We start from the raw sequence: 576,716 nt of genomic DNA on the forward strand, positions 1-576,716 counted from the left end.
GTTTGTTTGTTTTTTGCCAGAGTGTCTTGGCTTTCCATGCCTGAAATACTCTCATGGGCTTTTCAGCTGGATCCGCATGCCTTAAGGGCTGATTCTGAGGCCAGAGTGCTATTTAGGTAAGTTAAACAAAGTTAAAACACTCACCTCAATGCTTTCATACTGAAAATAAATTGCTTCCATTCAATTATTTTCTGTTTAATTATATTTTAAGATATTATTTGATTTTAATATCTGTCCATCCATATATGTAGGCATGAATTAGCTATGCTTTCTGATGTTTAGATGCATACAGAAATGCAATAATGTTCAGCAAATAAAAATAACAATAAATATACACCAGCAATATATTTCAGTGATCTATTGCTTTGTTCTGTGACTTTTATAATTTTGTAATTTAATCAATCCTATTAAAAAGTAAAATAAAACAGAAAATAAAGAGATAGCCATAACATCTTTCAAAGTGTTACTGACAGAATCCCTGAATAAAACATCAAAAACATTTCATTTCAAAACTTTTTTAAAAGAGAGCTAAAGAGTTGAATTTTTATTCCTAGTGTTATGCATTAACACCAAAAAAGTTATTGATTTGAAATAAGATGAAGAGAAATATGCTCTGCTAAATTATTTCTAGTATTTGTTTTTGCATTTGCTACTCATTCTTTTGTCTCTTTTCCATCTGATTTTTCTCTTCTGCTCCTAGTCAAGTTTCACTTCTCATACAAAGACAAAAACAAAGGATTTATGCTGAGATTCTTGCATTGGTTGCACCCCTGCTGGTCTGCAGGATTTCGTGTGCAGCTGTGATTGAATGTGTATGTGTTTGTGTGTGTGTGTGTGTGTGTGAGAGAGAGAGAGAGAGAGAGAGTAAGGAAGAGAGAGAGAGAAAGAAGGGAGACACAGGCAGCACAATCCACATCAAGACATTGCTTAATGTTGATTAGAAAACAATGGAAATTTGCATTTATAAATCACTGTCAATACAATTAGTGGTAAAAAGAAGGAAACCACCTAAGACACAAGAATTAACATTTGATTGAAGTATATTTTTCCATTATTGGTCATTCTGAATTTTCACTACATCCCCCCAACAAAGATATTAAATTTATTAGTCTTTCTAAGGTCATACTATTTCCTTCCCCTATGCTGAATTGTGTAAAACTTTATTGCATCATTCTCACATTTGTTCTGTGTTTGAAACTAGCTTGTAAACAAAAATGAATTTGGATAATATTAATATTCCATGTCAATGCACATTTCAGCTCTAATGCATATGGCTTTGCAAAATGCCAGTGACCCATCTGCACGATTATTTCTCTGACCTTCAGTTCTTTCAATAATAGTCTTTATATAAAGGACACTCACTTTAGGATGCTAGAAGAGTCCCTGTCTTCAAAGTCAGATTGTTAAATTCTAAAACCAAAGTGCAAAATTTGATGATGCACTGTTATCATATAAGAAATTACTTTACATTTTAAAGTTTGAAAATTTCCAAATTATCTGTTAGCTGATATTAGAATGTTCAATAAAGCTGTTGTAATAAAGAATAAGCTTAAGTTTTGGGTAATATAAAATACTGTAAAAGAGTATTATTGTGGGCTGCATTTGTGAAATAGGTACTTAACTTCATTATTATGTGGGCTCATTTTAGACTTTCATGTATTCCTTTAAGAACGCATTTCAAGATATTAACCCATGCTGCTTTGGTAAACCTCAATTCTATTCTTTCTTAAAGGGAAAAAAAAACAAAGGCATATCCTGGGGTCTTAAATGCTGGTTGTAGCCAGTATTTTTCCTTGAATCTGTAGTGAGGAAAAATACAATTAATTGTTAGTTGTCACATTTGATGAAGTCAACTGTCATGAAATTTCCAATCAGCAGTAAGAAGTGACAAAAATGGTCTTGTGAAATTCTTTGGATGATTTACATTCCTGGAAATAATGTATGTAAGTCCTCAGGCTGCTGAAAAGTATCAAAGGCCAGGTGTGATTGCATCAACAAACAGAACTTCAGTCCTGGAAGGAAAGCAGAGGCTGTGTCCATTCCCATTACAGACCCTAGAATTTAGGTAAGTGATTTTGTAAAATTACACAGCAATGGAGCACAGAAGAGATTTAACTATGTTACATCTTCTTTCATGCTGCTTAATTTTAAGTGTTTCAAATTTTGAAAATTTAACAATAATACAAATTAAACTTCTAGACTTCCGCTGTCTTTCAAAGTTTCAAATTATGTACAGATTACAGACAAAAGAAAAAAGAAAAAGAGGTAGAAGAAATCTAGAACTTTGACACAACTTCATTGTTGAGTTTTTAGAAAGAATTCTGATTGTAAATTAGGGGACAGGCTGAAGAAACAGATAATAAATTGCGTAGAAATATACAATAAATTGCTTAGAAATAAAAAAGTGCACAATTTAAGGATTTTTTATAGCCAATATGATCAAATCACATATGTTTGTGAGACACTTTCTTTTTTTTTTTTTTTGCTTTCAAACTTTTATTTAATGAATATAAATTTACAAAGTACAGCTTATGGATTACAATGGCTTGCCCCAATAATGTCCCTCCCACCCGCAACCCTCCCCTTTCCCACTCCCTCTCCCCTTCCATTCACATCAAGATTCATTTTCGTTTCTCTTTATATACAGAAGATCAGTTTAGCATACATTAAGTAAAGATTTCAAGCTCCCACACAGAAACATAAAGTGAAAACTACTGTTTGAGTACTAGTTATAGCATTAAATCTCAATGTACAGCACACTAAGGACAAAGATCCTACATGAGGAGTAAGTGCACAGTGACTCCTGTTGTTGACTTAACAAATTGACACTCTTGTTTATGGCAAGTGCTGAGACTAAATAGCAGTTAAGTTTAGCCAGCGCATAAGCCTGTTGTATGAAGAGAAAGACTTTGTAGGTACCTTGGAAAATGGCCCTAGGCAACCTCAGTTTGCCCTCCTTACCCACTGATTTTGTGTCCACACTCTATCAGGCACAAACTGTGTAATGTCTAGAGAGTATTATCTCACGTTATGTCATAAATGTTTGCAAAGATTTCTACCACTATATATGGTTTATTAAGCTGATTAAGCTGTGAAAGAGCAGAGATTCTTGACAAAATCACTTCTTTCTAACATGTCCTTGAAGAGAAATGCTTATTTTTATTCCTTCCTTTCTTTCTCTCTCCCTTTCATTCTTCCCTTCTTCTTGCTATTGTCAAACATTGGACAAAAGAATAGAATTGATTTCAGGCAGAAAAAAATGTAATATAATGTGTGTTTACATGTAAAAGGTATTCAAATACATAAAATAAATTTATTAAAAAGTAAGTAAATTTATGACCTTAAAAATGGCATAAAGTCTGATACTGAGATGATATGAACCAGCCATCTATTGGCTTTACTTGAGGAGCCACCAGCTTTGTCTCACACAATATACTGATTTTTTTTATTCTAATTAATTGAATTAAGTTTTAAAAACTAAGAGAGCTCAAATTGGAACATTTAAAGCACTCTTTTAAAACCAGAAAATCTGGGCAAATTGGGCACATTATTTAATCAATCAAAAATGTGAGCAGATTGAATAAGATCAAATTTAAATGAGACTCCTGATTTGTAGTACCTAATACACAGCAGTTGCTTTTCTTATTCATGTATGTATCAGACCTCTTGAAAGATTTCTTCAGGGCTTGTCCCAAAATCACTTTTCACCTCCTTCTGAGTTTTCTTCCTATGTTGTCTTATCTACTGCCATGAATTTCCATTTCCTCTCAAATTGAAACTACCATCTGTCTCTCACCTGATGTATTGATTAAGCTAAATGATTGAGCAGTAGAAAAAGCTCAGTGGTTTGATACAACACACTTGTCTCCTTGTCTTTGAAAGGTTGCTCTAGATTCAGGCAATTCGGCCACGTGCTGCAAATCACTCATGCAGGATTCTTCAGTTTTGTGACCCCAGTGTTTTAATTCTTGGCCTTCTTTCCTGAAGACAAAAGCCACTGGAGGGCATCACCAGAAATTAAATACGTCAGCCCCAAGGAATACATACAGCTCTCAAACAACACATGAATGGCAAGAATCTGAGAATTAGCCTTCCAAATCTGGGCTCAACAAAGAGAAAAGACGGTGATACCAATTATGCCAACACACTTGGAAAATGCAGCCTCTTCCATTAGTCTCTCTTTGGTCTCCCCTCCTCTTACTACAACCTCTTCTCCTCATAAGAGCCAATATGATGTGTGAAGAAGGCACGTGTTATTTCATAAGCCCTAGTTTAAAAGTTGTTCTTTAGGGGCCAGCTGGCACTGGGATGCCGCCTGTTAGCCAGTTACAGCCACTGCTGCTCCCGGTCTCATCTAGCCTCCTGCTAATGGTCCTGAGAAAGCAGCAGAAGATGGTCCAAATATCGGGGGTCCTGTACTCACATGGGAGGCCCGGAAGAAGCTCCTGGCTCCTAGTATCAGCCTGGTCCAGCCTGGGCTACTGTGGCGATTTGTTGAGTGAACCAGCCAGTGGAAGATAAATACACACATACATATATGTACACGGAAGCAGAGGTGCCAAAGCATCTTCAGTGTGAGATATGGATGTCCCAAGTGGCAAATTGTGCTGTGCCACAACCCCACCCCCGTAGCCAGCGTGTGAATCAAACAAAGTTCTTCAATGACTCCTCTTTGCTCTCTGGATAAATCCCAGCACGTTAAACACGGATTATAAACGCTGCATGATGGATTTTGTCTTACAATGCTTGTCCACTTGAATGCTATTTTCATCTTACTTCTGCTTCTGAAACAGCAAATTCCCTCCCACTTGAGAATTACTGTTCTTTCAGATTAGTATATTTTTCTATCTAATATCACTCTTTACTGAGTGTGTTAGAGTCAATTTTTTGCTTTATTTTCTGCTTTTTAAAATGTCCCTAAGAGTTTGTGGTTTCAAATAGTTTCTGTGGGATATATTTCTTGGCTAGCTGAATGGTAATGCACAAGATTTTATATCTGTGTGTATAGAAATGCTATGCAGGTGGAATAGTCAGTGTCCCATCAGAGAAATGGATCAAGTAGGAGGTGCAAATTGAGAGATGCGTTGCAAGCCATTGGCTTACACAGTGGAGGGGCTAAGTGCAGACTCCTTAGTCCAGGCCCTGACAGGGGTCAGGAGGGGGCTCTCAGTAACTGAAGCTGCGTCCACAGGATGATTTCTCCTTCATTAGGAAAAGCTTTAGCTCTGCTCTTAAAAGTCTTTCAGCCAACGAATGTCAGCTCACCTACACGGCGCAGGCTAATCTTCCTGCTCAAAGTCCACTGAGGATCAACCTTAATCACATATACAGAACACCTTGGCAATACCTTGGTCTGTATTTGATTCAGTAGCAAGGAACTTCAGCTTAGCAAAGCTGACATAGCAGAAGACCATTACAGCTGGTCTGCAAAGTTTTAACTGATGAAGGCAATACTTCCCTTCAGGAAAACTTATTTTGGTGAGGGAAACCAAATCAATTATAAGAAACGTATTTCAACTATTAACAAGATGTTCAAAATGTGTTTAAAAAAATCAAAAGGGCGTTTTTCAGAGAGAACTAAAGGACTCATGGTGACTGTTCAGCTGGGCCTCTAAACTGTTGAAGCCTCCCTCCAAGCATGTTTTTCTTTCTTGGCCTTGTTCAGGATAGTGTTGCACATCCTTCTACTCCTCCTTTTCCTCTTTTCCATTCTTTCATCCTCTTTCTTCCCTTCTGCCACTCATGGTCCTTTTCTTAATCCTTCCTTTTCTCCTTTATTTTAATTTAACTGGTAGAGCATCAGCTTTCTATTATGACAACTTCTTTTATACTTGTTATAGTAGATTATGCAATAAATTCCAACATAAGTACTTGCTTGATGATGATGGAACTAGGAATTTACCAATTGGGAGACACCCCGATTACATTAATAACCAGTTTCTTAGAGTGGATCCTTCTGCAGGTAACTTATTGAGTCCAAGTTTTGCTCTCCAGAATCTGGGCAAGCATTCGTAGAATATCTGAGGCCTTGAAGATATTTCTTAATTATACCATTATTTTACGAGGTAAATATGTATCTCAGCAAATTTCCATGCAAGATACTTTTACAAACTGTGAGAAAGTACCTTTGAGACAGTTTTGCAAAGGAATATTAAAGTGTTTGTTACAAAATAGATTTTTCTACTTTTTCATTTGGGCACTTCAAGAACAATGAGTGGTAACAGTATTTAATGGTGAAACTATTGGACGCTTAAAATAAACCTGTGCTTTGCTAATGGCTACACATATCATCTCAGGGAATCTTGAAAAATTTTGTTATTGATGCACTGTTTATAATTATACTCATTTTCCATGAACCTTTGGATGAAAAAAAACACACATGGATTTCAAATACTTTATGCAACAATATCAACTTACTTTTATATCTATTTTTAAATTTGTATTAATTTCTCAGGCAGAGATTGAGGAAGATACAAAGATGTAGACAGACTGAGTTCCCATCTATTGATTCACTCCCCAAACGCCCATAATGATCTGTACTGGGCCAGGAACTAGACAGTCATTCCAAGTCTCCCACATGAGTGACAGAGACCCAAGGACACAAGCCATTACCTCCTGCATCCCACGATACACATTAGCAGGAAACTGGAAGTGAGAGCAAAGCTGGTACTCAAACCCAGGTACTGAAACTAGGTACTCCTAGGCTGTGGTTATTCCAAGCCTCATCTTTACTGCTAGACAAAATATTACACTTTAATTCATTTTTACTTAAACTTATTTATTCTGTATGAAAGAAAATACATTTTACTTTGTTATTTGAAAGGCATACACACCCACACCCACACAGATGCAGAGAGAGAGAAAGAGAGACAGAGAGAAAGCAAGAGAAGAACAGATCTCTAACATAGAATTCAGGGGTCTCAAGAGATGTCCTCACCACTGTACCACATTCCTGCATCTATAAAAACTTCCAGAATTGCTCTCATATATGAATAAAACCCATGCTGATTAAAAAAATCTTATAAAACATTGTTTCAGAATTTATAACAGCAAATAAAAACAGCCTTCTGTATAAGAAACTAGGAAGTAAGGATGAAGAGTGGTACAGTATTTCCCATACTCGCGAATCATACATTTGTCTGTATCTAATTCTCAGGTTTAGCAATACCACTTTTAAGTGCTAAAATGTTGATCAATGGTATTAACTAGTGGAAAGGATAATCAGAATTGATAAAAGAGATTTTTTAAAGGAAAATTTGTTTACTAATATCAATTATGCTCAACAATTCAACTTATTTCCTAGTTAGGAAAAACCATTAAGCATCAGAAGTTATAGAAAATAAAATAAGATGAAGCAAATTTTAAGTTTGTAGAAAAATTTAAATCTATGCATAGTTCTCTCATAATAGATATTTTCTACCAATTTTAAGGGGACTTCATATGTCTGAATATCAAACAGTTTTTCACCCAAATAATCTTACCTTCCAACTGTATTTTTCATGAAATTGTATAAATATGCTCATATGAAATCCTGTTTTTTGTAATTTCAAAATAGTTATTCATTGAAACTAACAGAAAAACACTAACAACTTACAAAGGGTCGGTAATTTTAGTGTGAGACCCACACTCAATACTAGTTTGATACATGAGAATTGATTAATCTGTAGGCAAGCCAGATGCTGGCATTTGAGAAGGAAGGTGTTATGACCAATAAGAAAATGATCTACATCGTTCAACAATATAAATTAACAATTTCAGATAAAATAACAAAAATTCCAATACATTCTTATCACCCAGCATTAATTTATCTGAACGAGGCAACAGAGTCTTTCAAGAATCAGAAGCAAACCGTTCTCTGAAAGCATAGTGGGTCTGAACATTTAATGCCATGAATATAGGCGAAGATCTCAATACTTCAGGAGACAGTCAACAAAGGAAAGTATAGCAAGTGGCTCAGATCAGAAAAGGTGGTTTATGGAAGAAATTTTGAATAAGAAAATTAGCAAGAATCAGAGTGTACAGAGATACTTCACTCCCCTAAACTTTAATATCATAAGTGACACACAAAACAAGGCCAGTAGCAAGACAATCTATGGAGACTGCCTGGCAGCAGTCAGAAGCCTTGACCTTCCGGAAGATATGAAATGGTTCTAAATATGGAGAGAGTAATGGATTAAAAGTTGTATGCAGTAAAGCTTAATATAGTACAATTTTTATGGAACGTTGGCAAAAAGTTGTATGCAATAAAGCTTAATATAGTACAATTTTTATAGCATGTTGGCAAAAAGTATTTATTAAAAGTGATAAGCAAAGGTCCCAACTTCTTCAGTTATGGGGTTCATGCTTGATTTTTCAAACAATTAAGAATCTTATTGAGAGCCAGCATTGTCACGTAGTCAGTAAAGCCACTGCCTGCAAAGCTAGCACCCCATATTGGCACCGGTTAGAGACTCAGCTGCTGCACTTTCAGTGTCTGGATCTCTACAGCCATGTGGGAGACCTGGAAAAAGCTTCGAGCTCCTGGCTTTGGCCTGGCCCAGCCTTGGCTGATGTAAACATTTGGGAAGGGAACCAGTGGATAGAAGATCTGTGTGTGTGTGTGTGTGTGTGTGTGTGTCTCCCTCTCTCTCTGTAACTCTGCCTTCCAAATACATAAATAAATAATTTTAAAAGTATCTTTTTGATATCAACTGAAAAGAAAAAATAGGCACAAAATATTTAAAATGGAAGATATTTACAAGGAAATGGAGACTGTTCCAAGTGCAATATATATGAAGGTACTTCAAAAAGTTTCTGGAAAAATGGAATTCAAAGATAAACAATTTGTTCATAATACACACTTTCCAGGAACTCTTTTGAAAATCATAAAGATTTCAAAATTTTCCGTTACCAAAAAAACCATCATCTTTCAATTAATTTTCTACCAACTTTTTAAAGGACCCTCATAAATGACAAAATATTGTTTTCTAGATTATAGTGGTATAGAGTTGAATATGACAGGATCTTTTACTCTTAAGAAATTCAGAATCTAATGAACAAAAATAGTTTAACAGGCAATAATTGGTTTTGATTATTTTTACAAAGTTAGATATTCTACAGTTTTGCTCTGTATCATTTAGTAAATATTGTATATATCAATGCTCAATAGAATACACCTGAGGAGTTGTATTTTGCATTTTCCCACCACTATCTCTAATCACCATTCTGCTCTCTGCTTCTATGAATTGGACTTTACATTCCACATTTAGGGAGTTCATGCAATATTTTACTTTCTCTAACTGGCTGTATTTCACTTTAGTGCAAAGTCTTCTAGATTTATCTATGATGTGAAAAACAGCATGATTTCTGTTTTGAAAAGAATGAATAATATTCCATTATGCAATAAATATCATATAAAATCATGCTTTTATCTGTTTACTCACTAGTGGACATTTAGGCTCACTCCATGTCTTGGCTATAATGCTGCAATGATGTTTTCATTTTGGGTTTTATATCAACATAAGACTTAAGAAGGTATTTGGAATATAATATAAAAAGCCTAGTTTTTAGAAAGATTCTTAGTTCCATATAATGTGAAAGATTCTTAGTTCCATATAATGATGATCTGTTAAAAGTCATCCCTGTTAGGTAACAGTTTTGTTCATTAACTTGTGTGTGCTTCCACAAAGACTCTTTAATATTCTAATAGTTGAGTAGAAAAATTAAGAGCAAAGTCAACAGACAGTAATTACGATTTGTCTGAAATTGCCATTTTCAACAAGGTGCTGATCCTAATGAAAACACAATTCCTTCATATGTATGCATAATTCTTACAGGAAGTTTTCTGTAATTAATTACTTTTTCAAACAAGAAAAGAAAATAAGGAAAAGGGATTTGAGGTTGTCATTCACTGATACGATTTCTGAGGACTTAACAGGAATCAGAGTAGCTCATTCTAAAATAGAAAAATTAAAAGAATGACTCAGTTATCAGTGACATCAAGGTAGCCATGCCCAGTAAGATACAGAAAACTTGAAGAAAACATTGAAAATACTGTATCACTCCATGTATTCCTTTGCTTTTCCTTCAAATATTCATTGGGTACTTTTAAAGAACCAGACAATGTTGTAGGCACTGTAGCTGCAAAATATATAATGAACCACCCATTCTATTCCTGGAAATATATTAGAAAGAAATGAAATCAACATGTGAAACAGTAATTGGTACCCCCATGTTTATAGCAGCACAGTTCACAATAGCTAACATATGGAATCAACCTATTTGTCCATCAGTTGATGACTGATAAAGAAAATGTGGTATATACACACACTCAATGGAATACTATTCAGCCATAAAAAATGAAATCCTCTCCTTTGCAACAAAATAGATGCAATTAAAGACAATAAATAAGCTAGGCCCAAAAAGACAAATATCACATTTTCTGTGATTTTTGGTTGCTAATGTACAGAGTACAAAAAATGTCATGTTTATGATTGAAATTGACATCTTGGGATTCGATTAGTGTTTATATCCCTTGTCTATATTCCTATTGAACACTTGTCTATCTACTTTTTATTTGTAGAACTCTCTGTTTAGTGGAAAATTAAGCCTGTAATTATAAAAATTAAGTTAAATTAAAAATATGTTATTGCAAAAAGAAAAAAAGAAAAAAGAAAGAATTGAAGGAGGACAGAGGGAAATAGTATTGTATCATTGGAGTTGTATCTAGGAACTACATGGAATCATTTTGTTTACATTAATTTTTTTAATTTATCTGCAAAATCAGAGGTAAAAAGGAATTTGGCAATATGTAAACCTAATGCAATTTTGCTTTCTGTTACACACCCCATTATTACTATAATATTTGAAATTTATCTCTGATACACAAAGTAGGAGAAATATCCCTGAGACTTGTCCCTGAATTCTTTCTGCTTGTCTATCTAATGTCGAGGATTTCATTTTCCTGGTACATGATTTGGAACTTCTCTTTCAGTTTTCCTCCAGAGTGACCTGGCTGTGGCGAATGCTTACAGTGGCTTTTTCTAGCAAAGGCAGCAAAGGCGTATGAGAGCAACTGAGCAGGTGTCTTATCTGAGCTTGGCTTTCACATTCATGCAGGGCTCTCTATCTCTCCTTTCTCCAGTGGCAGAGGTACTAATTCTCTCTAATGAAAGTACTTGTGAATTTCCCCAGGCTCCTTTTATCTGCCTCTGCTCATGTTCACACTAGGATACCTGACTTTAATGCTCAACAGAGAATAACCACATTACTTTTTCTTTGATTTTTCAACACCACTGTGATGAAATAATCATGTCATTCCATTTATCACACTAATGATACTTAGAAATATTTTATTCACATAATTTCAAACATGGTTAAAAGTAACATAGTAACTGTTGCTTATACTCACAGCCCCAGGAATAATTTTTACATAGTCTTCATACGACCACTTCCTGGATGTGTTTGATTTTACTAGGATGTGGGGGGATCTATTTTTCTCTGTGCAGAGTTATTAGCATGAAGGAGACAGGAAATTTATCTCAGAATGGTTCTTCATGAAGTACGTTTTATTCATATGAGCTAACACGCTTCTACTGTGTCCTACTCAAGGGTCACTGGGAAATGCTTCATGTAAAATTACAAAAGCTCTTTTAGGATCCTTGAGATTGATTGAATCATAAATATACAAGGGAATGTTCATAAAATATCACTGGACTATTAAGTTGAATCTATAAGGAATGTCTCCAAGTATATATAACTCTAGCTGTCTTTCAGGAGAATACAGGAGATAGCAACAATACAGATGAAATAAAACATACAATGCAAATATTTCACAAATAAAATAGAATAAAATGATATTTTAAATGATATAGTTTTTATTTTCTATTAGTCTATAGAATACCTTGTCTGGTTTGATTTCAGAAAAATCCTGGAAGTTAGACAAGGTGGTGTTCAGCGATGTCAAAATATTTTCTCAAGGAAATGGAATTGCCACTGAAGCCTAATGATTCTTCATATAGTACTCTTTAATATACTAAGCTTTGGTTTACTTTTGATAGGATGCAATGGCAATTGAGAAATTATATGATATCATATAGTAAATATACTATAATGCAATATAATATATTTTGTCTTGTGTAGTAGCTCAAACTATATAAAGAACAGTATTCTTACTGCTTGGGAAAGAAGAGGTTTTCTCTACTCAGAAAGCAACAATGACAAAGAACAAAGAGGACTTTAAATCTCTCCCCATGAGCTTAGGGAACTGATGAGCCCCTCTGCTTCTATGACAGGAAGGCAGAATAACAGTTGGGTAGCTTGGGGCAGCTTGTACCCAGCTTTTACAACCCTTATGAGAAAAAAAGAGTTGCTTGTGTTTGGGTATAAAATCTAGTCTATATATAGCTGTGAATTAAAGACATTACTTCCACTTTTACATGTCATTCCCAGGTAGCCATTCCCAGAACTTGGTATGGTCAAAGCTCTCCTAAGTAACGAAGCACAAAATAGAACAGTAGCTCTAAGTGAATGGCAAGTCTCAAGTTTCCTGAACCACATTAATAAGTGTGTTTCTCACATATCTAATGAACAATAATCCACTAAAGCCATTAAGGTTGCTAGAACTTTTTTATTAGTAATATAACTTTAGTCCTGAATGTTGATGTACAATGTAATACTTTATCCATTTTAGTATTTTCTCTTTGTTTTGTTCTAGTATATTGGTTGAACTCTGTGATTAACACACAATTATTCTTAGGTGTTTAAATTTTAACTGAAAAGTGATCCCTGTTAAATATAAGAGTGGGAATAAGAGAGGGAGGAGATGTACAATTTGGGAAATGCTCAATAGGACTTGCCCCAAATGGTGGGGTTAGAATCATGCCAGGGGATCCCAATACAATGCCATCAAGGTGGCATGTGCCAATGCCATCTCACTAGTCCAAGTGATCAATTTCAGTTCACAATTGATCACACTGATAGGTCTAGGAGTCAAAAGGATCACACAAACAAGACTAGTGTGCTAATACTAGCTGATAGAATCAAAAAGGGAGAGAACGATTCATCATGGGAAGCGGCATACACAGCAGACTCATAGAACAGCAGATGTCCCAAATAGCACTCTGGCCTCAGAATCAGCCCTTAAGGCATGCGGATATGGTTGAAGAGCCCATGAGAGTACTTTAGGCATGGAAAGCCAAGACACCCTGGAAAGAAAAACAAAAGACCTAAATGGAAGATCTCTGCAAGTGAGATCCCAGTGGAAAGAATGGGGCCATCAAAGAAGGAGGTACCTTTCTCTGAAGGGAGGAGAGAACTTCCACTTTGACTATGACCCTGTTGGAATAAGATCGAAGTTGGCAAACTCAAAAGGCTTCCATAACCTTGGCAACTCATGACTAGAGCCTAGGGCGATTACTGATGCCATAAACAAGAGTGTCAAATTGTTAACAACAGGAGTCACTGTGTGCTTACTTCTCATGTGGGATCTGTCCTTAGTGTGTTTTCCAAAGTGAAGTAATGCTATAACTAGTACTGAAACAGTATTTTACACTTTGTGTTTCTGTGTGAGTGTAAACTGATGAAATCTTTACTTAATACATACTAAATCGATCTTCTGTATATAAAGATAATTGAAAATGAATTTTGATGTGAATGGAATGGGAGAGGGAGCGGGAGATTGAGGGATGTGAGTGGGAGGGAAAATAAAAAAAAATACACAATTACTCTTAGGTGTTTAATTAATGCTATAACTAGTACTCAAATAGTATTTTACACTTTGTGTTTCTGTGTGGGAGCAAACTGTTGAAATCTTTACTTAATATATGATGCTAAATTGATCTTCTGTATATAAAGATAATTGAAAATTAATCTTGATGTGAATGGAAGTGGAGAGGGAGCGGGAGAGTGGAGTGTTGTGGGTGGGAGGGAAGTTATGGGGGGGGAAGCTATTGTAATCCATAAGCTGTACTTTGGAAATTTATGTTCATTAAATAAAAAAAAGTTGACTCTGTTGTGATTTTTATGTCTATCAATTACTAATTTAAAAATTAAAACAGTGAATGTCAAAAACGAGGGAGAATTTCAATATTGTTAGGCTGAAATTGAAATACATTCAGTTGAACCATCAAATGCATTTACAAAAATTCTCCAGTCATAGGTTTATGAATAAGGAAGAAGATATTTCTATATCAAAATATTTGACATATATTGACACCAAATAAATTAAAGATATATTTTCCATGTTGCTCCATATAACTGATGAAATATAGGATTTGGATTTGCAACTTTTTATCTTGAGAATGAGAAATGAGGAAATATTTTTCTTGGAATCTAGCTATACCATCCAAACGATACCTTGATTTTCTACACTGTATAATGAACGATTAGTCAAAGTGCAGAAACTTGATCAAAGACAACAGCTCAGAGTTACAGAAGAAGAGACTCTGAGTATTCTGAGTATGGAGTGTACTGTGGGGATAGAGAGTAATCCAAGGCAGCTCCCATGGAATACACTTAAGGTAGAAAACAGTTGTTGGTGACATTTCAGTGCATATCCTTCAAGTGTCAGGCACAGTCCTTGCTTATTAATTTAGATCCATTTACTTTTAGTCTATAATTATGCAAAATAATGCTACTAAATATAAGTCAAAATTTAGATTTACTGAATATTTTACTTTACTTTTTCATCCTTGCTCTTTGTGTACTAATTCTTTCTTATCTCTTTCATTTTCTTATTGCTAGTGGATATCCTTTAGTGGTTTATTCAATGATAACCTATGATAATAAAGTCTATGAATCTTTGTAAATCTGCAAATTCACTCTCTTTCCAAAAACAGTTCATTACAGAATTCTAGGTTAATTTTTCACATCTCTAGACATCACTGGCCTCTGTTGCTCATGGAAACCCTACAGCCAAAGGCTTTTCTTTTAGGATACTCTATGTTTTTCACCTCATAACTGAAATACATACATGCATACATACATACATATATATATATATATGGTTAACTTTGGTATTCTGAATATTTATTATGATCAGTTGTGGATTTGCTTATATTTCCCTTGCTTGGGATTAGAGATTATTTTTAAACCTGAGGCTCATTTCTTTTCTCCATTATAAAACAGTTCCCTGGGGCCAGTGTTAAGCTAACATCTAGAATGCCAAGATCCCATAAGCGCACCCGTTCAAGTCCAGCTGCTCCATTTCTGATCCAGCTCCCTGCTAATGCACTTGGGGAAGCAGAGGAAGATGGCCCAAGTGCTTGGGCCCCTGCATCATGTGGGACCCAGCGCCCATATGGGATGCCAGTGCCACAGGCGGAGGATTAAGCTACTGCACCATGGAGCTGGCCTTGATGACCTTGTTTCTTATTTCCAGACTTTTAATTTGATTTTTCTTCCATATTTTCTTTCTGTCTGCTTTTCTTCCTGCCTTGTTTTTTCTCTAGGCCATGCTATTCTTGTTTAATTTATTGACTTTCAATTTTTTTTTTTTTATTTGACAGGTAGAGTTATAGATAGTGAGAGAGAGACAGAGAGACAGGTCTTCCTTCCGTTGGTTTACTCCCCTAGTGGCCACTACGGCCAGCACTGCGATCCTTCCGAAGCCAGGAGCAGATACTTCCTCCTGGTCTCCCATGTGGGTGCAGGGACCCAAGCACTTGGGCCATCCTCCGCTGCCTTCCCAGGCCACATCAGAGAGCTGGATTGGAAGAGGAGCAACCAGGATTAGTACCGGGTGCCCCAACCAGAACTAGAACCCAGGGTGCCGGCGCCGCAGGAGGAGGATTAGCCAATTGAGCCGCAGCGCCTGCCCGAAAGATTTATTTCAAAGTCTATTTTCAATTCTGTTTCATCTATGAACTCTTTCTGTAATGATGAGTTTTCCTCCATTGCATTGTAATTTTCAATCATGAGTTCATCTCCAGGAGCTACTTATTTCATGGGAGAGTCACAGATACTGGACAACGTTGGCAGTTTGAGGAGCATTTTCTGCTAAAGTAGTGTCACTGTGGAAACAGCACCCGTATCCAGCTGAGACTGAGTATTGTGATTACTTAGAGGGGAGCCTACCTCAGCTCAAATTACAATGCTGAACAAGATCTCCTCTCTATAGCATGGAGCTCTGCTATAGAATGAATTCACAATTCCAGATTTTTTTTTCCTGTTTCTTATACATCATAGACTCTAAATATGTATAATTTTACCACCAAATTTTTAGCTAGCAGTTAAAAATCATCCAACCTGTATACAAAACAAATGAGTGCTATGAAACTAAAGAATTTATAAGAACCCATGGTTTATGTCACAAATTTTTTTCAACTGCATAATATTCAAATAAATAAACAAGTTAGAAGTCACTTGCTCTGATATGTTAATCTGTGGGTTTTTTTTCATACAAGTAGAGAAAGTAATCGAAAATACACCTGCATAAAAGCTTCAAAGTTAAGCTATTTATCAGGTATAATGTTTTGTTCTTCCAAGCCCTCATGCAAATATTTATTTCCCAAGAAAGCCATTATAGCATACTACTTCTCTCTACTAACAAAATGATAAGCTTATATTGAGGGAAAAATTAAATCCCTAAAGGAATAAGTACATTCTAAGTACATTAATTATGAAAACAGTTTTAAATGTTAATCTGTGTACAAAACAATATCCAAAAATGAACCTCCTGTTACATTTGCCCTATAGTAGGATAATGCGAGATGTTAGGAGGAAATCAAGCTGTCAGTAACCAGGCTGCTAATGAAGGATCACATTTCTGTAGATTGGGTCAGCATAAAACACTTGCCATAAAATAAAGATACAGACATATCATTAACATTTTGCATGCTTGGTGGGAAAATGCATAGATGTATAGGAAGTTTTCAACTACGTAAAATCTTGGCTGAAGTTTCATGCAGGAAATATATCTTCACAGAAAATATGAGAAATTAAAACCATAGATCATTCTTTCCATCAGAATAATGTCAGAAAAATTGGAAAATAAAAATGTATCATATTGGCAATCTGAAATTTAGGAGTAAGGAGGGTCCGTTTTAGATATAGTGCAAGAGAATTTAATTACAAAATTACTATGCTTGATCTAGATATAGGATGTCTATTATTAGATATTATTCTCTTTGGATTATGATCAGTAGAATATATTCTTTAATTTAAAGATGGTGAAAATCCTCAAATGCTTTCTCTCTCTCACTCTCACTCTGCTTCTTCCTTTCTCTCTCTGACTCTCTCTTTCCTTCCCTCTCCTCTCCCTCTCTTTGCTCTTCATATAATTCAAAAATGAAAGAGTTTCTTCAAGAGGTAGACAGAATTGTTTTGCATTCAACCTGAAACCACTTCAAATCTAGATTAAATAAATGTCTGATGAATTACTATAGCTCGTGGTCTGGGTCAGTTGCTCAACCGATCCTCTTCTTCCTCTACTTGGGACCTGGGAATGACCCATCCATCACGTGTCATTCTCAAAAACAACTGTAGAATGTGCTACATAAGACTTCCCAGGAATTTTTCCATATCTATTCTGTGGAAAGTGTGTCTCCTCATCTGTTAAGTTATGCACTATGTGTGTTGGTTCCTTCTCATACACCTCAGAGTTCTCCAGTCTCCCAAAGGCATAGTCACAAAAGTATCCCACACCAGGGATCAGAGAAGGATTGGCTGCAACATCCCAGGTTATGTTCCTAACACTCTTAGAGACAGGATGTCTTGCAATGCTTTTGCTAAGCATTCCATGTGGCACCCAGGGTATAAAACCCATAGTGGGCTGCTTTCTGAACTTCTTTGGCTCTGGTGCATGTGTGACAGCACACAAGGCCTGCACCACTTGTACAGACAAAACTCTATATTCTCCCAGGCAGCTTTCCTGAGCTTTGGAGGAGGACTAGCCTACCATAAATTCTAGGCTTCTGTTTTCCCTTGTGGCCTATCTGTAGAAATAAATCTGCTTCATAACTTGTCATGTGTGGGTTCTCTGTGTCACTGGGCTCAGTCCAGTTGATAAGCCATGCACAGTGAATGCGCTTTGGAAAATTGGTGCAGAGCACAGGATCCAATCTGACAGAACCATGGTTTATTGGCAAAGCAGAAAGGAGTAATGCACTCTTATACCTATCCCAGGACAGAGATGTTGACTTAGAGGTACAGAGGCTGGACAAGAGTACTGTCTGATCCCTGGTGTAGGACACTTTTGTGACTATGCCTTTGGGAGACTGGAGAGCTCAGGATTGTATATTCAGACTCTGTGGCATCAGAGAAGGAACCAACACACACAACGCATAATTTAACAGGGAGACACACTCTCTGCAGAATAGATATGGAGAAATCCCAAGGGAGTCTTGTGTAGCCCACATATTGTGTTTGATTGAGGAACATCAGAGAACCAAACATTTTGTGCTGTGTTGCATTCTGCGTCAGGGCCAAGGTCTCTTGGTCCCCATAAGAAGCCAGTGGCCCTAGATTCCTGTAAAGACACAAGGGGAAAAGAGAGTGGACCCAGACTTTCATGAGGTTCTTGCATGTGTAGTCTACATGTCAATATTTCTAGATCTCTTTTGGGGGAAAAGTAGAGTCAAAATGCCAGGAGATTTTGAAGTAAACACCAGGTGACCTATGGTGCTGATCTGCTGTGGGTGTGGTCCTTTGGGCCACTTCAGATGCCAGTGACCATGTTCCCACTACTGAGTGTATTATTGGCATTGACATTTTTTGCCTACTGTGGCATAGAAACTAATGGGGCATGGCTCTCTCAGATAAGCATTGAAGTAGTGAAAGTGGGGCATATCCCCTCCTGACTTTCACCAAGCTACCCAAGTCCAAATGGGTTATTCATTAAAAATAGTACTTTATAGGGAATAGAGAACAGACCATTACTTTGTAATTTCAGGATATGCTACAGAAAAAAAAAAAAAAGTGTTACAACCCAGTTTGGCTTCAGAGCTTGGAGACTTACAATGGACTTGCACAGGCTGAATGCCAAGACTACTTGGGCAGGAAGCCAAAGAAGAATTCTAGATACCATTAAGCAAACAATTACCAGCCCTGGTGGTAGCAACTAACAGAAAGGAGACAAAACAACTGCTAGGCCACTATGGTTGCTGTCAACAGGTATCCCACTTGGGTGTTCTTTAGCTCCCCTTAGTTATATGACCAACAAAGCTATCAACTTTGTACTGAGTCTTTTATAGTAGCAGGCATTGGAAATAATTCAACAAGTCATGACCAAGGCACTGTTTTTGGAACCATTAAAGTCTGTAGCAGAGTGGAATTATATGTGTCCACAACATCTAAGCAGGCTGAATAGCATATGTGGCAACATAAAATAGTCACTGGAGTGGACCAGTCTCTTGCATTTTGAACGTATAAGTTGCCAAAAGCAACTTTCAGATAAAACTTTTTCAAATGGGAGCTCCTTGCTTGATATTGAGTACTGGTGGAGACTGCATGGCTTACACCTGGAGTGCAGTGTGACACTGCAATTATAACAGCCCATTCTCCCTTGGGTGCTCACAAACTCCGTTAAAAATATACAGGGCAAATAGATTACTTTCCAAATGAAAAATGTACATTCAAGTTGGGGCTCAGCCAGGACCCTGTTGGAATATTAGCAATTTGGCTAACTTAACAGAAGTGACTCATCAGGAAAGTTTTGGCTCCCTTGTGGCTGCATAGATTCAAATATTCAGATATGTGGCTATTGGTGATAGAGCATGATTTGTTGATGGCTTTGACAAGCAGACTGGATCCACTGGGCTAGTGGGTGGCCATATTTTAAAAGACGGGATGTAGACATCTGTCCAATGATGAATCAAGCTGCACATAGACCATGCATGCAACCCCTATAGCCAAATATTGCTACATTGTCACTGGCTCATGGGCCATTACCAACAACCTACTATCTAGCCAAGAGAATGGCAACTGATAGACTGGACAACAGAAGGATTTGCTATGTGGGGACATGGAATATGACAACAGCTTGCTGCCTGGAAGGGAGAACTATATTATCCTCATATGAATGCAAGGACTACCATCACCAAACTTGAGAGGCAATTATGTCTTATTCTTGAATAATATTCAGGAATTTACTCAGACCAACAAATATCTCTGCCCAAGCAACACAAGAATGGGAGCACTTTCAGAGGATGCAATGATATTTCATGTACCCTGATATCTGTAAGCCAATGAAGACATTGAAAGATGAACAACTGTCTCAAAGAAATTTAAGGAAGAACATATAGACAGCCTGCTAATGGGGTGCTAATCTTGTCTTACTTGGAAGTATGGACCCAAAACACTGCACTCCAACAGAAGTGAAACATGAACTGTAGTGCATGCTGAGGAACTTTGAAGTTGGGGGACAGTAGCAATGAACTTGGGGAATTTGTTCTCAATTTTCTCATCTGTGGAATGATGCTCCTAGAAAGTGTACAGAGACTGGCATTTTGGCATAGCAAGTAAAACTGTCGCATGCAATACTGGGATCCCATATGGGTGTCAGTTCCAGTCCTGGCTGCTCCACTTCTGATCCAGCTCCTTGCTAATGGCCTGGGAAAATCAGCTGAAGATGAGAGGTATTCAGGTACTCATGAATGAAAGAATGCTACTACACAAATGTCCTGGGGGAGTGGGTCCTCTCTATTAGGCTCTTCTCCCCCTTCTATGAGGGTTCCTCTTCTCTGGAGGATGCAGAATTAAAAGTGCCACCGTGGAAGTAGAGACCCAGCTCTTGCCAAACAGCAAATCTGACAATGCTTTCAGCTTGGACTTTCCAGGTGCCAGGCCTGGAAGGAATAAATTTATGTTCTTCATAAGCTATCTAATCTGTGGTATTTTGTTATAGCCATACAATCAAAGACATGAGGACTGAAGCCCTGAGTACAGATGCTTCTGGGCATGTTTCTCATGATAGCTGCCCAGCAGATTGTTGGAATTGCCCAGCATGCTTTTCAATAGGTTGCCAGGTAACACCTGGCACATACCAAGATGCTCAGCACACAATAGTTACTAATAGGAGATGATAGATGGAAGCAAGAGCCATATGGCTAAAGGTTGGAGTAGACTGGAAATCTTTGAAGACAGAAAGTCTCTGGTTGAGAAACAATTGAGCACCCTGGAAATACAAGTAAATGCCAAGAGGAAATGATAGGCTTTTTAGGAGGAAATAGGGAAAGTCTTGATACAAAAATTAGTCATTTTAATCTCTTGTCAAACAAAGAAGCAGAAATGCTGAGATTCACTGAGGTATTTAGGATCAAGCCCACCCTGTCTTCCCTAAATCATTTTCCACCACCCTTAGACCAGTCTCCCAACAAAATGTACGGCATGTGTATTATGCTAAATATGCAAGTAGAGGGGCCAGCACAGTGGTGCATCGTGTTTAGCTGTTGTCTGCAGTGCCAGGATCCCATGTGGGTGCTGATTTGGGTCCCACCTGCTCTGCTTCCACTCCAGCTTCTGGCTAATGCACTTAGGAAAGCCATGGAGGATGACCCAAGTTCTTGGGCCACTGCATTCACATAGGAGATCCAATAGAAGGTGCTGGTTCTTGGCTTTGAGTTGCACAAGCCCCAGCCATTGTGCCCATTTGGGGAGTGACCCCAGTGGATGGAAGATCTCTCTCCCTGTAACTCTTTCAAATAAATAAATAAATCTTTTTTTAAAAAAATGCAAGTAGAATCAATGATTTACTCAGGTTCAGATAGGTAAAGATTTTTACTTCCATAAATCTATTTGTCATATTTTTTAATCATTTAGGGAGTGCAGTGGAGGATGGCCCAAGTCCTTGGGCCCTGCACCCCATGGGAGACCAGGAGAAGTACCTGGCTCCTGCCATCAGATCAGCACGGTGCGCCGGCCGCAGTGCGCCAGCCGCAACAGCCATTGGAGGGTGAACCAACGGCAAAACGAAGACCTTTCTCTCTGTCTCTCTCTCTCACTGTCCACTCTGCCTGTCAAAAAAATAAGTAAATAAATTATGGCAAAGACTCTCAGAGGGAATTCATTAGGAAGTAGCATTGAAAATAACCAGAAAATACAGAGCTGATTAGAGTTCCAGTATCTGCAAAATATGGTATTAGTAAGCTCACCTTCACTCAAAAGATACGTGTCATGCGCTTCCATGTACAAAGTACATCCTGATATAGTACAAAAATAATGTGATTGCAAAGTAAACTCAAAGAAGTGTGGAGGTCTAAGGTCTATATTCATTTTCATAAAAGTGATTAAGAGAACTAAAGAAAGAATATATCTTTTGAAAACAAGTGGGAAAAAAAGAAAAAGAGAAAAATAAGAAAAAAGGCAAATTTGCTAAGCTAACACTCACTTCACCACTCTCTAAGGTACTAAAGGTCTTGGTGGAGCACTTCGGTATTATAGCTGCCCTGGTAAAATGATCATACTCCTTAAATTGCTGCTAGAGACCGCTGCCGCGGCTCACTAGGCTAATCCTCCGCCTTGTGGCGCCAGCACACCGGGTTCTAGTCCCGGTCGGGGTGCCGGATTCTGTCCTGGTTGCCCCTCTTCCAGGCCAGCTCTCTGCTATGGCCCAGGAATGCAGTGGAGGATGGCCCAAGTCCTTGGGTCCTGCACCCCATGGGAGACCAGGATAAGTAACTGGCTCCTGGCTTCGGATCAGCGCAGTGCACCGGCCGTGGCACACCAGTCATGACGGCCATTGGAGGGTGAACCAACGGCAAAGGAAGACCTTTCTCTCTGTCTCTCTCTCTCACTGTCCACTCTGCCTGTCAAAAAAAAAAAAAAATTGCTGCTAAAACCATGGACTGTGTCCCCTAACTGACATCAAGTTCATTATGCAACATTTTGACTACAGTTTGACTTATGACACAGCCCTGCCAGAAAGCACGGAATATGCTGGTCTCTCAATGGGAGATGGCATTCATGTGACTTTTTTATAATCCTAATTAATATATAAGCCACCATTCTGCTCCCCGTCAGTTTCTAGGCTTGAATCATGTGAATCTATCCTGAAAGACATTTCAGTTCTCACACAGATAAGAGACTCAGAATATGTGATGCAGATACAGACCAAGAATCGAAGAGAGTTCACCATGGAAGCAGCCCTGTGTGTACTTACAGACAGCCTGCTGCCCCTGGTCCCCAAGAGATCTTCCACTGCATCAGAATTTCTTCTTTCTCTAATCTTTTTTCCCTCTCTTTTGGTTTGTCTTTGTCAAAACAGCTTTCAATATTAGGAAGTTGAGATATTGTTAGTAGTTCTAAGACTTTTTAAAATCATTTACTCCCTTCCCTAAAATCTCTAGAAGAAATAGCGTTTTGCTGTTTGGCTCCCATAATTCTTTGTCTCTGCATATGCACATCTACTCAAATGCATATATATGTGCAAACACATATGTGTAATCATATATTATTTCTACTTTTCCTGTATATGTCTTCTTTTTTCTTACTTGTTTATAAGCAATTTGAAAACCATTATGAGATGTTATTATTCAATGTCATGGGAGAAGTTCTGTAAATCTACTTTTTAAAAACTGGAAAATTTTGAAGCCGGCGCCGTGGCTCAATAGGCTAATCCTCCACCTTGCGGCGCCGGCACACCGGGTTCTAGTCCCGGTCGGGGCGCCAGATTCTGTCCCGGTTGCCCCTCTTCTAGGCCAGCTCTCTGCTATGGCCAGGGAGTGCAGTGGAGGATGGCCCAGGTGCTTGGGCCCTGCACCCCATGGGAGACCAGGAAAAGCACCTGGATCCTGGCTCCTGCCATCGGATCAGCGCGGTGCGCCGGCTGCAGCGGCGGCCATTGGAGGGTGAACCAACGGCAAAGGAAGACCTTTCTCTCTGTCTCTCTCTCTCACTGTCCACTCTGCCTGTCAAAAAAAAAAAAAAAAAACTGGAAAATTTTGAATGAAATATCTTGATTGTATCAAAATCTCTCGGGACATTGTATATGGGCACATAGAACTAAGTATCTCATACAACCTCATTCTGGCACTATTTCACATAGGACAAATAAAAATTTATCCTTCATATTCTTTCATGTGAATAGTAAAAAATAATAATAATGCATTCTTTTGAAGAGATCAATTAGCCACTTAATAGGAATGGCTTCTCAGGACAGAGTGAAGGAGAACTTCTTTCACAGAGCAGGCAGGAATCCTTGTCCTCCTTGTTCTCTCACTGTACTTACATACGTCATTTGTTTGGCATGGAAGGAATCCAAGTATGGAAGGTAACATGCGTGAGAGAGGTTTCTTCTGGGAAGGCCTGACTTTGCCTTCATCCCAGTGAACACCCACCTCCCCGGCCCCGTAGATGGTACCTTTGTTCATGTTCCTTTTTTCGTACTTCTCTTAATTCCTGTAAGGAAAGGCTCGCATTGTGGAGCAGTAGGTTAAGTCACCACTTGCAATGGCTGCATCTCATATCAAACTACAGTTAGAGACCTGGCTACTCTGCTTCTGATTCAGCTTTCTGATAATGCACCGAGGAAGGCAGTGAAGGGTGGCCCAAGTGTTCATACCCTTACCACTCACATGGGGGACCAGTATGGAGTCCCTGTCTCCTGGCTTCAACTGGCCCAGACCTGGCTGTTGCAACTCCCTGGGGAGTGAACCAGCAGATGGAAGACCGACCTCTCTCTCTCTCTCTCTTTCACTCTCCCTCTCTCTCTTTCTTTCTTTGCTTTTTTCAGATTGATTTATTTTTGAAGTCAGATTTACAGTGACATATACAAAACATGTTTGGTTGTCACTGAGTCAGCCAACAATGTGTATTTCCCATGTTATAGTTATCAGCTATGAGTGAGAGTTCCAGAATGCATGGAAATTGCAAAGGTAATCTAGGAGAAGGCTGGCCCCAGATAAGTGGCTAAGGAGTTTTCTGGAATATTCTACTCTAAGTGTAAAGAGCTGTACAGGGAGTGGGACTCTCACATGGACAACTTTCTCATTACAGAGCTGATGGTTCTGGAATATTAGCCACTCTTATACTTCCTCTATTCTAGTGCCTGAAAGTTCTGTGAAGACAAGACCATAAGTTTAAAAAGCAAAATCTACTTCACTGAAAGATACACAGCCTGGCTTCCCCTCTGCTCTGACATGGTGTAAGTCAACGGGTACTGAAGTGTTCTCTCCTGCTTCCTTGCAAACTGCCTTGTGCACCTGGCACTGTGTCTCTTGCATGCACACACAAGTGTTTGGAAGAGCGACAGCAGCTCACAGGACGAGAACCGTGTTCCTCAGCACAGGAGCCCAGCGAAGGGGCAACATTCATAGGGGCCCAAATAGAGAATGGATAGATGAGCAACATAACACCGATGGCTGAGGGGGCAGGCAGCAGTGGCAGTGCCAGCTGCTCGGAGCAGACTTGTTTTGCAAGAAAATGTGGGACACTCTACAATCCCAGGGAGAGGACTTGGTTGAGCTCTAGCATTCTTCCATCTGCTCTGGGAGTAAGCTGCCAGTGTGATTCCTCATCTGCTCAAGGCCTGGCGACATTGGAATAACATGCTGAAGGTAGATTTGAGTGACACTGCTGCTTGCTTTACGTCCATTCTGTAACACAAGGGGTCTTCAAAGAGTGCATGGAAATGTATACTATAAAAATAACTATGCCTGGATTTCAAAAGCATTTTGCAGTGACATAAACCTACATTTTCATTTCATCTTTTCAAGAACATTTTAAAGTACCCTCATGCTTGGGAACTTTAGTGAATTTTATGTATGTGATAGTCACAATTCCTGACTTTAATCTTCACAAGTGTATACTGTACAATATGTCCCAAGCATGACTTCAAGGTTGTAGTTACTGAGATGACAAAGTGATCTTATAAGAAGTACAGAATCTAATCAGATGTGGTTATAATGTCTATGATAGTTGTAATTCTGACATCCAGGAAAAGGAAAGCATCTGACTAGTGTATGAAAGTTCCCCACGAAGAGCAATGAGGTAGAGCCTAATTACACAAGGATGTGAGTATTCCGATGAAATGATATTAAGGGTTCTCAGGAGGCAGGTGTGAACAGATTATAAATACCTCAAAAAAGCCACAAATCTTGAAATCCAACTGAACAGTGATGACAGTTATGCACAATTTTAGAAGTGCTTGAAGAATTGTGCCAGTAAATAATGTCAGAAGAACTGGCTGGCAATATGACTTAAACCCAGAACTGTAGGCTGCAAGAATGCCTCTTTTTTAAATTTAGGAATGCCCTTTGGGTGTCACTACTGTAGGACCTGAAATGTTTCACTGACCTCAAGGAGCAAAAGCCTCAATATCTTTTAACGTTAGGGACCTCTCTGGTCAATAGGACCCTTACGACTCCAACTTGCTCTGAAAGGCAGTATCACTTGAAACTGATCTTTATGCATATGTTTGCCTGTTAGGAAGTTTATCCACTTAATGTGCTTGGGAACCGGTTCACCCTCTGGAGTAAGATGCTGAAGAGCAGAGCACGTGCCCTCATGGAGTGTATAATCCAGAGAAGATGAATAGTAATCAGATAATCATGGGCACCACAGACAGTCATCTTATGATTCTGCATTTCATCGCCAATTTCATAATAATACAAATGGACTTCAAAAAGGCCATGGAGGGGTGGGTGTTTGGCATAGTGTTTAGGATGGTTCTTGGGATGCCTGTACCACACATCTGAGTGCCTGAATCAAGTCTTAGCTCCAATGTTTCTAATTCAGCTTCCTGGTAATGCACACCCTGGATGCCTTAACTACTTGGGTCCTTGCCACCCATGTGGGAGACTTTGATTCAATTCCAGGATCTGAATAGCTTTAGTCTGGGCTACCTCTGGTTGTTGCAGGCAGTTGGGATATAAATCAGGGAATGGAAGATTTCTCTCTCCCTTTCAAATAATTTTTTTTAAGTTCATGTAAAAATGGAATGAAAAGATATATATTTTTGTGCAAATAATTTTGAAATCCATGCATATAAGGGATCTTCAAAAAACTTACGGAAGGACAGGAGTTGAGCAGTTAAGATGCTCCTGTCCCATGTTGAATTGCCTGGGTTTGAGTCCCAGCTCTGCCTTTCTGCTAGGGTGGACCCTGAGAGACAGTTCAATTAGGTTCCTGCCACCTCAATAGAAGACTTAGATTGAGTTCCCAGCTCTACTATTGTGGGCATTTGGGGAGTGAGCCAGGATATGGGACCTGTATGTGTGTAATTAGGTATGCTTGCTGTATTTCTCTCTCTCTCTTTCTCTCTCTCTCACTCTCACTCTTTCTCTCCATCCCTGCTCCCTCTGTTTGGCCTTTCAAATGACTAAAATTTTCAGAAAATTCATGTAAATGGGTATTATGAAAAAATACATGAATTTCAATAATTTTTGCACCAAAAATAACATGTTTTTTTTTGTAATTTTAGAAAATTTTTTCATTTTATTTGAAAGATAGAGACAGAGACAAGAGAGACAGAAAGAGGCCTTCTATTCACTGGTTCACTCCCTAAATGCTGCAGTAGACAGGCTGCGTCAGGCTGAAGTCAGGAGCCAGGTATCAATCCTGGTCTTCCATGAAAGTGGCAGGGTTCCAACCAGACAAGTCATCGCCTGTTGCCTCCCACAAATACACAGACACTACCACTCACTGTGCTACCAAGAATGTTAGTGCTGTAAGACTTCTTGTCCATTTTTGCTTCCAAAATTTCTTTCAAATCACTGAACTCCATTCTGCAATTTGGGTGCCGGTAATTTCCAGTTTAGCACATGAAAGACAACCCTTGCACACACAACTCAGAAAATATAACCTGTCATCAGCTGTTGCTGTCTTTGTTTTTCAAGGGACACAAAGAAATGTGTTGTTGCTGTTCACATAAACTGTGGAGATGCAGTCATTCCTCCACTGACTTACACATACTGTGTTATCAGATTCAAACTACAGGACCAGTGTGTTTCCCCCTCTGCAATGTGCATTTTGTTTTGCTGCCTTACCAGTGTCATATTTTAAATGTATAAAGGAAAAAATGCATGTATTCTATCACTTAGTAGTTTGTTTTAAAGCAATCAACCAGCAAAGTTACAGAAAAGTAGTTGTTAAATAGAAAAGAACATCAGGTTAGTTAAGAGAACAAATGACTCTGCAGGGTTAAAACTAATGAGATGACAGCTCCAAAAAGGTTTTAAAAACCTCATCCCACTCAGTGACAAAAGAGCAATAATGAACTCAGAATGAAAATCTTTGGGAGGAGTTGTGGTTACATTGTATGGCTTGTAATGAGTTTGGGGAAAAAATAACTATAAAGCAGTAGAGTTAATAAATACAAGCAATAGACAGCAATTTTTACTTCAAAGGGAAAGAGGAATACAGTAAAGGTTTAGCTATGAGATAAAGAGGATGGAGAGATTATATTTTTTAAGATATGGGAGGCTTGAACACATCGAAATGCCATTGGGTTGGGTCTGCTCAAATGAAGGAAGTGGCGAAGAACACAAAAGATGATCAGTACTGTACAGGGCTTGTTGAAACAATATATTTGGGTTAGATTAAGACTATTAAAAATCTATGAATAGCATTTCATTTGCGGTTAGGCTGAGAAAAATGGTAAAGGTCACAGAGTCTGGAACCAGACAACTAGAATGAAAATGCTGCTTTCTTCTGGCTAACCTTGAGCAAGTCCATTAACCACCCCAGGCCTGTTTCTGCATCTGAAATTTGACAACAAGCGACTGTGCCTGTCTCACCTGCCTCTTGAAAAGGTTAGAGAAATTGATGTTTGTAAATTACTTATAATGGTATATACATATATTAAGCAATCATACATATCTGTTGTTATTCTCATTTTATTAAACATAGCTTACTTATATGGACGACATCTGCTACTTCAAGTCAATGATTACTGGTTATTGGTCTTTGGATTAAACTCATAATATCAGTGATCTCCTTAATTGATATCTTCAATTATCAAAGAAAAATTAATGTATAAGAATATACATTAAGATATGAAAAAGATAACAATGTAGATTAAAATTTGACTTTCCCAAAATTAAGTTGAGCACTTAATATATGATACCAAATTTCTTCCCAAATTTAAAAGGGTATTGTCGCTCCCCCTCTTCGTGGAGGAACGACACAGGACCCTGCGCTGTTCTTTCTGTCTGCTTGGCCCTCCCCGGGTTTGCTGCTGGTTCTTCCCGGGTTGGCTACTATCCCTTCCACCTCCGTGGAAGGGCAGTTCCCCCTGGCCACATTCCCCACTTCCGCAGGGGAGCGGCACACCGCCGGCCGGCTCTCTCGGGGGCTGCACAGGTGTTCCCCTTAGATGTTCCCCTTAGATGTTCCTCGTGCATGCCGTCTCTCTCCTCCTTTATAGTCCTCTTCCGCCAATCCTAACTCGGCTGCCCACACGCCGAGTACGCTGCTCTCCTCCAATCAGGAGCAGGTCCTGCAGCTTGTCAAGTTGGTGAGAGGCAGCTGGGTAGAAGCTGTTGCCTCCTCTCCCAGCGCCATATTGTGGGAGAGCAGATGCATAAAATAAGTCTTAATTCCAGTAACTCAGTCCAGTCCGGGTTGCTCCCCACAGGGTATGATTTTTTATAATGATATATAACAAATACAATAATAAAAAATCACATATTTATAGGAATACAATTTTTCTGAAATCTTAAGTTTATTCATCAACACTAATTTTTAAGTTTCTACCAGAGGATAATTTCAATCCCAGGTTAAAATATTTATATTTAGGGGTGGGCATTGGGTTTGTGGTAAAGATACTGCTTGGGACACCCACATCCCATATCAGAGTGTCTGGGTTTGATTTCTAGCTCCATTCCTGATTCCAGTTCCCTGCTAACCCAGACATTGAGAAGCAGCAGATGATGGACTGAGTGGCTAGAACCCTACCATCCAATGGGGAGACCCAGACTGAGGTCCTATTTCTGGCTTCAGCCAAGCACAGTCCTGGCTATTGCTGGCATTGGCAGAGTGAGCCAACAGATCAAAGATCTCTGTCTATGCCTCCATGTATCTCCCTGACTTTCAAATAAATTAAATAAATGGATTTTTAAAGATTGATATTCATTAGCTTAGTGAAGCACTAGCCTGAGAGATAAGCTAATTAAATACCTCTTCTGTATTCGCTTGCTCTAAGATTTAGGTTTCCCCTTATATATTTCAGCAGCTTTAATTCTGTCAGTCCCTCTTTGAAATGCTCCTTAAACGAATCTCCTACATTTAGTTTTGATCTCACTGACACTGCCCTAGTTCTTTCCAAATAATTTCCGCAAACAACAACAATAAATCAACTGCAAACAAACCCACAAACAAAATCAATCAATCAAAGGAAAACCCCAGTGAATTTACTATATGAATACAAAGATATGACATTGAATCCAAAGAAAACAATGCAGTCAGTCCTTAGAAACAATGGGGACTGAAAATAAAAAGTAAGAGAACCCACGCAATAGCTCTGCTCTTGCCTCTTGTGTCCCCATTCATTTATCCCTTCTGTCTCTCTTTCTCTCTCCACCCCCACTCTCTCCATCTCCACCAGTTTGCCTTGCTCTCCAGCCAATGCGGTGGCCCATGCTCATCTAATACTCCCAGATTTACATGGCATTATGGTTCTATTTGCACAAAGGAGGCTCTCAGACCCAATAAATTCACAGTAAGATCTGATTGCTCTCACCTGGGTGAGGTAGATATCCTGTGTCCCATTATTCTTCACCAAGGTGTTAAATTGTTTGTGAATTTTGCCAGTGATGTACCCAGGGTCTATATATGTAATCCATGGAATGCGGATAGTTTTCCATAAAGGACAGTTCCAGTATGAATTGCACAAAAAAAGCAAAAAATGTCTATTCCAATATTCTAGTGGAAACCTCACCTTCCTAGCCTTATTTTTTCCAAATATCTTGAAGAATCCCTTTTAAAATTCATTTAGCACTCACAATTCTGAAGAAACAAAGTTTTTATGGTGTTAGAAGGCATTATGGGGGAATCTGAGATCCAATCATGTGGAAATATAATTCCATATCCTGATTCCATAATGGATGTAGGATTTAAATTAATTCTTTCCATTCCCATCATATTATTTCTTTATATTGCTTAATTTTACAAAGATATATTAGATAATGGAGCAAACTTGCAAATGAATGAGAACATATGAAGAATCTTCAAAAAGTACCTAGGAAGGCATACTATGAAAAACTTATGCATGGATTTCAAAATATTTTGTACCAAAATGAACTTGTCTTTTAATTCCAAGTTTCCAGGAACTTTTTGAAGTATACTTATATTCTAGGACTTCTGTTTTTATTCTATTACAACAGGAGCAAGTTATGCTAGGCATCATTTTTTCAAAGTATGCATTTTTCACAAACTTTTAGAAGTTCCCTCATATGCATGAGTTTCAAATTATTTTGCACCCAAATAAACATATTTTACATACATTTTCCCACTAACTTTATTAAGTACCCTACTAGAAAGTAGGATGTGTGAAACACACATTAATAGATTTTTCAGCATGTCTTAAACACTATTCACAGTGCTTATTTATTATGTTCACCATCCTTTTATGAAAGAGTTAACTATTTATTTGAAAGCCAGAGTGACAGAGAGAGAGAGAGAGAGGGAGTGATTGTTCTATCCTCTGGTTTACTCTCCAAGTGGCTGCAACAGCCCTAGCTGTTCTAGGCTGAAGGCAAAAGGCTGGGACTCCTTCTTGGTCTCCCATGTGGGTAGCAGGGACCAAGCACTTAGACCATCCTCCAGTGCTTTCCCAAGCACGTTATCAGGAAGTTGACTCAGACACGGAACAGCTGGGACTCAAATCGGCACTTTGCTATGGAATGCCAATATCACAGGCTATGGCTGAACCTGCTACACCACAATGCAGGTCCCTCCCTCCACACTTACTTTACTGTAGTTTTGATGAAATGTTTGTATTCCTTGCTATCTTGATATTGAAAGATTATCAATCAATATAAGAACATTAAGAAAGCTTAATATTTTCTTCTCCCTTTCATAGCTCAACACTGTTAATGAATATATATGTATATGTAAATTACTTTAATGTTATATTTTGAAGGATTTAGAAACGAGAGTATCTGCTGTATTTTGCAATTTTTGTTGCTAATTATTATTTCTTGCCTTCCATTTTAAATAGTAACTTACAGATATTACTCTGTGATAAATATATTCATGGAGCCATGAAATGGTGTTTTTGTAGATAAGTATATACTATGGATAATGATATAATTTATAATTTTTAAAATCATCTTTATCATAGTATAAGTTTGTTTTTATTTATAGAGATATGTAATATGGGATATAAAAATGAGACCCATGCTGGAAGACCTGGTTTTGTATATAAAAATTTAACTTCACTTACAATTTGAATAATTTGGCTTATTCAGATAACCCAATTGCCAGGGGAAGAGGCAAATGATTTTGATCAAAAGCCACAGAAATTCTTATGAATATTTACAATAATGGCCAACCAACACCCTTGAAACCTGTAGCAACTGAGTAAGACAATCTAAACTTCTGTTTTACAAGTTATAGAAGATGTTTATTTTAGCACTAAAATATTTTGAAATCTATGTGTTTTTATAGTAATCATTTCCATGAACTAATTGAGGATCACATATTCTTGGGAAAACATAGTCATACCTTGGTGAAAGACAGTTATAAATTTTATAATCAAATGAAGCTTAAGTTATACTTTTATAAGCATCTCATGATGCAAAGACAAATTTTGAAAATAATTGTTTTTTCTATATCTCTTTTACTGTACACATATGGATAAATAAAAGACCTAATTCATTTATTTCTATTTTGTAAACATTTTAAATTTTGCAAAACTTAAATGTATTGAGTCCATAAATTTTAATGGACGTAAGCATACAGTTAAGCAACCGTTAAAACCTCCCATACAATACTGAAAAGAACTAGCAAGGGCCAGCAACCAACCTTTATCCTGAACTTACAGGGAAAGCAGTCTTTTTTCTTTAAATATGATATTTAATGTAGGCTTTTCATAACTATCCCTTATAAGGTTGATTAAATTCCCTTCAATTTCTAATCTTTTGGGGAATCGCAATATATTGATCTAGGTTTCTTTGTTGTTTTTCTGTTTTGTTTTCTTGTGTTAGCCTAGCTTTTGTGTCAGAATAAAATCATCCTCCTGGAAAGAATTGAAAAATATTACCTATGCCTAGTATTAATTTTATGTCTTCCTTAAATGTTTGATAGAAATCACCAGTGAAGCCAACCAGGCCTGGGTTTTTCCTTGTGGGGACATTTGTAATTAGTTGTCAAAAATAATGTGAGGTTATGGCCAATCTTTCCACAATTAAGTCCCCAAATAATATGTCTTTTATTAACTAAGACAGCACAAAAATATAAGCCTTGAAAAAAGCTGGAGATATTTGGGGATGGTGAATAAATGAGTTACTTTGAAGCTTAGAGTAACAAGTGAGCTAAAATACATTAGAGATCATTATTAAACTTACAAAAAGTAATGATTACATCATCTTCTCTTGCACTTCTGATTCTGACCAACATGCAATATGGAAATAATAGTGCATTTTGCTTAGTTTGTCTCAATACTCTATATATTGTTGCTCAGATCGTGTTGTGGGCAATACATTCGTGTATGTGTGTGTGTGTGTATGTATGTTTTAAATGAATTGTGAAACCATTTTTCCCATCTGTATAGATACTGAAAACCTTGAGATTGTCTTTCACTTTGCAAGAACTTAATGCTCTGTTTCTAAACTGTGGGGTTTATATTTTAGCTAATTCTTTAAATAGTGTATTAATTGTTTGGAGTCCCATATTTAGCTAGAGCAATGGATAGATTGCTTATCACCATCGCCCACAAATGTTCTTTTGTAATCCTAATACTCCAGGTAATATTTTTAGGAAAGACAAGCTCTCCAGAATAGGATTGATGTTTTTTATAAAAGAGACCCAGAAACATACATCCCTTGCCCCTAGTGTCATGTGAAGGCACAATGAGACAGCTATTATGAGAAAGCAGATCCTCAATACACTCAAATATGCGGGCTTGAATATCTCAGTCTCCAGAAATGTATGACAAAACGTCGGTTGCTTATAAGCCTCCCAGTCTAGGGTGCTTCCATGATAGCAGCCAGAATAAACCAAGACAGCCAGATAGCTACACTCCCAAAGAAATTTAAGGATAAGTAACTTAAATCCTGGTAATTTTATCTTATGGTTAAGTCAAAATGTTTCAGACATTAGAGTTTTTGTTGAGTTTAATAGAAAGCAAGGCTACATTAGTTCATTACTAATGTACATTACTACAGCAGTAACCTAGTGTTTCTGTATATTTATCACAAAAGTGAAATTTTATTATTTAAAATAGCACAAGGTGTGGTGATACATGATATATGTACTATGGTATTATTATTATCATCACAAATTAAGACTTCTTTCTTACTTAAATGATAGTTGATAGCTCAGAAACCATCATACCCAACTCTTCAGAATTGTAGCCTTCAGCCTCAGGGCAGATTCCTTCACTCTTGGACTCCAGTTTTGTTAAGTATGTTTGATCATATAAATCTCCTTAAATTACAGGTAATTTTGCTGCTTCTGATCTAGTTAAACAGTGTGAGCTACTGTGTTTACAAAATTATTTATTATAACTCACCAGAGTTAGTGTTCCTAGAGTGGACATAATGTATACTCTGCCCCAATATCAGTGAGTGAAAACATCTCTTCAGTTACAGATATCCTTCGTTCTCACAAAATTGTAGAATTCAGTTCCTCTTCATACAGAGCATTCTTTCAAATTTCATTTCCATTCTATACTTGGCTAGTTCCAAATTTTTCTTAATAAATCATCAAAATTATCCTTCCATATCACTTATTTTATTCTACTAATAATAACTTAGAGGGACGAACATGCCATATTTCTGAGCCTGGGTTTCATTCCCTGATTCACTCCCTAGCTCCAGCCTCTTGCCAACCTTCACCCATGGAGGCAGAAAGTAATGTTTCAACTACTTAGGTCTCTGTTACCTATGTGGAACAACTGGTTTGGATTCCTAACTCCTGACTTCAGCCTGGTCCAGTTCCTGCTATCTCAGGTATTTGGGGAATGAACCCTTGGTTGAGTCTCTCTCATTTTCAAATAAATAAAAATTCTTTCAAAGGAAAGTTAAATTTGTTTAGCATAAGATATATACAAAATAACACTGTTTAGGAAATTTTATGTACAATATTTAATTTATCCTTACAATTTAGTTATTGTATCAATTTCACATCAAAGAAAATGTTACCTGAAGCTGCACAACTGACAGCTGTCTGTACTGAAGGCAACCTCAGACTGACTGTTAATCCAATTTTCCTATTACCATATTAATCTTTCCTCAACCTTTGTTTCCCAAGGTTACAAGCATATATGGACTCATTCACAAAATTTAATGCAAATCCTAATTTCTTATATCTTCCTTTAAGAAGACTGGGGATGGGGTCCAAGGGTGTGCTAGGGAATAAGGAAAACAAAGTTTCCTTTAATATCTACTAAATTTCCTTCAAAGTAATAGCTGATTACAATGTGTTAAGATTGCCAAATTTTCCCTGCCACTTTTTGAGGTAGAGACAATTAATCTTATTTTAGAGTTGAATAAGCTGAAGCTCAGAAAGGTTAATTGCTTTGCACAAAGTAACAAAGCTAATAAAGAAGAACAAAACTGGGAACCTGGGTCTCTGATACATAAACCTAGCTGCCTTCTCACTCACACACTGATGCTCCTGCTGATTAGCATCATGTATTAAATAACAGCTAATCATTTAGGATGGTCTTTGTTGCCAAAGTTTCCAATTTAATCCTCCATAAAAGTACCCTTTCTTAGCCTTCATTTTCTGCAATAATTATCATTGTCACCACTCTCCCACACAAATACACATGCTCTTAATTATAGAACACAAGTGATTTCATCTTTTTGAAACATTTTAACATGGAAAATTTCAAAATCAAGTAAACAAAAGAGTGTATTGAATACTCATGCATCCATCACTCAGCTCCAAAAAGTATCAACATTAAGATGCAAGAGGCAACATCCTTGTTTAACTTATACCATCACCCATTCCCACTCTCAGTCGAATTTTCTGGTAAAGTTTGTGTAGATTGAAATGTACAAGTATTAAAAGTATAGTTTTATCACATGGATATCCATAGAGTCCACCTTTCTTAATTAGACACAGACTATTACCCTTAGCACAGTACTACTTCCCAATCCTTGTTTGTCAGTTACTCTTGATCCCAGAGCAGATCATGGTTCTGATTTATTTGTTCACCATAATTCAGTTTGGTCTGGACTAGCACTTCATATACAAGGAATCACGAAGTTTGTGCCTTTTGTGTGCAGCTTCTTTGGCTCAACCCAACCAATGTCCATGTCATTCAGCAATGCTGTGTGTACGTCAACAATTTGTTGTGTTTTGGTTTTCAGAGTGTGGATCTGCAACATACTGATTTGAAATATGTATGCACCATCATTCATTCACTCTTCTGAGGATTGGCATACAGGCTATTTGTAGGTTCAGGTTGTTGTGAATGAACTCACTAAGAACACTTTGGCATTCTCTTTTTTGTTTACATTTCTGGAAATAGGATTGCTAGATTGAATATTTATCTTCATAAGATGTTTCAAGCTTTTATCTCCAAAGTGATTGTACCATTTACCTTCCTTCAGCAATGGACAAGACCTTCTGTTGGCACCACATCATCACTGACATTTGACTGTTGTCATCCATTATCATTTTAGTGTTTCTGGGAGATGTGAAGTCTCATTGTGGTTTTAATTTGCATTTCTCTGATGACCACTGATGTGAACCATGAAAAAATTCTTTTAATTTTGGATTGTCAAAAGACCAGCTCTTGACTTCATTTATGTTTGTATTATTATTATTATTATTATTATTATTTGAAAGACAGAGTTACAGAATGAGATAAAGAGACAGAGGGAGAGAAATCTTCCATCCACTATTTTACTCCCCAGATGGCCATAATGGCCAGGGCTGGGCCAAACCAAAGCCAAGAACTATGAGCTTCTTCTAGATCTCCCATGTGGGTACAGGAGCCAAAGGACTTGGGCCATCTTTCACTGCTTTCTCAGGTACTTTAGCAGAGAGCTGGATCAGAAGTGGAGCAACCAGGACTTGAACCAGCGTCCATATGGGATGCTAGCATGGCAGGCAGAAACTTTACCTGCCATGTCACAGTGCTGGTCCCAACTTCTTTTTTTGTCTCCATTTCATTTGTTTCACCCCTGATCTTTGTTATGTTTCTACTATTTTGAGGTTTAGTTTTTTTTCTTGTGATTAATTCAGATATTTTGCAATCTTTTATTTGCTTTTATATAGATGCTTATTTTGAATCCCACCAAAGGCTTCTTCTCCAGCCATTGAAAGGATTACGCTGTTGCTACTGTTCTATGTTAATATGGTGAATTATATCATTTGCCATCCAATTATTAAACTAATCTTTTTTTTCCTAGGGATAAATGCTACTAGGGATAATTTATTAGCTTTTTTAATGTTTTGTTGGATTCTGTTTGCTAAAATTACTTTAAGAACCAATATCATAGAGCTGGTGTTAAGCTGTGGCTTGCGATGCAAATATCTCATATCAGACTCCAAGTCTGTATCCTGGCCACCCTGCTTTCTAGCCAGCTTCCTGCTAATGCAGAAGATGGCCAAGTACATGGGCCCCTGCCACTCAGGTGGGAGACCCAGATGGAATTTCTGGTTCCTGACTTCCACCTGACCCAGCCCTAGTTGTTATGACTACTTGGAGAATAAAAGATCTCTCTCTCTCTCTCTGCTTCTCATTTGGTTTCTCTCTCTTCTCTTTTTCTCTCCTCTTCTCCTTCTTTCTTCTCCCTTTCCCCCCTCCCCCTCCTCTTCCTTCTTTTTCTTCTTCTTCTCTCTCTCTCTCCCCTCCTCTCACTCCTCTCCCCCATCCCTCTCTTGCTCAGCCTTTCAAACAGATAGATCCTACCAAACAAAAAAGAGTTAATATTATTATTGTCAGGGGAAGCAACAAATGAGGGCTGGTGTCCCTGTGGAGAAATAATTCACCAGAGCAGTCAGGGAGAGTGAGTAAGGACACATTTATTGGATATATTGCCAGGTAACAAGTCTGATTCCCAGTTGCTGTGATTTGAGGAGCTTATATGTGGTGGGCAGCTTCCTCATAACTTGATTGAGTTTCATTGTCTTGTGATCCAATGGAGTTTCCTACAAATCAGGAGAGATACCTTTCTGGACAGAACTGGGACTTTTCCACAGCCGTGAGCTAGGAACTTTCCCTGCCTGACGAGTGCCACATGTGATCTCCATAACTATGTCCATGTGTGATATTGATTCATGGAATTTTTTTTTCCTGCAGTATCATTTTGGTTTGCATATCAGAGAAATGCTAGTGTTACCAGATGTGACCTCCTCCTTTTTTTTCTTAAATTCTCTTAGAAATTTTTTTTAAATCAGTGGGATTTTATTTAATAATATTTGACATAATCCTGCAAATGCAAACTTCTAGGTGTTGAGAGGAAAAGTTTGTAACTGAAGATTCAATTTCCTTCATAAGTCCAGAGTTTGTGAGGGGAGAATATCTTTAGTTTATGTATTATGAAAAGCATAAACCTTATGGTCAAATTTAATGACATCAGCTGTTTATCATAAATTGATGAGGAATTTATTGATGTTTCCATTAAGTGGTCAACCTTACTGACATAAAGTTGTCTATCATACGCCTTCACTGTTTTCATTATGTGTAGAATTTCCAATATTGGCACTTCCTTCACTCCTGATAATTACAATCTACCTCTTCACTTGCTGGCTGGTAAGCCCGGCTAGAGTATTTATCTTACAGCAATCAGCTTTTGGCTTCATTGACTGTATTTCTTTTCTATTTTCTACTTGCTGGATTTCTGCTCCAATCTTTCATACTTTCTACTTCTGCATAATTTGGCCTTCGACTGCTCTTCTTTTCTTAGTTTCTCAAGGTGGGAACTGAGGCCTTTGATTTGAGGACTTTTTCTTTTCTTAAATTGGGAATTCCCTTCTAGTTACTTTTTTTACAACATCTTAGAATTTTTTGATGAGTTTTGTTTACATATTTATTCAGCTCAAAATAACTTCTAATGTGTACCAAATTTCTTCTTTGGGCTAGAGATTATGTAGAAATGTATGATTTGGTTTCAAAATATCTGGAGATTTCCCATTTATCATTTTAATTCTTTAATACTGAATTCAATCATGGGTAGTCATCTCACTGTATATGACTTGAACCATTTTTACATTTAGTGAGGTATAGAAACTGATTCAGGACATAATTTGTCTTTGCAATGCCACATGCACATCCGAAAAGAATGTTCACCTGTCGTAGGGTGGGGCTTTATATAACTGTCCATTGGTCAAGTTGATTGAAAGCATTGTTCTTTATCTTTACAGATCTTATAGTTAACTATTGAAATAGGATATTGAAAGTTCTAACTTTAATTGTGGATTTCTCAATTTCTCTTAGAAGCTTCCCCTCATTAATTTTGAGGTCTACTATAAATAGAAATACTCAAGATTGTTATAATATCCTGAGGAATTGATGCCTTATCATTAAGAAGTCATATTCTCTCTCCCAGGAAGTACATATATGAGAGTGCTAGAAGTCGTATCATCCACAGAAAATGCTTTTTCAAACTTTTTTCTGTCCATTTTTATTCTGTATTCCATTTTGAACATTTTCTGCTGTATTGTCAGAGTCTAACTATCATTTGCATAATTTCCAGGGTAATTTTGATAAAATACAGTGTGGGCAATATATTCTACCACTTGAGCATATGATCACTGGATGATAGACCAATGTGGATTTGTGCTTGTTTGGACTAGACATTTTTTTCTATTTCTGTTCATATTCCTGATCATCCATCCAGGGCATAGTTAACTTACTTGAAGTCCACTTGACTGTCTTGGATGTTGACTTTAGGCTTTATTAGGTGTGAGTGGAGTGGTGTTTAGTGTTAATTTAAAATCACTTGGGAAGAAAGCTTTTCCTGGTGCTCCACCTGTTGCTTCAGGAATTGTGAAACATTCCACTTTGGCTATTGAGCACAGGCAATCTTCATCACGGTGAGTTGTCAGGATTGTGATTTCTACTACATTTGGTGTTCCTTTTCTGGATTCAGTTATTTTTCAGGCACGCACTGATCGGTAGGAAGCTAATTCTTTGCATCAGTCAGGAGCTCTGTGTGTATGTGTGTGTGTGTATGCGTGTCTGTACACACACACATGCATTGTGAAATTTCTTATACTCTGTATTGTGAAACTTAGTTGTCTTGGCCTCTGTAAGCTCTCATCCTCATCTCCTTCACTGGGGAGACTGCTGAGGTCTGTCTGAGTTATATTACTAAGACAATAAGCTCCGAACATTGTATTGCTTGTATCTTTTAACCTTCTCTCTTTTTTAAAAAAAAGATTTATTTATTTGTTTGAAAGTCTGAGTTATACAGAGAGAGGAGAGGCAAAGAGAGAGACAGAGAGAGAGTCTCCCATCCAATGGTTCACTCCTCAATTGGCTGCGACAGCCGGAGCTGTGCCAATCTGAAGCCAGGAGCTTCTTCCGGGTCTCCCACGCCGGTACAGGGGCCCAAGGACTTGGGCCATTTTCTACTGCTTTCCCAGACCATAGCAGAGAGCAGGATGGGAAGTGGAGCACCTGGGTCTCGAACTGGTGCCCATATGGGATGCCGGGACTGCAGGCCAGGGCATTAACCCGCTGCACCACAGCACCAGACCCTTAACCTTCTCTTAAGATTGCTTTTGCATTGCCGGATGTAAGTCATTGTTTTATTTATTTATTTTTAAAGATTAATTAATTTTAACAGTAGCATTATAAAGAGAGGGAGAGACAGAGAGAGAAGGAAAGGTCCTCCATCTGTTGGTTCTCTCCCCCAGTGGCTGCAGGACCAGGGCTGGACCAGGCCAAAGCCATGAGCCAGGAGCTTCTTCCAGGTCTCTTACATGGGTGGCAGGGTCCCAAGCACTTGGGCCATCTTCTGCTGCTTTCCCAGGTACATTAGCAGGGATCTGGGAGTGCAGCAGCCAAGACAGGAATTAGCACCCATATTGGATGCTAGAATCTCAGACAGCATTTATTTTTTGTCTGGGTTTTTAATTATTTCTGGTGACAGGATGAATCTGCTCCATTTTCCTCCATCTTGGCTAGAAGAAAAATTGCTTTTTTAGATTTACTCATATTTTATATCTGTATACCCTGCATATATATATTCACTTTATCATTTGGTATTTTTTCCCTTCCTTTTGAATTACATCCTTTAGCCTTTTTTTGTGCAAATCTGAATTTTCTTGATTTTGCTTTATCTATAATTTTTCTTCATTTCTAAAAATCTTTTTCTAGAACCACAATATTTGATAATTTATTTCTTTTCAGCACATTAGAGATATTGTTCTATTGTAGTCTAACTCCCAGATTTTTTCCTCATGAAAAATTAGCTGGAGATTACAACAAAATCTACAGTCATTGTGTACAATGTGCAATCAGAAATCAACAGAATACAAAAAATTAAAATACAACATTATGCACAAAGAAAATGAATTCAATGAAAATATTCTTAATTATCAAAGTATTGTAATTCACAATCAAGGAATTTGAAGTAACTATTAAAATATGCTTAATAGGAATGGGCATTTGTCACAGTAGCTAAAATGTTGCTTGGAAAACCCACACTGGAGCACCTGGGTTCAGGTACCAGCTCTGTTTCTAATTCCAGTTTCATACAATGCACATTCTAGAATCATCAGGTGATGGCTCAAGTACGTGGGTACCTGTCACTGGTATGGGAGACCCAGATAGAGTTCCTGGCTATCAGTAAATGGAGGATGTCTCTGTCTGTCCTCTCTTCTCTGTCTCTCTGCTTTCAAATCAATAAAACAATTAATTGAATGTATACTCAATGATTGAAAGGAAAATATATTCATAATAAGTAAATAGATGAGAAATATAATAGAACTATTTGTAAAAGAACTCCAAGCCCTGAAGCTAATAGGTACAATAACTGAAATCAGTATTTCACTGCATGCAATTTATAATAGATAAGAGGCAGCAAAATAAAACAACATGAACTTGAAAACAGGTGAATTAAAAATATCAAATCTCAGTAATGGAAATATTAGCATAACTATAATTTGAGTCCTAAGGAGAAGACAGAGAAAAGAGGAAAGAAAATTAGTTGGATATGTATTATAGCAAAAATTCAAAAATTTGAGGAAAAGCATCAAACTGCAGATACAAGAGCATCAATAAACCCCATCACTGTGAAACTGCAGATTCCAAAAGATAAACACCCAAAAGGAACAGAAATTATAAACAAAGCTGGTACTTGAACCCAGGTGCTCCAGTGTGGGTTTTCCAAGCAACATTTTAGCTACTGTGACCAATGCCCATTCCTATTAAGCATATTTTAATAGTTACTTCAAATTCCTTGATTGTGAATTACAATATTTTGATAATTTTAAGAATATTTTCATTGAATACATTTTTGTGCATAATATTGTATTTTATTTTTTTGTATTCTGTTGATTTCTGACTGCACATTATACACAAATGACTGTAGATTTTGTTGTAATCTCTTTCAGAGGATTGATTTTTTAAATAGGCATTTTGTCCAGCTGAAATCAAACTATGTCTCAGCTTTGTGGGCAGCAATGGAAATATCTTTTCAGCTCTCTCAGGTTCTAGCTATTACTTTTTTTGTTGCAACCCTATGCTGTCTTTCATGCCTCGAAAACAAAATTAGTGTTCTGGAATCAGTGTTTAGCAGTGTGTAGACCATCACTCGAGGTGTCTTCGTGCTGTATCACAAGGCCTGGGTTTGAGTTCTGGCTCCTCTCCTCATTCCAGCTACCTGCTAATGTGCACCTTGGGAGGCAGCAGGTGATGGTTCAAAGTTGGATCCCTGTCACCCACATGAGAGACACAGATTTGAGTTCCCAACTCCTGGCTCTACCCTGGCCCAAAATTGGCTATAATAGCTATTTGGAGAATAAACCAATAAATGAGAGATTTCTCTGTGTTTTTCTCATCTGTGTTCATGGGTTTGACTTTCAAATGAAATGACTTTTTTTAAAAATTAGTGTTTTATTAAGATTTGTGAGGCCTTTTTTGTTTTTATTTCCTATCCAATTCTTTATTTTCCAGTTTCCTGCATGAATTTCCAAATTCCTTCCTATACCAAACTCTGTCCTCTGGTACCTTAACCTAATAATGCCATGGTTTCCTGTTTCAGGGAAACCTCATTCGTTCAAAAATGCTCATTCATTCAAAAATCTAAAATCGCACAAACTTCACTTATTCTGGTATCCATTCAAGAGTGGACTCCCCTTTAGTTTTTCCCAACTTTCATCAATCTACATTGCTTTCAAATATATATTTTTATTTCTATTTTATTATTTCTTTGTGCAGGAGCATTATTAAAAATAAACTACAAAAGCTTAAACTCTATTAACCTTTTAAAATAGTATTTTCTATATATGCTACTGCATATAATTTTAAAAGGAAGCAGTATAAAATTAAGAAATAAGTAACACTGATTTGTCACTAATTTCTCACAATCATTTATCTCCAAAATCTGATCCTTTATTTTATGAAGATCAAAATCAATGTCATTTATTTTCACAATCAAGTGAAAGAAGTTTACCTGTGTTAACCTTTATCTCTAAAGACAATCTAGGTACTATTTATGTATGATTTTATCGTTCTGTGCATCTATATCTGCATTTTGGGGAGGCATTTTTAAACATTTATTTATTTATTTGAAAGGTAGAGTTACAGAGAGAGAGAGAGATACAAGGGGAATATCTTCCATCTGCTGATTCACTCCCAGGATGGCTGCAACAGCCTTGGCTGGGCCAGGCTGAAGCCAGCAGCCAGGAGCTTCTTCCAGGTCTCCCACATGGGTGCAAAGGGTCAAGAACTTTGGCCATCTTCCATTGTTTTCCCAGGATCATTAGCAGGGAAGTGGATGGAACGTGGAGCAGCTGGGACTTGAATCGGCACCCATACGAGATGCCAGTGCTGCAGACAGAGGCTTTATGTGCTACTACAACACCGGCCCACGAGGCATTTTTTTTTTTTTTCACATGGAATAGAAACATTTAGTTCCACTTACTTGTCTGAATGAGTATTATTAGAATTTATTCAGTTGACTTTCTCTGGGAATCTCCTTTCCAACAGTTCTTCTCCTATCATATGCTGAGTTTGGACTACCTCTTTTGTGGAGTTTTACAATATTTCCATTTTTGGTCTTTTTTTCCCCTTAATTTTTAAATTTTATTTTTTTTTCACTTCATTTGAAAGGCAGAGAGACAGAAAGACAGACATTCCATTCTCTGGTTCTCTCCCAAATTTCCACAGCAGCACGGGTGGGCCTGGCCGAAGCCACGAGTCAGGAATTCAGTCAAGTTTCCCATTGTGGGTGACAGTGACCGAAGCACTTGAGAAATCACACACTGCCTCCCAGGGTAAGAAGCCAACCGGGAAGTGGAAATGCCAGGACTTGAACCAGGTGCTCCAGGATCAGATGTTGGAATACCAAGTGATGCCTTAGCGGCTGCACCAAACACCTTCCGTTTTGCTCTTACCTATTTGATCACACGGTATTGAAAGGATTGGTTTTATTTATCTTTCTTCCCCCAAAGACTGGATTCCTTGAAGTCAAGAATTGCATTGTTTACTTCTATATACCATCACTTTGTACACTATCATTCAAAAGTGTTTTTGTAAGTTGATTCAATAAAATTAAACTTTTAGTAGGTAGGATTGTACTATCTGTTTTGTAATTTATTTTTATATTTTGTTCAGTATTATAACTTAAAAGTGAATATTTGGAGAAGTTCAGGGTTGCTTTGGTAAGTGTCTTTCTTTTGACTACTCTTCCTCTCAAAAGTACTGAAGTGTTATGATGTGATTTTCTTTTACATTTTCAACTCATTTAAGTTTTGACTTCTTTTTATTGGAACTGGTATAAGTTAGTCAAACCAACCCACACAGTTTTATTTTTAAAAATTGTAGGTCAATACTGTCCTACTCATCCCATTCAGTCAACATGTTTAAGTGTTGGAAGATAAATTGTTATTCATAACTGTAGTTCTTATAAATGTTTTGACCATTAATTTCATTTTACTTGTAAATGAAATTAATAGGGAGCAATTCAAAATATATTATTTTATATTTTGATTAAAATGTTTTCTTTTCTCTCTCCTAAATTAATAAGAAATTTTACCATCCTTTGAAGTGCAAAACCTACAATGTAGGACATTGGTAGTTTAGAAAACCACGAATATATTTTTCTACAAACAATTAATTTTCAATATATTAAAGCATCATTCTGTATTCAAAATATGTTGTTTAAGCAGAATCATTATTTAATATTTATTGTGTTTATTGCTTCTAAACATTTTTCATGTCACCAACATTTCTTTTTAATTACGAAAAGGTTTTCAGTAAAAAGAAAAAAAGATAATATTTAGATGCATGTACCACCTAGAAAGAAAGAGCATTTCTTTCTTTAACTAGAGGAAAAATAATTGGAAAGCAGGTATCATAAAATAAGGTCAAAATATGATAGTTAATTTCTGATAACAGATAACTGCTTAAACATATATGTCTATAGATAAGCTGGGGGAAAAAAAAGACCGGGAGACATAAAATTCAGCTCTTTATTAAAAAAAAAATCCTCCTAGATGCATATATATCCAGCCCAAATACTTTTGATCATTCTTTTCAACCCAAGGTTTAAACATCAAAAAGAAAGGAAGGATTTGTTTACAAAAAGGAAATAAAAGCCATTTATCATGGTCTTCAAGGTTTTGTTTTACTGGAGCCATCTGAATCGCCACCATTTTGGAGGAAGCTGCACTGTCTGTGAGAACACTGCTGTTTTGTCGCCTGAAACACTGCTAGCAGGTGGTAAAGATGACAAAAAGACAGAAAATGAACATGTGCCACTTAAGAAAGAAGAACTTGCTCTAGCTAATTATTAAAAATGTTAAATGGTGATTCTACAACATGGTGTATTAGAAACTGATAAGCAACTCTACAATGTCCTGAAAAAGTTAAAATACATTGTAGCAAGAGACTGTCAATACTTGCATATACTTCCCAACAGTAATCCAGTAATATTCAATAATAATTAACTGAGAACCTTTCACTCTCGAAACCTGTATAATCTGGCAAGGAGGACTTGTGACTCACGTTGTATTTCTGTTGTACTGACACTATAAAATGACATATTCAGTTCCTAAGATGACTCAGCTCTTTTTTAAAATATAGATAAAACTGCTCACTCTCGATGCTTACTGAGGTTGTTCTTTGGATGAGTCTTAAAATATCCAGTTACTTTGTAATGTCCTGGGATTTTTTTTTCTTTTTCTTCTCAGGAGTTCTTTCAAAAGGATGACTAATTTTCACTCTAAATTGAGGCTTATTTAAAGTGGAAGTTAATCAGACTGCTGCTTCATGGAGGGTGATCCTAAAATGTCTTAAGAAGGAGTAATCGGAAGAAATTAAAAATTAGATTTCAAAGTTTACCACTATCCCATAATGTCAATTGTCAGACAGCTACACTATATCCTTCATGGTCTGGCATGGTTTTTTACAACTGTAGCCCTTTTTCTTCAAATTAAATTTCTAAACAGAAAACTGTGAAATTCAATATGATAAACTAACAAGGATTCTATAAGCAACTACTACAAGATATTTACTAAAAGCAAAATTTTAGGTAATGATATTATAAGACTAAATACCTACAAAATTGGTAGTATTTTTTACTAGAAAAGTGCTTTATTTACTGTTTATTTGAGAGGCAGAAAGAAAGAGACAGAGACACACAGACAAAGAAAGATCTTCCAACTGCTAGTTCATACACCCAATGCCCACAACAACCAGGGCTGGGCCACAGTGAGACTTCGGTGCCTGGAACTCCATCTTGGCCCCCAATGTGGGTGGCAGGAACATAATCACTTGACCCATCACTAGGTGCCTTCTGGGGTATGTATTAGTAGGAGCTGGAATGAGAGGGAAGCTAAGAACTAACTTATAACCTCTGATACGGGATATGGGTGTCACAGGGAGCATCTTTTTATCAAAACATCATTTGAAAGGCAGAGTTACAGAGAGAGAGGGAGACAGACAGACACACACACAGTGAGTGAGTGAGAGAGAAAGAGAGAGAACAGCAAGGGCTGAGCTAGACAGAGCCAGGAACCAGGAGCTTCATCTGTGTCTCCCATGTGGGTGAAGGAGCCCAAGTACTTGGGCCATCTTCTGCTGCTTCCTCAGAAACATTGACAGGTAGCTGGATAGGAAGTGAAGCAGCTGGGCCTCAGACTGGTGGCCATATGTGATGTCAGCATCATCGGCTGTGGCCTCAATTGCTATGTGACCACACTGGCCCTTCAGGGGGCCTCTTCACTGCTAGGTCATGCATCTGCCCCTAGAAAGAATTTCAAGAGCTGTCTGTCAGGAAGTAAGTACTGGAGAGATCATTGTTACATATTTTCAGTAGCAACCAGTGATATGTTTTTGTCTGTACAAAAGTTACAGTCTAAACTCTGCCGGATTGTTGAAGCAGTTCCTGAGCAAGCCCATTTGACTAGTATATGGTGCCAATAGCATGTGGAATGTGAATTAAACGCTAAGAGCAGCTATGCTGCATGTGTGCCAGTGAATCCATAATCTTCCTTACCTATTCTTGACCTGAACTTTTTATTTGGATTATTTTGTCCTCACTGGGAGTACAATCTGACCTTAAATTCTAGCCTAAGTTTTTCATCCAAGAATGAAAAAATCAGCCTGAAAAAACCCGATATCATTGAATTATGGTGTCTAGAGCTGCCAAATTAGAGTATCACCAATGCTGGGGTAATTTGACCATCTTAATACAATAGTTCACTCGATCATTCTGGCTCTCACTTCCTTTTCAGATACAGCTCACATTCATGTTCATGGTTTAAAGCAAAAATCAGCACACTAAGGCCAGAAGACTGTCGGATACCTCCCTTGTTTTGCAAATATGCCTTTTGGACCACAGCCTCACCCTTCACTTCCATATGGTCCAGAGCTACTTCACACTACCATGAGAGACTTGAGCAGGTGCCCTGTGGACCATGTGGATGACAAAGCCAGAGACATTACTGATGGGCTCTTTACAGAAAAGTCTGCTAAGTCTCGCTTTAAAGCTTCTATCTGAACAGTTGTGGATGTCAGATGTGACCTTTTGGCAACTAGATGAGCACTTTCACTACGCACTGAAACATTTTCATTCTTTTTCCTGCCCAGTGCCTTACTGTGGTTCCTGCATATCTTTCCAGGAAAGCTCACCTGAAATGTAGTAATAAAGTATTTCTGTCTAGTTCGCTGTGATGTTCCCTGACTCTCAGACACATTGGTTGCAATGGCATTGAGATCCACAAGGGAGAACTCTCATTTTCCTAGGCACAATCCTAACTTCTTCACTTCTCTGAGAACCTCAGAGACATCGAAAGCTAATCAAATAGTCGTGTTATACTGATAAATCTTCTAACAAAAATAACCTGTGTCTTTTATTACCCACCTCTACTTGTGCTTGTTTTGTTCTTCTCTTTCCCGTAAATAGATGTGGTTTGAAACTGAAGGTGCGGGAATTTGCAGTTAAAAAGTAGCAATTTATGAACTCTGCTTGGATAGTAATGAAGTTAGCTTAATTCTCAGCTCACTGCTGTGATGTAAGCATCTTGTCCTAATGCCCTCTGAAATCGTGAATTACTAAAATAAGTTACCAACAAGTAAATGTGGTTTAATCTGTAAGACCAACTCCAAGTACACTAAGACGACCCAGCTTTTCCTTTTTTCAAGGCTTGAGAAATTTGGCTTCACATTCTGAATGCATACACATAGACTTCACGTAGGTATGAGTATATATGATATTCTAGGGCTATAAATTATGAGTATGCACTTGTCATGATTAGTATCATCATTAATACTGAGCACCCTGCAGGGACATGGAACATAACAAAGTGCTACATGGATGGATCACAAAACGAGTGTTCTCAGTATCCTGAAAGCACACCATCTTCAATGTCCTCAGGGCTCAGGTGGAGCATAGTCAAGAGTCATTTATAGGTGTCAGTCACATTCTATTTTGGTTTTGGCTTTAAAAACCATGCCTTATTTTCATGGATAACCCCCAGAGTGACCAATAGACCACAGTCTATGAAATATCTCTGATGCTTCATGCACATGTTATAGCAACGTGGTGGAGAAAAAATAGATTTTAGAAATAATTGTATTGAGGCCGGCGCCGCGACTTACTAGGCTCATCACCTGCGGTGCTGGCACCCCCCCGGGTTCTAGTCCCAGTTGGGGCACCGGTTCTGTCCCAGTTGCTCTTCTTCCAGTCCAGCTCTCTGCTGTGGCCCGGGAAGGCAGTGGAGGATGGCCCAAGTGCTTGGGCCCTACACCCATGTGGGAGACCAGGAGAAGCACCTGGCTCCTGGCTTCAGAACGGCGCAGCGCGCCAGCCGTAGCAGCCATTTGGGGAGTGAACCAATGGAAGGAAGACCTTTCTTCTCTCTCTCTCTCTCTCTCTCTCTCTCACTGTCTACTCTGTCAAAAAAAAAAAAAAAAGAAATAATTGTATTGAAAGAAATTCCATTTGCAAATAGTATTTAACCTCTAATTCTTTACTTAATAAGACTTTAAAATTTTTAAATATAGCCATTCAGAGATATAAAAAAGTAAATATTTTTAAAAGCAAAAATGGGGAGGAAACATAAGCAAGGAAAGATACAAGCAAAGTAAAGACAAAGGTTCAAATAAAATTAAACATTCATCATACACCTAGGTATAATAAGTTAGGCAGTAGTGATGAGAGATAGTGAGCAAGTAGTCATAGCACACGTACCTGCTAAATGCTACAGATTTATTCAAATTATGTAAGGCAAATACAATATCTATGTTGTGAAAAATTGTGTAACATTATATGCATTTCATATGTATTATTGACTTTAATATGTGTAGTATGAGAAGCCTCAAAAAGTTATGGCAAAATGTGATTAAAAAAATTAATTTTGGAGCAAACACATATCAAAATCCATGCATGCTTTTTTCATATTTATTTCCCAGAACTTTTGGAAGTCCCCTCATAGAAAATGAAATAGAATATTTTGCTATGGTTTGGATGTGGTTTGTCTCACAAGGCTTATTTCCTGGAAGTCTGGCCCCCTGTGTGCCGTGTTGAAAGATGGTGAGAACTTACTGGGAGCTGGTTAGGTGACTGGGTCATGGCCACCCTCCTGCAAGGATTCATGCTGTTTTCACGGAGTGGCTGGATCTCCCAGGAGTCAGTCGTTTGAGTAGTTCCCACTACAGCAGTTGTTACAAGGGGCAGACAGGGGGAGCTCCCAGGTCTCTTGCTTCCTCTCCCGCCACATGGTCCCTTCCACACTCACCACTTGTCACACTCACTGGCTCTTTGCCATGTTTAACTCTCCAGAGGGCTCTTGCCAGGCACTGGTACGGTACTGTTTGGATTTCCCAGACACTGGAGTCAGAAGCAAAGTTGATCTCTTTTCCCTACTAAGTACGCACTTTCAATTATTTTCTTAAAGCAGCACAAAATGGACTTACATATGTATACCCTAGTGCAATGAGAAGGAAACTGTAAAACTAAACAGGCTAAGGATGATTTGCAGGTGTATATGTGTCTTCGTTGCCTATGCGGAAAAATATTGGGCAACATAGATCTCAGGTTAGTAACAGTGGTGGCATACCTGAGCCGAATGTTTGATACAGCTGAAATGTTTTTCTTTATAATTATATATTGTTTGAAATATTCTGTTGGGAATGTGTCGTTTTTGTATTGAAAGGGTATTGTTTTTACAATCACAAAAAGCCATTTTCCCCCAAAGGTAGATCTGACCATCTCTTTCTTGCTCTAGCAATAACCACATGCTGATTAGAAGTTCAGTTCCTTAGAATAGCAGGAATTGTTATTTCCTTCATAAAATGATGGTTTAACTGCCCGATCTCATTGTCAGACTCAGCTGCCATTATACTCTGCTTCAACAATACCAACATACCTCATCTTCCAAGATGGCATTTCTTTCCTGCTCCCATGCATCTGCTGAGACTTTTCCATGTTTCCTTTAGCACTTTCTCACCCTTCCACATGGCGTTCAACAATGTCATCCTGCTCTCTCATCTTTTGTGAGAACCAGTAAAGCATCCAGAGAAGATAACCAGGCCAAATACAGAAAGCTGTATCCATTCTCAATATCGTCAGTGTCTAGTTGTGTATTCAATAAACAGGCAATCCTATCAAGCACAGGCCCAAACTTTTTACTCGGCCTTCTCTCTAATCTTGTACCTCTGTGAAATGTTGGCTAAGAGAACAAAACAAGCAAACAAATTACCAAACAAACAAAAGCAAGCATCTTTTGGCTGTGGCCTGATAACTTCTGGTCCTTTGAGTAGAACTAAACAATCTGTTTTCCCGTTAACCATCATCAATCTCCTTAGTTCAGTTAGTTTGGGTGCTTCACTTTGTCAGAACAACAATGTATTGAACTGTTACACTTTATTAGTATCAGAATATATTTTATTATGTCTCTGGAATTACAGATATATCTTAACAGTAATGAAATGGTGTTTTAGTATTATGGCAAAGTTTGATCTATAAGTCAAATTCCAAAGTATATAAAACAATTATGTGTCTTATGAACATCATCTTAGAATAGACTGATTTTGTGTGTGTGTTTGTGTGTTCAGTTGCACCACTGTTTTTGGACAAGCCCTGTAGAATGTAAACTTTTCAATGATACTGAGTACTGGGGTTCTGGTAAACCTGGCACTAACTAGACACTCAACGATCATTAGTAAAATGATAAAACCGCGTGCTTCCCACAGCAACAGATGTGTTGCAATGCCCAGGCTGATACTTGAAGAGTCCAGTAAAATCTGTCATTAGTTCCAAGGTTTCATGAGTGTAGATGAATCTCCAAACCTGACTATGAACAGGGGACACAAACTAATGTCAGCATCCAGACTCTGATTAGAAATACTAGTAAATATGAGAGAACTTCAAGCAATATAAATTCAGGTCTGTCAACAAAGACATGGGCTCAATATTATCAGGAAGTATATGTATAACGTCCAACTGAAGAGGTGTGGGAAGAGCTCTATTGGGCCATATTAACCACCTTTGGCCATTTATAGTTAAAATGGCAAATGGGGCCTGTTTTTTTTTTCTCTACTTCTCTGACTCACAGAAGTTATTTACCCAATTTAAAAAAAAATTTCTCCTTTTCCATGGGTTCAAATGTGATGTGTGTGCTCAATAATGTTCTCCAGAGAGAGTAATGTCCAAATCTTCAGACTCTATGGATATGTTACCTTCCATGACCAAACAGACTGTGCATGTGATCCAGGAAGTGTCAGAAGGGCAGGGCGATGACAGACTCAGATTCTGCAGTGATGCCCCCACAAGCCAAGCACTGCAGGCAGGCTGGTTGGAACCTCCAGGAGCAATCAGCCCTGTGATGACTTGGCTTGCTTCAGAGTTCTGCTTCCAGAAGGTATGCTAATTAACTTGTGCCATCTTATGCTACTAAATTTGTGTTAATTTGTTACAGCAGTAACAAGAAACTAAATACAATGGGTTGCACTGTTCTGTTTCAAGTACTCTTCCAAAGTTATGTAATTTTCTGCCCAAAACTGTAGTCAGCATCTACGAACAGTTGGTACCAAATTTTGTCTCTCCACTTTGAGCTCATGAAAGCAATGTTAGTTCGAAAGTTTACCTGAAACCATCTCTCATTATCACCCTGCTACACTTTGTATCTCCTGTCTTTGTGACTGGCTCATTCAAGGCATGTTGGACTCACCTGTTCCTTCCAAATCACATTTATTCAGTCACCAAGTCAAAGATCTCACACAATTTTTGCTTCTAATTTAGGCTTAATTTAAGTCCTCTACTTCTCTCTTATAGTACTACTGCAACCAAATCTACCATTTTTTCCAAATTGTGACAGCGGTATTTATGAAAAAGCACATTTGGTAATGTCAATTCTCTGCTGCAAACAAGTGTAAGATTGTATTATTGCTAATATAAAATCTCATCCATTTTTGGTAAGATACATTCTTTTGTCCCTTTACAGTCTTGTCCCAACATGGAACACTGTCTTTATTTTTTAAATGACACTGAATATTCCAGGTCAGAAAAGTCATATTCTGTAGAAAACTGAGCAGACTGCCCCACACCCTGGATATGCGTAAGCATTTCTTGTGGTGATGTTGGCCTTGTTCGCTCATCTCCCATATTTCCTCTAAATGAATGCCATGCCTAGAAGCTACTTTCAGATTAAATGTATTGGGGATTAATATTCTGTGGGTGGTGTTAGGTATTTTATATGGCACTACATGCAGAATAAGATGATTTGAGAACATAATTCCATGAATTATCCTGAATTGGATTACTCTTTAAAGATGGGTCTTTTTGGACGGTGCTGCGGCTCACTAGGCTAATCCTCCACCTTGCGGCGCCGGCACACCAGGTTCTAGTCCCAGTCGGGGTGCCAGATTCTGTCCCGGTTGCCCCTCTTCGAGGCCAGCTCTCTGCTGTGGCCAGGGAGTGCAGTGGAGGATGGCCCAAGTGCTTGGGCCCTGCACCCCATGGGAGACCAGGAGAAGCACCTGGCTCCTGCCATCGGATCAGTGCAGTGCGCCAGCTGCAGCACGCCTGCCGCCGCAGCCATTGGAGGGTGAACCAACGGCAAAGGAAGACCTTTCTCTCTGTCTCTCTCTCTCACTGTCCACTCTGCCTGTCCAAAAAAAAAAAAAAAAGCTGGATCTTTTTATTTTATCTCGAAAGATATTTTTGTTTTGTTTTACAAAGAGACGTGCAGGAGGGAAAGAGAGACAGATACATATTTTATCTCGAACGATATTTTTGTTTCGTTTTACGAAGAGACGTGCAGGAGGGAAAGAGAGACAGATACAGAGACAGAAATGAAGTAGGCAGCCATACAGGCTGAAATTGATTAGATTTGTGAACTACAAGACCACGCCTTTGCCATGCCCATGTAACCTCATGCCCCTACCTGATATCTTCACCACGCCCCTGTGTGACCTCATCCCCCTACCTGGCCACACCTGGGTACCCACCAGCCAATCAGGTTAATTAACCATTCCCCTTTCGAAGTGGGTTAAAAGCCTGGGACACACTGTGGCCCTTCTCTTCTTCCCTGGCCCCTTGCCAGAAGGGGGCTTGCTGTAGCCCTGTGCCTCCCTGTGCCCGAAGGCCATGTGCCCTAGTCTTCCTGGCCTAGATGCTCATCCACGTGGCTGGTTCCTGGTGCTCGGTATGAACCCCCATTCACTTCTCTCTCTCTTAAATAAAGCTCTCACTCCTATGCAGCTTTCTCACTAAATAAAAGCTTAAAATGTACCATGCAGCCTCATTTATCTGTGCTGGTAGTTAGAATTATTCTCTAAATATTAGGCAAGAACCCTCTCAGGCTTATTAATATTGGGGATTTCTAAATAAGCTCGTGGTGAAATCGTATGGCACCCCAAATTCCGGTAGCACATGTGGCACGCTAGATAGTATTTCTGGGAAACTTAAGGAGCCACATCTGTGTGTAAATTTTAGGGGGTTTGTCCGATTTCAGAAAAAGAGAGAGAAAGAGAGTCTAATTCACTGTTTCACTTCCCAAATGCCTGCAATTGCCAGGCCAAAGCCTGGAGCCAGGATCTCACTCCAAGTCTCCCAAATTGATAGCAAGGACATAGCTACTTTAGCCATCACTGCCGCCTCCCGAAGAACACATACGCAATACCCAGGAAGCTGGAATCGGAAGTGGAGCTGGGACTCAAAACACAGATCCTCCAATGTGGGATACAGGTATCCCAGATAGGTAGCTCCAGCACCAGCCTCACTGCCTGCACCAGTTGTATTCTTAAAATTTATAATCAGGCCGGTGCCAATAGGCTAATCCTCCACCTGCGGCGCCGGCACCCCAGGTTCTAGTCCCGGTTGGGGCGCCGGTTCTGTCCCGGTTGCCCCTCTTCCAGGCCAGTTCTCTGCTGTGGCCCGGGAAGGCAGTGGAGGATGGCCCAGGTGCTTGGGCCCTGCACCTGCATGGGAGACCAGAAGGAGTCACCTGGCTCCTGGCTTTGGATTGGTGCAGTGCACCGGCTGTAGCAGCCATTTGGGGGGTGAACCAATGGGAAAAGGAAGACCTTTCTTTCTGTCTGTCTGTCTCTCTCTCTAACTCTGCCTGTCAATAAAACCATTTATAATCGGTAATTAATTTGTAAAGTGTTACATGGATATGCTGTTTATGTCTTGTTCTGTAACGTCCTTTTATTTTCATAGAGCATTTTAAAATCCACGAATTAAATATGCTCAAGTGGATTATAAAATGCTGCTATAAAATGATGTTTCCAAATTCTATTATTTTTAGGTCTTTTTCCTCTGTATGGAAATCATTATTTTTATCTTTACTTTTACTATCAACTCATGGGCATTTATAAATTCAAACACTAAAGTCAAAATTATCAAATCAGTTCCTATTGTTTGCCACTGAAATATCCATTATTGATCATTGAAGAGCACCTTTACAATTCTAAGATGTAGGGATCTCATTAGAAACACTAAAATGCATGATTTTAACAAAAGCGGATAAATGTTTGAGACTTTTCCATATCATAGAGGAAACGAAGAGCCTCAAGGCAGTCACTATGTGAAATGACTGATCAAGGGATTCCCATGAAGGACTTTTTCCCAGTCAATCCCCCAGCGTACTATGACTCTGCACTTATTCCCTACTCCTCTCTTAATTAATAGTCTATAAGAATAATTTAGCTTCTCAAAGCTTACTTAGAAGAAAGAATTTAAGCTCAAATGTGTGTGCTGTTTCCCTGTGCCATGGTGCATCTGTGAAGTGGTAGTCACTTTCATGGTACTGTCATCATGCATGATGGTGATCATGGTCTCCAGGGTTCTGCAAAGGAACAGAACAGGATGTGCATGAAAGAGACAGAGGGGGAGAGGGAGAGAGAGGAAGGGAGCAGGACAGAGAGAGAGAGGGACAGAGAGATAAAGATGGAGAAAGAGGGACAGAGAAAGAGGGAGATAGAGACAGAGAGACAGAGAAGGAGAGAAGGTGGGGGGGGGGAGAGGAGGAGGGAGATTTTAAGGAACTGGCTATACAACTGTGTGGGTAATCAAGTGAGAAATCTGCACAGCAGTCCTGCAAGGTGGAGACCCAGGGAAGAGTGACTTTGTGGTTCAAGAATAAGGCAGTCTGGAAACAGAATTCTTTGTAGGACTTTTCCTCTTAAGCCTTCAGCTGATTAGTTGAGACCTATGCACATGATGGAAGGTAATCTATTTACTTAATGTCTACTGATTTTAATGCTAATCACATTCAATAATACCTTCATAGAAATGCTGATACTAGCGCTTGGCCAATCCTGAGCCATGGACTAGTCAATGATGTGACATTGCTCAACTTGTATAAGATTAATTTGCCAAAGGTCACATAGTTGATGTCTGTAAAAGGTCTGGTTTGTTTTCTTGTAATGATAAAGCTCTATCTTTAATTGCATTAAAGTTTTAAAATTTTCTTGGTTGCTTGTATTGTTTATGGATTTTTAAACTGCTTCTAATTCCCAATCTCAATCCTCCATGATATGGTTGGCATTATTAAGAAGTATGACATGTTATATTTTAAATTAGAAAGTATAGAAAATATAATAGCATTAGATTATGATTTCAATTTAATCCACAGATGTGTTTATTTGATACAGACTCTGCACTTATACATTCTCTTAGAGTATAACAATTTGATAGTAACAGCTATAAGCAGAGATAGTGACAATAATAGTGATGTCACACTACAAAAAAAAAAATCAGTGGACTAAACACCTTTGTCCAAGGAGTAACTCAGACTCAGAATTATGAATAGAAAACTCCACTTGAAGTAGGCAGGCATACAGGCTAAAATTGATTAGATTTGTGAGCTGGAAGACCACGCCTTCACCACGCCCCTGCGTAACCTCATGCCCCTCCCTGATGCCTTTGCCACGCCCCTGTGTGGCCTCATTCCCCTACCTGGCCACACCTGGGTGCCCACCAGCCAATCAGGTTAATTAACCACTCCCCTTTGGAAGTGGTTAAAAGCCTGGAACATGGTGTGGCCCGCCCTGCTCTTCTTCCCTTGCCTCCTGTCAGGAGGGGGCTTGCTGTAGCCCCGCGCCTCCAGGGCGCATGGCCTTCAGCACATGTGCTCTAGGCTTCCTGGCCCAGATATAGGCCTAGATGCTCTTCCACGTGGCTGGTTCCTGGTGCTCGGTATGAACCCCTATTCACCTCTCTCTCTTAAATAAAGCTCTCACTCTCCTATGCATCTTTCTCACTGAATAAAAGCTTAAAAGGTACCATGCTGCCTCGTTTATCTGTGCTGATATTTAGAATTCTCTAAATATTAGGCAAGAACCTTCTTGGGCTTATTAATATTGGGGATTTAGTAATAAGCCTGTGGTTAAATCCTAAGGCACCCCAAATTCCAGTAGCACATGTGGCACCCTGGATAGCATTTCCAGGGAACTTTAAGGGGCCACATTTCAGTGTAAATTTTAGGGGGGTCTTCTCCGATTTCACACTGAGTCTTCATTTCCAGCCAAAGCCTTTCAGATGTGTGCATTCAGGATGAGCGATGATGGCTTCAGGAAAGTAGGAAAAGTGTAACCTCTCCCAAGGAACAACTCCCTGACCATAAGTCAAATCTGCGCTTCACTTCTTTCATTGAGTTTCTAGATGATGTAACCTCCCAAATCCCCACATTCTTTGGTGACTTATTGGGAATTTCCCAAATTTTCCACTGCTGATTCTCACGCCTCTTTATGGTGATGATGAGCACATTTAGTACCTGAAAAAAGCAAGCGTTGGACCCTGAACATCCTTTCTTGACTCCTGCCCAGGGACCACTTCAATTTAATCTTAGCCTATGCTAATTGCTTCCTCCTTTTACTCTTTTAGACCTGCTACTTCCTGGAGGAATTTATTCTTATATTTTAAAAGTTGTAACTTTGACCTTCAGGACTGCCAGCTCAGATTTAGCTCTTTAACTGCTACTTATTTTAAGTAGAAAGTCCAACTCTTCAAGGTTTAATCCCTGGCCTCAATTACTTGGCTGGCACTACATTTGGATCTCTTCCAATTCCTCGCCTATAAACTATGGGCACAGACTTTTCCTAAAATAGCGTATCACTCTGTGGGGGCTGGCAGTGATAGGGACAGGGTCATCTGGACATGCAGGACACACCAGACCTCTGCGGTGTTTTTAGGTATCATTGATAATTCTTCAAAAGCTCTAAAGTGTCTATCATTTAATTAGAAGTCATGGTATTGCTTAGGGAAAAAAATGATTATCTTATTGATTGTGAAGAGTATAGAAAAGTATGTGTATTTTATAAAGTATTAATTATAGTTAATGAACTAAAAAGGATTTGAGGAAAGCTCAGTGGTCCATGGTTAATTCGTACCTATGATTAGCAAAGTCCCAATAACATTACCTATTTAGTTTTGCTTCTGATCTCCAATGCATCCTAAAGTTTCAGAAAATATTCTTTCAATAAACGCATGAATGAAATGCATCAGAGAATTACACAGAAGCACTTGAGGCTTCAAGGGAATGGCTATACACAGATCAGCACGCCTGGGGGTTGAACAAAGGGGCAGGCAGGACTGTGCCCTGACCTATTCCCTTCACCTGGTGGCATTTGTGTGAACTTAGATGGCAAGTATTCCAGAGAGGGCTGAAAGCAGACCTGGACACAGCTCGAGCTATGCTGATTCTATTTTGCTCCAAATAAATGTAGCAGATTATTTTTTTCTGTCCCTCTGCACGACCTCTGACATAATCAAAAAGAAGGAGGAAGGAAGAAATGTACTGTCTCTAAATAAACATGAGAACCTAATAAATATTTTAAATTTATACACATTGATGAAAATCAATTTATTGATACTAAATTATAAGGCAATTAAAATAATATGAATGGAGCCACACCTGCAGCACTGTCATCCTATATGGCAACTGGTTTAGGTCCCAGCTGCTCTATTTCCCATTCAGGTCCCTGCTGATGGGTCTGGGAAGACAGAGAGGATGAACCAAGTCTTTGGGCCCCTATACCCATGGGGGTGATCTAGAGGAAGCTCCTGGCTCCTAGCTTTGATTTGAGGAGTGACCCACTAGATGACATCTCTCTCTCTTTCTAACTCCACCTTTCAAGTAAACAAACGCATTTTTAAAACAAAAGAAAATATTAATTTAAAATTGTTCATCCTAATGGAGAAGAAATTCTTCATAGTGTGTTTTTCTTTAGACTGAGGATGCATCAGGGCAAAACAATTTCAATGAAAATCACCTTTGTATTCCATAATGATATTCCTAATAACCCTATTTTAAGAACCCTTCCTATGCAAGTGTTGAAATTTTATAATAAAAATAAAGTGTTTATAGTAGCTAAATTATCCTATCTAGACTCATTCTTATATGCTACCATTTTTTAAACGATATATTTATTTGAAAGGCAGAGTTACAGAGGTATAGAGAAGGAAGCCTTCCATCTGCTGGTTCACGCCCCAAATGGCTGCAATGGCCAGAGCCGGGCCCATCCGAAACCAGCATCCAGGAGCTTATTCCAGGTCTCCCACTTGGGTGCAGAGGCCCAAGCACCTGGGCCATCCTCTGCTGCTTTCCCAGGTCATAGCAGAGAGCTGGATAGGAAGTGGAGCGGCCGGGACTGGAACTGGTGCCCATATGGGATGCCGGTGCTGCAGGCAGAGTCTTAGCTCACTACACTGCAACGCCAGCCCCACCATTTGTTTTAACCTTACTAATTTCCAAAAATTTTGCTGGCAATGATTTTTAACTTTATAAGAAATATTCATACTAAAGCACAATTGAAGTACACACAAGAACACACAGAACAAATGCTCCCCTCCAACACCCAGTTACCACGGTACAGGTTACAAAGAGCAGCACAGGCTGCGGCTGCTGCTGCTTATCCTACATCTGACAGGCGCTCGCTGACAGGCTTTCACCAGCAGTTCCAGTGGAAAGGTTCCAGCACACCCTCAGATTTTTGCCTTATGCCCTTATTCCATCTTGTCTGTCAGAGGATTTCATTGGCATCTCAAGAACTTACTTAGATGCAATTAGGGACAAACTGCAAGTTTCAGAGAGTTGATATCCTTCCAACAACCCTGAAGCAAGGGGAAAGGAACGATCAACAGATAAATGCAAGACCTCCTTTCCTTTGGAGGGGTGATTCTGAAGGCTTTTCCCCAGTGTGCCAAACGGTCCACGGAGGGATGACTGCCTATAGTCTAGGTAGTATTAATTCCATTAACACAAACGTCTCTTCCCTACCTCAGCTGCACCACTTTCTTATTCATATTTCCTGGGATCACTACACGCTTACATTACCAGTGCCCAGGTTCTCATCTCTGACAACTCAAACTTGACGCAGGACAAGACAAATGTAATTTGGTGACTTGAGTTACATCTGTAGTTGAAATAATCAATAATAGAAAGATGGATCTGCTTGAATTCACATGGACTGTGAAATGAACAAAATAGATTCACTGATTTTTCTCACCCTGAAGGTTTAATATGGTATACTTTGTAAATAAATTCTGTATATATAATATATACATATATTATATACATATGTAAATGTCATGATATGACTGGATTAAGCTATTTAACATATTCCTTACCTTACAAACTTCTCATCATTTTGCATGGTGAAAACATTTGAGGTCTACTCTTTAAGCAATTATTCAGATAATACATATAATTACTCACTATTGTGCAACATGGTGACTGTAGTTATTGATAATGTACTGGGTGCTTTTCAGTTTGATTATTTTACATATGTAGGTCAAAATCCATTTGTGATAAATAACACTACATGAGAGATATCTAAGTATTACACCTTTGTTTTTAGTGGCATGGAAAGAACATAATTCCACACATTTAATTTAATGGAGGTTGCCTTTTATTAATTTCACTAGGACTCCAATTATTCATCTTCCTTAGTTGTTCACCCAAAAAAGGAAATGATCTTATTTAATATGCTTATCACTTATAAAAAGCTACTACTATCTTCTCTCTTGCAAATTTTGTTGGTTTCCTCTTACCGTAGAGGATAAAACACGTCCCTATAACTTAACAGGTGATTCACACTACTGGCCATCAAATGAATTTATCTTCCTTTCAAATTAACTTGAGAAGTTTATTATATCCGACGTAAAAGATCACCTGTAGTACATGAGATTGTGCACTCAGGGTTGCCACGGCCCAGTGCACTGTGAGTGACTGTGACTAGTAATACCCATCCTTTTATGTTGGCTGACACCACGGAGGCAGCATCTGTCGTCAGCATCCTCACCATTGCCGCAGCGTAGCATCTGTGCTACCACACAATGTTCTATTTCTGTGTCTCACACGTTTAGTTAGAAAGGAACAAATAGACTATTTTAAAGTAAGTTGCCAGGGTTTCTAAATGAGAACTCAAAGGATCCTTGCCAGATACATTTGTAACATAAAAAGAAAAAAACTATGACTTTCTACCTTAAAGAACATAAAACTGAGATATTTCACTTATACTGAAATATTAACATTGTACCATTAAATAATTATAGGACAATTATCAGATTATACATACTATATTGTTAAAATATATTTTTTCTAATATGTATGCTGTAGTCTTCATTTTTGCATTTTGTGCTTATTAATGAATAGCATTAGTGTGGTAAGTATTTTTAAAAGTTGACAAATTTCAAGTAGTTGATTTTCTGTGGTTAGTATTTTCCCTGGTACATATGAATTAGAATTAACATATAAATTCAATCACATCTCCATCCAGTCATAAATTAATCACACTATTTTGTGCCAGGGTATAGGGATAAAATAATTTAAAAAGCAATAACTCAAGCCTTAATATCATGGAGCTTACCATTCCAGATGAGGAAGGCAAAGAACAAGAAAATTCACATTTAAAATAGTAAGCTATTAGGAAAGTAGCAAGAGAGTGTGCTGCTTTAGAAAACATGACCTGGGTGTAACTTTCTAATTATGTGTAAAAAACTTTAATGGGATTAACAATCAAAATTCAAAATTAAGATAGCAATATTTTCTCTAAAAATTAGAAAGCCTCTTGCATAGTTTATATATATATTAATGTATGTGTTTCAAATACTAATTAGAGAAGCCATTCCAAAGCAAAAAAGCAAGAATTAGAAAGAACACAATTCTTCACATACATTTTCCAACTATGGCTGAAATCCAAAAGCAAAGTCTAAAAGTATGTAACAAAAAAAAAATCTCAAACAGTCTCTTAGAAAGCTCAATCTCGTGCTTCAATGCAAGCATTATATTGATGCAAGCTCTACACATAGCTTACATGACTTAATGGAGGAAAAACTGCTTTTTCTTTGTCTAAGAAGAAATGCAGCATATGTTATTACCATGATGCTACATAGTTCTTATTGTTTTACAACTATTTGAGACTATTTTACATGAGAAAAAAATATGTCCAAATACAAATGAAGAACACCCAATGTGCAAAAGGTAGCAGAATTTTGTAGCACATGGTATATCATTGAACGAAGAGACATGACAAGCTCTTTAGCCACTTATTTATTTGATTAACTTATTGAACAGTCTTCACAGAAGACCAGGGAGATACGCCAAAAAGGAACCAAGAGCTTCAGGTCTTCATTGCTATTCCAAAAGCATAAAACATGGCCATTACTTCACTATATGGGTACTTGACTAGAAAATTGTACTTATATTCCAAACATATATATAAGCAGGGGATTGTGCTAAATTTAAAGTAAAAATGCTAAATGGTACCACATTAAGCTATGTAGAATTAGTTGTAAAAGTTTTAAAAATTTATTTTATTTTTATGTATCTGAGAGAGCGATACAGAGAGAGAGAGAGAGAGAGAGAGAGAGAGAGAGAGATCTGTCATCTGCTTTGTCACTCCACAACTGCTAGGGCTGGACTATACTGAAGCCAGGAACCAGGAATGCAGTCTAGGTCTATCCATGTGGCTGCCTGGTACCCAACTACTTGAGTCATCACCTGCTGTCTCCCAGGGTCTACATCAGCAGGAAGCTGGGATGGACAGCACAACCAAGACTCAAGCCTAGGCATTCCAATATGGAATGTAAGTGTCCCAGGTGGCTTCTTAACCACTGTGCAGACACCCATTCCTATAATTTATTGAGTCAATCAATATAGCTATTTGAGCAAAATCAACTTCTTATAATGTTAAGATACGGTGACTTCTTTCAAAATGTTACCAACATAGTTAAAGAGCAGCAAAAAAGCAAACATTGAAAAAATATAAAAAGCTTTCCAAAAGTTAATGGAAAATGTATACAACAAACAATTATTCATGATTCTGAGATGGCGGGTTAGGGAGTGACATACCACGCTAGGCTAGGGATAAGTAGCAAAAAAAGAAAAATAAGTGTAGGTAGTGTACTCTGAGGGGAGGATTGGAGAGAAAACCACACTGGAAATCCTACAAGAGGAAGAGGAATGCTGGGGACCTGTGTTGAGGGTACAGGTGCGCAGCACAAACAACAAATGCACAAACACAACAAATGGCTGCAGCAGCTGAGAGCCAGCACAGGCAGCAGCTTGGAGACAGAGGTGATACCTGTCTACAGCAACCCACGGTGACACAACCAGAGGAAAGGTATTTTGTGAGTCTGGACTGGAGCCCTGGGGGCTAGCAGTTGCGAGCAGTTGCCTGTAGACCCAATGGAAATAGAGGGGGGACAGTTATCTTGGTTAATTTTCCCCCCAACAGTGCTACTGCCAGGCTGAGAAAGAGTAGGCACAATCTGGGTTTGAGTGGGAGCTGTGGAAGCCTTTGTGTGTGCGCACAGGAAGTGGCTGAGACAGGCGCCATCTTCTCAGCAGTACTGGCGGCAGTGGTAGAAGAAAGCAACATTTGGCCAGTGGCTCTTGTCCACATGCTTGATCCAGAGATTCTAGTGGAGGGAAAAATCCACAGTCCCCACTGACTTTAAGCCTGGCTAGAAGTTGGTTGGGTAACTATGTAGGATGGTGAGGTGCCCACAGCCTCCCAGGATCAAGACATCAAGGCAGAGCTGGGTCCGGGAGCATCTGCCTCCATGTTGGCTGGACAGTCTGGGGGTGGGGGGCAGAATGAAACCTCAGCACCCAGTGACTGTGGGAGCTTTGTGTGCTGCAACCATGGGACTTGGGGGTTATGAGAGGGGTGCAGGGTTTAGCAGGGTCTCTGGACAATCACTGGATGTGGTTCCACATACTCAGTGTTTCTTCGTTGCCTACTGCGGGTCATTGCAGAAGAATCTGAGTTCACAGTGAGATCTGCGCAAACCATTTGTGTGGTTCTTTCGGTGCTATGGATCAGTGTTGAAAACACTGCATGCTAACAACCAGGCATTGTTACCAAACTACTTTGACATGGGATGCAGACATCCTTAGTGACAGGTTAACCTGCTGCCCCACAACATCTGTCCTAAGCTTATATTTTAGTACCTTTTTCACATGAACTTTTAGAAGTGCCCTTGTGCTAAAGAGGTAAAAGTGAGGTATGAGTTAAGATTGAACCTATAAACTGTCTGATGGAGAAGATGTATTACGGTAATCATACAGACTCTGGACTAAAGAGTAAAGTGACGTGGATTCCAGCTCTGCCCTTGTGACTTCAAAACAGGGTAATTTTGAAGCACATGTTCTACATGTCTAGATAGTGAAACATGTGAAAGAGATATGAGGTGAGAAGGAGAAGAAAACAGGGAGAAGTAGAGGGAGAGTGAGAGGGATCCAAATGATGTGGTACATGTGAAAAGTACCTAAAACCCTTTTGATTTTGGTTACAGTTACAATTAACCTAGAAGATAATAATGGTTGATTTGTTGATTAGTTTACCTGTGTACTGAATTTATGGAGCCTCAACTATAAGGAAGGTACTATCCTGGGTAGCACGCGTGAAGGGTCTACAAGAAGTTCATGGAAATGCATGATTTCAAAATTGTTTTGCACCAAAATAAACTTTCTATTTTCCTATGGACCTTTGCAAGTACTCTTATACATAGCACAGAACAGATCAACTTGCTTTGGGAAAACTTATATTCTAGGAAGTAGAATCGAAACTCAACAGGCATATCAAATGTCACAAAGTTGTGAGCACTGGGAAAAAAAATCAGCAAAATAAGGAGCTGAAGACTGATAAGCTATGGTAGAAACAGGACAATCAGGAAAATCCTTCATTTTCTTATTTATTTGAAAGGCAGAAAAAGACAGACACTCAGGTAAATGAAAGTGCTCCCATCCACTAGTTCAGCCCCCAAAATACCCAAAGCACATGAATGACTGGGCCATACTGAAGCCTGGAGTCAGGAACATAATGCAGCAATCCAAATTTCCCACATGGATTACAGGGACACAACTACTTGAGCCATTACCTGCTGCCTCTCAGAGTGTGCACTAGCAGGAAACTGGACTCAGGAGTAGAGCCAGAACTTGAACCAGGCACTCTGAAAGTCATGGGGGAATCTCAAGTAGCTTCTCAACCATCACACCAAATAACCAACTCAGGGAAATCACTTCCAAAAAGAACATGGTATAAGAGATCTGAATGACAGAAGAGGGCAAACTGAGGAGTTTTAGGAAATTGGATAAATAAATGCTGACACACTAGAGAAAAAACTTGGTCTCTGGAAACAGAGCAGCAAGGTTGGTATGAGCGAGGGGCATTGGGGCAGGAGCTGTGATGGAAAATGGTGGAAGAGGCTCTAATGTGTAAAGAGTTGGGGATGGTGAGAAAATACACCAGAGAAGGGATACACCCTTCCAGTGATACTGCTCCTCAGGGTCATCTGGGCATCCGGGAACCTTCTAGATTGTGGCTGCACCCACCTCTAAGTCCTTGAGTTCCTCTCCTTTTGCCAACTGGTGGGAAGAGAATAGCCTACACATTGAAGGATGCTTATTACCCACTCCAAGAAGAGGGAAAATTATTTCATATTCAATAGGCTGGATGTAAGTAACATGGCTGCATGTCACCAAAAAGGAACCTAGAATGCCATTTGTGTCACCAGGGAAGAAACCAAAACAAAGAATAAAGCCAGGGATAATGCATACACATTAGAAACAAGTGGGTAACATGAAGGAAAAGCAGTCAAAGATAATGTGCATATTAAAAATATTTAATATAATGTATAAAATAAGTGGCATAAAGAAAATATCCAATATCTTACTCATTTTAATATCTCTATTATAATAAATATTTTTAAAGTCACCATTAAAAAGTGTTTGATTAACATCACCAAGGCAAAGTATAACAGAATGTTCTAGCTTGTATTCAAGTATTACCTTTTGAATTGAATTTCATTTTTTTCTGGTTTCCTACCCACTCAGAGAGTACATCAGTGTAGATCATGGCATTTGGATAATGGGATTATTTTTAATCACTTATTTTCTCCATGTCCCCAAAGTGAATAATGCAGGTTCATTATGTCCTCATTCTAAAATGCAATATGTGTATGCATCTGTGTGATTTTTATTTATTGAAAAACTTTTTTCTTACCAATTAGAAGCAAAGAAAGCTTAAAGTTGAGAAGCTTTTCTTATTTCTAAAAAAATGAACTAGCTAGTTTTTTATGTATTTGAAATGCAGAGACACAAAAACAAACCCAAAGGTTTTCCACCCATTGCTTTACTTCCATGCCCACAACAGCTTGAACTCCACCAGGCTGAAGTCAGTAGCCGGGAATTCAATTCAGGCCTCCTATGTGGGTGGCAGAGATCCAACTTCTTGAGTCATCACCTGCTGCCTCTTAGAGTGGACATTAGCAGGAACCTGGAATTGAGATGGGGAGCTGAGACTTAGACCCAGGCATTCCAACAGGGATGGGGGCATCTCAAGCTAACTGTTAACCACTATGCCAGATTTTCCTAACAATTAAAAGCAGAGATGCTATGGAAAGCAGCAATATCATATTAAATAATATTCTTTGCAGATAATGTAATAGTTATCAATTTAGAAAATATATTTAAAAAATCGCTTCTCAGCCTTTTGGCTAAGATCAAGTGTGAGAAAATACATTAAAATGACATGTGGCTTTTCAAATTTGACTAGTAGACTATGGTCTATGATGACCCATGCAAAGTCGGTCATATAAATAGTAGCAGTAACAGTATTAATAGTAATTGTGCAAAAATACACTTTACAAAATAAGTTCACCTTACCACAGAAGACTACCCTCAAACCCATAAACCTTTAGGTAGCAATTTTAATAAATTTAAAGGCACAATACACATTGTATTGAGGAATACCAGTAATTAAACCTATTTTACTTTCTCTGTCTCTTCCTCTCTCTCTGCAACTCTGTCAAAATAAATCAATAAATCTTTAAAAAAAAATGGGGCTGGCATTGTGGCGCAAAGCTGTTCTTGTGATACCAGCATTCCATACAGGTGCTGATTCTATCTCTGCTGCTCCACTTCCGATCCAGTATCCTGCTTAATGCTCCTGGGAAAAGCAGTGGTGGATGGTCCAAGTGCTTGGGGCTCTGTACCCATGTGAGAGACCCCGTGAAGCTCCTGGCTCCTGACTTCAGCCTAGCCCAGCACTGGCTGTTGTGTAAATATGGGGAGTATACCAGTGGATCTAAGATCTCACATTTGTCCTTCTCCCCCTGTCTCTGTAACTCTTTCAAAATAAATATTTTTAAAAAAATCCTTGTTTTAGGGAAATACAAGTTTGTTTTATATCAGATCAAAGAAACTCCTCTTTAGGGGCCAGCGCTGTGGCACAGTGGGTTGAAGTCCCAGCCTGAAGCGCAGGCATCCCATATAGGCGCCAGTTCAAAACCTGGCTGCTCCTCTTCCAATCCAGCTCTCTGCTATGGCCTGGGAAAGCAGCAGGAGATGGCCCAAGTCCTTGGGCCCCTGGACCCGCATGGGAGACCTGGAAGAAGATCCGGGCTCGTGGCTTCGGATCAGCTCAGCCATGGCCGTTGCAGTAATTTGGGGAGTGAACCAATGGAATGGAAGACTTCTCTCTCTCTGTCTCTGTAACTCCCTATGCAACTCAGTCTTTCAAATACATAAAATAAATATTTAAACAAACAAACAAAAAAAACCACAAAAATCCTTGGGAAAAAAAAAACACCTTCTGTAATAATGTTCTCTCTCTCTCTCAGCCTCCTTCTATGATCCTTAAGGACACTGTTATCTGGTGACTAAAGTATGACTGGGTTGTATCATTATTAACTTCTAATATAGGCTGATAATTTAATGACAATGTTCATCTAAGCCCTTGGTTTTCAAAGCACTGTTTTTCCCATATACCCACATAAGAATTTAGAATAAAAATATATTATCAAGAAAATTCCCAGATTGACAAGTAAATTGTAACAGTTTAAAATACACAATTGTTGAAAATGTACCCCTTTTAAACAGTAGTATTTAAAAAAGATACGGTGTCTCACCATTTTAACTACATGCTATGCAATTTTGTTTTTTTGATATGCAGCATAACCAAATTAAAAGAAACATATCAGCCAGGGTACTATTACATGTTTTTTCTTCATGTCATAAATAAATCCAAATTTCTCTTTAGGAAATTATTCAAATGTAAAAGATGTAAGTCTTTTGTTATAAGTATTTTTTTGTTTATTATAAGAAGCGTTTGTTTAAAATATTTTTTAAATTTCCTTTAAGTATAATAAAGTATAAATTAAAAAATGATTCTACTTCAACATACCTTTACTATTATATAGAAGTGTAATACAAAGTTGATGAAAGATCTTGTCTCCTGTATACACAGACGATTTGTTTGCTTGTTTTTGCTGTGAGAACAGTGATGAACACATATTTTATTAATTTTTGGAAAAATGTATTTGAGCATGAGGAAACTATGTTCATGTAAGTAAATAGATATAACAGATAGCCATATTAAAAGCATGTAACTCAACTCTCTGAAACTCTTGTGAGTTTTGTATCCCAAACTACATGCTAATTTCTCATTAAAAATGTGGTTTTAACTACACTTTCAATAATCTATCTCTGACCACTAAATTATATTCTCTTTAAGTTTCATTGAAAAATATGATTTGGAAACACTATAAGATTTATTTGTATTTTAGTCATAGAAGTAATTCATTTTCTTGACTCTGATATCAACATCTATCCATCTTTCTCTCTCTCATTATTTCTCTCCCTCTCCCTCTGAAACTTTCAAATAAATAAATAAATACATGTTTTTAAAAAAATTTTTCCAAATAAACAGGCATTCAAGATAACATCAAAACATGAGCAAACATCAAATATGGCATCACTGATATTTGGTAATCAAGTTCAATCTTTGGACACACAACACAAAATCCATGATAGACTAAGTTGAAATGACATAAAGTCGACAAAAATGTTCTAAACTATCAAAAATATAACTTGAATTTTACTTATTATGTAATGAATTAAAGTCTTCATGTGTAACCCTCTATAATTTGTACACATATATATACATATATGTATTATTTATGTATATAATATATTGCTAAAGAAGTAGTAGTAGTGTATAATTTACAGGTAATTAGGTTTGGGGATATTGGTCCAAAATAGTAATGATGGGGTGTTACTAAAGAAGTTTGGGGACACAGGTCTCGACATAGAGGTAGTATTAATTCTTCTATCTGCTAGAAAGAACAGTGTCTCACTAACTGCCTGTCTAGAAATTTTATTAGCCTTATCCCCTCAGGCCACAAACATCTTCGTCAACTCCTTCCAGATACAGATTCTCTGTGTGTGTTTGTGTTCTATGGAGTTATGCAGATAACCTGTCAGTCATGCCATTTCCATTCATTTATCCGCTTCAGGGGCAGATGCTTGGTGAAGCAGGTTAAGTCCCTGCTTGGGTCACCCACATCCCAACTCACAGTACCTGTCTTGGGTCCTAGCTCCCCTGATCCAGTGTCTTGCTAAAGTGCACCCTGCGAAAGCTGCTGCTGATGGCTCAAATAGTTGGGTTCCTGCAACCAATGTGGGAAACCAGGATTGAGTTCTGGGTTCCTGGCTTCAACCTGGCCCAAGCCTGGCTGTTCAAAGGAATTGGGGAGTGAAGCAGCAGATGGAAGAATCCCTTGCCTATCTCTGTATCTAATTCTTTCTCTCTTTATTTCAAATAAAATGAAAAATAATTTAAGACTATATCTCAGTAACCAGTAACTTACTCTATAAGTTAAAGAAGGAGAATGTTATCCTTCCAATAAATATTTATTGGCTTTCTATTCCAAGTCAGGAACTGAGCCCAGTTTTAGAAACACTGTAGAGTGGTAGATATGAAACCACTACAAGAAGACTAGGAGCTTATGCATAATAAAGAGAACAAACATACAAGTATTACAGGCAGGATGACTGTCTCTAACCAGTGTATGGCACATGCATGAGACAATGAGGGATGAATTACAGTGTTTGCTAAAAATTCTTGCTCAATTCTTAGGTATTGATTTGAGAAATTATGAGTCTGAGAAATAAATGTATATTCCTTCCTAAGGTCTGAAATTCAGGAGAAAAAAATGAAGAATGTGTAGCTCATGGGTAATTGCTTTCCATTACAGAAATTTGAATTCTCACAAGACAGATTCAATTTATTTTATATATATATTTATTAAATATTTAAGCTCTGTTAGACGGCTTGTCAAACAATGGCCTCATTATTGGGGTCCCTACTACCCATGTGGGAGGCCAGATAGATTTCAAGGCTCCCCACTTCAGCCTGACTGATCTTCGGCAGTTGAATTTGTGGGATGAACCAGTAGAGGGAAGATCTCTGTCTCAGTTTCTCTGCCTTACAAACAACAAAATTAAAACAAAATTTAAAAATTATATTCTTCATGTCAACATAGAACAAATTTTCCCTTCACTGCTGATCAACTTGCAGATACTTAATTTCTATAAGAGGCATGACTTGTTAATGTGTTCTGCCACAATCAATGGGTGGCTCAAAGGTCTTCCAATTGGGTTTCTTATTTCAGATCTGAGAATGGCAAGCCAGACAAGATAGACAGAAAGGTCTGTATAGCTCAAGGCAAATTCACACAACTAAAAGCACCCAGACCCAGGAAAAAGAACAAATAACTGAGTCTGTCAGCACTCATTGGCAATTTTCAACCTGGGGGACAGTGAGCAGACAGGACTATGAGGTTGAGCCAGAGACTTATTTGAAAACAATATTTAAAAAATCTAATATTACTGTAACAGAGAATAGGGAAAATGGCTCTTTCTCAGGCATTGAGCTTTTTGGCCACAGTAACAAACACAATTACAGCAATTTTGCCAGTAGTTGTGCAAATTTTAATAGCAATTATATACGTGCATATAGATTCATTAGAAATTTAATGCATATCTTTCTAAAATATGTTATTACTTAGTGGCTTTTTACTTACATAAAACAGTGGAATTGGTTGCAGTGACTCATAACTAAGATAAGGTTTGTCTAATACTTTTAAATTTGGACCTGTATTTAAAATTGATATGTAGGATGTCATTGAAATTCTTTCATTAAACTAAAAGGAAAAAGTCATTCCATTCAAACATAAATTAATTAATTTAAAAGATTCCAGAAGAAACTCAGGTCTAAGTTTAATCTCTGACATCATACATACTGTTGTGATTATTTTAAGAAATGTTAAAAAATTTTAAAGCGGTTTAGCTAAATTGTGCCTTTTTACTAGGTTTCTTACTATTCCAAAATAGGACCCACAAAATCTTGTTTAGTGAAAAGATGAGAAATAGCTGATAAAGGACTAAAATTCATTTGTGTATATATTTATATGAATATATGCACTATTTAAATATATTTTTGTGCTGCTAGACTGAAAACCTGTATGTCTTCTAAATGCAGATACTTGAAAATCAGCATTTTATTTTCATATCTTGAAAGTTAATATTACCATGATCTTACAACTTAAAATATTCTAACACATTCAAGGATGTATGAATTAGACTATATATTGGTTATCACAAAATTATAAAGTATGACAATTTATGAAAAGTTATTACTTACAGAGAGGCAGAGAGGATTTAAAAGTCAACTCATAAACATGATCTGAATACATACACATCTGATATCATTCTAGATGTCGCCAATGAAAATGCCTAGCTCGTTTTCTCATACCAAAGACTTTATATAATAAAGCAAAGAGTCATTAGAATAAAAAAGTATAAATGCCACACTAGAAGTCACTTTAAAATACCAAGGGAGGGAGTCATTCATTCATTCTTTTAAAATCAAGGTATAATGGGGGCCTGCGCTGTGGCTCAATAGGCTAATCCTCCGCCTTGCGGCGCCAGCACACTGGGTTCTAGTCCCGGTCGGGGCGCTGGATTCTGTCCTGGTTGCCCCTCTTCCAGGCCAGCTCCCTGCTATGGCCCGGGAGTGGATGGCCCAAGTCCTTGGGCCCTGCACCCCATGGGAGACCAGGAGAAGCACCTGGCTCCTGCCTTTGGATCTGTGCGGCGCCAGCGGTGGCAGCCATTGGAGGGTGAACCAACGGCAAAAAGGAAGACCTGTCTCTCTCTCTCACTCTCCACTCTGCCTGTCAAAAAAAAAAAAAAAAAAGGTATAATGGGGCAAGCAGTATAATGCACTGGGTTAAGCCAAAATTTATGCACACATCCCATATCAGAGTTCTGCTTTGAGTCTGGTGTTCTCTGCTTCAGATCCAGCATCCTGTTAATGTGCATGGAGAGCAGCCGATTATGGCCCAAGTACTTGAGTCTCTGTTATCCCTGTGGGAGACCCAAATAATTTCCTGGTTCCTCACTTCTACATGGCCTAGCCTTGGTTGTTGTGGCCATTTAGGGAGTAAACCAACACATGAAAGACTTCTCTGTCTCTCTCTCTCTCTCTCTCTCTCTGTCTCTCAGCTTTTCAAATATATAAGTTAATAAGTAATTTAAAAATTAAGGTATAATTGACAAAACTGTATATATTTGCAATGGAGAAAAATATGTTCTGATGTAAATATACATTTCAAAAAGATTAAATTAAGCTCATTAACCTGTCACCTCACCAATTATCTTTGTAAGAAAAATAGTTAAGATCTACTCTTAGCAGCTACCTAATGCATTGTACATTAACTATAGCCATCATGCCAAATGATAGATGTCCACAATTTGTTCCTGTCTCTAACTGAAACTTTGTACCCTTTGACCAATACTTCCCTAGCCCTTAGGAATTCTTTTTTTTTTTTTTTTTTTTTTTTTTTGACAGGCAGAGTTAGACAGTGAGAGAGAGAAGACAGGGAGAAAGGTCTTCCTTTTTGCCGTTGGTTTACCCCCAAGTGGCCGATCCGAAGCCAGGAGCAAGGTGCTTCCTCCTGGTCTCCCATGCGGGTGCAGGGCCCAAGGACCTGGGCCATCCTCCACTGCATTCTTTAGGGTTGTGTTGTATTGCCATTACTTGAATAAAAAGTGATCTTTGAGCACATCATTTCACAATGAGAAGAAATTACACAGCAGAGAAGTCTCATAGATAAATTTAACTTCTTCTCAGATGCTCTCCCTATCATTTCACGTCCTATCTAAATCATTTTCAAATTTTCTTAGCACTCAGATTTTCTTGGAGAGAATATTTTTAGGGGAAACCATCTATGAATCAATAATACTGAAAGGATTTTTCTGTTACTGAGCTGAGCATATTTTTAAAAATATTTTATTTATTTGAAAGGCCGAGGCGGGGGGTGGTGGTGGTGGTGTTCCATTCACTGTTTCAGTCCTCAAATGCCCACAACAGCGGGGCCAGAACATATCCAGGAGGCTGGAACTCCATCCAGGTCTCCCTCCCACCCCACGTGGATGACCTAGGCCCAAGTACTTGGGCTGACTTCTGCTATATTCTGTGTGCATTAGTGGGGAGCAGAAGAGCTGATTTGGAAGCAGAACACCTGGGACATTAAGTGGTGTTCCAACATGGGATGCCATGTTTTCAAGTGGTGGCTTAACCCTCTGTGCCACACTGCTGGCCCCAAGCATCTTAACTTTTAACCAAGGGATTGAAGATGTTCACATTCATTTCCATGGCATTACATTTAATACTTTGCATAATTTAACCATTTTGCTGTTGTTCTTTTGTTTTTTTGTTTCACTGTATTAATTCCTTCTGTTGTGATTTTTAAAAATATAGTGCTGGAGTAGATGTTTGCCTAATGGTTCAGATGCCAGCAGGACACCATCTCCCCACAACAGAGTACCTGCGTTCATTTTCCAGGTTCTGGCTCCTAACTCTGGCTTTCAGCTAATGCAGACCCTGGGAGGCAGCAGCGGTGGCTCAAGTAATTGGGTTCCTGCTTTCCACATAGAGACCTGGATTGCATTTCCATCTCCCCATTGTGGGCATCTGAAGAGTATACCTGCAAATTGGAACAATCTGTTTCTCTCCCTCTCTCTCTGAAATAAAAGTTTTTAAATGGAGATATAATTTCAATTTGACTGCCTAAATGTTTTGATTTTTTTTACCTTTAAAATTTATATAAGGGGAACAAATTTCATGTATTTCATAAACAGTTTTAAGAGCATAATGATACTTCCCACCCTACTCCCCCTTTCTCCCTCCCTCACTCGCACCCTCCTTCCTCCTTCTTATTTTTCCTTTTAATTTTTACAATGACATACTGACACATTTGTTTAAAAGACTAAAGTTACATTAATGCTAAAATTAAAGTTTTAATTTTAGAATCTTTTATTCATTTACCTTATATTACCTCTCAAGCATTTTTCCCCAGTTCATATTTATTTTTATCTTGAGTTCACTGGCCTTATATTTAAAGAAAAATTCATCTCTCCACAGTTTAAGACCTACATATATTACATATACTATTTTGGAGTTACAATTACATCATTTGTTTACATTCAATAGCATATCCCTACCCATAGATGTCAGTGATTTTGCACATTCTAATCTTTAAATTCTTATTTTTTATTTTTATTCATTTGAAAGACTAAGATGGGGAGAGAGGGGGAAGAAGGGAGAGAGGGAGAGAGGGAGGGAGGGAGGGAGGGAGGGAGAGAAAGAAATTGATTAGATGTGCTGGTTCACTCCACAAATGCCCACAACACTGCATTTGCTTCACAGCCATTCCTTAGCTCTATTTCATGCATCTGTCTGTGATATGCAAAAATTCTTCTAGCAATTTTTTAAGGAAAAATATCTGGGTGTGTTCCTTTGAAACTACACAGGTCTCTGGCTGTTTCCTCCACACGTGAACAATACCTTTGCTGATATAACGTATTTGAATTGCAATCATTTTTCTACTAGATCTCTATTGACTTTGCTTCAATGTCCTCTTGAATTTATTGTTGCCTAGAAAAAAAAATGAAACCCCATGTACTCCTTAGAGAAAACACAGTACAGAAATTTAACAATAAAGTAAATGAATAGTTTACTGAGAAATAATTTATCAAGGGAGAACTACATCCTGCTTTGAGGAGAATAAGGGTGACAACATTCAGCCCTCTCACGCTTGGAATATTTCAATTGAAAGATTTTATAAAACAGGTTGAATTCTAGTTAAACTTAAAATGTCCATATTTAAAATTCTTCAGTTCCATTTCTAACAGACTCATAAAACATGTTCAAGGGTCTCCATTGCATTGCCAACCACAGAAACTAAATTAGGTGTAAGTTACAATGTACAACAATGCACAAGCTGTATCAATTTTATTCTTAACAGTCTTAGGCACATTCTTAAGAATCACATGATTCTATACGGTTCTGATACAGTGAATCATTTTCTCCACTCCTTAGCCAACTGTATCCACTATCAATCATTTCAATTCTTTCATTATCCTTTAGTATAACACTGTATCTCTAAGTTACACATACATACTTCAGCATCTTGAATTTTTAAACATTTAGACACTGCTGATTTCATTAATATAAAGTTTTTAGTTCTTTTTAATCATTTCCCTCTATAGCCATCTTTCTCCATCCTTCTAAAACTCCTACTTATCAATTTTTTATTATATCCACACCATTTACATTGTCATTACTATGCAAATGTCATTGATATGCAATTCAAGATGTCTTTTTCTTTTTTTAAAAAAAAGATTGATTTATTTGGAAGTCAGAGTTACACAGAGAAAGGGGAGAGGCAGAGAGAGAGGTCTTCCATCCCCTGGTTTACTCTCCAATTTGCCGCAACGGCCAGAGCTGGGCGGATCCAAAGCCAGGAGCCAGGAACCAGGAGCCAGGAAATTCTTCTGGGTCTCCCACATGGGTGAATATAAGACATCTGGAGAACTTGCAAAATACATACTGTCTCCCTGCTTAATTTCATTCAAGTATAATTAACATTTTTTTGAGTTTTTCATTTCAAAGGTATTTAACTTTCAAAAAACTCTTTTTGGGTACCAGTCCACTTTTACGCCCTGTTCCATGGGTTATTTGGAGCCTAGTAGGGGATGAAGGCTGGCAAGTCTGAAGTTGAGGGCACTGTTTCTAGGATGTCCTCCATGATTTCATCTCCTAACATTCAAATCCTTGTATAACTCCCTCCTTGAGTGTAGACTGACCCAGAACTTTGTGTCTGAGGCATAGGCAAAAGTTATAGAAAGTAAGTTCTTTAAAAATATTTAATTGAGAGAGAAACTAAAGAGAGAGGAAGAGGGAGGAGGACAGGAAAGGGAAAGGGAGAGGAAGCTGGTGAGGGTCTGGGAGACAGAAGAAAGAGTCTCCTAACCACTGGCTTATTCCCCAGATGCCTGCAATAGCCAGGATTGGGCAGAGACTGAAGCTGGGGAGCAAGGGACTCAATCCAGGTCTCCCACTGGGTGGTTAGAACTTAATGAGCCACCACTGCCTCTCAGTACTTGCATTTAGCAGGAAGCTAGAGACAGGAGCAGAGTCAAGCCTTGGACCCAGGTACCGCAAAATGGGACAAGGGCATCTTAATCACTAAGCCAAATGCCCACCCTCAAGGATATCAGCTCGGAAATGAGACAGGAAGAGGTGAAAACTTCCATCTTGCTTGTACACTCTTTGATCATCTCAACTTCTTTGGATGAAGCATGACATAATGTTGAAGAGAACCACGTGGCAGGGACCTGAGGACAGCTTCAAGGAGTCTACAAGGAACCAACTGTTGCCAACAAAGTAAACCTGGAAGTCGGTCCTTCACCTGCACAGTCTCCAGGTGACTACAGTTCTGTATAAAGCATTCATTTCAGACTTCGACAGACCAAGAACCACAGAAGCCAGGTAAGCTGTGCCCAGTTCCTAGAAATTAGGAGCTGACTGGTTTGTTTTACAGCATCAACCAACTAATAAAGCCAATGCTTTCAGGATGCTATTCTTATTTTAATTCTTCCTGATATAAACTAGAACAGAGGCTTTTTTTATTTTCCCTTTTCCAGAGACTAAAACCCCAATGTTGGGTGAGATGAGGAAGAGGATCCTGTATAGAACCACATAGATTGGGACCAGAATCTGAAAATCCAATTCTGATTAAAACATACTGTTAATTAACATTTATTTTTTTATCCATTATTCTATGTCAGATTTACCTTATGCCATAAATTTCAGAGCTTTCTTGGGACATACAATAAAAAATCAGATTGCTGTTAATTTTTCCACCTGTTGATTTAGGATTCCACTTTCTGGGATCTTTTCATTATTTACAATTCATCCATTTGCTCCCCAGCTTCCAAAATGTTTTTCTGTTGTTTCTTTTCTTTCCTCCTGCTCTTGTGATTTTGTTTTAAAAATATTTTAACAGACATTTGGTAAATAGGGATCACAAAATGTATTTAATCACTGCCTTTATGTAATACAAAAATTCACCCATATGTACTTCACAATGACTTTAAGTAAATATGGAAGTTCACACTTAGTCATGTGGGGTTAAGGGTCCATAGGTGTTTTTAGATGGTTCTTTTTAATTTTTACATTTTAATATGTAAATGTCAACTTTGGGTTTTAAATTTCATATTTAAAGTATTTGATCTAGATTATACAGCCCTTAGATTGGTTTTTCATAATAATAAAAGTTTTAACTTACCTAAAGCCATGAGAATACTCAAAAAATGGGATTTCAAGTAAAAGTCATGATACAAAATGACTACTATTGCTGATTTTTGCTTTATAAGTGCTTTTCCTTTTCCTTTTTTTTCTGAAAAAGAAAACCCTTTGCAGAGAAATAAATATGCTATTTTCCACCAATGTACTTGGATAAACCAAGTCAAATCTGATGCCTACATGTATGATGATGTTTAAAAAGAGATCTGTCTCCATTTTCCTCAGACTAGCCGCTTGGCATTTCAAAAGATAAGACGTACTGCTCAGCTTGAATGAACTCAAAAATATCTCTGGAAATGTATTTGAACTCATCTTTTGAAATGTCACTTTGGGACCAAGTGATATGAGTTACTCATTCGGATGCTGTAATACAAAGTGTTAAGAATCTGAAACAATTTTTTTTAAGTGATAGAATGAGGTAGAATATATTTTGAGTGAATCAAGGACATGTAGATTGCTGTGGCTATTAGTTCGTTAAGATACTTTGATACTATTTTGATTTTTGAAATTATACAAGTGGCTTGTAGAATTTATGTATCAAGATATTCATTTGATTTTCTGTTAACATTTTATTTATTTAATATTTCACAGTCTATTTCATTTCAGTGTTTTATATGCATGTTGATTACTTTTCTTTTTATTTATTTTTCTTCTTGTTTTCTTTTTAAGGTGATTTATTACATAATTGGGTATGATTCATCCTGTTTTTGTTGGATAATTTGGGGTTAAATAGCCATGACAGTAACAACGTAGTTTGAAAACTGATGATGAAAAGTAGCTTACCATGTAGCCTAACAGTTGCACTCTAGAGAATTTATTCCACAGAGTTGATGACTTATTTTTACATAAGAACCTGTATACAAACGTTCATGGCAGCTTTATTTGTTGTAGCCCAAAGCTGGAAACTACCTGAATGACCCCAGTGAGTGAACTGGTAAAGAAACTGTGGTATATCCTAACCATGAAATACTACTCAACAATAAAAAAGGAACTAGTTATTGGTGGACATCAAGAAAACTATGGTGAGTGAAAAACTCATCTCAAAAGAATACAACAGAATTCTATCTGTGGGACATTTATGAGACAGTACAAAATGGACTAGACGTCTCCAGGGACTAGTGAAGGGATGTGTGTGTGTGTGGGGGGGTGGTTCACAGGTGTGTGGGTATGAAGGAGCAACTTGAGGGAATATTGTAGTTGCTATGGTTTTGATGATTTGGCTCCTGAACTCAGGCAGGACTTCATACTCCAAAGTCCTAAGGATATGACAATAAAAGGATGGAAACTTAGTCCAATTATGTTGTGTAGGGGCAGGGCCTTTGGGAAATGATTAGATTGGATGAGGTCCCGAGGGTGCAGCCCTCATGATTGAATCCTGGTGGCTCTGCTAGTGACTGCACAGACATCCAGGCAGATGTTTTTTGCCATGTGATGCTTTGCGCCACTTAGGGACTTTGCCAGCAAGAAGGCTGAAATCAATGCGCCTGCCTGATCTTGGACTTTGAACCTTCCAAATAAAGAGCTAAATAAACCTTCTCTTCATTAATTAGTGGCCTCAGATACTTCTTTACAACAACAAAAAAAGCTGTTACCTTAGTGATAGCAGTTTGACATCCTGAGTTTCCTAATGATTTAGCAAGGCTACACATGTGATAAAACTGCATCGACACATGTGTACACACACACACAGGAGGATGTGTATAACTGCTGAGATCTGAATGAGCTCTATAAATTATGCCAGTGTCAATTTCTTGGTTTTGATTTTATGCTAACACTTGGGGAAATTTAAGGGCCATGAGACTTCACACATTTCTTTGCAACATCCCGTGAATCTATAATTATCTCAACACAAAATGTTTACCAAAAACTCACTTGAAGCAAAATAATTTTGACAGGCAAACCCTTAAGAGAAATGGTGATGTTGCAAAAGCGAGTCCCATTAGATTTTGAGGGATTTCCTCAAAATGCTCACATCTAGTCACAGTGCACTGGGAGGACAGCAAAAGCTGTCGTCCCAAGACCACTGCACTGTGCAAGTCTGCAGGGGAACTGTGCACACAGGCCCCTGAGAAAGAACTTGGAAGTTGTTTTGTTGTTAAAAACACCACAGGGGGAATTTCTATTCTGTCTTTTTTGGCATTTTTGATTACTCTTTGTAAACATAGAATGGAATTTGATTCTAAGGTACAAGTAATCTTGGGAATATATTTTGTAAAGATAAGGAAGAGGAAGATATTTTTGTTCTGGAAGAAAATCTTCTGTTTAATGCTTTAAGTTTTATGAAACAACATACTTTTAATTTTTATTAACTTTTATTTAATAACCAAATTCACATGTAACAATTAGAACTATTGGTATATTCCAAACCATGGTTTGGATTTGTGATTTAGGATTCATACTTTAGGCCCTTCTTTCAAGAATTTTTAATTTATTTTCTTTTCATTTGAAAGGAAGAGAGACAGAGACAGAGAGATGAATGGATGGAGATCTTCCAACCACTGGTTCACTTCCCAAATACCTGCAACAGATAGGCCTGGGCAGGCGGAAGCCAGAAGCCAAGAACTCAATCAAGGTCTTTCATGGGGGTGGCAGGGACCGAAGGACTTGAGCCGTCATCTGCTTCCTTCCAGGCACATTCATCAGAAGCTGGAGCAGCAGTGGATAATCAGTCCTTCAACCAGGCACTCCAAAACGGGATTACAAAATGTGAACATCACAGGAGGAGACTTAAATACAAGGGCAAATGCCATCCCTGTGCCCATGCTTAGGCCTTTATTGTGTGGTGTTCTTCTTCAGAGGCCCTCACTATTGCTAGTTTAATATATTTCTACCACACAAACAAAAGGGACTTGCCAGTGTCTTCCGGGTAATCAATCAGCTGTAATATAAGCCACCACCAGCATTTTCACTGACTTTACCTTACCTCCTTCAATCACTTTAAAATAATAGGTGTTTGTCCTCTATGGAGTTTTCTATGGTTTTGTAAAAGTTAAAAAATTTGGCAAGGATGAAACATGAAGGAAAAAGTACTGTTTCAAGAAATGGCTCCATCTTGAGACAGCAAAACTAGGGAAGTTCTCTCTGGGATTTGGGAGTAGTGATGGCTGTCGTCTGTGAGTACAGCCTCCTTGGGAGAGACCAGCAAGGAAAGGTTTCCTGAGGAAAATGACTACGGAATCTTCTGCTTGGTGGTGGATGTTACGGATTGGATACAGTTGGAGTATGTGCCCCAAGGGTTCATGTGTGGAAATACAATCCCCATTGTGAGGTGTTAAGAGACTGGGCTCAATATGACTATGGTGTCCAAATTGGGGGTGGGGGGCCTCTGGGACAGGATTAGAATCATTTAAATTCAACTGGGTGTGGCTCCCTTGATTGAGGACTAGAGCCTTTATAAGAGTGGTAGGGGGAGGGAGAAAAGCAGGTAGAGAGAGAGAGAGAGAGAAAGAGATTAGAGCAGACATATCCCTGTACTCCCTGTCTTTGGCCAAAAATGCCTGGTATGTTATGGAAGTCTACCAGTAAAAACCCACTTGATGTGGCTCCTTGGCCTTGGACTCAAGAACTGTGATCCAAAATTAACCTCAACTCTATATAAGTCACCAAGCTTCAGGTAACTCATCATAGTAACGGCAAATGGACCACTGCGGTTGGGGTTGTCGGAGTTAATGCTGAGAAGGGAAGGATGGAAGAGGGAGGAATCCAGGAAGATGCACAGCAGAAGAGCACGTGAGGAAGCCAATCTCTGTGCTATCTCAGACCCTGAATCCTTAGCCATGCGATTTCAGGAAGTCAAATGCTAACTTTATACTGATTTTCTGATCCAGCCTTCCTCTCTTTGTATATATTTTAGGATAATTAGCTATTCATAACCTACAGGTGTAACAGGAACGGTAGAGGGAGATGGTCAATTACGAAGTAAGCAGCAAGAAAACAGGAGCAGAACTACGATCAATCAAGTGAGGGAGCTGGAGAACTTAGACTTCCCTGAGACAGGAGGCACACCAATGAAATCCTGCCTCAGAACGTTTGCAATACATGGAAGTGCGGCTGTGTCACAGAGAATGACTAAGTCACACAGTTGCTTCTCACCATTTTCAGTATAAGGGCAAAGGCCCACTGAATTAAATTTTATTTTAACAATATATGGTAATAAAAGTTTTCATTCTCTTCTTCTTTCTACAATTTTCTCTTTCCTCTTTCTTTTTCTCTTTTCCTTTTCATCCTGTGTGTGTATGTGTGCAAGGGTTCACACACCATTTCCACTAGAATTTTTTACTTTATCTTATATAAAATGCAAAAATTAAAAGTGGAAAATAAATGCAAATTATCCACCAGTCATATTCAAATTATATTAATGGCATACCATTTTCCAATTTAAAAGAACTTTTCTTCTCATTATGCCTTTATAATTTGCTATTTCAGAGTGACCTTATTATGTACATATGCATTCTCTCAGGCATTTAAATGAATCCATAACGTTCTGTTTTATAGACAGACTAACATATTTAACATTTCTAATTAAAAAGTATATTTCTGTCTATTAAAGTAGCACTATGGTTAATCTTTTAGGCCATTTTACTTTGTTTTAATTAATTTAAATATATGTAATATATATAGTTGCTGTATCTAAAATTAACTAATGTGAAAAACAACAGAAGATATTGTGAAATCACTCTGCAAAAAGTATTCCAGATTTGCATCTCACCAATAGAATAGGAGAGTACATGAGTTACCACTGCTTTTTTCCTTTAATTCTGTTCCATAATCAACAGTGGTATCAAAAGCCCAGTTGAATATTTTCCCTCTTTTACTTATGCCATTGAGTAAATGTATGTGTTCCCCATCTCCATGCAAACTATGGCTAGTTATATAATAAAACATCATCAATGAATGGATCAGCTAAAAATTTCAAATCGGTATACGTACTGAGTTTAATTAACCTACCTCTGAATATGTAAAATGTCCCAGCTTATTTTTCACTTATTAGCAAGTACCTTTGGAGTCCAGCAGATGGGCTAGAATAAACAGCAGTTATTCTGACAGTTGGACGGCTTCAGTCTTCTCTCATGTGCACACTTCTTGTACTTCTTCAGTTCCACGAGTGCTGCTCATTCCAGTGCTTATGGCTTCACTCACAATGCCAGTTGTCCAAGACGCTGGAGACACACCATGACCACAGAACTTTCTGGCAAGTCAGAAACTGCAGCAGCCTTGGCTTCATACTTACTGCAGTGTCTGCAATACCAGCACATGGATATAGCAACGGTTAAAGAATAAATCAACATCAACAACCACTGCGGTTCTTTGGCTCACTGTAATTTCTTTGAACATCTTGTTTCTCCTTTTTTGCCACAAAACTTCCTATTAATAATCATGAGTACTTTGAGGATTTCATTCTGTTCTCAGCATTCATAAAAATAGTGATTTTTATAAGAACATGTTTAGTGAGTGAAGTTTGCAGTGACTAAAATCTCAATGTATTGTTAAGGAAATAATTTATATTTTCAAAACCTCATTAATTTATTTAAATGTTATCAACTTGTCATTTTTAATTAAATGCCCAAGTGATATCTGATTAAATTTAAGTAAGATTTAATTTTATGACAATAGGAGGATATGTGGGTTTTCAATAGAAAGAAGGGATTCTAATACTTCAGGAATCAAAATTTTGCTGGACAAGGATTAAAATATTTTATGTTCAAGATTTCTTAAATAAATGTTTGTCAAAATTTACCTTTGGATCAAAATAATGATCAAAGTTACATCACCAAACTTGTATTCTCTTAAGCAAATCATGCACCTGAAAAATTAAATTCCTTAGGGCATCTGATAGTTTTACTAGGGTATCTTATAATTTCTCATGTAAAACCCATTATGGGTTAAAATTTTGCTTTTCTTATTTTTTTTTCAGCAAGTATTCCCAAAGAGAGAATGTAGCTATGTGGTAAAACATTTGAGACAATTGTGTAAAAAACTGCTATTATATAGTATCTTAGGGTAAAATGCTCTGAGGTTTATGGAGTTCTCTTTACATTATTACAAACAGTATTGCTTATGTTTTCTACCAGAGTTGACATGATTTTGGGGCCATCTGTTTATGCAACAATTACTGGGTCACAGACCTCAATCTTGTTATTGTCTTGATTTGATCTATTGTTTCCATTGTATATAAACAAATGTGTGCATGTCCTTGTGTACAAGAAACAATTTTTTTCTCCAAATAGTGTTCGGTTATGGTCTTCAGTTTCTTGTTTTCTCCTGCTTATCTGCCTTGCTTTATATTTTTTGTTTTTAATAACTTTTGCATTTAAATGGACTTGAAAACTGGAATATTTCTATTAATTGCTTCCAACAATGCAGAATTCTGGGATAGTCTTTTTCTCACCAACTGATTATCAACTTTATTTCTCGCTTCTGTTATATTAGTTTCAAATAGCGTCAGGGCCACGGGTCAAAGTTTCCAGGACTTATCAGCTGTGAGACTACTCAGGTCACCTGACCTCCTTTCCTTGATTTCTTATCATTATAATTACATCAGCATCATGGCTGAAGTGCTAGCATTAAGAAAAATATCTGCTGTAAAAACATCTCCTAAGACTTCACACAGAATAAACTCTAAGTAAGTGCTAGCAAGTCTTTCTATCAAGATAGCATTTGTTCTCATTTGAATGCAGTGAAGAGATGTTTTGGTTTATTAACATGCTGAATTTAATAACAGTAGTAAAACTTTTTATGCAGTTAGTGAGCTCAAGATGCCTTATCAAGGTTACTATGAATATCCTTCCTTCATGAAAGTTTGTTAATAAAGCCACTTTCATCCTTTGAGTCCATGGAAGTCATCTCAAACAATTAGAAATGCAGCCAGTAGGACATCCCAACTGACACCAATACCATAACCTTTAGCTGTGTAAAGAAATAAATATGAAAGACGAAAAAAAATACCGAATTTTCAAGCAATGTCATGGCCCTATAGGTGTGTGAAAAGGTTTACATGACAAAAATTAGCACATGACCGCGTGTGCAAGATCTTCTTTGCCACTTAGGTCCAACCTGAGCCATCATCATTGCCTTCTCAGATTAACTCTCCTTAGATGAAAAACTAATTTTAATTTAGTTGCTGTCACTGAGGCTTCATTAGACAGCTGTTATTCATTCAAAGATACGTGATAACTGTTAAAAACCACAATGAGAACCATCGATGGCATTTAAGGTTGAGAATAGAAAAGGTTTGTACATTACATATTCTTAACCACTTAACATGTCAGCAATCTTGGGTTCAAGATCACACAAGAATGACATAAGGGACCAGTGTCCCAGGGTTTATTTAACATCCTTGATTTAAATTATTTTGGTTCCTTTACATATACCTAGAGTTAGACAAATTTTTCCAGTTTTCCATTCACAAGGTTTTGGCATTGCATTGACTGATACAATTCATAAGCGACAGATACCTGGAAGAGGAGAAATAAGTCACTTTTTGCTGGGATAAGAAAGCATTAACCTTGAACGTCTGACTCTCCTTGGGCATTGGGCATGAGAGAGGAGGGGTGTGTTTGTGTGTGTGTGTGTGTACGTGTGTGTGTTGGGGGCAGATGTTACATATTTTTGGAGAGTGGAGTTGCTGTAGAATGGAGTGGCAGGTACAAAAACCAGCGACTTCAGAGGAACACTGAGCTGGAAATTTTCATGTGAAATGAAATAGAAAACCCGCCGAAGCCTTTTGTAGTAGAAATCTTTAAATTCTACGCTGAAGCAATTTGAGTATTTTATAGTAAATAACTGAAGATAGATATGCAGGGGAGTAACACAGAAATGCAAAGAACATGGAAGAAAGATCATCTCCTTGTCAACTGATGAGAACACTGAGGCCCACAGAAGTAAAGCAACTGGCCCAAAGCCCCATTAAACTGCCTCTGTCTTCTATTAGCTTGATTATGTATTCCTAGTCTTTAGATATCTTAGTTGGTATTCTGCTTAGATATTTTTAAGTAACTCAACTATAAACGGGAGGGGGGCAGGCTTACATTTTGAATGGTCCTCAAATAGAAACATAAATTTTTAACTTTCCATTTCCCTGTGAGGCTTTTTGCCAAACTCAGAGACTGATTCCCTGCCATTTCTCTACATTGGCTTCATGCATTTGGAGCACATTATAATAGAAAGAAGCTGCTTTCAGATTGCTGGTGCCAAAACATTTCAGGGGGAAAAAATACATCAAAGATGAGTTGCCACCTCTTCACACAACTGCATCACTGTTGCCTTATTCTCTCATCTCTGTTGCAAGTATTTAAACGGAAAACAAATGTCATCCGGTAAGGATGGTGAGAGACTCACGCACAGCGGAGCACAGGTCTGAGTGTGCAAAGCTGGCGAGCAGCCCTTTCATTCGGTGAGATTATGAGTGGCAGTGGTGACTACCTCCCAAATTACGTGAGATCTCGCTCTTCTAAAATCACACTTTTCTGTAGATGCTTTCTCTGCAGCCTTTTTGTTTGCTTGTTTAAGGCCAGTGTACTAAAATTGCCTTCCAGGTGTATGCCTTTGAAAGACAGAATGAGCAGATTCAGGGGAAAAAGAGTAAAGCGAGAGAAGGTATTGAAGAGTTGAAACACAGAAAGTTAATGTCCTAAGCTATTTTTCTTAATTACTTGTAAGTCTCTCGATGCAACAGAACACAAGCAATTACAATCAGCCAATTCTTAAAAGCCCTGGAATTATCTGACCCTTGCTAATTTCACTGAAATTAATTGCCTGTATCTGCATATCATACAGTTTCTAAAACACTAACCCATTCTGTCCACGGAATGAATGAATGCGCTCATCATCACATTGGTCCCTGGCATAGTACAAATCTCAGCACCAGCTACTCCGCCTCCCCCGCGACCTCAAACAGAGCTGCCGCCTGTATCCTTAGATATTGGGCCATTGAGTAATTATTGCATCCCAGCCACCGAAAGTACCGGCAGGAGAGAAAAAGGGTCAGCAGCAGGCAGCGACAGCAGTGTTCAAGAAACTGGCCAGAAACCCGCGGCGCTGCGGGCGCGCGGCGACGTGACCGCCGGGCTGGGGACGCCCCGAGCCTGGGACGGGCAGCGGGCCAGGTGCCAGCCCAGGGGCCCGCCGCTCCCGGGGCTGAAGCCCGGCGCTCGCCGGCGTCGTCAGGCGGAGCCTTCGCCCTCGTTCTCCGCGGAGGAAGACGCGCCGCGCCCGCAGACAACACTCACCCGGGCAGCCTGCCGACGCCTTCGCTCCGCGGGCAGGGGGCTCCGGCGGAGGGCGGGGAGCTGGGGAGGGGCGGAGGGCGGGGTGGGCGGCGCGGCGCGGGGAGGCCGCGGAGCTCCCGACACAGCAGGAGCGCGCCGCGGCCGCGCAGTTTCCGCTTCGCCTTCGCAGCCGCGCACTCGCCGCCTGCCTGCGCGCCGCGGGCGCCGGTGCAGCTCCGGGCCGCGGCGGCCGGCTCCGCGCTCCCTCGCCGGCTTCCGGGAACTCCCGGGATCTTTTACCTGCGCTCGCCTCTCTCCGGGTGCTCTCCGACTCCCTCTCCTTTTATTCCTCGCCACCCTGCTTGCCCCCCCCCACCCCTTTTTAAATTGGGGTTTTGGACTTAGGATGACTTGTCTCCCTTGCCCTCGTCCATTTTAGCCCTGAAGACCGAAAAGGACCCTCTCTCAGTGCCACTGGAAAACATCATGACGCTTAAAAAAGTCTAGAGAGGCGGCGGCACGGGACGCGGGACCCCCGCGGGCGCCTTGGCCCCGCGTCCGGGACTGCACGGACTGAGAACTGGGATCCCCTCGAAGCCCTGCGCAGGGGGCACGAAGGGAGCCCGACGCAAACTTGAGCCGTCTCGGCGCACCCGTGCGTCCCGCATTTTGGAAGAGCCGCCGCGTGCCGCGTGCGGGAAGGCGGAAGACCCCCGCGGGGCGCGTGGAGGAGCCCCGAGCCTCCTTCGGTCCCTTCGCGACGCAGGAGCCGGTGCCCGGAGCTGCGCGGGACAGGAGGGAAGGAGGCTGGGAGAAGATGCGGGGCTCGGGGCCCCGCGCCGCGAGAAGCCAGCGGGCGCCGGGCGGCGGCGGCGGCGACACCTCCAGCCCCTCTGCGTCCCTGGCCGGCTGCTGCTCCACACCTCGCATGGCTCCCCTCTGGACGTGCCTTCTCCTGTGCGCCGCGCTCCGGACCCTCCTGGCCAGCCCTAGCAACGAAGGTAGGAGACTGGGCGTGGGGACCGCGGCGACCCGGGGCGGAGGGGCGAGGCGGGGCCTGGGAGTGAGGGTCGCGGCGCGCCGGGCGCCGGGAAGGCTGCACCTTACCGCCCGCCGTGCGCGCTCGCCGGCCTTGGCGCTGCCTCTTCGCGGTCCCTGGCTGCATTGTTTGACATTTGCCACGGGGTGCTGGGCGAGCGACCTGCCCGCGGACAGGGGTCGGCCGGGGGCCTGGGAAGTCGGTAGCCAGGCGGAGAGAGAGTGGGGTCTGGGACCCTCACCGGGAGGTTGGGTGCGGCTGGGTCTCCCGGAGGGCGCCGGGGGAAGTGGCGTTTCTGGCTGCAAGGAATGGGAACTGTTGGGAGCTCAGAGACAGGGACCCCGGGAGCTGTGGGGCGTTTAGAAACCGTTATGAGAGGCTCGGGATGGGAAACGTGGTGGGCGAGGTTGGCTGGATGCTCCGCGAGCCGTTATGTAGGGCATCGCCAGCTGCTCTTCCAGGGTGCGTGGCAAGTGCTGTGATTCCTCGAGGGTGGAGGGTGGCGAAAGGAGAAGTAGCCCCGCACTGCCGGTGGTCTTCTCTTCGAGGGGCTCCTTGGCACTCTCACGGCGCGAAAGTGGGGCGCCGCGGGAGGACCAGCGCAGGGCCTGGGGTGTCGCTGCTGGGAAGTTGCAGCTGGAATCCACCCGGGCTTGTCTCCGGGACGGGAAGAGACCCGCTCCGTCCGCCCCGCGCAGCTCTCTCTCTCCTAGCCCAAGCCTGTGTTCGGGACCCCCAAGGTTGTCCTCTCCGCGCTGGGGGAGAGTAGGACCCGGCGCGAGCGCCAACACCTGTGTCGCGCCCCAGGCTCCCAGAGCGGTGCTCGGTGCTCGGTGCTCGGTCCCCGTCCGCCCGCAGCCGTGCGCCCCAGGCCCCCAGAGCGGTGCTCGGTCCTCGGCCCCCGTAAGCCAGCAGCCGCGCGCCCCAGGCAAACCAGAGCGGTCCTCGGTCCTCGGCCCCCGTCCGCCCGCAGCCGTGCGCCCCAGGCAAACCATAGCAGTGCTCCGTCCTCGGCCCCTGTCCCCGCAGCCGTGCTCCCCAGGCTTCCAGAGCGGTGCTCGGTCCTTGGTCCCCATCCGGCTGCAGCCGCGCGCCCCAGGCAAACCAGAGCAGTGCTCGGTCCTCGGCCCCTGTCCCCGCAGCCGTGCGCCTCAGGCTCACACCCCGCCTGCGTGCGGGTCTCGCTGAGCTCCGGGGCTCCTTCCTCGTGGCGGGAGGGTGCGGGGCGGCACCCCGTCTCAGACCGCGGTTGGCGCTGCTGGGAGCGGTCAGCTGCGCCCCCCCACCCCCGACAACTCTGAACACCCTATCCCCGGGGCTAGAAGGCTGGGGTTTGGGCCTGGGTCGGTGCATGCGAAGCGGGAGGTGCGGAACCTTTCTGAAGACATTCCTGGCACTCCTTTGGGGCAGGGGCCGTGGGCCCGGAAAGGTGGAGCAGCGGTGGCCCAGTGGTGGGTGCCCTCGGGACTGGCAAGGGGACGGCATGGCGCAGGGACTCGGAGCACCCAGCGGGAGGGTCAGGCTCCCCACTCCCGTCCCCAAGGCGGTCACATTCTCGCTGGAGAATCTCCCCCTTCCCCAGCGCGCGCGCGCTCACACACACACACACACACACACACACACACACACACAGGTTTTCTTTAAAATGCGTCTCTCGTTCAAATGCCCTGCCTATTGATGTCATCTCCCGGGTTCAAGGTGTTTTCCCTTCCCGGAAAAGTTGTGCAAGTGTTTTCTGAAGCCACAGAGCGTTTGTGACGTCGCGGAGAAATCCCCAGGATTGCTACAGGGCCAGGGGTCTTTTTGTTGCAAGGGGCGCCCAGGCGTGGGTGCAGGCGGCTCACTCACCTGGCCTGCAGGCTTTCTCCAGGTGGGTGGGCAGGTAGGTAGGAGTGAGGGGGAGTCTCTCCGGGCTGAAGTGCGTTCTCTCTGGGCGGGTTGGGCAGAACCTAGCCTGGGCGGTGAGGGGAGGGGAAGGGGCCGAGGAGATGGAAGCCAGCTGCGGGTGAGCAGCAGCCCCGGACTGCTAAGGTGTTGCAAGGTTTTTGGCACCTGTAGGCTGATGCCTGCCTCTCCCTCAGCGGGTGGAACAGGCAGCCGAGCTGGGGCGACAGGAAGCTGGGGGTTCAGGGTGGTGGAACCAGAACGGAGGGGCCGGACACCAAGGCATGCGTGATGTCCCCGGCGCATTCGGTGACACGTCACTATGTACTTAGTTGGAAATAAAGTCTTTATTAATACTTGTGGTTCTCATCTCTGCCCAGCAGTTTAACATCCTTACGTCAGTGTCACTTTTTTTTTTTATTTCTGTTCTGTGGAATCTGCATTCGTTCTGTTTCTCAATACTAGTGTCACTTTACACCGAGTAGCAAAATATATTAAAATATAAGGAGACTTTTTTTTTTTTTAATTTGTCTCAGGATGAGTTTTTCAGTTTTTGTTTGTTCCTGCAGGAACTTTGAAAGGTCAGGGACAGAGTTAAGTGTACACTGAATTCATGAATAGCTTGAGCTCATATATTGTTCTTTCTGTAGTCTCTAGGTAGGTAGTGGTTTTCCAAACCGTTGTGAGTATATGCATTTATATGTAGGAATAATATGTGGGCTCATTTTGTGGGAAAAGTTTTTTTTATGAAGATAGAAATAAATGTAAACTTACATATGTAATATAACTCATTTCTAAATTTATCTTTGATTATCATAAACAGAATTGAACAGAAGATAAACATATCTAGAATCTTGAAATGATGTTGAAATTTATTTAAAATATTAGAAAGTGTTGAATAGCAACAAGAATAAAACTTTTTATCCAGAATTTTAATAAATGTATAAGTACATTCTTAGTTGTGTTAAGTTGGGCATAAACACTTCCATGCAAAAGAAACCTTTAATCTATGATACATAGACTACACATTAGTGTGAGTAATTCAGAAAGATTTTTAGCAAGAGACTTGGCCCAGATTGATCACAAAGGACACATATTATTAGGAAGTGTATCAACAAGTGAAAATTTTAATAGCTCTAATTAGGGGGCATGTCCAGGGCTATGAATTTTGGAGGTGGCCCTGAACTTATTCCGTAACTGCCACTTTTTGCTGTCTGGAGATATATTTGTAAACAAGCATTATTTGACAAGTGCTTTTCGCAGCAGGGACTCTTGGCCAATTACTGCTGAACAGCTCTGCATTGAAAATGATTCACCCGCAGTGAATCCAGCTTGAGTCACTGAAGCTGCAGTCAGTAACGTCCCAGCAGACAGCTTCTGAGGGTGGTCAGCAGTTTGCATTGGAAAAGTCCAGGTTCTGTCCCCCAACATGCTGCAGCGTTCAGAAGGTGGTACAGAAAGGTTCTGAGAAAAGAAACACAGCAATCATAAAATGGTACACATCTTCACTGGAAAGGTAGAAAAGAAAAAGAAGTTTGGGTTAGGGTCTCCCCTGTTTTATAATAGAACTGGGCCCATAAAATAGATTGGCGGACATAATAGATTTGTAAAACTAAATGGCTTCATTTTGTGGCCTTGTCATTCTGTTGTAATTCATTTCCTTTCAGTTAAGTCCATGGACTCCACAGAAAAGGGACAGTAAAATCATTCCCTCACTGGGACATTACTAACAAGAAAAGAGAGCCATTACCCCCTTTTGAATCTTAGATTGTTGGCACCAGACGAGACCATGCAGTTTTGGCTTTTTGCTTAATAAACCATGACTGGGACGGGGCGGAGGTGGGACGGGGTGGGGTGCTGGCGCTTGATGTATTAAGCTGTTGTTTGAGATAGAGATCTTTTCTGGGTGTCAGGGTTTCAGGTAAGGTGGTTTTAGTTCCTCATGTAACACAGGTGGTGGGCAAATCCTGTATTTACACACTGGCGATTTCTCCTTGATTGAGAATGTTCTTGCAATGTTTTCACCTAAAAATCCTGTTAAGTCTTTATTCCAAACCACAAGGGATAGAGTTGCCCAGGGAGGGAGGAAGATTCACATTTTATACTTAGAAATGCATTATTTACCATTATTTATATATTCCTGTGCTCTATAGAAGGTGACCATTTAGAGCACGTGGCTTTTGTTTCTTTACATAAAAATTTTGTTTCTTTACACCGTGACACACAGAACTTTCTGGAGACACAGGTCTTCCCAAACTGCTTAATTAAATACTGTATTTATATTGCCACTGTTGAGGAAATGACTCCGCTTGTGTTGATTGAATCTACCTCTTGAATCTCCTTTGTTTGGAGTGTTTTTGACTGTATTTGCTTGAATGACTACTTAATTTTGCTTTCATTTGGAAGAAACCTTTCTAGGTTTCATTGTAAAAACAAAGTCTAATGTTTGCTATTATATTAACTGTAGCTGTTTTTACTTTTGTGCTTTGAATTCACAGTACTTTTGAAAAGAAAAATACACTGTATTGTGAAGAAATGACTACTGTAAAGAGAATTGATAATTCTTTTATACATTGTTTTTTGATTTAAATGAGCAGGTGTAGTCCATTGTACAAGTGAATTATTTTAAGTTAGCGGAGGTATCTAATTATTTGGAGAGAGTTACGGCATTTCAACAATATTAAATTAGCTTTATAGTGGTTTTCATGAAACATCAAGCTGTGCGTGCTAACCATTGAAAATTTATTGCAGTATTTATTTGCCTTTTTGTTCTGAGAGTAAATCGTGATTATAAAAGCAATATGAGAGCTAAAATGTAAATTGTTATCTTAGAGACGCAGGGTGATTCTTGCTGTTATATCTCTGGTGAGTATATCTCAGTAGGAGCAGAATAGCTCCTTTGATATGCTGCACTGGGTAAATACAAATCTAGATATTTTATCAAAATATATATAATCAATAGGATAAGTGGAAATTTCCTCAAAGAGATATTCTGGGCTGTTGTATACATAGACACACCTAACAGAGTAATTAATCGACATTAAAAAATTCATATGATCTCTCCTGGTCTAATCACACGACATGTTTCTATGGGTGTGGATATAAAGGTAGGTGTAAAACAAAGTTCTAAAAACTTTGGAGCCACAGATTGGAATGGTTAATCTTTTAAAGAGAGAGTTTGATAGTAATGTACATCTTAACCAACAAAATGTGATTGTGCAGTGAGATGCATTACATACAGGAAGCAGATAAGTAATGGTAGATTGTCCCATGCGTTGACAGTTTTAAAGCGCTATACAGCAGTTGGAAAACTGGAAGATTTGATGGTTATTCTCTGTGAGCAGCTTGTATGAATTACTGGTTTCATTGAAAAAATTCTTTCAAAATAGAAATGACCCATTTTTAAGTATTTTGGTTTTTAGCTTTCAAAGCATTTAGATGATATTTTGCCTTTTTACTTTTCAGCTTTTCAGACATTTGTTTTTTAAGAGTTAATGAAATGGTTTTAAAGTGTTTGAATAATGCCAGATGAATTGCAGTGTAAAAATTATAAATTTGGAAGAGCAGTTCATTTTTACTAACCCATTTTCACATATACATGGTTATTACTGTAATGAAAAATTTTCTCAAAGCATCACTAATGCCATAATTATTCCAAATGAAGTTACAAATAGTGGTACAGACCTTCCTGACTATTGAAAGTTGCGAAATTTATTTTGATGTTATAGATTTCACATACAGAAGATCTATTCGTACTAATTATTCTTATGATATAAAAACATGGCTCTAACTTAAAATTCTTTTTATAGTTACTATATGGACTATTTGATTTGTGTAAAACATAAATTCAATGAAATTCATGAGAAATGGAGATTTTTAAGTTCTCTTTTATTTCACTATTATAAAAATTCTTGATATAATCTGTTGATTCAAAGAAAAATTAAAAGTTCTGTGTGATACAGATTTGAATTGTGTTTTTTGTAATGTGTAATAATTTATAGTCTTGCTCTTTTTTTGTTTCTAAAAACTCACATTTTTCATCTAGTGTTCCTAATGAGAATCCCAGGTGTTACAAAGTCATAAAATAAAACTATAATTTACTGTGTGCCCCACTTGGAGTTTTTAAAAGCTCTAAGGTTTGGTATGATGACATTTATTAACTGCCATTTAATGTTAGTATAACTTCTTCAATTTTTTTAAATCTTTAGCAGTTTAAAGAAACTAAGAATTCTTTCTACTATTGAAATATTCCCAGAAAATCTTCAGAAAGCCGTATGTTTTGCCTTTGGAGAACCAGTTAGTTGTATTCCACTTAAGGCAAACCTGGCAGGTTCTGTTCCTAATTTTCTGTAGTGCTTCTTTTAGTACAGGACGCACAGCCTATGTATGCAGCCATCAGCTTGTGTATTATTTTATCCTGAATCTTCATAGAAAATGCGTTATAAAGAAACTACACAAGGATTTCCAAATTTTGGTACCAAAACAAACATGCCTTTTCTTTCTATTTTCCATGAACTTTTGGAGCTCCCCTCCGATTCCTGATAAGTGATTACTTAAACCATGCAGAGCACCCAGAACTTTGTTGAGTGAGCACAGGTAGAGTCTGGGTTGTGCCTTCTTTCCCTTGCGCTTCCCGGTGACTTGCTGTTCCTGCCTTCAGTTGTTGTGCTTCTAAGAAGCCTGCCGTACTTCTGCTGGGAGTGCGATGTCTGCCTGCGGATGTGTTCTGGGGTGTGTGGAAAGATTGTGGTGAGGGTGGAAGAAAGGGTGGGAGTGGGGTCAGATTGGCATCATCACAGACATTTTGTCTTTTTAATATTTTTATTGATGCATAGTAGTTTTATAAAATCAATATTAATAAAAGTTTTGTTTTTAGCTTTTTTTTTTAAAAAAATACCACACACACATTTCAATCTCACATTTGTTTCATAATGGTTCTGAAGATAAAACATTCTGGCTAAGAAGCAAAATAGCTCTCTGGTTCATCTAGGTTTGTATAACCAGGTGTCTTACCCTTCTCTTTCACTGAGAAACCTTATAATTTTTGTTAACTTTTATTTAATGAATATAAATTTCCAATGTACAGCTTATGGATTACAATGGCTTCCCCCCAATAATGTCCCTCCCACCCACAACCTTATATTTTTTTGAGATATGCCACACACTTGTGGTGTTCAGCAGCCCGCGGGTGAAATAACTGGGATCAAGGTGTTTGGGCTGGTTCCTCTGTTTCACCTGTAGGAAGGCTGCCCAGGCTCTGTCTTCTGCAGCCGTTACTTTGTCTACAGCTCTCCATAAACTGGGCCCACAACACTGTTAAGTAATGATTCTGTGTGTGTGTGTGTGTGTGTGTGTGTGTGTTTTCCAAGAGCCAAGACCTGAGGGCTGAAATATTTTGCATATGCTTTGTGAGAAAATGTTCCTAGTTGGAAACATGTTTCAGGCTAAGTATTGGAAGATTTAGAGAAAATACAGTCTGTTCTTGTACTCAGAGATGGATAGTGTCTTTTTTCCCTTAAAATAATGTCACACTTATGTTCATCTGTCACATCTCTCTCCTCTCTCTCCTTGCTCCTTCTCATCTCCACAAAGTCAAGGGGAGTTAGGTGGGTAAGATCCTGAGCTGAGCCTGTTACATTCCAACACCATCCAGGAAGTAGGCTTTAAGATGAGGTGTTAAGACAGCGTTAATGATCCAGTCCTTAAAGAACAGATGGTGGCTTATTTCAGAAATGTGAAGTACAGGTTAGCCCATCTCTGCCACTTTTGCCCTTCTTACAAGACAGCTCACTTACTTGCCCTGGCTGTCCTTTCCATTCCAGGATGCTTGTTAATGTCTTTTCTAGGGAAAGACTAACTCAGCAGGTACGTCCAGCTGGCACCAGCTCAGCCCAGCAGTCCACAGCAGGAGCTTGCTCCGTGAGCCAAGCTCCTGCTTCCCCCTAAGCGCTGGGCTTGTCACTAGCAGGAAGGTGATAGAGGCTGCCCTGCCTGGTGCAAGATGACAGTGGACCCTGCTCCTCCAAGCATTGAGTGTAGGCAGTGGAGTGCTACAGTGCTCAGCCTCTTAAAGCGGTGCAGCCAGCCTTCTGAGACAGGAAGTGCGACTGAGCACTGGAGAACTGTGTCAGAAGAATAGAAACTATATCTGCTTTCAAGTCATCATATTTGATTTCTCCTGAGGGAAGGGAGGGGGTAGCAACAGAACTAAGGGACAACATTCATCTTGCAGATTTAGAGTCCTGTGTTTGATTTCAGCCTGGGACATAGGGAGAGAATTAGGTTCTATGGAATTACAGAAAAATCAGCAAGAAAAACAAACAAAAACTGGCTTTGGAATTCCAAAAGAAACAAATACACGTGCTCTTGTTTTTGCCAATTTCCCTCATTTATTAACTTTGAAAACTTTGACCTTTTTTTTTTTTTTTTTAAACGTCAGTGCATTTATCTGTATTCTAATTGGCAGAGCACCAATGTAAGCTGTGGAGGGGTGGGGGAAACCTGGACCTGCAACTGATTAACAATAGGTGCAGCCCACGTGGGTTAACACTGCTGGCTGTATAAGGGTTGGGCAAATCCTTACATTGTTTGAGGGAACATCCTTAAGCAAAGGAATCTGTTAATTTTGCAGATTTAACAGCAGTACAGATTTTGTGAACTCTTTGGAGGGCCCTGTAGCTTCATTTTTTGCTTCACCATAATTATGCTTCTCGTGGGGTAATACAGAATAGGGAGGTTTGAAGATCACGAATTCAACTCTGCCCCTCCAGTAGTTAAGATGGAGATGCTATGGCATACCCATAGGGTTGCTGTGAAAGTGAAATGATGTGTTTATGTTTATGTTGTCTAGTAAAATTCCTACAGCTGCAAAAAAGGCAGTCCCTGTCTTTTTCCCACTATTATATATAGAGTATTTGAAATATGACTGCACAGTCACTGATCTTCATCTTCCTTGGATTGGATGAGTAAGGGGAGTCTGGCTGGGAAAGCAGTCTAACAAAAGGAATTTCTTATGCAGATTTTCCACTGGGCTTTCCAAGCTCAAAATCAACCACATGAATTGTCCTAATTTTCTGCCAGAATGCCTCATTATTTAGTACTGAATATTGGTATTTGATTAGTAAATAAGGGGAAAACCATTGTTACAAGGAGCATGGACTGTAAATATTGCTTTTTGCCTCAGCTCCTCCCAGGTAAGTGGATAGAGGGCAGATATTTATGTATTAGCCACAAAACACATCAAGCAGTAACACATTAGGCAGTATATTCAAGTATTTTGTGTATATAGTTGTAGAATGGGATGGTGTTAGTTTTATTTTAATATATATACATATATATATATATTTAACAGGCAGAGTTAGACAGAGAGAAAGGTCTTCCTTCCGTTGGTTCATCCCCAAAATGGTTGTTACTGCTGGCGCGCCGTGCTGATCCAAAGACAGGAGCCAGGCGCTTCCTCCTGGTCTCCTATGCGGGTGCAGGGGCCCAAACACTTGGGCCATCCTCCACTGCCTTCCCGGGCCACAGCAGAGAGCTGGACTGGAAGAGAAGCAACCATGACAGAATCAGGTGCCCCAACCGGGACTAGAACCCGGGGAACCGGTGCTGCAGGCGGAGGATTAGCCTAGTGAGCCGTGGCGCCGGCCTATTTTAACAAATATTTTAAAAAATAGGTATGATGACTGTATATATATGTGTGTATATATATATGTATATATATGTATGTATATATATATGTATATGAATGAGAGGGAGAGAGAAAGAGACAGAGACAGAGAAAGTCATTACAGTGACCTGGAAGATCTTGCTGTGTGGAAAATGTGGAGAAGCAAATCCTTAGACATTTCCTGAGATATCTGACGGTACAAATTGACACCTCTGTGTTCAGCTTGAAAAATTTGTGTAATCATGGAGTTGAAAGGTAACTTTTATTTGGAGCCAATCATTTTGAAATCCACACTTTTTTTTGATAATATACATTTTCATGAATTTTTGAAGACCCTCATATAAACTAAGTAAACTTGCCTTAATTCCATATTTTCATGACCATTTTGAAATACGCTTGCACAGTTTTTTTTTGATCTGTTCAATTATATGCTGTGTTTAAATATTATTTGGAGCTATGAATCTTTATCTTTTCTAAAGTGTTTTTTTTTTTTTTTTTTTTTTTTTTTGACGGGCAGAGTGGACAGTGAGAGAGAGAGACAGAGAGAAAGGTCTTCCTTTTGCCTTTGGTTCACCCTCCAGTGGCCGCCGTGGCTGGTGCGCTGCAGCCGGCCGGCGCACCGTGCTGATCGGAAGCCAGGAGCCAGGTGCTTCTCCTGGTCTCCCATGGGCTGCAGGGCCCAAGCACTCCTGGGCCACAGCAGAGAGCTGGCCTGGAAGAGGGGCATCCGGGACAGAATCCGGTGCCCGGACTGGGATTAGAACCCGGTGTGCCGGCACCGCAAGGTGGAGGATTAGCCTAGTGAGCACCAGCCATCTTTTCTAAAGTTTTAATATTTTATGAGGAATTATGTTTTTATGGAGGCAAGCATACTGGAGTTTAAGTAACTTTGGAATGCATTGTATTTAGATCTGCTTGTACAGTATATATGAGTGTGTGCTCATGTGTCCACTCACCTATATGTAATGATTGGAGCTGACATTGATTATTGACTTTTCTAGGTGGCAGACATTTTTCTAAGCGGTTTCTTATTTTCATCAAAATGAGCCTAGGCAATGGTATTATTGCTATCCTCACCATCTCTCAATGTACACACGAGGACAGTGAGGTAGGCCATGATGACATAACTTCTCAGGGTTACACATCTGAGAGTGGAAGAGCCCGCTTTAAACCCAGGCAGGGTGATGGCCGTGTTGCTCCTGTCAGCCTTCCAGATGGGGGTAATTATTGTCTCCCAGACACGCTCAGTCACTCTGACCCTCACCATCCAAACACTGGCTTATTCCATAGACAGAGGGAAGTCCAGTAAAAGTGCATGCAAAAAAAAAAAAATCATATGGTGTCCTGCATCGCCCCACTCAGGGTCACTCATAACTCCAGTTTGTCCCTCTCATCAACAGCTGAGGGACTGCTGGTCCTCTCCCCCTCTGCGCTGATTTCCCCCTGCTGATATCTTCCAGTTGTCTGGAGCTCAGGAACACAGGGCGACATCTCTTCCCACACATTTCCTCTTTTCATTTCAGAGCATGTGTGCTTTATCTTTGTAATTTTTTTTCCCTCTTACTTTAGTGTAGAAACAATTCAGTTCTCAATCCCCAGCCCAGATTAGATTCCAGACCTAGCTTTGTACACCCCAAAATCCATTAAGAACCTCTCCTCCCCAAAGTGCTGTCTCCTTTGCTGATTGCTAGCCCTTTCTCTATTAGGAATAGAGTTTTGACAACATAGTTTCACCCTAAGCTGTGACAGCCTGAAAATTTATTTTTTAGGCAGCACTACTCTCTCATAAGAGGATGGACTGAAAGATTCCACAAAAAATTTATTCACTTTAAGAAAGAGATCTATTTATTTTTAACATTGAATTGTCAACTCTGTATTTAGGTTTAAACAAAGACACACATAGAGAAACAGAGAGAAATCTTCAATGTGCTGGTTTGTCGCTCCCCGTCTTCGTGGAGGAACGACACAGGACCCTGCGCTGTTCTTCTGTCTGCTCAGCCCTCCCCGGGTTTGCTGCTTGTTCTTCCCGGGTTGGCTACCGTCCCTTCCACCTCCGTGGAAGGGCGGTTCCCCCTGCCACATTCCCCACTTCCGTGGGGGAACGGCACACCGCCGGCCGGCTCTCTCGGGGGCTGCACAGGTGTTCCTTCAGATGTTCCCCTTAGATGTTCCTGGTGCATGCCGTCTCTCTCCTCCTTTATAGTCCTCCTCTGCCAATCCTAACTCGGCTGCCCACACGCCGAGTACGCTGCTCTCCTCCAATCAGGAGCAGGTCCTGCAGCTTGTCAAGTTGGTGAGAGGCAGCTGGGTAGAAGCTGTTGCCTCCTCTCCCAGCGCCATATTGTGGGAGAGCAGATGCATAGAATAAGTCTTAATTCCAGTAACTCAGTCCAGTCCGGGTGCTCCCCACTCTCCAGTTGCCCCCACATTCACTTTTGTCCCCTGTCCAATTCAGTACCTTCAGTGCTTTTTTACTCCTTTGCACATGGAGTTACATTAAATATTTTATAATCACTTTTATAAGCTTATATTAAGGCAGTACATTATTCCACATGACTCATAAAAAATTCTGTTGGATAGAATGGAGAAAATCGTCGTTATAAATGAAGTAATTGAAACAAGAATGTTTGATCTATCAAAAACACAGCACTAGCGTAAAAGTCAGTGTCCTTTCCCTGCAGTCATTGTAACACTGGAGAGCCTTGCTCAGCCACTTGGAGCTGTGTGACCTTGGGCAAGTCAGGAACCTCTCTGATTCTATGTTCTCATCTATAAAACAGAATGTTAATGCAATATGGTTTAGCGTGGCAAAGATTAAATGAGTTCACATCAATAAAGTACTTTGTGAAGTCCTGGTATATAGTATGTAGTGTGTCAGTGTTGGGGATTACATGTGCTAAGAAAATAGTGTGAGTTTGCATTCTGACATTTAACAAGGCCTACTTTTCTATATTAGTGGGCGAGTCCTGTCTAATATTTATTGTAAATGGAAACATCAGAGGAAGAGCACTTGGCTTCAGTTCAGTTGCTCAAACAGCCCTTAGGTACTCCATGTGTAAGGTGCTTCCCTGGCCCTCCAGCATCCTCAGCTCCCTGAGCCTGAGTGTGACGTCCTCAGTGGTAGGCTGCCGGCTCCCCTCTCCCACCTGCGCCTGGTCCCTGCCGGCCAGGCCCCTGTGGCAGAGCACTGTTTTCAGGGCTGTTGGATGTCCAGAGCTCAACCGGAAACCCTCACTTCCTGCCTCCAGTTGGACCATGTGATTTTTATGCCTAGCTCTGTGCAGACCGATTTGCACAAGATTGTGTGCTCATTTTAATTCCAGATGTAGCCTATCACACGTGGGTGGAATTAGGTTTTCACTTCTTTGGATGTTTCTGATGTTTGATCAGAGTGGAAACCCCTGCAGAAAGTAAAGGTTAACCAGAGAAAAGATTTCTTCTGAACTGGAAATTCACGACCAGAGGAGAGAGTATGATTTGCCAGTCAAAATGAGTTAAACCCAAGGAAATTGACGGTAGAAGGTTTTGATGTTTGTTGTATTTTTACATTTACCAAGTGCATTGAGAGACAGCTCCAGTACCTGGCCCTCCACCTGGAACATCACAGATGGATGGGATACTCTGTACATTGATGTTTAATGAATGGCATGAAGTGACATCTCTGATTTTAAGTTTACTGCATGTGTTTTTTAAAAAATACTTTATTTCTGAATAGTATTAAATTTACAAAACAAAAATTGTGATGTAGTAATAGAGTTGCCAGATATCCCTCCCCCTTGTCCCCTGTTAATGTCTTCTGTTAGGGTTTTTGTCACAATTAAAGAATCACATCCAGCTTCCCCTATTTTTCTAATAAAAAAGAATTTAAATGTTTTATCACGCCTCCCTCTCCCAGCCTCTAATAATCAACACTTTATATTCACATTGAGTTTTTTTTTTTTTAAATTTTTTCCCCTATGGTAGCTCCCACACATAGAGAGAATATGCAGAATTTGTCTTTTTGTGTCTGGCTTATTTCACTCAACATGATATTCTCCAGTTCATTCATTTTGCTGCAAGCGACAGGGTTTTATTGTTTTTAATAATTGAATAATATTCCATTGTATATATATATATATATATATATATATATATATCCTACTCTTTTATCCATTCACCTAATGATGTACATCTTGGTTGATTTTGTATTTTGGCTGTTGTGAACAATAGCCAAAAACATGGCAGAGCAGATGAGTCTTTGACACATGAGTACATGTATTTTGGACATATGCCGGCTAGCGGAATTCCTGGGTGATATGGCAGTTCCATTTCTAGTTTTTTGAAGAAATCCCCATACTGTTTTCCACAGTGGCTGTACTAATTTACATTCCCACCAACAGGGTCTGAGAGTCCCCCTTTCTCCACATCCTCATCAGCATTTGTTGCTCTCTGTTTTCCCTATAATTGGCATTCTCACAGGGATGATGTGATATGTTATTGTGGTTTTGTTTTGCATTTCCTTGATGGCTGGTGATACTGGAGCATTTCTTCATATATTTGTTGGTGATTTCTGCTTCTTCTGAGAACTATCTTCAGGTATTTTATCCATTTTTTTTAGCTGGATTGTATTGTTTTTGTTCACTTTCCTAAGTTGCTGATGCATTTTGGATATTATTCCTTTGTTGGATAAGTAGCTTGCAGATACTTTCTCCCATTCTGTCAGATGTCTGTTCACTCTGTTGTTTTCCTTTCCTGTGCAGAAGATTCTGATTATGGGATATGGTATGGTTCCAATTGCCTAGTTTTGCTTTTGTTGCTTGTGTTTTGGGATCTTCTCCGAGAAGTCATCACCTACACCAGTGTCCTAAGTGTTTCCCCTACATTTTCTTCTAGCACCGTTTTAGTCTCAAATCTTAAACTTAGATCTTTGATCTTATTTGATTTGTTTTTTTGTATATGGTGAGAAATAGTGATTTAATTTCATTCTCTAGATATATATGTCCAGTTTTGCCAGCACCAATTTTTGAAGAGATTATTTGATCTCCAGTGTATATTCTGGGCACCTTTGTCAAAATTCAGTTGGCCGTATATTCATGGATTAATTTCTAGGCTCTCTGTTCTGTTCCATGGATCTGTATGCTGGTTTTCATGTCAGTCCATTGCTGTTTGAATTACTATAGCTTTGTAGTGCTCTTTGAAATCAAGTATTGTGATGCATCCAGCTTGATTTATTTTGCTCAAGATCACTTTGGTGATTCTGGGTGTTTTGTGACTCCATGTAAATTTCAGGATTGTTTTTATAATTCTGTAAAGAATGGCATTGGTGTTTTGATATGTTAAATCTTACATGGTCTCACCTATTACTCTACTGCTAGTGTAGCCAATATAGCTCTTTTCCTGAACCCATACCGATTAGAAATTAGTATCTGTTGTTTATTGTCAGTGGAATTTCACTCGAAAATAATTGAAGATAGAAAGGAATCTTTATTTCAGGAAACAGTTTGCAAACTGGGGAGCACAGCCTTTGGTACAAAATGTAAGTTTGCTCCCAAAGGAACCAAGGGAAGGGCTGTCTCAGAGAGAGAAAGTGCTTGCCCAAGTTCTTACTCTAGTCCACTATGCAGAAGAGGGCTGGAAGACTGGAGGGGATGGAGAGCGGAGATGGAGGAAGTACTCAGTCCTGGTTGACTGATTTAGATTGTTTTTAAATTTATTTATTTATTTGGGAGGGAGAGGGAAAAGGAAGCAAAGGAGTGGGAGAGGGGAGAGAAAAAGACAGACCAACCCTTGATCTGCCGGCTCCTTCCCCACATGCTTGTGGTAGCTGGGGCTTGGCCAGGGCCAAAGCTGGGAGCCAGGAACCCCATCCAGGTCTTTCACTTGAGGGGCAGGAACTCAATCACCTAGGTTATCCTCTGCTGGCTCTCAGGTCTGCATTGGCAGGAAGCTGGAGTGAGGAACCTAAGCCAAGAATCAAACCCAGGTACTCAGGTAGGGGAGTCACATCTTAACTCCTAGGCTGAACACCTTCCTAACTGCATATTATAGTTCAGTAGTCAGGTTGGGTGGCCAAATGGAACTTTTCGGAGATTGTTTATCTCAGCAGTTGAAAAGGGAACGTGCCTGGGCAAGGGCTGCAAAGTGGTTTTCCAGGAATCCGGAGCATAACAGAGCATGGGTGTAACCTCTTGTCAGCAGTGGCTGCTGGGCTCCACTTTGACTTTTATGCCCATTTTGTCTGGCGGGGCCCATCTTAAAGATGGGTCTTAAAGTCCCAGGTCTATGTCATAAAGCCTGGTAAACAGACACATGGTCAGCCAAAAGACTGGGTGATTCACTGACCAAAGCAGGTTAATACCAAGACATGTGTCAGTAAAATACTTTATTTTAGATTTACCAGAAGTATCAGTGAAAAGAGAATTCTACTAAGATTAGCAAGCACCAGAAAACAATTCATAGATAGCCTGTGGTCACCATCTCTTTGTAATTTAATTCACCCACCCCCACTTATGATAAATTCACAGAATTTGTATAACTTACTCAAGCCACTATTAGACGACATTAAGTAAAATTTTCTGCTTTAAGCATGACTTAATTTTACCTCCAGAAAAACAATTAATGTAAAACATCTGTTTTTTAACGGTTTAAATTTCTTGGGAGTAGATGGATTTACTCTTTCATTTGTTCTAGATTTCCTGGATTATTTTGACTGTCACTTACTTTATGAAGCCCTTTAGATTTACAGTGTGGTAGGAATTCTTAATATTGCAGGGAAAACAGCAGGAAAAAGGATGCCATCAACATGTCAATAGAGTAGACATAAAGCATAGATTTATATATATGGGAGACATTTTAAAACGTGTAACTATACTTTTGTTGGTGTTTGGTTAGTATGTGTAATTAATTATCCCATTAGAAAAAATAACATTTTTCATTTATTATGAAATAATTACAAATACATCAGAAATATCAGAGGATTTATGTGGGATTCTAATAAATTATAAAAATTCTTTGAACTGGCTGTCCACTTGGGAGGAATGTAACAGCTTTCATAAAGACTGTTAACATAGGATCTTTGCTTCTTACAACAACATTCTGAGATTGAGATTATTATTCCATTTAAGGAGGGAAATTGAGTTTTGGAGAAGTTCAATAATTTGTACCAAGTCACACAGCCCATAAGTTGATAGGCTAGGAGTCAGGTGTTTATGAAGCTGGGATGCTAATTACATCCAGTTTGCTGGAATGTACATTTATTTAAGTGTACTTAGTAGTTTTATGATTTGTATTTTATGTATGCTTTCAAGGAAGAAATCCTGTTTTATAAAAATCATATGCTTTATAAGAAAATGAGTGTAAGAATAGTATGTGTGTTAGGAAATATGGAAAACTCATATCAAGAAAATCTCACTCCCACCAATGGGAAAGCAATTGAACAGAAATCTAAAGTGTCAGCTTTCCATTACACAGCTCTCATTTCCTGGTAGAATACCTGTCAGTTCATTAGGAAACGAACATTTTTTTCTGACGCTGGGGTCAGAGAGAAGCTGATCATAGTGGTGTTTTTGTTTGGGATATTGAATGAAGCCATGAACAATATTCTTTTTTTTTAAACTTTTATTTAATGAATATAAATTTCCAAAGTACGATTTATGGATTACAATGGCTTCCCCCCCAATAACGTCCCTCCCACCCGCAACCCTCCCCTTTCCCACTCCCTCTCCCCTTCCATTCACATCAAGATTCATTTTCGATTCTCTTAATATACAGAAGATCAGTTTAGTATACATTAAGTAAAGATTTCAACAGTTTGCTCCCACACAGAAACATAAAGTGAAAAATAATAGATGATTTTTTAAATGATGATGAAATCAGATTAGACCTATTGTCATGTTTAATCCCAGTGAGAGTCAAGTTGGGAATTGATAATTTTTTTTTTTTTTTTACAGAAGATCAGTTTAGTATACATTAAGTAAAGATTTCAACAGTTTGCACCCCCATAGAAACACAAAGTGAAATATACTGTTTGAGTACTCGTTATAGCATTAAATCTCAATGTACAGCACACCAAGGACAAAGATCCTACATGAGGAGTAAGTGCACAGTGACTCCTGTTGTTGACTTAACAAATTGACACTCTTGTTTATGGCATCAGTAATCACCCTAGGCTCTTGTCATGAGCTGCCAAGGCTATGGAAGCCCCCTGGGTTCACTGACTCTGATCATATTTAGACAAGGCCATGGTCAAAGTGGAAGTTCTCTCCTCCCTTCAGAGAAAGGTACCTCCTTCTTTGATGACCCATTCTTTCCACTGGCATCTCACTCACAGAGATCTTTCATTTAGGTTTTTTTTTTTTTTCCCCCAGAGTGTCTTGGCTTTCCATGCCTGAAATACTCTCATGGGCATTTCAGCCGGATCCGCATGCCTTAAGGGCTGATTATGAGGCCAGAGTGCTGTTTAGGTCATTTGCCATTCTATGGGTCTGCTGTGTATCTCACTTCCCATGTTGGATCATTCTCTCCCTTTTTGATTCTATCAGCTAGTATTTGCAGACACTATTCTTGAACTGATTTTCATCAGATAGGTGCTTGTGTAAGTCATTGTGGAAAGCCAAGGACAGTGTTAGCAGTGGTTTTCAAGCTTTTTTGTTGGTGTTGGGTAGCAGACAGTGTAAACTCATTCAGAGGAAATCACCGTGGATGCCCAGTACATAAAGCAGTTCTGATTCTCTGGTCTGCATTGTTTCCTCCTCCCTTCATCAGCTTTCTTTACTGAGTCATGTCTCCTTAGAGCCTCTGGGGCCACGGTGAGATCCATCTGAAAAGCACTGTGTTAAAATATAGGAGAGCTGTGTTGTGCACAAGATCAGTGTGAAACCATCCTGACTTGTAGCTTTCGGAACATGTACTTGAGAAGTGAATTAGAAGGTAAAGTTTACTCTGAGCCAATGAATGGTTCCTAACCTGCAGGTGCTCATCAGAACCAACTCAGAATGTGATTAAATATGCTGTCTGCCCCAGCCGAAGCTCAACAAATAGAAGCTTACTACAGCAATTTCTATGGAAATGTATACTTTTGGAATCTGTAGTTTGAGAACCATCTATAAGTAATTCTTATCTTTGTCCTTGTTAGAGAACGCTTGCTGAGAACAGAGGTACCCAAAGCAGGATGTGTGGACTGGAATGGGTGCCAGTGTGCAGTGATCCCAACATAAAGACAGGGAGTTAGCTTTTAGAGACTTCTTGCAATTTGACATTGCCACAACAGTCCAACTGTGTGATAGGTAGATTCACCTTATTGAATCATGGCATCGCCCAGTTCTAATGCTGTCAACTCTAATTGAGAATAAGAATGACTTGGATGGTGAATAGGTGGGGAATTTTCTAAAAAGCAGTCTCCTAGCTCTACCTAATACCCCAGTTTTGTTGGTTTTAGAAGGAGCCAGTGTATCTACATTAAAAAAAAATACTGCTGGTGATTCAAATATGGATAACAGAAATAGCACACTTAAAAAAATGCTATGAGTGTATATGAGGCAACTTTCAAGAGTATGTGGAAAATGGAATTAAAAGTATATTTCAGAGGCTGATTTTGTGGCATAGCAGATAAAGCTGCTGCCTGTGATGCCAGTATTCCATATGGGGGCTGGTTCAAGTCCCAGCTGTTCCACTTCTGATCCAGCTCCCTGCTAATGGCCTGGGAAAACAGTGGAGTATGGCCCAAGTACTTGGGCCCCTGTCATCCACATGGAAGGCTTGGGAGAGGCTCCTGGCTTCATTGTGGAGATTTAGGGAGTGAACCAGTAGATGGAAGATCTGTCTCCACGTTTCTCCTTCTCCTTGTGCAACTCTGGCATCCAAATAAATAAATAAATAAATATATTTTACAAAAGTGTATTTCAGTGCAAAAATTACTATATATAAAATAGGTAATAAAATATAATTAACACTTGTCTGTAATTAACATGGATCTTCAAAAAGTTTATGGAGAATACATATTCTGAAACAACCATATACTTATTCATCTACATTTTACCCGTTTTCTTATTCTTTTTTAAACAATTTTTTGTTTCTTTGAGAGACAGTCATAGAACTCCAATACTGGTTCACTCCCCACATGAGTCTAAGAGTTGGGGAAGACCCAGGCTGAAGCTGGGAGCCTAGAACTCAATCCAGGTCTTCTACACGGAAGGCAGGGACTCTCCTACTTGAGCCATCACCTGCTGCTTCCCTGGGCACATTAAGCAGGAAGCAGGAATCTGGAATCTGAATGGGACTCTGAACTTAAACTCATGCAGTCCAATATGGGGCATGGGTATCTCAACTGATATCCTACCTGTAGGCCAAATGTCCACTCTTAACTTATCTTTTAATTCCATTTTTCCAAGAGCCTTTTCAAGTACTCTTTTATATGCATATGGTATATTTGTATCTCACTTATATATGATTAAGACTCAGTAAATACTATATAAATATTTTCTATTACTAATGTCAAAAATGAGACTATCCTAAAGCTAAAGGTGATAAAGATGAATATCTGATAACAGTGCACAGTAGGAAATAACAATTGTTGGTCATGGGGCTGGTGCTATGGTGTGGTAGGTTAAGCAGTGCTGGCATCCCAAATGGGTGCCGGTTTGAATCCTGTCTGCCCCACTTCTGATCCAACTCCCTGCTGATGGCCTGGGAAAGCAGTAGAAGATGGTACAAATCCCTGCAACCATGTGGGACACCCAGAAGAAGCTCGTGGTTCCTGGCTTTGGATCGGCTCAGCAGCAGCTGTTGCTGCCATTTGGGGAGTGAACCAATGGCTAGAAATCTCTCTCTCTCTCTTTTTGTAACTCTGCCTCTGAAGTAAATAAATAATTTTTTTTAAAAAGTTATTCATAAAAGCAAGTATCAAGATGCAAAAATATTCAAGTATCATTTAAATATAATGAATGATATAGCCACTGATTTCAAAACTGATCCTCAAGGTTTAGGGTCTGATTAATATTTCCCTTTTGTCTTTCCAAATAATATTAAACTCACTTGTATATACTGCGTATGTGTGTGTGTATCCCTGAATGCAAAACGTTAACTCAGATAATTATTCTCTAAGAGGGTCTCTTAGGGTGTATCTATGTTATTTCACAGGTAAAATATATTGGAACAAGTTTCTGCTCTCAAAGCCAGGCAGTTGGAAGGTTGAGCAGTCAGAATCAGCAGGATGCTTCCTGTGGTTCTTGGCACTTCAGTAGATGCTCAGTACGTATTTGGTGAATGAATGAACTCTCATTCTAGGTGTTATGTTCTATGAAACTTGAAAAATCTTAAGCCAGTGAGTTGGGCATTTTCCACACTTGTTTATATCTTATTTAGTTTATATGGTAGAATAGTATGTTGCAAATAATGGAAAAGCTATTTAATAGTGGCTTAAAAATGGAGTTTTCTTTTTCCTAAAAGAACTCTCAGGGCAGGTGTCTGGTGGCTCAGGTTCAGTGGCTTCATGATGTTAGGTCAGACCTTTTGATTTTCCTGGCGTCACTCATGCTCACTGCCTCCTATTTCACGAAGGCTGCCACATCTGCCAGTATCACAGCTCAGTACAGGCAAAGGAAGGGAAGCCGGGAGCCAGGAACCCTGTTAGCTGGATTATGCTTTTAGCTGGGACGAGGAGAATTTCCCAGAAAATGACAAGGAGATTTCTGCCAGGCGTGCACAACAGGGCAACCAGATTCCATGGGAGCTGCAGTAATAGGAGCATGATTATCACTATGGGCCAAGCCCAGTCGGATGCATTGTCTGGCATTCCAGATACCAGTGCGATTCTGATGCTAACGCAAGAGAGAGGATGTGAGCAGTTTATGCGCATAAAAGAGTGTCTTTGTGCCAGAAAAATAACAGTACTTTTGTTCTACTTTATTACTTTATTTTTGTCTTTGCCATTGTGATCTTTGGAAAAGGATGAATAACCACCAACTGGAGTTATATTTTGACCAAGTTAGCACTCGGCTAAGTAGTCAAAAATGATTACCACTATATCAAACTTTTATGTCTCTCTCTCTCTCTCTCTCTCCCTATATAAATATATATACACACACGTGTATATACACAATATATATAGTGTTTGTATATATATAATATATATCATTTATATTTCAAGAAATTGATTTAAAAATATTTTCTTTCATGAATACTAGTAGTTTTTTAGTTAGATAATGAGAATTGGATATGAAATTTCTTGTGTTCAGACACCTAAAATTACTTGGAACAATATTTATTGTACTTTGTTAGTACTGTATTACTTTATATTTGACCAGTTTCCAATACTAAAAACATTGTTTGATGATTTGTTAATATTTTTCTATTTTAAGTAATAAAAAACATGTAGGATTTGCATCATAATTTAACTGAACTGCAAGACTGACATAAAAATAATGAGTCAAATTACCATCAAAAATTGTGATTCATACTTACACACACACACTTTTGATCATTTTTGGTATATGATATTACCTTACAAAACAGACTGTGAATTTTTCTAAGTTTCTGTTTTAGTGAATGTTGACATCTAGTCATTTATCCTAACCAGAAGGCTGGAAAGCTAATGGTTATATAGATTGCTTTGAAGTTCATATATTTTAATCAAGCATTTAGGGTAATTAGGGACCAGGGTAAGGATTCATTCAAAATGAAGTATCAGTTTCGCATACATTCTCCATTCTGTTCTGATAATATTTTGTGTGCTTTTTAAGAACAAAATGTGTTTGACAGATACATGCTCTATTTGTCCCAATTAAGGTTTTTTTTTTAACTTTTATTTAATAAATATAAATTTCTAAGGTACAGCTTTTGGATTACAGTGGCCTTCCCCCCCCCCCCCCCATAACTTCCCTCCCACCTGCAACCCTCCCATCTCCCAGTCCCTCTCCCATTCCATTCACATCAGGATTCATTTTCAATTATCTTTATATACAGAAGATCAATTTAGTATATATTAAGTAAAGATTTCAACAGTTTGCACCCACATAGAAACACAAAGTGTAAAGTACTATTTGAGTACTAGTTATAGCATTAATTCACATTGTACAACACATTAAGGATAGAGATCCTACATGAGGAGTAAGTGCACAGTGACTCCTGTTGTTGACTTAACAATTGACACTCTTGTTTATGGCATCAGTAATCACCCTAGGCTCTTGTCATGAGTTGCCAAGGCTATGGAAGCCTTTTGAGTTCACCAACTCTGATCTTATTTAGACAAGGTCGTAGTCAAAGTGGAAGTTCTCTCCTCCCTTCAGAGAAAGGTACCTCCTTCTTTGATGACCCGTTCTTTCCACTGGGATCTCACTTGCAGAGATCTTTCATTTAGTTTTTTTTTTTTTTTTTTGCCAGAATGTCTTGGCTTTCCATGCCAATTAAGGTTCTTAAAACACAATGAATCACAAAATAAACAATTAACAGAAGAGGGACTATCATTACTTTTTTTCCTTACTCTTTTGCTTTTTGGAATCTTTACAAAATTTCTGACTTTGAGAAATTTGCTACTAAACTGTGAGGCCCTAAGGAAAAACTAATGTGTATTCTGTTCAGACTTCCATCTTACATACACTGGGATTACAGCATTATAGTAAGTGCCAACTTCGGTAACACACCATTCAGGATTCACTAGTTCAGTCGAACTCCTTAACATGAGTTAAGAGTTTCAAAGGAGTGAACATTTGTGTTGAGCAGTTGGACATTGGAGCAGAAACAATATGCAAACAAGAGAAAATACTGGATTTAGACTTGGATTTAGGTTCTATGTGTCTACTAGCTTAGAGATCTTGGGCGTTTGAACTTTTCTCAGCTTCCATTTCCTTATCTGTAAAATGGATGAAGTAATAAACTAGAGCATTGTTGTTAGGATTGTTAGTGATGCAATGTATATTAAATACAGAGACAGATTATTTTAATGGTGTTAATCAGGGACATTAGAAATACAAGAGTTTCAGGCCTCCAGATAAAACCATTTCCACAAGGTCACCTGGTTGCAAAACCAGAACCATAGGACAAGTGGATGTTTTCTGTGCCATGAACCATTCTCAAAGAGAATTATGAACAGGCACACTGATTTCAAGTGTCTAGGATTCTCAGTATTTTGTTTTTGAAAGCAGTAGCCTCATATATTACCTAAACACAGCATGGTTTGGAACTAATCAGATTTTAAAGGACATCTGTGTTGTGAAGAATTTCAAAACTCCTATGTCATCTAATTTTGACTTTTCTCTTTAACATAAAAAAGAATATGTAAGATGTGACACTTTTGGTTACCACACCTGACAAGGTGGCCACTAAAAACCATATGGTCTGGCTCTTTTTCATGCCATGTGTCCTGTGAATGTAGCAGACGGCTCATTAGTCATCATTTAGCTGTCAGTGGGCTTCTGTGTTAGATTTCCCTAAAAACTTTGTACAGAACAACCAAGGGAATACTAATTCTGAATTTCTCTTTGCCACCTGTTTGCATTCATGCTTTTAGAGTGTATTACCAAATCAAAACCTTTAGTGTGTGTTTCTGACACATCTTTGCCCAATCAAAGCTGTTTGAAAAATGCTGTGCACATTCTACTGCTTCATTTTGAAGGATACTGGCTGAAACTTCTTCGATTATGGTGATGAAAACATATTGGAACAAAATGATTGATACCAACAAAAACAAATGTATTTTGGAGCAAACGAAGGCACTGGTTGTTCTTTGCAGTCAACTCAGTTTAATAAGATTGGATAGGCCAACAAAAATCATCTCCTGGATATCACCGCAAAGATTATTAATCGGAGAGTTTACTTGACTGAATTGTGAATTGCATTGGAATCTGTAAATAGAGCTTGGAAGGTGTCGTGGCGTGATGGGAGGAAGGCAGGCTCTGGAAGGAGAGAGATGGTTTGCTTTCGACCTCAGCCACTTAGAAGTTGTATCGGTTAGGATGGCTTCCTCTGCACTTACCAGCGAATCACTTCACCACTGGATTAGCAACAAAATTCAATTTTCCCATATAAAAGCTAGTCCTAAGAGAGGCAGGTTTCAAGTTAAGGTGGATTAGCAGTTTTACAATATAATTTGGAACTGATCCTTTCCCTTCACTCTGCCAACCTTAATCTGTAGGCTTTGCTGTCCCGCTGCTTCTCATTTTCTCTCCATGGCTCTTCTGGTGTCGGGAAATACATCCGTACCCAGCAACTTGCAGGCTGGTCAGGAGTCTTCTGAACTAATGTTTGCTATCCCTTCACAGCTCATTGGACAGTACTGAATCAGTAGTGGGCCACATAATTGGAATGCAAACAAGTTCATTACTGCTCCTTGAAGAAAGGGTCTGGAATTATTTATATTAAAACAATAGGAAAGAGTTACTGGGTTTGAAGTCAGGAATGTCATGATCCTATTGGTGGTTTAGGAAGATCTTTCTGGGCAGAGTATTTTGAAGAATTTGTCAAGGGTTCAGGCCTCTCTCCCGAGAAACCAGGTAGAAGATTGTTTCATGTGAAAACTCATGGACAGGATTTGGCTACACTTACTTAGACGTGAAATAGATGAGGTGCTGTAAAAAGTTATGAATAAGATACAGTTAGAATTGGTGAGAATTGCTCAGTAGTGCACTGGGGGCCAAAAGACAGAGGATGACACAGGGATTCACGTTTCCGGGTGGAACAATAATTCTGTCGCATTGTGCTCACTGAAACGGGGGACATTAGAGAAGGATTTTTTTCTTGTTCAGGGAAAATTCTTTGTTCTTGTGGGACTGTCTGAATTTGGGATGACCGTATGTCATAGATGTAGTAGATGGTTTTATAAGTTGATAAGAATTGCAAGAGAGAAATTGACAAAGACACATGGATTTTGGGGAGTCATTAACATTTGGATTATAAATGAAGATTTGAAGTTTCTGTTTTCCTCTGTGGTCTTTACATAGAGGTATATGCTGATTTTCCTTTAAAATCAACACATAAAAAGCCAATCAAAAATTAAAGAGAAATACATTAGCCATTCTCCATCATTATTGGTTGATGTACGGGCTGACACCAAGACTTCTATTCTTTGGCAAAGCTCCTTTTAAATTTCCATGTGAAGTCCTAATCACAAACCATGTGAGAAGAGAATCTACAAAAGTAAAGAACTGATCAAAATTTAGGTTTGAAGGCTTGGTCTAGGGAATGTAGCTTACAGAAGACACAGGAAATATCCAGAGACAGAGAGGAAATTCAGAGAAATAGATTTTCATTGAAGATAAAGTGTGGCAGTGTTTCTCCTTGGGGATCTTGGCTAAATACATAGCAAATTAGGGACTCAGGGCTACGTAATTCTCATTGTTGAACTTGGTAACATAAATTTTAGTAGAATGGTGGTGGTGGAAGATGGATTTTAACGGGTTAGGTTAAGAATGAGAAAAATTTTGGAGGGTATCGACAACTCATTCAGTAGTTTACGTCGCAAAGAGGACAGAGACCAAGTCTTTATTGGTAGTGAGTGTGAAGTTTGTTTTTGAATACATTTTGGTTAGAGTTTTTGCAAAACACTGTGGTTGATATACAAGAGAATTACTGGCACAAGGATAGGCTTGTCAGGTAATGTTGATGGCCAATTTCATGCCACTGATGTGTGATTTTTCTCAAGCAGTGTTTAACATCCATGGTTCATGTGCAAAGCAGGTGCATTCATTCTTGCTTAGGGCTTAGTTAGTGTCTTTTGGGAAACCAAGGGGATGGGGGCTGTAGTAGAATGATCTTACGTCCACATCCTAAGTTGGGGACTTAGCTGCTGGAAGCTGGAAGCCAGACTCCGAATTTGTGACTAAGAACTCAATGATTGCTTCATGAGTTCTTCCTCCTTGATTTCCCTGGTGCTGGGGTTCTGAACAGGACTGCCGCCTCCTGGAGCTCTTGTTGAACCTCTAGGTGTGTTGAGATGATGCAAGGAAAGAAATACATGAATTGATCAGGAAAGCTGCTGACACAAGTAAGTACTCAGTAAGTTTTGACCTCATATTCTATCTTCCTTTTTCTACAAGAAGTGAATTGCAAAAGCAATGAGTACACTTTGATTCATTGTCCATAGGAGTACAGTTGATTATGGAATCCTGCCTTCAAGGCAGGAGTTGCCAAGAAATCTACCCAACACCCCAAACCTAAAACACAATTTTGACCAAATTTACAAATTTAATCTTCCAGTGGGAAACACATGTCTTTCTCAACACTTAGTTTGTCAGCTGTTCTTTGTTCCCTGCAGCAGTTGTCAAATTATAAAATTTAGCCTGGAAGCGAGAAATCACATCTGTCTGAGTGGGACCATGGAGAGGCCAGACAGCTGTGCACCTGGAGTTTGTTCCCACAGATTAGTTAAATGTGTGTTGTAATTGAATCCAGTAGCTTTTCTGATATTGTTAAGTGGAAATCAATAAGCAGACATCCATCAAAAGTATACTTTATGCAGTGGGACTTTGCTTCAAGGCCTTTCAAGAATGACAGTGCCATCTTCTCTCAACTAATCCAAATGATTCTCTCTTCAGACTGTGGTGGTGCTGTAACTACCATTGTCATAGTGTTGTTGATGGTAAAGTCATGGGAAAAACCTAGAGACAATATAAAAGGAGGATTATGCCTGTGGCTTTCTACTTCTTCTGGGTCATCAGGTGTCACATATTCTTTCAAGTTCTTGCCCAAGGATGATGTTGGGATCACCTGTCTGTTATCTGTCTTTTGACTCCTCAGAGTCTGAAAAAAATATTCATTTTCATGTGCCTATATTTCCTAGGGAATCCAGTAAATTTTCCCACTTTTGGGGACTAGTATTACTTGACGAGATATAAAGAAAGAGTTTTGGAGATAAGAATTAGTTGTTAATAGAATATTCAGTAGTAATATCTAACATATTTAGAACAGGAGGATCAAAATGTTTTCCTTAAGAAGATAGATCCTAAAATATATTTTGAAGGACAACTTGAAGAACTAGCAATTCAGAAAGAAGGGCATTTCAGATAGCTAAAGCACCTTGTTCAAAGCGAGGTGCTAAAAGAAAGATGTGTATTTTAAATTTTATATGTGATTTTTTTTTCTCTGATACATCAGATCCCAAGCATTTGGGCTGTCTTCCACTGCTACTTTCTCAGACCATTTGCAGGGAGCTGGATTGCAAGTGGAAAAGCTGGGACTTGAACCCTTGCCCATATGGGATGTTGGTGCTGCAGGCAGAAACTTAACCTACTACTCCATAGGGCTGGCCCCTGATGCTTTTTTCTAAAATGTTCCTGTAGAGGCTGGACTGTGGCATAGCTGGTGAAGCCACCACGTGTATTATGGGCATCCCATATGGGCACTGGTTCGAGTCCTGGCTACTGCACTTTTGATCCAGCTCCCTGCTGATGGCCTGGGAAAGCAGCAGAGGATGCCCCAAGTGCTTGGGCCCTTGGCACCCACGTGGGAGACTTGGAGGAGGTTCCTTGCTCCTGGCTTTGTATTAGCCCAGCCCCAGCTGTTGCAGAGTGAACCAATGGAAATGTTAGTTCCTGTGTTAGTGAGGTTTTTCTTTTGTGTAACTTTGGGGGTTTGCAATAGAGTAAACAGCCTTTGAACTTTGTAGAGTTATTCCTTCTGGGTAATCAGTCTTTTTTTTTTTTTTTAAGATTTATTTATTTATTTATTTGAAAGTCAGAGTTGCACAGAGAGAGAGAGAGAGATTGAAAGAGAGGTCTTCCATCCAATGGTTCACTCCCCAGATGGCCGCAACGGCCAGAGCTGTACTGATCCATAGCCAGGAGCCGGGAGATTCTTCCGGGTCTCCTACGGGGGTGCAAGGACCCAATGACTTGGGCCATCTTCTACTGCTTTCCCAGGCCATAGCAGAGAGCTGGATCGGAAGTGGAGTAGCCAGGTCTCGAACAGGCACCCATATGGGATGCCAGTGCTTCAGGCAAGGGTATTAACACACTGCGCCACAATAATGCTGGCCCCATCAGTCTTCTTAATGACTAAGTAGAATACCAACCAGTATGCCTAGCAATGTGGTAATTACTCTGTGGCTCAAGGAAAATGACCTAGAAGGCTGTCTCTCAGTTTAATCATTTGACTGTTTTAAAACCATAAATAATAGAATAAAAATATTTTGTATAAAATTCCTGATATCTAATTAATGTCTTCAAGAATAATGGTGGTATCAAACATTTGAGCTAATTATATTCATTAGTGACTTCTCCTGGACAAGTTTTAATTAAGTTGTACAGTGAGGATCAATACTCATTTTGTATTCATTGCAATTCATAACAAGCATATATACTATTCAGAACAACTTAATTACTATAATTGTTGCACAGAAGACACTTAGTGACTGTGCTTTATTATGGCCAGTCCCCCCTCTTAATAAGTCTAGTAATGAAACTGGAAAATGAACCTCTGAAAATTTGCATATATATTATGTCTAAATTTTGGGGATTTTTGTTTAACTTTCTCATTTTGCATTTCCATCTTTTATACAACTAATAGGGGAAATGAGCACTTGTAATAATTTTATTGGTTACATGAAAATAATTTAGGGGCATTGTATAGTCAGAGTACTTTATATTTCCTTAAATAAGATTTAAGTTATTTTATGACTTTTCTTCCCTTATATAAGTAACATTATTTTGATTTGTAAGGAATGACTCATACACTCACATGCTAAATTATGTCCATGAAAATCATGCTTCTGGTTTGCTACACAAAGAATTACGAGAGTGGAGATTTTCTAGTGGCATCATTAGGCTTCTCAACTAGCAAAATGTGGGCCAGTATTGTTCCTGGGGTGTTTTTCCATGTGTCTGACTTCTTCTCATTAAAGGCTGGTAGCAAATACTCTCCCCATCCTCCATATTTTGCAATTAAAAATGTCCCTGTACATTATCAACTATCCATACCAAGAGCCACTGGTGTCTGCTGCGTCAGGCACACCCTCCTGATCTGTCTCTCCAGTGGTTCATTCACAGGACCTGCAGGCTCAGGCTGTGTGCAGAGGCGTGAGCCAAACATGGTGTTCTTTAGGGCAACAGTACGGTTCTCTGCATTCAAGTTTCTGGAGATAAGAATTAGTTTTAATAGAATAGTCAGTAATAATACCTAACAGATTTAGAACAAGGAGGATCAGAAATGTGTTCCTTAGGATGACAGATCCTGAAATATTTTGAAGGTCAGCTGAAGAACTAGCCATTCCAGAGGAGAAGGGTGTTTTAGATAGCTAACGCAGCTTGTTCCAAGCATGGTGCTAAAAGGAAGATGCATATTTTAAAATTTATATGTGAATTTTCATTTTATGGGATGCCTCAAACCCCAATTCATTCTGTATTGTGTGAACAACCTTTTAATGGAGTAATCTGCCAGCAATTAATAAGACACTTAATTTTCCTCTCTTTTCCTCATTTTCCAATTGAGTAATGGTGTATGTAAATATCTTTGCACTGTGGATTTTCTGAAATCATTTGCTTCTAGGAGGAAAGCTATGTTAGTGACATCCATGATTTCCTGTAAACCTCCTAATGTGTTTTTCTAAAGAAAGCCTTTTGATAACATCACCAAAACTGAGGACATATAGATTCCTATTATGGTTATTTTCATGCATTTTGTGTTGTATTCCAATATTGGAAACTCCTAATATATTGTATTAGCAGTAAAGCTATTATTTTGAGATCATTCATTTCCTCCACACACACACACACACACACACCTTAAGCTTAAAAAGAAGATGAAAATGGTAATATTAAATAAATTCAAGTAATCAGATTTTGAAAGGATAGGTGGAATTCTGTTGGTAATAATGAATATTTCAGATGCACATATTAGTAATAGGTCTACAAGGAATGCGGTGTTTCTCCTGGCAAGCTGGCTATGAATTCCTAGAATTCCTGTGCACGTCAGTTTGCCACCACAGGATTAAGTTCATTTCCACTGTCATCAGAGTTAACGCTCTTGGTGTGCTGGCGTGCTCTGCTTTTCCTGATCTACACAGATGTGCTGCTCAGTATCCAAGGTTAATCAAATGAATCATTAAGATGAATAAACATAACAATTTAGATTCTGTGCTCCCCTGGTATTCAGTCATGTCTAGACACAGCCCTAGTGTCCCAGAAAAACCAAAATGAGGACAAGGACATTTATGTTTAATGTAGCCTTATTCCCATGGAAACCAGGAAAGCCCACAATAGAGTGAAAATGGGAATATGAATCTAACTGAGAAGTCAGGTGTAGTAATGTGACTGGCAGGATTTCCAAGGTCAGCAGGTACTAGAACAGCTTTGGTTTGTTTTTGTTTTGTTGTTTTTAAAAGAACTTTTCATTTAGACTATCAGTTTTCTAAGAAATTAATAACTCTCTACATATTTATTAGTCCACAAAACCACAATGATATGAATAAAGATGGTGCAAATGTTATGTGGCATGTGTATCTACAGTTAAAGAACTCAATGCAGTAAGAGAATGCGCAGTATAACTGGTAAGAGAAAAACACACACATATATGAAACTTTGTGGGTGATGTTTGAAAGACAGAGACAGACAGGAAGAGACAGCTCCTATCTGCTCTCATTTATTTCCCAAATGTTTGCAATGGACAGGATGGCCAGGGCTGGGCAGAACTGTAGCTTGGACCTAGGAAGGCAATCCAGGTCTCCCACATGGGTGACAAGAACCAATTACTTAGCCATCACCACCATCTTCCAGGGTCTGCATTAGCAAGAACCTGGAATCAGGAGTCAGAGCCAGGAACTGAACCCAGACTACCTATAGGAGACATGGCGTTTTAACCACTAGGCCACGTGCCTTTCTTTGATTATTTTAATGCTAGTAATATCATTATAGACTTCTGAATTTCTTTATAAGATATTCATTTTTATAAGACATTCAAAGGTTTCAAGTAGTTCATGGAAAAAAGAATTTAAAACATAAATCTATTTTGGTACAAAAACCATTTGGAATAGTATTAGAACACATTTGCCAGACTGTTACCTGTTATTCTTTCAGCCCCAGGCTTATACTTGCTGATAGAATAATCCATTTAGAATTGGTGACATTTCAGGAGATTGGCTCTTGAATATGACATAAGGATTCTTAACTACTTCAGACTAGGAATTACCCAAATGTTTTCCCTTTGGCTCCATATGCCATGCTCACCAGTGTCAAAGTGGTCTAGTGTACAGTGGGCCATGAACATCCATGAGGATTAAGTCTAGTTTGGAAAAATAATGATTTGTGATCTAGGCTGAAAGCATTTTATGAGATAGTTGTTTTCAAGCTACCTTGTTTTTTTAAGACTTATTTATCTGAAAGGCAGAGCCACACACACACACACACACACACACACGGAGGGTGGGGCGCAGAGAGGCAGAGAGAGATTCTCCATCCATTGGTTCACTCCCAAAATGGCCTCAACGGCCAGAGCTGGGCTGGTCCGAAGCCAGGAGCCAGGAGCCTCTGCCACATCCCCTACATGGGGTCAGGGACCCAGGCTATTAGGCCATCTTCTGTGCTTTCCCAGCTGAAGTACAACAGCTGGGACTTGAACTGGTGCTCTAAAATGGTATATATGGGATGCTGGTGTCACAGGTGGCCACCTAACCAGCTCTGGCACAGCACTGGTCCCTCTTTGAGTCACTTTGGTTTCTCAGGGACTATATGTATATGAATATGTGTGTATGTGTGTGTGTGTGTGTGTATAAGAGAGAGAGACAGAGGGTTTGTACATACATGTGTGTACATACTTATCCATAACTTCTATTTGTAATGATAATAGTCACACTTCCATTCTAGGAGATTCCAAACATTTTATGATTCTCAGACATAATGAATCTGATAGATTCACACAAACACATTTTAGACTATGATTCTAAATTTGGGAATGCAGTGGTGGACTCTTAACCATAGCAACAACCTCCAGAATTGCTACAGTTTCCTTGTCTTGGTTAAGGGTATAGAGATTTATTTCTTAATTAAACTTGCAATTTAGATTACAGATTTTGGATAATATCACATCAAGTTATAAGCTTAGGAATAGTTTATTACTGTTTAATGTAAATTATTTGTTAATTGCTTCATAACAGCTTTCTGGAAGAAAATAAAATATGTTTTACTACAGTTTCATGGCTGCAGCTTAAGCCCTAAACCTCTAGTGCCTTTACAAAAAAGGCAAGCTGGTGGGACTTTCATTTTGATGGGCATTTATTTTGTCTCTTTTTTCTCTTGATTATTAGTTCTTTGTCGTTATTCTTGCCTGGCACAAAAGTATGGGAGTTAATGACTTGTGTATAAATTTCTGCTCTAATAATTCTCCAAATGTTTGCTCAAAATCACTTGTCCGCTTGCATTCCAGCAATGTTTCCTAAAAAATTATAGCTCTTTTATTCATCATAATGAAAGCTAAATCTAATTTCAGTCATGAAAAATTGCACACTTTTAGTAACACTATTCGAATAGGGGAGCATTATATATTTTCCTAACTTTTTTTCTTTCTTTTTCAGTGAATTTGTTGGATTCACGCACGGTCATGGGAGACCTAGGATGGATTGCTTTTCCCAAAAATGGCGTAAGTTTTTTTTTTTTTTAATTTCCCCTAAAATGTAAGATACATTTCCTGTCATTATGCTGCACATAAGATGAACTTGGGCTTTTACATGTTTGTTGTTGATAGAGGAAAGATGTGTTTGTCTGGAAAGGTATGTGTGACAGCGACCTCAAATGAGCTCCAACAGTGAACAGACATTAGGGAAGTTTGCAATGACCGAATAACAAATAGGTTATTTTCTTCTGAGTATTTTTCCACAAAGAAATAGAAAGTTTCCTTAAGCATTTTAGGTTGAAACAATGAACACACTTTCAGAGTTCGCTTATATAAAAAGAACATTCAATTTGCTACTGATTTGCTATATAATCATTGCATTATAAAGGTGGTAAAGCAATACATCTGCAGCTAGTATTGGTTGAAAGCTGAGATCAATTTACTTATTTAACTTACAAAATTACAAAATGCAAATATAAAAAAATTGTGAAATCCATGCATTGTATGTGTCAAATACAATCATTTGAATGCAAAATGAGGAAAATTTTCTCTTATATTTTAAAGATAGTTATTCTTCAAATATACACATAGTAAAAATTTACACAATTTTTAATGTGTTTTGGCACACTGTACCATTTAGGATTATACGTGCAAAATAATCCTGGGTGAAATGTAGATCGTCAGAATGGTGTCAGCAATAGTTGTGGAGTAGGGCTTCCAAAATAGCTTTCTTTAATTTAAAAAAAAAAACTTGAGGAAACTGGGGAAAATATGAGCATTAACTCTTTGAGAACTCTGGAAATCAGCTTAGCCCTTGGAAGACATTTATTCAAGAAGAGTGATTCAATCTTTTAGTCTTTCACCTTGCCTGCATATCCTCTTCGCCTGGCCTCCACCTCCCCAGCCTTGAGATAGCCTTGAAATGCAAAAAACTGCCATCAACCTGAAGACTGGCAACCTGGTAGACAGTAGAGGTAGCAGAATAGGATAGGAGATTCTTCCGACCTTCCATAGCAAAGAATTGTAATGATTTGAGTCGGCAGCTCTCTCGAAGTTTACATTTGTGTGGCAGTCTTGATTTCGCTGGACTTTGGGATGTCCTAGGCAAAAAGCCTTTTCCTGCTTTAGCATTTTTCAAAACAGAGAGGAAGTTGCCCAGATTTTCTCTGGTCTATGGCAGTGAGTAAAATTTGAGATAAACAATAGACTGTGTACAAAAATCAAGAGCTTTAAAGTTCTCCAGTACATTGTTGAGAATTGGGAAGGGTGTGCTCATCGGTAGGGCTGTGTACATGCCCAGGGATGTATGTATGCTCAAGCAAGGCCTGAGAAAACCCTAAAACTGTTCATCACTGACAGGCCTGGAGGGCCTGCACCAGCAGAAAGTCCAGCTTATGGCAGAGTTTAATTGCCTGTCTGCTATCTGGATGCTTAAGGGGTGCTCCAACACACGCACACACACACATGCACACAAACACAGAGATCCTGAGCAAAGAGGAGGACATTTATTGTTTTGAGGTTTTTAGGAGAAATCTGCTAAAGCATTAGCTGATAAGTAACGAAGTAATGACTTTGATGGCAATACAGTGTTCACAGGATTCACTTAGAGAAGTCACTTATACAAATAAATGACAACAAGCTTTGGAGGGTGGGAAGAGTCCAGTTTGCGTAGTCTCCACAAAATATTATTTTAGCCATCTTAATTTCAACAAAAAGCTATGAGACAAAGACACAAGAAAGCATTACCATTATATAGGGCAAAAACAATAGAGATTATATTGAGAATTCCTTCCCCACAAATTTTACTTATTTCTATTTTATATATAGTGAAAGAACTAAAGCAAAGGATAGGAATAATATCTCTTAAAATCCAAAACATCAATAAAGAGAAAATGTAAAAAAAGGAAACAAACAAATTCTAGATTTGGAAAGTGCTAAAATGAAAAACTCAGTACTGGGCCTACTACTTACAGCTAGATTGAGCAGGTGGAAGCAAAAATAAGCATATGTTAGAGTAGGACCAATGAGGTCATCTAATTTGAAAAACAGAAAGAAAAATAGTGCTGTGGCTCTCGGACTGTGTGATATGGTTGGACCCTTCCGGAGGTCGTGCTAGGAGAGTCCAGCTGGTGCTGGAGCTTATAATACCAACAGCCCTAGTCCTAGAACTGGAGGATGTGAAGTGAACCCTGTTCCAGTCCTCCAAGGTGACTCTAAGTTGTCTAGGAGATTCGACCGTGGAGGCCATGAGCCCAGAGAGCTGGAATTCAGGTAGATTATTCCCTTTGTCCACTGGATTGATTCCAGGGGCACTGAGCAATTTAGAAGGAATTGTTACAGTCCGGGTGTTGCAGGAAATAGTGGGGTCATCATCTTGATCTCCCAGGGTGGGCATGGATTTTTTTTGTGGGCAGCTTCTGGTGTTAGCCCCCACAAGCAAGGTGAATCCCCCTTTCTCACATAGGGTGCGTGAGCAGAGCTCTGGGGCTGATCCCGCAGTTACTGGTGCAGGGTCCTTCCTTTGTCCTGACTGAGTTTGCTGCTGGTGGAGAACAGAGCTGCACTGCAGGATTTTCCGGTGCCCAGTATGGCGCTCTGTGGGAGTGGGCATTTGGAAGGAAGCAAGTAAATCCTCTTGCCTGCTCCAAGCCCAGCACTTGCTTGACCCCAGTCAGCTGTCCAGGCTGAAGTAAAAGTCACCGGATGACTGCAAGGTTCCCTGTCAGTGTGTGACAGCTTTTTCCTACCTTGATGTGGTAAGAGGGCTGCTCACAGCTGGCTGCGCTGTGAGGCTGGCTGCAGCGGTGTCTCTGTGTTCTCTCTCATCCTGCAAAGTCGTCCTTGTTTTTTTTTTTTCCAGTTCTTCACGAAAGTTTCCATCTGTCAGACCCCTGGAAATGCAGTCCTTTGTTCTTTTCATATCTCAGAGTGGCATAAGTTAGTGTGGCTACACCATACTCAGCCATCTGATGAATTCTTGGAGTGGTTCCATATTTACTACTCTACAGTGTTTCTAAAACTGGGATCCATTTCTGACTTGGAATAAAACATCAATCAATATTTATTGGAAGTTTAACTTACTCCGTTGGCTTTATTAAAATTTATAAAACAGGACAGAAGTTACTGAGGTTTAATTTTAGGCTCATTTATTTTCACTGGATTTGAATGGAAGAGATAGAGAGATGGATATAGGGAGAACTTCATCTGCTAGGTCACTCCTCAGCTGCCTGCAGCAGCTAGAACTGGGCCAAACTGAAGTCAGCAGCCTGAATTCAGTCTGGTTCTCATGTAGAGGTGGCAGGGACCCAAGTATTTGAGCCGTTCTCCCCTGCCTCCCAGGGTTGCAGTAGCAGGAAGCTGGATCAGAAGCAGAGATCTGGGACTCTGAACCATGCACTCAGATAGGGAGCATGAATGTCCCAAGCATGACTTAACTGTGTTCCAAATGGCTTTCCCATGAGGTTCAGTTTTACAATAATTACCAACTATATGAGACCTGGAGAAGAACTTGTAGTGCTGACAGTCCATAATATCCTTCCTTTGATCGTTTAGTTAATTTCTTTTCTCCTCATACTGTTGTGGACTAGGTTGGGCCTAAATGTCTATTCTAGACTCTTGCCTTTTACTTAGAGAAAAATTTTAAGTATAGGCACAAACATGATGTGCAGTGTGACAGTGTTTATTTACAAAGTGAGGGAATTCACCTGCGCTTGTGGGCTCTATCTAGGGAGAGTGGGCCAGGAAACGTCAAGAGGGACTTTCAACACTGCTCCTTCTGGGTGGAGACAGAGAGAGCTGCCACTTTACCTGGCTTCTTATGACCTTAGAAAATGTTAGTGTGTACATGGTGCTGCCCCCAGGTCCCGGGTAAGGGGAAGTACTTCCTGGGGAAGAAATCATCTGATTGACAAGTGATTCGAAGCCAGGAGCCAGGTGCTTCTCCTGGTCTCCCATGCAGGTGCAGGGCCCAAGGACTTGGGCCATCCTCCACTGCACTCCTGGGCAACCGGGACAGAATCTGGCACCCCGACTGGGACTAGAACCCGGTGTGCCAGCCCCGCAGGTGGAGGATTAGCCTAGTGAGCCGTGGCGCCGGCGGAGACAGAGCCTCTTGCAAAGCCATGTGTTCCATGATACTGATTATTTAACACCAGAGATGGACCACCCAGATGGTTAGGTTTTCATATTCATGAGAAGGTTCTGGAAGGTGCAAGACCTTTGATGTAGAGAAAAGAGGAATTGGTTCTGGAGAAGAAATTGCAAATTCCCTCAAAGACAGCTTTATGTAACAAGAGTGGGTTGCATCATATTCCCTGGTAGGTCATTCATTCTCAAATACTGTATAGCAGGGCCGGTAGTGTGGTATAGAAGGTTACGCCTGCAGTGTTGGCACCCATTTGGGGTGCGTGGGTATTCCACTTCTGATCCTAGTGCTTGGGTCCCTGCGCCCATGTGGGAGACCAAGAAGAAGCTCTTGGGTCATGGTTTTGGCCTGGTCCAGCCCTGGCTGCTGTGACCATTTAGGGAGTGAACCAGGGGATGGAAGATCTCTTTCTGCATTTCTGCTTTTCAAATCTATCTATCTATCTATCTATCTATCTATCTATCTATCTATCTATCTGTCTGTCTGTCTATCTTAGGGCTGGCGCTGTACCATAGTTGGTTAGGCCTCCTGTGGCACCGGCATCTGGTTTGGGGGCTGGTTCAAGTCCCAGCTACTCCTCTTCAGATTCAGCTCTATGCTATGGCCTGGGAAAGCAATAGAAGATGGCCCAAGTCCTTGGGCCCCTGCACCTGCATGGGAGACCTAAAGGCACTCTTGGCTCCTGGCTTAGGATTGGGTCAGCTCCCGCCATTGTGGCCATTTGGGGAGTGAATCAGTGGATGGAAGAGCTTTCTCTCTGTCTCTTGCTCTTTCTGTCTGTAACTCTACCTCTCAAATAAATAAAATTTAAAAAAAAAATCTTAGAAAAAGAAACAACATATAGCACATTGGGTACTTAATATATGTTGCATTTTTATGTTGTCTGTGCATTGTATAAATATAAAAGTATATGAGCATACATGCACACACACACTAAATAGGATAAGTCACTTGATTCCCAGACTTGTGTATAATTGTTTGTAATGCTTTGGGCCTCATGAATGTAGACTTTCCTTTTGGTTAAGCAGAGTGGATGGCTGTTATAGCATGTATCTCATGGTGCTGTTTTTAGCATAAAAATGACATACATTTGAATGCACCATGTGACCCCTGAATTACTAAAGAAATAGAATGGTGGCTGACAAAGCTCCTTCTGTATTGCTTCTTTGCAAATAGAATCAGAAAGTAGACTTTGGTGACTAAAAGAAAGAAGCATTCAGCTCTCTCTCTGGCATATGACTGGTCCTGTGAGGTCGGTGGAAATTAAAAGTGGTCAGGCCACAGCACTTGATGTGGACTTAGCACTCTTATTTCACTTGGAATATGATTAAAGGGAGGGGAAGGTTATAAATAGAAAAAACCTTCCAGAATTTATACTTGTTTTATTTTTTCTTAACTTTTATTAAATAAATTGATTAATTTTATAGGCAGAGTAGAAGACAAATGGACAGACAGAAATCACCCATCTCCTGGTTCACTCCCCAAATGCCCCCAAGAGCCAGGGATAGGCTAGGCTGAAGCCAACAGCCAGGAACTCCATGTTGGTGCCCCGTGAGGGTGACAACAACCTATGTACTTGAGCCATCATCTGTTGCCTCTCACGTGCGTTAGCAAGAGGCTGGGTCAGAAGCAGGCCGAAGTGGAACTCTATTCCAGGCCTGTTTTTTTTTTTTTTTTTTTTTTTTTTTTTTGTTTGTTTGTTTGTTTCGTTTTGTTTTAAAAGGCTGTGACAATTTATTCCCTCACTTTTAAAAAAATTATTTAAGGTATATAAATTTCATATATTTCATGCATACAGATTCAGGAGCAGAGTGATACTTTCCACTGTACCCTCCCTCCTCCTGTGCTCCCACTCTTCTTCCTCCTCCCCCTCCTATTCCCACTTTAATTTTTTACAAAGATCTATTTTTAGCTAACTTTTTTCTTTTTAAGATTTATTTATTTATTTGAAAGTCAGAGTTACACAGAGAGAGGAGAGGCAGAGAGAGAGAAAGGTCTTCCATTCACTGGTTCACTTCCCAATTGGCTGTAATGGCTGGAGCTGTGCCGATGCGAAGCCAGGAGCCAGGAGCTTCTTCTGGGTCTCCCATGTGGATGCAGGGGCCCAAGGACCTGGGCCATCTTCTACTGCTTTCCCAGGCCAAAGCAGAGAGCTGGATTGGAAGTGGAGTAGCCAGGTCTCGAACTGGTGCCCATATGGGATGCAAGCTCTCCAGGCCAGGGCGTTAACCTGCTGCGCCACAGCACCAGCCCCTTCAGTTAACTTTATACTCATAAAATTAACCCTACATTAAGTAAAAAGTTCAACAAATTGTATGAAAAAAAAAAAAACACCGCTGTTTCTTAACAGTGGAGACAAAGGCTGTAAAAAATCATCACATCTCAAAAGGGCAATTTCACTCCTAAAGATTACATTTTAGGTGCTCTATTAATTACCAACAATCAGGGAGAACATATGGTGTTTGTCTTTCTGGAACTGGTTTATTTTCACTAAGTTTAACTGGAAACCATTCCAGGCATTCTGAAAAGGGATATGTCATCTCCAGCAGTGATTTAACCCGCTGTGCTGCAATGACCACTCCTAAAACTGACCTTTAATTGTAAACAAAACGAACAGGCAAAACACAGGGTGTTTTCATTCTTAATTGATGTCAGTTGATTGTAAGTTGATTATGGATTTCACCACTTATCTGAGTAAATACATATTTTTCCTTCCATATCACTTTTTTTGGTCAAGGTCTTATATTGAGCTTTTCTAGCTTTTTTAACCTCAACTAAGTGGGGGCACTGCTTGAACAGTCATAGTATTTCTGTTACTAGATTCTGATAATGGGACTAAAAATAAGGAAGAGGTCTTGTGATACATCAGGTTTCATGCTGTTTTCCTTCCTCTTTTAATAATATTTTCATCAGATTTTATTTTTAAATATTTGTGAACATGTGACCACTTGCTTTTTAAAAGTTAATAAATTATATATCTTTTAGGTTTGCAGAAACATGAGCAGAAAAGTGTATTCTTTACCTTAAAATTCCACCCAGCTTGTTTACATTACTAACACATTGCACTAATGGAGTTAGATTTGTTATACTTGAGGAGCCAATATTGATATGTTATTATTAACCTAAGTCCATAGTTAATAGTGGAGCTTGATCTTTCTGTTGTAGATCTGTTGTACATTCTGTAGATGTCCTAAACAGCACTCTGGCCTGAGAATCAGCCCTTAAGGCCCGCGGATCTGGCTGAAAAGCCCATGGGAGTATTTCAGGCATGGAAAGCCAAGACACTCTGGGGAAAAAAAAAAAAACTAAATGAAAGCTCTCCCGCGAGTGAGAATACCAGTGGAAAGAATGGGTCATCAAAGAAGGAGGTACCTTTCTCTGAAGGGAGGAGAGAACTTCCACTCTGACTACGATCTTGTCTAGATATGATCAGAGTCACTGAACTCAAAAGGCTTCCATAGCCTTGGAAACTCACGACAAGAGCCTAGGGTGATTACTGCTGCCATAAACAAGAGTCAATTTGTTAAGTCAACAACAGGAGTCACTGTGCACTTACTCCTCATGTAGGATCTCTGTCCTTAATGTGCTGTACATTGTGATTTAATGCTATACCTAGTACTCAAACAGTATTTTTCACTTTGTTTTTCTGTGTGGGTGCAAACTGTTGAAATCTTCACTTAATTATATGCTAAACTGATCTTCTGTATATAAAGAGAATTGAAAATGAATCTTGATGTGAATGGAAGGGGAGAGGGAGCAGGAAAGGGGAGGGGTGTGGGTAGGAGGGAAGTTATGGGTTGGGAAGCCATTGTAATCCATAAGCTGAACTTCAGAAATTTATATTCATTAAATAAAAGTTAAAAAAATATATATAATGAGATGGGTCTTTCACTATAGGATCATACAGAACAGTTTCACTGCTCTGAAAACCCCTGTTGTTCACCTCTGTGTCATGCCCTTCCTTCCTCACTTGTTCACTTAACCTCTGACTGTTCTTGTAACTGTCTCTGCAGTTTGTCTTTTCCAGAATGTTGTATGCTTGGAATCACATGGTGTGTAGCCTTTACAAATTGTCTTCCTTCCCTTGGTAAAATGCATTTAAGCACCCCACCATCTTTTTGTGGCATCACAGTGCATATATTTTTATCATAAAATATTCCTCTTTTTTAATATACCAGCTTTTAGGAGTTTGAGAAGTAGTTTTGTCTATAAAGTTAAGAACTCCATTTTCTACAAGTATCCACTCTGCCACTTAAGTGCCAAATGTGTGGTAACAGTATCAAGTCTAGACTTTAGAAGAAGGTATATAAAATCTTTAGGAATGTAAATATGTTTTTCTAAAGGCAAAAATTATGTTTCATGTAAATCCAACTTCAGTTAAAGTTATGAAAATCTTTATGGTGGATTAATAATGAAATTTTATCTGATGAATCTTTTGGCTGAATAACGAGAGCCTATGGAGTCTGAAATACCTATTTTCTCACTAAGATTTCCTTTTCTCTTTCTCTTTCTGCCTTAACTGTCAACTGGTATTCAGAACTTTACCAGCCTATGTGCACAAGCCCTAGAGAAATATTTTCCTTCATTCTAATTATACTAGAGTTATGTCAGCCACTTTCTGGAACATTTGATGTTGATCCATCTATACAGTCTGAGCATGGACGTAAACATGATTGTTTCCTGGAAATTTTTAGCAAGTGTTTTCAAGGCTTAGTCTGATGAGAATAAAGTGAATGGTTGTGGTGTTTGTTTAGGGCAGATTATGCTTAGAAATGCCATGATTGTTCTTTTTCCCCACATGCTGCTGTTGCACGTGATCGTAGGTGCACCTGCCTCCTCTGCTTTGGTGGAACCAGCCTGTTCCCTGCTGGGTTGTCTGCACTTCCTGTAGTGCTCACTGGGGAACCTCCATGCTCCCCTGAGCGTCACCTCTGAGTTGTATTGCCAGCCCTGCTTTTGTTTTCACTGCGGTTTTCTTCTCCCAGTCAAATAAAGAGAACAGGGTTTAAAGTTTTTCTTATGTCTGTCTTAGAGACTATTAAAATCATTCATACAAATTTATTAATTTAAGTGGAATTTCAGAATGTAGACCTAAATCCTGTTTGTAATACAAAGGCGATAGAGTAACTTGTTCTTTCCCTAGTGGGGAGTGGAGCAGAAAGAAAAAGCAATAGCCCTGCATGTGTCCTTCAAAATAAGAGCTTATAGCTTTTCTTGTTTTCTTGTTCTATTTTCTGATCTATTTCAGATAGAGAATCTGTGCACCTACTTTCAGAGTAGAAAATAACTCAGCTTTGGATTACTCAAAAAGGACTGTGAATATATTGTTAGTGTTTTATGTGCATTCTCCCGAATCAAGAAAACTTCAGCTGGATTGCCTATTCTGATAGTTGGATTTTGGCATAAGTGTGTGTGTGTGTGTGTATGTGTGTGTGTTTGTCTGTGTGTGTGTGTATGTCTGTGTGCTGGGGGGTATGATGCCTTCTCCACAAAATTAAAGGCAGAAAAGGAGGAGAAATATTTGAGCACTGCTAATCTCTTCCATTTTGGTTATGATCACCGTGGGTTTTGCCAGAATTTTATTTTGGTTTTGCTTCCTACTGAATGAGATAATGACAAGCTCTGAGGCCCATGTGGAGCATGGAGAGCCTGATAAAGATTAAAGTGATGCTGAAGTGGGTAAAAAAAGAACACATTAGTAGTTGTAGAAAAGCTCTTTATTTGGGCAGTGATAGAAATGAATTCTAAGGGGATTGAACATTATCATATATAATGCAAATACAGGATAATGAACAAGTCCAATCCAGGGTATCTTTGTAGTCATTATTTTTTAGAAAAACAAGAAACATGGCCGATCCATAAGGTAATTAAGATAAATAATTTAAAAAATAATTTACGACATGACATTTTGCATTTATACTTCTCTCATAGAAACTTAGCAGTTATTAAGGAAGTTATTTAAAACGTCCAGCTCTATTTCTGCAAATGAAACAACTTTTGGTCATGTCTTAAATATATGTAACCACGCAGAATGAATTGGTAGTGGCCACAGTATATTCCTGCAAAGTAGGATTGAGGTGTTTGTGTATTATTCATTCATTATCACTCTGATTTTACCTTATATTTAAAATCAATATAAAATAATGCAACTATATTCTCTATAAGGTCTCAGAAACACTTTGCCCACATTATAGGAAAATTCATCCATAGGTCCAGGGTTAGGCTGGCATAGTAGTAGAGGGGATTAAATTACCACTTGCAACTCTGGCATCCCATATTGGAGTGCGGGTTTGAGTCCAGCTGCTCCACTTCCAATCCAGCTCCCTGATAATACTCCTGGGAAGGCAGTAGAGGATGGTCTGGGTGCTTGTGTCTCTCCCACCTGTGTGGCCTGTGCAGCAGACTTATATGGAGTTCCAGATTTGTGGCTTCAGCCCGGCCTAGACCTGGCTGGTGCAACCACTTGGAGAGTGAAGCAGCAGATGAAAGATATCTTTTTTCTCTTCCTTTCCTTTTGAAACAAATAGATCATTTTTAAAAAAGTTCATGGGAAATATGCAATACCTTTTAATTCTATTTCCTTGAACTTTGGAAGCACTCCTGTATTATTAGCTGGAAGATGACCTGTATCCTTGTTGTCTTCTTGTTAGTCCCTTCTTTTTAACTGCAGGTCACTAAATGTTCTGCCATTTAGGTTCTGTTCTAAGTGTCACTTCCTCAAGTATGTGATTCTGAGAAGAATTCTGTCCCTCCCAACTAGCATATCATTTCTTGAAATCCTTCTTTCAGTTCCAACCTCCATCTGGTTTTTTTTTTTTTTTTTTTTTTTTTTTATTCTTCAGATTGCACTGTGATGCTCATCTCTTTGTCTAGCTTTGTGTCCAATTCTTTTATAGGAAAAAAAATGAGAGAGGGAGACAGACAGACAGAGCTCCCATTGGTGGTTCACTCCCTGAATGTCCTTTTTTCATTTGATAGGCAGAGTTAGTAAGAGAGAGAGAGAGAAAGATCTTCCTTCTGTTGGTTCACCCCGCAAATGGCCGCTACGGCTGGTGCACTGCGTGTGATCCGAAGCCAGGAGCCATGTGCTTCCTCCTGGTCTCCTCATGTGGGTGCAGTGCCCAAGCACTTGGGCCATCCTCCACTGCACTCCTGGGCCACAGCAGAGAGCTGGACTGGAAGAGGAGCAACTGGGACAGGATCTGGCGCCCCGACCGGGACTAGAACCCAGGGTACCAGCGCCGCAGGCGGAGAATTAGCCTAGTGAGTTCCGGCACCGGCCTGAATGTCCTTAACAGCTGGGACTATGCCAGGGCTGGAGCTGGACCTGAGAACTCTATCCAGTCTCCCATGTTGGTGGCAGGAACCCAGTGGTTAATCCATCACCTCTGCTTCCCAGTGTCTGCATCAGCAGGAAACTGGAGTTTGGAGGAGCCAGAGCTGGGATTGAGCATGGATGTCCTAACTGCTAGGCTAAATGCCCTTAGTCTGATTCTTTTTTCCTTCTTTGAATTATGCTTTCCAGTTACCTAACAATTAGGGAACGTCATTGTGAAAAGGGGTTGCAGGTATTTTGTAAGGAATCTTATCCCTTGCCTCTCCCGTGATGCGAGGCACATCTGCACGAGCTTGGAGCACACAGTTGTCTTCCTATATAATTCCCACCTGTTTCATATTGAGTCCTAACATTTTCCTTTCCCCTGTTATTTAGTGTAGGGATTTGCCTGGATGGTTCTCTGTGTAGATGTTTTCCTGCCCAATGATGTAGTACATGCAGAATCTGAGTCTAAAGTCCTTTTTCTTCTGAAAAAAAAAAAAAATCTGTTCTCTCAATATTTGCACCACTTTCCATATGTGAATATAATGCTGTTTGTTGCTTTTTTTTTTTTTTTTTAATACTCACATCTTCCTATTCATTAATGAAGACGTTAAATAAACACCGGGTACATTTCCGAGTGGTTTGATTGCTGCTTATCATGATCCCTTTTTTTTTCCCTGGAAAAAAAAAAAAGAAATCCTTCAGCTGTTTTCAATTCATGTGACAGTGCTCCCATGCAACTCAATTTGAATTAATTTTGCAAGCAAATGCTTTATGGTTCTGAGTACATAATCTCCCTCTCCCACAGAGAAAAAATATACTGTAATCACCCAGCATTCCTGTTGATTATTTCCATTAAAGGCAGCAGGGGAAGCAAGAATGCTCTAGACTCCTTTCCATTTGAAGTTTTTTGAGGCTTTTGCTATTCATTGCCTTATTCTGTCTCTCTCCCTTTCTACTGTTCAGTGCTCACACTCATGCAGGAAATGATGGTTGAAACTATTCAACTTGGGATTTTTATTTTTTTGGAGGCTAGATGTTGCTGCTGTCCTTGAGACTTTACACCCCACCAGCTTTTCCTTCCTATGAACTGAAGTCTCTTGTTAACTCTGCAAAGGATTCAATACACATTTCTCCCTCTAGTGTTTTGCAGGATTAACTTGAAATACTCCCCTGTGCCCTCCATACTACCCGTGGTAATGCTAATCATTTTTTCAAGGCCAAGCTCAAGTTATGCAATGTGAAACCTTTCATTACCACCCAGAAGGATGACCACTTCCGAGGCTCGGTCGATACAGTTCTTATTTAGGTATTGAGCACACTGCAAATTAGATATTTGTAGTGCTGCCCATTGTTTCCATGAACACCGTAAGCTGCTCTGCATGAAGATCCTTTTGTTCCTACCTCTAACCCTCACCTTATGCCTCAAATATACATTCACATCAAGTCTGTGCTGCTATCTGACACATAATAAGGCCTTTTTATCTTTAAGAAGCGGTGATTGTTGGACCCCAGAGGCTGCACATTTTTAGCTAAAAATGGGATGGAGAAAACAATATGTCAAAATTTGGCTTTAGGGATTCTCATTTATTTGGCCTTATGCAAGGCTGAGCCAAAAATATTTAATTTTATGGCTTATTTTACCAAAATACTTTTTACATGCCAAACACTGAGATTTCAGTAACAAAAGAGGACACAGTTTCTATCCCCAACTGTTTGAATAGATAAGTTTATAAGTTTTGAATGACGACTGCTTGAGTTGCAAAACACACAAACTACACAAATGTCTGGGCAACTCTGGGACTACTCCCTACTACATTCATTAGAATTATTAGTTCATACAAACATTGGTCGCCTGAGAGGCAGTAGGGTAAAGATGTTGAAATAAGCCAAACTGGGTTCAGAACCTGACTCCACGGCTTCTTACCTGATACGTACCTAGCCAGTCTCTTGGGTTCTTTGTTTTCTCATCAATAAATGTTGTCAGATACCATCTGCTACCCAAAGTTGTCATAAGGATTAGAACTGAGACAGTGATGGTGGTGGTTAGCGCCATGCCTTGCCCCTTGAAGCACTCTGTGTGATGTCACCATCATCCTTGGTTTTGGTTCTTGCTCTTGTCCCCCCCCCCCCCATGAGATAGTAGTAGGCCATGCCTGTAGCAGATTTCTGAGCTGATTGTGTTTGACTGTTAACATATTCTCTACGTAGCTTTGAACTATGTATCCCTTGAAACTTATAGATGGAAAACTTACTTACTTGTTAAATAAGTCACCCAGGTAATTTATTAAAGAAAATTTGAGTGATTTTGCTGAAAGTCATCCTGGCATTTTAGTTACTAGCACATATGTAGAGTTTCCCAAAACGTTTGTTTGCATTGATGAACAGTTCATGTTCACAGATCAAATGACATTCATGGCAGCAAGAAAGAAAATTTCCCAGTGAAGGAAGGAAACAATCGCCAGCAGATTAGAAGATTATTCTTTGGTAGGTTCACTGATGCCGGGCTTGCCAAATCTCTGAAACCCTGTGCATCAAATAAGCCTAATGTAAAGCAGAGGTGCAGGAACAGGCCAGCACCGAGCAACAAACTCTATTTTCTTTTCTTTTTAAAATTTTATTTAAAGTAGACAGATTTCATGTATTTCAGTTACACAGATTTAGGAACACAGTGATACTTCCCACCCTACCCTCTCTCCTGCTTATACTCCCACCCTTCCTCCTCCTTCCTGTCCTATTCTCTCTCATAATTTGTACAAATATCTACTTTCAGTTTACTTTATACTTATAAAATTAACCCTACACTAAGTAATGACATCAACAAATAGTATGAAGAAAGAAATGCTTTTCCTCAAAAGTAGGGACAAGGGTTGTAAACAGTCATCAAATCTGAAAATATCAACTTCACTCCTATACATTACATTTTTTATACTCTATTAGTTACCACGGATCAGGGAAAACATATGGTATTTGTCTTTTTGGGACTGGCTTGTTTCACTGCGTATAATGGTTTCCAGTTGCATCCATTTTGCTACAAATGACAGGATTTCATTCTTTTTTTTTTTTATATAGCTGAGTAATATTCCATAGTGTATATATTACCATAATTTCTTTATCCAGTTATCAGTTGATGGACATCTAGGTTGATTGCATATCTTAGCTATTGTGAATTAAATTGGCAATAAACATGGAGGTACAGATAACTCTTTCATATGTTGATTTCATGTCCCTTGGATAAATTCCCAGGAGTAGGATTACTAGATCATATGGTATATCTATTTTCAGCTTTCTGAGGTATCTCCATATTGTCTTCCACAATGGCTGTATTAGTTACATTCCCACCAACAGTGTACCTTTTCCTCTACATCCTTGTCAGCATTTATTATTTGTTGATTTCTGTATGAGAGCCATTCTTCTTTTAAAAGATTTATTTATTTATTTGAAAGGCAGAGTTAAAGAGAGACAAAGGCAGAGAGAAAGAGAAAGAGAAAGAGAAAGAGAAAATCTTCCATCCACTGGTTCACTCCCCAAATGGCCAGAATGGGCAGAGCTGGGCCAATCCTAAGCCAGGAGCCAGGAGCTCCCAGAAGGGTCTCCCACATGGGTGCCGGGGCCCAAGGACCTGGACCATTTTCCACTGTGTTTCCAGGCTGTAGCAGAGAGCTGGATTAGAAATGTAGCAGCCTGGACTCAAACTGGCACCTATATGGGATGCCGGTACTGTAGGCAGCGGCTTTACCCACTGTGCCACAGCACTGGCCCCAGGAGAGCCATTCTAACTGGGGAGAGGTGAATCCTCATTGTGGTTTTGATTTGCATTTCCCTGATGAATAGTGATCCTGAGCATTTTTTCATGTGTGTGTTGGTCTTTTGAATTTCCTCTTATGTGTGTTCAAATCCTTTGCTCATTTCTTAACTGGATTGTTTTATTGTTGAGTTTCTTGAGCTCTTTATAGATTCTGGATTTTAATCCTTTATCAGTTTCATATTTTGCATATTTTTTTCCCATTCTGTCAGTTGCCTCTTCACTTTACTGAGTATTTTGCAGTGCAGAAGCTTCTCAGCTTGATGTAATCCCATTGTTTATTTTGGTTCTGACTGCCTGTGCTTCTGGGGTCTTTGCCAAGAAATCTTTGCCTGTGCCAGTGTCTTGCAGCCTTTCAGCAGTGTTCTCCTCTAGTAATATGATGGTATCAGGTTGTAGATTCATGTCGTTGATCCTTTTTGAGTTGACTTTTGTATAAGGTGTAAGGTAGGACAGGCTCTATTTTCAAAGCAGCTGAAGTAGTACTTGCCTTTCTTCTCTTTGATGGTGAGGATATGGGGGAAGTATTTCATTCAAACATTATTAAAATAAATTATCACCTACAGAGCTATTTTCCCAGAAGGATTCTAACTTTATAGTTTCCCAGATAACTGAAACTGATTCAGTTATTTATTATTTAGTCTCTTAAATTTCTGTTGGTTACAAGTAACATAAACTGACTTCAGCTAGTGTAAGAGAAAGAAAAAGATTTACTGTTAACTCTCAGGACCTAAGATCGATTAAATTCTTGAAATAATGTTACCCAGGGACTGGGCAAGCTCCTGTGAGGCAGGCTGTGGTCATCTCCTGTCTCTAGTTCCTGCTTCTGACCAGTTATTTATTCTTCCCTCCACACACAAGATGCGTTTGCTTCATTTTGCCCATGGCTTCCCTACCGTTCCCATTTTCCCTTCCTTGATTGAAGCAACCAGCTCCCATTGCCTGGAGATGCTGCACATTCTACCTAGGACAGATATGGTGGATCCACTTAGTCCAGCTGTTCAGCACTGATGCAAGCAGTGTAAGCTGGGCTGGGAAGGAAGATGCAGACACGTAGTGTCAGTGTTGCTGTAGCTGCTGGCACTCCTAAAGGAAGGACAGTGCTTCTGGAAAAATATTCTCAGTTTCATCTGATTGTTGTCTCAGGCATTCTGATGAGGAAGCATTTCCATCAGTATAAAGTTGTTTTGTATAAAGTTTATTTAGTTGTAAAAAGAGGCATTGATATAAAAAATTGTCATGAAATGAGTTATGACAGACTTATATCTACTGCATCTCTAAAGCCCAATTTGCACATGAATTTTACCCTGGAATCAATACTTTATTTAATTGACTTATTTGATTTTTCAAAGTATTGTAGTGGTATATGTCCCACTCTGGGTGAATATTTTATCTTATTGCTAGTCATTGATTGTCTTTTAGTCATCCTCATTCTTTTCTCTTTTTTTAAGATTTAAAAAAAAAGATTGTTTGAAAAGCAGAGGGATAACAAGAGGGAGAGATAGAGACAGAGACAGTCTGTCCACTAATTCACTTTGTAAATGGCTGCAACAGCAGCCAGAACTCAGCCAGGCCAAAGCCAGGAGCCTGGAACTCTATTGGGATGTTCCACGTGGGTGCAGGGGCCCGAGCACTGGCTCATATTTTGCTGCTTTCATGGATACTTCCACAGGCACTTTCGCAGAGAGCTGGGTTGGAAGCAGAGCAGCCAGTACTTAAACTGGCGCCCTGCCATGAGATGCTGATGTTGTAGGCAGTGGCTTAACCTACTGCACAGTGCCACCAGCATTGTCATCCTTCTTTTTTTTTTTTTAATAACACAAATACCTCTGTCCCTCCAAGCTACTTTGACTGTGTATATCCAGTTATTATGAGTAGGCATAAAACTAATAACATCCTATTAGCTCATTGTTTCCTTAGAGCCCGAGAAAATCACCCTTGTGATTGTTGACCTGGTTCTGAGAGTCCCTGTGCTGCATCTAAAGTTATCTCTTGCTTAGAGACGAGTTGTAGATTCAAACATACGGAAACAAAAGAGAAAGGCAACCTTTATTGTCTGTTCATATTGCTTTTCCTTATGTGAGATTCCCTTATATGATTTTAACACTTCTAAAATGCTATTATGAATATTTAATGACATAGTTTATGAATCTGAACTCATTGAGCAAATATATTCCAATCCAATTTTATTTCTTTAACATTTGATATGGAACTAAGATAATAGAAATGCTATTTGTGAGCCGGCGCCGTGGCTCAATAGGCTAATCCTCCACCTTGCGGCGCCGGCACACCGGGTTCTAGTCCCGGTTGGGGCGCCGGATTCTGTCCCGGTTGCCCCTCTTCCAGGCCAGCTCTCTGCTATGGCCAGGGAGTGCAGTGGAGGATGGCCCAGGTGCTTGGGCCCTGCACCCCATGGGAGACCAGGAAAAGCACCTGGATCCTGGCTCCTGCCATCGGATCAGCGCGGTGCGCCAGCTGCAGCGGCGGCCATTGGAGAGTGAACCAACGGCAAAGGAAGACCTTTCTCTCTCTGTCTCTCTCTCTCACTGTCCACTCTGCCTGTCAAAAATAAAAAAAAAAAAAATAAAAAAAAAAATAAAAAGAAATGCTATTTGTATACTTCAGGAACATCTAACTTAATCCCTCATGTATTCACCGGGATAGCACAGCTGCTGCCAAGGCAGTTGGGGAAGTTGCATTTTAGGCAGAGTTTTGTATAGTTGGGCATGCATAGGATTTAGTTGATTATAACATGCAAATGAGTGATAAGCCAATGAATCACAAGGTCTACTGTGATTACAAATTATTCAAATAATGCAAGATTATTTAGTTTGCACCACAAATCCTTCTAGTCTGCACAATTAAAGGCATAACTGTGAGTATAATCTTGAAAAATAGTCACTTCCATAAATAAGATTCTCTGGTTTGCTGTTTGCCTTATTTTGATGCCAGAGTAAATAATGGGATAGTTCATTTATCATCATAATTTTTGAATTGTTTTACATTCTTAAAATATATAGATTAGGGTCATATAGAGTCATTTTGATGAAAATAACCTGTATAATTTTAATACCAATATCAAGATACTTAATGTGGTTCCCAAAAGCAGTGTTAGAATATCATTAACCTAGAAGGTTAAGTACTACTATCATTTCATTCAGTGTTGATAGTGCTTTCTAACTAGCCAGACATCAGTAATTTTCAAGGTAGCATTATTCATTAGTGCACCGAAGTTCATTTCTGACATCTATCTATCTATCTATATCTGTATATATATGTATGTATATTGTGTTGTCCTTTGAAACTAGAGATGGGATTGAAGATAGTTCATATAGTTCATATATACAACCAGTGAAATATTGAAATGAAGATTCTGTTGTGTTGTGCAGCCTCCCTACATTTTCAGATGAAAGATTTATGACATAGCTATGGAACACAAAAAATGAACCAAAGGGTTTTATAGATGAAGCACTTCATAGTATTAGACAAGGATGGCCAGCCTGTTCTAATATACATTAAAGAGGTATGTTTAAGTGAATTCACATAGTGTAAAGCTATGGGAACTACCATCACTTAAACAGCAGTCACAGTAAGTTTTCCACATGGGTAAAAGGGACATAACTGGTTGAGTCATTACCTGCTGTGTTCCGGAGAGTGCGTCAGCAGGTAGCTGAACTTGGGAACGGAGCTGGAAATCAACTACAGGCACTCCAATATGTGATACAGGCAACCAAAACAGTGTCTTAACTTCTATGATAAGGGCTCATATCTATTTTTTAATCTTTCAGTTGCATTCTTCTATGAATATTTCAAGCCACCCCCCTTTTTTTTAAATGGTGCAAAGACACTTAAAATATTTACTTATTTATTTAGAAGTCAGAGTTATGGAGAGAGAGGGAGGGAGAGAGATCTTCCATACTGGTTTACTCCCCAGATGGCCACAACAGGCAGGATGGGGCCAAGCTGAAGCCAGGAGCCAGTGGCTTCATCCAGGTCTTCCATGTGCGTGCAGGGTCCCAACGACTTAGTCTTCTTCTGCTGCTTTTCTGAGGCCAGCAGCAGGGAACTGATCAGAAGTAGAGTAGCTGGTTCATGAACCAGTGTCCATAGGGGATGCCAGCGTCATAGGCGGTGGCTTTACCTGCTATGCCACAAGGCTGGCCCCTAACATCTCCTTTAATTATGGACTTGCAACTTCTCACAAGTTGTTCTCTCAGGAAACATTTCACCATCCATATTTGTAACCATCTTCATGAAAAATGTCCAGCAAAATATAGTTTTTACTAAACATTTTCATTCAAACAAAGAACTTGTTTTCATTTTCAAAATGTATGTGAACACAGATAAATAGGAATATAGAAGTTTATTTTTTCTGTAATTGCTTACAGAGCAGTACCTAAGATTCATTTTCTTAATGTTCATTTCTTAGACAACACAGTATCAACCGGCTAGCCTACCCCTGGAAATCATAGCCTATCTGTAGTTTCTCCTGTGTTAGATGGGCCAGATCAGGCTTGTCCTACATTCAGGTACAGAGACACACCGACTTAGACATGCAGACTGTGGTTAGAGAGGATTTCAGATCTACCTTTTCCCTGAGTGTTCAGTAAAACAAATTTCCTTTTAATTTGTATAAGGGAGAAACTAAATAATTTATGTAGCTCATATGCTCATTAAACATCTGTGTAATCTCATTCATTGCTCCATGGTAAGGACAGACAAGGCAGCTGTGAAAAATCCCACAGAAAGTTATATGGATTCACGTTCACTCCCCTGAGAAGAAATGTATCTTTTCCATAAATCTGCTGCATCACACATGGGCAAGTAGATTTTCTAAATATCATTTTGATTTGAAATTGTGTGTGTTTACAGAAAACCTTATAATAATGCTTTTGAACTAAGGTCTTGATATATTTTTGGATTCATTTGTTCATTTCTGTCTAGTAAACTTTTCACAATGAATCATTTGCCATAATTATGCTAGGCACTTAAAACAAAAAGATGCAACAAGCACTCATTGACTTTTTAATAAGCGAGCCCAAGAACCACCAATTGTACCCTTGTGCAATTAAATACATGAAGCAGTACACATTGTGTACAACACAAGGAAATTTAAGCTTCAAATTCAAATGAGTAACGTTCAGCCAAATAATGACATAGCTAATGGTCATGTTTTCTATGTACTTGGGGAATATAGTTAACATATCTTACATTTTATGATATTAGGCCACAATATTTGTGAAACCTGAAAAGTTCAAAATCACTTTTTTTTTTATTAATGCATTTTGTTCTTCCATTGCCAGTGATAAATTTAAATATCAAAACATGTTTTACATAATGCCTCTTTCCAAATGTAAAATTGCTACTCAAATATGCTGTATGTAATATTCAGTTAGCATTTATTGAAATGCATTCTTTAAGTGAGTATTAAAATGATTGCTAGCACACCTACATACAAGGATCTGGAAGTTGATTGTGCCAATTGAGTAATACCAAGATAAGTTCTATTTGTTTTTAGCTGTAAATCAAATCAGTTATTACTGTATTGTGAGCAATTTCCTCCCCAGTTATTTTTAAGAGTTGAGCTGATTTTTTGCAGTGGCCTCCTTTTAAGAATTAGGTCATCTAGGTCAGTTATTAAATCTTTCTAGAGATGAGAATGTTGATTTACCTCACAAAAGATCTTTGTAGATAAATTTTAAGCATGGTTTAAATATTTGGTATCTTACCACTCCTGAATGTAGTAATTGATAGTTGCAAGTATTTAAAGAATGGAGGAAGTGGTGGTATTACCTCCTGCATAACATCAAGTATGATTGTATCTGCATATGCCGAGTTGTATATGTAGTGGGCAAAATTCTTTATAGATTATGTTTTCTGTATACTCATGTAAAGAAACAGGTAACAATTTTACATATTTTTTATGATAAACTAGCAGTTTCAGAAAAAAATAGATTTGTGAATCACCGTAATTGGCTTCACTTGGATTTTTCTTCTATTACCTCAGTCCATTATTACATTCTGATGTTAACTTAGCTCTCACTAGCTTTTCAACAATTTATGTACTATGCAGTTTAATATGTCCCATCATAAGAGATCACTTAAAATATTTAACCTTTCCTTAGTTGTCCAAATCTTAAATTCATGTGCTATCAAGATCCATCCTGTGTTATAAACACTGAAAATCTATGCCAGTGACAACTTTTTTTTTTATACAGCACTTGTTTTTAAATGCCTATTTTGTGTACAGAATTCATCCATTACTTATGAAGTGATTTTTCAACAGTTGGTGGACCTTAGAGGCATCTACTTTCACTTTTTAAAAAATATTATGTGGTGTACAGCAATGAGATTTCTTTTGTTAGGATTTCAAAGGGAAAATCACTGCTTAATAGCAGTAAACACAGGTTCTTATCCCTGTCTGCAAGCAGCATGGCGCACATCCATCAAGCTGTGGCAGCCACAGTCTGCAGTGAATTTGTGAATCATTATTATGAAAGATAGTGAATAATGACAAACTAAAATGTTGAATTTTTGTTACAGAGTTTCACTAAAGTTGATTTTGTGTTTAAAATAATTCAATACGTTCTATGTTACTGCCTCCTTGTGGGGTTTATCAAATGAGGAGACAGGACATGGGAGCATCCATTCTCAGAGCACCACTGGATAGCTTTGCCCTCTCACTTTTATTTAGATACCAGCAAGTCTACAAGCCAGCAGGCACATCAGCAAGATTATACATCAACTTAAAGATTTGGGAGAAGGAATTCCGTCTGGTGGTCTAAAATAGGAATTGGAGCTGTTTTGCAAATCTTCAGAGACAGGCCCATTTAGATGCTTGTGCAAATTTGCAAATTCCCAAAAATACCCCAGTACCAATTCATGTCCATTAGCCTCCTGCTGCTCCTGCTGCCACATTCCTATGGGGCAGGTGTGCCCATCCCTGGCCTGTTTTGGCATGAGCAGCAAATGCGCTCATGCCTCTAATTTCAGAGGTGTGCCCCCCCTGAGAGGCACTTAGGCAGCATTTCTATACCTCCTGATTATTTAACATTTCCTAAGGCATAACGTTTCATTTTATTCTAACCTCCTTATCACAAATAATAAGTAAGTCCTAGCTTTTTTTGTTTTCCCATTGTTTGATCGATGAGTATATCATAATTGGTAGCAGTGTAATGTGAAAGTAGGTTAATAGCATGGATTTTACCTTAATATTCTGTCCACTGTTCATTAGTTATTGATGGAACAGATATGTACATTTTTTAGCATTTTCTAAAGTTTTACATAGGGTTAAGTAGCTTTGCTAAATAGAAACTTAAATTTTCATTGCTGATCGTGGTATTTGTCATGGTGTGGTCAGAGCACATGGTTTGTGTTAAATTAAAACACTTAGCTTATTTATTTCTAAGACTGAGATAAATATTTTCCATCATGTACAGCTTTTCATTGATTTCATCAGGAATTATCATAATAATAGATGTGATCTCTTTCTGTTGTATAGTGAGGTATACAGATTCCCGTTCAGGCAGTCATTAGGATATCATTGACTCTCAACTCTTCATGCCTGAATACATATGAAGTGGCTCTTCTGCCTATGCCTAGAATTCCAAAACCCTGATGCTCACGCCTCATACAGCCATCTTGTAAAGCTATAAAAGAAAAACATCAACTGTGTACAGATTTCAAAATTTTATTGAAAATAGTTTTATTTTGATTTCATTTCTCTGTGAACTTTGACATACCCTCATATTACACTAATATATTACATACTCATTGTTTTGTGCTTCCTTTGATGGCATGTTAAGTATTATGCAAAGAGAATGCAGTTATCTTTCCTGTTCACTGTTGTGTCTCTGTGGCATCATTTTGGTCACCATAATTGTTGACTGATAGGACAAATAAATGAATGTAAATTGAGGTTGAAAGGGAATGCTTTCATCCTTTTCAGTAATGAGAGTCTAGTCCCTGGCACTGTTGTAAAAGAGCTTCTAACTTTGAATGTGATTCTCTTAGAAACAGTAATGTGAAATAGTAATATATGTGCCAACCTTATATATGTTGGTAGCCTTTTATAAGAATTGTCTAAGGACCTATCTTTTCTTAATCAAAATAGTGCTTTTTTGGGCAGCTGTATCACTTCCAAGTTTAAGAAAGGTTATCTCCAATTTATATGAGGGTGCAACCTTTCCATAAGCTAAATGGTCTAAACTCATGTTATACAAATCAGATGATGAGGATTTTATATAATGAATATATGTTCATATCTTTAAATATTAATATTCTGTTTTGACAGTTCTCAGCTTTGCTGAATTTCTACATGACACACCAGCCACTCAGCTCTTATTAATAATTAAAGTTACATGAACTTGAATTTTAAATACTCTACATGGTTTACCTCAGAAGCCAGACTAAGTCCAAGTAGGAGGCATTATTTATTCCTTTTTTTCCACAGTCAAAGAAAGGATTCAGGCCATAAGAATCTCCTAGAATTAAAGAGGAGTGATGCCATTCATCAACCAGTCAGATATTACACTTAAAGCACTTCCTAAATAAAAACCCATAAATACTCTCTTTAATCATTATAATTTCATTAAAAAGGGGATTATATTACAAATAAAAATATTAAATTGAAGAAATTTGGTTTTCATGAAATGCCTACCACACATGTCCATTTTCTTAAGAATTACTGAAGAATTTGATGGCTCATTGGCTAACATTTTGGATTGATGTCAGATTTGTGTCTTCATTTATAGACAACAGCACTTGACTTCCTGTCCAGGGCTTTATTGAATCTGCTTTGTGACCTCCGCCTTGAATGCTCTTTGGTAACCTCACTTAGGTCCATATGTGAAAAAGTAAACTAGATAGAAGTGGAAATGTTTTCCTGGAAATGCTTTGTAGTGCTGTAATACTGAGTATTATTTCTAACTCAGTGTGTTTACCCAGACACTAGTTGGTAGATTTAATCAAAAACTGTAATAAGTTTATGGTTCATCTTTGACGAGTATACCAAATCAAATACTGATTAGAGCTGATTCTACACAAAAGAAAGTTACTTTTCTATAAAATAAAGCAAGCTGGACACACTACAATCTCACAGAACTAATATAAGGGTGCCTCCAGCAAGTTGGGCCTGAGTGAATAATTTTAACCTTAAGACACTCATCTAAGGTTTAATCATACTCCTTAGGCTGCAGCAAAATAGAATTTAAGGGAAACTTTAATCTGAGGACTTAATGGACTGTAGCCGCCTCCAAACTCAGAATACTGATGGTGATGCTCACGCCCAGTGTACCTTCTCTTTGTATTCCAGAATTGCTAATACGCTCAGTGACACACACACACACACACACACCCTGCATAGGCAGTCTAGGAGTAGATGCTGAAACGCAGCAAAAGGATGCCCAGAACTGCGCCTGTAAACATGCTGGAAGCTTTAATAACGGTAGCACCTGCTAGAACCTTCTGGAAGAGTTTCTGGGAATATCCACCATTTAAACTCATATCCTAGAAAGATACCTGACCGTATCTTTCATTCTAGATTTTACTTTATGTGTTGGATGATGGTTTGTGAACATATTTCACTTTGGTTTTGGTGACTTCTTTTTGTCTGTTCCTCAAATAACATGGACTATAAAGCTGCTTTATCCTAAATAGTATATATATTTATACTAACTACTGTATGCATGCCATGAACATTGTAAATGGAGCAGTGACAGAGTTTCTGTTGCTCAAATTCTAATGAGAATGGTTCTAAATGATGCAAGCTGTAAATATTAAATGCTAAATGTCGTGTCACCCATGTACCATGTACCAGGGACTCTACTTGGCTTTGGAGTATTAAATAATGCCTATATTATCATCTTTGCTTTCAAAAGATTTATAGATGAGTGAAAGTCACTCTTTGCATACAATTTTTTTGGCTCCATGCTGATTCTGGCCTCAGTAACATTTGCTACTTTTGGGTCTGGGTGTCCTGTGGGCTGGTGCATATTGTCATAGCAGGAATATATAAAGAACACACAATTTGGGTGAGCAAGTGGTGTTCCTTAGTGCTTTTATTTCGTGTTATCTGTTTCATCTTGCTAAACATTGCTGCAGTGTTCATCTTTCAAATGAGGCTGTACCCTGATTAAGAGGAGAATCAGTTTTTCAAGACCTTGTCTGAGGTTATCAGTTACCCTGTTTCTTTGCTCCATTGAGTTTCAGCATATTATGGGAAATTTAGTTCATTGAGATACATACGAATGTCAGAGTATGCACAATGGCATTTTGAAATGTGCGCTTCCTTGAATATTCAGTCTTTTCTTCCTGCCTGTCTTCCTGACACTCTAAGAAGGCAGAAGTTAGGCCACTCTGCAGTTTTCTGCTTTGCATATGTGAACATTTATAATTTTATGCAAAGCTGTTAGCAGATCCCTCAAATTTTCTGGGTTGTTTTTGAACACATTTCTTTAAATTTTCTTTGTTTTGGAGAATCTTAATATTGTTTCTGTTTTAGCAGACTCTTAAACAAAGAAAACTTTAGTCAAGAATGTGGTCTGCTTTTATCATGGCCATACATGTACCTAGTTTCAAGAGTGGAAGTTTCACTTTGAACTTCAGTTCCTACAAAAGGATACACGCATATTAACCCACAGATATGCAATACTAAATAACTTTCAATGGTGTGTAACTGTCATAAATAAAAGGTAAAGAACAGAGAGAGGGTAGACATAAGAGCTTAAAAAAATTAAGATGTTACCTGTGTCTCTGTAGGCAGGTTAAAGGACTGATGGTGGCTTGCTTACAGATAAAGCCGGAATGGGATTCAGGTGTCTTGAAGGAACTTTTGTCCTAATTTGATTTTTAATGTATTTAACAGAACAGTGTGCAAATTCACTTTGACTTGAGGGAAGGGGAGCACATTCTTTTTAATTCAACTCAACATCTTCTCTCTGTTTCCAATTCTGACACCTCTCTCTCCTCTGGGCCTCACACTAAGAACAGGTATAGCTTTGCCTGCTGCCTGTAGTGAGCTGTGGGCTCTCTCAAGAAGTAAAGAATGTTGATCTGTTCAAAAACCCTAAAGCAAACCATATGCGTATAGTATGGCAAATGGTGATGAGTTGCTCCTTACAAAAAGTAAGTTCAGACTTGTAAGAAATGCATTTTAGGATTGTAGGATAAAGTATTTAGGTCAAAAGCTAGAAGATTTTATATCATGAATGCTTCCTAAGTGCAAATGGTAACTCTGAAAAGAATGAATTCAAGAAACATAAAAAAATGAAGTGTTTTGCAGAAGGATCACAAATACGAACACGTGTACATGTGTGTGTCTCTCCGCTTCTCTCGGGAAACGTTCTTGTTGACTTAGAGGAACCTTCCTGCTGTAGATACCTGGGGTTCAGCACGCTCTATCTCCCACATCCACTGGCTTACTGTCACTAAGACGTTCTCTTACAAGTTTCACTGGAGATTTGATTTACCCAAGAGAGACAGTGTACTTGGTGAGAGTCAAGAGCCAGGCTTCTGAAGTACTACTGCCAGAATCAGTGCTCCACAACGTATTAGCATTCTGCGTTTTCTCAACTGGATAGTCATAGCTTCCTCATTGGACTGGGATAGTGATAACCTGTGTTAGAACATGTAAAACTTTCAGCAAAGTTCTAGTCACATACTACATTCTTAAGAGATTTTACATAATATTATCATATTATTAAAATACATACTTCTGGGCTCGAGGATTTTGTAGATCTGGTATAATCTTCTTCAGATGCTAAAGAATCTACATTTTAACAACCATCGGAGGTGGTTATGATACAGTTAATGATTAAACCAGTGTTAGGAACTGTCTGTTCTGGATCATACAGATTAAGCTAAGGGATCAGTAGAATTAGGAAGTTGACAGTTGTTTATGAAAACAAAAAAATGGGCCGGCACTGCGGCTTACTAGGCTAATCCTCCGCCTTGCGGCGCCAGCACACAGGGTTCTAGTCCTGGTTGGGGCGCCAGATTCTGTCCTGATTGCCCCTCTGCCAGGCCAGCTCTCTGCTGTGGCCAGGGAGTGCAGCGGAGGATGGCCCAAGTGCTTGGGCCCTGCACCCCATGGGAGACCAGGATAAGTACCTGGCTCCTGCCTTTGGATCAGTGTGGTGCGCTGGCCGCAGAGCGCCGGCCACGGCGACCATTGGAGGGTGAACCAACGGCAAAGGAAGACCTTTCTCTCTCTCTCTCTCACTGTCCACTCTGCCTGTCAAAAAAAAAAAAAAAAAAAAAAGAAAACAAAAAAAATGAGATATATTTAGTAGATAATTTAGAAGGAAATACAAAGAAGAGAAACTGAGTTGATTTTATATAGGGGAATGGTAAACTCATGTTTCTTTGATATGTATACATATAAGCATGACCCCATTAGAGTGAATGGGAATTCAGTGCACCTCTCTCAGTATAGCTCTTGCTGAATGTTTAATTCTGTCAGCTTTAACAGAGGAAGAAGATGAGTTAAGATGGTTTAAAGAGGAAAAAATTATATCAGTCATAAGTCATTTTTCACTTGGAGATACATTTCAAAACTGTGCTGCCATGAATCAAGTTCAATTATTTAATGTCAGTGTTCAGTTTTTGCAGGTATGCATTCTTTATAGTTACTGATTTTAAATTGAATAAAACTTTATATTTCATTTTTAAATACCAAAGCTATTATTTTAATGTTTCTTTTAACTCAGCTTTTAAAAAATGAATAAATAGATGTGTGTGTATGTTTAGTACTAGTTTGAGAATATCTGCAAAATCTTAATTTCTCAAATATAACCTGTTACAGAAATACTCCCTATATATATAGAAAACATTAACATGTAGATGAGTGTAGATGCTTATACAGTAATGTCTTATCAGCAAGTGTACAGATGCAGACATGGGTTGATTTCTGGTGGAGTAGCTTGCTTATTTATGTATTTATTTTTAACTTTTTTTTAATGAATATAAATTTCCAAAGTACAGCTTATGGATTACAGTGGCTTCCCCCCTGCCCCAATAACTTCCCTCCCACTCGCAGCCCTCCCCTTAAGATTTATTTATTTATTCAGAGGCAGAGTTACAGAGAGAGAGACAGAGAGACAGGTCTTCCATCTGCTGGTTTACTTCCCAGATGGCCACAATGGCTGGTGCGGGGCCAATCCAAAGCCAGGAATGAGGAGCTTTTTCTAGGTCTCCCACATGAGTGCAAGGTTCCAAGCACTTAGACCATCTTCTGAAGTAGGCAGGCATACAGGTTAAAATCGATTAGGTTTGTGAGCTGGAGGACCACGCCTTCGCCACACCCCTGTGTGACCTCACACCCTACCTGATACTTCACCACACTCCTGTGTGATCTCATGCCCCTACCTGCCACACCTGGGTGCCCACCAGCTAATCAGTTTAATCAACCACTCCCCTTTGGAAGTGGGTTAAAAGCCTGAAACATAGCCGGCGCCGTGGCTCAATAGGCTAATCCTCCACCTTGCGGCGCCGGCACACCGGGTTCTAGTCCCGGTCGGGGCACCGGATTCTGTCCCGGTTGCCCCTCTTCCAGGCCAGCTCTCTGCTATGGCCAGGGAGTGCAGTGGAGGATGGCCCAGGTGCTTGGGCCCTGCACCCCATGGGAGACCAGGAAAAAGCACCTGGATCCTGGCTCCTGCCATCGGATCAGCGCGGTGCGCCGGCTGCAGCGGCGGCCATTGGAGGGTGAACCAACGGCAAAGGAAGACCTTTCTCTCTGTCTCTCTCTCTCTCACTGTCCACTCTGCCTATCAAAAAAAAAAAAAAAAAAAAAAAGCCTGAAACATGGTGTGTCCCGGGCCCTTCTCTTTCCCCTGGCCTCTTGCCAGGAGGGGGCTTGCTGTAGCCCTGCACCTCCAGGGCGTGGGGCCTTCGGGCCACGTGCCCTAGGCTTCCTGGCCTAGATGCTCCTCCACATGGCTGAATTCTGGTGCTCAGTATGAACCCAGATTTACATCTCTTAGATAAAGCTCTCACTCTCCTTTGCATCTTTCTCACTAAATAAAAGCTTAAAACGTACCATGCTGCCTTGTTTATCTGTGCCGGTATTTAGAATTCTTATCTAAATATTAGGCAAGAACCCTCTCGGGCTTATTAATATTGGGGATTTATTAATAAGCCTGTGGTGAAATCGTAAGGCACCCCAATTTCTGGTAGCATATGCGGCACCTCAGATGGCACTTCTGGGGAACCTTAAGGGGCCACATTTTTGTATAAAATTTTAGGGGGTCAGTCTTCAATTTCACTTCCACTGTTTCCCAGGCCATTAGCAGGGAGCTGGATCAGAAGTTGAGCAGCCCTTGAACCGGCCCCCATGTGGGTTGCCAGCGCAGCAAGTGGAGGCTTCACCCCTGATGCCACAGCACCGGCCCTAGGAGTAGCTTATTCTTTCATGGACCTTTAATGATGCAGTCCTGTGATTAGGGCGAGTATGGATGTTGCTCCTTTATCAGTGCTAAATGGTTATGAATGAAGTGTCTCAGATGGAAACTTACTAAGATTATAAATGCAATCATCTAAGGAACTTAGATATAAACTTTCTCATCAAATATGAGAAAAACCAAAACTAGTATATGTGGAGCATGTTTGTGTGACAAAATCATTGCAGGATTGAGCTTTCTCTGCAGTAGGATTGTAGGAAGTCGTAATGTAGCTCCTGCTTGGGGGAAGATTATTGTGGAAGTGTTTATGCCCCAGTGATGCTTCCGGTAGCTCTGCTCCAAAACACAGCTCTAAATTCTTATGAATGTTAATAAATTAAATTTACACTGAGGGTCAAGCGTTTAACTTTATGGTTAAGACACTGCTTGGAATGCCCACCCTCATTTCAGAAAGCTTGGGTTCAAGTCTGAGCTCTGCTTCTGATCCAGCTTCTTGCACATTCCAGGGGCAGGAGGTGAAAACTCAGATGGTTTGCCTCCCTTCCACCAAATAGAAGCCCTAGGCTGCGTTACTAGCCCCTGGCTTTGGCCTGGCTCAGCCCCTGCTGTTGGAGGCAGGCATTTGGGGAATGAAGCAATGAATGTGAACACTGTTGGTCTCTTTTCCTCCCTCTTCTCTGTCTCTCTCTCTTGCCTTTTTTCTCTTAGATAGTTTTTTTTAAAGGTACTCAGAGATTCCCAGTAAAAAATGAGGGTTGAATTATGAGTATTAAGATTTCTACTCTATCCTTTGCTTTTAATTTTTTTCTAATAAGAATTTGCTTTGCTGCATTTTGTGATAAACTTCTAGTTATTTTCTTTTGATATGATTTACTTTTTATGAATGCAATCAAAGAATGAATGAAACCTGATAGCTTATCACACACTTATCAAAGTAACTCTTAGGTTTAGCCTTCTGACTTTCCTTCTTGTTTTGGGCCAAGTGAACAGATGTGTGAACAAGTCATTGGGGCTCATGTTTTTCTTTTTTGGTGGTAAGAGGAAGAGAATTTTTGTCCCAGTGTTTGGACTTTACATATAGCCCACCTAATTATATCTTGTTCCCTTATAACAGGAATTTCAGATAGCATTCCATAATTTAAATATTTTGCATGAGAAGACAGAAAATAAAATCTTGTTAGAGAAAGCTTCAACATCCCATAATGTAAATCCTGCTTTTATTTATATGAATCTCAGGAGCTTGTGTTTTATTTTGATGATTTATTAAAAATTTACAAGCTTCTGAGTCCTCCATGGGTTTGCCAACTGTCACTTCCCAGTGATAATTGAGAGCAGGGATCTACAAATAAGTGGGATTCACAGTGATTCAAGCTGTACCCTTTTCCACGAGATTCAATTCTCTTCACTACAAAACCTTTCCTGGAGCTGCCAGTCCTTAACCACATGTGACAGCACTGAGCTTAACCTTCTCTTTCTTTCCTCGCTGTTCTGCTGGTGGGGGTCATTATTGTGAGGAAGAAAACAGTGGCCAGAGTGGAAGGCTGGCAGCATTTCAGGGCTGATAGGCCAAGTGTTCTTTGACTAAATTGCTTCTAGGAAAGGAAGGGGAAATAGGTGCCACTCAGTTCTTCCTGCTCCCCTGCTGCAGGTCATAGCACATCCCTGAGCAGAGCATCAAGAGTCATTCATTCATTCATTCATTCTTTTGTTTGTCTGATTCTTACATGCATACTTTCAATGAGCAATGTATTGAATTTGCACATTTCTCCAAGCATAATTCTTATTTATGTATTTAGTTATTTGAAAGTCAGAGTTACACAGAGAAAGGAGAGGCAGAGAGAGAGAGGTCTTCCATCTGATGGTTCACTCCCTAATTCACTGCAACAGTTGGAGCTGCGTCAATCCAAAGCCAGGAGCCAGGAGCTTCCTCTGGCTCTCTCACGTGGGTGCAGGGGCCCAAGGACTTGGGCCATCTTCCACGGCTTTCCCAGGCCATAGCACAGAGCTGGACTGGAAGTGGAGCAGCCGAGTCTTGAACCGGCGCCCATATGGGATGCTGGCACTCTAGGCCAGGGCGTTAACCTGCTGTGCCACAGGGTCAGCCCCTCCAAGCATAATCCTTAACACTGTGTAGGAGATGGATGATTGACAATTGGTTTCTTTCCCACAAAAACAAGGAAATAAATCTCTTGGGACATATAGATATGTAAATTGACAATGGGATGTAAGTTGGTGTGCAAGAGGAGAAGTCAGAATTAAGCCATTATGATAGCGTCTCCCTCCAAGTGGCCACATCCCAAGCCTTTGTCAGTGAAAGCCTTTACTTGAAATTTCTCCAAATGTGAGAATGGTCAGCAGGTTGCACATGTGTCTCATGAAAACGAATCACCTGCCAGATGTGTGAGAAATATTGTTTAAAATCAAATAGGAAAATTTGTTGTGTTCCCTTATTATGTGTACATGCATATTGTACAGATTTACATTACAGATGTGCACAGAGTTCTCAAAGCTTTCAGTTTAGTATCTTGAGATGACATGGAAAGGACTTTTATAGTCTCCTTTGAGAAAAGTTGTTTTTCTTGTATAGGAAATACTGACATTCTAGTGCATGGAAAATACCTTGAGTGATATTACTTTAATAACTACTTAGGCTTTAATTAAAAGTTAAAGAGAAGCAAAAATGAAACACACAGTAGCATTTTGGGAGTGAAATTTATGGCTGTGTGTTTGAAAGAATACCGGAGAGACTTCATTTATTCCACTCATTGCCTTTCCTAGGAATGTTTGTGTTCCCATCCTCTTTTTTCTTTTGCAAAGCATCATGGTTCGGTGAATTAAAATATGAGCTTTGTAGGCAATGTTTCTAAGTTACAGTGTTTGTGTATGTGAGTATTAACTGTGTCACAGCTTCTCCCTAACCCTCACCCCAGCATGTCTCAACTCCCTCCTCTCTGTTTCTTTGTGTGTGTATGTGTATTAAACCCTGTGCAGATTCATCAACTGTGTAGAATTGCACATTCACCAGCTGTGTGACAGCAACAGAAACGACACCACAAGGTCTTTCAGTCATTCTTTATGACTATGCTGGTAACATTATTGCTCCTCAATCCTCATTCTTAACTCCTGACAACTAAGTTGTTCTACACTTTAAAATTTGGATATTTTAATATTATTTATTATAGTTTTTAATTATAGGGGAATGATTTTCTTTTCTTTTTTTTAAAAGATTTATTTATTTATTTGAAATTCAGAGTTACAAAGAGAGAAGGAGAGGCAGAGAGAAAGAGAGAAGGGTCTTCCATCTGCTGGTTCACTCCCCAGTCATTACAGTTAGATGTAGAGTGATATTTCACTATGGTTTTGCCTTGAATTTCTTTGATGGCTAATAATATCTTTCCATGGGCTATTTTTTTTAATACCTAGATGTTCTCTTCAGTAATATGTCCGTTCATGCCTTTTGTTCTTATTTTGTAATTGGTTTATTTATGTTTTACCTGTGAGTTTTGACCTTTATTTTCAAAGTTAGTTTTGCTGGATACAGAACTATTGAGGTGCAGGTGTTCATTCTCCACACGTTCAGATCTCATTCTCCTCCCCTCTAGCCTGCATCTGCCAAGGAGTTGGCTGATTATCAAGTTCCCTGCTCCCGACATGAGATCTTTTCCTATTGCTTCATCCAAACATATTTTCATGTTTTGATACTCAGTAGTGAAACTAGGCGTGGAGTTTTATATGTTCACTAATTGGGTTCAGTGGGCATTTTGATGTTTCTCATCAGTTTGGGAACATTTTCACTTTGATGCAACTGTTCTATCTGCCATTTGTGTTCAACTTCTTCTTTTGGGTTGTAAAACTTTTGTTATAGATACGCTGATGCATTTTCTTTTGTCCTGGAATTCTCTGAAGCTGTATTCATGGATTTACTGTATTTTTTTCCTGAAAATGTTGTAGTTTCATGCATTACATTGTGTGACTGGAATAAAACATAATCATAGTATTGTTGCATTTCTCAACAGTTTTATAGGTTATTAAATTTTACATTTCCTCTCATTGTATATCTGAGATCTTCTTACAACTGGATTACTATGTTGATCTAGAAAATGAATAGAATACATTATTCTTACTATTAATGATTGTGTGAAATATTTCCATTTGGCCATTGTAATGTTTGAGGCATCATCTTGGCATGTGTATTCTCAGACACAAGTGAAAATACAGGACTTAAAGCATTGTCAAATTGACCATGTATTGTCAGTTCCCGAAAGTTGGCTACCAATATTGATTCCCAGTACAAGTATCAAAAGAGTCCTTGTTCCTGATAACTTTGATAACACTTGATTCCACATCTTCTCGTTTTGTCCTTTTGAGCACACACTTCAATGCATGAAACATGAACCTGAATTTAGTGTACCCAGTCAAAATGGAATGGAGAAATAGTCTAGACACTTAGATTCCCAGGGACTCTATGATACTTCAGTGCCAAGGACTGGAGTTTTACAGCAAACAGAGAAATAAATGGGGGTCAGGAGCATTTACCTGCCATGATTATAGTATCTTCTTTAACACAGCGAGAGTCATCTTTTCTCATTTACAAGTAGATGTGGAAGTACCAAATAATATTTAATAATTACTGTCGCCAGATTATGTATTTTGGTGCCATAACTAGACTTACCCGTTATTTACATTTGCCTTATTTATGTTTTGTATTATATGATTTTATTGGTGAAATGGGTTGTTCTGCTGGGCAGAGAAAATGGCAGTTCAATGCTTGTTAAAACTAAGATCAAAATTATACGGCAAAATTAATTTATTTTATTTTCATCTGTGGTGACTAGGCTAAGCAAAATGCTTCACCATGATTAAGGGACCATGTAGAAAGGCTTGGAACGAGGCAGAAGACCACAGTAGGAAGAATAAATATAAAGGCATCTTTGGAGGCCAGCATTGTGGTGTGGTGGGTTAAGCCACTGTTTGCAACACTGACATCCTTGACGAGCATCAGTTTGAGTCCTGGCTGCTTCATTTCCAATCTGGCTCCTGCTAATGGGCCTGGGAAATCATCAGAGATGGCCCAAGTCTTTGGGTCCCTGCCATCTGTGTGGGAGACCTGGATGGAGTTCCAGGCCCCTGGCTTCAGCCTGAGCCAGCCCTGGATGTTGTGGGCATTTGGGGAGTGAACCAGTGGATGGACATCAATCAATCAATCTCTGTCTCCCTCCCTGCCTCCCTCCCTCCCCCCCCTTCCCCTCACCTCCTCCCTCTCTCTCCACCTCTGCCTCTCCATATATCTGCCTTTCAAATACATAAATACATCTTTTTAAAGCACACTCACTGAACGTGGCCTCCCTTTCTACAGAATTTTATTGATTCGGCTGTGAAAAGTGGATGGGGTGGAGTTTAGTCATTATTCTGGCAACATAATGTGATGGTTTCCCAACAAAAAGTGAGCTGGAAATTTGTGTTGAATGGCCGCTGATTACAAGAACATGATTAATGTGAGATATGGAATTGATTTATGGGGGCTGTTGTCAAGGTTTACACCACAAGCAGAGTATTATCTACTGAAAAATGAGGGCAGGATAAAGAACAGAGAGCACACGCAGTGTTGTATTTTCTGATGTATTTTATAAGCTACATATATAATGCAGAATTGCAAATGGTTTACTGAAAACTTTTTTTCTTGCCAGAGTAGCAAGAGTATAATTATATTTATTTTCTCTGAAACATTAAGCACACCAGAGGTTAATCTACTTTATTTTCATTAAATTGAATCTCAAGTGAAAGTTTTTTTTTTTCTCATTTACTGAAACATTCCTACTGCTTTGAGAAGAAAGCTTTCGTGGACTTTATAGCCATTTATAATAGGACAGAATTTATGTTCAAAGGTGTAATAATGTGACTTTCAAATTTTACATGTTACTGCAAACATAGACATTGAAATAACATTGGGAAGACAGCTCCAGCTTCTCATCATGACTATTAAGAATGAATTCATGCTATGAGTCTGTGTGTTCCTGTGAAACCCTGAAACATGAGACAAGTGTTTGAGTTTCCTTGGTAAAATCTCAAAAGCTTTGTGGTGAATGTGTATTCTTGCTTAATTAAGCAAGTACATAATTGAGATTACAGTCACTCTAGAAAGATATAAAATCACTGGCTCTGTAAAATTCTCTAATTGGACACCAAGGATTATTCATTTTACAATAGTTTCACGTGGTATCAAGTCCTATATCATCTGTTGTTTTAAAGTGGTAGAAAATGTAGGCCAGTTTAACTTAAGCACGGTGACGTCCTCTGATAGAGTGGTGCCATAATGAGTGCCTCAGTGGTTTATAACCCTGTTTTTAGCTGCTTTGTAATAATTACTCATGGCACAAAATCGCCAACAAATTAGATAGTATGTAATGCTTTTTGGTGAGATCATGTTAAATTTTATTCAGTTTATTAATTTGTTAATTTCAGACATGTCTACCCACTTAGCTCATTCTATCTTTAAAAATTATTATTGAATTAATAAATTTGCATTTTTCACTAGTAAAATTTTCAAGGAAAAATGCTACATTTCAAGTCTTAAAATAGTCATGACACATTCAATTATTGTATGGGATGCAGAACTACTTTTTAAGGACTTATTTGAAAGAGTGACTGAGGAGTGAGGGAGGGAGGGAGAGAATGAAAGAATGAAAGGATGGAAGGGAAGGAGGGAGGAAAGCTATTTTACATCTGCTGATTCACTCTTCAAATGCCCGAAACAGCTGAGTCTGGGTGAGGCCAGAACTCATTGCAGTTCTCCCATGTGGATGGTGGACTCAAGCCATCATCTGCTGCCTCCCAGGCACAGTAAAAGGAAGCTGGATCGAAAGTGGAGCAGCCAGGACCCAATCCAGCACTTCCATATGGGATGCTGCATCCCAAGTTAACAGCTTCAGCTGCTGCACCGCAATGCCTGCCTCATTGTGAAACTGTTTGATATATCTCTTCCTAAAAGTAGAATAGCAAAACAATAAATATATAAAGTCTTGGTGTATATGTTTTCTTTTTTTCATGTTTAGATTATCTTCATAATGCTATTTAAGATTTTTCTTGGCTAAATTGAAAATACCTAATGATTCATTTTTGATCTGTTATGCTACTTTTGAATTCTTTACCCTCAAGTTTATTTCTTTTGAACTTGCATGCATTTCTAAAAAAGAATAAAAAAATAAAGGATCCATATGGAAATATCAAGCCCAGTATTGAAGGCAAAGCAAACTATGCTTTATTTTTCCAGTGGGAGAAGTCTGTTCTTTGAGATTCATACTTACTCTTGTATGTAGGTGCTCAATTGTCTGTTAATTTCCCTGTGAAAATATTCATAGAAACTTGAGAGTCTTAATCCCTGTCTTTCTCAAGTGATTTTATTTGTCTCATGAATTAAATTGAGTTTATAAATAGTTGTACTGTTCTATGTACAATAAAGTAATCATCTTCAGTTTTATTTTATGCACCAAAAATTAATTGAGTCATTTCTAGCAATATTGCTACATCATACTCATGAATTTTAAAGATGTTTTAAACAAGTCAAACTCCTACTTGACACAAGTCTTTTTTCTACTAACATTATTGAACAAATGTAACAAGATTTTGATTCAGATGACTTTTGCTGAAAATTGGTACATTTAATCATATTTATTTTACTAAAGAACTATAGCTATAGCTCTAAACCTTTCTCCTTGTGGTTATGCATAAAACCAACATGCTGCTGTTACCCAATAAATGCCTGTGATCTTGTTACAAAGGACGCTGAACAAAGAATGGTGGGCGCTACAGTTCTACCAAAGGTCCGTGATTTATCTTTTGAAAACATATACCTAGTCCATTAGGCAGTGAAAAGTTTTCTGTTGGTGGAAGTAACATCATGTGGCCTTACTTAAGTGTTGTAGTTTTAACCCTTACGCAGGAGAAACTCATAATTCTAATCAGAGAGTTCTAATCGTAGACATTACCTTGGCACTGATTTTGGTGTCAGATGTGCTGGGCTTCAGTTCACTTGTCTGCAAAATGACGTGGTTGTCTTCTGTATGATTGTATTGTTCACACGGTGTATAATAGGAACATTTTTCTAAAACATGGCTACCTTTTTGCTTCTGTACTGTATTAGCTTTGAGATGTTCACACGTCGCAGGATCACTTTTGAATCATAACACAATGGCTTTCAGAGCATTATGACTCGAGATGACATTTGCTCTTTTATTTGACTCTTCACCGTTGGAGCCATTGGGCTGCAATGGAAAGGCAGGCTGGTGAGGGACTGATATTTTTACCTGAAGTGCGTTGCTCTTAGAAATACAGTAGGTCTACCTAAAGAGAAATGGCATCCAGTTAGTTATAACACATCAAGCACAGCAGTAGCAAACAGACAAAACAAAAACAAAAACTACTCTGCCATTAATCATGTTCCTAAGTCACTGACCCATTGTGGATTTTCTAGTCCAGTTTGTGTCAGAGGAAATGTCCTAGATTGACTGCATTAAGCAATGTCATACTTCTGCTTGGGAAGACAGACAAATGAGCTGCATTGTACCTCTAACAGAGAGGAAATACAGAATGATCTTATGTAAGCATAATGAGTCCCAGGCCCAAATCTGGCCTCATTCTAGTTATTTTGGCAAAACAAAAAATACTGAAATAATGAAACTGAAAATATGATATTAAAATATGAAAGTGTAGTTAACAAGGCACCAATAAAAAACAGATTACCTTTACTGTGTTTGTAGTTTCTGTTTATTTTTTTAAAAATTTTCTGTGTCATCTGATCTTTGCATATCAGAGAGCTTGCAGAAATTCTTACTTTGAGTAAATATAATTTTGAGGTAGCATTTAGAATGTATTTCTCATTGTTTGAAATGAGAAGGTACCACACTTCCAAATCAGTGCGTGGTCAGACAGCTCGCAGGCGGTTTCTGAGATCATGGGACATTATTGCAGTTTTGAAAACATTGTGAATTTGTAATGTTGACATGGGGATATCTTCAGTGAAGTTCGCCAAATGTAGCGTGTAAACAAAGCATAGCACACACTGAAAAATGTAGTAAATGACACCTTAAAATATCTCCAATGAAACCGGAAATCTAGAATTTATTTGTTTTGGAGCATTTTGTAAGGCATCATATAACATATCATGATATAAAGGAATCATAAGCAGTTAGCAGGATGGTCGAAGAAGGCTTTAGGTGATAAGAATTTCTTAGAAAGTCATGCTTTGCTGATATCGGGACAGATCTGGAACCAGTGATTCCTTGACAGATTTTTATACTGCTGCGCCAAAAAGCATTGCTGAGACTGTCCTTCTGTTGTTTGACCAGAGTAGGAAATAAGGCATAGTGTCTCCAACTGATGGGCTAGTATATGGACTTTAAATGTTGAAGAAATCTAAGCAAATAAAATAAAAATGAATATTTTGAAAACATTTGCTCAAGAATAAAATGCCTCAGCTAAGTTATAATTGGCAAAATGTAATGCCAGTGAAAAATAGTTTCACAAATTGCTATGTAAAACTAAACATAAAATTGTAAGTTAATTGGAATAAGAAAGTATCTTTAAATCAGTACTGAGAACTTTCTAATTATAAAGTAATGAATTTACTGTATTTAAATTATTTTTAAATAATGATATCTCTGGACTAAGGTGGTATATGTGTGTCACCGATGTAAATTATTTCAGTATCAAATATCTATTGAGGGACCAGCAATGTGGCGCACTGGGTTGATCCTTCGCTTGCGGCACCGGCATCCCATGTGGGTGCCAGTTCTAGTCCCTGCTGCTCCTCTTTCAATCTGGCTCTCTGCTGTGGCCCGGGAGTGCAGTGGCGGATGGCCCAGGTGCTTGGGCCCTGCATCTGCATGGGAGACAAGAAGGAAGCTCCTGGCTTCGGATCGGCGAGTTCCGGCCTTTGCGGCCATTTGGGTAGTGAACCCGCGGAGGGAAGACCTTTCTCTCTCTCTCTCTCTCTCTCTCTCTCTCTCTCTCTCACTGTTCCCTCTGTCTCTCTCTCTCACTGTCTGTGACTCTACCTCTCAAATAAAATAAATAAAATCTTTAAAAAAAATCTATTGAGTACACCAATCTGTGTCCTGCAGTGCCAGGCTCTGAGCTAATAACTGAAAATAAAACAGCTGTCACGCTACCCTCCTATGTGAGTTTGTGAGCATTACTCTATAGAAAGAATGGTTTATGTATAGTTACATGAAATCTGAAAAATGTGAATTTAGGTTTTGGAAGTTGGGATAGCAATGAATGCAGTGAATCAAGGAACAACACAGAAATCCACACATCCAGGACAGAACCGTGTGGGCCAAGGGGCGAGTCAGATGGTCAGCATGTCCTGTGCGAGTTTGGGCAAATCCGTTCAATTATCTTGTCTCTGGTTTCTTAATTCCAAAATTAGCAGTGAGACTGGATCTTATAAACACACTTCTGATGTCTTACATTGAACATCAGATAAATAGTTTGGGGGACTTTCATTCCTTACTCCAGACTGCATGGTCAGTGCCAGGTTAGATCTTGGTTTATACCTGCAGGTATTGTGAGAACGAGGGCTAAAACTGGGACCTGAGCCTCATAAGCCTTCCTCTGTATAAAACCAGTCAAGTGTTTGTATTACGATGTCTGCTACAAAGTCGCTTAACACCTTACCTTTCCTTCATAAGACTAATCTGATGTGGAAGTAAGAAAGAGGAAATCACAATGATGCAGATGGAACTGGATCTTGGACATCCTCTGATAACTTGAAAGTCCAAATCAACTCCGTTCTCATGATGCTACCTACCTGTTGATGATTTGGGGATGTGATTCAGTTTTCAACTTCTGAATCAGGATTTTCAAGTTCTGAAGCAAAAAGAAATGATGTATAATTTGGGGATTAAAAACGCGAGCAGTGCTAACAGGGTAGTGGGAGATAGCAGGTGCTTGAGGTAGGAAGCCCGATAGGCGATGAGAGGCAAGCAGGGAGAAACTGTATGGCTGGCGTAGCTCTGTGGCACACATATGGATGTTAAACCTGAGTCCTTTTTGCGACTTCTTTGAACGTGGCTGACATGGGGTGCCTGGCCAGTATGAGTTGAGAATGCAGCTGGTGTGGAGTCTTCAGTGCCTAGAGGGAAGAGGAGTAAGCCTCAGTACCCAACCAGCTGACAAGGACTGTGAAACCAGTTCTTTCATCAGAAGGCAGAGGCACGGGAAATAAAGTGGAAACAGAGAACAGCAAGGGCCCAGAGGATGAGCTCTGGGGAGCGGCCAGGCCTGCAGAGCAGAGCATGTTGCTTTTGGTGACCCGCGCTTCCCAAAATACTCAGGCTCATCACTTGTAGCAACCGAAGGATCAGCAAATACTGTTATTAAATCATGAAATCAGAGGAAATCCAACAAAAACTGAACAGAAAATATTGTGTGCTGTCTGTGGCCTTCATTGAATTACTGTCATCTCCTTGATGTGACATAGAAATGTCTAAGAATATGCCTGCCACATTTTTAGTGTGTGTTGTTTTTCTCTTCATCCCCTGTGTGTTTTTTTTTTCCCATACCTGATGTTTACTGAGGACACTGAAATGTACTTTTTGTATTAAAGAAGATAAAATAAAATTGAATATTGTAAGAAGAATGAATTTTGTAAGAGTTCTGAGTTTTATTTCAGAACGTGAACCTAAAATAATGGAAACTTTTTGTTCATTTTTAATATATTTGTCTAAATGAGAGCAGGTGTCAGATGCACAAAATACCCATTTAATTCTCTGAATGGCTTATTGCCATAATTAAGGTTTTCTGTTTATTAAAAATATAAATTTCAGCCTTTGTATTGTGGATACTTAGAAAGAAAAACAAAATCTTATGATAGATTTTGAATTCAAATAAAATCAGATTTCTCTCTTGAGACTGTTGAGAGAAGGAAGATGCTTATGCACACACTCTGAAATTATCACCTGAACCAGTAAGCTCTCTTTTCAAGTGCTGCTTGGCTTGCATTTTTAATAATATCTGTGGTACCCTGGACTTTGTACAGACAAGGACTCTGAGTTGCTCAGCTTATAATCTTGCAAGGTGCTGTTATTCTACTTGCTTTTACTTGCTATCAAGACTCTCCTAGACTATATGATGCAGAAATGTGTGTTCTATAAGAGATTTAAAGCCCTTGATTTAAAATCCTTTTGGGTCTTTTTCTGGAGAACTATCACAAAAAATATTTAGAACAGCAATAATGAAGACTTTGATTCCTTTTTGTTGAAGAAGAGTTTTTTTTATGCTTCTGTTGCTTTTACTAATTGAAAGAATATAGTTTTAATTAATTTTGTTGTACTAAATTCATGATTGTAACTGTTTCATTTGGTTAGCTGAGGTGTTCTTTTGTGTGAAGTATTAATTATGAAAGTCAAGAGCCATTTATAATAGATTAGTACTTAATTCACTTGGGGAAAATGTAAGTAGTATAATACAGTGATAAAATAGGAAGCTGATTTACAAAATCAGTGGCTAGGTGGAGTTTATGTACATTTTCAGAGAGGTCAAAATGAGATTAAATGAAGGAGTTAATGCTTTCCATAATACAATACCTGTAAGTTGTTAGGCAAGATGAAATCGTGATGGCTCTCTGTTGTGAATTTTATAAGCTCAGTAGTTAAACCTCATTATCGCCTTTTACTTATACGTCAAATGGAAACCAGAATTTTGAGAGTGGTTGTCTAAGGTACAATATTTATTTGCATCCATCCCTTGATTTTCCATTACTCAAATCTTTGCCAATTGAACAGAATCAAGAATTAACACTATTATGTTTCATATGTAAAGATAGGACTTTGTGTGAAGCTTATTATCTGTAATACTTTATGTCTGAAATCACTTATTCTACATTTATTGAAAGTGCGATTTCATTGCTCTATGTTAAAGGAACATTAAAGATTTAAACAAAAATTATATGTAGTTTTGTACACATAATTTCTGTTAAGGCTTAAGACATTTCTTAAATTATAATGACATCTTTATGAAGATTAAAAATTTGGGTTCTGTACTGTTGAGAAGGTCATTATAGTACATTAAAGTTCTCAGAACTGGAGCATTTTACTTATAAAGAAAGAGCTTTATATCTCTTCTTTGACTAAATGACATTTTGGAAGCTACAGAAACCATAGTTGACTTTTTTCCATGTACTCTATATATTTAGAAATCTTCAGTTCATTGTGCATAAAATAATATATTGTTAAGAAACAATTAGTGCATTTCCAGGGTATAGCAGGAAGTGAGTTAATATTAGAAATATAAGGCCATCCATATTATCACTCTATAGTTTTATCTCTATGTCTGTCTATATCTATGAACAAATCTATGAGTAAATATTTATCCAGTTTGTGAAAGACTCCTAAGTAGATGGGTTCAATGAAATAAAGACTATTATTAATTTTAAATTAATGGATTTTCTTTCAGCCTTTGTTACATTGATGTGTCATTTATAATGTGACAGAATTGAATAAATGACTGTTTTATCACATTAAAATTTTCTGCCTCTTTGCCACTTTTACTGCTCTCTTTTGTAAATTGTGCTTTGTTATTTTTGTTTTTCAGTTAAACATTGTCTTCACTATTTGTTTATATGCTTGTCTTTCTTCCCAATATATACTTGCTTTGCCTTTCTGATGAACTTCATCCACATTCAATTTTCTTTTTTACTCTGAAATGCACATTTTTCCCCCTGGGGCCTATCATTCATATATGTTAATCTTTGGTTTATGTGGATGCAATGAATAATAAGTTCTTAACTTAAAAGAGAAAATAAAAATGTTGATGAATCTCTTTTCCGAGCACATTATATTGACCTCATTTTCTCAATACTATACTTCAAGCAGTTCAAAGAAAGTGTGTATTACAGAAAAGTATACATGGACTTCAAAACTTTTTTTTTAACTCCAAAATAAACTTATCATTTAATTCCATTGTCCATGAAATTTGTCGGAATTTGTGTGTATGTCAAGACCAGAGGCATTTCTGTATCTGAATTAGTTTTCCTTGACTTTTTTTTTTTTTTTTGCTATCTTTCCTGGTTATTTTCTATTTATTTGAATTTTTAAATCTTTCTCATTTATATTGTACAGTGGGAAGAGATTGGTGAAGTGGATGAAAACTATGCCCCTATCCACACATACCAAGTATGCAAAGTTATGGAACAGAATCAGAACAACTGGCTTTTGACCAGTTGGATCTCCAATGAAGGTGCTTCCAGAATCTTCATAGAGCTCAAGTTCACCTTGCGGGACTGCAACAGCCTTCCCGGAGGACTGGGAACCTGCAAAGAAACTTTCAACATGTACTACTTTGAGTCTGATGATGAAAACGGGAGAAGCATCAAGGAAAACCAGTACATCAAAATCGATACCATTGCTGCTGACGAGAGCTTTACGGAACTGGACCTCGGTGACCGTGTCATGAAGCTGAATACAGAGGTCAGAGATGTGGGGCCTCTGACCAGAAAGGGCTTCTATCTTGCTTTCCAAGACGTTGGCGCCTGCATCGCTCTGGTTTCTGTGCGTGTGTACTATAAGAAATGCCCTTCCGTGGTGCGACACTTGGCTGTCTTCCCCGACACCATCACTGGAGCAGATTCTTCACAGTTGCTGGAAGTGTCAGGCTCCTGTGTCAACCATTCTGTGACAGATGAGCCTCCCAAAATGCACTGCAGCGCGGAGGGGGAGTGGCTGGTGCCCATCGGGAAATGCATGTGCAAGGCAGGATATGAGGAGAAAAATGGCACCTGCCAAGGTGAGTTGCGCCTGTGGCGCAGGGGCCACCTGCCTCGCTTGCAGCATGTTTATGTGTTTCCGCCCATGATCCTGAGCAAATGGCCTTTTACTTTCCTCATGTCTTTAGATTATTTCTCTTCTCATTTGATTTTTCTCTTCTCAGAATTTTAAAACTTTTGGTAATGATGATTTAGTCCAGTATTCTATTTGCTATACATAATTAATATCCAGAGAGTTTCTGACTTTTGGTGTAATATTTCATATTCATTTTGCTTTCAGAAGTTTTAGTTTTGAACAACCCAAGCCAGGAGATTAATACCTTTCATTGCATGATTATTTGCTGCTGCTGCGTGATTTCTCTCCATGAAGCTGTTTTCTACCCTTCACTTGCTATATGAAATTCCAATGTAAGATCTTAGATGAGGTTTGTTTTGGCCTACTTTTTACTGCCTTTTAAAAACTTCAGAAGTGAGTTCAGCCATATGAACTTCAGAGCAAAACATTTGTAAGCTGACAGCGCTTAGTTTACTGTATTGTTTACATGCGGTTGCTGTTACATGCTTTCTTTTTAAAATTTACAGATCAATTTTAGATGCATAATAAGCCAGGCCCCACAAAAAGAACTACTTGGCAATATTAAAGGCCATTTCAAAGCAGTTTGCTCTTGGACACTTTTTTCTGTTTTAATTTTTCTTTTAAATTGAAACTTGATCATGCATGCTTCCCTGTTCATCTGAAGGTGCCCTCGTTTTGCCCACAGCATGGTGAGTTGTCTTTTAAACTTGGATCTTTATCTGTGGTTTTCTGGAACAGGATAATAATACTTGATGTTAAGGGAAGACAGCTTATGGAGAAGAAAATAGATGTTTCTTCCCTTTAAAAAAAATTCAGTCTTGTGAGCCCAAACCCAGTTTCACCGTGATGGTGCATTCTGAGTAGCTAACGGACTTTCAAGGGTATCACCTGGGGACAGTCCAGATGCTGACCAGTCCCCTGATCCCCTCCTGTAGCTTTAGATGCTGCCTTTATCTGAAGTCCACTTTTACTATGTGGCTCAGACTTGCTCCTTTACTCAGGCTTGACTGTAGATGGATTGTAGAGCCAGGAAAATGAAACTAGAAAAATTGCCTGTACATCCTAATGACTTTGGTTGATCAATTCTTTCCAGAAACACATTGCACTGTAGTTAAATTTCCTTTTTCAGCATCAGCTCCGATTCCATGTCCTATGTATTACCATTTACAGTTAATTCTGTGGTCAGTTTTCTAAGTAATTCACAACTCTCTGCACTTGATTTATAAACACACACATCTGATTTTGTGAAATTAAAATTATGTTTCTGAAATACTTGTATGTTGGCAAAATGAATCATGGTTGATTCATAATTGGGCATAAAGGAAAATTCTAAAGAGCAATTAACTTTTGTTTCGCAGCAGAATTGTTGGTTTAAGTTCAGGTGAAATGTTAAATATAGGATCAGAAGCAGCAGAAATTAAGCACAGTGCTGTGAACACATTTCGGTCTAAAATAATGTAAATATGAATTAGGAATTACACATTTGTTAGTATTATAGATCAACATGCTGTATTTGATTATTGGTGCACATCACTTTAGGGAGTATGTGGATGCTTTGGTTCAGACCACAGTGACTTTTGCCTTCATTCAGGTTGACGGGGTACAGAAGGGGCTCTGAGGTTCTGGGGGACCAATTTTGATTGCTGAATATGATTAGAACATTCTGCTGGTACTGAAGAACTACGCTGTGGAGACAGTGTTCTGGCTGTCATATTTCTCAGTGCAAGCGTTAACGTACATCTTCTTCCTCTCCTTACACTTCAGTAACTGAGGAGGAGGGGCTGAATTGTGTGACAGCGAGATGAACTGCAGAGTGAGCAGTGCGGACCACGTTACTAAATGACTGAATTCCCGCATTTGTCCAACCCTGGGGATAGGAATCTTAGCTGTGGGTGTGAGGCAGTCTATAGACCTCACTGGGCTGAGAGTGTGGTATACAATGGAGTCCGTGAGTACACAGTGGAGTCTATGAGTCTGAGTGTTGACTCATGGTGTTTTACAGCACACACATGATGTGTGCCATTGCAGAAGGAACAATGTTCTGTAAATAACAACATATTGATTGAATAACTCATTGAATGAACAAGTACCTGTTGAGTATTTGCTTTGGAGATTGAAAACATCACAAGTACTCTTGCGGTCTTTATGGTTATACAATATGTCTATGAAAATGTGTGGGGGGGGCAGGTGTATAAGGTAAAATGCCACTATGGCTCTGACTCACTCTATGACATTAACACAGCATCCTCAGACGTTTAAATGTGGATCGCTGATGTTTTTGAACTATGCTTTCTGTCTGATAGGCCAGAAATCTCAGAATCGTCCCTGACATCTGCTTCCTACGCATTCAGTTTCAATCCCTTATAAAGTGATTATGGAAAGTACCACCCAGCTCTTTAAATCATCCACTTCTGTTTGCTTTCTCCATCAGTTTAAGAGCCTGCCTTGTTAGAATCCTGTTTTTTTTCAAATATAATAAATGACCAGTCGTTCTGATATTTGAGCCAGAGGAATGCAACTCTTATTGTAAACACTCATTTCCTTTCTTGCCACATATGCCCTCTGCCCTATATGGATTCACGTTATTATACACATCAGTGGTTTTCTTTAAGCCAGCATTTTTATAATCGTCTTAAGTCCCTACATGGTTTTGCCCTTGTCACCTCTGCAGACTCTTCTTAAACTATGCTACTGCCCCTACCCTGTGCACTACCCATACTAGCTCTTTTCAGCTTCTCAAAGGCAGTTTGCTCACTTTTACTGTTTGTTCTTTTGTGACTCTATTTTCTCCTTCTGGAATTTTCCTCTCCTTCATTTATGTTTGGTCAGTGTGTGTGGATCCTCCTCGTCTGTGCTCCAGTATCCCCTATTCACAGAAAGCTGTCTCTGTGTTCAAGACAAGGTCCAGCCTAACTGGTATTTATTCACTTATTCTTTCAGTCATAGAATTCTTTAGATTTAATGCTTTTGCAAATGTTTGTTGATCTACTACTTCATTAATGACTCTTCCCACCCTGGTTGTACTGCCTGCCCATTGATGGCAAAGGTGATGTTTGTTAACTTCAGGAATAAGAAAGAAACCAAATGGCTAGGGGAAGGAAGTGAATTCCGAAGAGAGGAGAGGGCACATGCAAAATCATAAAAGAACGCTGTGTTTTAAAATACTGCCTTTACACATGTGTATTGTCCATGTAATTCTCCTTGGTCCTTCTGAAAATTGACAAACATGTCTTTTAAATTGAACCTTCCTTAATCCTATGCCGATCGGACCAAATTCTGAAGTCCAGGGTATTAACTCACATGTGATTGACACTTCCTATATTAACTATGATAGAGGCCATCTTAGTGAATTTTGTATATATCAAAATATATTTATAGCATGACATTTGATTACTCAATTTCTTTGATAACCAAACTGTTAGGATTTAATTAACAATATATTATGCTGAAGTTTGAATGTATCTGTTGTAATGATTATCATAGTATAGTGATATTTACTGCAGCTGTGCTGGAAGATGTCCCAGCACTGTCATGCCCATGACCTGTTATATGTGTGGAGCCTGATGGAGGGGACCGAATGTCTTTTAGAGGCTACATCTCTGGTGTTCAGAATGCTGGCTGGCTCCTGAACACATGACCTGACTCCAGAAAATCACGGAGCCATGACTGAGGGAGTCAGGTTGAACAGTTCATGATCTGTTGTCTTCATATGACTTCCTTGAAGAAAAGTAGAATTCCTTACCTCTAATAATGATTTTGCTGAGATAACAAAGTATTCGTTTCTGTTGTAGTAACTTAGTATAGTGCACATTTATTTTTGTTAGTCTTACTCATATGACTGAATTTCCAATAATGAACTGCTTAAGTACACCCATTTATTTCTTTGAAATGTTCTTTACATTTAGAAACAAATAATATCCCAAACCTATTTATCTAAGTATGTTTCCCTACTTGTTATTTATTATTATTTCTAATGAAATTCATGCTATTTTTCTTCCCTTACGAGACACAAGCAGACTATTTTTTGAGTATAAAATGGTTAGCAAAAACCCATTTTGGGAGTTTCTGCTTTTTTATTGAACTGAATGTGTTTGACAGAAGTAATTGAGATCACATGAATCAAATGTTGCCTGCTGAGTTCTCTTGTGATTATGTTGCTGCTTTACTCAGATGCAAGGCAAGACCACTAATCTTCATGAGTTTCAAGTGGAATGAAGTTGTAATTTGAAATTAGCCTTAGATAATTATAGCTTCACTTATGTCAAATGGAGGGAAGAGATTTAGATAGTGGGACACTGCCAAAACCAGTGAGAATGATGAGGGTATGGAGTACAAACTAGAATGCAGAGTGAGGGGGGATCCACGCCAGGGGCTGTGGAGTAAAGGCACTTATTAATTGTCCAGCTTGGAGGTGATTGCACAGTTAGGAAAATGTAGTGAAAATACCCGACTCAAGAAAGATCCTTGGTTCAGAAACAGTACAGATACAGCAGGGAGCAGTATGTCGGTCATTCATACTTCTGGTGTGTATTTATGATGAGACGAAATTGGCTGAGACTATACTGGCTTAGGTGTTCGTGTAACTATGCATTGGACAGCCTAGTTATTTTTAATTAGGCACAATACCAAAAAACAGCAAAGCAGTTGAACTTTTGGTTCAACTTGGGATGTTTTATGCAGTAAAGGGAAGCTGATTTTAATTTCAAAATTTGAAGAAATTATGACAGTACAGAATGTCAGTGGTGTGTATGTATGTATGTGTGTGTCCCTGTCCTGCAGCTGAGAGGAGACACCCAGGCAATTAAGTAGCTATTTCAGCAGATTTACAGCTGTCTCACATGGTCTTTTTTTTTTTTTTAATAACAAATAAATTGCTCTGTGGCATCCTTTCAGATTAGTTCTATTAGACTATGTCCATATTTGGTTTTGTTACTTTTAAAAAATTATTTATGAATTTGAAAGGCAGGGTGACAGGGAAAGGGGAGGGAGGGAGGGAGGAGGGAAGGAGGGAGGAGAGAGAGAGAGCGAGAGAGCGAGAGAGCGAGAGAGAGAGAGAGAGAGCGAGTGAGAGAGAGAGAAAGGTAGACATTTTCCATTTGCTGGCTCACTCCTCAAATGCCCACAACAGCCAGGACTGGGCTCAGCTGAACTCTGTCCAGGTCTCCCTTGTTGGTGACAGGAGCCTGGTACTTGGGCCATCCTGTGCTGCCTTCCCAAGTGCATTAGCAGGGAGCTTGGGGGAGGGCAGAGCAGAGTAGCTGAAACTGGAAATGGCTCTGATACAGGATGTCTGCAGCCCAAGCGGCAGCTTAGCCTGCTGAACCACAATGCCTGTCCCAGTTTGTGTTTTCCAGATCATGCTTGCTCAGCACTGGCGCTATTAATAATTTGGGCCAGATGCTTTTTTCCTGGTGGTGGTGGTGGCGGGAGCAGCAGGGATAGTGTTTTGCTCATTATAGGATGGTTAGCAGCTTCCTTGGGCTCTACCCACTAGATGCAACAGAACACCCTGTGCCTCATTTTGACAGTCAAAAATATCTTCAGATATTGCCAAAATCACACTGGGGGAAAATCGTTTCCAGTTGGGAACCACTATTCCAAATATTCCCGCTCTTTCCAAATGAACGAATGAGCCACTAAAACTAAATTTGTTCATAGATAGCCTCATGGACTGGTTACCTCTGCAGACGTGGAATTTGGTGTTTCTTCCTCTGAATTTCACAGAGTGAAGGAGGTGTACGTTTGGCACTGTGGGAATCCGAACTAGAATGCGGTGGGATGCATGTTGCGTGTGACCGGCACTAGTGTTAGCACGCAGCTTCTGAGTCGGAATGCCTGGATCCTAGTCCTGCCTCTGCCATGTATCAGCACGGTGGCCCTGTGCATGTTCTTCAATCCATCTGCTCCTTCCTTTTCTCCTCTTTAACCACTTCATGGCAGTCTTTTGAGCTAATACATGAAAACTGCTGAGCACAAGGCTAAGTACACTGTATATAACTCAGTTAAGATGAGTTATTTCCTGTCTGTGTCATTAAAGATAGAATGTGCTTACAGGAATATAGGTCTTCTATTATAAAATGCAAGGTAGCCACTCATTAGACAGTTAAGTGGGTTTTTCTATCTAGGTAGTATATTGTTTAGCCATATTGCTTACCAAAGGATAAGCCCACATTCGCATTTGCTGAGTGAACCTATTGTGTAAGTATCATAGACCCTGCTTTATAAAGATTGTGCCAGGAATTCAAGGCTGAAAGTATTGCTACCTGCCCAGAAACTACCACTCATTCTTTAAGTTGTTATTGTGCTGAGCACTGTATGCTACAGTACAGTTTCTGTATCCTGGCAATGCAGATATGTGTAGACACGCGTAGGATTTCCCGTCTCCAGTTACAGTTTGGGGGAAATTCTGACAGTGGTGTGAGTACTTGTGGGTGGAGTGAGCTATTTTAGATGGGGCGGTAGGAAAGGTTTTTAGTTTTTCAAGTGTGGTTGATGTTTTACATGGACATGGCCAAGCCAGCATGTAAAGGGTGTGGAAAACGGCATGGCAAACAGGCGCTTCCAGAGCAGGTCTACTTTAGTACATTGATTTGTGCGTCTTTTCTTTCTAGAATTGTATTATGCTGCATTCTTTCAATCTATTTGTATATTAAAATATAACAAATTAAAGACCTTTTAATTTCTGATTTTACCACCTAAAAAGTTGTTTTGATCTTAAACGATTGGAGTTGGCATGTGATATAGCAGGTTGAGCCACTGCCTGTGACACGGGCATCCCTACCGTGTAGGCACTGGTTTGAGTCCCAGCTGCTCCATTTCTGATCCAGCTCTTCACTGATGTGCCTGGGGAAGCAGTGGAATATGGCCCAAGTGCTTGGGCCTCTATACCCATGTTGGAGAACAGAAAGAAGCTCCTAGCTTGGGCCTGGCACAGCCCAGCCTTTGTGGCCTTTTGAGGAGTGAACCTGCTGATGGAAGATCTTTCTTTCTGTCTCTTCCTCCCTCTCTAACTCTGCCTTTCAAATAAATAAAAGTAAATCTTACAAAAAAGAGCATTCTGAATAAATATGTAGAATGAAAAGTGCTTCTCCAACTTGAAACAATCCATTTGTGAGTGGTGTCTGAAAATTATTACACCCATCCAAAGTATAAAAGCTTTTTTTTAAAAAAAATTTTTTTCATTGATTGATTGATAGTGCACTAGTCAACCTTCTGCATGTGGGTAGAAAAAGAGGGTGATTTGGCAGTGAAAGAAAGGAAAAGAACCAAACGTTCTGTAATCCCTCCTGGTCAAACTTTGGACCTTAGTTTGCATTCTTACTAAAAAGAAAATATGCTAGTGAAAATTCTGAACATCTATCTATGCATCTTTCTATCTTCTCAGATGTAGCAGATACATGCTCTACTTTATCTTTACAATAATTGTAAAAACATCTCTGTAAATTTTACTTTTGGAAGGTCTCTAGGATGTTTTATCACGGTGAAGACGTGTTCTGTATTAGCACTTTGCCGTAACATTGATGGACTTGGGCTCCATTGCGATTACACAGATGGAAAATTAAGGACTATATTTTGTGTTCACATATACTTGTGCAAAACATCTCTCTATGAAAATGAAGGGCACTGGGTAAGCTCCTTTTGTTATTACAAATTATTGTAGAAAGCTTATCAGAAAAAACATTTTAATGATAAAGATCTCACAAAGATCTTTACATATTTTTTAATCTCACATGTCTTAATTGATATATTTAGAATTTGCTCACAATCTGTAACATTTAAATGCACTAGGAAAGCAAAGCATAGTCCTTTTGTTTTATTTGTATATTTCTTATTAGATACCAAAGAAGAGGATTTATGTAAAGTCTGATAACTTGAATCAGTACAATTCTCATAGAAGGTATGTATGCAGAGAAATTCAGTGTTGAAAACTCACCAAGTCGGACTGAATAAAGAATTTAATGTTAGTTTTGATTCTTATAATTGCAAAATCAAAATGTTAACAGAAATGATAAGCAAAAAAATAACCAATATCTGCATGAAATCATTAAATACACTTCCATTATCAAATTGATCTGTGAAAAGTGTCAGGAGATATTGGGGTGTTCAGGAAATTAGGGGTGTTGTGCTTTCGTGGGGAACCTCAGTTGCAGTCTCACTTTTGTGTTTGGTAAATGTGTGGCAGGCCAGATTACAAAACCTTATTTTCCTTCTCTGTGAAATGTTGCATGCTGTAATATGCACCTGTGAATCACATTATGTCGTCTGCTTGGGCCAGCAGCATTGGCAAAGCCTGGGAATTTGTGGGAAATGAAGAATCTCGGGCCCCATCCCAGAAACACTGAATCTGAGGCTGTGTTGTCTGTAGCAGGAGCCTTTGGGATTTTATTGTGCATTCAAGTTTAAGAAGCACTGATAGACATTTTACGGATTGAAAAACTGAGGTGCAGCTACAAAGAACAGGATATATTTACACTGACCTCTGTGAACATATCAAAATTTTGCACTACCCATATTGTATAAGAGCTATTTTGCATAGGTTGGCTATGTATCTCCTCCCTTCAAAATGCTCTATAAAATAGTTTCATTATATAGATTGTACTTATATCATTTTCACAGTGTTAGATCTAGCAACGTTGATTTCTTTAAATTTCTGAATCTTGATTTAGGAATCACCTATTTACTATCGATTCTTTGTCCCATTACCATAAAAAGACAATACTTGTAAGGTGGGGAAAACAATCAAACCACAGAAATGTGGAGAAAAAATAAGATACCTGAATCCTAGTGTGCCTTTTTGTGGGATGCTTGTGTTTTCCTGTTGACTCAAAGGCTGTCCTTACATGACTTCGCATTTCTTTCTGATGTACTTTGTAGGGACACAATTTTACCTGATTTGTCCGTGTCCAACATTTACAGTGCAACGTAGTCGTTTTATGCCCTTTTGTTGCTGGGCACACTGAAGAGAGATTCTGATTTTGTTAGACGGCACTGGATAGAGCATCAGTATTTTTTTTTTTTAAGATTTATTTTATTTATTTGAAAGAGTCACAGAGAGGTAGAAACAGAGAGAGACAGAGAGGTCTTCCATTGGCGAGTTAACTTCTCAAATGGCCCCAATGGCTGGAACAGAGCCGATCCAGAGCCAGGAGCTTATTCTGGGTCGCCCACACCAGTACAGGGGCCCAAGGCCTTGGGCCATCCTATTCTGCTTTCCCAGGAGCATTAGCAGGGAGATTGAAAGTAGAGCATCTGGGACTCAAACCGGCGCCCGTGTGGGATGCTGGTGCTGCACACTGGGACTTTAACCTGCTGCGCCACAGCTCCAACCCCAGTGCATCCGTACTGTCTTTAAAAAGTTGATAATTGCAGCCAGGGTCAAGAGGTGTCGTCATGTTTTTAGCTTTTGTTGGCTGGTAGGAATCTGTACTCCAGAACCTCCCCCAGGGAACGCCACCGACACAGGTTCACAGAGAAGATGACTTCTTTTCTCCATCGAGGTCGCTGCCACACACAAGGCCTCGTTGTGCTGTCCTTCTGCCCGGGGCAGTCCTCTTGAGGGTGTAGACTGCTCTTTAAGCTCTCAGGCTCCTGAAGGACTTCCCACTTGAGACAGGACAGTGGTCATGGATCCCGGAACGTGCAAATCCACATCGGCTGGTTTCCCAGAGCCCACCTCAGCCCACCTGTGCTGCAGGGCAGCCCCGCATCAGCTTCACAGCTGAGCTCAAGAGGCTTCGCCTTCTCGTTGTTTCTCTGTCCTCTGGATTACCCTTTCCAGGCTTTTTAATGTTTCAATTTTCTTGTGATTTCTTATATTTCAATATAGCATAATAACAGGAACCCCAAACTATGTTCTATTTAATTCAGGATTTCTGGGTGTTCTAGCTGGAGCACTTCTAGGTTTTCTTATCCCTTCATGTTATTGGCATGGGAAGCCTTCTGCAAATCAATCAGTTCTGTGGCTCACTTTGTAGTTCCCTGAGTGTACAGTGCCCAAACATAAAACCCTTGATTTTGACATACAGTGGACCTATACATTCATAAAATAAGTGAATGATATATAATCCCTGCAGTTGTATCCTTCTTATAATAAATTGAAAGATACTCATTAGGTCAAAAATCAAGATAGTTGCTTTTGTCAAAGATATATTTCATTTATGTTTTACTCAGCACGTGTTATTTTGTTATATGCTTATAAACAAAATCATTGAATGATATATATAATGCCTTCAGTTGAATCCTCCTTAGACTAAATTGAAAGATACTCATTAGATCAAAAATCAAGATAGTTAGTTTTTCAAAGATATATTTCATGTTTTATTCAACACTTGCTATTTTGTTATATATTAAATATATGCAAAATATAAATTAAGCTATGAGAATTTTGGAAAATAAAGTAACTTCTGTTTCAATAAGCATTGTCATTTTAACAGAGGAGAGGTATTTTTCTTGTGCAAGTAGCATTAGAATTAAAGTGATTTATAAGACATAAACAATTTTTCTTTGTATTCCTCCCATTTTTTTAGGGATCACAATCTCTTAAATTTTAATAAAAAGGTAAAGTTTTAAAAATTAACTTAGGGAAAATGTATTTTGGCTTTGGCAAAGGAATACAGAACACAGAAAGGAATACAGTATATTTGTGAAACCACAGAACACAAAAGTAGTAGGTGGAATGTTCACTTAAAATAATTTTAGCATAAAGAATCCTAAGTGATAGCACAAATTAAATTTTATTTCATTAGTCAACTCAGCAATTAATCAAATCATGTCATTTTTAAAAAAGAACAAAAGATGTGAGTTTAAAGTGCTGTGTTAATACTGTTTATTGCAATAAGATTAATCATAGTTTTCATGCTGCTTACAAGTGAAGATTAATATGGATAGAAATCTTGATAGGTTCCATCAGCAGTGTGTTAGATAAGTAAAACATGATGGCCCTTTCATGCAGAATAAAGAAGTATTTAAGTTTGAAGGCAGATACAATAATTTTTTAGCATACTGTATTTTGTGACCTTAATGAAAATTTAACGTATGAATTGGAAGTTTTATGATGGTCAGTTAATTAATAGGTATAATTAGGCCTGGGTTAAGTTGAGGGAAGGAGTTAATGCACTCAGTATCACACAGTCACTATAATTTAAATTTAGAATTAGAGTCATTTATCTAACTTCAGACTCTTTGTCCTACTTATAATTTTTATATAGTGTATAGCCACACTTAACCACTGTTATTGATCTGTAGCTGTAATCACATACAGTATCAATGATAAACCTGAATAAAAAGCAGTACCTTTTCTTAGGTTCATATCGGAATGAGATGTTAAATGTTTGGTGCCTTATCTGCAGATTTATTTAGTGAACTTCCTGTATGGATTAGCCTTGAAAACTCTACCTCTTTTGTGGATTACATGAAAAACTAGCTAGCTAATAATTGTAGCTTAATTTTTTATATGCATATATCTATTTAGCTCATTTATGGGTCTAGTTTATGCTGTTTATAGAAAAGAACAAGTATGCCTTTCACTGAAATTGTATTGTTTATTGCCTTGGAATTGAATATATATATATATATATATATATATATATATATATATATCCAGAAAGACATAACAGTTATTATGAAGCAAAATCCATGGGGTCACTCACTCTGGCGTAGTTCCTTCTAGAAAGTGTGCCACCACCATCAACAACAACAATAATAATCAAGTGAATTCTAAGCTATCAAATGATCTCATAACTCATGGTTTTCATTACATGAAAATGCTTTTATATCCTTTTATTTTTTCTAGTCATGGGTGGGGATCACATCTCTTCTCCCAGTGTTTGACTCTCTTTGGTGTTTAAGTGCTTTGTCTGCATTTGAGGCTGGCCCTTAGGATTTCATTTATAAGAACTGAAGTGATTTGTTGATATGCTTTGATCTTTTCAGAGCTTGAAGACATCCTGCTCATTTTAGTGCTGTTGGAGGTGTAGTTTACAGAAGAAAAGGAAAGGAAAAAAATGAAGAGCCACAGTTTGGGGAAGTAACAATTAGAGCAAATGATAATTTGACTGATGGATAACTCCATCCCTTTGATGGAATTATTAGCAGGAATCAGGCTTGGAGAATGAATGCCCCTAAGTTCCTGCTGTGTGATTGTGAGGGAGAATAATAATACACTGCTCCATATGCATAAGGCCTTTTCCTCTGATGAATTCAAAGCGCTTTGAGAGGATTCCATTAGGAGATTTCTAAAATAAAGAATGGGACTACCACACTTTTGTTTTCCATGTTATAGATTGGAAATTGTGTGATTTTAGCAAAGTTTCCCAGTGTCTCCCTCATGCTTCCTCTCCCCACACTCACCAGTTTTACACCTCACAATCTGAAAGCAACATCATTAGTTGGTCCTGTGAGTGATTTCCTCCTGTTCACCTATCCCCAACATTTTCCAATGCTAAAAGCTTCTTTTTTTAGAACCAGACTGACCTGTATTATTTATTTATTTAAGATTCTCTTTAGAAGGTTTTGCGTGTCGTCTGTTTTTGCTCTCTTGGTTCAAGCATGATTTAATATGTCAACACTGGTTTGCTTAACTGCGTTTGATTGTCTTCCATACTTTACTTAGAACAGGCAGTCGCCTTTCAGGCGTGCTGCTGCCCGGATAAATGAAATGTCACAACAATGAGGACCCCTTGTTTTGTGACAGCAGCAGCTTTCTTTGACACAGGCAGTGGCTGGAGGGGGAGGTGGGGATGGACGTTAAACAGGAACAATACAGCCAGTGGAGGTCAGGGTGGTGTTCTTCATGTCCATGCAGACACGTAAACTTGGGGAACCTTTGCCTTTCATTCAGCTAAAAATGGATTTTAATGCAGAATGAGAATTTTTTTATCCCACTGTGGATGAGAGGAAAACATCTGTTAACAGTTTCACCAAAATAACACTCAACGAGAGCACTTCTCTCTCTCTTTCCCTTTAGTTTGATTTCTTCTATACTGTTTTGCCAAGCCCTGAGTAGTTAGTGCTCTCAGAACATAACGGTAGCAACCGACCTGTACTGACAAAGATTTCTACTCTCTCCTACAGTAAACATGGTGTTTCTGGTTTCAAATGCTGGCTTCGATTTTAAAGATTGGAACTCATGAAGCTTAAGGCCTGGGCACAGAGAAAATGCTCCGTGGGTGCTGGTGGGCGTTGAGAGTTTAAGCAACTTCACCGAGAGATATCCTTAAATAAAATGCTGGGGCTTGCGTGTTTGCTTGCTTGCTTGTTTTGGATGTTGGTTGCGTGCTAGCATTTGTATGTTGTGACCCCAGCACCTGAGGCTGTGGCCTTCCCTCTAGGAGTCTGTAACTCCCTGGGGAGTGGGAGCACACTCCAGTCTGATCCAGTCTACACCGGATCAGCTACTCACAGCTAGGCCTGTCACAGTAGGTCAGCTACTCACAGCAAGGCCTGTCAGTTTAAGGAGGCTCTCTGAATGTGGTTTTCATAAGTGGAAGTGTAACCGTTTGGATCTTCATTTTAGAGAGAAATAAACTTGACACTGTGTTTGTTGCAAGAGATTACATGAGTGTTACATGAGTGGAGAGTCCATTAATTAAGAGCCTTGATTAGACCTGAAGAAAGGAGAAATTAAGCATTCAGTGAGCAGGATTGGGTGAGAACAGTTTTGGAACACTCTGATGAAGGTGAATGTCTTAGCCAAGGGCGATCTGTCACCATCCAGGGAGAGTGGCCGAGCTGTCCCCGTGATGAGTCCTCAGGAGGGTGCAAATGATTTTCCTCTGAAGTGAGGACGGGAATGGAATTAAAGTGAGTAGAAAAGAACCTTGTTTCTAGAAAAGACAAAAGTGGGCCACAGGGAGTAGTTGTACTTTCAAGTGGGGTCTAAAAGGCAGGGATCCCAGGAAGGGAGACGCAGGATCTGAATGTCAGAGTTGTCAGGCTGCTGTAGCTTGGATGGCACGGCAAGAGGGGCTGACGTCTATGCTAAGAACTGCTGTGTGCCTGTGCTGGTCAATGTTTTATTCATATTCTGTCTTTTAAGCCTGACAACATCCTGTGAGCCACAGTTTCTGGGGCAGCTGAAGCTCAGAAGGTTAATTTTACTAACATCACACAAACCAAGATGGGAAAGTGGCAAGCTGACGTTTGAGCCCAGGTGTGTCTGTTTCCAAGTCTGCGTCTCTCGCCTCTATTCTGTGTTCTCTGTTCAAGTGCATTTGAGGTTCACTTCATTGTGTCATCTCAACTCACGTCGCCTGCAGGCTAAATGTGTTGTCTGTGTGAGTGGCACCCAGGGGAGGGAGACACCCCGGAAAGACCTGGGGACCCCATAGTTGTCTTTCTGGAAATCATGCCTACTCTAGGACCTCGTACTGGGAAGTGGGAAGGCCATTCAGGAAGGTGGCAAGGAGGTGGACGGGAGAGTGGAATGAGTAAGCAAGGCGAGACTCAGTGAACCACGCAAAGTATGAGCAAGACCAGATAGGGTTCCAGCGTTCTTGCTGACCCCGGCCAGTTGGCACCTTTTCATGAGACTTGGTACAAAGTCTGGAACCAAACTGGAATTTATCACCTTTTTTTCAATGGACACTTCTAGATTGGGAGAGTTGACACTGGCCGTGAACCCAATACACATGCTTTTGTGAGAGGAACTATGATTGTAGGTGAAGACTCTGCCATCCATTTTTGATGGCATTCCAGGGTGCACAAGTTACTTTGCCTTGCTTGTCTGTGCCCCTAAATAGCACGGGATTCGTTTTTAATGATTTGGCCTCTGGAATATTGAAGTGGCATTGTATTCAAGTCTGGTTTGGTTTATTCTGTTGTTTTTGTATTGCTTGGTGTGTGCAATGGAAGCATTAAAAGCAAACTGGGCTGTGTGTTGTGAGTGGGGAGCTGGTCGGCACCTGCTGGGCCAGGTCTAATGTTTGGATTTTTACAGTGGAGAAGCCAGGGGGACCTTTCTGTCCTCAGCAGTGCTCCGTGCTTGCGCAGGGAGCAGGTGGAAGGTGTTTGCCTGGAGGAGACTTCCCCTCTGAGGTGTTTTCATGCCACGCGGGATGCTGAGGGTTGAAGAGAACAGAACTCGCACGAAATGGACATCATGAGATTTGATTGCTGATTTTAGTCCTTGTTTATACTCCTGTGGAACTGTGGTCTTTCTGCTTTTTGCTTCTTGAATACTATGGCTGGTGGTGCATTACCCCTGTGATTATAGAGTGGACTGAAATTATCTTTTTGCAAAAATTAAAGAAAAAAATGGGAAAGAGGGGATTGAGGGAAGGAAAGAAGAAAGGAGGAAAGTATGTACCTATGAAATCTGTTCTGTTTGTGTTGATTTTTTTTACAAAAGAATACAAAACGAAACACAAGCACAACGCTGAGCAAACATCTTTCTGAACAAATTAGCATAATTAAAAGAATTGTTACTTCTCTGTTGAGTGATGTGAGTTAAATGATCAGCCTGATAGCAAAGGCAGAAGACCTCTTGTTCTAACACAGAAAGCAGATGTGTTCAAGGAAAAAAGAAGTTACTGTATGCCACCTGTATAGGAAAGGCTTTTTGTTTTTTTAAGATGTATTTATTCATTTGGAAGTTAGAGTTATGGAGAGAGAGGGAGAGAGAGAATTATCTTTAAAATTTATAATAATATAAAGAGAACAGATTTCATGCATTTCACAGGTACACTTCTGAGATATCTTGCATCTGAAGGTTTACTTCCTAGGTGACTGCCAAAGCCAGGGCTGACCTAGGCCAAAACCAGGGGCCTGGAATCCATCCAAGTCTCCCAAGTAGGTGCAGGGCCCGAACACTTGGGCTGTCTATCTTCCGCTGCTTTCAAGGCACGTGAGCAGGGAGCTGGATCAAAAGTAGAGCAGCTGGGACGTCCAGTGGCCCCCACAGGGATGCAGGTTTCACAAGTGGTGGCTATACCTGCTGTGTCACAACACTGGCTCCTAGGAAACACGTTAATCCCAACAACACTCAGCTGGATATCTGCTATTCTTTTTATGTTTGAGGAAACTGTGGCTAATGACTTCCAAGTACCCTGAATTAGTAGTCAGCTTCAAATATTTTTTTTTTCAAGGCTTCAATTCTTTGAAAAAATTTTATTAAACTTTGAGAGAAAAAAACCCTGAATTTTCTAAATTCTCAGAATGTATTGCATTATGAGAAAATACTGACTTTTCCAAATTTTCATTGCACTATATTTTTGAATTTAAAAAAATAAATAAAAATGCTCAAGTTTTAGTTATTTCAGGGAGAAATTTCTAGGCGAAGAACAAGCATAAACATTGTAGAGCTGATGTGAATAAAAATGGCAGCTGCTACCTGTTTTTTTTTTTTTTTTTTTTTTTTTTTTTTTTTTTAATCAAATTCAGTGGTCCAGCGTTGTAGCATAGCATGTAAAGCTGCCATCTGCAACACTGGCATCTCAGGTGGTCACTGGTTCCAGTCCTGGCTGCTCCACTTTTGATCTAGCTCCCTGATAATGGCTGGGAAAAGCAGCAGCAGGTGACCCAAGTGTTGGTGCCCTTGTAACCCACGTGGGAGACCTGGAAGAAGCGCCTGGCTCCTGACTTCAGCCTAGCCCAGCCCTGGCTATTATGATCATCTAGAGAGTTACCAGTGAATGAAGCTCTCTCTCTCTTTTTTTTTCTCTCTCTCTCTCCCCTTCTCTCTCTCCCTCTCTCTCTCTAACTCTGCCTTTCAAATAAATAAATTCAAGGACCAGTACTTGATACCAGTTGTCAGAGAAAATATAAAAAGATCTAATTATATTTAGATACATGTGCAGTAATGCTAAAAGAATCACAGATGAACTTAAAATTGATGTAATTATTGTGAAGTTGAATATATTGTTTACTTTTAGTGGAAACAGTGTTACATTAAATTGAGTATATTTATAAATTTCCTAATAGGTGATCAATTCTAAAGTAAAAAATTTCATATGATTCAATGTAATAAATATATATATATATATATGCCATCAAACTTCTTCATTGTTTATATCATAATAATCCAGGATTTGAGGAAAATATGAGCATAGAGTGAAATACCCAAGAAAACTTTCCCTCTCTTCCTCATACTCATTCCTTATCACCCTTTATTTTTCTTTTTGTATTTTCCTCTGTTAGTTTTAGGAGACTTTAATTTCATCATTCTGAAAATGATAGCTTTCATATTTTTAAGTGTGTTTAAGTAAAAGCTAATTTCATTTTTAGTGCTACAAGTATTACTAGTTTTACATAATAAGGCCAATAAGTATCCCTGACTGCTGTGTGTTCCCTTCACTTCATTTTTTCATAGCCAGTTTCTGATTTATAACATAATTTTATTTGCTTCCTGGATCTTGCATTTATCCCTGCTGAGTACAGCAGGTGTTTTGTGGTCTCTGTGAAGGGAGGAGAGGCCCCCAGCTAAAGGTAACTGGGGTCTCCAACAATCCTCACTTCTCCCTTTTCTCTCCAAAACAGTGTCCTTTGCTTTGGTCATAGAGACAAAAAGACTTGTCTTATTTCCTTTCTGCCATTTCAGCATCTCTGCTATCAAAATGTATATATCATGTTTAAACTAATGAAGGCACTGTCTACTTTAGTTCTTAAATTTAAAACACCTCTATGAAAGATTTTTTTGTGAGGTAGTATTTGACTTTGAAAAACTCTGAGGTCCAACTCCTAGGGATTTAAAACCAGGTTGTCATTTCATTTTTTTTTCTTTTCTCCAATTCTTAATATCCTTTTCTAAAGCTGCTTTGTTCTAGCATTGTCCTGATTAATTCCACTTAAATCCTCTATTATTTTCCCTTTTTCTTTGGTTTTTCCCCATTGTAAATTTCTCTTAATATATATTCATTTCCATCCATTTACATACCTTTGCTCCTTGAGAAAATCTTAAATTAATTCTTAAAATAAAGCTCTTTTGGATTTCACATGTCCGAAAGAAGACGTGTGTTCTGTTTATTCAGAGCCAAAGCAGAGAGGGTACATGGAATTGCTGTGACACGTAAAGACACAGGCTGACTCTGAAGACCTGCTATAGGAATTGTTAGGTACCATAGATCCTTTTTTGTTCTCTCACTGGAGATGATGGTAAGGATGCTGTTGATGTAATTATGACAATGATACATGCCGGTAATCAATAGAAAGTTCTGTGTGCCACACACTATTTCAGGCACCTTGAATCCACTGGGTAAATTAGATACACACACTCACAAGCATGCTGCTTTTGAAGCAGGTGCTTCTTTACGTTTTGTAGAAAGAAGACCAGATTGAAGTAAAAAAGGTAATAGTAAGTGATGGAGTTAAATAAAAGCCTTCACCATTCATTCCAGAGTCACAGCTTCTGTTCCTTTTTATTTTTTTTAAATCATTCATCTTACAGATGGGAGGTGGGGGGAGGGAGAGCGAGTGAGCAAGAGAGCAAGAGCAAGAGAGCACAAGAGGTTCCATCTACTGGTTCACTCTTTAAATGCCCACAACAGCAACAATAGCAAGGCCAGGCGGAAAACCGGGAGCCAGGAAGTCCAGCTGAATCTTCGATGTGGGCAGCACATCGCCTGCCGCCTCCGAGGGTGCAGATGATCAGGAAGCTAGATTGGAAGTTGAGGCAGCAGTGGATTCCAGACCCTCAGACACAGATGTGGGCATCCAGAGTGGCAGTTTAACCTAGTGTACAATATCTGCCCCTGGAGCAGCATTGTCAGAGAAATATTTTTAATTAAAAAAATCTCAATGGCATTTAGGCATGCTTTTTTTCCTGATAAACGGGGAGCAATTCTGACATGAAGGATTTCCATGGAGAGTGACATTTACGCATATGGAAACCTCTGAAAGGAAATTGTTACAAAGAAAGCTTACACAAATTTCATTAGATTATATTACTGTGTCTACTAGGTTTTCAGTTTTGTTCATACCAATTCTTATTTGCTCTGCTACTTATAAATGCAGAGTAGAGAAGAGGCTGCTGTGTGGACAAGCTTTGTCGCCTGGGAGCACTCTTTGTGGGTACACAACTGTGTCAAGCTACCAGAATCCTGATCATTAAGTTCTTACAAAGGGATTTTTGGAAATAAGGATTTGAATTGTTACTTTTTATTTGCAAAATCTATCTAAATAGTAGTTCAAATCCTGTAGGTAAAACATTGAAGAGTAGCAGTTTCAGCTGAAGATATTTCCATCCTCTCCGGCATCTCTGTTAGTTTCCATCCAAGAGTGACTTAGTCATGAAACGGAAAAGTGTTGTATTTTGAATCAACTGATGCTTGTAGTTGAACCAGATATTCCCATTACAGGCTTTGGCTATAGAATCTCCTTTGAATTTGTTTTATTACTGTAAGAAGAAGGAAAATTCTTATGTACATGAATGGAAAGAGTGACTAAACTGTATGGATTTACTGAGCTACTTGGGTTGATAATGTGTTGAAATTTTAGCCAAATAATACGTACTGCTAATATATTATTTATATTTACAATATTATATATACATAAATCTTTAATCTACTTTTTAAAAATATTAAATATAGTTTATTTTGTTATTTATGTGGTCAACAATAACAAATATATATATTTCTCATCAAAAAAAGTCAGATTTTACATGCTCTTCAGGGTGATAACCACAAGCCATAGGGAACAGTGCTGGACCACGTTCAAATTAGCCTCATTGTTCTAAGATCTCTTCCTGGAGTACAAGGTTAATTAGTACCATAGGCAATATGCATTATTCATTGTGCAATCAGGCTTTCATTCTGCTGGGCCTTTATACACTGCAAACTATTGTTCTTCTCATTATAAAACCTTGATATACTATTGTCATATTTAATTTTACTGAATTATATTAGTGATATGTGTGTGTGTGTGTGTGTGTGTGTATGTATTAGGTCATATATTTTACATGTTCTGGAGATTCCATTCCAATCTAGAAAAATAGTAAGATTAACAACTAATATCCTCTTCTGTAGGATGACATAAACTATGAGATGATGGAAGACTAGAGCTTTGGCATACTGAGTAAAGCCACTGCCTGCCAATGCCAACATCCCATACAGGTGCAGGTTCCAGTCCTAGCTGCTCCACTTCCAATCCAGCTCCCTGTTAATGAGCCTGGGAAGGCAGCAGAGGATAGCCCGAGTGCTTTGGCCTCTGCACCCACATGGGACATCTAGAAGAAGCTCCTGGCTCCTGACCTGGCCCAGCTCTGGCTGTTACGATTACTTGGGGAGTAAACCAGCAGGTGGAAAATCGAACTCACTGTCTGCCCTCACCCCTGTTCTGTAATTCTGCCTTTCAAATAAATAAGTAAATCTTATTTAAAAAAAAACTTTGAAGCTATGTTTTTATTAATTATTATTGATTATTTTTTTACAAAGATTTATTTATTGGAAGGTCAGAGTTACACAGAGTGAGGAGAGAGAGAGAGAGAGAGAGAGAGAGAGGTCTTCCATCTGCTGATTCACTCCCCAATTGGCTGCAATGGCCGGAGCTGCACTGATCCAAAGCCAGGAGCCAGGAGCTTCCTCCTGGTGCAGGGGCCCAAGGATTTGGGCCATTTTCTGCTGCTTTCCCAGGCCATAGCAGAGAGCTGGATTGGAAGTGGTGCATCCAGGTCTCAAACCAGCACCCATATGGGATGCCAGTGCTTCAGTTCAGGGCGTTAACCCAGTGTGCCACAGCACCGGCCCCTATTGTTGCTTATTATAGTTTTTTTTAACTTTAACTTCCTTTTTGACCTCTACTATTAGGAAACTTTTGATAATGTTCTATTTAGTGACAATAGTTTTTCATTAAATATTTTTAAAAACATAATTGAATATGAATAATTTCCTATAATTAGAGTATAAACTCCCTGCGAGTAGAGATTTTATTTGTTTTGTCCATTGCTTAAGACTGGTAGACAGAATTGGCTTATGGCCCAAAAGACAAACAGTTTAGAAAGATTTTTATTGTTGGGTAAAAAAAACACGGAAATTCTAGTTTCTGTAGTGCTCCTCTTTTATGGAGGGAATGAAGAAAGAAGAAAGGAAAATTGGAGTTAATGGCAAAGGCAGCTTAAAAATATTATTTGTTATGTACACATTTAAAGTTGTTTGATCAAAGGACAAGCAGTCCGCCAGATTCTCAGTAGATATTTTTGTTTTTTCTATAGCACTGCAGAATTTTTAGTAAGTATGGGACAGTTGGTAAATTTCTTTTTACCACATTTTGTAGAAACCGTATCCTGAAGATTATACACAAACTGCACCGGTACAGTCCCATTGCATCAGATGCTGGGATTTATTGTTGGCTTTTTCTCTCACGCAAGGCTGCAGGAGTTAGAAATCCCTGTAACTTTCGTCATCTGGAGACTAGTTACCAGAAAACTTCAGCTGCAGCAAAGCACTTCATTTACTGCATTTTGATAATTTGCCAAAAAACAAATTATTTTTTATTGCAAAGGATGAGACTAGGATGACTTGGAAATTTTTCTTTTTCCTCCCAATTGCCAGTTACTTAATGGTATCCAGACTATCATGAGTGAGGCTTTGCCTTCCAGAGGAAAAGGAAGTAAGAGAAATATTTTATGAGGAAGGAATACCTGATTATGCTTATCTGATGCATAATTTTCCATATCATTTAGTTCAAATATAAAATGTAAAATTAAAAATTATACAAGGCAGGGGTAAAAATGCCTGCCTTAGCCCAAGAATAGAATTGTGATATCTAGAATATGAGTCGTAGATTGTTTGGCTTTTGGAAATTTTGACGCTTACCTAAGTTATCACATGAACAATGTTCGTTTCAATTTATTACACTATTTTTTCCTCTAGAGCATATGGAGGGGTTCCTTTATTTACTTATTTTTCCTAAATTATTTCAGGAAGTGTTTACTGCAAATTAGGCTCTGAGTGATAAGGAATGCTTTTTAGTGTCTATAGAAAAATAAGATTTTGTAATATGTTTATGTACATTTAAAATTCCTACATTGTAAGGACATGGATATTTTATTATTTTTCAGTTAAAGAGAAATGATTAAATGATTCTTCTAGACTTCCAAAGGTCCATGTGTAAAGAAGTATAAGGGTAATGATTTGGTGTAGTCAGTAAGGCCCCCATGTCTCACACTGGAATGCGTGGGTTCAATTCTTGACCCTGGCTCCTGATGCCAACTTCTGCCAATGTAGACTCTGGGAGGTGGCAGGTGGTGGCTCAAATAATTGGGTCATTGCCACTCATGAGGGAGACCTAAAGTGAGTTCCTGGCTCCTGACTTTGGCTCACCCCAGTCCTGGCTGTTGAGGGCATTTGGGAAGTGAACTAGCAGATGGCAGCTCTCCTTATCTCTCTGCCTCTCAAATAAATTATAAAAGAAAAAGAATTGCAAACAGTGTTGTTAAAATTCTTGATTATTTGTCTCGTGAGTTTAGCAAATAATTTGGGTTGCCTGTGAAAAAACTTGCTACTAACTTGATGTGAATAGTTATGTCATTTACTTAATTATTCCTAGCTTACATCTCATTTAAGGAAGAACAATGCTTTGAAAACATCTTTAACTCAGAATCTTATAAATAATTTTAACTTATTGCAGTAAAAATGAATAAGAATTAAAAATATTCTTATGGCTGATAAATTTTAAAATGCATTATTCTATGTAAATGGTATATATCTTTACAGTGAGAAAAAGAAACAGTTTAAGTTTACAGACCAAGCCTGACACTGAGCACATAAATAATTAGTGATGTTTCAAATACTCAAACCATCGCTGCCAGGAACATGGCCTTGGGCAGGTCACTGTACTTGCTCTGTCTCTGCATTTGGACTTCAAAGAGAGGGACTGCTGTTGTAGGGGAGGAAAAATAATTTTCCCTTCATACTTCTAAACTCTTAGCTGAGATACCTATAGCAAAAGACAGATTAACAAGAAAAACAAGCAATGGTGTTACCATGGATGTGTCCTGTGTATATCTGGGAGATAACTAATTTAAAATACATACAGCTCAAAGGAATGCTTAGATTTTACACTTAAATGAGGGATCTCCAAAAAGTTCATGGAAGATACAGGGCATGGAGAAGATTTTCATATATTTCCAAAATATATTTGCACCAAAGTAAACATCTCTTTAATTCCATGTTTCCATGAACTGTTTGAAGTCTCTTCAGAACATTTGCAACAAAGATCAATACAGTTTCAGAAGTGACAAAATAAAGGAAGAGACCTGGACCTCTAGGGCCCTGAAAATCATGAGGAGGCAAATAAAAGGGGGACAAATGGCAGCCTAAGTTGCTGAAGGTTGTCATGTGGAGTCCTCTGGTGCCATCTCTGGACTGATAGGCATGTACAGGTGTCTTCAGTGACCAGCCGTTGTGCATCCCGGGAGAGAGATGGGGAGGGACCTCTTTCTGTTGGTGGATCTGTGTCTGGTTTTTAGGCAAGCAGAGAGAGGACTGAGAAGCTTGGTTGGGTTTTTGTTTTGTTTTATTCTTGATAAATTCTCATTTGCCTTAAACTCAGAATATTCCTTTTGCTGAAGTGGCATGTGTTGCAGTGACGTGTTCTATTTGTTTTCCTTATTATGAAGCTTCGCAGACATGTTCCTCTGGTCCCTAAAAGCCTTTACTAGGATATTTGCATTTCATTTTTTAATTTAGTAGAAAATCTAAAGAAATAAATAGAATCTAAATCTGAATACTGGACAAATATGCAATATTTTCAGGTCTGCCTTTGCACTCTTTCTAAGGAAAACATTATTTAGATTCAGTTTACTTAAATGTTAATTATCCAGAGTAAAGGTAATAAAAAGAATGGAGCAAAATAATTTGCCAATGATGCATGACCAAGTGAAACCAATGCTCATTGTTTGTATAAGTTTTCACATCTGTTAATACAGAATAGTTCGAAAATAGTTGGATCACTTTCCACTGAACTCAGAAATTCCCCATGTAATGCTGTAGTATAACTGAAAGTAGCATTTTTGTTCATCAAAATAACCTCAACTGTCACTTTCACTGGTATTACTTTGAATTTTATTGATTGTATAATTTTGTTTACAGTAACTGTGATATTATGTGGTTTTGTAGTTATAGCAACCAAAACTAATATTTTTATTTTTAGCTTTATATTTTTTTTTTTTTGACAGGCAGAGTGGACAGTGAGAGAGAGAGACAGAGAGAGAAAGGTCTTCCTTTGCCGTTGGTTCACCCTCCAATGGCCGCCGCTGCAGCCGGCGCACCGTGCTGATCCGATGGCAGGAGCCAGGATCCAGGTGCTTTTCCTGGTCTCCCATGGGGTGCAGGGCCCAAGCACCTGGGCCATCCTCCACTGCACTCCCTGGCCATAGCAGAGAGCTGGCCTGGAAGAGGGGCAACCGGGACAGAATCCGGCGCCCCGACCGGGACTAGAACCCGGTGTGCCGGCGCCGCAAGGTGGAGGATTAGCCTATTGAGCCACGGCGCCGGCCCTAGCTTTATATTTTCATATAATAAGATTATAAAATTTTTAGGTAAACCATGAGAGATTGAACATGTTTTCTTTTAAAAAAGTGACTAAACTTTTGTTCACAGTTTAGAAGTCTGAGGCAAAAAACTCTCTAGGCTTCTTCATGAAAATGAACTCCTTGGGTTATTTCCTGGCTTTATCCTTCAGTTTTGCACATTTACAAGCTGCTACATTCTCTTTAGTATGTTTTCTTGAATATTAATAGAGGGGATTGACATTTTAAACGTTATAAGCAAGCTTTTAAAAATATTTATTTGAAAGCATTTCAGAAGGCAATGGGCAGAGAGAGAAAGAGAGAGACAGAGAGCTTTCTTTCATCCATCCTCTGGTTCGCTCCCCAAATGGCAGCAATGACTGGGACTGGGTCAGACTGAAGCCAGGAACCAGGAGCTTCACCTGGATCTCCCACATGGGTGGCATGGGCCCAGGTACTTGGAGCATCTCCTGCTGCTTTCCCAGTTGCATTATTAAAGAGTTGGATGAGGAGTGGAGCAGCCAGGAATTGAACCTGTGCCCAGATGGGATGCTGGCATTGCAGGTGGGCTTAATGTGCTGAGACACAATGCAGTTCTTCAAAAGCAATCTTTTCATCTTTGTTGCACAATCAGTAATTTCACTTGTGTCTGTTACTTGCCCTATAAATGGAAGGTGCTGGAAAATCATTGTTAGTACTTAGAGGTGTATAAAGTCTACATTGGTAGGAGAACTCCAGAGATCAACTTACTGTTAGACAAAGGCTACCATGCTTGGCACTAGCAGGGTTCATTGCTTCACCTTTATTAACTGACACATGATTGGTTGGAAATCAGCTCTCAGAAAAATGGGAGTATTCATCTTGGAGTCACTCTGAGCAGACAGTAGGTGCACATGAGTGTGTAAGCCAGCAAACCTGAAAGTTGTTTCTACTAGTTATGGGAAAATGCAATGAGCAATGCTTGTATTTTGAATTCATGTTTAATAAATACAACGAGTGATAATTATCTTTTACTTTTATAATTATGAAATATTTTAAAAGTACTGTTAATTATAAATAGCAAAATATTCTAAATGTAATTAGATCTTTTGTGTATCTCACATTGATGCTTCTTTAGGCTGCATTGTCCCCAATCTTAAGACAGCTGATGGCAGCTTAGAGCACAGATGAGTACATATTTATGTTCCTTACCCAACTGCCTACAGTCCACACAAATGCAACCCTTTTTCTGCCTTCTAGTTTCTCAGTCATACCTGGAAAAACAGCACTGACAGCATAACATGGGGAAGAAGTAGAGATTCCACATTCTCATGCCTATTTGTTTAATTACTTATTTTTTTAAAGAATTAATCACTTAAGAGTTTTTGAATAATTTTTAATCCAAAAAAGTAACACACCTGCTGGCTATAAAGCTGTACTCTCTTGTAGTAATTTCTATTTTAGATTAACATTTTGAAACATCAAATACAAATTATTTCTTACACTAAGCTACCTTCTCTAATTTAACATCTAATTGGAAATCAGATTACTATGGTGTATGATTATTTCCAGAAATGTAATGTTACCACTTTTAATAGCACACTCTAACGTTTTATCCCATTAAGGAATTCTCTATACAAGAATGGTCAAATTGTATGCTCTGGAAATACTCAAAAATGGGTTATAAGGGCTTTTTCAATCTAACTTTTTTCCTCCATTTTCTTTAGGCTACTGTGAAATTATATCCTATATCTTGATTCTCAATATCGCCCACATATTTGTTGGTGAGCCTCAAATACATGTTTTCTAGAGTGTCCTTTCTGTTCGCATTCCTGTAAAAAAATAAACATCATATATACTTTTAAGTGCAAAATTGAAGAACGTTCTACATATAAATCTTCACGTTACATGCATTCTTTGCATGCTGGAAGTCTTGATAGGTTTGGAGTTCAGTCATTACTGCCACCATCTGCACTGTTGGTGTGTTAATGGATCCGACCACTCAAAGCACATGTGCTGGGGACATGTGTCTGACAGGTGCATTTGTCTCCTCTGCTCCCTGGGGCTGCCCGGGCCCACCACACCCTGGGTGCTCAAGATGATCGCTTGCTGTGGCAGGCTGAGCGTCTGACTTACCTGTAATGTCCCAGTGTTCTCCCTTTCTACCCAGGTTTCTGCCACAGATCTTCCCATGGAGGGAGGGAGGAGGCAAAACCACAGCCATTATTTTCCTGAGTGTAAAACTGTGGGAAGAAGTCAGGAATTGGCAGAGCTGCCTGTTTGGTGACATGTGTATTCATCTCCCTCCCTAAAAAGCTGGGGGTGGAGATGGAGTTAATATTAGGGAGGGGGTCATATGGGGAACTCAGAAAATAACCTGACATAGCATTAATGATCTGTTTGGGAAGGATAGAAGATTAGAGATAAGAAAGAGAGAGATTTGATATAGATGTAATGATTTTGATATGTGAAAGAAATATCTCATGATATAATTCATTTTTATGAATTAACATTATTTATGTAAGATCTTTCTTTTTTAATATAAGCACTTACTGCTCTAAACTTAATATGAGATGTTAATAAAGGAAATTGGTTGAGGGGCTTATGGGTACTCTTTGTATTATTGCTTCACAATTTTTGTTTTGTGAATTTAAAACTTCAGAAATCAAATGCTAACAATGATTTAAAATTAATTTGTACTTAATTGTTCAATAAATATTCATGGAATCCAGTTAAGTGCTACCTGTTCTTCTAACGTATGGTGATGGAAAAGTGAGCCAGGAGCAAAAGTTGTGAGTTTGTGGGGACCCCTCGTTATCTAATTGATAACGTCGCTGGCTGGTGTGAGAGGAGAGTGACAGGCTGTGTGACGGTACTGAACACTGGTGCTAACTGCCTACTTTCCACTTGACCTTTTGCATTTTAAAGTATTTTCCAGGAATTATGGCTGGATATCTATTGATACTGTGGCATCTATGTCATTAGTGTATTCCCTCATGTATTAATGCCTCTACCTACAATTAAACCCAAGTAGTAAGTAAGCTTATCTGTTTGAAATTGAAGGTTGAATCGTGATGTATATGCAAAATTTACCTAAAGTTATATTACAGGCAGAGGAAATAAATTTCGAAAAACAGTATATATTGACTTATATAGAAAAATAAAATATAGTGGCTGCAAATTAAGCCCAATAATTAACAAACCAAAAAAAACCTTACCTGCAGTAATAATTCTTAGCAAACAGTTTTTTCTTTATTTTGGAGTAATGTGCACATACAGTATTCTGTTAATACTAGTTTAGAAAGTTTTATGCCCACTCAAGAACATTGGGCTTCCTTTTCCCATTTATGCGGGAGTATAAATTCATTTCTTTCTGTATGGAGAGAGAATTGTCCTTCAAACTGATGGACAGGGTGCGAGTTGACCAGGGACCTGCATTTGCATTGAGTTTGAAGTCAAAGCCTGATTCCCAGGGGCACTCACTCCTCCAAATGCCTGCCTGTCCTAACCTAACTTCTCAAACTTTTTGTATGTGTCTAGGGTGAGAGATTTCCCAGGTGCATAGAGTTATAAGATAAATGACAATCCACAATAGGAAATAAGGAAAATGTGGCCAGGTCTGTGCACAAAAAATAAAAGGTTTAAGTTCTTCATGTCTGTGTATGTATGTGTGTTTGTGTGTGTGTGTGTGTGTGTGTGTGTGTTTATTCATTTGAGAAGCAGAGAGACAAACAGAGTGTTCCCATCTGCTGCCATACTCCTCAAATTCTTGCAGTCTCACTGCTTGGGGGCAGAAGCCAGGAGCCATGCACTTAATCCAGGTTACCCACGTGGGTTGCAGGATCCCAGATGAGACATTACTACTGCTTTCTGGGGGTCTGTATTAGTAGGAAGCTGGTGTCTGCAGCCAGAGGCTGGTCGGAACCCAAGTACTCTGATGTGGGATGTGGGTGTCTTTGCTGTTAGTTTCAGTTCCTCACTTTTATATTTTGCCCTCAGTAAGTACATATTTTAGGGATGGCACTTAACCATTACGGGACAAATTTTACCTGATTTTTATAGGTATCATTCATTTTAAAAATCTCGAATATTTCTGTATTTACAGACTAAATCTTTGATGTCAAGTGATGGTTTTATTTTGTTTGAATACTGTATTATGCTACATTCTACAGACCTTGTTATTTGTTTACTGCCCATTGCCTCTGAAGTGCTCCATATATTGGTGGAATTGAAATTGGGGGAGATGACTATGAAGACACAGTGCCTCTTTGGGTGGGTGGTAATTGCATATTCCATACAGCATATCTTGTGCTTGTCTGATTTTTATACCTTGCCAGCTTTTCCATATGGACAGAGAGCTCTACACTGGTGATATTTTAGGAACCAAGACTTTGGATCACAATAGGAAAAGTCTATGCCATTGCCTAATTTTTTGTAGAGTTTGTACTGTCTGAGGATGGTGGGACTGATTGCAGTCTGATTGATAAGGTATTTTCAATATCATATTTTATTATTTTTGAGATACATTTTTAATTTACATTATAGTCGAAGGCTTAGTGATTCACTAAATAAAGAGTACCACAAATAAAAAGTAAAAAAAAAAAGAAGCATACAGTGTGGGGAGCAAACCGGACTAGACTGTTACTGGAATTAAGACTTATTCTAAGCATCTGCTCTCCCACAATATGGCGCTGGGAGAGAAGTAAACAGCTTCCGCACAGCTGCCTCCAGTTCAACCAATTAACTGTAGGACTTGCTCCTGATTGGAGGAGAGCAGCGTACTCGGCGTGTGGGCAGCCGAGTTGGGATTGGCGGAGGAGGACTATAAAGGAGGAGAGAGACGGCATGCACCAGGAACATCTATGGGGAACATCTAGCTGAAGGAACACCTGTGCAGCCCCCGAGAGACCCGGCCGGCGGTGTGCCGCTCCCCTGCGGAAGTGGGGAATGCGGCCAGGGGGAACTGCCCTTCCACGGAGGTGGAAGGGATAGTAGCCAACCCGGGAAGAACCAGCAGCAAACCCGGGGAGGGCCGAGCAGACGAGAGAACAGCGCAGGGTCCTGTGTCGTTCCTCCACGAAGAGGGGGAGCGACAATACAGTTCAGAAGGGAAATAGGCAAGGGCTATAAGTAATAATCAAATGAAAAGATGCTCAACTTTACTCCTATCAAGTAAATTTTAAAATAGTCTCAAAATCATTAAAACCATAGTAGTATATATTTTGTAATAATTTGGCCAAGACTTGAAACAAATTTTGACAAGACAGTATATTTGCAGCAAAGCTGATCCAATTTAGGAGCAAATCTAATTATGAACTTCAACCCTTCACAAAGAGGGGAAGGGGAAGTGGCTCAGGTAGGTGAGGAAGTAAACCACCTCTGCTTCCATCCTTGGAAGAGAGTGCCTGGGAGAGACTCCGGGAGCAGACAAGAGTCTCACCAAGTAGAAGAGAACTCAGGGAGCCGGACGTCTCCATGTAGATTCAAAAAGTATAGTAGGTCCAGAGAAGTTTCTACTTCCTAATGTGCCTGAAGCGTGGTGTTTGCGCATCAAGAGAAGGCACAAGGAGGCTGCTCCAGAGATTTGGACCCCGACCCATGCTGGGTGCTGAGCAGTAGTTTCTGGAAGATGTCTTCTGTGAAGATACAGAGGGCCAGTCTGGTTCCTTCACTCCATTTGAGCCTTTCTCCCGGATCTGCTCTCTTAATCCCTTTGATCTGTCCCAGATTGTTGCATCTTACGATTGCTCCATTCTCTCTCTCTCTCTCTCTCTCTTTTTATTTTTCCTGAGTTTGTCCTTTTCTATGGCAAATAACCCTTTCTTCCCCAGGTGAAAGCTCGTGTCTTCTTTGTGGGATAGCGTTCTTCCAAATTACACTCCTGTACTGCTCAGGTATTCCTAGAAAGGAAACTGCCCAGGGAAAGCAGTTGTTGCCAGCATTACAATTTCCTTAATGCTGATCTGGAACTGAAGGTGAGGTGCCAGAGAGCCTGTTTTAATTTGCAGGGGTTTTAAGCAAGGCCAGTCAGTGATGGGACCTTTACACAAACACGGTGCAAAAAGTTTTGAAAGATATTCAAATGTACTTTCCAGAATTGTGTTGAATATGATTATACAAATACATGATGAACATGAGGGGCACATTATCTTAATTTTACTTCTTTCTATTTCTAGTTCTCTCTGCACAAGGACTTATACTATTCCATATCCATAACCTGAAACTCTTTGCCAAACAGGTTTGCAGCCACAATTGTTATAGAGACTTTTCAGCTAGCATAAGGCTCATTATATTATTAAAAGTGACAGAAATTTGTAAGCATGTCATTTGCGCTAAGCATCTAAACTCTTTTCCTTTATTTCGCATATTACTGAGATGATTCATGCATGCAAGCTTTTAGATGTAAATTAGACTTAAGTTTAAATATCGAGCTACAATTCTGTTTCTGGTCCATATGTTCACCTCTAGTGTGTGTGCCTGAGGGGCTAATGATATATTCAAGTGATAAAATCACTAAAATAATTATGATGACGTTATCAATAATGAAATTCTTACATCCATAAGTCATACAAACTTGAAAAGTAATTGCAAAATGATTTTAGAACAAAACCTTCTGAAGATGAGAATAACCTTTGTACTCTTGAGTTTAAGCTTGGGAAGCACCATTGCTATTCAGGGGTGATGTTTAAAGAGGAACATGAGAAATTCATCACTCAGTGAAGACTAATAAGAAATAAATATTATGCAAGGAAGAGAACTAAGCTTCGGTGTGTCTGTTATGGTGCAGTGCAGTAGGTTACTTGGAACACCTGCCTCCCATAACGGAGCACCTGGGATGGAGTCCACCTCCACTTCCAGTCCAGGTTACTGCTGATGTGCAACGATTCAAGTTCTTGGGTGCCTGCTGTCCACTTGGGAGTCCAAGGTTAAGTATTGGGCTATTGGGGACATTGGAAAGGGAAGCAGCAGATGGGAGAACTCTCTCTCTCTCTCTTTCTCACTCTGCCTTTCCGATAAATTAGTAAAATAAATAAACACATAAATATTTAAAAAAATAGCTAAGCTTTAGAATAACCCTTAAATTATTTTCTTCCTTATTCCTTAAAAGTTATTTTTCTTCAGATACTTTAAGTAATAATAATTGACTCATGAGAGAAATAATTCATATTTTATAGTTTTATTTCTACAAGGAATTTACTAGATCTTCACCAGGGCCACAATTTATTTCTAAAGACCTTTTCAGCTATAAGAATGGAGAAAGAGTGAAGGAAATAACACTTTCCTATTTACATTGGCTTTAATTGTAGAAATTTTATTGATTCAAAAATTGAAGGAATGGGAAGGAAGCTGGTGTAGAAAGCAGATGTTGTATTAATTATTTTGGAGAGTTGCATTTCTAACATGGAGCATTATAACATGATTTTGGAAGGCTTGCTACAATGTGCTGATTTCACGACATAAAACTGTTTGGAAATGTAATAGAACTTTGGAATCAAGTTTTGACATGCTAATAGACACCTGTAAAAACATGAATTTTGACTGCATAGAGAATCCAAACAAAATCAAAACAGAATGAGTCTTGAAAACTCCACAAAAACAAACCTCTTGTGAAGAAAACATATTTATAATGAAAAATATGCATTGCTTTAAAATGGGGGTACATCCTGAGAACTGCATGGTTTGGTGGCTTTATCCTTGTGTCAGCATCCTGGTATGTGTTGACAAAAGCCTAGAAGTTGTAGCCTACTGTCCACTGACTGCTACTGTACTGAATATTGGGGGAAATTGTAACGATGGTAAATTCTTGTCTATCTAAACATACTTAAACACAGAAAAGGTACAGTAGAACTATGACAAAATATAAGAAGTGGTACATGTGTGTAGGGCAGTGGCTGTGAATGGAGCCTGTAGGACTGTAAGTTGCTCTGGGTATATCTGTGAGTGAGTGTGAAACAATAGGAATGCCTAGGACATTACATTGCTGTAGAATTTTTTTTTTAATATTTACTTATTTGAAAGTCAGAGTTAGAGAGACAGATCTTCCATCTGCTAGTTCACTCCCCAGATGACTGCAACAGCCAGGTCCGAGCCAGGCTGAAGCCAAGAACTTCATCTGGGTCTCCCCCTGGGTACCAGGGGCCCAAACATTTGGGCCACCTTCTGTTGCTTTATTCCAGGCCATTAGCAGGGAGCTGGATCAGCACTAGGGCCTCTGGGCTGAGAGCTGGCACCTGTTTGGGATGCCTTTGTCACAGGCAGTAGCTTTACCTGCTGTGGTACAATGTCAGCCTCCATATATTGCTGTAGATTTTTTTTTTTTTTTGACAGGCAGAGTGGACAGTGAGAGAGAGAGACAGAGAGAAAGGTCTTCCTTTGCTGTTAGTTCACCCTCCAATGGCCGCCGTGGCCAGCGCACTGCGGCCAGCGCATCGCGCTGATCCGAAACCAGGAGCCAGGTGCTTCTCCTGGTCTCCCATGGGGTGCAGGGTCCAAGCACTTGGGCCATCCTCCACTGCACACCCGGGACTTATGTATTTGCAAAAATCTTACGCATAGTCTGAAATAATTGGAATATTTTTTTTCAAAAATTAATTTATCTTTATTATGTTTAAATATATTAAGCATAGTTATTTTTAAAACTATATGTTATATTAAATAAAAATATTGGTCACACTAGTGTTAGAATATATGCTGGCTTTTTTTTAAATATTTATTTATTTATTTATTTTGACAGGCAGAGTGGACAGTGAGAGAGAGAGACAGAGAGAGAAAGGTCTTCCTTTTTGCCATTGGTTCACCCTCCAATGGCCGCCGCGGCCAGTGCACTGCGGCCGGCACACCACACTGATCCAAAGCCAGGAGCCAGGTTCTTCTCCTGGTCTCCCATGGGGTGCAGGGCCCAAGCACTTGGGCCATCCTCCACTGCACTCCCTGGCCACAGCAGAGAGCTGGCCTGGAAGAGGGGCAACCAGGACAGAATCTGGTGCCCCGACCGGGACTAGAACCCGGTGTGCTGGCGCTGCAAAGCAGAGGATTAGCCTAGTGAGCCGTGGCGCCGGCCTATGCTGGCTCTTAATGATTAAAACAGTAGATTAAAAGTAAAGATCAGTTGATAAATCCTTCTTATAACCTTAAAATTAATGCCGTATTCATAAAATTGGAAAACTTATGAAAGTAGAGTCATTTCATTTTTATATTTATAAGAAGCTATTTTCTTTAAATAACAAACAATTTTTAATGTGGAAATGTGTTCTCAGGACACTATTCCTATTGATATGACATTCTGCCTTTCCAGACAAGTAATTTCCTAAAAATAATTTGTTCTTTGTTGAATGATAATCATTACACATTTGTTAATAATTTCCTTAGTACTAAGTGAAACAATAATGGGGAATGAAGATTATTTTTTAAATGGAACAGTGAGTAGATTTAGCTTAGCCATTAATATTTTTTTTCATTTTCTGTTCGGTTTCTGTTACATGTTTGTTTATAGTTGATGTTTAAAATAGATTTTAATCTAAATATAGTCTATCATTATTTGATATTTCAAATTGTGAATAAATACAGTCTTTCATATCACAGGAAAGAATGTTGGTGATCAGGGATATTAAGTCAAATTTAATTGTATTTTGGGAGATGATTTGTGTTAGGTATCTAAAAGCTCTGCATATTAAACTCTCACACTTTTGATTTGAGCAAAATAAGCCTATTTCCCTACTTTCTCTTCAACAACTGTTGTTGGAATCATATCTCAAGGGTGTTTTACTTCCTTCCTGAGCTGTCTATCTCTAGCAAAAATGGAAAGTTGTTTGAAAGAGACACTTACCATGTGAGGTGCAAAGGCACTTTTTCTCTAGAGGAGACAAAAGCAGTGTGGAGTCCTAGCCACAGACTCTGCCCATGATGAACGAGAGCCTCTTCATGAAGTAAAAGGTATGTTTGACTAAAAACAGAAACATTTTTTCAGTATCAATTCTTCATGAATGTAAGTAGATCTCCATTCTTCCTGCCCCAAGATTTTGTAATGAAAACTAGCAAATATTTTATTTATTTCTGAAAAGCATCAGAGGAAAATTAGATCATCAGTAGGTAGATTCTGAATTGAAAGGGGCAGAAAAAGGATGAATCTGAATCTACAAATAAAGGACATCAATTTAAAAACAGCATAACTTACAAAGGAGTTCCCCTGTCTCCCTGCAGGAGGGAGATCTACTGATCTGTATTTTGAGTTTCCTTGTGAGTATGTGACACATATCACTCAAAGCCTTGAGTTATTAGGTGTGGCCGTGTTCTGTCTTTAGTGTTCTTTGCAAAATATGCTTTTTAAGATATACACGCTCAGATGTTGCATGATGAATTTCTGTATACATCATTTGAAAAAATGCTGCACTTCTGTTCCATTCAGTTTTCAGTCGCAGAATGTCATATACTGTTGGAGGCTGGCTAACACCAATTTGTACTCAGACATTTACGTTTCCTGCTTGTCAGAGCTTTTTCAGGCTGTATCTTTTCCTTAACAGATAGGTAACATAATGGGCCCAAATTCTGTTATTTTGATGTCGACTTATGTGCCACAGCATCATCTGTACAAAATATATGTCTTTGCTGTGGTGGTGAGTGCCATTCCAAGATCAAGTATTAAAACTTAGGATCAGCAGTGTGTTCATGCAGTTTTCTAAGAGATGAAGTTACGAGGAAGTTCATTTCTGGTGGCAAATCATCTATCAAGTTCATTCATTTATGCCTCAGACAAGAAATACTTTTAAATTTTTCAAGAAGTAGAAAAAAATTTTTCATGACGTTACCTAAGAAAGGCAAGATTTTTTTCTCCTTGTTTTCACAGTATCTATAGCTAAAAATTTTCAAGTTTCTGTTAATTGCCAGTTTGATATATGCATGAACAGAAGTGTGGAGTATTTGTTTAGGGACATGGGTAGTCAAAAATGATGTAGTTCTCTGATATTAAATATGTGAAACCTATAAGCAGCTGACCATGTGTAAGTACACATCCTTAACATTTACACGCAAAAAACAAACTTACATTGTTTCATCAAAAAATAAATACATGTTTTTAAAAAGTTCGTTCATATTCTGAAACAACCATCGTATATTCAAAATAGTCCTTAGTAATGATACAGTTTTGGTAAGAAAAACAATTGATAATAATTAGCATGCCGTCAGTGGCATTTCACTCCTGTTAAGGATATGAGTGGTTCAACATAGACAGGCACTGCAACTGACGGGAACAGGCGTTGCCAATCGGCAGATGTTTCTAGCAACCTCAGAGCTTTGGGGCACATACACTTAGGGTCTCTGCTGAAAATTAAATTGGAGTAGCACTTTGCTGCCTCTCTGGATTTCCATCAAAAAATAATAAAGAATGAAGGAAAGAAAAGGAAAAGAAGGTGGGTGGGTGGAATTGAAGAAAAAGTGTGAAATTGATTTAGCAAAGGGTTCACCATTGACACTGTGGCTTATTTCCTGAAAAAGTTCTTAGGGAAAGGTGTTTCAGAAGGGTCTCAGTTTCTGGGAGAGGGTTTTTAAGAAACCCTGAGAGGTGTCACTTTGTGCCTTTCTACTGGATATGAAGCATGTTAAGTGCTGCCCCACAAAATATCTGGATACATCTGCCAGAGAGAATTGTGTGTTTAATACACACTGCAATTTAATCCATTTAGACTGTTATTATATTGTGACATGTACATTGAACATCTTTGTTGCATGAATGGAATTGCTAAACAGACAGAGGAGACCCCATTGTTTTCCAAGTTACACAGCCATGAGAAAATAGGGACTGAAGGCTCTTAATTACCATACTTGCCTGTTGTAAAAGTAGGGCCCCCACAGAGGTCTCTTTGTAATGCAAAGGACAGTGGAATTATGAAAGACAAGTCTGAAAGGATATTTGGAAGGAATTGAAGAATTCAAGATTGTAACCCAAGAATTGGATAAATGAAACATCACAGCATTTCTAACATAACAGATTTGAAGGAAAGATCATAAAGGGGGAAAATGACATAAAAATAGCCTCCTACTTACCACTTTAATGTGAATGGGAAATCAGAAGTATTCATAATTTATTTAAAGTTGTAAACCTACAAATAATTAATTTTCATTTACATTAGTATTGTACTTTTGGTTTGTTATGTTTGTATTTCTAATATAAATGAGCCTTTTTAGAAATTTTTGGTTGTGTTTTACTGCCCAAGGTGTTTACTGTGTATATGTGTTAGCTGGAGTTTCGGCTGCTTCTGACCTTGTGGAATATCTTGTTGTTTGAAAAGGCGTTGCTACCTGTTATGCATTTCTTTTGCCTGACACAAATGTAAGTTTTCTAACACTTCTGAAAACAGAATGTTATTGGAAATATAGATTATGAAAATAAGGTGATATATATATATATATATATATATATATATATAGAATTCTACATTTTTAGCACTATGGCTTTTCCAAAAATCCTTGTAATAGAATAAAATAAATTGGAATGTAAGCAAAATATAAATTACTTAAGCCCATAGTAGAAATCCTTTATTAAATTTTCTTGAAAACCAGCGATACGTTTTCTGATTATGAGTTCTGAAGTTTCCCTGTTACACAGAGTAGAAGTTTGGAATTTAAGTAGTTTGTGAAGGCTTAATAAGAGACTTATTGAAGTGAAATTTCGCTGAATATATTAGGTACTGAAGTCAAAGTGCTCTTTTCACACGATTGAATAGTGATATAAAATTTAGCCTGCTTACGTTCTATTAACTCTGATCTATTTAGCAAATGGATCACCATTGACATTGAAGCTTCTTACCTAAAAATGCTGTCTGTGGAAAGGTAATTTGGGAAGAGTCTTAGTTGAATTACTCTCAGTGAATTTTAGAGGAGCACCATTAGGAGCCAGGGAATTACGATCAGGTGGAAGTGGTGTGAGATGGCTTCCTGCAGGATGTCTACATACGAGGAGCCTTCAGAAAGTTCATGGAACACACACATTATCTTTCAATTTCATTTTGCTATGGCATTTTTGAAGTTCTCTCATACTTCTGCAGGTCTCAACCTAATATTTTTAATTAGCTGTATAACACTTGATGCTAGATCCTATGTAATGAAAGGGAAATTATAGACTATTATCAGATTTATTTCTGGTGGCAAATGTGCAAAATTAGCTCATAAATTAAGTAAGGAATTTATTTGGGACTCGATTTCAATTGAGAACACCATGTTAGAAATACTACTAATAAGAAATAGAGACAGCCAATAGGGAATGCTGTATCCTTGTAGTGTTGTTTCTGTAAGTCTATATGAGTATCAACCCCTATACAAATATATTGCTTAATCTTGGTAATACTTTATTTTTTTTCTAACTTAAGGAGATATTTATCTGCCTTTGTGAGGTCAGAAATCTCTCAAAATGTGTAAACATTTCACAAGAATACCAGCTATTTTACCGAATAACTGGTACATGCAGCTAGAAAGCATTTAAAGTTGATAGTAGCAGGAATGATGTAGACAGAAACTGATCTCAGTTGTCATTTGTCCATGCTTCTAAACGAATATGATGAAAAAACACTTAAGAGGGGACTTACTTCATAGAAAATGGAATTTAAAGATGAGTTTATTTTTTTTTTTTTCAAAACGTTTTCAAATTTAAGTACAGTGTTTGTGTGATATCTATTTCTATGAGTTTTTGGAAGATACATAGATACATGACCAGATTATGAGAAAGCAAGACATATGGAAATAAATTCACGAAAGTCCAAAATCACATGGAAATGAGGGAAAAAAGGGATGAGTGGTTTTGACCAACTCTTGGTAAAATATTTCAGCTTCCAACAACTGGGACTCCAACATTTTGCCACTAAATAGGACCCGCCTTGGGAAAGGTTAGTAGAAGTGGTTGTGCCACTTAGTCAAAGCCTCTCTTGGGTTGCAGCACTGCTGGGGTGTGTTGCTTGATTTTAAAGCTAAGTTCAGTGTCTGTGCTGTAAGGGCACTTTCAATTAATCTGCAGGAAAAGGAAGACCTTTCTCTCTTTCTCTCTCACTCTCACTCTGCCTGTCAAAAAAATAAAAATAAAATAAATGAATTTCAATTAATCTGCAGGAAAAACAGTTCTCCTGAGTTATTTGTGCTGTGAAATCACCATATGGAATAAGATACAAAGGTAAACTCTAGAATGAAGGAAACCTTTTGTGTTTGTTTACAAATCTTCAAAACATAGCAGGAGTAAATAGGGTGAGCTACATTTGATAACTTAGTTCAATGCTTAGCCCTAGGCCTTTCAACAAGGGATTTGGTAAAAAAAAAAACAAATAGCTTGAAAGAAATCTTTCTAGTAATTGTACAATGTGTCATAGTATTTATATTGGCTTATTAGCCCTGGATTTTTCTAAATAGATGAGTTCTAAATTCATACTGCTGATCCTTAATTTGTACTACATTGTATATAAAAATCTCTTCACCCACAGAAGATTTTCAATGGACTGAAATGGGAGAAATAACTTTATTTTCCTCCAGTTAAAAACTAACCATGTTTGCATGTGCTAATTTATAAATATTTTCATCAAAAAAGTGCTTGCTTTGAGTCTTTAGTTTTCACACTGATTACGAATGAGACATGTGGTTTTGGTATTTTCTGCTACACATGTTTTATGCTGATTCATCCTTATTTTCCCATAAAGGAGATATCTGGAGAATTCTGCTTGTAAATCTTTCAACTTAGTAGAATTTCTAAAAAACATTTCATGTTTCCCTCTAGTTCAAAACCTCACCATAATGTAATTTCTTCTTACTTACTCTTTTAGAAATATAATTAGATTCTTGTGAGAACTGGAACTGCTTGTACTCTGTGACTGAAGGATGCTAACATGCTGTTGTGTCTCGAGATAATTCTGAATGTTTTATCTCTCACTTTTAGTGAAGGCTCTAAAGGCCACTCTGACAGTGTAAATATTATCTGTTAAGAGTTATCAATGTAGCCTTCATCACTTATCAACATATTAACAACCCTTAAATAATAAAATTAATCACATTTTGGACGAGGGGTAGCCCTGCCAAGTGGAACAAAAAGGTAAATAACAGCCAAATAGCTGCATGAGAACCAGGTGTGACTGTAACCAGCAGGATAACATGAGGCAGAGGAAAGTCAAGGGCATGAATTTAAATCCTATCACTTGAAACTATGGTCTACCAAATCATCATGTTTTAACTAAAGCAAAGCTTTAGGTACAGTGTATTTAGTTCATGAGTGTCTTTCATGTCTTGAAGACTCATGAGATTGTCTTTATAATATTTCTTAAGTCCATGAAGTGATTTTGTGTGAGAAGCTTCCTTTTTGAGAATTGTAACACAGTGAAGGGAAAAAGTCACTTGTTTTCAAGTGGCCAGAAGGTTTCCATGTGTATGTTCCCTCTGACCTCCTTGCGTAGTGAGCAGTGTGTTTTTTTTCCATGCATGGATATACGATTGCAAAATGTTCTTATAAATATGTTATTTGAACTATCCATGAAGACAACTGCAATTATCTAAAGGTTTTTTTATGTTAATATTTTAAGTCTAGTTCAAAGTTACGTTGGAGAACCCTGAAATGTCTCTGAAGCATGCAAGAAAAACGGTTGAGAAGCACAACTTTAAGGATTAAAATCTAAATTCTGGTCAGTTGGTGTCCATAAAATCCTGAGGAGTAATACATAAGTGGCTACTCCTCAGATGTGGGTGGAAATGTAGAAATCAGCCATATTAATTTCATTAAATTAGAATAAAATCAACAAAGTCTTTGTTAAGAAATTATAATTGAACTAGTGGGCACCTGAGTTTATTTGGATCATAGATGAGAAATGCAACCAGAAAATATTTGTTGGTAGGCCTAGCAGGTCTCACTCTTTTATAAAATGATAGCCAATGTCCTTGAAATTTGGCTTGAGTCCCAAATAATCAGAGGAATCAAGAGCATTGTGATATTTGATTGAAGATAACTGGCTGTCTGATAACCATGGTTAACTAGATGGAAGGTATCAATCAAGCTCATTCTGAATATTGTCATTCTGGACGCTCACCAGAAATTGCTCCCTAGTGTGGCTTAGAGAAGTCTGCTCCATTGAGAGCTGGAGAGCAATTCTTCCGAAGTACTTAGGTGTGTCTTCAATTTTCTGGTATATCAATCTTGCTTAAAACTTATTTCCTAGAATGGTTTTCCCTTCAACCTTTTGTGGTTCATTCTACCCTGTGGTTTCCAAGAAATCTACCACAAATCAATACATGTATTTGGCTTTTAGTGTAATGGAGGCACATGGACTTGGTGATGAGTTGAGGCAGTGAAAGAATTTAAATCAATACAGTGTGTCTTAATTTCAGTGGCCTAATGCTCCTGTTGCTCTTGCTCTCTGCTTTTACTCAATCCATGATTTATTTACTTGTGAGAGATTAGGAAGTGACCATCTGATCAGTTGACCACTGTGAACAGCCTAACTTCAGAAATACACCTGCCAGCTAAGTCATGTCATCGCACAGCACATTACACTTAGCCTGGTCCCTGCCTGCCCATGATAGTGATTGGTGGTTTCAAACCAAGGGACAAAGGATGCTCGCCTGGCCATGCCATATGTCTGTGGCTGTGTATATCATCAGTATTTTGTACCTGCTGCTGGCACATTGCCTAACAAAATGGCACTCTGACAATGCAGCTGCCATGAGTATAGATTTCTGAGAATTCCCCATCATAGAAAAGGTATATTTAAAAAAATCAAAATCATTTGATTTTAGCAACAGGGAAGTTAGAATATTGTTTTTTTTTTCCTCATGTGTAAAATTTTTATCTCTTAATAATGTTGCAGTAGGTATTGAAATTTTTTGTCCATAATTCAAAGTCTTACAGATCATCTGGGATAATATATGTTTGTTTGAATTTCTTTTTTTTTTTTTTTTTTTTTTTTTTGACAGAGTTAGACAGTGAATGAGAGAGACAGAGAGGAAGGTCTTCCTTTACCGTTGGTTCACCCCCCAATGGCCACTGCGGCTGGCACACTGCGGCCGGCGCACCGCGCTTATCCTAAGCCAGGATTCAGGTGCTTCTCCTGGTCTCCCATGTGGGTGCAGGGCCCAAGGACTTGGGCCATCCTCCACTGCACTCCCAGGCCACAGCAGAGAGCTGGACAGGAAGAGGAGCGACCGGGACAGTATCCGGCACCCCAACCCAGACTAGAACATAGGTTACCGGTGCCGCAGGCGGAGGATTAGTCCAGTGAGCCGTGAGCCGTGGCACTGGCACACATTTGAATTTGTATGAGTTGATGCCAATAAGTGTCTTGTAATTGCTAATGAAATTGATGTAAAGTGACATTATCCTCAATGCGAGATTTTTATTTTAATCCAGAGTTTATGAATTAATGATTTAAGTACAATCCATGGGAAGACAAAGGATCCTCAAGAGGTTATTTGAACAATCACCATGACAGCTTTTAACCAAAACCAAAGCATTGCATTTTACTAAGACATTTCTTTCAAAGAACTGAAAACCTATCGTATGTATTCCATGTTAGTTCATCTATCCTCAGCATACTCCTTGAAGCACTTAACAACAGGAAGTATTTGCCAGAATCCTTACGTGAAAATAAGGATTCAAAATTAAGCTGGGGAATTTTGTATTACTTTTGTCATTTTCCACACCAGGGACTTTAAAGGCAGCTTGGATGATGGCATGGGAAGCTGACAATGAGTTGCAATCTAAGTACTTCCTCTATTGCTCCCAAAATGGGCGGGGCAAATGGAATATAGGAGTAATGATGTTTATCCTGATGGTGATAAACTTCTCTGTAATGATTTCACTATTCATACCATAATAGGAAGATGCTATAATTCTCAGAATAAAATTATTTTAAAAGATCCTCAGAACAATACACTGAAGAAAAAAATCTACACCTTCTTCATATGGAGTAAAAATTAAGTTATGATCACAGAATAATAGCTATGCACTCTTTTGTACAGGGAATCTCGCTTTCAGAAAATTATATTAACGCAACTGCCCAAAAAACAGCCTGTGGAGATGCAATCTAGGTATCTGGGTAAATGCATCAGTTTCCTTCAGATATTCCTTGTATGAAAAGATGTAGGTGGCAGGGGTGATGATTGAATGATCATTTTGCAGTCCCTGAAGTTTTTTTTTTTTTTTTTTTTTTTGGGGGGGGGGTTGTATCTGATAGAAACAGTCACTTTGTTTCAGAACAATGACCTTTAGATTTTAGAGTCCAGTACATTATAATACTTCACACTTGCCGAGAAGCCAGCATCTTCTCCCTGACTGGAGCCCTGGCTGTGACTGGGCGGGTGAGTTCAGACGCTGTCCTTTCAGAGTTTATGGGCTTAGGTAATATGCTTATGTACCAGCACTGGTACCGGCAGGTTGTCTCCTGTAGTAGGTATAATAAAACATTTTAATGCCAACATCTGCACATAAAACATTTATGTTTTCAATGATGCAGTCTTTTTATCTTGTCAGAAATCCACGCAGTAAAGGAAAACTGCCTGTAGTTGCAAAGTCTGTTGAAAATTGTTGTTTTGCAGCGGTTAGCTGTGGAAAAACAGTCAGTCCAGAAGTCAGTGAAAATTTCTGGTACATTTTTTTTCTTTCTGGAAGGCATCCTAACACTCACTGTTTACTCACAGACCCCTCAGGGATTTCCCACAAGCCCACTGTGCTCGCGAGCTCTCACCACACAGGGGAACCTGCCCACTTCGCCTGCTGGCTAATATTTATTAAAGATGAAGAGCCTGTGAAATCCTTGTGAAACGCAGTTTTGTGGAGAGACCACAAAGAAGCCTCAAGGTTGCTGGGGGCAGGAGGAATCTTAGGAACTGTGCCTGAAAGGAATGTGTTCCTGCCCCAGTCCGTCCGACTCACTTGCAGAGCGCACCTTAGCGTGGGGACAGGAGGCCCCACGCCCACTGCTGCGGTGACAGCTAGTGGATGGGCCCTTGGAGGGCTTTCATTCAAGGCCTGTGGATTTTCTCTGAGGTGATTTTCAAATTTATGGAAAAGATCTCTAGTTTTTGTGTGTGCTTTGTCTGTCTTTATGAGTGAGTGTTTGTGCTAACTCAGCAGATGGTAAAATGGAAAATGATTGTTTGTTAATAAATAAGTGAATGAAAAAGAGGCCATCTGAGAAAAATAAATGAGAATGAGGATGGGTGAAATTTACCACAGACAGCTTTACCTTAGAAATGTTTGTTTAATGAAAGACAAAAATGTATCGGAAGATTATTATCTGCTTTTAAAATAATTTCTTAATGAGAAATATGCTTTGGAAAAATTTTGGCATCTTGATTAAAATGCTGAGTTGCCAGGCAGAAATGCCAGGTTTAAATTACAGCGACACTCTACAATTATTTTCTTTTCCAACAAAATGAAAATAATGACAGATTCCTGAGAAGTGTCTGCAATAGGTTATTTCCTTCTGCATGTAATGTATAAAGGTGTTTTAATAAATATTCCAGAAACACACACACAGACTTATCTAAGATAAACAGCAACGCAAAGAAGCTGAGAGAGATGATATAAATGAAGTATCATAATGATAGTCTCTCTATTTTTTGCTGAAGCAACTCCAGTGTGCAATTTAGGTTTAATTTTTACGGTGAACTTCGGGAAGTTTCAGTGTGCATCGTTCACTTGATGCAGATGGGATGTGTTATCCTTGTCGGTAATTGTAGTGCATGCATAATTCCACACACACACTTTAGGGTGGAATGTGGAAATAAATTTGCGCTGAGAACTGCAAACGAAGAACTGTGGCTTGGAATCCTTAGACTGATCTGGAAGATCCCTCAGTCTTGGTGTCACAATCCGTCTCCCTTTATGGCTCCCTTCTTCACCCAGCGCCGAGGCCTCAGACTGCTGTCTCGATGTCTTGTCTGTCCTTGGAAAGTGTTTGACGGAGTCTGCCTTTCCCGTCCTCGTCCTAGTCCAACCCTCTTATTTATGACAGATTCCCCTGGGTTTGGGCCCATCCCCCACACATGTTGCTCTGTCTCCCTGCTTGGTCTTCTGATTCACGAGTTAGTGAAACAGTCTTCCTGGATGTGTTTTGTCATTTTGGACTTTTCTCTGATCTCTTTGCTGGTATGGCCTCAGAGCCCAGTTTAAAGTTTGGTACCTCATGAATAGCTTATAAATATTTTATAAATGAGGAGTAAGAATAATAACATTAATACTTATTGAATAATGATTGCTCAACACTGATAAGTCTTCAGTTGACCTTAATTTTTTAATTCCTTTAGTTATAGGTTGTCATCTCTGTGGCATACTGGTCTCTTATTTGTTTCAAAATTCATTATGAAATTTATGAAACAGGATGGAAATTGTAGGGTTAGAGGAAGCAGTTATACCTCAGTATAAGTGACAGATGAGATATATTCAGCCACAATCACTATTTCTGTGTCCCTTACCTGTCTCCTTTTGTTTTTAGTCCCAGGAGTCAAACCTAGAATATTCCATACACATTTTAACAACTTAACGCATCAACCTTACTTTTCTAATCCAAGTTTTATCATACCTTATAAAACAAGAAACTAGATAAAATGATTCCTATCATTGTCCAAATAAAGGACATATAATGCATGTCCATTACTTGTTGAAAAGAGAAAGTGAAGGTTTAAAACTTCTCCATATGGAACTGGGACAGAATATTGAAAGTGATTGAGACTACATGGCACACAACTATTACTAGCTTTAACTGCAATAGCTCTTAACAAATATATGACGTGTATTTGAACACATGAGTGTTCAGCTCTTAGACAAAGCAAATGAGCAAATATTTTTCTCAGGCTATAATATTCTGTAGGGCAATTGATGGGGCTAAAGTAAAATCAAGCCAAGTGCCAGTGCTAATAATCGCTTGTTAACCACTACCTATACCTTGAAAATAGCATTAGGGATAAAATATTAAAATCGAATATGTTATGCTGATTCTTAAAATTTGTACAAGCCTCTGTAGTCTAGGAAATTGTTCTCATTGTGATTTGGATCACCAGGAGCCTCAGACTATTAGCTACATTATTTTTTGCCAGATGTAATATTTTGTTACTGATGGAAGATGCTTTAATCTTTCACATTCCCTCTCTTTGGTCCCCACTCCCCCGTGCTTATTTTCATTGGAGAAGAAATGATACCAGCCATGCTGAGGCTGGTTCTACACGTGCTGTGTACGTGCCGTGTCTTCCTCTCAGTGTGCTCAGTGTGCAGCTGGACTTCCACTGGAGAGAGGGTGAATTGCCCCTGGCTTAGCCCTGCCACTCATGGAACAACATTGTATTGACATCATAATAGTTCTCGCAGGATCTCTTGAGCCTGTTTCATTTAATCTGGTTCGTGGTGAAATAACACATCTCCACACTTGCCATCAAATTGGCTTTATGCTTTTTCAGAACTGATGTGTCAGTAGAAAGGTGTATTTTCCACAAGGAGACTGGCTACTGATCTTTTATCCAGGGCACAGGTCCTTCTCACATTATAAAATATCAATGGGATTTGGTGAAGCCTGCGCACATGCATCAGTATGAGTATTCTTTTAGTTCCATTAAAAAAGAATACACTGGAGCTAGAATTGGGTTCAGAAAGGCTTTTATTTGAAGAATAAATTATAAATTACTGAACATTTGGAAAGCTATTTTAATATATTTTTCCATTTTTTTGCTTTAGATTATTTTATAACAACTTGGAAGACAATACAAAAAATTTCTAGATACATGCAGATTGAAAAATGCCAAATTAAAAATATTATCTGTGGGTGTTATCCTAGTTTTCCAAGTTTATGATCTTAATATAGCACCTGACTCTTACAGTAATGGTTTAGCCTCACGATTTTGAGTTGAAAAGCTTGCAGAGATCAGTCACTGTCATTTGTCAGAATACTGTAGTGACCCCTTATGTGCTGGATGAAACAGCCCAGGTTCATACAGTATGTTAGAGTGTGTAATATGGGAAATTCAAAATAAAGCAGTTGAATTCATTTCATTGATCAGTTACAGACAGACAGATGCTCATTTTTGTTGTTGTTACTGTGGTTGTTAGAGTGCATTGCGGATCTAGCATTGGGGTGTAAATTTAAAGCACTAATTGCAAATCATTATTCTGATTCATGATAGTGTGTCCACCTACAGCCCATGGACATTTCTTACTGATGGATTCCAAGCTACCAGAGCTTTTTATTATTTGTTCCTAATCTGCTAATCCTGGGTACTTGCTTCCAATGCAAGCGAAGATGCATCTTGCCGTAAAGAGGTTGAATCAGAGTATGGTCGACATTTTCAAATGCCACTAAAAGGGGCAGCTTTGGGTTAATTGGTGTGAATTCATGTAGAAACATAAGTAAACAAAGCATAAAACAACCTGCAGAGAAAGCATAACATCCTTAAATGGAAAAAAATAATTTAAAAATCTACTTTTTGTTGAATGGAGGTTTTATTCTTCTGGTCTCTGAAACATTAGCACTGCATAGTATCACAGATATATTATGGGATATAAATGCTGGAGTTCCAGGGACAAAGGCTGCTCCCCTCTCAGTTACATAGCCAGGCCTTGAAACAATAGTTGACCCTATCGAGAGTTTTCAATGAATACTTTGTGCATCAAGGAGGATCAGCTGATTCATATCATTGTCTTCAGAAAGAGAGTAATTTTTATGGAGTAAAAATATTCACTGAAAAATATTTCGTGATGAAGACATCCATTAACCACACATAGTGGGGCAGGTTCTTAATGACATATAAAGTGAATGTTAGCATTTCTTTAAATAATTGAAATAGAGATTCAGGAGAAATAAAATCTGCATTATATTTTCATTATAAATACGTATGCATTTGCTTTGCCACCTTTTTTTCTGATATTAGCTATCAGATTTTGTTCTGAGACCATCTGAAATCCTATTTGTATTTCCTGTAGCATGTTGTTAACTTTTAACAAAATTAATTTTATACAGAATGTGATAAATAATCATTATTTGGTGACTAAAACAGAGATGATCTTTGGTTTCACATAGTATGGCAAAAATTATAGGCAACTAAATGATAAAACTCAAAGAAATTAATATAACTAGTAAATTTAAAAAATCACATGGATGATATGTTTTTATTATATATATGTGTGTGTGAAATTTCAAGTGAGGAAGTGTATCTCTGAAATTTGAAGAAGTTCAGATTTCTGGAATTTTTTTTCTTCTTTGCTTAGCGTCTTCAAACGGCATATGAAATTAGAAGCAAAGGGGATCAGAAGGCTGTTTTATTAAATGAACCTTGAAAGTCTTCGGGTACACAAATATTTTTCTTTTGTACCAGAAACAGCATCTTTTGCTGAGATATTCTTCCTGAGAATATAATGAAATTCACTGAGTTTTTATTATTTATTCTTTATATATATGCTTGCTTTGCACAGCTGCTTAGAAATGTACCTGGTATATAAAATGAAATCAAACTTCACTAGGGTTTTCTATTAGGTTGGTGCACATTACCATATTATTGAAAGATTTTCCATTTTGTGGAAAAATAAGTTATTTACATTTTTAGGCAGTGTGAACCTCTTCATATATAATTGATTTTAAAACATTTGAGGTCCTACATCTGAACACTTGATATATGCACTGAAATATTTATACAGCCAGAGAGATTAAGGGAGATGGCCCAATCTATCACAAATATTTATCTGATACTTTCTGTAAGCTACTGTGACCCACATTTCTTTTCACAGAATATTGTGGAATGAATTTCAGCTTATTCTTTTAGCTTGAGCCCTGCACTGACTGAACAAATCAGAAAGTAAATGCAACAATAGAGAAACTGAGGACAGCCATGTGCTCCTTTTGAGGTTAACTGGAATCTCAGTGATGGAAATGTGGTGCAGTGATCATTGATGAAAAATAGGAGGAGAGATGAATATAAAGTAACAACTGTTTTTAGCTGGCTCTATCTTTGAAGGTAACATTATTTTTTGTAGATTTCCATATTTAAATCAAATAGCCTTCTAGTGTTGAGCAGGTCCACGAAGTTGGCCAGAATGACTTCTGGATCCATTTAATTGTTGAAATTCTCAAGATAATATGTGTAGTTGAATTTCTTCTTCTAATGAGCTTAATGTAAATTTATATAGGAGGAGCTAGATTTTGAAGTGCCAACACATCCCTAAACTTATCCTTGAGGTTTTAAACCCACCATACTCAAAGAACAAAGTCTTTAATATGTAATATTCATTTTGAGGCACATCACAAGTAATTTTCATTCCTTTGCCAAGCGTGTGTTTGTCATCTTTTTTTTTTTTTTTTTTGACAGGCAGAGTGGACAGTGAGAGAGAGAGACAGAGAGAAAGGTCTTCCTTTTTCACCCCACAATGGCCACTGAGGCTGGCGCACCGCGCTGATCCAATGGCAAGAGCCAGGTGCTTCTCCTGGTCTCCCATGGGGTGCAGGGCCCAAGTACTTGGGCCATCCTCCACTGCACTCCTGGGCCACAGCAGAGAGCTGGCCTGGAAGAGGGGCAACCAGGACAGAATCTGGCGCCCCGACCAGGACTAGAACCCTGTGTGCTGGCGCCGCAAGGCGGAGGATTAGCCTAGTGAGCCGTGGCGCCGGCTTTGTCATCCTTTCTAAAATGGATCAGTATCTCCAAAGCAGGTGCTGTTTGGAAACTGTACAACTCAGCAATTTGGCATTCTGTCCATGAATAATAAAACTACTGACCTTAAGTTAAAATGTCCCAGAAGTGGTGTCTAATTTGGTATGATACAGACTTTTTTTTTTTTAAGAAAATATGATTTTTTCCTACTAATTATAGAAGACATTTAATCAGGTAAAAATAATCTCGATTGCCACATTCCAATTTAGCATATCTAAAAATACCATCGAAAGGGAAACAAAATATGCAGAGAAATATCCTTGGATATGATTGGTATTTTTAAAGACTCTTAAATAATGTTGTGACCTGACACTTAGGCTCTTTATATTTTACGAGTATTTTTGTCTCACAGTGTGAATTAATCACTAATTGCCTTTGTGTGATGAATTGAAATTGGTCCTTTCTTCCTCATCACTGCCTAAGACATCTCACCTCCCACTTCTTAAAGAGGTCGGGGCTCAGGCCTCTCCTTGAATCCTAAATGAGATTTGTCAGTCAAGCGTAGCAAAATCTAATCTCATCCAAAGAAAAAGAAGAAAACGGACCAGAAAATGATCTGATTTTCCGATTTCATGGCCAAGGTTACCCTGGGAAGTGATGAAAGTGGCATTTAAAGTCCGTAACTAAGGTGGTATGCCAAACTTAGCAGTAATAATGGATAAACCGTGTGGAAAGATATCGCTTTAACAATTTTACAGTTGCTAAGTGTGAAAATTGTAATGTGGTCAAGCTCCAGGAATCCATGGCAGTCGGTTCAAAGAACTGGAACAATGCTCAACTGGAAAACACTCTCAGCTCCTGTAAGTCTTCAATACTGACGAAGTCGGCGTCTGCTCTGGCTGTTCTAAGACGTCAGGCCAGGGCCCCAACAGCTTCATTAGCGATGTTGGTGTCTTGTTTTCCCCTTGCTCTGAATGAAAACGGTGGCACTGAGCAGACAGGTAGAAATGATGGAGACCCAAGCCATTGCTCTGCTTGTCCAGGATGAGCGTCACTAATAGTGTTTTGTGCTGTTCTTGTACCAGATTGTAAGGGCAACAATTATTACCAAAGTATAATTGCAGATATTGCAAATGCAGACTTGATAAGTTCTGTACTAAAATGTCAGTATCCAGGGGCTGCTGCCGTGGTGCGGTGGGCTAAGCCTCTGCCTGTGGCGACAGCATCCCTTATGGGTGCCTGTTTTAGTCCAGGCTGCTCCTCTTCTGATCCAGCTCCCTCCTGTGGCCTAGGAAGGCAATAGAGGATGGCTCAAGCACTTGGGCCCCTGCACCTGCTCCTGGCTCCTGGCTTCACATTGGCTAGCTCTGGCCATTGTGGCCATTTGGGAAGTGAAGCAGCAGTTGGAAAACCCCTCTGTCTAATTCTGCCTCTTAAATAAATAAAATCTAAAAAAAAAAAAAAAATAGCATCCAGTTTATGAACCAGTAGCTGCTGATGGTGTGGATAATCTTATTACTTAAGTGGGGGTGTGGGGATTTCATTGATGGAATCTGAAATTCAATGGCTTAATAAATGTTGTTTGTTATAAATACTGAGAGATATAACCAATATGGGCAAAAATAAGGAAGACTACCTTAGTTATTTAGTTTGATAATTGACACTGTCTATGCAATAATAATACTATAAAATTTTAATCTATTGGAATGCTTCTTTTTGAAATAACAACATATACTTGACATACTACAATAAAAAGTAAACTCTATAAGACCTGCAAACATCTTTAAAGACATATTCACATTTGAGAGTTAAGAAAAATCATGAGAGTTTACCAAACAACAGCTTTCTAAAAAAAAAAAACTCAATCAACAGTAAATTCTGAAAAATAGGAATATAGCTTATCTTGGTTTTTTTTTTTTTTTTTTTTTTTTTTTTTTTTTACCATATGGCCCATTGATGAAAGAAAGCCGATTGCTATTTATTCAGGGTAAACACACAACCCAGTTTTACAAAACAGCACTAGCTTCAGGGTGATTATGAAAACTGATTTCTTTACCTCTTAAAGGTGAATTTGCTTTTAGTAAATTACTTGCTCACCCTATACATGGTGTATGTGTACAACTTGCACACATGCTTAGCTATTTCCTCTTCATGGAGTAAATATAAGGTGTTTTGTAGCCTAGAAGGAAACATTGAATCTAGGCTTTTTTGTGGCTTATGCTTTTGTCATTGATTCTTCAATGTTGCACTCTGGAGAGGTTTTAGGAGTAGTACAGTTTATGAGGAACATAAAAGCTATTGGGTAAATATATCAGAAAAACACTTATTTTGGTCATTGTAGTTCACAAAATATTTACTGAGGGAATCAAAATATTTTGAAATATTATTAAAATGCTAATTAACTGAAATGGCCATTTTCATGTTAGAATGAAATAGCATCCATAATTTGTGATTGCTCAACAAGTCTTCACATTGATTGAATGACCAGAGATAAGAGAAATAGATGTGCCCTTCCCTTACTATTCATGAAACAGTTTTGAAGAATTAATTGCTAGCACCTAAAAATCACCTTTACTTGTTTTTTGTTTCTCTTTCCTTATGTTATATATGATTCAGTTCAGTAAAGCAGATAAAGGCAATAGCTTCATGATAATCATTAACTGTTATTAACGTTCATTCTCTTCCTTATGCTTTAAGATGAATCAATTTTGGTGAATTTCTTCAAATGTCAAATACTTAAAAAGTATGACATTTATGAAATAATGAAAACAATGTAAAAATGAAGTCAACATCTTATGATTCAATTATTGTTTCTAGGTCTTGCCTATACTCCTGTGGAACATGGTCTTTCTGCTTTTTACTTGTTGAACATTATGGATATTGCTGCGTTAACCCTGTGATTATGGAGTAAATTGAAATTACGTTATTGCAAAAGTTAAAGAAAAAAAGAAGGAGGAAAGGAAGGATGGGATATTGAGGGAGAGGGGGAAGGAAGGAGGAAAATATGTTCATCTTAGAATTTTATTTATGGAATGCATGAAATCTATTCTTTATGTTAAAAAGTGTTTAAAAATAAATAGTGATTTTATGTACTAATACAGAGGATTCTAAAATACTGTAGAATATTTAGTTTTGTAAATAAATCTGCAATGTCCTTTTTGACTTTGAGCAGTGTCACTCAAAGATACTTCAGTCAATCTTACCAGGACAGGAACTGATTTTAACTTTGCATTATATAAGGGAAGTATCCCTGTATATCAAAGTTTGGGCATATACAGAATTCTGTATATGCCCAATTAACAACAGCCTTTCTATGTAAAGTTGAAAACAAGGAAACAAACTGTAACACTGATGAAGTTTAAGACTCTGCCAGTCTTTTCTATGTGAAGACATATTCAAAATAGGAATTTGGATATGTTTGTATTTTCTTCTGTAAGTAAATAGCAGCTTAGGGGCCGGCACCGTGGGTCACTTGGTTAATCCTCCCCTGCGGCGCCAGCATCCCATATGGGCACCGGGCTCTTGTCGCAGTTGTTCCTCTTCTGGTCCAGCTGTCTGCTGTGGCCCGGGAAGGCAGTGGAGGATGGCCCAAGTGCTTGGGCCCCTGCATCTGCATGGGAGACCAGGAGGAGGCATCTGGCTCTTGGCTTTGGATCAGTGTATTTCCGCCTGTTGCGGCCATTTGGGGAATGAACCACTGGATGGAGGACCTTTTTCTCTGTCTCTCTCTCACTGTCTGTGACTCTACCTGTCAAATAAATAAATAAAAAATCTTAAAAAAATAGCAACTTAACCACCTCTCTACTCATTGTAACATAAAGCAGCTCTGGAGCAAGCACTGGGCATCGTAGGACAGCACACCCACATTGGAGTGCCTGGCTTCCATTCCTGGCTCCACTCCCAATTCCATCTTGCTGATGCTGCCCACCCTGAGAGGCAGCAGGTACCAGCTCAAGTACTTGAGTCCCTGCCACCCACATGGGTAACCTGGACTGAGTGCCTATCTCCTGGTTTCTGCCTTGCATAGTCCCAGCTGTGCAGGCATCTGGAGAGTGAACCAGTGGATGAGAGTGCTCTCTGTCTGTCTCTGTGTCTTTCTTGGAACGAAATTTCTGTATCTTTCTTGGAACAAATATAAACTAAGAGAACGTTCTTAAATAAGGTTACTAATCCTTTTCTAGTCTGAATGCCATTGTTTTTATTAATTTTAATTTTCACTCTGTTTCAAACACACGTCATCATTATTGTATAAATATTAGTCATAAGTTTTGCATATATTAACACTTTTTTCTGTTTGTCATCATTCCTGCAACTAGGCCCTTCTGTCTGTCATCCTGTAATTGCTGTCAGCATTCCTTTCAGTATTGCTTAACTCTGTGTCTCCTGGTAGTGAACCTGTGATTTGGTTGTCTGAAAACCACTTTGATATCTTGAGGTTGTTTTAACTGATTATATAATTCCAAGTTGTCAGGCATTTTCTTCCAGGTCTTGATGGATTTATTATGCTATCTTCTATGATTTCTGTTGGAAATTTAGTTGTTAGTCTACTTTTTCTTACTTGTTATATTCTGACAAATTTCAGATTTCTTTTTAGGTTTCTGTACTTTTACTGCATGACTGTGTTAAGAACTATGAAAGGCCTGCTATTTTGACTCTACTTGCAAGCCAAATAGAATTAGCTTGCCACAGTTTCATAGATGCTGGCAGAGACAGGATGTTCCTAGATCAGAGTCAGAAGACTTCGCTTTTTATGGCATTAGCACCATCCAGACAGTTAGTACTTAGGCAAAGTCCCTGAGCCCAGGTACCCATGTATTGATGAGAAAAGTCCAGGCGACACCTGCTCACTCAGTAGGCTGCATTTCAAGTGAGAGGTCTTGAGCTAAGAGGACAGCAGAGTTTATGGCTCTACATTTATTATATCAGAACATACAGAAACTTGCTCTTGGCTCCAGGTCTCTGTCTTTCATCTGAGGCTGTGTGCTTTGCAAGCATCTTGTAAAGGTATTCCAGAACAAAGCCAGACAGTGCCTCTGCTTGTGAGACGTGCAGAAGACCAGAGCATCTCCCAAGTGTGTTGCTTTATATTTTCCTGCTTGGAATTAGTAGAATTGCTTGAATTTGTGGTTTCACATATGTCATCAAATTTAAAAAATTGTCAGTCATTGTGTTATTAAACATTAATTCTGACTGACTGTATCTCTCCTTTCTTTCTCTGACTTCAATAAGAAGTAGTTTAATACTTGACAGTCCGTGATCTTTGTCTCATACTTTGTTTTCTACATTACCCATTATTTTTCTCTTTTCAATCTGGAATTTTGTCTCTTATATTCCAGATCATTAACTCCCTCTTTTACTTTGTCTAATATGCTTTTATTCCATCCATGGAATTCCCAATTTTCTTATACTTCTTAATTGTTTAAATACATTTTTAATTTCTGAAAAAAGCTATACTTGTTTTTCTCAGTGAATACATATTTTATATAGTTATTTTAAAATGGCTGAATTCTGATTATTTAATATCAGTGTTGGGGCCAGTACTCTGGCATAGTACGTTGAGTCTCCACGTACAGTGCCGGCATCCCATATGGGTACCAGTTCAAATCTAGGCTGCTCCTCTTTCAATCTAGCTCCCTGCTAATGGCCTAGGAAAAGCAGTAGAGGATGGCCCAAGTCCTTGTGCCCCTGTACCCAGGTGGGAAACCCAGAAGAAGCTCCTGGCTCTGGGCTTTGGATCATCCCAGCTCTGGCATTGTGGCTATTTGGGGAGTGAAACAGTGGGTTGAAGACCTCTCTCTCTCTCTCCCTCTCCCCCTCTCCCCTTCTCCCCCTCTCCCCCTCTCCCTTTCTCCCCTTCCCTCCCTCCCTCCCTCCCTCCCTCCCTCTCCCTTTCTCTGTCTGTAACTCTGCCTGCCAAATAAATAAAACAAATCTTTAAAAAAAAATCGATGTTGATAATTCCAGTACTGTAATCCTGGTGGATCAGTTGATATTGGTTGTTGTTATTGCTTTAAAAAATACTTATTTGAAAGAGCAACAGATAAAGAAAGATACAGAGAAAAAGACAGACAAACAGATACCCATCTACCCATCCACTGGTTCATTTCCAAATGGTCAGAACAGCTTGCTGTGGGCCAGGCTGAAGCCAGGAGCTAGGAACTTCTGTGTCTCCCACACGTGTGTCAGGGACCCAAGTTCTTAGGCCATCCTCTGTTGCTTTCCTAGGAGCATTACTAGGAATCTGGATCAGAAGTGGAGCCTTGACAGTCACTCTGATTTGGGGTGCCATTGTCTCTAGTCATGGCTTAATGTGCTGTGCCACGATGCTGGGACTTGGTGGTTGTTTTATGCTGGCTTTTGCTCACGTTATCCTACCTCATAGTCCTAGTTGTTTGTGATAATGTGTTATGTAATTGGAAAGTGTCTATGTGTGAGCTAAAGGAATATCTTTTTCTGCCCAGGGTCCTAAGTACTGGTAATCTGGGATCATCTCGTTCCAGTTTCAGGAACTGAGATAATCTGAAGCCAAGCAGAATGCTGTATGAGATTGCCCTCTGGGTTTATCCAGTCTGCAACTTTTCGGGCTCACTTTCCAAGGCAATTATTATTTATCCGGTATCTTCCAGCCCATCTAACTCTTCCAGCACAAAATACTATCTTTGGGTGACTGTGGATTCCAATCTGTCTTTCCTATCAAAGGACCACTTAACATTTCATTTTGAGAATCAAAATTGCTAAAGAAAGTCTCCCAAAATATCAGGAAGATATTTTCAAATGTTTTGGTTTGCTTTTCTGATTTCCTCAGAAATAGGAAAGAACATGGGGGTGGGGAGGTGGGGAAGAGAGCAAATTTGAATTATCCATTTCATCCTAATCAAAAGAGGAAGTCCAAGGATTTTTTTTTTAAAAAAAGTATTTGTATTTATTTGAATGGTGGGGAGACACACATACAAATACTGATCTTCCCTCAGTAGGTTTACTTCCCAAATGCCTGCACCATCAAGGTCTGGGTTTGCCAAAGCAAGGAGCTCCATTTGCATCTCTCATCGTGGTGGCAGGGACCCAAGCGATCACCTGCTGCCCTCCAGTGTGTATATTAGTAGGGAGCTGGAAATCAGAATCACGGCTGGGACTTGAACCCGAGCACACTGATAGGGGATGCAGGCATCCCAGGCAGCATCTTATCCACTGTGCCAGACACGCACCCACCAAGGGTGATTGTGAACGCCATTTTTCTTTCATTAAAGTAACTTGAAATGACTTAATCAGAACACTGTATTGAATATAATACCACAAGGCAAACTAAAAATATTAATGGATTATGAACTGTTCTAAATGATGGAATATGTCAGAGAGTTAGGCATTGTATATTGACTGGCCTTTGTATAAATGGCTTCCCTGTCTCATTTGCTCATTTTTATTACCTACTTTTCTTTTGTTCCCATCGCCCAAGTGATAGCAGTAAAGTCATTCATATTTTTTTTTCCTTCTTTTCTACTTGCCTTTGAATCTTCATTATCTTGTCCATTTGATGTATAGGCCACTGCAGGTAGCAGAGAAGTCCACGGGGTGCAGAAAGCCAAGATCATCCAAGAGTGCCTCTGTCAGTGCAATCTGTCTACTGCTGTGCGTGTGAGGGACTCTTCCCCCTTCCCCCCACACCCCTGCACTGAGCTCTTCCTCTCCCTTCTCAGCACTGATTCATCACACCAGGCATTTGCAAGCATCTGCTATTATAGTTTCACGGTGGTGAATGCTATATTTAAGGTTGCAGTGACACTTCCATTACAGAATTGTTGCTTCCAGTCACATGGGGACTTATGAATGATTATTCTGTTAGGGAAGAGGTTGAAGTTTTAGTGAGTATGTTATGCACACAGGTTACTTTGCAAGTTAGGCCAGACATGCTTTTAGTTGCCTTGAATTTGTACGAATTTTAAAAATTAAGTGTTTCTTCTTAGAAAACAACAACAAAAAAGTTGCTTTTGGTGACTGAAAGAGGTTCAGTGGTTGTTTTAAATAGTGATGCCAGCATTTATTTCTGTAGTGAGTGTCAAAAGTCATTGCTATCCACATTATTTGAGTGTCATGGAGTTAAAGTTTCACTTGCCACTTTTGAACAAAATTAGGAAACTGGCATTATAAATAACATTCAAGAATCAGAGGACAGTTGTTGAAATATCTGTTTGTCTTGCTCAAGATATTGAACTACAGAGAAGACAGAGAACGTGAATGCACACAAGAACAATTAGAAAACTAGATTAACAGATATCCAGGAAAGCCTATTTTTACCATTGAAAGTGAGCTGAACTGAATTGAAAAAAAAAAAAAAAGCACTGAGCACATCCCCCTATTAATCACTACTCTCAGATACTAACAAACCTGGGAGCAGGTGCTCTGTGAAGTAGTTAGGTTGCTGTTTGGAATACCCACATCCCATATTCAAGTGCCTGCTTTGAATCAGGGGTTCTTGCACATCTGATCCAGATTCCTGTGACCCTGGGAGGCAACAGTTGATGGCTCAAGTACTTGGGTCCCTGACAGCTGGAAAATCCAGCTGGAGGTCTCTGCCCTTGGCTTTGGCTTAGCTCAACCCTGGCTGTTGTACGCATTTAGGCAGTGAATCAGTGATGCAGAATTTTTCTCCCTCACTTTCTTTACCATTGAAATAAAAAGAACAAAAAAGCCTAATGAAGATTATATCTTATGTTATATCCATAACATAATATTAATAAGCCTCATAAATATTTGTTTTAATTAGTGTACAAGATAGCTATAATTTTATTGTATATGTTCCTTTACCATGAATATTGTGCATGAATTATGACAAGCAGAAGTTAAAGCATCTCACTGCTGCCAAACTCTCATTGTCTTACCATGTACTCATAAAAGAGAAATTAACTTCTACATGTGAGAGAAAGCAGAGGAGGGATAGAGGGAGGCTGGGAAACAGGTCTCCAAACACAGCTCAATAGAGGGAGTATGTTTTGATGTTCCATAGCACTGGGAAGGGATGGTAGCTCATCATAACCCATTATGTATTTGTGAATAACTAGAAGGGAGGAGCTCAAAGGCCTCCATCATGAATGATAAGGAGATGGAAATGCAAATCGCTGTGATTTGATCAGTGCATGCTGTGTTAAATGTCTTGAAATACCACAGTGTATCCCATAAATATATTGAGTTATTACATGTTGGTAATGATGTCTAAACCCTGCACAGTATAAACAAAGTAAAATAATAAAATGAATAAGTAATACTTTGTCCATTTTGCAGTAAAAAATTAAAATAATTACCAATGTTTGGTTCTTTCACACAGGGGTCATCAAGTACAGATGCCCGAGCTAGAGCTAGATCTGACTCAGTGGCCATTTGTTTGCATATTGTCTTACTACTTCTAAGCTACCTGCCAGAACTGAGCAGGTCTGTCAGAGACCATATGTCCTGCTAGGCTGTACATATCTGATTTGTGTGTCTGGTTCTTACAGGCCTCTGTTTCAGAGCTTAATTTAGTGGAGTTGATGAGGCAAGTTGGCATTCCTGACTTGCTGTGCACTTGACTCATTACAGATTTGTTAAATAGGTACTAATGACCAACTGGCAGGGGACCAGTGCTCTGTAGTTGCCAGTAGATCCCCTTCCAGACCAGACCAGGTGAATTGGTCCTATCAAACGGAATCATCAGCCTCAGCCCCATATGTAAACTCCTGGTGGGTCTACAATGGTTGATTACTTATGTGTGCTGGGCATATACTATCTTTTGTCACTCAGAAAACCACCCAGTATTCGAAGTATTTTTACGCTTTCCACTTTAACCTGTGTTCTTACTGATACTCCTCCTTCAGTTTGAGCTCTGGAATTCCTCAGGACTTCAATTTCATACATATTCTAATTTTTTAGTGCTAGCAGTTAAGTTCTATAAATGTGTTTTCCCTTCTGGTTGTCTAGGTGTAAGGAAATTATTAAATAATGGAAAGCAATCTATGTTGTATCTCACAAACACCATTCATGTCTTGGCATCATGTGTTACTCCTGAGTTTCTGCTCTGAGCTATTGTCATAGTAGTATATACTTTTCACAGTTACTGAACAGGACTACTTTGGAAATGGAGATCCCCTTTGTTGGGCATAGGCCAGGGGACTGCTGAATGGTCTCTGGGGTTTGCCCTCTGAAACCTGTGCTAGTTGACCACAACGTGTTTGTCTATTGCGATTGAACATTTTGTCCTTGTCTATTTAAATATGCTTTGAGAAGAATTGCAGATTTGAGATTCAGGAGGGAAATAAAGCATATGTCCTAAGTATAGAGAAAAATAGAGGCCAGTAGAGGAGAAGGAAGAAGAGAGGAAGAAAGAAAGAGGAGAGGGAAAATCGGTTATATTTTCATGGGTGGTACAGTCTTGCCTTTGCCAAAAAGCATTCCTTTGATTAGACAGAAGTCAGTGGTCAAACGTGACTAATACGTGTGAAAAGAATTTTTCATAAAAAAGTAACTGCTATGTGGTTCTAGGGTAGCAGGTGGAAATGTTGGGGAGGTGCTTAGAAACTCATGCCATTAAAGGGAGGAGTGAGGGGAAGTGGAACAACGATGAAAAAAGTCATACAAGAGGGGAAATTAGGCTAGATACACTTGACTTTCTCTTCTGAAACTTGACAGTCTAAGAGTCTGGCTGAAACTAGGCAGGTATTAAATAAATTCCTAGAGTGTTTTCATCATGGTACGGTTAGTGGTGTGACAGGAGCCTGCCATCTTAATTTTTTGTTTGTGGGCATCTCTTGAAATATTTCTCTCCTTTACTATAAAAAATTAACCACCTGTTCTGATTTTTTTCATTTTACTATAGTCTTTTCTATTTTCAAAATATAAATTATTTTTCAAACACTTACTGAAAAGATATCCTCTGGGCACCAAACATGGAGGAAAATAAACAGTTCAAAGAGGGAAAAATGATTGCTTATTGTACTAGATCATTGCCAGTGACAAAGTCTGTCTGGTGGCAGATCCCATTGTACAGGGGAAGCGTGCAATATGGGAGATGACTTGATTTTTTTGAAAAGAAATACGCTTTCATGTTCATATTTCTTCCACTTGGAAAATACAACTTTTCAAAATTCTCTTCAGGCTGTGAGAATCTATCCTTTGTTCTGTACAGTGACATTTGTTATTGACACATTTCTTGTTTTTACCAGTTCATTTATAACATTCATGATAACCTTCCATACATTCTTGACATGTGTTTCATTGTGATTGATTCCATGCATGGTGCTGACTTTCTCAGCATCATTATCCTGTCAATAGAACATCCTTGTAGAAGGACCACGGTACATAAATGCTTATTTTTTTGTAAGTTGTAAATTTAAAAAATGCCCTGGAATGGAATAGCCTTTAAAATCATTTATTGGGGAGAATAATGGAGGTGCATGCACACCTTATTGTAAAATAAGATTCAAGAACATTCAGCTTTACTTTAAAATTTAATAGCAGCAAATGAAATTATGTCTGCATTTCTATATCACATCTCCATAATCAAAATAAGATATCTGTCATATCAAGACAATATTACTACTTCCTTTCTGTCACCTGACCCATAAAAGATTTTGGTTTCTTTAATACTGTATTCAAACAAATGTTTTTCTGTCCTCCACCTCCTCTACCTCTCCTTCCTGGTTTTAATTGTTCATATTTTCAGAATGTTAACCATTTTTATAAGAAACCTCTTCCAATTTGAATTTTAGAATCCATTTTTGGGTAGAATAATGATGGAATAGGAAGAAATATGCAGCATCAATCTAATTAGTAGTTATTACAGCTACAGTCTCATTTACTCTCCTGAGAAAGGAGAATGGATTTGTCATCTCTCGTTAGACCCAGGAAGACTTTCAGCAAGCTCAAAGCATCTGGTAGGAATAACAAAAAATGCCCTATGGTGAGTCTATCTGTGCACTTCATGCCTTCTGCTCCCTAGTACAAGTGGTGTTATTCTTGTTGCGTGTTCTTGCAGTCTTATGGATTTCCTTAATAGGACTTTCTCTCATAAATACATTTCATTGAATTATTTTAAATTATTTGTTCTTTCTGTATCATCTTTTGGGGTAAAAATGCCTGTAAAAAGCAGACTTTCCTCCCAGTTTTCTGTCTTGAAGTTGCAAGCGAAAGACAACTTTCACCTTTGCTGAAATGAAAGGTTTAGTGTGTGGATCTAGATATCAGAAACCAGGCAAAAATGCAAGCACCCGACCTTGTGGAGAGTGAGACACTGAGAACCTGACCACCAGGTTTTTTTTTTTTTGACAGGTAGAGTGGACAGTGAGAGAGAGAGAGACAGAGAGAAAAGTCTTCCTTTTGCCATTGGTTCACCCTCCAGTAGCCGTCACGGCCTGCACGCTGCAGCCGTTGCATTGCGCTAATCCGAAGCCAGGAGCCTCGTGCTTCTCCTGGTCTCCCATGGGGTGCAGGGCCCAAACACTTGGGCCTTCCTGCACTGCACTCCCGGGCCATAGCAGAGAGTTGGCCTGGAAGAGGGGCAACCGGGACAGAATCCAGTGCCCCGACCAGGACTAGAACCCTGTGTGCCGGAGCCGCAAGGTGGAGAATTATTAGCCTGTTGAGCTGCGGTGCCAGCCGACCACCAGGTTTTGGGAAGCCACTTTTTTCTGAAACATAGTTATTTCAGACATGCTATGGCACCTACCACTTGGCAGTATATATTTTACCTGCATTCATTTTTAAATTTCAGATTTTCTTAGAAGATGACAGTATCGTTGTTCTAGAACTGTAGAATATGGGGAAGGAGACGTTAACTTGTCAAACTTTCACCATCTGAGAAAATGAGACAACTTCCAGGATTCCAGAACCTTCTTCTCCTAGGATATTAAAGCCCTCTCCACCTGTGGGTGGTTTATTTCTAATCCTAATATTAGGCAAATGTCACTTAGCCTGTGCATTAGGTAGGGTGCAGGCTACCTTGGGTTTCAGAGACATAAAACAGCACCTCAGAGGGGAGATCAGTTTACTTCTGTCTCAGCCATCTAGGGTGAGTTGGCCAGACATCATGGAGGGATGCTGGCTGGCAGAATGTCACCAACCTGAGAAACAGGAGGACAGAAGTTCAGAACCAGTTTCAGCTTTGCTGTGTCATTCCTTAGACCCAGTCTGCCCAAACAGGGTCACGTGGTCACATCTAGTATCTAGGATCCTAGTTGATCCTCTAGAGTTCCAGCTAAAATTCAAGAAATCCTGTGCTTAGGAATGGAGAATAGATTGAGGGGTTTGCTGTCTCTGCCTACAATCTTTTTTCAAAAAAATCTTTATTTTCCACTTTGTAAGGTGTGCAAGTTTTCTCTCTTGTCAGAAACAAGGATATAAGTGCCCTGTTAAGTAATAGTGGATTCGAGTGAAGCTCCTGGCAAATAAAACTCTCCTCTTCTTCGAGGGGTGCTATTTTTGTTGTTAAAATGAAAAAAAATATGAGAGAAATATTTTAATAAATATTTTTCTAATGTAAGTGAATGATTGTGTTTGTGAATATGACTTTTTGGTGCAACTTTCCTATTTTTAATGTTATCTGATGGGCAAATACATTTTCTGAGGTGATTATTTTTAGTCTCTAAAAATGTACTGTTGAAAATAGAAAAGGGAATGAGCAAAATATCTTTCATCTTTTGAGTTTTCCATTTCTGATGTGCACATTAGTAGCAGAATTTGTGTCAGTTACTTGCATTTTTATGATTTTATCTCTGTTTTCTAAGAAGTGAACTATATATGTAAACTCTCAAATATTTTACTATTTAATTAAAATTAGAAGATTAACTACTAAGGAAGAAATTATTTATCTAGCCCTGGAATTCGCAATGCTGAACTTCCATTCCTGATATGAGACATTCATAATTGACCCTTTTTTTTGGTCGAGCCTAAAACTACTTTTTGGCTATTAGGTATACCAGATATATGAAAATGGTGCTTAAACTAAACAACATTGAACCAACATAAGGACAATAGACTTGAGCTTGTTTTGTAGATATTTATTTGGGGGCAGTTTCTTTACTTGGGAATATATTCTACTGGGGAGATTGGATTCTCTTATATTGATTGCTACAGTTGTAGGGATTAAGTGCCAGTGTAGCAAGGTGCAGTTTAATTCTATCTGAATAATTTGAATTTTTCTCTGTCATATACTTTTATAAAATATTTCTCACCCATCACATGGTTATGTTGTAACTATAAGACTTCTTGATGAAGATCAGTTTTGTTTCTTAACTTTGAGATGATAATGTTCCAATTTATATGTGAAGACATGTTCAGTTGAGTTACAAAGAATCTTAGAAAATAAGTGGTCTGTATCCCATTTTCTTATAACTGAAAATGAATTTTGGTTCAGTACATTCTGTTATTTCTACCACAGGGAAAATATGGATATTCACCATTTCCTGTGAGAAATATGTTCTAATTTTTGGATCCCAAGAGTTTTATGGAAAATTTGTCCCTTTAAGTCATAGCCTGACCCAATTAAAATATGAAAGTGATTAATTCACCTACCATTTAAAAAATGTGAAACTAGGTTGTCATCATGGTAACACCATTCTAGGAAATGCACAAATTCTACCACATCATGATAATCCAAGTGTAGAATACTTGAAACAAAACTTGATTAGGTTCAGTTTTTGTTTCTCCATAGGTGTCATGCATTATTCTTAAACTGACATCTAAATGTGAGTATTTTTATAACTTTAATGTTCCAATAATTCTATATGAATTACTTTTACGCTTCATATTTCATTTTTCTGAAAATGAAAGGTATGGATGTCTCACCTTGTGGAAGAAATCATTGAAGTAATGCAAGCTTACATACCTTGGGATTGTGATTCGGTTCAAAATCTGATTTAATTTATTTAAGCAATATCTCTAAAAATATATATTTAGACTTCAGTGACCTTGCAGATTTTAAGAAGAGTTTTGATTCACGTTCCATGCTGGAGTCCCTGGATTTGAACTTTTGCTTCGCTCCAGCTCCTGCTCACGTGCTCTCTGGAAGGCGGCAGGTTAACGATTCAAGTACATGGGTCCCTGCGCCTCAGGTGGACGAGACCTAGATAGATAGCGCTCCAGCAGCCTGGCTGCAGCCTCGCCGAACTCTTCTAGTTTGGTCCTTTGGAGTGCAAACCAGAGGATGGAAGATCTCTGTCTCTGCCTTTTCACTCAGTCTATTTCTATCTGCCTTTCAAATAACAAGAATATAAATAGCAGAATACCGTGAAATTGGTCCAGTAACACCTAGATTAACCTTTGAAAGAGTTGCAAAATTTTTGTCACACGATTAATAAATGTAGAGTTTCACTCATACATTAGATAAGTAGCAGTAAAAGCTCTATATTCTGAAAATCTGAATTTGATTTCTGTGAGACTGTCTCTGATGCAGTGATTTCCTTGTGATTCAGTTAGGACCCAATTACAGAGCTCTTGATGCCTGTCATATTTTAAACAAGTTAAGTGAACTGAAAAAAGTCAGATCGCAGTGATAAGTTGCTTATCTCTTTGCTTCAGAAGAGATTAGGAGGGGGCCTTTGTCTGTTCAAGGCACTGAGGAGCAGATACAGATCCACTCTTTCCAAGTAATAAGAAGTATTATGCTTCTTAACAGATGTATAAATTGCAAAGAATAATTGATCCACTAATACACTGATCAATACAATATATATTAAAACCATGAAATTTTATTTAATGTGATATTTTATTTAGATTATTAATACTACGTATTTTAGGATATTTAAACCTTCTGTTTATATATAAAGACAGAACCATAATACCTAAATGGGTAAATGTAATCTCTAGATAAACAATACTAGAATTATTTCTATGCTGTATCTCTATGAGATCACCAGCAAAGGTAGGTCTGCATTTCTGATTCAGTTTTTCCTAAATGAGTTCTGCTGTTTTCCCTTCATTGGGCCCATACTTTGCTCTTTTTGATACAGTAAACATTTTAGTATTATGACCTTATTGTTTAACACTGTGAACTCAGTATTAAGGAACAGAATCCTTAGCATATTCCCTTAGCAAATATTATATGTATTGAAATTTTCTTGTGTTGAAAATTTTTGAATGTTTTAAAAATAGAGATTTTAAAATCTTGAATAAATTTTATAATAATAAAGAGTAAGAAAATATATAATTCTGGTTTTAATGGGCTGAGAAATTGGACAACGATGCATGTTCTAAATACTTAAGATTCATGAATGAATTAATCTGTTCCTTCAGCATTCAAAATTGGGTTTAGTGGGAATCTCTGATGCTGATGACTCCAAAATTGTTCAGTAGTGGGAAAACAGCTAGCCTCCTGCTGTATTTCTATATGCCTTCACCTTCTTGTTCCATCTGTGTCCTGTGATTCAGCACTTTGTTTCTGTCCTGACATAGACATTGGGGACTTTTAGTTATGACAAGGGGAGCATAACACGTTATACAAGATTACAATAGTCCCATTAGCAATTAAATGCTACTAATAGATTAGAAGAAAATCCCATGGCGAATAATAAAGTAAAAGCATAAAAAGTTCATTATTTGACTTTAGCTCACAAGTACAAATTCATAAGTTGTAAGATTTACCATGAGACTATTTGCAACATATGGACTCTATCGGCAAGGACAAGCTACTTCTTGGCATTGAACAAAGGCACGAAAATGTGAATAAACCAAGGATTTCAGAAATTCTCAAGATACATCAAGGGAATGTATCATGGAGTTTTCTTTCCACTTAAAGATAAACCAGAGCTAAAGGTTCTTTCCCAATAATTAGAGCCCATCTCAGCAGGTTATTTCCCAATATGGTTACTTCTCCAGGAAACGTGATATGTATATTTACTTAAGCATATTTATTGTGTTTGGTACATTTCTCTGGCCTGAAGTTATGTTTTCCTTTCAAGTTTTTAACTGATACACATAATTATATGTATTTATTGGGTATCGTGTGATGACTCAAAATATGTGCACATTGTACAGTGTTCAGTTCTGGATAAGCATAGCTATTTCCTCAAACATTTATTCTCTTATTTGGTGGAAACATTCAGAATCCTCGTGTGTGTGTGTGTGTGTGTGTGTGTGTGCAGTTATTATCAGTAGTCACTTATTGTGCAGTTAAACACCAGAACGTCTCATTCTTGTTCTAGAACTTAGTTACTCATCAACTTTCTCCACTCTTTTCTTCCTCCATATTCACCTCAGCCTTTGGTCACCACTGTTTTACCCTCAACTTCTGTGAGATTGTTATTTGTTAGATTCAACTTATGAGTGAGATCATGTGGTACTTGTGTCTCTTTACCATGCTTATTTTGTTTGACATTAATAACCATTTTATCTCAAATTACAAGATTTTTCTTTGTAATGACTGAATAACATTTCACTGTGTATGTTTCAGGTCTTTATCTACTCATCAGTTAATATTCACCACGGTTGCTTCCATTCCTTGACCATTGCAAAAATTGCTCAGTAAACATGAGAGTGCAGATGTCTCCTAAACAGATTGATGTCATCTCATTTGGACACATACCCAGGAACAGGACTGCTGGATCACCTGGCATCTCCACTTTAGATTTCCTGAGGAACCTCCATGGGCCCCCCACAGTGACAGTATGAATTTACATACCAGCCAACAACGTTTGAGGGTTTCTTTTTCCTCCAAACTCTCTAGTGCTTGCCATTTTCTGTTCTGTTGATAATAACCATTTCAAATAGAGTGAGTTAGTAACTCAGTGTGGCTTGACTTAATGTTCCTGTAGGCTATTGAAGTCTTTTTTTCTTTTTTAAAGATAGAAACCTTTTATTTAAGGTATACAAACTTTATGTATTTCATATATACAAATTTAGGAACATACTTATTTTTCCTACCCTATCATCCCTCCCACCCACACTTCCACCCTTCTTCCTCCTCCCTCTTCTATTCTCATTCTTGTTTTTTTACAAATACCTATTTTTAATGAATTTTATATACATGAGATTAACCCAACACTAAGTAAAGAGTTCAACAAATAGTATTGAAAAAAAAAAAAAAAAACCCTGTTCCTCAACAGTTAAGACAAGGGCTATTCAAAATCATCACATCTAAAGTGTCAATTTCACTTCTGTAGATTACCTTTCAGGTACTCTCTTAGTTACCACAGATCAGGGAAAACATATGATATTTGTCTTTTTGAGACTGGCTTATTTCACTAAATATAATGGTTTCCAGTTGCATCTATTATGTTGTAAATGACAGTTTTTCATTTTTTTTTTACCTCTGTGTAGTATTCCATGGCATACATATACCATAATTTCTTTATTCAATTTGTCTTCTTTTAAGCTCTGTTGCCCATTTTTAATTAGCAATATTCCTATAATAATAGTTTCATACCTTATATACTCTGATTTTAAGCCCTTACCAGAAGTATGATTTGAAAGAGCTTTCTCCCATTTCTCCCATTTTCCTTCTGTTAATGGTTTTCTTTTCTGTGCAAAAGCTTTCCAGTTTGATGAAATCCCACCTATTTTTGCTTTTGTTTCCTGTGCTTTGGGGATCTGATCCATAAAATTCTTGTCCATTCCAATGTCCTGTGGTGGTCCTCTATGTTTTCTAATACTTTTACAGTTTCAAGCTTTACATTTGGGTCTTAAATTCATTTTGTGTAGATTTTTCTTTATTGTGAAAGACAACAGGTCTGGTTTCATTCTTCTGAATGTGGATATCCAATTTTTCCAGCATTTATTTAAAAGACTGTCCTCCACTCTGTGTGTGTTCTTAGGTCCTTTGTCAATGTCTGTAGGCTATAGATACATGGGTTTGCTCTTAGGCTCTATAGTCAGTGATTTTTCTACCTTATGATATTTCATTTGTTTATCTATTTTACTTGTGAGACTCCCTTTCAGCTTCAAAAACTCTTTTTAGAATATCTTGTAGGATAATGCAGTAATAAATTCACCCAAGCTTCTGTTTTTCAGGAAATGTCATTATCTGAAGAAATTTCATATCTGAAGGATAGCTTTTCTGTGTACCAAGTTCTTAATGGGCAGATTTTTCCTTTCAGTACTGTAAACATTTCATCCTATCCTCTCCTGGCCTGTATGCTTCTGTCCAAAAGTCACCATCAGGCAGACAAATCAGGACACCTTATGTACTGTTTGTTTCTTTTCTCTTGCACCTTTGGAAATTTTATTTTTAACCTTGGAGAACTTAACCATAAAATGTCTAGGGTAGACTTGGTTCAGAGACTAGTGAGCCCTGAACTTGTGTCTGGAGACCTGGGTAATTCTGTAGGTTTGGAAAACTTTCTGTTATTATGTCTTTGAAGGTGCTTTCTATCTGGTTGACCTTCTCAAGTTCCTCATCAATCCCAGTAACTGAAACATTTGCTTCTGATGTTGTCCCGAAGGTTCCGTAAGCTTTCTTCATTCTTGTTGTTTTTTGTTTTATCCCTTCTGACTATAGATATTTTTTATATATTATCTTTAAACTCTAATTCTTTCTTCTGTTTGAGGTATTCTATTGTTGACGCTTTATGTTGTATTTTTAATTTTACTTATTTTTCTTTCCTCCTCAAGGGTTTTGCTTTGATTTTTTTAAAAAAACTCCATCTCTCTGTTAAGTTTCTCAGTAGTTAGAGTATTGAATTGTTTCTCTGTTTTTCTTCAAACAGTGATTTTTAGTTTTGGAGGAGAGAATTTGCATATATCAGTTACTCTCTACCAGTTTCTGATACTTTGTTAGGTGCATTAGTTGAGGTCACGATTCCTTGAATGTTCTCTGTCGGTTGATGTATGGAATCATCTGTGTGGTGAAAGATTTGATTTTTTTTTTTTTTTACCAATTCTCATACCCAGGCTTCATAACTGCTTTCTAGAAGTTCTAGGTTTCTGCTTATTTTCTTTGAGCTTGTGGACATTTGTGCCATTTTAGCACTAGATGGAGCCCTAAATTGAAATTTGCCACATGTCTTGCTCTCAGTGTGGTGCTATTTTGTTCACACTACAGAGAACCCTATCTTAAGTTTGTCCCTGTTTATTTGTTGTACAGGATGAACTGGGTTGTCTGTCACTGCAGACTTTGCTGGGGCCACAGTAGGCTCAGAAGCCTCATCCGCAGTCACTGGCCTGTGGTTAGGCACCGTGGGATTCTGAATGTGCTGTAGGACCCTGAAGGCTGGTGCCCAGTGAACGAAAGGACTGTGATCCACAGTGGTGCAGGTTTCTTCCTGTTGCCAGAGCAGATCTTGGGGTTCTATGTGCAAGCACATAGTTAGGAGACAGAAGCCACTGGGCTTTACCTTGTGTAGGATCACATGGAGGCAGACCCAGCACTGGGCTTCAAGGCAAAGTCTTGTCTGACTTTTTCCATCTACTACCCAGCAACTAGACTCTTTCTCTACTGACTGCTGGAGGTTATGGAAGGGGTGGTGAATGTGGTCCCGTGGCCACTTGGCTAAGGAGATTCCAAAGAAACTGCCTGCAGCTACAGGCTTGGAGACAGAAACTGTGGGATTCTGTCTGACCCTGGATTTTACAGTGACAGGAATGGTACTGAGTTTCAGGTCTGAGATCTGAACTTAGTTTCCTCTTCTTCCCCCAAACAGGTGTGAAGTTACCTGTCTAAACTAAGGCATGGAGCTGGTGGAGGAGTGATGGCAGGCAACTCATTCATGCCTTCGTCAGTGCATATTTTCTTATTATTACACTAAGCTGGGCAGTATGGTCTGTGACCTGGTGTCCTTACCTCGTGTGAAGGGAGCTTACTTCATGAGTAGCTGCACACATTACTGCCTTTGTGGGGAGGTGATCCCTAGAGCAGCTGAGCCACCATTTTGTTCTGACTACTCGTCTAGGATAATCTTTATTCAAAGACAGGAACATTGTGTCTGTAATAGAAATATGCTGAACTCCATAGTTTTCAGGATCTGAATCAACTTGTGTCATTTATCTGAGTTCTTGTTTCTGACCTGGCAGAAAATGATGTATGCAGTAATTACTGTACATATATATGGACTATCTCTGATATGTCTACTTTTTTTTAAAGATTTATTTATTGATTTGAAAGAGTTACACAGAGAGAGAAAGAGAGACAGAGAGAGAAGGAAAAACAGAGAGAGAGGTCTTCCATCCACTGGTTCACTCCCCAATTGGCCACAATGGACGGAGCTTCACCGATCCAAAGCCAGAAGCCAGGAGCTTCCTCAGGGTCTCCTACATGGGCACAGGGGCCCAAGGACCTGGGCCATCCTCCACTGCTTTCCCAGGCCATAGCAGAGAGCTGGATTGGAAGTTGAACAGCCGGGTCTCAAACCGGTGCCCATATGGGATGCCGGCACTGCAGGCAGTGGCCTTACCTGCCACGCCACAGCACCAGCCCTGATATGTCTATTTTTAATGACACTATTTTCTATGTGATTACCTTAGAATGTCTGAATAATCTGAAAATATTAGAAAAAAGAGATATTTTAAGTTTGAGTTTTTATTTTGTTGGATTAGAAAGTATTTCCAAAAGGCAACTATTTTGTTCCAGCCATGTTACTGCAGATTCAATGAAAATAGGAAATGCTATAAAGTAACATTTATGTAAACAACTTTCCCCAAGTGGCCTTAATTTATTTGTGTAAACAATCTATTTAACAGATGACAGGAATGTAGGGAATGGCCAAATGACTATTATTTAGCTTTTACTTTGAATTTTTAATATCTAAATACATACTTAAAATTCCATGAATATAAATAATATATAACTTCTAGTTTCACACAAAGTAGATAATTACTTCTACAGAATATCGTATAGACACTTCTTTCATTTTATTAAATTACTTTCATTTTATTTGAGAGGCAAAGAAAGGGTGACAGAGACTGAGACAGAGAAAGATCCTGTGGTTCACTCTGCAAATGCCCACCAGAGCCAGGGCTGAGCCTTGCTGAAGCCTGGAGGCAAGAACTCAGTTTGGGCCTTCCATGTGGGGGCCAGAGACTCCAATACCTGAGCCATATTCTGCTCAAGTATTACATTAGCAGGAAACTGGATCAGAACTGGAGGAGCTGGCGACTTGAATCAGACACTCTGACATGATATCCCAAGCAGCCTGTGAACCACTGTGCCAAACATCTATCTGCTCCTTACTGTCTTTCACATGGTAATTTACGTGTAAAGGTGTTACCTAGATGGGCATCAAACGCGTAAGGCACAGACATTTTGTGTTACATTGATTTCATTAGTGACCTTTCTGAAGACACTTAGTGCAGAGTGTATAATGTAAAGCTCCTTCTTCCTTTGTTATACTCCTTGTACGTGTTTAATTCTAGCTTTTTTTGCAGGACTTTCTTTGTAGAAAACCTCTTCTCATAGTTTAAATTTAGAGTTGGTATTCACAGTTTTAAGCATAGCACTCTGCCTTTCGTGAGATAGAAAAGAAAGTGCTGGGTAATATATTGCTATCTTGTCAGACAATAGTATAGAAAATGACACAAACCTGAGTTTTAATTCAGACACTCCTTCTGTGTCACTTTAAGCAGTGCAATTAATTGTGCCAATGCTGAGTTTCCAAATATTAGAATGAGTATAATGATATCCATTTTGCTTAGCTCAGTTACTTATGGAACAAGAAGCCAGTTTAATAAATTCCAACATTCTATGTGGAAGTGAAAGTGCTTTAAAAAATATTGCAAATGGGAAAATATCTAGCACAATTAAAATTATTTTTAACACTTGCTAAGACATCAGCAGCACATTTACCAAGGATGAAGAGTATAGATACTGCCTGATCTTAATTATTGTATAGAATAATCTGTCTCAGCATTGATTTGGTGTTTAGAATAAGGACTTGAGTCAGAATAATTGAAATTGAAGTGGGAAGAGAGTAATGTGACTGAACCAAGATATTTTGTTAGCCTTGACTAAGTGTATAAAGTAAAGAAAAAAAGAATCAAAATGCACACTTTCCCTGTGCTTGGTGGGGGAGGCAGTATTTTGAGTGCATCGTTAACCAAGGTGAGATGGACAGAAGGAGAAGACAATTGAGAATGAAGTGTGGTGTGACAAATGGCTATTTCAGATGATGGTAGGGATAGCAATGAAGTATGACTCTTTGAGAGTTCATATAGAAAGCATGCCTGAAGCATTAAAACAGCTCAGATCTCAAAGTATGAATCTGGCAATCAGGTCTATAAATGCTGAAGTTGTTTTTTAAACTAAGTAGAATTATTAAGTAAGGAGTGTAAGAAAAAGGAGGAAATACGGCTGGCCACAGATTCAAAGACAAGGGAATTAGAGGAAAAAGAAAAAAAAAAGACATTAGAAAAAGCCCTAAATGACCTTGAAATGGTTGGATAAGATCCAGGAGAAAAGAATTTCAAAGTGATGAAGTTAATCGAAAGTATAAAACCTCAAAATAGTGTAAAGCTACTCAGAATTAGCCTATGATTAAATAAAAATTTCATGGTGAGAAGAAACCTGGTAACAGAATTTATTTAACTGAATTGAAGATGATTATGTTACCAAATATAATTATTTCAATAAGATACTTAAATAAGAGTCTTTCAAATAAAGAATGATGATAGTTCAAGTGTCATTGAAGAGCTTTCAATATTTAATGGGAAATTTAAATAACATCAAATTCCATTCCTAATTGATAATCAATTAAAAATAAATGAAAACTTTTATACTTTTTAAAGTATATTGTGAAGCATGTTATTTAAATAATATTTTTCCATTTTTTAAATTTTTATTAATATGAAAAGCAGATTTTATGCATTCCATTGGGTACAGTTCCAAGAAGAAAACCACACTTCTCTCATTCACCTGCTCCTCCTTTGTCACCCTCCTTCCATACCCCCTCTTCATCATCTTTTACAAGAATATAATTTTCATCTACTCTGTTCATAGTATTACTTTGTCACCAATCATAATATTAAACATAAAAAGTGGGAAGACCCCAGTTCCACAAAAGTGTAAACATGAGCTAACAATGACAGTCATCCCAAAGTGACCATTTCATGCCTATACATTTTTTGTATTCTATAGTAGCTGCCACATATCAGAGAGAACATGTGATATTTTTCTGTTTCAGAGTGGCTTATTTCAGTAAGCATAATGGTTTCCAGTTGCAGTTGAGTTGATGTTTAAGAGATAATCAGGGGCCAATGTTGTGGCACGGTGAGTTAAACCATCACTAGTCCTGGCTGTTCCACATCCCATTAAACTTCCTTCTAATGTGTCTGGGAAACCAATAGATGATAGCACAAGAATTTGGGTATTTGGGTCCAGGCCACCAATGTAGGAGACCAGAACAGAGTTATTTTCTCTTGGCTTTAGCCTGCCTGCCACAGAGCTGCCTTTAGTGGCCATTTTGGGAGTGAACCGGAGATGGATGATCTCCTTCTGTCTGTTTTTCTCTCCCTGTATTGCTGTCACTCTGCCAATTGAAAAATTAAATAGTTCTTTAGAAAGAGAGCTAATAAATACCTTTTCTCAATATTATATTTGTTTATCCAACATATGTTTATTACTCATTACCCTGCAATCATTTGTGTTTATTTACTATAACCTTGTTTCATAAAACACAATGGAGAGAAACAGACTAGAATGTAAACCAGTACATGTTTGTGAATTGTGCTAAGTGCTTTCAAGAAAGAACAGAAGGACTTGTTTCATATTGAGCCTGATAGCAAGGAAGGTCTTTATGAGAAGACGATATTGAAGGTCAGACCTCAAACATGAAGCAGATTTATTTGAAGGATGAGAAGTAGATTAAGCCAAATAGAAACATGCCCTCATTTAATCATGGAGCACAGTGCAATACAATGCAATATTCCTATGAGACAAGTTTATGTATCCATTAGAATAACCGTCTGTTGAAAGCCAAACACTTCAGCAAGTTTCATTATGCAAATAAGTGAAACTGTTTCTTCTCTCCTGTAATGGGGGGATATTCAGCCTAGTATCGATAATGATACCTATTTGCTGTCAGGTGCCCTCATTCTTGTCGTTTTGCAAAGCCATCCTGTGTATAGAGCTTCCATTCTTAAGAAACTGTAGACTGGTCCTGGATGGCCCCTGCATTACCAACAATCAGCTGCACATTCCAGGAGCTGAAAGGAAAGCAGGTGTGTCTTCTGGCTAACTCAGCACTATAAGTACTTGCCTGCAAGCCACACAGCTACTTCCACTTAGATCTGACAGAATTCTCCCCACTTCAGTTGCACAAGGAGAGCTGATGAATGTGGTTTTATAGCAGTGCACACTTGGTACCCTCTCTAGCTCTATGAATGTCTGCCTCTATCTTCTATCTATCTGTCTATCTATCTATCTATCTATCTATCTATCTATCTATCTAATCTATCTATCTATCTATCTATCTATCTCCCCTCTATGTCCCTATCCCCATCTCTATCCCATTCCCTATATCTATCGAAAAAGAAAAGAAGGGATAGTGGATAGGCGGTTGACTGTATTTATCATAATCTTGTTTTCCACTGCAGTGCAGAGCTTATATTAGGAAACCAGGGCTCAAGAAGGTTTGGTGATTTGTGGAAAGTTACTTTAAAAAGTAAACAGCAGTGTGTCATGCAGAAACTACTCCATACTCGTTTTGTATCTCTACTAAGCTAAACCATTATCCTAATACTGCTTCTCCATTTATGGTGGATTTCTACAGTATGTTCAATGATTTCTACAATTTACGCGGGACTTCTGCCTGGCTGGCCATTCTGATTCCTTAGCTCTCTGTTGGCACTATTATTCTTTTGCTTCTCTATGTAAACACACACACCCACACACGAGTGTGTGTGCATATGTACTTACGTATTTATGAACCTCAAAGGAAACAATACACTTGCTGACTTTGATATTAGAAAATTAGCACAGTTGTTATTACATATAAACATGGTTGTGCAAAATAGTGATTCAAAAAAGCATTTTAAACATTGGACAGCTGCCTGAGGATTAGAAAGATGGTGAGCTTTTGCACATGAGCTTGTGTTCCTCCTTTTTTCTGTATGCATTTCTTGAGCACCTATTATGTGTCTGACACTTTGCCTAGTTGCTTTTAAAAAATTCTTTATTATTTAAGGAATACAAACTTCATATACTTCGTATATACAAATTTAGAAATATAGTGATTCTTCCCACCCTATCTCCTTCCCACCCACACTCCCACCCTTCCTCCTCCTCCTCCCTCTCCCATTCTCATTTTTTACAAAGATCTATTTTCAGTTAACTTTATATTTGTAAGATTAACTAAAAATTAAGTAGAAGTTCAACAAATAGTATGACAAAAGAAACAAAAAAAAAAGACAAAAACAAACATCATACACTATAGCTATTTGAATGAAAAAAAAAAAAAAAAAACTACCCCGTTTACTGAAACCTAATTTTGTGATCGCGAGAGGTTTTAATTGAAAATTGTTTTTAAAGCTTTCTCTCTGGCATCCAGTCACACTTTCACATTACCCGAGTGCTTTTCTAGACCCAGCTCTTGCCTGACTGTTTATCACTGACACTGTGGGCAGCAGGTTAATTGTAATTGCACGGTCACCTGGACTGTCCTATAATTTGAAGTGGAGTCCCTCTCCTGTGGCAGGCTCAGCAGTATATTATTTCCAGGCATTAATGCCAGGATGTTCTTTAAATTGGCTATGGAGCTGTGGAAGAAGTGATTTACGTGCTCGATTTCGTGCGCTCCTCTTGCTGTCCGCTTCAGGCCACTTTCCTAGTAATAGCAGAATGTGAACAGAATTAAAATTCAGATGTAACTAAAGATGGAAAAATAATGTGAAACAAAAGGAAATCAAAGTAATGGCTGTTCTGCATATCTGTGACAGGTATGTAGTATGCCAGTCACTGGACATATTAAACCCATTATTTCCCTGTTGGGAATTCCTCAATTAAGCATTAAAACATGGATTTTAATGAATGAGTGCCTGCACAGACGTCATTCATTACAGATTTCAAATACTTGTTTTTTTTCTTCTTAAGGACAACAGGAGGCAGGAAGAGGTGACTTAATCACATTTCTTTAGTAGTATCCAAAATGCACTTCAGTGGAAACATGTGCTTTGATAAATGTATTGGTTTTGGCATTACAAAAATTAGCACCAAAATTAAAGCACATTAAGTTTCTATCTAATTTTGTAGTAATTGAGCTAAATTTGGTTGCTGCTCTTTCTTCTGTGGTGTTTTGGCTTATGGCACCTAATAGTTGATTGGCTTAGCTCATGCCTTTGTATAATTACATTTGCAAATATCTACAGAAGGCTTATTACAGCTCTCATTATGTAAGAAATAGCTTAGGGGAGACATGGTGTTTCCTCTCTTTTTTCTGGTCAGATTGTTTCCTTTCAAGCTGATCGTATCTTATACGTTCATCAATGCAATGAAGTGAATGAGCCTGTTAATGTTAAACACATGAACATAGATTTATTTTCCTAAACATTTTAAAAATAAGAGTGCTTATAACTTTACTTCCTAGTGATTCTAGTCCTTGCAGGATTACTGCTCTCAGATTTTTATACCAAACCATAGAGATTATTGATTGAAAATAGAGATGAGAAATGCTCAAGATTTTTATGCTATTTTTTATTATAAAAAATAAAAATGGAGACTATTCATTTTATCCTGTCCATAAACCTCTCCAAGTATAAAAAGTTTTGAAGTTAGATTTCTGTGTATTTATGTTTCTGTCTCTCCCTCCCTCCTGCTCTTTTCTGTGTGTGTCTCCAATCCAGTGTATACCACTTTGTTGATTCCACAATATTTACCTAGTAGGCAAAGATTCTATTTGTAATTTAAACTGTTTTCTCAACAATATTTGTCATAATTTATCTTTGTGTTAAACATAAGTCTAATGAATTTAATTGCAATGTAGTATACCACTGCTCATTATTTCTAGTTTTGTCCCTATTCCAAGTAATAACAGAATAACCATCTTACTACATGGCTTGTGACATACATGTGAGTGTCTATCTAGCAAGTATACATAAAGGTGGAATTTAGACAGATACTGCCCAATTTCTTTCCAAAGCTCATATCCTTGTCACAATGTACAAACTCTCTTCTTGTCATTTTTCATGCATCTCTCAGTAATATCAGTATTTTAAATGGCTTTTAGTGTGATATCTTTGAAATGTAACTACAATGTACACTTCCCAAAGTAGAAGTAAAATTGTTAATTTTATCTTTTTTTCTTTTCTATGATACTTTTCCTAATTATTTGTAAATTTGTCATTTGAAGCAGCTGAATTTTTTTCTTGTTGAAGATAAAGAATCAGTTAAATAGAAGGAAATGAGAGTGTTCCTTCAGGTCCTAAGAAGGTGGGTTGATACTCCAGTCATGGGTATGGATAGTGATATGGTATATGGATAGTGATCTTGTCCTCATGTAAAGTGTGGCTTTTGTGGCATTTTGGTGTCCTCAAATTGATGTCAGAGACCAGGCTAATTTTGTAGTCTTGACTAACAGTGAGGTATTGTGAGAATATATTCTAACAGACATAGAAATTTAACCAAGGAGAGAGAGATGCCTTACAATTAACTTTCTTCATGTTAGACTCTAGTACTCCATATCTATAGGATGAAATCTTTCATAGAACCCAGGAAATAAAATTATTTTGAGAGCAGTATAATTCAGTGAAATAGAGTTAGAATTACAGTAAATACCTTGTGTTGCTGTTTTTGCTTCTTTTACAGTTTAATTAGAAAGAGCACTCACCCTGAACTGGTTGAGGTTGGCTATTCTGTGCTGTGTGTACTTGGCACTTAGCATACTCACAGTGTATACTGTGTATCCTGGAATGTCTGGTAAAGTTACTGTTCTCTCACAGTAGATGCATGTCATTCTCAAACCATCCCATTTATCAGACAACCATCATACCTGATAAATGAAAAATGATTCCACCTGTAATGAATGGACTACCTAATGTGCCAGGTATTGAGCTAGATTGACATGGTGAACTTTAACTTTACAGTGAGAGAGTATTATTATTGCTCTTGGTATACAAAAACTGAAATTCAGACAGGGTGGTTTGCCCAAGTAACTGGGCAGAGTCAGTTAAAGAAGTCTTCTCTTCTCAACAGTGTGTAAGATAGGAGTCAGCTCTGTGCAGTGTCTGCCAGAAAGAGAGCAGATTCTGAAAAGTCTCTTGGTGCTTGTTTGAAGGCAAGAAATGGGGAAATTTGATAAGGTGTAACTTTGATTATTCTTATATCACTCCTAGATTGGTATATTTCCAGTTTATTCATCCCAGTGGACTTCTCTTTGAGAAACTGATGAGTTTGTATGTTTTTAGTAAGGTCCTTGTTCCGTTATTTCTTTATGTTTTTTATTGGAGAAAGACGGTACTTTAAATGTGAACACTTTAAGGCAGAAATCACTGCTCTTTAGGGTATAGTAAATAGGTTTTCAATGGTTCCAACGAGTGTAGTAGGTTACCTAAATGGCCCACAGATGTGTATCTGTGAAGTTTAAGACCAAGAAGAGATTCATAGCAAACAGATTGATAACTAGTTGTAGACAGGAGAAAAAATATATTGTATGAAAACGTTCCAGCCTAACATGTGAAGAGCTCTATATTAGGCTCATGAAAAGATTTAAATCTGTAGTTGTGATTCATACTAGCATTTCACATCTCTGGGACCCAAATACAAAAGAATCGTGAATGAATGAAATTGCATTGTTTCTCATTCAAAGAATTTAAAATAAAACATTATATTTCATGCCAAATCCAACATCATTTATACTGATATTCTGAGAGATATCTAGTTAATAGTCATTTAGCAGCTGGAAAATTGAATGACTCTAAAATTTAAAGTATCTTCTACTTCATCAAGTGTAGGTTTTCCTTAAGGCACAGGATGCATACAGAGGATTATACATGAAACTCAGGAAATGACAGAGGATATAATATATTTCTAAAAGAGGTAATTATAACTGACACAAGGAGATGTGATTTTTAGATGACACATACATATATGGTGTATAGCAGACCTTTTTTTTTAGGGTTGAATTTTTGTGACCACAAAATTCAGGAATCCCTCTTGTGAATTGCAGGACCAGCTAATAGATCTCTTATATGTCCCTACTTTTAAAGTGTTTCAGCAACTGTCAATAAACTCTTTCTCACGGGAAGTTATTGATGTGAATACTCAAAAATCTTCTTCATTTTGGTTGATGTTACCAGTTTTTTTCAAAATTATTAAATCAACAGAAATGCATAGCAAATATGCAATCATGAAGTAGGCCACATATGCACTAACAAATATTTAACTACAGGTTATTTTATTTTACTTTATTTTCTAATTTGAGTCATATTTCATTCTTTCTAAACAGATATGTTGGAATACTTGTAACATAGTTCTGTTCATATAAGAGCTTATATTTTGGAGAGAGAAAATATGGATGCACATAATAAAGATCTGAGATGTACAATTTGGGACACGCTCAATTGGACTTGCCCAAACAGTAGAGTTAGAAATGTGTCGGGGGATTACAATTATCCCATCAAGGTGTCATGTACCAATGCCATCACACTAGTCAAAGTGATCATTTTCAGTTAACAATTGATCATAATGAAAGGAATAAGAGTCAAAGGGATCACACAAAAACGAATAGTGTCTGCTAATACTAACTGATAGAATTAAAAATGAGAGAAAGATCCAACATGGGAAGCAGGATACACAGCAGACTCATAGAATGGCAGATGCCCTTAAGAGCACTCTGGCCTCAGAATCAGCCCTTAAGGCAGTCAGATCTGGCTCAAGAGCCCATGAGAGTATTTTAGGCATGGAAAGCCAAGACACTCTGGCAAAAAACAAAAAACAACAAAAGAAAACCTAAATGAAAGATCTCTGTGAGTGAGATCCCAGTGCAAAGAACGGACTATCAGAGAAGGAGGTGCCTTTCTCTAAAGGGAGGAGAGAGCTTCCACTTTGACTATGACCTTGTCTAAATAAGATTGGAGTTGGTGAACTCAAAAGGCTTCCATAGCCTTGGCAACTCATGACAAGGGCCTAGGGAGATTACTGATGCCATAAACAAGAGTGTCAAATTGTTAAGTCAACAACAGGAGTCACTGTGTACTTATTCCTCATGTGGGATCTCTGTCCTTAATGTGTTGTCCAATGTGAATTAATGCTATAACTAGTACTCAAACAGTATTTTTCACTTTGTGTTTCTATGTGGGTGCAAACTGTTGAAATCTTTACTTAATATATATTAAATTGATCTTCTGTATATAAAGATAATTGAAAATGAATCTTGATGTGAATGTAATGGGAGAGGGATCAGGAGATGGGAGGGTTGCAGGTGGGAGGGAAGTTATGGGGGGGAAAAGCCACTGTAATCCAGAAGCTGTACTTTGGAAAATTATATTTATTAAATAAAAATTTTAAAAAACAAATAAAAATATCTGTATAACATGATAAATGGCATATAAATGTACAAATAAAAATTGCATAGAAATGCATGCTTTTAGAATATAGAGCTGTAAGACAACAGTGAATCCTATTGCATTTTAGAAATGTGGAAAAAATGCATCCATATACCTATTTATTTCTGAGTGGGTAGGCGAACCCCAGTCTGCTTTTCACATTCTAGTCTGTTCTTAGAGCCCTTCTTCCTTTATTCAATCACTTCATAATATTTTATGATTTGAAAACTTTACATACACACATACATATATATATATATAATTTTTCTAATCTCTCTGTAAAAAAATCATTTCTGTGGCTTTATTATGTGATTACTGTGACCAATTTAAAATATAGTGAAAGAGGGGTTTGCATTGTGGCTTAGCTGAGAGAGTGCTAAAATTTATATGGAAACAAAAAAAGATCCCCAGTATCTAAAACAGTCTTAAAAAACAAAATTGAAGCTCAAGGCATCACAAGACCAGATTTCAAAACATACGACAAGGCAGTTGTAATCAAAACAGCTGGTACTGGCACAAAAAGAGACATGTAGACCAATGGAATATGAACCCCAGAAATTAATGAACGGTACTACAACTAATTTTTGACAAAAAGCTGAAATCAGTCCCAGAATAAAGTATGGCCTTTTCAAAAAATGGTGCTAGGTGTAAATTGGATCTACACATGCAGAAATATGAAACAGGATCCTCATACACCTTGGACTCACTGTATTCCTATGTTTGCATTTATGAAAAAGCATGAGGCATTTATACCTTATATAAAAATGTTTCTTGGAAAGAAAAAACATCAAATCAAAATGAATCAAGGGGTTCAGTCTATAACGTGATATCATCAAATTACTGTATAAAAACTTAGGGTGAATTCTATAAGACATTGGCATAGGTAAGGACTTCTTGGAAAAAAAAAAAAACAGAAGCACAGGCAATAAAAGCAAAAATAAAAATGGGATTACATAAAGCTAAGGTTCTGCACTGCAATGGAAACACTCCACAAAGAGGCAACTGACAGAACGGAAGAAACTATTTGCAAGCTATGCAGCTGATAAAAGGTTAATACCCAGCATCTATAAAGAACAACAACAACAACAACAACAACAAAACAACAAAAGAAACAATCCAGTTAAGAAATGGGCAAAGACATGGGCAGGGGTTTTTCAAAGGTGGACATACAAATGGCCAACAGATAAATGAGATTGTGCAGGATAACTAGACAGCAAGGAAATACAAATGAAAACCATGATGGGCCGGCACCTTGACTCACTTGGCTAATCCTCCGCCTGCGGCGCCTACATCCCAGCTTCTAGTCCCGGTTGGGGCGCCAGATTCTGTCCCGGTTGCTCCTCTTCCAGTCCAGCTCTCTGCTGTGGCCCGGGAGTGCAGTGGAGAATGGCCCAAGTGCTTGGGCCCTGCACCCACATGGGAGACCAGGAGAAGCACCTGGCTCCTGGCTTTGGATCAGCGCAGCGTGCCAGCCGTAGCGGCTACTTGGGGGGTGAACCAACGGAATAAGGAAGACCTTTCTCTCTCTCTCTCTCACTAACTCTGCCTGTCAAAAAAAATTTAAAAAATACAAAAAAATAAAAAAAGAAAACCATGATGAGATTTTAGCTCACCCCTGTTAGAATGACTATCATCCAGAAATCAAAAAATAAGAATTGCTGGTGAGGGTGTGGTTAAAAAGGTACCTTAATACACTGTTGGTGGGATTGTAATCTCGAACAAACATTATGGAAGATAGTATAGAGATTCCTTAGAAACTTTAAAATAGATCTAGCGTTATCACCCAGCCATTCATCTTTTGGAAATTTATCTGAAGAAATTGAAGTCGACATATGAAAATGTTGTTTGTATCCCCATATTTATTGAAGGTTGGTTCACAATAGGTAAAATATAAGATCTACCAGATGTACGTCAACTGATGAATGGATAAGGAAAATATGGTACGTGTACACTATGAAAAACTACTCATCCATAAAAAAGAAAAAATCCTGCCTTTTGCAACAAAATGGATGCAACTGGAAAACATTATGCTTAGTGAAATAAATCAGTTCCCAAAAGACAGATATCATATGTTTCTCTGATATGTAGTAGTTAATATAGAATACAAAAAATGTGTATTAACAAGGCAGACAACTTGTGATTTGATTGTAGTTTCAGCCCTTGTTTATACTCCTATGGTCTTTCTACTTTTTAACTTCTTCAATATTATGGTTAGTGGTGCATTAAGCCTGTAATTATAGAGTGGACTAAAATTATGTATTTGTGAAAGTATTAAAAGAGAAATGAAAGAGGAGGATTGAGGGAAGAAGAGTGAGGGAGGACATAACAGTTATCTTCTTAATGTTTTATCTATAAAATACATGAAATCTATTTTCTTTATATTAATAAAAGATTTTAAAAAAGAAAGTGAAGCACCCAGAAGTCTCCTTATCTTTGTGTGAATTTGAAGTTGGACTCCTTTGAAACCAAGATCTTGTCTTTAGGTTTCATTTGTGTTCAGATTTGTGAATAATTTTATTTATACAGGAGGAGCTAGAAACAACTGAAAAAAATCAGGAGGAGTCTAAAAATAAATGAATACTATTTGGAACATACCTTTTAAAAATTGAAACAAAGCAATTGTACATATTTGGAACATATTTGTTATTATCTATGTGAAGACTGTTTTCTGTGTTGTGAGTTCTTGTTTTCTTATGCTAGAATGATTTCATAAAGAAAAATATTGTAGAACACCATATTTGTGAATTCAATTGAAACCTGTTTTTCTATTTGCATACTTGGTTAAAATTTTTTTGTTGTTGTATAGAAAAATAACTTTATATCTTCCAGAATTTTTTAACCCAGGTATTTATTCATACACAGATTACAAATGCCAACTGCCAAGGAACTGTAGGAAAGTTAACCCTTTATAGTATCCCCTCTATTACTATATAGCAAAGAAAGACACAAAATCTGTTCTGGTTTGTAGCTTCAAATCCCAAGCAATTATTATACATGACAAACTGAAGAACAAATACAAAGAATGCAAAGTTGTTTTATGCAATATTTATTACTTTTACAACCTTCTGGCAATATATAGTATAACATATAATAAATACTATACTCTATACCTAATGTTATTTAAATAGTGTAACCACTGATTCTATGAGATGGGTAATAAAAATGAAGAAAACAGAGCATGAACTCAATTAAATGTACTAACTGACCCTAAGTTAGCAACTACTTGATGATGCTTTTCCTTTAAACGTTTGGCTTTTTGTTGATTTTATTTATTTGAAAGCAGAAAGAGAGAGAGAAAAAGAGAAAGAGAAATATCTTCCATCCTCTGGTTCACTCCCCAGAAGTCAGCAATGAACAGGGCTGATGCAGGAAGCCAGGAACTTCATCCAGGTCTCCCTCATGGGTGGCAGGAGCTGAAGAACTTGGGCCATCTTTCCCAGGCGCATTATCAGGGAGCTGCATTGGAGGCGTAGCAGCCAGGACTTGAACCTGCACACCTACGGGTTGCTGGAGCTGCAGCTTACCCTGCACTGCAGAGCTGGCCCCTTTTTGTTATTGATTATGCATTTTTGACTCCCTTGAAACACTTTCGATTCTCCTGGTCTCTCTTATAGTGAGTTAGTGGTTTACAATAAAATGTGCAATATGATGCCAACTCAGACTATTGCAAAAGTGATATTGAATCATTTTAAGCACAGTGAATTGAATGAACAGGAAATACAAGTGAACAGTTCATGAAGGACAGATCACATATGAATGCCCAACCTTATGGATGGATGACGGTTATGTGATATGGACAGCTGTAAGTCAATCGTGAACTTCCCAGGTGCTCTGCTGTTTTTATTACGTAACCGAATATCTGCATCATTTGTACATTGGTGTTGAGAAAGCAGAGTTCTCATGCAATGAGATGATGAACTCTGTGACATTTTAAACTTCTTGTTTTCAACTAATCACTGAACTCAGACCAAACCAAGGCTTTTCAAAAAGTTCATTTAAAGTGGTATATTATGCAAAACTGTGCGTAAATTTCAAAATTTTTAATAATGTTACCTCTCAATTTTTGCTGTGAACTTTTTGAAATGCACTTGTGTATTATTTAACAATCAGCTTGAAAATATCAGTCCTGTAGATTATGAGTTGGATGACAGGTTAGGTTTGGAGAAGAATCAACATTGATTTTTAAATTATATTTGAATGTGAAGAAGCCTTTCTACTTGCCAATATGAAAGACAGATAAAAATGATGAGAAAAGTGTGAGAGAATGTCATGTTTGAGTAAGTCAGATACACCTGCTAAAAAAATGTGTATTCATATGGTTCATGGACAATGACCAACTACCTTGATTAATCCTGCAGAAGCAGAAAGCCTCAGTCTCTCATGTTCTCAAAGTGCTGGGACACAAAGGGTTCAGTGCCTCCTGGGAAGATGCAGTACAAGTGCAGGTGCTCAGATACGCCTCCAACTCCAGCACTCCTGGGATGTTTAGTCAGTTACTAGATCTTAGACCTCTTCCCATTGGTTTGAGTTCCAAAGATGTGTTTCAAAGAGTTATAACTACTTGTTAACTAAAATGAGAGTTTAGATGGATTATGAAATTTAAATGAAGGGAAACATTAGGCTGAATAATGATTTTCAGAATCAGAACCTCACCGTTCCAGCTCTGGCAGCTCTCAGTATGGACACTTAGACATTGGGCTGAACAGCTTGCTGCAGATGGGTACTTTGTGGTATATTTATGCAGAGCAATAGGAAATGGATTTGTCAAGGTGGGAACAGGAGCTGGGTTACACAGCGAAGCAAAAGGGAAATGCTTGCTGTTGCTGTCTTAGAGGGCAGACTTCACCAACACTGACTCTCAGATGATTAGGATCAGAATAGTTTAGGTTTGGCATTTCTAAGATGCTTACTTCACCAACTTAGCTTTCTTTAATTTTGACACACACAAAATTGAAAAAAGTAAATGTTGAAAGAAAATAGAGCAGGGACCAGAGTATGAAACAGAATGTTTCCATATTGCTTCTATTCTCAGAAACACCTGAAACATACCTCCTCTTCAGGAGCTTTCTCAGTGACCCTATTTAAAGGGTTTACCAGTGCATTTCCTGTACCATTGTACAGCTAACATGGGAAAACAATGATCAGGCTCATCTGTGTAGAGCAAACTCAGAAGTTTAAACCAGCCTTTTATTTATCTTATAATCTAAGATGTTGGATCCATTTTACACTGCCAAATTTGTTATAGGAAAGATGAAATAAAGGACAACAAAAATATGGAAATTCGAAACAGATGTGAATTTTCCTTTTCTTACATAATAACCAGTATTTCTATGATGGCGAACAAATCCAAACATCAAATTTGAAATATCACAGCTCTTCAAAGGCAAAATGTGGTCTTCTTTCAATTAGATTAGTTGTTTCTGGAAGCCTCAAGGACATTGAAATCTGAGGATATTCAAGTCCTTCATATAAAATGGTGTAATATTTATGTATAACCTATGCACATTCTCCCAGTTACTTTAAAACCTATCTAGATCATAATACTTAGTACAGAGTAAATGATGTATACATACTGCTTTGTTTAGGGAATAATAGCAAGGAAAAAAAAAGTTTGTTCCAGAATCATCATAGACAATTTCCCTCCCCAAATATTTTCCATTCTTGCTTGGTTGAATCCATGGATATGGAATCCGCAAAACCCAGAGGGCCAACTGTAATTCAGTGTTTTGAATTGGACTAATTGAAATGCCATATGTATCCTTTTGTCTTATTTGTAACACTGGAAATTCATTGTTAGTTAAATTTGTAACAGGGTGTTACTTTTATAAAAAGTCAGTAATTCACTGTTTTGTGTTTGGTTACAAGTCTTATTTAAAAAATTATTTATGGCCAGGCCATGGCTCAATAGGCTAATCCTCCGTCTGCGGCGCCGGCACCCCAGGTTCTAGTCCCGGTCGGGGAGCCAGATTCTGTCCCGGTTGCCCCTCTTCCAGTCCAGCTCTATGCTGTGGCCCTGGAGTGCAGTGGAGGATGGCCCAAGTGCTTGGGCCCTCACCCCATGGGAGACCAGGAGAAGCACCTGGCTCTGGGCTTCGGATCAGTGTGGTGCGCTGGCCACAGCGGCCATTGGGGAGTGAACCAATGGAAAAGGAAGACCTTTCTCTGTTTCTCTCTCTCACTGTCCACTCTGCCTATCAAAAAAATTATTTACTTATTTTTACTTACTGTATTCATTTGAAAGGCAGAGAGATAGAGAGATATCATTCTGCTGATTCAGTCCTCACATACTTCAACAGCTAGGGTTGGGCCAGCCTGAAGCCAGCAGCTAAGAACTTAATCTGGTTTTGGTTGAGATACAACTATTTGAACCATCACCTGCTGAATCCCAGGATCTGTGTTAGCAGGACTCTAGACATGGTGATATGAGATATATTCATCGTAAGTGGCATCTTATCTGCTGCACCAGATACCTGCCTTACGAATACTCTCATTTTGAGAATAACTGCTTTAATGTATATTTAATGTATCTAATACTAATAGCAGAAATGATGAGTGACCTTAAATGCTATGGATTTAAACTTTAAGTATTTAAACTTTGAAAGAACTTTCTATTCACAATAGCTAAGATATGGAATCAACCTAGGTTTCTATCAACTGAAGACTGGATAACGAAATTATGGTAAATATATTATATATAATATGGAATAATATTCAGCTGTAAAAAAAAACAATGAAATCCTGCCTTTTGCAATAAAATGTGTATAACTGGAAAGCATTATACTTAGTGAGATAAGCCAGTTCCAAAGAGACAAAGACTGTATGTTTTCCCTGATCTGTGTTAACTAATGGAGTATCAAAAATGTAGTGTACAGGACTGAAATTGACATTTTGAGATTTGATGATTATTTATAGCCCTTGTCTCTACTGTTGAAGTGCAATGTTTTCCTCTTACTAGTTGTTGAGCTTTTTACTTAGTGAAGGATTAATCTTCTGAGTATCTGAAAATAGATATTCGCAAAAATTAAGAGTGGGAATGAGAGGGGAAGGAAGAGAACAGGTGGGAGGGTAGGGTGGGAAGTATCACAGTGTTCCTAAATCTGTATATATGAAATACATGAAACTGGCTTATCTTAAAATAAAATTAAGAACAGAAAAAACTTCCTGGATAAGTCTGTATTTCTGTCTTTTTGCAAGTACTGTGTTATAGCTTTTTTGTGAATAAATATGGGGTACAGAGAAATCAGTTTTTTTCAACATGAAAAGTGATGCACGTTAATTTTTTTAAATTACCAAAGTAATGAAAATAAGAAGGGCTAAAAAGTCAATAGAAGATTAGAGGTGAGAACTAAGAAAAAAATTCAATAATCCAGAATAAGAAAGAAGGAATAAAGAACAAAGAAACAGAGGCTGAAAAGATAGATAATATAAGAGTAGACTTAAATATAACTATATCCGCAACTGTTAAGTGTTACTTGGCTTGTCTCCATAATTAAGGAATACTTATCATTATAATCAATCAAAAATAAAACTATTCTGAACAAAGATTGCTGGCAATACAGGAATATTAAACAAATGAATAATATCTATTATATTTTAGAGAAACACATTTTAAATATAAAGACACAGTTTGAAAATGAAAGGATGAATAAAGATATAACATTTAAACCAGATGTATAAGAAGGCTACAGTGGCTATAATTAATATTTAATAAAATTAGATTATCAATAAGAAGTGTTCAAAGGGGACTATTTGAAACTGATAAAGTCATTAACTCCTCAGAATGACATAGTCATACATATGCATATTCTATGTATCTGAAATAAAGTTTGATCAAATTAATAGAGGGATAGATAAATCTGCAATCACAGTGGGAGAAAATTAACATACTTTCTAAGCAGTTAATAGAACAAGTAGATAGAAAATCAATACAAATTTAGAAGACTTGAACAACACTAAGAACCAACTGAGCATAATTGATTTCTGTAGACTATCATACTAACAGCAGGAAAATGCACACTCTGTAAGGGCAGACCAAGGTAAACCACAAACTATGCTATATAATAAATCTCAGTGAGTTTTAAAAGGTTGAAGTTTTACTTAATATCTTCAGACCACAATGTGATTAACTTTGACTTCAGTACTAGCCCTTTATTCAGTATTTTACTGAATTTTTAAGCCACTGTGATAAGGCAAGAAAGAGAGAAATAAAGACAAACAATATGAAAGGAAGAAGATAATTGTCTTTTTATAGATAATATGTTACAGAATATGTAAAACAACTGCTGAAATTCATAATTGATTTAACAAATTGAAATCAATTGGATGTGTGTGTGTGTGTGTGTGAGAGAGAGAGAGAGAGAGAGAGAGAGAGAGAGAGAGAGGGAAGGAGGGAGGGAGGGAGAGAAAGTGAAAGAGAGATAATAATTTGTTCATTTGATTATAGAGAGGAAGCCCCATGCTCTGTCTGCAAGCTGAGAACCAGGACCCTTGGTGGTATAATTAAGTCCAAGTCTGAAGTTCCAAGAACCAGGAGCTCTAAGGTATAAGGGCAGGAGAACATAGATGTGCCTCTTCAAGAAAAGAGAATGAATTTGTCCTTCCTCTTACTTTTGTTATGTTTGAATTGAAGGATGCTGATCCACTTTGGTTAAGGGACTTCTTTATTTAGTCCCCTAATTCAAGTGCTAATTTCTTCTGGAAACAGACTCAGAAACATGCTTAGAGATTTTATGAACTATCTGAGCTATCTGTTGATGTGTTTTAAGCCACTGTTGCAATCACTGAATACCACAGATTTATTTATAAAGTAATCCTTTCTTTATCCTGAGCAGACAGTTGGCCTGGTAGTTAAGAAGCCAACATCTGGTATCAGAGCGTCTGGGTTGAGTCTTGGCTCCTGCTTCAGATTCCAGCTTCCTGCTAGTGCACATCCTGGGAAGGCAGCAAGTGATTGCTCAGGTAGTTGGGTCCTTCTACCCACGTGGGAGACAAAGATTGAGTTTCTGGGCTCCTGGCTTCAACTTGGCCAAGCCCTGGCAATTGTGGATATTTTTGGAATGAACCAGTGGATGGTGGAGTGCTTGTTCACTCTCTCTCCCTCCAGTCTGCAACCCTGTCTCTGGGCCAATTTTAAAAAATGGTAAGAAGAATCATTCATTAAGCTTACTGTTCTAGAGGTCGAAGGTTGAGGGGCTACATCTGATGAGGTCCTTCCTGCGGGGTCATGTCATGGGAAGGTATCACATGGTGAGATACAGCATCTAGCTCAGGTCTCTCCTGCTCTTACAAACCTGTAGTTCTGTTGGATCGCAATCACATCATCTTTATGTTTCCTGTAACTGTAATTATCTCACAGGTTCCACCTTCAAACACCATAGCATGATTAAAGCGGTACCCTCTTAATACTTTACAGTGGGGATTAAGTTTCAACTGGTAGCCAGACAAGAAGAACAGTATGGATGTGAGCAGCTCCAATAGATTAAGCAATTTCCATGCAAGCCAACACTAGACTCCTTTGTTTCCCAGAAAGGGCTCCTCAGGGAGGTATCTTGTAAGGGTGGGATGTAATGCAACTTGGCCACTCTTTTCCAAGCAGGTGGAAAGCATTGCTCTGGCTCTTGTCCTTGGCAGTGGGCTCAGGGAGCTAAGATGTGGCTTCTCCCCACCCACAGCTGGTATTTCTGCTGCATCTTTATGCATGGTGGTTCGCTTTGACTTTAGTCTGAGCTTACTGTAGCCTCAGGTGATTATTCCCCCGTCTGCCTCCAGGAAGGAAGAATGTTACTGCCTTAATGGAAAATGAAGATGAAATAATGCTCAAGATCTTTCAAATAAAGTATTCCCTATACTGAGAAAAAAAAAAAAGACAAGTTGACAAATAAAAGTCCTTGTCACAAACTTGCAATATGAGGATAATGTACAAATGAAGATTGTTTCTATTAGCTGCTGCAAATGTTTGGATATGAAAATTTTAGCAGTTCAAATGATAATCTCACAAGAAAACATAAAACATTGAGGTGTAAAGTTAACAAAGGTCTATATGATCTCACCATTCCTGGAAATCATAGAATATTATTGAGAGATAAAATTGATGGAGAGAAATAATCTTGTAATCTTGTTAATACATTGGTGGAGTCACATTAAGATACTTGGGCTCCTGAAGTTTATCTATAGAGACAAGGCAATCTCAGTTAAAAATTTAGTCCACTTTATTTTTAGAATTGACAAGCTGGTTAATTCACAAGGAATTATAAATGAACTTGAGGAGACAGAGTACTTTTTTAAAAATGTAAGAACAATGTAAGGAGGATTTATACTACCTGATTTCAAAATTCTCATACAGTGAATATTAAGTGAGAGTGGTACAATGAAAGGATACACACATAATAGAGCACAAAATAAACTCCCACACCTGGGGCATTTTATTTCCGTGGTGTGGGCTTGGTTATACTGTCTGTTCACCCATATTGGCAGAAAAAGTTGAGGCATATGAGTCAGAAATAGGTTCTGGGCAGGTGGGGCTATGGGGATTAGCATGAGAGGTCTTCAGAAAGATCATAGGAAATGCATATTATGAAAATAGACTGTACATTCATTTCAAAATTTTATACACCATTTTTCTAATGAATTTCTTTAATGTACTCTGCTATAAGATTTCTTGGAACTGCTTCTGTTTTCCAGAGAAATGAGAACCTCTGCTAAGAGAACAAATAAAACTGAGGGGCAGGGTAGTATGAAATAGCTGCCTGGTTTGGAAAGGAAAGTGAAATTGCATGGAATTATGTCCTAGAATATCGTTAAAGGTCCAATTGAAGTTGATTACCTTAAATGGAAAATACAGTTTTTCAGCATGGCTTTGTATCCCTTACACAGCTGTAGTCAAGCACATGATCAAGTGAAAGATTGATTAGGTTGCGTTGAGATGCTAACCAATAAAGTGATAAAAACAAGTAACGAATTTAGTAGTCTACTAATGATAGTGGAGTGGATTTTAGAAACTTATGGAGTCGGCACTAGAGGGAGTAAAGTGTGATTAAAAACAGGTGGAAGTGGAGGGTGAGATGTTTGAAACTGACATCATGAAGTCATAGCTATTGGTAATCACAAGGCTTGAATTGATTATAAAAATTGTTCTATTAGAGGAAATGTTGGCTGAGGCAGGTAAAATGGAATTGTCAAAAATGAGATCAAAGACTGCATGTTTTGTTGGGCACTTGTACACGGATATTCTAATTACCAAGCATCATTACAGGAAAAATGTTGAAAATCTTGATAAAAGTCGAGAGCTCAAATCCTCAGGGAATGGAAGGGAGGCTCAAGGAAATCGAATCTTTACAGAGTTTTATGGCGTGTGACTTGTGATGAGAATCAGAGGAAGGAAAATGATAGTTTTCTGATATTAATGCTGTTTAATAGTTGTTCCGAACTTCTGTGGTCAGAACGTCACATACTCGTTTTGATTACAAAGGTGCGGTTTTGTCAGGGCATTGTGTGAACAGATCATTTCTGTTGCACTCATCAACGGATGCAGCTCACATACTGGAGGCTGGAATACTGTGAAGATTCACTCGGGTAGAAGTTGTTTTTAGTTGTGGGATCGGATATTATTGGGGTTTTTAAGCTGGAACACCTACATGTAGCCATTTCATGTGACCACTGGGTTTTTCTACAGGTTACTGAGTCAATTCCAAGATTAAGTGTCACAAGAAGCTAACAGAGAAACTGTATTAATTTTTTTTATTTTTTAATTTTTTTGACAGGCAGAGTGGACAGTGACAGAGAGACAGAGAGAAAGGTCTTCCTTTGCCATTGGTTCACCCTTCAATGGCCGCTGCGGCCGCTGCGCTGCGGCCGGCGCACCGCGCTGATCCGATGGCAGGAGCCAGGTACTTATCCTGGTCTCCCATGCGGGTGCAGGGCCCAAGCACTTGGGCCATCCTCCACTGCACTCCCTGGCCACAGCAGAGAGCTGGCCTGGAAGAGGGGCAACCGGGACAGAATCCAGCGCCCTGACCGGGACTAGAACCTGGAGTGCTGGTGCCGCAAGGTGGAGGATTAGCCTCGTGAGCCGTGGCGCCGGCCTGTATTAGCTTTTAAACCTAGCAGTAAGATGCTTATCATCACTTCTCCTCTAATTATGTTCTGCTCAGATTCGAGGGGCAGGGACATAAATATACTTACTAATAATACTTCCAACATCATATCTGAAGAGGAGAGTATAGACTACAAGACTAGAGCTGCCATTGTAGAGAATATACTCTTCCACAGAGCAAGGGGAAGCCTTCACAGGTTGACCAGTAGGAGGGCATGAGAGAGGAATCATGTACCAGTGGACACAGTCATCAGGAGAAACCTGTGCATATTTAGAGAAAAAAGGTAAAGGGAATTTGAAAACAATTTGAAGGCAGAGAATTCACTTTATGATTTGAAGTAGATCAAGCATCGCCACTGTAAAATTACAGGAGTTACAGAATTGAGAGAGAGAAGATTAAAAAAAAAAAAAAGGACTATAAGTAATTATGTAGAGAAGACAGTTCAAGAAGGAAGGAATGGACTGGGAGGTCTAGAGTGATGATAGTGCAGTATGCTTACGACATGGCTGGCGTACAGCACACGATAAATAAATATGAAGTATTGAATTTTACAATGTAGATAAACATATTGTAGGGCCTCTGTTACCTTCAAAACACAAAAAGGTGAAAGACTTTTAAATGTTTAGAAGTCTTTGGAATTAGGAATAATTCTACTTTTATCTTTAAGCACTACACATCACCAAAGAATAATATATAAAGATAAAAACTTCCTACGATTTGTGCACTTAAGTAAATCAAAATCTGTCATGAATATTTAGTTGCTCCTCAAGAAGCACATTTGTAACTTCTTACTACTTAGATGAAGGCCCTTAAATGTGGGTTGAGCAAACACATATGACATAAATCACCAAAATAAGTTCTCCCAAATGTCATATTTTCTAACCACAAATTACTCCATTTGTCCAAACCACATAATAATTTGAGATTCCTTGTTTCTCTACAGATCCACAGCCAAATCTGCATGACATGCCTAATCATAGGACTAAAGACTTTTGGTTCTAGTAAACTCACACATCTGGTTTTGAAATTCGGTTATTTTTTTTCCAGAGTTTGCCAGCAGATTAACTTTTAAATGTCTGCATATAGAATAGATTTAGAAAAAGTTGGGTATATTGGTTTATGTTTTATGTTCACAGATTTAGCCTTAGAACAGTTTATACCAGATCTCACTGGAAAGATCAGACTTACTCTTAGTAAAGTGATCTCATAAGATGTTTAAATTCAAAAGAGGTGGCTGTTTCGAAATTCTTTGAAGTAGTTATAGCTTTCTGATATACCCAGAGGTTGGTGACAGTGAGTCTGGAATGGGTGATGTTAGTGAAGATTGTTGTGATATTTAAGGTGACATTAATAGTGGAAGAGGTGAAGTCTAAGAGAAAAAGCAATACTTTTGGTGGCATGTGATTCTATTACATCTATTTTTCTCTAAAAATGAATTATTATCCCTTTGAGAGCAGTTTAATGATATATTTGACAGAGCATAATATTAGAATGACAGACCAAAATTCTAGTCTCAAATTTCAGTATAACCTCAGATTATTTCATCTCCTTGTGTCTTGATTAAATAAGTAAAAGTCCTGAAATGACTGTTAGTCTGTATTTTCAGTTCTTTATGAGGTGTTGTGTTAAACTCTCACATTTCGTTAGCATGGTCCCTTCAATGGGGCAACAGCGGGCATGGGAGAGCTTACTGCTAGCTTCCTTTCCAAGCCAGTCCTCGTGGGTTGTATCAGGGACATGCCAGTCACATCCAAGGTCATTTCCGGTTCTGTATTCCCTTGATTGTGAGATTGAAATCTGTTTTGTATAGAAATCAACAGAATCTTAAGCACCTAAAACCCAATGGGGGCTGACATATTGATCATAAAATTCATCATTATTGTTTCAGATACCTACTGTTTATGTCTCACAAAGTTCTTGTGTATAGATATCCTGAAAAATCTACGCGTGGACTTCAAAGTTTTTGTGTGTCAAAGTAAATGTCTTCAAATTGCATTCTTTCTCAACTTTTTGGTATCCCTCCTGTGTGCATGTGGGTGTCCCTATTAAATCCTTACAGATTCTTCATGAGAGATGTACTATTATGGGGATAAAGGAACTTAGTATCCAGGTTGTAAAGTATCTTCTCAAGGGTCACACAGAGAAAGATGTACACGTTAATAAGACTTGAACTCAAGTGTGTGAGACCTCAAAGTATGTGGTCCTCTATAGCATGTGGACACACGGACTGAAAGAGCAGGCATTGTGGAGACCAGAGTAATGAGAAAAACAATAGTAAAAAAAAGGGGGGGGGTGGATCTTGCTAGTAACAGTCTGAGCTTATACACAGGATGCTCTTGGGATGCTCACCACGATTCTTAATCCTTGTTCGTGTTAATTGAAGGCAGACATGAGCTAATTATCTGAGTCTGTGCGGAGTGTTGTCCACCAGCTGAAGCTGGTGTCCTGCTGAATAAATATTGTGTCTTGTTAGTGTGGCTTCTGTCATTGCTGTCTGTCATGTGGTCACAAAACAGGGAGTATTCTGAGAAAAGGTGGCAAAATGACAGCCAGGAAATAACAATAGAAAAGGAGTAGTCTTTAAAATATAATTGAATTGGAGTTAGGATTATAACCTTGAAGTCTAAATTTCTATTTTACAAAATCAGGAACCTGCCTTCCAGTCATCCCTGATAGCAGCCTTTTGCTGTTACTGCTTGTCTGATGTTGGTTTTTCTCCCTTCTCTGGCTTTTGGAAGAAAATAAAAAAGTCAATTCTGGTTTTGAAATTGGGATCGCCAGATATAAAAGATGTAAAATAAACTGTAAAAATCAGTGAATGATTGTATAGTACTGATCATATTAAGAAAAGAATGAATAAGTTAACTAGCATTGATAAATAGAAATAATGTAATATCTAATGCTATGGGAAAAATGAGTATATTTGAGCATTTCCTTGGATGAAGCTTTTAGAGTAATCTAACGCAGTGCAGTTTTTATCAAGTTATTTTGGGTATGAATTTCCCATTCTGTGAATAAAGAATATGCCCTTAAATATTGACATCTGAAATTGTTTAATTTGAGACCCAGTAGGACACTTGCACACTGAAAATTAGGGGCAAATAGATGACTGCTTTTACCAAATGAGCTGCATTAGCCAGTTGCTTTTGCTAATTTACAGATTTTCAATTCAAAAGAGGAGCATTTCATAGATAGGGATTGAACATTTGTGAAATGACTTCATTCATTTTAATTCTCAGTGTACAATTTGGAGGAAACTGATTTAGAACAGACTGTATGGCCTCTGCATTCTCTGTCCTTCTTTCATTATATTTACATTCATGGCTACCAATATGCGATTTTCTGACATTCAAGTGGACTGTCATAAACATTCAGAGGGCATGTTTTTAACACAGCTTTTTGTATTTAAAGAAAATTATCGTTGCCAAACATTTGTTATTGTTTAACTGTATCTAGCTGTATATGCCTTTTAAAGAACTGCATTCTTAATGTTTTAATTAAACACAAATTATAAACAATCTGGGCAGTAATTCTCTAACTTGACCGAAGAATATTTCTTTTGTTTTAGTAGTTGCTTGAGATAAATATTGAATGAGATAATCTAATCACTATACTTATTCTACATATGGTTATTTATTTCAAAAGAGTAGACTTTAATTGTATACTTTCCATTTTGTCAAGGAGACTTAATTTTGTTATACAGACAGGATTGTCTTTTGAATCTATAAGGTAAGGCCAGTGGCACAAGGAGAAAACACTACTTTTGGGGTCGGCACTGTGGCACAGGGGCTTAACGCCCTGGCCCGAAGCGCCGGCATCCCATGTGGGTGCCAATTCCAGACCTGGGTGCTTCACTTCTGATCCAGCTCTCTGCTGTGGCCTGGGAAAGCAGTATAAGATGGCCCAAGTCCTTGGGCCCCTGCATCCTCATGGAAGACCTGGAAGAAGCTCCTGGCACCTGGCTTCCAATCGTCACAGCTCCGGCCGTTGTGGCCAACTGGGGAGTGAACCATCGGATGGAAGACCTCTCTCCTTTTGTCTCGACCTCTCTCACTCTCTGCCTCTCCTCTCTCTGTGTGACTCTGACTTTCAAATAAATAAATAATTTTTTAAAAAAGAGAAAACACTACTTCTTAGCTATCAAGGTCAAGATCCTAAGCCAGAATTTTCCGTTTATCCTACTTGTAAATGTTGCATTGTATATGCTTTTGTCCCATCCTGTGTATCATTACAAAAACAAAAGCAAAAAATTAACAAAAATCTATGCATGGATTTGAAATTTTTATTGCACTCAAACTTTTATTTCCATTGTCCACAGACTGTTTAACTCTGCCTCTCTCAGGGTGTGTGTGTGTGTGTGTGTGTGTGTATACACTTCACAATTTCATCATTTTATTTATGCACATATAAATGTATGTATCTGACACATTATACACACAGTGGATGTTATTGTTTTTTAAAGATGTATTTGTTTAAAAAGCAGTGTTACAGAGAGGCAGAAGCAGAGAGAGAGAGAGAGAAAGAGAGAGAGAGAGAGAGAAAGAGAGAGAGAATCTTCCATCAATATGTGGATCTGGGCCAATCCAAAGCCAGGACCCAGGAGCTTCTTCTGGGTCTCCCACGTGGGTGCAGGGGCTCAAGGACTTGTGCTGTCTTTTGCTGCTTTTCCAAGCACATTATCAGGGAGCTGGATTGGAAGTGGAGCAGCCAGGACTTGAACTGGTACTCATATGGGATGCCGGCACTGCAGGCAGCAGCTTTACCTGCTATGCCATGGTGCCAGCCCATGGATACTATTTTTTAAAGCTGTTGCTTTAATGTTCTTTTAATTGGATATATTTATATTAAATACCATTAAACAACTAGTGAAGGTGTACATATGTGCCATACAACATTTAAATCACAGACACCTATTGACTGAGTTATATTATATAAGACAGCCCAAGTCCTTGGGCCCCTGCACCCATGTGGGAGACCTGGAAGAAGCTCCTGGCTCCTGGCTTCAGATTGGCACAGCTCCATCCCTTGCAGCCATTTGGAGAGTGAACCAGGAGATGGAAGACCTCTCACTCTGCCTCTGCTTCTATCTCTGTGTAACTCCAACTTTCAAATAAATATTTAAAAAAAAATAGTAGCCTTGTTGCTTTCAGTCACTGAATCTCCTATCCTATTAGCCAACAAGCCTGAGTCTTTTTTTTTTTTTTTTTTTTTTTTTTTGACAGGCAGAGTTAGACAGTGAGAGAGATAGAGACAGAGAGAAAGGTCTTCCTTCCGTTGGTTCATCCCCCAGTGGCCGCTGCAGCCTGGTCTCACATGCAGGTACAGGGCCCAAGGACCTGGGCCATCCTCCACTGCCTTCCTGGCCCACAGCAGAGAAGGACTGGAAGGGTGGCAACCAGGACAGAATCCGGCACCCCAACCGGGACTAGAACCTGGGGTGCCTGCGCCGCAGGTGGAGAATTAGCCAAGTGAGCCACAGTGTCGGCCCAAGCCAGGGTCTTAAACAGGATACTTTTCCTGTTCCTGTTTGTAGTCACTCAAGTGGTGTTGCCTAATTTTATAGTTCACAATTTAATTATATTTTAATTGTGTCCATATTTTTACACAATACCTGTTTTTGTACTAATAAGATGTTTTAATTATGAGAATTGTTCAAATATTGTCAATAACAACAGTGCTATTTATAAGATTTAAATATGATACATTTTGAGTTTCTAGTTTCTTTATAGTGTTCTGTGTTAAGCTGTTTTTCTTAGTAAACACATCTCTTAAAGTTGGGCAGGCTTATCTTCATGGTCCCTCATTTTGAAAAATCTATTAAATAATCAAATTTGACTTAGCTGCTATCCTCTGATAATTCTCATATGATAGAGCTATGGTAAAAATCTTGTTTATAGTGATTTTCTGTCATTCTCAATAATGCATAATTGGATATATCCAATAACTTTTCTGAAGGTTAATTGTATCTTGAACCCTGTAGAACACAACAGACTGTACATTTTATTTCCCTTTCCTTTGATATATGTATATAAAATGTATCATACAATTCTAAATTTTATGACACAAACCAAAGAATATCATCATTGTAAATATTATGATTATCTACCTTTAAGAGACAATAGAATCTAAAGAAAAACAACTTTACATACAAGAAAAATTATGTAAGCAGACATAAGATAAATATCTAAAATCAAAACTTTTCATATATAAAATATATCTATTAGCATATTTAATAAAGTATTTATTTATTATGTCAACCAAGTTATGAAAAAAGTACTCATGAAAGTAGTAAATACTAGCTGTGTGTAGAAATGCGTGAAACTTTCCTGAAGGATATAACAGAGCTACAAAGGTTAAGCTTATATGTCAACTGGACTGGGTTAGTGCCAGGGTAGCTGAAGAGAGGCTATTTTTGTGTGTGTCTTTGAGGGTCTTTGCAGAAGAGAGCAGCAATTGAATTGGAGACAGAGAAAAAATTACTCTCACAGCATAGGTGGGCTTTGATAGCTTGTTTCTTTGATACCTTTCCAGTTTCTTGATGTAGGCACTGATGACTATAAACTTCCCTCTTTTTTTTTTTTTTTTTTTTTTTTTTTTTTTGGACAGGCAGAGTTAGAGAGAGAGAGAGAAAGGTCTTCCTTTTCCGTTGGTTCACCCCTGAAATGGCTTCCACGGCTGGCGCGCTGCGTCAATCCGTCAATCCGAAGCCAGGAGGCAGGTGCTTCCTCCTGGTCTCCCATGTGGGTGCAGGGCCCAAGCACTTGTGCCATCCTCCATTGCCCTCCCAGGCCACAGCAGAGAGCTGGACTGGAAGAGGAGCAACCGGGACAGCACCGGTGCCCCAACTGGGACTAGAACCCGGGGTGCCGATGCCGCAAGGCGGAGGATTAGCCAAACTTTCCTCTTATCACTGCTTTTGCTGTATCACGGAAGTTTTGATATGTTGTATTGTCATTTTCTTTTGTTTCTCTTTTGATTTTTTCTATGACCCACTGTTCATTCAGAATCATATTATTCAGTCTTCATGTGTTTGCATATGTTCTCGAGATTCTAGAGTTGTTAATTTCCAGCTTCATTCTATTGTAGTCCCAAAAGATGTATGGTATACTTTTGTTTTTTTTTTTGAATTTGCGGAGACTTGCTTAAATAATGGATTTAAAGGACTAGAATGCACCTGGATGCATGGAGAAATTATCTCTTAAACACCACTTTGATCTCATTGTTTCCCTGTTTGAAACCTTCAGTTACTGCAAATGTATTATATATTAATTTTGTCAGTTATGTCTTAGTAATATTAGAGGGGGAAAACACTTGTAATGACCTCCTTTTATCTATACAATAAAGTTGCAAATACAGACGCTCCTCGACTTTCAGTGGTTTTCCATCTTGATAAACCCATTATAAAGCGTACATATCATACTTCAAAAATGTATTCAAACTCTTATGAAAAATCATAGCTGAACCTCATCTACATTAGAGGTGCTTAGAATACTTACATTAAGCCTACAATTGGACAAAGTCCATCTAACACCAAGCACAAATTTTGTATATCATAACCATAGGATTGGGAAGCTGGGAGCTGCAGCCACTGCCACTGCTCAAAATTACAGATTATCAAAGTGTATATTGCCAACCCAGGCAAATACCAAAATGCAAATTTTGAAGCATGGTTTCTACTGAATGTGCATTGCTTTCCCTCCCTGTTGAAGCTGGAAACTCACCACTAGAACCTTTGCAAGTTAAGGACCATCTGTAATTAATGAAAAATGAGGTTTGTGACCTGGTGATCTCTTCCTTGTATAAATTTGTCCTTTCCAGTTTATTCCAGCTGTCTATCCTCACTGTATAGTCCCTGGCACGGATTTCTCCTTCTAAAACACTGCTTTGTGCCTGCTCAAATTGGATAATTTTCCTGTTCTCTCAAATACCAGCAGAGACCTAACTTCCTGATGGAAGTGTTTGATAATTCCATTTCAACTAGATATCTTGACTGGTTGTTTGACCTAGTGATTAAGATGCCTGTGAATCATATCCATTGACTAGAGTTCAAATCCCATCTCTGGCTCCTGACTCCAGCATTCCTGCTAATGCAGAGCCTTGGAGGCAGGGTGATGGTCCAAGTAAATTCCATCCCACATGGAAGATCTAGATTGCATTTGACTTCCAGTTTTGGCCCTGCCTCAGTACTGACCTTTGCAGGCACCTGGTGAGTGAGCCAGTGGATGGGAGCTCTTTTTGTCCATCTGTCTGTCTGGCACTCTCTCTTTCTAGTCTTCTATCAAATAAACCAATACAAGTTAAATAAGTAAATCCTAGTTGTCTGTGTACCCTCCTACCTCTCTTTCTCTATCCTGGGAAAAAATCGCATTCATAATTTTTTGTGTGATATCTTTAAGACTCCTATGAGCAAGGGCATGTGCATCCTGTTTACCTCTGTAACCCAGTACCACGCAGGATCTGAGGCCCATTGCACCTGCCAAGAGAATTTTGTTGAATTTCTGCAGAGGAAGATCCATTTGTCTGTTGTTTCCATATGTTTATATCATTTCTGTTTTCAAAGCTGCCATGGTTGTTTGAACAGCAGTGCTATATATGCTAATATGTAAAGCATTTGAAAGGCAGTTATTAAAAAGAAAGTAAGTGACTTTCTTTGATGAGTGATAAGTGAATTCCAAGTATGCAGAATATGTGAATTGACACTTTCTGTCTTTGAAAGCAAATAGAGTTTAAAATGAGAATGGGTTTCCTAAAAGGATAAAAGAAGAAAAATTGGATAACTTAGTTACATATGGTATTGGCTGCTGGAGGAATCCTATTATGAGAAAAATTATATTTTAAATCTTCTCCTAATCATTTAACTACAAGAGTACCCTTAATACTATCAAAAGCTCTTCTTATCTTTCAAAGACCTTCACATTCTCTCTGAGTTTATAAGAGCATTAAGGCTTTAGTATTACCATAATTAGATCCACAGAAAAGAGTACCTTCTCATTTTTGCCAACTCCTGATTACTCGTGGTGATGGATTACTAAAGCCCAAGATCATTTACAGCATATGAAAATCAGTCCCAATTCATTATGTCTATCAAAATTTCTGTTGAAATACAAGTTGACCTTTGAGCAGCAGCAAGTATGTATTGATGCTTGAAAAAATACTTTTCAGTAAATGTAGTGAATTTTTTAAATAGAAAAAAATAGAAGAATTGATTAGTTTTATGAAAAGTAAGCCCTAAAAAGTATTCTAGGCATCAGTTAGGTGTGCTTCAGTTGCTCCCACTAAGCAATTGGAATTCTACAATTTGATTTCATTAGTGATTGAGAAGAAAGACATATAAATGGCTAGGAAATCCACAGGATCAAAGATTTACTTTACAAGAATTTATTTACCTGACTACCAACTTATAAAAATTAACAAAAATAGCAGGGAATGTTCTCAAACAACTTCTCACAGTTACAACCTTCCTACTATGTCATTTATTCACATACATTTTGTAACATTTTTTGAACACCAATTATGGCCAAACACTGGGGTACATATTATGAATGTAAAACTAGTAAGGTATGGTTTCTATTCTTTATAGATCATTATAATTTGTATGGAATAAATACTGTAGATATTAGAATAATTAAATGTTAGACAAATTCTAAAATGGAGTTGAATGTAAAACAAAATACCTTAAGTCTGACTCCAACTGACATTAACATAATATGAGTGATATACTAGTTCAGTATGCTGCCACCCCAATTGACTGGAATTGTAAGCTTTTAGCATCTACTAATTAATTGATTAATTCAGTAACAAAATTCTGATGACCTACTATGTACTTTGCTATTCAAGGAACACATGGGATAATTGCATTTCTTCATCATAGATGTTCAATAATAATAGAATAAAGGAAATTGTACCCAAAGAACCACTTCATTTTCAAATACACATAATTATTTGCCTTTTACAAATATTTCTTAGAAGCTCCTGTATCATAAAAATAAACATCTGTGCTTTCCATACGTGTTTAATTTAAATACCTTACATAAATATTTGATTATCTGAATGAATAGCCTGATATTTAAGAGCCAGAAGCTAATGACAATCTCTTGAAATTGATGCAAAAACTTGTGTTATCTGTAATTGGTGTATGCTGTTCGGAATATTGACATGACTCACAAAACAAATGCTGCATCTATTCCTGGGAAACGCTTAGTTTCTTATTTCTCTTGACAGTGTGCAGACCTGGGTTCTTCAAAGCCTCACCTCACAGCCAGAGCTGCAGCAAATGTCCACCTCACAGTTACACCCATGAGGAAGCATCCACCTCTTGTGTCTGTGAAAAGGATTATTTCAGGAGGGAGTCTGATCCACCCACAATGGCATGCACAAGTAAGGAAACCCATGGATATGTGGTGATGCTAGCTTTCACCCGTTTGAAGAAACAGCATGACTGAGCCTGTTACATTCTATTAGCATTTCCTCTGAAACAGGCATAATGTTAGATCTTCATATAACTGTCACTAGATTTCTCTTTCCTTGAGAAGCATTGAAACATCTGAGTATCTTTGTATTATTTGCTTTTAGAAGCATCGTTTCCCCTAACTTTTATGTCAGCATCAGAGACATAGACCCAGAAATTTTCCTTTTATTTTGTCTTTTATTTAAATGCTCACGATAGCCAACATTACTGGTTAATCCACTTCCTTTTCAGGCTCTATTTTGTTTTTGTTTTTGTTTTTTGCCTCCTAGGTCAGTTTTCTGTTCACATATACATGGAGTAAGTGGCACTTTCCCCTTCTTAGCTAGCATGCCCCACTAAGCTGTCAAGGCTGATGAATGGGTCATTTATAAAAGATAGGAAGCATTTCAAGAACCTGGAGGTCTGGGGTTGCCAATCAGATTCAAGAGTATAATGCAAACCACACTTTAGGGTTTCCAAAAAGCTGTCATGTTTCTTGTTAGTGCGTGGCCTTTACTATTAAAAACATATTCGCTAATTGTGTAATCAGAGTAGATGAATATTGAACATTTAATTTCAAAATCTGCAGTGATCTGTCCAGGCTTTTGGTACTTTGGTTTTCCTAGTTTTCTGGGAATGTCATAGATTTATGGAGTTTTTACTAGATGACATCATTTCCTGAATTTTTTTTCCCAAAAGCAAAATTTCAAACAAAAACAGAAATAAAAGGAAATAAAAGTGAATTCCTCTCTCAATTTCTGTTATCTACCTTATGTTACTATTTTAGGTCCCAGTAACTTGTATTTATTCTTAGAAGTATTCTAAAGTCTTAAGAATTTTTGCTGTTCATCATTAATAATAGAAAAACAGTATTAAGTCCTTCTTGTAAAATAATCACAAGCTGAAGTTTGTCTGAATTTCATAGTGTCAATTGAACATACTTTCAGAATTTCTCAAATCATTGTCATTAATTCGCTTTACATTTGTAAAGATCCTTCTTTTGTCCATAGACAGATAATTTTATGTAGTAAACAATTACTAGTGAGAAAAGATTCCTCTGCAGATGAGTAGGTGACATTATTATACAGGCTTTTGGAGGGCATCTGAATGGAGGAGATACAAATCATGAGTGGATGTGATTTGTATTGATTGAAGTGGGGATGTAAACAATTATTTAAATCAGAGCAAAAGAATGACCCTAAATAGAAAAAAAAAATGTTGGCTAGAGAGTGGAGTTGGTGACGTTAGAGAGAACATGTATTGAATTACCTTTGAAATATTGTTAATTTTCTAATTAGTGCCCTACTTAAATAGTCCAGCTATTGCCTTGCTTTTACTGGCATGAAGTGAGCCTTCCTTTCTGTAGATTTGTTAGGGTTGGGGAAGGGGGAGAGGCTGTGCTTTGATGGCAGGGTCTGATCGGCAGCACTCTTAGGTAGAAAGATCACAGGCAGGCTTGGCATTTTCTCTCTGTGCAGGTATGTGAGTTTCTAGTGAGTTTGTCAAAAGAACACTGATTTGTATGCATTTCTTAAGAAAAAAAGACTCTTGGCATTCATGTATGAGATCTTTCAAATATATAACCTTAAAGTGTGTGTGCCTGTGTGTGTCTGTTTTTAGTTGCATTTGCAGTACCACAAATTCTGCATTTGATCCATTAATGGCTAGGTGGATGTTCAGATGAAGATCATGAACCTCACTTTGCTTTTGGATCTTTGGAATTGTACTCACAGTTTAACCTCATTTTGATAATTTTTTCTGGAATATATAGTTGTAAATATTTTTAATCTAGAAAACAGAATTTTACAGACACAGAAGAAAAAATCAAACAAAAATGAAAACTAAGATTGTGATGGATCTGCTTTTTAATGAAGCTTACTTATCACAACTCTACTTTGGTTCAAGCACTGTAACTTTTATGGGGCAGTGGAATATCATTACATTTTTCTTTAAGTTTACGTTAGGTGGAGCCTTTACTTTTTTAACTTGGAGTACTTTGCTTGAGTTTGAGTTTCATTTTGACTTAGAGGAGCTGTTAGCAAAAAAGTCAGAAGTGAAAGAAGAGTTAAATGTTTATCAGTTTTACAAACTTCCAGGGAAGGTGTTAAATGCAAGTGCATTTCAGCTGACGAAAGAAAAACCAGATAACGTATTTTTAAGCTAGACATATTTGACTCTTATTTTCTGTTGGTTCTTAGAAGTTAATCATGTAACATTTTGATCACAAATTCCATTTTCTCCATAATGTTATAAGCTAAAGTTTTTAGTAAACAATAATGCTTGTCTGTCCACTTTAGAATTGTTTCAACATAAAAGGAACTGTTCTGTATTGAAGTATATGAGTTTGCATATATGGAAAATTCATGGGATTTAATCTTAAATGTAGTCAATGTGCAGATTGTTTTGGGGAAAAAGTTCAATTCCTTAGTTATGGGATTTATTCATTTAAATGTCATTCATACAGCTGTATCACTAAGTACTAGGTAGCTTTCTTTCCAATTTTAAATTTGTTCCTCACAGTCATGATTAGAAAATTTAAGTAGAAATTAGTGCAACTGCTTATATTTAGAACACACAATGTATGCTGAGATAAACTTTAGTTCATCCTACATACTTTCATTTGGTTTTTGAAATATTCAACACCCATCATGCTCTATTTTCTTCCCAGTAGGGAGAGATGTAATAATTAAGGCTCTAAAATCAAGACTACTGAATTTTTGTTTTGAGAATATCTGATCATATAACATGAACAGATGATTGAAGTTTCAAATCCATCTAAAAGTCAACTGTAGAGTTACACATTATATAATCAACTTTAGATTTTACTATATGCTAATTATTAGGTTCAGAAGCAAAAAAAATATATAAAAATAGAGTATTGTTACATTGTACCTGAGAAATCATTTAAGCAATGCTAAATGTGAATCCTATTACTAGAATTTTACTGGAACTGTTCCATCTCACTGAAGTGAGATTTTTACATCCAGTCTCCATTCCCATATGGCTGAAAAAATGAAATGTCTGCTAAATAGTTTCTGAAGTTAGGAAATTTACATTGGTAGTACTCGAAGATGTTATTCTATAGTCTGTATTATGTTTGATTTAAGTGCATTTCATTCCTTATTGTAGTGGGTTATTAGAGACTAAAATTTGTTCTACGATCTTCGAAAATGTGAACAATTTCATTCATCCTAGTAGTGTTTCTTACGGCTATTTTTAAAGTGTATTTTAGATTTTCCAGTGAAGTAATATTCACAAGTCGCCAAACCATAATATGAAAAGAAAAGTGAAATAAGAGAAATTTTATGCGATGTTGCGACGTTGACCAGCTACTTAAATCCTACTGGTTTCTTGGCATAGGATATAGGGTCTCAAATTACACTGGTGATTTACCAACTAAGAGGCGACTTTTGATGGGAGGCAAGGCTGGTAATTTACTTGCTACAGAATCTGCTTCCAAGAGCCACACTGGCTCATGGATTACTATCAACAAGGACATAATCAGCATGGCCCCTAGAGATCCACCTACTAGTTAGTGTTCAAATGTCTGATCTTATCTAGCATTTCTTGTGCATACATAGTTTTACTCCATGATTTATTTTCATATACACCAAGCAAAACATCTGTCTTTCCTGCACTAGTGTTAGAACAATGCTAAGATTAATTATTCCCATAGGGTGTAACCTCTACTGCTATCCCTAAAAACCGAGGCACGCTTTGACAAAGATAATTACAAATGATGACCTAAAAGAGAGGTTGCAGATCTCCTTGATTTATTTCCTGCAGGCCAGGGATTAGTGGGTAAACAATGCCTTATTCATATCATCTGAAAATATGTTTTTCTCACTTTACTTTCCAAACCAGGACCCCCCTCAGCCCCTCGGAATGCCATCTCAAATGTTAATGAGACTAGTGTCTTTCTGGAATGGATTCCGCCTGCTGACACTGGTGGAAGGAAAGATGTGTCCTATTATATTGCATGCAAGAAGTGCAACTCCCATGCAGGTGTGTGTGAGGAGTGTGGCCGTCATGTCAGGTACCTCCCCCAGCAAATCGGCCTGAAAAACACCTCTGTCATGATGGTGGATCTGCTCGCTCACACAAACTATACCTTTGAGATTGAGGCAGTGAACGGAGTGTCCGACTTGAGCCCAGGAGCCCGGCAGTATGTGTCTGTAAATGTAACCACAAATCAAGCAGGTAAGTGCCATGTCCCACCACTTCGGGTATCTCAGGCCTAGCTCCTTCCGTTGTCTCTGCAGCCGGGCGCTAGGTTGACAGCTCTGTGCGAGAATACCCATCAGCTGAAAGCCAGGATGTAGATCAGAAAACATCTCAAAATGCTTTATGCGTTTTAAACGAATAAAAGCTAAGCCCACATATACCCACAGATCAAAATATACATATATCCTAATTTAGTATTTTGCTTTAAAAATATATTTTTGTATCACATACATTTGCGGGAAAGTGTTTAGTCTTATCTAATTCCATTCAGAGCATGTTTATACCTTAAATTTACTTTCATTGTTGTTCTGTTACATTCAAGTTTTTTTTTTTTTTTAATTTGTTCATTTACCTTGTGATCAGGCAGAATTTATTTGCTTATTTATTTGATTGCTTGCTTGGCATCACTGCTGAATTTTCTTTGCAGATTTTGATAGTCTTTTGAAAATTTATTTCTATTGTTATTTTAACACAAGTGAGTTAAACCAATTTTGCTAGGTTCATTTTAGCAAAATTTGAATAGCTGTGAACTGCTGTGCAACCATGTAAAAACAAATCTAAGCTCCACGTGTGTATTTCATTGTTACTAGCGAGTAGAGACTATTGTCTGTGCTGCTAACACCTCTGCATTTTCCCTTCACATGTTCGATTTTAAGCAAACCAACATGATCAAATGGAAGTCCAAGATAAACTGCAGCTGATTTAAAAACTCAGGCAACTGTGCGGAAAGAAATCATTCTAAGCCCAAGAATTACGTGTAACTTTTTTTTTTTTCTAACAAAAAGTAGAAAAGTATCTGGGAGGAGAAGATAAAGACATTAAAAGCCAAAATATGTAGCTGTCCCCTGTGATTGGACCTCAACTCAGTCCAGGGTTGTCCAGCTTTGTCCCTCACTGGTGTCTCTGCTGGGCTTTGGACTGGGAAAGCATCCTTGCCACCAGTGTGCACAATGACATAGGATGTGCATGACTGATTCACGTAATGTTAGTGTAAGCTTCTCAGTTGTGGAAGGAGGAAATGGAGTTGGTTATCAATTCTTATCCAAAATAAGTCTCAGAAACTATCGGATGTCACTTAAGAGTTTTTCTTAAGAAAAAGAAAGCGCTTAACACTGAGTTCAGGTTCCTCTGATGCATAAAGTTGGGGGAAACAGTCAAGAGTACCCCCAAATAATGCACGGTATCTGGGTAATTCAGTTAGAGTCATTCTGGACATCTTCACATATCAGAAAAATACTGGCTTTATTAAAGATTTATTTATATATTTATTTAAAAGGCAGAACAATGGACAGAGAAGGGGAGAGAGAGAGCGAGAGAGAGAGACCGACCGACTGTCCATTCACTAGTTCACTTCCCAAAATGGCCACTACAGCCAGGTCTGGGACAGGCCAAAGCAGGACACAGAAACTCCATCCTTCTCTCCCACTTGTGTGTCAGGGACCCAAGTACTTGAGCCATCTTCTGCTGCCTTCCCAGGCATATTAGCAGGAAGCTGGATCAGAAGCTGGGCAGCCAGAACTGAAGCCAGTACTCTGATACGAGATGCTGGCATCACAAATGTTGACTTAACCTGTTGTTCTAAAATTATGACCTCTCAAATAATTCTGGCTATAAAATCTATGATTTGACATTTCTTACCTAGCATATTTCTTTTTTTAAAAGATTTATTTATTTATCTGGGAGGCAGGGTTACACAAAGATGGAGAGACACAGAGAGTCTTCCATCTACTGGTTCACTCCCCAGATAGCCACAACGGCCAGAGCTGGGCAGATCTCTAGCCAGGAGCTCCTTCCACGTGGGTGCAGGGGCCCAAGCACGGAGGTCATCCTCTGCTGTTCTCCAGACCACCAGCAGGGAGCTGGATCAGAATTAGAGCAGCTGGGACTCGAACTGGCGCCCATATGGAATGCCAGTGCCATAGGTGGAGGTTTAACGAACTATATCACAGTACCCACCCCTATATAGCATCTTTCAGACTTACTTGGTCACAATAGGAAACTTCAGTTGACATTCTCTTCAGTTGAAAATTCTCTTGCTTGAGAAACCTTAACGTCCTTGAAAGACTCCATTGATGAGCTAGATACAGGAAGTGACTGTTTATTTGTTTCATGATGTGGTAAATAAATAAATATTTGTTCTAGTTGTCTTTGATGCACTGGTCCATTAGACTTCAAAGTATGTTATTTGGACTTGACTATCTTAAATGCCAAGAAAGATTAATTTTTATCTAGCTGGTTATGGCATAGCTATCACATAAAACAAACACTCATATTCAGAGCACACATCTTGTTGACTTTTGCTGGCTACTTTTTTCCCAGTTGTTCATGGTACACAGTGTAAAATTCTTCCAAGCCTAACCAAAAGTCAAAACAAGGTTTTCCTTAGTATCATCATTCCAGACCAACTCAATTTCCACAAAAATCATCAAGTCCAAGTAACTCCTCAAAAGCTTTAAATTTCAGGCTACTTGACTGAAGAAACATCAAGTACCAATCCTGCAGGCAGTGAGTTGTTGTATTTAATTTTCAGTATCTGAATATTTTGTAAATAAGCTGAACCCTATCTGGATTTTGTATAAAACTTTAGTCGCAAGTTCTTTTAAAGATTTTTTTCTGATAAATGTGTTTAAGTGATTTATTTTAGTTGTAAATGGATTAAAAATCATTGTGGGATTTATTAAATGCTATGATTATTATTATTTTATTGAATGACAGCCATATAGTATATGAATTAAAAATTCTGTTGAAAGCAGTTTCATTGAAAGTTTTGTTGGCTCATAAATTTGTATCTATTTATCATATTTTCTATGTAAAGTTTTCCCTAAAAATAACTGCACTAGGTACATTTAAGCTAGTTTATAGCTCTTTTAATGTACACATATGTATATTTTATCCCAAGAGAAAATAAGCTCAATCTAATCACAAAACAAGAATTACTATTTAATATGCAAAGGGACAGAATTCTGCATAAAGACTGAAGTATACCAAATTTTAATTGTTTAAGTGCTTGGAACCTGCCCTCAGGAGAGCTGTGTTGACATGACATCAGTGTAAGTGCAGCAAACTTGTCTCTTACTTTGGAGACTATCTCCTCATTGGCCCCAGTGTACTGGAAATATCACTAAAGTTGAGGATCCCTGTCTTTTGAAGGTGTGGTTTCTTGCTTCTCGCTGTGGTATCTGGAGGATGTGATCATCCCAGTTCACCAGACCCTTTCATTTTACTCCCAACCTTGTTGACCAGCATGATGGCTTAAGCTGTAGAGGTAGACATTTAAGAAAACAGAAATAAGAGGGTGAAAGGGCACTGTTGTTCCTGTAAAAAGAGAGGAGTCATTTTCTGGTGATCTCTATTGAGATATTTAAAGCTTGATTATCACTTGTTTGACCATTGTGTTATTTTAAATTTTATTTAAGGTATACACACTTCATGCATTTCATATATACAGCTTTAGAAACATAATGATTCTTCCCACCTTACCCTCCCTCCCGCCCACACTCTCACCCTTCTTCCTCCTCTCTTTCAGGTGCCAGGGTGTTTGTTGATTCTCTTTGGTGGATAGAACACTTTTCATTTTAGTCAAAGTGTGATGAAACACATTTTTAGTTGCCAACATTGTTTTCTTCTATATAGATCAGACAATTTAAATCTCCTTATGTATTTGTAACCCTCTTTCTTTTTCCATATTATTGATGTTGGCACAGATTCTCCTAGGAATTTGTGTTTCCTCGTTTAGTAGGAGAGGAAAGAGGTCCTTAGTTTTGCCATTTCTACAATTTTACAGCTTTTATTTCATAGACCCCTGAGGCAAAAAGGGCTGTTTTTATAGTTACAGAATAAACTTTCCAAGTACACCACAGAGGACTAGTGAAATAACTGAAAGATAGATCAGAGGTATCACTGTGCCAACTATAAAGTGGACTCAGCCCCAAATCCCATTCACCCAAGCCCCTTGTAGCCTCCATCTCCATCATTGTTTCTTAATGGTTTTCTGGTATCAGAGCTAGCTCAAAGGGCAATAGTCAATAACCTCTGAAAGGCTGGGCTGTTTACCTCCAAGCCCTTTGCTCTCCAGTGTATTTAGAAATGGTTGCAGATGCCTTTCAGAAATGCTAGCGGAAGATGAAAAGTGTTAACATGCATTGCTCTTGCCGAGGCCTTCTTTAAGGGTAGCCCCTTTCTCTTGGTTAAATGGCCATGGGCTCATAAACTAATGGAAGTCTGAAGGTCATGAAAAGGCCCTAACTGACTGGGTCACTACATTTAGATTTGATTCCTGGACTTTGTTACCATTGGGAGCTCACATCAACTGTCCTATTAGTTCAGTCTCCGCATGCCAGAGACTGTAGTTCTTACCATTCCAGCCCTACTGCCTGTATGAGATCTGTGCTCACCCTCCTTTCAGGCTGAAGCTCAGCTCTGGCTTCTTCCACTCCTGAAACCTGCTGTAACCAGGCAGTCATTTCAGTGGAGTTTCAAGCTCTGTGTTCACACATACAGAGAACAGAAGTGACAGAAATTTTTAAAAAGCAACAACATCCTTATTTTTTTCTATTGTTGTCGTGGCAAAGAGAGTGTCTCCGGGGCCATTTCTGAAGATGTAATCGGTGGATGATTTCACAGATCTGGACAATAAATCTGCCTTAAAATTTCTATTTCAGTAGGTCATTGAGTTCCTTCTCCCAGTTCATAAAAGTAATGCCCAGGACTGTAATTTAACTTAGACCACTTTCCAGTCCAGATTGTATTCAAATGATTAAAGAAGCATTTAGCACCTGTGCCAGCTACCAGGGGTAGCAGGTTGACTCTACAATCTAATCATCTACACGATTCGTTCTTGCCTCTATATCAGGAAAATGTAAAATCCATTTTCTTTCTTTTTTTTTTTTTGTAAAATCCATTTTCACACACACAGACAGCTTCCTGTGTGTGTTCACACTGAAGCTGTAGACCCTGCATGTCTCAGGTTTAAGAAGGTTGTACCACATTAACTAGATAATTGGCTCCCAAGAGGATGTTGGGTTCTTGAGGTAGAAGAAAATGAGCAGGAAGAGAATTGCTTCCTGCCTTCAGTTAACCAAGTTAGATGAGGTACGAAGTGGATATTGAAGAAATGAAGGAATGGCTTCTCTTGTCAGTTTTGGAATAGATTAAATGGTAGCACAAAGTGCTTATGTTTTAGAAGTTAAGAATATTTTGAGTCACCTGAGTTCTCCTGTTTATTTGAAAATTCTAATGACCTGGATTTCTCACTCCCCCCCCAGTCAGTGGTCCTTTTGTAAAGTGAATATATTCCATCCGCATTGTAATTCAGACAGTCTGTGGAAACACACTGGATCTTGATGAATGGCTGCCATCCGTCTTCACAGGCATCCTGGGGGCTCCCTCCTCTTCTTAGGGTCCCTTAAACTGAGCACTTGTTTGAGCTGATTATTTTATGTCTTTAGGCTCTCAGTGAATTTTTTAAAGAAGATTTATTTGTTTATTTAAAAGTCAGAGTTACATAGAAAGGAGGAGAGACACAGAGAGAAATCTTCCATCTGCTGGGTTACTCTCCAAATGGCCACAACAACCAGGGCTGGATCAGGCTGAAGCCAGGAGCCAGGAACTTTATTGAGGTGTCTCATGTGGGTAGAGGGGTCCAAGCACTTAGGCCACCTTCCTCTGCTTTTCCAGGCATATTAGCAGGGAGCTGAATTGGAAGTGGGGAAGCCAGCACTCAACCAGTGCCCATATTGAATGCCGGCATATCAGGTGGTGGCTTTACCTGCAGTGCCACGCCACAATGCTAGTCCTATATTCTTTTTTTTTTTTTGACAGGCAAAGTGGACAGTGAGAGAAAGAGACAGAGAGAAAGGTCTTCCTTTTCCGTTGGTTCACCCCACAATGGCTGCTGCGGCTGGCGTGCTGCGGCCAGCAAACCGCACTGATCCAAAGCCAGGAGCCAGGTGCTTCTCCTGGTCTCCCATGCGGGTGCAGAGCCCAAGGACTTGGGCCATCCTCCACTGCATTTCTGGGCCACAACGGAGAGCTGGCCTGGAAGAGGAGCAACTGGGACAGAATCCGGCACCCCGACCGGGACTAGAACCCGGTGTGCCGGCGCTGCAGGCAGAGGATTAGCCTATTGACCCGTGGCACCGGCCTAGTCCTATAGCCTTGAAGTACGTTTTTCTACAGTCTGCCATTTGCATATTTTTGTATTTCTCACATACTTAAAATACTAAAACAGATGAAGTTTGTTCACAAAAAATACTGTCTTCAAGAAGTACTTTATTTGAGGTGGGCATACATGATGATACACCTGCCCCTATATACCTGATATTGTCAGATTTGCCATCCTCTGACACTAAACAGATCCTTGATTCCTATCCCAAATCCATTTGTTCTTCTCCTGAGTTAAAGAGCAACCATTTTGGGGACTGATATTGTGGTGCAGCAGGTTAAGCTTCTATGTGCAATTCCAGCATCCCATATGGGCACTGGTTCAAGACCCAGTTGCTCCACTTCTAATCCAGATCCCTGGTAATGCATGGGGAAAGTACAAGGCCCAAGTGCTTGGGCCCCTACCACCCATGTAAGAAATCAAAATGGGGTCCTCTTGCCATTGTGTCCATTTGGGGAATGAACCAGCAAGCAAGAAGATTCTCTCTCTTTCTCTCCTCTCTCTCTCTCTCTACCTCTGCCTTTCAAATAAATAAATGAATATTTTCATAAATTAAGAGCAACTATTTTATATGTTTGCGTTTTCTTATTACAGAATGTTTATTTAATAGTATATACATATATTTTAATGTAATTGTTGGCTATATTATATGCCTCTTTCTGTCCAGAAATTTTCCACCATAATCAAAATGTCTTTACATTCACACATGTTGATTTTGACCATCTAACGTACTGCTTTTTACTGCTACATATGCACTACATTTGTCTTACGAACTTTCACCAGTCATAGGGGCCTAGATTCTTTGACCACCCTATTTGTAGGAAGTCTATATTCAGATTGAAGTCCTGGAATAGTGATTTTTAAATTCAGTTATATACAAGTTTATAAAATTAAAAAAAAAGAAAACAAAACAAAGTACTGGACCTTGTTGTCAGTTACTTTACCTTTTTCCTACATGGTGGACTGAATATATTTTATTATCTTCAAAATGAAATAAACAAAGAAGAAACTGTGTTTTCTTATATCTGTTACATAAGACTGATGATTAGAATTTTGGCTAAAGATCTGGACTTTTTGAGCCAAAGTATCTGGTTTCTGACTTGTCTGTGTCATTAGCTAGTGTTTTGATCTAGATAGCTATCCCAAGGCCACGGTTTATCCACTTATAAAGAGCAATAAAATAATATGCATATGACATAGGATGATTACAACAATTAAATGAGTTAATATTTTTAAAACAGCTAGTATAATATCTGGCATGTAACAAAGTACATGAAAATGCTATCATAGTAACACTTAAGAGACTTTTCAGTAATATTCCAAATAGTATGAATTCATGGGATAAACTATGGGGAAAATAGGGTTTGGACTTTATGAGTATAATGCGTAGAAAAAGATGAACATTTGAAAATGAAAATAGTGACTAGAAGTACTGACACTATTGATAACAAAAGTCACCTGCTATAAGCTTGGATTAAACCAAGAAAGTTCTTCTATAATGTGGACTAAACGGACAATGATTTTTTAAAACATTGAGTTTAATATTAACATTGAATCTTTCTAGTTTTGTTAAATATCCATAGCAATAGCATAAAGAAACAGCAATGTGATAGTATCAAAATAAGAGCAAACTGCGAAGATACTTTTTGTATAGAAAACATTCAGAATTTTTATTTAAATCAGTATGTATTTGAAAAAGTATAAATCTCATTGACTACATCGTTTTCACATGGGGATGGGTATTTGGTGAATTATTGAATTTTAAAAGGTAAATATCTGGAGAAAAAATGTTTTGTTTAATTACATATATTGGCCTCACACTGAAGTGTCTCCGTCAAGATTAGATTTCTGGTATGGTTGCCAACAAATCCTTTAAATTTTGCCAACTGAAGCTGTCTGTCTATTGTGAACCTGGCTTGCTTGAGGCTCTGGCTTGTGCTTGCTACCATGCCTGTTTGCTGTTTTGAAAACCGTTCAAAGATGAGATTCTAATGCAATGAACATGTCCATAATTCATCACTGTTAGTTAATACGGATTAGAGGATTGTGTGGACCATTTTTAGAACCTGTCAACGTGCATGCTTTGTTCATTGATGAAAACTTAATGATTTTGTTCACTGACTAACTTCGCTAGATACTCACCTAAAAGACTGCAAAAACACTACAGGGCCTTCTGTCTCTTCTCTTTCTCCCTGTTGGGGCAACATGAAGATCTGAAAATGATGCTGAGCACATGTCAGCACCTCCTCACGTTTTTATACAAAGAACTTCATTTACCTCTCTTTATTTGATCCTAGCAATATCCTCATGATAGAAAATTACTGTTGCCATTTTTAAACTGGAAGATAAATATGTGTAGTGATTTTCCCAAGATCTTGGATCTGTTAAGTGAGGGAATAGGAATCTGAATCAAGGAATTCTTACTCTACAGCTGTTATATTCTGAGTTACTATAGAGCGTCACAGTGCTGTTTCCTCTATGGGAGCCTGTTTTCTTACAAATTATCCAAGATAGCTCCATTTTCAGATCCTGTTAAATTGCTGCTTCCGTGCCAAAGCTGCTTCTGATCTCTGATATGAGCCAATTCTGCCTCCATGAGGTTACTCTGAATACAGGGCTCTAGAACTATCTGTTCTCTCTGCTTTTCTAAGATGTTTCCTGGGAACAGGGGAACAAGAAAGTTCACATACTTGTGTTTGTTAATATAATTCATTGAGAAGTTGTTTGATGGCTTCTCTTATTCAAATCAGTGTTATAATTCCAGTTACTATAGAGATGTTGTCTGAATACTATTTTTTATTTATTTGACATTTCTTTTTTTTTTTTTTTTTAATTGAGGATCCAGATCCAGATACAACCCTAATTCATAGGTTTAGGTTTTCAGAACCCTGAAATAGATATTCTTTAATGTCATGCTTAAATAGCCAGTCTACTTTCTTAATATGTCTTGTTTAGACACTGTAATCTTGCCAAAAGGATTCACTGAATATGACTAAGTCCATTCTTGAAAGATTTTATGCAATGATTACCGTGCTGTTTATTGGAAATTCACAATATTTTTCATTTAAGAATTACCTAAACATGTATCTTAAAGTGCATTCTCGTAGACTCCACAGCCTAACTGTATGATTCGTGTCTTCTTTAGGCACTGTAATTATGCCTTGTGTAAGTCTTGTCAGTGTGCTTTATAGATGTCTTATAGTAGTGAAACCACAGATGCAAAATCATGTTTAAGTCAAGCATATGCATGAATCCACTGTTATATTATAAACCCAGAGTACTTGGGATACAGAAAATTTGTGGCACAGTGTATTGAAATAACTTTTTCAAGTGGTTTCCCTGAAATTAACTCCCTGACATTCAAATATCACGTATTTATTCACTTTCTCCTGTATTTATTCTACTCTACAGAGAATCCTGAAATATACTGAAGTAGTCAAAGCCATGCTCTGTCTATATAGGATCTTATTTTCCCACTGGATAAAAATTGAATGATAAAGACTAATGAAATAAGATAATTAGTAAGGAATTAATGCAGTTGGGCATTAAAATCAATAGTGATAGCATCACATTCATTATTTTGAGTGACTGCATGGATTGGCCTGTGGACTTCACAGTGTCTTTTTTTCTGTCTCATTTTCCTCTATTATGACATGGGTGTGTCTGTGGAAACTTCACTCAAGTCTGCTTAATCATGGTACACTTTTGCAGTGATTAACAATTGATTAAAATTCATTTTCGCAACTGCTCTGTTGTCTATTTACGTGTCCATGCCTTGTTGAGGAGAATCAGTGCCAGCATAGTCAATTTTAGTGATAAGACCCATTGTTCAATGAACTGTTAACACACAGTGAAATGAGAAAAAACTATCAAGATTATCTTACTATTGGGAGCATTTTTATTTTCTCAGTTGTATTACATTTTATTAATAATTCACATGCCATTTGATACTTCATTGAAATAGAGTCAAAGCAACTTACCTATGTGTACTTTGGCTCCAAGACAACAATATTTTCTTTTTCAGAAGGAGCACATAGATTGAAGAGATTTTTTCCAGATGGAAATGTACTCCATTAAGCAAATTTCCTTTGAGTACCAGCTTTTTTTCTCACTTTTTTTTTTTTTACAAATTTTCCTCCAATAGAAGAAGATGCAATAATTTATTGAATTTTCAAGCCTTTAAAGCCCAAGAATATGACCTACATTAAAAACTGATGCTTGAATTATGGCTCATTTAATAATTTCTAGACTTGTAATATGAGCACAGTATATATACAATATTTTTTTTCTGACACTAAAATTTCTCTGATTTTATTACATCTGCTTGTTTAAAGTATACAAATTTAGAGAGTCTGTGTCTATTTTTTGAGTTATCTTCTTTCTTCCCTAATAAAATAGCAGGCGCTATTTGAAGATGAAACTGATTTTCTTAGGAATTATTAATCATTCAGTTTATTTTTTCTATTAACAGTATATTCATAGTAGGAAGGCTTCATTTCATAGTATATGCACTTAATGAATTTTTGATATGCTATTCATATAAGAGGAAATGTTTCTATGTCAGAAAAAAAGTTTCCTTCAAAAAAGCAAATTGATAACATTTTGAACTTAATATGGGTAGTGGTAGGGCTGCTACTAATGGTTTCTATTTTCACCCATTTCAGATAACTAAAGTATCTGAGAATAAAAGCATTCAAATGTTAATGATTTTCAGTGTTTCCCAATAAGATGGTGTCATCAGTACCCTCTGAAGGAAAATATACATTCAGTTTCTCCTGGAATTTACAGATATTTCTCCAGACTTTCGCCTGGAAACATGAGTGGTGTATCCATAAAGACTGTGAAATTACTAAACGTAATTGATGGGGACTGTAAACATCATGCAGCTTTATGTTTTTCTCTGGTATCTAACTACCACCATTATTTCTAGTCCTACAATTTCTCTACTTTCTCTAAGGAAAACATTCATTGCTCTATGTCACTGTGCTCTTTTCGAGAGATGGTATGAAGTAGTTGGTTAGTACAAGGCTGCAGAGGCAATGAATGTTCTGCAACTATTTAGAAAATATGTACTGCAGGTATTTACTTTAGAAAAAATGTTCTGCATATATTTAGAAAATGCTTCTGTAGCTTCTTCAGTTACTTTCACATGAGATTAAATTCTTGGGCTAAAATTGTAAAAGCCTTTATAGAGACAAGCCATGAACATCTTTAGAACCAGATACAGTGTGTGTGTGTGTGTGTGTGTGTGTGTGAGAGAGAGAGAGAGAGAGAGAGAGAGAGAGAATATCACATTGGTTGTTGGTGCAGCTGTACTTTGGTTTGACAGCACACTGCTCTCCTTTGGATTTATTTCATTAAGTGTATAGTTTATTTTTCATATTTTCATTTGTAATCAGGATTTATCCTAAAACTCTGTGTCCTTTAAACTTATTTTAAAAATGCTGGCAACGGCAGTGGTGGTTGTAGCTAAACTATTTGGTCCATTTCAAGTTATCCTAAATTTTAATGGGGTATGTTAAATAAATTACCTAAGAAAGGGTCTAAAATATTTTTGGTGAAATTAATACAAAATCCAGAATCTGCTTTTGTCCTGAATGTGTTCCTCTTTCCAAGCAGTTCTTAAATAATCCTTACACTGCTCACTGGCGTCTAACCCTGTGGCTTCTTACTCAGAAAAACTAAAGGTATACCAGCCTTTTTCTGACCCAAATATTGCTTTGGTTTTTAATTCTCCCATGAGTCATTTTTCCTTACACAATATTTTCTAAAAGACAAATGATAAAAAGCATCATCCAGTACCATTTTTGCTCATCACAGCAACTCTGAAGTATATAACTTGTATCTCAATTTTATGCACAGTTAGTAATCCAGAGATTTAAATTCATAGTTACTATAGCAGCCTTGAAGCTGCAAGTAACATAAATTCAGCTAGAGCATACTTAAACAATGCAGAGGTTCTGTTTTATCATGGAAAAGCATCGGTTTCAGAAGAGCTGTGATTATGAATCTGTCCTCTTTTCTCTGAGATTTGCACAACTGGATCTTCTCAGTCTACTTGATATCAAGCTGCAATTCTCCCTTCACAGCAAAATGACTAGAGCAGTTCCAGAATTTATGTATGTACCACATCATCCAGAAGGCAAGAAAACTTTGCTTCCTTCAATTGTTAAAAGACTCAGACTTGACTCTCAAGGGCCAGTTTGAGAGTCCATATCCAGGAAGCCATCACTGTGAGGAGGAGTTAGGAATAAGCCAGCTTGTCTGTTCTGATAGATGTTCTCTGTGGAACTCCCGATGTATCCAGATGTACAGGGTTGATGGAGTTGCTTTGGGCATTAGAACTCAGCCAGCATGTTGTAGAGCATTGTTCTTATCCGTAAGAGTTTTCTGAAGGGTTGCCTCTTGGTATTCCAAATATCCCTGTGAGTAAAATCCTTTGCTCCTGGAAAATCCAGTCCTACACACAGATACTCACACACACTGACACTCAAACAGGGATACACACACTCAAATATGATACTTCAAAAAGTCCATGGAAAAATAGACTTCAAAAATTAATTTTGGGTGCAAAAAATCTTGGAATCAATGCAGAGGTATTTCACGTGATCCATCTCATAGATGTTTTGAAGATAACACATGAGTATTTTTTTTTCCTTTGAGTAGTTTTTGTATTTCCTTTGGAAAATTATTTTACCCTTCCTATCAGTCTGTACCTACTTGTTCCTCAGAGCGCTGCTCTAGAACTTCTTCTCTTGTCACTAAAAAAGTGTTAGGACATTTAAAAAAAAAAGTGTTAGGACATTTCATTTCAAAAGTGTGTACTATGTGAGAAACCACCTCCAAACTCACTATCCCCTGGATGTACCTGCTTGCCTTACCTTGCTTCCTTAACCTCGTGTAATCAGGGCAGGTTGCATAGTTAACTATGTTCCTTCTGGCTGCTAGTAAAACAAATTACCACACTTAACCAACATTTATTGCCTCAAATTCTGTAAGTCAGAAATACAAGTCTCTCATGGGCTAAAATCCCAGTGTTAGGAGAGCTTAAGAATTTATTTCCTTGCCTGTCTTGCTTCAGGACTTCTGCGTTCTTTGATGATAGTCCCATTTCTCCCTCTTCAAGGCTATCAGCGATAGCTTACTTCCATGCATTGCCTTACCTTGGCCGCCTCTTCTCCCTCCGTCTTCACTCTTATGTACTGTTGTGATTATTCTGGGCTCACCTGGATAATCCAGAATAATTTATCTGCTCATTAGCAACCTTTATTCCATCTGTAGCTTTAACTTCCCTTTGCCCTTAAAATGTACCGTATGCAGAGGTTCTATGGATTAGAACATGGGTCTCTTGGGACGGCCTTTATTCTGCCTACCACAGTGACTTTGTTGATGTTATTTGAACTCTTATGCACATGAAGAATAGAAGACAGGCTGCTTTAAGATGACTTGAGTTACAATAACTAACCTTTTCTCTTTATGATCTTTAAACTTGCAACAGGTCGGCCAAGGTTTTTATCATAATAAATCAGGTTTATGAAATAAATAGCGTGTCATCACTTCAAAGTAATCTGTTGCCAGAAACTTGTAAGAAGTCTCAAAAAATCACAATATTGGTTTTCCATCTAACAACAAGGAGGAGCTGCAAAGTCACATGACAAATGGCATAGAGATTGAGGAGTTGGAGAATTAGGGCCATTTTTTGAAACAAATCTACAATCGTTGGAATACTTTCCTAACTGAAGAATTTACTTCTCACTCAGAAATCACCAGAAGAACTCTGATTTATTTTGTGAGCATGCAAATTCTCTTTTGCTTTTCCTCTTCCCATTCATATATGTTGTTCAGACAGAGTGGCACCCTGCCTTATTCCCCGTGATTATTCTGAGTAGAAAATGAATTAATCATTGTAACTTTGGTTTGCTATGTGAGTATCTCTTGAGAACCAGAGTTAAATTTTACTCTTTTTTTTCTTGTCATCTTTTTGTTATATCTTTCATAACCCACTCCTGTGTTCCAGTGGTGATTTAACAGGTACCAATTTTTGTTGCCTCATTTCTTGCTGTATGTTCCCAGATGTGGGCAAGATGTGGGAAATTTGTGAGAAGCAGCTGCTGACTAAAGTGCATTGGGTTTGCTTCCTTAGACATGAATGAAATGATACAGAAAAGATGCAGCCATCCTCACTGAGTATCTGACTTTAATAACAGGCCTGTTTGCCATAAAAGCAGAAAGAAAAGAAACAATCCAGGAATGACTGTGCTTATCATCAGGTATTGTCAAGTGTGCTTTGACAGTTCCAATACTTTGGTGTGTTTTTTCCCTAAAAATGTCACATTTAAGCTTCAGTAACTCCTAACTAGTCTACAACTAAATTTATCTATCACTCATTAGTTATCACTTCTTCCGTTGTTAATATCTTGATCCAAACCACCATTGTTTCTTAACTAGATTCCTGCGATAGTCTCCTAATTCATGTCCTTGTTTAGCATCTTGACTGCTATAGTTTATTTTCAATATAGCAGCCACCAGGATCTTTTAAAAACATATCAGTTGCGGCAGGCTGTGGCTTAACCCGCTATGCCACAGCATCGGCATCCCATATGGGTACCGGATTGAGACCCAGCTACTCCACTTCCGATCAAGCTTCCTGCTAATGTGCCTGGGAAAGCAGTGGAAGATGGCCAGTCCTTGGGCCCTTGCACCCACTAGGAAACTCAGAAGATCCTGGCTCCTGGCTTTGGACTGGCACAGCTTTAGCTGTGTGTCTGTTTGGGGAGTGAACCAGCAGATGGAAGACCTCTCTGTCTCTCTGTCTCTGTCTCTCCGTCTGTCTCTGTCTCTGTCTTTCTCTGCCTCTCCCTCTTTGTAACCCTGCCTTTCAAGTAAATAAGTAAATATTTAAAAACAAAAAAATCAATTGATATACATCCTGCTCACAAGCCTCTACTGAATTTGCATTTTATTACAAGACATAATCCTATGGGAACTGGGGCTTTTTCACTCACTGGCTGATCGTACGTATCTCCCAACATCTTCTGGCTCACTCATTTCGTGAGATCCACTTGCTTGTTTGCTAATCATTAAACTTTCTGGGGTTATTCTGTCCTCAAGACATTCATACTTATTTTATGCTTGTATAGAATTATCCTCTCCAAAATATTCATGCTTTTCCCCACCTGGGCCACCTTTGATTCAAATATATTTTCAAAACCATTTCATGACTGTGGGGAGCAACTCGGACTAGACTGTTACTGGAATTAAGACTTATTCTATGCATCTGCTCTCCCACAATATGGCACTGGGAGAGGAGGAAACAGCTTCTACACAGCTGCCTCCAGTTCAACCAATAAACTGTAGGACCTGCTCCTGATTGGAGGAGAGCAGCGTACTTGGCGTGGGTAGCAGAGTTGGGATTGGTGGAAGAGGACTATAAAGGAGGAGAGAGACAACATGCACCAGGAACACCTGAGGAACATCTGAGCAGCCCCCGAGAGAGCCGGCCAGTGGTGTGCCGCTCCCCCGCGGAAGTGGGGAAAGTGGCAGGGGGAACCGCCCTTCCACGGAGGTGGAAGGGACGGTAGCCAACCCGGGAAGAACCAGCAGCAAACCCGGCGAGGGCCAAGCAGACAAAAGAACAGTGCAGGGTCCTGTGTCGTTCCTCCACGAAGAGGGGGAGCGACAGTGACCATCCCATTTAAAAGGATGTGCCCCCACCTCACACAGCCACACACACACGCACACATACACACAGCCTTTATCCCTCTAGATTTTTCTATTCCATACATCAGCATTTTGTTTTTCCCTCTAAAACTATGTAGCTTACTCAGTTTGTACGTTTTTCCTAATTCTCAGATCATTTGCTATTCTCATTCTGGAAGATGTTGTTACATAGTGTGACAGTGCAGGACTCTATGGGGGAGACATCGGTCTTGCTCTGATTCCCTTCGCTTTTTGTTTGTTGGCCTCTAATCAGTCATTGTGCATGTATTATTAATGACTGAATTTGCAGCAGCTGCTATGCTTTTTACATGTAACAGGTACTAATGAATATTTAATGGATGAATAAATTGACATAATTAATTGATAGTTTATTGGTTTCAAATCAGGAAAACTAAGCATCTATTTTAATCATAAAACTTTTTAAAAAACATTTTAGTTATTTAATCTGAGGCAGAGTTACAGAGTGGGGGGGAAAGCTACTGACAGAGAGAGAGAGAGAGAGAACACATACAAGTGCTCCCATCTGCTGGTTCACTCTTCAAATGGTCACAATGGCAGGAGCTGAATCCAGAAACCAGGAAACCCATCTGGGTGTCTCATGTGGGTGGCAGTTCTCAAGCATGTGGTTCATCTTCCACTGCCTTCCCAGACACATTAGCATAGAGCAGGATTGGAAGGGAGCAACCAGAGTTCGCACGGGAGCCCATATGTGTTGCCAACATCACAGACGGCAGCTTAGCGCACTGCGTCACAATGCTGGTCCACGTGTTATTTCATAAAGAGAAAACTGATCTCCTTGAAAAAATACTAATACCAATTCTTTGTGACTCTTTCATCACCTCCAGATCAACTTTGTTTCCAAGATGGATTATTACAATTTCATCAACCTTGGCCTTTGGTCATAATTTTATGATTTTGTGTACTTTCCTCTTCAAATGCTTTTTAAAAATCGACTTTGGGGCTGACATTGTGGTGTAGAGGGTAAAGCCACTGCCTGCAGTGCTGGCATCACATATGGGCACCGGGTTGAGTCTTAGCTGCTCCACTTCCAATCCAGCTCTCTGCTGTGGCCTGGGAAAGCAGGAGATGGCCCAAGTCCTTGATCCCCTGCACCCTTGTGGGAGACTGGGAAGAAGCTCCTGGCTCTTGGCTGCAGATCAGCGCAGCTCCAGCCATTGCTGCAAATAAGGGAGTGAACCAGCGGATAAAAGATCTCTCTCTGTCTCTCTCTCTGTCTCTCTCTCTGTCTCTTTCTCTCTCTGCCTCTCCTTCTCTCTCTGTGTAACTCTGACTTTGAAATAAATAAATAAATCTTTAAAAAAATTGACTTCATCATGTGTGCATCATTCAGCATTAAAATTTCATTGTTATATCAAAATCATTGTTCATTTTAATGATCACAACCTGTAGATTTTCAGATATTTGTAAGATTGTATAAATTATTATTTATTGAAGTTAGGTTATTTAAGTTTTTTTTAATGTGCTTGTTTCTCATTTGGTGTTGCTTTATCAGTTCTTTGAGGCAGATTGTACCTAGCTTTTTTTTTTTTACTTTTTAATTTCCAGGCAAACCAGTCATTTTAAATTGATTAGAAATAGAAAAAAAAATCAGAAAATACTGTATATATATGAAATTTTACAAGTTTTAAAACTTAATACATTGAATGAAATTGAGTTTCAGTCAATGTGCATGAGCAAAACTTCTACAATGCATCTGTATATGAACTTATTACTTTATTTAGTACACAACCTGTATATTTTATTTAGCATACAACAAAAAGTTTGTGGAAATGGAATTAAAAGGTAAAATAAAAATTATACATTTTATTCCGCAATGATTCCCCAGGAAAACTGTCACAAAACTGGGCTTGTTTGATGAGAGGGATGAGCAGGAGCATTGTGATGGTGGAGAAGGGCACTGAGGGAACTTTCTCGGGCATTTTTCTGCTGAAGCTTGGGCTGACTTTGTCAAACCACTGTCATAATAAGCAGGATAAACTGGTGCTATAGCTTCTGACCCTGCAGTCAACAAGCAAAATATCTTGAACATCTACAAAACTGTTGCCTAGCATTTGCTCTTGAGTAATCAATCCACTTTTGTCATGACCATATCACTTCCATCTTCTGGTAGCCATTGCTTTCATTGTGTTTTGTCTCTAGGATGGTACTGCTAAAACCATGTTTCGTCTCCCAGTACAATACTTGGAAGAAAGGCTTCATGATCTTGGTTTCATTTGTTTACAACTTCCATTGAAAGCTCTGTTCTTGTTGTCAGTTGATTTGTATGCAATGGTTTCAGCATCCATCAAGCAAAAGGTCTTTTAATTTTAATGTATCAGTCAGAATTGTGTAAGCTAGACAAGTAGAGTTGTTTATGATGTTTGTTTTCGTTTCTGCTGTTAATTGTCAGAGTCTTCCGTGAGGGCACAAACAAGATTAAATTTACATGCAAAAATTGATTTGCATGATCTACCATTGTGGGTTTCATCTTCAACATTATCTCATACCTTCTTTTTTAAAGATTTATTTTATTTGAAAGATAGAGGTACAAAGGGAGGTAGACATACACACACACACACACACACACACAGAGAGAGAGAGAGAGAGAGAGAGAGAGGTCTTCCATCTGCTGGTTCATTACCCAAATGGCCACAGTGGCTGGAGCTGAGCTGATCCAACGCCAGTAGCCAGGAGCAGCTTCTGGGTCTCCTACGTTGGTGCCGGGGCCCAAGGACCTGGGCCTTCCTCTGCTGCTTTCCCAGGTGCATTACCAGGGAGCTGCATTGGAAGTGGAACAGCTGAGACTCAATCTAGCACACATATGGAATTGCTGACACTGCAGGCTGCACCACAGTGCCAGCCCTTCATCTCATCCCTTCTTAAAGTAATTTATCCATTTGGAGACTGCTGATTTGTTTGGGACATTGTCACCATTACTTTTTTATAAAGCATCAATAATTTCACTATTTTTCCACCCAAGCTTCACCATTAACTCGATGTTTCTTCTTGCTTAAATGTTAGCAGTTCGTGTTGCCATGATAAGGACTCTTTTCAAATTGATGTTTTATCCTTCTTGGTGACTCATAGTAGCTGCTGTTCTGACACATGATAACAAGTGGATGTGAGTTTATTTTGGTTCCATTTTTTTTCAAGTCCATGCAGTTTCTTTCATAAAATCCATTTTCTATGAACTTTTTGAAGATCTCTCATGTATTTGGAGTTGCACTCATTTACTTCATGATACTCTACTACCACATTTTCTAAATTCTTAGACTGGATGAAAGTCACAGCTTTATGAGATCTCTATGTCAATCTGCTTCATATTGTTATAGTTTTAATGGGTACAGGTTTTTAGTATGAGAATCAAATATAATATTGAATCACTTACTTAAACTTAAATATTAAAGTAGAAATTTTAGATATAGGAGTCAGGATACATTTTCACTAATACACTAAATCAGCTTGATGTCTGCATTTTAGCATTTTCATTATAACTTCTTATTCCATACCTATTTCAAAAGCATCTCAGTATGCATTAACCTACACTGTCTGACTAAATGTAAAATCCCCAAAGATTCATACTAAAGTTAAATAATTTTGTAGTAAATAAACACCTAAGTTCCAAGAGAAAAAGACTGAAGATTTTGTATGATTTGGCTTGTAGACAATGATTTTTTACCACATCTGAGTGCATCAATATTTAAGTGAAGATGGTAGCAAGTGAAGTATTTGTCAAAGGCTACCCGATAATTGGAAAGTACAGTTCTACGGTGCAGAGTTCTAGAATCTTCATTCTGCACTTGTTCACATTGTACCTTGTTTATTTCTTTGGGGTCCTGCTCTTATAATAGTGCAGTACTGATTGTTCAACGAGTTTTCTGTTACATCAAAGAAACTTTTTAAAATAGCAATGACATTTCACATAACTTTTGAAGAATCATTTTTACAGATTCATGACTTCATTTGCAGTAACTACAGTTCAGTTTGGGCCAAATGATTGACCTCACTGATACCACTGATTTCATGGTGTGACTGTCACGATTAAATGCCCACATAAAAAGTCATCTCAGCTGAGTGGACTTCCACATGGAGAGCTGTGTGCGATTTCAGAGTGAGCAAGCGTGCATCGTGCAACACACACTGTTTACATGGTAGAAGGATCCTACTTCATTTTAAAAAGTGGAGGAGAAAGATGTTGTTAATACTGTTTATGCACCAATACATACCTCTGTGTACCACGTACTGATTTCTTGAGAAAATATTAGGAAACGTTATTGAAAAATAATGGGTAGTAAGTGCAGTTTCTGTATTCCAGTGATTACACTTATCAATTGTGGGCTTCTTTAGAGACCTGAGGGAAAATTTTATTTCATTCTATTTTTTTATGCAGAGATAGGGATTCTATTTAATCATCCAGTTCCCAAAATAAAAATAACAGCTATGGTAGACTATAAAAATATAGCCACACATTTTTTTAAAAGATTTATTTATTTGTTTTAAAGGCAGAGTTAGAAACAGGAAGAATCAGAGGGAGAGAAAGAGATCTTCAATCAGTTGGTTCGCTTTGCCAATTAGTCGCAAGAACTGGAACTGGGCCAAGAGCTCAGAATTCCATCTGGCTCTCCCACAGGGATGGCAGGGGCCCAGGCAGTTGGGCCATCTTCCTCTGCTTTCCCAAGTGTGTTACCGGGGAGCTGGATCTGGAGTGGAGCAGCTGATATTTGAAGTGGTGCTCATGTGGATGCTGGCGTTGCAGGTGGTGGCTCGACCCACTGTACCACCAGCCTCTAGTCACACTTCTTTAGTCAAGAGGCTGAGTCTAATCCATCAGCTCTGGAGTATGGGCCATCTCATAGAGGGCCACAGGAATCACGTGTTTTGCTAATGGCTGTGCCTCTAAGGGTTTGCAGCTTCCCTGCCATCCTTGGAGCCCTGACACCACCATATGTTGAAGAAACCCAGTCCATCTCCCTCGAGGGTGGAGAGCCCTTGATGGGAGCTGGAGCTCCAGCCATGGCAGTCACTCCCATATCCCCAGCTGACACCTGAGGCTTGAAAGTACACCCCTCTAGGACAAACCCAGGGCCAGTTCTTACAAGATGAATGCAGTCAAGCTCTGCAGAAGAATCACCCAGCTAGTGCTTTGGATTATTAAGATTATTAAATCATTGTTCTTAAGTCACCAAATGTGAGGGAAGTTTCTTTACAGCAAGAAGCAATATTTACCAAATATTGCAAAATCCATGATGTTGCTCTGGGCAGAAAATGACAATTATATTATCATCATGTTACAATAATTTCTCATTGACTTAAGAAAACACTGACAGATCAAGAATCTAAGTCATTTGCATACAACCAATCAGTAGGGAAATCAGAATTTGAGCCTAGAGTGTTTTGCTTCAGAAATGTCATTTTAACCACAGACTATATTAGTTCTCATAAGATGATCCACAAATCTACACAGCTGGTTTATTCTTAAATTGTAAAAGCCAGGCTTTTCTAGTAGCCGTGCCCTATGTATGAAAATGTTTGAATGTGCTTATCTGTTCATCCATCTGTCACTCTGTCCACCATCTCTGTCATCTTATGTGTGCATAGACCTGATTCCTGAAGTAGACAGCATGTTCTGCTTGCTTAGCTGCCTGATTGTGCAACATCAATTATATTGTGTCACTGTATCTCAGCGGACCTGCTCAGACTTCCTTTTATAATAATACTCTCTTCATTGTCTTTTGCTCTACCTTGTTCCATTTTACATTTCACAACATGTTCATGGCCCTTTTTCAAAGCCTAAGCTTGAATCTCTGGATACATCAGTTTTAAAATTTGCCCCTTTTTTATAGCTGTCAAAGAATTTTTTCTGTACCCTTAAATGTGTCATTGTGTCTGAGGTTACAAGGTTTATGTATCTTTTGAGGAGATCATGATCCATACTTTTAAAGGCTAGATAATGTGCTTAAAAGCAATTCTTTCTTGATGGCTTTCATTAATCTAACCTTCGGTGATATATATTTGGTGACATTTTAAAGAAGTGTATAGTAAAATAAATACTTTTTAAAAAGCACAAGATAATACTGAGAAATAATTGGGATTTTACTTGTTATATGTAAAATATATTACAGTGAGTTGGAAGTTCTTTAAAAGAGGATAATGTAACACATTTAGATTTAGAGCAATAGACAGTTTCTTTGCATTCATAGGATTTATTGTTAATAGATTTTTAAATACATATTAATAAACTACATAAAAAACCCGAAGTCCAAAATTGTATAGCCAAACACAAGTGTAGTGTTAATCATGAATAGTGATTGGATTTGTTCTTCACATACATCTTCATCACCAGAAAACCAAACTTGGTGCATACATTTCTTTAGTCCCGATGGCTAGGAATAAATTTTCAATGCAGCTCTCAGAGTTGGTTGTTGGTTTGTTATTAGGTGAACAAAAATCTCAAAAAGATTAAACTGTGGGAATATTGTGGAGCATTGTAGAGATACAACGTGAATGAAAGCGCAGTAAATCTTTCTGTTGTTTTCAGTGTTCCTGTATGTTTTATCACCCATAGGATTTATAGCATGAATAGCAAACTGCTGACTTTTCACATTATAATGTTGTAAAGTGGTTAAAAATGAAATCTGAGAAAATGAAAAATACTAAAAATCGATATGATATAATCTAATTCTCCCTCTCTTCTTACCTCAAACAAGAACCCCCACAAATACATTCATATATTTGCAGAAACACACTTGTAAACATAAACACACACACTTTTTCACCATTACTATTATAAATGTTAGAGAAAAATATATTTAAATAATTCTCCAATGTAAAATAAGTACAAATTATTTGAAAAAGTCAATGTAAGTATCTAGCGGTTTATTTTTCATCATTATATTCAAAAAGAGAATGAGTAATATTCAAATGTTTCTCTGTTATGAAATTACTTAAATGTAATATTGTATGTATTCTCTAAGGCTGTTGGCCTTGGAAAGCTATTACTTGTAGCTAATAGTTACAGAGCATTTAGGATGTTCCAGGCAAAAAACTAAGTAATTTGTATGCTGTTTTATTTAATTCTCTATTATTTCTATTTAGAATCTTCATTGGAAATTGAGAAAACTAAGGCATAAGAAAATTAAGTAATTTTTCAATAATATGGTTAATGGTGAGGCTGAAATTAAAAGCCATGTTTGGGGGCTGGCACTGTGGTGTGCTGAATCGGGCCGCTGCCTATAATGTCAGTATCCCATATGGGCACAGGTTTGAGTCCCAGCTGTTCCATTTCCTATCCAGCTCCCTGCTGAAGGATGGCATAGGAAAATGACCCAAGTGGGAAATCTGGAGAAAGCTCCTGGCTCCCGGTTTTGGCCTGGCCCAGCCCTGACCGTTATGATCATTTGAAGGGTGAACCGGCAGATAGAAAATTTCTCTCTCTCTGTCTCTCCCTTTCTGTTTATGTAATTCTGTCTTTCAAATAATTAAAATAAATCCTTAAAAAATGTTTGACTATCTCCAGTCAGTTAAATTCATGCTTGGAAATATATAGGTCATATAAATATTCATTTCAAATTTGATACTACTTAGTATTAAAATTCTATGTAGGTTAACATAATTGTTCATTCATGCATATTTAGTGTATTTCCATCTCCAGAATACATATATATATGTCAATATTGTAAATATTATTTTAAAATAAAAATACGTTTACTTATTTTCAAGACATTGCGTTAAAATGAAAATGAATCTGGGAAAAAGGTCAAGAATTTATATTTCAAGTGTCTTATGCTGTGATTCCTAGATAATCCCATGTAGAGGGGAGATCATTTCAATATATGACTTGAGTAGTGTTCCCTGTTCACAATTTAGCACTAGACATAATTTCAGTGAAACTGTCCAAGCAGTTTATGTTGGATTGGGTAACTGGATATTTTAGAATCAACAAATACGGTTTTTCCTTCATAGCTTTCTCTTTGGCTTTTCTATTTCAAAATGACTTCTACCTTAGGTTTTCTGCAAAAAAAAAATTAAGCCCCCAGTGTCAGCTCTATTGGCTTCAGCATTTCTTTCATTGTCATTCTAACTAATAAAAGGCTGAAAATGCACAGGCAAAGAAATCTCTTTATTTTGTTTTTCCTCTTTTCAGAATTTTATAATGGCAGATGTCTTCAGTAAACACTATATTATTTGATACAGATTCCTCCATTATAATTTTCTGTATGTGGAGAATTATAACATTTGAAGATAATCATGCCTTAACAGTAAACCTTCTGTCAGTGATCAGTTGCATTTAAGACCACTGAACTGATATCCTTATTGAAAGAAAAAACCTCATATCCAGCTATTAATTCACATTTTTGTTGTGCTATTGGGTAAATGGAAATAGTTTTATATATTATAAGACATATGAAAATCCATAGAGAATTGTGATTTGTGCATTGTATAGCGTAACAGTTGAGGAAAATTGGAAAGGTAATTTTCCGTGAATACAGCTTAGTATTTCGAATTGTTGCCTTGCTTACTTTATAGTGATGGGAAAGGTAATTTGCAAATGTTAGGTCAGAAAATTTGAATTGAAATGCATTATTAAGTTGTACTATGCCTCTTACATTGTTTACAGATTAAAATGAGTTACGAATTGAACTAAGCATTGAATGTGGTTATTGGATCATAAAATCCTTGGATGTGTGTTGCATGGAATTGACCACTATTTAATTTCTAGAAGAAAGAAACATGGTAATTCTAATTTCTGTTTATACTTTTCTTGCTTACCTGGTTTACAGGCACTATGAAAATTAAATTCATTCTTAGTCTCTTGCAAAAGTCTAAGTATGAAAATTCACATGCGTTATCATTTGTATGACATAGACCCTTAAAATTAATTATACTGAAAAATCATTTTGAATTAGAAAGTTACAGCCTATAATGGAAGAATAAATTTATACTCAATTACATATTAATGACTTTGTTAACTGGCTTCCTACTGATGATAATCATCTCCTAAATGGAGCAAAATAACAAATTTGTTAACAAATGATATAAATGAATGGCTAAATAAATGGTTAAATGAATTAATATATGAGTGATACAATAAACCTACCTCCATTTATACATTTACTCTATAACAATTTTGTTTTTTTCTTTTTTTTAGCTTTTATTTAGTAAATATAAATTCCCAAAGTACAGTTTATGGATTACAATGGCTTCCCCCCCATAACTTCCCTCACACTCGCACCCCTCCCATCTCACACTCCCTCTCCCCTTCCATTCACATCAAGATTCATTTTAATTATCCTTATATACAGAGGATCAATTTAGTATATATTAAGTAAAGATTTAATCAGTTTGCACCCACACAGAACATAAAGTGTAAAATACTGTTGGAGTATTAGTTATAGCATTAATTCACATTGGACAACACATTAAGGACAGAGATCCTACATGGGGAGTAAGTGCACAGTGACTCCTGTTGTTGACTTAACAATTTGACACTCTTGTTTTTGGCATCAGAAATCTCCCTAGGCTCTAGTCATGAGTTTCCAAGGTTATGGAAGCCTTTTGAGTTTGCTGACTCCGATCTTAATTAGACAAGGTCATAGTCAAAGCGGAGGTTCACTCCTCCCTTCAGAGAAAGGTACCTCCTTCTTTGATGGCCCCATTCTTTCTACTGGATCTGAATACCTGTGCTTAGAAATGCACAATTTTGGGCAATGGTTCAAATAGGGAAACGAGGCATATTGTTACCTTCAGTGATTATAGTCATTAAAAGGGGAAGTTATTGTGTATATAAATAATTATGAGGTAAACTTGCAAGTTTGTCTGTTAGAGTCATATATTAGCCTGGGTATCCTGAATAATGTCATTATTTACAGATGAAAGAATCAGAAAGTTTCATGCAGGAGACTAGACTTTTAATGAGTAAGATCATGAATTGTGAGTAGGGTCTGAACATGTCGAGACTGAAATGAGTATGTTGGGCTAGAGAAACACATTGAGTAACAGCAGAGAAATAGCACTGTTAAGGATGAAGAAAAAAATACTTAGCCTAGTCCAGATTGTGCTGTATGTGAGATGGTGAGGTCATGTATTTGTAATGGTAAGTTAATGCAAGATTTTGGAAGGCTGTAATACTAGATTTAATGCTAAATTTTATTTAATCCTCTATTCAATGATAAGCCATTAAAGTTTCATAGATGAAGGTACCTTTTCTGTTTGATACTTTAAAAATAATTTTAAAAAATTATTTGTTTGAAAGGCAGAGGGACAGAGAGACAGGGAGACATAAACACAAACACAAACACACACGTACACAGGATGAGAGAGAGAGACAGACATGTTCCATCCAGTGGTTCATTCCCCGAATTCCCAGATGTGTTAACAGGAAGCTGAATCACAAGCAGAGCAGCTGGGACTTGAACTGGTACCCCAGCTTGGGAGGCCACGATCCATAGGAGCAGCTTAGTTGGATGTACCACAAGGCCAGCCCCTCCTACATTTTTTGTTAGTTGTTGAAAGGAACAACGGGAGCCGGTGCCACGGCTCACTAGGCTAATCCTCCGGCTGTGGCGCCGGTACCCGGGGTTCTAGTCCCAGTCGGGGTGCCGGATTCTGTCTTGGTTGCTCCTCTTCCAGGCCAGCTCTCTGCTGTGGCCCAGGAAGGCAGTGGAGGATGTTCCAAGTGTTTGGGCCCTGCGCCCGCGTGGGAGACCAGGAGAAGCACCTGGCTCCTGGCTTTGGATCAGTGCAGCGCACTGGCTGCAGTGTGCTGGCCGCAGTGGCCATTTGGGGGGTGAACCAACGGAAGGAAGACCTTTCTCTCTTTCTCTCTCACTGTCTAACTCTGTCAAAAAAATAAAGGAACAACAGGAAATGTGAAAAATATCTTACAATGATGTTTATGTTATCATTTATCATAGTATCGGGAACTGCTTCCAAAAGATTAGTCTTCAGTAATCCTCCATAAAAGTAAAACTGAAATGCATAAATATCTGCTACCTTGGCATTTCCAAAGTCAAAGACCCCGTGGTATACAGATGTAATGTAGGACAAAATATCTATGTTTCACCCAATTTTTGCTATTAATCCTGATGTAGTAGGTGCTGTTCTATATTTAGGGAAGCTTTGTGTTAACCTCTGAAACTTTTTAGTGATCAGAAAAATAATCATGAAGAAGGAGAAAAAACGATTTGCAGTTTTGAATTATTGTTTTTAAATATTTATTTGTTTATTTGGGAGGCAGAATTATGGGCAGAGAGAGAGACAGAGAGCGATCTTCTATCTGCTAGTTCACTCTCCAAATGGCTGCAACAGCCGGAGCTGGGCTGATCCAAAGCCAGGAACGAGGAGCTTCTTCCAGTCTTCCACGTGGGTAAAGGGGCCTAAGTACCTGGGCCATCCATCTTCCACTGCTTTCCCAGGCTATAGCAGAGAGCTGGAACAGAAGAGGAGCAGCCGGGTTTAGAACTGGCACCCATATGGGATGCTGGCGCTGAAGGTGCAGGTTCAGCCTGCTACGTCACAGTGGCAGCCCCCAGTTTTGAATTCTTGACTTCTTAGTTGAGAAACACATTTTAAAGTGATTCTCAGAAAATGTTAGTTAACAAAAATAGAATGTATACCCACATTGAGAGAAAATATGTGCCCCTGCGATGTACACGTAGTGTTGTCCCCATCTAGCCGTCGAGGCAACTGAGTTTAGCTAACTTGCCTTCATCACGAAGCAGCGTGGCAGAATCCTCACATGTGCACTTCATTAATCAAGCAGTGTGTGATTTCTTCATGGAAAATCCGCTGTGCCCCTTCCCATCCAGTCCTACAGGAGAAATGACTGTGATATGTTTATTTAAATTCATCAATGATAGCATACTAAAAGTTTTATTTCTCCTACCTCTAAAAATAATACTAATGGGATTTTTTTGGAGGTAATTTCTCAGATGATCACTTCTTCCCCTCTGTCATTTTCTGGGTCATACTGACATATTACATCCTAATAAAACAGTAATATTTACAGTGTATGTGATATTTATCGCTGCATTGAGGCAGCAGCAGCACTCGTAGGGTTATGCGTTTTCAGGTATTGAGCAGTTTAATCAAATTGAAAGGAAGGAATAATAACTGCATGTCCATCAGATTGCTTCCATGGCTTTCTAAAAATAGAAGGAAAACTTATATATTGCTAATCAATTTTTGAGAAGTCAATAGGTGACTTTTTTAATGGAAAGAAAAATTTTCATATAGTGCTAATAATTTTGAAGTAGGTGATGTATTAAAAGCCAGTGAATAGCATTGTATTTTTATGTTTATATGCATTTTTCTCTCATTCCTGATATTCTTTTATGAAGTCATATTTGTTTAGAATAACTGTGTTCCGTGAACCTTTTATGTTTATTAAAATCTCAATCATACATTTCCAAGATTCATCCATTAATTGGCTTCCTTCAAACTTTATCATAAATTAAGCAGCATATCAGATTAGTTTAAAATCTTGATGTGACATACTAATCATCACTGGCATTTATTTCATCATTGATTCTAAAAGGAAATGCACGGCTTCTTTTTCTGGTGTATTTGGAAAAGTAGAGTGCTTTCCACATTGTGCCTGGAATCATCCGACTTTCTTCCTCTCCTATGAAGGAACAGGAAATCGGAGGATGGTAAAGAATAGGTCACAAATGGAACCACAGAAATTAATGCTGTGAAATCTGAAGCAGGCAAAAGCAGTAAAGATCTGCTTCTAGTGTAGAATTTCTCTCTGCTGTCCTCTTAGAGGTCCCTTTTCTTTCATTGCCAGAGCACAGTTCAGGCATTCACTCTGACTCTGCTGATTTCCAGCATATTTGCATAGTAGTTTTTCTCACTGATTCATGGTTCTCTTTAACAAGCATTTCTGCCCCCCCACCAGCTTTGTTTTAGGAAGCCTCTCCTACCTTGATAAGTGGGGAAAATATTGTAATTGTGAATAGCTCTGAAATCTGATCTTTCCATAAAAGAGGGAGAGAAAGTTCTTTCCAAATTCAGTTAATAAAAATTAAAGATGTGTAACTAATAGAACTTGTATAATTAGTGAGCTTGGAATGTAGTTTCTGTTCTTATTAGGGACATAATATTTCTAATAACCTCAGAACTCATAACTTTTCAGAATGTGTGAAAACCTATTGTACATGTTTGGGGCATTTGTGTTTAAATTCAGAAATAGAAATAAGATTCTGAAAATTGCTCATCAGTGTTTATCTGGCATGCATCAATGATTTTTATGCATCGATATGCCTTCCTCACAGTGTTCAATCTATCCTGATTACTCAAGTTATGAGCAAATTTGAGAAGTGACTTCCACCAGGAACTTTGAATTGTCAATATTTGTGATAGGCCTTCTCAAGAGGAAGGGAGCAAAAACAGGAAGGAATAAAAAAAACAGCAGGTCTGGTATGTAGCTGTTTGCATATGCAAACCCAAGTAAATTTTGCATTGAAATTTAGGCAGTGTTCTATTAAAAAAGAGAAATGACTCATTTATTCAAAATTATGAATGAGAGAATGAGAGAGCTAAGAAAGTAATGTAGACATCCCTCTGTAAAAAAAAAAGGTTAATTTTTGAAGGCCGTTTATAAGAAAGTTTAAAGATTGCGGTTTTGAAAGTATTTCCACTGTGTGGTACTTGAGGTCTTACTTTGAAATTTTAAAATCAATCTTTGCAGTCTCTCTTGTCGATTTAAGTTAGAATGGGATCATTTCCCCAGACATAGTTTTCCTGCACTTTGAAATTTGTTGAGGCAGGTTCACCCTTTGTTGATAAACTGAGTGTTGTGATGCATTTTTGCACTGTTACATGAGCTCATTGACTGACTTGGGTAACATGTACATTCTAAAGGCTGCTGAATCTGTGGACACAACTGCAGCTACAGATCAGTGTTCCCTTACGCTTTTTTACCATCCTTTAAATAGAACCAGTCCTAGACTTTGGCTTGTGTTACTATTTGTCCAGTGTGCATCTGACATTGATCTGAACTTCTAGAAACACTAGAATAATTTTTCACTGAGTTAACTACGTGTCTGACAAATTTACTGGAGGTCCATTGACCATTTCATAAGATCAATAGTTTGAAAAAAGTTTGTAATATTTATAATAAAAATTAACCTTTATAATACTTTAAAATATTTTAGTTCTAAATTAATTTTTATATATTGTTTCATTTAATAACCACAGCAAAATGAGTGTTTTTATGGAATTTGTCAATATATTAGAATCTCGGTGTCATAGCAAAAGCATGGTAATTGCTACAACACAGTTCTTGTCAAGTCTCCTGTTAATGTGATATAGCTAGAAAGAGTGTAGTTCACAAATGGAATTCTAAAAATATAATACTTCCTTTTATCCCTTTCCTTCTCCTCTTCACTCCTTTTCTCCCTCTCCTCTCAATCCCCCCTTCCCCCTCCTTCCCTCTCTCCCTTCCCTCCTCCTCCCCCCTCCCTCCCTCCTTCTCTGTTGCTCTCCCTGTCTCCCTCTCTCCCTCTCTCCCTCTCCCTCTCTCCCTCTCTCCCTTCTCTCTCTCTTTCTTAATTCTTGAGATAACACATTTTAATTTACATTATAGCCAAAAGATACTATTTAGAGTAACTAACCCTCCCATGCCTTTTGCCAAAATGTGTATGTCTGTGTGTAACTTAAGTGGAAACAGTGCAGAATAATATATCTGACATACCTCATCATTTAGAACAAAATTTTTATACTATCTTCTCACTTCTTTTTGAGTACGCATTTCAAACTACTTTATTACAAAAATTAAATTTTGCATGTAAAAAGTATTAATTTCTTTTTGTCTAAAGAATTACACAGAAATCAATTATAAATCCTGACTCCTGCCTCACTGCATACCAATCACTGAGCTTGTGAGAAGTAACTTACCAATAAGTTACCCACAGGGGCTATCAGTAGCATTTTTGATAAACTGAAAGTGCTTGAAACTTTTCACTGGAATTGATTTTTTCTTTCTCTACAATCCATTCTTCTAATGATTGTAACATTGTTAACTAGATAGATTTCTCCACCATCATCCATTAAAAGGTTTTAAGGAATTGAAATATTAGCTTTGACTAACAAAATAATAGAAGTTTATTGGAAATTTAAAGGAGAAAATGGCAATAATTAAATGGGGGGAAGGAGATGGGTGTTTGTTGCACTGGTTAAGGGGCAGCTTGGGATGCCTGCATCCCGTATCAGAGTACCTGAGTTCAGTTCCTGGCTCTGCTCCTAGTTCCAGCTTTCTGCTTTCTTTCACCATGGGAGACAGCAGGTGGGCTCGACTACTTGGTCCCAGCACCCATGTGGCAAACTGGATTGAATTCTTGGCTCTGGCTTTGGCATGCCTCAGCTCTGGCCATTTGTGGTATTTTGGGAGTGCTCTTTGTGTCTGTGTGTGTGTCTCTCTCTCTCCTCTCTCTCCTCTCCTCCCCTCCGCTCCCCTCCACTCCCTCAAATAACTGAAAATAAATAAGTTAAGGAGACCAAAAGGTCGTTTTGGCGTCAGGCGGTCTCATAAATAGCCGGTGTCTGATTCCTCCTGTATCTTTCACAGATTCCTTCCACTCGTGATAACATCCATACTTCTTCCTCACGGGCCACACACATAAATATTCATAAGCATCTGACATAGCAGTGATGTGTATATATAAAGACCTGACCTTGACATTAGGCCTATTGGAGTTATTTTAGAAATCTTGTAATGATATTACAAGTAGAAAGTAAGTTTTAAATAGTCTACTGTTAACCAACCCAGACTATGATTATGGAAAATAGTCATATTACATAATACTTCAGTGCCCAAGGCTGTATTGTCTGGTTGTTTCTTACCTGTGATTTTAGTTGTTATAAAGGAGTAGTCCTGTCCTTTATATATCATGTTTAGATACCATAACTAGGATTCCTAAATCTAGATTCTAAATCTATATGCCTGGAACCTCCTAAATTCAGTGGTTAGGAAAACATAATATATTCACTGTGGTATTGTGTTTTGGATTGTTTAACGTGGTTAAAAGTCTTGTTCAAAATTGTTTTATCGGGGCCGGCACTGTGGCGCAGTGGGTTGACACCCTGGCCTGAAGTGCCAGCGTCCCATATGGGCGCCGGTTCTAGTCCCGGCTGCTCCTCTTCCAATCCAGCTCTCTGCTATGGCCTGGGAAGGCGGTGGAGGATGGCCCAAGTCTTTGGGCCCCTGCACCCGCGTGGGAGACCCAGAGGAAGCTCCTGGCTCCTGGTGTAGCTCTGACCATTGCGGCCAATTGGGGAGTGAACCATCGGATGGAAGACCTCTCTCTGCCTCTCCTCTCTCTGTGTAATTCTGACTTTCAAATAAATAGATATATCTTTAAAAAAAAATTGTTTTGTCAAAAAATGTTAACAATTTGATGATCCTTTAAAACATACTGTGAGAAAAATACAATCTACCTGTTTTTGCGTTCAAATAATCTTTCCTCAATTAAAAAGTAAAAATGTAGTGTTGCCTTTCAGCCAGCCAATGTCTAGGATATACAGTACCTCCTAGGAGAAGGCTGCTTATCCTACAGTGTTACTAAATCTACCTGTTCTGTTAGCCGAGCTTCATCATGTAACAGTGGACACTTCTGAACAGCCTGTAGTGTGCTCTTGAAGGCTTTGAAGTATCATTAGAAGGTCTGCGGTAAAGAATAAGGTTTCACTGTTCATGCTGCAGGCATTAGCCAAAGTGGGGAAAGCCTTTCCTCTCACACGTGAATACCCTTTCAGACTGTGTAAAGTTATACTTAAAGGGACAAAGCACTACTCATGTTTCAATTTTAAGACACAGAACCAGAACAAAAAAAGTGATTTAGGATTTGTACTGATAAATTAGATGTCATGGTTATTTTAAGTTTCTTTAGGAATATTATACTTTGTTCTGCGATTACTATGTGAACAAATTAATCATTTGAGAGATTGAAACGGGAAATCAATATGTAGGTGACTTCATCCCATCAGGGAAAATACACTGGTATGCTACTATGTCACTTTCATTTTTTAATCCAAAATCTAATGACTTGATATGAATGATAGTTACAAGGAGGAAGGATGTTTATAATGTTTCATACAATCAGATATAATTTGCTGTTCTGCTTTAAATGTGTGAGTGAAACAACTGACTTCAAGATTTCATGTTGATCTAAAAATCTTTTTCTCCACATAATGGTCATGAATAATTTTGTATTTGCTATAATAGCATAGATAGATCTATTGGGTATTAAAATGCAAAATAATGTAAGTTCTATATGTTTCATTGATAGTATTTTAAAAGTTGAAACAATTAAATGCCTACCTAAAATGATGGGATACACTTCCTAATCAGCAGAAAGAATCATCTCCCTCATGAGCTTAAGTTTGCTTTCTCTTTCCAAAAAAGACATTAAAATTTCTACAAACACCTTCTAGTAGCCTCCCCAGAATAGATGACTCTTGCACATCTTTTTTTTTCAGTGCTTTTAAAGACTTAGTTAATTTGATATTTGCATGAATTTGCTGTGTTTGATAGCCATATGTACCTCAAACTGAGTGAATTAAACAGCAGAATTCTTGTCTCAACAGTTCCACAGTCTAGTATCTCAGATCAAGATGTGAAAGCTCCAGCAAAGGAGTAGTTCCAGTCTTCCTCTCAGTTTCTGGTATTTCTCTGGCTCATGGTATCCTAATCTGTATCCTCAGAAGGCATTCTCTCTGTCATGGTCTCTACCCAAATTCCTTTTATTTTTGAGGCTGCCATCCTGATAGGGGTCACTTTAATGGATTCATCTTATCTTGATCATCTGCAAGGACTCTACATGTATTTCCAAATAAGGTTACATTCATAGGTACTGGAGATTAGGACGACACCTTCTTTGGTTAGAAAACAGTGCAACCTGTTACAGTACCTGTGCATCAACTTTACTGTAAATATAATCTCTATTCAAACCTTGAACTGACATAGGGTTTCATATTGACAATTTCTTTTTCTAATGCAAGCAATTGTCATACATTGCTCCTTTTTCTCATTTTCTAGTTTTATTGGCTAAGATATATAGATTAAAGTTTCTTTGATGGCAGAGTTTTCAAATTTCCCACCAGATTATGCAGGTCGGAATTCACAAAAATGGAAATCAATGTAAAAGATCCTTCCCATAAACTCTTGTTTATACTTGGTTTTTATCAGATTTTTAAAATTTTGGGTGTTAAATGAATCCAATTTTTTTTTTCATTTTCTTTGTGCTAATAAAAATTTTTTAAAAGTTTTCATGAAATTTTGGGCATTGGAATTTATTCTATAAATTACCTAGTTATTTTTAAAATAAAATTTTATAGTAATAATCTTCTTTATTCACATCATTAGATAGTAATTTTTATTGTTCTTAAGCTATGTCAATTTTTATAAATGTGTGATTTTTGGAAAAAGCTTTTCTGAAAAAACACATTGCCTTTCATCTAAATATATTTATTTATTTATTTTATTTTTTTTATCTTTTATTTAATGAATATAAATTTCCAAAGTACGACTTATGGATTACAATGGCTTCCCCCCCCCATACCGTCCCTCCCACCCACAACCCTCCCCTTTCCCACTCCCTCTCCCCTTCCATTCACATCAAGATTCATTTTCGATTATCTTAATATACAGAAGATCAGCTTAGTATACATTAAGTATGGATTTCAACAGTTTGCTCCCACACAGAAACATAAAGTGAAAAATAATAGATGATTTTTTTTTAAATGATGATGAAATCAGATCAGACCTATTGTCATGTTTAATCCCAGTGAGAGTCAAGTTGGGAATTGATAATTTCTTTTTTTTTTTTTTTTTACAAAAGATCAGTTTAGTGTACATTAAGTAAAGATTTCAATCGTTTGCACCCCCATAGAAACACAAAGTGAAATATACTGTTTGAGTACTCGTTATAGCATTAAGCTTCAGTGTACAGCACGTTAAGGACAGAGATCCTACATGAGGAGTAAGTGCACAGTGACTCCTGTTGTTGACTTTACAAATTGACACTCCTGTTTATGGCATCAGTAATCTCCCTATGCACCAGTTATGAGTTTCCAAGGCTATGGAAGCCCCTTGAGTTCTCCGACTCTTATCTTGTTTAGACACGGTCATAGTCAAAGTGGAGGTTCTCTCCTCCCTTCAGAGAAAGGCACCTCCCTCTTTGAAGACCTGTTCTTTCCACTGGGATCTCACTCACAGAGATCTTTTTGCCAGAGTGTCTTGGCTTTCCATGCCTGAAATACTCTCATGGGCTTTTCAGCCAGATCCGAGTGCCTTTAGGGCTGATTCTGAGGCCAGAGTGCTATTTAGGACATCCGCCATTCTATGAGTCTGCTGAGTATCTCACTTCCCATGTTGGATCACTCTCCCCTTTATTTATTCTATCGGTTGGTGTTAGCAGATACTAGACTTGTTTATGTGCTCCCTTTGACTCTTAGTCCTTTCATTATGATCAATTGTGAACTGAAATTGATCACTTGGAATAGTGAGATGGCATTGGCACATGCCACCTTGATGGGATTGAATTGGAATCCCCTGGTATGTTTCCAACTCTACCAATTGGGGCAAGTCAGCCCGAGCATGCCCCAAATTATACATCTCTTCCCTCTCTTATTCCCACTCTTATGTTTAACAGGGATCATTAATTTTCAACACTTAAGAATAACTGTGTGATAATTACAGAATTAAACCAGTCATATTAAGTAGAACAGACAAAAAAAAAAAAATACTATGAGGGATAATGTATTAAGTTGTCCATTAGCAGTCAGGGCTATGCTGATCAAGTCACCATTTCTCATAGTGTCCATTTCACTTCAGGAGGTTTCCTTTTTAGTGTTCAGTCAGTTGTCACCGATCAGGGAGAACATATGGTATTTGTCCCTTTGGGACTGGCTTATTTCACTCAGCATGATGTGTTCCAGATTCCTCCATTTTGTTGCAAATGACTGGATTTCATTGTTTCTTACTGCGGTATAGTACTCTAAAGAATACATATCCCATAATTTCTTTATCCAGTCTACCATTGATGGGCATTTAGGTTGGTTCCAGGTCTTGGCTATTGTGAATTGTGCTGCAATAAACATTAGGGTGCAGACCGCTTTTTTGTTTATCAATTTAAACTCCTTTGGGTAAATTCCAAGGAGTGGGATGGCTGGGTCGAACGGTAGGGTTATATTCAGGTTTCTGAGGAATCTCCAGACTGATTTCCATAGTGGCTTGACCAGTTTGCATTCCCACCAACAGTGGGTTAGTGTCCCTTTTTCCCCACATCCTCGCCAGCATCTGTTGTTGGTAGATTTCTGTATGTGAGCCATTCTAACCGGGGTGAGGTGAAACCTCATTGTGCTTTTGATTTGCATTTCCCTGATTGCTAGTGACCTTGAACATTTTTTCATGTGCCTGTTGGCCATTTGGATTTCCTCTTTTGAAAAATGTCTATTGAAGTCCTTGGCCCATCTCTTAAGTGGGTTGTTGGTTTTGTTTTTGTGGAGTTTCTTGATCTCTTTGTAGATTCTGGTTATTAACCCTTTATCTGTTGCATAGTTTGCAAATATTTTTTCCCATTCTGTCGGTTGTCTCTTCACTCTCCTGACTGTTTCTTTTGCAGTACAGAAACTTCTCAATTTGATGCAATCCCAATAGTTGATTTTGGCTTTGACTGTCTGTGCCTCCCGGGTCTTTTCCAGAAATTCTTTGCCTGTGCCAATATCTTGAAGGGTTTCTCCAATGTTCTCTAATAACCTGATGGTGTCAGGTCATAGATTTACGTCTTTAATCCACGTTGAGTGGATTTTTGTGTAAGGTGTAAGGTAGGGGTCTTGCTTCATGCTTCTGCACATGGAAATCCAGTTTTCCCAGCACCATTTATTGAATAGACTGTCCTTGCTCCAGGAATTAGTTTTAGATCCTTGATCAAATATAAGTTGGCTGTAGATGTTTGGATTGATTTCTGGTGTTTCTATTCTGTTCCATTGGTCTATCCATCTGTTTCTGTACCAGTACCATGCTGTTTTGATTACAACTGCCCTGTAGTATTTTCTGAAGTCTGGTATTGTGATGCCTCCGGCTTTGTTTTTGTTGTACAAGATTGCTTTAGCTATTCGAGGTCTCTTGTGCCTCCATATGAATTTCAGCATCATTTTTTCTAGATCTGCGAAGAATGTCTTTGGTATCTTGATTGGGATTGCATTGAATCTATAAATTGCTTTTGGGAGAATGGACATTTTGATGATATTGATTCTTCCAATCCATGAGCATGGACGATTTTTCCATTTTTTGGTATCCTCTTCTATTTCTTTCTTTAAGGTTTTGTAATTTTCATCATAGAGATCTTTAACGTCCTTGGTTAAGTTTATTCCAAGGTATTTGATTGTTTTTGTAGCTATTGTGAATGGGATTGATCTTAGCAGTTCTTTCTCAGTCATGGCATTGCTTGTGTATACAAAGGCTGTTGATTTTTGTGCATTGATTTTATATCCTGCCACTTTGCCAAACTCCTCAATGAGTTCCAATAGTCTCTTAGTAGAGTTCTTTGGATCCTCTAAGTACAGAATCATATCGTCTGCAAAGAGGGATAGTTTGACTTCTTCCTTCTTGATTTGTACTCCTTTGATTTCTTTTTCTTGTCTGATGGCTCTGGCTAAAACTTCCAGAACTATGTTAAATAGCAGTGGTGAGAGTGGGCATCCCTGCCTGGTGCCAGATTTCAGTGGAAATGCTTCCAACTTTTCCCCATTCAATAGGATGTTGGCTGTGGGTTTTTTATAAATTGCTTTGATTATATTGAGGAATGTTCCTTCTATACCCAATTTGCTTAGAGTTTTCATCATGAAAGGGTGTTGAATTTTATCAAATGCTTTCTCTGCATCAATTGAGATAATCATATGGTTTTTCTTCTGCAGTCTGTTTATGTGGTGAATCACATTGATTGATTTGCGAATGTTGAACCATCCCTGCATACCAGGGATGAATCCCACTTGGTCTGGGTGGATGATTTTCCTGATGTGTTGTTGTATTCTATTGGCCAGAATTTTATTGAAGATTTTGGCGTCTATGTTCATCAGGGATATTGGTCTGTAATTTTCTTTCAGTGCTGCATCTTTCTCTGGCTTAGGGATTAAGGTGATGCTGGCTTCATAGAAAGAATTTGGGAGGATTCCCTCTTTTTCGATTGTTCTGAATAGTTTGAGAAGAAATGGGATTAGTTCTTCTTTAAATGTCTGGTAGAATTCAGCAGTGAATCCATCTGGTCCTGGGCTTTTCTTTGTTGGGAGGGCCTTTATTACTGTTTCAATTTCTGTTTCAGTTATGGGTCTGTTTAGGTTTTCTATGTCTTCATGGTTCAATTTTGGTAGATTGCATGTGTCCAGGAATCTATCCATTTCTGATAGGTTTTCCTGTTTGCTGGCATACAAGTCCTGGTAGTAATTTCTGATGATTCTTTTTATTTCTGTGGTGTCTGTTGTAATGTTTCCTTTTTCATCTCTGATTTTATTGATTTGGGTCTTTTCTCTTCTTTTTTTAGTTAGTTGGGCCAATGGGGTGTCAATTTTGTTTATTTTTTCAAAAAACCAGCTTCTCGCTTGGCTGATTTTTTGTAAAGTTTTTTTGGATTCAATCCTGTTAATTTCTTCTCTGATTTTAATTATTTCTCTTCTCCTACTAGATTTGGGTTTGGTTTGCTGCAGTTTTTCTAGGTCCTTGAGGTGCGCTGAAAGCTCATTTATTTGGTACCTTTCCAATTTCTTGGTATAGGCACCTATTGCTATAAATTTGCCTCTCAATACTGCTTTTGCTGTATCCCATAAGTTTTGATATGTTGTGTTGTTGTCTTCATTTACTTCCAGAAAGTTTTTGATTTCTCTTTTGATTTCTTGAATGACCCAGTGTTCATTCAGGAGCATGTTGTTCAGTCTCCATGTGTTTGCATACTTTGTGGGGTTTCCTGAGTTGCTAATTTCCAGCTTCATCCCGCTGTGGTCTGAGAAGCTGCATGGTATGATTCTAATTCTTTTAAATTTGCTGAGACTTGCTTTATGGCCTAGTATGTGATCAATCCTAGAGAAGGTTCCATGCGCTGCTGAGAAGAATGTGAAGTCTGTAGATTTAGGGTTGAAAGTTCTGTAGATATCTGTTAGATCCATTTGGGCAATAGTGTCAATTAAATCTGCTGTTTCCTTGTTGATCTTCTGTCCGGATGATCTGTCTATTTCTGAGAGTGGAGTATTGAAGTCCCCCAGTACTATTGTATTGGAATCTAAATCTCCCTTTAAGTCCCTTAACATATCTTTTAAATAGACCGGTGCCCTGTAATTAGGTGCATATACATTTATAATAGTTACATCTTCCTGTCGAATTGAACCCTTAATCATTATATAGTGTCCCTCTTTGTCTCTCTTAACAGTTTTTGTATTAAAGTTTATTTTGTCTGATATTAATATGGCTACACCTGCTTTTTTTTGGTTTCTGTTGGCATGGAATATCTTTTTCCAACCTTTCACTTTCAGTCTGCATGCCTCTTTGTTAGAGAGATGTGTTTCTTGTAGGCAACAAATAGTTGGGTTGTGTTCTGTGAGCCAGTCAGTCAAACGGTGTCTTTTAACTGAAGAATTCAGACCATTAATGTTCAATGTGACTATTGATACGTAGTGACTTTGCCCTGCCATTTTCCCGGAAATATTTTCTAGTATATGCTTTGAGCTTCCCATGCGCTTTTACTGGTAGGTGTTCTTCCTTTCCCTTCTTTCATATTGATGGCCGTGTTTCTGTGTTTCTGAGTGTAGCACATCTTTAAGTATCTTTTGCAGGGCGGGATGAGTGGCCACAAAGTCTTTCAATTTCTGTTTGCTATGAAAGGTCTTTATTTCACCTTCATTCACAAATGAGAGCTTGGCAGGATATAATATTCTGGGCTGGCAATTTTTCTCTCTTAGCACCTGTGCTATGTCTCGCCATTCCCTCCTAGCTTGTAGGGTTTCTGATGAGAAGTCAGCTGTGAGTCTGATTGGAGATCCTCTGAGAGTAATCTGACGTTTCTCTCTTGCACATTTTAGGATCTTTTCTTTATGTTTCACTGTGGTAAGTTTAATTACCACGTGTCGTGGTGAGGATCTCTTTTGGTCATGTTTATTGGGGGTTCTATGAGCTTCCTGTACTAGGATATCTCTGTCCTTCTCCAAACCTGGAAAGTTCTCTGCTAGTATCTCACTAAAAAGGCCTTCCAATCCTTTCTCTCTCTCCATGCCTTCAGGAACTCCTAGAACTCGAATGTTGGTTTTTTTAATAGTATCCTGTAGATTCCCAACAATATTTTTTAGGTTTCTAATTTCCTCTTCTTTTCTTTGGTTTGACTGTATGTTTTCCTGTGCTCTGTCTTTTAAGTCCGATATTCTCTCTTCTGCTTCACCCATTCTGTTTTTAAGGCTTTCTAATGTGTTTGTCATTTGATCTATTGAGCTCTTCATTTCATTTTGATTTCTCTTCACTATAGCACTTTCCTGTTCTACTAGTTTCTGAGTTTCATTTTGACTCTTCCTTAAAATTTCGTTTTCACGAGAGAGATTTTCATTCTTGTCCATTAAGGATTTCTGTAGTTCAAGGATTTGCTTTTGAAAACTTCTAAATGTTCTTATAAATTTTTTGAAATCCGTATCTTGCATTTCTTCTATCTCATCATCTTCATACTCTTGGCTTGGGGTGTTTTGCTTATTTGGAGGCATCATAGTGTCATCGTTGATCTTGCTCCCTCTATTTCTGTGTTTGTTACTCGGCATAGTTAATCTTGCGTCACTGTGCGTTTTTTTTTTTTTTTTTTTTTTTTTTTTTTTTTTTTTTTTTATACTGTGTCAGTGTTAAGTGGACTGCCTGCTGTTGGAGGAGCCTTGGAGGCTTGAGATGGGTGCGGCCTGAGAGCTCTGCCTGGTTCTTCCTGGTTAAGGGTGTGCAAAGGTGACACCCTCAGGTTATGCGTGGTAAATCTCTCTCTTTTTATTTATTTATTTATTTTATTTATTCAGGGGGTAAGTAACACCGCAGGGCACAGCTGTGCAGAATTGATGGTATTTAGCTTCCAGTCTTTGGCTCCTCTGGACTCCCACTGGGTTGCCTAGGCTACTGAATTGTAGTGACTCAGTTCCTTAGCTCTCCCCCATTGATATGTAAATCCAGAGAGGAGGCCTGCTCTTTGTCTCTTGGGAATTCTTCAAGCCTTGCAGCCTTGTAACCTTTGCAAGGTTAGGGGGAAGAGAAACCCCCGAAGCTTTTTTTTTTTCCTTCTTTCCGGTAGTGAGTTTGCTGCACTTTCCGGCCCCCCTCTAGATTCTGACCCCCGTTTCCCCACCAATGTCTCGGGTTATTGAGCTCACCTCCCCTTCCAGCGCCAATGTGTGGACTCGGAGCCCTGAGCGCCAATGTGTGGACTGGGAGCCCTGAGCGTCCCAAGTCTCCCCGCTGTTGTCTGTGTGGCATGCACTCCCCTTGGAGCACTGGCGCGCAGACCCTGGGGCTTCTGCGGCTCGGTCCCGCGACTTGGCTTCCGCGTGGTGGGCGACCTTGTTCTCCCGGTAGGTCCTCGGATTCACGATTCCCGTGCAATTTTTTCCTGTTTTTTTTTTTTTTTTTTTTTTTTTTCTGCGGCTACCGTAACTCCCCTTTTATTAAACTAAATTTTCCCGGACTATCAGTGCGTGCCCTCACTATTCCGCCATCTTGGCTCCGCCTCATCTAAATATATTTAAAAATTTTAATTTGTTTTACGTGGTTTGTACTTTTCTATGTCAGTCTTTAAAAAACATTCATATTCTTATGTTTTCTGTTCTCAAAATTTATGTTTGGGTCTCCATATAATAATCTTCAATTTATCTGTAATTTATTTTCATTATGATGTGGGAGGTATTTTAATTAAAAAAATTTTGTTTTGACATTTCTTTGTTTTCTTATCGATTTTAAAGACACTCTGTAGTATACAGTGCACTTTATACCTATATATTTGAATCATTTCATAGACTATCCATTGTGTTTTTACCTATTTATTAATTTTATTATTTATTTCTATGTATAAATGAGTGCAAAAAATATAACTTAATAATTATTGGGAACTGTGGCTGATCTTTATTTCTTAGCATGACAATAAATGTTTTTAAATTTCTCTTGAGAGTCTTGGGTTGTATTCTGGAGTAGCCTCCTGTTATCAGCGTGAATTATCTGTGTAGATTTTCCTCCTTTCTTCTCTGGGGACTCAGATTTTATCTTGTTCTTATCTTTGTGGTTTACAGGTTCCATAGAACAAGAAGTTGACATTGATGTCATATTTTCATAGAAGACATTATTATTATCGAATATGAGGATATAACCTTTTCATATTTTGTACATTGATCACCATTGTGTCTTCAAATCTTTTTTTCTTTTGGCTCTTCATAGTCTTCTTTTTGAACTTCATTAGATTTTTTCATTGTATTTCCTGTATTTCTTCCCTCTGAAGGGATCATCTTAAAATATTTGTCATTATGTTGTGATTTTTCAGGTCTATCTTATAGATGTTTCTATGGCTTCTTTTTGCTAGACTAGGGTAAATTTCTTCAAATGCCAGAAATTCCCAGTTATTTTTAGTTCATTTCCTGTCTTATCATTACACTTTTCTGCAACTCAGTGAGATCATCTGTGGCAAAGAAATCAAATTGTAAACTGTCTGTGTTGACAGGGTATAGGTTATAAATGCCTCTTGTTGATTGGAGACTATGAACCCAAGCATAACATTCAGTAAGAATCTGAAATCTGGTTTCTGTCCATTTCTGCTTGAAGAGTAACCAGTGTGATTGAATTACTCTCAAGTCTAAACTTGAAAGTTATTTTCTTATAGGTAGATAGATAGTCAGATATGTGTGTGTGTGTGTGTGTATTACCTGATATTTGATGTACACATAACACTGTAAAAACCTCCTTGCAGGTAGCAGCTAGGACATAAGGAGCCATGGTTGTGTTTCCCATCAGCCATACTGATGGCTACAGTACAGTGAATGTAGTAGAATTAACTCGCAGAAGCCTTTGAAATATCAGAGTCATGGTCTTCACCCAGCAGCAAATGTCTGCGTGGACAATATTGTCATGTCTAAAAGGTCCATTTACAGCACCCACACTATCCACTGTTTCCATTGTAAGTAAAGTAAGCTTTTGAAAATACTGACTTGGTGATATCACTCTTTAGTTCTAAGTATTCAATAGTCCTGGTTGATCTTAGAATAAACATAAACTCCTCAATAAACCTAATTGACTCTTTATATGTACCCTTGCTTACCTTATTAGCTTCATATTTCACTCTCCAAATTCACAATTGTGTTATAGATACACAGAAGCAGCTTTAAGTACAGTCATGTGTCACTTAATGTCAGGGAAATATTCTGAGAAATGCATCGTTAGGTTATTTAATCTTCGTGAGAACTTCATAGACTATACCCACACAAACTAAGATGGCTATGATGTCACCATGTGATAGAGTCTTATGGGACCACTGGCATATATGTGGCCCATTATTGTCTGTGCTTCAAATATCATCCAGTGCCCTCCTCCTGTGCTACAATGTGTACACCACACACACATACATACATACACACACACACACACACACCCCACATGCAGTGCTCTTTCCACCAATAACATGCTTCCCTGAATTCCTTTAAGTGGCTGAATTCTGGACATTATTTGTATCTTGATTTATAACTCATTTCTTTTGGACAAACTTGCCTGATTCTACAAATACGAGGTTTCTTTTAAACATATAACTTTGGCAACCATTTTGTTAATGGTGATGTGGACAGAGTGGCAGAAGGCTGATCAGTTAGGATATTAATGATGGACCCAAGAGATATGACAGTGGCTCAGAGGACAATAGTGAAAAAAGGAGGGGTGTATTTTGATTGTTAAATTTGAGAATGAATTCAGTGTTAATAGGAGTTGTGGACTTCACAAATGGTAGCATCCTTCATTGGTAGCACTTCGTTCCTTCAGCTGCTAGGGGAGAAGGAGGAAGGAATTGTCAGTGTCGCTCCCCCTCTTCGTGGAGGAACGACACAGGACCCTGCGCTGTTCTTTTGTCTGCTCGGCCCTCCCCGGGTTTGCTGCTGGTTCTTCCCGGGTTGGCTACCATCCCTTCCACCTCTGTGGAAGCGGCACACCGCCGGCCGGCTCTCTCGGGGGCTGCACAGGTGTTCCTTCAGATAGATGTTCCCCTTAGATGTTCCTGGTGCATGTTGTCTCTCTCCTCCTTTATAGTCCTCTTCCGCCAATCCCAACTCTGCTACCCACACGCCGAGTACGCTGCTCTCCTCCAATCAGGAGCAGGTCCTGCTGTTTATTGGTTGAACTGGAGGCAGCTGTGTAGAAGCTGTTTCTCCCTTCTCAGCGCCATATTGTGGGAGAGCAGATGCATAGAATAAGTCTTAATTCCAGTAACTTAGTCTAGTCCGAGTTGCTCCCCACAGTCAGCTTTGCTCCTGAGGCTGTCCTCATATATGGATTTGAAATATTTGATTTGAGCACAGCTATTTGAACCAAGATTAATATTTTTGTGCAAGAACATTAATCCTTTTGTTGGTTTGAATGATGAATGCTGCAAGTCTAATCTGTCAGGGAGAAGGTCACTGTGTAAATACATGGCCCACTAATCTATAGGAAAAAAAGTGCTCAAATTTTAGATGACAACTAACTTTTTCAAGCTTGCAAGTTAAGACTGTCATACACAGATATTCTGTTTAATGTGGTGAAGTGAAAACTGCTTGTAATAAAAAATGATGAGCCTCTACTTCTCATATATTAATGTTTCATTTTTATGGCTAATTCTGTATAGAACAGCTAAAAGTTTGGTCTGCAAAGAAGCAGTTTCAGATGTAGTTAGCATTTTTGATGATAAATTTTATTTAGAGTGTTCACAATCCTGTTGGCATCTTCACTACCCAGAAAGCTTTAAATGATCAATTAAATTATCTAATAAACAGCAATATTTGAAGGCTTCTTGGTGTCCATATTTCATTTTAAGCAATTTTCTTACATCTGTGACCATCAGTATTCTTTTGCATTGATAATAAAGTCAGGAAAATACAATTTTTTGTTTAAAATGTTAATATTTCTGTCCACTCATTATAAACTCTAGTCAGATACTGCATGGCAAGAGGAAAATATAAATGGCTTTTAAAAATTTGCATATTTGAACCAACGGCAAAGGAAGACCTTTCTCTGTCTCTCTCTCTCACTGTCCACTCTGCCTATCAAAAAAAAAAATCATCTATTATTTTTCACTTTATGTTTCTGTGTGGGAGCAAACTGTTGAAATCCATACTTAATGTATACTAAGCTGATCTTCTGTATATTAAGATAATCGAAAATGAATCTTGATGTGAATGGAAGGGGAGAGGGAGTGGGAAAGGGGAGGGTTGTGGGTGGGAGGGACGGTATGGGGGGAAAGCCATTGTAATTCATAAGTCGTACTTTGGAAATTTATATGCATTAAATGAAAGTTTAAAAAAAAAAAAAAAAACAAAACACATGTGCATTGTACTCCATAAGCTGTACTTTGGAAAATTATATTCATTAAATAAAAGTTAAAAAAAAATTAAAAAAAAAAAAGGTAAAAAAAAAAAAAATTTGCATATAAACCTAAAATGTACATATAACACAGTTCAAACTATAAATATTTTCAAGTTTTATTTATTTATTTGAAAGGCAGTTTCATAGAAAGGGAGAGAGAGAGAGAGAAAGGGAGAGGGAGGGAGGGGGAGAGAGGGAGGGAGGGAGGTGGGGGAGAGAGAAAATCTTCCACTTTTCCATTTGCTGGTTCTCTCCCGAAATGGCATCAGTGGCTGGGGCTGAGTCAGGCTGGAGCCGGGAGTCAGGAACTTCATCCAGGTCTCCCATGTGGATTCAGGAGCACAGCACTTGTGCCATCTTCGGCTGCCGTCACAGGCGCATTAGAAGGGAGCTGGATTGGAAGTGGAGCAGCCAGGACTTGCATTCAAGTGCCCTTATGGGATGCCAGCACTGCTGGATGGGACTTAACCCGCTATGCCATGACACCAGTCCCCAATCATAATGTTTTGTCTGTTTTGGCAAATGTCTATTGAGCACTTAAGAAACATTATGTACTGCATAAACAATAAATAATACCCTTCTCTCGTAGTTTACTTTTTGAAAAACAGTTTATTGTGGTGTTACCACTAAAGTTCGATGAGTTTAAAATGGAATTACTATGAAGTTGCCACAACCCTTGTTTTATTACTATTTCATAAACTTTTATACCAGACATTTATACCAGACATTGAAAAGGAAAATAAATGTTTTCAAAGTAGAAAGAAAATCCGAAATAATAATTACTTATAGGAATTAAAGAATAAATGATAAAACATAGTAAATTTGCTGTGTGCAGATCTTCTAAAACCAGACTTTTGTTTGTTTTCTGTATTGGTTCAACAAAATAAAATGTGTTAAATGTCTAAGTCAAACAAAACTAAGAATAAGATCTATTTTATAGGTATCTATGGCCATAGGAAATGTGTAAGGCCAAAAGAATTTTAAATTTTTTGAGAAAATATCTACAAATGCTTCTAAAGCAATAAAAATGTATCACTATTTGGAATTACTATTTATTTCTCAATAAATATTAGTAAAGTATTATAATCGAGCTACCCAAAGAGAAGATAAATGTTAGCTACAGTGGCATGAAAAATGAACTAAATAAAATGTGTTCCTGATCTGGAATGAGAAGTACATGTGTACTCAGTACTCTTGGATGCTATTTTAGCTAAATTCATGAGAACCTAATGGACACATTTGGTATTTCCAGAATTGTGATTAAGGCAAAATAAAACAGCAACTAAATGCAATGGCAACAACAAGAATACAGTGATTTCAAATGTTGTTGTGCAGAAGTGAGCCATGCACTTCACCTTTCTAAGCTTCCTCTAGCTTGGAAAATCTGACAATATACCTGTAAAAGGACATCTATACAAGTCTTTCTATCTGTGTGCTGTCCACAGTAATTATCCAGTAAATAGAACTTTGATTTCATCTTTTCCACTGTGATTTGATGAATGTTGAATATGATAATTCAAATGAAAATACCTAGTATTCACAGTAAGAATATTATAATGGGGAGCACTATATAATATACAACCTTTTGCTGATAGATGTTGATTGTCACAGTAGAAACCAAAGCAGCAGAAAGTACCTGTGCACTCTCCCCGTCATTGTCCCCTTACACACACACACACACACACACACACACACGCATACACACATGCACACACACATAGACACCAAAGAGCTTAGGAGTACAAGGTGTTTTGTAGGAGAATTAGATGGTATATGAGTTTCTCTCCACTGGAAACCCACCCTAGTGCAGGCCACTTTGCCAAGCTAGGGCTGAGACCCAGCAAACTGGTTTCTCCACAGTCAAGAGTGTACTAATGGGAAGCCATAGGAGATTGGAATGGAGAAGGGAAGTCATCCATCCCATTTGCTTGCAGTCCCAGGCATTTTGTCCTAGCTATAATTCTTCCTGTTCACAGCAGCAGGTGGTTCCAGCCACCTTCCCCACTTAGGCATTTTCAGAACCAGCCTCTCTGCACCCTTCAGAGGCTCTCCTTGGAGACTCCTGAGCTGCCAGCTGTTGCCAGGCTTCTTGGTTCTGATATCCTCCCAATTTTCCTTTCCTTTGACCTAGGAATGTTAACTGCTTCTTGGAGTTGTTGCCACTGGGTTGCATCAATATTTCCTCTTTATCTAAGTCAGTACTTTACCACCAGTAAAAACAACCTCCTATATTAAATACCCATTGTTGAAATATCTGACATGATACCTATTTAGACCCACTGTAATTCAGGTTTAGTTTTAAGTAAATAGAATCCATGTTCATCTTAGAAAATTTGGAGAGCTTTATAGCATTCAGATAGGAGAGATTTTATATGGATACACTTTTTTAGTCTTGAAAAGCAGAAACATCTATGAAGTAAAATGCCTGAGTTTAGACAAGTTGTAAATAACTAGGGCACACCCCAGGACACTGCAGCCATGCCTTCTCATCCACTAAACCTGACATTTCAGATTTGCTCTTCTAAAAGGTAAGTCTCCAAGGTGTTTGAGGATTCTAGCATTGTTCTATGAAAAGAGCTGTTGGAGAAGATAGTTTGTTCAAATAGGGACTTTAAAAGGTTTCTGACTTTTGAAGTTCACTGTATAAATGATCGTGATCCAGTGAACTTAGTACAGATCTGAGTCTTGACAGTTGCATCTGAGTATCAGGCAGTGACTGTGTGACTGCCAGCAAGTCACTTACCCTCTTCTGGTCTCAGTGCCTTCTCACCTTACAGGACTTTGCCAGTTTGTGCTGACTTTCCCATGCCACTGTGGACAACACAAAATGGCTATGCAATTTCTTATTGCTGTCTGTAAGAAAAAAAAATCATTTTAGTGGATGAATTTTATTTTATTGCACTGTATTGTTTATACATGTAGAGAAATTTGGGATTTTAGAACTTTATCACCTGAATGTGTAAGTGTGAATAGTTATTTACCCAAATCCAACCCCTGAGATGCAAAGGTGCACAGAGCGAGGCTTCCTTAAAAATTTATAGCATAGAAGTAGGTGGTCAATCTTTGTAGTCAGCTAGGGATATGGCAACCAGATACCATAGAAGGGATGGCACAAACTGCAGACCTTTATTTTCTCATAGCTCTGGGAGCTAGAGAATCCAAGGTTGAAGTGCTAGCAGCTTTGCTTCCTTGGCTTGCAGACGACTGCCTTCTTACCGTGTCCTCAGTGGTGAGCCTCTCTTTCATTCATGCATGCAGGGAGGAAAATGCACTTTTTCTCAACTTGTATGGGCACTGTTCCCATTCTGAGGACCCTACCCTCATGAGCTCATGTTCCTTTCATAGCCCCATCTCCATATACCATGACATTGGGTGTTAGTGCTTCAACATATGAATGTAGGGGAGCATCAAATATGAAATCCATCATGACTCGCAAAGAGCTGCTTCTTACAAGACAGATAACATTGGACATTTTGCTTAGGAACATTTACTTAGCCCTTGCCTGTATTTTTAATAGGATAATAACATTAGTTAACACATGTGGATATGTAGAAGATTAATTGATTTCAATTCTGCAAAATGCCTAGCATGATACTTGAACACAGTGAAAGATCCTTGATATGTGCCTATATTACAACAAAGATATAATCAAGAAATTCATTTGAGCTGGCTAGATCTTCCTTGCTTAATTAGCACAAATCATATTCTTAAATTGAGATAGTTTCTCACTCTGATAAGCTTGATGGTCCAAATGATCCATTTATTTTCTTCTTAAAATGTCTTCTACAAATTCCCAAGTCAGAATTTGTATAACTTATAATAATTGTAACATAATCTATTTTGTTTTTTAAAGATTTATTTATTGATTTGAAAGAGTTACAGAGAGGCAGAGAGAGAGAGGTCTTTTATCCACTGATTCACTCACTCCCCAAATGGCCTCAATGGCTGGAGCTGTTCCTGTTGGAAGCCAGCAGCCTGGAGCTTCTTCCAGGTCTCCCAGGAGGAAGCAGGGGCCCAAGGTCTGGGGCCATCTTCTACTGCTTCCCTAGGCCACAACAGAGAGGTGGATTGAAAATGGAGCAGCTGGAACTCGAACCGGAGCCCAGTGGGATGCTGGAGCTGCAGGCAGTGGCTTTCCCTACTGTGCTATAGCACAGTAGCTCCTCTATTTTGCTGTTTAACGTTGTAGCTTATTCTATCAAGTGAATATAGTGTGATTTATTGTTCATTCAATTTCTCAGTTTTCTTCTCTCTCCCTCTTTCTCTCCTTCCCTTCCTTTCTTCCTTTTTGTCTTTATTGTTTTTCCCATTATAAATAAAGCTAGAGGAAATGGTAACTTTATGCATATGCCTTCCAAGTAGTAAAGATAAATTCTGTTATGTTTATACATTTTAAATTTAATTAATAGCTTAAAAATGTTTTTCAAATAATTTGTGGGTTTACTAATAAAGTATGGAAATATCCCACATGCTTAATAATGTATGATGTTTTTGAATTTTTATGTTTGCCATTTGGATGAGTAATGCTTTAATTTACATGAATGTAAGCACTTTTTTTCATGTTTACTTATCTGTTATGGAAATGCTCAGTATAGGAAAACAAGCCACCAAAGGGTGAAAGTGGTCAAGAATGAAATAAAACAGTTAATATTACAAAAGATGTGATTTATTTGGAGGATTTAGGGGCAGAGGCATGTCCCTAGGTTGGCAGCAGTGAGACAAGTGTAGTTCCCTGTGCAATGAGGTCTGAGAAAGGGGATTTTGAAGACCCAGCTCTCCTTGGCTAATCTGAATGCACCTGTACTCTTTCAAGAAATACTTGCATTTTCAGGCATCAGATAAGAGTGTCAGGTAAGAGTAGAAGTTTATGTTTTTAAATTTTTTTTTTTATTTCTTAGAAGGAGAAAGAGCAAGAGAGAGAGAGATCTTCCACTCTCTGGTTCACTCCCAAAATGGGAGTGTGGAGCAGTTTCTGTGTCACCTGTGTGGGTGCAGGGGCCACAGCACTTGGACCATCTTCCACAGGCTTTCTCAGGTGCATTAGCAGGGAGCTGGATTGGAAGTGGAGCAGTCAGGACCTGAACTACGGCATTAGTGCCAGTCCCTAGAAGTCTAGCTTCATGACTTGTTTATCCTTAATAGCTTGGAGTGACTCTCAGGTGTACCTGAAGAACAAGACTGAGGCTGTATTCAAAATGAGTGTGGTCAAGATGAATCCCTAATGCTTATTCATTGTTTTCCTTAATTATGTATTCTTTAATTGTGATATCAGGATATTCAAGTGTGCTATAAAGTATATATGCAAGTGTATTGACAAGCATTATTCATTTTTAAATTGTTAACTTTTTGTCTGTTATCCGGTGAATGACTTCTGATAATTTACTGGCAGGAAAACAAGTTTGGAAACTGAGTTGCTCATGGCAAAATGACATTTGTTTGAACGTTTCACATGGGCCTGGGCAGACAGCTATAGACAGAAGTTCCAGCACAGCTCGCTCCTACTACAGTTTATATGTTGCACACAAGTCCATTGACCCACTTCCTTTGGTTTGCCTTCCTCCAAACTACTGCTCCCCCAAAATACCCACTGGGCTCCCACTCTTGCTCTCCATCTGCTTCTCTCTCTTCTTCTTCTTATTATTATTATTGACAGGCAGAGTGGACAGTGAGAGAGACAGAGACAAAGGTCTTCCTTTGCCATTGGTTCACCCTACAATGGCCGCCGCGGCCGGCACACCATGCTGATCCGATGGCAGGAGCCAGGTGCTTCTCCTGGTCTACATGGGGTGCAGGGCCCAAGCACTTGGGCCATCCTCCACTGCACTCCCCGGCCACAGCAGAGAGCTGGCCTGGAAGAGGGGCAACCGGGACAGAATCCGGCGCCCCGACCGGGACTAGAACCTGGAGTGCCGGCGCCACTAGGCAGAGGATTAGCCTGTTGAGCCACGGCGCCGGCCTCTCTCTCTTCTTATAGGCATCAGAGTCCTTCCCAAATTGGTGTCTACTCCCTCAATCCCCAAAGACTTGCTTTCCATTTGCCTGGTAGGTGGGATGTGTTTTGATATCCAGTAACTTTAAAAGGGACAAGCACATACCTCGCAGTAGACAGAGGTGTACTTAATATGAATGAATGTTTCTTGAAAAATAACATTTAACATACATGTTGAACTACCACAAAGTAGCAGGTTTAATTGAAATACACTTCATGTTATCAACTAAGAGAAGATAACTTCATATCTCCTCTGACAAGAAGAGAGAATTTCTCCCTGTATTTGCTTTTCTTTGTGAAGACTTAGGGAAAATTCTGTTAGAAGAAAATAATAAATTCATATATTTTTCCATAATCTCATGATTAAATTATAATCATTGATGAAATTCTGAAGTTATAATAAAACTATTACATTTACATTCATTTATATATTATATATGATCAAGATTTTTTTAAAAAATTTAAAGGCAGAGTTACAGGAAGAGAGAAACAGTGGTGGGGGAGAGAGACAGATTCTTCCATCTGCTGGTTCACTCCCCAAGTGGACAGGCCTGGGCCAGACCGAAGCCAGGAGCCAGGAGCTTCTTCTGGGTCTCCCAGATGGGTACAGGGCTCTGAGCACTTGGGCCATATTCTGCTGCTTTCCCATTCATATTTGTGGGAGCTTAATCAGAAGTGGAGTAGCTGGAACGCGAACCGTTGCTGGCACTGTAGGCGATGGCCTTGCCTGATATGCCACACGTCAGCCCAATGAGCTTTCTTCTTAACTTAAATATTTTAATGTCAGTATATTGTAATTTCACTTGAGTTTAGGGTGGAATTTCTAGCCAGCGTTTGCATAATACAATCTTGATCAACTGAGAGATTTAAAGAGTGATAGATTCTGATCCTAAGTGTCCCATGGGAGATGTTTCTGTTACCAAATGATGATGTATCCTTTATATTAGGAATTGGACACAAACAGATCACACATTAAGCTAACTTGTATATTGTTCTAACTAAACTATACTGCTAAATATTTCTGTTTTCTTTACAAAATGCATTGTAGTTTTTATATATGAATATGAATGTTTTCAAGTATCCAAGTTTTTCTACCTCTTCTGGGATATTACCCCTATTACACATTATGGTAACAAACAATGTGTAAGATTCCTTGGGTGTGATAAACTCCAACACTAATGGTAGTCTGTTCTTACTTCAGTATCCTTATCTGTAAAATGAGGTTAATAGCATCTACTACATGGGATTATTTTGAGTTTTGTAAGATTTTGTCCAAGTTTAGTATATTTAATTTAGTTCTGTGTGTAGAGTTATACAGTCTGTCTGCAAGTGTTGCCTGTTAGAGGTATTTTCAAATAGAAATCCCTTCAACTCTGCTCTGCCATCTCCTCACTATCAATAGCTCTGAACTCTCACTTTTATTTTCAGTTACACAGTCTCATCTCTTGTGGTAACAACTTACTTTTAATTTTCTTTTCCTATTCTTTGTTCCTTTGACCTAATATTCTTGCATTTTTTTCTTTTTCAAATAAAACCATTAGCCATTTTGTTGGTAACTGGAAAAAATCATTTTCGGGCCCCAGCCTGGTTGATTTCCCTAAGGAATTTGTCTTTCCTTGTGACCTCCAGACTTGCTAAGTGTTGGCTCTGCTCGCGATCAGTGTTGAGCGGAAAGATGTGATGGCTGGAGGGAAATGCATGCGATAGGGCAGTGAAAGGTGAAACCAGAAGCATAGGCTTAGGAAAGGACAGGGTCTTTGTATACCAGGCTAAGAGCTTAAATTTTACATAGGATGGCAGTAATTCACCATGTAGAGACTATTGAAATTGTTGAGTTAGATTGCAGGACCCTTGCCTATGGATGGCATTGGAGTGGAGGTTAGGAAAGATTGATAGAGAAAAAAACCCTGTTGTGAATAAATCAGTAGAAGTTTGTGACATATTTAACTTTTGATTAGTTTATGGTTGATTTAATATGTTACTGTAGGGTACATGATGTCCTTCAGCTTTCCAACTGGGTAAGTGCTCATTTTTCTTCACTAAAAATGTGTGTTATGTGGGAGAAGTGGGGTGAGTAGGGTTTTTAGTCAAAGCAGTTAATGCCTTATAAATTTCTTGGGAAAAAAAAACAGAATTTACTTTAAAAAGGGCAAAAAATTGATGGGGGTTCATTTTAATTTTCTTTATTGTTTTAAAAATCCATAGTTGGGGTGAGTATTTAGCTAGATAGTTATGGTGCTACTTGGAGCACCCATATTCCTTATTGAAGTGCCTGGATTTGAGTCCTGGATCTGTTTCCAACCCCATCTTTGTGTTTATGCATACATACCCTGGGAGTTAACAGGTGATGGTTCAAATTCTTGGGTACTTTCCTCCATATGGGAGACCTGGACTGGGTTGCTGGCTCCTGCTTCAGCCTGTGCCAGCCCCAGCTGTTGCGGACACTTGGCATGTGAGCAAGTGCATGGGAGCTCTCTCTAAGTCTGTCTCTCCACTTCTCAAATAAAACTATAGATTAATGACTAAACAAAATTCCTTACTTTTATGTTTTCCTACTATCTCCTGTTCAGTGCACTAGCCTTCTTCCTATCCCAGACAGTCTGTGCACTTTTATAGAGATATCTTCCTAATATGGCACATATATGATGATGGTTCAGTAATACATATTTAAGAATATAACTAACATGTATGTATATGCTGTGTATGGACTCCTTTCTTCTTCTCTGCAATACAGTCCTATATTCAAGCTCCTGGTACTGTTATTCCTCAGAACTCTTTAGATCTAGTACCCAAATACTGGTAAGTAAAAGCCCTTCCATGTAGAGGTACAATTATTTTAGTATCTTTATGCTTACCTCTGTTTACTACTTAGCCCAGCTGAGAATTTGATATTTGTTAAGATCTCTTCGCTCTTGTCTGCCTGTTCATATCATGTAATTCAAGTCTATCAGATTCTTGCATATTCAGTTTACTTTTATTTCTGCAACCTTTTGCATTGTCACTAAATGATTTGTCATTTACTAGTATCATCACCATCACCAACAGTAACAAGTGTCCACAAGAGGGATCACAATCATTTAAAAATTGCTACTCATATACAATTGCTTCCACTAGAATTTGGGAGACTAAAGTTGGAGAAGAGGATTCATTGTTTTCAGGAGCTTATAATTGATTTGTAGAATCTATATTCACACATGAAATAAGAGAGTAATAACAATAGTAATATTAACAACATTAATGTAAAATATCCCAATTACAAAATCAATGATACATTTATCTGATTAAAACTCCTATTCAAGACTCTTTTTCTGCTGTCACCCACCATACATTTCCTTTATATTGCCAAATGTCCATTTTTTGCATGTATTTTCCTATTTCTTTCTTTACTGTTTTATACTTTTCATCATAGAGATCTTTGACCTCCTTGGTTAAATTTGTTCCAAGGTACTTAGTTCTGGGGGAGTTATTGTGAATGGGATTCATCTTAGAAGTTCTTTCTCAGCCATGGTATTGTCTGTGTATACAAAGGCTGTTGATTTTTCCAGGTGCCAACAAGAGCCTCTACAGCTGGTACTGATGTCAGAATGGCTCCTTCACCCCTCATGTTGCTGTCTGCATGCACTGAGCTGCTGCCACTGCTACTCAATATAATGGTTTCTAAAACTCTAGGGCTTCTTACTTGCAGTCCCTTAATCTTAATGGTTTATTAAGATTTTGTGCAATGGACATTTTCCCCATTAATCTTCACCCTATATTCTTTTTTATAATTTTTTTATTTAATAAATGTGAATTTACAAAGTGCAACTTTTGTATTGTTGTGGCTTCCCCCCTCCAACCTCCCTCCCTCCGCAACCCTCCCCTCTCCCACTCCCTCTCCCATCCCGCTCTTCATCGAGTTTCATTTTCAATTGCCTTCATATACTGAAGATCAACTTAGTATATACTAAGCAAGGATTTCAACAGGCTGCACTCACACAACCGCACAAGGTATAGGGTATTGTTTGACTAGTAGTGTTGTTTTTAAGTTTCCTAGTAAAACACATTAAGGACAGAGATCCTATGTGGGGAGCATGTACCCAGTGACTCCCATTGTTGTTTTAACAATTGGCACTCTTATTTATGACATCAGCAATCACCCGAGACTCTTGCTACGAGCTGTCTAGGCTATGGAAGCCCCTTGAGTTCACCAACTCTGAACTTGTTTAGTCAAGGCCGTATCACAGTGGAGGTTCCTTCCTCCCTTCAGAGAAAGGCACCTCTCTCCTTGATGGCCTGTTCCTTCTGCTGGGGTCTTGTTCACCAGGATCTTTCATTTAGATTGTTTTTTGCCACCGTGTCATGGCTTTCCATGCCTGTGAGACTCTCATGGACCTTTTAGCCAGATCCGAAAGTCCCAAGGGTTGATTCTGAGGCAGGAGTACTGTTTTGGGCGTTTGCCATTCTATGAGTCTGCTGTGTGTCCTACTTCCCCTGCAGGATCATTCTCTCCCTTTTAATTCTATCCTTCATTATTTGCTTACACTGGTCTTATTTGTGTAATCTCTTCGACACTTACCCCATCTTATTGATTGGTTGTGTATTTATACTTATCACTTTACCAAGTGCGTTGGCATTGGTACCTGACTCCTTGGTAAGGTTGAGTTGAAATCCCCTGGCACATTTCTAGTTCCGCCATTGGAGGTAAGTCCGAGTGAGAATGTGCCAACCTATATATCTACTCCCTCTCTTATTCCCGCTCCTATGTTTAACAGAGATCACTTTTCTGTCAATTTTAAACGCCTAAGAATGATTGTGCATTGATTACAGAGTTCAATCAGTGGTCTTATGTAGAACAAACAGAGCAACAACAACAACAGCAAAAATACTAAAAGGAATAAAATAGTAAGTTGTTCCTCAACAGTCTAGACAAGGGCTGATCATGTCATTGTCTCTCACTTCAATGGGTATCATTTTAGATGCTCGTTTAGTTGCCATCGATCAGGGAGAACATATGATATTTGTCCCTTTTGGACTGGCTTATTTCACTCAGCACAATGTTTTCGAGCTTCCTCCATTTTGTTGTAAATGCCCGGATTTCATTGTTTTTTACTGCTGTATAGTGTTCCATAGAGTACATATCCCATAGTTTCTTTATCCAGTCATCCGTTGATGGACATTTAGGTTGATTCCATGTCTTAGCTATTGCTTCACCCTATCTTCTTCCATATTCAAATTTTCAATCTGTCCTCAGCTGTCTTTTATGTGTTTCCATAGTTTTCAGCTGATATTTTAGAAAGCAGTGATGGGATGACATTCGACGAAAATATATGCATATATGTGTGTGTGTGTGTGTGTGTAACATACAGATATATATTTATAGTCACTTTTCTTTTACATTAATATCCATGTCTATAGATATAATTCCAAGAAGTGACTGACTTTAACTCTACTAATTAATTAATTAAACCGATGTAGGCATTTCATAGAGTGAAGAATGAGTTGAAAAGCAGATGTGCACCTTTTGCAGTGATCTGAATTCACAGAGTTCAATGGAACATTTTGTATTATAAATATGATTTTTTTCACATCCTGGCCACTAAGTAGATAGGTTTAGAGATTAATCAATAGAAATTTGAATGTAAGCTTCAAGAATGGGTGGGCCTCACTCTGTTGTTCATTGCTGTCTTTCCAGACATTTAATTGGTACCTGACACATGGCAGGCCCTCTGCAAGTATTTAATTAAGTGAAAGAATGATTGTACCATGAGCTTATGAGAATAGGTAAATACTGCTTTCATTTGTGACACGATTTTGAAAGGATACAGCATGATGACTATGGCATTTTATCACATATCACAGGAGACAAAAAGGAAATGATGCTTAAAATTTAATGGTGTAAATTCATGATGTGAAAGTTTTTTAATTTTTAATATAGAGAGTTTTATGGTTTAATGATTTTAGCATTACATTTAATATACCATCATCCCTGAGACTTTGTGAGTTAGAGAAAACTGATATTATCCTAATTTTACTAATGGATCTACTGAGGCACTTGAAGGATTTCTGAATTTGCCACATTTTGGCAGATTTTAAGCTAGAGTCCAGGTTCACTCTGAATTCCAGAATGCAATCCAGTTTCATAAATAGAAGCAAGATGTTTGCAATCAGAGAGATTGGTAATATTGTCTCTGTATTAGAAATGTGGGCAGTTTCCTAATTATTATATCTTTCAGAATGTTATATTCTTGCTTAATACTACTACTGAAATATAGTCAGTTGTATTTTAACATCTATTAAAATGAAATATCATTTAGTATTTATGAATTATTTAAAATATGATATGTGATTTTTATGAATTGAAGAGATGAGCAACTAACCTTCATGCTGGAAAATGGACACCCTCAAGGCCTTTTTGGAAAGGTTTGCCAACACTTGTAAGCATGGTCATTGTGTGCAGAAAGAAGTCTGGGATTGGCAGGAAGTCAGAGTTTTTTAAGAGAATATGAAAGCCCAGTAAGGTGACTTTGTTTCACTTTTTGCAAGAATATTGTAAGCAGAGACTCTGTAGTAGTCGGAGAAAAATACCTTAGAAATGCAGGAGTAAACAAGGACTTGAAATAAGATAAATTATAATTATGGTAGCATTTATTTATTCCTATTAGGAATTATTGTGTTTTTGATATTTTTTCTTCTTTACATATTCTTGAAATGTCCCTTTCAGTTTATTCAGGTACACTTAAAAATTAGAAGATTATTCATAAATTCTGGGCAGTGAGCACTGCTAAAAGAGTTTTCTTTCTTCCCTTATCACACTATTGTGATGGAAATACACAGATCAAAATCCTGGTACCATTCACTCAAGAGAAGGTAAAAAGAAGAAGAATGAGTGCTGAATTATTGGGGGGAAAAAAAAAACCTTTGACATCATGTAAGTAATCAGTGTCAGTGAGATTTCCACCTACCAGTAGGTGCAAGGTAGTTATGGGAAGGTAATCTCATATATAAATAGTCCACGGTAGTTATCCTTGTAGTCATTCATATATTTATGTGAGCTCATGCTGACTTGACTATTTAAAATATATGCTTTTAAAAAACCTGCTGTGCAGCTGAATCTAAGAATATTTTACAGAGTCTAGGAATGTTTTACTGAAATTTGGTCATATTAAGAAATGGAAAATATTGAATCACAAATTAATCAATTTCTAGTACAAATACAGTGCCAAACTATCTTTGTTTTATCCATCTCATTGGATTGCTCCATCAATACGTCGTCATCTTTAGTGCTTATTTAATCAGGACATATAATTGTTGAAGGTTTTAGGCCATTAGAAGTTTTAAATTATGAGGGAAAAAATGTAGATTTAATATGGAACTTTCCCAAGAAAATGTTTTTCATTAGAGATTGGCTTTATGTGTGTGCTTTTGGTAGTTTTTAGTCAACCTAGAGAGCTATGGGCTAGAAAACACAGAACACTTTTCTTCAAGGTATTAAATACTGTTTGAACAATACAAATAATTCAATAATAATTTTTATATATGACTCCTAATTCAAGTTCTGTTTCATCAGAACTCAGTCTCAAAAGAAGAATCTACCTCAACTAATCTACATCCTGTAAATATAGATCAAATTAATAAGCAGTCATCAAGTTTAATCTACTTCATAAAGGAGCTTGATCTTGTTTACAGTTATTTTATCAAGTGATGCTTTTATTGTTCATTCAGAATATTATGCTTACCACTACTAGATAAGATTTTTAATTAAATTGAAACATGATAAATGTTCAAAACCCTAGAGTAGGCAAAAATCATGTTGATAGGATAATTTTCGTTAATGCGAGTATTTAATTGGAATGATGGGCAGTATACTTACTGCTTGTCAGAGGACTGAGTTTTTCAATTCAGAAGGGTGTTTTTTCTTTCCAGTCCTTTAAAAGTGTTGTTTTTGAATTGACACATAGTACATCCTATGTACCTAATAGGGCCCATGTGATGTTTCCTTACCTGTGTACATATTTTTCTTTTAACTTTCAGAGAGCATAGTGGAGAGCGTCTGCTCCAGTCTACTGCAGAATCCTAACTTGAAATATAGAAAAGCATTTCCTATCAGCCTAAGATAGTGGTAGAGCCAGAATAAAACCTCTTCTCAGTACAAGAAGTGGGTTTTCAAGTAGGCACCAAGACTTTTCAGAAAACAAGGAGTGGGGAATGGCAAATATTGCCACAGCTAACAGAATTCTTTCTCTGGCAACTCTTAATTCCTTTGAGGTTATTTCTAGAAACTTTCAATCTCATTGGTTACTCCAGCTCTTTCCTTAAGGCCAAGTGAATCAGCATCAAGACCTGTAATATTTTGATTTTTCAGTATCTTCTATACTTAAAAAATCCTTTGAAGATGAAAATACCATGAAAAATGCTATTATGACTATATATTATGCCTTCCAGCATAGTTTTTTATTTAAATGCTGCAAATATTTTCCTTAGCCCATCTGTGTGGTCAAATCAATGAAACTGCTTCTGCTCTGAGTACAGAAATCTGTAACAGTAGATACAAATCATGTACTAATCCAAGACACCTATTACCAAAATCTATAATAGTCAGTGACAGTATACTGGGATTTAATATGTGGTAATAAAACATTCATGAACTTGCCCATGGTGTGTATGTGTGTGTGTGTGTGTATATATCTATAGTTTATGGCCAAGTGTTAGGAATTGCATAGTATAGGTGATTTGCTTTCTTTTTTGAGGTTATTATATCTAACATAGGCAATTAATGGGAAACTTGTGTTCCTTTGTATATCACAGTTTTCATATAGGGAGGGAATTGGGGAAATTATAAGGACTTACATTTTTTGTGGTGTCCCACTTGAATAAAAGTCTTAGTTTTTATCACTATATCTTAACAAAACACAATGCACACCTGTGTTTTTCGGTCTCTGAAACAGGCAGAAAAGTCATATATCTTCCTATACAGAATATGCCTTGTGTTAATTACTTCATAGTCTGATAAGAATAGTTACATTTTGGTCTCAACATTAGTACTTATTAATGAAATTGGTTGCAAAGTTATGTAGGTCAGTAATCTTGATTCAAGGGGAGAATTTTGTGCTTATCCTGTTGGAATTTCAAAACAATTTAAGGAAGGGCACATTAATATCTGAACAAGGCAAGTGAAGAATGAAAAACGATTTGGAGGTAACACAGAAAAGGGATGCCTTGCAAAACATATTTAGTGATGTTTCAGAGATGAGATCAATTTTCAGGGGAAAATCCTGCATGAATAAGTACAAATAGGATACTAATATGCTAACTGTGTCTGAGGAAACCCATGGAAAGTGTTTATCTATGCGTATCTAAAATGTAATTGGAAAGATGCATTTAATAATTCAGTAACAGACATTTTCATAAAAATGCTTCCTAAGAGTGTTGTATAGGAAGACAAGCCACATACAGTGATCCACATTGCACACAACAACGAAGGTAAAAATTAGAGTACGTATAACTGTGGGAGACTATATAATGGCACTCAGGCAAAAATATTCACATACTAATCCCTAGAATATACTACGTGACATGGAAAAGAAACTTTACTGAAGTGATCAAAGGATGGATGTTGAGATTGGGATGCTTTTTATGTATGGTGAATCAAAGCAATATAATCATAAGGCTCCTTACACAAAGCAGGCAGGAGAGTTGGACTTGGATAAAAAGGGGATGTGTTGATTGAATTCAGTGCTGGAGGGATATGCACTGAAAGTGCAGAGGAAGGCTGTAGCCCGGATACTGGCAGTCTCTGGAAACTGCGGAAGGCATAGGAATGGATTCTCTCCTGGAGCCTCACAACGCTACAACCCTTAGACCTCTAGAAATGTGAGATAATAAGTTTATGGTGAGTTTTGCAGGAAATTGACACAACAGAACAACACAGTACTGGAATGTGTGTGAGTATCTGGATGAGTGGAATCCAGACCCACATGCACTATTCCTGCCACAGTAAGCTGATTAGACATTCCAGGATAATCTCAAAGATGGCTGTGTGTGTTTAGGGCTGTGTTTCACCAATCACAGGTCAAATAATTAGACTGGACCTTGGAATAGTTTGTTATATATTTGTATATATTTTAATATAAGCTTTACCTAAATTTTATGTAAATCATTTAGTTTCTGTTTTTACAGAATGAAATGTTTATATTATTTGTCATTTTTAAGTTTACCAAATATAAAGAATCTGTGTTAAAAACAAATACCTTGTGAGGTTTTTAATGAATTAAAAAATATTATTCACTCTTTAATTATACTTATATTCTTTATTTTGTTCCAGTTTAGATAGTTAAATATAAATATGATATTTTGAATTAGGAGGTGAACATTTCATGTATATATGTATATATTTTACAGTATTACAACTCACTTCAGATTGATTTTGGTGAGCACCTTTTTGTATCACTATATAAAGAAGCAACATGTGAGGTACCATCAGATTTGTACTTTCCTATTTAAATCACAACTCTACTACTTACAAGCTCTTAGTACTAAAACAAAGAGTTATTAAATATATTTACATATATACATATATGTAATATATGAATGCACACAGTAACTGTATCTACCTACTGTATAAAACGTAAGATACAGGGGCCAGTGCTGTGGTGCTGTAGGCTAAGCCTCTGCCTGTGGTGCCAGCATCCCGGCTGCTCTTCTCCTGAGCCCCCTTTCTGCTTTGGCCTGTGAAAGTAGTGAAAGATGGCCCAAGTGCTTGGAGAAGAAGCTCCTAGCTCCTGTCTTTGGATGGGCTCAGCTCCAGCCATTGTGGCCATTTGGGGAATGAACCAGAAGATGGACGACTTTTCTCTCTGTCTCTCCCTCTCTCTCTAACTCTACCTCTCAAATAAATAATTAAACTTAAAAAATGTAGGATACATTCTACTCAATGAAGAATAAAAACGGCAAACTAATGAACTTAACAAATTGACAGTCTAGGACTAGTTAGATGATTTCCAAGGAGGATACCAGAAATATTCTCACTTTTGTTTCCAATTAGAAACTTACAGACACTCTCTACAAAGAAGAGTTAATAAACTTGTTTTTCAGTGTCTTAAAATGGATTACTGATTACTCTTGCTTTACTGTAAAAAATGGTGAATTTCTACATTTGTAAATATGCTGTTACAGCAGTTAATTGCATATAACATATCCTTGAGGCATATGATGAAGTTACATGGATTGCAGTACTTGGTGATTTTCAGCTGCCTCAAGTCTTCTTTGTATTCATGTGAACTGGTTATCTTTTCATTTCTACTAATCAATAGTATGGGTAGACATTCAACTGGAGATAAACTCAAACTTGTGAATAGCATGAGGATGTTTTGCAGGTTTATTTCCTTTTGTATTTTTCCAATGAAGCTCATATACAAGGAACATGGTATTTGTCAGTTTAATCCATAGATTTTGAAAAGCCAAAATCCCATTATGTTTTTAATGATGATATTACATCTCCACTACTTGTCAGAAATATCTGGTGTCACTTTCCTGTTTCATTGGTTTCTTGATTGATGGAACCATTTTATTTATTGGGCGCAAACCATGTACTTGTTCTCTTTCTAGTTACAGAGGCTACAAAGATAAATGAGGCCACCCACTGTACACAGGAATGGTACAGTTTGGGAAGCAGGTGTATGAACTCTCAGAGGAATTGTCCTGTAACTTTTAATATTTATGGTATCCAGTACTTTTGCCAGACTTTTTTTTAATATTCCAGGTTTATGTTCATTGGCCTAAATGTATAGAGTTGTTGATTGCTACAGACTGATTGACTAGTCCCTCGTACATGTTAGGTTGTCAGCAATATTAAGAAAGAAGAATGGGGCAATGCAGATAATTGCTGAACCAATTGTTTCCTTCTGGGGGTGTCTAGAATTCCCCCAGAGAATGAGAGAGAGAGATGGCATGAGTTTTGAGGACAGGAGTACAGTGGAGGAAAGAGGGAGAGTTTATCCTATGAATATTGCATGTCTCTCCTGTATTACTTGACATGTGTGTTCTGTTTTATGACTTCTTTTTAAATTTACTGTTCATTTATTAACCTTGAAATTATTTTTAAGTGCTAAAACTTAAAAGTGATCGCTGTTAAATATAAGAGTGGGAATAAGAGAGGGAAGAGATGTGCAATTTGGGACATGCTCAAGCTGACTTACCTCAAACGGTAGAGTTAGAAACATACCAGGGGATTCCAATTCAATCCCATCGAGGTGGCATGTACCAATGCCATCTCACTAGTCCCAGTGATCCATTTCAGTTCACAATTGATCATAATGATAGGACTAAGAACCAAAGGGATCACATAAACAAGAATAGTGTCTGCAAATACTAGTTGATAGAATAAAAAAGGGAGAGAATGATCTAACATGGGAAGTGAGATACACAGCAGACCCATAGAATGGCAGATGTCCTAAACAGCACTCTGGCCTCAGAATCAGCCCTTAAGGCATGCAGATCCGGCTGAAATGCCCATGAGAGTATTTCAGGCATGAAAAGCCAAGACACTCTGGGAAAAAAAAAAAAAAAAAAAAAAAAACCCTAAATGAAAGATCTCCGCGAGTGAGATCCCAGTGGAAAGAACAGGTCATCAAAGAAGGAGGTACCTTTCTCTGAAGGGAGGAGAGAACTTCCACTTTGACCATGGCCTTGTCTAAATATGATCAGAGTCGGTGAACTCAGGGGGCTTCCATAGCCTTGGCAGCTCAGGACAAGAGCCTAGGGTGATTACTGATGCCATAAACAAGAGTGTCAATTTGTTAAGTCAACAACAGGAGTCACTGTGCACTTACTCCTCATGTAGGATCTCTGTCCTTAATGTGCTGTACATTGAGATTTAATGCTATAACTAGTACCCAAACAGTATTTTTCACTTTATGTTTCTGTGTGGGAGCAACCTGTTGAAATCTTTACTTAATGTATGCTAAACTGATCTTCTGTATATAAAGAGAATTGAAAATGAATCTTGATGTGAATGGAAGGGGAGAGGGAGTGGGAAAGGGGAGGGTTGTGGGTTGGAGGGACGTTATGGGGGGGGAAGCCATTGTAATCCATAAGCCGTACTTTGGAAATTTATATTCATTAAATAAAAGTTAAAAAAAAGAAATACTAATTTTGTTAAGTATAAATTTTGAATATACATAACCTAGAGGGTATTTATGACTCTGTATGGTAATATTTGCTTCACAGTGTCTGCATGTGAATTTATGAGGAGTAGAGAAGGTTGAACTTGCACTTAGCTTTCAAGGAATCACTCAAAAAATGCATAGTTTACCTTTGGTATCATGGAACACATGGAGTGTTGTCATTCCATATGAATTTTAAACGAGGGCGAAGATTATGACTTGACTTGGGACATTCCATGAGATTTTATAAGTTTCAGGGTTTTTTTTTAAGATTTATTTATTTATTTGAAAGTCAGAGTTACATAGAGAGGAGAGGCAGAGAGAGAGAGAGAGAGAGGTTTTCCATCCACTGGTTCACTCCCCAATTTACTGTAACGGCCAGAGCTACACAGATCCGAAGCCAGGAGCTTCCCATGTGGGTGTAGGAGCCCAAGGACTTGAGCCATCTTCTACTGCTTTCCCAGGCCACAGCAGAGAGCTGGATGGGAAGTGGAGCAGCCAGGACTAGAACCAGAGTCCATATGGGATGCTGGCGCTTCAGGCAAGGGTGTTAACCCACTGCACCACAGTGCTGGCGCCCTTTTTTTTCTTTTTATGATTTATTTATTTATTTGAAAGTCAGAGTTACACAGAGAGGAGAGGCAGAGAGAGAGAGAGAGAGAGAGAGAGAGAGAGAGAGAGAGAGAGGAATTTAAATCCAAGATATCTCTACAGGTAACTGTAGATGTGTTACAGCAGATACAACTTGTAAACTGGCATAAGCATTTGACCTAGTGGTCACCGTGGCCATATTGCTTATCAGAGCATCTGGATTTGCTCCCACTCCTGGCCTTCTGCTAATGTGCACCCCGAGAGGTAGCAGGCTACGGATGAAGCACTTGGAGTCCCCCTATCCACAAGGGAGACCCTGACAACCTAACACATAGCTGGGACTACTAAGTCAGTCTGTAGCAATCAACAACACTACACATAGTGGTCAATGAATATAAAACATGGACTAGTAAAAATAAACTGAGTAAAATAATAGATACCTTAAATATAGAAAATTATATCATTCCTAAATAAATATGAACTTTAAGTGAGAACCAGTGGTTGGGAATTTCTCTCTGTCTCTTTCAATCTCTCTTTCTCTCTCTCCCGCTCCCTTTCAAATAGATAATAAAAATTTAAGGACTATTGATTAGGAAATACAACTCAGACAAAATTACATGGCATGGATTATATACATGATATGTGACAATAAAGGATTACCTAATAACTATGAAACAGTGTTGTTTTCCTTTTTGTTGTCATCAGCTATGCAAACCTCTAAGGATATTGAAAAAAAAATAAAGATGTTAAAATGTTTAAAAGAAAAATTATATAATTGTAATAATCTCTAATCTGATTTGTGATACACAGTAAGTGTAACAACTCTATTATGAGCCTTCTTTCTTTATTTTATGGATTTTTTTTATTTTTCTATATATTTATTTTTTTTTTAACTTTTATTTAATGAATATAAATTTCCAAAATACGGCTTATGGATTACAATGGCTTCCCCCCGTAACGTCCCTCCCACCCGCAACCCTCCCCTTTCCCACTTCCTATTTTATGGAATAATATTTAGGAGTACAATCTGATGTGGGATGGCTTTGATTTGCCAAAGCCTGGTGGATGAATTTGGCCAAGTTACTGAAGTTTCCTGTGCCTCAAGGAGGGTGATTGTAGTTTTCGGGATGTTGGGAAAATTGAATGAGTTAATGTGTATGAAGAGCTTAGACTATAAAGTGTTTGGCTCATAATGTTAAATATAAATTATTGTATCCCCATGGTAATATGATTATAATAACATATATATCTTTTCATTCATCTACATGCATTTGTTAATTTATTTAGCCAACATTTTCAAACACTTTTAAAGTTCTCAAAATAAAGTTGAACTTAGTTCTTTGTAATACCTGAAATTTTTACAAAATCCCTCACCTTGAGCATTTTATAGTCAGAACTACATACAATTTTAATTTTTGTATATATAAGCACAAACTACTCTTTCAGTGGCACAAAATTATGGACTTTAGGTCATTTGAACTTCTGATGACAAATGTGTAGGGCTATATTTTTGTGTTCTTTGACCATGTCTCTGTGTGATCCCTCCAAGAAGAAAATGACATGACCTGTGTCACTTCAGCATTAGTTGACATTTTCCACAACTTGGAGAATATCTAGTTTGATTCACTAAAGTTAGTCCTATGGAAAGAACTGCGAAATTAAATATCTGGTAACATCACTGATTTCAAAACAGAATGTTGTAGTAATTTGGCATTCTCCTGCACTGTAACAGGTTGACCAGCTGTAGCATTAATTCTCTAGCTCTAGTACCAGCCTGTGGTGCTGCTGCAAGAAATTGCGCTGTGTAAAAACATTGTGATTGGAATGTTTGTAAGCGCACCTGATAAACACTGCTCAGGTCTCCATGGTTGTTCTGTAGCCATGAAGTTCAATTTTCTGTGTCCATTGGCCCAACTTCAAATTTCAAAGTAATCTTGGCAGATGGCCTCAGAGAAAATATATTTAGGAAAAGAAGATGTAATGGTCCTGGATTTTAATAGTGTAACGGAAATATAATCAATATGTAAATGACAAGTTATTGTTGTGGTTTGTCGTGAATTAAATGATTCCTCTCTTATGTGTTTTAAGATTAAGACCAATGAGAAAAAAGAGGACATGTACCGTGTTTATATTTATGATATATTTGTGTTGCTTTTTACAGTATTTTGTCAGTGACGCTATATTGTGAAAATCTTGAAGTAATTAAGAATTCAATTAGAGTTTGTACTTTATGGCTTTGTAACTATTAGTGGCTTATTCTGTGTTTAACAAGATGTTACATAAGGTGGATTTATAAGAAGAGATTAATTTTTTCTCATTAAAAAAGGACATGAGCTGTGGGAGTTTGTTTTTTGACCTAATTACTACTTATCTACCTATAAAATTAATTGCCATAACCCATAATTAAGGTTTAATATTGATAAAACAATATTGAAAATTATGGGACTCTATTCCCTTGAACATAATATAACTTAATACATTGTTGATTAAAGTTTTCCAACTGTGCCTCATTATTTCCTAGATATAACCTCATTTTATTTTAAAAAGGTTATTGTAAACTTTGTTTAAATTTGGTTTCTTATAAAATGAGTATTGTGGTTACTAAGACTAAGTAATTGTTGATGTTAGGACCATTTGGTGTATTACAATTTCACTATAAGATAATAGTGAGTAATAAATGAAAAATAAATTCTACAGTATATTTTATTTGGTATGGAATTAATTATGCTATCTGAAAAAGGCATGCCGTCATTTTACACCTTGTTATGTACACAATTTGTTTTTATAGTCTGCACAATTGCAGAATGGTAACTATAAGCCCCAGTGAGACAGTTCTCTATTTGTATTATCACAATTTTCTAACTAGATCATTGTAAGTGTGACTTCAGAATAATATTTGACACACATAGTTTTGCACTTAGGTTACTCTTAATTCCCAGTTAAAGTGCTATGTTTTTAAGACTCTGTGATTTTCAAATGTTTGTCCAAAAAAAAAAAAAAAACTATGTCTAATGGAACAAGCTGGTTCATAGGTTCTTTTTATTAAAAAAGATGAAATCTCTCTAGAGCTAGTGACATTTAAAGCCAGATTTTTGTGAAATGGTCATTTTAAAACTTCACTGAGATCATATATCAAAAGATCTACTTGCAGGCTTTTAAGATGAAGTGATTGTAGGTTTTTGAATGAATGAGCAGATTGAATTTTTATTTGAGAAAGAAACCTTTAAATGCCCTCTTTCTTTTGTAGAGACCATGGGTACCAGGTGTGTTGCGAGTGCATTATAGTAATTTTCCTTGGTCCAGTAGTCTCAAATGGCAACATAATAAGAGTATAAAGATATAATAGATATTTGCAGCTTATAGACTGCATATATTCTAAGAAATGTAAAATATACTAAATACATAGATTTGTGTGTGTGTATTTTACAATACTGTCCTGTTAACAATTTTAGATATGTACATAGGATAATTCAACAACTGCATTTCTGACTTACTTTAGGAAAGCTATGTACTCATTTCCTTATCTTCAAGTGATAGACGCATACTCTAAAACAAATATAGGAAAGGGATCATTTTATGTATTTCATTAAAACTGCTATCAAAAACATCAATCTACACATGACGTTCCTTTCTTTTTCTGTTTCCCTCTTGTATGTTCTCTGTATGTGTGTGTGTGTGCAGAGAGAAATTATCTATATGTACATTTATTTAAATATACATATCATTAGCATATATGATAATCTTAGCACAGATGTGTGCATGTGTGTATGTAAAGAAAGAATTATCTAAACACACATTTCTTTAAATATGCATTTAGCATATGTACATATACATATGCATACATAAAATCCACAGACTAGTGTGTGTGTGTAGTCTCTGGGAAGATTTTAATTGGAATTGTTATCATGAGTGTATACTTGGGTACACTTAGGAAAAGCAGGAATAAAATTACTATGTCAATATCAATGTAATTTCATCTTGGAAAACGTAAGTTACAGATAATGGGTTGGATTTATGTTTTGTGGTGTTCCAGAATATAATGTCTCTGAAATTTCTATCACTGTATCTTACTTTAATGTTATTTGGGAAATGTCTTCCAATTTAATCCATTCTCCTTTTCCATCTTCTTTTATGAAGAAATGAAAGAAAATTTTATGGAGAGCGAAATCAGAGACAGTAGATCTAAAACCTGTACCTTCTTTGTTATCATTTCAAAAGTCTATTCTTTACTCAGATAATGTATTTGAATTTCAAAATACACTCAAGTTTTTTTTTATCATTTTATTCCTATATATGCAATTGTTTTTATCTGTATAAATTTGAAATTATATATATATGTATTATGCTTTAAAATATATTTCAGTAGCCCTCATTTTGTTTGGGGTGATAGAATATAGACTAAAAACCAGTTCTTTACTTTCTACCCCATAAATCTCTAGACTTATTAAATACTTAAATAGCTATTTTTGTTTTAATAACCTCTGATGTACATATTCAGCAGTACATCATGTACGTATTCAGCATGTACTAAATTCACATGTAACTTTATCTGTATTGTGCTGTGTCATAAATACGTTGGAAGTATGTCATTGTGAGTATGTCTATATGAGAATTAAACAATTATGCCAATGGATGGCAAATAGTGGTAGCTGCTTTTGGCATGGGAGAGTACAAACAGGTAAGGTAGGAGACTTGACTGGTCCATGTGACAGTTTATTTGATAACTGGAAAGTACAACCATGTGTTACATATTACATATAATTTATTAGCTTTAAATCCTACAGAAGTAACTTATTCATAATAAAAAATTAAAGATCATTCTATATTCCAGGAATTTTCAAGACACAGGAGATAAGCAGTGAATCGGATAGCCAGAAGGGACAGTGAAGAAATAAACATTATTTCAGGCAGGGCCAAAATAAAGAAAATAATGGAGCTATTGAATGATAGATTAGTGTGTAAATATAGCTTGTTTCTAAAAATACAACTGATGCTTTTCAAAGACCTGAATAGACTGAAGAGAAATTCATACAGAATTCAGGAAGTATGTTCTCAACAAAGAGACATACATGTGTCAAGTTCCCAAGGCAGGAAAAACTGAGAGTGTTCATGAGTAACACAGGGAACCAAGGACAGTAGAGGAGATGCGTTTGGCGATTCAGGTAGAGGGCAGAACATTTGTGGTGTACTGTACCACGTTGCCGTTTTGAGCATAGTGATGACATGACCAAGACGGTGTGAAGAATGACACACTGATTATACTTAGGAGAAATCACTGAAGGTGTGCAAGGTGTGAGAGTTCAGTCAGAAGGGAGATCACAGTGTCTTCAACAAAGCAGTAGTTGTACATTTTAAAAAGTCAGAAGCTCTCAAAAGGACTTAGCAGGCAAGAGTGAACAGCACATAAGTGTTTCTAATTAAATGGAGATGTTAGCTTGATTAGAATAAATTGCATTATGTTTGAATGAACCAGGATATCAGTTTACCAAAATATACTAAAGGGTCAGGAAAATATCAAATATCAGGAGCAAAAAAATTCCTTAAGTGCAGGAAGACAAACGTGGTCACAAAGATCAGGATAACATGCAATATCGACCCAGGTTCCAGCTATACATATTTAAGTTTATACAAGTCCATTAAAAATTAATCTTCCTTGATGTTCTCTGAATTTTACCAGTAAAATGATTCCACTGGCATCTTTGTTAAAAGTGAGACCCTTTGATCTTAGTCGGACCTACTGTGTCAAAATTTCCAAGAAAGATATGTAGTAATCTGTACTTTGGGGTATACTAGCCTAGACTCACCTAGGTCACTAAAGGCCTCTAAGTATGATAAATTGCACATGGCAGAGAAAAACATGGCTCCAGCTGTCAGTTACTGATGGCGCACTTTCAAACAGTGGAGATGCAGTTAAGATATATGTAGGTTTTTACACTTAAATTTTAATTCCATGTGTTATAAACATTTTGAAATATCCTCATACAGCTGATGACAGAGCTTTCTATACTACTGCTTTTTGCCATTTAGGTGTTAAGGTTGCTGCAAAATATCCTTATCAGTAACTTGCACATGGGGTAACACTTTCTAAATAATTAGTCATGCATGAACATTTAGACAAGTGGATGGCAGATGTGGGAGCCGAGGGAGACTCTGTTTGAAAGGGAGGTTACAGGTAAGTAAGGTAACGAGGGTAGAATGATCCATGGAGTGATTGATAAGAGCTGGCAATGTCAGGGTATACTTATGTAGCTTAACATAGATGGAAACATGAAGAAATACTTACAGATATACCTGAGTTAATGTATTCATTTGCTTGTTCTGTCAGCCTAGAAGTATTAGCATCTCAGTTGCAAGGAGCACACTAGCACCCAGATCTGGGTTTCTGATGCCCTTCTCCAATAAAGAAATCAATGTTCCTTAAAGAAATGACTCCTTCTAGGAATGGGGCAGTAGATAAGCAACATGACCTTGGAGTGTCTTGTGTATTTCAAGAATTAAGAACAGAGAAAACTAACAAACGCAGCTTTCAAAAGCTGAAGGACTGCCAAAGAAAAAGGATCTGTGAAGGAACTTCTAGTGGCCAAAAACTAACAGTTTGAAGAACAAAATAAGATATTAGATTATAAATCAATGTATTATAAAACTCCATGACTCCATGTTGATGTCAATTTATGATTAAATATATTTTAAAATGAGAAAGAAAAGATAAATGTAGTGTACAAATTTCCTAATAAATTAAGTGGACACTCCATCCTCACAAAGGCAGATCATAAATCTCTACTCCTTCGATGTGAACTGCATCTAGTGACTTCTATAGGGTAAAGTGTGAGAAGCTGGAAAAAAGATAACTGCGATGGAGAAACTTAGAAATATTACCTCAGTATTGTGATCTACATTAATAGAACCTTGATGTTATACAGATCACAGGTACTCTTGATGTGATGTAATGGGAATAATAACTTGCCTCTGTGATTTCCCCCCCAAAAAACTCACTATCCTAGTATAATCATTACCAAAAAAATTAATTCCAGTTATGGGACAGTCTGTAAAATATGTGATCAATATGTCTGTAAACTGTCAAGGTCATTCATTTAAGGAGAGTCTGAAGACTGTCATAGCTGAGAAGAGCATAAAGAAAGATGATGACCACAAATAATGTGGTGTCCTGGCTGGGGCTCTGAGACAGAACACGGAGGAAACTAAGGGCATCTGAATAAGGGCTTCAGTTACTAAGTCAGTAGTGGTCATTATGATAGATACACTATAATAATGTAATATGTACCTAATATAGCACTCTGGGTATGAGATATGTGGGAACTTAATAGTCTTCTCTTTTTAATCAGTATATCACATCAATTCAAAAGGTAATTTAAAATATTCAAACAGACAAGAATTAGTCTGTAATGAGAACTGTTACTAGTCTAAAGGATTAGGTTCTTACAAGTTATACCGGTACCAAAAATCAGATCCTATATGGAAGTTATACTACAGAAAAATCCAGTACTAAAACTTGGGAGTCATGTAAATCATTTTGTCTCTCTACAAATTTGTATCTTTGACAGTTTTTGTATTATTCAAGAACAGGAATCAGTCTATAATTTGACATCATCCAAAACCATTTTATAGGCAGACGTGCTCTGTTATTCTTGTTTGATGTCAGATTTAATAGAAGTTTGAGTGGGCAGAGAATGAGCAAGAGGTATCAGTGAGGGAGAGAGGTAGGATAAACTGAACGTGTCCCCAGTACTGAAAGATCTATGCACAGTTGATTGGCTTTGCTGTGGTGGGGTCCTGCGTGGGAGCGGCCGTACCCCCACTTTGATCACCTTTTCTCAAGCAATGTGGACATGCTCTTGTCACAAAGGAAGTTATTCCTGAACTATTCTAAGATCAAAAGTAATCTCCCATTTTGAACCATTATTTTAAAGAATATTTTAGGCCCTGAGAAAACCAACTTTGGAAAACAGTGGCATTTGTTAAGCGATTTTTGAAAGCTAAACAATTCAGGTTTCACTTTGATGGACACGAGTAATTCACTAAATATTCCACTTTGAGCTGGTTGTATCTGTATTTGCAGTTATTCGATAGCTTAACTTTGAAATGGTTGATTATTTTGTGAAAGAATAGATTGTTTTAAAATAAAGCACAATTCACAAACTAAGATTATCCTTACATGTACATCGAAGATGGACCAAAATGGTTTAGAATGGTACATGATGATGTATGTATTTGCCATTCAGTTATTCATCCATCCGTCCATTCAGAATGGTTTAGTAAATTATTATGTGCCAAGTAATAGTCTTTCCCTGGAAATATAGCAGTGAACCAAACCAAATAAATACTTGCCTTCATGGAGCATATGTGTTAAATGTGATTCATGAATAGAAAGGTTGTAATACCAGAAGTCTTGTCAAGGAAAACTGGCATTTGTCTCTGAAAAATATATCCTGTTCAAGGGATGTTTGCACCATAATGAAGTGAAAAAGAATGTGGAGGAATTTTAATCTTTAGTAAAAGAATTAATCTTTATATAATGCATAATATATATATATGGAGAGTAAGTTAATTTGTGATTAAATTTATGACAAAATATTTACTACTAGACAAAACACATTAAAAGAATCGATTGCCTTCCTTAATCCTTTGTTACTGTTTCTATTTAAGGAAACTCGCTGTTTTGCTGCAGATGCTACCTTGAAGTAGGCAGCTCATAGCTCACTCTTCCACATTGCTGTGTCTCAGGGTGCAGCATCCTCAGAGCTGAACACGGCATGACTCCTCCCTGAGGGGGAATCTGTGATGCCCAAATCTGACTGTGAGAGCTGCCTTTCAGTTACAATTTCCAAGAAAGTAAACTGCAATATCAGTATCACTCTTAGGCAGTCATTTCTTTTCATGTTCAGATAATTTTATAGAACTGTCCATGGTTAAGGCAGCAAGACAAGAGCAAAGCATCATTCACCCAAATGTCAACAGGTTCTGAAATGAAAAGAATGAACATATGCATTAAAATGCAAAAACGCTGTCACCCTTTTATAAGTATATAAAACACCAGTTAACTCATTTTGTCTCTTACAAATTATATTTATTTCTGTGTATCTTATTTTCCCTGAAAGACAAATGTCACCCTGAGTTTCATTAAGTTTTTGTCATTGATCAAAACTAACAAATTTTAAACATTATGAATATCTACTCTTGAATTTTTACATCTGTTCATTTTGTAAGCATGTGTTGACTGTTGCACTATACCAGAGACAATTGTAGATACTAAAGATACCACAGAATGAAACAAATGATATCCCTACCATTGTACAGTCTATGTTATAGTTGGAAGGGTTAAAAAGAAAGTAAAGGTAAGATATATAAGGGTATTTCAAAATGTTCATATAAAGTGAAATTAAAAGATTGGTTTAGTTTGATTTAGAATATTTTTGAAAACCATGCATATGAGAGATATTCAGAAAGTTCATAGAAATGTGTATTATGTAAATGTATGTATTTTTCAAAATTTCAAGATTTTTTGAATGCAAATAAACAAATTTTTAAAAATCAGTTTTATTGAAGAGAGAGAGATCCCCTTGCTCCTTTCACGCACAGTAGCCAGTGCTGAGTCAGACCAAAGCCTGAATACCTCAATCCAGGTCTCCCATGTAAATGGCAGGAGCTTAGTTACTTTACCCATCACCATTGCCTATCAGGGTCTGCATTAGAGGGAGCTGGAATCAGGAGGCAGGGCCAGGACTTGAACCCGGCCACTGGGCTGTGCAATGTGGCTGTCCCAGTTGATGTCTGAGCAGAGGAAACATGAGTTGATTTTGCTGCTGTTTAAAAATCATCAGCTTACCTCCTTCACTTTCACACTGCTGTTGGGTTTCAGAGGACACCAGTACGCATTGCTCTTGCGGTCTATTGCTCAAAGTGGAGCCTCTGCTTTGGTTGCCTTTTCTAGGGGTGTTAGAAAGGTTAAACATGACCGGTTGTCTGAACAAGGTTATATTTAAAATTTAACCTCACTAGTTGTTGGTTAATACTCTGATCAGGCTATGCCCTAGATTCTACACGACTCACTATGCCTGATTTTTAAATACATAGCACGGATGACTGGACCATGATGGTTTTCTTACATCTTTTATGAAAGCTGAGATCTGACAGCTAGAGGACATCGGCATCAGCAAAAACTATTCATCAATACCCTGCATTGTGGTTAAACCAAGAAGGTCTATGCAAACTCAACAAATTGATAAATACAGACCTTGATTTCAATATCCAGATGTTTTGTGAACTCAGAATATCCAGACCTGTCTGAAATAGCATATACAGCTTTTTCCTATTTTCATGAGGAAAGTAGTCATCTAAAAGACACTGTAAGAGAAATTGGTGTACACACTGATTGTGTGTGTGTTTTCTCATGAAATATTAGGGTAAAATGGAAAGCAAAGAAAATGTTTCATCTATTTGCTATAGATTTCAATACATAGTACACATTTAATAGCATTTTGAAGGAAACTCTCACTAAATGTAACACATAAATTTATTAATGGTTGCAGGACCCATGTGTTTCAAAACTAATAAATATGTTAAAGAGCCTTAAAGTTGTGGAAATGTGGTAATGTATGTAATTATGAATGCATTAGCATCATGGGGAATCTTACATATTCTATAAATTTTACAAACATAAAAGATACATGTAAGGCTACAGAAACCTTCTTCATTTTCCAAAAAAGTATAATAATCTGTCTGTATTTCTGAACTTCTAAAGAGAAAATTAAGGCAACATTCTGTTACTACAGTTTTATTATAAAAAAAATCCTCAGAATATTTACCTGACTTACATTTGTAAATCACTTCATAATATACTCACATAGAGAAAGTTAAGTAGTTACCATGTTAAAAGAAAGTGTCACTGTTTGGGTTTTGTATTACACTATATTCTAAAAGTGTTAATATTTGCAATAGGGAGAACAAGATACAATCTCAGGGATTCTATTAATCAAGTTTCTTTTTACTTGTATTGTTTTGCAGCCCCCTCGCCAGTCACCAACGTGAAGAAGGGGAAAATTGCCAAAAACAGCATCTCTCTGTCTTGGCAAGAGCCAGATCGCCCCAATGGAATCATCCTAGAATATGAAATCAAATATTTTGAAAAGGTGGGACTAATAGAATGAAAATTGTCCTTTCTTCCCTGTCTCTCATTTCAGCAGCTGCAATTACCCAATTTGTAGAAGAGTATGTTGCAGTTTCATGTGTGAATCGATGACAATTGATTCTCCGGGCACGACTATGGAGGCTACAAGTGTACAAGGAGTGCTCTGCACATGCTCTTCCACTGCAGATAGCTTTTGCTGCCTGTGTGCTGTGGTGTAGTCCAACACTGGCTTAACTAGATTTCCCAGCACTAAAAAGATGAAACCACAGGGCGTTTTGAAAGTATGCCTAACACTTAAGCTGCTGATCTTCTGTAGTGACAGCACATGCTATGGGGAAAACCATACCTGCATCTAGCCAGTAAATGGACATAAATCCCACTCTGTTCAGGAAGAACTGACCAAATAGGTGCACATCCAACACATGAGGGACCTACAGAAAGTTCATGGGATGTGCACCTTATGAAACAGTGCTCATAGATTTCAGAAAATCGTTGCATCAAAATAAAATTACCTTTTAATTCCATTTTTCTTAAAATTTTTGTTGGATTTATATTCATAAGACAGTTCATATTTAAAGTACATATCGAAAAATTATTACTAGGATAAAAGAAAATTTAGTGGCATAGTAATGCCCTTCCATATTTTTTGTAAAGATCCATAAGACACATCTGACACTGTGTTATGCGTTACTTTTCATTTGGGAGATTCAAAATCAAATATGGGTGCCTCATATTCCCTATAGTTCCTTGCTATTCTCTTCTTCCCTGACTTGTCTCTTTTGTTCAACCTTCCCTGTTTTAACATATGGTAGTTGCAGCCTAAAGGGAATAATCATCCCCTTTCCTCTCTTTTATTCCACAGCCCTGTGAGCTATTGATAAGAGTTATGCAAATGGATGCTAAAGATGGGGTTGGAACTTGCAGAGCTGACCTAGAGTGTGTGACTTAGAAATGGAGCCAACTGTGCCCCATTCCACTGTGATCTATATGCAGCCTGCATCTGAAATGTGCTCTGGAGAACAATCTGACAATGCTCAAAGAGGCACGGTAGATGGATGCCCTTGCCAGCCTCTAGAAACCATTGTATCCCTCATTTCCCCTATACATGCAACCTTGGATATTTTCACTTCCACTATTCGACATATGCATGACTCTCATTCTGTGTATAATATTTAAGAAGAGCAAATATTTAAATGCTTTTAAGTTAGTACATTTTTTTTTTATTTGACAGGTAGAGTTATAGACAGAGAGACAGAGACAGAGACAGAGAGAAAGGTCTTCCTTCTGTTGGATCACCCGCCAAATGGCCGCTATGGCCAGCCCTGCACTGATCCGAAGCCAGGAGCCAGGTGCTTCTTCCTGGTCTCCTGTGCGGGTGCAGGGGCCCAAGCACTTGGGTCATCTTCCACTGCCCTCCCGGGCCATAGCAGAGAGCTGGACTGGAAAAGGAGCAACCTGGACTAGAACCCGGCACCCATATGGGATGCTGGCATCACAGGCGGAAGATTAACCAAGTGAGCCACGGCGCTGGCCCCAAGTTGGTACATTTTAATAGAGTTACTCAACAAACTGAGGGAGGAGATCATTTCCCTTAATATTTCTTCCAGTGAATTTTATCCATGTTGTGCAATTATTTTCTTTATCCATTAATTTTTTTGAATTAATTTATTTAAGTAGGGATTGTTTCTACTGAAGTTACATTTAATGCTGCAAAACTACATCAGTTTGCAAAGCTCAGTAAGCAACGATGATTTCGAAAAAGAAACCAAGATTTCCATATATATATATATCACCTGTGATATGTTTAAAAAGAGCAAAATCTTTATATAATAGATAATTATTAACTCCACTTAATCACTGTTTGCTTTTTTACATGAAGATGCTAATTCCCAGACCTTTTTGTCAAACCTGGTTATTGAACACACTATATGGATAAAATACATGTACGTATCTTAAGACTTTCAGGAAAGAAAAAAATGGGACCATGGGGTTTTCATACCGTGAATTGAGATGACAGGTCTGGATGGATCTCTGGAGCTCATTTTGAACCTGCAGACACCACTTGTTTTAGTGGATGGCTTTTGGCCAGACACAGGTGGCAGAGTTTTCCAGGGCACATGCATTTGCCAGCTGGCGTTCCTGCCTTGCACTGCTCGCCTCTAATGGAGGTCACTGGGCTTCTCTGCTCTGGTGTGGTGATGGGCCCCTTGCCATCTCTTAATTAAAGGCAGAGGAAGAGGGAAGCTGCCCCTTGGCAGAGTGTTTGCCAGCTGGCTGGGGCTGCGGAGGCCCGCCCCTCCCCGCGTGGGAACAGTGTTTGCAGAGCAGCTGGGGAATGCAGCTCATTTGCTCAGCTGGGGCACAAAGCTGCAAAAGCCACCGCCCTGAGCCAGGAATTGGCATCCAGGTGGTTGTGGGTGTTGACGACATGTATAGAGGGTTTGTAATGGGAAAAAAAATTTAACAGGTGAGTAGGTTAAAGGACAGGAACAGAAGTAAATTCTGGAACACACTTAGATCACCCACAAAATCAATTCATTCATTTTCATCCCTTACGTAGATGCTTGGCTAAATTCTCTTCTCTAGTACAGTATTCAGCTAACTCAGAGATGAAATGTACAATTAGATTCTAACATATATATATATATATAAAAAACATTAATGTTATATATATGTATAACATTATATATATAACTCTAGTATATAACTTTAATTGTTAGAGTGTTGTCTAATATTTGCAGTTGATACTTAATCATACACTATTACAAGGATTGCCATACTGGTTTCTTTGTAATGGTTTTCACCTATTCGCAGAAGTATCAGTTACAATACATTCTACAGAATATATTCATTATATGTTTAATGGTTAATGTTAATAGCCATACCAATTTTTATACATTGTCTTGATTTTTACTTTTCTCTTTTTTTAAGAAAGATTTGTTTATTTAAAAAGCAGAGAGAGAAAAAAAGAGAGATCTTCATCCACTGGTTCACTCCCCCAAATGGCCACAACAGCCATGGCTGAGCCAGGCTTGAGCCAGGCTTAAATATTTTCCAGTTTTCCCATGTAGGTGGCAAAGGCCCTAGGATTTGGGCCATCATCCAGTACTTTCCCAGGCTCATTAAGCTGAGAACTGGATGAGAAGTTGAGCAGCTGGGTCTCAAAGATGAGATGCCAGCATGGAAGACAGCAGTTTAACCTGCTGAGCCACAACACTGGCCCCTGATTTTTACTTTTCAGTGGAAGATTTTACCAGCATGCTGTGGAGTTAAGAATAATCAAATTCCACAAGAACTGACTACATTGTACAGGCTGTGCTTTGAGCTACATCTGTGAACTGTATTTTATTCTCCCGCAGAAACTCTTGATCGATAATCTCCATTTCACAGAGGCATAAACTGAGGTTCAGAATTCTGTACTCACATCTCTCTCGACACCTACTTAGTTAATGATGTGTCTGGAATTCTAATGCTGTTATTCCTTTTAAAACTGTTACTTCTTTTAAAAAAACACCTTGTTTTACATTGTAAATGTTACTATTTTGTTAAAATCACTATGATATAAAATGTCAGAATCATATTTTAGTTTTGAGCAAATTTTTAACCACGTTAAATCTCTCTAAATAAATTAGAATAGTATCAGCAGACATTTAATCATTTCTTACTGAAAATATTTCTGCAACATAGCTGAACTGATAATTATATTATTGAGCAATAATTTATTTTAATATTGAGAAGTAATAAACCTTATCATCAGGTTTATTCATTCATAAACCTGAGCTTTGCCAGGACTCTCCATATGTTATAGAAGCTTCTTACAAGTTTTAGAAGAAATACATCAAGAAATTATCTGGGGGCCTGCGCTGTGGCGTAGTGGATAAAGCCACCACCTGCAGTGCCAGCATCCCATATGGGCTCCGGTTCGAGTCCAGGCTGCTCCACTTCCGATCCAGCTCTATGCAATGGCTTGGGAAAGCAGTAGAAGATGGCCCAAGTGCTTGGGCCCCTGCACCCATGTAGGAAACACAGAGGAGGCTCCTTGCTCCTGGCTTCTGTTTGGCACAGCTCTGGTCGTTGGACCTTTTTGGGGATGAACCAGTGGATGGAAGACCTCTCTCTCTCTCTCTCTCTCTCTCTCTCCCTCCCTCCCTCTGCCTCTCTGTAACTCTGTCTTTTAAATAAATAAATAAATAAATCTTTTTTTTTTTTTTTAAGAAATTGGCTTTTTACTGCTGTATATAGAAGACATAATAGACAGTAGAAGATCAATGCATGGAGTGAATGAAGAAACTAGCTGATGTACTAAAGTTTTGTAGGTCTTAATTACCTTCTTAAAGTCTTTCTAATAATAAATTAATCTGCCCATTGAAACCTAAAGTTCAATCATTTGCCTCGAATGAGTGAGAAACACATATTTGGTTTTGAAATTAAAGCATATTTATTTAGAGAGAAATTTGGATATACTTATCTCTAAGAAATAATTTCCTACGTTAGAACACTAAAAGAGGAATGATACGAGTATTTTAAAAGAAGAATACAGGCTATTTATTTTAAATGGGATTAGTGGTATTATTGAAAGTGATTAGAAATCAGCATTTATTAGTCAGATTTGAGTTGAGAAAACAATTAAAAATAACGGAAATGAAAACGTATATTTCAGTTTATAAATTGTTTTCTTGTGCATGACATGTTTCATTATAATAACATCTCTGTAAATAAATGCAAGCAAGAGTTTCTACCCCAATTTCACAGTCAAGGGCACTGGGGAGAGCAGTAATAGTGCAACTGCTTTATTCTAGCATGGGCTTTCAGTGGCAACACTAAAATCAGGTGGTAACCTCAGAGGGGTTATGGATGGTTACTTTATAGTTAGCTGTCAAAATAGAAGCCAGTCATTTTTTTTTCCTACTCCGTCACTTCTTTCTTTGCCATCTCCCCCCTCCATAGGGAATATTTTTTAAAGAAAAGAAAATTCCAGGTTATTTGTATTTTTCAATTAATGATCCTTTTTAAAGTTTAATGAATTAACGTTCTCCAGTGAGGTGCTGATTTCTGCTCCCAAGCCCTAACTGCAGTTATGAAGTTCATTCACCAAAGACGTAAAGCATGAAGTCACACATAACAGCGTGTGAGACACTGTCATCTTTCTCTGGACTGACATCGCAATTGATATGCTCTAATACAACATTTCAGAGGAAAACAGGCACAGCAAAAACATCATGGAAACCTCTGTAAACTAATTGATCTGCAACACAGTGTTTACAGTTTTACAGGTCTATTTTTGCCAAAGGCAAGGATGGTAGATGGGTGGCGGGCAAGTCACTACCACTTTAGGTTCTAGAAAATACTTCAGGATTTTTCTGGAAGTAGCACACCTAGGACACACAGGGCTTTTTCTCCTAAGACATGATGTTTGTACTAATAGACAGTTCATTGGTTTCTGGTTCACTTTGTGATCTGTGAGTCTAAGTTTTGCTGCCATGAGAAACTCATATTCTGTTTTTTTATATCTTTGTGTAATCCAGGACCAGGAGACCAGCTACACAATTATCAAATCTAAAGAGACAACCATTACCGCAGAGGGCCTGAAACCAGCGTCAGTGTATGTCTTCCAAATTCGAGCACGTACAGCAGCAGGCTATGGGGTCTTTAGTCGAAGATTCGAGTTTGAAACCATCCCAGTGTGTAAGTCATTTTAATTACTGTCAACTCATGTCTCTGTAATGGTTACCAGAAAAGAGTCAGTGGATCAATACCCTCCCTGGGCCCTCTGTCAGTCTCACTGTCCTTCTCTGTCTCCCAGGCATGACCCCCTCAGGTAGGAAGCGTTGTGTCATGCTATTATGGTAGGTCTGCAGGTTAACACTCCTGCTCATCCTCATCGCCTTTATCTGCTGGGAGATGGTGCATCAGGAAATCCTTCAAAATGCTTCAACCTTACTTTTAAAGGCTTTCTTCCCATGGCTGCCGCACTTTATTGAATTATTGCCATTTACTTTTTTGCTTTATTGAGCGAAGTTACTAGGTTTACTCTTTCCAGGAAAATTCCACAGAGAACGAACTCCAATATTGAGTTTGGTAAGAAAATGGTGCTCTGGGGCCGCTCTGATTTCTTAAAAACTTTTAAATATCTCATAGTATTTTTCAGTGGAGAATCTGAAAATGTTCTGAATATGCTTTTGGTACTCTTTTACCCCCCCCCCCCCAAACAAATGTCATTAAAATCTTTTCCTCTTTAAGTTCAACAAAATGTTGACATTATTTACTTGTTCTTAAAGAAAATATATTGAAAGTAGGATTAGAAAAAGAGTTCAATAACTTGACTTGTTAATAGATGAAAGAACAGACACTATTAAAATATTATTATAAAAGAATACCATACAAGAGTACTGTGAAATGTTAAATGTGTATGTACATGGGGCTGGCGCTATGGCGTAGCAGGTAAAGCCACCACCTGCAGTGCCGGCTGCCAATATTGGCACTGGTTCAAGACCCGGCTTCCCCATTTCTGATCCAGCTCTCAAGTCCTCAGGCCCCTGCACCAGCATGGGAGGCCCAGAGGAAGCACCTGGTTCCTGCCTTCAGACTGGCACAGCTCTGGCTGTTGGGGCCACCTGGGAAGTGAACCAGTGGATGGAAGACTCTTCTCTCTTTCTCTCTCTCTCTCTCTCTCTCTCTCTGGCTCTGCTTCTCTGTAGTTCTGCCTTTCAAATAGATATGTAAACCTTAAAAAAACATAAATGTGTATGTACACTTTGTAAAGCCTAATTTTATAAAATTAGTGATGTTAAAATAAAGAAAATAACATGCCCATTTTTTAAAAATCAACAAAATGAAACCCTAGTTGTTGAATTAATTTTGCAAGTATTAGAGGAATTATTAAAATTTTAGTGAATCTATGGAAAATGACTCCAGAAAATTCAAGATATGCTATAGGAAGCATGTTGAATAGAATTACAAAATAATTTTTTGAAGATTTATCAATTTATTTTGAAAATCAGTTCTATGCAGAGAGAGGGAGAGAGAAAGATATCTTCCATCCTTGTTCTTTCCCAAAATGCCTGCAATGGTCAGAGCTGGGCCAAGCCAAATCCAGGATCCAGAAGCTTCTAGGTCTCCCACGAAGGTGCAGGGGCTAAACCTCTTGGGCCATCTTTGTCTGCTTTTTAAGGCTGGTACCAGGGAACTAAATCAAAAGCGGCACAGCCAGGAATCGAGTGTGCATCCATTTGGGATCCTAGCACTGCAGGCAGTGGCTGAACCCACTATGCCACAATGCCAGCCCCAGAAAATATTTTTTATTACTTAAACGGTAAAAAGGTAGTTTCCTATGTGACACCCCACTGAATCTTATATAGGTAAGTGTGCCATTGAGAAAAATGGTAGAAATTTTCTTGCAAATCAAAGGAAAATTCCATAGCTGATATCTAATTGTAGGAAATAAAATTTGAATCACTAATGGTACTTAGAAAATTTTCTTCATAGATTTGATAATAATAAATAAGATTAATCAGAAAAGTCCCATAATCTTGGCGATGAATTAGTTATTTGGTTTCACACCTTGAACCCAAAATGGATTAATGACAAAAGATGTGTAATGTAAGCTGACCATTCTAATAGCTCTTGGTGCTATTTAGGACATTAGTAATATGTACTTCTTGTGCGACCTGCCAACTCTGGGAACAAAGCCATATTTAATATCTCAAAATATGCCTGAGGTCTTTATAGCTATGCAAATGAAAAATGCCATCTTAAAAAGTATTGCAAAATTCTACTCACTTTTAGGATATTGACATGTTCAGCAACTATTTTTCCTGCAGACTTTTCAACATCCATCTGATACTTTATTAAATAGCAGTTTCTAGGCATGCCAAAATTCATCAGAGTACTGAGAGAACTAATATGCACTTATTTTCTTTTACAATTTTATAACGTCTCACTTGAGACTTGCTGCTTTAAAATTTTTCCTACATAATTTCTAGAGGAAAAGAAAAAGCAGGAAAATATTCTTTTTCAAAAATAAATTTTGTGTTATTAGCAACAGGTAATGAAAATATTTTAGGGTTCTACTGCCTCCTAGCTGTTGGTAGATCTTATTTTTACTTGAGTATGTGTGCAAGTGTTTGCAAGCACTTGGGAGCATTATATGCACTAGTCTTGATCTGGATGTAGAATGCTTTGTGGACATATTCAGCAGGAGTATGTTGAGTGTGTAGTATCTATGAGGCTTTGGAGAAATCATGAGAATCAGATGCACACATCTATGCAGACAGTGAGATTATCATGCATTTAGTGCTGAAGAATGAAATACTTATTACAAATACCACTTTATAATAATCGTTTTTGATTGTTTAAAGACATTTGGTTTTTACCATCAGTCTATCAGAAGGCCTTTCACCATGGGTACTGTGAGTGACTCAAAAAGTGTAGGTGCAGTCCCTTCTTTCTCAAGGCAGATCGTCTCACAGGGAGTAAAAGCTGAGGTGCAATGATGATTCAAATTAGACTTCATTCTGAAGGGATGTAGCATTTGTGTGAGAAGCCTTTCACTTGACTATTGTTGTGCAGGCTTTTGTGAAATAATATTAATTATTTTATATGGCAATTTCTTGGTAATATAATTAATTATTTACTTGCATATATTATTTCCCCAGCAAGGTCTCATAGTGTTTGAATGCAAGAATTATGCTGCCACAGAAGTATTTTTATTTTCCCCTAAAGTGATCAGTGCTTTTTCTCCCAGTGGTGACAGTTAAGCATACTCTCCTTAATGAGTCACACTAGTAAGACAAGTAAATTGTATCACTCAGGGATGTATGTGGACAAAAATATTATGGGGAAGCTAGCTTAAACAAACTTTTAAAAGAATTTTCTAATAGATTACTCCATTCCTAAAATGATATGTAATAATTCATAGATTCATTATTGATTTGCTTAATTAAAAATTATTTATTAATTTACATTATGCTTTGGTCATTTATTTAAAAGAAAGTAAAATGATTACAGGAACTTTCTTTTCCGATCTACATTATGTTGTAAGTAAAAAATAGAGCCCTCAAACTAAATGGAAATAGTAGTAAAAGTAGGAATGTAATAATATTTATTTGCAAAAGACTATTTAATATGAGGGTTAAGATGTAAAATCTCCAGCCTTCTCCCCCCCCCAAGCTTTGACTATTATCTTCTTCATTTTAACTTTATCATGCATAAAAATCATGTATTTAAACCTTATCAGCAGGTGTTAGCTAGCAGTTCAGGTGCTGGTTGGAATATGCATTTTCCGTATCTGTGTGCCTGAGTTCAGTATTTGCCTCTGCTTTTGAATCCAGATTCCTGCTCTTGCAGATCCTGGGAGGTAGCAATGATGACTCAAGTGACTGAGTCCCTGGCTTTGGATTCAGCTTTATAGGCATCTGGAGAGAGAAACCAGCAGGTGGTGGTATCTCTCCCTCTCTCTCTCTCACTCTCTCTCTCTCTCTCTCTCTCTCGACCCCTCCGCCCCTTGTTCCTCTACCTCTTAAACAATTTTTTTTTTCAATGAATTCCATGTGTTTAGCTTGTTCTCAAAGACTGACTAGCAGCATACCAACAAATCAACGTATTGTGAAAGAAACCATTCTACTTAGCTCTTTCTTACTTCTTTTAGCCTAACTTGTCTTGAAACTTCAAGATTGTCATTGAATCTGTCTTAAATCCTATTTGGCCTAAATTCAGTAATCACTTTTATTTTCTTCTGATTTTTCTAAATGCATCACTTTCTTTTATCCAACTCTTACCTATTTTCAAGGCTGTATTAAAAACTTATAGAATAGATTCAGCGCCACGACTCACTAGGCTAATCTTGCACCTGTGGCGCTGGCACCCCGGGTTCTGGTCCCGGTTGGGACGTCGGATTCTGTCCCAGTTGTTCCTCTTCCAGTCCAGCTCTCTGCTGTGGCCTGGGAAGGCAGTGGAGGATGGCCCAAGTGCTTGGGCCCTGCACCTGCATGGGAGACCAGGAGGAAGCACCTGGCTCCTGGCTTTGGATCAGCACAGTGCTCTGGCCATAGCGGCCATTTGAGAGGTGAACCAACAGAAGGAAGACCTTTCTCTCTGTCTCTCACTGTCTGACTCTGCCTGTCAAAAAAAAAAAAAAAAAAAAAAAACTTATAGAATAATGCTATTATGGTCTTTAATTTGAATTTTATTGAGATACTTTAGATTCATATGCAATTGTTTTCAATAATACGGAAAAGTCTAGTATAAATTTCTGTTTTGCCAAATGGTAACATATTGTTAAACTATAATATAATATCACCGCCAGGATATTTATATTTAAACAACCCACAGATTTAAGTCCTATTATCTGATGCTCCTTTGTATGGGTGTGTTTGGACATTGTGTGACAGGTTGATCACTTGTTTGGGTTGAGGTAGCTATGAAAATATCAAATAGTGTAAACATCATAAAGATCCCAAGTGTTCCCTTAAAACCATGCACACTACCTTTAGGAACAACACCTGTTCCATCACTAATCTGGAAACCACTCATCTGTCCTTCATTTCGATATTTCAAAAATGTTTCATTAGTGGAATTATTCAGGAGTTAACCTTATGGTTTGAATTGGCTTTTGTTCTTCCTCAGCATGATTTCCCAGAGATTCATTCATGTTGTTGGGGGCATCCTGTTTGCTTATTTTTGTTAACTAAGAGTGTTTCATGGAATGTGCCTATCATTGTTTGTTTAACCAAATGCACCTTTTCTTAACATGGTTTGTTAATATGTTAAAGGACATCTAGGCTTATTTTGGCCTTCATTATTGCAGATGAAAATGCCATGAACAACTGTGTATATTTTTTTGAGTCAAGATAAGTTTTCATTTTCCTTGGATAAATTCCCAAGTGTAGAATTGCTGGGTTATAAGGTAATTATATGTTTAGTTTTCTAAACAACTGCCAATTGTTCTCCAGAATCACCTCATCATTTTACGTTCCCACCAGAGACGCATGGATGATAGGTTCTCTGCATCTTCATTAACGTTTGGTGGTGTCACTATTTGCTAGTCATTTTGGATTATTGGGCAATGATCTTTCATTGTGGTTTTCATATTGAACTTTCCTGATAGCTAAGATATTCGATGTCTTTTCATGGGATTACTTACTTGCCAATGGGTTTCAAATTTTTCCACTGCCTCCTAGATGCTCACATCATTTATGAAAAATTATAACTTCAATGAGATTCTCCTGATTAAGAAAGTTAACTAGTGCCTATTGTTGGGAGAAGGGTCTCATATCTCAGCCTGTTCTTCGAAAGCTCTTATAACCTGGTTCTAAAACGTGTGTCGGCCTCTGTTATTAACTTTTCAAACATAAGCTAGGAAACATGTGAGGTTAAAAAGAATTGTGATTTTTTTTCAATATATACTACCTCAAAATTTCCAAGAATGGTGTGAATGTGTAACTGTTAAAAAACCTTAAATGTGGCCAGCACCGCGGCTCACTAGGCTAATCCTCCACCTTGTGGCACCGGCACACCGGGTTCTACTCCCGGTCGGGGCACTGGATTCTGTCCCGGTTGCCCCTCTTCCAGGCCAGCTCTCTGCTGTGGCCAGGGAATGCAGTGGAGGATGGCCCAAATCCTTGGGCCCTGCACCCCATGGGAGACCAGGAGAAGTACCTGGCTCCTGCCATCGGATCAGCGCGGTGCGCTGGCCGCAGCGCGCTGGCCGTGGCGGCCATTGGAGGGTGGACCAACGGCAAAGGAGGACCTTTCTCTCTGCCTCTCTCTCTCACTGTCCACTCTGCCTGTCAAAAAATAAAAAATAAAAAAAAATCCTTAAATGTAATATGTTAAGGATACTAGAATAGTTTTTGTAATTGTGTTACCATTGCTTTAAACTTGGCTTTTCAGTCTTCAGGAGCTACTGCTCAACTATTTTTCCAAGACAATATCAACTCTCTCAACGAATTGTTTTAAGTACAGAAGAAATCTGGATAAAAGGGTGCCTAAAGATTCATATTCCTATGGATTACAAGTTTAGAATGTGTTCAATGATAAACATAGGTCATGCTGGGCCTCTGTTTTATCCCACTAGTAATGAATGAGCAAGCATGAAGCACTGACAGCCATATAAAGTCTCTGTTGCCATCTTAATTAATACAATGAATGATACTCTTTATGCTCTGAAGACAAACTAGGAGTAAATAATACAAAATCTGTGTAAATAATTGCTATTAGAAATCACATTAATCAGTGAATGTGAAATAGTCAATGATAAAAGCTAGCAAAGAACTTAGAAAATGCTGCAAAATTTAAAGAAAAATAAAAATGTATTCCTTAAGTTCTCCTAATTCCATGATTTATTTGACTGTCCTACCAAAAAAAGACTTGATTTCAATGTGCATTAGATAAAGACATAGAAACATGAATGTTTGTTATTTGACAGTACTTATAAAGTGATTATGATTGTATACATTTTAATCAAATGCATGATTATTGGATGAAAGGAAGTGATATATGGGGGGAAAAGGAAACAGAAAAATATTTAAGTAATTCATGGGGGAGTAACGGTTAAGAAAGACTCAATGGTTGCTAAAAGAAACCAGAAAGATGTCAAGTCAGTTTTGATTATTGGCTTGATTTATGGTATGTTCATTTTTTGATGTGTTTTGTTAATGCCCTTGACGGTGGATGTGGTATAAGGGTCAGTTTTAAAAGTTTGGTTTTATGTGACAATAAAATCCCAATAAAGGGGAAAACAGTCTGTTATTAAAAAAAAAAAAAGTGGTGCTTGGAGAGAAATAATTGTTAGAGTACAGCAGCTGACAGTTATTTTGCCACAAGCAAAGAAGTATCCATGAGAGGGAGGAAGAAAGTTAAGGAAGGAGCAAAAGCAGAAAGGCAGGGGAGAAGTGAGGAAGATCAGGGGTGAGCACTCACCAAGAATCACATCGAAGACATTGGAAGAGAATGTGGATCCAGCAGAGCTGACAAAGCACCACTTCAGGAGAGGAAAAAGAGAAAACGTGCTGTCTGATATCATAGGAAGCAAATAGCTTCCAGGATGAGGTATAGGTTCACCAAGGTCAGATTCCTTACTATTGTGCAAGGTAAGATGAATGTAGAAGTACTTACTCCATTTAGTGAATAGCATATCATCCTTGGAATCCAAAGCAGAAAAGAAAAGTTTCAGAGAGAATTTAATAATGCTGGCCATCAGAGGACAGGGCAGGTTCCATATAACCCAGACAGGAGGCTGACAAATAATAATAGTAAATAAACTAGGAGCTGATGCTATTTATTTAAAGTTGGCAGTAGTTGAAGCACTCTGCTAATTGCTTTTTATATATAATTGCTGATCTTAACAGAAATACAATGGTCAAGGGAAATTATCCCTCTTTGAAAAGTAAAGGAATGCGATCTTAAAAGGTTATACAATTTTCTTGGCCCTTGTGTCTACTAAATGTTGGTCCTGATTTCTAATCAGGTTGAAATAATGCCAGTAGATTGAAGTATAAGCATTTCTTTTTCCCCAAAGGCTTGTATGTAGCACAGAAGCAGCCTGTCAGGGAACAAAAATCTCTTCTGAAGGGAGGCTTTTGTTTAATTTTTTTACCAATATAATAAATTTTAAAATAATAACATGATTAAAACTATGGTAGTATATCATTCTAAGGAACTTGTTGACAAAGATGAAAACAGAATATCACAAAACTAGATTTGCAACAGTAGTGTGGCACAGGGGTATTTCTTTTTTTCCTGTTTTCTTTCTTTTTTTTTTTTTAATTTTGGAGGATATTTGAAGAAGCAGGGTCTCAGAAAAGGCCAAAGGGGTTTTAACAATGGTGTCAGAGGCCACCACCAGTAACTTTCATTTATTTATTTTATATTTTGTCATTTATTTGAGAGGTAGAATTACAGACAGAGAGAGGGAGAGACAGAGAGAAAGGTCTTCCATCTGCTGGTTCACTCCCCAAATGGCCGCAACAGCCTGAACTGGGCCAGGCTGAAGGCAGGAGCCAGGAGCTTCTTCCAGGTCTCCCACATGGGTGCAGGGGTCCAAGCACTTGGGCCATCCTCTGTGCTTTCCCCAGCCATTATTGGAAAGCCGGATCAGAAGAGGAGCAGGTGGGAACTGAATCAGTACCCATATGGGATGTCGGTGTGCTGAAGGCAGAGGCTTAGCCCAATATGCCACAGTACAGGCCGCCACTCACTTTTATCTATCAAATGTTGCATTTCTAAACAAGGGGAGTGGGAATGGATTAGTGCATTGAGAAAATGAGAAAGGATTTTAGGGAGATAATTTTTTTACTTAATAAGGAGGTTCAGAGGCTTCCATGCAACAGTTAGAACCCATTCAAAATAACACCAAACTTTTTTTTTTTTCTTGACAGGCAGAGTGGACAGTGAGAGAGAGAGAGAGACAGAGAGAAAGGTCTTCCTTTTGCCGTTGGTTCACCCTACAATGGCCGTTGCGGCCGGCGCACCGTGCTGATCCGAAGGCAGGAGCCAGGTGCTTCTCCTGGTCTCCCATGGGGTGCAGGGCCCAAGCACTTGGGCCATCCTCCACTGCACTCCTGGGCCATAGCAGAGGGCTGGCCTGGAAGAGGGGCAACTGGGACAGAATCCGGCACCCCGACCGGGACTAGAACCCGGTGTGCCGGCGCTGCAAGGTGGAGGATTAGCCTAGTGAGCCGCAGCACCAGCAACACCAAACTTCTGTAGGCCAAGTCTGCATGGTTTTTTCCAGAAAGGTGCCTTCTGCCAAAAAAGAAAAATAATTGAGAAAAAGCAGGGAGAGAAGTGGTCTGAGTTTAGAGATTAATAAAGCAAATCTTAGTGAAGGCTACTGTGCCTGAGGGGTAGTTTTTCCCGCACCCCATTTCCACTGTACTCAGTAACTAAATTCCTTACCATAGACTGTAGCATCAGCGAATAGGAGAAATCGGGGTGAAGGATTACTGAGTCGTAAATGTTATCACCCAGAAAGTAAGAATACAGGTTGATGGATCATAGTTCCATTCAAACTTGTTGTCCATAGTATTGGGTTCTGAAGGCAAAAAAGTGGCCAGAGAATGAGTCCGTTTTGGATGTTGACAATTAAGGGGGTGGGCATTATGGCCCAGCAGGTGGGGTTCCTGTTTGGCCTGCCAGTGTTCCATATCAGAGTGCCTGGCGCAGGGACCCATTGCTGCACGCTTCCAGTGCAGCTTCCTGCTAATGTGCCTGGGAGGCAGCATCTGATGGTCCAAGTATTTTGGTTCCTGCCACACACTTGGGAGACCTGCATGGATTTCCAGGCTCCCTGCTTCTGCTTGGCCCAGTCCTGGCTGTTGTGGGCTTTTGGAGAATGAGCTAACAGAAAATCTCTCACTCTCTCAATCTCTCCTCTCTCTCTCTCTCCTTCTTTGCCTTTCCAACAAATTAATGTATCTTAAGGATTAAAGATGAATTAAGGACAAGGTGATCAAAATAAAAGGGAAGTGTGAAATCCAAAACTCTTTTTGGGCCCAAATTTGGCAAGGCATAAAAGCAAAGCACGGAGAATGTGTTCTTAGTTTTGCTTCCTTAAAATTTGGTGTCATGGAGGTGAACTAGCAATTTTCTCGATTTTTCCAAGTGAGTATGTCTTAAACAGGAAATACGTAGGAATTGTCTTAAAGAATTCTTGAGGCTATTAGTAAAATGTATTATGCACTAGAGGTTTCTTATTTTAATCAGGGTTAGTTATTAATACAAGTGAAACATATCTTTGCTTATTTAGGTACAGATAATCATGTCCATGTTTCTCTTATCATAGAAATTATGTTATTAAAATATAAATATTTATCTAAATCCATGTGCTTTTTTAATAAAATGTAATAAAAATGAATGTAATCTAACTGCAGACATCTTGAACTTGGAAATATATGCCTTGATGTTTTTCAAAAAATGATCTCACTCACTGATTATATTCTGCTTAAAATTGTGTTTTCTTTTAAATTATATTCAGAACAGTGATATTATATTGAACTTCAATGAGTTCATAGCCCCATTATTTTAGACTTCAAGCTATGTCTCTGGGGAAAAAAAATCCCATCTGAATTAATCACATTCTTTTTTTTCTAGACAACAACAGCATGCAAACTCTAAAATTGTCAAATCTTACATACCTAACACCTCCTTCTTGGATAAAGGTATTTCAAGCCAAGCAGGATGTCCCATTGTATCTTGCAAACCTAAGGCCGCTAGATGGATACTGTGAAAATAATATGCATTCATTTTTTTGTGAAGACAAAGAAATTATCACTGAATTTAGTGATGGTTTTGCATTTCTATTTGAAGTGTAAATATTTTCTCCTAAAGATGACTTTTCAATTACATACTTTTGAGAAAAGATATTAGGGGGGAATCTCAGTCATGTGTGGGTAAAGGGCTGGGACCATGACTTGATTGCCAGCTATTAAGCAGCTTTTATTTTGAATGCAGATGATCACTTTAACCACAAGCTCCATTTTCTGTGTCTCCTATCAGCAGTTGCAGCATCCAGCGATCAAAGCCAGATTCCTATAATTGCTGTGTCCGTGACAGTGGGAGTCATTTTGTTGGCAGTGGTTATCGGCTTCCTCCTCAGTGGAAGGTAAGAGAGGAAGCTATGATTCTGAAATTTTGCAGCTGATCCCTTCCCTACCTTGATCTGACCACTTGGTTCTGTTGCACATCCCAAAACAAATAAGGCATGCAGTAGATAACCCCAGTGTATGACTTACTTCCTAAGCCTTATCTTGTGCATGTGAGTGCTAATTTTTTTAAGCACAGGAATTGTCTCTCCGGGGATGCTCTCTTCTTAAGAGTAGTGTTAACATGTTATTGTTTACTCTGTTATTAGCATAATTCGATCTCTTTTACTGATGTAGTTTACTTCTCATTCTGGATTATTTTCTGTCTCGAGAGTATATATACTTGCCTAATTTAGTTTTCTTTAGTGTTCAAGACGGTCCATATCTCTGACCAGTAGACCTTTGAGATAGAACTGATGATACTGGTTAGCAGCATCTGTTCCTACAGCCTGATGGACAGAACTCCTTGTCCTGGCAGACAAGGAGTTGGGGAAATAACCAAGCCCTTTCAGTGACTGCTTTTATTTTCCGCTGCTGAAGTTTAACCGGAATACATCAGTCATGGTGTATACTGATTTAAGAGTGAACTTTATCGAATGTCATATGCATAGATACATGAATACGTGTATTACATATCTACATTTTTGCTTTTGAACAAAACTAAAAAAATCCAAAGGAGAGCTTTAGTACAAGCCATTTTCTGACATTGAGCTAAACATAATCAGACTCCCTAAAAATAAAACAAAATAAGTAAATATGTAAATAGGTATGCTCTATAGCTGCAACAAACACATCTTCATATGTTTTATCCAGGCCACTGGTAGAAGGGATATTTAGTAATGAGAGCTGTCCATTTGAAAAGGTATTTCGAGTTAGACCATTAAAGAAAACCTGATGAAAATCTTCAAGGAAATATTTAAACCTGACAAAAATGGGAAAATGTACTGAAAGGCTCCCAAAAGAAGGTCAGGAAATCAATATTCATATTGATTTTGTTACTGTTCTATTCATTTATTGTTGGCTCTTCAGCACCTCTTCAACTCATAAATATACAAAATTAGGCACTTTTCAATACACTGTATTGTGACCCAAAAAGATTTATGGCCATATACTTAAATTACAAAAGTAACAGTTTATTTTCATAATGTATTGCTACTCCCTTAACATTCTCTTTGTAGCTGAAAATTCTATTTCTTCTAGTTCTTGTTAAGACTGTTGGAAGTTTCTCAAGAATATATTTAGTGATCCATTGCTTACTTTTAATATGAGAAGGGCAGTTATGCATCTTTAGAATTCTGGGTAGAGAGAAGTTTGTGGTCTGTTAAGGACAATTAAGACCAATCAGGAGGGCCAGTGCCGTGGCACACTAGGTTAATCCTCTGTCTGCGGCGCTGGCATCCCATATGGGCACTGGTTCTAGTCTCTGTTGCTCCTCTTTCAGTCCGGCTCTCTGCTGTGGCCCGAGAGGGCAGTGGAGGATGGCCCAAGTGCTTGGGCTCCTGCACCTGCATGGGAGACCAGGAAGAAACGCCTGGCTCCTGGCTTTGGATCGGTGCAGCTCTGGCCGTTGTGGCCATTTGGAGAATGAATCAATGGAAGGAGGACCTTTCTCTCTCTCTCTCTCCCTCTCCCTCTCCCTCTCCCTCTCCCTCTCCCTCTCCCCCTCTCTCTCTCTCTCTTTCTCTCACTATCTGTAAACTCTACCTGTCAAATAAATAAGTAAAAAATCTAAAAAAAAAAAAAAAAAAAAGACCAAGCAGGGGCCAGCATGTGAGGGGAGTACCTGTGTCAAGTCTTAGCTAGACCCCATGAGATCCAGCTTCCTGCTAATGCAAGTGGGAAGGCATTGGATCCTGGAGCCCCGTCACCAGGTTGGAGTCCCTGGCTCCTTGCTTCTGCTTGGCCCAGATTTGGCTACTGAGGCCAGTTGGGGAGTAAACAAACAGTTGAAACATCTCTTTTTACCTGGTTCTTCCTCTGCTTCTCTGTCACTGTCTCTGTTGCTCGGCCTTTCAACTAAACAAACAAATATTACAAAAAAAAAAAAAAAAAAAAAAAAAAAAAGGCCTACTCAACCCAGGGAACCCAGGGTGTGATCCCTTGATCTCTGTAGTAACTTGAGAAGAATGTCCAGTCTGACCCTGCTTTCTGGAAGATAAGCGGATTTCTCCAATCTTGTCATAAAAACTGTACAGTTGACAAGATAGCAAATTCAACCCCCTACCCCATCCCCAGGGCCACCACCACCACCAAAAACAAAAAAAGAAAAAAAACTGAGGCTTAAATATTTTTACAAGCAAATTTTTTTGCAAGAAATTTTCCCTGCTTCATTTTTATATTCTTGAACTTAAGGGGACATGTGTTATATGATAGAAATATAATTGGCTATTCTGTTTTACTCTATGAACAAATTACTTGATGATTGCAATAGATGTACCTATGTTTACTCAAAACCTAAATGACAGGATTCTTGAAAGACTTTCCCATCTCATTGGATGCAATGAACATTGCAATTTTTGACTGAATCTTGTGTTTCCTGCACTATTGGAGGGAGATTGCTGTGACTCAATGCAGTTATTTGTCAAATAAGAAGAATGCTAAATGAAAAAATATAGCCAAAATCTAAGCAAAATTGGGAAACTATGAGTTCTACCATATTATAGAATAAAAGACAGTCCAAAGAATGATGTAAGAAGTTGAATTCTGTGTGATCCTCTCTCCTTTCTGTTCCAAAATATGATCCACATACATAAAATGTTATGACACTTTTCTCACCTTGAGCTTTCCCTCTTTCATCACTTTTCTTCTTCTGATTATTATATTGTAAACCAACTATTTACTTCTAGGTAACGTCTTTTAATTAAAAATAATTTGACTTATCTGTACATTATAACCTTATTTTACTTTTATATATAGTAAAACATTAATATGACTTGTATGTAACAATGATTGGTGATTTCTGTCATTATTTGGACCAAAGAGAAAACATATCTTCTAGATCCATATTCATTGGCAATTTATATTTTTATTTAGACCAGAAGAAAAAGAATTTTAAGTTCTTGCATACTTGTATCCATTTTAAAGAAAAAATACTCTAGTTTTTAAATGATAAAATGCATTCAAGGAGAAAAAAAGAAGTCAATATAGAGACTTTCTAATTCTTTTTTGAGGCTTCAGTTGATTATGTAGAAATCTTTTGGAAGCTTCATACCTACACATAGTTTAAAATGTCATAGACAGATATCAATCTTGAAGCAAATGACTCGTTTTAAAAAATGGCGAAGTGGCTGTCTGTTTTAAAGGTTTTCATTATTACATAGCATTTTCTGCAGGGTTCAAACTCTCCTTTCACTACGTTTTTTCCCAATTATCTTTAAATGATTTTTCTGTGGGATTACAAAACAATTGATATGCCCTCAGCAAACCATAAACTAATTATCTTAGGATGAATATAAGTTAAACCCTTTCACATGGCTGGCTTATTGTAATGGCTCTTTAATCTTTTTCTTTTGTCAATGGAGACATTGGTCACTGATAATTTTCTGGTATCATAATTTTGTGAAGAAACAACTTTATAGATATAATTCTTTAAGCTATCGCTCTTTCATCTCCAAGCTCTTCCAGGTAATGTCTGAGAAAGTGTTTGTGCCCTTTCTGGTCTCTGAGCTTCCTTTGATGAAGTGGAGGTTTTCCCCCTCTGTGTTCACATTTGAATCTTACAGCCTAAATTTGAATGTTAAGTACTGGGTACTTCATAGTCTAAAATAAAGCTCAAAATCATGGGCTTTAGTGGTATAGAAAATACAAAGCAAATCATCTTTTAGTGTACAGAATCTATTTCTTATTTGATTCTTCCTCAATATCAAGGTATTGAGATTAACCACTACTTATAATATTTTATTTTTGATTGCTCATTTATTTCATATTCATGAATTTAATTATATTTCAAGAAAATGCCTGAGCTTTCTTTCATTTCAGATTAATCCCACATATTTATGAAAAGAAAAATGATACACACTGCTACCTATATTGCTATATTGCACATATTCTTTCCTATAAACACCAAAAAAGGTAAAGCTTCTTGCCAACTTTGAAATTGGAAGACAAAAAAAAAAAAAAAAAAAAAAAAAACCAGAAAAAATCTCCCTAGGAGAATGAATGATCCCTTTATGCTGCATGGCCTTGAATGTGACTTTAAGGCTATTATTCATATGCAACTTTCTTGCTATGATATTCTTGAGATGATACATTTAGTCTAAGGGGTAGCTTAAGACCTCAAGAAATTATTGTTTTCCAGGCAAAATGTCTTCCTTTGTATGCCCTGGTCATTTTGAAATCCTGTGCCAGGGCATAGAACTACTAAATCCTATTTCCCTGGCTCTCCATTAAACAACTGAAACTTGATCCATTTGAAAAAGTCTCATAGTTTGCAGAGGCAAAAATTCTTCAGTAGTCAGTAGATACTCTATTACTCTATTTGGAAGCTAGCCTGTCTACATTAAGATACTAAGACCATGTCAGAAGCTTAGAGAAACAAGCAGACTCATAAAATACTTCTTTATATGTTTTTGTTACTTGAAAAATCACATTAAAATTTAGTCTTTTTGTAATTATTTTCAAGTTCCCTGAAGAGTAAAACAGGCTGTAAATGACGGCTTCTGCATAATCATCCATTATAAAGATTTACTAAGCCCCTTTGCATGTAAAACCAAGGTAAGTCGCATTCATGGAAGACAAAAAAAAAAAAAAAAAAAAAATCAATATCCTTTGCCCCAGATGTTTTCAGCCTTGTTTTTGAGGCCTAAAACAAGGATGAAGTGAAGAATTTAAGTAAGACTGGAATCATTCTTTTCGTGGTAACTTTTCTCATTTGTACCAACATGATGTTCTATTCATTACTTCTAGAAATATCTGAGTTCTTATTACATGCCTGTCCCAGTTCCTGTGTTAACAAAAGCAATGGCTTAAGAGTAAAATCCTTAGGATATAAAATGTCTTCTTCAAGCTCATTGGGAGCCAAATAAAATAATTATGCAACTGTTTTGAATGCAACTGTTTAATTTAGGCAAAGGCCAAAACTCTGCCTACAACTGACATCATTGCATCGTAATTTCTCAAAGGAGTACTTTTCAATGGGTCTGAAATGTTCTAAAGCCTTCAGAGAAGCCACTTTGCCTGATGCAAGTAGCATGGTTATTACATTATAATTACATATTGCCCTATTGCTAGTCCTTCTTCTATGGGCTTCCCAAGCAGTATCTCAGTGCCAGTTTTATATTCAATCTGTAGATACTGATACCAGTATCTCTTTGCTGTTTAAACGTTGTTAAATTGGCCACTGCCTAGGACATTGGCACCGACTCTTCCTGTTGCCCAAAACTCACTGACCCTGGAGAAAGGCATGGTTTTCTCCTCACTTCTTTCAATTCTGTGCTCAGTGACATCCTCTCAAGTGCACTTACTCAGCTTCTGACCCATGCTTCCTTCCTCTGCATGCCAGATCTGTTTTCTCATCTTTGATTGCTGTTACATAGCACTTGCCTATGTCTTTTATTGACTTTGACATTTCATTTCTGCAAGAGTATAAGTCACAGACCAGTAGAGAGGAGATTTTTATCCCCACTCTTCCCTTGGAAAAGTGTCTAGAAGATAGATTATTGTACACAACTAGTCAGTGAGGAACTGGGTCTTGAACCCTGCTCTAACTTTAGGGTTCTTGATCTTCACTATATAATTTCCCCAGAACATTTGACATTCAAACTTTTGAAATCTTGTGTACAAAGCCTCTGATTCTCTGTTAAAAACAGTTGTACTAACATTTAAAATTTTTCCAAACTGATCAGTAATAGGATTAAATGTCAATTAGAAATTAATGTCAATGTAATTATGCTAACATAAACTAAAAAATACATTGAATCTTTTTTTTTTTTTTTGACAGGCAGAGTAGACAGAGAGAGAGAGAGAGAGAGAGAGAGAGAAAGAGAGGTCTTCCTTTTGCCGTTGGTTCACCCTCCAATGGCTGCTGTGGCTGGCGCATGGCGCTGATCCGAAGGCAGGAGCCAGGTGCTTATCCTGGTCTCCCATGGGGTGCAGGGCCCAAGCACTTGGGCCATCCTCCACTGCACTCCCTGGCCACAGCAGAGAGCTGGCCTGGAAGAGGGGCAACCGGGACAGAATCCGGCGTCCCGACCGTGACCAGAACCCGGTGTGCCAGCGCCGCAAGGCGGAGGATTAGCCTAGTGAGCCGCGGCGCCGGCCTAAAAATACATTGAATCTTAATGGTTTTGCCTTTACCTGTTACTAGAATATTATAGTTGGCAAATTGCATTTATTATAAAATCACACAAAATCCAAATATCCCTAGATCTATTAGCAGTCCTGATTTTGTGAAGGCTGGTTAGTGTCACCTCTGTGAACCCTTAACATTTTACTCTCCCACTGAAGTGCTTTTATTTGATCATTAATATGATGTCTGCCTTTAGAGATATGTGTTTGGCTTTAATACACAGATAGTCATGAAGAGTCCCAGGGGATGTCTACTGTATGACTGAAGGAGCAGATCTGGAGATCAAGAATTTTGAAGATGTTGTTCAAACTGCCTTTCCAATGATACTGCTGTGTGATGGTTTTGTTTTGTTATATTTTATTTTGTTTTTGTAGAATTCTTTGGTTGCAAATGGCAAAAGCCAGATTCAAAGTAATTTAATCCAAAAGAGATAGATCAAGTAACTAAAAGGTTCCATATATTTAAAACAAAAATCCAAAATGTAGGTGCTGATAGTTCGACCTGTTAAAATGATGTCTGCTGTGCCATTTGAGACACAAGACTGAAGAATGCTGTGGCACAAATACAGTGACATCATTGGGTTGAGTCCTAAAACTAATGAAGTTGTTGTGTAGAGCCCTGGGAAGCCCTTGGGAGAGTTTCCAGCCAAACAATCTGAGAAGGAATGGCCATGAGGTATCAGGAGACTGCACAGCTATGAATCTACCCATGGGAGAGTAGCCACTGCATTGAACCCAGCTCTGATTTGATGCTCTTCACTGTCAGAGCTCACATAGCACAGGGTCTCACAGAAATTTGACACCCAGCACTGTGACCTTCACTAAAGTTGAAGAGATGGAAAAGTTACATTTTAAGGCCCAGCACAGTAGGAGCTGGCACGTGAACCTGAAGATAAGGTCAGTATCACAAAAACTCCAGGACCCGAGGGAAGAAAGAGGATCTCACTGTGCACTTTTACTCATATCCAACATTATCACAGAAGAAGCTTCCTACCGTTTCTCAAAATCGAAGCCTTATGCGTATGTCAAGACCTGCACCGTCCAGTTTATCATACAGCCTTCCTCCATTCCTTCGCCCAAGCACTTTCATCTTCCATTGAAGACTTCGAACAGTATCAGTATATCTCATGGAGTTTAACACTTGAAACCACATAGTATAGGATGTAGCATACATATTTTCTGTCTTCTTCCTGCCAGTAAGTATTTAGAAGACAAAGACTTGTGTGGCTCTCACACGTAATGTAACTGAATGAATGCCTCATGAATTATGGAACTAAAGATGAGCAGTGCATCAACTCCATTTGAAATTCCTTGTCCATTTATGCATATTAATGTTGATAGTTTAGAAGGTTAAACATGTTAGCAGTTCTAACAGAAGCATAATAGAATGCCCAACCCATAAATATGCATTCTCTAAATAAAACACTTTTTGGTGCTGTCACAGAATACATGGAATGATTTTCAAGAAGTACTACATAGCAGTTAAGAAATCTTCATTGACTTACACTGTGCTTTATTGGATGTGTAGACCCACTTGTGCCAATATCATGACGTACCTGGTATATCAGGCAGGAATATCTTTTATATATAATAATGTAGATAAAAATATTTGTGCTAGGGAAATTCAAAAAGTTCATTGAAAGTATATTTAAAATATATTTATTTTTGATACAAAACAAATATTTTCCAGTAATATGTACTTTTCATAAGCTTTCTGATCTTTCCCTCCTAATTTTCTGTAGGTTGGGAGTGTCATGGATCCATTGATGTATTTGTCATCTTTAATATAACTAGGATAATACGGTTTCTCTTTTTATAAGTAAAAATTTATGAAAATATTTTACTCTGATGCTTTTATTTTTAAATGATAGACCAATATTTCTAATTGCACATGTAATCCAAGAGCTCATTAAATCTCCGCACTATATGAATTAACAATAGATGTGATGTTATAAAACAATAATAAATCCAGACATGTGTATTGGGTTAGTATCTGAGGTTTGTAATCCCTTTTATTTTCTTGTGATTACATATTTTTTCTTCAAAGACTCTGAATCAAAAATAATTGTAGAGCATATCATAATTTATTAATGACTGAAAAATGGAGATCAGGGCAGAATAATGCCAGGAATACTAGAGGCATAGCAGTAACTAATGGCCTAGTGTGGGAAGTCAGTTGTCCTAGGACACTGAGCCTAGAAGGGTTACCGTCTCAATTGTTCAACACTATTGAATATCCCAGCTGAGGCTTCTCACAGAGGAAGCATGGAAACCAGCATAACTCTCAGGCAGTTTCACTGAGGAAAACCTTTCAAAAGGAAAACTTCCTGGTCCTGGAGACAAAAGGCTCATATTGATTGGCAGCAATGCAAATTATTTTAGTAAAGAATGTAGACACTCTTAGATTTCAGCTAATAGGAAGCAAAGGGCAGGTCAAAAGCCCAACCACAAGAACAAAATACACTTTTTCTCTTAAGTTCCATTTGCTCAAAGCTCCATTTCTGTAAGAATGTGATCCCACCTGAAATCGAGAGCAGCTGGCGTGTTCAGAAGATCCAGGGCTCTGGGGAAGACTTTGCTGGTTTCTGGGAATTTTACCACATCTTTCAGAGTCGACAATAATGCAGGCTCTCACAGGAACCCGATACCTGACTCCGCAATGAAAATCAATAGCACTGTCCTGTGTCAAAGGGTAGAACATCTATTCAACAACAACAACAAAAAATCAGTTAATTTTCTGAGCCATGTTAGGAGTATACTCATTGCTGAAAAATGAAGCAAAATGTCCCAAATGATTTTCAATGCCAGCTGAAAGTCATAAGTATTCAAGATTTGTGCCTTGAAAGACCTGCATGAACCAGAAAAAAAAAAAAAAAGATAAGCTTCTAACAACTCATTCTTGAAAAGTTGAATTCTTATTATGTCAATGGAAGGAGTGACTTCAGGTACATCTGATGACTGTGATACTAACAGTAGCATATTAAATCCCAGTAATCTTGCTTACCAAAATTCTTTTACCAGGTTTCACTCCTTGTTTCTTTTGGTAATTCTTAATCCTCTGACTTTTGAATTTCACAAAGTATAATACTTTTGTATTTCAGATCTTTGACATATGTGTGCTTTCACTAGTTGATACACATTCCATATCTTGTTGCCATAAGTATTACAGATAACCTCAGTTGGTTTTAGTTGTGGTTTGGTGACTCTTTCAGGGTTGTTGTTTTTGTTAATGAGCTGTTTTCTCTTTGTAAGATTAAGGTTTGGTTTTGGGAACCCTATATCCATTATTTGTTCCAGTTCCTGTATATATTATATGAAGGTCAATCATCTAGTAGCAAAAGGGGAAATACAGAAACATCTCAGAATAACAGTTTACTGTACTCATGGGCCCTAGAAAGAGGAGATATGACACCCTATGTAGACAGGGTAAAACACTGGATTTATGTCTGGAGGCAAAAGAGGAGTGAGAGTAAAGTCAGAACCAGGACCTAAATTGTGGTTTCTGTGGTAAATGCAAGGCAGAGCAGGGCAAATAGTTTAGGACTGACTCATTCTGATAAGCCAGGGCAGGGACGATTAAGGCAGAGAAAGTATTGCCTACAGAGGGTACAGAGTGGATGGAAGAGGTATGGTTCTGGATGGGTTAGTTTTTTTAATCCAAGGCATTTAACATGATAATCCCTCTGCTACGTCTAAGAATTGACTAGCTCTTTAGAAGAGCATTCTCTGGAGCCAGAATGCTTGTTGAGATTTTGAAATTTCTTATTATGGATAAAATAAAAATATATAAATACTATAATTGAGATATTAGAAATATAGTTATGATGTTGCTATGGTTTGAATAGACTATGGTTTCCGAACTCATGCTTAGAACCATTACTAATGATACTAGTGTGGAAAATTGGTCCAATATGGATATTTAGGAGGTGCACCCACTGGAAGGTCTTTAGTCCTCTGGGAGCATGCGTGCTTTCCTAAGGGAATTAGTGTGAGATGGGTACTCATAAAAGTTGAGTTGGAACCAGTCTCTTCTTGCCTTCTTGGTTTGCAATGTGCTTATTCCTCCAATGTCATGCCATTGCCATCTACCACTTTCACTGGTTACCAGCCGGTAGGGCTACCCAATCTTGTTCTTGAACTTCCAAAACCATGTGAAATAAACTTTTTCCTTTATTTATAAGAAGACTCGTTTAGATATTTCATTATGGTAGCAAAAAAACTAGTGCAGACATTATTTTTTCCATCAGCTACTCACAGGTCTACTTTCTGTCCTAAAACCAAGAACATATCAAGTCAGGCCAGGAAAGCTTTCTTTCTCACACATTTTCTTGTGCTGTGTTCAGACAAACTTTATAATTTCTTTTAGTGTTCCTTCAAATTGACCATTGAAGTAGATTCAAACAGTACCCTGTACCACACAAACAACATGTACACACCTCTGAAAATTCTCCATCCCTCTGTATTAGGGGTGCTACTGTTATTCTGACACCAGCAGGCCTATTTCATTTGATTTTCCTGAAGCAAATTTAATAGCGTTTGTTAAGACTGATTCTATCCATAAATGATTTGTACGTTTTACCAACATTAAAATATCAAAAAATCTGTTATCTATGTTCAGTTTAAAGTCATGTATCTTTGGTTGTTTAACAACTCAATTGTTTGATACACTCACTGTTTAATATATAGTAATGAATGTACACTGATACCTATTGTAAAATATGAATGCTCATATTACCCATTAAATATTTAATAAATTCACATATTTTTTACAGACTGTAAATGGTACTCATACAACTATAGAACCAAGAGTCAAAGAAGAATCTTTAAAACTTCTAATAATGTAGGATGAGTTGAATATTGCATCTACCAATGTTAATTTTCCTGAATATGCTGGAATCTCACTATAAGCCCTCAGACCTAATATTGTTTATGAAAAGGTCAAATATGCCACAGCTGTAATACTACAGTTTGAAGGATTTCAAATTCAATATAACTATTTATCTAGTTAGTGACATTAAAAGTACAGTTATTCTGCCGGCGCCGTGGCTCAATAGGCTAATCCTCCACCTTGCGGCGCCGGCACACCGGGTTCTAGTCCCGGTTGGGGCGCCGGATTCTGTCCCGGTTGCCCCTCTTCCAGGCCAGCTCTCTGCTATGGCCAGGGAGTGCAGTGGAGGATGGCCCAGGTGCTTGGGCCCTGCACCCCATGGGAGACCAGGAAAAGCACCTGGCTCCTGGCTCCTGCCAGGATCAGCGCGGTGCGCCCGCTGCAGCGGCGGCCATTGGAGGGTGAACCAGCGGCAAAGGAAGACCTTTCTCTCTCTGTCTCTCTCTCACTGTCCACTCTGCCTGTCAAAAAAAAAAAAAAAAAAAAAAAAAAAAAAAAGTACAGTTATTCTGACTTTCTTAATTTGCTGCAATTTCAGTAAATACCATAGGTTCTGTTTCCCTCAGAAAACTTTTAAGATGAAAGTTAGCTATTGAAATGACTAATCTATCTTGTCATGAAAAAGGTGCACTTAAATCTAACAAGGCTTCATCAAATCAGCATGAATTCAGTATTCACATGCCAGGTGATGCTGACGATTGTTCTCTTGTGAAAAATATTTTGGAAAGAAAAATATTTTAGAAACCAGAAATCGACATTTGTTATCACTTGCATGGTTTGTAACACACAGGGCCTTCTTGATTTTTATGTCCATATCTGCTTTTTTCTTACCTAGTCCTGTTCCACCTGTTTCAATTGTATCTATAGTGGTCTTCTGGATTCACATCTTCTCTAGTAGTCATTAACTACACTTCAAACAAGGACGGACCCTGTATATGATGGTGGTCCCATATGAAGCTGAAAAATCGCTGATGTTTTATTTTTACAGTACCTTTTTGGTTTATATATACAAATATATATATTTTTATATAATAATTGTTATAATTGCCTTTGGTATTCAGGAGAATAGATGCTATACAGGTTTGTGGCCTAGAAGCAATGGATTTGACCAAAAAGCCTAGGTGTTCAGTAGGCTCCACCATCTAGCTTTGTCTAAGTACATACCAGAGTGTTTGCACATGATGAAATTGATCAGGGACACATTTTTCAGAACATACTGCCATCATTAACTAGGCTCATGGCTGTAAGTTGGAAAATGTGTTTCCAGTTCTGGCTTCTCCACTTCTAATCTGGCTTCCTGCTAATGCACCTAGGAAGACACTGGAATATGGCCCAAGTACTTGGGCTCCTGCCACCCATATGAGAGACTAGGATGGAGTTCCTGGTTCTGGTTTGGCCTGGTCCAGACCTAGCTGTTGTGGTCATTTGGAGAGTGAACCAACAAATGAAAGATATTCTCTCTCCCTCCCCCCCTCCCTCCCTCTCTCTCTCCTTTCTCTCTTTCTCACTCTCACTCAGCCTTTCAAACAAATACACAAAAAACAACAACAAAAACCTAAAAGCTGGCCTTCTCTAGAGTCTAAACAATTTATAATTCATCATTCCAAAGTTGTGCTGCTGTGTATTATCACGCTGCAAGTCCAAGAGGGAAATAGAGACTTTTTAATTCCAAGTAAATATCTATTTTACCATCCAGTATCTTTCTGCTTGAACCTCAGGGCTTCTGAATGTTCAACCAAAAAATTGAAATGAGAAGAAATCCCTGCTGACATTCCACATATCTGAATGGGGCCTGTGCAGTTTAACTCATTAGGTCTCATCAGGACCCAAAGTCACAGTACCGACTCTTCCAAACCCGTGAAAAGCCCCACTCTAATTAGAGGATTCAGATAACCCAGGTTGGAAATCTCTGAGGGGGATCCTGGGACACCACTGGTCCTGAAGTGAAAATCGTTGTTTTGCTTCCATCCGCCTACCCAGTCATTGCAATGTAACTCCATACACACAGTTATACAGATCGCACAATCCAAGGATAGCTGGATTCCAACCTCTCCTTGGATGTCAGATTATCGGTCACTCCCTGATGTTACTGGGTACTCTTTCTGCTCCCTGCTCCTGTAAGTTTCCCTTTTCTGTACATTTCAGTGTGTGTTTTACATTGCATTTTACAAAGTTGGCATGATTAAGTTGATTGATCTGACTTCTTTCTAGCTGCTCTTTTCTTTAGGCTAGTTTTTTGGTTAAAAATCATAAAGAACATATAAGACAAAATGTACAAAGAAAAGTCATGCAAATATGAATGACAATCACTACTAATACTTTGTCATATTTAAGTTGTTTTATATTTAAAATTGAGTTCATAATATAGTTTGGTTCTTCTTTTCATTTCATTTAACATTATCACATAAAATATACCTGAGTAACTGAAAATATTTTAAGAGCAAATACTTTCTTACATGTTTTCCTCATTTAGTTTTCTGGGGTTGTTTTAGAAAGGATTTGTGTTTTCTTTTGTTACTATTTCTGTCTTTAATGTCTTTAAACATTAGAATATGGTCATCTAGTTTACAGTTAGGTAAACTGATACAATTATTTTAAGATTGTTGATACATATTGACAAACAGCTGTTAAATCTTTATACTAGACAGCATTCCCAGCAGGCATTAAATTGCCTGGTAGTGTGCAACCTAGTAAATGTTTACTAATTTAATAGGAGAAAAACAGTTCTGTGTTTTCAATTGCATTTCTTTTTTATATTCAAGATTTAATAGGTTCATTTATATATAAGGGAAAGTATAGTAATTAGCAATTTTATTACCTATTTTGTAAACCGCATATACAGTCTCTTTAACTATAGGCTAGGGGGATTTTAGTCCTTGATATAGTAAAGATGTATTATTGAAAGGGTCAAATCTTGTCTCCAGAATAATATTTCGCATTTTAAAATAGTAATTCTATTTGGGAATTTGAGTTTATATTTTTCACAAATTTATGCAAGTGTGTAGTATTTTATCACTGAGCCCCCAAAACTCAAATAAAGGTATTCATAGATATTTTTGTCTCCAAATTGGGTCCGGGCTATCAAAGGTATCCTGTTAGTTTGTCTAGCTTGTAGTAGTATCATATGAGTTTAAATATTGTAATGTTGAAATATTTATTCATGTTTGATCAGGTGAATTCTTGTTGGGGATCATAAATAATTAGAATTATAAATATTTCATTTGAGCATTTTGTACACAATATATTTTTACACGTGTTTGTATAAAGCAGCTTAATCCGTAATTAACCAGTTATACAATCTATGTGTAAATGTATGGATTAGTTCCAATTTATCATCATCATCACAATATTTACTCTTAAACATTTATAATTACTAAAGTATGTTATTTGGTACTAGTAGTCAATAATTATAGAAAACAGAGTGTGCTTATGTGGAATATGAATAGTTTGACATGAAAATTTAGCATCTAGCTTCATTTTAACTCATTATCATATAATCAGTTATCTTAACACTTTTATGTTAACCCAAAAATACATACATACATTGGATTTTGGTAATTTCAATATGCTTTCACAATTACTTTTATTATTTGAAAGTGAAATAATTGTTGAAACCTTAGTCCTTTTGATTTTTTCCACCTTAAATATTTATTGCTGGTAGATGTGCTTCAACTACTGACTTCATCATGAAAGAATTTAAAAAATAAGGAATTACATGATTGGCTTGTTTCTTTGACTTATTTTCATCTTCTTTGGAACTCACTCCTATTTTAATCAATACTGTTTTTTATTAAAACAAATGAGCTTTTAAAACCCATGTTATCATCAAAGCCTTGCTATTAGTCTTACTTTTTTTAAGCTGGCAAAATTAGCATCATATTTTTGCAACTTTATCTGCTGGAACATTTTCTCTCTACTTTTCTCAAAATAAATTAAAACCTGAAATAGCTGAGCACACTGCAGGTGCGTCATTAAAGTCACGTGCTCTTCTCCAAGTGTTCTCAGAGAGAGACCTAATTCAGCTGTGAAATGAGAGGGAGGCAGAAGTTCAATGGAAGAAGCTTCTAGTAACTTTAGGCTTCTAGTTAGAAGGTAATTGATGTCTGCTTAGCATAGGCAGCAGCATGCTGGAAACAGAATCCCAAGATTCAGACAGAACTAAGATGGTGCTTGATTGCACAAATGAATCTTTGGCTTTTCCCTTCACTGACGAAGTAAAGCTGTCTTCTGTGGAAATAAACTGAAGCCACCAAGATGAAAACAAATTTGAGCTATATTTTTCCAGAGCGTGCAGTAGAAGGGAGTCAGCCAACATCTCTTGAATTTGGCAGAGATTTAAAAGCAGGCTGGATAGGGTGAAAGCTCTATGATGGAAAAAAGGGAAGGCTCTGTGTATGGCCTGATCGGAGCTTGCTGGCCTGGGGAAGCTGAAAGTGGGCCAGCTGGAATCAGAGCATCCCAGGGGATTCGGCTCCCTTTGGTTGGTCCTAATTTAGAAGTGGGGACAAGAACAAGGGAAGCTGGCAGTTAGCAAGTCTTGACTACTTGGTCCAGTGATTACATGGGTCATGGGTTGGCTTCCTGAACTGGTTGCTATAGATTGTGGCTATTTGGAGAGAATTGAGAACAAATTGGTGTGAGGATATAAGATACGATTATTCATGCCAGAGTGAGTATAGAAACAGAAATGATTGATTTGAGCTGTGTGCACCTTGCGGATGAAGACAAACGTTACCTGAGAGGTTTGAGAGGACAATGGAGGAGGCACGTAGGCATGGATGCACACAACGTGCGCAGTCTCCTGCCACTCCTTAGCCCAGCCCGCAGGCTTTCCACAGTCCTTACTGATGATCCTTAGGCTCATCACCCATTGCTTCCTGCCTGGTTGATGATATGCACTTTCTCATATACAAACTGTTCTTTTAAACATAACGAAGTTAGTTTTCACACCCATAAGCACTCAAGATTTTCATCGTTGGGTGTGATATTTTTACGGCACATGATAGAGTTTAAAACAGTTTTGTTTTCATTGCTGTTTCAGGGGAATGCATGACTTCTACGTTGTCTGTCTTTTTTTGTTTCAGATTATGACTCACTCATAAAGCATTTAAAAATTTTAAAGGCACACCTTTCTTCCTGCTTTCCCCACACTGTGTTTCCTACTGTTAAACACTTAGGGAGGAAGAGATTCCCAAATGCTCAGATCATTTACATGTGAGTACAGCTAGTTAGCAGGGGAGTACCATGACTCCTACAGAAGTACTGATGTTAGCAGCAGGGCGGCCCTGGAGAATCCTCCAGTGGGACACAGACTCTGTGGTGAACTTTGTGAAACGTGTGCTCTCAAAACCACAGAAGGATTTCGTCAGCTTTTAAAACATCTCGTGATGGGTTGTTCCCCTCCACCCTCCTGCTCCTCCTGCCTCCAGTGAAAATAAGTAAGATTTTCTTATTATTTGGCCTTTTTAGTTTTTGTGGTGGTAGTAGTGATAATGGTTTTTTTTTTTTTTATTTTTCAAGAGAGAAAGTTTAAGATTCCTATGGGAAGGCATATGTCTTTCTGACCCATTATTGTTGCCACAATCTCATGTCCAGGAGGCTTGTATTAATTTCAGAAATTTGTATGGGAAAACAAAGAAGAAATCATATCTTTAATTTCTTATTAGAATTGCCCCTGATTGTGTGTATGTGTGTGTATATGTGTGTGTAATTTCAGCACCTTATCATGGGTTACCTAACGAAGGATCTGCGTCCTGATAGATGACATTTGTTGATTTCCTCATTGTACAGGCATAAGAGAGTGCATTTATACAAATCTGTGTGGTTTATAGCCTACTTCACATCTGGGCTATGTAATCCATACCCTCATATGTTCTGTCATTAACTGAAATGTCAGTATGAGGAGCATCACTATATTACATACACGTTATATTAAATGTAGTATAGCTCTGATATAATCTAGCTCTAAAACAGGTCACAAAGAATGATATTGTATTTCAAATATTCACCACTTCTTCAAGATTCTTTCCTTGCAAGTCTGGGCAGAAAATTGGATTTTGCTTTTACATGAATTTAAGTCTATGGTCCAATAGCTCAGAAGTGCAAAATGGGGATGTTGAATATAGATAATTTTAGTTATTGTTTGAGATTTTATGACTCCTAGAAAATCCAAGTACCAAGTATTGAAATATAGAACGGAAAAGAACAGAATAATTTTAAAGACCACTAAACTTAAAGTTAAAATAAATCTTTAAAGTATTAAAGGGAACAATTGTGATTTAAATTAATAGGAGATACAATGAAGTTTAGTTACTTTGCAAAACCAGTTGTCATTTGTATATAATACAAATTAACATTGTAAACAAATTACTGGAGAATTATTTAAAGTACTTACTAGAGAACAAATTGTTTTTAAGCACCTACAGGCACTTTAGAAGTTTGTATTAGCATGCAGATCATTTATATGCTAATTACAAACCTTTCCCTTTTCATTCATTAAGTAAATTCCCCTAAGACTTTTGTAAGACACATCACTCAATGCAGTAAGTATTCATTGAGTATATATTGGATCTGTAGTTTTTAGCTTGAAGAGAATTTAGAAAGTAACTAAGAGCTTTTGAAAAATAGTGATGTTTGGGTCCCGAGATCAACCTGTTCTTACCTAATTGCTAAAAGGTAAGGACTGGACATTGTTTTTAATTTGTTTTTTGTTTACAAGCTCCCTTGCAGAATCTAATCTGTATCCAGCTTTTGAACAACTATATTATATGGAGGTAGAAAATTCTTAATACATGATTTCTCCATTCTTAAAGAATAGGTAGCACATAGATTCTCAGTCAATATTTGCTGATAGAGACAATAATTGTGTCTACAAAATGTTTACAAAAGGTGGTTAATATTTCATGAAATTTGTTTTGAGTTCAATTATATGCTGGAATAAGCAAACTGTATTTAAAGGGTTCAATAACGTTTGCTTGCTACATCAATCCCTTTACATTGTGGCATTCATGGGAGAAGAAGCTAATGTGTTGTAAGCATGCCTGGCCCACTGCAATGAAGGAACAAGGAAAGTACAGAGAACTATCGTTAAAGTATAGATTGGGGAAAAAGCAATTGCTTCGCAGTCTAAATCTATTTCACCTCGTCTTCTTTTTTCTTTCATTTAGTTTGATATTTTTAGGTCCTAGTAGTTATTTTCCACAAAAGAAATTAGGAGAGATTTTGATCCCAACATTAAAGTGAGTATTTGATTGTGACTCTGTCCTTAAAACATTAAGTGGGACACTGAGTAGAGTTTTGGTTTGTTTGTTTTATAAATTCTTGAAGCATGTGTAGTTTACCTCAGTTATTTATATGATTTATTGTCTATTTTAAATATGCATTTAAATAATATAACAGAAAAGACAGCGTTGTATCATTGTGGGTAAAGCCGATGCCTACAAAGCAGGTATCCCATATGGGCACCAGTTTCCAGCCAGCTCCCTACTAATGGCCTGGGAAAAGCAACTGAGGATGGCTGAAGTACCTAGGCCCCTGCCACTCAAGTGAGAGACCTGGAAGAATCTTCTGGCTCCTGGCTTCGGCCTGGTCCAGTGCTAGCCATTGCGGGCCTCTAGGGAGAGAAGGGAGAGAACCAACAGATGGAAAAACTCTCTCTCTCTCTCTCCCCCTCCCTCCTACTCTGAATCTCTGACTTTCAAAATAAATAAATAAATCTTAAAAATATCTATATATAGTAGAGTTTGGGACATTGAATATTATGAAGCTACCCATCCTTTAATGCTTTAGAAAATTTTACTACTAAGGGCTAGAATTATATGAAAGATTGCTTTACAGTTTTAGCCCTACATCATCAGGAAATCAGCTGTAAATTTTAGAAGGGCTTTAAGTTCACAGAATATGGGAGATCTCTGTCTCTGTCTCCCCCTCTCTGTCTCTCTAAATAAATAATAAATACTTTTTGTAAAGATTGATTTATGTTTTTGAGAGGCAGACTCGGGGACAGAAAGGAGAGATGGAGAGAAAGATCATCCACCCACTGTTCACTTCCCAAACGGTCATAATGGCAGGAGCCGGGCCCATCTGAACCAGGAGCCAGGAGTTTCTTCTGGGTTTCGCAATGGGTGCAGAGTCCACGGCCTTCCTAGCCCATCAGCAGAGGGCTGGATGGGAAGAGGAGCAGCTGGGACACAAACCAGTGACCATATGGATGCCAGAGCCACAGGCAGAGGCTTAGCCCACTACACCACAGCACAAGCCCCAGTTAGTAAATGCTTTTTAAAAGAAGCTGGTCTGTTTGGATCCTGATGAGGGCTGTCCTGGCCTGCAGGCAATTCTTTCTTCTTGTCCACATAATCAAAAAGGGACAAGGACGCTCTCTTGGTTCTGTTGGAGAGGGAGCCCTGATTTCCTCGCTGGAGGCTATGCCTCACAACCTGATCACCTCTAATACCACTGCAGAGGTCAGGATGTCAACCTGGGATTTCATAGAGATGTGGACATTCTGGGTGTGGCAGCAGAGCATCATGGGATACCTCAACAAATGTATAACACAGTTAACATCGTCAGTATTAATGACAGTGGACAGTTTCCCCAGTTTCCCATGTTGTGAATGTTAATTATACATTTTAATTAGTTTTCTCACTTTAAAACTGGTAAATGGTGAAAGTGTATTGCAGAAATCAGCACAGTTGGAATTGTTTCAATTATTTTATTGTTGTACTCAAATTCTGAAGTGAAATGGCCTAACAAAAACAAAACTAAAAGTCTTCCCATAATGATATTTAATGTAACACTACAACAGTAGATCTTAGAGGTTTGTTATGTTTGTTCCATCATTTTATTTCTCTTCACGCTCAGTTTTATCTGATTTAAAGAGGTTAATACTATAGTGTATTTCTTCCCATCCCCCCACCCATAGGTAACTTCTACATTTATTTTATACCAAAAAATTAGTATCTCATTGCTTCATCGACTCCACAAATGTTTTTGTTTCCTGTATTCATTTACTATGTTGTTTATTTAATTCCTTTAAAATATTTGTAAAGCCTCATGTATATTATTTTCATCCCCCTCTTTGTGCTAAGACAGTAATATCAGTTAGAAACTTTTAAGTGCTGTGATCGCAGAACAGCACAGAGAATTTTATGTGCGTTATTAAGCCATTCTTCAAAGCAACCTTTTGTGGTATAGTGTTATTACTTCATTTTCATCAATAACTGTTCAACCCAAAGCCATACCTGTAGTAATGAATACATCCAGGCCTGCTTCTAGTTTGACTACAGACCTCATGTTCTTCACTGTTTTTGTAGCACCATGATGATCTTTGGTACATTTTACTGTACAGATGCTTCTCAATTTAACATGGTTATAAAGCAAGCGTAGGCTGAATGTATTGTTAGTTTGAAAATGCACTGAGCAGATCTAAGCTGCTAAATACTGAAGCTCAGAGACACAGAATAGTGGTGGGGGCTTCCCCTGGTAGCCAGAGGGCAGTGTGGCAGCTGCATTCCCACTGCCTCATTCCCACCTGCCCAGGAAAAAGATCATCCTTTAACGTCTGAAGGGTCTCTCCTGATTATGTACTGCTTTCTCACTCTTATGAAGTAGAACCGTTGCTGAACTATGAAAAGTCAGGGATCATATGTGTTGTTTTCTAAAGGATCTATCCCATCTGCCCTGAGTGAGGGCATTGGCTCAATGAGAACCTTCATTCCTGGTTACTTCAGTTTAAAACCAGTAAACAAGGTAATCTTATAGTCTCAGCTCCCCCATTGTTTACAAATAAAGGGAAAATATTTTCCGAGTTTTTCTTTTTGTGAAATTACTCTTCCTGCCTTCATTTCATTTATCTATGAGCATGTTAGTGTTTTTCTTATCCACTTGTCTGATCTCTTGTTTAAGAATCTAAGTCATCATGTATCCATGGGCTGTGGTTTTGCTTCCCTGATCTGCTACCTTTGAGAATCTTTCCCCTGGAGGTATAATGGCCTTGCTTGCTGGGGGGAGGTTCTCTCTTACAGTGACACCCTATACATATATTGGTCACCTTTCAGAAAGCTCTGGCTAAAGTAATTTCATTCAAATCTACACCAGGTCTGGAAAGCTTCTGTTATCATATTTTTATCTTCTGAAGGACATGTTGAAATATCCTGTTAAAACAGAGACCAACAGTGTTTGATTATAAGCCAGGAAGTGCTTACCTATTTTAAACTTGGATAATAATGATCTTGTAATAGCTTCATGCAGTTACTTACGGAGTTCCAGGTGCTAAAAACTGATGGGAATGCAAATGTACCCCACTTTGAACTGTAGTTCACAGAAATTAGATTGGTTGCTATTTCTAGCACATTTTGGTTTCTATTTCTGAATTATCTCCAAGAGTTGTAAGGCTTTTCAGCCTGCACTTATCTGAGAATTGATTGATTGAGGAAAAACTATGCCTTATACCACCTGGTGCTGAGATGTTACTGTAACAGCGTTCTCAGAGTTGATTCCAGAAAACTTGTTTGGGGGGTTGTTAATCCACTTCAGATATTTCTAGAAAAGGGACTTCAGTTTGAATTTTCTTAGTCACATATTAATCCACAGATGCTCTGATCTTTTAAATTCTTAGAAAACATATTTTGTAGAAAGTTATTTTTAATTACATTCACTATTTATATGAATTGAAGTGAATATAATTATTCAGTTATATTATAAATACGATTAGTTAGGATGGTAATATCACATGAGTCATGAAAAAAATTCTGTCCAGAGAATGAGATTCTATTCTATACTACTGATTATAATGTTACTGAGAGTAACAGCAACCGCTTTTTACCCAAAATGTTTGATGTGTAAGAATCTGTTCAAAGTGAAATATACATATTCTCTCACTGTATTTCCACAAACCTGTGCTATAAGATCCATTGTTATCACTACTCTACCGCTGTCACCCTAGACAAAGAAGAGTTCACTGAGTTACCCAGGGCAGTTTATTCAGGCTAAGACAAAGAAAATCTAATATCAATAAAATCTATAACAATGATTAAGAAAAAATCGGAGAAGAAGTGCTTGATTTTACATGTATCAGGATTTTTGAATGAATTTTATTGAAAGTGTTAAGTAGAATTCTAACGATAGGTAAGGTGATTTAGTTCTTTCTTAATGCTTTCTTCAGAACTAAAATGTCAATTTGATGTTACAGTGAATTGCATGTGAGTGTGTGAGTGTGTGTGTGTACTAATTGGTAAGACACAGGTCTCACTAATTTTTTTTAATTTGAGAGAACTGAAAAAACTGTTTTCTTTGGTATAATTAATGGGTCTCTTGAGTATGCAGGTCCAACAGAGTATTAGACAAATCCTTTTAGGGAATGGCCAGAGAGCAATGAGCACGCTCTCCAGCACAGTCCTGTATACGTTTGTAAACTATGCACACTCTTTCATCTACAAGGATGGTTTGACTGCTTGAGCAGACATCGTCATCTTTTCTCACTAAAATCCAACTGAATACGCTCATTAACAATCAAACATTATTTATTATTTATTGAGTTGGAACTGTGCTGTTTGAAATGGACATATGTATGCGAAGTTTCTGTGTCAGATATCAGTAAATTGAGGTAATTGTTCTGTTAATAGCAGTTACAGTGAAACATTGGCCACTTAACAAGTGTCATTCATCGCATGCTTAAATTGTGACCGAAAGAAGAAAGATCAAGGAGTCATCCTCATTTCAAGAAACTAATAGTACAAGAAAGGAGGGTACAGTTCCTCGGTGGGGCCAGAGAGCTACTGCCTCGGCTCTGCAGGCAGTTCAGTCCCTGTCACGGCTGCTTCACTGAGCCACACTGGCACTCAAGAGTCTGAGCAAGAAGGAGGGGCCTGGCTGTGTTCCAAGAGATTGCATTTTACAAACAAATGGTGGCTGGATTTATCCTGCGGGCTGTGGTTTTCCTAACCTTGATCTGAGTGCTGTGATAAGAATGAAGCAATAGGAAAATGAATAGGAGTATAGTAAATCTTAACGACATTAATGAAATAAGTGTAAATACAAAGAAATATAACATGCAAGAGGTCCAGAATATTCCACAGATGCTTATTGTAGTCTTTGAATATTTAATATTTTGATATACTGTTACTGCAACTTCCAGTATTTCTATGGGGAAAATAATTATCATAATTTTAAGAGTATATTTTAATAGATAGTCAAATTCAAAATAATTGTTCTAGTACCCATTTGTTTATTAATATTCCATTTGAGTGACAGCCAAATCTCAATTCATATTACTAAAAATTGAGACATTGTGAGTGTTACAAAAATATTTATGGAACAATGTTTTCTTTTGAAAAAGACCCATTTGAGTTTGACTTGGAAATATTGTCTGTCTGCATCAGTTTGGGTGTTTAAATTTTATTATCTTTTCCTTATTTGTTTTAAAACATAGTAGATACATTTCCAGTAATTCAAGCCCCAAATAGATTTTATACAAAAGCCAAGACATAGTATTTGGTATCATAACTGAGTTCACATTACAGTTCTCTTGAAATCATTGTGAATGTTATTCAGAAAAAGTACTTGAAAGCAAATGCATTGAAGCACTAAATAACTTCTTCACTATATTCTGCCAGCCAGTTATGTGGTTTCTATCAGTAAAGTGCATTTTATTAAATAAGTTACTTTGTATTTTCTGGATTATTTTTCCTAAAAATATATGGAAAAGTTTAAGGAGTCTCAAACGTTGCAATATCCAGAAAAATACCTGTAATATAAAGTTTGCTTTCTTTTAATGTGACAAATAGGTCTGAAAATACATATTTGGAAATGCAGTTTTAAAATCTGAAAATGAAAATTTATATCAGGAGCCTTCCAGAAGTGATTGGAGAAATCACATAAGCATAACATTGACTGTGATAATGTAATACCACTGACCTAAGAAATCAGTGAACCTAATGAGGAAGACTTCATTGTTACTCTAAACTTGTGGGCTACATGCAAAACATGTATTTAAAGGGCTACATAGAATGTCTTCCAATGCAAATTTTGAGGGAATTTTTGAGGGAAGATATATTTAAATGGCCTTACCTCTTTATTTGTATGTCTTTATTAATTATATACAATGAATTAAAATATAGTGGCTCGTTGTATTTCCTACTAAGTAATCACTTTAAGTGAAATAAAAACTGCTTAGAACAACTCTACTTTTTTAATCCGTAAAATGCTTCTTAACTTGAAAGGTAATGTGGAAAATACTTGATTGCATGCATCTAGGGGTTTTTGCTTTTGGAAAGCAAAGCAGACACCTGCATAAATTCTTAGTGTCTTGATTCTGTCTTCCAGGGGTTGGGATCTCTTCCTTATCGTGGGCTCTCTTGTTTGCTTTTCAGTTGCTGCGAATGTGGCTGTGGAAGGGCTTCTTCCCTGTGCGCTGTTGCCCATCCAAGCCTAATATGGTTAGTGGTGCCTCCCGCTTTCACTCTTCTGTGCTGTCCACCTCTGTGTATCGCCGCCAGCGTTCCTTTGCTTTCTCCATTTGTGTACATTCTTAACAGTTAGTACACGCGTACACCCTAACAGTGAGAAGAAGATGGTGAAACTGGTCCCCAGATGTGAAGCCTGAAAAGTGACGTCACAGTGGATTATTCCAAATAAAATACTGTACATAGCAGCACATCATCCTGATGTCAAGCTTTCATACCTCTCTTCTGAGGCTTTTAGCATGGTTCTGACGGAAAGCCAGGACACTGTAAGATTTAACATGTGTTCCGCATTTAACATGTCGCTGTTTTTGTTGTTCCATTAGTAAAAACCATATCACTCATGGAAATAAAGTGCTACTTCTGTCAAGGTGAAATCCCCTTCTCCATCTTCAAGAACCATGCGATGACCATAACGTGACTGCAATCAGCTATTGTCATAATTATCGTGGCTATATATGGCATGGGGGAAGGAAACTATGTGCAATTTAAAATGTTTTACCTTATTTTATTAAGTCTGAACTATTGTTGATGGTAGGAGGGATATTCCTAATTTGATACCAGTAAAAAGCACATTTTTTGGAATCACTGGTTAAATGAGATAGTCACAATTATTTATGAAGACAAACCCTAAATATGCATCCAGATTATATAATAGTATAGCCTGGAATGTGAAAGTCAGAAGAGAACTCTATTCACAGATTTAGAGGAACTCCTACACAATGGTGAACCTCCCTGTAAAAATTAAATACTTCAGATAATTGCTTTGTAGATTAAGGGTTCTAACTCCTTGCACTATTGGAATGAGTTGTCATTCATTGTCAAACTTTACAAAGAAAAGATAATATACAAGATGCATCTTAGAGAATTATTACATTTTCTAGATGCATTATAAGTTGTGACTTGTATTGTCTAGGCATAAGTTTTGTTGATTAAATAAAGTGTGTGAATGTGTGCAGGTGTGAAAAAAAAGTGTGTGTGAATGCGTCACTCAAGTGCACATGAGAGAAATGGTGGAATGTATACCAGTGACCTCTTGAGAACAAGGGAGAGTAAACAAGCACAGACTGATAAAATTCAGAGATCTTTCTCTCAAGCTTTTGCAAATTTCATATTTGTAAAAAAGCAAATATAAAAGTATCAATTTATCTCAAAATAGTTAACTCGTCTGGGAAATTCTTAGAAGCATGGAGCTTCAGTGACAGAGCAAATAAAAACTGAAATGTGGCTGTGGCTAAAATGTTAAATGGTTTTGTATTGTGGTCTTTTCTATACTGTACTATGAAAAACTAAAAAAGAAATGGTCGCTGAATTGCCTATTCTGCTTCAGTTTCAAATACAGTTGTTTAAAGAGGTAAATTCTTATTGAAGCAATATAGGCAGAATTTATCATCTTAGGAAAAAAGAAAGATTGACATCTATGTCTACCCAGAACTAAACTCAAAAGTACCTCAATGGCTGTGTGAATGTGTATGAGTCCTTGACTTAGGAAATTGAAGACTAAGTTTAGCTAGATTGATATGCTTTTACTTTTAAAAGTAATACCTTTTTTCCATTGCATAGTTGGCTTCACAACTAACAACTACTATTTGGAGGTTTATATAGTAAAAGGTGAAATTGTTCCTTCACAGAGAGTTCATCAGGAAACTGAAGATAAAAACCTTCTTTCTAATATCTTTCTTTGAATAATTCTAGGACTTATGGAGGCATATATGTGGGTGCATGTAACTGTGTGTGGGTGTACATGCATGTGTGTGTGCAAAGTTAAAATTTAGTCACAGATGCATTTAGGAACTCAATAAAAGACTAACAATCTTCATGGAAAGATTCATGGACCAGCTAGAAATTTTTCTTAATGCAATCTTAATTTTAAAAAAACTGAATAAAGCAAAAGAAACAAACTTTAATTTTGCATATGTAAATTAGACAATGAAAATATTGTTTAAGATTATTACTTTGGAAGAATGAAAGTTGCAAATGTTTTGATCACTGTTTGCTGAACTTCTGTTTTACAATTTCAAGTCACAACATTGTTTCAGTATAGTTGGCTTTAGTTTAGAATATACCATTAGAGATAAAAAAAAAACCTTTACCTAATGGAAATCAAATTATTGAGAAGAACCATTTTTCTACTATAGTCAGTAAAATCCTAAGAAATATGAAATCTTGTTCCTAATTTTGCATGTGTAACTATACTAGCATTTGTCAATTACTATATAAATAATTTTCAGGGAACACTGTCATCAGCATTAATAAACAGACAGTTTGATTTTGATTGTAAGAATCTCATTGTTTTCATTTATTGGAATATCACTCATGAATATATGTTTGATTCATTTTGACCTTAACGGTGACTCATATACATTAAAAACCTTTGGTACATATGTTGGCTTTTAGAAATACCTCGAGATACCGTATGGAAATCTAGGTTCCAATGAACATTATTTGAAATCCATTGATCGAGACCCTTGATTCTACAACTGGCTAAATGAAAACTTCTGTCTGGCTCAGTGGTTTTGATATTTAGTCTGTCATGTTTCCCACCAGTAAGCAGCATTTTTATTATTTTTAAAATATATAATTCTCCATTTATGAAATGAAAATTGTGATCCCACGTTGCCAACATTGATCCTTCTACCTCAAATTATTTTTCGTCCCTATAGTTTCTTGCTTTGTTGTGGCCTCCATAAACATGGTGTTAATTTTCAAAATAGTCTCCCTGCTTTGACTGAAACCTATGCAGTGATGGACACTGTTCTGTATTATTTCTGAATAAAATTCAGCACCCTGTCTCTAGGATTGCCCCTGTTTTTTACAGAGGTGTCTTTTATCAGTTGTCACTGCCTTTATGCCATTGCAACTGGCTTGAGAACCTAATCATTGTTTCACTACTGAAAGAAAATATATGTTTTTGCTAATGAACAGTGTTAAGTTGATTTTTAAATGGAAATACGATGTATAATTTCTAAAATATTGTCCCCAGTTATCCCTGAGTATTTACTTAAATTTATGTTTACAGAAACCAATACATACACTTATATGTATAATACAATTATAAGTCCATATGAAGTATCCCAGAGTCCTGACATCTATTTCTTGTATCAAACATATGTCAGATTGTTTCCCTCATTCACCTGTTTTCATGCTTTCCAGTGTTTTCATTTCATTTATTCCTTTTTCAGAGGCGTTCAAATGACAGGGGGAAGGGAGTTCACTATTTTGAATGTGGAAATATTTAGTTTGTTCACTTCTGTGATCTTTAGAAAATCAAGTTCATTTTTAAATACATTTTCTTACTATATATTTATGACTAGAGACATAAGCAGAACTGTAACTCTTGTTATAATAGATATTTTAAAATTTTCTTCAGAGATGTAAAGCAAAAAAACAATTTCTCTGGCAAAAAGGAGTATTAGTGATGTTAAAGTTAATTAGTATCTTAATTTTATTTAACTGTCTTATTTATAGCATCTTGAAATTTTAAGTGAGTTGCTTTTTATTTCCACACATACTTTGCAGACATTATTCATTCAACATTACAAGATGTTCACCAGGATTTATGTGGAACATTCTTACCTTTTGTACAGCAGGAAGGGAGCTAAAGGATAGAAATTAGACACTTGTAACAATTTTAGACCCCCATTTTAAAGCAGATGTGAGGATTGATCGAAATGCAGAGTATATTAAATTCTGATGGAAGGTATGCTGTGTAAAATATGACCGTGAACTATTCCAAAGTCCTATTGTTAAATAATATTGGGAAACTCAGATGATAGGAGATATTAAGTGAGCCTGCTCTGACTGAAAAATCCAGTGGAGGCACCCATATAGTAGGTAATAATTAATAGGAATTTACACATTCCAGCAATAGAACAAAACTGGTTGAAAACAAGGAAAGCTTATAGGCCGGCACCGCGGCTCACTAGGCTAATCCTCCGCCTTGTGGCGCCGGCACTCTGGCTTCTAGTCCCGGTCGGGGCGCCGGATTCTGTCCCGGTTGCCCCTCTTCCAGGCCAGCTCTCTGCTGTGGCCAGGGAGTGCAGTGGAGGATGGCCCAAGTGCTTGGGCCCTGCACCCCTTGGGAGACCAGGAGAAGTACCTGGCTCCTGCCATCGGATCAGCGCGGTGCGCCAGTCGCAGTGCGCCAGCCACGGCGGCCATTGGAGGGTGAACCAACAGCAAAGGAAGACCTTTCTCTCTGTCTCTCTCTCTCACTGTCCACTCTGCCTGTTAAAAAAAAAAAATTACAAAAAAAGAAAAAAAAAAACAAGGAGAGCTTATAATCATATGACATAATTTAGGAAACATATTGTTAAATCAGAAGTCTAAGTCAAAATTTAATTCAACACTGAAAATAGATTAAAATCAATCTGTGAATTTGTGGAAGTGTTTGAAATTGTTCAGGTACTCCTGTTAATGCTAAGGAACATTTTGCCTAAAAAGACTTTTAATAGTTTATTAATGGAAGATGTACAAATGCATGTGTGCTACACTGTTATTGAAGATGTTATCTAAACATTTCATTCATTCTTTGCAAAAACATCTTTAGTTTATGAGGCTCAATCAGCTGAACTTTTATTAAAACTAATTTTGTTTAATTGGAGAGAATCCTGATTTGAAAAAGTCAATGTATTTTCCAAAAAGCTGTAACGTTATTTAAATACTCCAGGAGCAAAATTTTTGAATAATACTATATGCAATGGTTGTGGTCATTGTTATGTCAACTCACGTTGAATAGATCATGTGATTTTAAAAAATACTAAATTAAGAGTATTTCGTTTTCAGTAAGTAAAACACAGAAATTGTGTGTACTGTAATTCTTTTGAATACTTTTCTACAGTTTTCTGAGTATAGGAAAAGCATTTCTTAATCAATTTCAACTAGAAGAACAAGCAGTGCCTTTTTCTGAGGTAGTCTGCATGTGCTCAATGAAATAGAATTGCAAAAACACTCCCCTTTCACCATTTTGTCCCACTCCTCCTTTTTAAAATTAAGGTGAAAAAACTTTCAGTGTTTAGTTCTGTAGGTAAAGCAAGGGAAAAAATCTGACTTTGCAGAGGCTTTTGTTGAGCAAGGATTTGCATTCTCTTTGGCTGTCTATTCGTTCATCTTTCCACATTGGCCACTAGAGAGCCATTTAGTCAATTACTCTTTGGGCATTGGTTCTCTGGAGTGCTTGACATTCATATCTTTAACTCATTATCAAGCCCTAGATTTATGCCCAAGAACTAAATTATTCACTGGCATCTCCATGCATGCATAAAGATCATCGTTTTCTAGTTCATATAATTTGGAAGTTTCAAATTTAGATGTTATGGCTGGGACCAAGTTTTTAAGGTTGGTATTATTATTATTATCAAAGTGGTGTTATCCAACTCCTTAGAATAGGTATGCTAGAAAATGAATTAATTTCTAAATCACTCATAAGGTAATTGTGATATTTATATATCAAGCATTTCTGGGACTTTTATTGAATATTAATTAAAGGATGTTAGTTATGCCTTCATGTAATATAATTTCTCATACCCATCTTCATTTCTAAAAGCTTAAACCACATTGTTTTCTGGAAGAATATGAGTATAAATGATTAAAAGATTATTATCCTAAATACAAACACTACAGATATATTAGTGCAATAATTTAAAAGCTCATTAAAATTGTGATAAGAAGTAAAATGAAGATGCTTTCTTTTCCATTCAGAAAAAAAAAACATATTTCTACAAAGTAGGAGGCATAATTTATGTACAGGATGACATAATTTATGTACAAGATGCCATATTCTTGACGAGCTTATTGCTGAAAATTATACATCTGGAGTAGGCACAGTAGATGATTCTGATTGAACAGGCTTCCTGCAATGCTCTGTTAGTGAGCTTGAACGGCTGTGGAGTGCCAGTCCTGCCAGCTGCAAGTTTACTTGCTGTATCTTGTTGAGACTTGTTTTAATGATGCTTTTGGGGGAATTCCAGAACTTATTTTATATGTTAATGCAACATACAGCCGTATATGTTTTAGAACTCCAGAGTTGCCCATAGTCAAAAATAACTGTTTTCCATTGCCTTCCCAACTAATAACCGCAATAAAATGTTAACTGTTCCTCACCAGTATATTCCCAAATCATTTTTAGATATAGTACAAAGTTTTATTTCCATGTTCATAAGAGGAATTTGCATGCAAATTAAGTATCCATGAAGCTTATTTAGATAAAGGCTATTTTGAAAGCCGATTGTTTTTGTTTTTGAAGTTGGAAGAGTTGAAGGTGGAGTAGATGTTAATTTCCTGTTGTAAATTGTAAGAAAGTGTATACATTTAGGTCTCTTTAGATTCCAATTACAAAACTTTTTGGTAGTATTATTTAACGTAAATCTCAAGATAATTTCACACAGTTGTGTTTGGAACACTGTTAAAAAGAACTATCAATAATGCTTTCCTCCAGGGACACATACATTAGAGATGGGAAGGATAATGTAACACCTAGCAAAATTATGAACAAATACAATAAAATACCTCAAATCTTTACTGAACAGACCAAATACGATTTCCGTATGGTTTCATGTGTTTGATTTTTCTCCCCATTTCACTGCAGTGAGGTGATTCAAGATGTCTCAAGGGCTCTTAAATGACAAATGAATCCAAGTGTTAAGGATAAAATTTGAAAAACCACCCAGTTCCTGTTGTGTATTTTCCCTAGCCCAAGAACTCTCTATCTATTAAGTATATTACTTCAAATTTACTCAAAAGTGCACTAGCTAAACTTCTCCAATTAATTGCCAGTTCCTTGATGTGAAAAGGAAATTGTATTTTTAAAAAATATTGATATATTAATTGTATTGTCCAGTTTTTCTAATACATATTTAATTGCATACCATGTATGACAAAATAGTTTTTAATGTTTATCAAAATATACAAGATATTTAAAATATGCTAGAGTTGTAACAGGAGCAGTCTCTGTTAGTGAATATATATTAGATACTTTATTTACAAAACAATTGATTTTCAACCAAATTTATGATGAAAATACTTTGTCTACCATCTTGGCTCTATTTTCTCAATGCAAAAATAAATGAAGATTTTGTTTTAAATTAACTCAGTTTTGTGGTGGGGCCTTATGAACAGTACAGTCACTTCCTTGGAGTTTCAGTAAAGCTAATTTAAATATTTTCGTTTCAGCTAGTTGTTTCATGTTCTGTGGTTAATCATGTCCCACATCAATTCAGTATTCATCCTCATGGTTCTTTTCCAAATACCTGTCATTGTGTAGACACAATAAAATGTCTTTCACTCATTCATTTACTCATTCATCAGTGTGACAGATATTTTTGGTGCCAACTCTGAGTCAGGTGCTAGATCACTGGAGGAATTTATAGATGACTGCTAGTTGTCATCATTCAAGAAGTTGACAGGCAGTAAGGGAGCTGAACAGTGTACCAAAATGAATATGCTGTACCGTGGAGTTGGGAGTCTAACAAAAAGAGTTTAGATAAAGCTATTATTTTCAGAAAGATAAGATTACATTAAGTTGGAGTATCAAGGACAAAATTGAACTGGACTTTGATGACTAAAAATTGCTAGGAAGAACATATTCAGTGAAGGAGCCTATAGAATTATGTGCAAAGGTATAGAAGCATGGAGAAAGAGCTTGATTATTTTAGGGAAAGGTTTAGTATTCCTGAAGACAAACATTTGGACATGATGCTGCAAATATGTTTTAAGGCTACATTTAGGAATATTTGCCTTGCCATTTTATTGAAGATTTTGCAGTAGAGAGCTAATGCAATAAAACACGTCTTATAGACAGTTAATTTGGCTACAAACGTATCTATCATAGTTTAGAGAAGGAGTTACAGAATGAAGAAGCATCATTTCAGAGGCACTTAGGGTAATCCAGATGAAAAATAGCAAGGCCTTAATTGAGGTAGAGCTAATGAAAAGGCAACGATGGATTGTAAGATATTTACATTGTTTAATGCCTGGGATTTGGCAACTACTTTGTTGTGAAGGACACAGAGTAAAGCTTTGAACTTAAGTGACCAAGGCCATGACAGTGTTATGAACAAGAAAAGAAAAAGGCCTCTGCACTGGGAGAAGTAAAGAGAAATTCACTGCTGTCTGTCTTTAGAGCCGTTGAGTGTGAATGCCAGGGGGATATCCCTATACAATAAATACATCTATCCCCATAGAATAAATATATCAGGAATAAGAGTATAATCCTAAACAACTAAATCAGAGATAGGGAGTATTAATTACATTGGTAGAAACAGATTATTTGAGAGGAAAACTAGATAAGGTCATTCAGAGGTCCTTAGGAAATGTCCTGCATAAACGTAGGGAGCAGCAAGAAGCATTAGAAAAGTCCTTAGTGATGGGGGTTCCTCAACACCATCAACAGGGAGACACATCCTTGGATGTAGAGGTTAAGAGCTCATCTGTGAGTCTTGGACAGAGTTTGTCAGCGTTAAGAACAGTTTGCAAGACCTGCAAATCAGTGGGTTGATGAGAAAAACAGACTTAAGTTTTAAGGAGTGGAACTAGGAGGTATAGCAGGTTGTGGTCAATTTCATAGTGACCTGGCTGCATGTGAGTGGAATATAGCCAGAGAAACCACTGAAGATTACAAAACTGTGGAGAGGAAGAGAGATAAAGAGGAGAGGCAGAGATAGAGATAGAAATGGAGAGAGAGACATAGAGAAAGAGAGAGAAGAAGACAAACAAAACCTGTAGAGGAGGGTGTATAGTTGGGAGGCTACTGGATCAGAGGCACTCTCTCAGCAGAGGCCACTGAACTGACAAAACAGGCAGAAGTCCCTGAGCTGACAAAACAAGTTAAAGAGGGAGAAAGAAGAGCAATGTTCCGTGTGTGTTCCGTGTGTTCCGTGGTGAAGAGAAGTTTAAAAATGGGTTTGTAGAACATCAGACTTCCCTGTAAAATCTAGGTGAGTCAGAGTGAGGAATACTGGTGGGAGAAGTCCTTTCATCCAAAAGGATTCCCTTCATTCCTTGCATCCAAAAGGAATATGGGTATTATGTCCTGTTAGGATGATGATCAGTGTAGGATTACGGTAATTTCAGTAGCATTCCGTGCTTCTGGGTAGATGTGGCTGATTCACCCCTTTGAGATGAGGCTAATTGTAGCTTACTTTGTTCCAGGCGGTGTGGCTACAGCAAAGCAAAGCAAGATCCGGAAGAGGAAAAGATGCATTTTCATAATGGGCACAGTAAGCACGTTGTACAATAAAAGCAAAACAAAGTAGGAGAGACTTGTTGATTGTTTTGTTCTCTTTTCAGGGTGGGGAATTTCTAAGCTAATTCTAATTCCTAACAGCACTATAGGTAGAAATCTATCAATGAATAACACCATTAGGTTAAATGAGTAAAATTACTCAGTTTTTTTCCTCCCTCTAACACTACAGTGGGAATCCGATATCAGCAACCTTGGGTCAAGTGCCTTGAAAAAGATGATACTTCTAAGAAATGTAGAAAATCTAATTTTAATAAGAACTTTAAAAATTAAGCATGGTATTTTAATTTTTTTCCATAAATAATGATGGTTCAGTTAATTTGTCAAGTCAATGATGAAGAGTTTCTTCTGTTTTTGTCACTGGCATGAACATAAAAGTGAAATCTCTATAGGCATACCTCATGTTTCAATGTTCAAGTACATTTCATAGGCTTATTTAATATTTTTCCTTAAAAACACTAACACTGTGCACGTGGCAGTGGTAGTCTTTGAAATTGAAAAAATTGACTCATGAAACAGAAGAACTGGTTTAGCATTATGCAACATGTAGAATTCTTCTTTTCTTTTGATATGTGTATTTAGCCTTTGTTTTACCATAGCACCAGAAAAATTATTACAAATTATTCCTTATAAAGTCAAAATTAGTAATCTGTGATGATATCTCTAAGTGAAAAATAAAACAGAAAATAAATTCCAGGCATTTCATTTTCCAGTTTAATAAACAGAATTGTCTCATTTTGCCTCAGAAGCTGATGTTCTGAATATTATCTTTGAAAGATGTATTTACTCAAATACATCATCACACATGTATTTTGTATACATGCAATAATCCAGATTTTTTTTTTAAATGACAAGAACAATATGCAAAAGCTGTACAAATGACTCTCAGAACTCTGGAGATGATCTATCCTTGAAGCTTAGCTTCTTCTTTCTAGAAATTAGAGATATAAACCATAGAGTATGTTAAAGTTTATAATGTACTCACCCATGATGGCCACTTGTATTGTAATGCCCATTTATTTTTACAGTTAAACTGCCAGGAGTAAGAACTTACATTGATCCGCATACCTATGAGGATCCCAACCAAGCTGTACATGAATTTGCCAAGGAGATAGAAGCTTCATGTATTACCATCGAAAGAGTTATTGGAGCAGGTAAGGCAATGTTTCCCTCTGACTTCTGAGTTTTGTTTGTACTACAGAATATAATAGGTTAATGTCCTAATCAAACATGGAATGTCTTTAATCTTTCATAATTGTCTTCCTTTCAAAGTTGTATGTAATTGACCTTATCTTACTGCAGCCTTCTGTCTCATGCATGCTTAAACTAGCAAATATCTGGTTGACAAAATAAAATACATATGTGTTTTTCAGCTAAATAAGTTTTTACCTTCTACTGTTAATGTGAGTGTATATATATATATATATATATATGTAGGAAATTTATAATATCCAAAATTATTTACATCATTCATTTCTGCCTTAAATTGTTTCCTTTTTGTAGAGTTGTAAACTTTTATTATTTTGTCTCTTTATTAATAGTACTACTAGATGAGAAATAAAAGCAAGAAGTGATTTGCAGTCAGTGTCTTTAAATTTCTTTATAAATTTTTATTAAATTTGTAGATGAAGTGGGTGAAGCTGATGACACCAGTGTGTTACCATCATCTGCAGATGACTTTTCCCAACATACTACTTATTTCTGTTCACATTAATAATAATAAAGCCTAGATTCCTGTCTCTGTTTTTTTTTTTTATTTTGGTCTGAGTCTTTTTTTTTTTTTTTTTTTTTTTTTTTTTTTTTTTTTAATTTTTGATAGGCAGAGTGGACAGTGAGAGAGAGAGACAGAGAGAGAAAGGTCTTCCTTTTGCCGTTGGTTCACCCTCCAATGGCCGCCGCTGCAGCCGGCGCACCGCGCTGATCCGATGGCAGGAGCCAGGATCCAGGTGCTTTTCTTGGTCTCCCATGGGGTGCAGGGCCCAAGCACCTGGGCCATCCTCCACTGCACTCCCTGGCCATAGCAGAGAGCTGGCCTGGAAGAGGGGCAACCGGGACAGAATCCGGTGCCCCGACCGGGACTAGAACCCGGTGTGCCGGCGCCGCAAGGTGGAGGATTAGCCTATTGAGCCACGGCGCCGGCTTGGTCTGAGTCTTAATACGCTCAGAACATTGTAGTAAGAATTTCAAATGAGAATATGTGTTTTTCCCCTCTTTATCACAGGTGAATTTGGTGAAGTGTGTAGTGGACGTCTGAAGCTGCCAGGTAAAAGAGAATTACCTGTGGCTATCAAAACCCTGAAGGTGGGCTACACTGAGAAGCAGCGCAGAGATTTCCTTGGTGAAGCAAGTATCATGGGGCAGTTCGATCATCCTAACATCATCCACTTGGAAGGTGTTGTGACCAAAAGTAAGTGCAATGGCAAAGTGTGCATGTGTGCATGCATCTCATAAATATCTACATAGACTGCTATTAATGTTAGATTCATGAGACATTAACCATAGTAATGCATTGACTTCTCCATTTTCAATGATACTTTTCCTACATTGTTTATATATTTGTCAAAGATGATTTAAATGAGCTGAATTTTTATTTTTTCCCAGTAATATGTATGAACCCATTAACTAGGAATGACATAACAGGGAAAAATATATACAGATAAAAGAAGTAGTAAAGACAGCCACAGGTTTTCATACTGACTTTTTCACTTTTTATCCTAATGAAATGTTAACTTCAAAGTTTTGATTGTGGGATTGAAGTTAAACATTTAATAGGACAGCTAGATGCCCTGCCATGTTTCAAGCAGTTCTTCATAGCCAGATGCATTGGTGTGTTTAATTTTTCTACATGGTTTCTTTTTAATTAATTAAATTGATTTATTAAGGAATACAAATTTCACAAATACAAATTTAGGAATATAGTTATTCTTCCTAACGTACCCACCCTCCAACCCACACTCCCACCCCTCCTTCTCTTCCCTCTCCCATTCCCAGTCCCATTCTCTGTTAAGATTCATTTTCTTTTTTTTTTTTTTAAGATTTATTTATTTGAAAGGCAGAGTTACAGAGAGGCAGAGGCAGAGAGAAAGAGAGAGAGATCTTGTATCTGCTGACTCACTCCCCAGATGGCCACAATGGGCAGAGCTGCAGTGATCCAAAGCCAGGAGCCAGGAGCTTTTTCTAGGTCTCCCACACAGGTGCAGAGGCCCAAGGACTTGTGTCATCTTTTACTGTTTTCCCAAGTCATAGCAGAGAGCCAGATTAGAAGCGGAGCAGCTGGGACTCAAACCAGCATCCATATGGGATGCCGGCACTGCAGGTGGAGGCTTTATCTGCTATGCCACAACACCAGCCCCAAGATTCATTTTCAATTAACTTTGTACACAGAAGACCAACTCTTTACGAAGTAAATATTTCAACAATTTATACATATATACACACACTGAAAATTAATTTTACAGTTAACTCTCATAATACAATCCATTGAGGACAGAGGTTTTACATGGGGCGTTAGTGCACAGTGACTCCTGTTGTTAATTTAACAATTAATACTCTTATGTATACATCAGTGACCACTCGAAGCTCTTGATATGAGGTGCCTAGGCTATGGAAGCCTTTTGAGTCCACAATCTCCTTCAGTATTTAGACAAGGCCATAAGCAAGGTGGAAGTTCTCTCCTCCCATTAGAGAAAAGTGCATCCTTTTTTGCTGGCCGCTTCTTTCCGCTGGGGTCTCACTCACAAAGATCCTTCATGTAGAACATTTTTCCATAGTGTCTTGGCTTTCCATGCTTGTCTATATGGTATCTTAATAGTTCTTAGGAAGGAAACAGCCTCAGAAGACTGGAGAAGGCCCTGTGACCAACTTTTGCTAAAGCAGATCTGGTTCCTACTCAGAAATATCTCGATTTTTACATCTCTTTTAAATTTCTTGTAGTGTCTTACGAATGTCTGACAAACCATCCCAAAACAGGATTAAAATCATTTTCAGTCACCAAATATCTTATGTGGCATGAACGGAGACCATTTTTTATGTTTAGTTCATTCTTTCTTTAGCACTCCTGTGTATTATATGCTCTGCCTTCATCCCTCCTACCTGACATGCCAATTACTAAAATTATCTGAGAACTTTGACAAAGATAACTCTGTCGACTTGCTTTCAATTGCTTTATCAACTTCCAGTTTCTATCCACAAAGGTTGAGATTAATATGCCTCAAGCATGGCTACCAGCAATATATTCAGTTAGTACACAACTTAGAGAGCAATTTCAATTGATTCAACATCCATTTATGCCATTTATATTTTAAATATGGCAAACAAAACAAATCAACAGCAACAGCAACAAAAAACAAAGCCTTTTCAGAAAAAAAAAGAGGCCCAAAGAAGCAAATAAAATAGTCTATCACTTAAGTTCATACTCAATTCATGATTCATTCTCAAGTTGGGGACAGAAAACAGAAAGCCCTCACATGTCCTAGAAAAAGTGCATAGTACAATTTATCATGTGAATGATTGGATGTGCTTTGGAATCAGCCTGTGTTCCTGGAAGAGTTTTTCTCCACACATGTTAAAGAGATCCACATATCCAGTATGGATACTCTACGAGAAATACAACAAAGAAAGAGAGTTACCTGCAGACTTTTAGGTTATCTCAAATTTTAGGTGAATTTCTCCCAACTTTTTAGTGAACACTGTACATTATTTTTCTCTTACTTGTAACCCAAGGTAGGCATTGCTGGTGCAAAAAGGACACTTTGAGGTCTTATCAGAAAGAATTAGTTGCTATAGAAAAGTGGGAGACAGCAACAAGAGAGAATCAGACAGCAGATAGGAAAGAAATATATTTTTTGAAAAAAAAGAAATAAAAATGCTTTATAATAATTATATACTAGGATGAATTTGTAGTGATATTATTAATAAGAATAGTACAGAATATCATGTAAGCTACACTAAAATAAATTAATAATTTTGATGTCACTACACTGGTCTTCCATCTGAGGGCTAGATACTGTCTGGTGCTAGATACTGTAGAATAAGAATCATAATAGCAAAGATTCCATAAAATGATTCCCTATGCAGAAATGGTATCATAATAAATATTATGGTATATAATATATAGTTCTTATGTTTTATATTATATAATATACATGATGTAAAATATATGTTTTATGATGATACTAGTAATCAATAAGGAGCAAATATTTGATAAATTTCATGTCTTCATCTCATCCTTTACATGGCTGCCAAGTTTAACTTCCCTCAAATGAACTCTGACCATGACCTCCCATCACCCAGGGTGAAGGGCAAGCTCCCTGGACAAGCAGGCTACCCTCCCTAATGATGTACACAAAATATGATGCAGTGTTCAGAACTGTGCTGGGTCAATTTGACCATGGAAGACCACTTTCCATGCTGCTCAAGAAACTGAACTATGAATCTGGTCACTCAGTTTGGATTTTGGTTCTGTCACAAACACTGTGTGGCTGGGCACCACTTTGTTAAGCCTTCGGAACCTTAGCTTCCTATGAATGATGTGGGGTGAGAAAATCTCAGTGTTATTTTGAACACAACATGAATTAAGTCAGAAAAAAATTCAGAGGCCGGTGTTATGTATCAGTAGAGCTGCTGCCTGTGACACCAGCATCCCATATAGGCACCACTTCCCCTAGCTGCTCTACTTTCAATGCAGCTCCCTGCTTATGGCCTGGGAAAAGCAATGGAAGATGAGCCAAATATTTGGGCTCCTGTCACCCATGTGGGAGACTGTATGAAGCTCCTGGATTTGGGCTTAGGCCTGGCCTATCAGTAGCCATTGCTGCCATCTTGAGGAATGAACCAATGGATAAAAGATATTTCTCTCCCTCTCTCTTTCCTTCTTCCCTCCCTCCCCACTTTCCCTCTCTCCCTCTCTATGTAAATTTGCTTTTCAAAATAAATACATCATTGTTTTAAAAGTCAGATAAAGTTTAGAATGGATGCAGCACACAGCACATGATATTACACAATTGGTATTTTTCCATTTATCTCTCTTCCTAGGTTCTGAATTCTTCCATATCCATTTTATTCTTAGTCAATTTTTATGTTTCTTAAATTGTCCTCTATATTGCTTCTTTCTCTGAAACTTACATCCTCATATTCACTACCTGTTCAATTCCTTCAAATCTCTATTCAATTTTTTTTTACTTCCATGAAGCAATTGCTCATCACATGACCCTGAAATCATCTCTTTCATGACCACTGTGCTTGTGTAAAACTTTTGCAGTAGACTATGTTTCTTTCTTTGATCTAAAAATAGTATCCAAATTTTAGATTTTTTGTCTCTTTTACATGTATTTTTCAGCTCCCTGCCTAAAACCTTCTAACCCTTGAAGACACAGATCATGTCCTAAGCATTTGTGTAAGCTGTTGTGTCTAAATCTGTGCCAATCACTTGTACTTGATTTGAACATTTGGAGCCTCAATGTCACATAAAAAGAGGAATATAATGCATATTTTAAATGATTGTCATGTGGGACCGGCGCCACGGCTCACTAGGCTAATCCTCCACCTTGCGGCGCCAGCACACTGGGTTCTAGTCCCGGTCGGGGCACCGGATTCTGTCCTGGTTGCCCTCTTCCAGGCTAGCTCTCTGCTGTGGCCAGGGAGTGCAGTGGAGGATTGCCCAAGTACTTGGGCCCTGCACCCCATGGCCCGCAGCGGCCATTGGAGGGTGAACCAATGGCAAAGGAAGACCTTTTTCTCTGTCTCTCTCACTGTCCACTCTGCCTGTCAAAAAAATAAAATTAAAAAAAAAATGGTTGTCATGTGAGTCTCATGTCAAGTTATGTGAGTGTGAGTGTCTAAGGATGTGTAAGTAGAATTGTGTGTATGAAAAAATGGCAGGGAATTATTTTGGTGAATATTACTTTGTTTCAATCTGTTCAAGTGAATGCATCATATAGTATTGGACAATTTCCAGTAATTATTAGAAATTATTAATTATACAGTAATAATAATTACTACAGAATTTGTTTTCCGTGAGTATTGACTGAGATGAAGTAAGACAACCTCTTATATTATTATGGCTAAATTTTATATATATTATATATAAATTTATATAATATAAATATTATATGTATGTATATCTGAAACCTTTATTTTTAGAAACTAGTATCAATATCAACAAATGAACATATCTAGATTCTGTGAATTCTAGCCTAAAAAATTATAGTATGATTTGGATGACAGTTTTACATTTCTGACCTGTTAATGAATGATTCTGTCGATTTTACTGCCCACTATGAGGCTAAATTTATAAGCAAAGGAAAATGCAAATACTTAAATATTTACTTGTGTATACTTTATATTCTGTGTGAATTGAAATCATCCCTTTTATAAATGTAGCTCTTGATATTCAACTTAGGAAGTCTTCAACTTGTTTTTAATTTACCATGTTGCATCTCACTTTATTTGTGTCCTTAATTTCATGCTCTCTGATCTGATGCTAATTTATTCAGCAATTATTCTCAACCTGCAGCACACAGATAATGAGACATAAGTGCAACTAAATCTTGTGATTCTTCTGATTGGAGCTGGGGCAGGAGCCGAAGTAGCACTCCTGTGGGTGGTGTCATTGAGAGCTTTCAGCTTTCCTGTCACTGTGTGATGTGCCGGAAGCTTGGGCTCCCATTCAGATTTCTTTTGTGATTTGTTATGAAACAGGATGTGCATGTGTATGTGTGTGTGTGTGTGTGTGTGTGTGTAGTTATTCTGCAGAGCTTCCATAACACATGCTGTAAAAAACTCACAGGTCCTGGCTTAATTGATTGATTTGCAATGCACCACACTTTATTGGAATATACCCAGTGCCAGCTTTCACTATTTAATAAGATCAAAGAAAAAATATAAAGAGAATAGTGTTACAATTTCTAATCATATGTAACAAATCTTAGTTCTCCTATGAAATTAATAAATTCATACAAAATATTACAAAAATATTAAAAGAATCTCTGCCTCCTCTTTAAATAGATTGTACACTCAGTGACAGTGATGACATAAGTTATCAGACAATTTTGACTCATTTGTGAATTTATTATAATTACCTTATTATTTCATTCTGCCTCATCAGGTCTTTCCCTTGAAGGGCTCTTATTGTGTATTACCTAGGACTATTCCAACAGTCTGACAGCGCCTCAGCCTTAGTCTGTTCTGTACACACTGTTTCATGTAGCTGTTGCTAAATCACTGCACTCCTGTCAAACTTCATCATCATGCAAGTAAACCAACTGATAAAAATGCAAATAATCAGATACTTCTTCTGATACAACTACACTACCTTTCCATATCCTATTGTCTTCTCCAAATCTCTTGCTGTGTTCTTTTGAGATTCTTCACCTCATCCTAGTTTGTCTTCCCTTTCTGCTTTCAGATTTAGTTCAAAGGCAGGTTTCTCCATGAGGTCAGCGTCATTTGCCTTCATTTTTGTTCAGTCTTGAGTGTCTGCAGAGCAAAGAGTAGGCACTCAGTAATGCTGAATGATTGAGTAGTGGAAAGCTTCCCACGTCTACATTATAATACCAGTTTTAGAGGGCAGGGATTTTTGTTTTTCATTGTTTTTTTTTGAGATGAAGTGTCCTGCATATGTAAGCACTTCAGGTGTTTGTTGAATGAATGACTTCTTTGCCAAGAGAGTCAATAGCTTGTCTCTGCACTTGGGCGTACTATCCATGATGTCACAGCTGTATCTGCATGTTTTCTTCCCCCTTCTCCTTGAAATTGACATAAGTTTCTAGTCTCACAGTTGCAGACACATTCAGTAAATGTTTTTAAAGACATGAATGAAATGAACTAAGTGAATGACTAAACTGTACTTGTGGAAACATTTAAATTGGTTAGAATAATATCATTTGTATTTTCTTTTAAAGAACTTTATTCTGTAAGACCACTGGCTTTTTAGAAAAAATTTTAAAAAATGTAAGAAAAACTGCCTCAGAATCCTTTCACAGGATCTAGCACATATAAGTTATTACTACTACTAATCATTAGCAGCAGAAGAGTTTACCAAGTGTAATACCCTTTATCTGTCCCTTTGCTCTGTGCACTGATGCTACGCTATAGGCACTAGTATTTGTTCTCATTTTACGTATGGGAAACATTATCATTAAAGATGTAAAGTACCTTATCCAAAATCCTGAAACTAGCATGAGTTAGTGCCATATTTTAAAACAGTTGCTCTGTCTGACTCTAAAACCTAAGCTCTTAAACTGTATAATCAACATCGTATCTCATCATACTGTGTACTCAAGAAAAGAAACACTTGTTTATTCAAAATATTAATTGATAACCTAATGTTTGTCTATCCTGTTAATCAGTGAGGCTACAGCAGAGATTAAACAGACTGAGTTCCTGTCTTTACAGAGGTTGCCTTTGGGTGGCAGAGATTCAAACAAATAAGCACATAACTTAAAATGCGTTCAATGTAAAACACCAAACTGAGTAAGCAGATTAGGACCTGAGGCTTGTTGGTTTCTGGTTTTTCTTAGAGAAGGCTTGAAAAGGGTGACATGGGCCTTACAGACATCTGGGGACATGGGTACAGGAAGAGGGACCAGCAAGGTTGTAATCATACTTGTTTACAATATTCATGAAACAGCAAGTAGGCCAGTGTTGCTGCAAAGGAACGAGGGACAGGTGTCTGATCAGAGCTCATAGTAGAGATATCAGAAGAAGAGAGATTTTATAAAGACTTTTCAGTCTCTCTGATCTGATAAAAACTTTATAGCCTAAATGTGATAAAATGCAATTTGTACATTAATAGGAGCAGTCAGGTGGCTTGGTCTGGATAGTCAGTTTGAGCCAGTGTTTCTTTTTTTAATTTTTAAATTTATTTACATTATTTATTTGAAAAGCAGAGAGAAGGGCAAGACAGAGAGAGAGAGAGCCCATCTGCTGTTTTATTCCTCAACTACCTGCAACAAGCAGACCCTGGGCAGGCCAGGCTCGGAGCTGAGAACTCAGATCAAGTCCTTCACGTGAGTGACAGGAACCCAAGTGCTTGAGCCTTCATGTGCTGCGTCCCAGAGTCCACGCTAGGAAACTGGGATGGAGAACATAGCCGGGACGCAGACTCAGGCACTCTGTATGGGATACGAGCATCCCAAACAGCAAGTTTATCGCTCAGTCAAATCTTCATCCCTTCATTTTAAAAATATTTATCTATCAGTTTAGGAGCCAGAGAGGCAGTCAGGAAGCAACTCACAGTATTCACTGGTCTTAATGGAGTGGCTGGGAGCCTGGGACTCAGGTCTTCAATGTGAACAGCAGGAGTGCGATATTGAGCCATTACAGCTCTCTTCAGGTATCTGCACTGGAGAGAAACTGGATTCAGGAATTTGAGCTGGACTCAAACCCAAGTATTCCAGTGTGAGATGAGGGCATCCTACCTGCTAGCTTTACTGCCCACTTCCTGTCTAGATAATTTGAAATCAGTCCCAGTATGGTTCCTTGTGAATGAAAGGAGTCTAGGATAATTATCTTTTTTGCCCTGGGTGCCTTAAAGAAAAGAGGGAAGATTTATGGAGAAGAGTTTGGCAGGAGCATGATTATGGTGAGTAATCAGTTGTGGACCTATGAAAATTGGGATGTCAGCGTAGAATTACAGAATGTTGTATATAAAGTTGGATGTGCCTTTAGTGGTAAAGAGCACAAGTGAAAATGTCTGAATATGAATATACTTGAAATTTTGTAAAGATTTATTTATTTTTTGAAAGGTAGGTCACAGAGAGTGAGGACAGGTGGGAGGGAGAGAGAGGTGTCTTCCATCTATTGGTTTGCCCCCAAATTGCCTGCAACAGCCAGTGATAGGCCATGCCAAAGCCAGGAGCCAGGCACTCCAACCAGGTCCTTCATGTGTGTAGCGGGAGCCCAAGTTCTTGGGCTTCCCAGACCATTAGCAAAAAGCCAGATTGGAAGCGCAGAGTAGCTGGAATTTCAGTGAGATACTCCAGTATGTGATGCAGGCTTAACCCACTGCACCACAAGGCCTGCCTCAGTATGCTTGAATTTTCTATGTTCCATTTCACACAGACAAAAACTTAAATTATATGAACCAGTCATAAACTATGAAGAAAATAAGCAATTTTAAAACTGAAATTTATACAGAAGCCAGCTCTTTATTTGATAGTTGCTTTTCTTTAGGGCATGTACAGAGGTTTAATAAATGCATGAAAGTAATTATGAGTAATTTAGAAATTACCTTTCTTAAAAAAATCTAATAGTTATTTGAGAAAAAACATAGCTCTATAGAAATAGAAATTTATTGATTTATAAATTGACCAATACTAACATTGTGTTTTGTTACTTTAATTTTTAAAATATTTATTTATTTATTTTAATGTCAGAATTAGAGGAGGGGGGAGGTACAGAGAAAGATATCTTCTATCCACTGGTTCATTCCCCGGATGGCCACAGCAGTCAGCACTGGGCCAGGCTGAAACCAGGAGCCTCTTCTGGGTCTGCTGTGTGAGTGGCAGGGTCCCAGGTACTTGGGCTGTCTTCCACTGCTGGCTTTTCGCAGGCCATTTGCATGAAGCTGCACTGGAAGTAGAGCAGCTGGGACAGTAGCAGGTTCCCGAATGGGATGCCAGCTTCTCAGGCAGTGGCTTTACCTGCTGTACCACAACGCTGGCCCAGTTTTTATCATTATTAATAAAATTTGTCACATTTCACAGTGTTTTGATTCTGTACCTACCCCCCCCCCGAAAAGTCTAATTTCTGCACATTCACCAATGTGAAATTTCAGTTTATTTTCTAATTTGAGAATTGAGTATCTACTAAGAAAATTCACATTAATATAAAGAATCTGAAATAAAGGAGGATGTTTTGAAAGGTTGGGATTTCTACTTGTGGGGACATTTTGCATTTTTATGTTCTTCTCTCAAGGGAGGTATAAAGCTTTTTAATCATATTTCCCTAAATTAGAATTATATAATTTTATAAGTGATTTACCCTAACATGTTAGCCAGCCGATAAAGACCATAATAAAATTAAAATATCTGAGTACCCTTCTGCATGCTAACTAGCCACTCCATAGCTTTTACATGTTGTTGCTGTCATCTGGTTTGTTTATCCCTCTTAAAAAAACTTATCTGTTTCCAGTACAAGCACAAGATCCTATGTTCTGGTTGGCCATTAATAATTGATTCACCATATTTGTTTTATCCCAAGTTTCTCTTGGAATAAAATTAAAGTCATTTCAAACAATCTCCATTGTTCTTATGCTAAATAGAATACAACCTAAAGAAGGTGGCATCCTAAAATGAAACTATAGGTGTAGAAGTTTAAGCAGGGTATAGCCATGTAAACGTCTGGGTAGCTTTCCAGTGAATTAGGCTGCTTCCAAGTGGAAAGCTCCCCGGTGACCCTGAGTGGGATCACGTGTTTATTGATGACTTAGTGGGTTCAGCAGAGCAGTTGGAACGAATGCAGATAAAATAGTCCAGAGTTAGCAGCAACTCTCGTGATACAGCCTAGCTAAATTTCACAAAATTCAATGTGCCTCAGGGGATATCATGAAATTGCAGAATATCTTTCAACGCACGCGATGGGACTGCATTTTGCATTTCTAACAGCCTCCCAGACCATTCTCCTGCTACTGTCAGGGACCCTGCTCTGAGAAGCAGAGTTAGAGCACACCTCCCGTGTTCTTTTCTCCAAACGTGGAGATGTCTGATGCCAAGGATTGCATGGTCCGGAACGACATACTGTGTTCTCTCTTGCAGCATTTGTACTGAATGTTGGCACCAAAGTATTACACAGTAAGGAAACAAACTCATTTCTTGTTCATTGTAAGGGAAAGAAAAAAATATATACCATGAGATCTGATCTCCTCATAAATGTTTAATTGTATGGTGAACTGTTGTTGACACTCAGCACAGTGTTGTACTGCAGGCTTCCGGAACTTTCTTGCCTTGCGTAACTGCAGCTCCATAGTCATGGAACAGCAGCTGCCCAGCCCCTCCCTGCCTCAGCCGCTGGCAGCCACCTTTCTACTGTCTACTTCTGTGATTTGAAGTACTTGAGGTACCTTTATAAGTGGGGTCCAAGGTCATTCCACAGTAGACTGCTTGGGGCATATGCAAGTAATGACCTTCAGCAAAAATAGAATATTTATTGAGAGAAGCTGAATTCCTATGAGGCCAACCTTCAGTGATGGAATTGTTTGAATGACATAGTCATGATGATCAATTTTGTATTAATACAAGAAAGTGAATATTTCTGAGATTTTAAAATGAACTTTAACATTTAAAGCAAATATTTCAAAATTATGGGGGTCCTTGTATGGAAGAAGGGAAAAAGCCTTTATATTTAAATAGATATGAATTGGATTTCCAGCTTTGCTTCTTATATGACCTGTTGTCAACTCATAATGCAGGGATCTTTTCTGAACTTCTCTTTCTTTGAAAAAGTCTGATGAGCTATCCTAGTTTTTGTAAGAATTAATAAGAAGATAGTGCCTTATAAATAGTAGGCGGTCAATAAAGCAATAAATTGGAGCCCTTTTATTATTATCAATTACAAAGATGACTTCCATAAATAATGTGTTTCTATTTTTTGGACTCTGCCTGGGCTGGACCCTAGGTGAATTATAAATACAAAGTAATATGGAAACTCTACTCTGATTAAAATCATGTTTTGACATGCTTTATGAGCTCTTTTTCTATGGATTTTTGATAATTTGCTTTCAAAATTATTGGCAGATCCATTCTTTGCCTGTACTTCAAACTGGATAATGGAAAATGATTTATACAGTTTTATTGAATTTGCAAGGGTTAGAGTAAGCCAGGTTAATTATTGCTATGTCATTCTTGCAGGCTAGCAGGAACTGAGACAAAACATAAGCCAAACTAAATGTAATTAGCATTAAAATGAGTCCAGCATGGAAAATAATCGAATGGTTTCTGAAGCATCTTATCCTTGTCAGCAGAAGAAGACCATATTTGTTTGCAAATATTCATTTTAATTGGTTTTCCCTCATCATCTGAGATATAAGAAATGATTTAGGTTCCTATCATATTTCTCAAAAAACGTTTTTTTGTTTTTGACATTACAACCTGTGCTGTCATGTATAATTAATTTGACTTTTAAAACTAGGTGATGCTAGCTAAAAAATGTTTCAAGATGAAAATCGGGTGCCCATCTCCCAAAAAGTAATCACTTTTTCTTTCCAAGTGTATATTATTCAGTTCATACATTTTCTGATCAGGGAATTCTCTTGTATAAATTCTGTTCTCTAAGTTCAATGAATTTGAGTTGTATTTATTATACAAATTTACCCAGGAAGGAGATACTCTTACAGGGAATCCTGTGCAAACCCTGCTTACTAGACTGAGTGAGCGGTGGTCAATGCCGTTATCCCTCCACATCTACATATTCTGCATCCCTGGATTCAACCAACTCCAAATATCTGGGGGAAAAATAATTGCTTCTGTTTTGAACACATACAGAGTTGATTTTTTATCTGTTGTTACTTTTCATAAACAATACATCTAACAATTACATATATAGCATTTACATTGCATTAGGCTTTTTACATAATCTAGAGATGATTGTAAGGGTGTAGTCTAGAGATGATTGAAAGGGTATAGAAGAATGGATATGGGTTATATGCAAATAATACCCTATGTTATATAAAGGACTTGGAAACTGACAGATTTTTGGTGTCTAGAGAGATGCTGAGCAGTCTCCCTTGGATGCTGCGGGGTGAATGTATTTCCCACTGACTCATAACTGAAAGAGTATAAGAGAAAATAGGGTCCAGCGCTATAGCGTGGTAGGCTGAGCCTCCGCCTGCAGCACGGATCACATCTGAGTGCCAGCTTGTGTCCCAGCTGCTCCTCTTCCAATCCACCTCCCTGCCGAATGCCTAGGAAAGAAGTACTTGGGCCACTACGTGTCGCTCCCCCTCTTCGTGGAGGAACGACACTAAACCCTGCCTAGGCTTCATATCCGAGTCACGGCACCATTATATCGCTCCCCCTCTTCGCAGAGGAACGACACAGGACCCTGCGTTGTTCTTTTGTCTGCTCGGCCCTCCCCGGGTTTGCTGCTGGTTCTTCCCGGGTTGGCTACCGTCCCTTCCACCTCCGTGGAAGGGCGGTTCCCCCTAGCCACTTTCCCCACTTCCGCGGGGGAGCGGCACACCGCCGGCCGGCTCTCTGGAGGGCTGCACAGGTGTTCCTTCAGATAGATGTTCCTGGTGCATGTTGTCTCTCTCCTCCTTTATAGTCCTCTTCCACCAATCCTAACTCGGCTACCCACACACCGAGTACGCTGCTCTCCTCCAATCAGAGTCAGCTCCTGCTGCTTAATGGTTGAACTGGAGGCAGCTGTGTAGAAGCTGTTTCCTCCTCTCCCAGCGCCATATTGTGGGAGAGCAGATGCATAGAATAAGTCTTAATTCCAGTAACAGTCTAGTCTGAGTTGCTCCCAGTTGCTCCCCACACCTACGCCCATGTTAGAAACGCAGAAGCAGCTCCTGGCTTCAGAATGGTCCAGTTCCAGCTGTTGCAGCCAGTTGGGGAGTAAACTGGTGGATGGAAGACATTTCTCTGTGTCTCTTCCTCTTTGTCTGTAACTTTGCCTCTCAAATAGATAAATAAAATCTTAAAAAAGATGAAAGATAGGCAGAAAGAAGGACCTCTAAGCCAAGAGAGAAGAAACTGAAAATGTTGCATGTAGATTTATAGGGAAAGATCTGTAAGCATAAAGGGTGAGGGGTGCAGTAGATAATGATAGCAGTAGACCAGTGTTTTGCTTTGATGGACAAGGTCTTTGCTCATAAGGCCTAAGATGTGCCAAGGAGACATAAGGCTGTTGTCCTGTGGTGTTTTCTAGAATTCAGTTCTGCAAATCCCTTATGATGTCACAAAGATTTGTATAAGTGATGGCGAGTCTGAGTATAGCCACACAGGGAGGATTCCTGGAATCTCTGGCTAATTCCAGGGAATTGAATGTATTCTTTTGGCTTTGTTAGCTGTAAGTGCATTGAAATAGTACTGTACTGTTTAGTAAGTGCTGCTCTGAGAAGTGCCCATATGTCCCCTTTGTATGAATATACTGCATCATCCTTGGGTATTTCTGAATTCTGAGGATCAGGCCAGTGCAGGGGCAATGCCTAGGAAAGCAGGGTGCCCTGGCTCTCCAGTCTTGTAGCTGGTGTAAATTCTGCCGCATGAGTACTGTGCTAAAGAAGTTGGACTATCATCCCCAGAAGGCATTATTAATTTTGGGCTCTTAAAAGATGACCTCATATAGAAATAAAAGGCTAATGTGGGCTGTGAGATGTGAGAGTAGAACCAAAAGCATGCAGTGCAAAATGTTGTCTATTTTAGAGTTAATCTGATGTATACTAAAATGGGTGTGGTAATACCTTTATATAAAATTTAAATTGGAAGCATTTCTTTTAATTAGTATGATTATAGTCATACTAAGAAAAAAATGTACATAATTTTCCTTATCATTCTGTCAGGATGTCAGGACCATTTTCAAATACAATCTAAATCATTGGGTTTTTTCTTTTTTTCTTTATTTTTTTTTTAAGTAAGGTACTGCGTTTCTACCTCATTTTAAAATCAGTAGTCCTAAAAAAAAATAAAAAATTAAAATAAAATAAAATAAAATCAGTAGTCCTTACCTCATGTCCTGTCAGTTCACTGTTTAAAAAAAAATAAATAACAAAATTTGAAACTCCAGCCATGTTTGAATCTGATAGGCTTTTTCATGTCAAGCTGCCTCGGCACATCCTGCTGCTTTTGCCAGAATACAGGTCTCCTGTTATTATGCCAGGGGCGCCTTCTCTCATCAGGCTTCAGATCAAGTGGTATCTCTAATACACCTTTTCTACACATGTGATATTTTTCATAAACTAAGCATCTACAAGCGTATGTTAACTGAATTATATTGATAAAACTTTTTATAACTTTTATAAATCTCATGAGGGGAGTTGTGTCTGCCTTTGTAATGCACTTGTCACATTCCAATAAAGGAATACTAATTTTAAAGGTTTGTAAAAGATCAGTATCTAAGTGGGAATTTAGACTGCCCTACCTTATTATGCAAACTGAGTTTTAAGTGATCTTGGAATGAGAAATTCCTTTTCCTCCAGTTATTTCTTTTTCATATGTGATTGTCATACTTTATCTCTGTTTGCACGTCTGAATAACGTGGTGTGTATAAAGTGCATGCTCTAATTCTGTGACCTGAATTAATTAGTACTCGAGTAAAATACAGATGCCCTTCTGGAGAATACCATTTAGTTCATCGTAATTCATTTCACAGTTGTGTAGGCCTTATTTCCTTTCATAATAGAAAAAGTTAATTAAATGGATATATAATTGTGCTGTCATAAATCTCTTCTTTCTCAACTCAAAATAATTTAAATTAATGCTTTAATTTTATTTAGTATGTTTATGTTAAAAAGTAAAGGAGCACTGTTTAAAACATAGTAAGGTTAATATTGACTAATAAAACTGACCACTGTATTTTAAATATTTTTTTACTTATTTGTTAATATAAGGGAACAGATTTCATGTAGTTCATAGTTATAATTCTAAGAACATAATGATGCTTTCCTCCATTCTTTCTTTTTGCTTTTTTGATTTTTGTGATAATCTAGCATTTTTCATTCTGTATTGCAGATATACTGATTACAGATGTACAGTCATTTTATGGGAGCTAACAACATATGATTTATTCTCTTAGTCAACTATGTCTAGCAAGGATGTTAACCCAACACATTGAAAATTAATAAAATTTATAAAGCTACAATATTTAACTCTTACATAGCAAATTCAAAGTGACAGGGAGTGTTCTCTGTGCCTTAGGTGACCATGTGACTTGGTGGGTTCTCAAAACAGCCCTGTGCTGTGGATGCCAGAGTTGTTTTCCTTTCAAAGATGAGAAAAAGAGTAAATTGAATTGCTCAAGACTGCGAGTTAGTTGGGGTTCTCCAGAGAGATGGAACCAATAGGATATGTATACGGATATGTGGGAGGGGATTTATCACAGGAATTAGTTCATGCAGTTATGGCTGCCTACAAGTCCTTTGATAGGCTGGATAGTCTAGAATGTTATTAGCTTGGCTCAGTCCAAGTCCAAAGGCCTTAAAATTGGGAGAGTAGATGGTGTTGGATGTCCAAACCTGCGAGTGGGGCGAGGAAAGGTCATTGTAATGAGCCCTGGCATCCAAAAGGGCAAGCCTGCGGTTTTGATCTCCAGCAAGGCAAAGGTCTCTCCCATCTCTCCCACTTCTCAGAGAAAGAAAACCAGTCCACCTTCTGCATTTGTTGGCCCCAGTGCAGAAGGGCCAGCTGGTGGTGTCCACCCACTTGAAGCCAAGTTCGTCCATGTTTCATACACTCGGATGCTCAGCTAGTTATTTCTGAAAACGTTACCACCTGTGCACTAGAAATAATATTTGCCACGTTGTCAGGTATCCCTTTATCTAGTGAAGTTGATGCCTAAAAAAACCATCTGAATGTGTGATTGTTTCTGGATTAAATGCCAGGGAGGAAGGCTCCAGGGCCTGTTGATGTACTCTCTAGGCCACCTCTCCTTGACAGGTCTGACAGGAGGAAACCCCTCCCGGAAATGATGGCTAGGGAAGCTGTCGCTCGCCACGTGAATTAGACCAGAGCTCTGAAGAATGAAAAAATACGGTGATAGAAATTCTAAGTGTGCAGTGAAGAGAAGAATGGAGATTTACCGTAAAGGAAGGAATAACCAAAAAGTAAAGTGGAGAATACAATATTTACTTAAGGAATCCTAAGCAGGTCAGGTAGATAGGATAGGTGTTTTTGTGTAGGAATTTGAAGAGGAAGAATATGTCCCCAGTGTTTTCATAGATATTATTTGATATATCATTATCTCCATGAAAATACAATGACCCTTAAGCTTGCTTATTTATATAACTCAGTTCTGGTATTGGCACTTGTATATTTGTGTGTAGGCTTGTGTGTACATCTGTTATTAACTTTGTTCTTTTTTATTTCTCACTAATCCCATCCATCATACCAGGTTAAGATCTCATCATGTCAGGAATATACTTGATACTCAAGAAGATGTTTTATATATGTATATATATATACACATGTGTATGCATTCATATACATAGATACATATATATATATGTAAATATATGTGATAAGAAAATCTTCTAGTTAAATTTTCCCAGATAAGAATGCAGAAATCGAGAAGCAGAGGCCTTGCTCACTCCCTTCTCTTTTCAGGTAAACCCGTGATGATTGTGACAGAGTACATGGAGAATGGCTCTCTCGATACATTTTTAAAGGTACAATTTAGTCTTCATTTAGTTGTTCAAAGTATTATTTATATAGTGACTGTGATGGTGAACTTGAAATTAGGCCACTTTAGAGTTAAACTTTTAAATAGGGTGGAAATATATGGAGTCAGAATAATTATACTCCAAAATTCACTTTGGTTTGAAAATTATCCTTTCCAGAACCTTACACAAATTACACATCCCTACGGTTTTATTGAAGTATCTATTAATTTGCAGAAAAAGAAATACACAAAAAACGAAGAATAAAGAAGTAAGGAAACAGGAGAGGGAAAGGGTTTGAAGAAGAAGGAGGGGGAACTTGAGGGAGGGGAGAGGAGGGAAGCCTTTACATCTTCTTAACTTACTTAGCGCTCATGAAATCAGAAAAGTACACTTGTTGGAAGGTCTATGGAGCTCATGGCAGGCACTCCTGGCACCAGCACAGTACTCACATCGGTGACATGGAAGCACCAACATGTCAGATGGTCAAACAACTGTAAATGTTGGTATCTTCCCTTAATAGTAAACACACTTTGTTATCTGTTGTAACGTCTTTGTGGGCCTGATTACACCCATAGGCTGACAGTTTGTGTCTGCAAATTGGTGACTGTTGCTATGGATCAGGAAAAGGGATGGGATGGTAGCATGATTATAATTATAGTAGTTATAAGTGGACCCTGTGCAATGAATTGATAGTTGTCCAAATTTCTCTTCCAATTTCAAGCCCCCACCAGATTCTTGTGCCAAATTTCTTCTTCTTACCCGGAAGTTTTCTAGTCTTAGAAAGTCACATCATTTCTTTACTTCAGAATAAGCATCAGTAAAGCCCTCTGGAGGCTGTGTGACAGCGCTGATTAGCGAACACAGCCCGCTTCTAAGCGCCGCTAACACTGTCCTGGTCCCTGTTCAGCCATCCCTTTCCCCTGTGTTGCTGCAGGAAGCCCCGTGTCCCCGCTAGTCACTTCATCTTCCCCCAGTGTACCACCCCAACTGGCTTTGTTTAAATCACTTCCAAATACATGCAGTGTTAACCCAAGGCAAGTACTAGGCTAGGGTGACAAATAGACTCCTCTGATGACTGAGAATAACGGAGTTACAATGCAGCAAAGGGTAACTAAATGAGGTTTTTGAAAAGGTCTTTCAAAGCCTGTGTCTGCTTTGAGCAGAGGACAGATAAGCGTTACCAAGTTATCCATGTACGTTCCGACATTTTCCGTTCTCCGTCAGATAGAAATTGCGTGTGAGTCTTGATGGATGACGGGATTCATTTGGAGACTGTAGGAAGACCCTTTGAAACGGTCCCCCGGTGATTAGGTAGACTAATATTTCCACACTGCTTCTGCAGAAGAACGATGGGCAGTTCACAGTGATTCAGCTCGTCGGCATGCTGAGAGGCATCGCTGCAGGAGTGAAGTACCTGTCTGACATGGGCTACGTGCACCGAGACCTTGCTGCCAGGAACATCTTAATCAACAGCAACCTTGTGTGCAAAGTGTCTGACTTTGGACTTTCCAGGGTACTGGAAGATGATCCTGAGGCAGCCTACACCACAAGGGTAAGATCTAACAGAATGCATTTCTGAAACACAGACTAGAGACATTTAATTTTTAAAGCTGTTAAAGGAAATAGCAAAAGGGCATCTCTCCAACAAAGTCTTGCAGAGAGAGGGAGGATCAAAATCAGATAATTCTCATTTTAGAAATCAGCAAACTCAAATATTAAACTCAATGACACTCAGTATTCACTTTCCCAGTCTTGATCATTTATTTTAGCTAAACATACTAAAAATATTCTGAATTCAGAATGGATGCAACAAAGTAAATAACAGTTTTAAGTGTAAAAAACATCCAAGACCAATGATCCTATATTAAGACAAATATATATGTATGTATATAGTATGTGTATACAAATATATATGAATGTATATCTTATATAGCATTATTGAGTAGATTAAGCTCTCTGCTGTATAGTATAAGCCCTTATAAAATAAATATGATAATACCTAGATCCAACTTTTTATAAAGGATGTCCCTTGTGCTGGAAGAAAGACCTACTTCATGGCTGGTGCCGTGGCTCAAAAGGCTAATCCTTCACCTTGTGGCGCCGGCACACGGGTTCTAGTCCCAGTCGGGGCACCGGATTCTGTCCCGGTTGCCCCTCTTCCAGGCCAGCTCTCTGCTATGGCCCGGGAGTGCAGTGGAGGATGGCCCAAGTGCTTGGGCCCTGCACTCCATGGGAGACCAGGGTAAGCACCTGGCTCCTACCATCGGATCAGCGCGGTGCGCCGGCCGCAGTGCGCCGGCCGCGGTGGCCATTGGAGGGTGAACCAACAGCAAAAGGAAGACCTTTCTCTCTGTCTCTCTCTCTCACTGTCCACTCTGCCTGTCAAAAAGAAAAAAAAAAAAAGACCTAGTTCTTCAATATTTTTGATTGACATGAGGTATTGCAATGCTTAATTGCTTTTTTCACATACCATAGAAACTGTTAAGCCCCCCTCGATGGAAAATCAGTCACTAACTCATGTGGTCATAATTAGCATAAATTAACGCTTTTCCAGTGAAGTAATTGCTTCCTGATGATAGGGTATATAATTGAGTTTTTCCTATAGATGATTGCCAACCTGACTACAACAGAATTTTCTGGACAGTTTGTGATATTGTACCTCCTGGGTTTGAATCCCTCATAAGGTCCCATATTTGATTGTAAATCTTTTCAGTGGCATCCGCTAGATATCCTCTGTGTCAGAATGCCTGTTTTGAAATCAAGGATTCATCATTTGATCCCTTAGCCATACAATTCAGTTACCTTTTGTTTAAACAGAGCAGTGTTTTCCTAGTTCTCATACTCTGGGTAGCTGACTTACATGTTTTATTGAATTCAACATTTAAAAATTTATTTGCTTGATAGAGAGAATGAGAGAACATGCAAGTGGGAGGAGGGAGAGATTGATCCCATCCACTGGATCATTCCATCAACAGCAGCTAAGTTTTGCCCACGCCACATCAGGAGCCAGGAATGCCATCCAGGTCTCCCTAGATGGTTGCATGGACCCTATCATTTGAGCCATCATCTGTTGTCTGCTAAGATCTACCTTCCTGCGTTAACAGGAAGCTGGAATGAGAGGTAGAGCTGGGACTTGTTCCCAGGTTCTCCAATTTGGATGGGATATGGGTGTCACATGCAGCATCTCAACATGCCCACCACTCATTCACCTTTTTAAAATTATTAGACATCTGCTGATAGTCTAATGAAGTTTATTTCATGGTTTATAAAGCAAGTGTTTTTTTTTTTTTTTTTTTTTTTTTTTTTTTTTTTTTTTTTTTTACTTATGTTGTTGCTTTGTGACTACATATGTTTGGGTATTTGCACTATATTCAATGCACAAGTGTAACTTACCCAAGCAGACAAAGGCTTCCAAAGGTCAGCTCAATAAATCAATCAATTGAATGCTGGGATAGGTCTCCTCCTCTAAACCTAACTGCCATTTTCAGTCCAAGTATTTGCATTAAATGAAAGCTCAATTAAGAGTTCTCCTGGGATAAAAGTTGCACTTAATAAAATTGGCACTTGGGGTCATAGAATAGTTCTTTACCAGGGTGATTGGTTGGTGTCTTAGTTACATGCAAATTTATATCCTTCAAGGTCAGTGTCAGTATGTCATGCTTCAGGCCAGGGATATGAACAGATATCCAGAGACCCTCAAGATGTACTCTGAGGAGGGGAATGGTGGCAGCTTGAAGGAATTGTATGTACTTAGAGATGAGATGGTATTGGAACTTTGGATGTTATTGATGACACATGGGATGCTCAGAGGACCAGCAGAAAAAGTATGGGCTGATGTTTAACACACTCAAGAAAATACAAACCGAAGAGTCTTATTAATTGGACATTTTAGAACATCAGTTCTATGAATAACTAAGTCTTGAGTGAGCTATGAAAATATTTAATTAATGAAAATAAGGAGGGTGGTAGGGGAGGTAGATTGGGAAGTATTATTATGGTCTTAAAACTGTATGTATGAAATACATGAGATTTGCTTCCTTTATTTAATTAAAAAAGTAAAATAAATAATTTTCAGAACAGTTGTCTTCAAATGGCATTGCCATAGATCTAAGGAGCAAACAATTTGAACCTACCTTCAACTTCCAGAATAATTTCAGGCATAATGCAAAAGTGTTATTTCCTCATATATCTTGTAATTTGATTCATAACAGCAATTTAAGTTCCATTTTTTTCCCTGGGTCATGAATTAAATAATTCCTTTCCTGAAAAATGGGAAGGCATATGTTAGTCTTTTTTTAGAATAAAATACTGGAAACTTACTTTTCTATTTTTTTTTTCAATAGGAGGGTACTTTGAATATTCCTGGAAAAATGGAATTTAAAGACAAGTTTATTTGGAACAAGACATTTTGAAATTGGGACTGATATTGTGGTACAGTGGGTAGGCTGTTACCTGCAACACCAGCATCCCATACGGGTGCTGGTTCAAGTCCCGGTTGTTCCACTTCCAATGTTAGCTCCATGCTAATGTCCCTGGGAAAGCAGAAGATGGCCCAAGTATTTGAGCTCCTGCCACTCACGTAGGAGACCTGGATGAAGCTCCTGGCTCCTGGCTTATGTGGCCTAGCCCCAGCTATTGTGGCCATCTGCGGGGGGGGGGGGGGGGGGGGGTGTGAACCAGTGGATGGAAGAGCAATATCTCAGTCAACCAATCTCACTCTTTCTCTCTCTCTCTCTCCTTCTCCTCCCCCATTCTCTCTCTCCCTCTGCATCTCCCCTCCCTCCCTCTCTTTCTACAAATATGCCTTTCACACACAGTTAGCTTGTAATATGCATTTTCTATGAACTTTTGAGAGACCTTTTGTGTTTGCTTTGGGGTAAAATACTTAGTTTTCTAGTTTGGGCTGCTTTTAAAACTTAAGAGAAAATTTTTACCCTGAAAGGAGCAGGATATAAAAGTATTGATGTGAACTAAAAAAAAGATCAAACCCATTTTTCCACCATGTAGAAAAATCTCACATTTGACAATATCATAATATTTTACCGATAACCCAGGTTCAATACTTTTTCTTTTGGTTGAATTTTCCAAGATACCAAAATCTTAGGCTAAACTGTATAAAAACAAAATTTAAAAAAGGACGCAATGTGGAGGGAAAGAATAGCTTTCTACCTGATCTTCATGCTTGTCTTATTAACTGGTAAACTTATTAAGATTGTATTCAGCAGCATGGGCTTTGCACTTAAATCTTCTGTGTCAAAAGCAGCTCAGAGGGAATTGGAGTCTTTCACTCATGCTCAGATATTCCTAGCGTCTTACTTATTGATCTGCTTGATCCCTGCTTTCCCGTACTTAGAGCTGCCATCCTGAGTACTGTAATTGAGCTGTAGGTCCTGTTTGTGCTCCACGAGTCAAGCAGAATTTAAACTAGAGAACTTCTGCGCAACCAATCAGTAGTTAGTCTACAAGTGCTTATGGACGGAGAGATGTGAAAAGAGACCACGTTCAGTCCAACAGTTTCACTTTAAAAACGCTACATCTCCGTCCAGACCTTCTCCATGAGACAGCCATATCCCCACATCGATCTGAAATATGCAAGGAGTTTGTTTTATTCTTTTTTTCCACTTTTAGGGAGGCAAAATTCCAATCCGATGGACTGCCCCAGAAGCAATCGCTTTCCGAAAGTTCACCTCCGCCAGTGATGTCTGGAGCTATGGAATTGTAATGTGGGAAGTTGTGTCTTACGGAGAGAGACCCTACTGGGAGATGACCAATCAAGATGTGAGTATGGAAATACTGTCTCTCGAGTTGGGAAAGAAATGCTGTGTCCTCTGAGTCAAGACAGTTGTAGTGTTTTGCATTTCCTAAAATGACAGTTCCTTAAAGAATATGAAATACTTTTCTTACCCTGTGACCCATTTTGTTATTGTCGAAATAGCCTTCATGCAAAAGCTAATGATGTCTTAGTACAAAGTAACATAAGTTACAGTTATATAAAAATCTAGTCCCTTGCCAGACAGTTTTAGCTGCACCAGAGTGATGTTTCACTCAATTTATGTCAGTATCATTTTCAAAGATGAAGAAAGAGCCATCAAAGAATGAATCCTGACAGGCAGATTTCTATGATTTGCATTTGATAAAGGCAGCTAAGGCTCAAACTGAAAGGATGAGTGATATTGATCTAATAGTGGATGCTCTTAAAAGACAAAAGAGAATAGTCTATGTTTCTTTAAATTAAAACACATTAAGAAGAGTTGAATTGTCTATTTAATTGGAGGAGAAAAACAGACTTTTTTTCCCACAGTGAAAAAACAATTCATACTTGTTATAATAGAATCCTAGAATTAAGGGAACCATGAAAGAATCTTCTCACTTTCAAAATGTTTATGATATGAGGTCTGACACCTGGTTCTTTGGTCTTTGTTTTGTATTTTCTGTCATTAAATGCTTAGTGCAGGCCTTTCCATTTTGTATCATATTAAAATTTGATCTTTTTCATTCAAATAGCAAGCATTATATAAGCGGTAAACATTTATGGAGCCTCATGTCATATACTGTCTTAAATGCTTTATTAATGAATATTTTTACAATTTCTTTGTAAAGCTAGTACATTGAACAGTTCTAACTCCATAATATACTTATTAAATTATTGTTTTGTTCTCCAATGTTTTTTCCCTCCATGTTCTATAAGATTCTCCTTTCCCGTGCAAGTCCCAGGGATTGTTGGACATATGCCATATATCCAGCCAAATTGTGTTGAAACAGCAGTCCCAAGCCAGTATTAGCACCTATGTTCTATTATAGAAGTTAGAGGTGCAGGTTAAATTCATAGTTAAGATGCCAGTTGAAACACTTAGATCCCCCATCAGGTTGTCTGGGTTTCCGTTTCAGCTGTGCTCCTGCTTCCTGCTGACGGGTGGAGGCAGCAGGTGATGACTCTAGTACTTGAGTTCCTGCCGCCCAGCTGGGAAACCTGAATTGGGATCCAGGCACAAGTTTGGCCTTTTGCAGCCCCAGCTTTGCATGCATTTGGGGAGTGAACTAGTGTATGAGAGCTCTCTTTATGTCTCTCTTCCCCTTAAATAAGTGCACATTTTAAAATCATCACATGACATTAAGTGTGATTTAAAGTCAATCTCAAATCAGTTCATGGTGTTGTCCACAACCCCAGGTCACCCTGCGCCTAGTTAGGAGGCTTGACAAAGAAGCATGGTGAGATTTTTTTGCCTCCTCCTCTGCCAATGTCTGCATCTGGGTTCTTCTTGAGGGGTCCAGATGAAGAGTTAGCAAAGAAGAGTGCAAGATGACTTTCCTAGCATTAGGTTGTTGAAGCTGCCTGTGGGCAGACACCCAGATGTGACTTCTCCAGGGAGGAGCATGAGTGGCCTTTGATGGGGGCCTCCTTTGGACGAGGCCCCTAAAGGAGGCAGATGCCCACCCCTACCACCACCACTTGCACAAGACCACTGCCTTGCCCCTGGTCACTGTCTGTGAGTCTTCTGCACCACGCTGGGGTCTGCTTTACTAAGTTGAATGCTTTCCTGGTGCTCCCCCTGTAGAGATTCCCACACAAGCTGCTGCAGCCGGCCTGGCTTCTTTCAGATGTCCGCAGGTGTGAAGCTATGACCACATAGCAGCTTTCCCAAGAATTATTTCATGCTGCTTTTCTCTGATGGCAACCGCCAAGTGTGTCTGTGGGTCCCTGCCTCTCAGCAAGCCAACAGCAGGCTGGTGAAACTTGAAGTCACCTGAAACGGCTGCAGTCGGTTTCCTGGGTGCCTCACTCTCTTAACCTGGGGAGGGCGGTGCTGTCTTGTATTTCTTCATTCTGGGAGAAGATAGTTTCTGTTGTCTTTAGCTTCGTGATTTAATGGCAGAACCATAGTGTATCTGTCATTCAATTTCTGCTATGTGTATTTATATATTTTTATTTAACCACCCATTAGAGAAACACTATTTCTATTCCTGATTTGTGGTTAGAGAAGCACTATTTCTATTCCTGATTTGTGGTCACTAAACAAAGGCATAGTGAGGTTAAATAACTCTTAAGGACACAGAAACAGTGAAAGCTACACCAAGAATTTCAACATCATTCTCCAAAAATAAATTTTTTTAACCTAACACACTGTCTCCAGTTGAATCTATGTCTGATTTCTTCTTTTCATTTCCAGTCAATGATCAGCCTTCTCATTGAATATAAAATATAACATATTCAATTCAATATGTAATGATTACTTTGGATTGATCTAGGCTAGACTGAGACCAGACTCACTACTTCTTATTCTTCAGATAAATGCCAAATGCTGACATGACCAACAGAGCACTATGTGGTTTTGCTTGTAACTTAATCTTGGGTCTTATTTCAGGACTATTATGCCCTTTAATTTTTGTGAAATTATTGTTTTGCTTTCTGCCCATAAGAATTCAAGCACTGTTCCCCACCATGAGCCTGCTTCATTCAAAGGAAATGTTTGTCTCTGATTTGCCTAGTTAACTGGTACTCATATGTAAGATAGTTGAAATTTTGATTCTGTTGGTTATACTTACTAGTCTTTCCGAATCTGTAGCCGATCATCCTCATTATTGAAAAATATGCATAACATACTTATATCTGTCACAGATAAAATTATGTACCATAGTAGACAGTGGTGATAGATGAAGTTTCTTCAGGCTTGTCATATTCACTTGTTTCTGGAGGTCTGTCGATCTATGCTGGTCCACCACAGACCCCTTCACAAGCCTCTCATCTTTTTCCTGAAACTATCAGGCTAACTCAAATGTGATTTCATATACCAAGGACTTTAAAGTCAACAGGAACCCAGTTGTACCTCAGCCTGTAATATATTTGCCTGCTAAAATCCATCATCAAAGCTGTGAGTCAGTGTACACTGTTCCAGTGGGTGGGCACTAGTGTTACACAGAGAAGGATGTAGCAGCAAGAAGATGTGAGGATGTGGGATGAATTCCCTAATCCTTTACCTCTTCCTGTTCCAGTAGCATTCTTGATGCAGCCTATAGCTTGTGTAATAATGCTGTTTCTCCACCATGTATTTTTGCTTTCTATTTTCAAATATTTGATACTCAGTAGCTCCTTTGGCATTGTGGCATCAGACAATCTTACTTTCACAGTTGCTTCCTTTGCATTTTATTACTGCTTTGTAAATCTTTTTCCTGATTTCTGCAATTGGCTGTCTTGATACTCTTTTCAGATAATGTTATTTCAAACTATTGAGAAAAACCCAGGATGATGCTGATGTAATGTTTTTAGGAAGTTATAACAATACAAATAATATTTTGGCTTTGGAAAATTTTTCTAAGAATTAGAATGAGGTTTCTGGAAATTGATCATATAATTACAGATCTTTCTAAAATGTCTGTTCTCAATACAATGCCTGTTACATGCTTTCTTATTTCTTCAGCAAGTCCATGATCACAGTGACATTTAGGTTTTAGAGATAGCACTAAGTTTGATATGCCAAAATTGCTATCCTATTTTGTATCCAGGAAACATGACAAAGCAACTGTATTTGAAGATAATGATCAGTGAATATTTGTTTAGAAAAAAGTGCTGAGAGCAAAGTAGAAGCACTGATTTGACAGTTCTAAGTGACACATCCCACAGTCTCTGTATCCCAAATACTCTGATTCTGAAAGGACTTTGCCACCATGAAAATGAAAATGTTACATTTCCAGTCCATCTAGGACGATGTAAATTGTATCGAGAAGACTTTCCTCTTTGTCAAGGGGGCAGAATGCAGCAGTGCTTTCTTTTGATTTACATTTGCTGCTGCCATCACAGAGAAAAATTGTAACAACATATCCTAAAAATCAACTAGAATGACTGAGACTTTTTTTTTTTTTTTTTTTTTTTTTTTTTTTTTTTTGGACAGGCAGAGTAGACAGTGAGAGAGAGAGACAGAGAGAAAGGTCTTCCTTTGCCGTTGGTTCACCCTCCAATGGCCGCCGCGGCCGGCGCACCGCGCCAATCCTGAAGACAGGAGCCAGGTGCTTCTCCTGGTCTCCCAGGGGTGCAGGGCCCAAGCACTTGGGCCATCCTCCACTGCACTCCCGGGCCACAGCAGAGAGCTGGCCTGGAAGAGGAGCAACCGGGACAGAATCCGGCGCCCCGACCGGGACTAGAACCTGGAGTGCCGGCGCCACTAGGCAGAGGATTAGCCTAGTGAGCCACGGCACCGGCCTGAGACATTTTAAAATAAATATCAAACTATTAACTTGATTCAAGCTTAAGATGCTAAAATAATGTCCTGTAATCTGGAGAGAAGTGTATTTATTAACAGCAAACATTTTAAGTGTCAACATTTTTCAGAATCTAAAATAACCAGCAAAGACAATTCCATTGTACCTTTTTAAAAAAAAAAAAATTATTTCATTTATTTGAAAGACAGAGTTACAGAGAGAGGTAGAGACAGAGAGAGGTCTTCCATCCGCTGGTTCATTGTTCACTCCCCTGATGGCCGCAGCAGCCAGAGCTGTGCTGATCCAAAGCCGGGAGCCAGGAGCTTCTTCCAGGTCTCCCAGTGGGTGGAGGATCCCAAGGACTTGGACCATCTTCTACTGCTTTCCCAGGCCACAACAGAGAGCTGGATTGGGATGCTGGTGCTTCAGGCAAGGGCTTTAAACTACTGCACCACAGCTCCAGCCCCCATTCCATTATGCCTTTGTGTTTAATGACAGTCTTTCTCTTTTGTGTGCTGTAGAGTGTATGAACACAGATTCCACTAAGCATGAGGATTTCAGAATGTTTCAGAAATTCATTTAAGTCATCTTTTAATCGTGTTATATTAGAATTATTGTTGTCACTTTTGTAAGAATCAGTTTTCTCTGCATTCCTTGTGCTACACAGTGTAAGCCAGCAGGTATTACTTCTTCTGGCAGCCCAGATCTGGTTGGATGGCAGGTAGAAGAGGTAACGCCACAGGAGGTCAACATACTTTGTAGTGGACCCTGTCTCATCCACTTCCTGTTCCTTGTTTCAGTGTCTGATGTGACACACCTACATCTGAAACTATAAAAGCAGGAATATTTTATGGTAAAAACAAACAGGTAAAATACTGTTACCAACTAAAGTAGGCGTATGGGGAATTTAATTCTCATCCTGCAGATTACTGGGACTTGACAATGAGTACCTGATTCAGCTTTCTTAGCCACAGTGTAATAATGTCTAAAGTGAGAATATTGGACAAAGGAATATAATGTACCTTTGGGTTTTTTTTTTTTTAGATTTATTTTATTTATTTGAAAGGCAGAATTACAGAGAAAAAGAAGGAGAGACAGAGAGAAAGAATGATCTTCCATCTGCTAGCCAGGAGCTTCTTCTGTGCCACCTACGCAGGAGCAGGGGCCCAAGTACTTGGACCGTCTTCGGCTGCTTTCCCAGGCACATTATCAGGGAACTGGTTGGGAGTGGAACAGCTGGGACTCAGTTGGCACCCATATGGGATGCTGGCAGGGCAGGCGGCAGCTTTACTCACTGTGACATAGCGTCGGTCCCACGTAATACCGGTTTTCTGAGGATAATGCTGCCCTTGGATCTAAGTAACTTTTTTTGGAACTGGTATCTTCACTGTAAGTCTGACTTCTTTTGAAAGAATGATACAGAAATATCAGTGCTTTGACTTAAAATTCATGGACCTTGATGTTTAACAAAAATAATAACAAAATAAAATTCTTCAATTTAAAGCCAAGAATACCTTGAATTCTGTAACTCTCTGTCAGTTCCAATGATTATACAGGAAAAGAATCTAAACTGAGAATTCCTTAGATCTCCTTAATCTTTGGAACTGTGTTGGTCAGGATTGATGCACTAAGAAAAATACATACTAATATTTCTTTAATAAGTATTGAAAACAAGAAAGAAACTTTGAGACGGTACTGGTACATCTAATTGTGTTATGTTATCTGAGATTAGTTCCAGAAATACATTAAAATATATATAGTCATATGTGGTGATTCTCAAAGTTTGTAGTAATAGCCCTATATGTGAAATTTCAATCAAATAATAGTGGTATAGTGCTCCTTAGATAGAATTTAGTTCATAGAAACGCACTGCAGATGCCCAAGTTCCCTGTATAACCCTCCTCTTCTAAGTGCTTGGGCCACTGCACCCACGTGGGATACCCATAGGAAGCTTCTGACTCCTGACTTCGGATGGGTGCATCTTCGGCCCTTTTGGCCATTTGGGGAATAAACCAGTGCATGGAGGTCCTCTCTCTCTGTCTCTGTCTGTAACTATGCCTCTTAAGTAAACAAATAAAATCTTTTAAAATAAATTTTACCAAAAAATCTGTTTAAGCTATTTTAATTCTATTTTCTGTGAACTTTATGCATACACGTAGATTTTATGGGGCATAAATATGATTCTATTGTGGAAGGTTCTTCTCTCATAATTTTCCTGGGAGATGTTACTTATTCCTGATTTTAATTGATGTAACTCAATGCCAGGATGAAAAGAGGATAGGTTTACATGTCAAAAATCTGTGAATGTGAGAGGTACCACCACCATTTCTTAGCTATGTTACCTGAACAGTTACTTAACCATCTGGACCCTCAAGTGTTTCCTCTCCAGAGTGTGCATAATAATTCTCACCTTGTAGATACTCTGCTGCAGGATAAATATAGATAACACATGCACAGTCTGCATCAGAGACCCTCTGAGATAATCTGGAGTTGGGGTACTCTGAGAAGCTATGCCAAGAGGACGTTAGATATATGTGATTATTAGTATAGGGGAAAGGGGGTGGGCGCTGTGGTGCAACAGGTTAACGCCCTGGCCTGAAGCACCAGTATCCCATATGAGTGCCAGTTCTAGTCCAGGCTGCTCCTCTTCCAATCCAGCTCTCTGCGATGGACTGGGAAAGCAGTGGAAGATGGCCCAAGTCCTTGGGCCCCTGCACCCACATGGGAAACCTGGGAGAAGCTCCTGGCTTTGGATCTGTGCAGCTCCGGCCGTTACAGCCAACTGGGGAGTGAACCAGCGGATGGACGACCTCTCTCTGTCTCTACCTCTCTCTGTAACTCTGTCTTAAAAATAAATAAATCCTTAGAATGGGGGGGGGGGTGTTTGCAAGAGAAATTATGGAGAAACGAAAGAGAGAACTGAAAAGATACCAGTCTATGACACTTCTTTTTTTTTTTTTTTTCTATAATTTTTATTTTTTTATTTTTTTTTAATTTATTTAATGAGCATAAATTTCCAAAGTACAGCTTATGGACCACAATAGCCTCCCCCCCCCACCCGTGTCTTCCCTCCCATCCACAATGCTCCCCTCTCCCACTCCCTCTTCCCTTCCCTTTCACATCACAATTAATTTTCAATTATCTTTATATACAGAAGATCAATTTAGCGTATGTTAAGTAAAGATTACCACATTTTGCTCCCACACAGAAACATAAAGTGTAAAATACTATTTGAGTACTAGTTATAGCATTAATTAAACACCTAAGAGTAATTGTGTATTAATTACATAGCTCAACCAATAGTTTTAAGTAGAATATAAAATGCATCTTTTGCATTGTTGTGGCTTCCCCCCAACCTCCCTCCCTCCCATGGCCCTCCCCTCACCCACTTCCTCTCCCCTCTCCCCCCTTCATCACGTTTCATTTTCGGTTACCTTCATATACCGAAGATCAATTTAGTCTATACTAAGCAGGGATTTCAACAGGTTGCACTCACACAACCGAACCAGGTATAGGGTATTGTTCGACTAGTAGTGTTGTTTTTGAGTTTCATAGATAAACATATTAAGGACAGAGATCCTGCGAGGGGAGCATGAACCCAGTGACTCCGTTGTTGATTTAACAATTGGCACTCTTATTTATGACGTCAGCAATCACCCGAGACTCTTGCTATGAGCTGTCTAGGCTATGGAGGCCCCTTGAGTTCACCAACTCTGTATTTGTTTAGTCAAGGCCATATCACAGTGGAGGTTCCTTCCTCCCTTCAGAGAAAGGCGCCTCTCTCCTTGATGGCCTGATCCTTCTGCTGGAGTGTTGTTCGCCAGGATCCTTCATTTAGATTGTTTTTTTGCCACCGTGTCATGGCTTTCCATGCCTGCGAGACTCTCATGGACCTTTTAGTCAGATCCGAATGTATGACACTTCTTTATTCCCAGATACAATGAGATTGGAGAAAGGATGATTGGGTGCAAGCATGTGAGAAAGAATTGCAGTTCAAAAGAATTTGGAACACCTGGGGAATCCTTAATCCGACACGGCCTGTCCTGGGAGTCCCTGGCCTCATGAGAGTGACTTGTCTTATTGTCCCTACCATGGTCAGTGACTGCTGGTAGGAAACTATACAAAGCATGGCCTTGGTGCCAATGTGATAAAGCGTTTAGAGTGCAGCAGTGAAGCTCATTGATCAGGTATCTTTTCTGCAGATGAAGATCTCAGAGACACATTTGCATGGTGGTCACACTCTGCCCCTTTTCTAGCACAGACCTGTTTTCCAGAGAGCATCTCTTCCGTGGTTCCATGGACTTCTCTTCCGTAATGGGTAAAGCTACTGCCTGTAGTGCTGGCATCCCATATGGGCACCAATTCAAGTCCCGGCTGCTCCACTTTCAATCCAGCTCTCTGCTATGGCCTGGGAAAGCAGTAGAAGATGGCCCAAGTCTTTGGGCCCCTGCACTCATGTGGGAGACCCAGAGAAAGCTCCCGGCTCCTGGCTTTAGATCAGCCCATCTCTGGCCTTTGCAGCCACTTGGGGAGTGAACCAGCAGATGGAAGACCTCTCTCCTCTCTCTTCTGCCCCACCCCCCTTGCCTCTTCTCTGTAACTTTACCTTTCAAATAAATAAATAAATCTTTAAAACAATACTATATCAGGGCTATAGTGTTTGGAGTGTAAGCCTTAAAAAGGAAAGGTGGCATTCTTTAAATTGTGCTCAGAATATTTACGTGTCAATGCCAAGAAAATGCATGACTTACATTAATGTTTTAGATGTAACACCTCTGAACTGGCCCTAATTGTCTTAAGAAGTCTGCCTCCCTTTGATCATCTCAAACATCCAGATTAACAAATATAGTAGTAATGAGGAAGTCATTTGAGATTATGACTCATCTGGTTGTATGGTATAAACTCTATGGTAAAGTTCACAGCCTAAATGGAACTCATGTTGATGTAGGTAGATTTCACCAATCAATCGAGTACTAGTACTATCATGTATGACTAAAACCATGAAGGGAACAATAGTTAAGATGAAAACAATTCAACAATTCTAGACAAAATTTGAAGCGATACTTCCTACTTTAAAGATAAATGCTAAAGATGAATTTACAGTTACGTTTAGAGACTTAATTATCTGGGTCAAGTTTTAAGTTAACTTATTGACAGGAAGTCATATTTCTACATACAAATTTACCTGAAAATAAAAGTGATTAAGTAACAGATTCTATAAATGACTTCACAGGTCAAATAACTTATTAAGTTGCTGTAAAACTAATGAATTGATTTAATTTATTCTTTTCATAGTAACATATAAAAGTCAGTGCTAAGTGTAGTTAAGACTATTTTTAGATAAGTGCGAAAGAAGAAAATAGAACTAATTGATAATAGCATTGGGGAAAAGGCACATTGTGAAATAAATCATAATTTAAGTAAATGTGAATTACCATTATCATTGCATACTGAAACCATTTCATGATTCATACTAGCTATATTAGGACTTCTTATTTTGGGACAAAGATGTCCTTAAAGAGAATACTCAGTATTCTTATCAGCAGTAAGACATGTTACAAAAAGTAAACTAATGAATCTCCATTAATACATGAGTGCAAATGATACTTGTTATTCTTTTAGTGTTGTTTATTACCAGTGAGGATAGCTTCCAAAAATTATTCAGCATTTTTACCTTTTGTGTTTGTGTGTGATTTTGGTTACCCTCTATTTCTTCTTCATTATTTTATGATTTCATTTTTTTCAATATTTGTTAAGTTTTAATGCAGTGGCTATGTTAGCCAGACATTACAGTTGAAAATATTTTTTCTATGATTTTCCTATAATTGTTTTTGAGTTAAGTGAGTTAATTAAGGTGATAGATGGCCCTTGGATCTTTTGCCTGTAGTGATCCAATTATTTCTCTGAGCACTGATGTTCAGAGTCCTTGAGTACTTTATTTCTCTCTCTGCACATAATTATTGGTGCTTCTCGGGAACCTTTATTATAGGCTTTTCCTGTGGAGAAATAAACTACACCGACCTCAAGCTGTGACCAATCGCTGATGACCCTCACATGTGGATTATCAGCCCAGATCCTGTGCGCCAGCAAGGTCCCTGCAAATTGCCATCTGGGTGTTCTCCACTCACCTCGAATAAGAGAAGCCTGAATTACACCTGGTAGCTTCTCCTCCATACACTTGCTTACTTGATGATAATAGACACAGCCGTCCAGTGTGATGGGCTTGAACTCCTTTGCTCTCGACTACTGCCCCCCGCCACTCCTGTGCCAGACACATCTCAAACTGGCCGAATCATCTTCTTTCCCACTGCAGCAGCACTTACTCAGGTGCCAGTGACTATCACAGAGGGACTGGTTTCTTTCCAGTCATTAAGAATTATCTTTGTAAAATTCCTCTTCTGTTCATTTTTTTTTCCATTGACCAAATCTAAATGCCCCTTGGAAAAATGTAACCAATTCAGCTGTTAAAGATATATCCATTCTAAGATATCAGAAATATGTTCACCGATATTGGTTTTTGGTGTCTCTCAAATATTGGAGATTTTAGTTTGAATAAGACATGAATTGTGAAGCATCCTGTGCAGTTCTCTTCTGGAGTTAGATATTTTGATGGTAACAGCCACATTACAACCATTTCCAATAAAACAGCATCACAACTAGACCGATGCACACATATGTGGTTATGGTTAAAATCAATGACATTTGTAATGCTTATGCTACTAGACAGTCATTCAGAATTCCCGACAGAATCAGCAGATGATAATAAACAGTCAAAGCTTGATATTATTAAATGATACATGAGACAGTTATGCTAATTTAGCCTTTGACTTATCCATCATTTACCATCCACAAGTCTCTTTTGAAGTAAAATTGCAGTTCTATTACTTTAAAAAATGTTGCTCTGCACATATTTTTCATTAAAAAGACATTAACTTTTGGGAGAAATCACTAGAAAATTTAATCTCTGTTTGATTCCAGAATGCAAGGATAAATAAAACATGAACTGTATATTTTATGTCAATTAATTTTACAAATTACCCTTTGCCAACATTTTCAATAAAAATGATTGCCATTTATTTTACTTCTAAAATATGTGAAGAAAGCTTTGCTTTTCATGTAGTGATAGTGTGTTTTTAATGTTGTTTTATTTTGCAGCTAGTAGAAGTGGAAAGATAGTGATGCCCATGATTTTGCAAGAGTATGGATAAGAGAGAATGAAAATGGACGGTGGAAAGATTCAGATTACTCTGTTAGATGTGCAGTGTTGAGGTTCTGATTTTGCTTTGCCTTCTGCAGGTGATTAAAGCAGTAGAGGAAGGCTACCGTCTGCCAAGCCCCATGGACTGCCCTGCTGCTCTCTATCAACTAATGCTGGACTGCTGGCAGAAGGACCGAAATAGTAGGCCCAAGTTTGATGAAATAGTCAACATGCTGGACAAGCTGATACGCAACCCAAGTAGTCTGAAGACATTGGTTAATGCATCAAGCAGGTACAAAGCCAGGCATGAGCATTTTTCCTGAAAATAACTAATTCAGATTAATGCCACAAATATGTCATCAATTAATTCCTTTTTGTATACATGCTAATCTGAGTATATATGATGCTAATTTATTTGCATATGACTTTTTGTATAATGTTACTATCTTATAGTGAGTGAAATAAAAGTGAATAAAATATACTTAAAAGCAACTGTCACCTAATCTAATAGTACACTATAACATGCTAGTTTCAGAAATATGTGAGCTGGAGCCATAGTGAGGTAGCATAAAAATAAAACTCTTACCTTTATGTATCTTCCTGTACATTGAAGGATAGATGTGAATGGAGGAGACAACTTTATATGACCAATAAAGCAAAGGCAATTAAGCACTGATAAATTTTAAGTTAGAAATATCATACAGAGGCTGATGCTGTGGTGTAGTTGGCTAAGCCTCTGCCTGCGGCACTGGCAGCCCACTGGGTGCTGGTTCTTGTCCTGGCTGTTCCTTTTATGATCCAGCTCTCTGCTATGGCCTGGGAAAGAGTAGAGGATGGCCCAAGTGCTTGGGCTCCTGCACCCATGTGGGAGAATAGAGGGAGCTCCTGGCTCCTGGCTTTGTATCGGCCAAGCTCTAGCCATTGCAACCATCTGGGGAGTGAGCCAGTGGGTGGAAGACCTTTCTGTCTCTCCATCTTTCTGTAACTCTAACACTCAAATAATAAACAGAATCTTAAAAAAATCAAACTAATTACTCTTTGATTTCTTCAGAATGTACTTTAGTTCTTGTCATTTACTTATGACGTCATTTTAGTGTTCATATTTTATGAAAATTGACAACTTTGGAGACTCTTTGGCGCTTAACAGTTGTAAGAGATACTCAGTTAATCACTTAATATGAGCTTAATATAGACTTAAAACTGATAAATGAGTTATGGATAAAAGTTATGAGCAAGTAACCATATTTTTTTACTTTTCTGCATAATACTTAAATGAATTTAAATAATGTTTCATACTTATAAAACATGTTTTTCTGTTTATCTGAGTAGAATTATCCTCTCAAAAAATGAATTCATTTGATTCCATGCAAGAAACGTTCCCTATACATGAGGCAGTTGTATATTTATATAGAAAGAATGTTGTGGCAGTGACTGAATTGGCTGCCTATTAGCATTAACTAAATGAGAAACAATTTGTTGATAAAGTTACATAAGTTCTATGATTTTGACATAACACTTGTTTACTAGGCAAAAGTCATTTTAAATACAAATGAGGAATGAATCTTCACACTCTGTTCAGGCATCATTAACTTTCTCTAGCAGCAACTGCAAAATCCATCTTCTTAGCAATTGTCCCTTACATTGTTCCCTGAGTATCTGTTTTTAAGTTGTTTATAAAATATTAGACCTTTCTTTCATTTGTTTGTTTGAATTAGTTATGCTGTCACAAATGGACATAAGGAAATGAAATATTAAAAGGAAATGCTCAATGTTCTGAAATTGCATTAATTTACATGAGCATTATTATAGTAGTTAAGAGCAGCTTAAAATCCTCTAAAGATTTTTGTGTTTCCTTGTGTGCACTCTGTAGGACTGAGTTTGCTTGGTTTTATTTAAACAAATGTAGCTTTAGGCCATAGCATTAACTACCCTCCTTTATTGAATCATTTGCAAAGCCAAATTCTAGAAGATATTCATTCTTTATTCATTGTCATATTTGCACTCCATCCCTATCCTGTTACAAGATTTGATGGTTTCAGTGTTCATGTAGGTGATACTTATATATCTCTCAATACCTTGAAAATTTCTTCAGTCATTTTGTTCTCTAACCTTTCTTGAACTGTCATTGCCATGATCATACTATAGACCCTGCTATTACAAAAGAAAATTGCAACTCTTCCATAATTTCACCTTCAATGATTCTACCTTCTAAATATTTTTTCTTACACTTTGATCTCTAAAAATTCTTGAATTCCATTGCTTAATGACTAAAAATTATGAGAATATGTTCATTTATTCACTAATATTTCAACTCGGTGTCATATTGTATGCTATGTGCCTAGTATATAACATTAAGCTAATAGTCCTATTTATCTGTCTTTATGGAGTCCACAAAATAAAAACAAACCTCAAAAGAAAACTTGTGTTTGGTTTTGGAATGGGATTGAGAATAGAATTCAAGAAGATGACTAGGAGACTTGAACTATTGTGCAGGTGAGCATGGTGCTGTCTTGGAAATAGTGGTGATAAATGAGATAAAGAAATAGGTGTGACATCTACTGGAAGTAGAATGGATAGTATGCACCATGATAGATTATGCTGAGAATGAGGGCAGCCAAAGTGGACACTTGCATCATACTCTATTACGGGGAGTGCTTCAGGAGAAGTGGAATGGGAGAAGGTACAGAATTTAGCTTGGCCATGTTGGGTGATATTCCTAAGAGAATGGAGGAGGAAAAAAGTAGGTGTAAGAATATGTATTCTAGTGTATATATAAAATTTGAAAAATTAGATTTCTATTTGAAGCCTTCAAAGTAGGTAAAGTCATCCAAACAAGAGTTGAATGATAGCCTGAGTACAGAAGATGTAGGGCCAAGTCATGGTTCCCTCCTGATTTTAAAATAAGAAATAACAGGCAAAGAACAGTCAAGAGAATCCAAGTACACATGAGGTCCTGGTAGCCAGAAAAAAAAAAAAAAAAAGAGAGAAAATAGTGGTTCAAAAACTGTTGAGATATAGTATGATCTCTGTTTTCCTTTAACTTTGTTTTGGAATAGTTTTAAATTTACAAAACAAAAATTGTGAGGTAGTGCAGAGTTCCCATATACCCCACACCCAGCTTGCTATATTGTTATCCACTTACATTAGTAAGATTTATTTGTAACAATCTATAAACCGCATTTCAAGAGACGGATGATAGGGGCTGGCATTATGGCATAGCAGGTTAAGCCACGGCTTAGGATGCTGGTATCCCCGATCAGAGTGCTTAAGTGTGTGCTGGCCACCTTCTTGGCAACAAGCCTAGAAAGGCAGTAGAAGATGCCACAGCACTGAGGCCCCATCACTCATGTGGGAGACCAGAACGGAGTTCCTGTCCCAGACCTGTTTGGTGAGGCTCTTTGAACCAGCAGATGGAAGATATATATCTCTCTCTACCTGTCTCTCTCTCGCTGTTTCTCTCTCTCTCTCATTTTTCCCTCCCTCTTTCTCTGACATTCTGGTTTTTAAATAAATAAATAAATAACTTTTTGGAGAGGCAAGTGGTTATGTGGTAGTTTAATATTTCTTTCTTTTTTTTTTTTTTTTACAGGCAGAGTGGATAGTGAGAGAGAGAGACAGAGAGAGAAAGGTCTTCCTTTGCCGTTGGTTCACCCTCCAATGGCCGCCACGGCCGGCGCGCTGCGGCCGGCACACCGCGCTGATCCGATGGCAGGAGCCAGGAGCCAGGTGCTTTTCCTGGTCTCCCATGGGGTGCAGGGCCCAAGCACCTGGGCCATCCTCCACTGCACTCCCTGGCCACAGCAGAGGGCTGGCCTGGAAGAGGGGCAACCGGGACAGAATCCGGCGCCCCGACCGGGACTAGAACCCGGTGTGCCGGCGCCGCTAGGCGGAGGATTAGCCTAGTGAGCCGCGGCGCCGGCTAAGGTAGTTTAATATTTCTAAGAGATCAGGCACTTATAGATTGAATTTTGTCCATGGATTTTGGCAACATAGAGATCATAGCTACCTGAGAGAAATTTTCATATAATTGAATTTGAAAAAATTACAAGTAGGTTGTAGTATAAATGGAATGTGAGGAAGTGCTGAAAGCTTATGTAGAAAAAAAAATATTTGTGTCTTGCACCTTACAGTTGAAATTTACTTAAGTAACTTCCTGTTTATGGACCTGCATTTTTTTATGTTTTGATACATGTACCTTTTACCATTTTTCTTCATTACTTCATTAAGATATGTTTCTACAAATCACCACCACCACCACCATCATCATGTTATTATCATTATTGGCCAAAAAATTTGAACTTAATATAGTTAAAAGTATCTTATGGTATATTTGGGTTTACATTTTGTTTTCCAGGTTTTACTACTTCTAGGTGAATAATTAAGCTTCCTTATGTAAGAGCATGAGTAAAGGATAAATAATTTCTGGACTTCCTGAGAAATGAGCTTAAATTAACATGAGTTCCTCTAGCAAAGTTTAGAAACAATTTGATTTACAGGAATAACTCCAAATATATCTAATGATTATCATTTCCTATGTTATTTTAATAAACAGAAAAGTAGTAGAAAATACTCACAGATAAATTTCTTTACCTGAAACAATTTTAGTATACCACTTTTGAACACAATTTTAGGTTAGATTCTCAGCCAAACTGAGTGAAAAGTACCTCATACCACACAGTCTTCACTTCTTCAATTGCATTAACAACCACCCCTTGAATGGCATATTTATTATAGCTTGATGGACCTACATGGACTTATCATTCACAATCCACAGTTTCACTAGGGTTCATTCCTGGTGTTATACATATTGTAGGATTGAAAAAAATTATAATGAGATGGCAACTACCATTATGGTGGCTTAGAGTAGTTTTATTGCCCTCCTGTCTATGTGTTTATACTATATAAAATCTTTAGCTGTTATTTTACTTTGTAGAAAAGTTACTTGTTAAAAGTCCTCATTAATTATGGGTAAAATCTCTGTGGACTGATTTTGTATCATCATGTCTATTGGATCATTTTCTTTCATGTTTACACTTGTATATTTTTGCCCGGCAAGTATACTTAAAGACTCAAATAGCAATTGAAAATTAGTTAACTTTATAATAAATGTTGCTGTAAAAGAGTTAAAGTATTGCTTCTAACATTTATGTTTTCTGTGTTTTAGAGTATCTAATTTATTGGCAGAACATGTCCCACTAGGATCGGGGGCCTACAGATCAGTAGGTGAATGGCTAGAAGCAATCAAGATGGGCCGGTATACAGAGATTTTCATGGAAAATGGATACAGTTCTATGGACGCTGTGGCTCAGGTGACCTTGGAGTGAGTAATTTTTCTGATAATTTTTACATAATTGCTAGGGCAAAGAAAAATGTTCAGAAACCAATCTGGATGAGGTCAAGGTATGAAATCAGTTAATCTTTGTCCCTGTGTGGCAGCTTTCAAAGATGCCTCATCTTTTTTAGCCCGTGTTGTTAACAACTGCATGGTTAATGCTTCTGTGCCGGTATCTTTGCCTCTGTGCTTCAAACAAATAGCACTTGAGTATTTGAAAAATTGGACTCACAGATCCTTGGCAAGATACTGGTATTTTGTGTTGTGGAAAAGATGTTTTCTTGACAAGTTTTTATACTGATAGCTATGTTTATGAATGTAAATATGAAACGAAACAAACTGTAAGCACAATTGGTGTGGCTAATCCTACCTAACAACCAAACTTTCATAAATTTTGGCTCTCTTCATATACCACCCAGGCAACTACAGCTTAAAGAAAGTGTTCCTGGCAGGAATCCCACTTAACCTCTGAATGGTGCACCTTATATTCTTACAATCTAAGGATATATGCAGTCCTGCCTCTGATTTGTTATTTGTTACAATCTCAGTGGAACCAATTGTGCCCTTTTCTGTTTGCACGTTTAAGATAAAGTTTATCAAATCTTATCAAATGAAAATCACTAGAGTTAAATATTAAATTCTTTAAGGTTGTACATTGTTTGTATTTTATTAAATACTCTGTATGTGTAATTATTTTAGCCTAATTGTTATTTGTGAAAATTAACTGTCCTTATGGTGGTTCCATCTAGATCACATTAACATTAATAAGGTTTTAACCTGTGACTATAACAATTACTTCGAATTACCTGCAAATTGAAAGGTTAACATATTGTTGTGAGGATTAGAAAATGATAGAATATTCTGAAGCACTAAGCCACATTCCTTATTACACTGCTTCACATAATACGAATATTAAGCAATCACTCTCACCATCTCTTTGATTCTGGCATTCTTTAATTCATTGAGTTCATTGCTCATCTCCACAAAAGGTAACAGGGTACCACCATTTATCACCCATTAAAGTCACCCTCTCAGCATTCTCTTCCTTCATACCACTAGGTAAGAGGACCTGAAGTCAACCAGCGCTCAGCTTGCAATCTTAATTTATTGAACCCCATTCTCACTGTCACCACCAAATCATATCTACTTGACTGCAAATATGCTTTGCTCATTATTTCTTTGGACACTCAAGGAACTCATTTGTGCTATATTTAAAATAGTGTACTGAAAATTGACTGATAATTTAAAAATATTTTTACATGATTGCTATTTAATTTTTCAGTAAAAATGGTCATTTTAATTTATTAAAGTCATTTGTCATTTTATATTAAAATGATACTGTAGGTATTTCTTCTACCCAATGTCAGTTTACTTGTAAATATGCAATAAAATTATTTGCATTAAACAAAGCCTCTTTTTTATTCAAATAGCACATTCATTATAGTCACATCTTCTACATTTTAGCTTCTTCATAGAATAATTATAAAGAATGTTCTCTGTATTAATTATCTATTTTACTTAATCTCTGGGGGGGGCCCAAAATACCACAAATAAACTAAATATTTTAGCATTATGATTTCACTTTTTCTTATTCCTTTCATTCTTTTGTATTTACTTTACTGTCTGCATTGCTGTCCCCAAATTCTCCTCATTTTCTGTGTTTTCTTTCAATCAGTAACAGGACAACTTCTTCTGTCTTCTTACAAGATGGTTCTTCCCAGCTTATTGCCTTTAGCTGTATTACATTCTTGGAAATATTTTTGTGTTTTAATCATTTTACTTGAAGACAGTAAAGTGACATAAGCAGCTTTACACATTTAAGTTCTTCCTGTTCAGAGAATGTTCATCCACTTGAGTCGATTGTTTCATAATCCTGGAGCCTATAATCATGAACATATTCCTGACTAGGAATTGAAACAAAAAGCCATAACTCCGGTGAAGCTAATGTCTTGCAGAGTTCAACAGTTGTCCACTGTGTTTTTGACTGCATTTTTTGTAATTCATAAAAAAAATTACTGAAATATGAAATTATTCACAAAATAGTGATTAATCAGTTACTTGGTTGTTCAAGAATTAAAAAAAACTATACTTTTTACTTGTTTTTCCTCCCCAAAAAAGAGAAAAAAGACAACTCTGCTACAGGCTAGTAACAGGGAACTGGGATTATCAGCAAAAGACAAAGACAACTCTCAAAACACCCGGTCAAATTTTTCACTCAACTATATAAATAATAATTTAATGAAGCCTCATATATATAGTATAACATAATATTGTTCCTAGAGTTATTGCCATGACATGGCAGAAATATAATGAAAGAATGCATTCATAGCTGTTACCACTGTGTAGAGAAAGGTATAAAAATCAATCCCTATAAAGCAGCAGCAGATAACCAAACTGCCATAAATTAACTAAAAATTTGTTATAATTTGGACATCAAATTTGTTTCAGTGGTGGGTTTAGAAATATAAAAGTAAAATGTTAGTTTTCTTTAATCATATGCTTTGGTTAAAAATTTATTTCATGGAGGTTTGACTTGTTTATGAATTGTTTGCCAGTACATACCTGTATGGGTTAATGGGGAAAGGAAATGAAGAACTTAGAGAGATTTTGAAGTCAAAACATGTTCAATGAAAATGCCTCTCAACCTTATATGTTTCTGTCTGCTTTGTTCTCCATGCTGAAATCTTGCTGCTCTGTGTGTAGAATTCATCCTAGAATGATGGTTGTGGCAGTAATGGTACAAATTGTATGCTCATGTATATGTGCAGTGAGTTATTGTCAACAGGGTGAATTTTGAGCTACAAATTGAATCTGACGTTCTCAGTTAAGAACAGAATAACAGCTGCTTAAAGCATTATTGTCAGTACTGTCAACTTTTGATTATTCAGAAAATTAGCAAAATCCAATTAATTTAAATTTCGTATAAATGGAAGAGATTCCTGTCACTTTCAATGCAAGGGAATCTTAAACTACTAAAATGAAAGTTTTCCAAATCTAGAGCCAAAATTTATTTGACTAACTCAATTAGATTTACTAATTTACCAATAAATATTATGCATAATTTGTTATTTGCTTAAAGTACACATAGGAGAATTTACTGTCCTTTTTTTTCTACATAATTATTCTAAAATTCCACATTTACCCCTCATAGTAGCTTACCTGTTGTGAAAAATATTAATGAGTTGTTGTTAAATCTCCTGTTGCCAAAGGCAGATATGTTTATTTGTATAATCACTGTAAAAACTGGTAATAGAATTTTCCTAAGTTAATCAAAATAGGACAAACATACAACTGCATAGCAGAAAGAGGACAAAAACAATACACACTGAAAGTGAGTGAATCTTCGTTGAACTTTCTTCTCCCTTCTCCTGTCCAGTTGATAATGGGGGGCTTAGTTCCAGTGATGTGGCTGAAAAGTGTGTAAAGCAGAAGGGAGAAGGATGAGCAAGGAGCCATCCACAATCAGATGAGTTCAATCCTGAATAATCAAGAGTTGACTCCAACATCAAACAGACACAGCTTATTCTCTGTTTTTTAATTCCTCCAGTTTAGCATTATAATATGCTGAAACAGTGTTTTCATTCCCATATTTAATACTGTGGAATCATGTTTGAAAAAATGTTGGAATGTAATCCCCCAAATTGCAACTCTTATATTTTTGACTCATAAAACTAGTCATGCTTTATCCACAAAATTAAACTATGTTTATGTGCCAAATATATTTTTGCTATGTTTCAAGTCATAAGCCTATGTTGAAATGCAGTTTATCATTAGAATTGGCCTTGGGTATTGCATAAGATTACACGTGGTCATGATTAAAGTAACAAAATATTTAAAAGAGGAAACATTTAAAACTAATTACCTAGAAATTTCCTTCTATAGAAAGTGGAAATGAGAAAAATAGTATATCACATCATTTCCAGATTTTTAAAACAGCATTATAAATAAGTCAGCAACTTCATCATTAAATGTTAAAACATTTTATTTTATCAAATATCTGATATTTTATTGCCAATTTGACCATCTCAGGTAATATAATTCAGGTAATACAATGAGAATTGTTGGAAATACAAAAGTGGAAGATAAAAGTATGTAAAATACTTTAATTCATTGACCAATATTGGATTAAAGTTATCCTTTACCATATATTTTTCTAATGCCATTTTAGCTCTCAAATGTAATACCATTAGAAAAACAAAACAGTAAAATGGATTATTTTAAGGCAACTGTTTTACTATTGATACTGTTTAAATTGCATAGTCTTATTTCTCCTTTGCTTTTTCTCTGAAAGCCACATTGTATAGAGATATTTGTATATTGCATGCATTGTAAACATGCTATTTCTAAATCTCTGCACATTAATTGGACAGCTCTTGAAATAACAGGTCAGATTTAGAGAAAAACAGCAGCATTTCATTACAGACACATCATTTATGGCAGTGTGTAAAATGCAGTGCTTTGTTTTCATACCTCCCGTGGGGAGAGGAAGTGAAAAGGAGGGAGAGAGAGCAAAAGAAAAAAGTGGAGCAGAGTAATTGATATTGATAGAAAATTGTACATGATTAGTTCACTGAGGAAATTCAAAACAAATTTAACTTAATAGCTACATATATGAAATGTTCTAAGGTAGTATAAAGGTCATTTTTACATAAACACTAATTCTATATCTGCATTGATTAACCAAACACAATTCCTCAAAACAGTATTCTTTAGCATGATATAAGCATCGTGGTAAATTTGGTCATTCTTGTGGTTAAATGATTTCTAGAGGATGAAATAATATTTATATCTAATTGCTATAAAACAAGTTCAGGTATAGAAATAAAAATAAGTCAAACCAGAGACTTGATATCATTTATAGACCAACAATCTGTAGTTGGAATAGGGATGGGCATTGTGGCATAGCAAGTTAAATCTCATCTCGGGACACTGTATCTCACATTGGATTGCCTAGTTCCAATCCATACTACATTGTTTTCCATCCAGTCTTCTGCTGTTGTTCAAACTGGGAAGGCAGTAGGTGAGAGCTTAGATACTGCCCGGTCAGCCATAGGGGAGATCAGGGTGGAGTCCTGGCTTTGGCCTGGCCAAGTTCTGGGTTTGGAGGCATCTGGGGAGTGAACCAGCAGATGGAAGATTTGGTTCTGTCTTTGCCTCTCTCTCTTTCTCTCTTTCTCTCTGTCTCTGTCTCTCTCAACCCTCTTTCTTCCTCACTGCTTCTTTCTCCCCTCCTTCCCTCCCACTCTCTCTCTGTTCCCTCTTGGCTTTCAAGTAAATACATGAATATATAAACTGAAATAATGTACTGATAAAGCAGACTTGGAATATGGAATACATACACATACATACACATGCTCACACATCAAATGGGATATTTGTTTTTATATGAAAAGTCTGTGTTGTTAGAGAGAGGAAATCTATAAACTCTTTATGCTCAGGTCATGAAGAATAAACTAATACTCATTCTCAAATCTCACTCCTAATACACATAGCAATTATGAAGAGTGAATAATTCACTTAGTCTGCGGTTGCTTAGCTGCATTTCCCAATCTGGGTTTGTGAGTATCAACCATGGGTTTAAAAATGTTTATATCATACAAATATATTTTAAAACTTCCTTTCTTTTTTAAGTAAATAAGACTTTAGGGGAGGTCAGAGGGTGGAGGTTGAGCCTGCCCAGACAGAGGGCAGGGGGTTTGAAATCAGGCTTATTCTTTTTTCTACATTTTTCTTAATTTATTTAATCTAATTTAATTTTAATTTTTTATTTATATAGGGTAAATGCATTTTATGTATTTCATATATACAGATTTAGGAGCATAGTATTTCTAATCCAAATTTTCTGCCAGTGAATTATTTTCAGGTTCAGAAATTTAAAATTTTAGGTTTTCTTTTCCCTCCTGGGTTTGAACCATGAGCACCCATGAGTATTCACGTCTACACAGTTCTGCACAACACATAAGTGGAAATATGAGAATGTTAAATAGCCCATAATGGAAACTGATAAGTATAAATTTGATTATCATAGTGTTTATCAAAGAAATACCAAGAGTCTTCTAAAAGCTCATGGATAATACATGTTATGAAAACTTTCCATGGATTTTAGAACTTTTTGTGCCAAAATACTTTTATATGTTAATTCCACTTTTTAAAATGTTTATATTTTATTTATTTTAGTCTATTTGGAAGGCAGAGTGGCAGAGAGGCAAAGAAAAGAGAGAGGGACCCTTTTTCTGCTGTTTCACTCCCCAAGTGCCCACAGCAGCCAAGGCTGGGCCAGGCCAAAGCCAGGAGCCCAAAACTGCATGCAAGTCTCCCACATGAGTGGCGGTGACCCATGTACATGGGCCATGATCCCCTGCTTCGCAAAATGCATTAGCAGGAAGCTGGATTGTATGCAGAGGTACCCAAACTCGAACAAGCACTCCCTTTTGGGATGCCGATGTCACAAGCTGTGCCTTATTCTGCCCAATAATACCCACCTCTAATTTATTTTTCCACTAATTTATGAGATTCCCTCATCTGCATTTGGTTCTCTTTATTCAATATTCTCTTCATTTGATAAACTTGAATATTTGATGTTACATCTATAGTTCTCATTTTTTTTACAAGATTTATTTATTTGAAAGAGTTAGAGAGAGTGGTAGAGACAGAGAGAGAGAGAGTTCTTCCATCCACTGGTTCACTCCCCAGATGGCTGCAATGACTGGAGCTGTGCTGATCCAAAGCCAGGAGCCAGGAGCTTCTTCCTGGTCTCCCATGAGGGTGCAGGAGCCCAAGCACTTGGGCCATCGTCTACTGCTTTCCCAAGCCACAGCAGAGAGCTGGATCGGAAGTAGAGCAGCTGGGACTAGAACCAGCGCCCGTAGGGGATGCCAGCACTAAAGGCCAGGGCTTTAACCTGCTGTGCTGCAGTGCCGGCCCCAATATAGTTCTCATTTTACAAATGAATAAATTGTTACAGTAGTATGAAGTGCTTGTCTCAATACCATATCTCAGAAATACAAGAAATGGACTTTATTCTCATGTACCTGTTTTAGTCGTAATTCTGGTTATAGTCCTAAAGCAACTACCTGTGGTATCTAGCCAAGTGATTTAAACTCTCAAGCCTTTGTTTCCTGATCAAAAACAGGGAAACTTAAAAACTCTGTCTCCTGGGATTATATATTTTAGCATAGAAGTAGGTGATACCTGTTAGATTTACATTGAATGATATGGTTCACAGCTAGAGGAGACTTGGCCACTCTGGGGACATTTGGTAGTATCTGAAGACTTTGTGTTGCAGCCAAAGGCTGGTTGTAGTTCCTTGCTTCTGATGTCAGTGGCTGAAGGCTTGGGATACTGCTGAATGTAGTACAGTACTACAGTGCACAGGACAGCTCCCACAACAAAGAATTATCCAGCCCATGTGTTAACATGGGCAAGGAAGGAAATGTGCATTTTGATGAAAAGAGACAAGATTAAATTCAAGTCTCTCATCCCTTGCTTAGTCTGGAGTTGCCTGTTTTATACTCAATTTCTTTACTTTACGTGTGGTGATTTTGCTTCAAAATGAATTTTTACTGATTTTTAGTTCTGCTGATGACTGTTTTCCATACCTTTGTTATTTTTATAATTAACTTTGATATCTTACATATTCTGAGAAAAAATGTTTCCATCATAAGAATCAGTAGATTTTTTTCTTGGGTGGGTACTTGTCATTTCCTGAAACACTCATAAGCTATCAAGAATCCAAACAGGGAACTAGAAACCTAAGAGATGATTTCAACAAGCAGAACTTTCTAAGATTAATACTTGCACAGCCTCAGTATCTTTCCATTTTTATTTTCTAATAATTAAGAGATTTCTTTGATTTACCTGAAACTATGCAAATTTACTTGTAATTATACCAATATCCTGATATCAATTCTATAAAGTCCAAGGTACTCTGAAATTAATATATTTACTGATATGCAAACATATTGTACTCCTGGCAGAATATTGTAAAGAATATGTTGCTCTAAAGAAGTCTAACATGGCAAACATCTTTGCTCTTTAGGATTTAAAGTGGTTCGTGCTCATTTTCTTTTTCTGTAATTAATACTTCTCATTTGTGAAACTTACCTGAATTATTGTATTTGAAAATACATAGTTTTGGCTGGCGCCGCGGCTCACTAGGCTAATCCTCCACCTTGCGGCGCCAGCACACCGGGTTCTAGTCCCGGTCAGGGCGCCGGATTCTGTCCCAGTTGCCCCTCTTCCAGGCCAGCTATGGCCCGGGAGTGCAGTGGAGGATGGCCCAAGTGCTTGGGCCCTGTACCCCATGGGAGACCAGAAGTACCTGGCTCCTGCCATCCGATCAGCGCGATGCGCCGGCCGCGGTGAACCAACGGCAAAAGGAAGACCTTTCTCTCTGTCTCTCTCTCTCTCACTGTCCACTCTGCCTGTCCAAAAAAAAAAAAAAAAAAAAAAAAAAAAAAAAAAAAAAAAGAAAGAAAATACATAGTTTAGAGCAACATCATTCCTGAATATCCTATGAAATAAAATTTTTAAAACCATGGATGTTTATCTTGAGCTCCATGATAGGTCAATTTAAAATATAAACATTTGCAGTTTTTATACAATAACCTCTTTAAAATAAAATTCATAGAAGTATCTTGGTTGCAAAGACTATCTGATACCGTGTAATCTTCCCAATGCTCTAAATGCCAGTAAAGCCTAGGTGTTACATGAAAAGGAAGAAATATCTGCTACTTTAGGTCTAAATTCGAAAATAGCTTAAAATATTGTTATGGGGCGATGTAGTGATGATTATCTCCTAAGCATACCTGTTACATAAAGTGACTATATAGAATACATCATTGAAAAGTGGAATCTTCAATTGCTTGGCTGTAAAATTCTAGCAGTATATTATATGCTTTTCTTAGCAGAAGGGAAAAAACGCTTGTGTATATTATAGGTCTACATTTTCAAAACTCTTTGGTGCGATTGTACCCTTTAAGTTTAATATTTGTTGGTAAGATGTACAAATTTGTTCTCTGTGCCTCCCCTGTGTGCCACTGAAATAATTTCTCCAAACAGGGGCAAATGTATATTATTATATCACTTCATGGGGTAAATACTCTTTGATTGCAAACAAGTGTTTTCAAGGTACAGTTTTAGAGCCTGTCTGAAAATTGGACCTTCTTCGTCTTAATTGACTGTAATCTAACGAGGGTCTGTGAAGTGTGTGCCCTTTGGCCAGTGTGGCATATTGAGGTGTGCTGCCAATTGAATCAATGCATACACCCAACATGTGCTCTCTTCACGCAGGGATTTGAGGCGGCTTGGAGTGACTCTTGTCGGTCACCAGAAGAAGATCATGAACAGCCTTCAAGAAATGAAGGTGCAGCTGGTAACCGGGATGGTGCCGTTGTAACTTCATGCTAATGTCACTTCTGAAAGTGAAAGAGTCTGCACTTTGTTAACTACCCTGAGAGCTATTTTATCAAAAAAGTAGAGAAAAGGGAAAGCAGTGATTCCTAAATGTTAGGAAAGAGCATTGGCCTTGGCCACAGTATTTGTAACCAATGTTTTCCTGAAATCTCCGTATCTTCCTCTCGGTTTCTTCAGTTTTCATGAAGCAGCCGAAACCTGTCTAGGATAAGACCATGAAGTTAAACGTTAGGTTATAGCAAGAAAATTCTTCCCATTTTACCTGAAATAGATGACTATATAGCACCTTCATAGACTGAACTAAGGCAGTCCCTTTCAAAACTTCCAGGGATCTACTTGAAAGGAAAAGTTTTATAGCCATTGGTGGGCTAAGAAAGCTGCAGTTCACTGAAGTTTACTTAAAGTCTTAATTGTCTACAGAAGTGTATTGAAGAGCAATATGATTAGATTCTTTCTTAATAGATATCTTCTTTTGTAATTTAAAAATGCTGTTACACAGCACTAAGTTATAGAAACTAGTGTATAAACATGTCACTTGGTGGAACAAGTACAAGTACAATACAGGGTGTATATTTATTTTTCTGTGTTATCAGATTTCCTTTTAGTTGCTCTTCTGGAGACTATTGGGTATACATGTGTATATACTGTATAATTTGCAATATATGCAGGTACTGATTTAAGTTGGAGTTGTGTATGTGTGCTTGCACATGTGTGCATTACCATTCTGCTTGCCTTTTAAATAGTATTTTAATTTTAGAAGTGTACAGGAACAAGTGTACAAGAGTGTAATATGAATAGGGGGATAAGGAAGCAATGAAAAGAATCTTTAACACAGGCTCGTGTCTCTTTTGCCTCTTCAGTGTCCAAAAGCTACTAATCTCTCCATTCACTAACAGGAAATGTCTGTAAGAGAAAATCCCCTTTGACTTTTTAAACACACTTTGTGTTATCTGTGACAATGCAGTTCTTCCAGCCATTAATCTTGCACCCCTGTAAGAAATTTCACCTTTCTGAGTCCCAGAAAATATCTTGTCAGGCAAAGTTGACACTGAAGGGCACATTTTCAGCGGGATGTAGAAGGATTTAACTTTGCAGGCGTCTGTTAATGTTGTTAAATCCAGACACATAGCACTAAGCATCACCCTCAAGTGTTAATCCTTTGTATCCATTTCCATTGTAGCTCAGCTCGAGAAAAGTTGATATTAGGGCAGCAATGAAATGATGACCACTTTCTATATATAGTTTTTTTTTTCCTTGAGAATTTTCTGTTTCATGTTTTGACAAGTTTCATTTGTTGATTCTGTTCATTGGCTAATTTTATTTTGTGTCAAGTTACATGGTATTGAATTTATCTGGATGAACCAGTTTGAAGTTATAATGAATTACACTTATCAGAGTATAAGACCTGTCACATATACTCTGTATACCACAGCAGGTAAAGATATATTTATGGCACACATTCCACAGCTTATTGGAAATTGTACAAACCTCTGTTCCTTGGTGAGAAAACCAACATTTTTGTGCTATCATACTTTATATACATCTTGGAATGGTATGTGGTTATTCAGAGAACAGAGTATTTATGTAAATTGTAGTCTCCTCATGATTAGCAATGACAGTAGAATATCAGAGCAGCCTGGATTAATGAATGTGTAGGACATATGCTAGTATTATATTAACGCCACTTTCACCCAAGCACTTGTTTTACTTGAATGTTAGCAAATATAAGAATAAACTTCTTTCTATCCGACTCACCCTTTACTTAAGCAGTAAAGTAGCTCTTTGCTAAGGAACAATGAAAAGCCAAACTGACAGTTACCACAAAAAAAGAAAAAAAAGAAAAGAAATTGGATGAATTTTCAAGTGATTGTTAACAGTGCTGAAAAGTACCATGGGCCCTCAGAGACTATGTTCTAGCACTGCAATGATGTTTTCAGAGAAAGCTGACAGCAGTGTGTTGATAAACTCACAAGTAGGTGTCACATTATTAAAGTTGCATTTGTTACTTCAGTTAACAGAAAATTAAGGAAACTAATTCCTTTTGTATAAATAATTGGAGATTGTGTTGCACATTACAGAATTTTGTTAGAATTTTTTAATTCCACTGATAAAGTAACAATTGAGCAACTTCAAAATAAGAATAGACTTAGTGATTTAAAAGGAAAACATTTTTACAGCTGGTGGACTAGCTGCAAATGCTTAGACATAACAAAGATATTTTCTAAATTGTTTCCTAACGTCCTCTGTGCAGAGACAGTTGGAGGGGTAGGGGAAAATTTGAGTGACCACAGTTTGCAGTTATAATGTAAGTTTCCTCTTTCCCAGAGAGGAAGAATATAAATGAATTTCGATCAAATGTATTTGCCTGCTTTGAAATTCTGGTGTTCATTGTGGAAAATAATTTGAAATTATAGCTCCATATCCACACATCTTTCAACCATATCTCCATCTGTTTGAGAATTTCTAGGGGATGATACTTCTGAATAAGGTGTACATTCCCTCCCAAAAGAGGAAAGAATGCCTTTCTAAAACATTTGATCACTACTGGATATTTCACCAATTGGAAAGCGCCCGTCTCATCTATAAATGTGAGAAATTGAACAAGTAGAGGAGGAGGCCCTTGTGCAGTATGGTGAGGCAGTAACCCAGGGCAAGGCCTGACCGATTTGATTGTGTGATTTCTTATGCTGTTGGTTCATCTTGTTATCCACAATACTACAAAAAATATTGCATTGATAATTTTAGCACATACTGTAGATTTGTCAAATAACAGATAACGTTATGGTTATTGTCAGTAGCAAGAACTGTAGGGTGTCAGTCTTTCTCATTGTTGGACTCTAAAAAAATAGGTACAAGCAGGGAATCATCTTCAACTTACTAGTACCTGATAAAGATGCTCAGTTACTACTTTATCAATCATAATTTGTTTCTAATCCTGCTATTTCCTTACATGTACTATGATATCTAGTCATTTACTCTTTCTGAAATGTATCAATTATATGTAAAAATGTAGATTTTAATTTTCCCATTTTAAAAATTTTAACATGCATGGTCTTTCATTTCTTATATTTTATTTACCATGTCAGTGTTCTAAAGCTGTAGGATTACTGTAAAATTTATATTCTGAAATATTATCTAAACTTGTGTGGCCAACACTATTAGTTTCAGTGTTCCCTAACCAATACCAAACATCCTTAACTCAGTTTGCAAAAGAGTTTTAAACAGTGTGCAATGGTGAGGACACAGTTTCTCATCTCAAGTTCAAAATGGAAAATTAGTATAGTTAAGCACTTACATGTTTGTATATCTGCTATTTAATCTCTACATGAAAGTTAAATATTTTCTACTGCCATTCTTTCTTCCATTTAAAGTGGGTTATTGGAAGCACAAGCAGAGATATTTACATTGGACAATGTTTTGGCTGTAATGGTGCATATGACTGGCAAACAGAGTTTGAGTCAGGTGTTAAGAATTTATTGGATGTGTGTTGTTGTGTAATAGAGTAAGAATAGTTTACTGTCTTATGTCCTGCTTGATGTTTAACCTCAAAGTAAACAAAATGCTAACTTGATTTAAATTTAATAATTAGAATAAGTCATCATGTTCCCAACTCTGGCACAGAAGGTTACATTGGATATTTTTTCTGTTATGCTGTTAATTTCATAGTAATGTATAAAATGATAATAATTTTATTTTTATTTCTTGTTCATTTCTTTAAAAAAAGTTCTTTTCAAATGTAAATTGTTGAATGTTCTTTTTCAGAAGGACCATGCAATTATAAATTAGGAGAACACACCAATTGAAAGTCTATCTATGATAATCAGAATTAAATGTTGTTTTTCCTTCTAAATGTTCAAAGAATTAAAGATGGCATAATATGTCATGTTTGTTCAGCCTGGGACTCTGTTAAGGGAAATTGCAGTGATCAACATATTTGTGAATCTTTAGACTGCTGTAGTTGTAATGTTAATTATTTATAAGTGTGTATATTGCATTTATAATAGTCTGAGAATAATACTTAGACCCAGTCATTTGTGAATATGTTGATGAAAATCTCTTGGTGTCAGCCAGGTCGGACACAGCTTTATTGTGTACTTTACTCTGTGATAGGCAGCAGGTCGTCTGAACTCCCTGTCTCAGAGTTAATTCAAGGAAGGATTAGCATTTCTGTAAATTTTTTTCCCATTTGAAGTTCTGTGTGTTTTTGGTTTGTGTACATGTTTTTGTAGTGTAAGATATGAAATTTTATATTTTTTCAGAAAATAAAAATACCCTTTGAATACAGTTAAATCCGATTGTCATGCTTAAACCTCTCCCAAGACTTTAAACTTACAGCTTTTGTATAATGGTTTCTGTTATATCTGATAAAAACATCTGAATGTCCTATGCTAACTATGTAAAAGGTGATCAGCATCTGATTTCCTCAAAGTCACATTAATGAGTATTTGCACTCAAATAATCGTAGCAAATAAAGATTGACACAGAAACTGTAAGATATAAGCATTTCTCTGTCAAAACCTAATTAGAAGTTGATTTGTGACCGTGTAAGGCAATATTACTTGAAGAAAAATCACCAGAAAACCATGGGTATCATCTGCAAAGGTTCATTTTTGGAGTGGGATCAGCCTAAGACCTCCTCATTGCCATACATCTGCTTATGTGATGGGCTGAGGGTTTGCCTTGTCACAGGACGTGGTGCCATTGGGAACGCACCCTCTTTTTCTGTAACTATTGTATCATATTGGTCACTTTTTGTAAATAGCAGAGATGACAATCTGCTATATTCAGTGAAATGAATCATTTGTGATTGTTTTTGCATTTGCTTCATAAAAGTGACATCACCAGGCCCAGGAAAAATCCCTAACTCCTTTGACCATGCATAAAATCACTATTATAAGGGTATTATTTAGTATTTCAATAAATAGTCCCAGTTAAATAAATCTGACATCTTTGTCTCCAAGTAGACTGTCCCTCCCCTTCCTTTGCTAAGGAAGTAAAGATTTATGAAAGCAAAAGGAGAGAGATGTTGCCTAATCCTGCAGTTAAAATTGAAAAGGTAGAAAAGATGAAATAGAGAAAAATGTAGTACTTTATGGAAATGCATCATTCATATTATCACCTCCATTTTACTGATGAGGAAACAACTCAAAGCTGTTAAGAAGTTACCCAAGGCCTGATTGCTCTCCAAAGATAAATGTGACACATTTATCTGAAAAAAAAAAAAAAAAACAAAAACATGAACTTCCTGCCACATCTGTCAAAAAATTCCACAATTTTGATCATGCTATTGAGATAGAAGCATCATGCATGCCAACTTTCTAACTTAGTTGATGTAATAACTGAGAGACATTCAGGAAAAAATGCACTGCACATTTTCACCAAGCAAAGTGTAGACCCTCCATGGGATGCAGGGTCCAGCTGATCACTCTTTTTTAATGTTCAGGTTTATTAAGTAAGCCAAACATTGGCACTGAAACATAGTTTTTCAGATTTATGATTCTGTCACCGAAGAGCTATACATTATAATTCAGGAGATTCTTCTAGTAAAGGTTGAAATTTTTGAACTACCTCAGTTTTGGAAGTTCCTACAAGCCCAGGAAGTTGCAGTAAATATTTATGAGTTATTTCCAGCTATAATACCTGAATTTCACTTATAGAACTTTGAAGTCCACCACATGATTCACTGTCTAAGTTGTCATCAAACGCAAAGTAAAATGTTTTGCCGTTATGAAAATCCACACGAGCCATTCAAATCAGGCTGAACTGTACATAAAATATTAAAAATAATTTTATTTGAACTTAGCAAGTTAAAAATTGCAAACTGGATGAAGCTGAAAAAAATGCTGAAATACAGATTTTGTTTTCATGGCAGCAGTTAATTTTAAAAATAGTTTGATTATGAAAATATTAAGATGATGCGATGATTATTTTTAAGTGTAAGACATAATTGATCCTAAATTTCTAGAAAGTAAAAATTTGTCATGAATCTCCTACAACTTCATGATATTAGATTTGTAAACAAAGAGAAAATACTTTCTATTTTTTTAAGATTATTTATCTATTTGAGAGGTAGAGTCACAGATAGAGATAGAGAGAAAGGTCTTCTATCTCTGCTGGTTCACTCCCCAACTGGCTGCCATGGCCGGAGCTGATCTGATCTGAAGTCAGGAACCAGGAGCTTCTTCCTGGCCTGCTATGCAGGTGAAGGGTGCCAAGCACTTGGGCCATCCATCACTGGTTTCCCAGGCCATCAACAGAGAACTGGATGAGAAGAGGAGCAGCCAGGACACAAACCAGCACCAGTATAGAACTCTGGCACCACAGGTGGAGGCTTAGCCTACTAAGACACTGAGCTGGCCTGGATACTCCCTATTTGTTTGCATTATTATAATGATAATACATTTCAGCACTAACTACTAAGTTCAAGAACACTCCCTAAAATAAACGATTAAAGAATGACATTCTAAAATTAAATATATTCTTTGTGTGGCAACCCCATGGAATGAAATACACTCATTATGAATAAACTGTATTACAAAATCAGAAATTTTGCACTTGATCTGTGTTCAGCCAGGCCTAAACTCGGTATCTGACAAGTAGACATTTGACTGTTTTTGTAAAAATCATGTTTTCCTACATTTCTGTTACCAAAACATTCAGAATTGTAGCTTGAAATTGAATTTGAAAGTATTTGAATTAAAAAAAATGGTGGTTAATTATTAACACTTTGTATGCTCATAGTTGACCATTTGTGTCCTCACATTTGACTGATGGCTCACCTGGCTATAGAATTCTAGGTTCAAATATTTTTCTCCCAGAACGTTGAGGGTATTGTTCACTGTCTTTTCATTTCCCCTTAAGTGATTTTCCTGCTGCTTACTTTGTACTCTCAATCTGGATGCCAAACTTCAATTCGGGGAAATCTCTGCCTCCCTCCCTCCCTCCCTCCCTCCCTTCTTCCTTCTCCCTTCTCCCTTCTTCCTTCTTCCTTCTTTTCTTCTCTTATGTTCTTGCCCTTTGCAACTTTTCACAACATCTCAACGATCTTCTCAGTGTGTTTTAGTTTATCTCTGAACTTTCCCCTTTGCCTTCTGGAAGGTTTTCTGGATTCCATCTTTCATAGTATTCATTTGGTCTTCAGCTGTAATCATTTTATTCTTAAAATATTCCCTGGCCTGAAATAAAACTGGCCAAGTATTGACTGAATTTTTTTTAACTCAAGCGTAGGACTCCTAGGTTTCATAGAGCTCTGGGTATAATTGTGTTCTTGACATAACTGCTTTCTTAGTTCACAGACATTGCAAACACAACATGTACAAAAATGAGTTCATACTGCCTTCCCTCTGCCCTCCTTAGAAAATAGCATGCTTTAGTTTCTGCTAGGGGTTAAATACCAGGTTTTGCTTGTCTTCACTGGCTACATGGTTCTTTGGAACTAATATGTCGAATCCTGCTTTGTTATTTACCAGTTGTATGAACTCAGCCATTAACTACTCTGCCATCAGTTACCTCATCTACTAACTGAGGAAAAACTTGGCTGTTAGAACAATCTAAGTGGTTGTTCATCATGTGGAGAAAATGCACAGTGCATAGTATATCTTCAGTATATGCTATTTTTATAGACTCTCCACTACAGTTCCTTCACTGTCAGGCCATATAAAAGAATTACCTTCACTTTCTTATCTCTTTCTCTCTTCATCTACTGCATTCTTTCTTCTCATTCCACTTTTGTTTTAGTGTCATAAAATTCAATAATATTTTAATAAATTCCCTTGTACCCAGAATCCAGTTGTCTGTTTTGTGTTGCTGTACAAACTGTCACACGCTGAGTGATTTATGAACAACAGAAGTTTATTTGGTTCATGGCTTTGGAATCTGTGAGGTTCAAGACAGAGGGGCTGCATCTGGTGATTTTGTTAATTTATTTGAAAAATAGAGTGACGGAGAGAGAGAAAGGGACACAAAGAGATCCTTATTCCACTGGTTTTCTCCCCAAATGCCCCAAACAAGCCAATCACTAATCAGGGTCTCCTACATGGGTGGCAGGCCAATGACTACTAGGCTAAGGCCAAGTACTTGAGCCATCATCTGCAGCCTCCTTGGTACATTAACAGGAAGTTGGCTCAGAAGTGGAAGTGGGACTCAATCTGATATGGGGTATGGGCACCCCTAGTGGCAGCTTAACCCACCACACCACAATGCCTGCCGATGCTTGCTCTCTTGGGAGAGCCTTTTTGCTGCCTCGCTCCATGGTGGACTGACGAAGGCCAAAGGAGCATTGTGAGACAGAGGGAAAAGGACCTGGGACATACCCCTTTGTCTCTACATACTCAGCCTCATATAGTGTGATACTAATCTCCAGTGGTGATCTTTTATCTAATATTTTGCTCTGTGTATAACTTTTTCATGAATATCTCCAGTTAGCTTCACTGTTAGCATTTTAAAATTACCATATCAAACTGACTTCCTTACTTTCAATGAAACTTAGGTTTCCCCAATATTTCCTAGCCAGTAGAAGGTTCTATCTTATATATAGGTAACAAAATATATTTCAAATTTTCTTTATCCTCCATCAAACTTTTACACAAAATTTTATTAGGTTCACATCTGATATGTTTCTCTGTGTTTTAAAAATGTTTATTCATACAAAGAGAACAGATTTCAAGTATTTCATAGCTATAGTTCTAAAAAGAAAATCAAACCCTCCTCCCTCCATCTGTCCCTCAGTCCCTTCTCCCTCCCTCCTTCCTTCCTCCCTTCCTTTCTCCCTCCTTCCCTATCTCCCTCTCTCCCTTTCTTTTTTTTAATTTTTGTAATAATAAACTTTCAATTTACTATATAATTACAGGCTTATACACCACTTACCATTATGTTCAACAAGTAAAAAATAGACCCACTGTTCTATGGGAATATAGACAAGGGCTATAAACAATCAAATCATAAGGTGTCAGTTTCATTCTTATAGTTTTTTATGTATTACTGGCAAATGTAGAAGAAGTTAGAAAAAGTCAGTGGTAGCAGTGAATAGGAAATGGACTAAAAATCAAATATTTCACCCAGAACCAAAGGGAAACTCCTGCTTTATAATGCTTTGTATTATGTATGTTCAGAGTGAACATTTAAAAAAAATTCTGACTACCCAAACAGCACATTTTTATCCAAAGTTCTGCCAACTATTATGATTTGCTACCATTAAAGTAGAAATTAGCAAGAATATTGACTGTAAAGAGGATATTTTGTGAGCCACATCAGCATATAAACTGCTTTGGATCATATTGAAAGTTTGTTTTTAAAGATAAAACCCGTCAGTAATTTTAAAAAGTTAAAGCTTGAAGGGCTTTCACTCTGACGTCAGCATGAAAAATAACAATGTGTGAGTGTTGAGTGCCCTGCCAGGCAGTACGGCACTAACTGTATGAGGTAGGGAGGTCAGAGAGAACATGTCCATGATCCTGTATCCTCTCCAAATCCATGATATCCATTTAGAATACACATTAATATCAAGGAAAATACATCAGAAACGTGATGTCTAAGGTTTTTTCAGGACAAATGGGTTGCAGCTCCTCCTCCATCCATTGCTAGGCTAAGGCTAAGAAAAAAGTGAAGAATGATGTTCTAATTTTGTGCTGTAGCTCAGGTCTTTCTCAGGATTTGCTGACAGTCCTTGTGTTTAATACCTTCACAGCCTGTCAAAGCACATGGTTCTGATTTTCCATAATACAGAAGAGAGCTTATTAAATAAAAAGTTCCTTTTTTCTCTAGCAGAAAGTTTTCACCAAAAAAGAAATGTTTCTAGATGTTTAACTAAAAGTGGTCCCAAGGTCAAAGTCAAATTTGTTTTGAAAACCCTTAGTATTTCATCTTCTCTTAGAGCTTCACAAAACATCCTAGAGATACAAAGGCTCTGTGAAGTTTTGTTCCCCAAATGTTTGACCACAGGACTGTTTTAGTTGCAGCAAATATTACTCTTACATGGCGATGCTGAGTGGAGAGCAGCCATGTGAACGCTAATCAAGTTAACTTAAAGAACGTTCTGTTCTCTTAATCAACATCACCCTGGGGAAACATTGTCAAAATTATTCTATTCTGAGTTACATCTTTTTCAGCTCAATGTATTTTCATAGCCATCCATCCACAACCTTGCATGATTTTCCTGGGAATCAGCACAACACTGTGATGATGATGAATATAGATGGAGTCAGGTGGGCCCTAAAAGATAGAAAACTAGAATTTTCCATCTATGGAACATTATACTTCATTAATAGCTGCCATTTAGAATATGGCCTTTATTAAAAGAACAGCTTACTGAACAAAGTATTTAAAAAAAATTGAACTATGATCTGATCTTGTACTTACTGTTCCTATCACCCTGGTGAACCGAGTCATTTGATATAAATATTATAAAATATACAATTTTTTTGTCTCAGTCCAATACATTACATTTCATGTATTCTATTAGATCAGGGGAAATGGATCTGTCTTTTGGTACTGGCTTATTTCACTAAGTATAATGAATTCCAGTTGTGACCATCTTGTTCTGAAAGATGGGATTTCAGTTTTTTTGTTTGTTTTTACAGCGGAGTAGTACTCCATAGTGTATGTAGCCCGTAATATTGTTATCTAGTCAACAGTTGATGGACATCTGTGTTGATTCCATATCTTTGCTGTTGTGAACTGTGCTACAATGAACACGCAGGTACAGATGACTCTTTCATATATGATTTCTTTTGGTTTGGATAAATTCCCAGGAGTGGGATGGCTAGATCATATGGTAGGTCTATATCCAGATTTCTGAGATATCTCCATACTTCCTCATATTTTAATTCTAATGACTTGAGGAAAGGAGTTAGATGATGATGCTTGTTTAAAAGAAAAGAAATGTATATCAGGAAACTTGTAATAGAGTAAATACCTTAGTAGAAATGAGTGCATCAATTGTGAAGGACTAGGGCCTAGAAACTGAAAATTGAGAAAGTGGTTTTGGTATGTGTATGTAGACATGTTCATGTGCACATATGAGCATATCCAAAAGTTTGGAGAAAAAATGTATTAAAAGATAAACTCATTTAAAATTTGCAAAGTAAGCATAGTTTTATCATACATTCATTTTCCATGAACTTTTCAAAGACCTATAAACACCTACATACTCATTTTATTAGACTGTAAAATAAGGGTAGTATTGGGGGCTGGTATAGTGGATTAAGACAACACCTAAGCACCCCTAATGGGCACCAGTTCCAGTCCTGACTGCTCCACCTCTGATCCAGCTCTCTGGTAATGTGCCTGGGAAAGTATCAGGAGACGGCCGAAGTGCTTGGGCCCCTGCATCCATTTGGGAGACTTGGAAGAAGCTACTGGCTCCTGGCTTTGGTCTAGCTCAGTTCCAGCCATTGTGGCTATTTGGGGAGTGAACCAGCGGATGGAAGATTTCTTTCTCTGTAAACTTTGCCTTTCAAATAAATATGTCTTTTAAAAGAACTATTAAGAAGAAGAAAAAGAGAAGCAAAAAAATAGAATGCACGTATATAGGATTTAGAAAAGCATAAAATCAAGTATAGGGGGCAGTTCTAAGCAGATGCTTTTGGGGAAATGATCCAGAAGCACAGGTTTAAAAGTAGGCATTGTCTACTGTTTTCAATGGTATTTAACATTCATAGATGAGAGCCATAGGGAACTGGCAAAAAGGGAATACTTCAGCATTTGTTCATGTTCATTTTGAAAAGAAAGGACTCCTGGCTGTCTACTCATTCTCAGAGTGTTAAAAATCATTGACTTAGGGGGCAGACCTTTGACCTAGGCTTAAGATGCTGGTTGGAATGAAATCTGCCCATATTAAATTCTAGGTTTGACGCATACCTCTGGCTTCTAAATCCATCTTCCTATTAATGTGTATCCTGTGAGGCAGTGGTAATGGCTCAAATAATTGGGTTTTCTGCTACCCACATGTGAGACCAGGATTCAGTGTTCCAGGTTCAGTCCAGTCAGGCCAGCCTTGGGGGACTGGGGAGTGAACCAACTGATGAAGCTCGTTCTCTCTCTCTCTCTCTCCTCTCTCTCTCTCTGTCTCTCTCTGAGTGAACCAACTGATGAAGTTCTCTCTCTCTATTTCATTTCTCTCTCTCCCTCTTTCTTCCCACTGTCTCTCTTTTCTAATAAGTTTTTTTTTAAATTCCTGGTTTAAAATAATCTTTGTATAAATTCTAGCTGGTAATATTTTGTAAAGAAACAGTAATAGAACTCTCCTCCTATTTAATTTTCTTTTTCAAAAGTTTGATGTAAATTCTCCTCCTGAGATGTTACTCCAAAGAGGTGAAATTCATTATAGCTATTGTTCTGTATATAGAAAAGATTGTGATAGTAATCATTATTGATAGTGAAATATACTAATGGTAGTAATATAGTGGAATCTAGAAATAAAAATCTCATTTCTATAAAATATAAAGCTGTTTAAACAAACACTAAGTTCTATATATCTGAAATAATGTATTATAACAAAATATAACTTTAAGATGGTAAGAAATCACTTAACTACTAGATTCTGTGAGTATCAAAATCTAATGGTAGCAAATCCCTGTGTCCTCAAGGCCTATACTCAGGTGGAATTATGATTGTCATTACTGAATCAGCTGCCATTAGCAGGGACTGTCGCTTAAGTAAAATCCCTGTTAGTAAACCATTGTGTATGTTTCTCACTGAAGAAACCCACGGATCTTTCTAGACTCCTTTCCCAACACTCACTTATTCACTGAATCATTAATTTAATCATCTGGTATGTTAGCTATTCATGGTCAAGCTTATGGGCTGTGGAATTCCATAGATTTGGTTTAACTGGCTCTTCCACTTTGAGGAAATTGGTTCCCATCCTCCTTTCACAGCCCCCTCATCTGCAGCAGGGGCAATAATAAATTTATTCTGAGCATGTCACCCACCCCACACTCTCAATATTCCTGTCCCACAGATTTTCCTGATTCTGTCTACCTCAGAATCATGGCATGTGCTATTTCCTTTTGGGGAACACCCCTTCCTCATAACTTTGTATGGCTGATTATTATTAAGGTCTTCCATTTGTTAAATGTCTACTGGGATTGGTTACTTACTTTTCCTGTCAAAAACAGTATACCATTCTCCATTTTTATTCATCATAGCATTCTGTTTTTTTCCTTTGAAGTACATCGCAAATACATATTTATTGTGTTTTCCTATTTTATTGTTACCTGCCTTTCCTTCTGGAATATAAACTCCATAAAAGTAGAAACCATGTCTGTTTTACTTACTACTGTGTCACCATTATATAGTACAGTTCTTGGAACAGCATAGGCATTCAATATATATATATATATATATAGAAATGAAACAATCGATAAAGCATCCAACATATTGTGGCATAGAGTAAGTGACAAAGAAATGTTAGCAAGTATTAGTCCTGGGGAACATGAAATACAAAGCACTAACGAGTTGTTCCTTCTTGGTTTTAACCAGTTGAGCCAAGATATAAGTAACCTATGATAATCAAATCTTTTTTTTTTTTTTTTTTTTGACAGGCAGAGTGGACAGTGAGAAAGAGAGACAGAGAGAAAGGTCTTCCTTTGCCGTTGGTTCACCTTCCAGTGGCCGCCGCGGCTGGCGCACCGCGCTGATCCGAAGGCAGGAGCCAGGTGCTTCTCCTGGTCTCCCATGGGGTGCAGGGCCCAAGGACTTGGGCCATCCTCCACTGCACTCCCTGGCCACAGCAGAGAGCTGGCCTGGAAGAGGGGCAACTGGGACAGAATCCAGCGCCCCTACCAGGACTAGAACCTGGTGTGCCGGCACCGCAAGGCGGAGGATTAGCCTAGTGAGCCGCGGTGCCGGCCTTCAAATCATTATTAAATGAAGCCCTTTTAAATCCTAGAGTACTTCATAATGTTTGTGGAAAATAGAATCACAAGACAAGTTTATTTTGCTGCAGAAATCTTTAAGTCCCAGCTACGTGAGCAGTGTTGAAAACCTTTATAGAAAATGAGTATTATTTAAAAAGCTATCTAGAGATTTCAAAAATTTTTGCGCCAAACTAAGCTCTATTAATTCCATTTTCCATGAGCTCTTTGAAATGTCCTCAGGGAGCTCTAAATTGAAGAAGGTGGCTTGAATTTGGGATTAAACAGGAGATTTCAGTTATTTCTACCCCAAATCAAGAGCTTAAAAACAACTTTTTGTTTATGGATAAAAGGCCCATAAAAGGTAGCTTCAAATCCACTTACATGCTACTTATATAGAAGATTTTCACTTACCTCACAAGCTTAGTTTCTGCTGTAATGGAAAATGGGAAAGAGGAATCTCCTTTCTCCCAGGCCTCCTCTAAAAGGCTGTCACATCCCTGATTCAGATGTATTTTTGGTTACCAAATTTTAAGGCAAAATACCCCCCACATATTATTACATGTGAAGTGGCCCAATGAGTGTTAGGTTTTCTGGAATAAGATCCAATAATTTCCCCCCAATAAAGAGTAAATGGTGGCATGAGGAAAAGAGGTTTTGAAGACATTTCCAAGAAAGCATAGGGTAACATACTGCCTGTCCTCAAGAAGTTGGAACCTAGTAGCATGAGACAGCTCTTCAGTTTTCTCTGTCCACATCTCAAGTTCTTAATAGTAGTATGTGGCTAGGAGTTATTCTGCTGGACATCAGAAATACAGACTGTGCCCATCATTGCAGAGGGTTCTACTGAACATCACTAATCTCAAGGACTGGCACCTTTATGTGTTCCTCTGTGTGGGATGTCTATGGGGGAGAAAGTGTAGGGTCAAGAAGACCAATTAGGAGAGAAACATAGTAATGAGGAGAAACATGAGAAATGCTTAAACCAAGGAACCAATGGTGTGGATTGAGATAAGAGATGGCTACTAGAAAAGTGAAAGAACACATTTATGGACTGATGACGATTGTTTAGGAACATAGAAGGTTAAGTACAAAGTTTCTGGATTATGTATACCAGAATCCATTTACAGGGTTTAGAATATAAAGAGAGGTACAGACATTTGGCCTAGCAGTTAAAACACTGCTTGAGACACTTGTGTTCCACACAGGAATGTCCGAGTTCAAGTTCTGACTCATGAGGGAGTCCCAGATTTAGTTCCTGTCTCCTGGCTTCTGCCTGGACTAACCTCAGCTGTTGTGGGAATTTGGGGAAGGAATAGGTAATTCTCTCTCTCTCTCTCTCTCTCTCTCTCTCTCTCAGTAATTTCTCTCTCTTTCTCTCTCTCCCCTTCCAAATAAATAAATAAAAATTATAAAAAGAATATAAAACAGATTGTATTGTGCACCAGGGTGAACTTCAACAAAATCTAGCCTTCAAGGTTACTTTTAGGGCCAAAGATAAGGACCATCTCTCACATCTTGTCTGTAAGCACATAGATCTCAGCTTGGAATCTAGTAACAATTAAAATAGGAAAACATTCATGTCCACACAAATAAACATCAACATGCTGCATAGTGAAGCTATAATCAATGTCTGCAAATGAAATGTCTCTCCCAAAAACAGCAACACAATTTTTATTGACCAAGCTCTAGCTCAAAAAAAAAAAAAAAAAAAACAATGGACATCAATCTACATTTTCAAAAGAATCCTTAGCTTTAAAGTTCAAAACTCCATTACTACCTCAAAGATTTTATTAAAGATTTTATTCCAAATAGCAGTTTATTTATTTGCTGTATTTGTGTGGAATTAAAGAGATAATTCTTGAGACCCTTCCAGGGTACAAAAATAAAACAAATAAGCAAACATACTCTCAGAAAGAGGGGAGAGGCATTTAACATCTCCACTTCTTGAATGCATGTAGAAAACTGTTTACATCTCTGAACATTTGTTTTTATTTTGCTAGTTTCTAAAAATCTCATCAGAACTGTACACTTTAAATAATCCTATTAGTAGAAGTTATTGTCAATGATTGAAGGATACACTGGTAGAAAAAATCCTATTGTGGAATCACTCACCACTCATTTCCCACCACCTACACCTTGGTTTGCCATCTCTAAAATCAGTGTACTTGGGAGGTGAGGCGACACCAGAAAGCAAGAGGTGACGCTAGAAAGCAAGCATGAGGAAAGGGAAAGGAAGAAAAATCAGCAGGATGATGTGTTAGAAACCAAGGACTCCTTTTTCACCAGGATCTCTGGAAAGTTTTGTGAATGTCTCTCAGAAATAGGACTCAAGAGGTAAAGGCCTGTGCCTTTGTCCATCAGTCTCCATCCCACAATGAATGAAATTTGACCTCAGGGGCTTTAGCATCCACAAACTTCCATGCCATAAGGATCGTTGGCCTTTGCATGTTCCTTTGGATTCAGCAGTGGGTCCTGAAGAAGAAAAGTTAAGATACGCATCCAGTAGTCCAGGTATTTTGTTACCAGAATTATCCAACATGACTGTAGACAACATCCAAGTTAGGTCAAAACAGCATGGCCCAGGATACTGCAGGTGTTTACTCCCGTCTACCTCTTCCACCACCCAGGTACACTCAGGTCTTTTTTTTAACTTTTATTTATTAAATATAATTTTCCAGAGTACATTTTATGAATTACAATGACTCCCCCCCATAACCTCCCTCCCACCCGCACCCCTCCCATCTCCCGCTCCCTCTCCCATTCCATTCACATCAAGATTCATTTTCAATTATCTTTATATACAGAAGATCAATTTAGTATATATTAAGTAAAGATTTCATCAGTTTGCACCCACACAGAACATAAAGTGTAAAATACTGCTGGAGTACTAGTTATAGCATTACTTCACGTTGGACAACACATTAAGGACAGAGATCCCACATATGGAGTAAGTACACAGTGACTCTTGTTGTTGACTTAACAATTTGACACTCTTGTTTATGGCGTCAGAAATCTCCCTAGGCTCTAGTCATGAGTTTTCAAGGCTGTGGAAGCCTCTTGAGTTCGCTGACTTTGATCTTATTTAGACAAGGTCATAGTCAAAGTAGAAGTTCACTCCTTCCTTCAGAGAAAGGTATCTCCTCCTTTGATTGCCCCGTTCTTTCCACTGGGATCTCACATCTCAGTTGCAGAGACCTTTCATTTAGGTTCTTTTTTTTTGCCAGAATGTCTTTGCTTTCCATGCCTGAAATACTCTCATGGGCTCTTGAGCCAGATTCGAGTGCCTTAAGGGTTGATTCTGAGGTCAGAGTGCTGTTTAGGACATCTGCCATGCTATGAGTCTGCTGTGTATCCCACTTCCCATGTTGGATCTTCCTCTCCCTTTTTTATTCTATCAGTTAGTATTCGCAGACACTAGTCTTGTTTTTGTGATCCCTTTGACTCTTAGACCTATAAGTGTGATCAATTGTGAATTGAAATTGATCACTTGGACTAGTGAGATGGCATTGGTACATGCCACCTTGATGGGATTGTATCGGAATCCCTTGGCACATTTCTAACTCCACCATTTGGGGCAAGTCCGATTGAGCATGTCCCAAATTGTACATCTCCTCCCTCTCTTATTCCCACTCTTATATTTAACAGGGATCACTTTTCAGTTAAATTTCAACACCTAAGAATAAATGTGTGTTGATTACAGAGTTCAACCAATAGTATTAACTAGAACAAAAAAAATACTAAAAGGGATAATGTATTACATTGTACATCAACAGGACAAGGGCTGATAAACACTCAGGTCTTGTATTAAGTCACCTTCGGGAAAAAGACAGCCTCATGTCCTGTGACCTGTGTAGTTCCACTCAGTGTAATGTTCAGTAGGGCTTGATGTGTGTGGCTTATTGCCCAGTAGTTGCCACCTTAACAGGTTTCATCTCTGACTTTGTGTTTTGGGAGTGAAATCTTACCCAGCAAAGAACCATGGTGGACTTTGGAGGAGAGGAGAGAAGGGTATTAGGAACTTATATGTAGTGCAATGCCATCTCCCCCTGCCTCCTAGGAAGGATGTGATGCTCTCTGCTACCTTTGCCCCAGCACCACAGATGCCGAGATTCCCCTAACCACGTTGGCCCATAGACCACTGCTGCCAACCTGCCCTTCCCTGTAGCCATCAGGTCACGTCCATGCGGTGAGGTCTGTGGCTTGTACTCTCCCGGTTTGCTCCCAGCACTAGCCTGGACACATTAGCAGAGAGGGTCGGTGTTGAGTCACACGCTCTCCGTGTCTGTATGGGCCACAGCAGTGGCAGTGCTGCTCCTGGCTTCAAGGTCATGGCAGGCAATCAGTCAGGGACAGGTATTTTGCCCACTCCCAACCCAGATGCCCAAACACTTTCCAAAATGGAAGTTGCACTCACCTGGAGGACACTGGTCCACTCTGGGTTAGGACAATGAATGCTAGGAAAAATGAAAAGTGTATTGGTCCTGCAGCTGGCAGGAGGGCTGACCTGACAGTCCCGTTAACTACTCACAGACATGATAAGTTAATGGGGAATCCCAGGTACTTGTGAAGGCCTACCACTGAGCTGGGGTATCTGTTTACAAGAAGGAGCACAACATCAAATATGAAATTTACAACACTGTAGACAAGAAAAAGAGAGCAGAAGGTAGAAAGGAAAATGTTTTATGCAGTATTTCAGTATCTTACACATCATTTTCTTTCTACTTTCGAGCACTGAATCTCACATTTTACTTTTGCAGTGGGAACCACAAATCACTTAGTCTGCCCTGTTACAAATTGGTCAGCCACAACCTGTAGAAAAGTATATAATACAAAAGAAGCATTGCAGTTCACATGCAGGTGAAAACGGTATTCATCTTACCCTTCCCTACCACCTGTTCCAATTTCCTGTTGCTCTTAGCTGACATTGTAGCCATTCTTACTTGCTTGCCTGATTTGGGGACATTCTATCAACCCCAAGTGGTCTGAGCCCTTGATTGCTTGAGTCTGGTCACCCTCTGGTTGATACATTTGCCAAGGCAATAAAAGTTACATAGCAAGTCTGGAGAAATGCTCCCAGTGAGCCCAAAGTGTCAGATTTCTGTGCGCCCCCCCCCCCTTCTGTAAAAGCAGTTAATACTCCTCCTGATACTCAAATCCAATTACTCCTGTCAGTGCAATGATGCCCTGGTCTGTTGGTTCAATACTCATATTTCAGGTTCAGAACAGGAAGAATTTTCTTCCAATCTCAAACCAGTACATTCAACACAGCAGAGTAAAGGAAGCAGATAGAAAACAACAAATTTTGCAAATTGATTGCTGTGCTAATTTTCTAGAGCTGTCATAAAAAACCAGTCTGGGGGTGGGGGGCATTTTCTTACAGTTCTGAAGGTTGGACATCTAAGGTCAAAGCATCCCCTGTTTGGTTCTTCTGAGGGTGCTCTCCTTGGCTTGTGGTGTTCCCATTGTGTGTTCTGTGTCCATTGTGTGTTCTGTATCCTGATCTCTCTTCATAAGGACCCCATTTCCTTATTATTATGGCCCACCATGATAATCTCATTTTTAACTTTGTCTGTTTGAAGACCGCATCTGTAAATATAGTCACATACACAGAACTGGGGCTTCAGCATTTGAATTTGTGGTGGGAAGAACCAATGCAACCCATGGCATTCCCAGAATATGATGATAAATCTTAATCTTAAATTTCCAGTCCCAAGCATTCTAGTTCTTAGGGATAGAGCAGGAAGTATTAGTTGTTTTTTTTTTTTTAATGAATGACAGAAAAAAAGGAAAATATCTTCCATACACTGGTTAACTCCCCAGATGCTGCCAGTAGCTAGGGACTGGACCAAGCCAAAGCCAGGAGCCTAGATGTCCCATAGGTGACAGGGTTCCAAGCACTTGGACCATCTTCTGCTGCTTTCCCAGAGGCATTAGCAAGGAGCTGGACTAAAAGTGGCGGGAGCACACTATCTGATACAGGATGCCAGTATCATAGTTGGTATCCTAAACCTACTGTGCCACAACAGTGGCCCCAACACATTAGTTCTTGAATTATCAAAAATATTCATAGTAGGATAATACCCTGACTTTATAGACTATCTAGTTTCTCTTTTGATACCTCAGATGAGCCCTTAATGGACCTTCCCTATTGGTGACTAATGACAGACTGCTACTTTAGCATGATGTGTATATGGTATAAGTCATAAAGTCATGTACTCATGGTCATAAATTTCCCACTGGAAAATTAAACTTTGCCTTAGGATCTGCTGGGTGACAACTTGTCGGTACATGAGACATTTGCTGTCCTATAATGGGACTGGCAGAGAACCTGTAATCAGAGTAGGGACACCCATATGTGACATAGGTGTAGCTGGATGGAAGGTGGCTTCTATAGTTAATGTACTGCCTAGGGATTCGTCTGTTATCAAGTGCTTACTGCCAGGGAGGCAGTAGCTCAATTGTCCTCACAAAGGAGGAAATGTGTTGAGACCCTGAACAACTTTCACTCCTCCCATCATGACTTTTCTACACATGAACTGATTTCATATACATTTGGAAGCCAAAGATAGGAGTCACTGAACTCTACGGGGTAAGTATCCTTGACACCAGAGCAAAGTCGTGGGGTGCTTGTCTTCATGCAAGAAAGAATCCAAGTGTGAGACACAGAGTGAAATAACAAGGTTTTCAGGGGAATGGAAGGGACAGAGAGAGCGCCCAGTCACTCAGACTGGGCAAAGCAAGGGTACATGGTTGAATGGAGAGAATACACCTGGCAGACCAGGTGGGCGGCTCAGCAGAGCACAGAGAGCTGGGTGCACAGTGTTTGTTTAGACTCGAGCTTATAAGGGAAAGGGGTCCAGGTTTCTCCTTCGCTTCCTCCTCTAGGACTAAAGGTAATAAGAAAAATTTCTTCCCAAGTTTGCTATCAGACAGCAGGAATCTTGCTAGCGTTAGCAATCGGGCTTCCCCCTAGGGTGCCTGCCTTGACAAGAGGATGTCTTATCAGGCCAGCTAACCCATTTGGTGCTGAGGAGAGAGCTTTCCCATGGGGGAAGGGCTGGGACCACCTGGAAGGTTACCAGGGTCTGGGCAGGACTTTGAATTGTAGATGCTAGACTTTTGCAGTTGCCAGTTTCCTCAGGCCCTTCTCACACACACACATAGGCTACTAGCTTCCTACCTAACGTCATGTGCACCTGGTTTTGAGGTGTCTGTCTGAATTGAGTTCTCTTCAAGGGTCATTATTGTGAAACTCAAAAATGCTCTCACTATGGATCCCATCCACATGTTGGTTCTCCAGATAACCATGTCTCTGATCTTCCACATGCCAAGGTACTTGCTGCTCCCCAGCCTTCATGTTTGTCAGCACTTCAGGACGCTTCTCACCCCTGCACAATATATATCCAAGTGTACTGCTCACAAGTCTACTCAATGCCATAAAAGTCCATTTTTGGCAAACATCAAAACAACAGACTAAACAATTTGTCCAACAGACCCCTCGTTTTCTTCAGTTACAGCTGTTCATGGGGGATCTAACCCTCTTGAGTCATATAGATGTAACCCACAGGAGAGACATCAGAGCCCCAGAAGCAGGTAACATGGGCAGCTGTGCCACCACTTTGTAAAACTGACTTAGGTCACCTAGATGTGCTGGGGATTGATCCTAGTTGGGCCTTTTCTGTTGCGTCATGGGCTTCTGTTGCTCTCACTGGGGCTTATGAATTAATACGACTGAAAGCACGCAGAGGTTCTATCCAGTCATGAAATCACTCATTATCAGTCTGTGCTACTACCTGGTAATACACAGTACCAATCAAGTTCCAGAACTGCCTACTCCAGTGTTTCCACTTCACCTCTACCTAATTCCAAGCCAGCTCAAATGAGAATCCTTTCAGTAGTGATGTGTCAGTATACCAATTACCACCAGCAATGGGATTCATTTTATATTTGGCTGATGAGAAACTGCAATGATTCTACAGGTCAGTGTAATTCTACACAGAAATCCACAGAAGATATTCGCAAAATTCTGCATGAGCCAGTTTTTTGTTGCCATAATGAAAGACCTGTATTAGACTTAACTTTATAAAGAAATAGGGTTTATGTACTTCATAATGAAGACCTTCTTGGTTGCATCACCTTGTGCCATATGGCATGGTGAGAGCTTGTTTGGGAAGAAATCACAACACCAGAAAGGAAGCAAAATAACTGGTTGGGGTTAGCAGCTGGCTTTTATAACAATCATCTCACCAACACCACCAAGGGGGCCACAGGGACCTACCTTTAACTGTTTCAAGAACAATCCCTGCTTGACCTGAGAATCTCCCACTAGGTTCCACTTCCTAAAAGTTCAGCCTCCCAACATGACCACATTGAAGACCAAGCTCCTAACACATGAACTTTTGAGGGCATAGCAATAACATCCAAACTCTAACAGGCATTTATGAAATTATGAGATGTTATACTAGTAGTAGAAATAATGTGCATATAAGCACAGGGGACTGATGAATCTTCTCACTCAGAGAGGGTGATGTTTGACTCCCGATTGAGAACTACATATAGAAAGGGTCTTCCTGTCAGGTGAGTGAGGGCAATGGTTTCCTGGAGGAGGTTTTATGCCCCACTGGACACATATCCAAGCCAGCCGCTAAGAAGTTTCACCAAGTCTAAGTCACCAAGGTACACAGCCCTAAACAATATAAACAAGATGGCCCTGGCTGTTGCCAGGGGGGTTGCAAACATTAAATAGCAAATTATAAATTACCAGATAGCCTATCTCCTAGTTATTTTGGCCTAGAGTCAGTATCAGACTCTACAAATCCCCATGGATAACGTAGATAAGCAATTCTGCCTTAAGATAACTTTATCTTACACAGTGGCCTAGTTTTACAATCTTGTTGAAATCATTGCTTGCTAGAAACACCTCTGGTTTTCACTTCTGTTTTTTATTAGTTTTTTTTTTTTTTTTTTTGAGGGGGGTGCCCTCAGAGGAAAATCAGAGTCAAGGACATAGTTGCAAGTTATTTATTTAAGAGATTCCTAGAAAGCAAGATTTAGGAGAGAAAGTGACGCAATCAAGGAGGAAGAGTATCAGAGTGTGTTATGATGTTTGGCTAGGATGGCTGAGAAGTGTAATAAATTGCCTCCCACAAATGCCTGCTTGAGACATGAAATGCAGGGCACCTATTTAGGAGTTCTCATTTGATATTGGTTGGGGGATGTTCCTCCCCTATGCTCTGAGGTAGCACTGATATGCACATCAGAATTCTACTATGTGTTTTGAGAAGTCCTTGGCTCCAGAGCTGGCCCAGTAGCAGAAATCTTTCAAGGTTTCTGACAATCTGTTACAAAACACAGCCATCATTTTAAAATTCTGTAAATTTATAATGAAATTATGTGCAACACAAAGGTAATTAAAACCAAAAAACCCATTATGTCTTCATTAGTTTCTATTATCTACTCTCTTGATGTTACTTAAGTCTATTGTTATCTGTGTGATGGAATACAAATAGTACGATAGGGTGCTCCTGTGTATCTCTTCCCAAAAATGCATTCAATTCATCATGCTGCAGCTTGAAATTGGTCATGTTGGTGATATTTACATCCTGGAAATCAGCAAGTAGTATACATCAGGGCTTTTTATTTTTGCTACTACCTCCAGCTAGCTACTTGTTAAATAATTATTCATACTCCATTGAAGGAAAGTGAGGAGAAACTTGAAACTTGCCTTATCCTGATAGGATGCTGCTCTATGTATGAGGCTGAGTGAACAATGAGTATCAGGAAGAAAACCTGGACCACCACAGAAGCTATATAAAATAAGGACTAAGACTTGACTATTGCGTTTGTCAATATGGAAGTCAATACTAGTAATGAACTTGACAGAAAAGCTTAACTGGAGTGGTTTAAGAAAGATAGATGAGTTGCCAAAATGGAGTAGTAAAATGAGTGTTTAAAATTATTGCTACATAAAGACGTAGAGAATGGAAAGGAGACCCTAGAGAATTGGGTGGGGGAGGGTTGAAGGTAGAGTCACTGTGGATGGAGGATATTGCCACATGCTGGTATCATAAGGAGAATGATGGGATAAGATACTGTGGAAACAAGAGCTTATTTCTTATAAAACGGACCTTTACATAGGTGAGGAGGATGATCGGGTGAATTGACTAAATAAATGCAACAAAATTGCTGGCAGTGTTATGAACTCACCTGACATTTGTGATAATTAATACAAAGTGATTCCACTTATGGCTGGCATTAATTATACTTTGGGAATTATTCAGTCTTTCACAGTAGAAGTTATGGTATCATGCTGGAAGTTTGTGGCAGAGGTTGTGTGAAGGTAGAATCATTGATAATGATGAAAGTAAGAAAATGAATAGAAGAGGGAATTAGAGGAATTATTTTCTTGGGACCATCTGAGAACCAAGGAGGTCTGGGTGCAGAGTGAGGCCACCCTCTCCTTCCTACCAGGGTGACTGGATTGAGGCTAATCCCAATCTGGAAGAGCAGACTAATTTAAATTCATCTGCCACTAGGGAATGCTTCATGGAAACTCATACACATGGAAAGAGCCATTTAAAATACTTTTTTTAGAACCGCTGTTGTGGCATAGCGGGTTGAGCTGCTGCTTGCAAGGCTGCCATCCCATGTGGTGCCAATTTGAGTCCTGGCTGCTCCACTTCTGATCTACCAAAAAGTTAATGTACTTGGGGAAGCAGCAGAAGATGCCCCAAGTTTTTGGACCTCTGCACCTATGTGGGAGACCTAGATGAAGTTCCTGGCACCTGACTTCAGCCTGGCCCAGCTCTGGACATTCTGGCCATTTCAGGGAGTGATCCAGAGGATGGAGTGATAGTCAGCCTCTCTCCCTCCCCCCCCTCCCTCCCCCTCCCCTCCCTCTCCATCCTCTCACTCTCCCTCCTCTCCCTCTCCCTCCTCTCCCTCTCCCTCCTCTCCCTCCTCTCCCTTTCCCTCTCTCCCTCCCTCTCTCTCTCTGAAGTCCTGCCTTTAAAATAATTACACAAATCTCTTAAAAAAACAAATAAGATAATTTTCACTAATGCATTCATTGTATTAGAAGGCCATCATGTGAAATCACAAAACCCACCAAAACAATAATAAGGATTCAGGGTGTTAACATTTTCAGTAAATGACAGACAAGAAAGTTTGTGCATGAAGGCACAGAAAAGGGTATTAGAGAGTAGGTTCTTCTGGTATTTGTTTCAGAGATTGAGGTGTTACAAACAGGAGGAAAAGATTATTTTCTGGGGGTAGCTTTAGAAGTGGGGTAGATACCTGTCTGCCTACAACCCTCTGTGTGTGAAGTCTACCATGCCTTGGTAAGGCTGCCAGGAAAGCAGTGTCTGAGGTAATAGGAGATTGCAATTAGTTTAAGAAGATGAAAATGTGTCTTTACAGAGGAGCATTTGTTTCCTGGCTTTACCATTTAATGTATTTGTCTCCTCATTATTTACATTTTCTCTGCTTTAATTTCTTTATCTTTAGTGTGGAATGACCCCATCTAAATTGTCAGATTGCAGTGAGGAGCTACAAAGATAATTTACTTAGAGGACATAAAGCATTTCCTAACAGATAGTAATCACTAAAATAAAAGCTGCAATTTTCTTTTTATTAAGTAGTCCTCATTGTGCTGTAGCTGTTGATGCAATGGGTATATGAGCTAGGGAGACAATGAGATTTTACCATGAACATGCTTATCTGAGGAGTTTCATTCAGAGACGGATAGTTCATCATTATTTCAAGCCTCATATGTGAAATCCCTCCCTCTTGGTGAAAACAACATTTGCAAATATGTTATTTACTATCAATCCAGTTTTCCAGCCTTTGTAAAGGATGTTCAATTTTTGAGTATTTCCCCTTGCCTTATTTTCTTCTTACCCAGGTCTCTTTATCATCCTAACTGCTATGGTGTAGCTGTAGCCCAGTCACTACCAGGTCTCTCGATTCCTTAAAGTTCTGTCCTCCTTTGTATTCTTCACCTCTACCCCATCTACACTCAGTCCACATCCCCTCTCCTAGCTGTAAATGACTTCAACAGCACCTGTGCTAGTATGCCTAAAACATCTGCTTGCAGGACTCACAGCCCTCCAGCTGCAGACCCAGTCCCAGCTGTCTGCCAGAGAGCTTCCTTTGGCTGAAAAGCTTCATGGGTTTTATGAGTGCAAAACTGTACTCTTGATCCGTGTGCTCCAAAGCCAGAAATGCTGGAACTGCTACTCATCTCTCTGTGCAAGTCCCATATAAATTTCTTCACAAGATATATTGGCTACACATTCAAAATATTTTCCTAAATTTCCCATCTTCCACCGACAACTATTTTTATTGTATAAGCTACCATTTAACTGGTTTTCTTGCTTTCATTATTTCCATATACAAATTATTCAAAACTAATCAGGGATTCTTTTAACATTTATTTATTTATTTGAAAGGTAGAATTACAGAGAGGCAGAGAGAGAGAGAGAGAGAGAGAGAATTCTTTCATCCATTGGTTCACTCCCCAAATGGCCACAGTGGCTGGAACTGGGCTAATCTGAAGGTAGGAGCCAGGAGCTTCTTCCAAGTCTCCCCTGGTGGGTGTAGGGGCCCAAGGACTTGGGCCATCTTCTACTCATTTCCTAGGCTGTAGCAGAGAGCTGAATAGAAGTGGAGCAGCTGGGACTTGAACCAGTGCCCATAAGGGATGTCGGCACTGCAGATGGTGGCTTTACCTGCTATGCCACAGTGCCGATCCCCAGGGTTATGTTTTTAAAAATCACATTGTACCATGGTAGCCTGCTGCTACAACCCTAAAACAACTCCTTATTCCACAATTGAAATTTTAAATATGTCTAACATAACTCTAATTACACTATATCCTAAACAATTCTCTTCTCTCCATACATATGCAGCTTATATGAGAGCCTATATACATACACATACACATTTGTCTGCTATTTTAAATTCTAGTGACATTGCCTATTCTTATTGATCTATTTCAAATGTGCTATATTCCTCTCACTTCTTTCTCTCTCCTCTTGGTGCACTTTTGCTCCAGATATTTCTGTGATTTTCCTAATTTCATTGGATTTCTGTTCAAATATCACTTCCCTCCTCCATCTTCATGATTATTAGTTTTTAATCTGCTTTATTTATCACAAAAGGATCCATTGCTGTTTGAATTCATTTATGTATTTGTACTTACTGTTCATTAACCCCATGAAAATATAATCTCTTTAAGAACTAAGATTGCATCTGCCTCTCATTGTATTTATTCCAATTTCTACATGAATAACTGGCATACAGGTGTTTATTCAGTGACAGAACAAATTTATTAGTCAGTTCAGAAGAAGGGGAATAATTTAGATGGTGTACTACACCCCAAATGAGACAGATCAAATCTTTACTATAGGTTGTAAAAGCAATTTGGTAAGAAGAATGATAGTATTTACAATATTTGCTGGATTTTACCACAATTGCATAGTTAGCTTATATATCTATCCTGCTTAATTAGAGTGTACAGAGGATCTGTGCTTACTATTGCATCTCAATTGCATCTTAACACTGTGCCTCATAGAAAATATCAGCTGCCTGTAGATATTTGTTGAATGAAGAGATTAAGGAATGGCTGTGTGACTCAGTCAGTATAGAGGCTCTCTTAGCAATATCCAGAGAAAGAATTTTGTTACTACACTTGATCTTAGCCAAAAGGCCGAGAAGCGATGAGAAAGAAGTCTGTTTTGTCCAACTGTCCAGTAGCCATCTTTGAGCCATTTATTATGCCTGTGGAAAATACATGCTTCTCGAGAAAAAAGAAAAACATCTTATTTAGGGGACAATTTATGTCATTTCCTCAAAACTGTCACTATAATGATGAGAATATTTGCAAGTCCATCACAGAAGAAAGGTAAAGTTGAATGAGGTGGTAGGTGTCATTGCCTTTTATTTTAACAGAGTGGTGGACAAGAGGCAAAATCCATTCTGTAACCATTGACTGTATTTGTGAAGTGGATGCTTTATCTCTCACTCAGCAGTTCACGGCCTCGATTAGCTCAGCAGAAAAAACTGGTCTGTGCTGTTGATGTTTATATCAGTTACCAACTGAAACAAATTTTTCCATTAGAACAACATCTTCCAGAAACTCAGCAAGAAGTTTGAAACTGAGAGTTCAGTCACATATGTACTATAGGAGGAAATGAATTTTGTGAAAAAGTAAGAAATTTACAGAATGCTGTGGGGAGCAAACCGGACTAGACTGAGTTACTGGAATTAAGACTTATTCTGTGCATCTGCTCTCCCACAATATGGCGTTGGGAGAGAAGTAAACAGCTTCCGCACAGCTGCCTCCAGTTCAACCAATAAACTGTAGGACTTGCTCCTGATTGGAGAGCAGCGTACTCGGCGTGTGGGCAGCCGAGTTAGGATTGGCGGAGGAGGACTATAAAGGAGGAGAGAGACGGCATGCACCAGGAACATCTAAGGGGAACATCTAGCTGAAGGAACACCCGTGCAGCCCCCGAGAAAGCCGGCCGGCGTTGTGCCGCTCCCCTGCGGAAGTGGGGAATGTGGCCAGGGGGAACTGCCCTTCCACGGAGGTGGAAGGGATAGTAGCCAACCCGGGAAGAACCAGCAGCAAACCCGGGGAGGGCCGAGCAGACGAAAGAACAGCGCAGGGTCCTGTGTCGTTCCTCCATGAAGAGGGGGAGCGACAGAAACTGAGAGTTCAGTCACATATGTACTATAGGAGGAAAGTGAATTTTGTGAAAAAGTAAGAAATTTACAGAATGCTTTACATTTCTTGAATAGCTTTATTTTCCTGGCATCCATCTACTCAAATGATCAGGTCCACAGCTTTAATGTTCTAGCACCTGACTTAACATCTAGCAAAATCTGCCCTTTTTATAGTCAGTGGATATTTGAGTGAAACAACACCTTTTAATAATTTTTTATTTAGGTCTCTGAAGTTGCAAAAAAGCACTTAATATTCAAAGATATCCATCATTTCCCATTCCTCTATAGAATTATCAATTTATAGTTCCTTCTTCTATGCATTCCTTCTCTGCCAGTTCTTTTGCACTTTCTCTTGCTCTCTCTCTCTTTCTCTCTCTCTCTCTCTCTCTCTGTCATTTCTCCTTTCCTTTGCACAAGAAAGCTCTCCTTCAGAGTGTTAACTAGTACTGTAACCACGTAATATTGACTGGATATACATTTGTATTATTAAATAATGTTTCATTTGTGTGTTGAAACAAAGTAACCATAAAATACATCAGCTTGAATAATAGTCTTTATTTTTTTTTTTTTTTTTGACAGGCAGAGTGGACAGTGAGAGAGAGAGACAGAGAGAAAGGTCTTCCTTTTGCCGTTGGTTCACCCTCCAATGGCCGCCGCGGCCGGCGCGCTGCGGCCGGCGCACCGCGCTGATCCGATGGCAGGAGCCAGGAGCCAGGTGCTTTTCCTGGTCTCCCATGGGGTGCAGGGCCCAAGCACCTGGGCCATCCTCCACTGCACTCCCTGGCCACAGCAGAGGGCTGGCCTGGAAGAGGGGCAACCGGGACAGAATCCGGCGCCCCGACCGGGACTAGAACCTGGTGTGCCGGCGCCGCTAGGCGGAGGATTAGCCTAGTGAGCCGCGGCGCCGGCCTTTGAATAATAGTCTTTAAAAAGATGGAAAAGATTCCAAGTATTATTCAAGTTGTAGTTGTTTAAGTATTAAACCTTGCATATTTGAAGCACAAAAAATTCATAAAATTTTGTATATTTTGCTATGTTTTAGGCTAATAACTTTATATAATATTTCAGTATTTTAGTAGATGAAATGTGACCACTATTATAGCTTTGTCAGAATTTTATCAGGAGGTTATTGCCTTTCCTCTTAAAACTTTTTATTTTATGAAATTTATTATCTTATCTATGTTATTTTGGAAAACTTGCTGTGTTGTTAATTGTATTCCATCGAGAAAACTGATGTTTAATAACAAAAATATCTTCTAGCTGTAGAATGAATGAGTTGTGAAAATATTTGTATGTAAGTTTTAAATTTGACTGTGAGACCAGAGTTACTCCATTAATGATGGACTACTCAAACTTAGTAACACTACCTGGATAATCTAGTGTTTTCCGTGCTTTTATTAAGACAGAGATATTTGGGGAAAGATGTACCATTTATAGTAAAAGTCGAATATGTTTTAAAATGACTTTTCTGGATTTTAAAAAGGCAAAAGAAAAATAGTTTACATTTTTAAGAGTAACTCTAGCTCATTTTATATTGTGATTATGTATCAAGAATCTAAACTGAAAAAAAAAAACTGTAGGCTTTTGCTAATTTCTTACAAACACTTCCTCACAAAGAGGCAATAATAAAATAAATATTATAATATGAATCTGGAATGGAAATGTTGCCATAATGAAGAGCTTCCACATAATTATGTTTTCAAAATAAACAGTTCTTCCTTCTGCCTGTAATACAAGAAAAAAATCGAGATGCTTTGTGACAAATAACTTGAAACCCAATTCAGGTAAATTAAACTTGGGTGAAATACAAAGATCTGAAAAAAAATGCCCTAAGAACATAGCGTGACTCTGTGACAAAGGATTACCTCTTTCTTGTTCCATAGAATGCCCACATTTCATGCTTAAGTTTGAACGAATTTTATAGTACTTCTGGAATTTGAATTCTGATAGGTTACTGTAGCTTATAATTATATATATATATATTTATAATTTAATTTTACTAGAGACATTAGAAATTTTGTTAAGGTGGTCTTCAAGACAGATTTAAATACTGTTTTTGACTAATTGTAAAACTTCCTAATAGGCCGGCGCCCCGGCTCACTAGGCCAATCCTCCGCCTGTGGCGCCGGCACCCTGGGTTCTAGTCCCGGTTGGGGCACCGGTTCTGTCCCAGTTGCTCCTCTTCCATTCCAGCTCTCTGCTGTGGCCCGGGAAGGCATTGGAGGTTGGCCCAAGTACTTGGGCTCTGCACTCGCATGGGAGACCAGGAGGAAGCACCTGGCTCCTGGCTTCAGATGGGTGCAGTGCGCCGGCCATAGCTGCCATTTGGGGGGTGAACCAATGGAAGGAAAGAAGACCTTTCTCTCTGTCTCTCTCACTGTCTAACTCTTCCTGTCAAAAAAAAAAAAAAAAGAAAAAACTTCCTAAGAAAATGTAATTTGATTGTAATTTTTAAGTATTGGCACAAAATCATTAAGAGGTGCTTAAACTGAATGGGTTTTAGACAATCATCATGTTTCATTATTAATTTTGCCATATAAAGCACTAGCAGACAAGAATAGTTATAATAAAATATTTTGTGAGTATTATGTGCTAGGTGGTTTTTGAACATTGATATTAAATTGTATAACAGCTGCTTGAGAGAGTTACTTTTTTTCTGTCAGCTAAAAGCAGAGTAGAGTGATTTGCCTAAGATCACATAATGATGATTTGGATCCAGTCAATTTGGCTATCCACTCATTCTTCTACCCACTCTTAAAAGGTCCATTCCCATTGGTTCTTATTTTTACTTTTCTCTTTCCCAACTTACTATGTTTTCTTGAATGTTTTTCTTGGGGTCACATTATCTTTTCCATTATTGGCCCTCTGCAAAAGAATGGAATGACATGGAGTAGGACCATGATCATACTTCATGCTGTTTTGTTTTGTCTCCTTCTATTTATATTTCCATTTGGTCTTTGAGTTTCTGATTGCAGTTTTCATTCTTTTTCATTTTTAAGCCATTCTGGGTATTTTAGTTGGACACAGAGATGGAATCAAGAATTTAGCAAAAATCTTCCCAAATGCTGAGTGATGATTGCAAAACAAGGACTCATACACAGCGTTCTCTTGATTATTAAAAGAAAAAAAAGCCAACCATAATTTCTATTCATGTATAACAAGTAAATATTTTTCCTAATTGAAGAACTTTAAAGTTGACAAATTTGGCCAGCACCGTGGCTCGCTAGGCTAATCCTCCGCCTTGAGGCACTGGCACACCGGGTTCTAGTCCCGGTCGGGGTACCAGATTCTGTCCCGGTTACCCCTCTTCCAGGCCAGCTCTCTCCTGTGGCCAGGGAGTGCAGTGGAGGATGGCCCAAGTCCTTGGGCCCTGAACCCCATGGGAGACCAGGATAAGTACCTGGCTCCTGCCATCGGATCAGCGCGGTGCGCCATTGGAGGGTGAACCAACGGCAAAGGAAGACCTTTCTCTCTGTCTCTCTCTCTCACTCTCCACTCTGCCTGTCAAAAAATAAAAAAAAAAAATAAATAAATAAAAATAAAAACAAAAAAATAAAGTTGACAAATTTGAAGAAAAACACATTTAAGGGAAGAAATTTATTCTGGTTTGTCCTCCATGATTCAGGTCCTCAGATTTTTTTTAAAAGTTGTCCAAATAGCAAAGAATCTCAGCCAGCCCAAGCATAGTCAATAAGAGTATTCTCTTTCTCAGCACACGCATCTATCTTTTCAAGTAAATATTCAGAGGAAAAACATAATAGCTAAGAATATGCATATTTTTGAGTAGTGTCCTTTGCTGATATTTGTCCCTAAACTCATGGGAAACTTGCAAAGCAGAGCAGCAATAAACCATATTAGTAGATACTCTTCTAGATGTGCCTTCCAGTGTGTGATTTGGGGGATAGGACTCTGGTTGTGATTTAGTGAATTTTGTCACATTCAGATAATTAGAAGGGAAAACTTGTCAAACATTTTACTTAAATTATGATTTTTATTTTTCAATAAGATTATAAAATATTTTTTGTCTTATAACTAAAATATGAGAAGTGACTATAATAGAATATTCAATCATTTTGCATAGCTTTAAAATCAAAACAAACCGGTTCTAGTAAAAGAATCCTACCTTTTTCTCTTAGATAGCAGGAAATGTTTTGTTTGTTTTGTTTTCTCTCAAACAAACCATTAGGAAAATGGCAGCAATTTGAGAACATTTCCTTGGGAGTAATTCATTTATGAAGATCTCAGAAGCATACCAGTTCTATTTAGGCTTTAAATTTGGCTCTGTTTTCATTTATTTATTTATTTACCTATTTATTTTCAAAGATGATTAAAATATCACATGCTAATGATAGAAAATACCAACAGATTGTCAGATTTAATGCATTAAGTCCCATTGCCATATATGTATATCAGTTATAAAGGCTTAAATTGAGGAAAGAATGTTCTACTTACGGTAACTTTGAATTAAATATTTTGTCATTGAATTACTTGCAGAACTGAAAATTTGGTACTTGATGGCTTTTAACATTAGTTATGTTTATTTTGATTTTACAAAGAAGTATCAACTTGCAAATACGCTATTTCATCTCTTTCAATATCAAATGGACCTGAGTATTTTGTCATATAATGGAATAGCATGTGTCCATCTCGAATATAACAAGGTTGTCTGGTGACATCATTATAATTTAGGAAGTATCAGTTATTAACTTTGATTTTCTTGCATTCAAATTCCAGGTACAAGATGTCAAGAAGTTCTAGTACCATAGTTATTAATGGTCCCTGGACAGAGTCCTCACTAGGAAGGACCAGCAGAGATTTCTTTTCCATAAATCTAAGCTATTTTCACTCATCAGTGTATGGATTGGTGAGCCATGCTGACATCCTGGAATATGCCATGTCTCTCAAAACTGTGTCTTTTATTCTGTGTTAGTTTTCTCTTTTAGCTTTTTACCTGACTTCTTTACGGGTTCTTCTGCCACTATTCAGCCAAGAAAGATAGACATTTCTTCAACGTGAGCACAAATTCTGATTTCCAGACCAGCGGCATCAGCATCAACCTGTAATTCACTAGAAATACAAATTCTAATGTCCCTTCATAGAAATACAGAGCCGCCAACTTGAAGTGAAGGCCAGGAATGTGTGTTTTAGCAAATCTTTCTCATAAAATCTAAAATAGGAGAACATCTATAATCCATTATTGTCTTTCCTTACTCTGTGTTCTCATCTCAAATCTATTCATATATAATATATATATATATAAATGATACATTTAAACTCTGTATGTGAAGGATGAGATCTTTATTCTTTGTGAACGATATGATTTCTGTGATGACTGCTCAATTATGAATCCAGGAAACCAATCAGAGACAACATATAAATGACTGAATATGGTTATGTCCCAATATAACTTTACTGAGGCACATGAAGTATCATTCTTCACACTTTTCAATCATTTAAGCATGTAAATGCCAACCCCACTAAGCATGTAGGATATACAGAAGCAGGCAGGGGCTGGCCAGATGTGGCCCAGAGGCCGTAATTTTCCCACTGTTCTATTAATCCCTGCTACTTTTGATATTTAATTCTTTTACATGGAAACTTAGCTACGTTGTTATCTTCTCTTACTTGCTAGTATTTTTAATTTATTTGTTTGCTCAAACACCAGGCTAGATGGTGCTGTGAAAACAGTGTTCGACATGATTGACTGTGGAAGGCCTTCAGGATGAAGACTGCAGCATTGAATCTGGTTGGAATTTCCAGTCTGCCTTATGAATTTTAAACTTGCTATCCCTCAAAAACACATGAGCCAACTCCTTAAAATCTCTATCTCTTGACATAATAACTAAGAAAATTTTCTGATTGGACAGATAAGCATGTGTACCAAGAATTACTAAACTTTTTTTTTTTTTTTTTTTTTTTTTTTTTTTTTTTTTAAGATTTAGCTATTTATTTGAGAGTTGGCATTAGAGACAGAGAGAAAGGTCTCCCATGTGCTGGTTCACTCCCTAGATGGCCACAACAACTGGAGCTGGGCAGATCTGAAGCCAGGAGCCAGGAGCTTCTTCCTAGTCTTCCATACAGGTACAGAGGCCCAAGCACTTGGGCCATCCTCTACTGCTTTCCCAGGCCATTAGTAGAGAGCTGGATCAGAAGTGAAACAGCTGAGACTCCAACCTGCACCCATATGGGATGCCTTCGCTGTAGTCAGAGGCTTAACACCCTGTGCCACACCGCTGGCCTCCTAGAGACGACTCCAGTGTAGTCCATGGTCTAGCAGCATCTGCATTACCAAAGAGCTCAATAAAAACGCCAGAATCTTGTGCTCCACCATAGACCTTCATATACAAAATTTACATTTTAGTGAGTTTTATGATGATTTACCCGTTACAATTTTAGAAGGATTACACTACCTTCCTGAGTTTCAAAGTACACAAACTAAGGATTATTCTATCAAGTTAACAGCGATCTCTATTAGGTTGTGATGGATTGTCTTCCAGATAATGTTCCTTTTGGTTGAGTTTTATGTTTTTACTATTGTTAGACTATTTTCCTACTCAAATTAATAGAACGTTCTAGCCCTGAGACCTAAATGCCAAAATTAAAACGATCACAATTACTATCAGTACAGGGCATGAGATCGACTGAAATTCATATTATTTTCATTACCACAACTGCAAAATACTTAACATTCCTAAATGATTCTTAGTATAAATGATTAAGTTTATATTACCTGTGAACTAGTCAATTATTAATATGACCAAAAGTGAGACATAAACAAAGGCCGGCGCCGCGGCTCACTAGGCTAATCCTCCGCCTTGCGGCGCCAGCACACCGGGTTCTAGTCCCGGTTGGGGCGCCGGATTCTGTCCCGGTTGCCCCTCTTCCAGGCCAGCTCTCTGCTGTGGCCCGGGAGTGCAGTGGAGGATGGCCCAGGTGCTTGGGCCCTGCACCCCATGGGAGACCAGGAGAAGCACCTGGCTCCTGCCTTCAGATCAGCGCGGCATTGGAGGGTGAACCAACGGCAAAGGAAGACCTTTCTCTCTGTCTCTCTCTCACTGTATAACTCTGTCTGTCAAAAAAAAAAAAAAAAAAAGAGAGACATAAACAAATGTATCATTCAGAGGAAGTGTACAGGTTTCACAATAACACAAGGACAATAGTTAAGAATTTATGCTTGTTAATTTTTTAAATTTATTTAAGAGGTAGAGTTGAAGAAAGAAAGAAGGAGAGACAAAGAGAAAGGTCTTCCATCTGCTGGTTCACTCCCCAGATGGTCACAACAGCCTGAGCTGGGACGATCTGAAGGCAGGAGCCAGGAGCTTCTGCTAGGTCTCCCACACAAGTGCAGAGGCCCAAGCACTTGGGCCATCCGCTACTGCTTTCCCAGGCCATAGCAGAGAGCTGGACCAGAAGAGGAAAAGCAAGAACAGGAACTGGCACTCATATGGGATGACAGTGTCATAGGTAAAGGCTTAGCCTACTGAGCCACAGCACTGGCCCCTATGCTTGCAAATTCTAAGCTTAAAAGATCTTAGCCACAAGAACTTATTTGTTAGATCTCTACATTCTCATCTCCCCAAAACATTCTAGAGAAGTAGATATCATCCCTATAGGTTTGTTTGTCTCATTTTCTTGCTGTAATTTATTTCTTTTTTCTAACAAATTTACCAGTTTTTCTTTTAAAAAAAGTACTTATTTTAATTTTATTTAAAAAGTGTATATATAGAGAAAAAGACACATAGAGAATTTCCACCTGCTGATCCACTACACAGATGCACACGACAGCCAGTGGTGGGTCAGACCAAAACCAGGAGACCAGACTTTATCTGGGTTTTTCAGTCTTGGGTGGCAGGTACCCAAGCACCCAAGCAGCTAGCCCAAGATGCTCATCAGCAGGAAGCTGCATCTGAAGTGAAGTAGCTGGGAGTTGAATAGGCACTGTAATATGGGATGCAGGTCTCACAAGTGGCAATGTAAGCCACTGTGCCACACTTACCCTAGGTTTTCTTTGAATCATAATTGTCACAATGCTAGAATTTACTTAATAAAATATGATATTATTTAATGTAGTAGTTACTTCTGGTCTTCACAAGACCCAGGAGTATAGTGCATTCCTTTGACCAGCAGTAGCTTTTCTTTATTTAGTCATATGTATATTGTCAGATTTCTTTTTTGAATTCATATACCAAGGAAAAAAAATTCTTTTTCTTTATAAAACCTTATGTAACAATTTAATAAGAGATTCAAAAATATATTACATGACTTCTGGAAAATATGGCCTAATGTTTTCATATATATTTTAATAATTGGTCTTTTCAGATAAACACAGAGTTGTAACTCAAAAATTATACAATTAAGCCGGCGCCGCGGCTCACTAGGCTAATCCTCCGCCTAGCGGCGCCGGCACACCGGGTTCTAGTCCCGGTCGGGGCGCCGGATTCTGTCCCGGTTGCCCCTCTTCCAGGCCAGCCCTCTGCTGTGGCCAGGGAGTGCAGTGGAGGATGGCCCAGGTGCTTGGGCCCTGCACCCCATGGGAGACCAGGAAAAGCACCTGACTCCTGGCTCCTGCCATCGGATCAGCGCGGTGCGCCGGCCGCAGCGCGCCGGCCGCGGCGGCCATTGGAGGGTGAACCAACGGCAAAGGAAGACCTTTCTCTCTGTCTCTCTCTCTCACTGTCCACTCTGCCTGTCAAAAAAAAAAAAAAAAAAAAATTATACAATTAAATTGCTTTGGAACTTTGGCTATTATGCTAAGATTTTTCTATCATAGACAAGAATCATAAAGAAATGATATAATGAAAAAATTTTTTTTTCAGTTAGAAGAGCCCACATTCCTCTAATTGCTATAATCCTTTGGTCTAACAACAGTGAAAAGAGAAAACTCAATCAAAAGGAACATTGTCTGGAGAACAATCCATCATAAAATCTATTTTTCTGTCTCTCCATTAAAAAAGGCAAACAGTCATAAAAGAAAAGATACTCAGGTCTACTTACTGGAACGCAGTAATAGGATAAGCATGGAAACCCGATTAAAAAAGCTTTTAAAACTCTACTCATTTTTCTTCATCATTTTTTAATGTAATACTAAGGAACATATTTAGTTTTCACAATGGTGAATTATTGAGACTAAGGAAGTTAGAGTTCTCTCCTCCATAATGGGGTAGTCGCGTTCTCTTTCAGCATATCGAGTCAGCTTGACTACCACACCAGCTATGAGGACAGGTGGGTGGCTGGATTATTCCCACCATAGCTTTTTCATTCAATGCCTGTCTCTCCCTTTTTCCTTTTTCTTTTTGTTCACTTTTGGTCTCTGTGGTATGGCCAAGCACATTTGTAATATGATGCTGTGAAGAAAGATACACTGTGAAAAGAATTGCTGTAAAATGTCATGATTTTTCAAGTGAGCAAAGGATTCCCCAACATATATATAAAAGATATCAAGGTTTAATTATTTTAAGTAATCAGGGAGGCAGAAATCTAGCAATGCCTATGCTGAATGGAAGTAACTAGTGGCTTCTTCATATTATCTTTTATGTTTATGTAAAAGAAGGAAATGAATGGGTCCCAAAACCTGATCTTATTTAATAAACTATAGAAAACCAAGTAATCACAGAAAGGGGAATAAATTATCTCATGACACACCCCAAGAAATGGATAATAGGAGCTAGTGAATGAGTGCCCTGGCCTGCCATCTACTATTAAGCCACTCACCCAATTCTTGCCTTCATTTCAATCTTCTAGCAGCAGTCAGAGAACTTGCTATCACCAGCTCTTTAACTTTGCTTTTGGAATCATTCTTGCAGATTAAAAATAAAATAAATCTATTAGCTTCTGTTTCTGTTGATTATAGGTATCTTCCCTACATGTTTTACTTTAAATCCTTACAAAAATATACAACTACATTCTTATTTTTATTTATGGTCAATATTTTCCCTCTGATGTATATGGAAAGATAAAAAGATACCCTAGACACAAATTCTTACAAGAAGAAAAATAATGTGAACTTTTAAGCTATAAGCAAAATTTTCAAGGAAATTGAATTGCTTTACTTAATTACACAGTGATGGTTCACATTGTAAAAGGCTTTCAAATGTCTATGTTGACTAAGGTTGTCAGTATCATATACATCTCTTTTATCCTCACAACTGAAGAATCTTCCTGGGCTGTCACACACCAATACAAAGTGATTTCAGGGACAGGGAAATGAAGACAATTCAAGGTCTCTCCAAAGCATTGGTCTTAGAACACTTGAATTGGGACAAGTAAGCTGGCATATCACAAGGGCCTTGAAAAAGCAACTCAGCAAATTGGCTATGCATTCACAGAGGGCAATTTTTGTTGTGCACCAATCCAGCAAAGCAGTCCTTGAGAGCAAACCATAAATCCTCACTTGGTTGAATTTTTTTCTATTAACTCAGAATCTATGAAAACTCCAAGTTAAGAAATAAAGGAGACTGTTAAAACAGTAACAACAATTTTGTCACTCTAAGTAAAGGTGCATATACCATTGTTTTTTAAATAACTTTTCTATCACTTTGCTTGGATATAAAATGCAATGGTGATTGCTATGGTTCTAATAAGCTAGAAAAATACATTATTCTATGATTTGCCCATACCACATTAAGAGCAATGCATTTTACCTGTGCTTTATGATTAATTTATTATATATTAAATATAATATTCCCACAAAGTGCAATGTCATTTTTTTTCCTGAAGTACTTTCATTCCTTAAGCAGATAGGTATGGAGTATATTGAAAGTACATTGACATAAACTGATTAGTTAGCATAACTGAAATTATATCCTAGCCATAGATAGTTTTATGAAATAGTAGACACTTCCCTCATTTGCAAAAAGATGGGTGGCAACTTTATGGTATATATTTATTTGAATAAATGAGTATATTATTAGATTAAGATGGTGGATTAGAGAGGGAATTTACTGCTCTAGTCAGGGAGATGGTTTTAAAAAAACTGGAGAGAGTGCAGTCTCAGGGAAGAACTAGGGAGAAAACAGCAAATTAAACTCCATGTAAATTAGCGGGACACAGTGGACCTACCTGGAGGGTGTGGTCACACACAATCAGGACCCCAGTAGCCAAGAGCCTCTGCACCAGCCTTGGAGAGTGAGGTGAGACAAGACTGCAGCAGCCTAAGCCACTAGAAAAAAAGCCGCAGGAAAAGGATGGAGGGAATCCAGCTTGGAGCCCTGTGGGGGATAGTGTACCTGCCAAACTAGAGGAGAAAGTGTGTGTGTGGGGGTCACATTTCTCTCTCCCCAATCACCCTGCAATGATTCCCTGTAACAAGCAGATAGAGAGTAGGTGCCATTTTGGATTTATGTAACAGCTACGCCAGCTCATGTCCAGGTACAGCAGCCAGCTAAGCAGAGACTCCTCAGTCTGGTGGGGAGAACTGACAGGGGGATGAGTGCTCATGACTGTGGGAGGCTTCTGTGCCAGGACTGTGTAAACGCTGAGGCTGTGGGACTGTGAAAACACTGAGGCTGTGTGAGAAGGCTCAGGGTTCCCTGGTTCCCTGGTGAGGGACATTGCAGGGTAATCTGCTTACAACATGGACTGCAGAGATCCTTTGCATGGTCCATGTGGCAGCGTGGACAAATATTATACCCACTGGAGCTAGCACTCAGGCACTGGTATCCTTTGAGGAGAGGAAGTGAGCTGAGTTTGTACCAACAGAACAAACCTCCCCTCCAATAAAATATTAAAAGAGAGAGAGAGATTAACCATGCCAAACCCAAGTATCACCTCAACACTCCCTTCACCCTGGAGCACTGAACAGAGCTCTCTGGCTACACCCACCACATGCCTCTAGGTATACCCTGAAAGCAGACACTCCAGTAATCCACATAGGAATAGTAAAAAGATAAAAGCCATCACAGCAGAAAAACAAAGAAGACACCAGTGAGTATCTCTACAAATGCCAAATCATAAATGGACCAATTCAAGAAACAAAAATAAGGAACATAACATGACACTCCCCAAAAGGATGTAATACTTCACTACTAGATTGTGAAGATAAAGAGATTGAAGAAATGCCAGAAATGGAATTCAATAAATTGATCATATGATTATTTAGAAGTAATCAGAAGCAAATGCATGAACTAATGAAATCCATACATCATATGAAATAAAATTTCTCCTACTAATTTGAGATCTTAAAGAGAAAGCAAAATGAAATCTTGGAAATGAAGAATTCAATAAACAAATAAAAAATGCAGTGGAAAGCCAACAAAATCAGTGAAGCAGAAGAAGGAATATCCAACTTAGAATACAAATTGCAGGAAATTATACAGTCAGACAAAAAACAAGAAGAAATTAGAAAACTAAAAAACACTGTCGGTAATCTACAAGATGCTATTTAACCCAATATATGGGTTCTATGAGTTCCTGAAGGCATGGGAATTGAGAAAAGATTAGAAGGCCTTTTTTTTTCATGAAATAATAACAGAAAATTTCCCTAATTTGGAGAAAGGGACATCCAAATACAGAAAACACATAAGAACTCCTAATAGACATGACAAGAAAAGATTTTCAACATGACTCATTTTAATCAAACTCTCCACAGTAAAACAGAAAGATTCTAAACAGTAAAACATAAAGATTCTAAAATGTGCACAAGAGAAGTGCCAGATTACTTTCAGAGGATCTCCAATTAGACTCACAGCAGACTTATCATAAACTATACAGGCTGAGAGAATGGTGAGATATATTCCAAGTTTTAAGAGAAAAAACAGAACTGTCAACCCAGAATACTGTACCCTGTAAAGCTCCCATTTATGAATGAAGGTGAAATAAAACATTCCATAACAAGCAGAAATTGAATTTGTAACCACCCATCCAGCCTTTCAAAAGATGCTTAAGGATGTGCTGCACACAAAAACACAGAAACATGATCATCACAACGCAAGAAGGTAAAGGCATAAAATTTCTCAGTAAAAGTACAAAGGAAAGGCTGGTGCCATGGCTCACTAGGCTAATCCTCTGCCTGTGGGTGCTGGCAACCCAGGTTCTAGTCCCGGTCGGGGCATCGGATTCTGTCCCTGTTGCTCCTCTTCCAGTCCAGCTCTCTGCTGTGGCCTGGGAGTGCAATGGAGGATGGCCCTGGTCCTTGGGCCCTGCATCCTCATGGGAGACCAGGAGGAAGCACCTGGCCTCTGGCTTCGGATCAGCTTCTATAACTCTGCCTGTCAAAAAAAAAAAAAAAAGTACAAAGGAAATCCAAAGTTAAAAATAGGAATATGGCAGGGCAAAGTCATTACTTATCAATAGTCACCTTGAATGTAAATGGCCTCATTTCTCTAATTAAAAGACAAAGACTGGATAAATGGATTAAAAAAAACCAAAACCCATCTATTTGCTGCCTACAAGAAACACAGCTCATCAACAAAGATGCACATAGACTGAAACTGAAAGCATGGAAAAAGATATTTTATGCTAACAGAAACCAATTAAGAGCTGGTACAGCCATCATAAATCAGACAAAATAGACTTTAACACAAAAAACTGTTAAAAGAGACAAATAAGAGCACTATGTAATGATTAAGGGATCAATTCAACAGGAAGATATAGCTATTATAAATGTATATGTACCTAATTACATGACACCTGGCTATTTAAAACAAATGTTAAGAGAGCTAAAGGGAGACATAGACTCCAATACAATAGTAATAGGGGACTTCAATACCCTGCTTTCAGCAATGGACAGATCAGTAAAACAAAAAATCTGCAAGGAAACAACTGAGTTAATTGACACTATAGACCAAATGGACCTGACAGTTTACAGAACTTTCCATCCTACAGTTGCAGGGTATACATTCTTCTCACCAGTGCAAGGAACTTTATCTAGAATTGACCACATGCTAGGTAAAAAAGCAAGTCTCAGCAAATTCAAAAAAAAACGAAATCATACCGTGCATCTTCTCAGACCACAGTGGAATGAAGCTGGAAATCAGCATCTTAGGAATCTCTAGAACATATGGAAACACATAGAGACTGAACAACATGCTCCTGAATGAACAGTAGGTCATTGAAGAAATCAAAAGAGAAATCACAAAATTTCTGGAAATGAGTGAAGATGATAATGCAACATAACAAAATTGATGGTATGCAGCAAAAGCAGTGTTAAGAAAAAGTTTATAGCAATTGATGCTTACATCACTGAGTTATTAATGCATCTCAAAGACCTAGAAAAACAACAGCAAGCCAATCCAAAACTAGTAGGAGAAAAGAAATAATTAAAATTGGTGAAGAAATAAACAAATTGAAACCAAAGGAACAATAAAAAAGATCAGGGAAATGAAGAGCTGGTTTTTTGAAAAAATAAATAAAATTGACACACCATTGGCCCAACTAGTCAAAAAAAAAAAAAAAGGAGAGAGAATACCCAAATTAAAAATTGAGATGAAAGAGGAAATATAATGACAGACACCACAGAAATAAAAAGAATCACCAGCTGTATGCTCTTTGTATGCTCTCTGTATGCTCTTCTGGGAAACCTAGGAGAAATGGATAGATTCCTGGACACATACAACCTAACTAAATTGAGCCTCAAAGACATAAAATCTAAACAGACACATAACCAAGACAGAAATTAAATCAGTAATAAAGAGCCTCCCAGGACCCAGCAATGTGGCGTAGCTGGTAAAGCTGCTACCTGCAGTGCTGGCATCCCATACGGGTGCCAGTTCAAGTCCCAGCTGATCCATTTTCAATACAGTTCTCTGCTATGGCCTGGGAAGGCAGGAGAAGATGGCCCAAGTCCTCGAACCCCTGCATCTGCATGGGAGACCCGGTAGAAGCTCCTGGCTCCTGGCTTCTGATCAGTCCAGCTCCAGCCACTGTGGCCATTTGAGGAGTGAACCAGCTGATGGAAGATCTCTCTCTCTCTCTCTCTCTCTCTGCCTCTCCTTCTCTCTCTGTGCAACTCTGACTTTCAAATAAATAAATAAATCCTTAAAAAAAAGACCCTCCCCAAAAAGAAAAAACCAGGACATGGCTTCACTGCTGAATTATACCAGACATATAAAGAACTAACTCCAAATCTTCTCAAGCTATTCAAAACAATTGAAAGGCAGGGAATACTTCCAAATTCTTTCTATGAAGTCAGCATCACCTTAATTCCTAAACCTGAAAAAGTGCAACTGAGAAAGAACTACAGACCAGTTTTCCTGAAGTACATAGGAACAAAAATCTTCAACAGAATTCTAGCCAATTGAATCCTAAGGATGATCCTGTGAGGCTTCCTGCCCTACCCATGCAGGAGGTTGAGAGAGACCCCGCAGGCTGGTTTCTGGCAGGCAGACAGGATGCCCACTCTCACCATTGCTATTAAATCTAGTCCTGGAAGTTTTAGCCAGAGCCATTAGGCAAGAAAAAGAAATCAAAGGGATACAAATTGGGAAGGAGGAAGTCAAACTCTCCATATTTGCAGATGACATGAATCTATATATAGGGGATCCAAAAGACTCCACTAAGAGACTACTGGAACTCGCAGAAGAGTTTGGTAAAGTAGCAGGATATAAAATCAATACACAAAAATCAACAACCTTTGTATACACAGATGATGCTGCAGCTGAGAAAGAAGTTCCAAGATCAATCCCATTTACAACAGCTACAAAAAAAAATCAAATACCTTCAAATAAATTTATCCAAGGATGTCACAGTTCTCTATGAGGAGAATTACAAAATATTAAAGAAAGAAATAGAATAAGATACAAATAAATGGAAAAAAACCTTCCATGTTCATTGATTGGAAGAATCAATATCAGGAAAATGCCCATACTTCCAAAAGCAATTTACAGATTGAACACAATACCAATCAAAATACCGAGGGCATCCTCAAATATTCATATTGAAACACAGGAGATCCTGAATAGCTAAAGCAATTTTATATAACAAAAACAAACCTGGAGGAGTCATAATACCAAATTTCAAGAAAATCTATAGGGCAGTTATAATCAAAACTGCCTGGTACTGATACAAAAACAGATGGATAGAATAATGGAACAGAATAGAGATGCCAGAAATCAATCCAACCCTCTACAAAGCAACTTATATTGACAAAAGAGATAAAATCAATCCCTAGAGCAAGGGAAGTCTTCAAAAAAATGGTGCTTGGAAAACTGGATTTCCACCTGCAGAAGCATTAAGCCAAGACCCCTACCTTACACTTTACACAAAAATCACTCAGAATGGATTAAAGACCTAAATGTATGACCCCATACCATCAAATTATTAGAGAATATTGCTAAAACACTGTAAGATATTGGCATAGGCAAAAACTTCTTGGAAAAGGCCCCAGAGATACAAATTGGGAAGGAAGAACTCAAACTATCCCTCTATGCAGATAATATGATTCTTTATTTAGGGGATCCAAAGAACTCTACTAGAACGGGGTCATCAAAGAAGGAGGTACCTTTCTCTGAAGGGAGGAGAGAATTTCCACTTTGACTATGACCTTGTCTGAAAAAGATTGAAGTTGGCGAACTCAAAAGGCTTCCATAGCCTTGGCAACTCATGACTAGAGCCTAAGGAGATTACTGATGCCATAAACAAGAGTGTCAAATTCTTAAGTCAACAAGAGGAGTCACTGTGTACTTACTCCTCATATGGATCTCTGTCCTTAATGTGTTGTCCAATGTGAATTAATGTTATAACTAGTACTGAAACACTATTTTACACTTTATGTTCTGTGTGGGTGCAAACTGATGAAATCTTTACTTAATATATACTAAATTGATCTTCTGTCTATAAAGATAATTGAAAATGAATCTTGACGTGAATGGAATGGGAGAGGGAGTGGGAGATGGGAGGGTTGCGAGTGGGAGGGAAGTTATGGGGGAGGGGAGCCATTGTAATCCATAAATTATACTTTGGAAATTTATATTTACTAAATAAAAGTTAAAAAAAGAAAAGGCCCCGAGACACAAGCAATCAAATCCAAAATTAATAAATGGTTTTATATCAAATTGAGCAGCTTCTGTACTGCAAAAGGAACACTCAGAAAAGTGGAAAGGCAACCAATAGGATGGGAGAAATTATTTGTAAGCTATTGAACTGAAAAAGGATTAATAACCAGAATACATAAAGAGAACAAGAAAGCCAACAACAACAACAAAACCCAGTGAAGAAATGGGCAAAGGACTTAAACAGATATTGTTTAAAAGAAGAAATCCAGATAGCCAACAGACACATGACAAAATGCTCAGGATCACTAGCAATCAGAGAAATGCAAAACAAAATTACAATGAGGTTTCACTTCACACGAGTTAGAATGGCTTTCATACAAAAACTCAACTATAAAAACAAAATGCTTGCAAGGATGAAGGGAAAGAGGTATTTACTCCACTGTTGGTGGGAATGTAACTGGTAAAGTAACCATGGAAGACAGTTGGAGATACCTCAGAAATCTGAGTATAGACCTACCATATGACCCAGCCATCCCATCCCTAGGAATTAAACAAAGGGAAAGGAAATCAGCATGTGAAAGAGTTATTACACCCCCATGTTTTTGCAGCTGAATTCACAATAGCTAAGACATAGAATCAACCCAGGTGCCCATCACCTGAAGACTAGATAAAGAAATTATGGGATATGTACATTATAGAATACTAAACAGTGGTAAAAATATGAAATCAGTCATTTACAGCAAAATGTTTGAATCTGGAAAACATCATACTTAGCAAAATAAGCCAGTCTCTGAGGGGCAAATACCATATGTTCTCCCTGACTTGTGATAGCTAATAGAGCACCTAAAAGGCAATCTGCAGAGGTGAAATTGAGACTTTGAATAACCCTTGTCTTGACTGTTGAGGAACAGTTTTTTTATATACTATTTCTTAAAATCTTTACTTAACATACAGTTAAACATATGTGTATAAAGTCAATTGAAAATAGATCCTAATAAAAAATAAGGGTGTGAATAAGAGAGGGAGGTGGAAGAGGGTGGGAGTATGGGTGGGAAGGCAGGCATGGTGAGAAGAATCACCATGTTCCTAAACTTATAATTCTGAAGTGTATCAAATTTGTTACTGTAAAGCTGCATTTTCTACATACATTCCTACAGACTCACTTCTAAGGGTACAATTTAAAACCTTGCCATGCAACACCAAATCCCCTTAAGCTGGGTGGTAAAAATTCTACCTTAAGTGTTAAAGTGATGATATGGATATGATTAAATTTCTGGTAATAATAATAGATAGAGTTAAAAAGGAGTGAATGCTCTAACATAGGAAAACTGTCCACACAGCAGACTCATAGAATGACAATTACTTTAAATAGCATTCTGACCTCAGAACCAGCCCTTAAGGCATTCTGGTCTGGCTGAACAACCCACAAGAGCATCTCAGGCATGGAAAGCCAAGAAACTGTGGCGAAAAGTGTCCTACATGAAGGACCTTGGTGCCTGAGACCCCTGTGGAAAGAAGTGGTCATCAAAGAAGGAGGTACTTTACTCTGAAGGGAGGAGAGAACTTCCACTTTGCTTATGGCCTTGTCTAAATACTGGTGTGGATTTGAAAGTCTTCCATAGCCTAGGCAGCTCATGTCAAGAACCTCAGTTGATCACTGACGTCAACATAAGAGTGATAATTGTTAAATTAACTGCAAGAGTCACTGTGCACTAACTCCCCATGCAAGACCTCTATCCTCAAAGAATTGTCTTATAATTATGTCTAAGTGGTCACAAAAGACATACCATTCTTGGGTGCTTCTTTAAAGTTTTTATAAAAAAAGTGAAATTAACTTCAAAGTGTGATAGTTTTGAACATCCCTTGTGTTGACTGTTGAGGAACAGATTTTTTTGCTTCTTTTTTTTTATGTGCAAATTGTCGAACTCTTTACTTAGTATAGGACTGGTCTTCTGTGTATAAAGTTAACCAAAAATGGATCTTAGTGGAGAATGGGACTGGTTATGGGATAGGGAGAAGGAGGAGGAGGAGAAGAGAGTGGGTGAGAGGGCGGGTGTGGTGGGAATAATCATTATATTCCTAAAGTTGTACTTATGAAATGTATGAAGTTTGTATTCCTTAAATAAAAGTATTCTTTGGAGTAAAAATAGTATACAGAGGCTTTATCTTTAAACAATCTCAATAAGCTTTCCTCAATTTCTGTGATTTTTTTCTTTTTTTTTTTCTAGTTATACTATTTTCATTTGGCCTTCAAAGGACTAAAAAATGTGCTACTACAAAAGCTTCCTAACCACTGCATTTGCCTTTCATTTCTTACACTAGATAATTTGTAATTTCTTGACATTTTATATATTTTCCACCCATCCATATCACTGCCTTTACTTCTGAGTATCATCTTTTTATGAAAGCTGGGGTAAAAATGCTTTAGTCTCATCTTATCACCTTACCTCATTTTTGAGAATGACCTACCATGTTTGCCATTCTATATTTCCTTTATGCCAACTAGGTCCGACAAATTTTATATTCATGTCCCATTCTACATCCACTCCATCCTTCTTACTTTGTCAAGATATCCCTCTTCCAAGTCTGGATCACAGATTTCTCCTTCTCTAGATCATTGAATCAACATGGAAAGCACAATCTTTTTATAGCACACAGGTTGCAAAATTCTGCACCTAGGCGGAATACGATTCTAAGTTTCCTAAATCATTTTTTACAAAATTTTTCTCAATACTTCAGTTGACGTAGATAATGCCCATGTTGACTCATTAATTGAAGAAAAATCAAAAGAGGTACATAGCATACTTAAAAATTGGAGGAGCCTACTCATCATACAGAATAATGAGTAATTATGTGGCATAGTAAAAAAAAGTGCTCACATACACTTAAAAGGCAAATATTGACATAGAATTTTCTGAACATAGAAATAATAGATGGGGTGGGAGAGGGATGTCTGCTTCCCATTTTAGAAGTCCTGGATTTGAGCCCCATTTTCATTTCTAATTTCGGCTTCTTGATAAAATGCACTATGGCAAGCAGCAGGCGATGCCACAGATGGTTGCATCACTGATACTCAGGTGGGAGACCCAGGCTGATTTCAAGGCTCCTAGTTTCAGTTTTGCCTAGCTCTAGTTGTTACAGGCATTTGTGGGGTGAGCCAGTGAATGGGAGATGTGTCTTTTTCTCTGACTTTCTATATTTCAAACTATATTAGTACAAAAATACATGAAGCATATTCTGATTAGCAGGGGAAATGAGATTATTGCAATTCATCAAATTGAATTTCACATATAATTTGTTTGAATTATTTTATTTAGTAATTCAATAGTTTCATAGCAAAATAATTTTCTTCACTATGTAAATTCTCATTTCAACTTAAAAATATGCATGGCTGATTTGACCACCTTATTAATATAGTATATGCTCAGTCATGCTTCCATGTTCTAAACATTGGGCCAGTGAACCACATCCAAGGGTAAGAGATCTTCTTTATATCAACAAATACTAAAGGCTGTGTATTTCTAAAAAGTAAAATCATAGCTAACATATAAATCAAAAACAATTGTGTCAAAGATGTTATTAGATTCAGAGTATTCTAAAGAATAGGCATGCATTATTTTCATCTAGGTAGCTATGTTCTTCATGAATAGGCGACTAGGAATGCTTACAAATTTACTAATAGGGACAGCGCTGTGGCATAGAAGGTAAAGTTGCCACCTGCAGTGCCAGGATCCCACATGGGGACTGGTTCAAACCCTGGCTGCTCCACTTCCCAACCAGCGCCCTCTGTTGAGGCCATTTAGGGAGTGAACTAGCGAATGGAAGACCTCTTTCTCTCTCTCTGCCTCTGTAACTCAGCCTTTCAAATAAAATGAATAAATCTTTAAATAAATTTACTAATAATAGTGTGCTTCAAAAAATTCATGCAGTGAAAGGATGAGTTAATTTTGCTACAAAAAAAGAAAAAGGAAATCCTTAGAGATTCACTCATGGAAGATGATGAGGAAGTAAAAAAAAAATGTTGCTCTTAGATTTCTAATGTTCAGATAGCCATAGAATGATCAAAACAAAAGTCCATTTAACATCTTAAATTTGCTATAAACAGAAGCAGATTGATGAAAATTTATTTGAAGATTTGTTCTTCTGTCTCTTTTTAAATGTATACTGAAAAGAATAAATATTACTAATTACATTATAATTAAACTATAAATTTATTGTGACAAATACATATTACTAATATCAGATGTTAATAATAGTGTAAATGGGGGTGGTTTATAGATCGTGACAAATATACTAATATATTAACAATAGGAGAAGCATGGCATATGGTATGGGGGTACTATTTGTACTACTTCATAAGTTTTATTTTGTAAATTTAGAGCTATTCTGAATTAAAAACATGAAAAAATGTATTAATTTTTTAAAACTCTTGAGTTTAGAACTATCAGTATTTTTTAATTTAAAATGTCAATATCACATCTCTTTTTTTTAAAGAGAGATTTTTTTTTTATTATTATTTGAAAGTCAGAGTTACACAGAGGAGAGGCAGAGAGAGAGAGAGAGAGAGACAGAGGTCTTCCATCGGATGGTTCATTCCCCAATTGGCCACAATGGCTGGACCTGCACCGATATGAAGCCAGGAGCCAGGAGCTTCCTCCGGGTCTCCCACGCGGGTGCAGGGGCCCAGGAGCTTGGGCCATCTTCTACTGCTTTCTCAGGCCATAGCAGAGAGCTGGATCAGAAGTGGAGCATCTGAGTCTCTAGCCGGCGCCCATATTGGATGCCAGTGCTTCAGGCCAGGGTGTTAACCACTGCACCACAGCGCCAGTCCTCATCACATCTCTTAAACAAACATTTAAATATGGGAAAACCCATGATCAGTCTTATGATCATGTTTTATATCTCCAAAGTTTAAAACACTAATTTAGTTCACAATTAAATTATCAGTAAGTGCAGAGTATAATCTGACTATGCATAGAGACCAGGTTTTTTTGTTTGTTTAGCTCCTCTCATTCATTTCTCATCAGAATTCAGATAACAAAATCTGAAAAGATTTTATAATAAAAATATTTATTTTACGTTTAAAAATATGTACATCCTATGATTTGCTACCAAGTAGGCTCCAAGTAAAAGTTCCATTTTATTTTTCCTGTTTCCAAGTCAAAGAACATTCTTTCATTCTACTTCCTCTTTTTACCTTCTCTGGTAATGTGAACCTTGTCAGTGGGCATGAACCTCTCTGAAACCATCGTGCCCTTTATATTAATTCACACCGCTGAAGACATCTAGACGATTCACTGGTGAAAAGGCCCATATCTGCATTCTATTGTTTTTTCATCAGGATTATTAATACCATAAGAAAATTGCTCACCAAGGTACTCTCATCCTTACTGCATTTTAATAAGCTGCTTATGCTAAGTGGGTGTCTGCAATTGTTGTACTCTTAAGAGGGGTACACACATCCATCCAAGGATAAACAGGTGAATCTGCTTCAACTGAGCCATTTACATGTCTCTATAAAATATGTATGACCAAATTTACATATCAATGCAAATGGCAATAGTTAGATGTTCCTTTTGACTTATCTTTAGAGATAAAAGTAAGAAAGATACTAGGGATTTAGAAAGATTATCCTGAAATTCTCATTAAATCTATACAATAGAGGTGAGAAAGTAAAATACTTACAGAGTTTTAAATATATTCTAATCATTCTGAACTCTGAAACCACCGAGCATTTCTCTCAGTAGTACCCATTTAATGTGTTTGAATCTAGGCTATCATTTTCAAAAAATTCTGGTAGAAATTATCTTGAAAAATTCTGAGATTTACATAAAATTGCTAGTAGCAATGTTAGGTGGCAATCTAACAGATTCACCCCTTTGATTGTTTTCTCTTTATTGTGAGATGTCTACTATTTTCTCAGCCTAAGAAACATGAAAAATGATCCTCAGAATTGAGGAGGGGTAATTGTAGCTCATGGTCGGCCTGTTTCATGTGGCTCCATAAAGAGCAAAATACTCTGACTCAGTATGTTCGGCTGGACTCTGAGAAATGCACAAAAGACCATGATTTCCATTACCAAGATGACCAAGTGATGCATATGCCCGTGCAAATGTCAGAGGTACTGTTCTAAATGCGTTCAGGCCTTTAGCCCAACTCTGAAACACTGCATTATTATCATATATTTTAACATAAAAATTCTCATAAAAATGAAAATCAAGAATCAATACCAATACTGTATTGATTTCATTAAAAGATGAAAGTGGATGAGCTTGCCACTGAAATATGTATAATAATTTCCACCGTTTCTCTCAAATGAAATCCAAATACCTGACCTACAAGGCCTATAGTGACTGGAGCATAACTCAATGCTGTCAAATAAATTTTGTTCACTAGACTCAGTCTATACTTGCAACTTTTGGAATTCTAACGTTTCTCTTGTCTCTATACTCTTTATATGTTCACTCTACTTTTAAAAAGATTTATTTATTTGAGAGGCAGAGTTACGGGGGGGAGGGGGGAGAGACAGAGAGGTCTTCCATCTGCTGGTTCACTCCACATATGGCCACAATGGCCAGAGCTGAACCAATCTGAAGCCAGGAGCTGGGAGTTTCTTCTGGGTCTCCCAAGTGTGTGCAAGGGCCCAATCACCTGGGCTATCTTCCACTGCTTTCCCAGGCCATTAGCAAAGAGCTAGATTGGAAGAGGAGTAGCCACTATTTCACTCTCTGATTTTCAACTTTCCACATTGCACTTTTACTTGTATTTCTATAATGCGATCCTTTGAAACTCCAATATAAATATGTATGTACATGTGTATGTTTGATTCAGACTCTAGCCCTTGCAAAATCTGAGAAATGAAAGTCACTCCGGTTCCTCAGATATCTGTGATCTAGAAACAGTAGAATATGAGCATACATGGAAGGAAAAAGGGGATTTCAAAGTAGCTTGCAGGTGATATGTATCCAATGATCTAATCAACTGAATAGAACAGAATATTATTACAATTAGAAGGTCATGTGTAATATTTATCTCAGTGATAGAAAATTTGAATATGGCCTTGAAAGAGTAAACTTTAATATGCTTTCCCACTCTTAGAACTTAAGATGTGTAAGAGAAAGAGAGGATGGATAGAGACGATATACAGCATCCAACTCTCACCTGTAGTAGAACTCAAAGTTATAATACAAAGTCTGATCCTATCCCATTGGTGAATTCTCTGTTATCCGTGAAGTACATATAATATTCATAAGCAACATATACTTATCAAAATGGTAACCAAAATCTACTTCCTAATGAGTAATAAACAGAAGATTAAAACACTTTTGAGGACTTCTTGAACCTTAATAGTACATCATTATTTACTGAAATTTTGATAGGTGATTTGCTTTCCATACAACGAATGCAGAGACTAGTAAAATAGAAATATTTAGGGCACAGTTAAATGAATCAATTTATATAAAGTTCCAGAAATATCTAAATATTTTGGAAAACTTTAGTAGATGCAGTTCTGAAGTATTTCATGACAACAGACATAATTGGGTTATATTTATGTATATTATCAGTTCAAGCTGGCAATGATGTGAATTTACAATGTGAAATGAGCTGATGAAATTTCTACTAAATTCTGGAATTATTAAATTATCTCTTCAAACCATGCACTCAGTTTGTTCTGAAAATACCTTCTATTTCCCTTTACAGGTTTAATAATGTTACATATATTCCTTCTGTTTGACATTTATTCATGCGTTCATTACTTATTGATTACTTTCAAGCAATTGAGAACTTTTTATAGTATGTAGATTGTAACAAAGAATGAATACAGGGAAGTAGGCTGGTACTTGGGTACAAATTTCATGTAAAGTAATGGTGAGAGCAAGACCAGGAGGATGTTGATAACAGATGACAATTTTTTGGAATTAATATTCTATGAAGGACTGCTTTCAACATGCACCCCTACAACTAAAGGCACGATGCTTGCTGGAGTCTGGCGTATTTATCTCAGTAGCTCTAGCCGGAAGGATGGTTCTGATTAGTGCATTGGAGCTTTATTTTCTTCATCTCTGAGAAAGTAATCATTTTTGTTTCTTCCAACATTGCTTTTCTTCACTACCTCAGTCTTTCCAATGACATTTCATAATAAAACTATCCTATCAATTTCTGAATCTGTTTTCTGTGTCTCTTAATTTTTTCTTAACTTTTTATGTAGCATCATTTTATTACGGTATCACTTTTTTCTTAAATGGACTAAATGGTCAGATTGATACTTTCATTTCCTCAGTTGTTCTCCTGGTTTCATACTCTTCATTAGAAATGATTAATTCCCTTGCCAAGGCCTAACAATAACAATATATATTTGCTACACCACCTTCTTGTTTTCATCTATCATCATAGATGCATTGCCTTCATTATCTCTTGTAGACTCCCACATATTTTCTGTAAAGACCTTTTTAGAGCCATTTTAGTGCACAGAAAAATTAAGAGAATGGTACAGAGATTTCCCAAAAACCCACTGACCCCACGATTTCCCCTATTATCAACTTCCCTTTGATTTCTGGATCTTTGAATTTAGCTTTGGGAGAAATAGCACCATGTATTAGATGCTGATTCAAAACATGTACCAACTCTTTTAGAGACTTGCCCTATTTTTGTGTGGAATTGCTTAGCTGGTGCTGTTACTCAGTATTTGTAAGGCCTTTCCAGCATTATCTCCAGATAGGTGTTTCAGGGTGCTGGGGAACATGGTAAGACCACAAATTCAGTGACCATGAGCCCATTGCCACACCATGTCTATCTGTATTAAAGTACTTGGTCAGTGATGCTGTGTGGAATGTAATCATGGTGGAGAAGGCATTCTATGAGTCTGTAGATTGTAGTTTCAACAGAAGGATTACAAGGAAGACAAATCCATACTGTGTATACTTCAGTAAGAGGAAAACATGCCCTTTCTTTTGATGGGAGTGCTCCAATACACTCAGTTTTCCAAGAGGTAGCTCGAGAATTACTTCTGAGAAGATACCCTATTAGGAACTCAAGGCTGGGTTTCTCCCGCTGGAAAATAGGGCACTCAAATTGATTATAACCAGGTAGGACTTGGTTCATGAACCCAATGGGCAATGACAGGAGTTTTGGAAGAAAGAGATTGACTGGTTTGGGGCTGGTGCTACGGTGTAGCGGGTAAAGCTGCTGCCTGCAATGCCGCATACCATATGAGTGTCGGTTGGAGACCTGGTCCAACTCTGTGCTATGGCCTGGGAAAGCAGTAGAAGATGCCCCAAATGCTTGGGCCCCTGCGTCCATGTGGGAGACCTAGAAGAAGCTTCTGGCTCCCGACTTCAGATTGGCACATCTCTAGCCATTGTAGCCATTTGGGGGAGTGGAAGAGCAGACAGAAGACTTCTATCTCTCTGCCACTTCCTCTGTATAACTTTTCCTTTAAATAAATAAATAAATCTTAAAATAAAAACTGGTATCCATAGAATTTCCCATTTGCTCATTTGGTTATAAAACCCTTCTTCTGTTGAAGTCTCCCTTTGGTGAGTCCTCAAATGAGACACAGATATTTTCACTTTTGCTCATTCAGAGAGCCTACTTGAATACCTCTTCTACAGACTTCCTTGTCACTATTTTTTTTTTTATTATGTTCTCTCCAAGTCTCTGACTACCCTACCAAACCACTGGCCACTGCTCATCACTAAGCATATACAGTTGCATATCTGAGCATTTCTCCTTCTAAGGAAAATCACCAACTAGATGCCCTGCTTGAAGTTCTGCCTGCTGGAGGGTTTTCCCATTTCCAGTGTCTGTGAGGAATGTCCCAGCTGTTCACTCTCAGGTGGCACCTGAATATTATGCAGAACAAATTTTAAACGAGGCCTGAATCTTCTCTTCATCGGTCCCTTGATCATGAGGAATTCATCATGAAGTCATACTAATAAATGGGAGAGAGAAGGCACTACAGCAGGAATGGGGAGCATGAGTATTTGGGCCATTTCTTCACATAACTGTTTGTACCTTCAAGCTCTGCTTGGGGTGGCCCTCATATATCCCACTTCTATGTGATGTAGTGCTGCTGTTGCTGTAAACAGATCCAAATTTATCACTTGATGTGTGAGATAATATTTAGTTTTGTTTGTTTGTTTGTTTGTTTTTTGACAGGCAGAGGGGACAGTGAGAGAGAGAGACAGACAGAAAGGTCTTCCTTTGCCGTTGGTTCAGCCTCCAATGGCCGCCGCGGTCGGCGCACCGCGCTGATCCGATGGCAGGAGCCAGGAGCCAGGTGCTTTTCCTGGTCTCCCATGGGGTGCAGGGCCCAAGGACTTTGGCCATCCTCCACTGCACTCCCTGGCCACAGCAGAGAGCTGGCCTGGAAGAGGGGCAACCGGGACAGAATCTGGCACCCCGACCGGGACTAGAACCTGGTGTGCCGGCACCACATGTGGAGTATTAGCCTATTGAGCCGTGGCGCCGGCCCATTACTTAGTTTTTGATGGGCAGTTACTTAGTGAACCTTGGCTAAGCATTTCTTCTCTGCTGAGGCCTAGCTATTTCCTGAAAGGAGAGAAATAACCCACTGATACCAGTGATTTGCTCCAACATCCCAAGTGTTTGCATTTTGATTGCGTTATAGGTGACAAATGAAGGCATCCATCAGCACCTTGATCTTCCAATGACGCCATAGGCACCTTTGGATCTGCTGATGGGATGGTTGAAGTAGCAGAGCAGCCTGCACAGTGGGGGAGACTCAAGGAAGAGTTGAAGGTTGCTTCTAAAGGCAGCCTTCAGGCAGAATTCCCTCTTGCTCATGAGAGCTCATAGAGGGCAATCTTCTTTTTTAAAATTCTGCTGACTTAAACATTAATCCAATTCAAAAGTCACCTTCCTAAAATACACAGAATAATGTTTAACCACATATATTGATACCATGGCCCAGCCAAGCTGCCATATAAAATTTACTATGGTGGAGAGGGTGTTGTAGCATAGAGGATTAAGCCAACCACTTGGGATGCTTGCATACCATTTTTGAGTACTAGTTTAAGTCTCAGCTCCTCTGCTTCCAATCCCACTTCCTTCCAATCCATCCTGGTGTGCAGTGGATGATGGCTCATGATAAATTTATTTTGTTGCAAAAAAGTTTTGAAACCCCTGAAGTTTTTTCATAATGTGCATTTTCCATGAATTTGTAGAAGTAACTTTGTATGTTCTTTTAGTGAAATATTTATTTTTAACTAGCTTCAAATAATATGATTAATGTTGCATTATTTAGAAATTTGAAACTCACGAGGAGACGTTTTGAACATCAATTTCTGTAAAATAGTAATTACAAATATTCTTAGAGACCATCAAAAAGTTGGTATTGGATGTGATTAATGATTTAGATTTAGGTTAATACTAATATTGCTGACTTGTAAGTAGATTTAAAGCTCTCAACTTTGTACAGGAAAAAAATATTGTGTATATAGTTTAATCTGGGGCAGTTGCATTGTTATGTTTTGATGTGTCTATTGGCAATAGCATTTATGTAGTAAAAGCCTTAAGTTCAATAATCACTAAAGTTGGTGGCTCATATTTTTGCAGGTGTTGCATTAGCCTAACTGTGCTCAAACCCTTTAGAATCATGTTTATTTGGATTCCAGGTGATTTTGTAGGTCACTCTCCTCCAGCTGTGCTGTATAGTCTATAATAATAGCTGAAACCTAAAACAACATTTATACCAGCTTAGCATTCTTTTTTTTTTTTTTTTTTTTTTTTTGACAGGCAGAGTTAAACAGTGAGAGAGAGAGAGACAGAGAGAAACGTCTTCTTTCCATTGGTTCACTCCCCCAAATTGCTGCTAGGGCTGGCGCGCTGCGCTGATTCGAAGCCAGGAGCCAGGGGCTTTCTGCAGGTCTCCCATGCAGGTGTAGGGCTCAAGCCATCCTCCACTGCTTTCCCAGGCCACAGCAGAGAGCTGGACTGGAAGAGGAGCAACTGGGACAGAATCCGGCACCCCAACCAGGACTAGAACTTGGGGTACTGGTGCCACAGGCAGAGGATTAGCCTAGTGAGCCGAGGCGCCAGCCGACCAGGTTAGCATTCTAAATAGATTTATTGTAGTGAGTATTAATTTTAATTCTTAAATTTTATTTTTTAAAGATTTATTTATTTGAAAGAGTTATAGAGTGGAAACACACACACACACACAAAGACAGAGACAGAGAGACAGAGAGATCTTTCATACTCTGTTTTACTCCCCAGATGGCTGCAACGGCCACAGCTGGGTCAGGCCAAAGCCAGGAGCCAGAAGCTTCTTCAGGGTCTCTCTGCTATGTGGGTGGCAAGGCCCCAAGCATTTGGGCCACCTTCTGCTGCTTTTCACAGGCCATTAGCAGGAAGCTGGATTGGAAATGGAGCAGCTGGGATGCGAATCAGCACCTATATAGGTTTCTAGCATCAGCTGATGGCCCTCAATTCTTAAACTTCAGATTAACGCGTGATAGTGGCACATTTTGAAGGGGTCCAACACAGCTATTCAACACATTTATATATACTTTCTATTGACCAGACCAGTGAACTCACCTTTCTGTGACCTTATATTTTCTTTGTTTGGAGTCTACCAGACCCTGTTACAGTTCTTTCTACAGGATATTAGATATTGTCATGAGACACACTCGCTGTGCTATGTTACAAAATACCAAAGCATGTTTAATTTTTTTGTTGTTGTTGTTTTACAGCTGAGTAGTACTCCATAGTGTATATACACCATAATTTCTTTATCCAGCCAATAGTTGATGGACATCGGGGTTGATTCTACATCTTAGCTATTGTGAATGTGCTGCAATGAACACAGGGGCACAGATGACTCTTTCATATGCTGATTTCTTTTTGTTTGGGTAAATTCCCAAGAGTAGGATAGCTGGATCATATGGTAGATCTATATTCAGGCTTCTGAAAAGTTTTCTATGTCTATGGATTGGAAGAATCAACATCATTGAAATGTCCATTCTACCAAAAGCAATTAACATATTAAATTCCATCCCAATAAAAATATCAATGACATTCTTTGCAGATCTCAAAAAAATGATGCTAAAATTCATATGAAAAAAACCCAAATAAGTTAAACAAATAGGGTTTCCCTTGAAAGTAATCTGGAGATTTTTCTCTTCCAAATTAAAAAATTCTGTCTGTGTTGCACTTGAGAAGTTTCACTATAATGTGTTATGGGGATGATCGTCACTGATCATGTCTATTTGGAATCCTGAGTGTTTTATATACCCTATCTTTTTTCCAGATTAGGGAAATGTTAACTATCCCTATATTAAATAGGTTTTTGTATCTTTCTCCTCTGTTCCCTCTGGAATTTCAGTTAGGTGAATATTAGATCATTTATCCTTGTCCAAAGGATCCTACTGGCTATATTCATTGCTTTGATATTCTTATTATTTTTCTATAGTACTTTTTATTATTTTGTCTGATGGTGATATTACAAAAGATCTGTCTTCAAGTCCAGATAATCTTTCTTTTGCTTGGGTTAATCACTTATTGAGACTTTCAGTTGTATATTTTACTTGGATTGTACTGGCTCTTATTTTTTAAATATTATTTATTTATTTGAAAAGCAGAGTTACAGTGAGGCAGAGGCTGAGAGAGAGAGAGAGAGAGTGCTTCTATCTGCTGATTCAATCCCTAGATAGCCACAAAGGCTGGAGCCATGCTGATCCAAAGCCAGGAGCCTAGAGGTTCTTCCTGGTCTCCCAAGTAGGTCCAAGGGCCCAAGGACTTGGGCCATCTTCTACTGCTTTCCCAGTAGAAGAGAGCTGGATCGGAAGTGGAGCAGCTGGGACTGAAACTGGTGCCTGTAAGGGATGCCGGCACTGCAGGTGGCAGCTTTACTTGCTATGCCAGAGTGCCAGTCCTGGCTCTTCTTTCTGGTTAATTTTTAAACTGCTGTGTTCACTTGCTTTTCTTTTTATCTGAAAAGATTTAAAAATTTAAACAAATCTTCACAAATATAGGCATTTATATTAATCTGAAATTTATAATGTTTTAATTTGCAACTGACATTAAGCAAACTTTTTTTTTCTTATTTGATTCTCTTTATATACAGAAGATCAGTTTAGCATACATTAAGTAAAGATTTCAACAGTTTGCTCCCACACAGAAACATAAAGTGAAAAATACTGTTTGAGTACTAGGTATAGCATTAAATCTCAATGTACAGCACACTAAGGACAAAGATCCTACATGAGGAGTAAGTGCACAGTGACTCCTGTTGTTGACTTAACAAATTGACTCTCTTGTTTATGGTATCAGTAATCACCGTAGGCTCTTGTCATGAGCTGCCAAGGCTATGGAAGCCCCCTGAGTTCACTGACTCTGATCATATTTAGACAAGGCCATGGTCAAAGTGGAAGTTCTCTCCTCCCTTCAGAGAAAGGTACCTCCTTCTTTGATGACCCGTTCTTTCCACTGGGATCTCACTCACAGAGATTTTTCATTTAGGTTTTTTTTTTTTTTTTTTCCCCAGAGTGCATTGGCTTTCCATGCCTGAAATAGTCTCATGGGCTTTTCAGCCGGATCCGCATGCCTTAAGGGCTGATTCTGAGGCCAGAGTGCTGTTTAAGACATCTGCCATTCTATGGGTCTGCTGTGTATCTCACTTCCCATGTTGGATCGTTCTCTCCCTTTTTCATTCTATCAGCTAGTATTTGCAGACACTATTCTTGTTTAGGTGATCCCTTTGGTTCTTAGTCCTATCATTATGATCAATTGTGAACAGAAATTGATCACTGGGACTAGTGAGATTGCATTGGTACATGCCACCTTGATGGGATTGAATTGGAATCCCCTGGTATGTTTCTAATTCTACCGTTTGAGGTAAGTCAGCCTGAGCATGTACGGAATTGCACATCTCTTCCCTCTCTTATTCCCACTCTTATATTTAACAGCGATGACTTTTCAGTTAAGTTTCAGCATAAAGAATAATTGTGTATTGATTACAGTATTCAACCAAAAGTATTAAGTAGAACAAACAAACAAAAATACTAAGAGGGATAACATATTAAGTTGTTCTTCAACAGTCAGGCCACGGGCTGATCAACTCACCATTTCTCATAGTGTCCATTTCACTTCAACAAGTTTCCATTTGGTGCTCAGTTAGTTGTCGCTGATCAGGGAGAACATATGGTATTTGTCCCTTTGGGACTGGCTTAATTCACTCAGCAGGATGTTTTCCAAATTCCTCCATCTTGTTGCAAATGACTGGGTTTCGTTGTTTTTGACTGCTGTATAGTATTCTATAGAGTCCATGTCCCATAATTTCTTGATCCAGTCTATTGGTGATGGGCATTTGGGCTGGTTCCAGGCCTTGGCTATTGTGAATTGAGCTGCAAAACACATTAATGGGCAGACAGCTGTTTTGTTTGCCAATTTAATTTCCTTTGGCTAAATTCCAAGGAGTGGGACAGTTGGGTTGAATGGTAGGGTTATATTCAGGTTTCCGAGGAATCTCTAGACTAACTTCCATAGTGGCTTAACCAATTTGCATTCCCACCAGCAGTGGGGTAGTGTCCCTTTTTCCCCACATCCTCTCCAGCATCTATTGTTGGTAGATTTCTGAATGTGAGCCATTCTAACCGGGGTGAGGTGAAACCTCATTGTGGTTTTGATTTGCATTTCCCTGATTGCTAGTGATCTTGAACATTTTTTCATGTGCCTGTTGGCCATTTGGATTTCCTCTTTTGAAAAATGTTTATTGAGGTCTTTGGCCCATCTCTTAAGTTGGTTGTTTGTTTTGATGTTGTGGAGTTTCTTGATTTTTTGTAGATTCTGGTTATCAAACCTTTATCAGTTGCATACTTTGCAAATATATTTTCCCATTCTGTTGGTTGCCTCTTCATTTTCCTGACTTTTTCTTTTGAAGTACAGAAACTTCTCAATTTGATGCAATCCCAAATGTTAATTTTGGCTTTGACTGCCTGTGCTTCTGGGGTGTTTTCCAAGAAGTCATTGCCGGTACCTATATCTTGAAGGGTTTTTCCAATGCTCTCTAATTATTTGATGGTGTCAGGTCGTAGATTTAAGTCTTTAATCCATGTTGAGTGAATTTTTGTGTAAGGTAAAAGGTAGGGGTCTTGCTTCATGCTTCTGCACGTGGAAATCCAGTTTTCCCAGCACCATTTATTGAACAGACTGTCCTAACTCCAGGGATTGATTTTGGATCCTTGATCAAATATAAGTTGGCTGTAGATGTTTGGATTGATTTCTGGTGTTTCAATTCTGTTCCATTGGTCTATCCATCTGTTTCTGTACCAGTACCATGCTGTTTTGATTACAACTGCCCTGTAGTATGTCCTGAAATCTGGTATTGTGATGCCTCCGGCTTTGTTTTTGTTGTACAAGATTGCTTTAGCTATTCAAGGTCTCCTGTGTCTCCATATGAATTTCAGCATTATTTTTTCTAGATCTGAGAAGAAGGTCTTCGGTATCTTGATTGGTATTGCATTGAATCTATAAATTGCTTTTGGGAGAATGGACATTTTGATGATATTGATTCTTCCAATCCATGGGCATGGAAGATTTTTCCATTTCTTGGTATCCTCTTCTATTTCTTTAAGGTTTTGTAATTTTCATCATAGAGATTCTTAACATCCTTGGTTAAGTTTATTCCAAGGTATTTGATTGTTTTTGTAGCTATTGTGAATGGGATTGATCTTAGAAGTTCTTCCTCAGCCATGGCATTGTCTGTGTATACAAAGGCTGTTGATTTTTGTGCATTGATTTTATACCCTGCTACTTTGCCAAACTCTTCTATGAGTTCCAATAGTCTCTTAGTAGAGTTCTTTGGGTCCCCTAAGTAGAGAATCATATCATCTGCAAAGAGGGATAGTTTGAGTTCTTCCTTCCCAATTTATATCCCTTTAATTTCTTTTTCTTGCCAAATAGCTCTGGCTAGAACTTCCAGAACTATATTGAATAGCAGTGGTGAGAGTGGGCATCCCTGTCTGGTCCCAGATCTCAGTGGAAATGCTTCCAACTTTTCCCCATTCAATAGCATGTTGGCTGTGGGTTTTTCATAGATTGCTTTGATTGTATTGAGGAATGTTCCTTCCAAACCCGTTTGCTTAAAGTTTTCATCATGACAGGATGTTGTATTTTATCAAATGCTTTCTTGGCATCTATTGAGATAATCATATGATTTTTCTTCTGCAGTCTGTTAATGTGGTGTATCACATTGATTGTTTGGCGCACATTGAACCATCCCTGCATACCAGGGATAAATCCCACTTGGTCTGGGTGGATGATCTTTCTGATGTGTTGTTGCATTCTATTGGCAACAAAATCTATAGGATTTTTGCATCTACGTTCATCAGGGATATTGGTATGTAATTCTCTTTCAATGCTGCATCTTTCTGGCTTAGGAATTAAGGTGATGCTGGCTTCATAGAAAGAATTTGGGAGGATTCCATCTTTTTCGATTGTTCTGAATAGTTTGAGTAGAATTGGAGTTAGTTCTTCTTTAAATGTCTGGTAGAATTTAGCAGTGAATCCATCTGGTCCTGGGCTTTTCTTTGTTGGGAGGGCCTTTATTACTGTTTCAATTTCTGTCTCAGTTATGTGTCTGTTTAGGTTTTCTATGTCTTCCTGGTTCAATTTAGGTAGGTTGCATGTGTCCAGGAATCTATCCATTTCTGATAGGTTTCCCTGTTTGCTGGCATACAAGTCCTTGTAGTAATTTCTGATGATTCTTTTTATTTCTGTGTTGTCTATTGTTACGTTTCCTTTTTCATCTCTGATTTTATTGATTTGGGTCTTTTCTCTTCTTTTTTTAGTTAGTTGGGCCAATGGGGTGTCAATTTTGTTTATTTTCTCAAAAAACCATCTCCTCATTTGGCCTATTTTTTGTAATTTTTTTTGGATTCAATCTTGTTGATTTCTTCTCTGATTTCAATTATTTCTCTTCTCCTACTAGATTTGGGTCTGGTTTGCTGTAGATTTTCCAGATCCTTGAGGTGAATTGAAAGCTCATCTATTTGGTGCCTTTCCAATTTCTTGATGTAGGCACCTATTTATATAAACTTTCCTCTTAAGATTGCTTTTGCTGTGTCCCAAAAGTTTTGGTATGTTGTGCTGTTATCCTCATTTACTTCCAGAAAATTTTTGATTTCTCTTTTAATTTCTTCTATGACCCATTGTTCATTCAGGAGCATGTTGTTCAATCTCCATGTGTTTGCATATGCTCTAGGGATTCCTGAGTTGCTAATTTCCAACTTCATTCCTTTATGGTCTGAGAAGCTGCATGGTATGATTCTAATTCTTTTGAATTTGCTGAGACTTGCTTTATGGCCTAGTATGTGGTCAATCCTAGAGAAGGTTCCATGTACTGCTGAGAAGAATGTAAAATCTTTATGTGTAGGATGAGAAGTTCTGTATATATCTGTTAGATCCATTTGGGCTATAGTGTCGTTTAAGTCTGCTGTTTCCTTGTTGATCTTCTGTCCGGATGATCTGTCTATTTCTGAGAGTGGAGTATTGAAGTCCCCCAGTACTATTGTATTGGAATCTAAATCTCCCTTTAAGTCCCTTAACAAATCTTTTAAATAAACCGGTGCCCTGTAATTAGGTTCATATACATTGAAAATTGTTATATCTTCCTGTTGAATTGATCCCTTAATCATTATATAGTGTCCCTCTTTGTCTCTCTTAACAGTTTTTGTGGTAAAGTTTATGTTGTCCGATATTAAGATGGCTACGCTGCTCTTTTTTCATTTCTGTTGGCATGGTATATCTTTTTCCAGCCTTTCACTTTCAGTCTGTATGCATCTTTGTTGGAAAGATGTGTTTCTTGTAAGCAGCAAATAGAAGGGTTTTGTTCCTTAAGCCAATCAGCCAATCGGTGTCTTTTAGCTGGACAGTTCAGGCAATTAATGTTCAATGTGACTAATGATAAGTGGTAACTTTGCCCTGCCATTTGCCAAAGATAAGTTCTAATATATGCTTTGAATTCCCTGTGATCTTTTGCTGTGAGGTTTCCTTCCTTTACCTTCTTTCATATTGATGACCGTGTTTCTGTGTTTCTGTGTGCAACACATCTTTAAGCATCTTTTGCAGGGCTGGACGAGTGGCGAGAAATTCTTTCAATTTCTGTTTGCTATGAAAAGTCTTTATTTCACCTTCATTCACAAATGATAGCTTTGCAGGCTATAATATTCTGGGCTGGCAGTTTTTCTCCCTTGTACTTGGGCTATATCTCGCCATTCCCTCCTAGCTTGTAGGGTTTCTGATGAGAAGTCAGCTGTGAGTCTGATTGGAGATCCTCTGAGAGTAATCTGACATTTCTCTCTTGCACATTTTAGGATCTTTTCTTTATGTTTCACTCTGGTGAGTTTAATTACAACGTGTCGTGGTGAAGATCTCTTTTGGTCGTGTTTATTAGGGGTTCTGTGAGCTTCCTGTACTAGGATTTCTCTGTCCTTCTCCAAACCTGGGAAATTTTCTGCTAATATCTCACTAAAAAGGCCTTCTAATCCTTTCTCCCTCTCCATGCCTTCAGGAACTCCTAGAACCCGAATGTTGGGTGTTTTAATAGTATCCTGAAGATTCCCGACAATATGTTTTAGATTTCTAATTTCCTCTTCTTTTCTTTTGTCTGACTGTATCCTTTCCTGTTCTCTGTCTTCTAAGTCCAATATTCTCTCTTCTGCTTCACCCATTCTGTTTTTGAGGCTCTCTAACGTGTTTGTCATTTGATCTATTGAATTCTTCACTTCATTATGATTTCTCGTCACTGTCACAGTTTCCTGTTCTACTAGTTGTTTCATTTCATTTTGATTCCTCCTTAATATTTCATTATCATGAGAGAGATTTTCTATCTTGTCCATTAAGGATTTCTGTAGTTCAAGAATTTGTTTTTGAGAACTTCTTAATGTTCTTATCAATTTTTTGAGATCTGCTTCTTGCATTTCTTCTATGTCATCATCTTCATAATCTTGAATTGGGGTGTCTTTTTCATTTGCGGGCTTCATAGTGACTTCCTTGTTCTTATTACCTCGGTTTTTGCGTTTGTTATTTGACATATTGGAGATATTTGGTTTCTTCACTCTGGTGCTTTTTCTTGTTATACTATGACTCTAGATTAAGTGAACTTTAATATATTTTACACACAAAAATACAGTGATCTTTTTGTTTCTTCTTATAGACTGCCACAATTTGTTCTATTTTGTCCATTTTAGCAAAATTTGATTTTAAATTACATTATAACAATACAATTCTTTTACATATTAACATGTTTAAAGATCATATAAACAGAATGAATTTAAGATGACTCACTCTTAATTTTTCAAAAAGTAGTGAAGATCTAAATTCCACTTCCATTGTTTTCTGTTTCTGGAAGATTGATTGATGTGCTTTCCAGGGTTGTAAAGAATTGTCTTTAAGTGTGGTAATATAACTCTTTATGGAGCAAATGAGAGTTTCTTGATTTTGATTAAGTCTATTTTTAAAAAATTACAATCAGAATATAGTCAAGACAGGAAATATATGATAACAACTGCTGGTGCCAAAGATAACAAAACTGGTTTGGTGATTTGTATTCTATGCAAAATCATTTGAAAGCTCCAATAATTAGTTTTTTTATAATCTTAAAATCACAGTACTTTCAAAATTGACTTTAGACACAAATAATGGAGGAAAAGAAAACTAATAAACTGCTAGTTATGGGAATTGGGGTTTCAAAGATGATGGAGAAAAACAACATATTAATGTTCTACATAAAAATAACATTTCACATGCCTGTGAAAGATTTTCTTACAAATACATACATTGATCATTAAAAAAGCTATAGACTAAGTACTTTACTGATTAGGGATGTAGCCAATTAATGTTTGAGCAGCAGCAAACTCCTGATTTTTTTTATTATATTGAAGTAACATTTAAAAGCTTTTCATTTGCAAAACTGTTTTAAATCAATTATTTTTAAAAGCAAAGTGTGTGTATATATTTTTAAAAAATCTTATGCTACAGTAAGTTTAATAAATGCAAAATGGTAGGACCTGCCCCATTCCTATACACCTTGTGCTCCTCACAGGCAACTGTTTTTAAGTCATCCAACTGCTTCTTGTTTTATGCATCTTATGTTTCTAAATATTAGATTATGCTGCTATTTTTATTTAACAATTGTAAACATTTCTACTTAGTAGTCATTATAATGGAGAGGGTTTACTTTTTAAACTCCATTCTCAGTCTCACATGCTGACTTTCCCATTTTCCCATCCTCCTAAAAATGTATCTTGCTATTTTATTTAAACCAGTAGTTACCTCTCTCTTACAATCTATAAAAATATTCATTGAAGAAGTGACTATTGTATTATCAATTATTCTCATTTATGATATCTATATTTGTTTTCTTTTTTCTAATTATTCAATTGTCTATATAGTTGCCATTTATTTTTTCCCATATGCTCTGTGCAATGTTTTCAGAGGAAGACTGCATCAGCTTCTCAATCATTTCACCTTATTCCCAATCACTCCTCTTTCTCCAGCTCCATTATGGCCAGATTGGTCCCCAAGACTGCTGTGACTCCAGCATCATGGACATCCTTTCACCACTTCTTTCTTTTGGGTTTTCTGATTCTTATGTCTCATAATTTTCTCTTAACTGATTTATTCCTTCACTTCCAAAGTACATTTATGATGAGTTTTCTATGAAACAGTGTATGTGAGATATTTTTTGATTCTGCAGATGTCTAAAAAGTTCATTCTTAAATATTTATTTATATTATTTGAAAGACAGAATTACAGAGAGTGAGAGAGAGAGAGAGAGAGGGACAGAGAGGTCTTCTATCTGCTGGTTCACTTCTCAAATGGCCACAGTGGCCACAGCAGGACCAGCAGGGCCAGGTGGAAGCCAGGAGCCAAGATCTTCTGGTTTTCCCATGTGGGTACAGGGGCTCAAACATTGGGTCATTTTCTGCTGCTTTCCCAGGTGGGTAATCCAGGGAGCTGGATTTGAAGTAGAGCAGCCAAGGCAAGAACCAGTGCCTATATGGGATGCCAGTGCTGTAGGCAACAGCTTAACCTGCATTGCCAAAGCTCCGGCCTTCAAACAGTTGTGGTTTTTTTTTTTTTTTTTTTTTTTTTAGATGTCGTTTATTTTATTTGAGAGTTAGAGTTACAGACAGTGAGAGAGAGAGAGACAGAGAGAAAGGTTTTCTTCTGTTGGCTCACTCTCCAAATGGCCGCAATAGCCGGAACTGTGACAATCCGAAGCCAGGAGCCAGGTGCTTCTTCCCTGCCGCCCATGTAGGTGCAGGGGACTAGGAACTTGGATCATCTTCTACTGCTCTCCCAGCCCATAGCAGAGAGCTCCATCGGAAGTAGAGCAACTGGGACTAGAACTGGGGCCCACATGGGATGCCAGTGCCGCAAGGTGGAGGGTTAACCTAGTGAGCCACGGTGCCGGCCCCTCTCAAAAAGTTTTGATTCAATATTTACGCTTGATGGTCAGTCCTCATGTATATACCTTATTTGTCAAATTAAGTCTTAACAGCATGAATCCCATATTTTGTATAATGGAAGTATCAGAAATGTAAGAATTATGTGAATTCCTTTACATTACATGATTATGGTTAATGGGAACTGTGTGGTCTTGTTACTGCATTCTTTTTCTTCTTTAATCAAAATTTGCTTCAGGATTATTAATTTAAATCTGACATTTCCCTTTATGGGAAAATATCCCTGTTTCCTGAAATTTTCTTGAAATTTTTCCTTCTAAGATTTACTTTAAGGAAAGATATTTTTTCAAGAATATTTACAAATGAATTTAAAATACTTGGTAGGATAAAAAAACTTAGACTATAGTATTTATTCATCTTCTATATAGGAAAAATTTATATGACTTATCTGTTTTCCAATTTAAATGATTAAAAACTTGGGTGTATATATATATATGAATTATTATAATTATTTAAAGAACTTTTCTTTAAAGGAGGATATTGTACTGAAATTTCATAAATATTCTTAGAAGCTCGATATTACTCAGTCACTTTATTTCTCAGGAAAATATTGTCATGACAATTACAAAATCTATTCAATACATATGAAGTAGAGAAACTCATATCTAATCCATGCACACATGCAGAAGAGGGGATGGGTAAGAGTATTTAGAGCAGTAAAGGAAGTTTCCAGCCCTAGGAAGCAAATGGTGGAGATCCTAAAATTTGTTGTTTTTACTGGAAGCACATTTTGGTCTTAGAGAGTAGTGTCTAAAGATAGAAGTCTGCAATGTTTGAGGAATAAGGGCTTCTTGTTTGTTGAATGTAAGCTAAAGTCATAAATAGAAGAAAAGAATCACTACATGCAAGTAATGGTAAGTATATTTATTTGTAGGAAGGGTTATCACAAACTTCATGGAAAATACATATTATGAAAAATATGCACAAATTTCAAAAATTTTTGTAGCAAAATCAACTCATACTAAATTATTAAAAATGTCTAAATAATATCTAATTTGTGGCACTAAGGAGCATAAGTTTGAAAAGAAGCTGTATCAGAACATCATGAATTCTGCTAAAATTGAAGCAAAAACCACACATCAAATCGATGGTGAAATTTGGGTAAAAGAATGGTGAAATAACTGATGTCTCATGATAATATCTCCAAATAATCAGAATTTTACTAATGGGTTATGCATTTTAAGAAGGGATGAAATGATATTGAATAGAATTCCACATTGACAGAGCACCCTCATAATTTTGTGAGGAATAAATTCTTCTTGCTTGTGCTGTAATTGAAGAGGACACATGATTAACAGCAACAACAAAGACATCTCAATTGGGTCAGCTCATACAATGCCAACTGAAACATTACAGTTGAGCAAACTTTCTGCTTGATGAGTGGCTGAACTGTTTTGTTCAGATCAGCTGCAGAGAAGAACAGAAATTTAAATGGAAATTTTCAAAAAGTGAAATCAAGATCTTAATGCATTTCTCTAAGAGTTATAACAGGAGGTGAAATATGATTTCAGTATAATACTGAAGACAAAGCATAATCAAAGTAATGGCTACCAAGGGATGGCTGTGGCCCAGTCAAGGTGAAGGTCAAGAGCAAAGACAAGATCATAGCAAGAACTCTGGGGGTTGCTGAAGGCATTTTACTGTTGACTTTCTGGATGATTGAAGAGTCATATCATGTGTTTATTGTGAGAATGTTCTGAGAAGTTAGCCAAAACTTTGGCAAATGCCAGACAAGTCTTTTCCAAGAAGTTCTCCCCCATGATAATCCCCCTGCTCACATTCCTTTCAGCAAACAAGGACAATTTTGTGAATGTTTCCATGGAAGGTCATTAGGTACCCACCTTATAGTCTTGCTTTGCTTCCCTTTGACTTCTTGTTTCCTAATCTTTTTTAAAAAACATTTTTTCTTATCTATTTTATTAATTTGAAAGGCAGATAGAGTGAAATCAAAAGTTTGTGTGTGCATGTGTGTGTGTGTGTGTGTGTGTTGGAAAAAAGAGGAGGGAGGGAGATGAGCAATGAACAGGAAGGGAGAGAGAGAGAGAGAGAGAGAGAGAGAGAGAGAGAGAGATTGTCTTCCATCTGTTGCTTTACTCCTCAAATAGCCACAATAGACTTGGCGGCCAGGCTAAAGACAGGAGACATAAACTCCATCTGGATTATTCACATGAGTGTTGGTAACCCAAGTATTTGAGTCATTATCTCAGATAGTTGGAATCAAAAAGAGAGCTAGGACTTGAACTTAGGCACTTTGATATGGCGTGTAGGCATAGCAAGTACAATCATCAATCCCTATTTCCTAATCTTTAAAATATCTTTAAAGAGTACCCATTTTTTTTCAGTTAATAATTTGAAAATACTGATTTGACAGACTTAAATTACTAGAACCCTCAGGTCTTTAGGAATGGACTAAATGACTGGTATCAGGTTAAGCTGCCGTCTGCAATGCTGGCATCCCTTATCGGCACCAGTTCAAGTACCAGCTGCTCCACTTCTGATCCAGTTTCCTGCTAATGCTGTTGGGAAAGCAGTAGAGACAGCATAGGTGTTTGGGCCCCTGCTACCCACATGGGAAACCCAGATGAAGGTCCTGGTTCCTGGCTTCTGTCTGCATAGCCCTGGCTGTTGTGGCCAATTGGAGAGGGACGAGCAGATGAAAGATATCTTTCCCTCTCCCTCTCTCTCTCAGTCTCTTCATCTCTGTAACTCTGTCTTGCAAATAAATAAAATCTTTTTGAAAAATTCCCTTGAACTGTATGAAGCTTGTGTTGAGAAATAAAGTTGATATTTTTGTCATTTAATGCTATTTTCTGTGAAATGTTTGAAGTCCTCGTTTTTCATAACTTAGAAATCAACTTACCTATTCATTTATAAAAATCTTAAGCTTCTCCACTGAAGCAATAACAACACCTACTACTGTATAAAATATAAACAAAGTAACTTGGAAAATTCATGAAATATAAGATAGATAATTGCAATTTAAAAAAAATATTAGAAAGCTAACACTATACACGAAGATGCTTTCAATCATCTGTAATTTTAAAAAGCCAGTTAAGGTGATGCCGTTTCTGCTGATTGACACTTTCACCCACTTTAATTACTGAGGGCATGAGAAAATAAGCACTATCACATCCTATTGACCAGTGTGGAAATTTGTTCGACCTTTCTAGAAGGCAATATGCATAAAAATTAAAAGTGTGCATACACTCTGACTTAGCAATTTCACCTCTAGTGATTTATGCAAAGGGAAATAATTGGAAAAGTGCAAAGATGTACAGAAATTCTTTTCACAGTGCTATTAATAGCATCAAAATAACAACATCAAATAAAATGTAATTGAGAAAGGCCTGGCTAAATAAATTATGATACTCAGAATATTATAAAGTTCTGCAATCATCATGAAGGTAATGACAATTCTTTATTAATATATGAAATGTTCACATTTAATATTATTAAAACTGATTTTAAAATATTATGAAAGTTTGAACTTATTTTTTGGGGAAAATATGTATACCCAAAATCAAATGCAGAAAAAAGTCTAATAGGATGCATAACAAATTATTAAAAGTAGTTATTTTGTTGTGGTTGGTTTGTGTGCAATTTTCCTTGGTAATCTATAATTTTATGTTTCGTTTTTATCCTAAGAATGCTAGTTTTTAATCAGAAAAATATAATTTGTTTATTTTTAGAATATCGCACCCACACATGTCCAAATGTAAGAGTAATTATCAAAAGCCAAATTTTCTGTTCGTCTTTGTTCTTCTTATTTCATCAGATGAGAAAGGAAAGAAATCTAAAAATTTTAGGCATCCACATAAAAAATTCATAAATGTGTATATGATGTGTAAAAGTAGTTCACTGTACCTCAATCATTAATAATAATATGTCTAGAAATTTCTTTTCTTAGTAACACAAGGCATGATGAAGAAATCCAAATGTGTTAATGTTTAATATGTTAAAATATAAAAGTAGAGCATCTATATAATTTTTCTGTGTGTTGCTCAAAATTAATAAAAATGAGATTTAAAAAATATTTTTGAAGTACAAATGAATTCAAAATCCATTGGAATTAGTGCCTCCTAAAGAATGACCTCATGAGATCTATTTTGTAAATTCATTTTCATGGGTATTGGTAAATACAAATTTTAAGCCTCTACACAGCAAGGACCTCAAAATGTACATCAGTAGCAAAATGTCATATTTTAGTTTGTGCTTTATATATTGAGTTCAAATACTGTTAGCTCCACCAAGTAGTGTTTCATTAAATTATTTTCCAAGCATCTTTGTTATCACTTTCAAAAATAGATGAACAAAGAATACCATTTTAAAATTTAAGCAGCAGCAAGAAGTGGGAAGACTTAACCACCATGAATGCTATTCTTTTCTTTTCCTGCAAAGCCCCTGAGTGGTTCTAATTAGTAAATACATGTGCTTCCAAGTGTGCATTTTTAATAACACATTGAGTGCCAGAGGTCAGCCATTATTTACATAAAAATGGGAATGGAGATGGTAATGCAAAATCAGATGTTAATACAAAAGGCAAAATGTTAATAACAGAAGCTCCTGGAACAAAAGACATTATCCTAGTGCATTGAGTTCTTTTGATTATTCATTCTGTACACTTGTCAGTAGATTCAAGCCACAATTAAAATAAAATGGCATCAGGCTCTTGAAACATCAGGGAGCAATGATGCTCACACCCTGGCAATATTTACCAATGGAGAAATGAAGTTGGAGACACATAGACCCTTGAGCATGGAGCCTGTGATCTGGAAGAGACTAAAAATAGACCAATCATGTATTTGTAATGACAGAAACTGTACTGATTTAAAGGGTCTGTAGACACCAGAAATTAGTCGCAGCATACAGCAAATGTTTAACAAATAAATAAAATTTCACACATGAATTCCCATTAGGTAGCAGCTTTTAGTAAAATGCACATTGTCTTAGAACTTCAGTTTTAGCAATTTCTTGCCTATTACATTGCTTTAGAAGACTTTCTTATTTTGAAGGCTCTAGCTTTGGGGGAAAACATTATCTATCTATCTATCTATCTATCTATCAATCAGCTATTTATATATATAAATATAGCATATATTTATATATTTATAAATATATATAAATATAGTAACTGAGTCTAAACAACTATAACTTTTTCTTCTTAAGTCACAATGATGAGTTTCTCTGACAATCGTTTTCTAATCCTATAACCACTCCCAGAATATCATGATGTAATTCAGATATTGTGATAATTTAAATTGAACACAATCTCATTAACAGAGCAACACTATGGATTTGATATGATTAGCATTTCCATTTCACACATGAGAAGTCTGAGATCTAGAGAGATTTGGCCTCCAGGTAAGGTGGGTACTTAACTTTAAGGGAATCCAATTCCATACCTTGCACACGTAACTACCTTACCTCTACTTTTACATGTAGATTTGTGTGTGTATATGAATTTACTCATTAAGTTACACCAACTTATTAATTCTAGATTGTTCATATATTATTTTAAATATATTATTTTAAAGTGTAATATTTGAAATTATATTTTAAATATTCATGATCTGGATTTTTTCTTTACTAATATTGCCCTTCTCATTTGAGAATTAAATGGTTTTATTATACTTTCTTACATTCTTGCTATGTTTCTTAAAATGGACACAAGGTAGATTTACATGCTGACTCTGTCATTATTGGTCTGTGTGACCAGAACACCTTGTTCAATTGCAAACAAGAAGACAGCAATGATAGCATTGTATACTTCATAGGGCTTTGTGTGAAGTATCAAAAAATCCATTTAATGTACTAGAAACATAAAAAAGTATTGTGTACAAAACTGCTATTTTTATTATTATGATGATGTTTTAGTATTAAATGTAATTTTTGCATTTGAAATTTTTCAAAAAAAATCAGGGAACTCTGTGTAACAAATTGAAGAGAAGTTCTTAGAGTTCTTCATGCTCCATGTGGTGTCTGCTCTTCCTGGTCTCTTTTCAATAAAGCTTGTAAGAAGACCATTAGGACTCAAACCATGAAACCACTTTCCTACAATCATGCAGGTTACACAGAATCCCTGGACTCCCATCCAGGTAGAGGACCATTTTTCCCAGTCTGACCACATCTCCCAACCCTTCTTATATATTCTCTGAACTTTCCCAATTGCCTCTATTCTCCAAAAGGCTGATGAATAAGGGTTACTTCAACAATTTACTTGTACTATTTAGCTCTGTCCTGCCTTTCTTCTTTCCTTCTTCCTTCCTTCCTATATGAAAGGTAGAGTTATGAGAGGAAGGGGGATGGGTAGGGAGGGAGGCAGAGAGAGAGAGAGAGAGAGAAAGAGAGAGAGAGAGAAAGAGAGAAAGAGAGAGAGGGAGAAAGAGAGAGAGAGAAAGAGAGAGAGGGAGAAAGAGATAGAGAGAGAGAGAGAGATCTGCCATCCACTCATTCAATCTGCACATGGCTACAACAGGCATGGCTGGATCCAAAAACTCCATCTGGGTCTCCCACCTGGATGGCAGAGAGATCCAAGCACTTAGGTCATCAGTTGCTGTATTCCTAGGTGCATTAGCATGGAGATAAGTTGAAGCAGAGGAGCCAGAACTCGAACGGGTGCTCCAGTGTGTGATGCTGGCGTCTCAGGTGGTGGCTTCACCCTCTGTGCCACAACACTGGCCAACATTTTACTGTTTTCTCTATGGATTCAATCAATGGCAATCACTTGCAGAAGATCCAAGACAGGGCGGGGAAGGGGTTGATATGTTTATTCCTCAAGGACTTTCCTGTGAGGACAGTGTGTGTTAGTGTTTTCTACACTAAAGGTCTTGTGTCTATCAGGTGGCTTCTTTGCATAGTTATTTCTCATTCTTTGATCCCCCCTCCTGCTTCTTCAGGAATAGGGAAAGAAAAGGCACCCTGCTATTAGTTCCTGTGTGGCTTTCATTCACCTTCCCCAAACTTTATGTCCTTGTTCGTTAAACTCTCAAACTTATTGTCCAGGCCAAGAGTGTTACCTGTTTCTAGTCAAGGCTGAGACGCTATACAGTTCAAACTGCAAAATTTTCCATCGTTCCCACGGGTGCCAGCCTGAACTTGGAACAACTTCTATGTCCTTATCTTGTGTGTCTTTCCTTCACTTGCTTCACCTTTAGGTAGGCTCCGCCTTGAGCATGCCATTGCCCTAGTAGCTCTCATCATACATAGGCAGTTCCCCAGACATGCATGCTATCATGCTTGGAGTTTATGAACAATTTAGAATTGTTTCTTCCTCCATCTTAACATTCCAGCTTTAGGGTTAATCCATAAGAATAAACCACTTTGTACTGGACCTCGTTGCTATCCTGTCATCTAAAACACTCACTGCCACCACTCAGAGCCTCACATCTGGTTTAATGCAACTGGTGTGACCTTCTTGGTGCGGAAGAGTTATAAGCCTGATAATCATCAGTATTATTTAAGCCCATAAATATTCCCCAAAATCTTACTACATTCTTAATTCCTGAACTCTCTCCTCTTACTCATAGATTTTTTTTCTCTTCCTCAGCCTCCAATAGGTCCACCCCTATTCTCACACTGAGAAAATAAAATTTGGGCTGGCACTGTAGCACAGCAAGTTAAACCTCTGCCTGCAACATTGACATTTCATATGGGTGTCGGTACAAGATCTGGCTTCAAGCTCTCTGCTAATATGCCTGGAGAAGCAGCACAAGATGGTCCAGGCCCTTGGGCCCCAGGAACTATGTGGGAGATCTGGATAGAGTTCCAGGCTCCTGGCTTCATCCTGACTCAGCCATGGACATTGCTGACATCAGTGACATCACCTCCAAGAGAGGAACTGTTTTTGTTTGTGAGATGATTGGGAAAGGGGTTACTGGTGAGTTAAGGTGGGAAAGACATTAAATTTATGTGTGTATGTATTTAATTGAACAGTGTGTGTGCATCTGTGTATGGTTTGCTATTATCCGGTTTCAGGCATCCACTAGACTATGAAGGATTTGGAGCACACCTATTGAAGATCTAACTACTATGGAAATTGTGTCACCATGTACCTGTATCTGTGATGTTAATAGGGATCCTCAAAATCAGTGCAATCATTACTACTTAATTTTTCTCTTGTTATCATGTTCTAAAAATTAAAGAAAATTATTATTTTGTTATAGTATATGTTCTGTTTGTTTTTATTTTTATATAGTTAGCCAAGATTAGGCAAATTAAGTTTAAAGATGTTGTATTTTATAGGAATATACTTTTTGTAGTGCAAAGGATAAGCTATCAAACAGAAGTAATGGGCCTCATGGCATTGAGAAGTATCCTGTAGGTTAGGAGGTGATATTCCCTTTGAAGCCCAACCTACACTCTCAGAACTGACTTCACACACTTTTTCCTTCTGATGACAGTACTCCTACAGGAGGCCTGTTTCCTCTTACACTATGAGTTATTTCAAATTGGTTGGAACATTCTCTAATGTAAAAATACACTACAACATCTCCCATAAAATTAAAAAATACTTAGGTATGCATATCTAGAGTTTTATCATATACCTTTGCTCCATTTGACAACAGAAGTTCCCAAATAATTTTAGATCATGTGCTATTTCCTAATCCTCTCATGTTCTCTTGTCTTCCCCTGGTCATCTTACCTAAGCTCATGATCTTGTCCATCGTCTATATGTGGGTTATTCTGAATGTAATCTTTCAGTTTGTATCTTTGTCCTTAAGTAATGGCTTGCACTCCAACTTACTTGATATCTGTACTTGAAGTCTAATATGTGTCTAATAACTTGTGTCAAACATATATATTCCCAAGTCTGAACTTTTAACTTATTCCCCATATATGTTCTGCCTATACTTTTCTGCCCCTCAGTGAATTGTTAGATGTTCTTCCATTGTTCAAGACAAGAACTTTTGGGTTACCCTTGACCCTTCTGTTTCTCTTATTCCCCATCACCATGCCACTGGTATTTTCTGTTTAAAGACTCAGCCAGGGACTTCATAGTTAAGCCTATGGACATTCTTATGTGGAACCCTAATCCCCAGTGTGGTGGTGTTTGGAGATGGGGAATTGGTACATGGTTAGGGTACAGGCATGGGGCCAAAAGAATGGGACTGATGTCCTTATAGAATAGCTGTGGAGAGACCTCTCATTGAATCACCATGTGTGCACACAGCCACCAGGAGTTTCTATGAACCGGGAAATGGGGCTTTTCCCGACACGGAATCTTTTGGCACCTTCCTCTTGGATTCCCCAGGCCTCCTCTGGAACAATGAGAAATGCATTCCTGCTGTTTATAACTGACAGGTTTTTGGTAGTTTCTAGTAACTGCTCAAATGGAATAAGACAGATTCAATAGAAATCTATGTTCAAAAAGATGCACAGAAACCAACTTCTTTTTATTACCTATGTATACCATTCTTTCCTATTACAAGCCACATTTAATTAAGATTCCTAAATGGTCTTTCTCTTTCCAAAATTGTCCCTATTTCTCACCCAGCAGACTGATTTCCTGAGCTCAGGTCATTCTTGTCCCTATCTCAGTGAGAGTAAATTTCACAGTTATTAAAAATATCCTGCACAGCCTTTCCTTCTGTTCACTTCTCGCAGCCATCCATGATTCCTGCGCCTCTCTTACACTACTCCAGCCCCTTGGCCTCCTGGAATACTCAGGTATGAGCTGGACTTTTCATTTGATTTCCTCTGAGCCAAGTACATGTAGCATGTCCATTATGATTTATAGTGAGTTTTTCTCATTCACCACCCTCTTCCCAGGGACAACTTTATTTAGTCTTGCAGATTTGACTTTTTCTGTATTTAAAGTTTTATCTTTTCATTAATCCTTTCATTCTTCAGAATCTTAAGTCTTTTGAGTAGGGGGCTTCCCCTGATACAACAGGCTCCATAAATATTTGCTGAAGAAAAGGGCAATTGACCAAAATCAATAATTTGTACAAATTTAATCTTATGTTTGAATTTTATTTTCACTCATTTTAAGCTATTAATTTGCCAGCGTATCTTTATTTCCTAATTCTTTTATTTAAATATGTATTTCCATATAAGGCAGAGTTACAGAGACAAAGAAGGGAAAAAAGAGAGCTAGAGAGAGAGAGATCAATCTTTTATCCACCGGTTCACTCCTCAGATGGCTGCAATGGCTGGGGCTGGTCCAGGTTGAAGCCAGGAGCCAGGAGCTACATCTGGGTCTCCCATGTAGGTGGCAGTGGCCCAAACACTTGGGCTATCTTGCACTGTTTTCCCAGGCCATTAGCAGGGAGTGAAATTGGAAGTGAAACAGCCAGGGCAGAAACTGAAGCCCATACGGGATGCAAATGTTGCAGCCAGTGGTTTACTTGATGTGCCACAATGCTGGCACCTGCTTTCCAGTTCTTACACTGATGACAAGTGGAATTTTTTTGGAAAATTTTCTGTGAAATCAATGTCTAAACAGAGACCATATGAACAAATTTCTATAAATATCTTGAGTTTCCAGGTCTTTTTAAAGATTTATCTATAGTTATTTGAAAGGCAAAGTAGTTGTGTGTGTGTGTGTGTGTGTGTGTGTGAGAGAGAGAGAGAGAGAGAGAGAAATAGATGATATCTCCCATCATCTGGTTCACTCTGCAAATTTCCAGAATAGCTGTGGCTAGGCCAGGTGGGTATCAGAAGCCGGAATTCCTCTGGGCATCCCATGTGGATGACAGGAACTCAAGTACTAGGGTCATGATTTTTTGCCTCCTAACAGTGTTAGCAGGGAGATGGATAGGCAACACGTAATAGTATGACCTCTAAACAGCCATTAAGATATGGCATACAGTTGTTCAAGCAGTGGATTAACCCATTGCACCACAGTGCCTGCCCATGTTTCCAGTTTTTTGATATGTGAGAATCTCATGGTTTCCTACACAGAAAATGAGTACTCACCTAGATTCTGAAGATTATTTGACACAAGCAGAGGATGAAGGAAATGCTAAGGGCTACTACAATAACATCCCTGGTCATATACAGCTTCTGGCTGCAGGAAGTGTATAACATACAGTGTTAAACAAAGAAGGTTTAATGAAGTTGATTTTCGGGGGCATGTTCCTTGCTTAGAGCACTAACTGCAAGAGCTATATAAATTGCTAATAAATGGATTCAAGGGGCTTTGGAAATGCAATGAACACATGGAAGAATGATCATGATAATTATATATAATGTCTGTTAGACTACCTTGGAGGCATTTTAAATCCTGAAAACTTGGAATGAATTTATAACACCTACTTATGTATGACTTTGGGTAAGTTGCTTAAAATTTCTAGGGCCTTGTTTCCTAATTTGCATAATGGAGATCATAACAAACCTATTTCATGTGGTTGTTGTGAAGATTACATTATTTCATACACACAAAGTACTTGGGACAATGCCTGGCATATCATGACTGAGCTTTAGGTATAAACTTCCTCTCAGTATCTCAAATCTATTTTTAATATTTCTAAAGATTAAAGGAGACATTTAAAATTGTTTTTATCTAAAAGGTTTCCTTTTAAAATAAGGGGATTAAAATCTGTAATTTAAAAACTTTTTTTAGTCTGGTTCTGTATTTAATTTCAGAAACTGCTCAAATATGTTGATATTCTCTAAGTATCTGGATTTTGTGAAAGACCACTTCCTTCCCATGGAAATAAAAAATAATGCAGAAAATTAACACCACCTTAGGAATCAAGATTGCTTCTTAACCACTAATCAAAGATTAGTCCCCTACGTGGGCTAATGTTTTTTACCAGTCTGGTATCTATTATAGTCAGCTTTCAGAAACAGAAGGAACCATTGACCAGGGTGTGTCCCTGTTATAACCGAGAAATTCCATCCTAGGAGATGTGTTTTAAATTTCAATCTGCCTGTTCTATGAACGTTTATGGCACCAAGGGGCCCGGCTTCAACAAGCCCTGGCCATGAATACTGTTCCTGTCAGTCAGGTCCAAGAACCCAGTGATACTTGGGTGACTTTTGTTGTAAGTAGGCTTTATGAGGAGCATTGGAGATGGATTTAATCAGCCACATGACTCACATTATATGCCAAGTGATCCAAAGTTGAGACACTGCACACAAACTGCCTCTCCTCATTCTGAAAGTCATTTTTTATGACATTAAATAATGAAACCATAATTTTTAGTGGATATTCTCCTTTTATCATATCGTATTTTTCAAGATATTTCTTATTTCCAAACTAAGTATCTCTACATATTCTAACACCAGTGGCGTCTAGCTGTGAACATTTCCCTTGGGGGTTAAATAACAAATTAACACTAGTTTGAGTAAAGGTTTCCTAATTAGCTGATCAAGGCAGTGAGGCCAGGGGAAGAAGCACAGGGCCATGATATACTTAACACTCCACACATGGCTCACTCCCCTCCTCCCAGCTAATTCCGTCCTATTAGTTCAGTGGCTTTGAGACTGGTTTAGCTTTTGTAAGGAAGCTTTTCTAAGTTGCAGTCTTTCTTCCCTAAATGTGTTTGTTGTCAGCAAGCCAAAAGTACATTCACAATCTTCTGTAGGTTTCATCTGAGGGGGATCGAGTTTCATAATCAGAATTCTATTTGCATATAAATTATGACTTGGATATAAGAGGAGTGGAGGCTGAGAAATGCTATTATTTGGAAAGAAAATAGAGGACAATCTGATGTAAAACCATTTTTAAGAGTTTTACAGGATTGGATGGGTTGCATTTCTTGTGGCATGACCAGCTGCGCATTCAGGGGAAAATTTTGGCAGTCCGCAGTACTTCCAGTCAAGAATCTGTGCGATATTCAATTGGAGATCAAATTCCACTGTGGTGTATAACAAGAGATCAGAGAGATATTATAAAGCTAAATTTCTTTGCCTGTTCTGAGTGATAGAAAAATTCAAAACATTATGGTGCTATCATTGTTTACATTACATTACATTAAATTAAAAACAAATAATTCTTACTAACATAACAAATATGCCATTCATTTGAAACACATTCTTTTTACAACTCTTCTGTTTACTACTTTTCAGCATAGACATAAGTGTGGGACACAATATTTCTGAGTAGAAATTTAAATATTCAACAGTATTCACTTACAAGGTCATGTTGGAAAAGAACTAGGCATCTGATATTTTGATTGTTTATGATAAAAAAAATGCAGCTGAAAAGAGGAAATCCTCTACCATGTACCGAGAGATTGACATTCCTAGAAATAGAACTTCATACTCTCTTGAGCAGCCCTCTGTCCTGTACTCACGTCACAAGCCCTGAGAAAACTGTGACCTGACAAAAGCAGTATAACGAGAGGACTGGTTGAATAATTTGCTTCTAATGAACAAAAGAAATAAAGAAAGAGGGACCTTCAGGGCAAAAATTCACCTTACTAATGAGATAACAGCCTGGCTAAATTAAGTCTCAACTAGCCTGAACTCATTAGATTTGTTCTTTCTTCATTTCTTCTTCTTCTTTTTTTTTTTTTTTCTTCCCTCTCTTTTCTCCAGTCTCTTACTGGTATTCCGTATTTAAACTCCAGTGAGAGGATTATTTTCCTTTAGTGTAATGATAAGAATTCATACAAGGTGTTGGGTATGTGAAGCACTGCCAGTGTTTTGGGTTTTGTCTTAATGTTTAAAAAGATGTTTCTGAAAAGTTATCTGCTTAGAAAGTGATTTATTTAGGGACTGTGTCTTCTTTGGCACATCTTTCATTGAACACCTTCAGCCTCTTTCATTCCAAAAGAGAAAGCAATGTGAGTTTCTTGCTCCCCATGTTAGTTCATGAGTATAGTGTTCCACATGTATGGTCTTCCAGTGAAAGCCAAAGACCAACTATACCGAGCAGGGTTTTAGGACTATGGATTTCTTCAGGGTTGATCAACTGGAAGGCAGATTATTTGAATAACTTTAGAGTTCACTTCCAAAAAAAGGAACAACTATTTCTATTGCATTAGTGATTGTGGTATTTGTGGATTTCACAATTTTTTTTCTTTCATTTGCAGAGAAATTATTTTAAAAATGTGTGAGGGTTTGAGCGGATAAAAATAGTTCACAAATTAATGAGTTATAACAAATAACCCATGTAGTTTTTAATAGCCTGGACCCTCAAATTTTCTTAGTGTTGTGAAAGTCTTTTACAGACTCTCATCTTCCGCACAAATTCTCAATTCTTGATGGTTCTTCCTGTCTTAAAGGCAGTACAGCAACTATTTAGTACGTGCTGTGCAAAAAACATTGAATTAGATACTCAAGATGGTAAAAAGTAAGATGTTTCCTTAAAGCAGTTTACTATGGTACACAATGCCTTTAATTATCTGTTTCTTATTTAATTTTGTAACTCATTTTCCTCTTCCAGATTCTATGCAGCATTGATAAGAAAATAGGATGAAATTAAAACAAAACTAACTGCTACTTTACCACTTTGGTGGATTAACTAAAGTTCTTCATTCCCCTATAAATCATACTGATAGATTCCCACAATTCTTTCCTACAAACCAACATATTTCTACCCCTATTTATTTCCTAAATATTTTATATTTACTTCTACATCATTTTGTGCACTTGTTCATGTTATTGTTAGCATAATTTAAATTTTAATTAATTTTTAATTTGACATGTTCTCTATATATTTAGGGAGTACAGTGGATAATTCAATTAATGTATACTATGAATATATATTTGCAACGTAAAATGTCAAGTCAGGATATTTAACATTGTCATCTCAAACATTCATCATTTCTATGTATTTGGAAGGATTGGACTCAACTCTTGTAGTTATTTTGAAATATTGCATAAGCTGCTGCAGATTCCAGTTACCCTGTGACATAGAACACTAGAACTTATTCTTCCTACATAACTGTCTTTTCATACTCACTATCTAGCCTTTCCTCATCTCCCTCGTGCTTTACCTTCCCAAGTATCTAGTGACTTTGATTATACTCTTCTGGGGTTTCTAGCTTTTGGCACACAAAAATGAGTAAAAATGTGCAATTAGTCATTCTGTCTGATTTAATTATTATAACAACATGATCTCCAATTCCATCATGTTGCAAATAACAGGGTTTCATTCTTTTAATGCCTGAATGATCTTCCATTGGGTATAGGTACTGCAGTTTATTTATCACTCATCCTTTAATGCATACCTTGGCTGATTCTGTATCTTGGCAATTGTGAATAGTGTTACAAAAATATGGGAGTGCAAATATTTCATCAATGAAAGAATTTCATTTCCTTTGGATATATGCACCCACAGTGGACATGCTGTATCATTTGGTGGCTCTACTTTTAGTTTTTTTGAGGAAACTCTATTCTGGTGTCTGTATTAATTTATTTACATTTCTGCCAATAGTGTATATGTGTTATCATTTCTCTACAAACTTACCTTCATTTTTTTTTTCTACTTGATAAAATCCATACTAACTAAGAGAAATGATAGAAATGATAGAAATGATATCATTATAATTTTATTAGTTTTTCATTAAACAAATGAAACTTGCATGGGAAAAGGCCATTATTTACATGAAAATCAAATGAAATATTTTAGAAAGAAGAGAGAAAGTAAATGAAGTGAAATGAGTACTATAAAATATAGGGGAAAATCTAAATGTATAGCTTTACAAAAGTCTTTACAAGTGGCTACATTTTGAATAAAAATGAAACTAGAGTGCAGACTATTAACTATATATACGATTTATGAAAGAAAGTTACATAGAATTCTAATTTTGGAACTTCATACTCTAGCAAAGTTTTAACTAAACATGTTTACATATTCTATTATCATATTATCACTAAAATGAAATACTTAAGAAAATTATATATTAGAAAGGTTTATTTAGCTCACCATTTTGGACACTGAAGTCCAAATTCTGGCAGCTCCATTGTTTTGCTCTCTGAGGTGGATAGCAGTGCTGTAGCACTAGTAGAACCAATAAGCAGAGAGAGGGCGCCAGCACTGTGGCTTAGTCGGCTAAGCCTCCACCTGCAGTGCTAAGTCCCATATCGGCGCTGATTCTAGTTCCCACTGATAATCTTGTGATCCAGCTTTCTGCCCATGGCCTGGGAAAGCAGTAGAAGATGGCCCAAGTTCTTAGGCCCCTGCACCCACGTGGGAGACCGGGAAGAAGGTACTGGCTCTTGGCTTCATATTGATCCAGTTCCGATCATTGGGCCATCTGGGGAGTGAGCCAGTGGATGGAAGAATTTTCTCTCTGTTTTTTCCCCTCTGTGTCTGTAACTATACCTCTCAAATAAATAAATAAAATCTTTAAAAAAAAAAGAAGAGAGAGAGAGGCTGACTCTATGGCTCGCTTGGTTGGTCCTCCGCCTGCGGCTCCGGCATCCCATGTAGGTGCCAGGTTCTAGTCCTGGTTGCTCCTCTTCCAGTCTGGCTCTCTGCTGTGGCCTGGGAGGGCAGTGGAGGATGGCCCAGGTGCTTGGGTCCCTGCACCTGCATGGGAGACCAAGGGGAGGCACCTTGCTCCTGGCTTCAGATTGGTGCGGCGCCGGCCATGGCAACCATTTGGGGGGTGAGCCAATGGAAGGAAGACCTTTCTTTCTGTCTCGGTCTCTCACTGTCTATAACTCTACCTGTTAAGTGGAAAAGAAAAAAAAATAAAAAAGAAGAGAGAGAATCTAGATCTCCCTTGGTTTTTATAGCCAACTCTTTTGCAAGAACTCTCTTCCAAGGGTGCATCCCTTTGGCCTGAGGCCTCTCACTAAGCCCATCTCCTGCACACCACAGTGGGTTATAGTTTCCACCCTTGTATCATCATTAACTTCTGAATTTGGAACTTAAAGTCCCACATGAGTTTGGGAGCCAAATCAAGTTGAGAACATAGCACATATATTTTAAATGAAAATTAAATGTGGGGAGCAACTCGGACTAGACTGTTACTGGAATTAAGACTTATTCTATGCATCTGCTCTCCCACAATATGGCGCTGGGAGAGGAGGAAACAGCTTCTACACAGCTGCCTCCAGTTCAACCAATAAACAGCAGGACCTGCTCCTGATTGGAGGAGAGCAGCGTATTCGGCATGTGGGTAGCAGAGTTGGGATTGGCGGAAGAGGACTATAAAGGAGGAGAGAGACAACTTGTACCAGGAACATCTATCAGAAGGAACACCTGTGCAGCCCCCGAGAGAGCCGGCCGGCGGTGTGCCGCTCCCCCGCAGAAGTGGGGAAAGTGGCAGGGGGAACCTCCCTTCCACAGAGGTGGAAGGGACGGTAGCCAACCCGGGAAGAACCAGCAGCAAACCCGGGGAGGGCCGAGCAGACAAAAGAACAACGCAGGGTCCTGTGTCGTTCCTCCATGAAGACGGGGAGCGACAATTAAATATTTCTCTTTTTACAATTTTTCAATGCAATGAATTGCTTAAATTAACTAAGAGATCCCAGTAGTTTAGGCTAATGAATGGTCCATTCTCTCAGCAAAATGCTTTGGTACAAGCTGTTCTCTTTCTGTGTCCCTTATTTTCACTTCATCTCTGTAATCCTCTTCCCTTTTCCTATTCTGTGCCTGGATAATGCTACATATTGAGAAGTTATAAGACATATGACATTGGTGTTCATTTGTGTTCATTTGGAAATACATACTAATCAGGTATTTCTTTTGGTTTAAAGTGATATTTCATTAATTCAAACTATTATTTCATATTAGTTCAAATTATTAGACTCAAAACTCTCCATTATTCTTAAGTATTTATTTATATGGTACAAGTATTATTCTATTTATGAAACTAGAAAATTTTAATAGTTACTTCAAGTGGTTGATTAATATTCTAAGGTATGAACTTTGATAAATTCTCTAAAGTTTTAAACTGCATTTACATATTTAATCCATTTGGTTTTCTTATTAAGTACTAGAATAAATCTTCTTAAGTACTTAAATAACACTTGTGAATCTAATAAATTAAACTTATAAATATTTTTACTATTAAGTTCATTTAAATAAGGCTTCTAACCTGAGCAAAATTTTGACTTATAATTACACATAACATATTAATATAAAATATTAATTAAGCCAAATTCTTTCAAGCATTATAAATGTTAATGATACCATGACATTAGTTAATGCCCATGACATTACTTAACATAAAATCAGTTTTATGTGTTTAATTAATTTAATAATTTCTACAACAATGACAAATCTCCCTGTGGGTAACATATTTTAACACAGCAAGGGAAAATTATGTTGCATTGTCATAGCAGAATAACACCCTCTGCCTCCATTTGTCCAAACCTAATCTCTAGACAGTGCTATATTTATCAAAAATGGCAAAATCAGCTTCCCAAATGTGATTAAGGGTTTGAAATTTGGTTAACAGTTTCTTGGTCCTTTTCTGTTTCTCTAATGAAAGATCTGTGAAGGGGCAATTTATAAAGGAAGGGGGTGTATTTTTGTTCACAATTCTGGAAATCACAGAGCATGTTACCAGTGTCCTCTTGGTTTATGATTAAGACCTCATGGCAGAAAGCAGAAAGGCAAGAACATTGGATGAGACATCACATGGCAAAGAGAGGAAACACTAGTCAGCCACAGAAGTGAACTTGCTTTGTAACAACCTGTTCCCATGGTAACTAATCCAATCCTATGAGAATGAGAACTCATTCATGTAACAGAGGCCCAGTCTCTGCTTCCAAGATGGTGCCATGCTGCTGTATTCTCCAGAAAGAATGGATGATGGGTCTTCTTGAGCTTACTGGACACTACAGAAAAGGGCTTATATAGTCCAACAGATTAAATATGTTTCCAATCAAAATACCAAGGATATTCTTCTCGGATCTAGAAAAATGACCCTGAAATTCATATAGAAACATAAGAGACTCAAAATAGCTAAAGCAACCTTAAACAATGAAGCAAAGTGAGAAGCATCACAATAACAAGATTTTAAGAATACTATAGGGAATTATAATCAAAACAGCCTGGTTCTGGCATAAAAATAGGCATGTAGACCATGAAACAGAATACAATCATGGGGATGATTCCATATCCACAATCAAATAATATTTGACAAAGGAGCTAAAATCAATACTTAGAGAAAGGGAAATCTCACCCACAATTGATGGGGGAATATTGGATCCATGCATGCAGAAGACCCCTACATTACACCTCATACAAAAATCAGTTCACAATGGGTCAAGGATCTAAATCTTTGACCTAATACATCAAATTACCAGAGGGAAACATTGGGGAAACTATCAAAGACAAGAGTATAAGCAAAAACTTCTTAGATAATACCCCAGAAGCACAGGAAATAAAAGCAAAAATAGACAAATGGGATTACTTTAAACTCGGAAGCTTCTGCAGAATAAATTTAACACTCAACAAAGTGAAGAGGCAATTGACAGAATGGGAAAATATTTGTAAACTATGGATCTGATAAAATATTAATATCCATGATATATAAGGATCTCAAGAAATTCCTTCAACCTTTACATAAGGTGCCAACCTTGTCTTTGAGGGCAGAATCCTAAAGTCTAATGACCTCTTACTGGCCCTACTCATTTTAATGATTTATTTATTTATTTTGAAAGAGTTATGGAAAGAGAGTGAAACACAGGAAGAGAGAGAGTGACATCTTCCATCTACTGATTCACTCCCCAGATAGTCACAACAGCCAGCTTGGACCAAGCCAAAGCCAGAAGCCAGCAATTTCATCCAGGTTCAGACACTTGGGCCATCTTCTACTGCTTTTCCTAGGCCTTTTAAAAAAAGGAGTTGGGTTAGAAGTGGAGCAGCTGGTACACGAACCATTGTCTATATGGCATGCCAGTGATATAGCAAGTGGCTTTACCTGCCATGCCCCAGGACCTCCTTTTTTTTTTTTTTTTTTAAGATAATACATTTTTAAGATAATACATTTTTTAAGATAATACATTAAGATAATGTACATTCTTATCAATCCAGTAAGACTTCTTTTGTTTTAAGATTCATTTCTTTATTTGAAAGACAGCAATGCACAGAGAAAGAGGGGATAGACAAAGGAGAGAATCATCCATACATTGGTTCATTTCCAAAATGGCTGTGAATGGCCAGAACTGGACTGGTCTGAAACTAGGAGAAAGGAAACTCTTCTGAGTTTCCCACATGGTACAGGAGCTCAATAACTAGGGCTATCTTCCACTGCTTTCCTGGGTGCATTAGCAGAGAGCTGGATCAGAAGCAGAGCAACAGGGACTCGAACTGGTGCCCATATGGAATGCCAGCACTGCAGATGATAGCTTAACCCACTGCACCACAGTACCAGCCTTGGCCTTACTTCTTAATATGATTGCATTGTGGATTAACTTAAAATATGAATTATGGAGGGCACACAAACACTTAAACCATAGCACCCTATGTAGAATTTTTTTAAATGTAGCTTTAGGATGTATGATACAGTAAAAATTATCAGAGATTTGATGTACATACATATGTTAGGAGTAAATTTTATAAGACTAATGTTAATGAAATTAATACTAAAATATGATTTGTAATTTAGAAAAACAGATTTATGAAAAATAAAAGGCAAAAAGATTTTCTGCATGTTTTTCAATCACTTTTTTTATTAATTGTTTTTTAACTAGATTTAATATGCACACAATGTTGATCATCCCTTTTATGTTGTGAAGTAGCAAGAACAGTGAAGGATTTGAGGCTCTGTAGTTTTACTTTGAAAATTTGTATGTTAACCTACCATAGTTTCATGGATGCTGGCAAAAGAGTCCCCTGGATGAGTTTCAGAAGACTTTATTATGCACAGTGGTAGCATTTCTCCCAGTTTTCTGAGCCACAATCCCTATAAAACTTTGCAAAGAAAGCCAGATTGTACTTGCACTTGCAACAGGGCATATTACAGGAAAGAATTATGTAGCTTAGAGAACCTGGGTATTTTATAATGACAGATTGTCTTTTTCCAGAGGGCAATCTTAGCTTTCTGATACTAGACAATATGTAAACTTGGCCTATATTTTGTCATTTCTTGGGTCTGGTGTTTTGGATCACTTGGCCATCTGGCACTTTATTATTTCTAGGGTGATTTTGTTTAGTAAATATTTTGGAAAAGATGATCAGAAATAGTCAGTACCTCTTCTTGTAAGATGTTCATAGATAAGAAAGACTCATGGAGAATTGTGACCCAATAATAATTACACTTGTTGCCTCACCATCTGGGCTTCTGATGAATTTTCCCATGAGCACACCATTTTTGTTGGCCACTCTGATTAACCTGAACAATAGGGACCAAATATGTTCAATTTTTTATTCACTATTTAATTAAGGCTATTTTCAACAAGAATCCAAGCAGTAGGATTTATGATACTGACCTCAACATGGACCCTAGAGTTCAACATCCACCCTCATGTTTTGTTGAACAAAGATGAACCAACATCAGTATCTACCTAAGGAAAGAAGGAGATTTTATCTTTATTCTTGTTGATTGGTCTTTCCTTTGGCAGAAGCACGCCTCTAGTTGCAGCAGGATGTGTTAACAATTTTAAAGCCACTGCCATGATTCATAAAAAAGAAGTTAGAACAAATCTATTATTCATAACATCCCTTGCTAGAGACTTGACGATGACCTGTATGCAATGTTGTGTCATTGATTATTGTAACGCCCTGGCCTGAGGTGCCGGCATCCCATGCGGGTGCCAATTCACATCCTGGCTGCTCCATTTCCGATTCAGCTCTCTGCTGTGGCTTGGGAAAGCAGTGGAGGATGGCCCAAGTCCTTGGGCCCCTGCATCACATGGGAGACCCGGAGGAGGCTCCTGGCTCCTGGCTTAGGGTTGGTGCAGCTCCGGTTGTTGTGGCCAGCTGTGGAGTGAGCCATTGGATGGAGGACCCCTCTTTCTCTCTCTACCTCCCTCTCTCTGTGTAACTCTGATTTCCAAATAAATAAATAAATCTTAAAAATATTTTACACAATTTTTTTTCAGTAAAATGACTCCCTTCTTAAAGATAGTTGTCTACAAGAAACACAACATTAATGAATTACTTATAATTCTGGAGTACTTTCTTTAGTAAATTTCATTTCTATGGTTATAATAACTAATTTGGTGGCTTTAAACAATAGAAGATTATTCTTTTATAGATCTCCAGTTCCAGAAGTCCAAAATCAAAATGTTGGTTGGCTAATTATTTCTTCTACAGGCTCCATGGAACACTCTATTCCAATTTTAGGTAGCTCCGTGTTTCCTTTGACTTGTAATTGAACCACTCCACTCTCTTCTTTCTCAGTCGCATTGCCTCCTGTTTCTGTCTGTTGAATCTCCCTCTGTCTGTCTTTGGATTCAAGGTCCACCTGGAAAATCCAAGATAATCTTGTTAACTCAAGATCCTTAACTAAATTGCATTTTCAAAGATCATTTTTCTTATTTTTCAAATAAGATAGTATTTGAAGGTTATAAGGATTAGAACATGGATATAAATTTTGGAGGTCATCATTCATCCAAGCATACCAAGTAATCAAATATAACCTCCTCTTTTGAGAAACTTCCACAGTTGCTTAAAACTACAACTCTACTGTATTATTTCCTTAAAAAAAACTGAAGATCTCTCATGACTGTTTGTAAGCTGTAATCACTATATTTCTGGGAAGGATGTAGGTTACTTTCTGGCTCCCTACAAGAAATACAGTCCCAGAGACAAATGTGGTATTCCTGGAGGGAAAATGTTGATAATTGCTACAGATCTGCAGATGGGACCTACACTACTAAGGGAATACTAGTTGATGGCACTTCCAACAAGGTCTCTGCCTGGATAGTAAGTCTTAGTGATTTTAATTTAGCCAGAATGATTGCATTCAGTGTTTGCTTTTGGGAAACTGCCTAAAAGTAGTCAATCCAATCCATCCTATTCACTGGATAGCACTTGTCTATCCTTGGAATACCTGAGTGATGCCTGTGGGAACATGGGTGTGGCAGGTATCCAGAGAGTCTGACAGATATTTTTCATGGGAGATGCAGGAAATTGGATCATTACCTGCTGTTTCCAATAAATGTCTAGGCAAGATTAGAAGGGATATCTATCAAATCATGGTCAGAGGCATCTGGCAGAGAATGTCAGAAGCAGCAGGCAGTTAAATTTAATGCACTTGCAACAGTTTAGGATAGCCAAGTCAGACTGCTTTCATTCACGAGAAGCTTCCAGCTGTGGTTCTGAAAAAGATCATAAATGACCCTTCCCATTCCTAACCCTATTGAAGTCTGAAGTATTTTCTCTCCAGGTACCATGATTGTAGTTCTTCATGAAATCCTGCATCCTAGCCCAGCAGCTATAATTCCTCCTTTTTTCTAATCATCTACTCATACTCAGACATTTTGTCCAGTATGATCAGGTGCAAGATATTCAAGGGAATTTTTATAAAATGTACAGAAACTTGTTATATCCTCCACCTTGACCCAAGGGGGCCACTCTAGGGTGGCCCTAATAAGCAGTGTACTTAACCAAGTATTCATCATGACCTTGAACTGTGTTAACAAGAAAGCGCAAAAGACTGGATGAGAATACAAATAAACTGAATAGAGCAGAAATCAGAGCAGCTTTGCTTGTTATGAGGGGAAAGAAAAACGAATATTGGCTAGGAATGATCAAGGCATAAACCTATTTGTAAAAATATGTATGTTATCTCCCACCCTGTTCATACAGATGACTAACAAAATAAAAAGTAAAGATCTTGCTATAGAACAGGTTTAGAATTATTAATTATGGAACATTACTTTTGTATTTCCTATTAACTTCTCTCAGTTTAATGCATTGTTGAGAATTACTTAAAACAAGGTTCTAAGTGTAAATGAAATCAATAGATTCTATTGAAAGAGCAATCTTTATATGAACATAACTATAATTTGTTTCAGTTTTTCCTCAGTATTGTGTATTTTTAACATTGTACATGGTCAGAAATGGGACAATAGTTACTATCACTACAGTTCTGTAATCATGCCATATTTTCAGCTGCATGTGCATTTTCTCTTCAAACTTTTATAATTAGTTAAAATTATTGATAATATAAAATATACTGGAAAGAATAAGCATCAAACATATTCCATACTTTCCATATTTCCTTTCATTTCTTTCCTACTGAAGCTCATGCTTGTACTTTGAAATCTTGTTCATTTTTTATACTATAAAACAGAGTCTTGGCATTGATCATTCAAGATACTGTAGACTGTAGACTTCTTTTCAGCTTAAAAAGGTAACTACCCTGAGTTTTGTTAGACGGAGTGGGTGGTAATATATTATTAGAGAGACTTGTGATATTAAATAGCCATACTGCACACTCAAGCACCTCTCAGGGCCTACACAATGTGCCACTTAGTAGTCTCATGCAACTTGACCTGGGAATTTCCATCTCTGGCCAGGAATTACCAGGTCTCTATGATAATAGAACCTAAAAACCCTATATATCCTACAAAGAAAATCACCTTAGCACAGATGTGATTGTCATGGAGCTTAATACAAAGCTCACCCTCACCAGAGTAGCTTACACTCCCTTCATGAAAGAAACACCTGGTGACTGACTGAGACTGAATACAGGAGTAAGAGAAGGGACAAGAATCCCTAAATTTCTGAAAAGGATCTTTAGATAGAACCCTTAATTTGGTGGTTATCTGATCCCTGCCTGAAGCAGGTCCATGGCACTGACAGACTGCCACCATTCATCCAGGAACAGCACATGAGAATAACCTGCTTCAACATCAGACTGTGTCAAAGACTCACCTTAAAGTCATACTAAAGGGAAAATGTCACTCTTGGTGAAGTTTGTCCATGAGGACCAGTGGAGCCCTGTGAATCTGACAGAGTATTAATGGAGTTACAAGATATTTTAGTCTAGCTGGAAATAAACTGAATAAAAATAAAGTAATGCTTAGAATTCTAGAGTAACCTTTTGTGAATTGAAAAGAACATTCCCTGTGTACATTTTTCATTTAATTTATAATTATGTTCATATAATATGGCATGTAATCTTCACCACTACTGTATAATATATTAGATGAAAAATCTTGGAATAGTTCCAGAAAATCCTACAATTAGCTCTGATGAAAATGTTGGTATTTGTAGCTACTCATACTAATTCTAAGCATTTATTTTTAAAGTGATTTGATAGTGTTGTCTCATATGAAGTTAAGGCCAAATCACAGATTTTACAACAGTTCAGTCAATATATGTTTCTGTTTGGAGCAAAGACACTGGCAGAATCTGTTTCTTCTCCAAATGCCCAGTAGAACCCACGCCTCATCTATGGAAACCAGGTGTCAGTACTCCTTAACGTGGAGTTAGTTCATAGCTATTTAAACGTCTGGGCCGTGTTCTGAGTTGATCTCAAGAGCTGGTGAAATGCAGCATCAAATGAGCATGGTTGAATTCAGTAAAACAATTTCACTTAATTTTTGCAGTGGAGAAACTAACATACGTGCTTCTCAATATCCTTTTTCTCTGAACTTAAAATATTTTGAGAACAATCATCATATTTTTGGCATGTGTTAAGGTACCAGTGACCTTATATTCATGCCAACATTGCTCTTGGCTCTTAAACTTCTGGAGCGTTCCAAGATTACAAACTGCAAAAGACAAACAACAAAAATGACATTTCACCAATCTGAGCTATTTCTTCAAAGACACACAAGCGTCAGCTGCAGGTGTATCAGAAGAAAAACTTCCTGAAATCCCCCTCTCTCTGGAGCCATGGACTAACATATTTTTCTGTTGGAAAAGACTGAAGACAGACAACAGTATTTTTTAGCTGAAGAGAGAAAAATAAACCTTGCTAGGTACATAAGTGATAATTCTCCCCACCTCTAGTATGCATACTTACACACACACAAATATTTCACAAAGAGGAGAAAAAATACTATATTTTTTCAGGTGATAAAATAATACAAATAAGTTGTATAAATGTGTGTGATATCACTTTCATCAAGAATATGTAATTTTCTATGCCTCAGGTAAATAATTAAGAAACAATGATATGAAAATCTATTGGCTATGAAGAAAAAAAAAGACTGGAGTTGCTTGATATTCAAGAATTTGGGAATACACACACACACAGACACACAAACACATACAAAACAATGACAATGGCCAAGAGAGTGTTCTTTTCATGAGGCTCCACATCAATGAGTAATATATTAGTAAAAACAAGAAAGTAAATCTGACAGTGTTTGTTTTTTTTTTTTCAAACAAGGACATATATATCAAAAATAAATTAAAACTCGATTTTTGAAATGCAATACTTTTCAAGGTTGACTTTTAAAAAGAAGACTCAAGGTTTAATAATGTTCTTAAACCACAATGTAGTTCTTTCACAGCAGTAAAACACTATAGGCTTGGAATAGAGACCTGGGAGTGAAGGGATGTAGTGAAAGGAGTTTCTCACAGTGGACCAGGAGGAAAGGTTTGTGAATAGCCAGATTTATGTGTCAACTTGACAGGTCCAAGAGGCCCAGGCATTTAGCTGAGTACATTTGTAAAGGTCTGTCAAGGTTTTTGGATGAAATTCACAACTGAATACGAATACTGAGTAAAACAGGTGGCTTCCATCCCATCTATTGAAGGTATAAACACAACAAAAATGGATCCTTTCAGGAGTTAGGGTGAAATCCTCCTGCTGGAACAACAGTCTTTCCTTGCCTTTGGACATGAACTAAAACCTTAGTTCTTGGTTCTCAAAGCTGCTGCCTCTGTGCCTGGAATTTACATCATCAACCTTCCTGCTCCTGAGACTTTCAGACGTACATTGGGATCAAATTTTTGGCTCTTTTGGGCCTCCAGCTCACCCACTGAGATGTGGGGATGCCATTTGCCTCCATAACAACATGAACTATTTCTTGATAATAAATATGCTTCTAAATCTCTTTTCGTGTCAATCTATTTCTCCTGTTGGTTCTCTTTCTCTGGTGGACCCTAACTATTACAGCAATGTTGTTCAGTTTCAGTTTTCACTTTTTTAAATAATTTATTTCTATCTTTCTTGCAGAGAATATCATAGGCCCTTGACATCATATGGAGCATCAATACATTAACTCAGATAGTAGAGGAAAGATTCAAGTCTTGCCTCTAATATAAACTTTATAAAGAATATTTTTCTTGAAGTAATGATTATTTTTGTTTGGTTGCTTCTTTGATTCACCAGTGATTTGTAAAAATGAGATAGATTAGAAAGCAAAGATATAGCTAATGTTCTATTTATTAACTTAATGCTTACTCCTATGTGTATACCTATATATGTAAGTATATAGACAGGCATATATGTATATAAATATACATACATACTAGTGAACCATTTCAAACTGGCCTGAATGTTTATTCATTCCAGAAGTGTTCCTTCAGTGCCTGTAACATGTCTAGCATTGTCCTGGGTGCTAAAAATGTGGCAATGACAAAAGTACATTATACTCTCTGCCCCATGATACTTATGTTTTGAAAAAGGCAGACAGTGTGGTTTAGTGGTAAGTTCCTCTGGTCTAGAGGGCATAAGACTCAGAAAAAGATAGGATGAGAAGTCAAAGTATGGCCGCTTAGAAACTGTGTGACCTCTGAAAAGTTATTTAATCCCTTAACGTCAAATGTTTTCTATTTGATTTAAGACAATCCTATTGTTTGAGGAAATCTGGGTAATATTAAAGAGGATATCTTTTAATTTGCCATTTATATTAGTAAACTCTGAGACATCATAAACCTGGGGCAGATCCATCAGCCACTGTGGGTGGGAATGTAAACTGGTAAAGCTCTATTCCTCAGAAATATGAATATAAAAAGAAAAAAAAAGAAATATGAATATAGACCTACCATACGACCCAGCCATACCATCCTGGGAATTTATCCAAGGGAAATGAAATCAGCATAGGAAAGAGTTGTTTGAACTCTCATGTTTATTGCGGCTCAATTCACATTAGTTAAGACATGGAATGAACCCAAATGCCCATCAACTGAAGACTGGATAAAGAAATTATGGGATATGTATACTATATAATACTACACAGTGGTAAAAGAAAAAAAAATAAATCTGGTCATTTTCAACAAAATGGATGAAACTAGAAAACATCATACTGAGTGAAATAAGCCAGTCCCAAAGTGACAAATACCACGTGTTCTCCCTGATCTGTGATAGCTAATAGAGCACTTAAAAGGCAATCTGTAGAAGTGAAATTGACACTCTGAGAAGCGATGACTTTGAAGAGCCCTTGTCCTGAGTGTTGAACAGTTTTATTTTTTTCATACTACTCACTGAACTCTTAACATAGGGTTAATCATATGTGTTATGTTAATGAAAAATAAGAGCAGGAATAAGAGAGGTAGGAGAAAATGGGAGTATGGGTAGGTGGAAGGTACAGTGGGAAGAATCACCATGTTCCTATAGTTGTAATTATGAAATGTATGAAGCTTGTAACTGTAAAACTGTATAGTTCTGCATACATCCCTATGGATTTACTTCTAAGGGTGCAGTTTAAAAACTTGCCATGGGACGCCAAGTCCCCATAATTGGGGTGGTAGAAATAGCATTTTAACTGTTAAAGTGATCATAGGGATAGGATAAAGTGTTAAAGTGGTCATATAGATAGGATTAAGTTTTAAAGTGATCATACAAATAGGATTAAGTGTTTGATTATAATAATAGACAGAATTAAAAAGAGGTGAATGCTCCAACATGGAAACAGTCCATACAGCAGACTCATAGAAAGACAATCACTTTAAGTAGCACTTTGGCCTCATAATCAGCCATTAAGGCATTCTGGTCTGACTGCAAAGCCCATGGGAGCATGTCAGTCATGGAAAGCCAAGACACTGTGGCAAGAAATATCCTACATAAAAGACCTCTGGGTGAGAAACCAGAGGAAAGAATTGGTGATCAAAGAAGGATGTTCAGAATTTTCTCTGAAAGGAGGAGAGAACTTCCACTTTGCTTATGGCCTTGTTTAAATATTGAAGGAGTTTGTGGATTCAAAAGGCTTCCATAGCCTAGGAAGCTCATGTCAAAAGCCTTGAGTGATCACTGACATCATACATAAGAGTGTTGTTAAATTAACAACAAGAGTCACTGTGCACTAACTTCCCATGCAGGACTTCTGTCCTCAAAGAGTTGTATTATGAGGGTTAATAGTAAAGCTTTTTCTTGAAGATATAATTCATTTTAGTGTATTAAGTGGAGGATATTCTTATGTTTCATAAGTTTTAGATAAGCTTAAGTGCCCAACTCCATTGCCTGTTTCCTTAGGTGCTTCAATTAATGATAAAACTTGTTCTCAAGGGGAAAAAGGTATATTAACAAGAATTAAAAGAAAAATAAGAAAGGAGGCAGGAATAAGGGTGGGAGTGAGGGAGGCAGGGAGAATGGGGTGAGAAGTATTATTATGTACTTATAACATACGGTTGTATGTATGAGATACATGGAATTTGTTCCATTTATATAAACAAAAAATTAAATAAAAAGAAGCAAGTTTTTTAACCTTTTTTTCCCCTGTACCAAAGGTTACATGGGTAATAAATACAACCATCAGCCTTTGTTTCCAACTGTTGTTGTGATAAAGTCATTTCCTTAATAGTTTAACTTATTGATGTCAGATTTCAGACACCATGTTTGAGCAGGGTAGATAAAGACGTTGTGTTTCAGGAGATTATGTGGCACATGGTAAAAACCCAATAACTTTCTAAATTGAATTATCTTTATTCCTCCTGAATATTTTTGATTGGCAGTTTTTCGAGTGAGTTGCTGAACAATACCATTTGTATTAAAATGAATTGCAGTATTTTCTTTTTTATAAAAATCTGTTACATCATGAACACAGAGAGTATCATTTCACTCTCAACACCAATGGAAAACAAAAACCAGCAGTGTAGAATGGATATATTATATATGAGATATTAAGTGGCCAACACATTCATTTTTGGTGAATTATAATTCTTGTGTTAGTAAACTCAATAATTCATATGTTATATTATTGATTTACAAGTAGTTTAAAAGCTTAATCTATTGGCAACATTTCTAGACATTGTGTGTCAGAAGAATTTTTTAAATATTGTTCTTCTATATTCCCCAAAATAAGTCTCTAAAAATAGTCTCTATTTAAAACTTTAATCTCCTTGACTATAATAACAATTTCATTGTGCTTTTTTACATCAAAATGTCATGTTTTATGCCTTAACTACATACAATAAACACCAACCAGATAGTAATATTTTGGTGAAACTAAAGAAAGTGGTTTTTTTTTTTTTTTTTTTTTTTTTAAGATTATTTATTTGAGAGGTAGAGTTACTGAGAGAGGGAGAGAAAGAAAGGTCTTCCCTCTGCTGGTTCATTTCCCAAATGGCTGCAAGGTCTGAAGCTAGGCCAAGCCAAAGCCAGGGGCCAGGAGTTTCTTCTGGAGGCTTAGCCCACTACACTACAGTGCTGTCCTCAGAAAGCAGTTTTTAAAAAATGGCCACAGTAGGTGTTTGGTTCAAAGCCTTCTTTCTCATGCTTATTATTGTATAGATGTCAAGGCTGTGAGGATTTGTTTTAATTTTACTACCATGTCCTAAAAACCATGTCATGCAAATATAACAAATATTATACATATGAAACTACAATTAAATAGAACAAACTACAAAATGTTTCTTCACGATTATTTGAAATGATTAAGGTGAAATGTTGGGAGAAGCTTCCCCAGGAGATCACTTCATATCATTTTGATGAGTAAGAGAATAAGTAAGGGAATCAGATTCAGGATTTACAATCCTTTTTTGTAGGACTCATGAAGCATTCTTTCTAGGCATATGTCACCAAATAAGTTGTCAGCCAATTTACAAAGTCACCACAAATTCACACTACCCCTTTTATATGAATTATATTTTTGCAAGTGGCATTCACACCATATGCACAGTGGATTTTCTATATACAAACCAAATTATTTGACTCACAAGCCAACAAGTGATCATTCCAAAACATAATTTCATACACAAACAGGTTTGCAACAATCCAGAAGTTAATCACACTCAAATGAATTCATTAGCTAAGCAACATATTTGTGATAAAACCCCAATCTGTTAGGCACACAAAATTGCCTGGAATTGGATTGTGTTGTTGTTAGAACCATACGGTATTTTTTCCCCCTCAAAGCAAATTTGGAAGACCTCCTGTTATGGCTTTTCATTTGATAATTTTAATTTCTTTAGAAAGAATTTCTTCCCAAAAATTCATTTGGCTGGCCATTCCAAAACAGTACAACTGAAAAAAGCTTAAAAAAATGAATTACGTTTTGTCAAATGCTGTTAACGATTAATAAGTTAAAAATGTATACACATTTTGCTTGTTTAAATACTACTAGCATTAGCTACTATTTTACTAACCACTGAGGATGTGTCTAAATGCAAGAAATGATTACTCCCAAGGTTACCATCCACGTACATAGGTAGATGAGCCATTGATGATTAAATTAGGTGGAAAATATAAAGACATGCAATGAAATATACATAATAAAGTAATAAAGTAATGAAATGTACATAATAAAATGGAAAACTATAGGATTATTAATGTACTTATATGTTTTCACAAGCAGTGCTAGAGAAAGTGGAACTGATTTTTGTCTTTGGGAAAATATTTTGTTTTAATACAGAGAATAGAAGAAATATACCCCAAATCTGGATAACATACATTCTTATTTATTTATTCATTTTGATAAGAAATAGGGGGGAGTATGAGAGGTGAAGAGAATAGTTAGGCTGAGAGTTAGGTTTGGTTTGGGAAAAGAAGGAGCTGTGGTTGCCTTTAGAAACAGGTCAAAACTGGGAAAATTATGCAAGGGGGATTAAAATGGTAGGCTGTTTATAAAATGTAGATCTGAGACATCACATTTTTATTTATTTATTTTTTTATTTTTATTTTTATTTTTATTTTAATTTTTTGACAGGCAGAGTGGACAGTGAGAGAGAGAGACAGAGAGAAAGGTCTTCTTTTGCCGTTGGTTCACCCTCCAATGGCCGCCGCAGCCGGCGCGCTGCAGCCGGTGCACTGCGCTGATCCGATGGCAGGAGCCAGGAGCCAGGTGCTTTTCCTGGTCTCCCATGGGGTGCAGGGCCCAAGCACCTGGGCCATCCTCCACTGCACTCCCTGGCCACAGCAGAGGGCTGGCCTGGAAGAAGGGCAACCGGGACAGAATCCGGCGCCCCATCCGGGACTAGAACCCGGTGTGCCGGCGCCGCTAGGCGGAGGATTAGCCTAGTGAGCCGCGGCGCCGGCCTGAGACATCACATTTTAAAAATAGAAGGCAAATCTTTTAAGTCTAATTTTGTAGCAATGTATATAGGTAGCAGGCAACAACGAGAGAACTTTAAGACAGTATAAGTTTTAAAATAGAAGAACACTGATATAAAAGAAAGAAAACATAAGAGACTCAAAATAGCTAAAGCAGCGCCAGGACCCTGGTTCTAGTCCTGGTCAGGGTGCCAGATTCTGTCCTGGTTGCTCCTCTTCCAGTCCAGCTCTCTGCTGTGGCCCAGGAGTGTAGTGGAGGATGGCCCAAGTGCTTGGGCCCTGCACCCAGATGGGAGACCAGGAGGAAGCACCTGGCTCCTGGCTTCGGATTAGCACGGTGAGCCGGCCACAGCGCGCTGGCCATAGTGACCATTTGGGGGGTGAACCAATGGAAGGAAGACCTTTCTCTCTGTCTCTCTCTCTCTCTCACTCTGTAACTCCGCCTGTCAAAAAAAAAAAAAAAAAAGAGTATGAATGAAACACTGAGTAATTGAATTCTACGCAAAATTTTAGGCAATGTGATCTAGTTTTGTCTTTATTTTCTAATTTGATGAAAAATATTCACTGTTGTAAAATAAATACATATTTTACCATTTAAATGGTTGTGATGTGATTATTTTGTTATGTTTCTTACTAATATACAATTTCCATTGCAGAGAAATGGAGGAGATACGTGTAATCTTTCATATGTGACATGATGAGTTTGTGATGAACAATATCTGTTTTTCCATCTTTGATTAGTACGTTCTTGAATGCTACCTGAAAGATCAACTTTTTAAAATTTACAATTGAATTTATTATAGATGTGTTTGCATGTTTCCTGGTACTTTGATTTCACTTTCCACATAAACTGGCAATACTTGCCATCCATCATAGTCTCTAGTACTAAAGTTAGGAAATTTTCGTATACTCAGCAGCATGAGTAGTAGAATGACGTAACAGAGAACTAAAGGCCAAAGCATATAGGCTAAAACCTGGGTAATTTCTTTCATTTAATGGACATCTGAGTAAAATACAATGATATCAGACATTATTAACAACTCGTGTCAGTCACTTATTTAATCTGTCAATAGTGAGTTTTGCTGTATGGTTATAAAAATATTCCTCTGGTAGAGACTTTTCAGGGCACATCCACCTCTGGGAGATAAACAACAACAAAAAATCTTTCTCACTTTTGAACTCAGTTTAATTTCAAACCACACAACCATAAATTCTTCAATCCTAGGAAGTAATGATCACAGAGGGAGCTCATCCTTTCATCACAGAGCTGAAGAATTATTTTTGCTTTGTGCGATTCTGCTGGATACATTGTGACAGATCTTCAATTTCCATTTATTTTCTAATCAAAAAGAGTCATTTCCTTGGCACTGGGACTGGCCTGAGCAGTTCAGGAGGAAGGAACAGAATTAGCAGGGGCAAAGTGTATGATAGTTGAAATATCAATTCTCTCCAAATTTTCCTGAAAAAAATGAAAATGGAAGTTAATTTCTTTATCTCTGCACAGAGTGAAAGCCATTTCTTTGAGAAAAAAAAAAAGAGCAATGGCTAACCATGCAATTGGTTGAGGACTATGAAGGTTTTGTTGTTACTGGCAGCATTCACGGGAAGACTAATGTGCCTTGGTCATCTCCTTGATAGGAAGGGGAAATAAGAGGAATAACATGTAGATGGAAGATAGTAAAAAATGCAGAAACTAAACAAATAGTTTTATCTAGTGAGAAGTGACTTGTTCTACATTCAAGAGGTCAGAGGTACCCGTGTTTTGTGTTTGGGACTTATTCCGTATCTCAGAGTAGTTTACCTCTTGCTTCCTTATTGTAAGCCTTCAACCTTGAGGGATGTTGATGTTGGTAACCATCCTTATCCATCTTCACCTCTTCCACTCCATCTCCTCTGGTGATGAAAACTGCAGTCTTTGAGCTCTTACCACGTACACGCAAAGCAAAGTGTAGAAAGCGTTTCATGTCATCCCTACAACATTATGAAGCAGCTGCGTTTATGGTCTCCAAATTTGACATGGGGGCTAGTGAGGCTAAGTGAGTGATCCAAGGATCAGGGCTTAAATTAGCCCCTACTGAGCCTCTGACGGAGAAAAATGTATTCCCTCTAAGAAGCCACGGTTCTTAGCATGGATTTTGGGTTGGCAAGCAAAGCTCTGGCCAGCTCTCACACTGATTACTCCCTTGGCCAGTGATATCCGTACAGTGAACAACCTGCATGATCTCCCTACACAGTAGAACTAGAATTCTATTACTCCAAAACTTGTATTTGTCACTGCTACGTTCTTCAGATTCTCAGAACTCTCGTGAAGACTTCAAATCTCAGATCGGTTTTCTCTCCTTCCTCCAGATTCCTTTTCCAAGTGCCTTTTTCTGAACTGGGTCACTCTCCACACTCTCCCATCACCTCTTAACAGATGTTTCTGACAAGACCTCATCCTATTGATTGTGACTGCTGATTTTCCTCAGTGACCTGTCAAGAACTCTATAGTGAGGATTGTCTCAGAACTCACTACAGCGACTGTCACATATTAAGATTTCAATAAGCATATGTTGTGCAAATAGAATTCCATTACCCAGTGGAAATCTGGTAACTGTATGTCAGGAGTTAACAAAAGTTGAATATGAATCAGAAAGTGTGGAATAACATAAAAAGGCCATTTGAGAGAAGAATTCCTTCTACCTGTGTATCCCAGCTGAACACACATTGAAGAATTGACATAGGAGCTTGAATGGCCCATGAAGCAGAATTGAAGGCATTAGGCTTTCTCTTCTCTTTCATGTTCCACAGAGATTTCCCTTCTATGCTCTATTTCAATTTGTTTGCATTCTATGTTTCATTGAAATAGGTTTTATGTTATCACATAAATGAGGCCAAAATAAATATTGACCTCAACATATAAACACTTTAGACTGAAAACAACTCAAAATACTCTCTGGCCCACATGTATTTTGCTCTTCAGCATGACATTTAAAAGAAAGATAAGAAAATGGAGTGTCAGTTTTTTAAAGTCACTGCTCAGTTGACATTTCTAAATAGCAGAGGATTATGACAATATTAGATATAGCTCAACTAATCATCTTAGAATTTGACCTCAGTTCATGAGCATATTTATTGCAATCACGTGTGATCAAATCCTATGACTTTGTAAGAGTTTAAAATACTCACTAATATGTCTGTGAGAAATGTGAATTAAGTGTTTTGTACTTATGTTTACATATGCTACATTATATTTAATACTTTTATATATCTAAAATTTTGTCTGTTGTTTTTAAAGTCAGCCTAATACATCAGTTAGCTAAAACATGGAATATGCCTAGGATATGTCTTTCAAAGCATTGAAATCTCTTTGATTCCCAATCTATGGGCACATTAGCAGAAAGGTTAAAAAATTACAGCGAAATTTATAACAAGCTATTAATATTTGTAATTTAGTGGATGCACTTCCCATAAAATAGAAACAAAATCTACACTTTGGTGGATGTACACAAAGTCAGAGCTATAACCAACTTGGAGAAATTTAGGCTACATTTTAAGTTTTAAGTCTTTACCTTCTAAATAGCTTCTTATTAACAATGTAGGGATAAATGGCTTTAACAAGCAGTTTTTCTTTGGTTTTACTTATGAAACTTAGGAATCAAACTCTTTGTGCACATTTAGAGTCATTAAAATATATGAATAACTGTTCAATAACTGGCAAAGGCCAAATATATATATTTAAATATACATTATATATTAACATACAAATAAATGGCAACATATAATACATATTTTATTTATCCTGTGCACTTACATAAATCTTACCTCATGTTAAGCACTGTTACCATGCTTTATCTAATTAGATTCTCACAGTAACCCTCAGGAGTAAGTTCTATTATTATCCTTATTTTACACATTGTAAAGCAGAGCTATCAAGAGGATACCTTGCCTCAGTCACACAATAAGCAATAGTCTGGATTCCTACCCAGGCAATCTGACAGCAGAATCAATGCTATTAAATTCTATTCTATTTTACCCGCTTAGAGTTGTCTAACATCAAAGTAATATTATTAGAAGCAGAAAGCTATTTTTAGAAGAATGTTTAGAAATAGAAGGAAAGATGACGCATGTACATCTGAATATGTGCCTCATCTCTGAGGCAAATCCATGGTCTATTTCTTATGAATGAAGCCAAACACAAGGGCGTGAAGTCTATGCAACGGGCTGCTCCTTCAGCCAAAGCTGGAATAGAGAACTCACTGGTAGCTTGGGCTCGTTAAGGCGCTTGTTCACGTGTGCTCCCGAGGTGTTTCTCAGAAGCCTCTGGGAAGCAGTGAACAGCACAGGATGTCTGAGTTTGAAGCCTGACTCTTCTTCCTTTCACTGGTCATGTGACACAGAACATATTGTTTAATCTCTTTATATCACAACTTCCATTTCTGTAAAATGAGGTGAACATTAAATGACTTAAGGTTGACAGAATATATAGAAAATATTTAGCACAAATTAAATGCTATAAACTTTTTTAAGCAAGCATAATTTACGTACATCAAACATGACTTTGTAAGAGTGTATCAGGTTTGGTGAGAAGAAATGATTTTAGGATCAATTAATGTCTGTTACTCCAAGCCTTTGCCAGTTCACTTCATGAACACACATGTAGGTACTAGGAAAGAAGTATAATCTGTAATTTAAATCTGTAAGAATGACTTTTAGCGAGAATTTAGTTGAATTGGGCTGAGAGGTAAAGAAACTCTTTTAAACATACTATAAAAGAAAAAAATAGCATCAGTTTTAACGACAATTTACCAGACACAGCTGCAGTCTGTTGAAAAGTAGAACACCATGAGGGGCATAGGTGAAGCTGGCTGAAGTGTTAACGGGATCCGGAAAGCAGCTGGGAGACAATATAGTACTAGCAGCAGCAGCAGTGGACTGGGGTATGTGGTGTATGCAGGAAACAGAGCGGCTCTTCCCTCAGACAATGGGGTCTGCAGTATGTCAGGGGAAAAAGTGGAGTGGTAGAATAAAACAACTGAGAAGAAGTGGGACTTCTCATGCCTCATTAAAAGAAAAAGAAAAATTAGTGTGGAAATCCTAGAACACTGAGGCACTAAGTCTTTACATGGAAGATAATGGCAAACATGGATTCAAAACAGGGCTCCCCCCTTTATGTAGCCCTCAGCTGTATGAATATGCAAATATTTATATGCAACATTTTCAACTAAGATCATTAACGTCATACTTATACCCATCAGGTCTCTGTATATGGAAACATACCTCTTTGAAGTTTAATTTTCCAAATAAATTTTCTAGCTTATTCTCGTCTTGTCACCCAGGTACTAGATTCTAATGTAGTTAAAGACCTGACTTTGTAGTTCAATTTATCTGACTTTGAAGAATGTATTTCAATTTATGAGGGCACTTCAAAAAGTTCATAGAAAAATGGAAATGAAAAGTTTGTTTTTAGTTTAAGATATTTTGAAATCTGTGCATAATTTTTGATAAGCTTTGTGAAGTTTGTTTGTATTCTCTAACATTTAAGTCTGAAAATATTTGATGAGAGTAATGGGAAAAAAGGAAATTTCCTTAATATATGCACTGGTGTTTTTCAGTTCAACGAGAAAAAAAAAGCAAGATATGAAATGAGGTAGCAAAATTTAAAAAATGGACAAATGTGAGATATTTCTAAAGACTTGAGAGAGTGAACACAAATGATTCACAATAGCTCAGCTCTAGAAAATAATCATTAAGTAGTCTTTGAAAAGTGTATCTCTTGATCTTGGGATCTTTTGAATTAAAAACTACCACACTGTGAATTATGAAAAATGTTCTTTATGTAACTGTTTGTTTAACATTTTTTCTCATATATTAAGTTTTATCGTTAAATGACACTCTTGGTTTCAACTAAAATGATACTGGTTCCTTTCTGAGTTTGATGAGAACTATTTGAATGATCTGTGTGGCTGAGTATCTGAATTCATCCTTTACTTAAAAATCTTCCACATGATTTTTCCCCCAATAAAGAAATGATTTGAAATGTAGTGAAGATAAGAAACACCACCCCAGAACTATTACTCATGATCACGCTGTTCAAAGGCAAAGATATTTCCTATTTTGACATTTTCCCTCCAGCTTATTACCTTTTAGATGGAAAATAATAGTACAGTTCTTTTATTTAAAAACAAACAAAAATTTCGAGATGACTGGAATTGAGTTGCTGTCACCTGAGGCCAGAAGGCTGGAGGTTGGAGGCTGCTCGTCTGCTGGATCGTAAGTGAAACACAGAGACTCACTGAGTGAGCAAACACTCAGCACCCACAGGCTCGCATGTCTGGATGGTTGGGGGCTGGTGGTCTGAGAGCTCTTCTTCTTGTAACTTATCACCCACACGTCAGTGATCTTTATAGAAATGTTCCATAAGCCAGACTAGTACAAGTAAGTCCACTAAGGTAGCTGTTAAAACCCGTTCTTATCAAACTGAATCACCATAGAACTAATCTTCTACAAATTATTTCAGAGGGTTGACATTTCATGTGCACATTAAAGCTTCCTGGAAAAGGCTCATCAGCCTGGAGAGGGGCACAGCGGAGTCCTGTCAGGCTTCCACGTGGGGCTTATTAAGCTGTGTGTCCCTTAGCAGAGAGTGAAGCCTGGTCATTGTTTACTGACTCAACATAGCGGAAGCAGAAGGCAAAGAAGCTACAAAAGAAAGAGAAAATGCAATTGTGTTTAACACAGGGCCAGATCAAATAAGTGTATTTAACACCAACAGTCAACATTTTGACTTCGGATACATGCGTAGATAACAAAGATCCAACAAGCTTTAAATGGCTGGATTTGCCTTATGAATATTTATTTCAATTATACACTTTTAAAAAATATTTATTTATTTATCTGAAAGGCGGAGTTATAGAGAGAGAGGGAGAGATGCACAGAGAGAGAGGGAGGGAGAGCTCTTCCATTTGCTGTTTCACTCCTGAAATGGCTGCAACAGGCAGGGCTGAGCCAGACCGAAGCCAAAAGCCTGGAACTGCACTGGGTGCCCCGTGTGGATGAAAGGCCTGAAGACTTGGGTCATCTTTCACTGCTTTCCCAGGCACATCAGCCGCCGCCTGTAGCACAAATGGAGCAGCCAGGACGTGAAGTTTAGCTTTGAGTGAATGCATTGTGACTCCCGGGATTCTTACCACACGCTATGCTCATCGCCACAACATAGAACTGCGTGTCGGGAATACTTCAGAATTTTCTTTCCTGGATGTTGTGATGCAAATATTTTCTACTTTATATCAGCTGCATATTATACAGTAAGCACATTAATCCTTTGAAACTGATTTTTATATTGATCCATTCAAATAAACACTTTTGTGGAAGCAGTTTTATCTCTATTCTTCTATTTCAGAATCACTAAACTCATATGAATCCTTGATCACTATATTTAAATATATTTTTCATGCACCACTGCATTATTTTTCAAAAGATTTATGTATTTATTTGATAGGCAGAGTTACAGAGAGGCAGAGGCAGACAGAGAGAGAGAGGGAACTTCCATCCACTGGTTCACTCCCCAAGTGGCTGCAATGGCTGGAGCTGGGCCAGTCCAAAACCAGGAGCCTGGAGTTTCTTCCAGGTCTCCCACATGGGTGCAGGGGCCCAAGCATCTGGGTCATCTTCTACTGCCTTCCAAGGCCATAGCAGAATGCTGGATCAGAAAAGGAGCAGCCAAGACTCTAACTGGCATCCATATGGGATGCTGGCACTGCAGGCTGCAGCTTTACTTGCTACGCCACAGCGCCAACCCACCTCATCACATTATAACTTCAAGCAACACTGAATACACTCACCTACTCATAAGTCTCATTTCTGTAACATTCTCTTCCTGTGATTATCTCCCAACTCTGTTCCATGTGTCCCTGTCTGTGGCCAGCTCTTCGCTTCCTATCAAAGTTTTGATTCCTCAAGTGCGTTCCAAATCTTTTTTTCCTATGCTTGTTCCATGGGCAATCTCACCATTACTCACAACTTTAATTATCAACTATTGGCATTCTTTCCAGATTTAAATCTCAACCAAGACCTAGTCTCTGGACACCGTTATCTATTCAGTCCCCAAAGTCTCTGAAGATATGTCTTGGATGTCAGAAACACATCTCAGAGTCAAATCATCCAACAGAAAAATATCATCTTTTTTTCATATTTTGATTACTCTGGTAAAGTAATTCCTAAACAAATGTTGATCTAGCATTAGTTTCATGGACAACTGAAAAATGACAGCTTAGATAAGACCGTTTGGGAAGAGCTCAAGTAAGAATATTTGCTTATACAGAAAACACTTCCATTGACATCTCATCTGGAGAATCTTTCTGCCAAACTCATTAACGAAGGATGCACTGCCAAGGTGTTCTGGGCTTTGGCAGTCTCAACACTTTAAAACTTCCAGCCGGATTTCCTTTTAAGAATTTTTAAAAGTGACTCACTGGAAGAAATATATAGACATGGGTAGTTTATAGAACATGGGGGACAATCAATAGTAATATTGATAAAAACTTCTTTTTTACAGTTATGATACACAACTGAAAACTATAGTATATATAATGAATAAGAGCAACACAAATAATGAAAATATTAATTCCACATTTTAATCTAAGCATCCTCAAAGGAATGTGGCAGAAACTCTATATTGCATTAGATATTAGTAATTATAATTTATTTCAACAGTGTTTAACATATTTGTTTATCTTATGAATTACAATAATTTTATTAAATAGGAAACATAAATTACATTGTTGGAATTGAGAATATGAGCAAAGAGGGAGAACTACCACTGCTATGTTTATATGATGCAACTAGTTTTTTGAAGATTTATTTATTTGAAAGTCAGAGTTAGAGAGAGAAAGGGAGAGACAGAGAGAGAGTGAAATCTTCTATCTGCTGATTCACTCCCCAGATAGCTGCAAAGGCTGAGGTAGGCCAGGCCCAAAGCCAGGAGCAAGGAGCTTATTCCAGATTGGTTTTAGGATTTTCTTCTCCTTCTCCTTCTCCTTCTCCTTCTCCTTCTCCTTCTCCTTCTCCTTCTCCTTCTCCTTCTCCTTCTCCTTCTCCTTCTCCTTCTCCTTCTCCTTCTCCTTCTCCTTCTTCTTCTACAGGCAGAGTTAGACAGTGAGAGAGAGAGACAGAGAGAAAGGTCTTCCTTCCGTTGGTTCACTCCCCAAATGGCCACTACAGCCAGCAGAGAGCTGGATTGGAAGAGGAGCAACCGGGACTAGAACCTGGCGCTCATACGTTATGCCGGCGCCACAGGCGGAGGATTAACCAAGTGAGCCATGGTGCCGGCCCCTTGTATTTAGTCTTTATTAGAAATTACTACCTGGTGCATGGTCTTTATTTATTTATATTTGATATTTGAAATTATTATTACTCCTTATCAGTAATGGGTAAAGCCGCTGCCTGCAGTGCCAGCATCCCATATGGGTGCTGGTTAGAGACCTAGCTGTTCTACTTCTGATCCAACTCTCTGCTATGGCCTGGGAAAACATTAGAAGATGGTCCAATGGGCTTGGGCTCTTGCACCCTTCTGGGAGACCTGGAGAAGTTCCTGGCTCCTGGTTTCTAATGGGTCCAGCTCTGGCTGTTGTGGCCATTTTGGGAGTGAACTAGCGGATGGATGATCATTCTCTCTCTGCCTCTGCCTGTGATTCTCTGTAACTCTGACTTTCAAATAAATAAATAAATCTTTTTAAAAAAGAAAACATTCTTTTTCTATGTTTATACATACAATTTTTGATATGGTTTTGACTTACAAGTAAATCTGAATAAACATAATGTTTTGAAATATTGAAGCATTGTGGAATGGCTATGTTAGACTATAAAGTATATGCCTTATTTCACTTACTTTTTTTAGTGTAGTGATAACACATAAAATCTACTTGTTGGCCATATAATATATTACTAGTAATCACATACCGTAGGCATATTGCTAATATCTACCCAATGCTTTCAAACACAGCCTCTGGTAACCACCATTTTGGTCATAGTTCCTGTGAATTTGACTTGATGAAATTTCACATACATAAGATTGACATACAGATATTATATTCTTTGAGTGCATACTCAGGAGTGGAATTATTGGATGATGAGGTAGTTCTATTTTTAAATTATTTATTTATTTTAATCTGTTTTTAAAGGAGAGTGACAGAGAAAGAGAGAGAGAGAGAGAGAGAGGGAGAGAAAGACACACAAACAAACATACACGGAGAGATAAAGAAGGAGAGAGAGAGAGATTATTTTCCATGTACTGGTTCACTGTCCCAAATACCTGAAACAGCCACGGTTGGTCAAGATGAAGCCAGGAGCTCAGAATTCTATCCAGTTCTACAACAAGGGAGGTAGGGCAGCAAGCTCTCTAGTCATTATTTCTGCCACCCAAGATGCATTAGCCGGAAGCTTGATCTCCATACGATTTTCTATAGTGATTGTACCAAGTGATGATCTAACAGTATACAAGAATTTCCTATCTTCAATTTTTTTCTACAACATTAGACATCTTTCATCTTTTTAATAATAGCTCTTGAGTTACATTATGTTATTAACTTGCATTCCCTCACTGAAATGAAGATGGGCATTTTTTTTTATTTACTCACTCTTCATTTGTGTGTCTTTTTTGAAAAATATGTCTATTTATGTACTTTGCTCGTTTAAAAATGTGTATTTATTTTGATTTATTTGAAAGGCGAAAACAGAGAAAGAGTCAAGGAGAGATACCTACAACTGTTGTTTCACATCACAAATCCTCATAACAGCCAGCGTGGGCCAGGCTGACCCTTGGAGACAGAAACTCCATTCAGATCTCAAATATAAGTGGCAGAAACCCAAATACTGGAGCTATGATATTCTGCCTTAGATGATGCACATTATCTGGAAGCTGGCTCAGAAGAAGAGGCAAGACTCAAATGGAAATTCTCACATATGAGATGTGGGCTTCCCAAACATTGGCTTAATGGACTGCGCCTCAATGCCTGCTTCCTTCACACATCTTGTGATCACATGGTTTTGTTGTTATTGAGTTGTTTGAATGCCTTATAAATGCTTGGGTGTTAGCTCATCAGACGTATTTTAATAGTTTTATTATTTAGCCTTCTTATCTAAGATACAAGTGATGTACACACCCCTGCTATACTTTTAGATTATTCTGAATTTGACTACATTATTACTTTATCAGTTTTTCTGTTGCTAATTGGCACGTTTTTCTTTCAGTTGAAGAACTCTTATAGTATATCTTGCAAGACGAGTGAACGCCTTCGGTTTTTTGTTTGGCTTAAGAAGTCTATCTCTCTTTCATTTCTGAAGAACCCTATTCAGTGTTCTTGTTTACAATTTCTTTTTTGTTTAAATAATTTTTTAAAATTTATATAATGAACAAATTTCATAATTTTTGTATAGAAATTTAGGAGCATAGTGACACCTCCCACCCTAAATTCCCTCCCACCGAGGCTGTCAACTTCCCTCTCTCCTCCTTGTTTTCTTTTTTTAAAATTTTTTTTATTTGACAGATAGAGTTAGACAGTGAGAGAGAGAGAGAGAGAAAGGTCTTCCTTCTGTTGGTTCACTCCCCAAATGGCCTCTACGGCTGGTGCTGCACCGATCTGAAGCCAGGAGCCAGGTGCTTCTCCCTGGTCTCCCATGCGGGTGCAGGGGCCCAAGTACTTGGACCATCCTCCACTGCCTCTCGGGCCACAGCAGAGAGCTGGACTGGAAGAGGAGCAACTGGGATTAGAACCCGGCGCCCATATGGGATGCTAGTGCTGCAGGCAGAGGATTAACCTAGTGAGCTATGGCGCCGGCCCTCTCCTCCTTCTATTCTAATTCCTTTTTTAATTTTTGCAATGACATACTTCCAGTTTATTTTGTAGTCATAATCTTAGTCCTCCACTAAGTAAAGAATCCAACAAATAGTAAGAAGAAAAAAAAAAACACTGTTTCTGTAAATAATAATCAAATCTCAAAATGTCAATTTAGTTCATACATTGCATTTCTTGGACTCTATTAGTTACCAAAGATCAGGGAAAACATGATATTTATCTTTTTGAGACTGGCTTAGTTTACTAACTATAATGGTTTTCATTGCATCTATTTTGTTGCAAAAGACAGTATTTCATTCCTTTTTATGACTGAGTAGAATTCCATAGTGTATGTATACCACATTTTCTTTACATAGTCATTGGTTGATGGACATCTGGATTGATTCTGAACTTAGCTATTGTGAATTGAGCTGCAATAACTTTTTTTTTTTTTTTTTTGGACAGGCAGAGTGGATAGTGAGAGAGAGACAGAGAGAAAGGTCTTCCTTTGCCATTGGTTCACCCTCCAATGGCCGCCACGGCTGGCGCGCTGTGGCCTGCGCACCGTGTTGATCTGAAAGCAGGAGCCAGGTGCTTCTCCTGGTCTCCCATGGGGTGCAGGGCCCAAGTACTTGGGCCATCCTCCACTGCACTCCCTGGCCACAGCAGAGAGCTGGCCTGGAAGAGGGGCAACCGGGACAGAATCTGGTGCCCCGACTGGGACTAGAACCCAGTGTGCCGGCGCCGCTAGGTGGAGGATTAGCCTAGTGAGCCACAGCGCCAGCCTGCAATAACTCTTTCATACGCTGATTTTATGTCATTTGAGTAAATTCCCAGGAATAGAATGGCTGGATTATATGGTAGGTCTATGTTCAGATTGCTGAGGTCTCTCTGTACTGTCTTCCACAGTGTCTGTGCTTGTTTACTTCCCACCAACAGTGGATTAGGGTACCTTTTCCTCACATCCTTAACAGCATTGATTGTTTCTTGATTCCTGCAGGAGAGCCATTCTGACTGGTGTGAGGTAAAACCTCATTCTAATTTTCATTTGCTTTTCCTTGATGGCTAAAGGTCCTAAGCATTTTTTCTTGTGTTTTTGGCCATTTGAATTTCATCTTTTCAAAAATGTCTGTCAAGCCCTTTGCCCATTTCTTAACTGGATTGTTTGTTTTGTCGTTATTGAGTTTCTTAAGCTCCTTATTGATACTGGATATTAATCCTTTACCAGGTTTGCTAATATTCCTCCCTTTCTGGTGGCTGTCCCTTCAATTTGTTGAATGTTTCCTTTTCAGTGCAGAAGATTCTCAGCTTGATGTGATTGTATTTGTCTATATTTGTTTTTATTTCCCATGTTTCTGTGATCTTTGCCAAGAAGTTTTTGCCTATGACAATGTCTTGCAAAGTTTCCCTGATGTTTTCCTCTAGTAATTTGATGGCATTAGGCTGTAGATTTAAATCTTTGATCCATTTTGAGTTGATTTTTATATAAGATGTAAAGCAGAGGTCTTGTCTCATACTTTTGGATGTAGAGATCCAATTTTCTCAGCATCCTTTGTTGAAGAGACTATCCTTTTACCAGAGATTATTTTCAGCTCCTTTGTCAAAGATTAGTTGGTCGTAGATGCATGAATTGATTTTGGGAATATCTACTCTATTCCATTTTTCTATTTGTCTATTTTTGTGCAGGTACCAGGCTGCTTTGATTATGTCTTGAAATCTGGTATTGTGATGCCCCCTGATTTGTTTTTGTTATTTACAATTGCTTTAGCTATTCAGGGTCTGTGTTGGTTCCATATGAATTTTGGCATCATTTTTCTAGATCTGAGAACACCGTCACTGGTGATTTGATTGTGTTTACATAGAATCTGTGCATTGCTTTTGGTAGTATGGACTTACTGATGACATTAGTTCTTCCAGTCTATGAATGTGGAAGATTTTTGATTTTTAATGACTTCATCTATTTCTTTATTTAATGTTTTATAATTTCCATTGTAGATATCTCTCACTTCCAAGGTATTTACATTTTTTTGTAGCTATTGTGAATTGGACTGATCTTACAAGACCTTTCTCAGCCATGGCATTGTCTGCACATACAAAAGCTATTGATTTTTGTGTGTTGATTTTATCTTTCAGTTTTAACAAACTCCCTTATGAATTTCAGTAGTGTCTTACCGGAGTCTTCATTCCTTATATATAGAATAATGTCATCATCAAACAGGGACAATGTTTGTTTCTGCCTTTCTAATTTGTATCACTTTGATTTCCTTTTCTTGCCTAATGGTTCTGGATAAAAATATCAGAACCATATTGAATAGCAATGGCATCCCTGCCTGGTTCTGCATCTTAGTGGAAAAACTTCCAACTTTTGCATCTAAGTTCATCAGGGATATTGGTCTATGGTTCTCTATCATTATTGTGTCTCTTTTTGGTTTCGGATTTAAGGTGATGCTGTCCTCATAGAAGGAATTTGGGAGAATTCCCTCCCTTTTATTTATTTTTAATATCTTTGTTAGAAATGGAATTAGTTTTTTAAATATCTAGTAGAATTCAGCAGTGAAGCCATCTGGTTCTGGGCTTTTTGTTGGGAGGGTTTTTATTATTGATTCAATCTTTGCTTGGTTATTGGTCTATTTAGGTTTCCTATGTCTTCATGACTCAATTTTGGTAGATTGTGTGTGTCCAGGAATCTACCCATTTCTTCTAGATTTCACAACTTATTGTTACACAGCTGTTGTCAGTGTTTGTTAATCTTGATGATTCTTTTTATTTATGTTGTATCTGTTGTTACATTTCATTTTTCATTTTTCATCGCTGATTTTATTGATTTTGGTCTTCTGCCTCTTTTTTTTGGGGGGGGGGGTTGGTTGGTTCAGTGATGTATCAATTTTGCTTATATTTTTTTTTTTTCAAATGAGCTCTTGGGGCTGACACTGTAGCGTAGCAGATAAACCTGTTACCTACAAAGGCAACATCCCAAATGGGCACCGGTTCCAGTCCCATCTGCTCCACTTCTGATCGAGGTCTCTGCTGTGGCCTGGGAAATCAGTGGAAGATGGCTCAAGACCTTGGGCCTCTGCACCTGTGTGGAAAACCTGGAGGAATCTCCAGGCCCCTGGCTTCAGATCAGCATGGCTCTGGCTGTTGCAGCCAAATGGGGAGTGAATCTGTGGATGGAAGACCCGTCTCTCTCTCTCTGCCTCTCCTCTCTCTGTGTAACTCTGACTTTCAAATAAATAAATAAATATTTTTAAAAAGAGAAAGCCCTTCACTTCACTGATCTTTTTCACTTTTTGTTTTAGTTTTTAAAATTTCTTCTCTAATTTTAATTATTTCTTTTCCCCTAATAATTTTGGGTTTGGTTTGTTGTTTTTTCTACATCTTTGAAATACATTGGTAGATCATTTTTTGATGCCTTCCAATTTTTTTGATGTAGGCACAAATTGCTGTAAACTTCCCCCTTAACATTGCTTTTACTGTCTCCATATCTTTTATATGTTGTATTATCATCTTCATTCATCTCCAGGAATTTTTTATTTCCCTTTTGATTTCTTCTATGACCCACAATTCATTCAAGAGTATATTGTTCAGACTCCATGTGTTTGCATATTTTCTAAAGATTCTTAAGTTGTTGATTTTCAGCTTTATTCCACTGTGGTCAGGAAAGATACAGGTTTTATTTTATTTTATTTTATTTTATTTTATTTTTTAATTTGTTCAGATTTGCTTTATGGACTAGCATATGGTCTATCCTAAATAAAGTTAAATTTGACTATATCATCCCACTCTTTCCTTGGTTATAAGGTTTGCACATAAGAAATCTGTTGCTAAATTTATTGAAACTCACTTTTTGTTAATTTTATTATTTTCTCCTACTACTTTAGGAACTTTATTTGTCTTTGTTTTGTTTGGCAACTTGATCATGATATGTCTCGGTAGATTCTTATTTGGATTAAATCTGACTAAAGACTTTTAGCCTTCCTGTATTGGGATATTTATGTATTTTCCTATAGTTGAGAACTTTTCTCTCATTGCTTTTTAAAATAATCACCTTGATGCATTGTGTCTCTATTCTTTTTGATATATGATACAAAAATTATTGGCTCTTTTGTTGTTGCTTTACAAATCCTGTCAGATATCTTTAACCCATTTCATTTAAATAAACTGTCTTGAAAACTTCAGTTTTTTTCTTTGACTTTTTCAATTCTGATATGTATGATTTCTATTGCATTTTCATTCACATATCATGTTTTTATATTCAAATTTCCATTTTAGTTTATAAATAATTTCTAATCTTGGGTAAATTTCATATTTAGTCATATTTAGTCTCATTTTTGTTGAAATGGTTCTTTAAATTCTTTGATGTTTTTGACATTCCTTAAAATAATTACTTTGAATTGTTCATCAAATATTCACATACCTCCATTTCTCTGAGGTCAGCCACCTGGAAATCATACTCTTTAGATTTGACAAATTTAAGAAGTGTTGACTAATTTTCATTTATTTGAAAGACAGGGGGAGATGAGAGAGATATAAAAAGAGAGAGAGAGGCCGGCGCCGCGGCTCACTAGGCTAATCCTCTGCCTAACGGCGCCGGCACACCGGGTTCTAGTCCCGGTCGGGGCACCGGATTCTGTCCCGGTTGCCCCTCTTCCAGGCCAGCCCTCTGCTGTGGCCAGGGAGTGCAGTGGAGGATGGCCCAGGTGCTTGGGCCCTGCACCCCATGGGAGGCCAGGAAAAGCACCTGGCTCCTGGCTCCTGCCATCGGATCAGCGCGGTGCGCCGGCCGCAGCGCGCTGGCCGCGGCGGCCATTGGAGGGTGAACCAACGGCAAAGGAAGACCTTTCTCTCTGTCTCTCTCTCTCTCTGTCCACTCTGCCTGTCAAAAAAAAAAAAAAAAAAAAAGAGAGAGAGAGAGATTTTTTATCTGATGGTGCACTCCCAAAATGCCTTCAACAATTTGGACTGGGCCAGGGCAAAGCCAGGGACCCAAAACTCAATCTGGATCTCTCATGGGAGTAGCAAGTCCTTGTGTCCTTATACGTTGTCTCCCGGGTTGCACATTAGCAGGGAGCTAGATTGGAAGTGCCCTAGCTAGGGCTCAAGGTCCCCACTCTGATACAGCACCGTGGCACCTCAAGTCACCACCATAGCGCCAAATGCCTGCTCTAAGAGTACCTTAACTTTATGGTGGTCCTGCCAATTCCTGGAGTTCAGAGGTATGCAGCCACAGCTGGTTTCAGGGTTTTGGAGTGTGAACCAGATTGCTATGGTGATGGCCCTGGTATCTCAGTATTTGTGAGCAGGTTCAGGGCACCACAGAGCCCATGATGGGCGTGTGGGCACTCAGGCAGAGGCATGGATTGATTCATATATAGGGCATGCTGAGAGAAGGGGTGGCTTTTTTCTCCAAGAAGATCACTGGTAGTCATTTCTTGGTGTGGCATGGGCGTACTGCCAAGTCACCCTCTCTGGGGTTCCTCAGTGAAAATGGTTGTTGATTACCGCGGAGGGATGAGATACTCATGCCTTTCACAGTAGAGTGTGGCACACCTGGAACTCTCTGGTTTGGGGCTGACTCCAACAGCCTCTGCGTTTCCTAGTTGCTCTTAGCTTTCTCCTGGTGACTTACGTAGGACAGTCTGACAAAGTGACCTTGGCCATGTAGATACTCTGTTTTTTTACACTACTATGGACTATTCTGGCTTTTGGGTGGGTGTCTATATTTGTTTCTTGGGTCAAGGTTGAGGGCTGATATCTCCTACTCTGCCATCTTGGTGACATATCTGTAACCACTGCTAGTTATCTTCTAGTGAAAATGCTTTTATTCATCTATGTGTGTGATTCTCTGTGCCTGAACAAGTGAGTATTTACTGCTTATTTGAATTTTCACTTTATCCTTACTTTAGAGCTTCCATTACTTTAGAGCTTCAGATTTATTTTGAAGTTACCCAAATTATACTATGTAAAACAAGCCAATATATATTATTCTATAATAACATACTTTAACATATTAATATAAAATATCTATTTACTAGGAATTAATATTTACATTAGTTATTTTATGTAATCAAAGAAAAAAAAGAAACATATTCACAAGGTGAATTTTATATGATTTGAAGGAATTACACAGAGAGAGGGAGAGGCAGACAGAGAAAGAGAGAGAGAGAGAGAGAGAGCGAGAGAGAGAGAATTGATATGAATGCTCACTCCCTAAATGGCTGAAATAGCTGGGCTGGGCCAGGCTGAAGCCAGGAGGCAGGAGCTTCATCTGGTACTCCCACGTGGGTGCAGGGGCCCAAGCTCTTGGGTTATCTCCTTTGCTTTCCCAGGAACATTAGCAAGGAGCTGGATCAGAAGTGCAGCAGCTGGGACTCAAACTGGAGCCCATATGGGATACCAGCACTGCAGACAGCGCTTAACTCACTTTACCACAGTGCCAGCCATAGAGTTTTTTTTTTTTTTTCAATCCTCATGTTTAAACATGAAATATTGGAGCTGGAATTCAAATACAAACCATTATAGTTGAGTGAATATTTTGATCAAATTCCATGAAAGGATTCCATGTCCTATGATACTTTAAAGTAGTTAGGAATGTAATAGTAAGGGAATATTAAATTGATTGCTGGGAATCTTGTCTGGTCTATGTGATTGAAAAGTTTTACTTCAATTTTCCTTGATTTTTATTTGCACTAAGAGATGTCCCCCCCGACATTTTTCATATTAAAATTTAGATTTGGACAGCTTTTTACTCCTTAACTACTCACAATGCAGATAATCATATTAAAGGTTTATTAAGTGATCATTCTCCCTATGATTCTTGCATTTCTGAACATGTTGTGAGCAGAAGGCAAGGTGTTCTCAATCTGGACTATCTTGCAAATGTATTTGTTATAGTGAAAAGCCTTGGAAGATAGCGATACTCTCTGTGGAGCAAAAGTAAGCCATGCTTATTGTCTAGTCTAATAAAAATAATGATTATCTCAGGGACAAAGGGGGGAGCAAGTTAATTGTTATCACAAATGTGGATTTCCTAAATTCAGGGTTCCTCTGCTGTTGTCATGCAACCTGCTACATGTGCTGCCTTCCTCGGGATGCATTCACTCTGCTTCCATGGGACTGAAGACCATAAGGGACGGACATAAATATCTTCCTGCTTATGCTGCCTCTGTGTTATGAGTAACAAAGAAATTTGTCTCCAGCCCAGGAGTTTTATGAGATCTCTGTGCATCTGTGAAATGAATGTATCTTGTTAGTTCACAAGTAGGGTAAAAAACCTAGACCCTCACAGTTCATGAAAATGCTCTAAACTTTTGTCAGGAACAGTTTACACCACTGAAATAAACAGTTCCAAACATCCTCACCTATGAAACACTTTTATCCTGTAATATTTGTTTATACTCTGCACACTCATAATATGATAAACACTGGTATATCTAATGCAGCTAAATAACGTGTTTTTTGACTAAGTGATCTTCCAAAATATAATTAGGTCAGATAAAGTACTCAGACAAATGTATTAATATTTCTGGTGTTTTCACTAAACACGGGTTTCCTGTTATTTTATGGAATAGTATATAATCTGATGTATGACTCAACCATGGTAAATAGTCTCAATTTAGCTATTTATCAGACAGAATATATTCCCGTTTCCTGGCTTCTGATTACTGGCAGAACAGAGCCATGTTGCCATGGAAACGAAGGCTGTGGTATATATATTTAGAGGAAGGAAGGTGAAGTAACAGGTAACAGAAACATGCAGTTAAAGAAAGCAGGGTGTTGAGTCAAATGGAGAATTATATGAGGATATTTAAGGTGTTACATTCAGGTTCGGGATCTTCACATTTAAGGACTATGTTTCATTGAAAACCACAATGGATGTTATTTATGAGCTATTGCCTGCCAGGCATGATGATTTGTATGAGAGATCCTGTCCTTTTTTAAATGTCAATAATATTTTGCATTTTAAACTGTGTATATAAAGACATCACCCAAATCAATAATAAAGTGTTTTGCCTCCAACATTTGCTCATTACACTTTCTTAATTATAGCTATGAAACAGTTCCTATCACACGAGGTAAATATTTTTTGTCAGGTGAAATAAAACAAGATGAAAGATGTTGGCAGGATTGCTTTTAAAATTAGGGGCTTCTCTGAAGATGTGACAGCTTTTCTGGTGGTACAACCATGAGAGCTATGTGAAGAGATGCAATCATTTTTGTTTTGAGATTGCTTGTCACTCACTATTCTTGTGACTTGGTAGCAAAACTTTGATTCTTCTCTGACTTTTCATATCCCAAAATATTATCGACTCTTTTGTAATATTTTCGCATTATTCTGTAAAGCTGACAATTTTTGTAAAGATCCTTTTTTCAGGTTTTTCATAAAATGGTGTTGGAGCCCTCGTTTGTGATTGGGAATATTGTTGTTGTTGTTGGAATGTGTACCCCCAAAGGTTGTGCTGTAAAGATAACCATCAACATCAAATTAATGTGGTTCCTTTAAGAGGGGACTAGACCAGAGTGCCTCTGTCCTCAGGAAGGGATGCGTGCTGATCCCAAGAGGATGTGAGGCTGTGAGTTTCTTCCCTTTCCTAGTTCTGCCTCTGTGCCAGAGGATGCCGCACAAGAAGCCCATAGGCTGATGTGACTCCCTTGGCATCGGACTGGGCAGGTTCCAGAACTGTAAGAACTACATTTCTATTCTTACAAATTACACAGTCTGAGGTTTTCTGCTACAGCCATACAAGAGTGACAGAGATGGACATCCACATGTTCTTCACGTTTTCCTTTCATATCACGAGTTTCCTAGATTCCGCAGACCTTGCCCAGTTCATCCAGGAAACACCCCCAAGAAGTGAATGTTCTCAACTAGGAACACAAGTCCACTACTAGAACTCGAATTTAATAATTAAATTTGCAGTTGTGATTAGACTTTTCTTAAAACATTTTTCTAAATATATTTGAGAATATGAATGTGATTTTTGTGCATGGTTGAACATTCACTAAATAAAGAAGTACTAAAGACAAAAATAAAAATTGTTCCCCAGTTACCATTGAGAGATAATGACTTTCAACGCAGGTACTCCTTTAATTACAATGGGGCTACATCCCAAAGTTTAAAATATCATAAGACAAAAATGCATTTAATTCTCATAGCAAACATCAAGCTTAGCAGTACAGGACACTTTGGAGTGTCTGTCCTTGAACCAATACTCTTGTGACATGAATCTGACAGGAGGCTGCAGCTCACTACTGCTGCCCAGTGTCAGGACAGAGTATTGTAGTACATTTTGCTAGCCTAGGAAAAGATCAAAATTTAAAAAAAAAAAAAAAAAAGGCGCTGTTTCTACTGAATATATGTATGGCATCAATGTAAAGTTGAAAAGTCCTAATCAAACAACTTTCAGTCAGAGACAATCTGTATTTTTTTTTTCATTTTGCTGATAGAGTTAGTCAGTGAGAGAGAGAGAGAGACAGAGAGAAAGGTCTTCCTTCCATTGGTTCACCCCCTAAATGGCTACTATGGCTGGCCTACGCAGATCTGAAGCCAGGAGCCAGGTGCTTCCTTCTGGTCTCCCATGTGGGTACTTCCAGGGCCACAGCAGAGAGCTGGACTGGAAGAGGAGAAACCGGGACTAGAACCCAGCGCCAAAATGGGATGCCGGTGCCGCAGGCAGAGGATTAACCAAGTGAGCCATGGTGCCAGCCCAACAATCTGTATTTAATAAGAACAAATAATCAAAAATAATATAAATGTTGTTTTGATTTTAATAGTGATTTTTGAATGAAATGCATTATCAACTTTTCTTAGTTTATTATATTCCTCTCAATATTGAGATATTTGACTGCATGAGCCTTTTATGGCTTAGATATCTCTTTAAATGTGAGCTTTTTGCAGAAGCTCTGTGCTGTCCACACTCAGTGTCTCTGTGACTGCCTTACTTAATGACAGCTTCAGTTAGCATGTAGATCAAAATGTGGAATAACTCAAGATTAGTTGGTTCATAAATCTTCTTGTTCTTTTAGTGTTAAACATTTACTCAATAATATTTTATTTCCTGAGAAATGAGGGCTTTTTAAAATATTTTTTTCTTGTTTCCATTTCAATAAATTTTCTGTCACATTTCCAACCTTCAGTTTTGTTCATTATTTGGGACACTTATGCTTAACATTAGCTATTGTAAAATTTTCTTATAGAATTATTTGTTAGTTTATGTTTTCCCTTCCTCTGTGAGAGGCACTGAATATTATAAAAGTTTTGTATTTGCTTAATTCTGATAAAAATATATTATTTGTTAATTTGCATTGGTTTGAATGAGATTGGGTATTTTCACCTGTGTTTTGGCATTTATATTCATTCTAGAGAATAGACCATTAATACTTATATGCAATTTAAAGGAATTTTGGGTTAACTTATTGCTGCTCAAAATTTCCATATCAATGCAATATGGAAATACCTGTCATATTCATTGGAAAATCTGTTTTTAGTTTGTCATTTGTCATTTTTTTCTGTTTACAAATTGCTAAGTAAACATGTTTATGATATTGTTTGGAACTGACTCATTAATCTATACTAGGGAAGGTGGTCTTCTAAACTTTAATCAACTGTACAGAGAGAAAACTTCAAGTTCTTATCAAATTCTTGATAATATACTAATAGTATGTGTAATATGGTTTTATTCCAATATATTCCCAATAATGAATCACTATTTTCAGTTTTATCATGGAAAGTCTTCTGATGTGTTGATGTATATTCTTATTATTCTATATGTTCTTTTGGAAGATATACATATATATAGGTAAGTATATATGTACATATATCTGTGCATAGCTTTGTTACTTGTATTTTTATTTCACATAAATGGAGAAACATGCTATGAACCTAAGTTTATTTTTTACTTCTGTTCACACAGTGCTCTGCATATTGTTTTTACTATGATCAAGGTGATATTTAACACTTAAAAATTATTTATTTATTTGAAAGAGAGATGGGGGAGGGGAGAATACAAGGTCCATTGCCAATCTGCTAGTCCACCCCGTAAATGCCCCTTAACAGCAGAGGTTGGGCCATGCTGAAGCCAGAGACCAAGAATTCAGTTTTGGTCTCCCACATTGCCAGGATCCCAAGTATGTGAGCCATCATCTGCTTCCTTCTAGGGTGTAAATTAGCAGGAAGTTGGATTGGAAGCAGAGCCAGGACTCAAGTCCAAGGACTCTGCTTTGAGATTTTGGTGTTCCAAGTTACTTTTTAATTACTACACCAGGGCCAACGCTGTGGAGTAGTAGGTTAAGCCTCTGCCTGCTGCACTGGCATCCCATATGTTTGCTGGTTCCAGCCCGGCTGCCCTACTTCCAATCCGGCTCCCTACTGACTTGGTATGAGATTTTTCAAATGAGGAGACAGGACGGGAACATCCATTCTAAGAGAACACCTCTGGATAGCTATGCACTCCCACTTTTATTTAGAGGGTACTAGCAATTCTATAAGCCAGCTGTCACGTAGGCAAGGTTATACATCAACTGAAGGATTTGGGAAAGGGAATTCGGTCTGGTGGTCCAAGATAGGGATTAGAGCAGTGTTGTAAATCTTCAGAGACAGGCTCATTTAGATGTTCATGCAAATTTACAAATTCCTAAAAATACTCTGGGTGCCAATTAACCTCCATTAGCCCCCTGCTGCTCCCACTGCCACATTCTTATAGGGCTGGTGGCTGGTGTGCCCATCCCAGGCCTGTTTTGGCTCCAGCAGTAACTGCAGCCTTGCCTCCAATTTCAGTGATGTGTGCCCCACTGAGAGGCACTTAAGCAGCATCTCTACAGCCAGGGAAAACAGTGGAGGATGGCCCAAGTGCTTGGGCCCCTACACCTGCCTGGGGGACCTGGAAGAAGCTCCTTGTTCCTGGTATTGGATTGGCCCAGCTCTGACCATTGCAGTCACTGGGGCAGTACACCAGCAGACTGAAGGCCTTTCTCTCTGTCTCTCCCTCTCTCTGTAACTCTGCCTCTCAAATAAATACACAAACCTCTGAAAAGCATTGCTATACCTATTCCTGCCTCTGATTTTAACTCTTGCATAGTATTCTTTAATGTGCATTCAACATATTTCACAATTCATTTACCCACAGAGGTTCTCATGATTGCCTTCAATATAGAATTCCTCAAACAATGTGATAAACTTCACTGCATATGTATCTACACACTTAAGTAGGAATTTCCTCAGCAGGTATAAATAGCAGATAATCTGAAACAAAGGGAAATAGATTTACAATTTCTATTTATACACATTTATAATGCATAATAAATATATCACATGTGTGCATATATATTTACAATTAAAATTAAAAGACACAGAAACAGATAGAAAAGGGGGGTGGGAGAGAGGGAAGGAACAGGAGAGAGAGAGAGAGAGACAGAGACAGAAACAGAAAGAGAGAGAGAGAGAGAGGAGAGTCGTATAACTCTCATCTCCCATCCAGTGGTTCTGCTGAGCTTGGCGGAAACCAGGAGACAAGAATTCAATAAATTTTGATCTCCCATGTGGGTGGCAGCAACCTAAGCACTGCCTCCCAGGGTGAGCATTAGTTGGAATTAGTTTCTGGAAACAAGAGGTGAAGTCAGGCTCTTTGTTGTGGGATTGGGTATCCTAAATGGCTGTGAAAATGTCTGTCCCAATAGGCTCTGATGCAAAAACTTTTTGAAATATTACATAAAGCTTTTCATAATACCTATTTTACACAAAACTTTCAAATATTTTCAAATTTGATACCCATTTTTCCAAAATAAGGGAATGTTTATTATGATTATTTCCCAGTAGACAGATTATATAAATTTCTCTTGGCTTTTCTTAGGGCATATTTATGAACTATTTTTTTCATTGGTGGAGCACAGATATGTTAGCCATTGAAACCACTAGGACCTAACAGTCATATATCCTATACAGTTTTGCTAAAGAGAAGGGATTATCTATATTTCTCCCTGAAGTTCTGCAAAAATAGAGTATATGGTCTTTTGTAATAATTATTTTGTAATGGTGAGCATCATCTCCTAGCATTACTACAAACATTGTTTATTTCTTCCCTTTAAAGTATGTTTTCCTTTGTTATTACCTCAAGAGAATACAGTAAGATTGTCTCGGTATGTGTTCAGGTATGTGCTGCTTTTATTTTTTGACTCTTCAGTAAGTGGCAGTTATATGGAGGAGGTAGACTGATAAGTTTCTTGTTTTCTAGTTATAATGAAATGTAGTAACGGAAAAATAATTAAATGGCATTGGCAAGTTGTCAATATAAATTATTTAATAATTTATATATAAATTATTTAATT

General features: G+C 38.0%; 2 protein-coding genes and 1 pseudogene across 14 annotated transcripts; 1 reads left to right on the plus strand and 2 right to left on the minus strand.

The window, feature by feature from the left end:
* Positions 1-75,496: 75,496 nt before the first annotated feature.
* Positions 75,497-89,966, minus strand: LOC138843394 (unconventional myosin-XVB-like). Its single transcript, XM_070047228.1, has 3 exons — positions 88,468-89,966; positions 85,525-88,349; positions 75,497-83,392 (listed from the first exon to the last, which is right to left on the minus strand). The coding sequence occupies exon 1, from the start codon at positions 89,882-89,884 to the stop codon at positions 88,964-88,966; it is 921 nt and encodes a 306-aa protein (XP_069903329.1). The 5' UTR covers positions 89,885-89,966; the 3' UTR covers positions 75,497-83,392; positions 85,525-88,349; positions 88,468-88,963.
* EPHA5 (EPH receptor A5) lies at positions 88,178-456,625 on the plus strand. Of its 13 annotated transcripts, none has more exons than XM_008267805.4 (18): positions 88,178-88,361; positions 121,420-121,484; positions 165,241-165,904; positions 268,696-268,851; positions 272,786-273,121; positions 349,363-349,487; positions 355,012-355,171; positions 365,981-366,086; positions 390,607-390,672; positions 399,844-399,911; positions 400,963-401,088; positions 402,156-402,341; positions 419,197-419,258; positions 420,595-420,804; positions 424,881-425,030; positions 436,743-436,936; positions 441,809-441,964; positions 451,268-456,625. In XM_008267805.4, the coding sequence occupies exons 1-18, from the start codon at positions 88,178-88,180 to the stop codon at positions 451,371-451,373; spliced, it is 3,120 nt and encodes a 1,039-aa protein (XP_008266027.3). In that variant the 3' UTR covers positions 451,374-456,625. The 13 variants fall into 13 exon arrangements, with proteins under 13 accessions (XP_008266027.3, XP_017203017.3, XP_008266028.3 ...); XM_017347528.3 differs by having other exon boundaries at positions 365,984-366,086; XM_070047227.1 differs by lacking the exon at positions 88,178-88,361 and adding an exon at positions 90,073-90,269.
* A 22,265-nt stretch (positions 456,626-478,890) lies between these two features.
* Positions 478,891-478,966, minus strand: LOC127483375 (U2 spliceosomal RNA; annotated as a pseudogene).
* Positions 478,967-576,716: the final 97,750 nt, after the last annotated feature.

Source organism: Oryctolagus cuniculus, chromosome 8 (assembly GCF_964237555.1).
Source record: "Oryctolagus cuniculus chromosome 8, mOryCun1.1, whole genome shotgun sequence".
In the NCBI taxonomy this organism is placed as follows: domain Eukaryota; kingdom Metazoa; phylum Chordata; class Mammalia; order Lagomorpha; family Leporidae; genus Oryctolagus; species Oryctolagus cuniculus.

Bases quoted from the DNA above. Each gene is read 5' to 3' on its own strand.
- EPHA5 (XM_008267805.4), top strand. From the start codon at position 88,178: ATGCGGGGCTCGGGGCCCCGCGCCGCGAGAAGCCAGCGGGCGCCGGGC. The intron at 165,905-268,695 runs GTGAGTTGCGCC...TTCTCTTGACAG, and splicing joins GAAAAATGGCACCTGCCAAG to TGTGCAGACCTGGGTTCTTC. The intron at 419,259-420,594 runs GTACAATTTAGT...CTGCTTCTGCAG, and splicing joins CTCTCGATACATTTTTAAAG to AAGAACGATGGGCAGTTCAC.
- LOC138843394 (XM_070047228.1), bottom strand. From the start codon at position 89,884: ATGCCGTCCCCTTGCCAGTCCCGAGGGCACCCACCACTGGGCCACCGC.